This window comes from Cynocephalus volans, chromosome 10 (assembly GCF_027409185.1).
Source record: "Cynocephalus volans isolate mCynVol1 chromosome 10, mCynVol1.pri, whole genome shotgun sequence".
Taxonomy (NCBI): domain Eukaryota; kingdom Metazoa; phylum Chordata; class Mammalia; order Dermoptera; family Cynocephalidae; genus Cynocephalus; species Cynocephalus volans.
This window is the reverse complement of record NC_084469.1, coordinates 77,267,313-77,820,138: the sequence shown is the minus strand read 5'-3', so window position 1 is coordinate 77,820,138 and position 552,826 is coordinate 77,267,313. Positions and strand designations below refer to the sequence as shown.

The window sequence follows — 552,826 nt, the reverse complement described above, 5'->3', positions numbered from 1 at the left end:
GTACATGCCGGCCCCAACCTGTAGAATCCGAACGGGGGGTGGGGCGTGAGTACCAGTAATCTACATTTGTCCCACGGCCCCCTGCTGATTCTGGTGCACGCTGAAGTTTGAGAACCTCTCCCGTCGCAACCTAGCTCTGGTCCTTTTTTTCTTTTTTAACCAACAAAACCGCACTTTGATCTGGAACAGTGTTACCACATCTAATCCTTTATTCTCAAAAGCCTTCCACGGGTTCCATTTCACTCTGAATAAAATCTAAACTCATCCTCGATTTCAAGACACGACCTATTCTGGCCTCTTTCCCGTATTCCCATTTCCTTTCCCGTAGATGTCTGTCTCCAACCTAATTTTGTGAACACTGCTATTGGCTTTCACACCCTCCTTTTCTTGCAATAGTGCCTCCCTGTGAGATGTTCCTCCAATCTCTGCCACCAAAATACTAAACACCCGTGACATCCCTCCCCCCAAATTTCTACCCCTTTTCTAGACACCAGTGGCACTGACTTGTGTCTCTGACACCACCTAATTCAATATCTAACACTCAGAAGAGAAGAAATATTCTCTGACCAGGTTGTTTGTCTAATTTTTGGTTGTCTCTGAGATTCTGGTAAATGACTTATTAAATGGCAGGAAGCCAAACTCCCCTGATGTTAATCCCAAAGGTTGGTTCTGAAACCTAACTTCCTCCCCCAGCTAAAAACATTCCTGAGCCACTTCCTTTTGTCCAGTTCGGATATACTTAGGAATGTTATAATCCCTTAACATTAGTCTTGAGATAAAAAGCAGGAAATCCTTTTTTTCTGGCCACAGGTGGTCTCCCTTGGCACCTCTCTGGCTCAGTTCCTCCTGATCTTCTTTGCAGGCTCATCCCCTCCCCCTGCTTCAGTTTTCACCAAGGACTCACACATGTATTTCTCCAGTTCAAGTCTGTCCACTGAGATTCAGATGCATGTATCCAACTGCCCACTTGGCACCAGATGCCTCAGACATGTACCAATATCAGAGTGCTTATGGCTGCACTTGCCAGGAATCCCAACTCCAGGTGGCTTACATAGCAAGGGGATTTCTCTCACATGGTAGGGCAGTCTCCAGGGGTGGGACTCCAGGCACTGCTTTCCTCAAAGTCTCTGGAATTGCACTTTCAGGTAGCAAGATGGCTGCTGCCATTCCAGGCACATCTAATGTCTAGCAAAATAAAAAGTATTTCTTTCTTCCAGCAGTCACTTTTGAACTGCAAGAATACCTTTCCCAGATGCTCCCCAGAAAATGAGTCACTGAGTCTGCCCACAACTAAACCGATCAAAGGCAAGTGAAAAGATTGCCTTGGGCTAATGAAGATTTAAATCCTGGGTCCCTGGACTTTCAGTGGAGAAGAGACATGATCAGATTTGTATTCTGAAAACATCACATTGTGGAGAATAGATGGTAGGGACATAAAAGTCAGTGAGCAATTGGAAAACATCGCTGTAGTTCAGGCAGGAGACAATTGCGTGAATTTGATGGTGGAAATGGAGAACTGAATAAGTCGCAGAGATATCTAAGAGGTGGAACTTGGCCATGGGTTAGATATGGGGGAGATGAAGAGGGAGGTATCATGGATGAGGCCTAGGTTTTTGGCTTGAGTGGCTGGATGGGCTGTGAGGCCACTTGTGAGATGGGAAACAGTAAGCCATAAGCTGGTTTGGGAATGTGGGAAATGGGAAAATAATGAGTTCTGTTTTGGATAGGTAATATCTGGGGTGTTTCTGTAAGGACTATTGCTTGTGTCCGTGATACCCATTTTCCCCTTCATTGCTGATAGAACCTCAATTTTGTTAAGGAGTTCGAGCCCTTCAATGATTGCTCTTTGGGCAAGGACCAAACTCCCCATGGCTGTAGGTCCAGCCCCACTTGCTTCCAGGCTCCAGTCACCCTGGCATTCTCCCAATTCCTGGAGGTGCGATGCTCTCCCACACTGCCCCACCACAAGAGGCCACCTCTTTGCGCTGGATGTTCCCTTTGCCTGAATCATTCTCATCTCTCCTCCGCACAGATCTCAGCTCAAACACCACTTCCTCAGGGCAATTTGTTGTTTGAAAGATGACTTGGTTAGTTTTTAATTGCCCATGCTGGACTATAAGCTCCGGGAGGCAGGACCATGTCTGTTTAGTTCCCCCTTGTCTCCCCAGCATCCAGCCCAATGCCTGGATGTAGTAGATATGCAACAAATACTTGGCAAGTGAGGGACAGAAGCAACTAAAGTATATTTGGAAACCAACCTACATGCCCCCAGCTCTGCACCAAGAAAGTAGCTCATTATGAAAATCAGCATGATTTATTCAAAGGGAAAAGAGGAGGCAACTTGAGGAACCATTTCTCTTTAAGTTTCATGTTTTTAACTGACACAATTGTACATATTTATGAGGTATGGTGTCTGGCTACGACAAACGCTACTGTGAGGCTAAGGCTGATGTCACAAATCCTGCTCACAGCACCAATTGTCTAGCTCTTAATCCTGTTGGTGATGCCAATTGTAAAGCTAGGTGACCATGCTAGTTGTCGCGGCTCTTTTACCTGCTGGTAATCCTGCACCGACTGGGCCAATGGTTAAGCTAGGGCTGGGTCTGGAGCTCCCAGACCCCTCAAGCCCATTCACAGACTGGGTCACAAACCCTTCACATGCCAGCCTGGGTCACCAGACCCCTCCACGCCAGGCTGGTACACCAGACCCCTTCAGGCAGGTCTATATGCTAGGCAACCAGCCACACGGTCCTTGGAAGCTGCAGGTCTGCAAAAATCATGGCCACGCAGAGCGGGCACCCAAGGCAGTGAAACACCAGCCAAAGCAGTGCTGTCTCACAGGCGCGCTTACTCCATCCGTACACAATGTTTACAGAACCACCCTGAACTGGCTCTGAGGTGAGAGGAGCCTGACCAAATTATTCTATTTTCCCAACATATGGTGTGATCTTTTGATACATGTATACATTGTATGATAATCAAATCAGGGTACTTAACTAATCCATCACCTCAGACACTTGTCATTTCTTTGTGGAGAGAAATTAAAAATCCTCTCTTCTTCCTATTTTGAAATATACAATATACTATTGTTAACTATAGTCACTCGACTGTGCAATAGAACACCAGAACTTATTGCTCTTATCTAACTGTAACTTTGTACTCATTGACCAACCTCTCCCTATCTGTATTAGTCCATTTTCTGTTGCTTCTAACAGAATACTCAAAACTGGGTAATTTATAAGTAAATGAAATTTATTTCTTACAGTTTTGGAGGCTAGAGAGTCCAAGGTCCAGAGGACACATCTGATGAGGGTTTTCTTCATGGTGGGGTCTCTGTACAGAATCCTGTGGCAACACAGGGTATCAAAAGGTGAGAATGGCAAGAGCTCTTTCATGTGCTCTCCTTATAAAGCCACCACACTCCATGATAGCCCACTAAACCCTTAACCCATTACTCCGTGAACAGATTAATCTATTCATGAGGACAGAGCCCTCACGATCCAATCACCTCTCCAAGGCCCCACCTTTAAAATACCATAATTGGATTTTCCACCCTCTTAACACTATTACAATGAGGATCACGTTTGCAGCACATGATCTTTTGGGGGACACATTTAACCCATAGCACTATTTCCTCCTTCCCTCCCCTCCTCAGTCTCTGGTAACCATTAGTCTACTCTCTACTTTAATGAGATCAACTGTTTTAGTTTCCACATATGAGTGAGATTGTGGTATTGGTCCTTCTGTGCTTGGCTTATTTCATTTAGCATAATGTCCCCTAGGTTCATCCATTTCGTCACAAATGACAGGATTTCATTCTTTTTTATGGCTGAATAGTATTCCATTATGTGTATATAACACATTTTTAAAATCCATTCATCCATTGATAGGCACTTAGAGTAATTCCGTATCTTGGCTATTGTGAATACTGCTGCAATAAACATGGAAATGCAGATATCTCCTCAACATACTGATTTTATCTCCTTTGGATATATCTCCTTTGGATATTTCCAGTAGTAGAATTGTTGGATCATATGGGTACCATTTCTTTAATATTAAAACAAAGTTCTGAGGAGAAAAACCATTGACCCTAAACCATACCTATAAAACATTTTTAATTGCTTCATATTATATTTGCTATTCCAAATTTTGCAGCATATCTGATATATTTGAGTCAAAATATTCTTTTTGTATCAGGACTTAAACAATATGTGTTCTCAATGAGTAATTCAGGACTCCTGCTCATGTTATAGTCAGCAAATTATCCACTGGATTCGTTCTTCTTTTGGTCTCTGGAAAATTAACTGTACAAAGCAGTTTGGGTCACTGACTTATTGCTAAAGGCCTTGACAGAAAGGAGGAAGGGACGAAATGGTTAGTTGAAACATGTACGTTTTATACATGTATGCACACATGAGCCAATGTTTTTAGCTCACCCATTTGCCCCTAAATCTTTTTCTGAAGGGTCTACTCCTATAACATGTCACTAATTACACATGTTGTTCAAGATAATGAGATGATCATCTAGCTATGCCTTTTAATGTCTTAGAAAAAATATTGTATAATTAGCACATCAAAACCATGATTTTATGGATAGTAACATTTAAGATGAGAACAAAGTAGGCATGTTTTTTTTTTAATGAGTGAATTTCAGAGAAAATGTTAAATAAGTAATAGTCCTATAGTTAATAATGATCTTCAGATATGGCATAAATAATGAATTTGAGAATTATTGAAGGTTTAGAAACACTGCCATAGAGGGATGATGTAGCTTTCTTCCCTTCTACATCCTCACCTTTCGGTACAGTTCTTGCTTACAGCATCACACATGTACTTCCAGTTTTTGGTTGTATCACATTTTCCTCCTGCCCTATTACCCATAACTCCCAGCCCTGGAAGTCATTGGGTAGATGGATAGATGGATGTATGAATTTTACAAAATTAAATGGCAGTAACTGATGGACCACTGTGAATATTTATGCCTTAAGGAAAAGTAACTAATGAACAATGTTGCTGTTCATGCAGGGCTCAAAGAGAGTTGATTTCCTTTTATAATCAAGCAGCATTTTGAACAAGGCATGACACTACAAATAACTACCCATTCTCTTAGCATGCTAATGACTATACATACCAGCCACAAGAGCAATCTTCTCTTTGACTGATGTTATCTTTGGAAAGCCACCTCACACTGTGGTTTCAAAGTGTTTGGAAAGATGATAAAGGCTGACAGTCAGTTTTAGCTAGAGTGGCAGACTCAGAGAAAGAAAACCAAAGAGAGGGAGAAAGCAATATTCATTCATTGATAAATAATTCTGGGTCTGGTGTGGGAAAGGCACTATTCCAGGCATAGATACCTTTCTTTCTTGCAATAGGTAAATAGCAATTAGCTGAAAGACAGGGAATCTCAGTGACTTTGAGAGTCACCCACCAAATGACATTGTCACAATCATTTATTTCAACATTTTATTGTGAAAACTTTCAATCATACAGAAAAGTAGAGTGCGGGCCGAGCCCGTGGCGCACTCGGGAGAGTGCAGCGCTGGGAGCACGGCGATGCTCCTTCCGCGGGTTTGGATCCTATATAGGAATGGCCTGTGCACTCACTGGCCAAGTGCCAGTCATGAGAAAAGACAAAAAAAAAAAAAAGAAAAAAAGAAAAGAAAAGTAGAGTGCAATGAACACCCTTATACTCACCACCTAGATTCAACAATTTTTGCCATATTCAAGGTTTTGCCATATTTCCTTTTCCTATGTGACTTTTCCTCCTGAGTCATTTAAAAAGAAGCTTCAGTCATCATGACCTTCACCTCCTTAATACTTCAATGTCTACTAAGAGCAAGGATGTTCCCTTACAGATCTACAGTGGTACAGTCACCACACCTTAGAAAATTCACTCTAAATTTCTAGGCTTGTTTCATGCCCAACTTGTTTAAATTGCCCAAATTTTGACACACCAAGAAAAAAAGATTTTATAGCTGTTGCTATAGGCTGAATGTTTGTGTCCCCCAAAATTCATGTTGAAAACTAATCACTAATGAAATGGTATTAGGAGGTGGGGCCTTTTGAAGATGTTTAGGTCATGGGGGTGGAGCCCTCTTGAATGGGATTAGTGCCCTTATGAAAGGAACCCCAGAGAACTACCTTCCCTCTTCTACCATGTGAGGACACAGCAAACAGATGGCTGTCTGTGAACCAGGAAGAAGGCCCTTAGCAGACACCAAACCTGCTGGCACCTTGATTTTAGACTTCCCCATCTCCAAGACTGTGAGAAATAAATATCTGTTGTTTATAAGATGCCCAGTTTATAGTATTTTGTTGTAGTAGTCCAAATGGACTAGGACAGTTACATTTTTCTAAACCAGGATCCAATCAAGATTCAGTCATTGCATTTGGTTGTTATGTCTCTTTAATCTCTTTATTCCAGAATAGCCCTTCTACCTTTTTATTCCCCTCAGAACACTGACAATTTGAAAAGACCAGGATATTCTGCATTCTGGATTTGGCTGACTGTTTTCTTGTGATGTCGTTGAACTTGATTCTCTATCCCTGTATTTCATGTAAACTATAAGGTCTGATGGCTTCCTTCAATTCGGCATTTTTGGCAGGAGTACCTCAAGTGTGAGAAGCTTATATGACTCTTTGAACTACTGAGTTAGTAGAATTGCACCCTGACAGTTGTGGATGAACCAACAATTAAAAACAGAAATATACTTTTTACTCGTAGAGCTAAAGCTAGGGTCTGGAGCTCACAGACCCCTCGAGCCCATTCACAAACCCTTCACATGCAGGTCTATGAGCTATGTAACCGGCCAAAAGGTCCTTGGAGCCTTGGATGAAGAAGGAATAGTCTTTGTTCAGCACACACACATCTAGGAGCTAGGCAGTACAAAGAGAAACTCAGAAACTCAACAGCTACCAGCAAAGTCCAAAGACAACAGCCAGCAGAGTAAACATGCTCTATTGTTAGACATGAGCCCTCTGCTGCCAGCCTGTTTCACAAACTGCAGAACACACAATAGCTACAAAACAAAACAGATGCACTGGTGCACATGTGCACTAATTCCACCCACACAACTTGTTTACAAGAAATATGCTGCTGGACCCCCCAGTCAGACCTGAGCCGAGGGAGCCTGACTAAATTATTCTGTTTTCCCTACAGTACCAACAAAAGTTACTTGAATATCTGGTACTATACACATTAGTAAATTGTGAAGCTTTCAGTTGGGTATTGTAGTCATTCTATTTCCCACTTTTAAGGCTGACTTACTGTCAATAACTTTGTTATCCCAAGTACCAATGAGTCCATAAATCAGACTTCTTGTGGCTACTTGCTGGATACTTACTGCTGGTCAAGTTGAATCCAGTTTAAAAATAAACTGAACATGGTTCAGAAGACACTAGGTGGCGAACTATGGTTACTGAGCTAGTAACTGGGAGGAAGGCAGCAGGATCTGAAGGATGCACTCCACAGTCAGGCATGACCTACGTCCTACCTGTGGTCAAGCCCAGGCCTCAGGTTCTTGATAACTGGTATGCTGTACGTTCTTTCTTAAAAAGTCCACCTGTTTTTCCCCTCTGTGATGTGACGAGGTACAAAACATTTCTTAATGCGTCTGAGAAGAGGAAATAAAGACTGCTTGAAGGAATATTAAGACCGGGTACACCGTTGCTACCTCTTGGGATGTTTATCTCCACAAAGGAAGACGGTTGCTGTACACCCTAACGTGTTCATCTGAATGTAACTTGTTTCTTCCCCAGTAACAGACAGCAGCTTCTTTTGACACCATTTATATGGCCCTTCCTCTTGCGGCTGACACATAAAACTTCCGCTACTTGGTCTAACTCAGCTCCAAGCCCGGGAAGGCACTGGCTGAGTTTAAATAACCCAGTTGACCTCCTCCTGTTGGGTGGTTGAGTGCCCTCTGGTGGACAGTAGGAAGAATGCAAGCAGCAAAGCAGAATTTAATTCACCTGTGTTTTTCTCTCCAAGAACATTTATGTACATTTTAAACAAATCCATGCTTTTAAAAAACATCCTGAGTCTACATTTGAATTCCTGAAAAAATCATGCCTAAAAGTGTTTTATATTTTCCTTAAACAAAGTGCTTAATAATCTGAAGCAGGGTGGCATCGCCATCAAGGGTTCAAGTACAGAGGGAGGGGTAAATTCAAGAGAAACACGTTCACTAAGCTTTCCAATGAAGATGCCTTAAACACTCTATAAGTATTATCTCGCCTAAGAAAATGCATGCCTTGGACACCCGGAATCTCCCCATCTACATCTGCATTCTTCCCACCCCATCAAAACCAAACCTTGGAATCTGCATTCCCTAGAATATAAATGACTACTGAGTTTAACCCTTTCACACACACTAGGGCTCAAAGCCCTAAACTAAAGAGATGAAATGCTAATGGTAGAGTTCCCAGTACTGGCCCAGAGCTTAGTGATGAATTCTGTCTTCCATAGGAGATGGTCTGGGGAAATGAGGGGATGGGGGAAAGGGTTAGGGAGAGGGAGGGCTGGCAGTGAAAAGGTGGGGTATTGCTGCACCCCCCCACCAAGGCTCCACACTTATGCTATATAGGAGTGAGTGTGTCAACATTGCCTAGGTATAAGGCCAGCCCCAAATGACTAAGGATCAGTTTATAAACCTGGGACATGGTGCCTCTGACCAAGGTTGTGTTTAAGTGGAAATGCTGGGGTGGAGATGTCACTGGGGAGGTGCAGCACTCCTGGTGATACAAGTCACTTGACAGGCCATCACCTTAGGGTCATGTGACCTAGCTACTCAGGACAAATATTTACCTTAATCACTGGTTAAGTAGCGCTGCACTGGTGGTACTGGTCTGGTGGCATCAGCAGACTTAGGCAAGAAAGCAGATTAACCCAGGTGATGATCTCTCTGGGGCCAGCTGGGGAAATCCCAATTACCAAGAGGGCTTGGGAGAAATCCCTCAACCTCAAACACCACCCATCCACATTGTCACAATGGCTATCAATGTTTCCTTGGATCTCTCTTCTGTAAGTCACATGACATTGGGTGTGGTAGGAGGCTGCGTGTAGCTACTGCTCATCTTCCCTTCTGCAGCAGCCACAGTCACTTAACCCTGAGCCACCCATGCCAGATGCAGGCTTTCCAGAAACATGGGCTGATTACAGGGTGCGTCACTATTGCTTCCTGACCAGAAATATCACTCATCAGTAAAATGCAATGTCACACACAAGTGGAGGGGGAGAGGACCAAAGGATTACACTGCAAAACAGATACTCCCCAAATCATTCCTGTGCCTCCACTGCTACTTTCCTGGTGCAAGCCACGGTGCCTCTGACCTCTGGCCTGGATGAGGGGCCATCCTCCTCCCTGGACTCCTGCTTCCCCTGCCTCCTTTCAGTCTGTCCTCAGCATGGCGAGCACAGGAAGCACATTAAACTTTGGTCAGGTCATGTCACCCTCTGCTCAAACCCTTCAGTGGTTTCCCATCTCACATGGGCTAAAAACCCACGAGGTCCCAGGTAATCCAACTGCATCACCTACTCCCCCATCCCCAGCTCCCTCTCTGACTTCATCCCCGGCCACACTTCCCCTCCTCATTCCACACCAGCCTTGATGGACTCTGCTGTTCCTGGGACACTCCAGCCACACTGCTGCCTCAGGGCCTATGTGCTCACTGTTCCGTCTGCTGGGAATGTGCTTCCCCCAGATATCAGCACAGGCCACTCTCTGAACCCCTTCAGTTTCCTATTTATCACTGAGTTCTTCCCTGACCACTTTATTTAGAACAGGAGTTCCTTCACCTCCAGCACCTGCTTTATTTTACTTCATAGCATTTACCGTCATCAAACATATTAAATATTCACGTTTATGGTCTATCTCCCCCATCAATCCCTATCCCTGACCTGTATAAACCCAGAGAAGGCAGGGCTTTTTTTTTTTTTTTTTTTTTTTTTGGTCTGCTCTGGTTATTTCTATAACTCTTACACCTTAAAAAAAAAAAAAAAAAGGCATGGCACATAATGGGCATACGTTACAGGTCCCCCAGAATTCACACAGTGAAGCTCTTACCCCAGGCACCTCAGAATGTGATCGTACTTGGAGACAGGCCTATAAAGAGGTAATGAAGGTTAAATGGGGTCATATGAATGGGCCCTAATACAATTTGATGACTTTGTAAAAAGAAGAAATTTGGACACACACAGAGACATCAGGATGTGCTCACAGAGGACGACCACATGAAGAGGCAGCAAAGTGGCCATCTGCAAGCCAAGGAGAGAGGACTTAGAGGGGACCAGACCTGCCAGCACCTTGCTCTTGGGCTTCCAGCCTCTAGAACTGTGGGAGTTCAGTTTCTGTTGTGTAAGTCACCCAGGCTGTGGGACTTTGTTATGGCAGCCCTAGCGAACGGATACAGCTTGTAAATAATTGTTCGCCAAGTGAATGTCTTTGGAAGGTCAGAAATGGTCGCTCCCTGTGCAGCTGTGGACCAGCCTCTGTTCTCCTTCCCACACTAACGTGTCTGCAGCACAGCCCTCGCTCCGGGAGGAATCTGTCGATGCCAGGAAAAGCTGGCCTGTGATTAAGATTTCCCCACACTCTGTACTAAAATGCAGATGGACCACATTGGAGATCTTCAGGGGATGACTGTGCCAAGGTGCTTCTAAAATTTTAGCCAACGGCCTGTAGCACAGTCAGCAGAATTGGCCTACGGCATCTCTCTGACTACATTCAAAGTCAAAAAACCCTATAACCAAAAAGACTCATAAAGGTCACTGTCATAGTGGTAGCAGTAGTGGTAGTAATTCAGTTGTCCCTCAGTATCCGCAGGGGATTGGTTCCCGGACCCCCAGCAGATACCAAAATCCTCAGATGCTCAACTCCTTTAAATAAAATGGGTTAGTATCTGCATATAACCTACATGCACATCCTCCTGTATACTTTAAATCATCTCCAGGTTACTTGTAATACCTAATACAATGTAAATGCTATGAACATAGTTGTTATACTGTGTTTTTTATTTGCATTATTTTTTACTGCTTTTTTTTTCCCATTTATCTTTGATCTATGGTTGGTTGAATCTGTGGATGCAGAACCTGCCTTATGAAGGGAAGGGCTGATTGTAATACAACAGCGATGATCAGAGCCAGCACTTCCTGTGCTCTTACTTTGAACCAGGCTGGCAAGCGCTTTGTAAATCCTTACAATAACCCAGTGAGACAGGAGCTCTTACTGTCCTGCCTCGCAGATCAGGAAACTGAGGCTCAGAGAAGGAGGCCACAGCTGCAAGGAGAAGCAGAAACGGAATCTGTTTTTATTTTCCCCTCTCACTAAGCTCCGTTTCTCCTCCTCCAGATAACAGAACCCTAATTTCCCCTGGGGACCACTGTCTCTAACTTGTTCTTTATCCAGGTGGTTCAGAGGGGACCGACTCCACCCCCAACCCCAGTTCCCAGTGAACCAGGACTGACCAATCAGAGCAGCCCATCCCTTCCCACCCTCCACTCCCTGCACTGGTCCGAGGATTGTCATGTGATACAAATTAGTTTAAAGAGCCCCTGTCCTGGGGTTTTAGACTTCTGGCAGAAGTCTTAGGAACAAGAGGCTCCTGTTACTAAGCTCAGAGAACGTTAGCGCTGGACTCTACCATTAGCAAGACTTAGTTCTCATGTCCTTCAGTTGGGCAGTCCCAGTTCCCAGCAGGGCGAGTCTGATGGTTCTAGCACAGGCCAGGCCTCTGTTCCGCATCAGTGTCAATGGCTAATGCAGGGGGGACACAAACCACCAGTCACTCACAGAGGCTGCAAGAACATGATATGATAAAATGAAGGTCAAAGCTCTTGACGGTCACAACCTCTCCATGGGTAAAAATGGGCCCCAACAGCTTGGTCCCAGCATCCCCACTGATTCTGTGAGCTGTCTTCACCAATGGCATGTTCACAGAATTCTCTAAGTGGTGGGCACAAGGCACATGTCTATAGCAGCCCAGCGGGTAATGTCAATGTGAGCCAGTAGATCTAAAATTTCTGGTGCTGTGGCCAGGCCGAATGCCTGCCTAGTTATGTTGCTTCTAAAACAACATGGGCCAAAGAACAAATGACCAAAAACAGCCCAGGCTGCCAGTTTGTAACCCCTGCAAAGCAGATAAATGTTGCTCATCTGGGCTGGATGCGTGCATTCCTATGAGAGATCCTGGGAAATTTATCAGCCATCGATCTCCATGTATTTGGGTAGTGGCCCAAGGAAACAAAGATCTAGAAAACATGTCCTGTTTATGTGAGGGATAAATAAATGAAGAGTGGATGTAGCATTTGACTTCAAAAAGCTTGCCATCTAGTCAAAGGGAAGTGACAAATGCAAGAGAAAGTGGTTACTGCATCAGTCCCTGCCTGGGTGGGCCCCACGGGCTCTCTCAAGGGGACAAGACATAGGTAGCCACCACAGCCACTTTCATAATTTGACATGTGACTCTTGCACTGGTGAGAAACCCATGACAGGGAAGATGTCATTTCCATTATGAAAAACACTCTCCCCACAATCCTCTTGGCTGAGTGGCTCCCAAGGCATCCACGATCTCTTCTTATTTTTAGTAGCAGGGTCACATTTTATTATTATTTAGCATTCTGCAAACCCACGGACAAAGTGCCATTGTCAGTATTTAAAACACAATTTACAAAAATGAGAGAACAGCCCACTCCAAAACAAGTGGGTTGTCAATCAGCCGTGGCTGTCTATGCATTTGTAACCATTTTTCCACAGTTCTGCCGCCTACACCTGATGTGAGGGAGAATCTCACTTATGGATTCTCTCAGAGCCAGTGTTGCAGGGAGTTTGGTGAGGACTTTGTGGAGCCTAGGGGAGGCCTCCAACCACCGGGGCATTTCCCCACTTGCATGGGTCACAGCTCTTATTTCTGCTTACACATGGCACATCTGACTTCACGTTGGTAAGAGGGAGCTTGAAAAAGATGGATTTCAGCACAAAACAGTCTTGTCTCCTTCCTTCTGATGCGGGAGGAACGGTCTGGGGGGCCTGACTCCCGGCCTCAACCCACCCCATCCTCTTACCAGGTTCTTGACTCCACCACAGGAAAGAATTCAAGAACAGAGTCATAGTAGAAAGTGAGAACAGGTTTAATATAACGAATAAGATACACAGATTTCACAGACAGAGTGCAGCATAGCTCCAGAGACTGAGCAGGACCCACACCAAGTTTAACACAAAAGTAAGAAACACACACTTAAAGTTCAGTACACAGTGCAGGCTGGCTCTAGAGAGTGAGCAGCCGCTTGCTGAAAGTGAATTTGATACAAAGCAAAGCATACACACCTCAGCCAGTGAAGTGCAGGTTGGCCCCAGGAAAGTGGGGGCCAACAACACTGCCTTCTGCTGGGATTCAGCTTTTACAGTTTCTTTATCTAGTGAATGTTCAGTTAAGGGGGGCTGTTCCTGGTTATGTAACATCTGGTCTTGCACATGCTCAGCTGGTCTCCTTTTGGAGCATGTTCATTGGTCAAATCCAATCACGAACAAGACATATTCACGGATATTCTGTGCTCTCTGGCACCTCTAGTAGAAGGTCATTCCACTACCAGGGTTATATAACCCTTCTCTACTGAGCATGCCCAGCCCCTGGATTTGCATAAGCCAGCCCCTTGTGGTCTCAATTTCCTGTTGGTACCAAAAATAGGTCTAAGTAGCAACAGTAACTTTCTTCTAGGGGAGAGCCTAGAGGAGGGGCCTGAGACATCAGGGAGGGGCATGTCCTGTAACCGAATCCAGGTAAACCAAGCACCTCCTATCTTACTTCTGCAAACCACTCACCCAACAGTGGGGGGAAAAGGCAGAGACGTGCATCAAAGGAGCAGCCCCTTCTGAGGTAGGATCATGAGAGATGATGCACATTTTGGCTCCAGCAAACCACAGCAGAAGGGTCATGACCTTTTTCTGCAGAATTCAGCTGGGTTGCTTCTTTGGCCAGGTCAACGAGTTACTAACTTTGCAGCTTGGACCTACAGAGGGCAAGGACTCTAGGAACAGAGGTGCTTTCCTCTGAGATGCAGACCTATGGAAATTGGTAGGTTAACTTCACACTGTGGCTCTACCACCCTTGTTTTCTCGTTGCCTAATATGGGAGGAGCTGGAGTCATGCTTCAGATTCTTTGGTGGTAATGCCCTTCAGGAGAGCACACGCAGCCACCAACATCCTCCACATGTTACTTATATTATTTTCCAAGACATTCTTCTTCTCATTTGGTGTCTCTCTACTTGACCCATGGCTCCAGCAACAGAAGAAAGACAACTGACAATGTGGCCACTTGCTGGAGTGCCCCAGAGAGAGGTCTTCATTTCTACAACTTAAAATCTTTCTGCTCTTAAAGGTGGCAGAATAGATGGCCCCCAGCATCACTCTCTCCCACCAATCAACCAATTTACAACTACTAAAAAGCAATGACAGCCAAGCTGTGGCCACTAGAGCTCAGGGGAAGAGGAGGAGAGACCTATGGAGTTCACAAAGGCAGGAGAAACCACATGAGAGAAGGAAGACCACTCCGACTGTTTCAGCCCTGGCCACTTCAAGGCTGGCCCTGGTGAGCACACGGAGCAAGAGCTGGCAAAAGCCACAGTGGTGCCCTCCCTATGAATTTGCTTGGAAATGGCAGGGGAGAAGAGGGTCTTGGTGGCCCTCAGGCCAGCAAGACCACTGACAGGGTTCCCGTGGACCCACATAGGTGCAAGGGGTGACAGACAACTGAAAAAAAGAGCCACTCAGAGGCTGGTGAGTCATTGCAAGGGACTGGCTATGACCAATCCCATGGGAAGTGTTTGGAGTGCAGGTGGTGGGGGAGATAGGCCCACCAGGGGAACACCGGGGGACAGCATGGACAGCTGATCTGCCCCCCAATCAGCACAGGACCACTCAGTGGAGACTGGTTAGGAATACAGATCTGCAGCAAGTATAGTGTGCTGAAAAGTCTCAGGCCCAGGCCAGAGTTTCCACACAACCCGGGTTCACTGGATCTCATAAGACTCAGAAGTATGTACAAAGTCAACCATTAAAACCTGAGCTGCACAAAAAAACCTTCCCCAGGGAATCAGCAGCAAAGTAGCAATTTAGCTCAACCATAGGACTCAAGTGCTGGTTCCCATAGGAAGTTCCCCCATTTTAGAAGTAAGCAAAGGACAACAAATTAGTTCCAGTGCAGACAGAATTGAAGTGGTGAGAATAGCAAATAATCCAACACAGAACTGAAAGAAAAAACAAAATACCCACAGACCAGAGACAAAGTTTGATATTAACTAGTAAAGGTCTCACATCAGCAAAGAACACCTGTAAAACCTAGAAGGACCAGAATCTCCCTGGGTTCCCAAGCCAGGGATGGAGGAGGACCAGGGGCCTTAGACATGCCCCCTGACACCGACAGCCAGCCCAGCGATGGCCATCGAAGCACCACAGGAAGTGCCCCAGGCTCCTGAGCTGGGGTGGTGGGGGGCCGAGGGCTTCAGCCACATCCCCTGACATCTGTATCCAGCCCAGCAATGACCAAGCCACTGCTGGAAGCCCCCTGGTCTCCTCTGCAGGAATGAGGGGGGTGTCACAGGCCTCGACCACACACCCCCTTCTTCTTTCACCTACTCTATTTCCTTCCCCTTTTCCCTCTCCCACTCCCAACTGCTCTGCAACCTGTTAGAATGTAAAAAAATAATATTAATAAACTTAAGAAAAAATAATCTTTCTGCTCTTGAGAAAAATGGAGGAAAATAACCCCAGGCTGCAGGGAAAAGGAGTTTGATTGCCAGTGTTAGCTGGGGCTTGCGCCCAATCACATGGAAGAAGAGCCTCAGCTTTGTAAACTGTGAAAGGTGGAGATCGGGCTTCATTCTCTCTTCCCTTCCAACTCAAAACTCTTTGGTTTCGAACACCTCAAGTTAGGACTTAAAAGACAAAATAGTGCAATCCTTAATTTTTCAGAAGAAATGGAGGCCTAGGATGATGAAATGAGGTTTTATGGATAATTAGCTGCACTTTGGGGGGTGTTGCGCGTGAACGTGTGTATGTATGTGAGTGTGTGTGTACATGTGCATGTGCATGTATGTGTGTGCACAGAAAGGTGGGAGGGAGGTGGGGAGAGGCACAGAGAGAATGTCTTTCCTTTTGCAGATCACCCCAGAGATTTCCTTGACTTTACAGGTGGAACCGAAGATGAATGGATTAGCCAGGTGAATAAACCTGCATTAAAAACTTTCTGAAAAATCAATCGGGTGAGAAGATTTGGGAAGATAAAATATGATCAGCTGTGTCAGATAGCTTGAATAAATCGATGCCTGCAAGGTCTGGTAAACAGCCTCTGATCTACGGCTCTCACGGTCTCTGCACTGGCCACAGTTACATCAGTAATTGTACCATGGGATGGGGCCAGGCCAGAACGAAAGGCATGAAAAATGATGTTTCTTCAACTGAAAATTATTTGCTGACCATCGAAGACCAAAGTAATTTCAGAATTTTAAGGATGATAAGACATCAAAAAATTGTTTACACTTTCCATCCCGTCCTTAAATTAGACGTGGAAATGAAAGAGAAAAGGGCCTCTCCATCCCCATGTGTGGAATTCCAAGCACAGAGGCAATCGGATCGTCCTGAGAGGAGCACAGGCTTCCCAGTGTCTGACTTTGGGAGCAAAAAGCAGGGAGGAAGGGCAGGATCCCACATGGGGCTACGTGGAACCAATATCTATGCATATGGCAGGAGAGAAATAAAAACAACATGGAAAGGCGAAGGGGCTTTCTTTCTGCTCTGGACTTTCTCCACACAAGAGCAGGAGAAGTTAAGGAGAAGTAGCTTTGGGCACTGATATGAATCTGACTCAAAAGAATCAAGGTCATTGTTGAAATAAAATTAAGATCCAAGGCTGTGGTATGCACCTTAGCAGGAAAGAAAGGCAGGACGTGGGAAGGAAATGGAAGGAAATGATACGGCTGGCCCTGTCATGAGGGTGGCCCCGGCATCTATTGACTCGAAGGTCTCAAGAAGGGCCACACAGCAGCCAGAATGATCTTAACGGGAATCAAAGCACATCGCTTTCTGGCTTAAACCAGTGGTGTGCCTCTTACCAGTTTGCAAAGTCTCGTTTTATAAAATGCCCCTGAACTTGTATAAAGCAGAATACTTTCAATAAAATGTGTCTGGAGAAAGAGTGTTTTCGCCCACCGGATGTCTGTGAGTCCACGTCTCTTTCATACTCTGAGTTCATGAACTCACTTTAGTAGCTTGAAATTGGTCATGATGGGAGTATCTGTACCATAGAAACCATTGGCATACGCTATAAACCACACTCCATGCCCACCCCCCAGCTGACTGAACATTTACCAGCACACCATCGCTGAAAGCCTTTACTGAGAGCTTCCAAGTACAATCAAAGACAATCCAATTCTTCAGTGGCCTTTGGGTGTCACTTCTTCATAGTCAGGGGCATTTCTCCCCTCTTTGCCCTCTCTGCACAAACTCACGAGCCCTGTGTCTGCTCCTTGGACATCCCCTTGGATGGTCTGTTCCCTCTGTCTGGAATGCCTCTTCCCTAGACCTTCACACGACTGTCCTCCCCTTCTCTTTCAGGCTTCGGCTGAGATGTCACCTCCCCAAAGGGACCTTCCCTGGATCTGTCTTGTTCAGTCACTGTCGCATTGATCTGTCTTGTTCAGTTGCTGTCGCATTGTCCTATTTTACTTTCTTTGTAGCACTGACCTCTCCCTAAAATGCTCATCTGTTTGCTTGATGGTCGTCTGGCCCCTGCTAGAACATAAAGCTTCCTTGAGCGTAGGGATCTTAACTTTCTCATTTCCTCAAGGCCCAGCCCAGTGCCTGGTACACACCAGGCTCTCAGTCACTAGCTGCTGAATTGAATGAATGAATAGTACCGGAGCCTCAGATACTACCGTGGATGAGTCATCGTTTTGGGAGAAGTATTGCTCTGCCATGTTGACTCCTACAGTAAGTAATATCAGGGAATATCCACTTTTAGTGACTCAAATCCTCAAGGGAGCGCTGGCTGCTTCACTCAGTTGGTTAGAGTGTGGTGCTGATAACACCAAGGTCCAGGGTTCGATCCCTGTACCAGTCTGCTGCAAAAAAGCCCAAAACAAAACAAAATAAAAACTCTCGAAGTAATAAGTTTCTCTGTTTATTTCCTCCTGGGCAAAAGGGACCAGAAAGCCATGGGGCACTAGAAGAGGCCAAGCAAAGAAAAGGGGCACTAAATGCCAACTTTAGTCACATAACCCTTCTGCTGAGGGACAGTTCTGGGTACTGTGTCAATAACTACAGACAACTTCCCCTGTAATAAGAGAAATGCAAACTACAACTCCATTTTTTAAAAAAAATTCACAGATGGAAACGTCAAAAAATTTGGTAACAGACTGTGTTGGAAAACATATCAAAACAGGCACTCTCATACATGCTAACGGGAGCTTAACTTGTACCGCCTTTGGCAATATCTATTAAAGATACAAATGCACGTACCCTTTGACCTAACAATCCCACTTCTAGGAACTTATCCAACATGTTTAAACTCACACAAGTGCAAAACTACTGGTGTACAAGGTTATTAATTGCAGCAAAAGCCTGGAAACAACGTAAAAGTTCCTCAGTGGGAGTTTTTGTTTTAGAAATACAGAAAAATTTGAAACATCTGATGAACATTTTTCTTATGCAAAAAAAATAATGAAAACATTTTAAGTAATAGATCTGACACCAGAACAAGAGACAAAACAGTCTGCGCCTTAGTTTAGTCACGTACATAGGTCAGCAGAACTTTGTTACCCATTCTTCCTCCCCAACTTCTAACCCCAGGTAGCAAGTGACCCACTGCTCTCTCTGTTGCTGTTGTCTCCACCTGTCCCTGGCCTCTTTATGTTGGCGAGCCGAGGGCTCAGCCTGGGACCTCTTTTCTTTCTACATTCACTTTCATGGTGGCCTCAGCCAGTCTATGCACCCCTGGCTCCAGCCTGGGTCCCCAGCTGGGACCTCTCTCCTGATCTTCTGATTCCTAAATGCCAAGCTCCTGTCGCCAGCTGCTCCCTCAATGTCTTCACAGCCAACGTGTCCATCTGTCATGGCATCCCTCCTCCCACGCAGGCTTCCATTGTGTACATGGTGATGGTACCCTTCCAGTTGCTTGGGTCCATAACCTTTGAGTCATCCTTGCCAATCACACTCCACATTCCTCTTATCAGCACACCCGGGCAGTCCTGCCTTCAGCTCCATCCAGAAACCCAGTCACTCGTCACCAGCTCACCTGCCTCCACCTGGTCTCCCCACGCCCGTTGCTTGCCTGGGTTACTGATGAAGCCTCCTGAGTGGTCTCTGTTTGCCCTGCAGACCCAGCCAACGTGATCCTGTTGAAACCTAATTCAGATCGTGCCGCTCTTCTATTCAAATTCTCAGTGGTTTCCCATCTCAGAGTAGACTTCGATGTCCTTGCAATGTCCATGAGGCCCCCTGCAATCCCCTCCTTCCTCCCGCGCTCATCTCCACCCTCGCCTTCCCCGTGCTGTGCCAGCCACAGGAGCCTCGTCGCTCACCCTCGAGCGCACCACGCACAGGCCCTTCGCTTGCCATTCCCTCTGCCTGGGCATGTCCTCTTCCAGGCAGCTCTATGGCTCACTTCCTCAGGCTTTCACTCAAACTTCGCCTTCTCAGCGAGGCCTTCCTCGGCCACTCTGTCTAAACTGCAGTCCTCCCTGCCTCTGCCCACCTCCACCAACACTCGCCTCTCTCCACTTTTCCATAGCCCTTCTCACCATCAGACAAACCCTGGGTTTTGCATATTTGCCTTGGATATTGTCTGGCTTCCCGGTTTGAAAGTCTGGTCCACAAGGGCAGGAGTGCAAGTCTATCAGGCTCGCAGCTCTCCCCAGCGTCTGGAAGCAGCTCAATCAGTATTTGCTGAATGAATCTGCTTGGTTTGCTCTCTGGGCAGTGGCTGTCAGCCTCCTGGGCTTGTGCCACATTGTGTAAGGGTTCCTACCCAGTGGCTCCTCTGCTGGGCTTACACGGCATCCCTGCTCATCCCTTGGACACTTGGATGTCACCTCCAGCACAGCAGCCCTGGTTACCACCCTGACTGCTGTACTCAGAGTCCTGAGGATTCCTAGTACCTGCTCTTTGCTTGGTGCCACACTGAGGTTACCCTAGAGCGTGGGCTAGAAATCTAAATGCCCACAGGGGCCAGATAGGGCATAAGAGTGAGGGATGTGTGCCAGGCTGGGGCCGGGATAAGGTACAGGCCCAGCCTGAGGACAGCCACTGCTCAGATCTAGCCACCTGGTGCCAGGCACGGATGTGGTTTATGGTTGTCAGATCTGTTTGTTTTTCAAGGAAGACTGGGGCATCTGGATCTTTTTTTTTTTTTTTTTAATGGGAGTCCTCCTAATTTTTAAAATCAGGAAACTAAAAAAATTCTCAAACACTGAGTGCTTAATAAACTACATCCTAAGGGTCACTAGTTTGTGACTTCTGTATAACCTTTGGCCTTGTGGAAAGCTGAACCCTCCTGACTGGGTAGAGAAGAGATGTCCCTGGGATAGAATCTACCAGCAGCTGTTACATGTCAGAAAAAATTATATTTCATCTCCCATTGTTTTCTAAGGAGGGTAGATCCCAGTAACTGAAGAATCTTGTTGATGGAGTTCAGGATCACTCTTTGTTCCATGGCCTTTATAAAGTGAGCTTTTCTCTTCCTGAAGAGATTAAGGGGTCCATGAGGTGATCAAGCAAGCTTGGAGGGGCCGAGGCTGAGCTTCAGTGCATAGGAAAGGAGCAAAACTAGGGGAGAAGACGGGGAGGCAGGTGGAGGTGGTGCTGGGGACGCTGGCAACAAGACAGACGAAGAACCAGGCAGGTCAAATGGAGAGTTTTATTCACCAAGAACTGTGGGTTGATCCATTCCTTGATCTTTATACAAAATCGTTAGTAAAAGGTACACAGCTGACTCAATGTCCGTGCCAATGCAATTCGTTTGGGGAGGGAGTTTAAGGAGAGAAGTGACAACTGACATATGAGTCACTGTGGCAAAAAGTAGCTTTAAATATTGATCAAAAGTTGGCAATGACCCAGCAATTCCACCCTTAGGTATACGTCCAAAAGAATTGACATGTGTTCAAAAAAACCTGTACATAAGTGTTCATAGCCACACTGTTCACAATAGCCAGAGGTGGAGACAACCCAGGTGCCCATGAATGAATGAACGGATAAACAAACTGTGCTATATTCCCGCAATGGAATGTTATTTGGCCATAGAAAGGAATGAAGTGCTGCCACATGGATGAACCTCGAAAACATTATCGTAAGTGAAAGAAACCAGTCACAAAAGACCACATATGATTCTATTTATCTGAAATGTCCAGAATAGGCAAATCTACAGAAACAGTAAATTAGTGGCGGCTTATGGCTGGGAACGGGCATAAGAGGGTGATAGCTAGACAAAGGTACGAGGTTTCTTTTTGAGGTCATGAAAATGTTCTAAAACTGACTGTGGTGATGGTTGCACAACTCTGGACTACACAAAAATCCACCGAATCATACACTTCAAATGGAAGAATTGTACGGTATGGGAACTCTCTCTCAATAAACTACTTACGGTGTAAAACTTGGTGGCACACCCATGCATGATTCACAACACACCGGGTGCCACGGCTCACCCACCGAAATCCACAGCCGGAGGTGAGCTCAGGCACGGGGTGGGCCCAGACCAGAAGCTGCCTTAAGGTGCTCCCCCCTTCTCCATCCACCAACAGAGCACCAGCCTCTTTGCTGTGCCAAAGCAAGGAAGGGATGGAGGAACAGAGAAGTCACCAACACTCTCCTGCCAAATGGCCGGGAGTCCAGCTTTCCATAGCCCCTGCGGCAGCTCTGCCCTCTGCCTATGTTACATTTCATAAACTGTACCCAAGACAAAGTGTGTGCATTTAGAATGAAGGCCTTTTTAGTACTAGAGATTGGGGGTGGGTGATCAACCAAAGTGGGAGGAGGAGGGACTCGAATGCTCCCTCTTCTTACCGTGCAGTGTGACTTGAGACCTGGAGACCTACATCAGAAGTGGGTCTGTCTGGGATGGTCCAGCTTAATAACAGGACTCAGAGATCCTCCCTCTGTGTCTATTTCTAAGCATGGACACTTTAACAAAGGCCATTGAAAGCATTTTGGAGTCCCTGGGCTTGGCTACAAACCTTAAAATGCTATTGACTGGGGCAGTGACAGGAGTTCTCCTTGGGGTTGGCCTGACACTGGCGTCCTTGCACACTGGACCTTCCTGGAGGACAAAGAAAGGCTAGGTCCTTAGTGGCAGCCTAGTGATGAGACTGTGGTCCCAGAGCTGCTGCGGCTGCTGCCTCTTTCTCCCAGGAGTGGCTTGTCCTCAGGGCCTCCCCCTGGCAAAGTCTCTTTCCTTTGCCCCCCTTTGGGCTGGACCAGCTGCTTCCAGAACCTCCATCCTCTGAATCTCCTTAAGACTCAGCATCTTCATTTTCCATCAGCAGGACAACTCCTGATGGTTGTCTTTACAGACATTTAATGAGCTGATTCACGCAAAGCACCCACCACAGGGGCTTAATAAGTGGCTGCTCCTGTGAGGCTACTGTGGGTGGGATGTCTGTTCCCTCCCAACTGCTGCACACGCTGGACGTGAGTGTGATGGAGGCCCCAGGCTTCCCCGCTGCCCACAGAACCAGCCTATAGCTAAGCTGGCAGGATAATGTCCCAGGTCTCCCTCCCTACTTCCAAATGCTTACTTGTGCTCAGCTAAGAGCATTCCCTTTGCAGGAACACCAAAGCAAAACCATTAATGACTTTAAAGTTAACTGGTGTCTCCCCAGCTACACCCTGGAAGATCCCTACCTCCTGAGAGGGTTACACAGCAGCCTGGGCCCAGCTCAAATTCATCCCGTGGCTTCGAGCTGTCTGGTCCTTCCTGCTCCTGCAGGCTGGCATGCTCCCTGTGAGCTCGCCCTTAGCAAGCCACACGGGCCCCACCCACCTCGCAGCCAGGTGAGTGACTCTTTCCAAGACTCAGCGCAGCTCAAGCACAGGTGCTGCGTGGGCTCCGAGCACAGCCCCAGGCTCCACGGCCACCTGCACGCCCCTCTTCCTCTGCACACCAGCCGGGGTGTCCAGCCACCATCAAGGTGGTTATGAACTACTAAGGCTGCGTGCTCTCCTTTCCACGAAAATCATCACTGGGAGCCCCTTTGATTTCCTGAGAAATCGGGGCTTCTGACTGCACTTCCTGTCAGGCCGGCCCTTTGAACAAGCTCACTCTATAATTTAGAGTTTGAATCTGGTTTTAAATGGCAGTTAAAAATTGTATGTGGCAGTTCACAATGAAATTTAGCTTGACAGCTTGGACATAAAACTAAGAATAAATGACTTCGCATCCAAATAATAAGTAATAACAATGTTAGCCTGCATAAGAATAGCAGGGCTGGATTCAAATACAATATTAATTTTAGGAATATGAGTGACTGGGGAGAGACAGAGGCAAAGAAACAAATCCTTCATATAGCAATCGTCTCCTCTTATCCCCCAGGCAACTGGCTGCCTTTCACCTCCGCAGCACAGCAATTACGTGGTGTAATGGAGGCAGCGCAAATAAGCAGAAAGATTTTATTAAACCAAATGAGCAAATCATCTGCGTATTATTGCGATTTGATTGACACTGACAAGTGTCGAGCAGACGCGGATGTGAATATGATAAAGAAGCTTGCAGGAAAGCTCTTGGTAATGTTACTCTTGATAAAGTTGCCTGGCCACCCTCTCTAAGTAAATAAAGGGGAGAGGAATATGACGCATATTAATTCACCCGTTTGCAGCCAACTAGAGGACGAGAGGGGGAGAAAAAGTTGCAACGGGTTCAGCGTGTGGCATTTTATATGAATACCAAAATTGCATTCGTGATTCACACAGACTTTACGATAATATATTAATATTAAAACTAAAGGTCATTCCACATAACAGTTAAGCTGCCTGAGCTTCAACCTTTATACCAATAACAGACTCTGGAAAGTAAGTAAGAACTATTTGAATACTCTAAAAAAAAAAAAATCTTTTTTTTTTTTTTTTTAATTTGGGAGGATTGCTGGCTAATGTTAGCTCAGGTGGCCCCTCACCCACCTGCCTTCTCTGGGGACAATTAAGGGGCTACCTTGAGTTGGGCTGCATCTGAGACAGCTGGTGCTGCCGAGCGAGGAATGGTGATTAATTGCCACAGGCCTTCGGGCCCTCATACACCGCTGCGTGTCACTAATGATTCCCTTATGAGCTGGTGGTGTGTGCTGTCCCTGTCGCAGCTCCACAGAGTCAGCATGAAACTTTACTTGGCTGCTCAGGGCGCTTGGAGCAAAGGGCCTAGAACTAGGAAGGTTCTGTCTAGGATGATTTAGGGGGAGACCTGCCTGGAGGCAGGGGGCCAGCCACCATGACCTCTGGAGCTCCCTTCAGGGGGTGGTTTGCTCTGATTCTGTCAGTTGGGCTGGCTCCAACAAAAGAGAGTGTCCTGGGAGGGTAGGTGGACCCCAGAAGTTTTTCTGGAAGGGAAGCTTCGAGAAGAAAATGGGGACAAGGGAGTTCTGCCTGCCCCCATTGAGGTGCTGTCCACATGGAATACAGTGCCATTTCCACAGAGTCAGTTAAACCAGTGTCTGGAGAAAGGACTTTTTATTGCTGGGACATTTATCTGGCCAGCAGTCACATGGGGACATTCACAAGCCTGGTCTGCTAAGACTGGGTAGACAAAGAGCCTTGTGGCTTGAGTGAAAACCACAGCCTCCCCAGAGCCCATTGAGTTGCTCCAGGTGAAGATAGCTTTGCACTTAGTGACCTAGTGGTTGGCTGGAAATTGGCCATGGTGGGACTGTTTACACCATGGAAATTGGCAAACATGGTAAACCAGGGCTTTAAATACAGAGGCTTTTCAACATTATCCCAGCCCTCTACTGGCCAACTTGGGCAACATACAGGGGAGATTTCACTTTCACCAAGTGGCTGGCTTCTATGTTTACCTCATGAGGGCATGAGAACATGGCTTTTTAAAAATTTTATCCAGAACTGATTGAGTCTTCATGAACCCCAATTTGGTGCAAGACAAGAGGGCAGAAAAAGGCTAGATTAAGTTACAATAATTTTAACAACCTCTAGGTAATGTTCTATCCCCCCTCCCTCATCTTTTTTTCCCCCATCAACACCTCGATTTTAACTGGGCTGAGCTGACTTTTTTTTTTTTTATTGGTACAGGGATCCAAATCCCTGACCTTGGTATTATAACACCATGCTTTTACCAACTGAGCTAACCAGCCAGCCCATGTTCTACCTCTTTTGGGCAAAGAATTTGGATGCCCTGATTTCTCAGGCCAGCTCCCCTCTGAGGTAGCCCTTGAGCGAATGGGGTGGGATATGGTGGGCAGTCTTGAGCACCTGCATCTCTCTGAAGGTGTCCCTTGTCCACTGGCTACTGCTCACCTTGCTGAGATTCTAACCTGGTGGAGCTCAGGATCTGGCCTCCCTTGCTTCTGCTGTGGAATCTCCTTGCCCTTCCTGGAGGGGAACCCCCCAGGGGCATCTGCACCTCAATGGAACGGAGGCAGCTTGGGGAAGCTGTGCACCTCCTCTGCGGGACCACAACCACCCACCTTGCTTTGCTAATCCAGGTGGCCTAATCCAGGTGGGTGAAGAGCCGGGGTCTATTTCCAGGGTTGTAAGGGGAGTTGGGGCAGCAATACCCCTTCCTTTGGCCTCCCTGTTCCTTTAAGTCTCACTTTTCCCCCTCCAGGATGACACAGGGAGTGGGGAGGTCAGGACATACACCCCACAGCCCCGCTCACCCATCACTGTTTCTCCAGCCTTCCCCCCCCCACATCTGCCAAGGCCATGTCCTCTGACTCAGTGACTTTCAAACTATGAGTCATGGCCCATTCCTCGGGGAGGAAATAAAGTCCACGGGTCATGACCAGCATTAATAAAAAATAAAACTGAATTCTTAAAATGAGAAAATACCACACACAACAATGCTAAGAATTGTTTCTAAAATTTGTTTTGTGTGTATGTGCATGTGTGTGTGGGCACACACGTCTGTATGTATGTGTGTGTCATGCACGTGCACACATATGAACATCTTACTGGGGGTCATGGATAATCATGTTTGAAAGCCCCTATTCTGCCTTATATTCTATCACAGAGCAACAAGCTGCACAGCCCAAGGGGCAAAGAGATCGCTTCTCCATACTGGGAGGTCTCTAAGCACTGAGGCTTCCAAGCTTGGCTCTTGATATGCTGAGGAAATTTTTTCTAAAATCAAGAAAATCTTCAAGATGAGTCTGGCTTGCCATGCAAAATCCAACTTTGAATGTCAAAAGCTGAGCGTAATTCTTTCTCTAGCATTCTTTCTGTAAACACTTGTGACCTCTCCTCATTCCAAGATTGATGCCTCCAGCCAACTAGGGAGAGGATCACATGCAGAAAAGCCAGAGGAAAAAGGTGATTAATATTTCTTTCAAAACACTGCTCCTGTCCCGTGTTCATTATCTACAAGGCTGTTTTGCTGAGCCCCCCAGCCACCGGCCTCCCCCACTTGGCCAGCCGTGCATGGGCAGAGAGCTACACTCTCTCCAGAGTTGCTCAGAGCTGAACTGACCTGCTTCTGAGATGCTTCCATTGTCTGTCCTGGTTGCCAGTACTGGCGTGAGCCACCTTTGGCTTTGCTGAGATCTACGTGAGATTGTGAAAAAGCCAAATCAAACGACCAGAGGTCCCTTCCACCAGGCTAGGCAGGGGCTGTCCTTGTGGTGACTTGTGGCCATCTCACTCCCCTGTAGACCGTGAGCTTCAGGAGGGCAGGGGACGTGTCTCCTTTACTTGTGGCTCATCTCTAGTCCTAGCAGAGTGTCCAGGACACTTGGTAGGCACTCAATAAAACTGCAATGAATGAAGGAGTATGGGACTTATTGGGAGAAGTGCCAAATGTCCCATATTTCTTTAAAGTATCTTTGTGATGGGTTGCAGGGAATATTGTTAAAGTTGGTACCCCAGCCATGTCACATCATTATGTTAAATCTCAACCACCGTCTGTGTGCTTTTACGAATCCGCTAACAGGCAGAAACCTGAGAGACAGCAAATGATTTCTGATTTGTCTGCTAGTCTTTTAATAAAACGCTATCACTTTTGTTATTGTTCCAGAAGAGTATTTTAAGAGCCCATCACTTAAAAGTACAGCTCACAGTGCAACACAGCAGGGCTTGCATGTTTCTTCTCTATTTGTGTCTTTCCACACATACCATTACTGCTAGTAAAAGTGAGATACATGCCCATCAATACGGTTTATGCCTTTCTGCTCGAGCATACACACAACGATAACATCAGTTCCTATTTAACTGTGAGTACTGGTCTGAGGGGAAATTTACAAGGCTATATATTTTTTTGGAATAATAAATCTCTAAATTCTATGAAATTTCAGTGGATAAAATCAGTCAGATATATCTTAAATAACTGCCATTTCCTTGTGTCTTATGTTAACAGAATTGGAAACCACAATTGCAGGGCATTCAATGTCTGTAAGATATATGTATATGAATCCTTGCTTTATGACCTGCTGTAACCAAAACTTTATTTTGAATGAACAGACTATTTCCCCAAAGTACCGTTTTCAACACTGCCTGTATTTCCCCATGGCCTATTCACAGTGCACTTTGTAACCTGGCACTCAAGAATTATATAAGCTGAACCTAGGCTACTTTCCCAATCTACTTACTCATCCGCTCATTCATCCCATATCTTTTAAGTACCAGAATATAAGGGAATTTCAAAAAGTTTGTGGACAAATAGAATTAAAAGGTACTATGAATCTTTCCATGAACTTTTCGAAGTACCTTTGTACATGCTAAGATCTTGGAAGGAGAGACAAGATCTCTCCCCTCCTACAACTTACACTGCAGTGGAGGAGAGACAAAAAGGTAAACATAAATAATTACAGAGTGCGACAGGTGCTATGAAGACAATCAGAGGGCTAGGGGATAGATAGCAACTAATAGGGGAGGGGGACTTTGGATAAAGATGTCTGGGAGGCCCCCAAGGAGGGGGCATTGGATCTGAAAGCCAGCTATAGAAAGGGCCAGGCAAACACTGAGGGGACACAAAGTGCAAAGGCCTTGGGGAGGGGATCACTTGGTCTATGCACAGAGTGAATGGGGTGAAGGGGAACCCCAGGAAGAGGTGGGATTGGTTAGTGGCAGGAAGCCAGCTCACACAAGTCCTTGAGAATCACAGCAAGAAGTATCGATTCTATGTTAAAAAGAAATTCAAAGTTAAATATTACTTTACAGAGTGGCTTTATTCACGATTGCCAAAAGATAGGGAACACCTCAAATATTCCTTAACAGGAAAATAAATAAATCAACCGTGCTACATCCCTTTAAAGGCATACTACTCAGCCATAAAAAGGAACTATGGTTACATGCAGCAACATGGGTGAATTTCAAATGCATCGTGCCAAGTGAGAAAAGCCAGACTTTGTATTTGTTATCTCTTGCTGTGTAACAAAATTAACCCACAGCTTAGTAGGGGCAGGGAAGTACAATGCTCCCATGTATTGGAAGGGAAACTTGCTGAGCAGCACAACAGCCAGTTGTAACTATGTTGCTGTCTTACTTCTAGAGAGAAAGAAGTTTTGGTGATTCTTCACCAATGAGCCTCATCCTTGGGGCTTTGTAAAGTGGTGGAGGCAGAACCATGCCATTCCCAGTGCTCATTATTCACATTACTGCAGGCAAATTGTACTATTTTATTGGGTCATCTGGGAAAAGAGAAATGCCCTTTGACATAACACAAGCTGTTATGTGGAGTGAGACAGCACTGACATATCACCCGCTGCAGTGGAGACACAGCCACGGAGACCAGGGCTGGATTCCCCACTAACACCTATGTGATCCAGACCCTCAACACTTTACAGCCTCAGTTTCCCTCACCTGCAAAAGTACAGCTAGGAGCCAACCTCTTAAGAGCCCTTCCATCTATAAATTATTAGCCATCATTCTGTGATTTAGTGATATGCTGCTTCTTGGGTGACAACCTGGGGGTTCCCTCACTCCCTAAAGCACATCCACATGTATCTCCCAGGGTCATTTGGGTACCACTTGCATGATTTCTGCCACATCTGCTGGCCACCTGCTCTACTATTAATCTTTTCCTTCAAATGAACTCACTTTTTAAAACTTAAATTTAAATGTATTTATTTTTAAAAGTAAACTTGATGTGACAATAGTAAATGGAAAAAAAGTCAGTGAGATTAACCAATTAGAAGCCAACTGAAAAATAAATACAATGAAAACAAAACAACATTGCCAGTTTCTGGTTCAATACTACTGCAGCTGGAGACTTGAGTTTATGTCTGCTCTTTTTTTTTACCTAAGGGGATATAATTGGAGAGCGGTTAAAGACCTATTAGCACCAAACTGAGACTTTCTCCTTGCTTTATCTGAAGGCTTAAAAAGTAATAGAAACGGAATAACTTTGTCTTTGGTGATTCAGTGTTATTTAATGCCACGTCTACATGCTACCTGATACCGTTTCCCATTATTTACCAATATGCCTCCCACACTTGAGAAACGTTGAATTTGGCATGTATTGTAATTATATATTTAGGGATTGGTTCCCTTGTTTTCCCTAAGCTCCCAGAAACCAGGTGGGTTCTGGTTTCTCCATCTCTGCATTCCTACCAGATGTCCCTTCTTACCTCCTCTCAGAGGGCTGGGTGGCATCTGGAACAGGTGAAGGAGGTGTGACAAGAGTGAGCAAGGAACGAAACAAAGACAAGGTGGGATTTTAGTCCCAGTTACTGTTGTCCTAAATTAACATGCTTTATCTGAAGTTCTAGAGAGGGGGAAAGGAGCGCACCAGGGGAGGAGCTGGGCCTAAGTTCAAGAACTGTTTTGAGATGATTTTCAGGGATGTCTTGAGTCCAAGTGGGTCTAAGCCTGCAAAACAATAGTTAAGAAGAACCAACATTTCGAAGCAGTGAAAATTTTGGAGAATATTATTTTAAATGAAAAGGCATAGGATTTATGGTTTCCAATTTTCTTAATGAAAAATTAGAGCTGAGCCTCTCCTGTAATGGGGACAAAACTGAGTTTAATTGTGCACTAAAAAGGCTTAAAGGTCCATAAAAAACTTGTACTTGAATGGTCATAGCAGCACCATTCACAACAGCCAAAAAGTGGAAATAGCCCAAATGCCCATCAGCTGATGAATGGATAGACAAATGTGGGATATCCATACTATAAAATATTATTCAGATGTAAAAAAGAATGAAATCACACATGCTGCAACATTGATGGTCCTTGAAAACATTACACTAAGTGAAAGAAGCCAGGCACAAAATACCACATAGTCTATAATTCCATGTATATGAAATGCCCAGAAATTAGCTTGATTGTGGTAATCATTTTATCATGTATATGTATATCAAAGCATGTTGTACAACTTAAATATATACAATTTTCCCTGTTAATTATACCTTAATAAAACTGGAAAAAGTGTTCAGAAAAGGAAAATCCTTACAGACACAATGCAGATTAGTGGTTGCCAGCAGCTAGAAGGAGGATAGGGCGATGGCTAAAGGATATGGGGTTTCCTTTCGAGGTGACGAAAGGGTTCTAAAATTGATTGTGGTGATGGTGGAAAAACTGAATATGTTAAAAACTATTGAATGGTACATTTAAATGGGTGAATTGTACGGGGTGTGAATTATCTCGATAAACCAGTTACCAAAAAAAAAAAAAAAAAAAAAACTTTGTAAAGTGGCTGTGCGTGAGCCTGGGTGGGTGACGAGTGATTCACCCTGATGATGTTTGTGCGGAGCAAAGGTTCTCAGCCCTGGCTGCATAGGAGGATGACGTGGGGAGCTTCAGAAGCTGCAAATGCCGGCCTCTCCTAGACCCCTCACACCAGAAGCGCTGGGGTGCAGCTGGCCTCCATAGTTTTAAAAGCTCTCTGGGTGATTCTGATAAGATAGCTAAGGCTGAGAACACTGATCGGAAAATTCCCAAAAAAAGAGGTAAACTCAGCCCAGACAAATGCCTTTGCTCGTTATTAGATTGGTCCCCTTTGACCTGATAACTCCTTATCCCCTAAAACACACACCTCTTTTCTATTTTGTGATCTTTGCAAATAGGTCAGCCACATGAAAAGCCACATGTTCAACATCATTAGTGACACGCAAGCCAAAACCACAATGAGATACCACTTCATACCCACTAGAATGGCTCTGCTCACAAAATGAAAAATAGTAAGTGTTGGCAGGGATGTGGAGAAACTGGAACCCTCGCACATTGCTGGTGGGAATGACAGAAAACAGCACAGCAGTTTCCCAAAAAGTTAAACATCGAATTACTACATGACCCCACAATTCCACTCTTAGGTATATACCCCAAAGAATTAAAACTCAAGCAAGTGCATGTACATACACAATAGCCAAGAGGGAGACCACCTAAGCGTCCTTCAACAGAGGAATAGAAAACGAAATGTGGTGTATGCATACAATTATTCAGCTGTAAAAAGGAGTGGGATATTATTCAGCCATAAAAGGAATGCAATTCTGATACATGTTCATATTATACAATGGCTGAACCCTGGAAACATTATGTTAAGTGAAATAAGCCAAATACTGTATGGTTCCCCTTCCATGAGGTGCCTAGAATAAGCACGTTCATAGAAAAAGTAGAGTAGGTCACCAAGGGCTGGGGGAGGTGGGGATGGGGAGTTGGTGTTAGTGGGTACAGGGTATCAGTTTGGGATGAGTAAAAAGTTCTGGAGATGGGGAGCGGGGATGGTTGCATGACATTGTGCACGTACGTAAGCCACTGAATCACACTTGAAAACAGGTGAAATGGTAAATTTTATGTTACGTATATTTTATCACAATTAAAAAAAACAAACTGGAAAAAAAAAAGAAAAGTCAGCTATCATGGGCCTCTGTAGGTGTAGGGAGATCTTGTCGGACTCCACAGGGAACAGACCCATTGGACTTAGAGGAGAGGAAGAGCGCGTTCCACATGGGATCAAATCCCAAGGATGGTGGGCTGCTCGCTCCATCGCTCTACGTCTGTTCCCTCAGTTAAGTAAGGATAACGATATTGTCCTATTTGGGGCAGACTGAAATATGTATTCATACTTCACGAATATGCGTACATATCCGTGCATAAATATGTAAAGCACTAAGCACAGTGGCTGGTATACAGTAAGTGCTCAATGATAGCTGCTGGCACCACTATCGTCATTATCATCCATGCCCACAACAATGTGTCCACCCTGACTATGATCTCCATTCAAAAGGCAGGGTATGCTTTTGGGGTGATGAAAATGTACTGGAATTAGATAGTGGTGATGGTTGCGCAACCACCTGAATACACTAAAAACCACCAAATTGTACACTTTAAAATGGATTTTGTGGTTCATGAATTATGTCTTTTAAAAAAAGGCAGGCTGTATGGACTGGCTGGTTAGCTCACTCGGTTAGAATGTGGTGCTGGTAACACCAATGTCAAGGGTTTGGATCCCAGTACCAGCCAGCCCCCCCCCCCCAAAAAAAGGCAGGGTATATATAGTCCTGCAAAGTTTTCCATAGTGGGGCCAACCGCCACGGGTTCGGATCCTATATAGGGATGGCCGGTGCACTCACTGGCTGAGTGCGGTGCGGCCGGTCTTAAAAAAGACAAAAAAAAAAAAAAAAAAAGTTTTCCATAGTGTACACACACAGTTTACTGTAGGGTATACACGTGCTCAGCAGCAAAGCGGCGGCTGCCACACTCAAGACCTAATCTCCACCCTGGCCAAGAAAGGCCTGAGCACCAGTCAATCGCAAGAACGCCCTGGTGGTGTCACTGAGCAGCCAGGGTTGAGACCCTGTGAGCCCCAGTCACCTCTATTCCCTCAGGGGAATAAGAAGCTGCAGAAAGTACTCATCATCTCGCAGCAGCCGTGATGTCCTCCCCTGAACCTCCACGCCCAGCTGGAAAGACGTCATTCCCGTTTAGCCACCCGTGGGGCCAATGCCTGCCGCAGAAGCAATTGTCTGGGAAATGGCAGCCTAAGTGTGAGGTCTCCCCAGAACCAGGCCTGAGCACTAGCAGTCACAGAGGACTCGATGCCTGACTGCCATCAGGCACCATGCAGCACAGGTGACAGTCACCTTCTGTCTGCATCTGTCCCCACCCTAGCCTTGGGGTCAGCCAGGGTATGGCTCTTTAGTTGCATATTGAATGGGAAGGGCAGAGTCTGCACCTTTTGGTGGCAAAATCCAACCAGAACACTGGAGGTTTGTGCTGAAATAGACCCAGGTTCACTACCACCCCCAAGTCCATGATCTCCCCCTGCTGCCCCCATCACAGATCCCGCCTCCAGCTATCGCAATGCCTCTTCCCTGCAAGCCCTCTCTCACCTTGGGTCATCTGCATAAATCTGTAGGGCAAGAGGCAGATCAGCCCACCGCCCAGCTCTCCAGCCTCAGTTTCCTCACTTCTGACCAGGGGATAATAATGCCAGTCTTTAAAGATGGTTGGGAGGAGGAGGTGGGAAATACAAATCACCTAGGAAAGGGCCCAGCAAGTATTAAGTAGATGCTCAGAAGTGACACCTGTTTTGTGCTGTTAACAAGACAGGGCAGCACCTGCTTCGGCTGAGCCATGGTGTATTGTCTGGGGTCAGCATCCGCTCGGGCAGTGCCTCCACACCGGCAGTGTCTGGGCACAGCACAGGAAGTGTTTCCCACCTGGGTGACTCCGAGTCGCTCAAGCCCGAGATCCAAGCTGAGGCCAGGATGGGCCCTTAGTGGGCAAGCTGGAGGGCTGGGAAGGGAAAAGGTATGTGGCAGGTGTGGTGGGAAGAGGGGAGCTGTCAGCAGAGGGTGCACACTAAGGTTTCTCACAACTCAGAGACTCTGGAATTCAACGAATGAATTTGAACAATTGTCTTCTGGGGCAGGAGAGACAATGCCTGCCCATAATGATCGTGTAGTAAGGAGGAAATATAGCAACACCCTGCCCGAACCCATCGAGTCAACAGGTGATGGAAATGTGTGAGGTCTCAGTAAAGAGAAAAAGAACCCACATTTCAGTCTGGAGGATTATCTCTGAGGCCCAAACATAGAGAAATTCAGAGAAAAATTGCCCCAAACAGTAAAAGCTTCAATGCTATTATTATTTAGGAAATATACTTTAAATAGTCACAGTTTATTATATGCCAATCGTACCTCAATGAAGCACTTGAGACTTAAAAAGTAAGATATAAGCTACCTGCACTTGTAGTTTACATGTCAGGTGTTATTTACTCCAGGAAACAGGAGAGAGGGCAGGTGTAACCCACACTGCAGGGGCTGAGGCTCCTGGGGTTCAGGTGATTTGTTGGAGGGCAAACAGAGTGTGTGGGGTGGGGGCAGGGCCTCTGATTCCAGCCCCTGTGGAGTGTTCATGAATATTTATGAGCCTTTCCTTAGCTGGGTGGTGGGAAAAGTATCAGGCAGAAATCATGGGCAGTGTTAGGAGAGAGTCTCCATTTGGTATTTGCCCCCAGCTCACTGCATAACTCTGACCAGCTGATTGCTCTCTGGGCCTCAGTTTCCTCATAGAGACCCTTTTTCTTAGCCCTCATTAAAATGGGGCCAAGGAAAGGGGGGTCTCCAACACCCCTTTTTGCTCTGGGAACCCAATGGTGATTTGTGAAGTTTTTCTAAGAGCAATGTAGCTTCTCCTTCCCACCTGAATATTGGAAAGAAAGACCCTCTCCTTTCCCAAATTAAGCAGCACTTTTCCTTCTAATTATAACTTTGATTCTGCTCTGAAATCAGCTTTCTGATTCTCTTACTCAGGATCCTAAAGTTATGAGTTTTCTAATTCCAAAGCCTTGGCCGTTTAAGCGCTAGTGAATTATGTTTATAATAAATCAAAGCACACTTCTGGCTTTAAGACTAAAAGGTTTGAATATCTGGGTTTTTGTGTGTGAGTATGTTCTTAAGAAAAATGATGGATATCAGCCCTTAGAAAAATCAGCTCACTTTGAGACCTCCGTGGCATTATTGCCTCCTTTAATATTGCTGACAGTCTCTTGCAAATGTATCACAAGTTGGCATTTATTAGTGCAAGGCACAAGTAAGGGGCATGTTATTTGATTTGAATAACAGCTTGGAGCTACAGTTTGAGTCCAGAAATATATTAGTCAGAAACAATCTCATTTAATAACACAGAAACTAATAAAAGAAAAGTATTCCAACTGATTCAGAATTGAATTTATGAATATTGCTTTAGCAGGATTAACGATCAAAACCCCAACCTGTTTGTCACGTTATAACTGACTTTTCCATTTAAATGCAAAACCAGAAGTCAATGAGTCCAAAAGATCGTATATTGCTTTGAAGAAAAATCAGTTCATTTTACATGTAAGCTTCCAAATTGGCAATAAACTTTAATTACAGGGTCAGATAATCAAATTATAATCAAATAGCCTCACATGAAAATCTATGTCTGAAATTAATGAGACACAAGCCTGCCACTCGGTATCATTGCACCTCTGTAACTTACTAACAGACATTTCATTTTCATTTAAAAGTCACCTTAAGGACGTTCTCCTCAATTTTCATCGTGTAGCTTAATTTGATTTAGAAAACATTTCACTCCTAGACCATACAGTCCTGCGGATTTTCATATGCATCTCTGTGTTTTCCCTCCAGCTCTCACCTTGGGAGAGTTCTGTTTTATAATTGACGATGGGATTTCCAAATTGGCACTACTGTAAAACTTTCCAGTGAGAGGCAGGTACATATCTAGCTGTGTTGGGAGGAACTGTCAACCTGGTGTCAGGTATCATGTGACAGAGGCAGCATTCCACCATGGGGCTAAGTGGCTTGGAAAATTTTGCCAGAGAGGAATTTTAAATGGGCATTCTTCTATCATTGAAATGTTTTCTTTTCCTAAAGATTAGACTCTTCTTCAGCTTTTCCATATTATAAAATAAATGGAGTGCAGAGCATCTGACAGGGTTGCCAGCTATAAATAAATTTTGAGTATAGGTATGTCCCAAATATTGCATGGGACATACTTATACTAAAAAAAAAAAAATCCTTGTTTATCTGAAATTCAAATTTAAAAGGACATCCTATACTTTTGCTTGCTAAACTGGCAACCCTGGCTTGCATTAATAACAATAATAAATGCTCCTTTGAGTGTTCAGAGCTTGATGTCTTAGGAAATATTAAAGGATTTCATGGTGATTATTAACTCAATGTTTTCCAAACTTGCTGGATCACCCAATCATAAGAATCAGAATCATAAGAATCATGAAACAACAGACACCCAGGCCCATCCTGCAACTGCTAATTCAGTAAGTCCAGGGTTTGGCCTGGGAGTTTGCATTTTAACAAGTTTCCCAGGTGATTCTTAGCATCAGATGAGTTTGGAAAACACTGCAAATGTCTCTTGTGATGTCACTACATTTCTAAGAAGCAGGTGATGACAGAGTACGGGAGGTAAGGCAGAATTATTAGCCTTCATTTCCAGCTGGGGAAATCACGGCCCAGAAAAGTGCTCAGCTGTATTCATAACCTTGGACCTATTGAAATGCCAGCCTCAAAATATTTTATTTCATTGCTGCATAAAGTAAAAGGTCATATAGTTTAGAGATGGACGGGTAGAAAGTATCTGACCGTGCAAGTTATTTCTATCAGCATAATTATGATCTTTGCTGTTTTGTCCGGCGTGCTCAACAGTCCCACTATGAGCTCCTAAAGAATGGGTTATATCATCTCTGCCTTGGGTTTTTCATCTGCAATGAGGAGATCTTCCTTGCCTCACATTTTTCCTGTGGTTTTACCACTGGGACAAAAAAAAATAGAGAGGTGAGTCAAAGACCCGTGAGAAGTTCCATTAGTCAGGGGCATGGAGGGTGGGGGAAGGTTGCCATGCAGATGTGCCACTCTGTCTCTCAGCTGTCACTTTAGCCCCTGTCCCCACTCCCACACACCCACAGGCCTCCAGAGACACATGGAGGGTGTGGGACAGGTAAGAAAACACTAGACTTCCAAGATAGTCATTTGTACTCTCAGCACAACACATGTGCATTAAAAGGAAACTGCAAGGATGTCGATGTGATGAGAATGTTCCACAAAAACAGACAGGCCTCTGGGTTACACCCACCCTCCCCTGCTCCGTGCAACTACTGCCAGGGCAGGAACTGTGGGTTAGAAGCCAATCATCCATCTCCTCTCCTACAAGGTGTTTACCTGCAGAAGCATGAATCAGAAAAGAATGGGGTCTGACTCCACCCTCCACGTTTACCATCGCCCTAGTCAAGCACGCAGGGGAAAACAGGCAGGAAGCTGTCTCTAGAATGATCTAAAGATCTGCTTTTCACTCTCCCTTGAGTTGCTTCTACAAGTCTATGTGAACCCAATGACTGAAGGTATAACATGGAAAACGTTTCGACTCCAAAGAAAAAACATGCTCAAGGCGTCCCTAAGCCAGTGTATTGAGCCCTCAGATCACACCTCATATTCGAGAGGACTGCGATTTTTTCAAAGACCTCATGAATGTAGTTGCTTCTTACAGTGTTGTGAGGCCTCCAAGGAACTGAGCTCGACCTTAAAAGACATGAAGGACAGGCAAAGTGTCTGTGGGACCAAAGTGTGGACAGGATGTGGGAGAAGGAAAAACAAACCAGGGGTGATATTGATCATGGCAGGCGGTGGGGTTTGGATGATGAAAATGGATAAAATTATCCTATCTTAATCTCTCGAACCCTCTATTAACTAAATACTTACCAGGTCAAAAACAGGTCTTGCTGCCTTTTTCCTAAAGGCATCCCAATCTGAATCACCTACAAAGTAAAGAATTTACCAGAAAACATTCTGAACTGCTCTGGCCACCCCTAGCTGTGATGCCCTGTGAAGCTCTACTTAACGCCTCCAAGGAACACCACTTACCACCACACCCAGCTCTTTCTGAAATGCTGAATACTTAGGACTCCCGAAGTCAGACTTTGGTTCAGATGTGATGTGAAATTCTAGAAGGTCGACCCTGCGTGGCAACTTGATATATGTCTCAGGGGCCTCAAAAGCTCACATCCTCTTTGATCCAGAAGTTCCATGACTGAGGGCTTTTCTTAAGGAATGTCATCTGTACAAAGCTTATAATGTGAAAAAGCCGTAATCACGTATGGCATAGATACATTATGATATATTCGTATGAAAGAATATGCGGCAGTCATTCGAAATCACATACAAGAGTATGTAGTGACACGAGAGAATGTTCATCTATGTGTGAGCGAAAATACAGTAGGTGTATAAAGACAAAACTACTGCAGGATCACGTTCAACATTTTTCAGTGCTCACCTTTGGATGAAAGGATTATGACTGATAGTTTTTTTAAATTTCTTTTTGTCTTGTTTTCCATGTTTTCTGAACAAAGCAAATAGTTATTAATTTTGTATTACTTTTTTATTTAGGAAAAAGCTAATTCTACTTCTGAGAAAAATAAAAAAAAATAGAACAGGACAAAAATCTTCCTGACTTTTAGGGAACTGACTTCCAGCTTCCGTTTTGTCATGAGTCAAAGCATTCTACATTCACTTTTTCTCAGCTGTTACAAACTCTATATTCATTGCTTGCCTTGGTTTTTCTTCCTTCCTCTTTCTCGACCTCTATGGGGTCCAGTCTAAAAACAAGAGGAACAAGCAAAAATACTCTTTGCTGAGTAAATTATGGGATGTATTGAGACCTGACTTACCATTGTGCTTATCCCTGAACCAGACATATAGTAGGTATTAAATTCAATGTTTGTTGAATGAATGAAAGAAACTCAATCTTAGTATTTTAAGGGCTTTTATTTGTTCCATTGTTAAAATAGAAAAAAAAAAGTGGTCAAAAACCCCATTTAACTCAATTCATGATGAACAGTGGTTTAAAAATAGATTTTCCAAACCAGTTTTGGCTAAAAGGGTTCTAGTCTATTCTGAACAGCTGCCATCGTAGATACAGTCTGAAATCAATAACTTTCGGTGCAGTTCCAAGTCTGCGCTGAATAAACAGCGCGGACAGAGGAAAGGGACCTTTTAGCATTAATTGCAATGAGCCTGTGTAGCTCAGAGGCTGGACTGTTGCTCATAGAGAAATCTAGAGATCCTTCCTCAGGCTGTAGATGGAGCCATAACATTACTAAATATTATCCCAGCCTGAGAGTTGGGGGATTTGTGCTGTGAAAGCCAGATGTTTGGAAGTTTTCTGGCTTTAGTTTCTGAGTGTGAACAACCAGAAAACCCAGAGCTTTTTACTTTCTCTGAAGCTGACGGGGCTTGGAGAAGCCAAGAGCCTGGCTGGGGCAGCTTAGGTTTTCATCCTCCCGGAATTACCACCTGCTCCCACCTTTTTCTCCAGCAATTTCTCTGCTCAAGGGCATCCTGGGGCTATCATTCCCCACTCGGCTGGTGAATTCATTTAGAAAATCAGACCCCAATCCAATTCTTCGTTGCATTCTTTTACCTTCTTTTCACAAGAGCCACTCTCAGGCCTGGAACTCCCCAGACTTCCTGGGCCAGAGCCAAGTTCAGAGTGAGTTTGACACCCACAGGCGGTGGCCTCCGGGAGCCTCGTGGGAGCAAACTTGGCTCTTCTCTCCCCCTTCTTTTCTTTGTCCCCCTTTCCTCTCTATCCCCCTCTCTCTTCTCTCTCCTCTCTTCTCTCCCTGCCCTTCTCCTTTCTACCCCCTTCTCCTCCCCTCTGTCTCTTTCCACACTCAGAGTGTCATAGCCAGAGTCTTGAGACAAAGGCCATGTCCCACGTTCTTCCCACCGGCCTGCGACATCACGTCCCTCTTTCCTCCGAAACATTCCACGGCTTCCTCTTGGCTCTCATTCTAGGGAAGTCCAGCCTCCTTGGGCTGACATTCCAGGGGCACAGACCTCCCGTCTCTCTCCCTCTGCCCAAATGCCCTAAGCCCAGCCCACCCCTGCGCTTCGTGACTTGATTCTCATTCCTCCGCCACTGGTTGAGATTTTACTCATCTTTCAAGGCCAGGTGACATGCCCTGCCTCCTTCACGCAGCCCTCTCTGCTTACCCCCAGTGGAAATTTCTTCTCTCTCGTGGAAGGACTTCACGATGGCGTGAACTATTGTCACCTCAGATTGCGGCTGCTTGGGTGCACGTCTGTGTGATAAGATAACCATTTGAAGGATGTCGCATATTTATGTGTATGCTGCCCTCTTCCTAGGCTCATCATTGCAAGAGAAGAGAAGGGTATATACCAGGGACTATGGCTTCTCTCCGTTGGCATTCGAGCTGCCAGAGTGGCTGCCCATGCCCTGCAGGGGATGGGGGTGTCCTTGGCAAAAACAAGTTTTAGGTGACTATGCGCTGTGAAAGAGGTGGGCAGGTCCTCAGGTGGGTGGGGGGAGGGCAGAGGGAGAGTTTAAGAGCGTGTGTGTGCAGACGCTGGTGAGAAGGCCCCCTGCCCCTGCCCCATAGACCTAACCCTGGGTGCAGTGGGCTAGAAAACCACTGATCTCCAGACAACTTTGTCAGATCTGAGAGTGGAGCATCCCCGGGCCTCCCTTCCTAGGTAGAGATTGGACAGGTGAACAGAGTCTTGAAGCAACCCAGATGCAGGATGGGTCTGGGAGGAAAGGCCTGAGACAGGCTGGCAGTTTCCAGTCTCCCACTGAGGGACTCAGGGAAACACAGAGCCAAGCCTTGCAGCTGAGACAGCAGGTGCCCCCCAGCTCCTACGGCCCTTGGCTGTCCTCCTTACCTGCTGGCTTGACATCCAGCTGCTAGCACCTAGGTCTCTGCCAGAGCTGGCCCTGCCTGTGCACATGGCAGGCAACGTGCTGGGAAATTAGTGCCACCACAGCCCTAACCTAAAGGCTGCTGGGAGTTGGTGTACAAATACCCCTGCCGCTCTTGTGGGACAACTCTGAGGTGCATGCGTGTTCGACACCATTTTCCAGAGTCCCCCGTCAAGATTAAGCTCCAGTTGCCCACGAGGTAACTGCTTGATACACACTTTTTGTGAGCTTCCTTCCCCTACCATCTCACTCCCCTACACCCCTGCTGGATTGGGGGATCACATCCAAATAAACTGTCTCGTGTTCTGACTCTGAAGGGTCCCAAACTGATACAAGCCAGAAAGAAGCTCTTGGAAAGGAACAAAGAATGATGCAGCAGGAGCCCGTGGGGACTGACAATCGGTGGCTGTGGAACTCTCAACCGACATCATCACAGACAGATGATGACCTTGACCAACTCTGCCCCCTTTCCCAGAGCTGGCATCTCAGAAGCCCACCCGCCCCTCAAAACATCAGACAGCCAGGAAAAAAGGGAGTGGGGGCTTGTGCTTTCGGTTGGTTTGTTGAAAGAGGAAACTGCATGTATATTTTTCATGAGTTTGTGGGTACACCCTCTTCATCTCTCTCTCCTTAGCTGCTTAAGGGCAGGGAGTGAGCCTTGCTCAGTCTGCGGCCTCCCATCCACCAGGGTCTCCCAGAGTGTGGCTTGTTGAGCCTGATTCAGTCTACCTGGCAATGTGACAAGGAATGCAGGTGGCCTTATGGAGCCAAGCATGGCCCCCAGCTGACAGCCAGCCAGGAAACAGCACCTCAGCCCTACGATGGCAAGGAACCAAATTCTGCCAATGACCAAAATGAGCTTGAAATGGATTCTTCCCGGAGTCTCCAGATAAGAAGCCAGGCAGGCTGTAAAGCTGCATGAGTACGCCAGTTGTCGAGTAAGGCAAATCGTAACTAAAGCCAAAATGTTTCATTATTTTAGTTATACTAAGTTTCCATTTATATTGTCAGGGCTAGGGCTCTGACCCTTCAAATCCATTGTACAGATTGGGTTACCAGAGCCCTCACACGCCAGGCTGGGTCATTAAACCCCTCACATGCAGGTCCATGCTAAGTAATTGGGAAAGATCCTGGGAGTCATTGGCAGACAACGCGAGCTCAGTCCTCAGCAGTAGCAGCAGAGCTTACAACAACAGTGACAGCAGCAGTGGCAGCAGCCTTTCAAGGCAGCCGGGGGCACTGGCAGCAGCAGCAACAGCCTCCAGCAGCAGTAGCAGCCTCCCCACGGCCCTCCCTGGGGACATCCTGGGGGCGAGGGGCGCCGTGGATCAGAGCCACTCGTCCTTTATACTTAAGTCATAACCCAGGACACCTGGGGGCACATGCGCAATTACATTAGACAATAACCAAGGAACATCTGGGGCACGTGCATATTTACATAAGATGCTCAGCAAGATTCTGAACAACTAAGGGGCCCTGACTATCCCTTCCTATATTTTCCTTACACTGGCCAACACCGTGCTCCTGGCACTGGGAGACCCAGAGCAGAGCCAGTCAAACCCACCCAGAATTCTGACCTACGGAACAGTGAGATAATACATGTGGGCTGTTTTAAGCCACTAAGTCTGGAGTGACTTGCTTCAGCAGCAACAGGAAACTAATAAACAGGTGGTTAGGGCCAGTAGGGGTCACTATTTGTGGCAACTTTGATTAAAATGTTGAAATGCAAGCTCTATAGATGTCCCTTTCTGTTTCTGTCTGTCCTACAAAGCATGTAGGTCAGCAGGGAACTTCCTGTCAGTATGGCTCATTTAGAACAATGAACGAATGAGGAAAGTTGACTCCTTTGAGATCTTTGGGGAGAGATGGCCACACATCCAGAGTGGCTTTAGGTGGCTTTGGTGTGATCTGGAGGTGAGGTGGGAGTGAGATGACCTCTGGGATGGCTTTTGCATTGTAGCATTTGATAACTTTTTGCTGCTTTAACTGGCTGCCCTGTGTCCAGGTGGCATGAGGGGACACCGAGGCTTAGCTTCAGATTTGCTAAAGCTTTTGTGCTCCTCTTCACCCAAGCAAAGGGTACTTGGAACTCAGGGTTGGAATTTGTTCTTCCTCCTCAATTAAACTTTTCTGTTTCAGCTGATTTCAAGCCAGTGGTTGCTACTGCTGCCAACCGGAGCTGTTCATATGTGTCCTGGGGGTTGTGGTAGGGACAGGAGTTCACACTTTGATCTCTGCAATGAGGAAAAATAGCATTTTTTCAGTTCCCCAAATGGAGGAAGTGGGAGCTGGTTTCCCGCCTTAATCACAGAACTCTGTGGAATCTCCTTCTTGTCTGGGATGGAAAGCCTTTATTCTTTTGCCTTGACTTTCATGTCTCTCACTGGTCAATATAGAAAGACTGTGAACTGGGGAATTAACCAAGTAGTCTCCTTTCTGTTCTGGAAAATTCCAAACATAAACAAAAGTAGAGAGCATGGGATAGTGAACACCAGTACCTATCACTCAGCTTCAACAATCATCAGCCCTTAGCTGGTCTTGTTTCATCTGTATCCCCCCACCTACTCCCCCACCTTCTCTATTATTTTAAAGCAAATCCAAGACATCACATTCTCTCTTCCAAAATACTCAATAAAGCATGTATCACTTTTGTAATTAGAAATAAAAAGAATTACCTGACTCATTCTGAAACTAAATACACCATACTCTTCTGTAGAACCACCAGAACAGGCTGGAAATAAAAAATAACTTAGTCTTTTTCAGGGATTTGGAAGAAACGTATTTTCTACCCATGGTTGTTAACAATGTTTAATCCAAGGGAAAGAATCTCTAACAGTGGAATTTCCGGTATCTATGGGAGGGACAGTATTTGGGGCAGGGCATAGGGGATATGGCCAGCTACTCTGCTGTAGTGCCAGTCCTGGTAGGGAAATTGCTCTTTATTATCTTCCCCAACTCTTCGTGCACCTCACATGCCAAAACCCCTTAGGAAGTACTGAGAAAATTATTTTGAATTATCTCTCAAGAGTTCACCAGCCTCTCTCCCCTCATCAAACAATGGGAAGTTTTGGAATTCCTGTGGGTACAGACATGCCATCACCATCATCAAATTGTGCTTATTAAATGTCCTTTGGGCTCTACCTATCGCCCACTGGGATTGCTCTTTGACATGATATCAGGCATGCATCACTCTCCTGCCTCATTAAGTTGGATTAGAAACCCCATGATGTTCAGCAGAGCTTACATTTTCCTTTTCTCTTTTCGAAACAATAAAAAAAATATTTTGGAGGGATTCTGGCCTGCATTAGATGATCGTTTTCAATTTTCATGTGAGTCATGTGGAAAGACTCACCTCCACTTGCAGCTTATTCCCTGAGACGCCTTACTCACAGTCAATCACTACAAAAGGGAAAAGACCTTCCAGGCAGTCGGCACGTAAGCTCATTTCCCCGCCTCATCCTGTGCTGACCTCAGCACACGTCAAAACTCATAGGAAGAGAGGACATTGACTGAGGATCCAGGCCGTGGAAACTCTCAAGCCCTGGGGTTTCCCCTCCTCCCTGTTCTTTTGGTGGTTGTCCTGTACCGGGATCCGAACCCTTGACCTCAGTGTTCTAATGCCATCCTCTAACCAGCTGAGCTAACTGGCCAGCCTATTGCCTTCCTCACTGAGGCCGGTGCTCACAGAACTCTGTAAGGTGAGATGGAGATCAGGTCTGAACTCGGGGTGGAGAGGGGTTTGGGTCTGGGGGTGGTACGGGTGCTTTTTTTCTTGTTTTCTCTAGTGGAGGGAGAAAGACCATCAGGGTTTGTTGTATTTGTCTGTGGTGCTTCCTTTTTTGCCTACTTGAGTTAATGCAGAAATGCCAGTAAATACTGTCTACCAGGGACACTATGTTTTCCTTGCAAATACACATGTCAATTGTTCTAGCACAGACGGTTTGAATGGCTGAGTGTATGCATGGTCTCCAGGAGGATTCCAGAATGGAGGGGTTTGCATCATCAGAAAACACGTGCTAGCACCTGACAGGTTAAGGGGCGACAGAAGTAAAGGCAGGCAAGATCATTCACAAAAGAGGGGAGTCACAGGGCTGAGAGCTGGAAAATTTGGTGTCTGCCTTCAAGATTCATGAGCCTTTTGATGTGGGGATTAGGATTAGCTGCAGAAGAAGCCTGCCGCGGGGAGATTTTAAAGGAGAAATTCTTCAGGTAGCAGGAAAGACAGGATCCGTGGAAGCAGATCCTACTCTCTGGCAAGGTGGGCTGAGAGGTTTTGAGAGTGTAAAAGGAGCAGAAAAAAAGAGACTTAAGGTCGTTTTGAAGTGTTGGGACTGGGGCAAAAGCGTGAGGGGAACAAAGAGATAGAGAAATGATTAACTTTTACTGTCGATAAGGCTGGAATCTCTTTGAGTGTTTTCCCCAGAGACTCCTGTTACTATTGTGCTTTCTTTTCGACTGCTCTTGGTTTCTGTGCTGTGATACTGATGGGGACCTGGGACGTGAGGCAGTCCAGATCTATTTGGGTTACAGAAGTTCTGACGGCGCACCCTTCAGGAAGGAGAGAGGAGAAAAGCAAAGTGCATCCCTGGGAGGCTATGGGATGGTGTTCACTAAGAAATTAACTGTGGCCTTTGGTTGGAAGAGTTGATCCCTCTTTCCTTTCTGATGAGGAGCGGTCATGGGATGGCTGCCTCTCGTCCACTTCCTGGCACTTGGATCCAGGAGCATCGACGCAGCATATTCCCAGGAACATGTGGAAAATGGGCACGGCAAGAAGCTACTGATCCGCTGGAGCTGGTTTTCCCAGCCTTGTGTTAAGAGTGGAGTGGATTCAGCCTGAAGTGCTGAGACACCATGCTCTTTGCAGGCAGAGGGGGCGGGGGAGAGGAAGGGAGTAGAGCAGCCAGGGACAACGGCACATGTCAGCAGGTCCTCCATCCCCTCAGTCCTGGGGACTTGGCAAGCCAGCCAGAGTTCCCTGGCATTAGGTTCTGCAGTAGGTAAGGCCAGCTGGCTCTGGAGCATTTTGCTAAGCTTATGTCACACTGCGTCCTGGGGGCTTGTTTGCTGCCTGGGAGGTGCTAGTGCTGACTGGCGGAGTCCCAGCAGTTCCTTTGGGGGCCCATGTGGAGGCTCTGGACTCTGATGGGATCTTTTGAGCCAGTAAAGGATGGGGTCAGGAAGGTAGGGCTGGGGGTGGAATGCAGGGTGGGTCTAACAGCCAGAGCTGGTCTCCAGGGCTTAAGCTAGTCATCATCCCTCACAGGGAAGAATTCTTACTGACCTGGAGGACAGACAGGGAGTGCTGCTTCTTTGCCTCCTACTGCGAAGTATTCTGCATGACCCCTGGGCCCTCCCAGGGGGGGGTCTCTTCCATATGGGATGTGAGGCATGCTTTGTGCGAGACCCAGTACGCTCACAAAGCCTTCTTCTCTGGAAACAAAAACTGCTCTAAAGCCCACGTTTTATGCAAACACTTAAGAAGGTGGTCTTTCTGCCTCTTTCCATTACCATCACTTCAATGCACTCTGTTCCAGGCTGGCCTGTGGGGAGGGAGCTTGGGGTCTGCCTCTCAAGCCATGGATCTGTTTCCAGTGATGCTTCTGCGCACTTGACTCCCATTGCTCAGGTCTTAAAAGTCATTTGCACTTGAGGTTTCTCCTTTGGAGTAAAGGGATCTTTTCCCAGGGCCCTCCCAATCCCTCTAATGCTACTGGGAGTGAAAACACCCAAGGCAACCACAAGTGAATTAGAGAGCACCCCAGGGTCGCAGGCATGAGAAGATGACCAGCTGCTTCGTCTGCCTTCTGTCCCCACAGGCCATGAGGCAGTAAGAGTGGCCAAGTCCATCAAGTGCCATTGTGTGCCAGGCTTTCTTCTAAGTGCTTAGCATGTCGTAGCTCATGTAACCCTCCTAGCAATGACCATGGAGGTAGCATTGTTTATGATCCTATTCTGCAGAGGAAGAAATAGAGGCCTGGGAGACTGGAACACACACAGAATTGTGCTGCAAAGGAGCTGGGAGTGCAACCCAGGCTCGCCTTGCTTTGCTTTGCACCTGGGCAAACTCGGGGGATTTGGTTTTACACTGTGGGATCGGGAGGTAAGCATCTTCTGGGGAGGGGTCTTGGTGTGGGGGCTTGGGAGGGGTATGGGGCACGAGCATACTCAGGGAGGAGGAGGTGGGACTAGAGTCTTCCTGGAAGCCTTTTGGGGCTCTGGAACCAAAGAACTCAGAACGAGACACCTCACAGCTGTGTGCATGTCCATAATTTCCCACTCCATTAACATCCCGGTGCAGGCCACTGACCCACCCCTAGAAATGATGACATGATGGCTTGGAGCATCGTCAGCTGCATTCGCTCCAGGCCAGGCCCAGCTCCAGGGGCTGAGGCCAGAGATGAAAAAGACACAGTCTTTACTGCTGATGACGCCAAGACCTGTGTGCTGGTGATTAAATTCCACATGTGACGCGGAGGGAAAAAAGGGTTGGGATAACGTTTGCTACAATTGCAGCCAGTTGGCCTCGTGGCAGAATTCCACACATTGGAACTCAAACTCCTCCAAAAAAGAATTCCACACAGAAGGTCTCCCCCATATTTGAAGAGACCTCCTTACAGATCTGCTTGGTTAAGACACATGCCCCATGGGCATGACCAAGGAGAAGAGGTTTAGACAAAGAAGAGTTCAATTGTGCATCACAGAGAACAGAAAGGACTTTCAGTTACCTGCCGAGGTCTTGAGAAGGAGTTTGAGGTCCTGGAAAAAAGAGATGGGAATGAAGGACTCCCCAATATTGTCTTATATTGCTAGGACCCATGGAGGGTCTGAGGCAGGCATTGGCTAATGAGATCTAGGAAAAGTGAGGACCAGCGACTTCCAACTTAAAGCTGTTTCCTGCTAGTGCAGTACTTAACTGTAGTCACCCACCTGCCTCCCTGATCCCTGCCTCCAAGTCCTCAAGTCAAAGCTGGTCACATACAGTAGTGTGTGTCCAGTTAGGGCTGGATCTGGAGCTCACAAACCCCTCAAGCCCATTGTCCAGACTGGGTCACAAAACCTCCACATGCCAGGCTGGGTCCCCAGACCCCTCACACGCCAGGCTGGGTCAGCAGATCCCTCACACACAGGTCTATGAGCTAGGTAACGGGCAAACAGATCCTTGGAAGCATAGGTTGGAGAGCATGGCTGTGCAGCATGGCGGATGCCTGAGGCAGTTGCCAGCCAAGTTGGCTGTGCCGTGCACGTGCACTAACTCCACCCACACACAACTTATTTACAAAGAATGTGCAGCACCACCCCCAACCGGACCTAAGGCAAGGGGGTCCTGATTTAATTAATCTATTTTCCCAACAGTGTGCACTGGAAGTAAAGGTGAAATTCCAGGCAGTGAATGCATGGGAGACCCAAGCCAAGTCAGGGAGGAAGACAGTTAGATGAACAGCAGCAGAGGGAAAGGTTGCAGTGCTTGCTGGCCGAGCCACAGATCTGCAGCAAACCCTGTTGTGCTCCACCCTCCTGGAAAGGTGACTAGAAACTGTACAATGGAAGAGGAAAGCCAGATCCTGTTAGCGAGGCATGTGCAGTGCAGGGCTGGGACTACCTAGGGTGACCAAGTGAGGCTCTGCTTGGGCACAACACTTCAGGGTGTGCCAAACAACTCATCTGTCAACATCAGTCATCTTTTCATGCCATATTAAAAAAAATAAAAATTAATGCAAAAAAACATGATGAACAAAATACCAAAGTTTTAAGTACAGACAGTAGCATTACGGATTTTTCCTTTTTCTTCAGGCTCCCATGTGGCTGAGCAGTGCCGTCTTGTAGATGCTGTCTTTATTTAAAATTGTGTTAGTTTATTCATTCTGTCTTTTTGCATTGATTTTGATTTAATTTTTGGAATATGGCTTTAAAACATGACATATCTCGATTGCTGAGTTTGGGGACACGGCCCTAAAAGTTGTGCCTTACTTGCCTCACGTTGGCCCCGGCCCTGTGTGGGAGCTCAAGACATTTTATTTGCTGTGAAGAAAAGAGTTATTCACAAGCCTGTGGGTTCATGGGGAAGGGCAGATACCTGGGCGATACACACTTCTGCAGAAGACCTTCAGGGACCCTGTGTCACCATTGACAAAAAATGTCTCTCCTGCAGCCCCTTAGTGCCCTGATGGGACAGCCCCATGTTCACACATCAGTACAGTCAGTGGTGCTCGGCCTCACTGGGCCTCTGGACCCAGATGGTGGGCACAGAGCCATGGTGCCCACTGGTCCAAGAGGAAAGTGTTTGGGGGGTGGCGGATTGATTTGATTTTGTCTCACTGGGAACTTTCTTTGGATCTCTTTCCCTGACTTCACCGCACGTTTCAAAACAACATTCTTTTATGAACATGCACCAGGACATCAAATACTTCCACACCCTATGCTAGAAGTGCTTCAGGCCACGTTGCTCTTTTTCTTTTAAAGAGTTCCATGTAAAATCAGATGTTAACTCTCTCTGAATAAACCCAAGTGGAAAGATTTTTTTTTTTTCTTTAATAACACCAATGACAACCAGAACAGGTGGGAAGAATATGGGCTCTTTATTGAACAGCCTACAATGGTTTGGAAGGAAAACACTAAGTTGTTACATATGTAACCAACAGTTCTTATTTATTGATGGTGAGAACAATGAATAACAGAGCTTTGAGGGAAAGGACAGCAGGAAATACATTAGCGGGAAGAATGGTTTATTTCTTTGAACGTGGCCTATTAATTTTATAAATGGATTTTGTTTTGCTCCTTGGTCGACACCAGCTTCTCCCCACTTTTTACTTATTAAAGCCTGTGTTGGGTTTATCATTTATTGCAGCTTTTCAAAACCTCTCTTCAGCCAGCAAACCACAAAACAGACAGAAAGACCAGGATTTGGGACTTAAGTGACATGCCTGTATTCCCCAGAATCCTGAAATTAAAGAATACTGGAGCCGGAAGGGATCTCGGAGGTCAACTAGTCCAACGTTACAATCCCTGCCTTAGTCACATCTACACCTGCCCGAATTTTTCCTTTTTTATTGTGGTAAAAAACGCATAACATTAAATTGCATGTAAAATACACGTACAACTTTTAAATTTACAGTTCAGTAGTGGTAACTACATTCACATTGTTGTGAAGCAGATCTCCAGAACTTTTTCCTCTTGTGACATCGAAACTCTGTACTCACGAACCACTCATTTCTCCTTCCGTCTCTCCACAGTCCTTGGTAACCACCTTTCAACTGTCTGGATCTATTAATCTACTTTAGATGCCCCACTTGAGTGGAATCATACAGTATTTATCCTTCTGTGACTGGCTTATTTTGCTTAGCATAATCTCTGTGGGGGTCATCTGTGTTATAGCATGTGACAGGATTTCCTTCCTTTTTTAAAGCTGCATAGTATTCCTTTGTATGTATATACTGCAGCTTGTTGAATCCATTTATTTAGATGGACATTTCTACCTCTTCGCTATTGTGAATAGTGCTGTAATAAACATAGGTGTGCAAATATCTCTTCAAGACCCTGCTTTCAAGGCTTTTGAATACATACCCCAAAGTAGAATTGCTGGATAACATGATCCCAGAGAATCTTATTCAATGGTTCTGGGGTGGATCCCAGGAAGCTGCATTTTGGATAAACACTTCAGGTCACACTGAAGCATGTGGTGTGTGGTTCACAGTTTGTAAAACAAATTGTACCATCTCAATTTTAATGTGAGGAGAAAGGATGTAAGCCAGGATCACACAGCTGGCGGGTGGTAGGAACGGATCATTTTTTAGACAAATAGGAAGACTCAAGACCTAGACGTCTATCCAGTCTTTGTTTCTTTCTTTTAATTTTTTCCCAAAGTATTGCATAAAAGAACAACTTCATTAATTGTTATTGACGATCGTATAGGTGGCTTTGACAATCGCTCATAAAATACGCAGGAACACTCAAATCTTCGTTTCCCTCATAAGATTGCCTGGTTCAGGTTAGTGTTGCATTCTATTTTCTTTTTTTTTTATTAGCATATTCATTGTTACAGATCATACTTATTCTTTATGCCCCTTACCAATCTCTCCCCCTCCCCCTGTTACATTCTGTTTTCACACTCTTGAACCACACACAGAGGGCTGGAAGGAGCTTGAAGAAGTACCCTAATTATCGCTAATGATGATCAAGGTGAATGTTGAAATGCTGCCTGCTGCTGAAGGGCAGGATAGAGCAGGAAGATGTGGTGTAGCCCCGGACCTGACGTGGCTCCAAAAATGTTTGCCTTGAACATTGCTGAATCTTGAAAATTTCACACTATGCAACTGCTTCTCGTCGCAATAACTCATATTCTTCTCTTGGTAAATGCACAGGACCAGAGAAGGAAAAGCCTCTACCTGCATTCCTATAGCATTCCCCACGCTCTCAGGGCTGGCTTTGCGTTCCCACCAGCTGATTCAGCAGAACACTGGCCTGTGTCCTTTTCCCAGGACTGTGGCTTCATTATGGACCACTCAGTTAGTAGCAGAACCAGTGAACCTCAGTCAGTGTCTTAAACTCTTTTACATAGTCAGAAGCTATAGTTTTCTACTGTCACCCACAAAGCTTATGTAAAAAAGCTTCTTAACATCCAAATGGCTTCAGGGCTTCAGAGGCGTGTGAGGACAAATGTAAAGGATCTTCTGTAGTTTTTTTTTTTTTTTTTTTAATAGACAATTTTTAAAATCTATTCTTTATTTTTTATCAGCTGGCCAATATAGGGATCGAATCCTGGACGCTGATGTTATAAGCACCATGCTCTAACCAACTGAACTAACCAGCCAGCCCTAATAGACTTTATTCTTTTTTATTATTATTGAAACATAATTGATTATACATATTTGTGGGGTTCAGATTTGAATATCAATACCTGTGTGCAATATATGTGATGTGATGCTCAAATTAGACTGTATCTTTAAAGCAGTTTTGGGTCCACAGCAAAATTGAGCAGAATGTACAGAGTCCCCATACACTTTCTGTCCCCAACGCACGCACAGCCTCCCTCACTAACAACACCCAACACTACTTGCACACATTATAATCGATGAACCTACACTGACATGTCATTATCACCCAAAGTCCATAGTTTACGTTAGGGTTCACTCTACATTCCACTGGTTTGTACAAATGTATAATGACATGTATTCACCATTATAGTATCATACAGAGTAGGTTCACGGCCCTAAAAATCCTCTGTGCTCCACCTATTTATTCTTACTTTTCCCCTAGACGCTGGCAACCACTGACTTTTTAATGTCTCCATAGTTTTGCCTTTTATAGAAGGTCTGATAGTTGGAATCATATAGTGTGTATCTATTCTTTCAGGATGGCTTCTTTCTCTTAGTCATATGCATTGAAGGTTCTTTCATGTCTTTTCATGGCTTGATAGCTCATCGCTTTTTAGTGCTAAATAATATGCCATTGTCTGCATATACCACCGTTCATTTATCCATTCACCTACTGAAGGACATTGTATTAGTCCATTGGCGTTGCTTATCACAAAATACTTGGAACTGGGTAATTTATAAAGAGAAACAAAATTTATTGCTTACAGTTTCTGAGGCTGGGAAGTCCAAAGTCCATCTGGTGTTGGCAACAGTCACCCTGGGGTCTCACATTGCAAGATGGTGGAAGCAGAGAGAGAGAGACAGACTCTCTTCTTTTAAAGCCCTCACAGCCATGTCCCTGACCACCATTTTTAATCCATTCCCTACAGCATGGTCCTAGAATCAGATAACCTCTTCAAGACTCCACCTTTCAATGACCGTAATAGGGTTTCCCACCTTCTTAGCAGTCACGGTGGGGGCTAAGTTTCTAATACATAAAACTTGGGGGACACAAATCAACCTTCAGAGAGTTTTGGGGGGACGTAATTCAATCTACTACAGACATCTTAGTTGCTTCCAAGGACTGGCAATTAATGGATAAAGCTGCTATACATATCCATGTGCAAGTTTTTGTGTGGACATAAGTTTTCAATTTCTTTGGGTAAATACCAAAGAGTTGATTACCGGATCACACGGTCAGAGTATGTTTAGTTTTAAAAGGTTTTCAATTTCTTTGGGTAAATACCAAAGAGTTGATTACCGGATCACACGGTCAGAGTATGTTTAGTTTTAAAAGGAACTGACAACTGTCTTCCAAAGTGGCTGTACCATTTTGTATTTCCACCAGAAACGGATGAGAGTTCCTGTTGCTCCACACCCTCACCAGCGTTTGTTCTTGTCACTATTTTGAGTTCTGGCATTTCTAATAGATGTGTAGTAGTATCTCCTTGTTGTTTTAATTTGCAACTCCCTAATGACATATGATTGCTGAGTGTCTTTTTATATGCCTATTTGCCATCTGTGTATCTTTGGTGAGATGTCTGTTCAGGTCTTTTGCCTATTTTTTAATCAGTTTGTTTGTTTTCTTATTGTTGAGTTTTAAGAGTTTTTGGAAAAAATTTTTAGACTGCAACTCAGCCTCTTCTATTTATATATATATTTATTTATATTTTTGACAGTTTTTTATTGAAAGATAATTGATTATATATGTTTGTGGGGTACAGAATTGAATATCAATACATGTGTACAATATGTAGTGATCAAATCAGGATAACTAGCATACTCGTGTTTACAAAATGTAATCAGTCTTCGTGACTCTCAACTAATTTCTTGCTAACCATCTCCGACTCCCTCTTTCCCACATCTAATAATCACAATTCTGTTCTCTCTTTTTTTGAAAGTTCAATGTATTATTGTGATTGTTTCTTTCTTTCCTTCCTTGCTTCCTTCTCACCTTTCTTCCTTCCTTCTTCCTTCATTCCTTTCTTTCTGTTCCCTCTTATGAGTGAGGACATGTGGTATTTCCCTTTCTCTGCCTGGCTTATTTCACTTAACATAATTTTCTTTAAGTTCATCCATGTTGCTGCAGATGGCAGAATTTCATTCTTTTTTATGGCAGAGTAACATTCCATTGACTATATATACCACACGTTCCTTATCCAGTCATATGTCAATGTACATTTAGGTTGATTCCCAGCTCTTGGCTATTGTAAGTAGAGCTGCAATAAACATGTGAGTGCAGGTATCCTTCTGACATGATGATTTCCATTCCTTTGGGTATATACCCAGCAGCAGGATTGCTGGATCTTATGGAAGTTCTATCTGTAGTTGTTTGAGGAGCCTCCATACTGTTTCCTATAATGGCTGCACTAATGTACAGTTCCATCAAGAGTGCAGGAGGGTTCTCCTTTCTCACATCCTCGCCAGCATTTGCTATTCTCTGTCTTTTTTGATAATAACCAGTCGAACTGGGGTGAGATGATATCTCAATGTGGTTTTGATTTGCATTTCCCTGATGCTGAGTTGAGTATTTTTTCATGTTTCTGTTGACCATTTGTATATCTTAATATGAAAAAATGTCTGTTCAGCTCCTTTGCCCATTTTTGAATTGGGTTACTTGTTTTTTTACTGTTGAGTTGTTTGAATTTTCTGTAAATTCTGGATATTTTGGATAATAGTCCTTATCAGACATCTCTTTTGCAAATCTTTTCTCCCAGTCTGTGGCTTGTCTTCTCATTTTCATGATGGTGTCTTTTGCAGAGCAGAAGTTTTTAATGTTAATGAAGTCCAACTTATCAATGACATCATTTATGAATCATGGTGATGTGGATTGAATTGTGTCCCCCAAGTTTTAAGTCATTGAAGCTTAATCCCCATTGTAACTGTTGAAGGTGGAAAATCCTATTTTGGTAATTGAAAGGTGGGGCCTTGAAGAGGTGGCTAGATGCCGAGGATCACGCCTACTGAATGGATTAATAATGGTGGTAATGGGTGGGGTTCTGAGGGGTTTAAAAGGAGAGCACATAAGAGTCTCTCTCTCTCAGCTTCTGCCAGCTCACAATGAGATACCCTGTGTCACTGAAGCCACCACTAAGGAAGACCTTCACCAGATGTGTTCCCTGGACTTTGGACTTCCCTCAGAAACTGTAAGCAATACATTTTTTTTTCTTTATAAATCACCCAGTTTCAGGCATTTATGCTATAAACAACAGAAACAGACAAATACACATGGCTTTAATGTTGTGCAGTTGGTTTTAATAACAAAAACAATGACAATAATAAGACTGACCCAAAGTGGGATGCTGATTGCCATAAAGGCAACCATTTGGTATCAACTAGATCTCAATGGTAATGTTGTATTTGGTATTTAAAAATCCTTCCATGGACATGTAATGTGAAAACATGAATATATACAATTACTTTGCTTATTAGTGTAGCTATATCAAGTGAAATGTCTGCAATAGAAACAGGCTGCCTATGTTAGCCCTGTCTTGGGACTAGCAGGCAGTAACCACTCCCCAGGCTGCTGCTCCTGGCATCTTGCTTGACTCAAGGCTGGGTACTTTCAACACAGGTGATTTTTCATCCCCTGGGAGGCTAGTGATGGTGTTCCATAGAAGAATGCCTTCCTTCCCTGTTGTCAGAAGCAGAGATTACTGCTGCTAATGACTATAATCTGCAGACATGTTGAACATCAGGATTTGTATTAGGAATTACTACGCCACAGCAAGAAGTGACAATGATAGTAACAAGACAGTGACATTCCAGGGAGGTGAACTCCAGTGAAACACATCTCAGGGAGACCATTGGGAATCTAAGAGACATCACAGCCTGTGTATTTATCAGCTAACAAGCTCAGATGGATACATAACTAAAGAAGAACTCGAAGGAAGTGGGGAACTTCTTGAAGGCTATATCAGGAACTGACATAGCATCACTTCCACTGTATTTTCTCGATCAAAGCAGTCACTTGTACAGCCCAGATTCAAGGGGGAGGAAACAGAGAACCCACCTCTTGGTGGTGGGAAAGACACAATTTGTGGCCATATGCAATTCACCACCTATAGAAATAATAATAATTAAAATTATAATTATGATAATTTTAATATTATTGTCATTTTGTCTATTGGTTCATAGGTATGAGGAGTCCAAAACAATCATGCTCTAGTTGTGGCTTTGGTGGAACTCTTTTTGTGCTCCCTTAAGTGAAATGGTTCCACTCTTGGGAACCAGGACCTTACAGAACCTGAGATGGTGGGGAGGGGAAGCGCATATTCTGTGAGTGGGCCACTGCGAGTGGTGGTGAAGGGGATACTCCTACTTCTTCCTTTTGGTTTCTGGACCCACATATTTTACCCCACATTTTTGGGAACAAAGCATCATACCAACTATAGATTCAGTACAAAAATTGCATCCTGGAAGTCAGTGCCTCAATTTGCTCATTTGTCTCTGAGCAGGCACTTCCCATGAGCCTGTAATATGCCATTCCATCATTCTTCTAGGGTGGCTGCTTCTGGGCATGGCATTATATGGTAGAACTGATCACATTTCCTCTTCCACAAAAGGGATCCATGATCTGAGGCAATGTTATGTGGGCTCTCATTTGGTAAATCAGGAATTCTGTTATCCTTCTGATGGTGGTATTGGTAGAGGCATTGTGGACAGGGACAGCACACACATATCCAGGGAAGGTATCGATTTCACTAAGAACAAATTACTGCCTACTCTAGAGTAGGGGGAGTCTAATGTAATTAACTTGCCATCAGATGGCTGGCTGGTCTCCTTGAGGAATGGCACCATATTGAGGACTCATTGTTAGTCTGTGCTACTGGTGCTGAGCATTCGGCAGGACCAGCCTTGGTGAGAGGGAGTTCATCATATTGGGTCCATGCAGAGCCTCCATCCCTACTACCATGGGCACTCCAATGGGCTTGCTGAGTTAGCAATAGAGTGGTCAACGAAAGAGACCAACTAGAGCCATCTATCAGGTTGTTGAGGGCCTACTTTATGGGAGATACTCTCTGGTGTGCATTGACGCCAGACACAAAAATAGGTACCCTTCATGCCCATTCCTGTGCTGCTTATCCAGACCTCTTTGTTTCTAATCTGCCTGCCTATTTGTTTCCTATTCAGCTTCTTTCCAGTCCTTGGCCAATCAGTCAGCCATTTGCCACTCTCTAGGAGTCTGTGTCTCTCAGGCCACTTCTTCCTCCATCAAAATGAATGACCAAGGGAGCTGCTCACAGATCTGACGACTAGTCCCCACTGCCTCCCACCACTGTCCTTTGGGGCCATCGTTGAGTGAGGCTGTTATTGGCAGCAATCCACTTTAAGTTCACACCAACAAATTGAGCCTACTAATCCACAAACCAAGCCCAAGATTTTTTTATTCCTTTGATATTTTGTTGTAGAGAAGACCCTTCCTGTCACATAAGACCATAGGTGTGAGTTAAGAAAGAGACATTGGTGTAACACAGTCACGTGGCATGGAAATTTGAGCCATCTGTTTGTGGATCTTACCAGTTCTCTCTGGATTGGGCTCTTGGATCTGATCCTGAATTACCATTTCCATCATGTAATAGCTTCCTGTAGCATGTGTACAGACTAAGTAAACTCCTACTGGTGTGCACAGCTTCAGAAAAGTCCCAGAGCAGAAAGCAAAGAAGACAGTATGCACTTGAGGCAATATGCTGTTGCCCTTACAGTGAGTTGAAGCCTTCGTACAATTGGTCCCCAGAGCCACAGCTGGAATATGAGATGTTGCAGATGGAACATCAAGTTGAGTAGAAGGTGGGGCATCTTATGTGCACCCAATCTACTTAGGTTCTATCATCCAAAACTGATTTAAATTCTCTGCCTCGATTCTCTCTCAGGCTTTCGAGGAAAAACAATGATCAGACTGGGAAAGCAGAGCAAGAGACCTGGGAGGATGTCTAGCCGTCTAGAAACCACACGATGCCCATTATACCTTCCTACAGACTGTGCCCTCTGGTAAAACACTTCATGTCAAGTTTTACTTTGTTGATTGTAGCTCCCTACTTTTAAGATTAATCTTTCTACATAAATGCCCAATTTTACCCCCTTCTCCAACTTTATAAGATAATATTGGAGCTTCAAAGTGTACTCTTTGCAGTTCCTACTGAATTTTTTAAAATTAAGAAATCTGTTCAAATCTGTTCCATTTACTGTGTATCATTATCTTTATCAGTATATCATTATATATTATCCAATATAAACCCAAGGACACTCAGTGGATTCCTGACATCAATGTCTAATTCTCCAATTCCTCATTCTTAAGAAACTGATAATAATCCTAAACCAGTGTTACTGAGATTTATACATCCTCTTTGAGTGTTTCTCATGTTGGCCTTAATCTATTCAATGTATGCTACAGTGTGTCCTAGTTTCAGGCCTTAATTGCTGAATCCTTAGATGTTATTTTAATGAAAGCATCATCATTTTACTTCCTCCTCCTTCACCTGTCCTAGTCTTTCCCTCACCGCTTCCAAACCATTGTGAGAACTCTTACGTGCATCTTTCCATACATTTCTCCTTGCTCATATAATCATCTTTCATCTATATGTACATGATATCAGTGTTCCCCTTCTTTTTGCTGACAGAATTCTGATTTGCAATGCAATGTGCTTAGCTCTGGCAATGGGTCATGACTGGTTCAAGCCAAGTGATAATCCTTTCCCCATATTTCCTAGCCTATCTTGCAGCTAGAGGTAGCCATGTGACCCACTAATATCCAATGAGATATTAGTGGAAGTTAGCTGGGTGGGGCTTCCAAGAAAACTTTCAGTAGGGTCTTTTGCCTTTTGACCTTCTTCCTGCCTAGAATGCATATAAGATGCCTATAGGTGCTGCAGGCATGTTGTGGACATGACATGACAAACCAATACATTAAGGATGGTGATGCAGAAATATGAAAAGGATCCTAGTCCTTCAGGGCCCTTCTGAGCTGCTGAATCAATGCTAGAAACTATCTTTAGACTGCCAATCATGGAAGAAAAATAAACTCACATTTGTTTAAACCACTGTTAATGTGGTTTACTGTTATCTTGCATCCAAAAGCATTTATACCTGATACAAAATGCAAATTCATGTACACGCACTAATTTTTTGGTGTTCAATTTACAAGAGTACTGTAATTATTATCATACTACTATATATTTTTCTTTATAGTATCTTGTTTTTAGGTCATAATGTATAATGGAAATCTCTCCAAGTCAATGAGTATAGTTCTGACTTATTATTTTAAAAATACTTTATTGATTGTCTTAAACAGGTAATACTAGCACATGGCTTAAAATTCAAAATGTATAAATAAATGGAAAATGATGTAGCCATTTTGGGAAACTGTTTGGCAGCTCCTCAAAAAGTTAAACACAGAGTTACCATATAAACCAGAAATTTCATTCCTAGCTATATACCCAATAGTGAAAACATGTCACTTGTATATAAAAACTTATAGAAAATGTTCTTGTCATCTTTACTCATAAAGGCCAAAAAGACCTGCCTCCTTAGCACAGTAGGCAGTGTGTCAGTCTCATAATACCCAAAAAAGTAGGAAAAAAACTAAATGTCTACAGATGATGAATGGAGAAACAGATTGTGGTATATTTATATAATGGAATATTATTTTTATTTTATTTATTTATTTATTTATTTATTTATTTATTTTTCTTAATTTTATTTTGTCGATATACAATGTGGTTGATTATTGTGGCCCATTACCGAAACCTCCCTCCCTCCTCCCTCTCCCCCCCTCCCATCCAACAATGTCCTTTCTGTTTGCTTCTCGTATCAACTTCAAGGAACTGTAGTTGTTATGTCTTCTTCCCCCACCCCCACCCCTGGTTTCTTTTTGTGTGTGTGTGAATTTATTTATTTATTTTTAGCTCCCACCAATAAGTGAGAACATGTGGTATTTCTCTTTCTGTGCCTGACTTGTTTCACTTAATATAATTCTCTCAAGGTCCATCCATGTTGTTGCAAATGGCAGTATTTCATTCGTTTTTATAGCAGAGTAGTATTCCATTGTGTAGATGTACCACATTTTCCGTATCCACTCATCCGATGATGGACATTTGGGCTGGTTCCAACTCTTGGCTATTGTAAAGAGTGCTGCGATGAACACTGGGGAACGGGCATACCTTTGACTTGATGATTTCCATTCCTCTGGGTATATTCCCAGCAGTGGGATAGCTGGGTCATATGTTAGATCTATCTGCAATTGTTTGAGGAACCTCCATACTATAATGGAATATTATTAAGCAATAAAAAAGAATAAACCCCAAGGTCAAGGGTTTGGATCTCCATACTGGCCAGCTGCCAAAAAAAAAAAAAAAAAAAAAAAAAAAAAGCATGTAATACTAATGCATGCTACAATATGAATGAACCTTGAAAACATGTTGAGTGACAAAAGTCAGTCTCAAAACCCACAGACTGTGTGATTGATTCCATTTATGTGATATGTACAGAAAAGGCAAATCCATAGAGCAGAAAGTAGATTGGTGGTCACCTGGGGCTGGGGGTTGGTGAGCTGGGAATGAAAAATGACTGCTAATGTGTATGTGGTTTCTTTTGGGGTTTTGAAAATGTTCTAAAATTAGATTTTGGCAATGTTTGCAGAAGTCTGTGAATACATTAAAAATCACTCAACTGTATACGCTTTAAATGGATTAATTTTGTGGTATGCGAAATACATCTCGATAAAGCTCTGAATGAGATACCAATGGAAATACAGTAGAAAGCAGGTTTCTCTTCCACCTCTTCCCCTAGCTACCCGGTTCCTTTCCCAGAAGATACTACTTGCCAACTTCTTAATATGCTTCTAAGGATATTTTATTTATATTCAAGCAATTCACATATGTGTTTTTCCATAGTTTATTGTATATATCACACACTACCTTACTATTTTTCAATTAATAATGTATCTTGGAGATACACAGACGCAGAGAGGGTAATGCCCTGTGAAGATGGAGGCAGCTGAAGTGATGGGTCTACAAGCCAAAGAACACCAAGGATTTACCCACAATCCCCAGAAGCTAGGAGAGAAGCAGAGAACAGATCCTTCCCTAGCGCCTGCAGAGGGAATATGGCCCTGTCAACATCTTGATTTTGGATTTCCTGCCTGAAGAACCATGAAAGAATAAGTTTCTGTTGTTTAAAGCCAAAAAAGCAGTCAAAAACGTATCTTGGAGATGATTCCATATCAGCGCATTTAAGGTTGACTTCTTTTTTTAAGTAGCTGTATAGTATTCAATTTCATTATTTATTTGATGTGCTCCCTATTGGATATCTAGGGTGTTTCTAATTTTAGTTTTTTCAAACAATGCTGAAATAATAACCTTGTCCATACATAATTTCTTACTTCTGCAAGTATATCTTTGGGATAAATTCTTAGAAGGAGAATTGTATTAAAAGATAAGTGTATTTTTTATTTTAATAGAATTGCCAAATTGGTCTTACTGCTGGTAGGAAATTATCTATCCACTAGCAAGGTGTGAGTATGCCTGTTTCCCCACAGCCTTGCTAACACCATGCGTCTTAAAATTTTTGATCTGGTCAGTCAGGTAGTTGAAAATTATGTATCGTTGTGGTTATAATTTGTATCTTATTATGAGCATGTTTTTTCTATGTTTAATATCAATTAATATCACATTCAGTAATATTAATGTCATATTTACTTCATTAAGTCATTTGAATTTTCTTTTCTGTAAATTGTTTGTCCATCTCCTTTACCCATTTTTCTGTGGGCTGTTGGTCTTTTTCTTACTGTTTTCTTTTTTCTGTGTGGGGCTTGGGTGGCTGACTGGTAGGGGGATCTGAACCTGTGCCCTTGGTGTTGTAAGGCTGTTCTAACCAGCTGAGCTAATTGGCTAGCCCACTATTGGTGTTTTCTTTAGAAGCTCCTTATTATTAAGAAAATTAGCTGTCCTAATATTAGCAAATATTTTTCCAAGTTTATAATCATTTGATTTTGACTTTTTTTTTTCCCACGAAGAAAATTTGATTTTTGTGTTGTCAAACTTATTCTATTTTCTTTTTCAGTTCTTGTTTTATTTTGGGGACTGGCTGCATGGGAATCTGAACTCTAAGCCCTTGACCTCGGTGTTATCAGCACCTCCATCTAACTGAGTGAGCTAACTGGCCAGCCCACTATTTTCTTTTATAGCTTCTGAACTTTGTGTCATGCTTTGGCCATTCCACTTGGGATTGTAAACAAATATTTGTTCACGACTAGCACTTTTATGTTTTCACTTTTTACATGTAAATCTTTATAAAATTTATTTTGCTTTAAGTTATGTAGAGATCCAATCTATTTTTTTCTAGGTTCCTTTTTAATGCTTCCAACACCATTATTGAGTAGTTTACTTCTTCTCATTAATTTGATATGCCAACTTCTTGTATGTATTGGGTCTCTTTCTAGATCTTATGAGCCACCTGTTTGCATTCCTGAAATAAACACCTCTTAATCATGATGTGTTATATTTTTAGTGTGGTTAATTCTATTTGCTAATATATTACTCAGGATTTTTGCTTTAATATTCATAAGTGAGATAGTCCATAGTTTTGTGTATGTGTGTGCAGTGTTTATTGGACTTACAAATCAATGACATATCCACTTTATTATAAGATTATGAAAATTTTTCTTCTTTTTATATCTCAAACACATTTGAAACAGTTTGAATCACATTAAAATTATCTAGTCTTTGAAGGCCTATTAGAATTCCCCTGTAAAACCACCTGGGCCTGGTGCTTTATTGGAATTAGCTCATTAATAACTTTCTATCTTCTATGAAAATGATTTTTTAAGCTTCCTATCTCTATAAGGGTCAATTTTGGTAAGCTGTATTATCCATTTAGTAAGAAAATTATCCATTTCATCTAGATTTTCAAAGGTATTTGCAGAGAATTACACAATTTAGACACATAATATTTTAGAATATCTTCTGATTCAATGGTTAATCACCTATTGTTATGTTTTAATTTGCATTTGTGCTTTCTTTTATAATGATTAGATGTATTTTGGTTTTTAGTTTTTAAATTCCTGACCTGTTTTTTCCCCATCTGCAATTCTTATTTAATTTTACTTAATTCATATTGAAATACTGTGTTACCTTTTCCTTTGCATAAGGGCTGGTTTTATTTCTTTTGGAGTTTTTCATTTGCTGAAAAGTTTTTCTTAAACTTTAAAAAAAAATTGAAGTATAATATAAATTCAGAAAAATAAACAGCTGTTAACCCAATGCTTCACTTTCACCTACACTTATCTTAATTCATCACCATTAAGAATCTATCACAGTCCAGGGTTTATCTCCACCCCACTTACTGTAAGTAGTGTCATCATTTTTAGCCATCTGATTAGTGAGTAATCCATTTTTAGAGTCCCATCTTGATGTTCTGCTTTCTAGTGCCACTCCTTGTATCTACTTTGTTAGCCTGAGTTCTCTGAAAGCAAGGCCTAAAACAAGGGCTTGCATGCAGGTAGTTTACTTAGGAATGATCCCAGAGAGAGGAATTAGGTACTGGGAGGAGTAAAACAGAATAATGGAAAGGCCAATACGATGTAGTATTATCAAGTTGATTACATCTAGGAGTGATTGCAGCTTGATCCTGCTAGACCCTATGAATGGCTATATGGCCACCACAGGGATGGAAAGGGGAAATATTTATCCACTAGCTCCTGATCCCATTGGTCAAGAGTTTCCCTGGGGTGTTACCTCTCCTGTGTGTGGATAAAAGATGTGGAAGGATGATGTAAGGTAGGGGCCAAGAGACATTTCATACTATTTTCTAATGGCTTCCATTGTTTCAGTTAAGAAGTTAGTTCTCAGTCATAGTGTTGTTCTTTTAAAGATAGTATTTTTTGTCTCTGGCTGCTTTTAAGATTTTCTTTTTGCCTTTGGTTTTCAGCAGTTTTTCTATGGTGTGCCTTAAATGATTTTCTTTGTGTTTATCCAGCTTGGGAATACAGGATTAAGTTATTCTTAAATCTGTACCTTATGTCTATTTTGGAAAATTTTAGGTATTATTTAATGGAATATAATTTTTTTTTCTTAGAATATTGATTCCACCTAATTCTCTTTTTCCTCTCCTGGGCCTTCAATTACATGTATAACTTTCCACATGACCCTACGTCTTTTACCCCTCCCTTTTTTAGTAGTTTCCATTTTTCTTTCCATGCATCAGAATGGATATTTTCTTTTGATTTTTCCGCCAGATCACTAAATCCCTCTTCAGCTGTGTTTGATTTACTGTTAGACTTATCCAGTGAATTCTTCATTTCAGTTATTATACTTTTCATTTATAGGATTCCCATCTGGATCTTTAAATAAAAATAACGTCCAATTCTATGTCATATTTATCATGATTGTCTTTTAACTCTGTGAACACATCAAACACTGTTATTTTAAAGTTCATAGATAATGACTCCATTATCTGAATTACTTATGGGTGTTTCACTTGTCTGTCTTAGTCTTCAGTCATGTGGTCTTGTCCCCTTATGTGCCTAGTTATTTTTAAATGTGTACCAAACAATGTACATTAAAAAAATGTAGAAATAATTTGAGGTTCTGGACGATATCTTATTCTAAATGAGATTTCCCTTTGCTCCTGACAAATGGCTAGGCTAGTGGCTCTGGCAATCTCAGATCATCATAATCCATTCAGAGTTTGAGATGATTCAAAACAGGGCTCAGTGCCTGTGAGTGCTAGTCTATTTCCTGCTCATCGTTATTTTCCTGGTTTAGCCTCTCAAAGTCCCAACTCAAAGTCTGGGGGATCTGCTGGGGCTTCTAGTCTTTGAAAAGCCCTGAATTCCAGTTTTGTCCCTCAAAGCCCCATAAGTCTGTTAAAAACTCTGTTAAGCCTCACACCCACGTCTTCAAATTGGCAGATACCTCTACTGAAAAATCAGCTGTAGGGCCTGGCTCACCTTCGGGGCTTTCCTTATTCCCAGATCTTGTTCCTACAACTTCTCACAGCTTAGGTAGCTAGTGGGCATGTTAATGTCTTGAAACACTTCATATACATTATAGGGAATATATATTCCACTTTTTCTCAACAGGAAGGTCAGTTCAAATAATCAAATTCACCATTACTAGGGTAGAATTTCATCCCACTGAAAAGTATTATTTTTCTTCTCTCTCTCTTTTTTTTTAAAGAATCATGGACACACTTATTGTAGCAATTGTGAGACATTGGAAACAGTGGGTACATTCTAATAACAGTTTAAAAACACATCAAGTGAAAGAAAAGCAAATCATATAAATAATTTCTGCAGCCTGACATTTGTATAAACAAAAAACAAAACAATTCTGTGAGTATATGTATACAAATATATAAAATCAGTAAACTTTGGTGGTGGGGAGCAGATCTGGATTAGGCGTGGTATGATAGAAGGGGATTTTAACCATCTGTATTACTATGGTCTCTAATAAAAATATAGTCATCTATTACTTATTTTCAAAAATGTTTTTCATATGTAAGGAAAAGACAGGAAACACTATGGCAAATGTTAATGGCTAATTTTGGGTGGTGGGATTGTCGGTAGTCTTCTTCTTCCACAGCTTTATTGAAGTATAACTGATGACTGCTAAAAATTTTTGATCCTTATTTTGTTTTATTATGGAATATGGATGCAGGATTCTCTTTTCTATTAAAACATTTATTTTGAATTTTCCTGGACCAGCCAAACAGGTGAGGTAGGGTTAGGGTTAGCTCAAGTGTCCTCTTTTGTTGCTATAGTGAAGTGCAGTTTTTTAAATAAATGGCCTCTTTTTATTGATATTGATGCCATTTAATAATATTATCTTGTTTCACTGGGACCCATAGTTTCAGCTGGTCCCTTGCTTCATTCCACCACCACGTCTCCAAGAAATACTTCTCCTTTTCAAAATGCCCCCTTCTCTTCCAGAAGTGCCTTTCCAAAGCTGCCATGTCCTATGCACTTTCCAAGCCCCTTCCTTTCACTTCACCAGTAGCCAGTGCTCTGACCCACCAGGCCTCAGACCAGTTCTCAGCATTTCCCCACTCAGGGTAACCCTTTTCCTTCTGTGGGAACCTTAGTTGATATTATCTGTGTCTATCACCACTAGAATCCTGCACGCTCTCCTCTCTTATGCTTAACCCTTGCCTTGCTTCCCCTTTGGTGTGAACTTTTGAGCTGCTGTTTGTTTATTTTCCCCACTTACACATAAAGTGAAGTTTGTAGAATTTTCTGTCTCCTTGCCATATTGTAGGAGTGGGTTATTTCTTGTCTTGTTAGAACCCAGAATGATAATAATACACCCGTAAATATATACAATTTTTATTTGTCAATTAAAAATTTAAAACAACATATTTTTTACTTTTAGAGAGGATTGGTTGTTTCAGCTATTCTTTTGCTATTGATTTCTAATTTAATTGCATTTTGCTAAGAGAAACATAGTCTGTAAGACTTTGAGTCTTTGGAAATTGAAACTTCTTTTGTGGCTAAGTAAATAGTTGATTTTTCTTTGAATGTTCCATGTGCATCCTGTATATGTTTGAGTTTAGTAATCATGTTAAGCAAATCTTCTAGACTTTTTCTAATTTTTTTTTGATCTATCACTCTCTGAAAGTTAAAACCTACTACTAAAATTCATGTAGCCACAATATTTTCCCATAGTTCTGTCAGTTGTTGTTTCATGTATTTTAAGGCTAAGTTGTTTGGTGTATATATGTTTAAGTTCATATATCTTTGACCTGTTGTTCCCTTTAATAGCATAAAACGTCCTTCTTTCTCTTGTTTTCTACTTTGAACTCTGTTTTGTCTGATGTGGAAACTCTTACCCTGCCTTAACGTTTACATACTCAGTATGTCTATCTTTTGTTTTACAGCTTCTGTCTTTCCTCTCTTCATTAGAAGTCTTCCCAACCTCTAAGTTGTATATACAGTCTTTTAAGTTTTCTTCTGAAATTTCTTAATTTTCCCTGTTGTTATGACATATGTAACTATGACAAAACACATTTGCACTAAATAAAGCTTGATTTTAATGACATTTCCTTAAATTTTTAAAAAACTTCCTTATGCTTCAGCTCCTTACCAGTGATTCCTGAGAGCTTTCTGAGTTCCAGCCTCTCTGACTTCACTGTAAAAAGGTACAAGAAGCAAAGAAACAAAAATTAGCTTGCTGTTTCCTCAGTTTCATAATGGCTGTCTAAGAATGCCCCTGTCATGTTCAATTAAGACAAGTCTTAACACAAAGGAATGTTTTGGGAAGGCCACTGGTGCTCTCACAGATGCTGGTATCTAAAGAAGTGGTTGTAGCATCAAGAAAAGAAACAGTAGAGAGGAAGGAAAAAAATGTGCTTTGATGAACTAAAAGTAAGTAGGAGGACAGACAGGTGGGAGGAGATGTTCAGCTGAATAAAGGGGACAGAGATGTAAAAATCAAGATGCTAAATTTTATTAAAAACAAAACAAATGGCGTTCAGTGAAGAGAGTGGTGATACTGTAACAGGGATGAGAATGGTGAATCTCAATAGCGTAAGAAGGAACAAAAAGCATAAGTCTAAAGGCATCTGCCTCAGAGAAGAGGTCATGTTCTAAGTCAAGATTACCAGATTTCACTTCAAAAGTCTGAAGGATAAACATGGCTTAATATATTAGTGAATGTCATGTGAAAAATGAAATGGCACGAATGAAAGGTATAACAAAAGCAGTAATGTGCGCCCAGTTTTTCAGGAGTTCAGACTGTAAGGTACAGTCCACTGGTGGCATTTTGAAATAGAAGTGAAAATTCTATCTTGCGAGATAAAAGAGATTAGGACAAAGATGTTTTCTAATTTCATATTTATAGCTTTTAACAAACGTGTTTCTATTGCTTTGATTTTTTTTTTTTTTTTTTGGCTTTTTCGTTGACCTGGAGGTTGTTTTCGTTCTGAACAAAGGGGATGTAAAGCCATGTATGGTCCCATTCATGGATTTAATTAGCCATGTTGCCCCATCTATAATAAATCACAAGTTTAGTTTTTCTTTGTTAAGGTAGTCAGAGGCCTTTAGGCATGAGTGATTTATTAAAATGTACTCTCATCATTGGGGATGAATTATCATCCTGATATTGTCAGGTACTCAACAACTTTATATCCCAAAAGCGCTCCCTTGGATGTTCTGTACAACACAAAGATGGCATTTTACTCTCATACTTGTTCTGAGACATGATTCACATTATGCTATCTAGTGCATAAGGAAATCATTCTAAATTCAGCAATAGTGCCAGTTTGACTAAAAAAAGTTATTTTCCATATCCACAAAAATGTTAATAAGATTCTTGTTAGAACATGTGTAAGAGCTGGTTTTTGTTGTCACAGCTCTTGATGTCAGATTACTAAAATAATTTATGTTTTGTTGTGGGAACGTGGGTGCACGCAGAACCTCCCAAATCACGTGGCCACTTCTCAGCCTACGCTTCTTCATAACACAGAGAAATTATTTGTGTTTTGTGGTAACGAATGAACGGCAGGAACAGCAGAATTTCAATGTGGCCTGCCTTTATTTGACTAAACATACTCTCTATTTATTCTTAAAAAAACTAATTTAAGTTAAATGGCAATAAACCATGATAATTTAGAAAACATGTTGAAACTGAGAGGGAAATGTTCTCTATGTAAACCACACTGTAAACCATAAAACTTATTTTTGTCAACTGCTTCTCATGACAGTGGCTCGGAATTTGACATTTCTACTACAGTAGGCAAAAAAACATGTAAAATACACTCTCCCACGTACCACACCACATCTCTATTTATACTTCCAAACTAAAAGCATTACAGCCCCCAAAAGTGCTGAGTATACCATGTACAGTTACACTAAGAGCTGTAAGTCCACACGGCATCACCGTAAACTTGTGTGTATGTGTGGCAAAGACCCTGGTGGAAGACCTTGTCCCCAAGCCATATTTAATGGATCAAGCTTGGCTCACTGAGAGAAAACCATTGCTCTTTAATCCAAAAGGTAGTGAACTTTTCAGTGTACTCTGGTTAACAAAAGACAAAACAAAAAAATACCCTTGGACAGATTATGAAACCCAGTTAAAGTATCCATATGACAGCACTCAATATTACTTATCCACTTCAAAATGTGTCAGCAGCAATTCCGTATGAAAATGAGTGTTGTGAAAATCTGCAACAGTTTGAAGCTGAGTATTTTAAAACTAGAAAAGGAATCTTTAACATATATTACAGTAAACATGAACATGACAGAAATATGGTCAATTCTCTAATCTTATCGGAGGGTATACATTCTGTACAGTTGACTAGGTCCTAGAAGTTTTCTAATAAAAATTTCCCCTCTCCACTTAAAGATCCAAGAAGTCAGCTCAATCTGGTTCTTCTCCCTGCAAAATGGGTATTTAGTTTGGGATGTAACGTTTTAAAACAATAATACAAACCTCCTGGGAGAATACCACAATAAATGTCTCAAAAACCACTCAAGTTAATCCAAGGGTATAATCTGGCTGTTTTAAATTACTGCAGGGAATATTATGGGTCTAATGACACTGTAACTGAACAAAGCCAAAGAAAGCTAGAAAGAGAGGCCAAAAAGATGAGCTCAGAGCCAGCTGAAGTGACAACAAACATGTGGTTGTTTACTAGGATTGGAGAGGTTTAGTCTGCAGATGTTTGTGGTCTCTAGAAGGTTCCAGAGGAATGAGATGTTATGAAGATTTGTAGAGTTTGATGAGAGCAAGATTCTTCTTGGAGAAGGCAGGCCCCAGGACAGGGAGGCCCAATGGTATAGACAGAATTTATAGATGTCCTGTGGTCAGACCATATTCTACTGGTCCCACAATGTACATCAACAAATTAATATTGTACGGATATCATTTCAAAGCCTCCTAAAGATGAGAGTCATTATTGAAGCCATTAGAGCACAGATGGTTCAAACTATATGCAGATATTCATACTTGCATTTTTGCATTATAGCTGCTTTTTTTTTCTGTTCAACTGTAATGAATTGTCTCATAATCTATTCCATCTTCTTGCCATTAGTGGGCTTTGAATGTTCACAAATAGGAGCAAAGAACTCATTTTCCAGAGCTTTAATCACACAAAGAGGGAATGCCTAATTCTCTAAATGAAATGGTCTGTGATCACTGAAGCAGAGATTTAATATATCACGGCAAATTAGGTAGATTTTAATAAATTACTTATCTTCCTGAATACTTTACATATGCTTAAGAAGGAACATAGCCTGTTTGCAAACAGTGAAAACCCACAGCCTATAAAAATCCTTTGAAGAAAATGACAAATAAAAAAGTAAATTAAAAAATGAAATGCATTATATCCTAGACCTCTAGAGACAATTCCTTTGCAGCATTGATTCACAGCTCCATTAAAAATATCAATTAAATCCTTCAGTGAGATTGGGTAAAAGCTAGAAAATTAACTTTCTGAGCTGCTTTTCGAGGATCTGGTTATCCAGATAGATACACCCCAGCATTGTACTGGCTTGATGTAAATTTTTTAAAAATGATAAAAAGATATTCCTTTCATGTCTAAGTATAGTAGAATTTGAGTCATACTTTCAGTAATTTCTTTCTGTGTCATAAGCTAAATTTTCAAGGTATAAATTTCACATCTATCAATCTATTTATGTCTATCTCCTCTTTGCACACATACCACTGGATGCCATATACCATACAAATACATAAAAATAACACAAATAGGAAGAACTGTAATTTTTAAGAAAAACAAAAACTTGCAGTAATTTAATAAGTTGGTGCTAAGTCTCATTCTTTATATTTAATTGATAGAAACTGCATGCATCAAAGAAAATGCATACTGAGCTTTAATGTGCATAAAATGGATATTAGCATTTTAAAGAGGAAGATTAACACATTAATCCAAGTAATTTTCATATATTGCTTCTAATAAAATCTTCACAGTATAAAACTCCTAATGAGGCTAATCACAGGCATTCCATTTAGTGGGATGATTAGGGATAACATAAAAGTATTTCTTTTTCATAGGTTTTCTAAGATTTATGCTTTTGCTTATTAAAAATAAAAATGGGAATTGCATTTCAGTTCTTCATGAGAAAATGCTGAAAATGCAAATAGATTTTCTCATACTATCATCTAGGTATAAATTATTGAGAAGGTGCTGCCCATTATGGAGAACTTAAGTCCTGAGGGGTGGCAGTTAAGGGAAGGAGGGAATAGAAAAATAAACAAATGAAAAAGTATACAAAACTTAAACACTTCAAACCCAGGTCTCCCCCCTCCCAGCCTCCCATGAATTATAGATTATATACACCAGAGTAATTATAAAAATCTCATCTAGGAGCTTTCATGTGAGCATTTACTCAAGGCACGAAATGCCTCTGGAGCAGTTTCTTTCAAGCCTCCAAGTCATCTCTGTATTGCTCATAGACAGACTGCAGGGCATGGAGAGCTTCAACTGTTACCCTGAGTTGTCCAATAGCTTCACCATCTGCTCGTGCGTCAAAAACTAGGGAGAAAATAGCAGGAAAGTGTTAATATCATTCAACAGATTTTTTTTCAGATAGACTAGCTCAAACAGTAATTGAAAAGGTGAAAACAGTTCTACAAAAGTCCAAAGTTCACTGGCATGTCAGAAACCTAAAAAATAAACCTTGTCATGTGTGCATGAGAATGCACATTTTAGATGTACTGCATGTACATATACATATTGCTTGTGGAGCTAAAACTAATGATCTGATCCCGAAGTTCACCTAGTGAAAAGGCCTTGGGATAATGATAACATATAATCAAATAACACACAATCAGAATTTCTAGGCTAGTAAGAAATAAAAAGTCTAAAAGGGATTTATGACAATGAAGTAGAATATGTTCTAACACATAATGTTAAGAAATTTCAGGATGGCAAACCACTGTAAAGATGTTATATGATCATAATTTGAATTGGTTATTTATCTTTCTAAGGAAAACATTCCATTTAAAATAGATTTTACGTGAAATTAGAAAAAGTTCAATTGGCAGATCCAGGAATCTTAAGGTCTGTGGATTGGCTTTGAGGATCCATGAAATTTTTCAGCGTATGTGCTTTACTTGGAAGAGGGGCCATTGCTTTCAGCGGTGTCCCATAGGTAGACTATTTGGCTGAAGCCTTGGGCTCTCTCCGAGCTCAGTGCTGGGGGCCAGATGGGACGCTGATTCAATACCTGAGACCGCATCCCTCTGTGGACAATGATTGCTAGTTACTCAAGGCCGAATGCCGAACTTTGTAAATTTGACAGCACTTATGAGTCTTGGTAGTTTCCTGTTTATTATTCCTTGTGGTTTTCCTTGAACTTTAATATTTGTGCCTGTTTTTTTAATTCCAAGAAAATGTGTAAGAAAGCCTTTAAACCAAACTTAGTATACAAAGACTTAGGTGGAAAAATGAGCAGCAGGGAAATCGTAGTGGCACAGTGGTTCCCAGCCCTTTCCCCTGAGTTTTCACCTCTGCTTTGGAACTTCTACCTTCTATGCCTGACACAGAACAAAGCATTAAAATCCTGACCTGACCTGTGCCTAATCTTTTGACTCTTTTCCAAAACATGGTCACAATAGCTGACCATATCAGATCAGTGTGGTCAGAAAAAGAAGATGGGTTGATAACAGAACTGACTGGAAAAAAGAGAAAGAATATAATGCAGAGATAATTTTGGTCATTTTTGTCCGATTCTCTTGGTCCTGGGAGTCTTTAATAGGGTTTAGGTTAATACGTTAATCTGCTCATCTTTTTCTTCTGTGCCAAAGTTGTGACCAATTTCCATGTGGTTAGAGATATATAGTTTATAAAGATTTCCCAGAGCAGGCTTCTAATTTGGCTATTTGGTCTAATTTTGTTAATTATTTGGATTGGTTCTGACTTTTGAGCATATGACACATACTCTGGACAAGCAGCTTGACGTATGAACCACAGCTGAGCTATAGCACAAGCAGAACACCTGCCACTTAAGAGGTGCTTAGTTAAATGTTTATTGAATACATGAATAAGTAAACAAATCATGTACATTTTTCCAGAGATGGCTCTGCTGACATAATAAATGAACTAGGAATCAGTCTCGTTTCTCCATTTATTATATATAGCCCAGCCCAGGTTTCTTAAAAAAGTCTGATAAAATATGATTCCTTCAGTATGTTCTAAATATATGATAGAAGAGTGGAGGGTAGAAATTAAGCATTGTTGGGAATCGTGCTTGGTTAGGTGGAAATCCAGGAGAACACATTTCATCAGGAATCCCCTTATTTCTCTTGCAATCCTGGTGGGAAACGAGTGACCAAAACTACTCAGAGTTACTTGTAGTGACCGTATCACTGGACTGTAACACTGAATTAAAGACAGCCCTTGAGACAGACACTACCATCATCAATCAATAACATACTTAAGATTAACTGCCTTAGCTGAAACGAGGCTTCCATATACATTAAAAAAAAAAAAAAAGATGGCCAAATTTTTCACAACCCTATCCAAAACTAAAAAGTAAATACTTTTGTGAAGCTTAACTAATTATTTTAAAATTTCTGTTGACTCAAAGAAAGGCAGAGGGGGAGGCCAGGGGAGGGATGTAGGGAGAGGCTTTCAGCTTCAACGAGGAGTTGGCTTACGTTGCAAAGGATTCGACTAACGTGTGACTCAAGGCTCTTGCAGCCAGCTAAGATGTTTTAATAAAGAGTTTGGATTTCAACAATTGTTGGTTGTGCAAACTGAGCAATACTTCCACCCGTACCATCAATATTTTGCTCCACAATGTCCCTTCCTTCCTGAAACATATCAGCGAGGTCGACGTGAGCAATGCCGACGTCCTCACACTCCAGATCCTGCTCATCCTCCGGAGGGTCACTGACCACGGTGAAGCGAACACTGAGAAGGCAAAAGCAAAAGCAAAAACAAAAACAAAAGCAAAAGCAAAAAGAACCCCCCAAAACTCAGAAAAAATCACCATCAAATGAGAAGAAATCACCACAAAACTCTCAAATAGGCTTTTATCACTAAGGATAAACTGTTTTGTTTGTTTTTGGTGGCTGGCTGGTATGGGGATCCAAATCCTTGACTTTGGTGTAATAAACACTGCGCTGTAACCAAGTGAGCTAACCAGCCAGCCCGTAAGTATGAAATATTGGAGTTTCCAATTATCCCAATAAGAAGAAAGTTACGTTAAGTTAGATAAGATATTATATGAATTATTAGAATTGTTATAGCACACCCAACCTTCAAATTAACATTAATCCACTTTTCTAAGCACTGATTATCATTTATCTCTAGAATCTGAGAAGGCAAAGAGAAGGACAAGTTGTTCACTCTACTATACACTATCTGATCATATTATGACACCTCTACTTTTAAGGCTAAAAAGATGAAGTGAATAAAGACCACGGAGGTTATATGGTCAGCATTTTCTATAGAAATACAACAATTTCCATAGAAACGCGCAACTCTGGAGTTGCTACTAAGCAATTTAACTAACTGTATGCATTCTACAAAATGCAGAGCTCATGCTCCCTGGGTAACATTCTGAATCACGTCAAATAAATGTTGTTGCTCTGCCCAACAGCTATATCAAATGTTTGTATTACAGCAATCTTTTAACTTACAATCACAGCATCCAAGTTTTATTTTACTTTTAGACATATAATTGTAAGGTTCTGATGGAACTGATTTGAATTAGTGGCTTGTGCTGAGGCCAAACACACTTGGACTGACCAAATGACAGGAATTTACCGTTAAGTACTCTTTTGATATGTTTTGGCAGCATAGCTTGAACCATGCATGCTTGTAAACTTTACCATTTAAAATTTTTCAAAACATATCCATCCCAAATCAGAAACAAAACAAGAAACATAAATATCTAAGTCTCCGAGAAATCATGCCTTGAAAAATACAAAGAAAATTCTTTCCAAACACTTACAGATAAACATGACAATGTTTTTAACTAATTTGCTGAAAATAAGTATTCCTCATTTCACTCCTTTACTAAGTCTGTTTTTAGCTAGCAGTACATTTTGATTAGAAAACCAAAATCTTTTAAGTAAAAATCAAAGTTAACACCTATTCACACAATAATTATGAGGAGTGCAGATCCTGGTGTTCACGTGAGTAAGATGGATATTTTATAAGATGTATAAGATAGAGGAATTAAAACGGCTTGTTGGAGGGCACCCATTCTGGGTTCAAATCTCTGCTTTCCTACTTATTAACTGTGTGACCTTGGACAAACTACTTAACTTCTCTGATTTCAGTTTCCTTATCTAATGGAATGGGGCTAATTATACCAATCTCACAGGGCTCTTGTTAGGATCAAATAAGATGATACAAGTAAACAGTGTCTGAAACACAGCAAACACCGAGTAAATGTTTGCTCTTTTATTATTACTATTTTTAATCTAGGTAGAGTTGCTTAAGCTTCTGCATTTCTAAGGGGAAAGAAAGTTGGCATGGGAAAAGTTTGTTTCAATTGAAAACTTAGATTCCCAAACTATACACTGGCTATATCACTCAATTAAAGAAGATGAATGATGAAATAAATTTTCCTAAACTGAATGTGCTTGGAGGAGGAGGAATTAAAACTGATATGTGATGTATATTTTATAACACATGCCCCACAAAAAAGATAGAGGCTACACAGACTGTAATAATAATAATGTTAAGTGTTACCTTTATATTGCGTTTCATATCTCAGGGTCATATCTTGTATCACTTTACATATGCAGACAAATACCTCCACTGAATATATGAGAATTTTGAGACAAAAAGGAAAAAAAACCCGCACAAAAACCTTCCAAATACTAGAGAAAGGGCTAGAAATTTAAAAATGCAATATTTCTGGCTTTAAACTCTATTGAGAGGAAAATGAGATGTCAAAAATGAACTAAAGACCTCTACTCTCTCTGCTTCCACCATCCTGCAACATGAGACCCCGGGTCACTGTCGCCACCACCAGATGGACTTTGGACTTCCCAGCCTCAGAAATTCCGGATTCTCTACATGATCCTCTGAATGCCAGCATGTAAAGTCCGGCCTTACAGTGTGATACCCTGAGTTGCTGTTGTGAGTCACCACCCAGAAGAAGGGCCTCACCAGATGTCTTTCCCAGACCTTGGACTTCACAGACACCAAAACTAGCCACCACCAAAAACAAGGCGCTCACCAGATGTGTTCCCTGGACTTTGGACTTCACAGCCTCTGCAACTAACTGTGCTGCCGCCGCGAGCGGTGTAAGCAGCACTGGCAGTAGCGGCGCCAGCGGCAGCAGCAGGGGAAGCGGCAGCAGCGGTGGTGGCAGCAGTGGTGGGAGCGGGGGAAGCGGCAGCGGAGCCAGTGGCAGGGGAGCCGGTGGCAGTGGTGCTAGCAGCAGCGGCATGAGTGGCGGCAGCAGCAGCAGTGGGGGAAGCGGCAGGAGCGACACCCTGCGGTACCGCCCCGTCACCCAGCAGCTTGGCAGAGTCCAAGCTGACCAGAGAGGTGGCTCCCCAGAGAGGCCCAAGACTCGAGGCAACCACACACACAAGGCACTAGTGGCCAACTGAGTAGTCACTGAGGTAGCCATACCAAATTGGCAACCACAACAACATCTTAGTCAGTCAACAGTGTCAAACCTGTGGACTGTGAAACCCCCTGCCACAATGAATAAACATCCAAGAAAAGATACCAGAAATACGAAAAATCAAGAAAGTACACCACCAAAAGATAATAAATCTCAAACTCTAGATCCTATAGAACAAGAAGCCCTTGAAATGACTGACAAGGAATTTCGAGTGATAATTCTAAGGAAACTAAATGAGATACAAGAAAACTCAGCTAGACATCATGATGAAACAAGGAAAAGTATACAGGACCTGAAAGAGGAAATGTACAAGGAAATCAATGCCCTGAAAAAAAATGTAGCAGAACTTGCCGAACTGAAGAAGTTATTCAGCGAAATAAAAAACACAACGGAGAGTTTAACCAGCAGGCTTGTCGAAGTTGAAGAGAGAACATCTGAACTTGAAGATGGGCTGTTTGAAATAACACAAGCAGACAAAAAAAAAAAAGAAAAAAGAATCAAAGTCATTGAAGAAAATCTGAGAGAGATATCAGACAACCTTAAGCGCTCAAATATCCGAGTCATGGGTATTCCAGAAGGGGAGGAAAAAGGAGATTGCATTGAAAACATATTCAACAAAATAGTGGCAGAAAACTTCCCAGGTATAGGAAAAATCACAGATCTTCAGATTCAGGAAGCTCAAAGATCTCCAAACATATTCAACCCAAAAAGGTCTTCTCCAAGACATGTTATAGTCAAATTGGCAAAACTCAAAGACAAAGAGAGAATCTTAAAAGCTGCAAGAGAGAAGCGTCAAATCACCTATAAGGGAGTCCCCAATCAGGCTAACATCAGACTTTTCATCACAAACCCTAAAAGCCAGAAAGGAATGGGGTGATATATTCAAAATACTAAAAGACAGAGATTGTCAGCCAAGAATACTCTACCCTGCAAGGCTATCCTTCTGAAATGAAGGGCAAATAGTATATTTCTCAGACAGACAAAAACTGCAGGAGTTCACCACCACACGACCACCCTTACAAGAAATTCTCAAGGGAGTACTGGGTTTCATTCCTGAAAAATAACTACCACTGCCATAAAAACCCAAGAAAAATCTAAACCCAGTAGTATAATAAAAATGGTATTCATGAAGAGAAAACAAACAAACAAAAAGGCTATCTACAACCTAAGGAACCAACAAATGCAGAAAACAAACAGTAAATCAGAAAGCAAGGAACAAAAGATACCTAAGACAACCAAACAATCAATAAAATGCTAGGAATAAATCAACACCTTTCAATAACAACTCTTAATGTAAAAGGCTTAAATTCCCCAATCAAAAGACACAGACTGGCTGACTGGATTAAAAAGGAGGACCCAACTATATGCTGCCTTCAAGAGACCCACCTCACCCATAAAGACTCACATAGACTGAGAGTAAAAGGATGGAAAAATATTTACCATGCAAACAGAAAAGAAAAACGAGCTGGAGTAGCTATTCTTATATCTGACAAAGTAGACTTTAAACTAAAAACCATAAAAAGAGACAATGAGGGACACTACATAATGATAAATGGACTGATCCATCAAGAAGACATAACAATCATAAATATGTACGAACCCAATGTTGGAGCAGCCAGATTTATAAAACAAACTCTATTAGACCTAAAGAAGGAAATAGACACTAATACCATAATAGCATGGGACCTGAACACCCCAGTGCAATATTGGACAGATCATCTAGGCAAAGAATCAGCAGAGAAACACAAGATCTAAACAATACTCTAAACCAATTGGACATGGCAGATATCTACAGAGCATTCCATCCAATAACCTCAGAATATTCATTCTTCTCATCAGCACATGGATCATTCTCCAGGATAGATCACATATTAGGTCACAAATCAAGTCTCAACAAATTCAAAAAAATTGGAATTACCCCATGTATTTTCTCAGACCATAATGGATTAAAACTAGAAATCAATAACAAACAAAATTCTGGAAACTATACAAACACATGGAAATTAAACAGCATTCTACTTAATGACATATGAGTCCAAGAAGAAATCAAGCAGGAAATCAAACAATTTATTGAAACTAATGAAAATAATGATACATCATATCAAAACCTGTGGGATACTGCAAAAGCAGTATTAAGAGGGAAATTTATTGCATTAAATGCTCACCTCAGAAGAATGGAAAGATGGCAAGTGAAACCTAACACTTCACCTTAAAGATCTAGAAAAACAAGAACAATCCAAACCTAAATTTAGCAGACAGAAAGAAATCATTAAGATCAGAGTAGAACTTAATGAAATTGAAAACCAAAAAACAATTCAAAAGATCAATGAATCAAAAAGTTGTTTTAAAAAGATAAATAAAATTGACAAACCATTAGCATGGCTAACAAAAAAAAAAAAGAAGAGAGAAGATTCAAATAACAAAAATTAGAAATGAAAAAGGTGATATTATAACTGATTCATCTGAAATACAAGGAATCATTCGAGACCACTATAAACAACTATACGCCAACAAATTCGAAAATCTGGAGGAAATGGATAAATTTCTGGACACACACAAGCTCCCAAAACCGAGCCATGAAGATGTAGAAAATCTGAACAGACCAATAACAATAAAGGAGATTGAAGCTGTTATCAGAAAGCTCCCAACAAAGAAAAGCCCAGGACCAGATGGATTCACAGCAGAATTTTACCAAACATTCAAAGAGGAATTGCCACTGATTCTTTACAAACTATTCCAAAAGATTGAAACAGACGCAAATCTCCCAAACTCATTCTATGAAGCAAACATCATCCTGATACCAAAACCAGGTAAAGATATAACCAAAAAAGAAAACTACAGGCCGATATCCTTGATGAATATAGATGCAAAAATCCTCACTAAAATACTAGCAAACAGAATACAGCAACACATACGTAAAATTATTCACCACGATCAAGTGGGATTCATCCCAGGGATGCAAGGTTGGTTCAACATAAGCAAATCAATAAATGTGATATACCATATTAATAAACTCAAACACAAGGACCATATGATCATCTCTATAGATGCCGAAAAAGCATCTGATAAAATTCAACACTCATTCATGACAAAGACCCTCTACAAGTTAGGCATAGACGGAAAGTATCTCAACATAATCAAAGCCATATATGATAAACCCAGTGCCAATATCATCCTGATTGGGGAAAAGCTGAAAGCTTTTCCTTTAAGAACAGGAACTAGACAAAGATGCCCACTCTCACCCCTCCTATTCTACATCGTGTTGGAAGTACTAGCCAGAGCAATCAGAGAAGAGAAGGAAATAAAGGGCATACAGATTGGAAAAGATGAAGTCAAACTGTCCCTGTTTGCAGATGACATGATCCTATATATTAAACAGCCTAAAGCCTTTACAAAAAAACTCTTGGAGTTGATAAATGATTTAAGCACAGTAGCAGGATACAAAATCAACACACAAAAATCAGTAGCATTTCTTTTCTCCAATAGTGAACATGCAGAACGAGAAATCAAGAAAGCCAGCCCATTTACAATAGCCACCAAAAAAATAAAATACTTAGGAATTGAGTTAACCAAGGATGTGAAAAATCTCTATAATGAGAACTACAAACCACTGCTGAGAGAAATTAGAGAGGATACAAGAAGATGGAAAGATATCCCATGCTCTTGGATTGGAAGAATCAACATAGTGAAAATGTCCATACTACCCAAAGTGATATACAAATTCAATGCAATCCCCATCAAAATTCCAATGACATTTTTCTCAGAAATGCTAAGAACTATCCAGACATTTATATGGAATAACAAAAGACCATGCATAGCCAAAGCAACGCTGAGCAAAAAAAATAAAGCTGGAGGCATAACACTACCTGACTTTAAGCTATACTACAAAGCTATAATAACCAAAACAATATGGTACTGGCATAAAAACAGACAGAGTGATCAATGGAATACAATAGAGAATCCAGAAATCCCACACACCCACAGCCATCTGATCTTTGACAAAGGCACCAAGCCTATACACTGGGGAAGAGACTGCCTCTTTAGCAAATGCTGCTGGGAGAACTGGATATCAATATGCAGGAAAATGAAACTAGACCCATACCTTTCACCATACACTAAACTCAACTCAAAATGGATTAAAGAATTAAATATACACCCTGAAACAACAAAACTTCTTAAAGAAAACATAGGAGAAACACTTCAGGAAATAGGACTGGAGACAGACTTCATGAATACGACCCCAAAAGCACGGGCAACCAAAGGAAAAATAAACAAATGGGATTATATCAAACTAAAAAGCTTCTGCACAGCAAAAGAAACAATTAGCAGAGTTAAATAAAAGACAACCAACAGAGTGGGAGAAAATATTTGCAAAATATACATCTGACAAAGGATTAATATCCAGAATGTATAAGGAACTCAAACAACTTTACAAGAAAAAAACAAGCAACCCAATTAAAAAATGGGCAAAAGAGCTAAGTAGGCATTTCTCTTAGGAAGATATACAAATGGCCAACAGACATATGAAAAAATGCTCAACATCACTCAGCATCTGGGAAATGCAAATCAAAACCACATTGAGATACCATCTAACCCCAGTTAGGATGGCTAAAATCCAAAAGACTATGAACGATAAATGCTGGCGAGGCTGCGGAGAAAAAGGAACTCTCATACATTGTTGGTGGGACTGCAAAATGGTGCAGCCTCTATGGAAAATGGTATGGAGGTTCCTTAAACAATTGCAAATAGATCTACCATACGACCCAGCCATCCCACTATTGGGAATATACCCAGAGGAATGGAAATCATCAAGTCGAAGGTATACCTGTTCCCCAATGTTCATCGCAGCACTCTTTACAATAGCCAAGAGTTGGAACCAGCCCAAATGCCCATCATCAGATGAGTGGATACGGAAAATGTGGTACATCTACACAATGGAATACTACTCAGCTATAAAAACGAATGAAATACTGCCATTTGCAACAACATGGATGGACCTTGAGAGAATTATATTAAGTGAAACAAGTCAGGCACAGAAAGAGAAATACCACATGTTCTCACTTATTGGTGGGAGCTAAAAATTAATATATAAATTCACACACACACATACACACACACACACACACACACACACACAAACCGGGGGGGGGGGGAAGAAGATATAACAACCACAATTATTTGAAGTTGATACAACAAACAAACAGAAAGGACATTGTTGGGGGGGAGGGGGGGAGGGAGAAGGGAGGGAGGTTTTGGTGATGGGGAGCATTAATCAGCTACAATGTATATTGACAAAATAAAATTAAAAAAATAAAAATAAAAAATAAAAAAAATAAAAAAAATAAAAAATAAAAGCCCCTGGACTTTTAAAAAAAAAAAAAAAAAAAAAAAAAGAGCTAAGTAGGCATTTCTCTTAGGAAGATATACAAATGGCCAACAGACATATGAAAAAATGCTCAACATCACTCAGCATCCGGGAAATGCAAATCAAAACTACACTGAGAGACCATCTCACCCCAGTTAGGATGGCTAAAATCCAAAAGACTCTGAACGATAAATGCTGGCAAGGTTGCGGAGAAAAAGGAACTCTCATACATTGTTGGTGGGACTGCAAAATGGTGCAGCCTCTATGGAAAATGGTATGGAGGTTCCTCAAACAAATGCAGATAGATCTGCCATACGACCCAGCTATCCCACTGCTGGGAATATACCCACAGGAATGGAAATCATCAAGTCGAAGGTATACCTGTTCCCCAATGTTCATCGCAGCACTCTTTACAATAGCTAAGAGTTGGAACCAGCCCAAATGCCCATCATCAGATGAGTGGATACGGAAAATGTGGTACATCTACACAATGGAATACTACTCAGGTATAAAAACGAATGAAATACTGCCATTTGCATCAACATGGATGGACCTTGAGAGAATTATATTAAGTGAAACAAGTCAGGCACAGAAAGAGAAATACCACATGTTCTCACTTATTGGTGGGAGCTAAAAATAAATGAATAATTTCTCACACACACACACACACACACACACACACACACACACAAAAAAAAAAAAAAAAAAAAAAAAAAAACCCGGTGGGGGGGAGAAGACATAACAACTACAATTCCTTGAAGTTGATATGACAAGCAAACAGAAAGGACATTGTTGGGTGGGAGGGGGGAGAGGGAGGAGGGAGGGGGTTTCGGTAATGGGCCACAATAATCAACCTCATTGTATATCGACAAAATAAAATTTAAATAAAAAATGAACTGAAGAAATTATAAGGTTAAGCTAAAAAGGGAGGAAAGTACACTAAAATAATTAAAAAAGTAAAAACTGGCCAAGGCTAAGCTGTACATGTACATACACATACACAGACACATCTTATATCTTACCTTTAACCCTGCCAAAACAAAGAGGTAAAACCTTGTTCCATGTGTTGAAGAGACTTATAGTGTAGTCTGAGGACCCGATGTACACACGGGGCAGGTGCCAAGTACCCAAGTGGAAGTAAAAAAAAGCACGTGCTACCTCAGTTTTTTCTGCCTCCTCTTTCCACCTCTGTCCACTTCTCAGTGACACGTAGCCCAGCTAACTTCCCCTACTTCTCCTAGAACACATCTCTGTATATTCCTTCATGCCTGGAATGATCTTCCCTGGGCATTTTGTGACTTGACTGGATCCTCTCATCCTTCATGAACCAGCTTAAATGTTACCTCCTCAGATTTGCCTGTTATTTTCTATTATAGCATTTAATTTGTTTAATTTTCTTTAGTACTTATTGCAATATGTAATTGGTTTGATTGCTTGTTATTATAGTCTATCTTCCTCAGTGACAGATCTGCTCAATAGAATACTGCTAAAAAGAAAACAAAACCAAAAAGGAATGTTAAGTCAGTGTCAAAACTGTGACTTCAAATAATTTTCAAAGTCCTATTTTAATGTGTGACCTCCCCTTTAAAGTGATACTTGTATATTTGCAAATACAGCGTGAAGCAGCATGAAAAGGTACCACATAAAATTTATTATACAATGTCTGTAACTTTAGACATGTCAGGGAAGATTGGCCAAACTTCTCTAACTGTGTGGCTTTGTAAGTTATCACCAATATTCCACATAGTTGTTGCCTGAGAGAAATGAATTCTCATAAATTAGGAGGTACTTTAAGTAATGTGACCTTCGAGTACTTCAAAAAGATGAGAACATTCGCTGGAATAACAATTGGCTTTTGGCTGTGGAAAAATGTAAATGTAAACTCCCTTTCTTCCTTAGGAAAACGATCCTGCCGAGGCATTAGAAGGAGACCATCCTCTGACGGTGGTCAGAGGCACCCCTAGCACGCACTTCATGGTTGAAAGCCCTCAGTCAATTGCTCTGCACCTGCAGTACCTCTCTCAGCTTTTCTAAGAAATGACATGAACCTCTGTGTCTCCATGGGGTGTTTGGAGATTCTTAGAGAAACAATGATGGGAGAATGGGAATCACTACAGTTACTGTGGACTTAAAAAAAAAAAAAAAAAAAAAAAAAAAAAAAACTTCTGATACAAATAAGTGGTCCTTCTGAGGAAAGGCAGGTCTAAAATGAAAGCGGAATCTGCCTTTCAATTTTTAAAATAAACACTTTAGAGGAAAAAATTGCTCTGTCCCAAGAAGAGTGCTACTTTGTTTTAACATTCCGGAAACAAAGAAACACAGAAGCAGGCAAATAAGACTGAACAGACTACTAAGTTCCAGCCCAGGATTTGTCCATGGGAACAGAGCTGAGCTCCGGCCTGGGATGGCCCCGTTTATTGACTGTAGCGAAGCAGACATGGCCAATGCTGTTTATCCACTAGTGCCCTGGGTGGCTTTCGAGGGGGCCTTGAAAGAAACTAGTACACAAAGTAAATAAGTAAAACTTGAGTGATTACTATCCTGGGAAAAGCAGAATCTCAGGCTTATTTAAAGGGTCTCACCACCCATTCTTCAGAAAAACTGAGATCCAGAGAAATTATATGTGTATTTCAAGGAGTTAATGAAAAACCTACTATCAGATCCCAAGAACTATGAATTCCAGTCTCCCTTCTGGAAACAGAAGAGAAAATGCTAGTCGGGAAGCTTTTGAAAAATATAATTAAAAAAAAAAAAACCCATTCACTTCATGGCCTCTAGGAAAGGAAAGAACTTGAGCCTCTTTCTAAGACAGCAAGGGTCTCTTTTTAAGACAGTAAGCACCATTTTTGAGGCAGTGAGAGGCTTTGTCATCCATGGATCATGAAGGCATGGAGAAGAGGACACCGAAGAGACAAACGATCTACCCTGGCCAAGAGAGAAGAGCCAGCAAAGGGGTACTGGTGAAAACCAGCTCAGGGGTTAACAAGCAGCACTTAGACAACTCCTCAAACTGAATGGGTAGGTGCGCACACAGAAGGACTAACTTATGCAGATCAGGTTTTTCTTCTGAAAAGAAAATATTTTCTCTACTGACCCAGAATTGCAAAGTGTCCTATTCAAATTAGAAAAAAAAAGCATTCAAAAAATAATATGAAATTATGAATTTTTAAACAGTGATAGTAAAATACAAGTTAGTCTAAAGGCTGATGAGCTATTACAAATAATATCAGTTAGTATTACTACCACTTACAATGGATGCGGTTAGCACTTATTGTGCATTTACTATTTGTCACATACTGTTCTATCCATCTTACTTATTTAATGCTCGAAGCAATCCCATAAGGTATTATTATCTCCATTTTACAGATGAAAAAATGATGAAGAAAACGAGGCACAGGGAGGTTAAGTAACTTGTTAGGATCAGACAGCTAGTAAGTAATAGGAGAAAAATTCATATGCAAGCCATGTGACTCCAGAGTGCACCCTCCTTTCAACTTGTTAAACTCTCTACAATTACACTTGAATGGGAATATGATACTTTATATACACTGCACAGTCTTTTGGTTTTCAAAGTGTGACAGGATCCTCATAGTTACTCTGTCTGGTAGGCAGGGCCACTATATTTATAGGAGGAAAGAGAGTCACAGAGGTCATGTACTCATTCAGGACACAGAGTTAATAAGAGAACTCAGGTGTTTGTTCTGATTCCTCATCTTGTGCCTTTTTTTTTTAAACCACTAGATAATTCAGACTGCTTAAAAGTACCTTCTATTAGTCATCTCTTGTCTTTGTAGTACGGCTTTTAAGATGTCTCTCTTTGCTTGATTGTTTTCTTTATCCACGTAGATCACTATACCAAAAGAAAAAAAATCCACAAAAGGAAGTCACTCAGGAATATGCCATATTAGTACCATTCCATATTTTTTATGAATACCTTTTCTTAAAGATGCAAGTCATGCCACCTCACTTGTATGCCTGGGAAAAGAAAACAGCTCCAGAAACCAGAATCAAATCTGAATAGTCATGTGATCTAATGTCATGTCACTGGCAGGTTTATGTGCACACTGTCAGAAAAGATACAAGCAACATCTAAGAGTGCCACATCACTGTCACTGCCTGTTAATGGCACTGGCAGTCATGACAGTAAAAGCCAGCGGTCTTTATTGCTTTGTGTTTGAGGGATTTACTGCATTTTCTTTCACCCAAGAAGCAAGTGATAATGATAATGTATGGCAGAGAGCTTGTCCTCCCTGACAGCCTCAGTAATTTAATCCTTCTCTCCTGCCATAACATGCAATAAAAGAGGCATCTAGTGTATTGGGTTGAGGAAATCCACAGGCTGACGTCTGCTAGTGTACTGGTGGGGGGTATGAGGGAGAAAGGTGGAGGAAGGGAGAGAGAGGCTTTTTAGGGTGTGAAGTTTGTCTTTGGTTTTTAAAGGTACATGTTGGCATACAAGAATGTGGCCAGACTTCACTTAGCTGAAATGCAAGATTAGATAACTGATCTAACATCCCACCAGGAAGAAGATGGTAAACATTTGACATTATAAGTAAGTGTCTGCACTTTCGGAAAATGGCATCTCAGAGTGCAAACACTCCAATTTTCATCCTGATTATTTTTTCTCAGCTCGGCAGACTTTCAGCCATGCCTTGGCTTAGATGCCATTTTGGACGTAAAGGCTCCCCTGTGCCCTGATGATCTCAATTTAGAGATTATCCCTCATCACAGGTGTACAAAATGTGAAAGATATCATGACAGTTCTAAAGCCAGTTCTCCTCAAACATATTTGAACATATTTTCATATTTCATATTGAAAATGTTTCCCTGGATAATTTTAGTTCAATCCTCATTATAAAGCTATCAACTCATTTAATTGTTAGGCTTAGTTGAGCAAATATTAACTGAGGGCCAAAGATGTGCCCAGCACCGAGTTAGGCACATGGAGTGGGAGACATAAAGGTGTCTGTATAGGGGTGGATTAGTAGCTTAACAGAAGTAAGAATCATTGACAACAAAATAACAAATTTAATAACCAACTCTGGATAGCCAAGGTCAAACAGTAACTCTTAGCTTACTGCTCTATGCATGCTACCATATTAGTAAATGTGACTAATTATATAGATTACTGAGATTCATAGAAATCAATAAAGACAAAGCATTCAGAGTATTTTGTTCTGCTTATCAGTGCCCAAACATCCTTATAATAGATGAGTTCCACTAATGCTGGGAGATAGCACCTCATTTTTTGGAGGGTGCCAATATACCAGGCCAAATGGGAACTTTTAACTTCAAGTGGGATTTCTTTGTTTTTGCTGTTAATCACCAACACAAGATGTGATATACCATATTCTTTTTGATCTCACGGTTCTAAAGTTTATATGCCACAGTGGTTTACAATTGTTTGAAGACAAAGGTAATTTCAGTGATTAAAAAAAAAAAAGAGACCGAATTTCAAAGTCCAGCATCCAAATAAAGGGTCTTTCAATTAAACCTAGACAAGTTTTGATGAATTTAATGGCTTTAAAAATTTTTTTATTGTGATAAAATATACATAAAATTTGTCATGTTACCTATACAGTTCAGTGGCGTTAAGAACATTCACACTGTTGTACCATCACCACTATCCATCTCCAGAATTTTCAGAATCCCAAACTGAAACTCTGTACCCATTAAACAATAACTCTCCATTCCTTCCTCCTCCCAGCCCCTGGTAAGCACCATTCTACTTTCTGTCTCTATGAATTTGCCTCATATATGTGGAATCATACTGCATTTGTCCTTTTGTGTCTGGCTTATTTCACTTAGCATGTTTTCAAGGTTCATCCACGTTGTAACATATACCAAAATTTCATTCCTTTTTAAGGCTAAATAATATTCCATTGTGTGTGTGCGTGTATATAGATATATACACGCACACACACACATACATACACACCAATTTTTTTTTTTTTTTTTAATATACTCATCCTGTGATGGACATTTGGGTCCAACTTCTGGCTTTTCAAAGGTAAAAATAATAATAGCTATCATTAACTGAATGATGTTTTTGTACTAGGTACTATACCCAATACTTTAAATACTTTTCTTATTGCAATCACATGGGTTAAGAAACATACTGATCCATTAATAACCATTTTATAGATGATTAAGAAGACCCAGAGAAAGTTAGTGATTTGCTCAAGATCACCTGGTTAGAAAGCAGCAGAGCCAGAATTAGAATCCAGCGATGTCTGCCTCCAGAGCCTGCCCTCTTAACCTCCATGCTATAACTTCTTCTTCCATATGAAGCTAAAACTTGTCCTGTTATTTAAGGCAGTCATTTTGTTAGCACAAGGCTGGAATGTGAGAGTTCTTTAACTGTATCAAGGGAAGCCACTTCATTTTCCTTTTACTCCTTCGTAAAGAGATGTTACTTAGATACACCCTGTCTAGGTTAATTAAATCAAATCTCTTGGATGAAAACTTTTAAGTATTCCTTTTTGAAAAAACTCCGGCTCCTTACCAATAAGCTTAGTTCTCCAAGGGTGTACCAGATTAGTACTACAGCTCTCCTGCTTGTACAAACAAGGCCTAGATTGGGCATCTTAATCTAGCCCAATGGTACTCAGTCTTTAATATGCATCAGAATCCCTTGGAGTTTCTGATTCAGTAAGTCTGGGGTAGGGCCTCAGAATGTGCAATTCTAACATGTTCCCAGCTGCTGCTGTTGCTGTTGCTGTTGCTACTGCTGCCGGTCAGGGCACCACACACTGAGAACCATTGTTTAGCTCAACATTTCTTAGCCCATTTTTTAAATGGGATCAAGAACCAGTGAACACTTTCGTGTTGAACATTGTAGGGAATAGGCATACTTTGGCTACCTCTGTTTAGGTCATGATCCTATGATCCTACGAATACCACGATTCCTTTGGTATTCTGAAACTCTAGATGGTAAAAAAAATTTACAATTTCAAAACTTCAAATACATCCTTTAAAATGTGATTCTGGTGATTATTAAAAGTTAATCTATCTAACTTTCATTCACATCAGAAATCATGGTTGTTTAGGATGTGCCAGATTTTGATATAAACTTACTGAAAGCATATGTCTCAAAAAGAATACAAATCAGCAGTCCAAATAATTGATTTGATTTTCATATGTCTACCATTTAAAACATAGCCCTCATTTCTGCAGGTTGAAGAAATCCTTCTATTCTCTATCAATGTCATATGGCAGAAGTAAGAAATGCAGATGGTTTAATTATAAAGGGTTGATAACCTTGAATCTCAGATAACTTTTGTATTAAAGTGTTATTATCCTGTAATCCTTATCTTTGCCAAATTTCTCCTCCTATTAGTAACAAAATCTGATGTTTTACATCCTCTTCATCTTCTGAATTTAACTTTAATTGTTCCAAAAGATAGACTCTTCAGTCCTCAGAGACTATGGGCCCAGATCTGTATAAGCCTCATAAAAACTTTGGATGATTTCATTAATCTTTTTTCTTCCCACTGTCAATTCCCTAGAAGGATTTATTCGGCCCAGACAACATTCTTCAGACCTACCATTAATCTTATTTTTCCCCAAACTATTTTCTTGCTTTCTCAGCATTCTCCAAGCAAAATTTTCAAGTCCAATAAAATAACAAGTGTTTTGTTCTTGCTACCAATGTCTAGCAAGTGAATTCAACTATAGTTTTCAACTGACAGTAGCCCTAAGAAGATACATTTTTGTGTGTTTAGGTGAAACTGGTATCAACACCTCTTAATAAACATTGAATTCGATTATGAATAATCCTAGGGATTACTAGTCTACACCTCTCATTTTATGTACCTAATTTAGGCCTCAGTACACAAATCCCTTTTGTATAGATTCAAGTCGCAATGCAGGGTAAAATCATTCCTAGGTTAAGCTAACCTCTCTATTTTTATGTTGTTCAAAACAGGAGATAGCATGTACTAATTGTCTTCTAAATTTTCCATTTGAATTAAAAAAGTCAGTTTGGAAATAACATTACTTTCATTAACATTTAATGAGATTTGAAGGATGTAAGGCTCCATTATATTGACCTTCTATATCAAGTAACAAGAATGGTAAATCATTACATAGATTAAATGAGATAGCTGCTTATTAATCAAAGATACAAGGAGAGCCCCCTGCAATGAAGATGCAAATATAATAATTTAAAAATAAATATTTTCATTGTGCCATACTTAAATGAAAACTAAAATAAAACCTTTAACAAGGTTAATATTTCACACATTTGCTGGTGACTTAGGACTTCATTTTTCAGAGTAATAGATAAAAACAGCATTAGTTTGCTTCTAAGAGGAGAGTACATTCCTCTTCCCTCTCTCGAGATAAATCTTCTTAAAATTCTTTTCAAATAAAAAAAAAAAATTCTTTTCAATTAATTTTGAAAATTCTATATAGTCAAATCTCATTACGTAGGAATAGAAGCTTAAGAAAGATATAGTAAAAACTTCTACTGAATTAATAATTCACTGGTTTTCTTGCTGCTATCAAATGGCTAATTCATTAGAAATATAAGCAACTCTTAATATACCAATTAGATAGCATGGTACCTTGCAGTCAAGGGGGAAAACAAGCAAACAAACAAACCAAAAACAACCAGCCAACAAAAAACCCCAAACAGACCTAGGTAACCACGTGAGCATGTACAAAATTTAGGATACTTGAGCATGAATCATAGGTTTGATCCAAGGAAGGATTTGCTCTGCAGGTAAATGTAAACATCTGTTCTACTACATGGCCAAGTTTCTCAATGCACAATCAACTTCTAAAAACAATTTTGTTGCTGACCTTTACAAAGAATAATACAAAAGCCAAAGGAGTTTGTCTCTTTTCTTGGGGTATCTTCATTAAAATTAATTGACTGAACAGTTCTCTCATTACTAATAATATTTTGATATGGTTTACTTTCCTGATACTTTGCAATTAAGGAATCTAGGAAGCCTAAGAAAATGTTTTTGGAAATACATCTTTTATATTAAGTGAATGAAGGAAAGAAGAAATCAGATTCTTATCCTGAACATACTACTTACTTCCCATGTGATTTCTCAACCCACCTATTACAGAATTATGGAAGGAATCTCAGAAAACATCTTATTTTTTTGATAAGAAAATAAGGAATCATGAAATTTAAACAGTTTGCCTAAGTTCACATAATTTAGTAAGAACTGTGAATACAGGGAGGACTAGACTAGATCTCTGGATACTCAAGATTACTGTTTCAAGCAATAAACACATTTCTAAAAATGCCAGTTGCAAAAAAAAAAGTAACCATCAGCATTTGTAATCTTGCTGGTACAATAGCATGATTATGTGTTTTGATTAAAATGTAATTTCTAAGATTGGTCAGAAAAAATATTAGTGTTCAACTAGCATAGATGGCCTATTTTGCTAAAAATAATGCAACCCTCTTATCTTTATGGTTCATTTTAATGTTAGGCTCTAGGAAAATTTACTTAGCCGTTTTAACTTAGGGTCCTGGTGGCTTGATATAATTTTTTATTTCTCTCTAATTATGCCCTGATGATCACACAGTATTCTTAAAAACTCTTTAAAGTTGATTGATCTAAGAATTTATAGGGTGCCTACTGGATCTGTACTGGTCCAGTAAACTTACACGTCCAACTGGCTGACAGATCAAGCCTGAAGAGAGAAAACCTGCCTACTGTTATAAATGGATGCGCAGACTAAATGATGAAAAGGCATTGTAAGAACTTTTGTTTCACACAATTAAAATCCTGAATAGATATCTAGATACTGAAAGAGATATATAAACATCTTTGTGATTACACTGATCAGAAAGGTAGAGGAATAGTAGGCCATTGAATGGTGTTAATCATATAATTTAAAAAGTGTTACTTTTTTTTCCTTTGAAATATCATGTTTTCCAATTAAATTCAATTGTAGACCTAGGTGGCATTTTTTATTAATACTTTTATATAGCAGGAACATCTATAAATATTGTTTTCACACTGTTTTTGTTTTCTTTTAACTTTATTATTAATTCAACTTTATGTTCTTAATCCTTACACTACAGGTTTGATTTTTGTTAATCTGTTCTGACAAGACTTCCATGAGTTTATGCGAACATTAGAGAATTAAACTTTCCCCTTGTTCCTTCAACTTCCTTCACAGATAAAAAAAGACAAACAAAAAAGTCTATATTATAGATAAATCATACATACCATTGCTATAGTTATAGTAGACCCACTGCCCACTCTTGGGTTTTGGAAGTGATACAGGTGTCTCTTCAGCAGGAAGATTATAGAATCGGCACTCAACAAACAACCGTTGGATAGTGTCATCCATGGATACTTGAGAATCATTAAGGCTTAGAGCTATGATCTCAATCCGAATTTTTTCTGATGGCTGTTTAAAGAGCAAAAACAAAAAAACAACAACAAAGAAAGAAAACATAAAAAAATCCTTTATTCTTTTCCACAATCAATTTTAAATAAAACACAAAGGCCAATGGGTTTCTTTTCTGGAACGCCATGTACACTACTATATGTTACACATGATAGATTATTCATGACAGAGAGAGAGAGAGAATGAGATTCTAATGCCCCAGGGTTTGAAGTTAACAGTGTCATGGCAATAGTCTCCTGATTTACATTTGAGGCTATAACTACTCCACTAGTAGTCTATCAGGAGTGAAGATTATGAGATCTTCATCTCCGATTTCTTTCAGAATGACAAGTATCAGTTGGCCTTGTTTCAAACTATGTAATGAAGTACATGTTTATCACTGCTTTTATTTAACCTACAATACCTGAGAAAGTTTCAATTATTCAGAGATCAAAGCCTGTTGAATACTTATAGCTAGAATGCTAGTATACGTAGCTATATGAATCTATATTAACTAGAGCAGAAACTACAGTTCATTCTCAAATATTCTGCCATAATATATTTCACTCATTAAGTAATACATTTTCAAACAGAAGAAAAAAATTTTGTGTCTAATTTAACACATACATTTTCTTGAAATTTTTTATTTCATTTTTACAGAATTAACAACTAAAATATTTGTTTAATTTTCACTTTAATCCTGTTTAACAGATTTTGGTGTCACAGACATTATCATGAGAGTCACAAATGTTTCCTTGACTGATGATTTCAAATAATTAATAGACTATGATTTAAGAATTAGATCACATCAAGATAATGCCTCAGTTAAATGTTTTTTACTATTTAAAATTTGTTCTTTATTATAAAAATCCCTCTCTACTAAATTCAGAAACATGCTACTGTAAGTTATATTACTTCAAATAATAATTAGAAACACCTGAAAATAAGACCTGTTTATATAACCAGCTTTTAGTAATTCATTGTTAAATGTAAATCAATGTGCGAATTCACCATAGTCATTACTTAGATATTCCAAAGCATATGCTATAATTAATCAAATTGTAAAGCATAAGTATCCTATTGTAAAAATATCCCCATAAAGAACAATTTCCATTGCTGTCAAACCCCCTCAATATTTGATGAAGTAATTTTATTACCCCCTTCTTTTAAAAGACATTTTCTTTTATTATGTATTCTAAGACACTTTAACTAAAAACCCAAATCTGAATATTTCAATAAGGTTAGTTTATTATTCAGTAGATTCATGGAAATTTTACTAGGATGACAGAGAAAATTCCACACCATTCTGTCTCTACTAATACAGGTACAAGGCTGCAGCTGGCAATATTACTAGGATTAGCATAGTATGATGAAATATTTAAAGGAAAATTTTTTCTCAAACCTAATAAATCAAATGACTGCCAAATGTCATTAAAGTGATGGTCTTTGACTTGAATATGCTTTTCATATTCAAATTTGAAAAGAAAGAGATGAAAGCCTGGAAAGGTTACTCGGTTTCAACTAATAACCTCAAGCCCTCTCCATTCACGTGCATAAAAAATGAAGTTGGCTCTATTGTCTAATCTCACTTCAGAAAAGCCCTTCTCTGCTTGCTGAAGACTACATGGTAAAGAAAATATTTTAAATAATATTTTTTCCTTAAAATATACTGTGGTTGTGAAAATATTGCACACATATATATTTTATAATTCTGGTCCAAATGTAGCACAAAGCATAATTAAGTCTTTTACATAAGTTGGAATGTGACAAACTTAGAATTGTTATAACAACAACATCTTAGAAAACATTCATGCTTTTGCACAAAAGAATGAAAGGAAATAGTTATAAAAAGGAAAAAGAGATATACACTTACAGGAATTTAAAATTGTTTATCACAGAACATAATAAAAAATAAACTTTTAAATGGCAGGGGAATAAAATTTATTTAAGTGGTTATTTTATTAATAATATATTAACTATACAATCCCCACATGAAAACCTGCATTATCGTAAGAACCAATTTAGGCTGTCAAATAAGACTGTACACAACTCTTTAAAGTTTAAAATATAAATCTAGATAAAAGTAGATACTTGGATCTGAGCCAAAAAACAAACAAACAAAAATAACAAAAACACCCAAAATGTCAACAACAAAATAAAACTCACTGTATTATCCAAAGTAATAAAAGAACTTTAATGTTGTTTTTATGGTGGCTATCTTCTTTGCAGTCGTTTTTTCTTTTTGGGGGATTACCCCTACCCCCAATACTTCTATCATATGTCCTTTTAAATTCTCTGACCAGTATTACTGGCAGAAGTATCAGTTATCATTTCTTCATGCATTTGATGCTACATGAATCAACTTAAAATAAGTCCAAAAAGGGATACATTTCAAATAGTGTATATTTAGAGAAGCAGGCTCTGAATAAGAATTTTCTAAACGTTATAAATCTTGGCTAACGGTGTGATATTGTTTTTCATACTGTAACCGTTCTGGTTGTGCTCAAGCCCCCATGAATCAAAAGTTAAACTAGATTGTGTATGAAGATTTGAAGGTTCAGAAGCACAACTGCATAGTAGACAACCCCAATTCAACATGTCAGGAATGAACTCATTATCTCTCCTCTGCCCCCATGACACTCATCCTCTGATATTTCCCCTCAGCTGATGACATCAGCTGATGACATCACCGTCCACCTCATCGTCTGCAGCCATTCTTGCCATTTCCATATTTTCACACCCACTATATCCTATAGGTCACCCTCCCTGTTCATTTTTTTCTAAATATCTCAATGATTAATTGAATTACTAAAAGCATATGATATTTCAGACATTGTATCAGCTACTGAGGATATAAAGAAAAACAAGATATGGTTGCATTTCTCATTTTTTTTTAAATCTCTAGCTAAACTTCTTTAGGTTTTCAGGGGGTTAACTAATACGACAGCTTCCTCCTTATTAGAAAGTAGAAATTTGACAGAATAATGGGGGAGAAAATAGAAGGGATTAGTATAAAAGATAACTTGTTGGCAGAACTGGAAGCAGACTGATGAGACTACAAGCTCCGTGACGGGAGCATGAGCACGTCGTTTACTGTACCACTGGAGTGGTATGCAGTTACACACTCAATGGGTGAGTGAATCTACACTCAAGACTGCGAGAAAGGTGAGCCACTCCTACCTCCACTTCCTTACCTGCAGCCCCAACCATTTTCCTTATTATGGCAGAATTCTCTCCCTAAAAACCAGTCAGGCATCACCTTCCTGCCTGCATATCTTTCTATTACCTCACACTAGCCATTCCCTCCACCGCGGTGTGCTGTTTATATTGCTCAGTTTTTGCATGTGCTGTTTGTTCTGTCTGAAATCATCGTCTTTTCCATCAGATGAAATTCCACTCATATGAGGCCCTGAACCACATACGCTGTCCTTTATGAGAACATTATTAATCTCAAAGAGTGAGTTGGTTGTCTCCTCTGGGCCCTCACTGCACTTCTCAGTCACATTGTACTCATGCATGGATTTGTTTACATATCTGCCTCTCTCTACAGACTGAGCTCCTGGAGGGCAGGACCACACCCTATTCATCTTCTGCTATTTAACATTCTCCTTAGCATCTGGCACATAGTATGCTTTTAGTAAAAATGTGATGAACTAGATGAGGCTGAATACCTTCTATATATTCAGAACATCTTTTATATGTTGACAGAACTACATGAAGCTGCAGTTATTAGTGCTTTCTCACTTACAAAATATTATGTGTCTATTATATTTTGAGAAGTGGGTGATTATTAACTGTTGAAAAATATATAGAAATTTTGCTGTTCTAGAATTTAATCAAGAATATCTCAGAGACAGGTAGTATTGTTGAATCTAGATGGTAGGGGTACTATTCAACTTTTCTATATGCTTGAAATTTTTCATAATTAAAAAATAGAAAAAAAAGACTTCGATTAGGAGAATTGAAAAGGGTAATAAATAAATACTGATTCAAATGACAGTGACTGAAGCAAAGCCTTTTCAGATAGATGCATAATGACGTCTGTTCAGAATTACTAGAGCAACATGACAGGTAATATGTCTTCAGGGTATTTAGCATCCTTCAGATACAGCAAGGTGGCTAGGCAGTGTAGGCTTTAGGTATTTCCTGTTTTGTTTACTCTCTATGTCTGTGAACCTTTCTTACTAGGTAAGATGCCTCTTCTCTGTACTCTTTGTCTTGTTCACCAACTGCCCTTACGTGAGATTCCAACATCAGCATGTAAAAAGCGCATTTATAAATTTTGATTGTGGTGAACAGAAGTGATAGAAGTCACTCAAACAAGAACTGCATGCAACTTATTTTTAGTTGCCTGTATAGATGGACACTACACATTATGTGATGGAATGATCTAGAAATGTGATGACAACTGGTATTATTCTCAGAGAAAAAGAAATTATAGCTCTCATGATTTTGGCTCAATTCCACTACTGCTTCCTGACTGATGCTAATTCACATTTTAGGTCATATTTTTCTGTAGTGTTTACTTAGGCTTATTATTGGCAAATTTAAAATTTTCATGTTTTACTTCAGAGGATCGTGCTGAATTCTTCCTCTGGTTTCAGCCATCACAGCAGGCACACTGGAGTTGGACTGCTAGGCTTCTAAAAACTAATTCAACCTGACAACCCTTAAATACAGTACTTCATAACTGAGAATGGCCTATGATAGAGGTTTTACAACTTGTTTCAGTCAGTTCAATTAAATCTAAGTATGGCGAGATTACAGGTGAGTTTAATTTCAGTCTAAGTTTCTACAGTGAATAGGCATTTCTTTAATTTTTTATTATAAAACATTTCAAACATGAGAAAAGCACAGAAAATAATTTGCCATATTCAGGTACTCACTATTTTAAACAGATGTTATCATTTTGCTGTATCTAATTCAAACCTTTTTGTTGTTGTTGAAGAAATAAAATATTTCAGACACAGGCAAAGCCCCATATTGCCAAATCCTCTCCCCTCCTTCCCTAGAGGTAACCACTATCCTGAAGTTGGTTATATCATTCCCGAACACGCTTTTATATTTTCTACCATATATGTATATATCCATAAATAACATATAGTATTGTTTTCCATTTTAAGATTTTAGATTAGTGGTATCATACTCTATTAATCATTCCGCAATATCTGGTTTTTCATTCAATAGTATGTTTTTGAGATTTATTCATATTTATAATTTAAAACTAATTCATTCATATTACCTGCTGTATAGAATCACATTTATATTACATAATCCATTGTTCATTTATTTATTTAATACTGATGAACTATTAAGTTATCACTTTTTGTTATTACAAACAATCTTACATTGAATATCGTTTTATGTTTTCTTGTATACATGCATGATTCCCTTAGGAGCAGAATTCTGGGTAATAGGTACAAGAAATCCAGCTTCAAAGAATTATCTAATTAATCTCCCAAATGGCTATACCAATCTACATGGTTATTATTTTTATCACCATAAAAACATTTTATATATGTATATGTGTATATAAATAAATACAAATAAAGACCACCTATAGGAACCACAGTATGAAGAACTTGGTAGTTTGGAACAACGTGATAGAGATAAAAAAAAAAAAAAAAAGAAATAGAAGGCTATGATCTATGTCTATGCCCTCGAACAGTCCAAATTTTAATTGGGGTGAGCTCTAATACAAGCTCTAAATAGTTGGTTCAAACTGATCACTGGTATTGACAGAGCCATATGTAATAAGTAGGTTAGGAATGCATATTAATTAATAGTGATAGGTTAGGAATGCATATTAATTAATAGTGATTCTTACAACTTCCTTTCTGCAGGCTGGTCAGACTCAAAAAGTTCCCTTGACTTCATACTAGGCTCCAAAACTTCCTCTTACTGGAATCATATCCACTCTTATATAAAAAGTTTTGATTGAAAAATTTTTAGTTTTTAAAAAACAATAGCTAGCAAGGTGATAATTGCAGAAACAAAATGTCAACGTAATAATGTTTTTAAAAAACAAAACAAAACAAACCCAGTTTTCATCAGTGGTAGTAACCCATTTTTTCTAACGTTCTGTTAAAGTGCACTATGCTGAACAAATGAATGTTGAAAACTTCAGTGTCTGGGATCAAAATGGAGCTAGGGTTAAGAGTGCTTTTTTTTAGACCATTGTCATAGTGTCCCTTACACACCATGTAAATTACTGTGTCTATAATGGTCAGCAAATTAAGACACTTGTTACCACATGTTCTAAAGCGATGGTTTGGAGTATTTTTTCCTGTCCTTAATACACCTGAGGGATATGACACATTTCCATCATTAACTGTGGTTTACTACGGCAGATGTGAAGGAAGAAGAATTTCAAAAATCACCCTCAATTTCAGGTGATTTTGATATGCTATTCCACTTTCCCCATCATTGAGAACAGATGTTGTAGTATAGTGGTGCTTGATTTTGGCTGCACATTAAAATCACCAGGGGAGCTATGAACAAAATTCTGATTTAACTGATCTGGGTGGAACCCAGGCCCTGGCATTTAAAAATGCTCCCTAGATGATTCTAATGTGCAGCCAAGGGTGAGAAGTACTGCTTTTCCTAAAGCTGTGTTTCTCACACTTTAGCAGACCCCAGAATTATCTGATAAAACATAGATTGCTGGGTCCCACCTGCTGAGATTCTCATTCATTAGGACTGGGGTGGGGCCCCCCCAGTTTGCAGTTCTCAAATTCTCAGATGCTGCTGATGCTGCTGGTTTGGGAATCACACTTTGAGAAATACTGCTCTACACCTAAACATTCATTCTATATCCACTGACCCTTTGAAGATATTTATAGAAAACCTTCCACAACATTCACATTAAATCATTCTTTAGTTATTATTTAATATTTTAGTACAGACTTGACTATCAAATTATTTCCTTTTTAGAAACAATCTATGCTTTAGAAATAACCCAACAATATATATTATAAAAGGTAAAATATAAAAATTCCATGTTTCATCCTATCCCCTAACTTGGGGGTTGGCAATTTTTTTCTGTAAAGGGCTAGACAGCAAATATTTTTGGCATTCAAGGCTATATAGTCCCTGTTGCCAGTATTTAACTTTGCCCTTGTAGAGTGAAAGTAGCCTTAGTCAATATGCAAATGAATGGGTGTGACTGCCTTCCAATAAAACTTTACAAAAACAGGTAGAAGGCTGAATTAGACACATGGGCCATTGTTTGCTGACTCCTGCCTCAGAGAGTCAGGCACTACTAGTACTGTTTTGTGTATATCCTTCCAGACATTTTCTTTGCTTACATAAACCTAAATGTTATGTCTGTATGCTCAAAAAAAAAAAAGAGTATATATGAATATATCTTTGTTTCTTTTTAAAGTGAATTATCAGTGAGGCATAATTTCTTATCCATTAGTTTGGCAAAGAGTGTGATGGGAGGAAATACATTGTTTTTGAAATTTTTCAAATGTTGAAAAATTTTCACAATTGAAAATTTTCACACATTGCTATCTATAAAATATTCATTTTAACCAGAAATATTTGTATTAGCAAAAACTGAGAGAAACCTCAGGGTCCCTCAAAACAGGCTTATTTAAGTAAATAAGGTACAACCATATAACAGAATATTATGAATGTAATATTCATAATATTAAAATATTATTATAATGTTAAAAGAAATAGTATACACTACTACAGAAAGATGTTCATAGTATATGAGTAAGAGATGAGTTGCAAAACATAAAAAAATAGTTTTAGAAGCAATTACTATCAGGAGAGTAATTCAACATTTTTGGTTTTACATAAAATATATTAAAAAACCTCTCTATCTAGCTTAGACTTCAACGTGTAAAACATAAGGAGGGACTTATTTTACCCATTGATAGGATATCATATTTGATTCTATAGTGATTTAATAATTTTTCATACATGAATTCTTAAACTAGTGGGATTGCTTTTTGCATTTTGCCTTTCAAAGTTTTTAAAACATGTTTTGCTGAAAATCATTATTGCAATCACCTGGGAATGCCAGTGCATTCAGAAAACCTGGTTTCCAGGTGGAATTATAGATTCAGTCCAATTGAATATGGCAGCTTTTACAAGCTGCTAAAACAGAGAAAGAGAATGATGTAAATATGTGCTGCACAGAAGAGTCCATTGCTCTTTCAGACTGGGATTTCCCATTCTCACCTATGGGCACATTTTAAGAAATCTGTGAGTTGATGGCAATACATTTTATTGTGAAAAATAAAAGCTGCATTATTTAAATGATGCAATTAGAAATAATGTGAAAAAAGGATTAATTCTTTTAATGCCACGATAGATGCAAATTCTGTTTTGATGTCTATTTTGAGGACCTGAAACGAGGCTTTTAATCAATGTATTATACATCAAATTGATACTGTTAACTTCTGATTATTCAAATTAATAAAATATTCATAGAGAAATGTCCAAACTTTTACATTTCTCAGACTTCCATCACCCCTCCCCCCATTAATTATCATGCCTCGAAGCTTTTTAATAAAAGCAGCAGTCATCAGGCTGACGGGATCTGACAGGCCAGCAAGGCCCAATTACACTTGCGCTCTGTGGCACTTTGATGTCCGCGAAACGAAGAGAGATAGGGGCAAATTGGGTAGCACATTATGTTAATGACTTGATTTAATCCAGCCACTAAACTTTATGTAGCCTGTTAAAAAAGATGCTAACACTAATTACGGCACTTTGGAAAGAAAAGGAGGGGACAAGCATTTCATACTGACAAAGTGAAACTCATAAATGTTGTAAATGAAGTGAAACAAAATGAAGTAATCTATGATTAATTATACATCACAGACACGAAGAAAAGAGAAAGAACCAAGTACCATGTTGAAGTCCTGGGAAATCTGTTAGATTCCTTTTAAGGATCAACATATCTAAGAAATAATTATGAGATGTCAGAATCTGGAACATGAAAAATTAAAAAAGGAACAGAATGATCTTAAATTGCTTACACAGTATATTAGATAATTCAAATTCACAGTGTAATTGGCATAAATAATATTTATCTAGGACACTACTTCTAATCCTAATTTTATGACATTATAGGATAGAGGCAATTTTTAAAAAGTCTGTAAAGTGGGGATCACTATAGAGTAGGATTATCTAATTACTTTTTAATTAGTCTGTGCCTCCAGTTTATTCTTTACCTTATTGACAGCACGATCTTTTCAAATACAATCAAAGAATGCAAATTACCTAAGAACAGGATCCTTATTTCTCATATTCACTGCTGTAATCACAATCCCTAGAACAAGGCTTGGAATACAGCAAGTGCTCACTAAATATCTGTTAATGAATGAGTAATCTTCTCTCATTCCTTAAAAATCCTCAGAGGCCTCAGTGCTTTGGACTGTGCCTAACTTTTCAGCCTATTCTCCTGGGGCTCCCCATGTGCACCATACCAGGCTTTGGCCCATCCAAAAACCACTCTGAATCCTGGAACAAGCGAGGTTCCATGTTCTCTTAAGTTCTCATGCTTTTTGTTCCTTTGGCCTATAATGATCCTTCCCCCCTTTTCACTAACTCCTAATCTTCTTCAACACCTGGCTCAAACTTTACTGACTCTAGGAAGTCAGCCTTGATGAAAGTCCCTCATGCTGACTTTACCCCTCCTGAATGCTCCCACAGCACCCTGTGCATTCCATTCTCCTAGTGCTGGCCACCCTGCATTATAATTGTGTTTTTCCCAAAGACTGAAAATTCCTTGAGGGAAAAGATTGCTTCTTTTATGTCTGCCTGACATGCAGTAGATGCTAATGAATGAAGAATTGTCGTGAGGAGATATTACATAGGATGTGCTTAGCACGAAAGAGGCATTCAGTAATACCTTCCTTCCTACAAAAGCTATCTATCAGTATCCTGAGATTTCTACCCAAAGTAGTTCTTAAAGACTATACAAAAGAGGAAACTAAGGAGCCACAAACATTTTTAAGTTTAAAAAAGGATTTATGACACAACACATCAACCAAAGTTTAACACCATCAATAATCAGACAAAACGACATCACTTTGTTATGTGATGCACTGAAAAGGACACAGCATTGCTTCTGTAGCATTCTCACCAAAAGGCATAACTGGAATCTGATCTCAAAGATATACCAGAGAAATCTAAATTGAAGGATATTCTACAATATAAACGGCCTGCATTCTTAAAAAATGTCAAGTGTTATGATAGACCAAAACAAAGGCTGAGAAACCATTACAGATTAATGAAGGCTAAAGAGACATGAAAACTAAATGCAATGTGTGATCTGGATTGGATCTTGGACCAGGTTAATAAAATGCTATAAATGATACTACTGGGAAAATGGGCAAAATTTTAATGTGAACCATAGACAAAGTAATAACAATGTATTATTGTGCTGAAGTATTTAGGAGTAAAGGGGCATGACTTCTGCAACTCTCAAACGGTTCATAACAATTATGTATGCAAGAATGTGTGTCTATAAATACATAAGTATGCACATATAGTCATATATAAGAGACAGACTAGAAATGATAAGACAAATGTGGCAAAATGTTAACAATTTGTGAATCTGGGTACAAGATATACAGCAGTTCTTTGTATCACTTTTGCAATCTTTAAAGAAAAAAGGTTCCATTCATGTTGAATGATTTGCTAAAGTAGCACACAGAAAAACTGATACAATCTATAGAAAATGCTATATTTCACTTAGTCCATTGTGCTGCTATAACAAAATACCACAGACTAGGTAATTCATGAATAATAGAAATTTATTTCTCACAGTTCTGAAGGCTGAGAAGTCCAAGATCAAGGCTCCGGCAGGTTTGATGTTTGGTGAGGGCTGCTCTCTCTGTTTCCAAGATGGCACCTTGATGCCGTGTCCTCACAAGCCAAAATAGTGGAAGAACAGAGCTCTCCCTTCGATCTTGAACCCTTTTAGAAGAGTGCTAACCCCATTCACGAGCGCTGCCCTCATGATTTAATTACCTCCCAAAGGCCACAGCTCTTAACACTGCTGCACTGGCGAATAAGTTTCAACATGAATTTTGGAAAGGACACCACCAATCAAACCGTCATGTTCACCGCTGTGATGGTTTCTTGAGTTTTGTTCCCATGCTTATAGACTATACCATTTTACTCTGTTTGGTATATAACTTAACAAAACTAAATTTCACCTGTTAGTATAAGATACCAGTAAGTACCTGCTACTAAAAGTAAAAATTTAAAAGTATAATGGAGCTGATTAATGGCTACTGAGCCACAAAGAAATGCTTGCTTTAAATGATGTTCCTTTATTTGAGAGCATCTAAAATCATTATAAGAAATCACATTTTGACATGGTAGTGAAGACTGTATTAGGCTGTAGCAAAGTAACACAAATTACTTTCCCTGAAGTAACAAGAAAAAAACCCTTGTTTACTACAAAGGAAAAATATATGTGTATGTTAGAATTAGTTGAATATTTTAGAGGAATAGTTCTTTCTTTTGCTAAACTTCTGTGTTGAATCAAAGTTCTTTAGAGCAATGTACAACTTCACTGAGATGCTAGCAATGTTGCCAACATACACATGGTTTTTACAAGGTACTTCGAAAAAGTTTGTGGAAAAATAGAGTGAAAAGATAATATGAATCTTTCCATAAACTTTTTGAAGTACCCTTGTATTGTAGGTGTAAGACAGGATTTCTTAACCTTAGCACTATTAACATTTTGGGCCAGATAGACATTTATTGTGGGTCCTGTGGATTGTACCATGTATAGTAGCAATCTTAACCTCTGCCCACTAGGTGCCAGTAGCAGTTCCTTCCAATGGGACAACCAAAATTGTTTCCAGACATTGCCAAATGTCCCTCTGGGAAGAAAATCATTCCCAGTTGAGGATCACCAGCCTAAGATGGTATAATTTAGATAAAATTTTTCCATACAATGAGAATTCATTTTAGGTGATAAAATTAACTATTGCATTGTCTCCATAGACTCTGCAGGATAAAATCTAAAATGTTTAGACTGATGCATTGTAATTGAGGCCTTCTATCCCTTTCCAAAGCAAGGCCACTCTACTTAGTGCATTCTTGACTTCTGAAACACACAATGTGCATCCCTTCCTGTACCAGAAGTGAACCTGATAGTCTCCCTGCTGTCACATCCCCGTCGTTGAGGTTTCGTAGTTATGCAGGACACTTCTTCTTATACTTTGTGACTGGAACAAGAGTGCATACTTGATAAAGATGAACCTAATCCAGAAGCTAGACATGGCTAATCAGATCTTTCTCCTTAGGGCTGGGCATTTTTGTGCGACTATGTTTGGGCAAGAAGCAAGTGAAGCAAAGAAATTTAGCTTAAAATGAGAAAAAGCAGACATGCAGCCCATAAAAAGGGAAGAAGGCTGGATGGGCCAGCTCATGGGTATGTCCTATATGAAGTCTATTTAAAAATTACTCCAAATTTCTCCTTCCTCTGAAGTTCCTTAATTAGTATCATGGTTGTGAGCAAGTCACTTTTTCCCTCAAAATCTCAGTTCACTCATCTGAAAAATGAGGATTATGGGCAAAAAAACCAGCTAGTATTATTTAGCTCGAATATATGGTTATGATATTAATTATTGGTACTGTCTTCTGACATTGTTTTATGAAGTAATTCAACTGTTGAATTATTACTTGACTTTTTATAAGCACATCTTCCCAATTAGTGCAGATGCTCCTGAGGGCAGGACCAGAATACTATATTCACTTATCTTAGGGAGGAGTGAGCACAAACTGCAGGTGGTGAATCCCTGGGAATCACTGGGTTATAAGAAGAGGTATGAGTGCTGTTTGTAGATTCACTGGGTAAATACAGCCCTTAAAACCTGTCATCATAGACCCCAGGATTCAGTATCTCATTTCTCGTATTCTTATGTTCAAAAGGCTAAATCATATAGGTATCTAAAAATCCTCATGAAGTACGCACAGTCTTGCAGAAGAACTATTGATGCACAAGAAAGAAATGTCTGAATCAAACATGTGGACTTACGACAAATAGAGGGGTTTTAGTAAAATGGTGTGATGGTTAATCTTATGTGTCAACTTGACTGGACCACGGGGTGCCCAGACATTTGGTCAAATATTATTCTGAGTGTGCCAGCTGTATCTGAATGAGATTAACATTTGAATTGGTAGACTGAGTATAACAGTTTACCCTCCCTAATGCAGGTGGGCCTCATCCATTTAACTGAAGAACTGAATAGAATAGTAAGGATAAGTAAAAGAGAACTTCTTCTGCCTGACTGCCTTGAGCTGGGACATTTGTCTTTTCCTGCCTTCAAACCTGTAATGAAACATTCACTCTTCTCGGATTTCAAGCCTGCTGGCTTTCAGACTGGAACTTATACCTTTGGAGTTCTTGGTTCTCAGACCTTCAGACTCAGTCTGGAACTACCCCATCAGTTCTCCTTAGTCTTGAGCTTGATAATTGTAGATCTTGGGGACTTCTCAGTCTCCATAACCACATAAGCCAATTCTTTTAATAAGTCTTTTTCAATTATATCCTTTCGGTTCTGTTTATGGCCATAAAGCTATATCTCACACAAGTGGCTCATTTTCCCACTGATACTCATTATCAAATTGTTCTAATAAAGGGTAGAGAATTTCCATTCATTGGTTTGATAAAATAATTTAACAATTCAAACCTTAAAATTTGATAAAGCAAAAAAATTAAATTTAATTGAACTGAATGCCATAATTAAAGATCTTCAGGGAAGATTTCTTCCTTGATTTATTAATTTTGAACAATGAACATTTCATATATCTGGTTGCCACAGATTAGATGATGTTATTATAATTAATAATTATATAATAATAATAAAGCTTTATCCTCGTTATTTATTTTTTTTGGTGGCTGGCTGGTGCAGGAATCTGAACCTTTTTTTTTTTGACTGGTAAGGGGATCGCAACCCTCGGCACGCTGTGGTCTGCACCACGCTCAGCCAGACAGCAGCGCACCCGCCATCCCTATATAGGATCCGAACCCACGGCCTCGGCACTACCAGTGCCGCATTCTCCCGAGTGCGCCATGGGGTCGGCCCAGGAATCTGAACCTTTAACCTTGGTGTTACTAGGCAGTGCTCTAACCAATAAAACTTTAGACAAATGAAATGTCCTGTTTATATTTAACAAGCACAGAAACAATCAGTATCTCTATTTCATGGAGGTTATCTGTGACAACAACTGAAATGTTCTGTTCTAAGTTTTTCTGTTTTGCAGAGAGATTAAACTAAGAATGTGTGAAAGAGTTAAAAGAAGCACTGCAATTCTTACCAATGGTTAAGATTATAATACATTAAAATTTTTCCAGAAATATTTTTGCCTTAAGATTTTCATTTATAAATACTGATATACTATGAATGAAAGGCAGCCTCATTTCAAAACATTTCTAGTTGGCATCAAGTTACTGACCTGTTTGATATTCCTGGATATAGGACCTGGAATAATACAATCATCACTGTCAGAAGCTGATCTGCCCTCTTCATCTGTTAAAAAATAAAAGGGTAACATTACACAAATTAAACCAACTGTATTTATACCTTGTGAAATAGAGAAAAACAAGCATACGTCATAGGATAACCTTAAAAGAACAATATAATAATCACGTCTAGACCTTTTTTAGCAGCAAATACATTTATATATACATTACACTTTAGAAACAAAAATGACTGAAAATTCCAGTTTTAATTTTGGTAGAAACAAAGGAAATACAGATAAAAGTACAGCTTGTTATAGTCTGAAATTAAAGGAAAACAAAATTTTAAGAGAAGCATAGGGTAATAGATGTTTCCTAATAGCCTAACCAATAATATTGTGTAAAAGTTAATGTTATTCTTAGTATTTAAAAGTTTCAAACTCTTAAAGCTTTATTGAAGTAAAATTGACATACAATAAACTGCACACATTTAAACTGCTAAATTTGTATTTTGACATATTTATAATTCTGTAAAACCATCATCACATGATAGTAAATATATCCATCACCCCCAAAAGTTTCCTCAGGTCCCTTTGTAATCTCTCTCCTTCTACCCCTCCCTGTTCCCATTTATCCTTCTCCAGGACCACTTACTTGTTTTCTGTCACTATAAATTAGTTTGCTTTACTAGATTTTTATATAAGTGAAACCATACAGTAAGTTGTCTTTTTTTGGTCTGGATTCTTGGCTTAATTTTTAAAAATTCAAGACCTCTAGATGAATCCAGATGATAATACTGGACTCAGAGAGAATATAAAACTGTTTAAAACATAAATCGGGAACTTGGTCAGTGATAACACTTGTAGTATATTGTGGAGCTCCAAGTTGAAATAAGAAGAGATACACAATCCCACATAATCATAGCAGACTGAACTATATCCCATCATTTCTGTCAAGAAATAAGTATATAATACATACTCTAACAGACAAAACAAAGCAAAGAATTAAGTAAATATTAGTTTAAAAAAGAAAGTCACCTTCTGGTTCAAATTCCTCTGTTATTTCTGTTTCATCTTCAGAAGAAGCCAAGCTTTGTTCTGCAAGCTGACCCTCGGATAGTAAAGACACATCATTTTCCTTTCCTTGCTGCACTTTCTCAGTATTCTCTTTTACCTTATCTGCACTGATTCCTCGTGAAACCTGAAGAAAGGAAAGCACATCGATACATTTATTACTTCTTAGAGCACACTTAATAACATTCTTGCTAAAGCACTTCAATAATAAACTATGTATATTTGAGACTTAATTATATAGATATGCTATATATATGACTCATTAGAAAACAAATTTATACAGATGAAAATACACAGATAAATAAAAATCTGAATATACACTAAGAATGAAAAATGGATTAATCTTAAAATGACTTTTACATTAAGACTTTAATTCACATATCTATATAATACCTGCCGATATCAGTATAATTGTAGTCATTAGATTTCTCATATTTTTGACCTTTCTATTCCAATGAAGTCATATACAAAAAATAGAATAAATGCTATGATTTCCTGACCCATGTTAATCACAAGACAAGGTCTTTAAGAACCAAATTAAACCTTCCAAAATAATTTTAATACAAATGCATACCTCAGGAATATGTGAAACAGATGGCGTATTAATTTCTATTTTTGGTGTATGCTCCACTTCTGATGAAATTTCCTTCATATCTTCAGTAGTAGAACTCTCCTTATATTAATGTGAAAACATGGATGTATATTATATTGTATTTATTACTAAATCCCAAGTTATTCTAAGATTTTTACATATATAGATGCACTAATAAAAACTGGCTGCAAATGTTAAATAGTTACTCATATGACACTGAATTTAGTTAGTATATTTCTATAAAATGGTGGTTGACAGTCTTTGAAGTATATATAGATACAATTTAAGAATTGCAAGTGTAGTTCATTGAAACATTGTGTATAATAGCAAAAAAGCTGAAAACAATGCAAATGTCCAACAACAGGGCATTAGTTAAATAAAATATGGTTCACCTAAATACCTGAGTTCTGTGTAACCATGAAAAAAAATGATGTAGATCTGTACTTATTACATTATAGAGTATATAATATAGTGTTTAGTAAAAAAGCTAAATACAGAACAATATTTATAGTTGTATCATGTTTTGTTAAAAAACAAATACACAATCAAACACATATATGTGCATATTTCCATAGGGAAAAGTATGAAAGGAAATTCACGAAAACTGTCTCTGAGTTATAAATTTGGAGAAATTTAATTTTATTTTTACTGTTTTTTTTTTCTTATTTATATTTTCTAATATTTCTCTGATGATTATACATTACTCAATGTAATTTACATTTTTACTATTTCAAAGCTAAATATGCCCAATATAGAAAATGTGAAAGATAAACAAGGAAATATAAAAGAAATTAATACAAATTCATATTCCTACCCAATGGTAATACCTATCAATCACTTGTTAGATTTCTATTTATTTAAAATTTATTTCTGATGCAAATAAAAATTTTGGTTACACAGTGGTAATTGTATTATAAACATAATATATACTGTTACATTTTAAAAAATTTAAAATTGTGGGCCGAGCCCGTGGCGCACTTGGTAGAGTGCTGCGCTGGGAGCGCGGCGACGCTCCTGCCACGGGTTCGGATCCTATATAGGACTGACCGGTGCACTCACTGGCTGAGTGCCGGTCACGAAAAAACGACAAAAAAAAAAAAAAAAAAAAAATTAAAATTGTAACATAAATATTTTATCCTGATATGAAACTTCAAGAAAACATAATTTTAAATAACACAATATTACATCAATAGGTGTACCATGATTTAATGAACTTCTGCACTGTTGGACATTTAACTAGTTCACAATTTTTGAATATTATGACTAACATTACAACAAACACCTCAAAATGACATATATGCCATTTTAATACCCATGGTTACTTACTTAGGGATCAGGCTACCTGTGTTTGAATTCCAGTTCTAACACTTTGAACAGAAACAAGTTACTTAACCTCTGGTAACTTATTTTCCCCATCTTTAAATGGGAATAATTCTAGTATAAACTATATAGGGTTGCTGTGAGGATTAAATGAGTCCAAGCATATAAAGCATTTAGTTTAGTGCCTGGCACATAATAAACACTCAATAATTGCTAGCTATAAAACATCTCCTGAATTATAATTACTGAATTCATTTATTTATCACATACATATATATTAAATGCTCTATATATGCTAGGCATTACTATAAGAGCTGGGGAGACAGAATATTTTGATGTGGGTGGTTGTTACATAGGTGTATACATATGTAAAAATCTATTGAGCTATATGCTTAAGATATATGTACTTTACACTACATAAGTTAAATGTCAATTACAACGAAAACGTATTTTTTTAAAAGTTCACATGAGAGATGATGGTGACTTGAGTGGTAACAGTGTGGATGATGTGAACCCAGCTGGCTCTGCATGCAGATTCTATATCCACAGATTCAGCCATCTGTGGATTAAAATGTAGTTAGGCCTATGATGGTTGCATCTGTACTGAACATGTACAGACTTTTTCTTTTGTCATTATTCTCTAAACAATACAACAACTATTTACATAGCATTTACATTGTATTAGGTATTATAAGTAATTATAAAGTATATGGGAGGCTGTCCATAGGTTATATGCAAATACTATGTCATTTATTATAAGGAACTTAAACATCCATGAATTTTGGTATGGGAGTGTCCCGGAACCAATCTTCCATGGATAAGGAGTGATGACTGTATTTTGAAAGTACAGCTGAGAACTTTTATGAATGAACTGGATGTAGGATGTGAGAAAATGAGAGGAGTCAAGGGGATGCCTCCAAAATTTCATGCCTGTGCAATGAAGTGAATGATTATGTCATTTACTGAGAATGGGAAACACTTTTCAGTGTTACAGAAAAAAATTTTGGAAGAGCACTGGTGTAATCAGGAGTTTGGTTTTTGCTATGATAAGTTTAAATTCTTATTAGACACCCACTGCATGTGAAATAAGCAGTAAAAATAAACACAGAATTCAGCAGTGAGGTTGAGGCTAGAGATTATAAATACGGGAGTGTCAACATATAGATGCCTTTTAAACTATGGGACTGGATAAGATCTCTTAGTGTGGATATAAATTGAGAAGAGGTCTGAGGATTGACTGCTGAGGAACTTGTACATTTAGAGATATGGTCTCCAGAAGAGAAGTATAACTGGTAAAGTTGAAGGAAGACTAGGGAGGCGTGGTATCCCAGAGGCCAAGAAAAGAGAGAGTGAGTATCAAATGCTACTAGGACATTAAGATGGGCACTGAGAATTGACTACAGGATATGACAAAGAGTAAGTCACTGTGACCTTAGCAAGAGTAGTTTTAAGAAGGACAAAGACTTGATTGGAATGAGTTCAAGAAATGGTGTGAAGAAAGGGAGACAGAATCTAGACAACTTTTTTGAAGACGTTTTTTTCTGTAAATGGTAGTAGAGGATTGGGGCAGTAGCTGGAGAGAGGTATGGGGCCACGGGAGGGTTTAGATCAAAGAATATGGACAGTTAACACTTATACCTAGTGCCAAATTGCAAAGCTATCATTTTAAAGAGAAAAGATGTACTTCACTCGTTTCCACTTAAATCAGGTAGGGTATATAGTACACCTATATTGTTTATTTCAAATTTTTGTTACAGAAAAAAACAAAACAGTATTTTGAGTGTTTACTACTTACAGAACTCTGATGTGGTGGGATATCCACAAAAGACACCTTCTTATCTACAGGTGTTACACGTTTTCTTGGTTTAGGTCTTGGTGCCTAAAATAAACCAGTATGTCAGACTCAGTATGATGTTACATTTCAGATAAGGTTTCAGCAATTTTTTTTTTGGTGGGGTAGTTTTACTTTTTTTTATATTTTGAATATGTTTTATATTAAAAGATTTATATTTGAAAGGAAATTCAAAGTCCCTGTTACTCACTGAGACTAATGTGCTAACAGAGGATGTTGGAGGTAGACTTTCGATAACTTCTGGCTCTTCTCTGAGAATGAGATTTCCTAAGTCTTCAGCTGTTATCGATCCACTCGGTGGGAGGTAAGTGAATTTCCATTTCAATATAACATGAATGGTGCCTGCAGGATGCTTTTGATGATCTGTTAACTCAAAAATTCCTGTCAAATTACAAAAATAATTTCAATTAATGCTAGAGTAAAGTTTTATTACCATAAGAATTAAAGAGGAACAAAAAACTGCCCCCAACTTTAAAAATAATTTTGGTTTTTAGTCACAACTCAAATGACTTAGAGAATAAAATAAAGACAAAAGGATCTATAAGAGGTTCATCTCTCAGGCAGACTTCTTTCAGAAATTGAGGACTTAATACTGATTCGTCAAAGATGTGAAAATGAATTTATAAATATTTTAATTCACTGAAATTAAATTCAGACATTATTCAGAATTCTTAGCCTTCCTCTAAGATATCTGGTTTATGGCTCAAGTATGAAACTTCAATTTGACTTGAATATTCTTGCTAGACTTGTGTGTAAAGAAAAACATATTAAAACTTTAAACGTCAAATAATTTATACATCAAAAGGAATCTTTATATTACTATATAATTCTATTATAATTTTAAATACATTTTACTGGGATTTATTAAATTACTCCAACTTAACAGTAGTATAAACAAAAAATGTCAATAAAATAAAGAAACTATCCAAAACAAATAATAGTAACAAGAAGTACTACCTAGCTGAATCTGTAACACTGTCTTACAAATTTTAATCATTGCACTAGATTTTAGGGTATGAAAAGTCTCTGACTAAAAAAACTCTATATTTCCCAGCCACAACTAGGCAAGCTGCCGCCACTGCCCCGGGGCCCTGCTGGGGCCCTGGGGCATGGAGCTGGGGGAAGCCGAACCCAGCTACAACCAGGTAAAGAGCACACCAAAAACACCATTTCCACACAGGTAGCCCACCATAGCTGCCGCAATTGCCATGGCTGCCACAAAAGTGGCTAGTCTCTACAGCAGCAGTCACAGCCATCATGCAGATGGCATGCCAGACTCTCGACTGCATTGACACAAGGAGAGGTACCAGTGGAGACCAAAATAAAATGAGGTCCTCTCTCCCCACAAAGCACACTCCAGAGTAACAGAAGCAGCATCTGATTTATGATAATAGAGGAGGACTTGATCACACCTGTCACAGTACTGGACAGATCATTTGGCAGAGGAACAGTTAATCTATCAGATGGAGAGAACAAATCTATGGTTGTTGGGAGGAGGAGGAGGTGAACGGGGAGGGGTGGAGGGAAAGGAGGTGGGGAGAGACTGGATGAAGGGCATAAAGAATAAGTATGATTTGTAACAATGAATATGCCAATAAAAATAAATTAAAAAGAAAAAAAAACCCCTATATTTCAAGCACAACTTTTGTTTAGGGGTGTCCTGTACTTGGACCTCAAGTGTCGATACCTCTTTTAATGGCTGGAAAAAAACCAAAAAACCCCCAAACTCTAGCAGAACAAAAGGATATAGGTGGAATATAGGGAGGTGATAAATTTCTATTACAGGTACAGGAGGAACTTCCAGTTATGGCAGGATAAATCCTCTTCCTAAAAAGCAATGATAAAACTGAACAAAATGATCAAAACAACTACTTAAGGACTCCGGAAAATGATCAAAGGTGTAGAACAAATTGAGAAGCATTTGCTCAAGAAAATCTACTAAACCTCAGTAAGAACAGGAGGAGTCTGTGGGACTGTTCTCATCCTCCTCTTTTCCCCTAAGCTTCATGATGCAGAAGTTCTACCAGGGTGGGGTAGGCTATGAGAACCCGCAGCCTATGCAAAATTTATTTGTAACGGAGTATAGCTAATGTCATGCCCAGGGGCTTTGTTAGAAACAATAGCAATCTCAGTGGCAAACAATCAGGGAAGGCCAACACTGCAGTCAGCTTGAGGTCTCTATACTGGCTGGGGCAAGCAAAAGACCAGAAAGGAAGATTCAAGGAATAAGACAACCAAACTGGGCCTTGTTAAGATCCTATTTATGCCTCATGGTATGGAATATGGAAGGCTGTGGCATGCAGAAAGCTGTAGGCAATGCTCAGGAGAAACCAAGAGGACCCTAGTAAGCATTTCCCTGGTTGAACCAGAGGCCTAGTAAATGTAGAAAGTAAAAGCTGAGGCAGACATGTAGACTGATTGAACTTGAAACACATTTCCTAAGCCATAGACTGACCCATAGACAAACATATACAAGCACACCTTTGAACAATCAATGGCTGACCGTTAAGCTATGCTGACCCATGCTTAAAATTAAAACAAGAATAAAACAAATAAGTTAAGCACGGAAAGAGAAATACCACATGTCCTCATTCATATGTGGGAGCTAAAAAACAAAAAACAAAAACCAAATAAATAAATAATAATAATAATAAGTTAAACTGTTAAAGGGAGAGAAAAGAACTGTGGTTACTAGAGACAGGAGAGGGGAGGAGTTGGGGGATAGTGAGAGGCTGGTTAATGGACACAAAATTATAGCTACATATGAAAAATAAGTTCTATTGGTAAACAGTCGACCGAGTAATCTGTAATTAACAATGATTTACTGCATGTTATCAAAATGACTATAAGAAAGGAGATCAAATGTTCATATCACAAAGAAATCATAAAGTTTTGCAATGGTGAATATGCTATTTATCCTGATTAGATCATCACACTGTATACATGTATTGAAATATAACTCTGTACCCCATAAATATATACAATCAATGTTTCAATTTCAAATTAAAAAAAAAAACACTGAAAAAAAAAGAATAAAATAAACAAAGAAACAAAACATAGCAGAGACATCAGTGGCTATACACAGTGGAGGAAATAGACTGTATAGAATTGGTCCAGGCAAGTCACCAAACAAACAAACAAAAACAGTAACAATTACCACCCTGGGAGGGTACTACAACATATTATCCAAAATGTCCAGTTTTCAACAAAATATTCATGAGACATAGGAAGAAGCAGGAAAGTGTGATACACCCTCAGGAAAAAAAGCCATCAATAAACATTTTCTGAGGGCATCCACAATGTTAGACTTAGCAGAAAAAGACCTCAAAGCAGCTAATATCAATATTTTAAAAGAACTAAAAGAAATCATATTTAGAGAAGTAAATGAAAGTATGACGACAATGACTTATCAAATAGAGAATATAATAAAGATTATATGAAAAAAGGAGCTAAATAGAAATTTTAGAGCAGAAAAGTACAACGACTGAAATGAAAAAATTAATAGAGGGGCTCAACGGGACATCTGAGCTGGCAGAAGAAAGAATTAGTGGACTTGAAGACTGATCAGCATAGATTATCCAATCTGAAGAATAAAAGGAATGAAGAAAAATGAACAGAACCTCAAAGCACTGTGAGACACCATTAAACATAATGAGAGTCCAAAAAGGAGAAGGACAGGGAAAAAAATAACTAAATAAATAATGGCAGAAAACCCCACATTTGGTGCATAACATTACACTACACTTACAGGAAGCTCAACAAATTCTAAGTAGGATAAACCTAAAGGGATCCACATCTAGACAAATCATCAGTCGAACTGTTGAAAGCCAAAAACAAATAGAAAATCTGAACAGCGCCAAATACAAGGGACGCATGATAAGATTAATAGGTGACTTATTATCAGAAGTCAATGGTCTGATGGACTCAAAGTGGTGAAAGTAAAACAAACAGTTGACCAAAAATATTATATACAGTGAGGCTATCCTTCAAAAAATAAAGGAAAATAAAGACATTCCCAAATAACAGTGACTGAGAGAATTAACTGCCAGGAAGACCTGACTCACAAGATATATCACAGGAAATTCTTCAGGCTGAAAGGAAGAGACACTAGATAGTAAGTCAAATCCACACAAAGGAATAGAGACCAATGAAGGTAATTATATAAAGGTAATTGTAAAAGACAGCATAAATACATTATGCTGTGGATCGTTGCTCCTTTTAATTGATTTAAAAGACAATTTCATAAAATAATAAATGTAAAATTATATCATTGGGCTTATAAGAAGATAAAATATATATGCCAGTAGCATAAAGGAGGGGGAGAAAATGGAGCTATACTGGAGTAAGGAAATGATATCAGACAGTAATTCAAATTCACTGGAAGAAATAAAGAATACCAGAAATGGTAAATATGTAGGTGAATATCAAAGTCTCCTATAATTATATATTTTTTCCTTTCCCTTAACTTCTTTAAAGGATATAAGATTATATAGAGCAATAATTATAAGGCTGTATTGTTGGATTCATAATATGTATAGGCATATTATATACACATATATGACAATAACAACACAAAGGAGGGGAGATGGAATAGAATTATATTACAGGAGACTTTCTATATTTTAATGGAATTAAGTTAGTATTAACTTTAAGTAGACTTTGATAATTTAAGATGCATATTTGTAATCCCTAGAACAACTACTAAGAAAATAACTAAAAAAAATGGTATTATAGGCCTAAAGTTTAAAGATTGGGATTAGAAAGACTAGTTTTAAACAAATCATATCCACAACATTGAGGCATAGTTTAGTTTTGTTTTACAATTTCATGGATTCAAGAACATAGGCTTACCTGAGATACACCTGTCATGTGCCAATGAAATCAGAGGCACATTGACTTTTCCTATGTAAATATTTTCCTGGGTATCACTATCATCAAACACATAGAAACTCAGAGACTCTGACTTAAGGTATCGATCCAAATCCATATTCATTGGCACTGGGAAACACATATAATCATCAAACTGTGGATCGTTGCTACTGGGAATGATGGCTGTATCATGGTCTGCAAAATCAAAAAACTTGTACACGACATAGGGGTGTGGCTGCAGGTGGCTTGCTCGTGACTGCAGGTGGTTGCAACATCTTATTGTAATATGAAGTTCATTTAAATTGCCATCTGTGGAATCTGTAGAACTGAGTTGAGCAGTTTTGGGTGCTTGCTGACTTAACTGGAAAAACATACATATTTATATTACAGAAATAATACAATGAAAGATAAACCACAGCTGCCAACCCCCAAACAAAATAATTTTGTAAATGGACAAAAGCTGCACATGTTCACTTCATAGTTAGTTTCTCAGTAAAAGAATCTTTGTTTCTTATTTAAAATCAATATTTCCTAGACATATGTTGCTATTAGCAACAAACATAGAAGACTGAGCATACATGTAGATTGGTGCTAAAACAAAAACCAAGAAAAAAGTTAATCGGATGTTCTTTAATTTTATTTAATAATTAGAGTAAAGTGAGTTATGGGCCCAAAGATGAATGTCCTAACTACAGGATATTAATATGCCCATCCAGAGTGATGATTTTATAATGTTTGGGTTGGCTCTCATCCTGAACCACTGGGGACGGAGGAAGCAGATACCTGAGGCCAAGATTAGCCAGTATTTCAAAGTCCAACTGCTATAAGAACAAGAGAACAGGATCAGAGATAAACCTTGAAGAGATAAAAACCTAGGATTGGGAGGACACAGACGAGAGATGAGCAAAAGCAGTTATTAGGCAGAGCTGGAAACTACTCTAAGGCCCCTTTTGGAACTATTTCTGAGATGGCCAGCACACAAGTATTTTAGAAAACTGTGGTAACTGTTAAATTTTCCATAGCTAATGTGATCTGTGATAAAAAAAAAAAAAAAAAAAAAATGCTAGTTTCAGTGCCTTGTTTAATGTTGGAGAATTTTCTACCTCCCACAAAGTGATCCCTATGAATTTCTGACTCTGGATTGGCCATCTGAGACTCCTGACTCCATCGGAAGTTTACTGGAGAAGGAAAAATAGAGCTATAATCCCGGTCATAATCTCCTCAGTGGAGACATCTGGTGGTGTGGAGAGGGGAAACCTGAGAAGGGAATCACAGTACTGCTTTCCCAGGGCTAGTTTGCACTCAGCTATAGAAGAGTGGAATGATATAAAAAGTACCTCCTCCACTTCCCCCCACCAATCTACCCACAAAAACTGAACTGCCACCAGTAAATGACTTATTCAAGCCAGAAACTGGGACTCTAAAAACTTTTAAACTACAAAACCAAACAAATAATTTGGTCTCCTTATTTCTAATTCCTATTTCCATAACAGTATTTCCCAAAGTATGTTGTGAAGAATATTGGCCAAAAAACATGATCTCTGGGAAGCAGGTTCCATTCTTTCTTAAGTTCGGGAATCGGTGTTATATTAGTCACAGTTCTTTAAGTGAAAGTTATAGAACCTAATCCATCTAGCAAGAAACAACAAAAAAGGGACTGTAATATAAGGTAATATGGATATTTCTTGGGACTGTACATCAGAAACGTGGTTGGGCCTTAGGAAAGTAGTGTGACTAGGAAACCACCAGAATTTATTCTCCATCTCGTCTGCATTTTTCTCTGTATGACTTGCTCATTGTTCTCTCTCTTCAGACTCACTTTCCTTTGCTGGTTAATATGGTAGAGAATGGCTGTGCATAGCTCCCAATTTCACAAGTTCTAGGCAGAAGAGTCTTGCTTTCTCTTCATCTCAGAAGGCAGAAGCTGATTAGCCCAGTTGAGATCACGTGAATATTCCTAAATCATTAGTTATAATTGCGTGGGGATTGGGAGAAAATAAGATCACCTAACATAAACCTGGCCACTTGGGGGCCTGACCCCATGGATTGGTGGTGGGAATAGTTCCAAGAGAAAAAAGGTAAGATGATTATGACTTCAGGAGACATTCTAAAATCTGGGAATGGCAATATTCTGTCTTTCTGATATTCAACATTAATCGCATACATTATGCTTCCTGTTGAGATTCACTTTATACCCGAGAAGTTCAAAGGTGGAGAATCCTATTTAACTTTGTTCAATTCAGTGCTTTCTGCATTTACTGGATCACAGAATTCATTTGGAAATATGGTCATTAAGACTCCATGAAACATAGTTTGGGAAATGTTGCCCTGAGGAATTGCACTTAAACTCCCAGTTCTCAGCAAAAGAGTATTCATTTTGTATACTATTTTGCATTTCAGAAAACTAACATGAAGAAATAGTTTGGAAAAAGGACAATAACTGATAATCCAATAATTGCTATTTATTTCCTTAACAGTAGAAATTGTTAAATAAAAAAAAGTCTTTTGATGTGTGATAACAGTATTGTGATTATATTATTCAAAGGTGCCCTGGGTAGCACAAAGAAGTTCCTGTTAATGGAACAGCTCTGTACCTTAATTGTGGTGGTAGTTACATAAATCTATCTATGTGATAAAACTGCATAGAAGGACTACACAGATGTACACACACAAATGACAGCATATAAAAACTGATGAAATTTGAATAAGGTATGTAGCCTAGTTAATAGGATTGTACCAAGGTCAATTTCCTGGTTTTGATATTACACTGTAGTTATGTAAGATGTTACAATTGGGAGAAACTGGGTGAAGGGTACTCTGTACTGTGTTTACAACTTCCTGTGAGTCTATGATTATTTCAAAATAAAAAGTTAAAAAAAGCCACTTGATGGCTGTGAAAGAAAATGATTTCAGTTAAAGAATAACATATAAAAAAATATTATAAAATTTCTATGTCATAAAAGGGCCTTAAGTCAAACAAGCTTACGGATTTCATTTGCTCTGGCCTCTTAAAATTTGATGTTATATATCCCAAAGCCTTTGCCCGTTCTCGATAAAGTCGAATTGCCTGATCCATAGGAACTCTTAATCGGAACCAGTATTCCACTGTGCCAAAATTTGGGATGTCTCCTTTAGTTCCTACAAATCAATACATAGCCCATGGTTAAAACAGTCCCATATATTAAAATATGTACCGGTAAAAAATACATCAATGGTATTATGCGTTAAAACTATAAATTTTATACTAAGTAAAATAATATGACTTGCACAAATTGTGTGATTAGAAAATAACAGAGATGAAGAAAACATACTTCTGAAGTATGAGTTTCACTGTATATGAAATATTATTAAAGAACTATGTCAAGCTATGTTTGTGATATTCTAATTTTTACTATTTCAATCCTTCTGAAATATAAAGAAAAATATAAACATTGAATAAAATATTCCACAGATTATTTTTGACGCTATAGTACTTTTTAAAAAAACAATTTGTACTCAATGTAGTCTGACATTTACAATATGAAACCTCAAAATTATTTAAATGTGATATTCCACATTCTAATTCAACTTTCAAGAAATTTTTGGCACCTTCTCATTTCTCTACTATACAAGTATGCGGAAAAAAGCCATGGCTAGGTCAAATATATACCGTATGCAATATACCTTTGCATGATGTTTCCCTGCACACCCTCAGTACACCTGTCATCTCAGGCAGTTCTTCTTCCCTCCTCCTCTGTGAAGACTTCCTCTGTAGCTCCCAGGAGATGTAAGAATCTACGCTTCCTTCACAGACTTTCTACGTTCTCATTAGAACACTGACTGCTTTGGCCTGACTGTTCACAAGTCTATTCTTCACCTCACTGTAAGTTTCTTGAGGGCAAGGGCCATAGTTTCTATCTATATAATTATTATCGAAAATAGTACCTCTACTTTCTCCTACTTCACCTATTTCTTACTTGCTAATGGATTGTTCTCATCACCATACAAACAAGATTTAATATCTGCCTGCTACAGTTTGAATGTTCATCCCCTCCAAAACTCATGTTGAAATTTGCCATTGTAACAGTATAAAGAGGTGGGGCCTTTAACAGGTAATTAGACCATGAGGGCTCCACCGTCATGGGTGGATTTGGTGCCTTCATAGAAGAGTAAGTTGGGCCCCTTCTTGTCATGTTATTATGTAGCAAAAAGGCCCTCTTCAGATGCTGGCACTTTGACATTCAACTTCACAGCCTCCAGATCTGTGAGCTGTATATTTATGTTCATTATACACTACCCAGTCTCAAGTATTCTGTTATAGCAGCATGAAACAGACTAAGAGAGAAATCATTATTTAAAAAAAAAGCCCTAAAAGAAGAATATCAATGCATACATCTATTTGCTTCTATATGCATAAAATATCTTTGGAAGAATTTGTAACCTTTGGTGTGGGGACCTGGGGCGGCTGGTGGGCAGGGCAGGGAGGTAGACATTTATGCCTTTTTGATTTTTGAGTCATATGAAAAATTACCTATGTAGTCAATCACTCAATCAGTAAAATAAAGTCCTACACCAGGCCCTAAGTCACCCTCCTTCCTTCTTAAAATGGTTTCTTCCCTTGGCCTCTGGAATACCACATACTCTTGGCTTTCCTCCTATATCACTGGCCACTTCTCAGTTTCCTTTGCTGGCTCTTCCTCCTCTTCCTGAACCCTAAATTTTCAGATTTTCCCTAGGCTCAGTTCTTGGCCATCTTCTCTTCTTCATCTACATTCATTCTCTATGTGACATTATCTAGGCCCACAGCTTAACACTAATGACCCCCACTTTTATATCTCCATCCTTGACCTTCAGACTTTTGTATCCAACTGCCTACCTGACATCTCCACTTAGATGTCTACTAGGCAGGTCAATCTTAATTTGTTCAAACAGAATTCTTGATTTTTTTCCTTTCCCAGTCTCCCCTATCTCAATAAATAGCATCACCTTTCCTCTAGTTGCTCATGCCAGAAATTCCTGCCTCCTCTCTTTCCCTCATTACCCCACATTCAATTGATAAGCAAGTGTTGAAGGAAGAGTTAATAAAATATATACTGAATATGACCACTGTTTATCACCACTTTCATTACTATCTTAATCCAAGCCACCATCATCTTTCCACAGATCAATGCAATAACCTGAGAATGGTCCTATTTTCCCTCTCGTCCCCTACAGACTATTCTTCTGACTGCACTCAGGATAATTTTTCTAAAACCTAAAAAAAATCCAAACTCCTCACTATGACCTACACGGCTCTATAACATGATTTGGTCCCTGCCTATTGCTTTAATCCCATCTTTGCTCCAGCCACTGGCCTTCTTGCGATTCCTCCAATATCAGGTTTGTTCCTCCCTGAGGTCTTTGTACTTGCTATTTCTTCTGCCTGAAATATTCTTCCCCTGGATCATGGCATGGGTTTTCATTCAGGTTTTTACTAATGTCACCCTCTCGGGTAAGCCCTTATCAGAACTAGCAACCTTCCATCTCAGTCTTGACCCTCTTTATCTGATTGATTTTTCTTCATATCTGACAACACATGTATATATGTATACATGTGTGTGTGTGTGTGTGTGTGTGTGTCTGTCTGTCTGTCTGTCTGTCTGTCTGTCTATCTATCTATCTATCTATCTATCTATCTATCTATCTATCTATCTCTTGTTTTATTGCCTGTCTTCCGCTATAGAAGGCAAGCTACACTGTAGAGGATTCATAAAACAAATGTACTTCACAGGGCCTGGTTTTCCAAAGCCTTGCAGTTTCAAATATTGACCTTGTGGAAAACAGGAAATTTTCCTCAGGCTATAAAGTCTCTGGTGTAAGATAAAGATTTGTGGCACAGCAAGGTTGCTGGCTCGAGGACAGACTAGTTACTGATTGAAATGTAAAGATACTGGAAAATTTCTGGAGGGAGAAGGAATGTTTGCTAAGATCAAGCTTTTGTTAATAGGACCACTTAATTGCCTTACTGGAATGTCATCTGACTTGTTTCACTAAAAGTTACCAGCCTATATTGTTAAACTATAACCCCAGCTATGTTCTCTTCCTTTAACTCCCTGGTCTGGAAAATAAATGCAGGATGAGAACCTCAATTCGGGGTTAATTTTCCAAGAAGCGTTGCCTCTCGCTTGAGGGTTCCAGGGAAGTTAACCACTTCGGGGCTTCTCACTGCTCAGAAGAGATGGGCTTTGAGTAATCCTCTGTGGCTTCATCACCCAGGGGAAGTGGGTGACAAATCCGTGGGGGGAAGAGCAACACTACACAAGGGCAGGGGCTTTGTCTTTCTAATTTACCACTGACCACTGTATTCCCAGTGCCTAGTAACAGTGATAACACAAGGACTTAAAAAAAAAAAAAATGAATGTACTACAATTAATAATTAATCAAACAAGGGTATCAATATGGTAAATACACATCTGAAGTTATAAGTTAAAAAAAAATTAATAGTCATTGTACTGACATCATTAATGACATTTAAGATGGTCTAATCAACGGTGGGCAGAGAAGGTTGTTCTTACCCTAAAGGCACCTTTGATGTATAAAAGAAGAAACTAATGTAGAACATCATTTTAATATAGAAATCAAAATAGTGATTGAAACATCAAATGCTACAAATTGTACTTACCAACCAAACTTGCTGTGCAAAATATTCGACCACTTTTTTCCAGAATTTCATGAAATCTTAATTGACATGCTGCTATTGTTTGATAATCTGTGCTGTAAGCTTGGTGGACCTCAAGCGTGATAGTATTCTTCTGAATATATTGCAAAAATAAGTCATTAACATGAACAAGATATTGAGAAGTGAAGTTATATTCTGGGTGAAGGCCTCGTACTAGGGGGGTTGTCTGTAGTTCAAAATCATAGAAAGCATAGGTACAGAAAGTGACAGGCTCTTTATCTCCAGATGCCTGTAGAACTTCAGAAGAAAAGCTTACTTTGTTGATATGGATCTCAAACAGATTTTCACCTCGTTCTATGTGGATGGTTTCATCAAATTCATCAACAGAGTCATCTGGCATGATTTCTGGTTTAAATTTGTACTGCTTGGTGCCATAGGCAATATCTTTTAATTGGGCTGCAAGAGAAGACAAGCAGTCTTGAGATTTTAAAATATTGACATGTGAATATGCAAAATGGCTTTTGAAGTGGTAGGAAGTCTGAGGACTTTTGAATAGTCTCAATCTTAAATTCTATGACCACACCATTTCTCTGTAAATAATACTTTATTATACAGAAATTTACCATTTGTTTTGATATCACTTATTAAACAGCAACAAAATTACAACTTCAGTTGCAATATAGCCTAAGCCAGGGAAAAGGAAAGAGAAAAAAGGAAAAAGGCCTCTGAATGAACAGGTGAAGTAACTATTTAGATTCCAACTGCTCCTCTGCCTCTGCTCTACCCATGATCTTCTTCCCTCTTGTAAAGTCAATTTCTCCTTCTACTGGCTCCTTCCCTTTATCTTATTAAGATATATACTTTTCTACCTTTAGGGGTGATGGTGTTTATTAACTTGATTATGGTGATGGTTTCATTGTTTTATACTAGGCCAAAACTCACCAAATTGTACACTTTAAACATGTGCAGTGTAAAGTAAGTCAATTATACTTCTATAAAGCTGTTTTCTTAAAGATATATCTCTTTCTAGATACATGTTCTCTCCCTAATGTTGAACTCAAATTTCTTAATATAGTAATGTAATAATGTGTGTCTCCAACTACTCATTTGTGACTCCTGAAAACTACTTCTGCCTTACTTTCTGTGAAACTACTCCAGAAAAGGTCACCTATAACCAATTAGTTGCTAGACTTAATGGATGTTGGTCCTTGCATTTGTTGATTCCTTTGCTTCACCTGACACTGATGACCACTTTCCCTTCTGTGAACTTCTGTCCTACCGTGGCTTCCAAGCCATTGTCTCCCCTGCTTCTGCTCCTACTTCTCTTCTCATTCTGTAGAGGTTTCGCTTTCTCTGTTAGTTTGCTGGGGATCTGTTTTTAATTCTCAGTCTATGTATTCTCATGGATGATCTCATCCACTTTTATGACTTTTGCTACTATCAATATGCTGAAGGCTTCCATATTTCTATTTTTATTCAAATTTCCTTCCTGAATTCCAGACCCATTTTTGTAATGTTTTGTATAACCCTGTATCTATCTAGACCATAGGCATATCAAACTCAACATGTCCAAAATAGAATGAAGCATATTGTCTTCTAGCTATTTCCATACTTTAAATCTCAAGTGATGGTGTTAGCATTCATCCACTCACCCAAGCTAGCTACAAGAGAGTCATCCTAGATTCCTCTTTTTCTTTTACTCTCCCTACATCTATAGGTCACTGCTATTTAACACTATTTCCTAACTGTTTATCAAATGTGTCTCTGTCCTCTCCATTTGCACACCTTATTTATACTTCCAGTTTATTACTTAGATTATTATGAAACTCAAACTGCTTCCTTCCTTCAAATCTTACCCATTTTTCTTGATAACTGTAGCATAATCTTCAAAATGCAATTCTGAGTGTATCACTACCTGCCTTAAGATCCCTTACAGGTTCTCTAGGTTAAAAGGTTCAAACTCATCAGAGTGGCAAACAGGGCCTTCATGATTTTGTTCTTTCCAGCCCTATCTCCAGATTCTCCTCCCTTTGCTAATCCTGAGATCCAATTAGAGGGACCCACAATGCAGTTTCTCGACTGTACTGCAATGCTTCACATTTAGGGCATTTTTATCTGCCTCACTTACTGCCTGAGATGCCTTTCATTACTTAGTGGTAAATTCTGTCAGTTTTAAGGACTCCATGCCTACTGTGCGAAGTCTGTCCTGAATCTTGAGGTAGAAATAGGCATTCTCCCCTCTATGTTTCCTTGATAGCCTTTGCATTTTCTAAGCTTCCCATGCTTCGCAGTAAAGTACAACCATCTATTACTTGTCCACATCCTATGAGTTCCCTAAAGGTGACTCCTTAATTTTTTTCTATTTGTATTCTCACTGCCTAGCACTTTACTTAGGATGCATTAGGGGCTTGGTCATGTTCATGGAATAAATCAATGAATTTTGAGGACAGATAAAATATACTGGTAAAGATTTAGTAAGATTTGTAAGGAATGAAAATCCCAAACTCTGTGATCTCCCTTTTAATGAAGAAAATTCCATTAAGCAAATTTTTATACTTGGTATAAAAAGTACACACTGCTCCTTGACTTTTGGAAAACACTTTTTGGTCAGATAAAGATATTTGTTGAGCCCTTCTACATAGAGTGGAGGTCTTTAAAGTGTGGTCTGGGAACCCCTGAGGGTCCCTGAAACCATTTTTGGGGTCAGTGAGCTCAAAACTATTTTTATAATAATACCAAGATGTTATTTGCTCTTTTTTTTTTTATTCTCTCACAAGTGTATAATGGAATTTCTCAGAGATTACATGATGTGTGATATTATAACAGATTAAGTGCAGAAGCTCTTTTCTATTAAGCCAGACCCTAAAAAGATTTGTAAAATGTTAATTTAAAAAATTTCTAAAATTTAAAACAATGCCACTCTTCTCAGTTTTTTTTTCATTTTGTAAAATATAACTTTTAAAAAATAAATACTGTAATTTATGTTAACATGTAATATATTTATTACTTTAACATAAATTTTAAAATATTTAAAAATTTTTTCACTTTTAATTTCCATTATGATAAATATCAATAAGTATAATTCATGCATAAAAGGTCTTTGGGATCTTCAATAATTTTTAAGAGTATAAAATTACTGCTAGCATAGACCACTGAATTACGTAGTATATGGCAGTGGACATGAAAGAGAGACATATACTTATCATTGCAGAACTTGTATTGCAGTTACAGAAAATATGCAAAACTTCAACAGCTGAAGAACACTTATATACTCCCCAAACATACATGTTTTGACTATGTGAAAGGAAAACTGGGTAGGTAAGTGCTGAGCTATGGTTTTTCAATGTATAGTCTTGCACCTGCATCTGAATAGCTTGTAGTTATTTCTAAATATGTAGAATCACGGGCCCCAGAATCCCTAGGGGTAGTATACAGGAAGCTATATTTTAAACAAATTCCTCAGGTGATTTTCATACTTGTTAAAATCTGAAAATCACTGCAAGGACAATTTAAGTGGAGGGATATCTAGGAGTGATAAGAGCCAGCTTCCTGGCATGGGTGATCATTGACTAGATTTCAAAGCAGGGAACAGTATATCTTGGAATCAAGGTAGAAAGGAGGTTTAGGCAGAGCAAAGAGCAAGAACAGAGGCATAGTGGTGGGACTGAGCACAGTGAATCTGACAAAGAGCAAGCAGAACTGTTTGGCTCAGCTGCACAGGTTGCTTAGAAGAGAAATTAGAAAAGGAGTGGTAAATTTGAATCTGTGGTATTTTATGAAGTACTTTGAAATGTTACAGGCAAAACTGAATTCAAAAAGGAGTCAGGAATTACTAAAAATTCTTGTCTAGAAAAGAATCAAGTGAAAATAGCATTTCTGGTAACTTATTACAGCTAGAAATTGATAAAAACACAGTAAAAAGACATTTGGAAGACATTTTTAGCTTTTATAAAATCATTCCTCTAGTTCTGGTACAAAAAATTGTGCACACTGTACCTTCAAGTTTCTGGATGCGGGCAGCCCTGATATCAAGAAGATGAACATACTGTTCCACTTTCAGTTCATAATCTTGTTGCAAATTTTCCATCTTATGGGTCACTGCTTCAACCTCCATCTAAAAAAATGAGATATCAAATTTCAATACTTAGGATTAGTTTCATTTTTATTTTTCAAAGCTACTATGATTCAAGCATTTTCTAGATCCTGGGGGATACCAGGAGCTGTAAACCATGTTTTCCTGACCTCAGATAGCTTACAGTTTAGAAAATTACGGTTGGTGATGTTGAAAATCAGAAGTAAAATTCTTTTTTATGGTGGTGAGTTTTCATTTTGTTAAAAGCTAACACAACATGTGGCAAGACTTCAGAATAACTTATTTATCTGCAGAATGTGCTAATGCTAATAAAGGTGAGTTCATTGCCACTACTCATTCCCTAAAACCAGGGATTTTTAAAAAATTATTTGCTTTTAATCTATTTGTTCTAAGTACCTGGGCTAAATTCCAGGGATGTGGTAATACATAATAATAGATAACAGGGGGCCGAGCCCGTGGCGCACTTGGTAGAGTGCGGCGCTGGGAGCGCTGCGTCGGATCCCATATAGGGCTGGCCGGTGCACTCACTAGTTGAGTGCCGGTCACGAAAAAGGACAAAAAAAAAAAAAAAAAAATAATAGATAACAGATGATAACACATGATACTTCTTAGAAAAATAAATCATCAGTAGAATATTACAGATAACCTACCCTCTCAATTTATTGTATTACGTTACCTGATAATCTTTATTAATTTTATGTTGCATAATTAGCATGTTTCTTGTCTTTTCAAGTTCTTGCACTGTTTCTGCATGAGCTGCTTGCAGTTCTCTCATGGAGCGTTCTAGATCTTTATCAATTTTACTGTCTACTTTCTCTAAAAAGGAAAGGTCTCCATTTTTTTGTTCTTTTTGAGCCTAAAACAAATACATGTTTTATTACTAAAATAAGAATTTCTAAAATGTGATTTTGTGAATTACTATAGATATACAAGAAATAATCATTAATTGAAAATAGATATATTTCTATTTTTCCATAGAAATAAAGCAGTCTTGATAAATATATTTTAATAGACATTTGGAACAATTACAAAGAAATAAAAAATAGCTTATTACTTCATAACATAAAAAAGAATTATGCACATTTATTTCTATTTCTTCACTTGATTAAAATTTACACTGTGACCTAAAAGAAAAGAAGTGTATTTTCTTGTATCTTCTTGTAAATAACAGAATGTGCTAGAACTAAAAATATCTTTCTGTTACATTTATAATTTAATATTTTACTTAAGATAATAGGGTGCATACCAAGATCTCTTAGGGCAGAAAATTGTTGATTAGTTTTATAGTAAGGCAGGTAAAAGCAGAACGTTTGTTATAGTTAAAGAAAGTGCTTTAAATAAGCATTTTTTAGGTCTATTTTAATGTAATTTCGATGTCATTATGAAATATGCATATGTTGTAACTAAATGTCGCCTGACCACTTTCCTGAGTCTTAGTAGAGCTGATATGTGATATATATGTAAAAGATGAACAAACTTTCAGAAGATACACAAATAATTCATTCTCCAAATATAAGGGTGACAGATAAGGGTCATCATTATGCTGAAAGAGTTATATTTATACGTGAAATTCACGGTGAAGTTCAGAAAGTTACCTTTATAAGCAGGAGAGCTTCACTCAGTTCATCAGCATTTATAGCACTCTCCTGCAATAGATTAAGTAAAAGCTCACAATAAGATATTAATGGAAAGTACAAGAGATAGTCCAACTATTCAGATTATCCTCACAGAACATAAGCTGCCTGATACCATGGAATTAACAAACTAAGAATAAGAGACATTCTAACTATTCAGAATATCCTCATAGAACATAAGCTACCTTATACCATGAGTTAATAAACCAAGTAATATATTTGTATTCTTTTGCTTTGTACTATAGTGTTTTCTCTATGCATAAAATATCTACATAAACACTTTGAGTTTATTTTCTAAATAAGAAAATAGTTCACCTGGTTGTAAAACTTCATGTGGTTTTTTAGTTCATCAAGTTGTTGCTTTTGTTCCAGATACTGTAACTGTAGTTCTCTACTCTCTTGAGTGAGTTTCTCATTTTGGTCTTAAAAATAAAGTCAATGCAATTAAAAAGGTAAGTGAGAATTGGGTCTAAGAACACATTTTAAATTAATTTAATTCCTGTTAGACATCAAGCTTGGTCTAGTGTTGTTCTGGTCAGAGAGAAAATTGATCTAGCACCTAGACAAAGGCAGCAGGGAAATGAGGACTAAATGTATACTATCATGTGTCTACCATATGATTCACTCGCTTACCAAAAACTTAAGACTTAAGTTCATAGTATTAACATAAGGAAATTGTGGCCTCTGGGACTTCAAAGGTACATTCTATTTAAAATGCCTAAAAAAAATATGTTTCTAAATCTATGATTTTTACTTACTTATTAAGGGTCCTGAGAGGCATGCAAAATAAGTTTTTGACTTTTTAGTTTTCTGACTTTAAATTTTCTCTTCCCAACTTAGCATGATGTCTATGTATTAAAACAAGACAATTTCTCTGATAAACTCTGAATCTATAATTTAATCAACCACACTTACTTCCAACAAATTTGTTACAATAGGAGGAATGGATTCTCAACCAATGTATGATAGTATCAATCATAATTCATGTGTGTTTCTTATTCACTGAGTTCATGCTATTATTAGTTAGAAGGACATGGAGTTAGGGTTATTGTTAAGAAATGGATATGGGGGCCGAGCCCGTGGCGCACTTGGTAGAGTGCTGCGCTGGGAGCGCGGCAACACTCCCGCCGCGGGTTCGGATCCTATATAGGACTGACCAGTGCACTCACTGGCTGAGTGCCGGTCACGAAAAAACGACAAAAAAAAAATAAATAAATAAAAAAAAAATAAAAAATAAAAAAAAAAAAAAAAAAGAAATGGATATGGGTTACATGTGCTTGCCTAGGCACTCATTTGCCATGGCCCGCAAGCAGGAGTGTATAGTAGAGGTACAGAGACAGCAGATTCATAAAGAGACTAATTTTTCACTCTCTGCATTAAACATATTTAACTTTTTTTTTTTTTTAAAAAAAGCATAATATAGCAAACAAATGTACTGCAGCCTTCAGGCTCATGTTCTTAAGTGTACTCATCACTAGAGTTCATTATGGTGGTCAGGGGTCCTCCTTTGTTGCCTTCCTGTGGATTAACTCTAAACCATGTCATCCAAAGTGTCCCCACTAATTTCATTCTGCTGTCATTGATTTAAATTTATCCTAAGTCTTCAATTTAAAATGTACATTTTTGTTTCCTTTTCTTAAGAAAAAAAATCAATACATTTGCCAAGAATTCTTTACATGAATGTGTTTGCATACTGACTGCATTTTATACAAAAATATGTTTCTGACTTTTATAAGGCTTTGTGTTCCCAAGGTATAAACACTACATACAAGTAAAAATGTTAAATTACACAGTAAAAAACAAATGGACTAAATTTGGATGTTTTTAATGTCATATTTCCTGACAATCTAAAAAAAAAAAGTGACCCTAGGGTATACACAGTCATTTTAATTTCAAATATATAAACACTTTTATTGATATTGACAACTTTTATGTTGATAGAAGATTAAAGATTATCCTAGAGAATAAATTGCTTATATCTAGTGAACTAAAGGAATTTCTGAATGTAAAAAATACTTCGAAAATTTGAAGGTAAAGACAAATACTTGTTTTTAAATTAAAAATTGGGATTTATAATACAAATGAATTCTTGTGAAATAAACTTTTTTGGTTACGAAGTAGAATAAGAATATGGGACTCTTTCATGTTGATTATGTTAAAACGACATCTGGATAGGATGATTAGGTAACAAAAAGAAGGTAAGTATAGTCAGAAGAATGTAAAACCAAAGGTACTGAGGATAATATAATTTCATTTCCTGACCAGTAAAACTTTGAGGGGTTATAAGAGTGAGTAAAGCGTAAAGGACATGACTGCTCATCTTAATCCAGACACACTGTATTTTGATTATTATTTCTATGCTCTAGTTTATGTATGCTTTCAATTTTTCAGAGTAGGGTTGCTAAGGATGATATGCTAATAAGTACAAATAAACTCATTTAAATGTTCCATCCTTCACTGATTTTTGTCAACAGCTATGTCTCCATTCACTGATATATTTAAAACTAGGGCATTATTAGTGGGAAAATAAGTTCTCAATAACCTTCTCCCTACTGAATTTTATGTAGAATTATCCACTATATTTTTCCTTTCTCAAACTGTTTATTGGGGATATAACTCCTGGTTCTTTAAAAAGTACTGAAACGCTATAGTTCAAAGAGGAAATAGACCTGCTGAATTATAATATGAAAAATCAAAGCACTATGTACAAAAGGAAAAATAACCTCCTTACCTTATGATTTGACAAAAAGCAAGTTAAGCTAAACAGCATTTTATTCAAATGAGATAACATTTCACTCTTTAAAAATTATGTTCTTCCAGCACACCATTAATAAGCAAAGTGCAGAGAACAATTCAACTAAACAATTTTCAGAGCTCCTTTGTGCTAATATCTTCAGCTGCGATCAATATAACCATATGCATTATGCTGAATTATGCATTTCAGCTAAAGATAGAAAGGAACTTTCAAAAGCAAGCCCTTAAACACATGCAGTTAATTTAAGCATTAACCAAATGCAAACTGCATTTACATATCCTTCCCCCACATATTCACACAATCTGAAACTAATTTGTACCTTGAATAAAGAGGTGAGTATTCTCTAAAAATAATTTGCCAGTTAGATGAATGACTACAAGAAACCAGGGAAACATCTTCTGGCAAAGAACATTTGATACATGAAAAGGTAAATGTGTGAAGAGACTTCAAAGTAAAATTAAACAATTTCAAAATCTGTATTATAATAAAGAACTTTCTAAATGTTAAAAGATTACCTTAAATAGACAATTCCAATATTTTGTTTATCATTCTCCTGGTAAAAATGGCTAAAAGATATAATATTTTTCTTATAACCTATTGTAACATTTTTACAAAGAGACAAAAAAATAAATCCTTAGACTTGTAAATTTGAGGTATTCAACAAAAATAACGAAAATAACACTTGCATTAAAAATAAAGATTCAGGGGCCGGCCCGTGGCTCACTCGGGAGAGTGCGGTGCTGATAACACCAAGGCCCCGGGTTCGGATCCCATATACAGATGGCCGGTTCGCTCACTGGCTGAGCGTGGTGCTGACAACACCAAGTCAAGGGTTAAGATCCCCTTACCGGTCATCTTTAAAAAAAAAAAATAAATAAAAAAAAAAAAAAAATAAAGATTCAGTTCTAGCAATTTTTCTTTAGAGAATAATTGGACATGTTAAATATGACCAATGATTATCTTGAGGGTTGTGGGATTTACTGATTTTTAAAATTTTTTGGTTGCTGGACATCCCCCCCCCACAGTGTACATGAATTATTTTTATTATTCAAAAAAATCCCCCAAAGATATAATAACCAGTAAAAAAGATGAGGAATAAAATAGATGAATTAAAATAACTTAGCAATCACAATACTTAATAAGACCACTCAGAATTAATTCAACAACAATAAGCAGGTTTAAAAAAAACTCTAACATAGTACACCCTTAAGAAGAGTTTCTTTACAGAGACCAGTTCAGATGTCTAAAAGATATCAGTTTTGGAATTCTTGGTATCTAAAGAGATACAGAAAGCACAGAGATAAAAAAAAAAAAAGCTTTATTTAATTTCCCTTTCCTTTAACAATGAGCAATTTATCCACTTTTGGAAAAGAGAGAGTATATAGAGCATTTCCACTTCCTTTCAGTGAGTAACAATTTATTGAGCAACTACTAAGACAAAGCACTCTGTTAGGTATTTGATACTGCACATTAAAATCAGGAACTATGTATCTTTCACATAAAAACTTTTAAATATCCACCACCAGGTCAGGACATATATCACCATGTTATTACACTCACAATATTCTAGAGAAAAATTTATAATCTATCAGCAAATGTAATCACTTGGTGAATAAATATTACACTAGGGTGTTTTATTGACATTAAGACTCCACTGATTGTAAGATGTGTTCTGATTTCACACTTGTTAAAATATGAAAAAAATGTGATACCACAATTTTAAAATGCTATCATTTGTAAGATGCATCCCAATTTTAGAGACATTAAAACATAAAAAAAAATGCACTAAAAAACAAAAATTTTTTAGAGTCTGTATTAAACTTTTAAATATTCTCATGCAAGTGAACTGCAAATATTCAGAAAGAGCAACCTTATTATCACATTACTTGGTTTATCTAGTGAATGAGCAAACAGATACAACCCCTGAAACAAATAATTCACTTCACTCATTGTACATTTGTGTGTATATGTACGAGTGTGTAATATAGTATTTCAGACATCTTCTTTATAATTATTTTACTTCTATGAGATAAGAAGGGTGAGATCTATGACTTATAACATGAAACTTCTAATTATTATTCTAGCAGGGACATCTTGACAAAGCTTCCTGGTATTTAAGTTCACTGTCACAGAGTAGAATTAGAAATCTCATTATCAGAGAGATCTTCTCTGTTCAACCTATCAAAAACAACAGGCAACTACTTCTGCCACTCCGTCATCTTATGCTGCTTTGTTTTTTCCCACTGCATTTGCCACCACCTGATCTAGTGCATATTTATTAAACTATTGTCAGGTTCTCCCTATTACATTTATTTTTCATGAGGGTGAGGCCTTTGGTTTATTGATTGCAGTATCCCCAGTACATAGAACAGTGCCTAGCACATACTGGTGCTCAATAAACACTTGTTGACTCAAATAAAGAAAGGCTGAGAATTTAGGAAAATTAAACAAATTAAAGACAACCTGAATAAGGACAATTCTGAATAAATATAATTCCTTTGCCATATATGGTAGGCTGAGTAAGTGAAATTTTAGTCAACCAATAAATTCATGAAAGTGCATGGCTGTTAATACAGGCTGTGTCCCCAATACATAGCAAAGTGGCTGGTAAAGAGTAGGTACCACAATTAGTACTGATTGATTCAATGAATAAACATCAGATGTCTGAAATGAGTAAGTCAGTAGTTATTTTATATGTACCTCTTTCAGTTTTTAATCTGTCAAGGATTTCACTTTTGTCTGTTAGATCAGATTTTAAGGCAGTCTCAAGCTGAGCAATCTGTACTTTCAGCTGCTGTTCCTTTAACTTCCATTGCTCTTCATGGGCAGCACTGAAGGCACTGCAAAACACACATGACATGCAAGGAAAGCTTGGAAATCTGCTTCAATCGAAAATAATAAAGAGAAAAGCTTTTAGTGGCACAGAGACCACTGTCATCATGTCTTAGGAATTAAGTAAACATATGCTGGTCTGCTGCTGTTGAAACCAAGGCGCCTTTCTCAGGCTGCGGTTAGGGAACATGAAAGAGTTTGTGGGATGAGCAAAGGAACTGGCCTTAATTTAGAGCTCTAAAGTCAGAAAAGTTGGCAGCGTGTAGCTTTTGTGGGACTAGTAAAGGAATTCAGATACTGTACATACTCCAGAGGAATCCACAATTCTAAACCTCAGCAGTTGACATCGTACAAAACCATTCTTTCCCACTTACAAATCCACTTAATGCAGAGAAAATGGACTTTCCACCTGATCTTTAATTCTGTGAAACTTTTAAAGAGTCTGTGATAATAACATATTCACAAACTACTGGCCACAAAATGATAGTACATCGAACCACAAGACAATATTCTGATATTAAGAAGTAGTGATAATACAGTTTTTGTCCTAAAAAACAATTTTACTTGTAACACATGATTAGGATGAAAACCAATGCTCTGTGCCTGATAAGGACAAAGATAGAATTATTATTTCTCAATAAAAGTGTAGCAGTTTAAATTATGGTTAAAATCTGCTAATGATCAAGACCCAGCATAACAGAGGACAGAAGCAGTTAAAAAATAACTAAATGGTACACCAAAGGTATACAATAAACATTTGTTCATACCAGTGGTTTCTAACTGCTAGACTATACACTTTGCTAGACCTGCTGCACTAAGGGCACATAGGGAAATTTAAAAATGAATTTCCCAGGGCCCAGGAATTCATATTTTTATAAAGCTCCCCAGGTGATAGCCAGGCTTTAGAAAAACTGATCTTGATCTGTATTTCAGCAGAAAACCATTATCTGTGAAGCTTGATGTGACTGAATAATCATCAGCAGCTTTGACCCTTCTACTTATTTTAAGCCTAGTAAATGAAACAAGAATTTATAAAACCTGGTTTTATACTGATAACGAAGTAAATGGAAAAGAAACCTATTATTGAAAACTGCCCTTAATGTTGCTCCCAACTAGTCTTGAGGTTTTATTCCAAAAAAGATACTTTTCTGGGAGGCACAGCTTTCAAAAGAACAAAATTGTGTATTCATTTCACATTTTGAATATTTTTATTGCATTTAAAAGAACATGACCTTGAAAATAAACAGAAATCTGGAAGCTCCTCTAAATATGACATCTGTTTCTTCTATCAATGTTCTCATTTCACATATGGAACCTTGAAAAGTACACTGATCTGATATACCAATATTTTAGGTTTAGTTTTATCAAAGGTACAATTAACCTAAATTTAAATGAAACTCAAATAAAATATGTATTTTAAATACTAAGCTAAATAATATTCCCTTATATGTACATTTTTTAATAAAGAACAAATATAATTTCTGTGTCTGACCAAATTATATATACCAAACACACATACATATATGCATGAATGTGAGTACATATAGGTATTATATGCGTGTGTGTATGTGTGTGTCTTTTATTATTCAAAACATACCACCTGGAAAAAAAATTAGCATGATGAAATAGGCACAACTATACATTATATCAGATGCCAAAAATTAGAAACAGTAGTGTTCCAATAGCATTAGTACCAGCAAAAAGATCACCAACAGCTAATCTGGCAGAAACATCAGAAGCTGTACGTGTTTAAATTAAGAACAATTTAGCAGCCTGGTTTTTCCAAACCCACAAAATACTAGTGTAAATCAGCATAAGTCAATCTGAATTTAGTCTACTGCTATCTTCCCTCTAAATTTAGGATAACATTCCACTGGAGTTTCATGAGGAATTCCTTTTGAATTTACTGTATTCCTCTGTGCTTGGAGCCATCTGTGTAACTATAAATGGTGAACCACATCTGGCTCCATTTTCTTTGAAAGGGCTGTGTACATGATTAAATCTGCATATGAAAACAGTCTTTGAGAACCTTTTATTCATGAAAATGGTTTTGTATATTGCCTATAGTGACAACTGAGGGGGGATCATAAAATGTCAGTTTGCAGTGAAATGCCCATTGGTGCCTGTGGTCACTGGCATGTCCACTGGCAGCCATGGGTCAGCATAGTGTAAATACACACCCTTGATCAAAAACATGATAGGATAGTAATAAAAGCCAAAGAATTCATCTCCACCCTAAGGTCTTTTTATTTCTGACACAATTAATTCGATTTAGTCCAACGTTCAAGGGAATCCTAACTTGAGAGAGAAAAGAATAAACTCTAAACCATTAATAAAGAAATCCAAGGGTACTTTAGTTAGGGCCTAATGAAAATTAAATACATATATACATCAAGATATTTCACTTATTGGAGGAAAATGTACTTGGAGTTTGATTTCTGGGAAGCACAAAATGCTCATATTTGATCACATGAACTTTCATGATTCTTAGAAGATTGCAGGAAACAAGTGCTCATTTTACAGAAACGGAGCACCAAGAGTCTATGGGTGGTCACCAAAACTCTTTTAAATTTTGAATGTCAGATAACTATCATGTTGCAAACATTTGATCCACTCAATGCTTAAAAGGGTTAATATCTTCAAAAACCAAAAACAAACATTGAAAAAATAGGCATTAGATTAGTGTCTCTCAAGGAGTTAATATCTTAAACTCACCTTTAATAGATTCTCTGAGCCCAGCCTCCATTGACTGAACCTGAATAAGACGGTGGCGGTGGGGGGCGGGAGAGGGGAGTGAATACGTGGGGAGGCTCTGAAGGGGCAGTGAAACCTACATTTTAATAAGGTTTCCAGGTTATTTGTATACATTATAGTTGAATGAAGTACCACTGCATTCATCAGTTACATGGCCCCAAAACAAAAATGGAACACAGCTTTTACTATAGTATAATTTCTCTCTGACCAAATAGAAATATTTAATTATAAAAAAATTACTTTGAACTTTTAAATTGAACATTTCTTAAAGTTACACTTATTTCTTGGCATTGTATCAAAAATGCTTTAGCATATTAAAAAAGACTTAACCAAATACTAACATGAGGATTTTATTTTACCAGATGATTCCCTAATATGTCACATGTCAAGTAATAAACACATTCAAAATTTTATTTGAAAAAGGAAGATGAGAATGCAATCTGCAAGCAATATTTTCCCCCTGAAATGTAGCCAATTTTGAATAACAAACAAATGATCTCCTTTTTAAGACATGTATCATTATGACTAACCAAACAGGGAGTATATGTAGTTTTTGATGAACATTAGTTGTTGGCAACAATGAGCAGCAGTGCCATGAAACAAAAGAGCTGTAAAGAATCTTAGGGATGATGATGATGATTTTGTAAAGTTTCTCCAACTACACTTCTGAAAATATATATTTAAATAACTGTACTAGAGTGCTTGCTGGGTTTTTGTGCTTAAGTGACATTAGTGTTTTTTTGACATTAAACGTTTAGACACTCATTACACACATTTACTTCTATATACCTCACATAAAATTCAAGCTAAAATTCAAGCATAAGTGGCATAATGAAGTCTGTCTTTAGTGACAGGAAAAAAATGTAGTTCAAGCATAAAATATTCTTAAAAAACCTTTAAAGTCAGATTTATACTATTGGATCATCTTCTAATATGAAAAGATAAAGTTTTATGCTGATAAAGTAAATATGAGAAAATCATGTATTTCTCAAAATTCCATTTATGCATTATTCCAAGCTAAGTTTGATTTTTTTTTATTCCAAGAAAGTGTATTCAGCAAGTTCTCAAATTGAGAAGTAGAATTGCCAAACGGCACTTATTTTTTTGTACTTAGACCATGTTAAATTATTTGAAATTGCAAGATGTTAAAGATAAATATAAATCAGTAAAAATTTCTGAATGATGACAGTTCCACTATTCCATGAATGTTTCCCTTTCACATATGTAATTTTCCAATGCAATTAAAATCAGAGAGATAGTGAAGCATAGGGAGAGAAATTCAAGTTTTGGAGTCAAAAGATTTGGATTTTAGTCCTATACTGGAGTCTCAGCAGTGCCGTGCGACGGCACAAGTCTCTTAATTTTCCCAGAGTCTCAATTCCCTCATTTATAAAATATGGGGATAACATCATCTTCCCTGCCATGTAATATGGTGTTGTACAATCTGTATATTGACATTTAAATTTTCAAACACATAATTTCTAAATACTTAGATATATGTCAATATAAATCAATGTAGTAGTCTATGGAGATGGAAATATATAAAACTGGGACATAATAAATACTTTAGGTAAAATTAATCTGGGCTGATGAGAGAGGGACCAAAATAAAAACACTGGAGCTTAATGATCTGGAAGGAGGTACAAGTCAAATTCCACGTAAGGATTTTTGGCCAGTCCACCCTTACTGAGGGGGCATGAATATTATTTTAACTGGTGTCTGAACCTGCCATTGGTAGCCCTTAATATAATGAGCCACTGTACAAAGACAGTCCACACTAGTAGGTAAACAACATGGATGATACCAACCACTGGAATAATGGCTGACATTAATTTAGGTAACCTCTAAGTAAACCAAAATAAAAGCCTATCCCCACACTCTTTAGTTATGATTTGTTCAATTTATAAAGTGTAAATTTAATTTGCAAAACATAAAACATACAGTTAAAAATTTAGATGTATTTATAGCTCAAATGGCTATTTTCTGAGTTTTCAAAGATATGATCAATAGAAGCAACTACTGAATATTGGCTATAACATATATATTTAACTATATATTAAATTTGGTTTTGTGTAAACCTGTATTTATCATTTATCAGTGTCAAACACTGAAAACACTTAAAAAAATTACACACACACAGATCTGTATCATTTAACCAAATTTAGCTGTAGAGTAGAATTTTGTTTCTAACATTACCAGAAGGAGTTAATTTCTAAAATACTGTAATTACAAAACAGATTAAGAAACAAAATTGAAGCAGCCCTTTAAAATTCATTGTGAGATAAAGTTGCTTGTGTTTCTCTTTATTAAGGAACAGAGACAATTATAGTGAATACCTTTGCTTTCCCCTAACAGAATCACTCTTAACTAGTATTCTGGGGAGCCCATCAGAGAGGGGCTCAATATAAGTTCTTGAACAGGAGGGTTCAAATACAAGCTCTATTACTTCATACTTCCTAAAGTTATTTAATTCTGTTTTATCTTCTTTGTATGCAATATGGGCATTTACAATATCCACATTTCAAGGTGTTGTGAAGAATTTATAACAATGAATGTAGAGTATTGAGTACAGTGTCTGCTAGCCTACAGTTTGTGTTCAATAAATGATGGAAGTTGCTACTGGCAATAAAGTGATAAGCTTTTCTTAGTAGTGATACACTGCTCAGGTTAAAAAACATGTTATCAATACCTAAACGAAGTTTATTTTCTTTTATAGTATGCATATTTCTTGCTATCATTTATTGCTGATTCTTTAATCAATATTAGATTTGACAACAAATGCTTTGATATAAAAGAGCTTAAACAAGAGAATGAAAGTACACATAGAATAATGATTTACCTGTTATAAAGTTTTTCATAGTTTTCCTTTAAAAGTTCCCGTTCCTTTTCTAAATCATTAATTCTATCCTGCAGCTAAAATAAGAAAATTACACATTAAGTGATTATTGTATAAAACTACATGGAGGTTAAAAAAAAAAAATGAGTGGAGGCTAACATGTTTCAGTCTTGATTTCTAAATTGTAGCTGCTAACTAGACCACTAACATTGTCTGCATTTAATTCAGCACTGATTTTTCCAAAGTTGTTAAATAAACATGAAATTAATATTCTTGTTTTAATTTGGTAGAAACATATGCACTGCTACATGTGCCAGAACTCAATAAAGAATGTGTTAAGAGCTTGCTGTTAAGTCCTGGGAAACATAATATTTTTTACTTTTCACCAGGATGAATTCCATCATTATATTCAATTTGTATTAATTTCCAATTTGCCCGTAAAAAGAATAAAAGAATTAAATTATGTTTAGGTTCATGGTTGAAACAAATTGTGTCAGTCTCTATTTACTCTGAAGATACAATCGCTCATGTTACCTGGAATTTACAAACAGCCACTAGCATATTGTATGAATAAAAGAATAAATAAAATTATATACCTTGTTTTATCCCAATGAATAATATTTTCAGAAATAAATGGAGTAATGATTACATCTGTATGACTAAAACGTAGATTTCTACACTCTAGTATTTAAGTTTTATTCATAAATATATTTTGTAGTCACAATTTTTTCCAATGGATCAGAATACTCTTAAAATTCATCTCCATCTTCAAAATTCTCTTTTGATGCTAGTAAGAGACAGTTAAAGGTTCTCCCAAGATCAGAACAGAATATGAGCATCTTATTTCACTTTCATTCTCCTCAGAAACAAATTTAACAAACTACAGAAAAAGATTGTGCTAGTTGGGAGGTATGAGTAGCAACAATAATAGGAAGATGAATTTTCAAACAACTTCCTAGAAAAAAAATTAGATAATTTCACAAAATTGCTGATATTGTAGAACATCCATATCCTCAGGAATCAATATGTTCCTTTAACTTTGTTTTGGTATCTCAAATGCCTAGTGAGCTCTTATAATTGAGTAAGTTAAGTTCCATAGGTAATTTGGTAGCAGTTTCAAACGTTGTTTTTTCTTTTTACTCAAAGATCTTTAATCCTTTAGGTAAACAGTGGATCACACCACATTTGCAAGTATTGTTAAGCAATGGTTCGCCATTCGTAGGTTATATTAACTACTGTATTTTACTGTGCTCAAAACACCATATATGTAGCTTAGAATTTTAAAATAAACACAATATTTGAAATGTCTCTATTTTACTTTTTCAGAGGAGTTACAGAGAAGTTTTTAAGCAACAGATGGCTGAACTCTTTGGGAGCTTACCTCTTCTATTCTTCTTTCAGAAAATCTCACGGAATGCAATTGTTTCTCAAGACTGCAGCATTTTAAACGCTGCTCTTTAAGTTGCCTATTTAGCTCATCTCCATTTGCCATCAAGGCATCGTGGCTGATCCTAAGAGTTTTTTGCTTCTAAAAACCAAAAATAAAATCTTTAAACATTATTTTTTAGATTATGCTCTGAATGAATGATTACAATTCAATAAATGAATTTACTCCCGAAATGCACATTTTACAGCTTGTTCTTCACATCACAAACGATGCAGATGTGCTACTTATCCACAGGAGACACTCTAACCTAAGTGTGACATGAGGAAGAAAATATAGGGTTATCTTTGCACAGAGTCCCATAATGCAAAGTGTTTTTGCCCTTTATTTTATTTCCTCCTAGTTTTTGACTTGTTGGTAGTGACCAGTAAGTAAATTAGTTTGGGCAATTATTATTTTATTTTTATATTTTTGCTGTGGTAACAGTGGTTGGGCATACTGTCTAAAAATGCTGCAGCATGGGTCAAAAATGCTGACCACAGATATTCGAACTGAAAGGATTTGCCACCACACTATATAAACCGCCTTGGATGGTTAGCTTTTAATTATATTAAAGTTAAAATTTTTAGTCCAGTAAAATAGTTATAAACCCTTAATTTAAATAAAAATGGTCTATTTATAAACATGCTTTAAATTCAATTTTATACAGACCAATAACAATAAAGGAGATTGAAGCTGTTATCAGAAGGCTCCCAACAAAGAAAAGCCCAGGACCAGATGGATTCACAGCAGAATTTTACCAAACATTCAAAGAGGAATTGACACCGATTCTTTACAAACTATTCCAAAAGATTGAAACGGACGCAAATCTCCCAAACTCATTCTATGAAGCAAACATCATCCTGATACCAAAACCAGGTAAAGATATAACCAAAAAAGAAAACTACAGACCGATATCCTTGATGAATATAGATGCAAAAATCCTCACTAAAATACTAGCAAACAGAATACAGCAACATATACGAAAAATTATTCATCACGATCAAGTGGGATTCATCCCAGGGATGCAAGGTTGGTTCAACATACGCAAATCAATAAATGTGATACACCATATTAATAAACTCAAACACAAGGACCATATGATCATCTCTATAAATGCTGAAAAAGCATTTGATAAAGTTCAGCACTCATTCATGACAAAGACCCTCTATAAGTTAGGTATAGAGGGAAAGTATCTCAACATAATTAAAGCCATATATGCCAAACCCACTGCCAATATCATCCTGAATGGGGAAAAGCTGAAAGCTTTTCCTTTAAGAACAGGCACTAGACAAGGATGCCCACTCTCACCACTCCTATTCAACATAGTGTTGGAAGTACTAGCCAGAGCAATCAGAGAAGAGAAGGAAATAAAGGGCATCCAGATTGGAAAAGATGAAGTCAAACTGTCCCTGTTTGCAGATGACATGATCCTATATATCGAACAGCCTAAAACCTCTACAAAAAAACTGTTGGAATTGATAAATGATTTCAGCACAGTAGCAGGATACAAAATCAACACACAAAAATCAGTAGCATTTCTTTTCTCCAATAGTGAACATGCAGAAGGAGAAATCAAGAAAGCCTGCCCATTTACAATAGCCACCAAAAAAATAAAATACTTAGGAATTGAGTTAACCAAGGATGTGAAAAATCTCTATAATGAGAACTACAAACCACTGCTGAGAGAAATTAGAGAGGATACAAGAAGATGGAAAGATATCCCATGCTCTTGGATTGGAAGAATCAACATAGTGAAAATGTCCATACTACCCAAAGTGATATACAAATTCAATGCAATCCCCATCAAAATTCCAAAGACATTTTTCTCAGAAATGGAAAAAACTATTCAATTTTATATACTTTGATGTCACATATGTCTTTTATAAATAAATAAGGTTACTACATTAAAGTCTTTACATAGAGACCATATGACCATAACATGTAATGCCTCACCTGCTAATTAGAGTCACTTTAGTGCTATTGAAGATTTTCTTCACTCATTTAAAAAAACATGGCTATTGAGCTACTTCAGGTCAATTTTCGTTAATATTGGTATTATTATAGAACACCTTCTATAGCTAGATTCATCTGGGCTTCCCACTTCTTTCAGGCTATTAGCATTAACCTCTCAAATCTTTACCCTTTGTCAATTCTCGAAAGAGGAAACTGTACCATAGTAGATACTTGTAATCATTGGTATTTAAACAAATACCTGGGGTCACTGTTAAATGGAAATCAAAATAGGTACAGTGATAAGAGAATCTAAAATCATTTTTCAATTCCCTTCTTGATTCCTCATTTTAGAAACAGCTTTCAACTACATGTAATTTTAATTTCCCTCTTCTATTTATCTGCAGATAATAACATCATTCCCACTCTCTAATCAGTTTCTTCTCTTTTACAAACTCTCACATAACTATGGAAGGTAGTTATTACTTTGCATTTAAAGAGGTTCCTGCAGGATGAAAATACTACCCAGAGTATGGCTGAAAATATTTAACTATATAATTCAATAGTGAATTTAGTCTTCAGATGACCCTATGCTATGCATCAATTTACTGCTTTCCCTGTCTCAGTACATCAAAGAAAGTACTGCTTAATATAAATTCTGCTCATCTGGAATGTTTTGGAGTTCATTAATTCCAGAACCTATGTTAATTATGCATTGCCAATAAATAGGAGCCCTCTGATGGCCCATTCCTATGGGGACACAGTCCTTGTTAAAATACGGGGATGAAGAATCCCAGGTATTGTCAACCTGAATTGTTAAAGTTTAAAGTAAGTATACAGGCAGTTGACATTATGGGTACTCAAATATTTTCTGATAATGACAGTGATCAAAAAAAAGAAAATCCACATGATAGAAAGATTTAACAGAACATGACTCTGACCTATTCCTAACTTTGGTCTATCTTTGACATTTTATAAATGCTTAGAATTGAAGATATATGCAAATACAGCAAAACCTATGGGCTCATATGAAACATTATGTGCCCACAATGAATTCAGACAAAGGAATTTTAAAATGACATAAATCTTGGCATAAGATGATTTGTGATAAAATTGTTTAGTATTTTAAGATGACACAGATATTTATAAAAAGTCCAAGCAGTCAATTATTTCTTTAGTAATTAGGTTATAAAGAACAAACAATATATGAAGAGAAATTATACACATTTAAGAATAAAAAAAGCAATCGTTAAGAATTACTTTTTAGTGTTATGACTATTTTACTTAATAAAAATATACAACTTGAACACTATTTTTGAATTCTTCGTATCCATGTATCATTATAATAAAATAAATTAACACAATACCTCTTGAAGCTGAATAAATTTTCCTTCCATTACTGAAAGAGCATTACTTTTCTCCACTAGTTGTTTATGAAGCTTAATCATTTCTACATTGTCCCGAATATTTGACCTTCAAAGTTGTGTTTAAGAGAAGCAGAGACAAAAGTCAAAAAATTCAAGTTAAAATAGAAAGAATCTATAGTGTAGTCACAGTTTTTCAATTAATATTACCTAGAAAATATTTACACACTTGCACATCAGTCACTGAGATTTTTAGATTATTATGAATGTAGGACAGATTATTTTAAACCAACCAATAATGCTTCTCAAACTTTCATAAACTCACAGACTCTCAGAGTTTGAAGGAAGCCCCCGAACTTGATTACTATGTCACCTCCACAATGACTGATAATGTGGATTTAAAATCATTTTTTAGTGTGCTGAAAGATGGCATGAAAACACAGTAGTTTTTAGCACAGCAATGGTTCCCCCACCAAAATCTACACTTATTTTAAGGAGAACTATCATGCTATTTCCCCTAAATGGAAAATATGCAATATAGTCATTCATCTTCCTATCACTCCCTCGAAGCAAATGGTATCATAAGATTACCATTTATTGGAGTTTCCTCTTGGAGTTTAAACTTTTAAAAATATTTCCAAAAAAAGTGACTTAGCATTTTATACTAATAAATGCCCAAAGCTGGCATCTAAATATGTTGCAGATGTGCTTTTAGCTGTAAGAGATCATTTGATGTCCACAGGGTATATAGAAACCTTATATGCTGCAATACTATTTTGTATTTTTCCTACTGAGATTAAAGCAAATGTAGAATTTAACAGGAAGATCTTGTTAAAGGTTAATCACAGATCTAAATGAATACCTGTTTGCAAAAGGCATTTATCTTCCTGACAGAAAAAGGTTCCTTAATTTGTTTTACATTCAAAAATATTTTTTAAATTATAAAGCTTGATTTTAGACTTCATTTTTTTTAAGAAAAATAAAGGCAAAAATTTTAATTTCAGAATATTATTTCAGTAAAGTAAATGATTTTACTTCCAAAGCTTATCTAGTGTACACATATTGGAAAAATTGTCACAATGCCCTACTGGAACCAGAAAATGGACTACAAAGCTCACACATCTGTAAACCAGCTGAGGACTTGAAATACTTAATTTTCCTCTTTGATATTTGAAAGTTCATTGTATTTTGGCATTGGACAGTTAGTTGTCCTCAAACAGAAGATAAACAAGTCCGAGAACCTGGATCTTGCCCAGGGTACAGTCTTAAAACAATGTTAAAATGATTATATGTCTAAAACATGTTATCTAGTAGTTCAGAGCAAATATTCAACAGTACACTCACTGTTATTCTCCTCAGTATTAACTCTACTCACTAAAAAAACCAAAACAAAATTTTCTCTCTATATATAAAAAGAAAAATATATTTTAAAGTTTAAAGAAAATATTCACATTTTACTTCCATATTTAGAAGCCAAAATATAATTTACCTATTTTCCCCAGAATTACTTGGTTTGAGCACTCAACAGTGAGTGACATATAACGAACATGTAAGGACAGAACGTGATTCAAATAATTTAAAATCTTTCTTATATTTTTATCTCTAATATTTTATTTTTGCTTCAAAATATGTTAATATTTTCAAGAAGATTGAGATATAGTTGAATAATGCCTATCACTCAATGATAGTAACAGGCAATTAAATCTCAATAATCCATTCAGCCATACAGGGTCATAGAAATAACAGGCTTTCATTCTGAATTTTCTTTGTAAGGCAAAGGACAGTAGCATATTTCAAAAACTTTCAATTTAATTAGTGAATGCTTTCTTGACCATTTCCCTAAACTCCTTGCAGTTTAAAGTTTTCAAAATATTGCCAAGAAAAGTGATAGAGCATTTTATACTAATAATGCCCAACAAGTGGGCATAAATACAACATAAGTAGTACTTAGAAAACAGCAATAATAATGTGGTACTTTAAATAAAAAGCCAGTTTTTTACAGAACACACCTATTCTGGGACAATGCAAAATCTACAAGTCTTCAACAATTATTTTTAAGTATCAGTGTTAGGAGCTTTATACATAATAGTTATTATTACAACTGCATATTTTTTGAGGGTAACAATGAGAAGAAAAGGATAACCTGTTAGGCTCAAAGTGTTGGGTCAGTGATATAAAGTATATGAAAGTTAAAATCAGCAATGTGATGAGTGTGGTCTGGCCTTTAAGAAGGTGTACAGTGAAAAGCACCTCAAGCCTGACAATCAGCATTTTTATATAGATGAAATATGGTAAGAGAATAAGGGTGGAAGCAAGAGACAAAGAGAAAAGGAGATGTCACAAAAAGATGATGAGAATGAGAAGGATGTTGGAGGCAAGAAGGAGCTAGAGGCATTGCTAAGTGGCCAGTCCTAGACCTCTATGCATGTCAAGCAAGATCTCAGGTTGGTCTCCTTTGAAGAACAGACATAGGGCTAACTTTATGAACAATATTTTAAGTGACTTCCACATAATACTTTTCTACCCTCTTCCACACACTATATGATAGGAACACCAAATATTTAGGATAACGACATTCTAAAATAAAGAACAATGCATGGTAAAAACATTCAGATGAACTGTGACCTTTGTATACCAATTCATACATGCTGCATTACACATGGTGAAATAATTTGCAAACAGATATCAAGCACACTCATTAAGTGCTCTGCAAAAATAAATTTCCCAAATTTTTAAACAAGGATTTTGAAAAAACCATGAATGATTAAGTTGGAAATGCAGTTTCTTTTCTTTTTCTTTTTTTGTTTTACTGACGTATGATTTAGAATTATGATCAAATCTTTTAAAACTCTGAGAACAGTTGTTAGCCTGTCTCTAGATTAAAAACAAACTGAAATAAATTAGATTTTATGTTGAAAAAAGTAATCTAGCTTAACAACCTGTGTGCCAAGTTTCTCTCATATAATTTGAAACAGTCAAGCAATAAACTCTGAAAAAGGAATTTCTAATGGAAGCCTTGAAAACACTTGACTCCAGCTTTGCTACTGGGTGCCATAATAAATCCAGAAACTTAAAACCTCAGATACACTGGCGAAGGAAAAACTTTCAGTGGAGTTGTGTAATGCATAGTCTAAAATGAAAGCTTAAGAAGCAAAAACCTTTACTCTAGTCAAAGTTTCATATACTTCATTCCCCCAGTCCTCAACTCCCCTCTCCCACCCTCTGCCAACATTGCATTCTTTGCTACAGTAAGGATTATGAAAGCTAAAAAAAAAGCCTCTTGATTTTTTGAGAATAAAATATTATGATATAATTTTAACACCACTTATAAGAAAAGGCTTTAGAACACAGAAACTAGGCTATGAGATTCTGAGAAGTAGTTAGGTCAAATATGATACAAAATGAAGAGGCTCTTTTTGAGTAGTAGTTTTAGGCTGACTAAATTTGGAGTTAAGGTTGAAAACAAATCTTAGGGTTAAAAAAAAGAACTCTAGATTTTAAAGTTTAAACAGTGGCAGACATTCTGTAAGTGTATTGTTGAAAGAAATGTAGGTCATTCATAGCTCTTATTAGGGATATATAGGTAGCAATTACTAGCAAGGGTACCACTTTTGAATAGGACTACAGAAGGCTCCCAGCAAATTCAACGGAATAAACTTCACTAAAATAGCTGAGGAAAGTCTATTTGAAAGAATGGTTTTGCTCAAAACTGCTACTAGAGTTCACAAGTGAAAATAGTGCTCCCTGATTTAAGATTACATAAAGGGAAAAATTTGTCTGCATATGTTTATTTGCCTCTGGATCACAACTTTCCTGTGATGTCGGGTAAAACTATAAATCAGATCTCAGTATTTTCTTACTCTCATCACTCACAGGAATGGATGGGACAGTTCTGTTAGGGTCTTTACATGCATATAATCACACTCTCATCAAAGTGGAGGGGCAGTCCCACAGACTGGTTGTGGACAGGAAGAACCCAATTCCTGGCTCATCTTCTTAAAGGGATCATTCTTAGGATCAAGTTTAATGGATTCCAACTAGAGATTTACAGTAATAGGAATGGGAATCTGGGACGTATAGTCAATATTTAAAAAATCCCAATGAAAAATGTAGATTTACTGGGAATTAAGTTGCAGAAGTGAGCTAGAGGTTTTGTATTATTTTAATTTTTTTATGAATTATGGCAATCCAGTGCTATAACATAGGTTATTTCACAATTACCAAAATGAATGATTGGCATACCAGTCTCGGATGAATACAAAATTTAAAAATTGATTTAACTAATAAATACAGCTAATTTAGTAGGCAAAATCTCTCATAAACACAAGGTCCCTAGGGAGAATATAGCTGTTGTTTAAAAGGTAGGGAACCATTTACTCATTTCAATCTATTCATTTTACAGTTCATGTACCTAACTGAGGCTCAGAGAAATAATTTGGCCAGTCCTTAAGTGACAGAGCCAACACTCAAATCAAATTCTAAGAACTAAATTCTTTCCACTTTTCTAAATTGCTTTCTTCCTCTAAGACGTCCTAAGTTTTAACTTTCCCTCTACTATCATGTAAGCAGTAATATACTAGTTATTATTAATTGTGACATTTTCCGTGGTTTATATAAAGTGCTGGGTACATATGTCAAGCTATTACAGAAAAACCCTAGATAATATTAATAATAAAAAACACAGGTATAAAAAAATTAGAATGGCATTTGAGTGCAACAATTTTCATTGGGCAAATTCTAGGCTATTCAAAACCGGAATAAGAACTTGGTGAATATATTTTTAAAAAATGACAGATCACCTCCCTGAGTAACAATGTATGTATGGCCATCCCTGGTCTCAGTTAACCTTCTGTCAGAGAACCAGATGTGCCCTCTAAACTAAGGGGCTGTACGAATAGGCAAATCCAAATTGAGGGGCATTCTGCAAAAAACTGTCAGTGGGCTGGAAAAGTGGGGGAACCACTCTAGAACAAAGGAAACCTTAAAGACATGACAACTAAATTTAATACATGATCCTTGATTGGAGCCTAGATCAAACCAAACCAAACCAAACCAAACCAAACCAGGTATTAAAAAAAACCCCTCAGCTATAAAAGACATTATTGGGACAATTGGGGAAATCTGGATATAGACTGTATATTAGGTGATGCTACTGTTATCATTCATTGTTAAATGTCCTGAATATGATGGCTGTACTGTACTCTCAAATGGGAGAAGGAAGGAGGAAGAAAGTGAGAGATGGTGGAGGGTGAGGAGGGAGGGAGGGAGGGAGGGAGGGAGAGAGGGAGAAGAGAGGGAGAGGACAGGACAAGATAGGAGAGAAGAGAGGGAGGAAGAAGGGCTTGTGCACAAGTATGCAGAATGCAGAAACAGGCTTGTTGTACCATTCACAAATATGCTAAGGGGTGAAAGGTATGGGAGTATTTACCCTACTATTCTTTCCATTTTACTGTAGGTCTGCAATTTTTCAAAATGAATAGTTGGGGAAGAACATGAGAGTGCTAGGCATGAAATCCTGCATCTGTGCTGAGGGGAAAGAGTGAGCCCCTAAAGCCAAGTTGTTTCTTATAACACATGGCTGCAAAAGGCCTCTCTATTGTAAGATATGACAGTCCACTGTCTGCCAAAGTCTTCCAAGTCAGAGTGTCTGAAATATTTATGGGTTAAATTTCCTCCACTGGGACATTACAGCTCTTATGTGATTTTTAATTAAGAAGGTAAACGTCAAAACATTTAGTTAAAAAAACACTTAGTACAAACTACTTACACATTTGGTAAGAGTATAAATATTTTTGGAGTTGAAAAAGTCAATAAAAAGTAAAATTATTCTGATTTTAATGTTCGTGTACATGTGTTCACTGGTTACTGCTTTGCATTTAATTTAAGACGGCCTTTTTAATAAGCAGAAAATGTACATTTTTTATATTGTTTAAATTTTAATGTGGATTTTTGTTCAAAACAACACAGACATTCAGGCTACTTGTAAATGATACAAGATTTTTTGCTAATGAGGCATTATGTAGAACATATGCAAAAATCACAACTCAGTCTTCCAAAATAGACCACAACAACAGGAAAAAACATGATTTTAATAAAAAAGAGCAGTACTGAGCTTTTACTTCAAAGCAATTAAGGGCTTTGGATAACCAAAAGTTTATGTCAAGCTGATGCCAAACCAAACTGGTCTATTAAACACATACTATGAAGAGTTTTTGTAATATTCTATGAAAAGGCTCTTTGCCATAAATATCAAGCACTGCCACTCTGAAGATTATGACTACGTTAGGCTCATGTCTGAGAACAAGGAGTCCAACATTGAGATCAGACTTCTAGAATTTCAAATCTGAAATAATGTATCCGTGAAAGAGAAGTTTAAATATGTTTTCCATTTTGTGATTTTTCTCTACAGTAAATTATACCAAGTTTTATATTCTCCCCAACATTTTTTTCAACAGTTTTCCATTAGTCTAAAAAAAATTGCTGTTACACATAAAATTTTGAGCTATGTGTAAACATGTTTTTTAAAAAAGCCTTGAAGAGCCTTATTTTAAGTTATTTCTTCACTTTTCAACAACTGTATTTCAAGAAACAATATGTAATTACTACAGGCATCCTTCCTTCTAAGCAAATAACATGCAAATTTTCAATTTTATAAAATCGGTGAGGTAGTAATCAGTGACAATTTAAATAAATCAGTGATTTATTTCTTTTGCCTCTGCAGTAAAAGTTCCTTTGCATGTAATACTCATTGGGTCGCTGCTTCTAATTCTTGACGTGACAAAAAATAGAGTGCTATACAGTGAATAATACAGCCCCCTGAGGAGGGCCTTAACTCTTCTATGTGTACATGCTGGTGTCTTTTGCTGGCAAAATTTATCGTAGAAAAGAACAAGAGTACTTCAAAAAGTTCATGGAAAAAGAGAATGAAAAGATCATACAAATCTTTCCATGAACTTTTTGAAGTACCCTAATATGTGTCCTTGTCTATCACTCTATTTCTTCTGCTGTTCTAGTCCTAGGATTGAAGGGCTTTTAGATCTCCCTTTCAGTTAATACTGAACATCTAGCTCCTAGAGGATCACATCCATTTGGAAAAGGGAATGCCAATGTCCATCTTACTCTGTAGAAACTTGAGAAATATTACAAGAAAAGCAGATTATGATAACCTTGTACTCATTGGTTGAGTAAAGCTGACAGGAACAGGCTCCAAGCTTGGGCTTGGCCTACATAAATTTTTATATTCAGATAATGTCTTAAAAGTACCTGTTGGCAATACACTACTATCATCATATTCAGTGTTGGGGTCTGGTACTTTAGCTCTGTTCCTCACAAAGAACCACTTCTTGGTTTTCCAAGAAGAGTTTAACTCAGTTCTTCTTCCTAGGGGAACATGGATAACTTCTGGGTATTCAAGCTGGTTTAAAGCCAGGGCTCAAATTATATCCCCTAATTTAAATATAGTTCTCAAAAATATTCACGTTTCTTTTGCCCTGCACTTATAAGAGTATATAATGTCACTAGATACATAGAATTTCCTTCTGTAATTTAATTTTACATATAGCTTTTTAGGAATAGAAAGTATTAGACATAATACTAATCTTTTAAATCTCTGAAATATAAAGCTTTTAAAACAAGTCTGATATTATACATCTTTTCTTAGCATCTTCATATATTACCATGTAAGGTAAATTTGTTAAGATTAAACTCTGAATCTGAAATGAAAAGCTAGAAAATTTTACTTTATTTTTCTTAATAAGAACCTAGCCACATAAACACGATATCACACACATTGCAAAGGGGAAAAACAAGCAGAGCAACTAGGTCTGGTTTAAAAAAAAAAACATTAGAGAGAAATAAAAGAGACATAAGAGATATAACAAGCAATGTGTAGACTTTATTTGGATTCTAATTCAAATAAACAGTGGAAAGATATCTTCAGGGAAGTCTGAATATAATCTGGTTATTAGATGATATCAAGGAATTGCTGTTAATTTTGTTAGGTGTAATAATGGCATGGTGGTTATGTTAAAAAAAATTCCTTATCAGAGTTATATGCTAAAGTATTAGTGGGTGAGATGACATGATATCTGGCTAGGGCTAATTAACTGAAGAAAATAAAGGTGAGGGGATAGATGAAACAAGACTGATAAGATGCTGATAATTGTTAAGGATGAGTGATGGCTACATGGGGGTTCAATATACTACTCTCTCTACTTTAGGATATGCTTGGTCCAAAAGAGAAAAACAAACAAAAAGAAAAGAGAAAAGCCATAAAGGGAAGAAGATAAATAAAAAAAAAACAATAAAGTCTTATTGAAAACAGAATGTCAAAGCACAAAACAAGTGAGCAGGTATTAGGAACCAAAAACAACAAAGGAGGATGAGAAAATATTGTACATTATAAAATGTCAAAATGGAAAGGCAGCAAGGATACTACTGACAGGTTCCACTGTAATCTGTAACAATCAACAGAATGCAATGCAAACTCTGAATATTAGGAGAGGGAACATATTTTTGGGATCACAAACTGGTACCATATTATAAAATGTACTACTTTTTAAGGTTGAAAAAAACCTTAAATTGGGGCGGGCCCATGGCTCACTCGGGAAAAAAACCTTAAATGAGGCTGTACTATGTGCAAGGTATGCCAACAGCTGAGTTCTTGTCACCCATATTTCTCTGGGTAACTACTATCAAATGGTATCAGAACTCCCTGCAGTCTTGGCAAATGGGGCAAACAAACAGAGAATACAAGATGAGAGTGATTTCCACCCATCAGAAGCTGCTTAAAAGCAGAGTACGTTAGGGAAACTATCCTTAGATGAGAGTTGTTGATAACGGTTAGTAGGTCTAGAGCAGGCTTATATAAAGAATGTTAAGTAAAAACGTGACTTGTAAAAAGACTTGATAAACTTATCCTTATATGGCACATGATAAAAGTACTTAAACTAATTTTGACCTTATCAAAGTGATATTTCTGTTTTAAGATACCTTTGATCTGTAGCTTGCTGTTCTCGAAGCTGAAGAAGAGATAACTCAATTTCATTTTCTTTTCTCCTCAACTGAGTTTTCAGAATCTCAGCCAAATGCTCTAACTCTTCTATCTGGCCTCTCTGTGACTGGATAACATTTTCTCTGAAATAAAGAGCCTTTATAAGAATTTATAGCTTGAGGAAAACTGTTCAGTATTTAAGATCAAGGCAAAGAAATTTCTTCTTAATAAAGAGCAAGCAAAAATTAAAAATTTTAGTGTCAATGACTCTGCACATGGTGAAATAATAGCAGGTTAAATGTGACAATTTGAAAATACATATGGAACAGCTCAAGATATTGCTTTTTACAAGATAATGTCCCAGGCAATGGATTAAACTTTGGTTCAATTCAATTAAGTACTTATTGATCACCTACTACATACTCCACAATCTGATCTTCAGATAATTTATACACTTTTGTTCTTTCACATATGTACATCTGCCTATATCAACCAAATTATCACTTCAGAAGGAGATGGCAGGAAATGCACCAAACATAACTTAGTGGTCTCTGGCACGTGTTCACCTCTATCACATCTGGAGGCATTCCAGTGTAATGAACCTCAGAAAACTGGTATGAACCCTGGCCTTTCAGCTGATTATCAGGTAAGAAGATTATGCCTAGCCTTTTATTTTCTCACAGGCTATCATTACTGTAACTAATATTTAAAATATTCAAAAGGAAACACTTTAAACCCATATACTCTTAAGCAACTATCTAAAGTATGATATGCTTTGTGTCACGTTTTCTTTCCTCACTCATACTGTTACTTTTTTATGATCCAGGTGAAGGCCTATAGATAAGGTGGAACCATACCTTCATCTGTGTGACTCACTGACTCTGAAAGCAAGAAGCTTTGATTAACTGAAAAAGTAAGCTAAAAGTAGCAGAAGTAACTTTTTTGAAACCATGATATAATGAAGAATAGTTTTATAAAATCACACGCAAACAAAACCTGAAATCCATGTGTATCTGATAACTCCAAACTTTTAAGCTACTCTCCCGATTCTTTTTTTTATTTTTTAAAACCACAAAAAAGGGTAATTGATTCAGTATCCAAAAAAAAAAAAAAAAAAAAAATCACCTGTGATTTTCCTCAGAATGAAAATGTTGCCTCTAAATCTTATTCTCATACTATTCTAAATGACCAGACTTCATGCCATTCCTTTTGGGGTAAAATTACAATAAAAAAGACTATTCTAGAAAGACTTCTATCAAAACAATTGGATAAGTTGTTCATCTTCCTCATTTTACTGAAAACATGTTATATAATATCTGTTGTTATCCCACAGAATTAGCTGTATTTTAGTGGAGCTATTTATAAACAATCCAATTTTGTTTAAAATAAAGGAAAGGGAGGGATAAAAAAAAAGACATGATCAATAAACAAAGTTCTTAAATGACGATGAAAAAGAGTACATACAAATTTCTTATTTCTCCTCTGGCTTCTTCAAGTAAACTGTTGCCATATTTTGTAAGCATGGGCTGTAGAGTTTCTGCTACATCTACATCTTGGAATCTTATACCTAAAAATAAAGTAATAAAATATGATTATAGGAGTGAAGTTAGAAAAGAAGGATCCTTGATGTGCTATCATAAAGATATTTATAATGCAGTAAAATCTTATTAAGTTCTAAAAGATATGTGTTCTATAGTACAGAGAATTTGAACATACTGCCAAAGGAAATATTAGTATCAGCCACCAGTAGCCATTAAATAAAATTCAGCCGCAAGCATTGCCCATTTAACAAATTCTACTATGGGAAACAAATTGCCTAGAAATAATTTGATTCAATTTAAGACTTACAACTCCTGCAGTAATTTCTGAAAGAACCAAAATCTTCAATTCAGGTGTTTACAATGTAAACTGAAGTATAAAGAAAAAGTGTTTCAAAAACTTGATTTTTTTGTAGTGTTTCTGATAAAGATTTTTTGATTTTTAAATTAGGCATTCACATCTTTTGATCTTACATTTTTAAGTGAAAAACTGTCCTGTACTTTGGTTTCTTCTGCCTCAATAAGAAAATCCTATTCAAACAAATGTAATTTGAAAATAAATCACCAATAGGATTCTTTTAAATAAAACATTTCACCGCTGCACTTAAAATACAACTTTTCTTATAAAAACAGTTATATGCAATTTTACAAGGATAGTTCCATTGTTAAAAATGAGACATACTGTTAATTATGTGAGTTATTTTACATTTATAGAATAATTAAATTATTAGGTGTAAGGTAGATAAACTATAACAAATGATTTCAATTTTTAAATGGAGAATATTCCCATATATAAAGGTATAGAACAAATTCATTCTCTTTAGAAAAGTTTACTTTTTAAAAATGAGAATTTTAATTAGAATAGTGAAACTATTAACTTGCTTTTTCCAAAATGTTCAACATCTATTGCTGTAATCCAGACTAAAGAATAGAAAAGGCTCTGCCTAAAACATTAAAATAGTTTATTGTGTTAGAATTTGGCAATTATATGATATTGGCAGTAATACTAATTCTTAAGCTTTTCCTACATAAATCATGGAAAAATTCAACATTATCAGTGGAATTAAAAAAAAAAGATCAATAGTCAAAACATTTCTTAAAACTTAGATTGTTATGGTGATTTGCCAATGTTATATTTTAAAACATATAAACTTTACAAACATCTTTGTCCCTCTGGTTTTTTTACAATAAATTTTTTTTTTTGTTTTTGGAGGCTGGCGTGTACAAGGATCTGGACCCTTGACTTTGGTGTTTTAACCAGCTGACCTCTACCAACTGAGCTAACTGACCAGCTTTAGAATTGTTTTTACATCACATTGATCACACCTGAAGCCAGTGTTTTCCATTCCTTATCCTGACAAGGCACAAACAGAAAAAAATAATATTTGTACAGCAACTTAGGGGTAAAGGCTGCTTGTGACCTGAGAGGGTCTGAGGTTCTCAACCAGCCACCGCAGGCTGAGATATTCCTGACAAGTCTGGCTGAAGTCCCAGCCTAAAAGGCAGTCCTGAAGAGTCTATTAAGGTTGCTAATATATTAACTTTGGTAATGATGCTTCAGGTTTACTCAGAAAGATAGTGGTTGAGAAAGTATCCATCACTATTTAATACTTTGTGCAACTTCCATGTCCTGGACTCTATACTGAACAGTGAAAAAGGTCTGACTTACTAAGAGCATAAAAACAGAAGAAGAAATTTAAGCTACGTAGTCACATTATTAAAAGACTCTGCTGCTTTGTGGCTCTTTTTTTTTTTTTTCCTATAAGGAGAAATTCTGATCAAGCTCTTCTATTTAAACAACAATTTATAGTACTAGATTAGCTTGGCATTTTAATCTAAAATTTGAGCGTTATTTTTACTTAGTATAAAATACCTTTCAGACCTTAGAGATCAACTTGCCCACTTACAGTCCCAGATGGCAAAACTATGGTTCAGAGAGGATAAATGACTTTTTAAAGGTAGAATATATTATTGTGGAGCTACTATTTTCTGGCCTTTTATTTAATTTGGTGTTATTATCACTTCACTTTACAGATGAGGAAAATGAGGCTGAGAGGTCAAGTGTTCTCTTCCATGTAAAAAAGTTAATAAGTGGCAGAATGTGTTTTCTCATTTATAATTCATTACTTTCGTTATATTCAAAGTCTATTGCCAATTTCACATAGCTAGGAGTAGCCAAGCCCTTTCATCCTGCAGCTGCCTTCTGCCTGTGTGGAGGCCTTATTTACTTCAAAGGAACTCTATCTAGGGAACAGACAGTGTTAACATTTTGGCTTGGAGAGAAAACAACAACAAATTTTTCTTCCTTTCTGTTCATATAGAACTTTTTCCTTCCTCAATTAATTTTAACTGAAGTTTTACATTTTTTTAATATCCCTAAAAAATGTTTGGTCTTTATAGGAAGCATATTCCAAACAAAATCAATAGAGTTAAAACTTTATTTCCTTCCATAGTAGTTAAAATTTTTAAAAAGTTACTTAAAATATTTATTGACTTTTAGTCCCATTATAATAAAATTTAAATGTGGGTGAAGAGAACTGAGAACTTTTATTAGAAATATTTAGGCTCTATACTGAGTCTTGTCTATGCAATAGAATTGCTCTGTAACTTAGGTAGGTTTTAGGTTATTCATTTTCAAAATGAAGAAAGTGATTGGATCTATGGTCATTTTTAGAGATGGAAGGGACTTTTGTAGTCACTAGCTTTAATTCTTTTATTTTCCACGTAAAGAAAACTCAAGTTCAGAATGATTAGGAGACTTCTCCAAGGTCACCAGCTAATAAGTGAAGGAGCAAGAATCCAACTCTTTTAGCCTTTGGTTATGTGCATATTCCACTGTCATGCTGCCTCCACACAGTGAGAGAGATTTCAATACTTTTGCAAATTTTGTAAAAGGTCTTTGGAAAACGACTTAAAGATGAACATTTATTTATTTATTTATTTAGTCTTTTTCGTGACCGGCACTCAGCCAGTGAGTGCACTGGCCATTCCCATATAGGATCCGAACCCGCGGCGGGAGCGTCGCTGTGTTCCCAGCGCCAGTGTGCCACGGGTTCGGCCCAAAGATGAACATTTAAAACAATATACCTGTGGTCCTATATAAGCAAACTAGCTGGTTTCCCCACTTGCCTGAGTCAATTTGATTTCCAACTGTAATACAAAAAACCAACTCAAACTCAACTAAAATTTTACTTAGTTTCACACATGTCTCTTTTATCAGGATAACAGTTATCTTGAATGTATTACGAAACATATTTGAGAGTAATACGTGATCCTTAAATAAAACGACCTTCATGACATTATGATTTTATCAAAAAGCAAGTCAAAAGAGTATTTTTATATCGCTAAGTACACTTAAAAACATGAATAATAGAGAAATAAAACTTCGTGCACGTGTAAAACAATCTATTATAAAACTTGAGTGTAGATTTAAGTTTTGTGTTACCTTTCCTGGGGCATTCTTGTAAGCCCGCATTTTCATTTGCTTTTCTACGGCCAGTATTAATGCGAGAATGCACATAATTGTACGGAGTTTGCCTAGAACCCTGGATTTGAAGTTGCTGTTTGGCTGCAATTAGTCTGTTTTTGAGGACTTCATTTTGTCTTTCAAGCTCATGAACTTTCTCTTGTAGCCGCTCAATCATTTCTTCCATTTCCACATCTCGTCCCAGCCGCTTGGGGCCGCCACCAACCCGCTCATATCTTTTCTTGTCATTAACTAGCCGTATTAACTTGGTGGCCATTCTAGGGAAATAATAAAAAGATGAAAAGGAATGTGAGAAGTCAGCATAAAATGCATTCTGTTGAAAGGAACATAATCACTGTGAAGACTTCAGTGCAGAACCTGAATAATAAATTTCAGGTTTTGATGTAACTATTACTGCCTGTGAAGAATCCTTTGATGATAATTGAAACCACTGGGCAACAATCTGCTTTATAGCACTGACAAATAACAGTTTCCTAAGGCTTATCATTTAAGGTTGGTAAAGAGAGGACACATATTTACTCCATATGTTCCTGAAATGCAATTTTTAATGCATGACCTTATATAGGAATGCTGTATGCACTTAAATGTAGTTAGGGATTGTGGATGTGGTGGGTTATATCTGCAATTCAGAGTAAGTTAAAACTTTTGAAAAGTGTGTTAAGACTATGCAGCATTTAGGTAGTATATTGTTTTCAGTTTCTCTAGGATTAAGATATAAGTATAAAAATATTAGAAGGCATAGATGCAAACATAAAGCTCAAAGAAAAATACAAAAGAAACCAAAATGCACCATTAAATGTTGCTTAGTGTTCAACACTCGAGTTTAATATTAGTAAATAATTAGATGCAAAAAGTATCATTTTAATGCTACCTTTAAATTTAGACATAAATTATGCTTTTGTCATCTCAGGAGTTTATACCTCTGATTCTTTTAAGTTTTGATAAAAACTGGTTAGACAGAACAAAAGACAGAGAGGGCACATGGGGGTGATGTAATATACACGTACAGAAAACATGCCTGACAGTGAATGGAAAAATCTTGGCAGGACAAGAAAGAAAAGGTGGCTTTGATGAGAGACACAAGTTCAAGACTTTACAAAATTGGTCGCACATCTTCAATAGCTGATTCTAGTTTACAGTGAATCTATTTTTATAAAGATCCAGACAGGAGATTGAAAATAAAAACACACTTCATTTTTCTTTAAATGGGGTTTGCTTTATTTTAGTATGGTTATGGACAGAAGCTTTTACTTAAGAGAACCAAAGTGAAATAAAAAAATCCTTAATCGCTTTGGGATGTCATAGAACTTTTTTTTTTTTTTTTCCCTAAGCAGAGTCCTCTGTAAATGTGGTAGTAGTACATGTCTATCTACACTTCTGACTACTCAGTCTACAGCATGTGGCATCAGGCAGAGCTATGCATAACATAATCAGTTAAGATTGTTTTCTCTTTCCCTGGAGGCACATCTATTAAGCATGCTTTATAAGGGATACAGGATAATAAAAACCAAGATCCAAGAGGACCACAAACACCCTTGTAAAATAATCAATGGATTAGTTCCTTTTCCACCTAATCCAGAGAATGATATATCATTGGGAAATTTGGACACGTATCATAGTGTAACAGAGCCACACACTCTACCTAGCCCTTTAATAATTTCAGGCTCCTGAGCCTCATCCAATGCCTACCCGTAAAAATAAGGTAGTCATCCAAATGAGATGTCAACATAAATACTTGCTTGAATCTTCTGTTACAGAGAGACTTTCACACAGAGATATAGATTACACTTAAAAGAAAGAGATTTAATGTGAAAAGCAGTCAACATGTATAGAAAAAAAAATGACAGGAAAATCAAATCAATAGAGTGCCTTTAAATTCCTTAAATGATGTTCAAGTAAACTTTGTCAAGAAACATGATTGTATATGTTTGTGTAGTAATAGCAATACATTTCATTAGTTGGATTTGATTATTTTATGATATTAATGAATCATAAGTGATCTGGTAAAGTATGAGTACTTATTTAACAAGGTGGTTTATAAAATTTATACCAATACTAAAGAAAGTGTACTAATTATATCTTAAGGATAAATTTAAAGACAGTTCTACCCAAGTTCGAGTTCACTATCAGTGGTATGAGATTGAGAAGGAATTTAGAGCTCTAGGTCAGAGTGTTCACTGGATCACTACTTTCACAGCTGAGTAAGGTAAAATCCCAGGAAGATGAATGGTTTGAACACACCATAGGCTAGCGGCGGAGGGATAATGGAACACATACATGCAACTTGACTCCTAGCCCAGTCCTTTTCCCAATAAACTAGATGGCTCACTATTAAGTTGTTTTTTATTTTCTGGCTAGGACAAATTACTAATGAGGTCAAGGTTGTGAATTCAATTTTCTTCTGACCAATTAGGTTGCCAAAAAAAAAAAACTGTTTAGTGGTCCAAGACTACATGCCTCATTCTGACTGGCTGACATGTGTATGCTATTGGTTAGAAAGGGAATCAGGCAAGTGAATCACATGTTTTGAAAAGAGCCGTCATCATGACTCAAAAACCAACTTAAAGTAAAAGGCCTGCACACAGTAGGTCAGTGGGATGTTAAAACAGAGTCCACAGAGCAGAAATTGAACTGGAATCACCTCTTTAGGCTGAATTCTAAGCAGAAAAAAACCCTATCTTCTTTTTTCAATGGCTGTCTCACCTTTTTTTTAAAACTAAAACATGAATATGAATACAGACCTGCTCATGCTTACAAATGTGAATGCACTTTTTTTTTTTAATGCCATACATTCAGAAGACAGGCATAGTGTTTCTGAAAAAAAAAAAGAATTAAAGAATATCTTCTCTTAAAAAATTATTCCTGCACAAATATTTTGCACATAAATCAAAAGTGACAATATATTCTTCAGAAACAGTAGAGACTTTCTGAAATAAATATAGAATCTAGACTAACCCAAGCAAAGTTAAATATGTTCCAGAGATTGAAGTGATGTTTTCATTAGTAAATCCCAAATTTTAAGGGAACATGCATTCTAACAAGTTAGAATAGTTAATTACTTCTAAAAACTTTCATTTTAAAATCAAGACATTTAAAAAACAGATGATTTGGCCATTTGCTTATTAAACTATAAATATTAAACCAAAAGTTATTTATAGATATGGTACATTCACGGCACTCTTAGCTATTAGCTCTTTTCTTTCAAACAGCAACTTCAGACATAAACACTCATAATTTTTTGGTTTATTATTCTAGTTTGCAAGATTTTCCATTTTTAAAAATTGTATTTATTTACAACCTTCCTTTTTCCAAAAAAGATTCAAGGTGGGGTTTTCAATTATGTTTATAAAAAAGCATCTCCTCCAAATGTTAGAGTCAAGAAGAAAAGCTAAAAGCTTTTTATCATAACCTTTTAATTTTATCCTCTTGTTTGCGGGCATGCTGTTTAAGTAAAATGTTCTCATCATGCAAACGCAAAAATCTGTCTTCCAGTTCTTCACGACTGACACGTGAAACTGCCTGGCGAGATTTCATTGTCTGCGTTGTTGAAGTTTCTGCAAAAATGCCAAGGTAATTAATTGTGTGATTACTTAAAACATTCTCTAAAAACGATAACTGCTGGCATTAATACAATCTCTGATGTACTTGTCTTAGATTTCTTCTTCTGTTACCTATAATTACGACGGCTTTAAGGAAATGTTATATCATTGTTCACAGCAATAATTTCAGGTGAGAATAAAAATCTTTGCTATTAATAGTTTATATACAGTATTGGGAATTTGAGCAACAGTAGTATTTATTCAAAAATGCATTCAAATAACCATTCTTTAACAATATACGTTGGAACTATGATCAATAAAGACCATTCAATTTATATGCTGAATGTTGTAAAAACTAAACTAAAAGAGTATCTGAAAGGGTTTTTTTGTTTTTGTTTGTTTTTACAAAGGCAAAAGTGAAAATAATTTAACATGTGTATGTGATATCTTTCTATAGATGTTTATATTTGATATTTTCCATATCATAGTGACATAAGTCAATTTTCAACAATCTTCCAGTAGAAACAAAGAACAAACTGACAGAGATTAACGTCCTATGGTGTATTACTGAAGACAAGAATCAAATTTATGGACTATTAAAACCCAATAAATAGCTTTGCATACTTTAAATTTATTTGTATCTGAATACCTGATATCGCCTCAAGGATCTAAAACAAAGCTTCAACATTTTACTTTTAACAATAAAATCTGTACAGTTAAATTTTCTCTTTCAATGAACCACCTTTCATTGACCACCTTTCTGAGGTAGTCCAAGGTGGCCACTTACACTGTTCTGATTAAAAGGTAGACAAAGATTCCTTAGTGGAATATATTTTAAATCCCTAGCCTTCTCAATAGCAAATGTAGTGGCATGAGAGCATGGCTGACACACTGTACACGCAAGCATAAACATAGCTCTATATTCTCAATTGTTCTTTAAAAGTAGTACTTTTCGTTTTCAATTTGAAAGGGCTTTTTAGCTCTACAGCAACCACTAAGCAATAAAAGGTTAAAGAAAACTTTAATGTATATTAATTTGATAATAAAAGTCACTATTGCTTGCATAAACATGCCATTTTGAGATACTCTACTTGAAAGGCAAAAATTTTAATATACGGCATTTCCTCCCATATAAAATTTAAACATAAAGAAATGTTTTAATGGTGAATGTGATTTAAACCAGGCAATTCAGTTTGGAGGCTTGATACTCTCTATGTAGTTTCCACTGATGTGTGGAATTTTTAAAAGATGATTTATAACAACACTTTATCAGAACAGAGGGGGATTTTACATTTTCTATGAGCTGTTGATAATTGATGCATGCAGTAAAATACCACATGTGTTCTAAAATCTCCATCTTCTTGTTTAGTCCAATCAAGAGCTTATACAGTTACTTAAATGGTTTGGTTTGTATGAATATCAGAAATACTTTAAATTAAAAGTAAAGAAGTCACTGATCAAAGTTCATAACTGTAATAAATAACAGCTGGGACATACCTTGTAACCCTCCCATTCCAAAGAGGTTTAGACCTATATCTTTCACAGGCAGGTCTCCTGCAGTCTCATCAGTTGGACCAGACATGGCCTATCTGTGGAGAAAAGAAAATTCATATAAACTCTTTCCAAGTTATTATATTAACTATGCAATAGAATGAATCAAATAAAATGAATAAGAGACTAGAACTTTAATGGACATCTTACTCCCCACATGTGCTGCTTTAAAAAGATGAAAGCTTCTATTCTAAAAGTAACACTACATTCAATCATGAAGACAGTGTTCCTTTCAACAGTATATTTCCTATAGTTTGCTTAGGAAACGAGGTAAGATTATCATTCTTCCTTCTCTCTTCTTCTTATTCCTCTATCTGAAACAAAAACAAACTCTCCCAAATTTAAGAAATACTTCCTCTCCATTTCCTCAAACCCAACCCTTAAAAGAAAGCAGGTATCTTGGAAAAAACTCAAGTCAGAAATTTGATTCAAATGGTTGTTCCATCATTTACCATCTGGTCAAGTCACCTAAGCATTCTGCGTTTTAGTTCCTTAACTTTAAAAATGAAGAAAATAATACCTACCTCACAGAGTTATTCTAAAGGTAAGTAAGATGGTAAATTAAAGGCATTTAGCACACGTGCCTGGATGTCAATATTACTTGAATATTAATTTTCTGCTTGACGTACAAATGAGTGGGTAGTTACAAGTTTTGTGAAAGAGTTTTCACAACTGGGTTTGTTTTTGTTGTGTTCTCCCTTTGTTGCCATGAGGGCTAGGTCCCACGGTTTAACCACTTCAACATATAGTCTGTCTAGCTAATTCTGGTATTTTTACAGTTTCTATTCTTTACAGAGCTGCACCACAGTATCTTTATTTTGTATGTGGATGTGAGTGGTCCACACAATGTGTAGTATGAAGCAAAAAAACCTTTTTAATATTTTCATTTTGATCTCCCTAGAAAGCCAAATGCAAACTGCCAAAGAAAATACCCTAAGACAGAGGTTTTCAAGCTCTAGGATGCTGGTCCTAGAATGCAGAGTAGCAAGCTAGTTTGTTTCATTCTCCTCTGCATTCCTGGACGCTGGCACAGAGCTTGGCATATTCACAGAGTGTAATTAATGGAGTCCATGGGGCTTCAGGGTCTGCGAATCCAGAGATGGTTTACAAAATTTTGTACGAATATATACATATGCAATTTTTTTAGGGAGAGGGTTCATACTTTTCTTATACACAAAAGTTTGATAACCACTGCATTTTGCTGTGACAGAAACAGTTAACAGACAAATGTCTGGGAGATAATCTACTTCTTTTGGAAACACTGCTCCAGAAGAGGTCAATTTTAGAACCCAAATTATCCGGAAGTTTAAACATAGGCCACCTGTGAAAATGATTACTTTTCCATGATAGAATTAAAGTTGCTTTTAAGAGTAACAATAATGATGATGATGGTATTAACATTTATTGAATGCTTATTATGTGCCATGCACTGTTCTAAATGCTCTGCTTATAAGAATTAATATCTCACAACATTCTTTTGAGTTAGCTGGGACACAGATTAGGTAACTTGCCTAAGGTCATACAGGTAGGAAGTAGTTGCCTGGTGATATTTTTGGTTGTCATAACTAGGAAGGGAGGGTGATACCGGCTTCTAATGAGTAGAGGTCAAGGATGATGTTAAACATCTTACAGTGTACAGGACCCAGAACAGTGAATTACCTGGTCGGTCGAAATGCTAATAGTGTGGATCAAGAAATCCTGCACAACATTGTAATGCCTCTCCAACACTATCTCATGCTATCCTTCCTTGCTCGCCTACACTTTACTTTCCTCAAACCCACTATACTATCGTCTTGCTCAAGGGCTTTGCATTAGCTGGCTCCTCATTCTTTGGATCTCAGTTCAAATGTCCTTTCCTCAGAGAGGCTTTCCCTGACCATCCTATGTTAGAGTAGTCTTCCTCTCAATTTTTTCACTGTTTATTTCTTTTTATAGCAACAACCTCTATCTGAAATTATATTTATTAGTTCACTGTCTGTCTCCACTAATAAAGTATAAACGTCTTGAGACTGGTATTGGTCTCGTCAACAGCTGGTTGGGAACAGTGGTTGGACACCAACATTAATATTTATTGAATGAATAAATGAATACCAGGAACTGAGACTAAAATGGCAAAATCCCCGCCTTTATGGAGCTAACAGGTTATGGAGATAATCGAGTGGTAAACAAATAAGCAAATAAGCAAACAACAGGCCACTCAGGAAGTCTAGGGTCTACCAATCAACTCCTAGGCCAAGGCAAATGTTCGTGGTCTTCTACTTGAAGGATTTGGACAGGGACGGCAATTAGCAGCATCAACTCTCATCAGCTAGGATTTATGGCTGGGATGTAAATATCAAATCGGGCGTGGGGATAAAGGGCGGGCTGTGATTCAGGCCCGAAGATGTAGAGGCGTCTCGGGCTGGGCTGCTTTTCACGCGAGCGGAACTCCAGGGCTTTCTCCAGGCCACAGAACAGACACTATGACCTTGGCTGGTGCTGCAGGCGGAGGGTCGGCCAACCTCCACCCACCCCCATCCTCCCCGAGAGTACTCACCGCCACTCTCTCCCCGCCGCTAGCTACCGTTGCTATAGCGGCGACGGCGCGTTGGGCGGCTGTCCGAGAGGAGCACGGGAAAAACATGGCAGGCCTCGTTGTCTCCTGGGAAATGTAGTTCTCCTTGGCCACCAACCTGTTTGCTCGCTGGGCAGGGGACTACGCTCGCAGCTGTCGGACCTGGGAAATTCTGCTCTAAACCCCGGGGCGTTCTCGGCCGTCGCCGCGGTGCATCCTGGGAGTGGTAGTTCTTACGGCGCTGAAGGAGAATGGCGCCGGGCGGGAGCGGGACGCTGAGAGAACTACACAGAGGAGGCGGGGTCCAAGGCGAGGGATCTACGCGGCTCGCAGTGGCGAAGGCGGCTTTAGAGGCAGCATGAAGCGCACCCCGACCTCCGAGGAACGAGAGCGCGAAGCTAAGGTATGTCCTGCTCCCCGGAGTCTGGGGTTCTTCGTGCGCTTGGAGCTAGGGGCAGGGAACAGGAAGGGCTTGGTTTGATGGCAAGCGGATGCACGGTGTTAAGCCAAGGGATGACAGGGCCTTGTCAGCGAGAGACCTGGAGACATGGGGGCGGGGGCTTATAAATTCGTGCTACTCAGGATGCAGCTGAGAAATGAGAATCAAGACATTCTTTACCTTGTCCTGCTTCTGCACCTATTCCTTGGCTAAATTTATAGCCACCCTTGTTGTGCCTTAGTTTACCGGACTCTCAGATGACTGTGATCATACCAGCTGTGCTTTCTCATCGATAATAGTCTCTGAGGACTGAGATCGACTTTGATGCAATACCTGTGCGGGCAGGTGTCTTTATTAGGAACAGTTGTCTCAGTGGACGCTGATAAAGTCTGTGTCTTCTGCACTATAGATATGAATCTTAACTACATTGCTACTTTCTATCTGGTGTTCAGCTTCTGGTAGTTGTCATTCTAGGAGGTGACAATAATAAAGCAATAGTGATTTTTTAAAAAAAGCATTTATTGTTTGTTAGACAATGCAATAGGTGCATTATATTTATTATTCATATCACAGTAGATTGCAAGATAGATATTATACAGATGGAGTATTAACAGTTCTGTTTCACAGATGAAGAATTGAGGCTCAGAAAAATTGAGTGTTTTCCTTTCATTTTCATAGGTCCTATTGATATGTCTAAGTATATTGGGAATCTGTCCACATTTTTCCATCTCCACTCCCTTGGACTAAGCTACCATTATCTCTTTAATGGACTGTTGCAATAGCCTACTTATTGGACTACACTCATTCTACACCCTAACTTTGCCCTCTTCTTTTCCCTCCCCCCAACAACCAGTCTCTTTTCACACTGTAGAATGTGATCTTTTCAAAGTGCAAAAATTGACAGCTTCATTGGATCTGACACTCTTCTCTCTGCCTATCACACTTTGGCTTTCCTAAAAGTCTCTCTTTCTTACACTTCATTTGTTCACAGTGTCTTTGCATGTGCTAGTTGGTACCTACTCTATGTTAGGCAAATATTGGCAGTGAGGGTCAGTGGTGAATAAAACAGACACAATTCTTGCTCTCATTGAATGTAGAGTCTTACAAATGAGTCTGTCTTATGGCAGTACACCCTAAGGATTTAAAATATAAAATAAGAATTTAAAATATAAAATCTTTTCTATAATGACCTGAGGTATAGCAACATTTCACAAGGGATCTGAAGCTTCCATGCTTGAGTCTGAGTCTGCATGTGATGTGAGTAATGTACTCATGGTGGACAAGAAGGGGGAAGATCCTTCTGCATTAGTCTGCACAGTGTAAAGAAACAATTAAATGTCCCCCAGTGGCACTGCACATGATGTGTTTCTCACCTTTCACATTTATTTTTAAAGTAATTCATTTATTCTGTAAAGATTTATTGAGCATCTATTATTTGCTAGACACTGGGATAATAATTTTGGCTAAGATAGAATCCCTGCTCCCAAGGAGCTCTTACTCCATTGAAACCATAATCTTTGCCTGTGAGGTAGTTATTAATGTCATCCACGTTTTATAGATGTGGAAACTGAGGCTTGTAGAAGTGACTTGCCCAAGGCCACTGGGTTTCTAGGTGGATCTAGGGCCCAGAACCAGGTCTTCTGATTCCAATTTCAAAGCTTTTTCCCATTTTCTGCTTGTGAAATGTTGACTTGATAGAGCAAGTCGTCTTCCTGTTTGCTTTTAAAAATTTCTTTGATCTTTATTTAAAATTTGTTTACTTAATGAAATATTATTGGTTAGAACAACATATAGTCAGTTGTTTTAAAATCTTTTTTTTTTTTTTTTTTTGGTGGCTGGGTGGTACGAGGATCCGAACCTGAGACCATGGTATTATGAGGCTGCGCTCCAACCAATTGAGCTAACAGATTAGCCCAGTTGTTTTAAATCTTAAAAACTGTATAAAATGTGCAATTACTCATAAATTATTTTCTTTTTTTCTAATTGACTTTATTGAGATATAATTTATATACAGTAACTTGCAACCCTTTATAGTGTACAATTTGATGAGTTTTGACAGATGTATATACAGGTTAAGTATTCCTTATCTGAAATGCTTGGGACCAGAAGTATTTTGGATTTTCGATTTTTCCAGATTTTAGAATATTTGCATTATGCTTACTTGTTAAGAATTCCTAGTTTGAAAATCCAAAATCTGAAATGCTGCAATGAGTGCTTTCTTTGAGTATCATATCAGTGCTCAAAATTTTGGGGGTTATGGAGCATTTTGGATTTCAGATTTTCAGATTAGGGATGCCAATCTGTACCTGCAAAATCACCACAATTGGCATAAAGAACATTTCTATTCCTTCTAACAGTTTCCTGTTGCTCATTTGCAGTCAATCTCTCCCTCTCTTTTAGCCCCAGAGCAACTACTGATATGTTTTCTGTTGCTATAGATGAGTCTGTGTTTTCTGGAATTTCATATGAATGGACGCATACAGTATGTATTCTTGGGTCTGTCTTTTTTCATTCAGCATAACGATTTTTGAGATTTACGCATGTTGTTGTGTGTATCAATAGTTTGTTCCTTTCTATTGCTGAGCAGTGGTCTATTGTGTGGATATATCGCATATTTATTCATTCACCTGTTGCTGGACATTAGTATTATTTCTGATTTGGGGCTATTATGAAAAAAGCTGCTATGACCATTCATGTAAAAGTCTTTCTGTTTTTATTTATATTGGGTAATGCCCAAGAGTGGAATTGCTGTGACATGTGGGAACTCTTTGTTTAACCTTACAGGAAATGGCCAAACAATTTTCCAAAGTTATTTTACCACTTATGTTAGTTTCCTAAAGCTGCTGCAACAAGTTACCACAAACTTGGTGGCTTAAAACAACAGAAATTTATTCTCTCACAGTTCTGGAGACTGGACGTCTGAAATCAAGATATTCACAGGGCCACACCCTCTGAGGGCTCTAGGGGAGAATCCTTCCTCGCCTTTTCCAGCTTCTGGTGGCTCCTGCTGTTTTTTGGCTTGTGGCTGCTTAACTTTAATCTCTGCTTCCACCTTCACATGGCTTTCTTCCCTATGTTTCGGTGTCTCAAATCTTTCTTTCCTATTCCAGGATGATCTGATCTTGAGATCCTCAAGATCTTCAACTTATTTATATCTGCAATGACACTTTTTCCAAATAAGGTCACATTTACAGGTACTAAAATTTTGGACATGGACATATCTTTTTGGGGAACAATATTCAAACCGACTATAGCATTTTACAGTTCCACCAGCTGTGTATGAGAATTGTAGTTGCTTCAGATCCTTGCCAACTTTTGGTATTGTCAGACTTTTAAATTTTAGCCATTCTAGTGTATAGTAGTATCTCATTTTGATTTTAATTTGCCTAATGAAAATCAAAATGGTGACCAATGAGGTTGTACATTTCTTTTTTAAAAACTTTATTGAGGTATAATTTACATACCATAAAATTTACCTGTTTTAAGCATACAATTAAATAGTTTGTAGTATATTTACAGAGTTGTGTAACCCTTACCAGAACCTTATTTTAGAACATTTTCATCATCCCCCAAACAAACCTTGTGTTCACTTGCAGTTATTTCTCATTTGCACCCCCACCCCTAGGCAACCACTAACCTACTCTTTGTTCTCTAGATTTGCCTTTTCTGGACATTTTCATATAAATGGAATCATACAATATTTGGTCTTTCGTATTTGTCTTCTTTCACCCAGCATAATGTTTTTGAGTTTCATCTGTGTTGTAGCATGTATCAGTACTTTGTTCCTTTTTATTACCTAGTAGATAGTATTCCAGTGTCTGGATATACCACATTTCATCTCTTCACCAGTTGATGGATATTTGAGTTGTTTTCACTTTTTGGCTATTATGGAAAATGCTACTGTGAACATTTACAATCTAGTTTTTATATAGACATATATTTTCATTCCTTTTGGGTAGATACCTAGGAATAGAATTGCTGCTCATATGGTAAATCTATGTTTAACTTTTTTTTTTTTTTTTTTTTTTTTGGTGCCTGGTGTGGGAGTCCAAACTCTTGACCTTGGTGTTATAACACCATGCTCTAACCAACTGAACTAATTGGCCAGCTGTATGTTTAACATTTTAAGAATCTGCCAAATTGTTTTCCAGTGTGGCTGCACTATTTTACATTTTTACCAGCGATTTTTAGTTGCAATTTCTTTACATCCTTGTCAACACTTGCTACTGTCCATCTTTTTGATTGTAGCCATCATAGTGGGTGTGAAGTGATATCTCATGGTGGTTTTGATTTGAATTTCCCTGATGGCTAATAATTTTGAGCATGTTCTCATATGCTTAATAGACATGTGTATATCTCTTTTGTGAAGTATGTGTTTAAAATCTACTTAACCCAAAGTCCGTATTCAAATTTTGCTCACATCCTCGTACTAGCTTTTATAGCATTTTTTTTTTTTTTAAAATATTTATTTATTTATTTATTTATTTATTTTTATTTTTATTTTTTTTTCGTGACCGGCGCTCAGCCAGGGAGTGCACCGATCATTCTTATATAGGATCCGAACCCGCGGTGGCGGGAGCGTCACCGCGCTGCCAGCGCAGCGCGCCACCGAGTGCGCCACAGGCTCAGCCCTTTTATAGCATTTTTTTTTTTTTTTCCTGGCCCAGGTTCTAATCCAGGATCACACATGATTTTTAGTTGTCATGTCTTTTCTCCTTTAATCTGGTCTCCTTTGATGTCCTTTAAATTGGTTCTTTATCCTTTCTTTATCTTTCAAGACATTGACATTTGTGATGAGTACAGGCTATTTGTTTTGTAGATTGGCCCTGCATTCTTATTTGTCTGATGTTTCCTTATGATTAGATTCAGATTACACATTTTTGGCATATGTATTTTGAGGAAAGCTGAGGCCACCAGAGGTCACAAATTTATAATCCACATATTGATCCTGGCTGTAGATGTGTTTTATTTGGCCCAAACATACTGTGTTTGAAAGTTTTGGAATTATTTTCTAATATTCAGAAGTTGAGGGATTATGCATAAAAATCTAGATGTCTGTTTCTCTTGAAGAACTAGAGTATCTGGCAGCACTGGGCATGCATTTTCCTAACTAGAGTTGAATAGTGTCTGCTCCATTTGATGGGAAATGTGCTTTCCATTTTGCCAAGTCAGCTTTACACCTTCAGTCATAGGACAGTGGCTTAGAGTGTGGAGCTTTAGAAGCAGACACCTGGAATTGAATTCTGCTCCATCACTTACTTTAGTAATTAACTTCTCTGAGCCTCAGTTTCCTCATTTATAAAATTGGGACTAAATGAGAGAGATATGTATAAAGCACCTAGAACATTCCTGACATGCAGTAAAAATAAACATTGTTATTATCATCATCATCTCATCCTCCTTGTCACTACCTCTACCATCACCTAACTGATCCCAGTAGATATTTAGCATATATTCAGAACATTTATTTTGTAAATTTATGTTGAGTATCTATTCAAGCAGATTTCCTCAACTGGGGTTCCATTAACTTCTCTCATATGAACTCAGCATGTTACTGGTTGTGTACCACCCTCCAGAAAGTTGAGAAAATACTCACTCAGCCATTTTCTGTGTTCTGTGGTTCAGATGAGGAATTCAGATAAGTGCCAAGCAGTGTGTTTAGAATTGGGGACATGTGGGCAGTCATGGTCCCATGGAGCTGGCTGTCTGTCCATGGAAGGTAGATAAGCAAGTACTATAGTAGCGTGGTGGGATTTATTATAGGAGTAGGACATGGTAGCAAGGAGGATCTTACATGGTCTAGAGGTCATGGAATTCCTTCCTTAGGAAGATCTGTTTAAACTGGTCTGGGGGTCATAGAATTCCTTTCTTAAGGAAGGTCTGTTTAAAGGTGTATCCTTATGAGATGCCAGAGACTCCTTTAGAGTTTTCTCAGAAATATTAAAACTATTTCATTAGTCATGGAATAAAAAGTTGTGGATGTTGAATTCTCTTAGCTTTAAGGATTCTTATGCTGGCTTGGATTAGATCATCTTTTTAAAATATTAAAAATAGAAATAGTTTAAGTTTATTACTGAAGTAGTTATATATTTAATAAGAACATTTAATAATTTTAAGTAATGTACATTTTTATCAATGAAGGAAAATATCCAGAATAGATAAATTAGCCATTTTAAATAAAATCATTAAAAAAGTCTTCTATTTTTGGTGGTATTTGTCTTAATATCATTTAACAAGAGAAACCTTAAATTATAAGGTTTATTGAGTTATGAAAATAATAACTCAACAAAAGGAAGTTTGTTATTTTTGTACATATATAAATGTATATACTCACTAGGTGTTTATTTTTTGGGGGAGGGGGACAGCTGGCCAGGAGAAAGATCAAACCGTGGACCTTGGTGTTATCAGCACCACACTTTAACCAACTGAGCTAACTAGTTAGTCTTCCACTGGGTGTTTTTACCTTATTTTATTTTTATTTTTTGCAGTTTGGGACTTTAGTGAGGTCCTGAGAATGTTCTTTTGGCCTCCACCTTTACCTCGGACCATCCTGGATGTGTCACCAGTTTATCTAAACTGGAAACTAAGTGTGGGACATTTTTGGTGGTTGGCCAATGAATGACCAAGAGACTTAAAAATTAAAACCTTCCCAGACGACTCTATTCTGTGTTCTCCCCACCCCAATCCGTCTTTATCTTTTGCTTAATCTCTTCTCAAGTGTATGGGTCAGCCTTTAAACATCATTTTGTAGGTTCGATTGCATTCTGTAATAGAAGAAGCGTTAGTGTATTTGATCATTGTTTCCAAACCACTTTAAATACTTTACTTGAAAATTACTAGCTAAACCATTGCGGAATAGTGAGTTCTTGTCACTTTCTGTTATATACAGGTCTGTTTCTTTACCATCCTGGTGTTGGTTTTTGAGAACTAAATTTGCCATTCAAAAAATGTCTTAGACACTTTGAACAAACATTAGCTTCCTTGAAGACAGCATTTGTGTCTAACTCATCATTTGATCTTTCCAGTATAGCTGGTAGAATGTCTTCCATGTAGGAGACATTAATAAGTATCTGTTGAAGAAAGATTGAGGGGTTCAGAGCCTCCAGTATCTGATATATGATACCTGTGATCCTTAATAATTATGATACTGGCTCCCTGGCTGCTAATTAGATTTATTGTGGCTGAGTTTCGCAATACAGGTTTTGGCATTTAGCCTGTGTGCTCCAAAAAAAGTAGAAACCGTTTTTTTTTTAGTTTTGTTATTCACCATTTTATCCCTAGCACTTAACATATTGCCAGGCACATAGTAGATATTTTATAAACACTTTTCAAATGAATGAATGAATTCTTAAGAGCTTCACTTGTTATTGGTCATTAGGTTTTCTAACAGTGAGAGATGGAAATGGAAACTGCAAGAAATAATGGAAAGTGACTAGGTACTTTATGGATTTTAAATTACTTAACATACCATAGGTATAGACTTTAATTCTGAGAAACAAGACTCTTTTATTCTACACATACTTTAGCAACTGTCAACAATTGTTTTCTAGTGTTCTCTTTCAAGTTTAAAATGCTAGTTTACCTTCTAGGTTTAGGGTATTTTATTATTGTTGTTGTTAGTTTATTATGGTAGATTTCTTGATAAAGTTATATTTATAGTGTGATTTTCTAACTTGTAGAAGAAAAGAACTTTCTAGTTAAGATGGTACTTTTGGAACCTTAAAGAAAAGGCATAGTTTGGAGAAGGTGGATTTACATTTCTGCTGATAAGCTCATTCATTTAATCTTCTGTTATCAACTGATTTTGTATTATTTTACAAAGTTGTCTCATTGGTTGATTTCACAGTGTTGGCTATAAGGGAGGAAGCTTGGGGACTACTGGGTTGGGTCAGGACATGTTTAGGAGATAAAGATTTACTTTGGGGCTCGGTAGAGTGCGTTGCTGATAACACCAAGGCCATGGGTTCGGATCCTATATAGGGATGGCCGGTTTGCTCACTGGCTGAGCGTGGTGCTGACAATACCAAGCCAAGGGTTGAGATCCCCTTACCGGTCATCTTTAAAAAAAAAAAAAAAAAAAAAGATTTACTTTGATAGGGACTTGTTTCCAAACATTTGTCCTTGGCGTAATGTTTGCAAGGCCAGCATATGTTTGAAAGCTAAATCTTGAGTAGGTCCTATAGACTTGCATTTAAAAATATTTTTATTTTACTGTGGTAAGAACACTTAACATGAGATCTGCCCTCTTAACACGTTTTTAGGTGTACAATACAGTATTGTTAATTATAGGCAAATCTCTAGCACTTATTCATCTTGTATGATTGAAACTTTATGCCCGTTCATTATCCATTCTTCTCCCCTTCCTCTGCTCCAAGCCCCTGGTGATCACTGTTATACCCTCTGATTCGATGAGTTTAACTGTTAGGCTTGCATTTTTGTTTATGCAGCAAGCATATGTCCTTGTTGCTATGCTGATCATTTATTTGCTCTGTAGTTTTGGAAATGACCCGCTTGCAAAGTGACCGTGCCTTCCCTTATGTTAAAGAACCGCCATATGGATAAGGGGCAGTTGAGACCTTTACAGCTGGTAGAAACCAAGTACAAAACTCAGTTTGAAGGACCCAATTATGTGGCATCTGGTCTGAGGAGGAGATTTGTTGCCAGTGCATGAGTGTTTTCATAACTGTTTGTGATCAGAAAAGTCAGAGCTCTGATTTCTGCATTAGCCCTAAGTCTGCCCTTTGGCACCTTCATTTAGTGACTGGATCATTCAAGGCTGAGCCTCAAGGGCCAGCATTTCTCCAATAATAATATAAAATGGGCTGATGTTGCAGCCTTAACTCACTCTGCTGAATTGGGCATGATTAAAGTCTCAAGGCTGCATAAATATGGATTTTCTGTTTCTGTGTACAGCAGTCCATTATCTCACTGTTTTCCAGTTTGCCATTTTTTGAAAACAGAGATGGAAAATTCTGCTGATTTTTTTTTTTTTTTTCTGTCAGCACGAACTTTCTGCTTTTTTTGCTTGAGAGCGTGAGAATAGCACTGGGCTAACGAATGCAAACATTACCGTTTATGTGGACTCTAGCCTGTTGTCATGTCGATCATGTTATTTAGGTTAAATAGTGTGCAATTTTTCGCTGAATCAGCAGCCAATATGCTGCGAACAATTTTTGTTTTAGTCACATTATTGGCTGGTAACACTATTAGTGAGACAATAATTGGGAAATAGTAGTCATTGTTCTCGTAAAACATGATCCTTGTATTGGAACCACAGGCAGGCAGAGGAGTTGCATATGCAGACTGAAAGGGAGGAAGGGATGAGTAGCCAGTGTTCCCAGCTTTTAAAATCATCAGACCCCTGCTACTTAAATTGCCCCAGCTGTTAATGCTGGAACCATTACAGTAATGGACTCAGCAAATGAAGGAGAACGAAGACACACACACTTTATTACCAGAGGGGCAATTTTCTCTTCATCTGTAATAGCAGCGGTACCTCATATTGATCAGACCATCAAGATACTAATCCTCTGTAAAATTACTTGTTATAACTGAAAATGTGTTAATCCAAATCAGTCTGTGTCCTGACTGTCTACTTACTATTGAATACAGACTATTAGATGGTTTATTTTTCATGATTTAAAGCCTTTGCCTAGAAAATGGTCGGCGTTTCCCTCGCAACACTGAGTGCTTAATCTTAGCTATAGCCCAGGGTTGTCTTTTTGTTTTAAACAGAACATCACCCACTTAATTAAGGAGTGAGTGTCTGTCTTCCTGTCTGAGTTATGCTGCTGTTTTATGTTCCTCTGGATTTATTAAGCATCTTGTTTTACATTCAGTCTGTGGTTTGTGCTGTAAATAAAATAGGCCCATCTTGCACATATTAGAAATTTGCAGGTAGCAAATGTCAATAAGTACCGGAGATGTAAGGTTCTTTGATTTATATTTCAGGCACCAGGTTGTGCTTTGTCAATTGAACCCATAGGCAGGATGCATCCTGGTGTCTTCTGTGTAGCAGATGTGTTTTTGCATCATTGTCTGAGAAAGTTTATGGTTATTTCTGCATCCTTGGTTCAGTAGATTGCTTTTTAGACAATGAGGCTTATCCATTCCTCTCCTTGTGTTTTATGAGAAATGACTACAGCTACACATTATTATAAGAAGACCTGTTAAAAACTGATTTCTCTCTTCCTTAATATTTAGAATTTTAGGACCTACTTCATAACATTTCGGTTTTTTCATTATAGTCCCTTTCTGCATACCTTCTACTCATATGTTTATTCGTATATGGTCTCAGATGCCCTCTTGGTAGTATTTTTATTTATTCTAATATATCGTTGATGTCAAAGCATTTGTGTGGCATTCCCTGTTAGAATTCGTTCAGAAATAATTAATATTCTGTGGCTGGAGACTCAAGGATGAATAAGATATAATTTTTGCCATTGAGGACTTTAGTTCATTAGGAAGATAGGCATGTCAGGAAATAAAAATACAATTATGCAGCATAGTAAATGCTAAAATCCACTGCGAATGTAGTTTTTGGGAGCGGACACCAGTTACGGGTGTGATAGTAAAATAAGCCTCATTGGTTTTACTTGCTGTGTTACCAAAAGCAGAATTCTGCCTTTTAATCACACTTTTAGACTTGCTTCTGAGTGACTTCTACCTCTTAAGAAGAAATCTCTTCCTTCATCACTGGAGACATGTTTACTACTTCCTGGGGACAAAGGAAGGATTTCCGAAAATATTTTGATCAGTGACTGCATCTTTGTTTTTTTTTTTTTTTTTTGTCTTTTTCGTGACCGGCACTCAGCCAGTGAGTGCACCGGCCATTCCTATATAGGATCCGAACCCGCGGCGGGAGCGTCGCCGCACTCTCCCGAGTGCACCACGGGCTCGGCCCTGCATCTTTGGATATGTGTAGAGTTTCCCAAAGAGACTACTTAAAAGGGATAGTGCTTATGTTATTGTTTATGTTCTGGTATTTCTATTATAAATTGGCTTTATTACTTGAAAGTGTAGTTTATCAAGAGAGATAGTAGGCTGTGGTGTTAAGAGTGTGGATTTTGGAGCCAGGCTGCCTTGTTTTTTACCCTCTAGCTCTGCTACTTACCTCGCTGAGTGATCTTGGACAAGTACCTAATTTCCTTGAGCCTCAATCTTTATCTGTGAAATGGGAATAATAATAGTTGGGAAGATTAAATTATTTAATATGTATAAAGCAATTATTTTTCACATGTGGCTTGCAAAAGTCAGCTTTGTAAAAAAATAAAGCTGGAAGCAAAACACTACCTGACTTTAAACTATATTACAACGCTATCCAAAACAGCATGGTACTGGTATAAAAACAGACATACTGATCAATGGAATAGAATAGAGAATCCAGAAATCAACCCACACACCCACAGCCAACTGATCTTTGACAAAGACACCAAGCCCTTACACTGGGGAAGAGACTGCCTCTTCAGCAAATGGTGCTGGGAGAACTGGATATCAATATGCAGGAGAATGAAATTAGACCCATACCTCTCACCATATACCAAAATCAACTCAAAATGGATTAAAGAATTAAAAATACACCCTGAAACAACAAAACTTCTTAAAGAAAACATAGGAGAAACACTTCAGGAAACAGGACTGGGCACAGACTTCATGAATACGACCCCAAAAGCATGGGCAACCAAAAGAAAAATAAACAAATGGGATTATATCAAACTAAAAAGCTTCTGCACAGCAAAAGAAACAATTAACAGAGTTAAAAGACAACCAACAGAGTGGGAGAAAATATTTGCAAAGTATACATCTGACAAAGGACTAATATCCAGAATGTACAAGGAACTAAAGCAACTTTACAAGAAAAAAACAAATAACCCAATTAAAAAATGGGCCAAAGAACTAAATAGGCATTTCTCAAAGGAAGATATATGAGTGGCCAACAGACACACGAAAAAATGCTCAACATCACTCAGCATTCGGGAAATGCAAATCAAAACCACACTGAGATACCATCTCACCCCAGTTAGGATGGCTAATATCCAAAGGACTGTGAATGATAAATGCTGGTGAGGTTGCAGAGAAAAAGAAACTCTCATACATTGTTGGTGGGACTGCAAAATGGTGCAGCCTCTTTGGAAAATGATATGGAGGTTCCTCAAACAATTGCAGATAGATCTACCATATGACCCAGCTATCCCACTGTTGGGAATATACCCAGAGGAATGGAAATCATGAAGTCAAAGGTATACCTGTTCTCCAATGTTCATTGTAACACTATTTACAATAGCTAAGAGTTGGAACCAGCCCAAATGTCCATCATCAGATGAGTGGATACGGAAAATGTGGTATATCTACACAATGGAATACTACTCAGCTATAAACATGAATGAAATACTGCCATTTGCAGCAACCTGGATGGACCTAGAGAGAATTATATTAAGTGAAACGAGTCAGGCACAGAAAGAGAAATATCACATGTTCTCACTTATTTGTGGGAGCTAAAAATAAATAAATAAATACACAAACTGGGGGGGAGGGAAGAAGACACAACAACTACAATTCCTTGAAGTTGATACAACAAGCAAACAGATATGAGGTTGTTGGGAGGGAGTGGGGAGAGGAAGGAGGGAGGAAGGTTTCAGTAATGGGCCACAATAATCAACCTCATTGTATATTGACAAAAAAAAAAAAAAAAAAAAAAAAGTCAGCAATGTAAATGTAATAAGATTGTGAAGCATTTCTTTTTTAAAAAATATATATGTTTTTTATTGGTTATGAATATTCATGAGATACAAAGCTGATTGTCACCCCTCATGCCCACGATGTGAGGGCCAGATTCATACTGGCAGCATACCCATTACCAAAAACTGCGCTTGTACCCTGTGACCCCCACCCAATTATCCCCATCCTCCCTCCTCCCTCTTACCCCACCTCCAACTCTACTTTGTAGCCCAAGGAATGGTCTCTCCCTGTGCCAGTCCAATGCACTACTGTGGTCTTTCTTTACTTCCTTCTTTCTCTCTTAGCTCCCACATATGAGTGAGTACATGTGGTATTTATCCTTTTGTGCTTTAAAATATTTTTAAAAATATTTTTTATGATTATATAATAATTTGTTATTTTAGAAAAAATAAAAAAATAGAAAAATACCAAGCAGGAAACAAAGTCTCTTAAAATCCTCCAGAGATAAGCACTGTTACTTTATATTAGTGCATTGCTCAGAATATTATTATGCTTATTATATTTGCAGTATATATAGTATGATCCCAATTTTATTTAAAATGTATTTATTATATAAATACATAATACATTTTAAACAAAAATTTGAATCATATTCTGTATATTTTGTACTCTGCTTTTTTCACTTACCAGTGTCCAATATATTGTGAATATTTTTTCATATTATTACAATTATATGGTATTTTAGCATATGGATTTTTCCCCCCTTATAGATTTTCCTTCAGTGAACTTTCTTGCACATCTCTCCAAATTTCTGGAATTTTCCGTAGGGTAAATTAAAAGAGGGCAAACTGTATTAGCTAACATTTGTAAAGATTTTTGTTTCTCATTGTCAAATTGCCACCCAGAGAGTTGTTGCCAGTTTCCAGTCTAAGATAAGAAGCAATTCAAGAGAATGCTGGGAATTATCATGAAACAAAAATATTTGCCAATTTGGAAGTGAGGTACGAGCTCGTTGTAGAACTAATTGCTATTTTATTTATTTATTTATTTATTATTAGCATGTTCATTATTACAAATCATAATTTTTCTTTGTGCCCTTTACTCGAACTACTATATTGTTTGAATTCCATCCTACCATGTTTATTGGTCAAATATAGTTTTTTGTGTAATTCATTTATTCATGTAGTGTTTGTTTATTTTGCTTATATGTGTTTGTATTTTCTTACTGATTTATAAGCATATTTCATGGATTAGGAATGTTATCATTTGTTAATCATGTGATGGAAATACTTTTCTCAGTTTGTTTATTGCCTTCGTTTTGCTTTTGTATTTTTGTTATTCAAAAGTTTTTCTTCATTTATCTATATGAAAACTTTTTCAGCCTCAATATTAGATTAATAGTCATTTATGTGTACTTCTATTTATTTAATGTTTTAAATTTTTTCATGTAATTCTTATAATGTGTCTGGAATTTAGTTGGTATATGGTATGGAGTAGATATCTTTTTCCGCCTAAGTGGTTAACCAGTTATCTCCACTGCAGTTATTGACTTGTCTTTTACATACTGATTTGAATGCCCAAATACTTAGATCTTCTTTTTATTTTGTTCCTTTGTTTTGTTTGTTATTCTTGACACACCATTTTAATAATTGTAGTTTTATGATACTTTTTAATATCTGGCATAAGAAAGTTTTCAAAAGTCCTTTTGTTCTTGTACTGAGAAGACAACTTAAAATTTTTTCCAGATAAACTTAAAAATCACTCTTTCATGGTTCCTCATGTGTCCCACCATTTCTTTGGTATTTTAATTATTATTACATTACATTTATAAATTAATTTGGAAAGAACCGAAATATTTATGGTAAATAATTTTTCTCATTTAACAATGTTATCTGTGTTTACATTTATTTGAGTTTTATGATCTTCAGAAAGTTTTGTAATTTTATTCAATTAGGCACTATTTATTACTTTTTGGGCTTATTCCTGGATATTTTACATTTTTGATTACTATATTTTGGTTACTGTTGCAAATGGGATATTTAAAAATTATATTTTTTAACTGGTACATGAGAAAACTTTTTATGTGTGTGCTATTTTTGTAATTAGTGGTAGTACAGAATGCATCTTCATCATTCTAATATTTTTTAGTTGAATTTCTTAGGTTCTGTAGATATATACCAGATAGGTCATCTAGTCATCTGCAAATATAATTTGTTCTTTCTCCTTTCAGTCATTATACTTTCCTCTTCTTTTTTTTTTTCTTGTGTTATTACATTGTCTAGAACCTATAACTGGTAGTGGTGATAGCAGATAGCCATGCCTTTAACAGTTATACTTTGGGATTCTGGTATTAAGTGTAATGATAGTTGTCGGAGGTAATCTTTTTTTTTTTTTTTGTCTTTTTTTCGTGACCGGCACTCAGCCAGTGAGTGCACCAGCCATTCCCATATAGGATCCGAACCCGCAGCGGGAGCGTTGCCGCGCTCCCAGCGCTGCACTCTCCCAAGTGCGCCACGGGCTCGGCCCTCGGAGGTAATCTTTGATTCCTAGTTTACCCCTTTTTAGGGACTGAGGTTGAATTTTTATTAAAATTTTTAGACCTCTATTTAGATGGTAATGTTTTTACTTTTTCTACAGATAGAACATAATCCATTAATAGACTTTCTAATAATGGTTCTTTTAGATAAATCCTACTTGGTTACATTATGTTGGTCTTTTAACATAGAGCTGACTTCAACTTAGGAAAGTAAGGTGGATCTGTCACAATGATTCTTATGGAAGCTGCAGGTTGGTACCTCCAGGGAGTATATCAGAATCTTTAGTTCGCATATATTTAATATACACATTGTGGTCATAATTTAAACTACAGTTAGTAATGACAATAAAGCTCTTTTGGCTGATGGGGATAAGGTAACAGTAGACTGAAGTAAAGTGTGTAAAAATACTGAGAAACATTCCTTTTTGTGCTTTCTTTTGTCAAGTTTTGTAATATTATGATGGTATCATAAAATGAATTGCAGAGTTTTCCTCCTCCTTTTGTACTTGGGAGCAATTTACAAAGTATCAGAATTATTTGTCCTTTGGAAGTTTGAACTAACTTCTAAAACTCTTCATGGAATATTGAGGAAGATAATTTTTGGATGACTTTTCCAGTATCTTTTCTAGGTATTGTCTATTAAGTTTTCTTCTTCTTGAGTAAATTTTGGTCATTATATTTTCTCAGAAATGGAAATTTTCAAATTTATTGGCATGGCATTGAACACAGCATTATCTGGTGGCTAGGATAGAATTATGTATAGCTTTATAATTAAAAAAATTCCATATTCACTGTTTATATCTCCTTTTTAGTTATAATTTTCTATATTCATATCTTCTCTTTATATATTGATTATATTTGCCTGTAGTCTGTTTATTTTCTTTAAACTAGTTCCCAAGTTTGTGCTCAAATTCATTAATTTCTACCTATATTTGTATTGTTTTCTTTATCCTACTTTGCTTAAGCTTCTTTTGCTAACTTCTTGAGATGAATACTTAGTTAATTTATTTTTATTATTTTTTGTTTAATATGGAAAGTATTTCAAAATGTTAAATAATTTTCTCTTTTGTGTTTCTGTAGCACTTTGTACATGTTTTTGTAGCACTTATAGTATTGTAATGATTTTTTCAATTTCCTTCTCCTCTCCTTAGTAATACAGATTATATTTTACCTTTCTACCCTGGTGCATGCAGAGTCTTGAACACAATAGGCACTAAACTAATGTTTCTTGAATGAATACCGTGAATACCTCCCCCAATCGCCCCATCCCCCCACCCCCACACTCCACACAGGTACAATGTAGCCTGCTGTGGTGGAGAGAGCACTTCACTGGTAGTTAGGAGGCTATTACAGTCTCAGTTATGCCACTTACTAGGCATTACCTTGTATGAGTCCCTCAGTCTGTGTGATGTTTCATCTGTAAAATGGGGATGATTATCCACTCCCTTCCCTGCTTCATCTGAGATGTTGTCAAAAAGGTAATGAAGGGCCGGCCCCGTGGCGCACTTGGGAGAGTGCAGCGCTTGGGAGCGCGGTCGCGCTCCCGCCGCGGGTTTGGATTCTATATAGGAATGGCCGGTGCGCTCACTGGCCGAGCGCGGTGCGGACGACACCAAGCCAAGGGTTGCGATCCCCTTACCGGTCACAAAAAGAAAAAAAAAAAAAAAAAGTAATGAATGTAAAATAACTTTGGACACTAACAATGTTATGTAGATATAAATATGATTTAAAATAGAAGGCTCTTAGTATTCTTGTCTTATCTACCACTCTACTCCTACCTCATTTAGAAATAATCAAGTTCTTTGAAGGAGAAACTGTTTAAAAAAATGTGTGTGTGTGTGTGTGTGTGTGTGTGTGTGTGTGTCTTGTGTCCTCTGAAATATTTAGCATAGAACTTTGTTAATAGTTATATAGGAAATATTAATTGATTGGATTTTTCTGAGATCCACTTTTGAAACGTGCAGTACTGAGTAATCCTTAAGTGTACTAGAACCTAGGAGCCCTGCCCCCAACCATGTTGCAGCTCCCACTTTACTCGGGGTGGCTTAGACAGATACACCAACTGTTAGTGAAATGCACATGCGTATCTTGATGACATAAACGTTTTGGTGCAATCTCATTTTCTCTACCTAAGTAAGCTGGAGACATTAAACTCGCTTCCTGAACCACAGAATATTAAGCTAGTGCAATTGATATAAATTGATAAAAAATTATAAAATTGATAAAAATCTTTTCCATTTTTGTAAGTATTAGAGCAGCTTTTTAAAAATTTTACTCTTATTTGGAGAAAAAATAAATATGCAGTATGATTATTCCTTCCCTTTCAATTACAATTATATTACATTGTTATTGTTTCTCTTGCACTGATATTTATTTTTATTTTTTATTTTGCTTGTTGCTATGGAGAGGTGATATTGTATCAAGTCTCACTTACTTGTGAGTTCCCATGAACTTTGGGGAAATGAATGCCATCTGATAAGTCAGTCTTAGGTTAACAGGTTGTTTTAAAATTGCTAAATATCGTCCAAATGTGGAGAGAGACTATTTTTCTGTGTAGGTATTAAATATTCTGTTTTAGAATATTGTTTACTGAAGGATTTCTCATAACCACTGACATTTCAGCACTGTGACTTCTAGTAAAGCATGTTGGGTGCAGTCCCTCTGTCACCCTCCTTCCCTCCCCCCTTTGAAACCAGCAGCAGAAAAAAGTATGTACAACTTTTTGAAAACAAAGATACTTACCCTTTAGGCTGCTTTTAAATATTCCTAGGATACTTCATATCTCAGATAATTGATGGTAAATTCTGCTTTGCTGTTTTTAAGCTCACACTGTGGGGATTTGCAAAAAAATGTTTCATCTAAGGATTAAAAACTAATTTGGTGATATTGTATTAGATCCACCAATTCCTGAGGACTTTTTTCAAGTCCTTCCTCATTCATGAAGCTCATGAGGATTATTCCCTTCCTCTCTTTCCTTACTGACCCTATTTCTTATGTCAGAATGTATGATACCAACAGTAAGTGTGTGTATGGTACACTTGCTGGTGTATGGTACCATTTTTCTTGGCATTTGGTCATATTAAGTTTGGCATTTTATTATTGCTTATATCTATAAGTGTTTTATGTAATTCTCTTTTCCCTAGGGAGATTATAAAATCCCTCTGGCCAGCAGCCATGTTATAAATTTATTTTTTGTGTCTAGCCATGTTATAAATTTATTTTTTGTGTCTAGCCATGTTATAAATTTATTTTTTGTGTCTAGCCATGTTATAAATTTATTTTGTGTGTTTAGTGTGAATAACCCTCAATATTTCTTATCAAAGAAATATGTATATGGAAGCATATGTAGACTGGAAGTTGAGATTATTTGTTTTGTTTTGTTTTTTTATTTTACAGAATATTTATTTAACCTTACCTCTTGATTTGCTCTTCATCAACAATATAAAATATTTTGTTTAGAAAATGTTTTGTGTAAACCATATGAAAGAATAGATCTCAGGAAACTGTATTTGTTGCCATAGAAATCTTGGATTTTTGTGGCTGGCCTTTTACCTATCACTGTATTTTCTAAAAGAGTTATATATGAACCACCTATGTGTCCCGATTCATTTTGCCGTTTCATCTACTGCTCTTCCTCCTGTTTTTATTTAAGACTATAAAGTTACTTTAGTGTAACTGCTGCTGTCACCTTTGCCCTTAGCTAATCAAATAGTTTACCTTGAGGGAAGCATTTATCTCCTACTTTCATTATTATTATTTTTGTAGCTGTAAAGATATATATTTTATGTCTGCAGAAGGCTGTAACAGTGAAACGAGGTATTGATCTGCTGTATTTAGCAATTTCTTTCCACCTTGCCATCAATAGCATGTCAGCATCTGTCTGTACCGTGGTTGACCTCACAAATAGCTCTTTATGCTCCCATTGGATTCAAATGATATAGTATGCTGAAAACTAAATCAATGAATGATTATAAAGTTTTTAGTATTATTTCATGACCTGGAGGCAACTGGTACTCCTTGCACTGAACAGTTCAATGTACAATGAATATGGTAAAATGAGTGCTGGCCTTTGTTCAGCTGAAAGGAGAAAAGCAGGGCACCTGCTTGGGTTAGCTCATACTTCTAAACTAATGATCTCAAAGCACCTAGGCACTTCTGTGAAGCATCTCACCTTACAGGATCAGACAGAGAGAAGAGCAATACTCCTATTTAGCTTTTTCCCTGCCCCCCAGCACAGGTATGCAGCAACCGTTTCTAAAATTTTTTGAGTTATAGTCATATAGGCTTTTGCTTTCATCTACGAAATAAAGGCAAAAAATCTAAACAACTTGATGCTTTATCACTGTATCACTGAGGACCTAACAAAAAGGCACATGGTAATTAATGGGTGGGAGAATGACCTTGGTCTAGGTCTAATGGGACTCTTGGCTGCTGTCAGCACCTGGAACAAATACCAGGATACAGTTGTTGAAGCCATGTTTTCCACTCCTCATCTCATTTGTGGGAATTCCTGCTCCCCTCCACTCTTCTGTGGAACACTGAAATAGCAGGAGTCACGAATTTGCCTGATTCTGAATATTGCTGAATCCAGCAACATATTTTTTTTGACTCTTGCTAAGTCATATATTCAGATGAAAGAATCTTTTAGATGTTAAAATTGACATTTGGGATATGTGGAAAGGTGGAAGGGGTTATAGTGGATAAATGGGAAAGTGGAGCATAGCAGTTATCATCCTGACCTTTTGAGGATATGAATCAAATGTATTTCTCTCTAAGAAATGCCATCCTGATGCATTCTTTTGTCCATCAGCCCAGTAGAAAGATTGACAAGGAGTTTTGGGGAATTCACTTATTGATTCATTCCCCAGACATTTATTGAGTATCTACTATGTTCTAGGTTAGAGAGACCAGGTATGAGGGCTAGCCCTTCCCCTTAAATATTTATGAAAAACTGTCATGCTAGTTTTATCAAATCCAAAATGTGTCTACCTTCCTTATTCCTGCCATCTGCCCTTCCCGCCAGAAGATATTTGAAGAGCGTTAGTGAAAGATGAGTTTGGGCCGGCCCGTGGCTCACTCGGGAGAGTGCGGTGCTGATAACACCAAGGCCCCGGGTTCGGATCCCATATACGGATGGCCGGTTTGCTCACTGGCTGAGCGTGGTGCTGACAACACCAAGTCAAGGGTTAAGATCCCCTTACCGGTCATCTTTTATAAAAAAAAAAAAAAAAAAAAAAGTGAAAGATGAGTTTTATGACCACAAGTTTATATCCAGTCAGTTTCTCCTGCTGTATGTCATCTGTGTGAGAGGATGAAAGGGAGACCCTTTCATGTAAAGCCATAGAGCAGGAAGACCCGAGGAAGGAATTTAGTTGGCCCTCTGAATCTGGGGTCGAGAACAACAAATTCAAGCACCACACCCTCTATTTTCTGTAGTGTAGACCTTGCTGATAAATTAATAATTTGAGCATTTATCCATGTAAAGTTTTTCTTGGGATCTTCCTCTCCTAAATTCTTGGTTTTCTTTGTCACTCATTATGGATTTGTGACTAATTGATCAGCTAAACGGATTTTGAAGTCATTTTAATTTTTGTTCTGTATTATCCCTTAGGAATATGAGTACCATTAGTTCACTCTATGGTGTCTAAAGGAGTACTTCCTTTTATTTGTTCTATATCTGTTCACATTAACCTTTGAGGTGTGTAACCCAGGTCTAAAATACAAGGATTTGGAGAAGATCCCGTCTCTGAATTTAGACTTTATGATTTTGTATACATATATGCCTGAATGTTAGGTAAGCAGTTTTCTCCTTCCAGTTATCCCTCTGGAAAGAGAAGTCACTTCGTATTCAAAACCTTATCAAGTATTTTGTATTGCAGAATGCTCACTTAATTACTTTATTTTTTATTTTTTTTATTTTTTGTCGTTTTTTCGTGACCGGCACTCAGCCAGTGAGTGCACCGGTCATTCCTATATAGGATCCGAACCCGCGGCGGGAGCGTCGCCGCGCTCCCAGCGCAGCACTCTACCGAGTGCGCCACGGGCTCGGCCCTAATTACTTTATTTTGAACAATAGTATTTAAGCAGCTTTCCCAATAGTATGTGAATGTGTAGTTATAGCTTGGAATATATTTCTTGATCAAAACTACATATAGTAGGGCTGGCTGGTTAGCTCAGTTGGTTAGAGCATGGTGTTATAACACCAAGATCAAGGGTTTGGATCCCTGTACTAGCCAGCCACCAAAACAAAACAGAAAACAACTACATATAGTAATCTGGGTTTATGCATCATAATTTCTGGGTTTGCTAGGAGTGGAAGGTTGGTACCTGCTGATACATTACTTAAAATAACTTATGTTTGGCTATCTGCAACTGTTTATTAGAAACTAGTTATGTTTTGTTGCTAGAGAATAGGGCAATTAGTTGACCTTTGACTATACAAGCTTTAATAATGGGGTGTTTTAGCTTTACTTCTTATAGATGATGGGCTATTGCTTCTCCCCAGGTTCATTTGAGGAAGTGTGAGGGATAGTGATCGTGAGGGATAGTGATCGTGGCTTAAAGAGTAACACTAGAGCTGCAGCTGGTGTAGACCAACACCTTTATATGAGGTTCATTTCCAGGTTCATATCACAAAAAACTGTCTTTGATGAGGGCCACTTAGGGCTCTGTTTGTGGTTAGAAAGCCTGTTGTTGAGGAAAAGGATATAAGAAGACCTGTCCAACTTAATTCTTTATCTTAGTCAGTCACTTTTAGTGACAGTCATATGGCTTCTAAATAAGATGAGACATTTCTTTTTACTCAATAAAGAAGAAATCTCTTTGCAGGTTATATGTTAATGCAAACACATCTGAGTGGGATCATGTAATTCCACTTCATAAAAAAGCAATAAGAGCCCAAATTTAGAATTATATAAAGATGTATTTATGTCATATGCTGGACTCTGTATTGTTTGTGGATTATACTTTTATAAACAGACTTTTAAAAAATTATAAAATGTGTTGATGAACTACTATGTACTTAAAATTATATTATTTTCATTAAATAAAATTTTCTGTATATACAGGTATATTCTCAGTTCTCATAGTAATGAGTGTGTTATGATGAAATGAGTCCTTTTTAAGATTATTTTCTTTCGTAGACACTTATGAACTTTCCTAGAAAACTTATCTAGGTTTTTTCCTGTACCATTTTGATTTAAAGAAGAATACATTAATTTTGCATTTTCTTTCCTGTTTTTTAGGATCTGAGAATGTGTATGTGTCTGAGGCCATGTATGTGTCTAAAAGCATAGCATGCTTAAAACCGTGGCTGAAGAGTTATGCTTAACTGTATACTTTGCATGCATTTGTGATTTGAAATAGGAAAAAAAGTAAAATTTGAGACAGCTTGAATGGCATGCTGTCAGTTTGGAGCTTCATGAATTGGCAATGGTCTCATTTAGGACCTTCAGATGTGTCTGTGCCTGGACAGAATGAGAACACTTTGCATGTTCTGGAGGAGACAGCCACTCCTTGCTGTTTCACAATAGGCAGTGGTGCGTGACAGTTGCCCTTCATTGCTGGCTTCTTGGAGCTTAACCTCTGACCCTCCACTTAGTCGCTGTGCAGCAGTTGGAGCAGGTTGGAGATGTTGGTGAATGACGGGCATTGGCCTGCAAAGTGCTTGTCATTATTTGACTGTCAAAAGGAGCCTGCCATTGGTTTCCATCAAGGTTTGAAACCTCTGTGCAGCAGTCCATATTACTTAACTTCCAAGGCTGTCAACAGTATGATCAAATGTGCATAAAAAATAGAGTACTGAATATATCTTCAATCAGAAGATAGAAGTTTTTGCCTCTTTTCTTTTCTTTTCTTTCTCTCTCTTTTTCTGTCTTACTTTTGGTTAAATATATTCAGATGACTTTCACAGGGCCAAGAGGTTGGATCTGTTGTCACTGAGAAAGTGAACTGTTGTCTCAAGTGGTGTAAGTTTCAAATAGCACAATTTAGATCTGAGCTGCTCTGCCAGTTAAACTCTCTGACTTGTCTTGCATATTCTATCAGCTTTTCAGTTATTCGTTTGAGGGACTAGATGCTACCCAGTGGCACCTGGGGTTAGCTCACAGGATGAAATGTTTACTTTGTTCTTTATGTAATGTTTTAAAGGGGTATAGAGGCCCATTTATGTGATTGTGAAGCAGGGATTGAAATTTAAAATACGTAACTGAAGGGGAGGATATTGGATGTATGATTATTATCTTATTTAAGACTTTTTTCCCCCTCATGATAAAGTTCAGATACAGGAAGTTTAAGTGACTGTGATCAAGTCTTAGAAACTTCAGAGGTCAATCTTATGCAATACATTTCTTAGATATAGAAAAATATGACAGTAAAATCTATTTTTTCTTGTAAATTTGAAACACTGGATTGAAAAGCATCTTGAAGTGGTGGAGGATGAGGGAAAACCTAACAATATTCTTCAAGTACATGAAAAGTTCTGGTAACTAATCTTGGTTTGCTTCTAGCCTATGGAGCGGGTGGGGTGGGAGTCACGAGACTTGAGTTTTAGTTTTGCTCGTGCCATTTTGCAGCTGTGTCAACATGTGGAAGTCAGTCAACCCCTCAGTCTCAGTTTCTTTATGTGGAAAAATAGGGATACTAATGTTGTGAGGATTAAAGGAGATACTGTTTGTAAAGTACTTGCTTTTGTAAAGTACTGTAGGCCCATAATAGGTACTCCGTGATCTCTTTTTTGTCCTTTTCTTTTAAATCCAGTGTTAGTAGGAATGATGTATTAAATAGCCATAAGGCTTATAACACCAAGGTCAAGAGTTCAGATCCCCCTACCGGCCAACTCCCCAAAACAAGAAAACAGAAACAAAAAAACCCACAAACCAAACCAAACCAAAATAGTCATAAGGCAATGTTTGAGCTGAAAAAAATACACCAGAACCCAACACAGTCAATCTTTGTGTTTCAACTTCTTTTTTCCCCATACTACTGATTTTAGCTCATGACCTCACGTTAGTCAAGCACTCAAACCACAAATCTGAGTAACTTGCCTACCTTCCTTATCCCACTTTCCCTCCTTCCTGTTCATTTATTCATTCATTCATTCACTCACTCAACAAATATTTATTGAGCTCTTACTATGTGGCAGGTCCTGGTTTAAGTTCTGGAATCAGCCGTGAATTAGAAAGGCAGTACCTGCCTTCATGGAGCTCACATTCTTGAGGGAAGGACATAAAACAAGTAAACAAATGTTTACTTTTGTTTTTTGTTGTTTGGAAGCTGGCTGGTACAGGGAACAAGTATGCACGTTTTGGTAGTTCTCAATACTATGATGAAAAAGAAATCAGGGTAAGAGGAATCAGAGTTATTTGGGTGGTCAAGGAAGAGCTATCAGTGGAAGGTTCTTTCTAGGAGAGAACTAACTGAGAGGCATGGTGAGAGCCCTGGAAAGATGGGGGAAGAGGCTTCCAGATAAAAGGGGGCTGCATGCTGCCTCCTGCTCCCCTTCCAGTTGGTCACCAAGTTCCAGCCTTTCTCCTAATGTCTTTCCTTCTTTCTTCTCTTCATCTTCATGCCACTGCTATGTTCAGGCCCTTTTTATTTCCCTAGGCTCTAGGCCTGTGGTTCCCCTTCCATCAAATTCTTCTCCCTTGCCATCTTTAAAAATGGAAAGTGATCATGTCACTCGACTGTTTATAATTTCTCAGAAATTTGCTGCTGGCTACATGTTAAAATTCAGACCCCTGGGCTTGCTATATGAGGTTCCTGTTGTTTCAGTCTCATTTATTTATTATCTCTGTTAACCCCCTCCCCTAGCCTGTCGCCCCTATAACTTTACCCCCTATACTCCTGCTGTAAGAAAGTGGTCTCCTCCAGCCCTTACATATGCCTCTGTGCTTTTACACATGCATGTCTCTCTCTCTGGACTGTTCTCCTCCCTTCTCACTGGCAGCTAAAATGACATTTCTTTCAACAATTTCCTCAAATGCCACCTCTTCTGAAACTTCTCTCAGATTCTGCCATCCTCAGTGTGGTTCACACTTTCTTAGCTTTTACCTCACTCTATCTGTTTGTCCCTCTACTTTTCTAGTCCCTGAGCTCCTTGAGGACGAGAACTGTGTTTTTATTCCCCTCTTGTATTTTCAATATCTAGCATAGTGTCTGGCACAACACAAGCACTCAATAAGCGGTCATCTGTTATAGCATACACTTTTGGAAACATGGAGAGCCAGATTTATCATGGACTTTAAATATAATCAGATTGGACAGTATGCCTTTTGAAGAGCTCTTCAGTCAAAATACTGCGTTTTGACTTCTCCCTTTGGCCTAGCTCAGATAACCAGAAAGGGATGGTGAAGCATGAAAACATTAGAAAATAGAAATAGTATATTAATTTCCCAATAATTACCACTACCATATAGTATCAGTGAGCAAGTTAGCTCTAGATAAACTTTTATGTTTCTTTTTTTTATAATCCAACATGTGATGTGTCTTTTGGCAAGGAGGATAATGCCAAATTTAGTATTCCCAATCAGTAAGTAAATTTTATAGTCTCCCTATCCATCCATTTATTGTTACATTTTTCAGATTATACTGTATAGCATTGTCATGATTTTTTGCATTTTTCATTATATTAGAAGCATTTTAATGCCAAACCACAGTAGAGACATCATATGGATATAATGATTTATTTAAATAGTAGCCTATTGTTGACCATTCAGCCTGTTTCATTGTTAGCATAAATAATGGTGTGTTGAGCCAGTGTGTTTAAACATCTGTATGTGCTTTATTTATTTTTATTAATAAATTCCTAGAAGTAAACAGCTGGGTCAAAAGATAGGATATTTTTTAAGGCCCTTGATGCATATTGCCAAATTACTTCCTGGAAAAGGCGTATAAATCTTTGTCAAGATAGGTTGTAAAAAGGGTCTTGTTTTATAGTGTGTTTCTTAGATTATCTGTGAGTGAATTTGGGATCTAAGTGAGAATTTTAAATGTGAGAGTGATCTAGAGGAGAGTTCAGTAATTGGTATTAAGAGAAGAAGAAAGAAGATAAAGAAATGAAAGAATAAACAACACAATCTCGTTTTGAACTTCTCAAATGGTGTGCAGGCAGTGGGTCAGTGATTTTCAAACTGTGACCTGAGTACCCCATAGGGCCCTGCTGTTGGAGGTGGGGGCCTGAGAACAGCTCAGCTTCTGATTATGTATTTTATTTGTCTGTACTTTTGGGTAAGATTTCTTTCAAATTGATAGTTGCAACCTTGAAAAGTTTGAAATCCGCTGATTAGTAGTTCTCTAAGTTTACTACTACCATTTACAGACACATGATTCAAATGGAATTGCCTTGTTCATGCCTCTGCTGTTTATTTGAGAAGTCAATGTCCTAGCTCATTGTCACCTTCGTAAAGGAACCATGTTGCTACCCCTAATGAGAGAGGAGTGACCTCCTGAGTTAGGTGTCCTACTGCACTTTACAGATATCCTGTTACCTGGTTGAGATTTGTGTGATGGAGGCAGTGTGGTAGAAAATCACTTTCCACTTCCAACCCCAGTGTAGGAACTATGAAGTAGATTTTAGGCAAAGTAGAGGTTAAGGCACCTTAAGGGCAGTGACTTCTTATCTTGCTTTTATTAGCAGTGGTGTCAACATGCACTAAAATGCGATGACCCACTCTTCTTTCTGATAAAAGGAGAATGACCTGCCTGGCATGGATGGCAAGAGAGATGCCTGAGGAAGATTACATTGTCACCTCTCATAATAATGGAAGGCATTAAAAAAAAAAAAAAGGGCCAGCAGATTTCTGTTTACCCATGGAAATGTTTGACATTTTTGGCTCCTGAAGAAATATGCTGCGCAGAGGGGAAGAAGGAGCATTGTTGCAGGGAAAGGAATGAAGGAGTAAGGAAAAAAAGGAGATTTGAAGACATAAAGGGACTTAAATACCAGCCTAGTCTAATGGCAGAGCCCTAACACCTCAAATCCTAGAGGGAGCTCTGCTTTCAGTCTGTTTCTTATTTAACTTGTATTTGTTTAGAGCCAAATCTCTGACATGGCTTGGCTGCCTTTTTTTAAAGGTGAACTAAATACAGGGCTACGTGTAGAGTTGATAGTCTCTGAGGAGAATCCAGTGTGGAAGATTAGAGATAATTATCCACTCCTCAACAAAGGAGGATCTTCTCCTCAGTTACTTACTTGGCTTTGAGGCCAGAGTCTGAGAACTCTTGGACAAAGTTGTAGTTATTTTGAGATGTTTGGTATCATTTAAGGCTTTTATAGACAGTAATTGTGTGGTTTAACCTGTCATCTTGAAATATGAATTATACAGAGATAACATAAAAAAGCTATACATGACACTTCAAGGTGTCTCAGAAAAAGGTTTGCGTTTGTCTCATGTCTACCATGGCAGCACTCTTGAGTTATTGTAAAGAGCATTACGTGAGGATTTTCTCTAGAATTTTTAAATTTTAAAATGTAACTTACTTCAGCTAGAATAAAAGAGTTTTATATTAATGGAAAACTGATCAGAAAGAAGGTAAAAAAACAAATAATAATAACAAAAACAAAACAGCAAAAATGGTACTAACGTACACAATTCTACACATTATGCATACAAAGAAGCACGTGAATTCTACAAATTGAAGGTATTTTTGGAAATTTAACTCCCTCATTTGAATCAACTCATGATAAAATATTTTTAAAAAGTGTTTAGAATGGAAAATACTAAAAAAAAATATTTCTTGGTTTAGTGGTATTACCCTGGTCAAATCCAACAATGAAGTTTCCTGCCAGAACTTTCCTTTCTCCTTAAGACATGAAGTTTTGCACTTGGTAACATGTTTTGGAAGGTAAAAAAGCTAGTTATTACCACAACTTCAGATTCTGGATTTCTGGCCTATTATTTAGTTTTCCTCATGAATAAGAGATTCATATTCTAACTTTTAAAAGGAATTAATTTAGATTCCTAGTACTATGTATTCTGTTCTGCATGTTATGAACCCTCTTTACAAAATTTGAGAGGAACTGACATGCTGTGGTGATGTAGGGATTCTTTAATGTTTCCAAAATGACAGTTCTCTTCCCCTAGAACAGAAAAGTCCAGTGTTCATTTGATTGCAAAGCCCAATTGTCTACAACTCAGGTTAGGTGGCCAATATCACATTAAAGTTGATATGCATTATAATGTTTTGTGCCTTTGCTCAGTATATCAGTTTGAAAAATGTTGGCTGAAAATAACAGAATTCCCATTTAACAGTGGATTGAACAGTAAAGACATGACTTTTCCCACATCAGAAGCTGTCTGGAAGAAGAAAGTTCATGTAGAGCGGTGGCTTACTGATGCTACCAAACGCTGACACTTTCTGGGTTTCTGCTTTGCCATCTTTAGCATGTGGGCTTTTTGGTCCTTTGACTTGTAATCTAGTAATCGCAAGATGGTTGCGACAATGCCAAGTATCATGTCCTCATGTAACAGTGTTCAAATCAGGAAAAAGAGGATGGGAAAATAAAATAAAAAGGAGTTTCTATATTAGGAGGAATATCTTTCCCACCACCTCCCTAGCAACCTATGTCCCATTGGGCAGATCTGGATTAATTGGCTGTTCCCAATTACAAGGGAGACTGGGAAAAGAAGTATCTGGCAAAAGGAATGAGATTTCCATGCCTGGCTTAGAGAGCTCATGATCCATTCCTTGCATCTGGGCTCATTGCTGCCCTCATTAGCACGGAAAGAGAAAGAGTAGCTGTTGAGTGGGCAGCCAGTGGTTTCTGTCACATTCAATTAATGTATGACTGGAAATGGGATTTTTATCTGTTATTTCAGACTGGCCAAGGGACATGGACTCTGTTACCATGTAATATAATCCTTTGAGACAAGCATATTTAAGACCAGGATTGGAACTTTGAATCATCCATTCGACACATTTAATTAGCACTGTAATGTTCTAGGTTGTTGTTAGAAGCAGGGGATATTGCAGTGAAAAAGATGAACAGCCCCTGAACTCATAGGGTTTATAGTTAGTAGGACAGAGAAATCAGGAAATAGTTTCAAAATAGTGGTATAAGTGCTTAGAATGGGAAATGCATAGTTTGCTGTGTGTGCAGTGAGTGCAAATCAACTAACCCATGCTCAGGGCATCAGGGAAGACCTCATGGAGGAGGTTACATCCTCACTAAGTCCTGAGGCAGTAGTCGGCTCACCTCCAAATATGGTGCATTGACCACCCTCTTTTTATTTAGGTATTTTTGGAAATCAAGGCAAAAACGAATGTGCTCTTAATGTGGGCACTGGCAGTTTGAGCATTTCATGTGCTTCATGGAGTGGATAATTCAATCAGCAGCTCAGGAAGCAGCATAGCACAGTGAAAATAACATCATCTTTGAAGCCAGACAGATATGGTTTCTGCCTCTATCTGTGTAAGCAACAGGGTTTCTCTGAGCCTAAGTTTCTTATTCTGTAAAATGGACATCATACATTGTCGTGTAGATGCCATAATAGAAATGGCAAGCACTGATACGGCACTTAATGTGTACAAGGCACTCTTCTAAGCACTTTACCTCACTTAATACCATGTTAACCCTATGAAATAGGTCTTATTATTATCTCCATTTCACTGATGAAGAAACTGGGGGCAGAGGTAAGTAATGTGCTGAAAGTTCTCCAGCTAGTAGCTGGTAGAGCTGGGATTTGAACACAGGCTGTCTGGCTCCTGAATCTGTGCAATGCGTTGTACTGAGAAGCCTCTACATTGTACTGAGGTAAGTCGACTGTGTTCTTCTGTACTTTACTATCTTGAGATAAACCAGGTGAAACTCCTAGCTTAGTGTCTTTCAAAATACACCACCATCAATTAATAGTTTCTACCCTTACCCAGATCAATACTGAGTCCTCTCTGGAAATCTTGGTGTCCTCCTTCCTTTCTCTCATCTTCTGTCTTCAATCAACGACCATACAGTCTGTCAACAGCTCTAAAATCTGATCATTTTTACTCATTTCTACTGCTTCTTCTGTAGTTTAGGTTAACTCAGAATACTTCCTTCCAACAAAATTGCAATAGTCTCCTAACTGGTTTTCGTTCCTCTATTTTTCTCTTCCCCCGAACATCCTCTTTTTTTTGCCAGTCCATCTTTCACTTTTCTTACAAAGTGGTTTTTCTTATTATTTGACTCTGGTTTGACTTTGATTCAATGTAGGTCTTAATTAAATGTATCCCTGTTGCCTGTAGAATAAAGTCCAAGTGCCACAGGTTTCCAGAGCACATCTAATGTAACCAGCCACCACTCCCAGTTCTGACCTTACCCGCTTCCCCCTTTCCAGCCCCAGCTATTTACTATTTCACTTTGTGAGGGATACCTCCTTCAACTTTCCCTTACACCCTCATCCCATGCCCCCCACCCCCAAATCATATAGGGGGAGTTCCATCTTAAGATTCAGCTCTGAAGTTTCTGCCACTACAAATCCTTCCCTTTCATTGTGCCCATTTATTACTTCAGTTTCTGGTCAGTTTGTTCTTGGCCATGGCATTGGAGTACTTGGTGTCTCTTTGATGGTGAATCCCTGGAAGGTGGGAACTCTGTTTGCAACTGTTTCTACAGAGTACGGTGCAATTTTTGCCACCATAAGTTCTCTTGTAATACTTGTGGAAGGATTGATTCATGTCCTGAGAATATGTTTTTCATTTTGCGTGGTGGACACATTTTATTTATTTCCCTGTGGGAGGGAGATTCATTTATAAATATGTCTCTCTCTATGTATATTTCATATATAAGTATGTCTATGTATGTATACACACACATGCACACATATGTACACCCACATATACATACACATGTGTAGGAAGGATGCTCCTTGTTACCAGTAGCAATATGAGTCATCATTTATTTTGTCTATGTAGTGCCCTCTAAGGAAAAATATATTGACTTGTTCCTTTAGATTTAACTTTATGAGGAAAGGATGTGTACTGTATGATGTCTGTATTGGTTTGCATGTAATTTTTCCAAGAATTACTTTAATTTTTTTCATCACATTAATAACATTCATGTGTTAAAAATAATCACATTGTACAGAAGGACTATAATGGGAAATAATGACCCTCCACCCTACTCCTCCCCTACTTCCCCAATTAGAGATGACAACTCTTTTTTAAAAAATAGGCTTATCGAGATATAATTTACATATCATACGATTCACCCATTTAAAGTATACGGTTCAGTGTGTTTTTTAAAATATTAACAGGGTATGTAACTATCACCACTAAGGTCAAATTTTAGAATGTTTTTGGGCTGGCCTGTGGCTCACTCGGGAGAGTGTGGTGCTGATAACACCAAGGCCATGGGTTCGGATCCCATAGCGATGGCCGGTTAGCTCACTTCGGAGAGTGTGGTGCTGACAACATCAAGTCAAGGGTTAAGATCCCCTTACCGGTCATCTTTAAAAAAAAAAAAAAAAATTTCAGAATGTTTTCATCCCTTCTAAGAGGAACCCTGTGTCCATTAATCGTCACTCCCCGTTTCCTCCCATCCACTCCCAGCCCTAAGCAATTACTAATCTACTTTCTGTGTTTATGGGTTTGCCTATTATGGACATTTCATGTAAATGGAATCCTACCATATGTGGTCTTTGTAACTGGCTTCTTCCATTTAGCATAATGTTTTCGAAGTTTATTTATGTGATAGAAGGTATTTTATTTCTTTTTATGGCTGAATAATATTCTATTGTATGGATATACCACATTTTATCCTTTTATTAGGTGACGGACATTTGGTTGTTTCTACTTTTTGGCTATTTTGAATAATGCTGCTATAAACATTCATAAACATTTCTGTGGACATATATTTTCATTTCTCTTGAGCATGTACCTTGGAGTAGAATTGCTGGGTCATATGATTACATTTAACTTTTTGAGGAACTACCAAACTTTTCTGAAGTGACTGTATCATATCACATTTCACTAGCAGTGTATGAGAGTTTCAGTTTCTGTAGAACCTTGCCAACACTTATTGTCCATCTTTTTACCTCTCTCATTTAATTCTCATAATTCAATGAGTTAGCCAAAGAAAAATATTCTTGCTGTTATTTTTTAGATGAGAACTTCAAGTCAACCAGCAGATTGAATGAGATGCCTTGTATGTATGTGAATGGAGAGAAAGAAGTGGTGCAGATAGTTCAAAACAACAAATTATCCAAAAGTAATTTAAAAGTTTTGAATCAGACACTTAAAGAGTATGTTGGATGTTGGAGGTCATATTTCCCACCACCATGTTTTTTTTTTTTTAATCAGTGTGATTGTATCTTTTTTGCCTGTATTTTTTTTTTTATCATTGAGGTGTAATTCACCTAACATAAAATTATTTTGAAGTGTACGAGTTGATTACTCTGATCATGCCTATTTCTTAGTGCTTTAATAGTTATATTATCTTTAAAAAATACTTGCATACACTTAAAGTTTAAAGAACTCTTTTTTTTTCTTAAAAAAAAAAGGGAGAAATATAAAATTTGGTGTCCCAGGGAGCCATCGTAGATCTATAGAGGGAACAAGAACATAAGGACCATAAGGCAAACTAAAAATCACTTGTTTTGAAGTAATTAAGATAACTACATTGACGTTTCTTCACCCTTTGTGTATAGCCTTTTCAAAATTAGAAGGATGTGTCTTCCTTCCTGTTCTGACATGAATATTTAGCAGTGCCATCTCTAACCCTAGGATCATATGGTAAATGTTAACAAGAAGCACCAGAACTTGTGTTTTCCCTGTCCTATTGTTTTTCTACAAGAATGCTGACAGCTAGAATGGCTTCGTGACATTGCGCCCACAAAGCTGAATATTACATGTGTACTTACCTAGGTGGGTGTAGAGTTTATTTTTTAAAGAACTGGACATAGTGAGTGGATGTCATCGGTTACATCTGTTTTGAGTACTGAAGAATTTTATGTATATTTTTTTAAAAATGGCAACTTAGAATTTTATAGCAAATCGTATTTCCATGTTACATGTCTGCTAAGTGAACACAATATTTTCTGAAGTTATGAAACTACGAATACATACATAGGTCTGAAGAGGTGATTTATATAATATTTTCAGGTTTTTCTTCCCTTCTCAATGTATCATAGTTTTATTTTTCAAAGGAAAACATGCACATTTTACAGTAGATTTAGCTTAGTAGTCTGTTTCAATTTTCCATCTCATAATGCTTCTTTTCGAATAGCTACATAGTTTCTTTCTACTTTGGAGAATTACTTAGGGGCACTGAAAATGTTATCTCTGGCTTAGTTGACAGTCTTTATTGATGATCTGGTGGGAACCAGGTCTGTTGCCTTTTCGTGCATTTCAAACTTCCACTGTCTCACAAGAAACTTTTTCCTTCCTCTCCTGCCCACACCACATGAACAAAAGTTTACTGTATATTTTAATTATACAATACATAATTATAAATAAGACAATGCTGAAAGGTTTAAAGAAGAAAGTAAAAGTCAGTTTTATTTATTTATTTTTTATACACAATCATAAATATAGTTTAATAAATAATTATACAGGGAACGGCTGTGTAACCACCACCTAAGTCAAGAAATAGAACGTTGCAGCATTCTTGAAGCCCAGTGTAGGCCTTTCCTGATCAAAAACCTGTCCTTGCCTCTTAAAGCTAATCACCATCTTGAAAAAGTCAATTTTAAAATTACTTCCCAGAAATGCATAATCACTATGAACATTTTGGCCTATAACAGGGATGGCAAACTATTGCCTGTGGTACAAATCCAGCCAGCCACTCTGTTTTTGTATGGTTTTCAAGCTAAGAACAGTCTTTACGTTTTTAAATGGTTGAAACAAAATCAAAAGAAGAATAACATTTTGTGACATGTGAAAATTATATGAAATTCAAAACTTAGTTTCCATGAATAAATCTTTGTTGGAACGCTGCCATGGCATTCATTTATATATCGTATGTGACGCTTTCATGTTAAAATGGCAGAGTTGAGTAGTTGTGACAATAGGTCTCCAAAGCCTACAATATTTACTGTCTGGACCTTTACAGAAAAAAATTTCCTGACCTGGTCTGTTACCTTCTAGACTTTTTCTGTGCATTGTGTGGATTTTTAAACAATGGGGCCATCCTATGTGCTTTTGTAATCTACCCCTTTTCCTGAATATTGGTTATCAATAACTTCTATTGCGTTCTTTGTTTGTTTGTTCATTCCATAGAATTAAAATCAGAGAACCTTTATGTTGTTCTTTTTATGTTTGTATCATATAAACTCGTTAGATGTTACCTGGGAATAATAATAATAGTAATAATAATTATAGTCATAATAGTACTCACTATATAAGTTAGAATTGATTTTAGTTGTTTAATGAAATAAAGGTTTATTTTTCTCACATAACCTGAATCATGAGATAGGCAGTGATCAAGTTGCCCAAGGTTATTGGGGAGCCAGGATCTTTCTAGCATTCTATTCTGCTATTCTCAGCATGTAATTTCATTGAAAGATGGTGACTAAACGTATCAATTTGAAACAGCAAATACTTGTTATCTTAGTTTCTGTGGGATAGGAATCCAGATATGGCTTAGCAGGATGTCTCTGTCACAGAGTCTCTCACAAGGCTGCACTCAAGATGTTGGCTAGAAATTCGCTTATTCCAAGACTTGACTGGGGTGGAGAGGATGTGTTTCCAAATTTACTGATGTACTGTTGGCAGGCCACAGAACCTCACTGGCTGTTGGCTGGAGACATCAGTTCCTTGCTACACTGGCCTCTCTAAGGGAGGCCTCTCACAACATGTTCACTAGCTTCTAGTTGTCTCAGAGAGAGAGAAAGAGAAGGTAGCGGGGAGGTTACAGTCTTTTTGTAACCTGGTAACATCCTATCACTTTCGCAGTATTCTGTTTAAAAGAAGTGAGTCACTAAGTCTACTTACACTCAAGAGAAGGAATTACACAATGGTATGAATACCAGGAGGCAGGGATTATTGGGGGCCTTTTAGAGGCTGCTTACATCATTCAGCATGCAGTTTCTTTTAAAGGTATTTGTCCAATGGGAGTAGTCCATTCAGGAAGGAGAGGGAAGAAAGGCTTTTTTAAATCAGGAAAACAATGGTAAACTTGTATTTCCATTTCATTAACTAGAACTATGTCATGTGGCCACCTCTAGCTGCAAAGAAGTCTGGGAAAGCAAGCTGTTTGGGCAACACACTGTTGTCCAGGTCCAAATCAAGAAAAATTGTCAGAATAGACACTGGGTGGTCAACAGAAGGTATCTACTATATCTGCCTTCTAAGATGGTTGCAAGGGTTTGATGAGGTAACCCAGCACTTGCCTGTTTTATAATATACACTCAAATAAACTATGGTTATTGTTATTACTTATAAATCCTATAATGTAGTTTTGGAAGTTAGCTTGTTGATAGAACAAGATCCCTTTGTGTTAATACTGAAAGAAGTAGCATAGAAGAAGGAAAATGAACATTTATTGAGTCCATAGTATGAACCATTTTATTTATATGTATTATTAGATTTAATCCTCATAATAAACCCAAGATATAGGTATTATTTACCCCATTTCACAGATGAGAAAATTAAGGCCCAGTAATATTAGGTAAATTGTTTAAGGAGCACTTTCTACTAGTATGCCTTGAATGGGTTGTGGGTTGTACAGATGTTGGTTCCTTTAGTTCTTGGAGTGGGCAAAGGAGACTGGGGTAGCTGGAGCCTCTAGGCCCTTCATCTCCAGCCCTGGGCAGCCTCTTCTGGTTACTTCAGTGTGCTTCGCAAACATAATTTTCTACATGCTTCATGATGAGGAAAAGGTGAGAATGTATTCCTCTATCAATGAGTGAGTGGCAGAACTTGAATTTGAACCCAGGTATGTATCCAGAAGCCTGTCTTCTTTCCGCTCACAGGCTTTCTCCAGTCTACAGAATGGTGGATTTTAGTTAGGCTGAAGTGGGAATTAAAATGCACTTTAGTTTAATACACAAAGTATTATATTTATTTTATATTTATGTTTCTCTCTCTTTTAATAGACATGTTATATCTTCCTGGATTATAAAGTTATTAAGGCACCATTATTTGTTGCTGAAAGTAGTTGGAATGGAAACTTACTTGGCCACTAGGTGTCCCCTTTTGGTTCAGTCCTTTCTCCTGTGCCACTCTTTTAGAAGAAACCTAAAATGGATATAAGAAGATTAGACAAAGACCTCTGAAAATGAATGGGATGTGCACTCTGATGATTTCAGTTGTTTTTTGCATCTCTTTTTTTTTTTGCTTCTCCTCTGCTCACAGGCTGATGTTTAGGTAATATATCAATCTTCTGGAACCTTAGATGAGTCTTTGATATCTCTTTCTCCTTTATGAAAATGGGAAAATGGGGGAAAGAATTTTTGTGCTAATCTTAATATGTTAGGTAATAAAATAATAGTAACATTTGCAGAGAACTTTAGGCACAGTTCTTAATATAACTTATTATCATGGGAATACTTTTGTTACTAGGCAGATAAAGATTGCATTATTAATATTAATTTCCCTCTTTAATATAATAGTACTGTGTGTAACTTACATGTATTATCTCCTATAATCCTCACAGAAACCCTACATAGTTGCCATTTTTTCCCCGATTTTAGAGATGAGGAAATTAAAGCTTGGAGAGATGGGTTTATTTGCTTCAAGTTGAATAGTTTGTTTGCTTTCAGATTCTCCCCCTTCCATTTGAAGTTGTTAATTCATTATAGTGGTGGAGAGAGTTTAACTTAAGTCAATATATTTTAAAATTTCTCTGAAATAATTCAGCAGAAAGTACTTCTGGATCCATGGTTTCATTGTGAGTATAGACATCTATTTTCTTTAGTTGTCCTGTAGAAGGGAGCAGTGTCCTCCATGTGGGCTTCCTTCAGGAAGGCTATAAGCTCTTTGCAGAATTACAAATTGTGTACACTCAGGGATCACTTTCTTTCACTTGCCTACAAATGCAGCACCCCTTATCATAGGAACTGTGGGGCATTTGACAGCTCAGTTTCAGACCCAGAGCTTGATAGAATGGAACATTCTTCTTATTCAATTAGAGGCGCACTAAAAAGTTGGGAAGGCAGCTAGGCCTACGATTTTCTTTGAGACTGCTGGATGATATGTTCTCTTTTACCTGAATTTAGATTCTGCATTAATTTCCAGATTTTTCCAATCGTCTTAAAAAAATCAATCAGCTCATGCTAGGTTTTCTTTAGTCACAAATAATTTAATAGTGTTTAGTATCTCTCCAGTTGACTGCCTAGTTGTGGTGGTGATTTCTGCAGACCATAGGAAAATGTATAACAAATGTGAGATGAGAGAGCTTTGTCAGGCAGGGAGCACTTTCTCTGGGAAGTCGGAGCTGGCAGTGGGAGCAATCCCCAGCAGTAACAGGCACACCCACAAGATCTGCCTCCAACACTGTCACTTCTACCTCTTTGTTCCCCTTCCTGACTCACTTCCTGCCAGTGATTTGTGACATATTTCGTAGCAGATCAAATGAACCCCTGACACCTGATTGCCGAGTGTTTCTTGTTTACAGTTGCTTTCCAAGGACACCTAGACAAGATGGAAAGCTTAACGCGCAGTAATTAAATTTGCATCTGCTCGGTGACAGGACTCAAAGGAGTTTTTCCCCCCTCACATATGAATCTCGTTGTAGAGCTCCTACTGTCTTTGACCATACAGCATCTAAAAAAGGCAAGATGTGGACAGGTAGACAACATTGGTTCAGTCTACTACCTGTCATTTTAATGATGAATATTAAGTAAGATCGCGGATATCCTTTTCTCATTTGACTTTCTACTCTTCACCTACTTGTTTAGCTGGATTTGTAAATGATTTTAAACATAAGAACTGTAGTTTGGAGGTGATTTTTAAAAAAAATCTTTTTAAAGGAAAACAAACATTGCCGAACAATCTGGATTGGTTTAACACCCTTTGGATTGTACATTTCTCACAAATGCTAATGAATAATTCAGCAAAGCCAAACACAATCTGCTGGTGGTATCTAGTGTTATTCACACTTGCTAATGAATAATTCCCTTTGGCTTTTATAGGGCAGCTCTAAGGAGTGACTTCTGAGACTCAGATGGGTTATTATTGGGCTATTTGTTAGTGTCCTTGGGGCATTGTGAGCCAAAGCCAGTCTTGGCTACCTGCTCCACATATCTTCTCCAGTTCTGCTAGAAAACATGCAGCTCTCTCTGTCCCAGCTTTTTAACACTAGAATGTTGCTACGAAAGAGGCTGTAACAGAAGAGGCTATGACAGAATTCAGCTGCACTATAATTTCATTGATTCAGTTCCTTTATTGTTTCATTTAAATAAAGAAATATTTATTGAGTACCTTACTAGGTATCAAGTACAGAGCACGGCACTGTGTGTATACAGGGGTAAGATAGATTTTATATGATGTGCTCTCAAAGGGAGCATTTAGATTTTATGTGATATGTCCTCAAAGGGAGCATAGCGAATATAGGAGAGACATAGGGTTCTAGAGGAGGAGGCTTAGGGTCTTTTTGTCAGAATGATCAGTTGCCATTTTCTCACCACATTCTCAGATATGCATTTCACTGCTTATTTTCTGTTGATGGTATTGGGCAAGGGTTATATTGCTTTGGATAAGCCTAAAATTTGATTAATCTTGGAACTGCTTATATGATAAGCCTTATAATGTTATCCTGGGTATGACTGGGTAAGTGACCCTTGTTCCTTTCTGGTGCACTAAAGTCAGGAATGTGGCTTTACTAGCCTGGAGAGTCTGAGGATAGTGAATGTGGATTTATTTATGCCTGAGTGGTCTATATACTATACCTTAGCAATCATACTGCATAATGTATAACTCAGAGATCAGTAAGGTGCACTTAGTCTTGGTGAGGTTCTTTCCAGCAGCCTAAAACTGCTTCAGCTTTTTCTGTTCGACTCCTAGTTTTTCCTGTTCTTTCTGAGCACATTGGAAGATTACAATTCTTAGCTTCCTTGCAGTTAGGTGCAATCATGTGTTTAGTTCCATCTAATGAAAGTGGAAGTGATGGGTATAACTTCCTGGTTAAGACATTTAAGAGCTAGTGTGCCACTTTCATGCTTTCCCTTTCCCTGCCACAGTGACCTTGGTTGGGGGCCGTGTGTTCCAGATGGTGAGGTCTCCATTAGGCTGGGTCCATGAATGACTGTGTAGAGTAGAATTCACCCCCTACCCACATTTGAGCCATGTTGGACAGGTAACTTGAGCAAGAAAGAGACCTTTGTTGCATTGAGCCCCTGAGATTTGGGGGTTTATTTGTTACTGCAGTGTTGCCTAGACCATTGTCACTAATACAGTGGGATTAGTATTAATTCTAATACTAATTAGGAAGAGTATTAGGATTGGAAGAGCTGTGTGTGCTATCTAGGTCCTGTTATTCAACAGGATTTCAGCTAGCTTTGCAGAATGTACTTTTTAAAAAATTTTTTATTATTAAGTTGTAAATTAACACATTATAGTTGTGTATATTTATGGGGTACAAAGTCATGTTATGATTTATGAGTACAATGTGGAATAATTCAAGCTAGTGAACATATCTATTACCTCAAATACTTATTTTTTTTTGTGGTGAGAATATTTGAAACTTACTCTCAGTGATTTTGAAATATGCAATATGTTATTATTTACTATATTCACCATGCTGTGCTATACATCTGAATGTGAAAAAAAAACTTATTCCTCTTGTCTAATTGAGGCATTGTTCCCTTTTACCATTATCTCACCATTCCCCCCACACCTCCAGTCTCTGGTAACCACCATTCTACTCTGTACTTCAAGTGTGATTGTTTTAGATTCCTCATGTAAGTGAGGACGTAAGTTATTTGTCTTTTTGTGCTTGCCTTTTTTCACTTAGCATAATGTTCTCTAATTCCATTCATGTTGTTGCAAATGGCAAAATTTCTTTCATTTTTAAGGCTGAATACTATTCTGTTGTATATATATACCACATTTTCTTCTTTATTTATTTACTTTAATTTATCAATATACAGTGTAGTTGATTTTCATGTCCCTTTACCACCTCCTTTACCCCCTCCCTATACCCCCTCCCTCTCATCATCATATATCTGTTCACTTAGCAAGTTTAAGGAATTGTTGTGATTATTGTGTCTTCTTCCCCCCACCATTTATTTGTTTGCATATTTATTTATTTATTTATTTTTAGCTCCCACAAATAAGTGAGAACATGTAGTATTTCTCTTTCTGTGCCTGGCTTATTTCAATTAATATAAATTTCTCTAAGTCCATCCGTGTTGCCGCAAATGGTAGTATTTCTTTCTTTTTTTTTTTTTTTTAAATAGCCAAATAATATTCCATTGTGTAGATATACCACATTTTCCTTATCCACTCATTTGATGATGAACATGTGGGATGGTTCCAACTCTTGGCTATTGTAAATAGTGCTGCAATGAACACTGGAATACAGGTATACCTTTGACTTGATGATTTCCATTCCTCTGGGTATATTCCCAGCAGTGGGATAGCTGGGTCATATGGTAGATCTATCTGCAATTGTTTGACGAACCTCCATACCATTTTCCATAGAGGCTGCACCATTTTGCAGTCCCACCAAGAGTGTATGAGAGTTCCTTTATCTCTGTAGCCTCTCCAGCATTTATCATTCAGTCTTTTGAATATTAGCCATCCTAACTGGGGTGAGATGGTATCTCAGTGTGGTTTTGATTTGCATTTCCTGAATGCTGAGTGATGTTGAGCATTTTTTCATGTGTCCGTTGGCCATTCATATATCTTTCTTTGAGAAATGCCTATTTAGCTCCTTTGTCCATTTTTTAATTGGGTTACTTGTTTTTTTGTTGTAAAGTTGTTTCAGTTCCTTGTATATTCTGGATATTAGTCCTTTGTCAGGTGTATATTTTGCAAATATTTTCTCCCACTCTTGGTTGTCTTTTCTCTCTGTTGTTTCTTTTGCTGTGCAGAAGCTTTTTAGTTTGATATAATCCCACTTGTTTCTTTTTCCTTTGGTTGCCTGTGCTTTTGGGGTTGTATTCATGAAGTCTGTACCCAATCCTACTTCCTGTAGTGTTTCCCTTATGTTTTCCTTAAGGAATTTTATTGTTTCAGGATGTATATTTAATTCTTTAATCCATTTTGAATTGATTTTGGCATATGATGAGAAGTACGGGTCTAGTTTCATTCTCCTACATATGAATATCCAATTTTCCCAGCACCATTTGTTGAAGAGGAAGTCTCTTCCCCAGAGTGTAGACTTGGTATACCTTTGTTGAAGATCAGATGGTTTCTGGGTTCTTTATTCTGTTCCATTGGTCTGTCTTTTTTATGCCATTACCATGTGGTTTTGGTTACTATAGCTTTGTAGTATAGTTTATTTTTTTTTTTATTTATTTTTTATTTTATTTTATTTTATTTTATTTTATTTTATTTTTTTTATTTTTATTTTTATTTTTTAAATTTTATTTTGTCGATATACATTGTAGCTGATTAATGCTCCCCATCACCAAAACCCCCCTCCCTTCTCCCTCCCCCCTCCCCCCCAACAATGTCCTTTCTGTTTGCTTGTTGTATCAACTTCAAATAATTGTTGTTGTTATATCTTCTTCCCCCCCCCCCGGTTTGTGTGTGTGTGTGTGTATGTGTGTGTGTGTGAATTTATATATTAATTTTTAGCTCCCTCCAATAAGTGAGAACATGTGGTATTTCTCTTTCTGTGCCTGACTTGTTTCACTTAATATAATTCTCTCAAGGTCCATCCATGTTGTTGCAAATGGCAGTATTTCATTCGTTTTTATAGCTGAGTAGTATTCCATTGTGTAGATGTACCACATTTTCCGTATCCACTCATCTGATGATGGGCATTTGGGCTGGTTCCAACTCTTGGCTATTGTAAAGAGTGCTGCGATGAACATTGGGGAACAGGTATACCTTCGACTTGATGATTTCCATTCCTCTGGGTATATTCCCAGCAGTGGGATGGCTGGGTCGTATGGTAGATCTATTTGCAATTGTTTAAGGAACCTCCATACCATTTTCCATAGAGGCTGCACCATTTTGCAGTCCCACCAACAATGTATGAGAGTTCCTTTTTCTCCGCAGCCTCGCCAGCATTTATCGTTCATAGTCTTTTGGATTTTAGCCATCCTAACTGGGGTTAGATGGTATCTCAATGTGGTTTTTATTTGCATTTCCCGGATGCTGAGTGATGTTGAGCATCTTCTCATATGTCTGTTGGCCATTTGGATATCTTCCTTAGAGAAATGCCTACTTAGCTCTTTTGCCCATTTTTTAATTGGGTTGCTTGTTTTCTTCTTGTAAAGTTGTTTGAGTTCCTTATATATTCTGGATATTAATCCTTTGTCAGATGTATATTTTGCAAATATTTTCTCCCACTCTGTTGGTTGTCTTTTAACTCTTTTAATTGTTTCTTTTGCTGTGCAGAAGCTTTTTAGTTTGATATAATCCCATTTGTTTATTTTTCCTTTGGTTGCCCGTGCTTTTGGGGTCGTATTCATGAAGTCTGTGCCCAGTCCTATTTCCTGAAGTGTTTCCCCTATGTTTTCTTTAAGAAGTTTTATTGTCTCAGGGTGTATATTTAAATCCTTAATCCATTTTGAGTTGATTTTAGTATACGGTGAGAGGTATGGATCTAGTTTCATTCTCCTGCATATCGATATCCAGTTTTCCCAGCACCACTTGCTGAAGAGGCAGTCCCTTCCCCAGTGAATAGGCTTGGTGCCTTTGTCAAAGATCAGATGGCAGTAAGTGTGTGGGTTGATTTCTGGATTCTCTATTCTATTCCATTGGTCAGTGTGTCTGTTTTTATGCCAGTACCATACTGTTTTGGTTATTATAGCTTTGTAGTATAGCTTAAAGTCAGGTAGTGTTATGCCTCCAGCTTTATTTTTTTTGCTGAGCATTGCTTTGGCTATTCGTGGTCTTTTATTGTTCCATATAAATGTCTGAATAGTTTTTTCCATTTCTGAGAAAAATGTCTTTGGAATTTTGATGGGGATTGCATTGAATTTGTATATCACTTTGGGTAGTATGGACATTTTCACTATGTTGATTCTTCCAATCCAAGAGCATGGAATATCTTTCCATCTTCTTGTATCCTCTCTAATTTCTCTCAGCAGTGGTTTGTAGTTCTCATTATAGAGATTTTTCACCTCCTTGGTTAACTCAATTCCTAAGTATTTTATTTTTTTGGTGGCTATTGTAAATGGGCAAGCTTTCTTGATTTCTCCTTCTGCATGTTCACTATTGGAGAAAAGAAATGCTACTGATTTTTGTGTGTTGATTTTGTATCCTGCTACTGTGCTGAAATCATTTATCAATTCCAACAGTTTTTTTGTAGAGGTTTTAGGCTGTTCGATATATAGGATCATGTCATCTGCAAACAGGGACAGTTTGACTTCATCTTTTCCAATCTGGATGCCCTTTATTTCCTTCTCTTCTCTGATTGCTCTGGCTAGTACTTCCAACACTATGTTGAATAGGAGTGGTGAGAGTGGGCATCCTTGTCTAGTGCCTGTTCTTAAAGGAAAAGCTTTCAGCTTTTCCCCATTCAGGATGATATTGGCAGTGGGTTTGGCATATATGGCTTTAATTATGTTGAGATACTTTCCCTCTATACCTAACTTATAGAGGGTCTTTGTCATGAATGAGTGCTGAACTTTATCAAATGCTTTTTCAGCGTCTATAGAGATGATCATATGGTCCTTGTGTTTGAGTTTATTAATATGGTGTATCACATTTATTGATTTACGTATGTTGAACCAACCTTGCATCCCTGGGATGAATCCCACTTGATCGTGATGAATAATTTTTCGTATGTGTTGCTGTATTCTGTTTGCTAGTATTTTAGTGAGGATTTTTGCATCTATATTCATCAAGGATATCGGCCTGTAGTTTTCTTTTTTGGTTATATCTTTACCTGGTTTTGGTATCAGGATGATGTTTGCTTCATAGAATGAGTTTGGGAGATTTGCGTCCGTTTCAATCTTTTGGAATAGTTTGTAAAGAATCGGTGTCAATTCCTCTTTGAATGTTTGGTAAAATTCTGCTGTGAATCCATCTGGTCCTGGGCTTTTCTTTGTTGGGAGCCTTCTGATAACAGCTTCAATCTCCTTTATTGTTATTGGTCTGTTCAAATTTTCTACGTCTTCACGGTTCAGTTTTGGGAGCTTGTGTGTGTCCAGAAATTTATCCATTTCCTCCAGATTTTCAAATTTGTTGGCGTATAGTTGTTTATAGTAGTCTCGAATGATTCCTTGTATTTCAGATGAATCAGTTGTAATATCGCCTTTTTCATTTCTAATTTTTGTTATTTGAGTCTTCTCTCTTCTTTTTTTTGTTAGCCAAGCTAATGGTTTGTCAATTTTATTTATCTTTTCAATAAACCAACTTTTTGATTCGTTGATCTTTTGAATTGTTTTTTGGTTTTCAATTTCATTCAGTTCTGCTCTGATCTTAATGATTTCTTTCCGTCTGCTAACTTTAGGATTGGATTGTTCTTGTTTTTCTAGTTCTTTAAGGTGAAGTGTTAGGTTGTTCACTTGCCATCTTTCCATTCTTCTGAAGTGAGCATTTAATGCAATAAATTTTCCCCTCAATACTGCTTTTGCAGTATCCCACAGGTTTTGGTATGATGTATCATTGTTTTCATTAGTTTCAATAAACTTTTTGATTTCCTGCTTGATTTCTTCTTGGACCCATATGTCATTAAGTAGAATGCTGTTTAATTTCCATGTGTTTGTATAGTTTCCAGAGTTTTGTTTGTTATTAATTTCTAGTTTTAATCCATTGTGGTCTGAGAAGATACATGGGATAATTCCAATTTTTTTGAATTTATTGAGACTTGATTTGTGACCTAATATGTGATCTATCCTGGAGAATGATCCATGTGCTGATGAGAAGAATGAATATTCTGAGGTTGTTGGGTGGAATGTTCTGTAGATATCTGCCAATTCCAATTGGTCTAGAGTCTTGTTTAGATCTTGTGTTTCTCTACTGATTCTTTGCCTAGATGATCTGTCTAATATTGACAGTGGAGTGTTCAGGTCCCCTGCTATTATGGTATTAGTGTCTATTTCCTTCTTTAGGTCTAATAGAGTTTGTTTTATAAATCTGGCTGCTCCAACATTGGGTGCGTACATATTTATGATTGTTATGTCTTCTTGATGGATCAGTCCTTTTATCATTAAGTAGTGTCCCTCATTGTCTCTTTTTATGGTTTTTAGTTTAAAGTCTATTTTGTCAGATATAAGAATAGCCACTCCAGCTCGTTTTTCTTTTCTGTTTGCATGGTAAATCTTTTTCCATCCTTTCACTCTTAGTCTGTGTGAATCTTTATGGGTGAGGTGGGTCTCTTGTAGGCAGCATATAGTTGGGTCCTGCTTTTTGATCCAGTCAGCCAGTCTGTGTCTTTTAATTGGGGAATTTAAGCCTTTAACATTAAGAGTTGTTATTGAAAGGTGTTGATTTATTCCTAGCATTTTATTGGTTGTTTGGTTGTCTTAGGTGTCTTTTGTTCCTTGCTTTCTGATTTACTGTTTGGTTTCTTTGTTTGTTGGTTCCTTAGGTTGTAGATAGTGTTTTTGTTAGCTTGTTTTCTCTTCATGAATGCCATTTTTATTGTACTAGCGGGTTTTGATTTTTCTTGGGTTTTTATGGCAGTGGTAGTTATTTTTCAGGAACCAAACCCAGTACTCCCTTGAGGATTTCTTGTAAGGGTGGTCTTGTGGTAGTGAACTCCCGCAGTTTTTGTTTGTCTGAGAAATATACTATTTGCCCCTCATTTCGGAAGGATAGCCTTGCAGGGTAGAGTATTCTTGGCTGGCAATCTTTGTCTTTTAGTATTTTGAAAATATCATCCCATTCCTTTCTAGCTTTTAGGGTTTGTGATGAAAAGTCTGATGTTAACCTGATTGGGGCTCCCTTATAGGTGATTTGACGCTTCTCTCTTGCAGCTTTTAAGATTCTCTCTTTGTCTCTGAGTTTTGCCAATTTGACTATGACATGTCTTGGAGAAGGCCTTTTTGGGTTGAATACGTTTGGAGATCGTTGAGCTTCCTGGATCTGAAGATCAGTGATTTTTCCTATACCTGGGAAGTTTTCTGCCACTATTTTGTTGAATATGTTTTCAATGGAATCTCCATTTTCCTCCCCTTCTGGAATACCCATGACTCGGATATTTGAGCGCTTGAGGTTGTCTGATATCTCTCTCAGATTTTCTTCCATGTCCTTGATTCTTTTCTCTTTCTTTTTGTCTGCTTGTGTTATTTCAAACAGCCCATCTTCAAGTTCAGAGGTTCTCTCTTCAACTTCGACAAGCCTGCTGGTTAAACTCTCCGTTGTGTTTTTTATTCCGCTGAATAATTTCTTCAGTTCAGCAAGTTCTGCTACATTTTTTTTCAGGAAATTGATTTCCTTGTATATTTCCTCTTTCAGATCCTGTATACTTTTCCTCATTTCATCATGATGTCTAGCTGAGTTTTCTTGTATCTCATTCAGTTTCCTTAGAATTATCACTCGAAATTCCTTGTCAGTTATTTCAAGGGCTTCTTGTTCTATAGGATCTAGAGTATGAGATTTATTAACTTTTGGTGGTGTACTTTCTTGATTTTTTGTATTTCTGGTGTCTTTTTTTTGGTGTTTATTCATTGTGGCAGGGGGTTTCACAGTCCACCGGTTTGAGACTAATGACTAACTAGGATGTTGCTGTGGTTGCCAATTTGGTATGGCTCCCGCCGTGACTGCTCAGTTGGCCTCTAGTGTCTTGTGTGTGTGGTTGCCTCGGGTCTTGGGCTTCTCCGGGGAGCCACCTTTCTGGTCAGCTTGTACTCTGCTGGGCTGGTGGATCACGTACCACAGGGTGTGTGATCTCTGTTGAGCTTTCACTTTCTGTACAGGACTTCTCCCCGTTCCGTGTGCTCTGGCCCAGGCTGTTAGATCGTGCAGTGGCGACCCCACCGGGTGTGTGGTTCCTGTCGAGTCTCCGCCTCCCTGGCCGCACGTCTCCCCCCTCTGTGCACACTGTGCTGGGCTGGGGCGTGTCTTCTGCACCCCTCGTCTATCAGCTGGGCCTTCAAGACCCTGCTCAGCACCGCCTCGCCCAGGAAGTCTACCAGGTTTCTGCTAGGCACAGACGACCGGTCTCTCTGGGTGCCTTTGTAGCACTGTGTAGATCTTTTTCGGGTCTTGTTCACCTTTGTATCCCCCCGGTATAAACCGAGTCTAGTGCCCGCCTGCAGCCTGCTCTCCGGCAGGTTCAAGCGGACCTGGGAACTCTCCTACCACACTATTCCCAACCAGAAATTCGTTAGGCTTTTTTCCAAACTGGTGGTCGCAGAGATGGTATCTGCCTCCCAGTAACAGGAAGTTTACCGGGGCGGAGTCCAGGGTGTGGTGGAGTGACAGTCGGCCCGCCCGTACTTCCTAGCCCTCCCAAAACTGGTCGGGACGCCCCACACCCACAGCCCTGCCAGAGAACCGCGGAGGGAGTGGGAGAGGAGGTCGGCTCGCAGGGTCCGGAAAGCCCCGCGCCAGGCCAAGCAAATGGGCTCAGTGATGGCCGAGCAGGGCGGAGCTGCCCGCACCTGGGAAAATGGAGGCAGCACCGGGGCAATGAGTGGCCTGGTGGTGCAGGCGGAAGCCGCGTGGGCATCCACCCCCCCGAACAGAGCTGTGCCAGGGATCACTCACAGTGCTGTGCCAGGTCGGGCGCTCGCTCTGTCTCTGGTTTGTTGCCTTCCGTGTTCTCGGCGCTGCCGCCTCGGGCTGTTCAGTCGCGGCGCCGCTCGGGCGCTCCCAGGAATCTTCTTTAATGCCGGCCTGAAACCTCGAATCCTGAATAGGGCAGCTGGCCGCCTTCTTCAGCGCGGCCCCGGTCTCCGGGATCCTGGCTGCATCCACAGCAGCCCTGGCGCCGTGTTCCCTGTTTCAAGACTCACTTTTGCAGCTAAGAATCAGTTCTTTTCCTGCTCCACACTTCAAAGCTGTTGCCTGTAAATGAGGCAGCCTCTCCTGCCGGGGGCAAAGTGGCGTTGAGCCCCCACGACCGGCCAGCAGCAGCAGTCCTCCCTTAAGAGATGGCCAGGGGAAGGTCCACAAGTTTCCCGGCTGCCTGAGGCCCAGTGGCCACCTTTTCCACCTCAGCTACTCCGCGCCAGCCGCCGCAGCCGCCGCCATCTTGAAACCTCTTGTAGTATAGTTTAAAGGCAGGTAGTGTTATGCCTCCAGCTTTATTTTTTTGCTCAGGATTGCTTTGGCTATTTGTGGTCTTTTGTTATTCCATATAAATGTCTGGATAGCTTTTTCCATCTTTGAGAAAAATGTCATTGGAATTTTGATGGGGATTGGGTTGATTCTGTAGATCACTTTGGGTATTATGGATGTTTTCACAATGTTAATTCTTCTAGTCCAAGAGCATTGGATATCTTTCCATCTTCTTGTGTCCTCTTTAATTTCTCTTGATAGTGGTTTGTAGTTCTTGCCGTAGAGATTTTTCGCATCCTTGGTTAACTTTATTCTTAGCTATTTTATTGTTTGGTGACTATTGTAAATGGGCTAGCTTTCTTGATTTCTTTTTCTGCTAGTTCATTGTTGGAGTATAGAAATGCTACTGATTTTTGTGTGTTGATTTTGTATCCTGCAACTTTGCTGAAGTCATTTATCAACTCTAGTTTTTTTAATAGAGTCTTTAGGTTGTTCTATATATAGGATCATATCATCTGCAAACAGGAACAGTTTGACTTCATCTTTTCCAATCTGGATGCCCTTTATTTACTTCTCTTTCCTGATTGCTCTGGCTAGTATTTCCGTTGAATAGGAGTGGGAAAATGGCATCCATGTCTTGTTCCTGTTCTTAAGGGAAAAGCTTTCAACTTTTCCCCATTCAAGATGATATTGGTGGTGGGTTTGTCATATATGGCTTTAATTGTGTTGAGATACTTTCCTTCTTTACCCAATTTATAGAGAATCTTTATCATAAGCGAATGTTGAATTTTGTCAAATGCTTTTTCAGCATGTATAGAGATGATCATATGGTTTTTGTCTTTGATTTTATTGATGTGGTGTACCACATTTATTGATTTGTGTATGTTGAACCAACCTTGCATCCCTGGGATGAATTCCACTTGATCATGGTGTAAAATTTTATGTATGTGTTACCGTATTCTTTTAGCTAGTATTTTATTGAGGATTTTTGCATCTATATTTATCAAGGATATTGACCTGTAGTTTTCTTGTTTTGTTGTATTTTTGTCTGGCTTTGGTATCAGGATGATGTTTGCCTCATAGAATGATTTTGGGAGAATGACCTCTGTTTCAATTTTTTGGAGTAGTTTGGTGAATTGGTATTAATTCTTCTTTGAAGCTTTGGTAGAATTCTGCAGTGAAGCCATCCGGTCCTGGGCTTTTCTTTGTTGGGAGACTGCTGATAACAGTTTCAATCTCTTTGATTGTTATTGCTCTGTTCAGATTTTTTATGTCTTCTTGGCTCAGTCTTGGTAGTTTGTATGTGTCCAGAAATTTATCCATTTCTTTTTTAAGGCTGAATACTATTCCATTGTGTATATATACCACATTTTCTTTATCCATTCATCTGTTTATGGACACTTAGGTTGATTCTATAACTTGGCTATTGTGAATAGTGCTGCAATGAATATGGGACTGCAGACATCTCTTGTACATACTGATTTCAAATCTTTGGGTGAATACCCAGAAGTGGGATTGCTGGATTATGTGGTAATTCTATTTTTAGTTTTTTGAGGAACCTCTATATAGTTTTCCATAATGGTTGTATTAATTTATATTCCTACCAGCATTGGTCAAGCATTCCCTTTTCTCTGTATCCTCACCAACACTTGGTACCTTTCATCTTTTTGATAATAGCCTCTCTGACAGGTGGGTGGTGATATCTCCTTGTGGTTTTAATTTGCATTTCCCTAATGATTAGTGACGTTGAGCATTGTTTCATATCTTATTGGCCATTTGTATGTCTTCTTTAGAGAATTGTCTATTCAGGTCACTTGCTCATTTTTAATCAGATTATTTGTTTTCTTTCTGTAGAGTTGTTTGGTTCCTTATGCATTTTAGATATTAACCCCTTGTTAGATATATGGCTTTCTATAATTTCTTCCAATCTGTAGATTGTTTCTGCACTCTGGTAATAGTCACCTTTGTTGTGCAGAAGCTTTTTATTTTGATGTAATCTCATTTGTTTATTTTTCCTTTTGTTGCTGATGCTTTTAGGGTCAAATCTAAAAAATCATTGCCCAGACCTATGTCATGTAGTTTTTCTCCGATGTTTTCTTCTAGTAGTTTTACAGTTTCAGGTCTTATATTAAAATCTCTAATCTATTTTGAGTTGATTTTTGTATATGGTACAAGATAAGGGTCTAATTTAATTCTTCCTCATATAGATAACACCAGTTATTGAAGAGACTGTCTTTTGTCCAATGTGTATACTTGGCAGCTTTGTTGAAAATCAATTGACTGTATGTGTGTGGGTTTATTTCTGGGTTCCCTACTCTGTTCCATTGGTTGAAGCGTCTATTTTTGAGCCAGTACCATGCTGTTTTAATTACTATTGCTTTGTACTATAGTTTGAAATCAGGTAGTGTGATGTCTCCAGCTTTGTTCTTTTTGCTCATGATTGCTTGGCTATTCAGGTTTTTTTGTGGCTCCATATGAATTTTAGGATTATTTTTTCTATTTTAATGAAAAATGACATTGAGATAGTGATAGGGATTGTATTGAATCTGTAGGTCACTTTTGGTAGTATAGACATTTTAGCAATATTAATTCTTCCAGTCCGTGAACACTGAGTATCTTTTTATTTGTTTGTGTCATCTTCAATTTCTTTCATTACTGTTTTATAGTTTTCAGTTTACAGGTCTTTCACCTCCTTGGTTAAATTTATTCTTAAGTTTTTTTTTTTTTTTTTTGTAGCTATTGTAAATGGGATTGTTCTCCTGATTTCTTTTTCAGAGAGAACCTTGTCAGTTTATAGAAACCTACTGGTTTTTGCATGTTGATTTTATAGTTTGCAACTTTACTGTATTCATTTATTAGTTCTAGCAGTTTTTTGGTGGAATAGAGTTTTTTATGTATAGGATCATGTTGTCAGCAAACAGGGACAATTTCATGTCTTCCTTTCCTATTTGGATGCCTTTTATTTCTTTACCTTTTCCAACTGCTCTAGCAATGCTATGGTGAATAGAAGTGGTCAGAGTGGGCATACTTGTCTTAGAGGAAAGGGTTTCAGTTTTTCACTGTTGAGTATAATTTTAGCTGTGAGCTCATCATATATGGCCTTTATCAGGTTGTGATACAACCCTTCTATACATAATTTGTTGAGTGTGTTCTATCATGAAAGGATGTTGAGTTTTGTCAAATGCTTTTTCTGCATCTAATGCAATGGTCGTATAGTTTTTGCCCTTCCTGAAGAATATAGTTTCAACTGGTAATTGAAAGGTGACCTAATTTAGTGACAAAGTTTGTTTTATCAATTACCAAGAAATCTGGGGGAGAAATAACATTGGTACAAACAGAGTCATGGAAATAAAAAAATAATAAGAAGATAGTTGAGTTTACACTATCATAACTAATATTAATTAATTTTAAATTGCATTCAACATGTTTAATTGGTAAGATCGTAAACCTGTAATTTTTCTCTTTGCTTATAGCTTATACCAGTGTCTGGCCCTTGAGCTAAGAATGGTTTTTACATTTTTAGAAGATTGTAAAGAAAAAACAAGAATATTTAATAGGGGCTGTATGTGGCCTACAAAGCCTAAAATATTTACTCTCTGGCCCTTTACAGAAGAAGTTTGCTGACTCTGAGTTTCTACTCTTAAAATGTCCAAAAACTATTATCAAAAAGTATCATGCTTACCAAAATGTTACTTCCTGGAGAATTGGGAACTCAAGGGTTTTGTTAATCTCCATATCTTTCAGTCTAGCATGGAACATGAGTTTACTTAATTGAATTGTACACAGAAAGTGGGAGATGTGGAAGGTATTTGAAAGGATGAGAACTGAGAAGAAATCACGAAAGGTTACATGTCTGAAGCTATAGAACTTTTTCCCTCTATTTCTGTGGGTGGTGGCACTTCTGGGTTTGTTTAAAACTAATGAGTATGGTCATTTATTTAATTTTCATATTCACTTTCAAATAATGCCATATTTTGGAAAGTTTTGAAGATATGAACTTGTACTCTGGCATCAAAGTATGGTTAGTATCTTTTTATTAATCTGTTAGGTATTGCTGTATGTAGATTGATTGAATTGTGTTCCCCCAAATTCATGTATTAGAAGCTTAATTCCCACTGTAACTGTTGAGGGTGGGAAATCCTATTATGGTAATTGAAAGGTGGGGACTTGAAGAGGTGATTAGATTGTTGGACCATGCTGTAGTGAATGGATTAATAATGGTGGTCAGGGGCATGAGGGCTTTAAAAGGAGAGCATGTGAGAGTCTCTCTCTCTCTCTCTCTCTCTCTCTCTCTCTCTCTGCTCTGCCATTTTCTGCCATGTGAGACCCCTATATTACTGTAAAGCCACGACCAAAGAAGACCCTCATCAGATGTGTTCTCTGGATGTTGGACGTCCTAGCCTCTGAAAGTGTAAGCAATAAATTTCATTTTGTTATAAATTACCCAGCTACAGATTTTTTGTTATAAGCAACAGAAACAGAGTAATACAGGTATCGATATATTTTTTCTCTTCTTTCCCTGGCAATACTCACTTTTTTTTGGTAACTTATGTAAGTTTCTGTCTGTTCACTTGCTCATTGTCTCACTGATAGGTACATACCCAAGAGAAGTACACAAATGCTCATAGAAGCATTATTCATCATAGCCACAAAAAATATAGAAACAACCCAAAATGTCCATCAGCTGATGAGTGGATAAACAAAATGTGGTGTATCTATATAATGAAATATTATTTCACAATAAAAAGGAATGAAGTACTGATACATGCTACAACATGGATGAATGTTGAAAACATTATGCTGAGTGGAAGCCAAACACAAAAGGCTATATATTGTATGATTTCATTTATATAAAATGTCTATAAGAGGCAAATCTATGAAGATAGAAAGTGATTGATTCCCCAGGGCTGGAGTTGGGGTGAGGTGAGAATTAGGAGTGAGTGCTGATGGGTGCAGGGGTTTCTTTTTGGAGTGATAACAAATTTCTAAACTTACAGTGTGGGGATTGTTGCACAGCTCTGTGAATATAATAAAAACCATTGAATTTGATACTTTAAGAGGGTAAATTTTATGTTATATGAATTATGTCTCAAAGACATTAACAAAATAGTTATGGAGTGGATTGCTGATTTTCTAGTGATGTTCCCTCTTATTCAAGCAACAGCCAAGATTTGAATCTCTTATATTTTACCTTAGTGAACTAAGATCTTTTAAAAACAAATGTGGTTTTACAGTCAAATCCCCTCTGACCCAGCTATTGTACTTACACAAATTTATTCCACTTTATGTACTGGCACATATGAACACAGACACTGTGGCATTATTTGTAATGGCAAAACATAATAAACAACTTAAATATCTATCAGTAGGGGACAGGTTAAATAAATAAAGGAAGATGAAACCAATGAATATGAAACAATCTTCAAGATATTTAAATTAAAAGAACAAGGTACAGAATTCCGTGTTATTATTTGTGTAAAATGCTTGCATATACATAGAATATACTGGAAAGATTCAACAGTAGTTATGTCTTTGGGAGGGAAAGTTTAAGTGGGTTTAGTAATAGGAGAGGAACAGCCTTTTATAGGGTTAGGCTTTTTTTAATACACTTTTTTTTTTTCATAGCACCATTATTCATAGCCGCCAAAAAGCAGAAATAATGCAAATGTCCATCAGCTGATGAATGGATAAACAAAATGTAGTATATTCATACATTCATGTAAGTAGGGTCAAAGGGGTTTTGAATATAAATCAGTTTTGTTTTGAGGAAATCTTAATTCACGAGGGTGGTGTTCAAATATTATCTTTAAAATTTTTTAAAGTTGATTTCTAGACTACAGCTCAGCAACCATCTTGCATCTGTTTGTGCATGCCCCTTTTTAATCCATGCGGAATAATTTGTTTTAGGACTCATCCCTCCTCTCCACCCCCCAACCACTAATGATGCAGCAATTATGTGGTTCCACAGTAATTTTAACACTGTCTTCTAACCCAGCTGTGTGGTAGCAGTGTATCTGCAGGGCAGGAATGTGGTTTGCAAGGGGCAATATCAAACTGCCCACAATTATTTAATGTCTCCTGTGAAATGATAAATGAAGTTTATAGTTATAATAAAAATAAAACCCATATCCCCCAGGTGTAAAAGTGTGCAAGTAAAATTCACGTAGTCAGATGTGACTGGTTTTTTTTCTTTTTTTTTTTTAAGAATTCTTCATTAAAGGCTTTTTGTTTTTTTATTATTTAAACCAGGGATAGGTTTTCAATGTGGGCATTTATTTGATCCAGCCCAATAAGGATGAATGAAATATGAAGATGTTATAAGAGTGATAGCTGCTTCCTTAGGAACTTACACTTTTTTGGTGTTGGTATAATTGAAAACATTCTTCCAAGTTTTGCATCTGTGTTGCTTGCTTTATAACACTAACTTGGTGTACCTTACAAAATATTTGCTGGCATTTGGCCTGGTCCTAGGAGGACGAAAAATTTGGCTGTAATTCTTGCTTTTTATTATTTGGTGCCACTTGTGGTTTGTGTCCTTCCTAATTACTGTAAGACCTCCAGCCTGTCCCCCACATTCACTCTATAAGACTGCCACCTTGAGAGGTGTTCGCAGTATTTAACACAGTACCACTACTATAGTTTAGATAGCTCTTTGAAAAAGAGCTAATTGAGCTATATCTCACCATTCCTCAGCTGTTAAGTGTGGGATTGTAGAAGCACCTCTCGTTCTCCCTACATCAGAAGTTTTCTCCCATCACATGAAGCCAGGATTTCCATGCTGTCTTTCCAACTGCAGGAGATCTAGCTGTTCAAAGGGATGGCGTTTAAAAGGTAGTCGACTTCCTTGGTGTTCCTGCTGCTTGCTACCTACTGACCCACTGCCAGAGGCTGCTCCTTCTGTAGTTTCTCCATTTCCATTACATGGCACCTTGCTTTATGCAATTGACGTCTTTGTTTAATTTTTATATCTTGCGTGTACTGTTAGAGCACTGGGTTTTGGGATGTCTGTGACTTAAAGAAACCCTGCAGGGAGTCCTTGTATAATCCTCTTTCAGCTAAGCCCTATTTATGAATTTTTTAAGTATAGGTGGATTATTATTATTATTAAATGATATAAACACATCCACTGTTAAATCTGTGAAGTACTATATGGCTTTCTTGAGTCAGACCTCCCCATAATACAGGCACACTGAGGCCCAGAGATTTTGTTGGCATCTTCAAGATTACACAGCTACTTAATTATAGAGCTGAATCTATAATTTAGAATCCCAGGTCCAGAGCTTTTTCCATAAACTGAACTGACTTAAAAGCTCAAAGAGGTCTTGGATTTAAGGATAAATTAATGGTGAATTAGGAGAGGAGTGATACACAGCTGGATAAACAAACAACACTCCATAAAAATAGCTCAGCAATGAAATACTTTGGAAAAAAATAATGCTGAATCATTTACAATTTTATTTACTTTTATTATAATTAAAGGAAGTAACAAATCTTCTTTTAATATATTTCTGATAGTCTTTAAATATTCTTCCAGGTACTTATACAATAACTTACTATGACAATATTGCTGATAGTGATTCTTCCCTTTGACATCAGTGTTAGAGAAGACAGACAACACAGAACTGAAGAGGACCTTGTGCTAGAACAACTGTACAAACATCATTTCAGATGGGTACAGGCAAGGCAGAAGCCATATCTTTCCTGGGTAAAAGGGCTGACCTGTTACTATTGCCAGTTGTGTGTACAACACATGTTAGAAGAAGTAATTATTTTTAGCCAACTGACTATGACCAAGATTAATAGCTCTTGAAAGGGCTGTAATGAAAGGCTGCCCCAAATGGCTTCTACATTATTCTTTATTTATCCTGCTCTCATCCCTGTCACCTTTGGGCATCAGCCAAATGTCATTTATGTGAGATTTGCCCCTTGAATGTGAAAGGCCTCTCTTTCTTCATGATAGGAGGTGATGGGGAACTTGGGCTAAGGAACTTGGACAGTTGACATGAGCTGGAGAAGAGTCCCTCCAGGTCTGTGGGAGTCACAGGAACAGGATACTCACCCCTGAGGAAGGAAGAACATGAGAATATTCAGCTGTCTGATCCAGGTCGTTGAGGTGTACTTGAGGGGTTCTAGGGAGTAGCTCAAGAGTTCCATTGTCAAATCTACGTATTTCAGTTGCTCTTCTGTTTGGAGCATTTCTGAAGAGGATATTTTGACTGAAATCATCAACTGTTTCTAGTTTTATAAATCTTAGAAGTCTCCTGTGGTAGAGACTGCAAGGTAACTCCCAAATCCCTTCTTGCCTCCTCTGATGGATTTTTCAGGGCATACAACTGCCCGAAATGCAGATTACGTTCCCCAGCCTCCCCTGCAGCTAGGTGTGGCCATGTGACTAAGTGAGAGGATTTATTCTATGGTAGTTTCTGGGATGTTTCTTTAAGAGAAAGCTTGTATGTGCCCCATGCCCTTTTCTTATGCCCTTTCTTTTATCCTGTTGGCTGGAATGTAAATGCTGCATTTGGATCTTGAAGGTGAGGGCCAGTCCTTAGAGAAATGAGCTAGAAGGGACTCAGTGAAAGCCACCATACCAGGCTGGTTAAGCCACTGTTATTTTGGATTTTCTGTCACTTGTAGGCAAACCTAAACCTAGATAACACACTATCTATGCATTACAGAATAGGAAAATAAATCCAAGCCCTTAGATTTCCTTCTCTCATCCTAACTATTAATGTCAAATTTTAAACTTGATTGCTCTCCTTCTTTGTAACTCCTACAGATAAAAACAACCTACCAAAAAATAATGCAATAATTTATTTAAGAACTAAAGACACTAGAGATATATTAGTATGAGAGATATATGAGAGAGAGATTAGCAAGAAGGCTAGAACAGAAAATAACACATTTAGGAAAATGATAACCAGGACTGGTCTAAATGGCCTTCTGTAATTGTTAGGTCAGGGGGACCTCACCACCTTCTAGTGTTGGTGGCAGCAACAGCTTTTTTTCTTGATTATTAGAGTGTGTTAGAAATTCAACTTCTGTTTTGTAAGGCCTACAGGAGATTTTTTAAATTTCAGCTTTCAAATGTCAAGTCTCTTTTAAATTTCAGGTCTCTTGCATGACACTACTGTTTATGTTTTGCTCTTTTTTTGTCTGTGGTTTCTGGCCATAATGTTTGTATGTGGCTTTCTTTCCTTTAATATTGTTTGTATTAGATAGTACGTATGATATTAGCTATACTGGATAGCAAGTTATTATTAACACAACCTTTTTAAAGGAAATGCTAAGATGTGTAATTATTTTTCACCATTTAAAAAACTTTGGAAAGAGAAAAGCAGCTGTTTGGTTCACTGTTCTTATTAGCATTTATAAAGTGAACCAAGAGAGAGGTTTTCTGTGCAATGTTTTTCCTTGCTGTTTCTTGCCTTTTAATTTGAAGAATAGCAGGATCTTGTCTTTTGTTCACACGAGTAAAAGTCCATTCAGCTGGAAAAAGAACAGCGTGCTCTTTGTGTACTCATAGCATTTCAATGCTTTTGGTCACACACTAGTTGCTATTTAACTACAATAAAATTGTGACCAAAGGAGATAAACATTTAAAGGATAAATGACAGGGCTGTTAATCTGAAAACAAATTTTGTAGCATTTGTTGTTTTTAGCTAATAGGTATATAGCCAGGAGTCAAGGAAATGCCTTTTAAGTCTTGAAACTGAGTGAAATCTGTTTCCAACCAGTAAAAAAAAGTCATCACTGGATACTTTTTTAAAAAATTAATTTTTAAATTAACAAAATTTTATATATTTATGGTATACAATGTGATGTTTTGACATGTATACATTGTAGAATGGCTAAATCAAGCTAATTAACATAGGTATTACCTCACATACTTATTTTTTTGTGTGCTGAGAATACTTAAAATCTATTCTCTTAGCAATTATCAAGTATACAATACAATGATATTAATTATAGTCACCATGTGGCACAATAGATCTCTTGAATGTCACTGAACATTTTTAAATAGCTGACCATTTTGTGTTTTATAAGTTTGGCTTTTTCTTTTTTGGTTGCTGGCCAGTACCATTTTGTATTTTAAAAAATCATTTGAACATGTCTATGCTGTCTTTGGAAACTTCTGGGAATTTCCTTGATATGTTTACTAAGCTTGGCATGTCATTCGTATGAATATATACATATATGAACACATATATACATAATATGTGTGTGTATGTGTAAACTACTTAAGAATATTATCTAAGTAAAAAGACTTTGGAGCTTTTAGAAGTCTGTGAATTCAGAACTTGATCCTTCTTTACCCCTAGAGAGCCTGCCCTTTGGTTTGGAGGAAAAGCATTCTTGAGAATTTCCTTTCCCTATAGGTATACAAAGGACAGATCTCATTTCCTTTCTGTCTCTCTCTCCTTCCATCTTATGCAGCTGAAATCTGGCATATGACCCCTTGAGAAGAGCTGGTTGTGGTGAGGGTGCATAGATATTGGTGTATTATTTATTTTCTTGGGTATGGAATATACAAGGTTTCACTTGACTGTTGTTGTAGAGCACTGGGGTGTATTTTGCCTTATCTGACCGTTTCATTGGATTATTCAGCCTTTTCTTCCAGGATAACAAAAAACAAAATTAATCAAGGTATATTTTACAAACGTTTTTTCCTTTTATACGGTCACATCTCATTACATAACCAGAGTCTTAAACTTTGCCTGTCTACCAGCGAGGTGTAGGATGATTGCTGAAGGTCAAAACTCTTTCTCAGTTTAGGGGAGACAGTAGGCACTAGTGGTACCAGTGGTGAAATAAGAAGTACGTTTGGTACCAAAGGAACTCAGGTTCAATGTGTGATAATGGGCCTAATGTTTCCAGATATTCTGGTTTTTCAAAAGAAGAAGAAAATAAAGATTTTCATTTGAAAACTTCTTATTTTAAAAAACTGTCTACTTAACGGAAATTTAAAACTCATATGGTCCAAATATATTATATCTATAGGCTGGAAGGAGTGGAGGGGCTGCCTTTTATGACTTCTGTTATTTGGAGAGGTTATGTAACCATTGTAACCAGAGTGAGGATTCCTAGTCAGGAAAGCTGACCAGCCCGATGTAAAACATATAAAGGCCAGGTTTCCATTACATCACGCTATAGTGAAGCCCACCCGTTGACAAAATAAGCATCTGCATATTTCGCTTCTGATCCGTTTTGTATTACCTCACTTGAAATTATGAACTGATAGACAAGGATCGTTGGACATTGAGCAGTGCCTCAAACGGGAATGAGGGAATACAAAGCAACAAAACAGAAGAAAAGGAACCCAGAGAAATAGCACAATGTGGAGAACAGAAGACAATTTCAAGACTTTAAAACAAATTATAATTAATATTCTCAGAGAGATGAGAGAAGATATTACATACATGAAACAGGAACAAGATGCTGATGAAAAGGAGCATTCACACTGTTAATTTTGTTAGTTGTTAATAATGTATTGTGGTTGTATTTCTTAAGAAAGTGTTGTCCTTATGTATTAGAGATACATACCAAAGAATTAGAATTGAAATGTATGCTGTCTGCAGTTTGCTTTGAAATAACCCAGAGCAAAAGGGAGGGTGGGGAATAAAAGAAACAAGATTGGTAAAATATTGATAATTGTTGAGGCTCTGTGATGAATATATGGGGGGGTTATTATATAATTCTCTCTACTTTTGTGTGCTTGAAATTTTCCATTATAAAACATTAAAAAAAGGGAACATTTATAGAACAAGAAAGAACTCTGGAAAATTTTTTTTAAAAAGGTAGCAGAAATAAAAATTTCAGTAGAAGTATTAGAAAATAAAGGTGAAGACATTTTCCCAGAAAGTAGAACAAAAAAGATAAAGCAATGGAAAATGAGAGGAAAGATACAACATTAGAGATTCAGTCCATGTGGTCCAATATTTAACTCTAGGAGTTATAGAAGGAGAGCCAAAATATCAGAAGGGAAGAAAGTATCAAGCAGATAATTCCAGATAATTTCCTTGACCTAAAAGTATTGAGTTTCCAGATCAAAAGGGCCCACCGAGTGCCCCACACAAGTGATGAAAGATGACCCCACTGAGGCATCTCATGATGAAATTTCAGAACCCCCCAGAGGAAAGCAGAAGGTCCCAAGAACTGACATGCAGTTCTCGCTTCTGCCCTCAGCGGGGCTGGGCACTCCAGGGTCCAGGGCCTCCTGGGCCAACCGCTCTAAATATTTAAACTCCTCTTTTGCTTGGTCAGGGATGTGGTGGTTGCCTGGCTGTTGGGATTGAAAGAAAGGATCTGGGATTTACTTCTGCTCATAGACTTCCAGCCAGTTTCTCTGTTTTCAGCTCCATTTCTGAAATGACACGCTCTCAGAAGTACCTGGTTCTTGTGATTCCTGAGCCTTTCTGGAGGTGGTGCATGAATGAGCTCACTTCTTACTGTTCTTCCTCTTTTCTCCCTTAATCTGTGCCCTGCCGTTTCGGTTTCAGCTTCTTCTGTTCTGTTACATTCCTTTCATCTTAACAAATACAGAATGGACATCTCTCATCTGCTGTTATCTTCTCTCCCATTCCCTTTGTCCTTGACGATTTGTTTGTTTGATGTTGTTTTGTTTTAATTTCTTTAAAGGCATTTCAGTGAGGTTTTGGGAAGGGGCCAAGTGCAAGTTTTGAATCCAGCATGTTTAAATAGAAGTTAATGTGTTGGGTTAATCATTAATTTGGATATTAGAATGTCTTTTCCTAAGGTTTATTTAGAAATCAAATTAAACAAAACAGAATTTAATATGTAGAAAATTGTTTCTTCTTTCTCAAAGTCTTCCTTGACTACTGCTACTCATCTTGTTTTGTTTCTATCTTCTCTGAAATGCTATGACCCTTGAAGACCCTTGACCAATTTAGCAATGGATTTTATACTGTTTGGGGTCTTACTCTAAGCATTTGTTATCTCCTTTGTCACCGAACTAGATTGTATAGCTTCTGTGAACACAGTGTGATGTCTTAGTCTGCTCTTCTATACTCTATGGCTCCTAGTGGATCTGAGCTCAATAAATACATGCTGGTCAAAGTAAACTACTCAGATTTTTATTACTTTGTTTTTAAGCTCAGAGATCAGTAGGAAAGAATGAGTATAACAAGGAGACTTTGGGAGGAATATTGATAAGTTAAAAATGTCATTGGTCTATAGCTTCAAAAGTATTTCACTGAAATTGCCAATTTTCTATTATATTTAGAAAGAGGAGACCTGTCTATCATTATACCAAGGAAGGGGAAATCTGGGACTTGAATTCTGATTTTAGACTTCTGTAGATAGCCTGTTTCAATTCACAGTGGGTTTGCTTAATGACTTACCTGTGGACAGGCACTCCTGTTTATTTTGAGCTCTCACCTTTTAGCACAAGATAGCTACAGTTGTTCCGAGTGTGCCTCTCTTGTATAGGTAACAATGCTGTCATTTTCTCTAAAGTCACCTTTTTTATTAAAGAAACTCTTTAATAGTTCCACATATTCTGTAGTTATGCATTTCTGTGAGTGCTTACCAACCTCAGCACAGTGTTTAATAAATTATTGAACTTTGAAGAACCTTTGAGAAGCCAGGGCTTTATGTGACTGAGCAGCAGACATGAAAAAACGCTATCCTCCAGAGTATCTAACAGACAGAAATAGAGGCTTGATCAGACAATATAAGCAGCGAGTGAATGATGGTAATACCATGAAATATTTACACCCATGGAGCTTGCTAGTGTGGGGAGGAGAATGTGTGGGTTTTTATCGTTTTGGGTTGAACCTGATGCCATACAACTCACCACTCTATGATCTTAAAAGCAAAACAGAAAGGAAGAAAAAAAGAAAGAGAAAGAAAGGAAAAGGAAAATAAGGAGGGAATGAAGAATATTGATTTGGTGATATTTTGTTGTTTGCAATGTCTTATCACAAAAGCAAGGCTCCTTTTGTAAACAGTAACCTTACTAAGAGTTTAGTTTTAACCAGTCCTTAAAAGAGATGAAAAATACCTGAAATGGATTCTTGCCACTACAAGTTTAAAGCTTAAAGTTTTAATTTAATCAATATCTCATGATTTAACATGCCTGGAAAGACTTCATTTTATTATCTGTAAAAATATAGACTGGAATAGGAAAGAACCAAATAGTCTAATATGATCATACTTTCAAACAGAATATGTGATTTATATATATTTTTTTCATGAAATGCTCTTTTAAATTGGCTTATGGTTTTCATTAATAATAGTCCACAGAGAAAATTAACATAATGGAAGGAGTGTTTAGATTACTTAGGAAAGGTTTGGAAGATATTTATCGGGGCTAATATATTTAGAGAATTTCTAATATAAAAAAAGAGCTAAAACAAACATGCTGGACCAATTTGTTTTGCCCTTCTGCCCAGTATTTCCTATGTAAATTATTCTTATAAACCTTTTAAGATTTCATGATGTTACATAATATTATTAAAAATATTGTTAGGCCGGCCCGTGGCTCACTCGGTAGAGTGCGGTGCTGATAACACCAAGGCCACGGGCTCGGATCCTATATAGGGATGGCCGGTTTGCTCACTGGCTGAGCGTGGTGCTGACAACACCAAGCCAAGGGTTGAGATTCCCTTACCGGTCATCTTTTAAAAAAAAAAAATATTGTTGATGATGAATAAAGATTAACAAGAAATAATTTGCTTTATTGAATTTAATTTTACTCATTATTTATCTAAAAACCCCACAATGTTGTGTTGGGGAGGTATTTTAATATAGTATGTCTGGTTTTTGCTTTTTTGTTGTAAAAGAAAGAATTCAATCATGTATTCCTAAAGGAGCTCAGGTTGACCATAGGCTTTGGCCTTTCAAGGGATCATCTGGCATTAAGGGCTTTGGTCTGTGTCCTGAGCACCCTGCACGTTTGATATGTTATGTTAAACTAAGTTATTTGTCCCCATGATCACGCTGAACTAAGTCTGAAAGCTTCTGTCACTTGTAAAGGTAGTAGTGTTGGAAGGGAAACTTTGGTGAGACTCCTTTGCAGCTGTAACATTTTGTCTGTAGATTATAAGGGAACTGTTACAGGGCTTTACTGTTTGTAATGCAGGAACACGTTGCCTACAAAGAAGTTTACGGTTTAAGGACCCAGCATCAGTGAAATGTGATATAGATCTATTTGTGAAAGGATGTATCAAACTGAAGCAGCAGAAGCCAGATATTATTTGTGTGTTTATTATTTTCATTGCTAAAATGATGCCCTGGAAAAACCTAGGATTTTAGAGTTTGAGTCACGTGGACTTAAATCCTGGCTCTGCCACTCACTTGCTTGACTTCTGGCAAGTCATGGACCTAAGACTCAATTTTCTTCTTTCTAAAAATGAGGCTAATGAGAATTTATTTCTAACGTTTGTTAAAGCTTCTAAACAATTCAGTGCAGTACTCAGCATGTGGGAAGCACTCAGTAAATGCCAAATCCTTTCCTTTTCCTCTTCAGTTAAAGTGAAAAGCCTTTATCTCAGAGGTGAGACTTTTAGAAACTCTTGTTTTATGGAAGGAAAGAATCAGTGAAACACAAGAAGGGGCTCGAGTCCTGTAGTCACCCATGTGAGGAGGTGAGAAGTGGTGTCTGTGTGTTGGAGGGAGGAGGAAGGATGTGGATGGACAGATGTACAGACAGGGAATGGACAGGTGGACTGAATTCACTGCCTTGTAGAGGCAAATGTGGTATTGGTGATGGAGACATATCTGAACTTCCACTGTCATTATTTGCTTCTCAAAATTGGAGTTGAGAGCATATACAACATTGAGAATTCATTTCTTTGTGTCTTCTTCCTGAACATCTCGCTCTTTTTAAGTGCAGATGTTTGATCTCATATATGGCAAATCAAATGTTTATCTGTTCTCAAATTTTATCTCTGACCATCATACTTTGAGGGAGAATACATTGCTCATACTTTAACACAATTGGTATCAATGTCAGATTTCCAGGTGCTGCCCATGTATTCATTTTACAGATTTTAACTGAGGCCTGTATATGTTCTTTGCTGTGCTGTACTCTTGGGACTCAGTGGTGACAGAACAGTCGCCCCTCTGGCGGAGGTTAACATTCTGTTAGAGGAAGAAAGCCAGCAAACAAGCAAATATTTAAGGTAATGAATAAGACCATGTCTAATAGTGATAAAGAGTACGGTATGTTAATGACTGAGGGGAGGGGAATACTTTAGCTCGAGTGTCTGAGATGGCCTTTGATGTGAAATTTAAAGGATGACAAGGACATTCATTCCAGCCACAGGGACAAAGCTCTGAGGTGCTGATAAGCTTTGCATGCAGGGGGAACAGAGGTGGTCAGTGGCCAGAACTTAAGGAGAAAGAGACAAAAGGGAGAAGAAAGGAGGCCAGATCACAGTAGGGCCTTTAGACTGTTTTTCGGTTTTATTCTAAGTATGATGGGAAGCAACTGGACAGTTCTAAGGTGGGGAGAGTGTGTGTGGAGTGACTTGATCTGATTTGCATTTCATAAAGATCACTCTGGCTGCAGTGTGGGGAATATTGGAGGGTTAGAGTAGAATTAGGGAAAAAAAATAGGGAGAGAGATGTGTTGATGGCTTGGCCCAGGTGGTGATTATGGAGGTTGACTGAAGGGAAAGGAGTTGGATATATTTTAGAGACAAAGCTGACAGAATTTACTTTTAGACTGGATAAGGTGGTTTGAAAGAAAAGAGGAATCAAGGATAACTTCTAGGTTTTGGGCTTGAGTGACTAGATTGTGCCCGTTTGCTGAGATCAGAAGACTGAGGAAGGAGCAGGTCTGGGGGTGAAATCAGGTGCTCTCCTTTGAACAATCACATGTCTGGTGCCTGTTTGGCATTCATGAGGCTGTCAAATAGGTTGTTGGGGAGAGGGAATCTGAAGGTCAGGGCTGCAGATAAAAATTTTGGGAGTCATCCAGCATATAGCTGATGGGTTGAAGCCTTGGAACTGCTCTATTCATGAATCATCATTGTTTTTTAGGTTGTAATGAACTTTCAGGCCCTAGCTTTCCTAAGCTAAAGTGTTACTCCTTCACCTTTTCTGGTCTCTGGGTTGGCAGACTGTCACCGAGCCCAACAAACACGTTCCTTCTAGACAAAAACAGAAGATGACACACACCGTGAGCCAGATTTTCCATAACAGACTTGTAAGGAACAAGATAATCTCATTGTTCCCTCTGCTACTTAAAATAAAGGTAATATTGATTTTATAGCAGCAGTTCAGGTCCTAAGGCATGATATTGATTAAGCGTCTGATGAGAATTTGCAGGGTAGCCTTCTAGACCTGAAGCTACAGGGCATCTCCCCTCTGGACCAGGCCTCTCTGCTGACCTCCACTGTTATAAGTGGTGTTTTTCTTAGGAATTCTTGGCCCTATTTAGTCTAGGCACTGTCCAGAAGCATTTATTTTACCTGACGGATGGCTCAATCCCGCCTATTACCTTAATCTGATCTTAAAGATGGGAACCTAACTCTTGTTCTTAGTAAATGTGAAGACTAATTTTGACACTGTTTGGAATTATTTTCTTATCAGTAGCAATAGTATTTATTTGCCGTGAAACTTTCTGTTAAAATGCTATAATCTGATTTTCCTTTTTTTTTTTTTTTTCTTTTCTAATGTTACATTAGAACAAGGCTTACTTTATGGATTTTTTTTTTTTTTTTTTTTTAATTTAGAGGAAAAGGTACCTTTTTTAAAGGTGCTATTATTAAACTCCTGGGACTCATCAATTTTAATGTAACATCAAGGAGAGTAATTTCCTTGTGGTTATTGTGATATGATGCATCCAACATACAGGTCAGGTTTTATAACATTCATAGATCAGGTTCTAAGGATATCTTGAACAATTTAATAACAATCGAGATAAATTATTCACTGGCCTGAAGTTTAGAAAGAGCTCCCAGAAATCTTCTAAAAAAGAGTTTTGACTTTCTACTGTGATAAGATTCATATATTTTTCTCCCATGTCTGGTAATTCTGGCTGGATTGTTCACAGGGTTGATGTGGGAATTAAATGAGTTAATATAGGCTAAGGCACATGGTGTAGTGCCTGACACATAGTAAGTACTCAATTGATGTTAACTATTATTAGCTGCTGCAATGTGTTATTAACCGTGAACTCCTTTTATGTCATCAACAATACCCAACACAGGCCTGGGCACAAAGTGTAATATTTAGGTAGATGCTTAGTGACTGACTGATGTCTCTGTCATTTGGGATTTCCTTCCACACTTGCAATATCATAGCTTATTTAATGTATTTTCTAAAATGGTCTGGGTACCTGACATTCTTTGGTCCTCCACATGGTTACTCTCAAAAGGAACCATATGAATTTTGACCAACGTTTCCATATCTGCCTGTCTCCTTTGTTAGCTGCCAGATAGAGCTCAGTTTTTAAATCCTTTATAGTTAAAGGAGCTAATAAATGTTAGCATTCCTAGTACAGTGCCTGGCACAGAATAGATAAATATTTGACTCAGAATCATGACTGCTGGTCAATTCTGCCTTTAGGGAGACAATGCTGGGAAATGGGGTTGTGGCTTCTTTTGAGAGAGGAGGTGAAATAGTTATTTCTTATCCTATTAAATTCTCCTGTTGCCACATAAAGAGGCAATTCTGTGTAGAAGTATCTTGATGGAATGGGTAGGCAGCTTTGTAACTGGAAAAATGGCCTCTCTTTGGCTCAGGAGCAGAGTCATTTGGGGGGTGGTTTATGAGTCATCAGAAATATGCATTTAATCTAGACTTGTGGTCTGCTGGTGAGGCTGCTGCTTTTTTATGATCTCAAATGTCTTGTCCATGTCAAAACTTGCCTTGTTTCTTTGTTTACTTGGAATCAGGAAAATGTTCATGACCACACTTGGAATTCCTCCTCAAGTGTGCATTTGGTCACATCACCCCTGGCTACCACCAGTACATGACTGTTTATTTTGGATGTCCTTTTCTGATATTCAGCTAATTTAACCCACAATGAAGTTAATCCTTGCTTCTTTGGAAAAGTACTGATTTACTTATTAGCTACTTTCAGAGACATTTGCATTTTCATGGAAGTGTGTATATAATCCCACTGACTTTTGGACCCATCTACCCACATACGCAGTGGTTGCCTTTTTAAAATCAGGATTCAGAGCAGAATTGTCCTGAGTTATCTGAAGTTCTCCATAAGGTTAATAATGAACATGTATGTGACAAACATGGGGAAGTGGTATTGAATAATCTATTATGTTCATTTATCTTGCCTTCTTATGGGTAAGAGAGAGAGAAGAAAATCAAGCTACTTTGGAATTAAAGTTTTCACCTTTTTTCTCCACATTTATAGCATACCAATTAAAAGAGTGGATGCCAGAGCCATAGTACCTGAGCTTGAGTACTGGCTCTGCCACTTACTGGTCGTGTAACCTTGGGGAGATTATTTAATTTCTCTGTATTCCAGTTCTGAGGGTTTTTATCAGGATCAAATGCGTTAATTTATGTAAATCATTTAGAACAGAACCTAGTACATAGTAACTGCTGTACAAGTGTTAGCTATTATTTTTATTAGTAATTAGTAATTGCACAAATAAAAAAGATGAAGGTGTAAATGATTAATCAGGGCCATTTGTCTATGAGACACTATGGGCATTGTGTCTAGACCTGTGGGTTTATATTATTAGTTCGGGTAGGTTACTGCTCTTGCGTAAATCATATCAAAATGCTGTATAATTTCTTAAAGATAAAAATTTATTTCTTGTTTCTGTAACAGTAATGAGTAGGTAAGCAGAGTGGTGGGACATTTTCCTTTTTATAAATGAATATGCATTCATTTAGGGATGTAAGCTGAAGGAGATTCTGTCATCTTCCACACATGGCTTCTAAGGTCACCTTAGGTTATCTCCATTCCAGCCAGTCAGAAGAGGAAAAAGCATGCAGAAATGTGTTTAGGAGCTTTTTATGGGCCAGAGCTGGAAGTGCCACTCATCACTTCTGTTCACATTCCACTGGCCAGAACTCAGCAGGAAGAGGAGGAAAACGGCAGCTACTAGTCTTGGCCACTGTTTCCTAGGAGCCTCTAAAAATGTATGAGACCTGAAAAGAATGTATTGACTCCTAACTGCAAACAAAAAATTGCAGAATGGAAATGAATAAATCTTTAATTAATTGTTTATAAAATGCAGCCTTATATCAGTTTCCTAAACTGTTATATTTCGTATGCAAAAATGTTATAAAAGTGATTTGTAAGTTGGATTTTCTAATTCTCAAATACGCTTAGTGATTGCTGTGAAATCATAGCCAGCCAATCGTAAATGAGTTTCTCAAGGTCAAATAAATTTAAATGTAAAATTATAAAAATCTGCTCAAGTAGTTTTTTATTGCAGAGAAACTTTTAAATGTGAAATGTGGGTACAATTTAATATATTTATTTTGATGTTTAGTGGGGCCTTCAAAAGTAGCAGGATCATGGCTTACAAAGGTCTTAAAACAGTCCTGTTGTTGAATCTTAGTGTACACAGACACATTCTGGTTGCTTTGAAAAGTGTGTGATAAAGGTAACTAAACACACTTTGCATTTTGAGCTCAGATATTTTCCTCCTTAGGCTTCTCTCTCTCTCTCTCTCTTTTTTTTTTTCCTTTTCCACTTTTAGTTTCTAGTAACATATTTGCTGCTGTGATATCCAAGAACATGAATTACACTGCATTTAATAACCCAGGTGCTTGGTCTGGTAGATGTTGATATAGAAGAGGAAAGGTGTCCATCTTTTTGATTATAATGTTTTAAAGCTAGGCTTTGGTCTTCCTTCTGAGTCATTCTTGTCCTCTTGGACCGTGGTTTTATTTTCCTAAATTCTCCCAAATTCCTGAAGTGAGACACTTCTATATGAGTATTTGAGAGATACAGTATGAAAAACCACGTTTCATGATAGATCTTGTCAAAGATTACTTAATTATACTAGCTTTTGGTTCTATTTTTTGCTCATTTATACATTTAGCAAACATCCTACCAATTGTATTACAAAAGCAGACTGTCCAGGATAGCTCTAAAGGGACTTTGATAACAGGTTGGGGCCATGATAGAGACCTTCTTGAAAAGGATTTTCAAATAAGAAATACGGCATTTGCTTCTGATGATCAAGCACTGTGAGGATCTCTGAAAGTGGAGTGTGGGGAACCTCCAGAGAGGGAAGGGAGTGGGGAGGGAACTAATATTTATTATTTCTCCTACAGTCATCTCCATCTCAGTACATGGCAACTTCATCCTTCTTTATCTTTCAAAAATCCTACAGACGTTCTTGACTTTTTCTTTCCTATATCCACGTCGCTTAATCAGCAAATTCCATAACATCTATTTGCAAAATGGATTCAGAATCCAACCATTTCTGAAAACCCTTTCTTCTGCCATCCTTGTCCAAGCCATTAGTACCTCTCTCCTGGATGATTGTAATTTCTTCCTAACTAGTCTCCCTGCTTTTCTGTACTTGCTTATCTCTGCACAGCAACAAAGTGAGTTAAAAAAAAAAAAATCAGATCATGTCTTTCCTCTATTCATACTCTTATGTTTCCTCAAAATGTTAAGCATAAAGTTACTGTATAATCCAGCAGTTCTGCTCCTAGTTACCTAAGAGAAATGAAAACATATGTCCACACAAAACTTGCATACAAATGTTCACAGCAGCATTATTCATAATAGCCAAAAGTGGAAACAACCCAAATGTCCATCAAATGTTGAGTGGATAATCAAAATGTGATATACTTATACCATGGAATATTATTTGGCTGTAAAAAGAATGAAGTACTGATCATGGGACAACATGGATGGTACTTGAAACCGTATGCTGAGTAAAAGAAGCCAGTGACGAAAGGCCACAGAGTCTATGATTCCATATGCAGAACAGGCAAATCTATAGAGACAGGAAATAGACTCATGGTTGCCAGGAGCTGGGGAGAGAGGATTGGGGAGTGACTGCTAATGGGTGCAAGTTTTCTTTTTGGGGTAATGAAAATGTCCTGAAATTAAGTAATGGTGATGATTGTATCACTCTGAATACACTTTCTGACTTGTGCTCTTCAAAAGGTTAAATTGTATGGTATGTGACTTATGTCTCAATGAAATGGCTATTAGAAAAACAAAGGCTTTTCTGGCTTTCTATCTGATCTGTTTCTTCACGTCTTGTCTGACCTCCTCTCCTACTATTCTCCTGTTCTTTTCTAACTCACTCAGACTGGCTTCCATTCTGTTCCTCAAACATGGGTAAGTGCTTCCTGCCTCAAGGCCTTTGTACTTGCTGTCCTCTCTTCTAGAACTTTCTTCCCCCACATATCTGCAGGGCTGTTTCCCTCACTTCCTTTAGATCTCTGTCTAAACATCACATTCTCAAGAGACTTTCTCTTGTGACCCTAAAATAGCACTCCCCATCTCATTGCCTGCTGGTGTTCTCTGTTCCCTTTGCCCTGTTTTATTTTTCTCTGTGTCACTTACCATCATCTGATATGGTCTATTTTCTTGTTTGCTTATTGTCTGTCTTCCTCCATTCTGTAAACTCCATGAGGCAATGACATTGTTTTGTTTACTACTGTATATCCATAGTAATGTAGACCAAATCTCTTTTCACCAAACCATTAGCATGAGAAAGACATGGATGTCTGTGGCTCTCGTGCTGCTTTGGGGATACAGTATAGTTGGGTGGGATATTCAGTGTATCTAGCTTGCACTATGTTAGAACTCAGAGGTTTGGAAACAGTCTCCACGGGAAAGTAATTTTGGTTCAAAAGGTGGCATGGAACTTCTCAGCAGTTACACAATCCTTTGTTGTCAGGTAGCTCTTGCTATAGATTGGTAAATTTTTCTACTTTTTTAACCATTTGCATTATGCTGCTATATTATGTAAAGTTTTCTCCTTTTCATGTTTTTCTTATGGATTCAAAGTCTCTAGTTCTACTCACACTTAATTCAGCACCCCTCTGCTGTCTTTTCCTTTCTTGGGAGGAAAAGTTTAATTTTGAAAGGGCTGTCTGCCCAAAGATTATTGGCAAAATAAAATGTATTTCTGGAAAGTGGCTGATTACTTTGGGCCTTTGATTTGATTTTGGAAGAATTCATGTTCGGGATATAACTTCTTTGTGGCTATTTAGGAAGGCTGAGGTGAGGGAAAAAAGACAAAAAAAAAATATATGTATACTTTAAAAAGCAAGTATTTAGTTTGAGGAGCCCTCAAAATGTGATTTCTTTTACCTGTGTTTCCTTTTCCTACTTCCAAGCTTAGGTTGAAGATAACTGTGGGTTGCCCTGAAGTCCATAAGTTAAAATGTGCTTGTCACTAGGTGGCGCTCCAGCATCATTCTCCACAGCCCAGCCAGAGAACACTTTTCTTATCTTGCTCCAGCTGACTGGATTTCTAGGTGTCAGGGAAATTGTTTTATTGGTAAAGGGCATAGTGTAATATATTCCTCTCCACCCTAGGCAGCTATTTAATGCCCTGAAACATGCTCCTCTTGTGGCCATGGCCTGTTAACTATGCTTATTTGGTGTAATAATTAGCAGAATTTCTCACTAACAGGGGTACTTACCAACACCTCACATCTTTGCTGTGTTTTTGTACGTGATGGATTGTACATTCTCTGGAAGAAGTTGGGAAGGTCAAAGCTTAACCTCTGTATAACAGGGCTACTTTCTGCACATTTTTTTCAGAATAGGTTTATATTAACTTGGTTTTGAGCTTCTTCAAACCAAAGTTGTGTATAATATAAACATATTTGAGCTTTTATGTAAGGGCCTGGTGAAGGTTTGTAAACACAACACTGTTAATTTTTCAACTCATAGAATGATAGAAAAATAAATGAATAGCTGCCTGAATAATTGGATGACACTTGCTACTCAGAATTGTGTGTGTTGGAAGCATGTCATAGAAACTGTGGGCCTGCCACAAGCACATTTCAGGTTAAAATTGGAGAAGAAAATTACACTTGGAATTTTTATTTTTTCCATGGTTGTAAGTTAGGCCCCATTTAATTCTTTGTGGTTTTACAAGCCTTCTTAGGCTCCTAATATTTCTACACCAACAATTTTAACATTTACTTTAGAACATGGTCAGAATTAACTGACAGAAGACCAAAGGAGAAAATAGGTTTAAAGCAGGAAATATTTTAGTTGGACCACTACCTTACCCTCCGTGACCTTAGGCAAACTGTTTACCTTCTCTGTGCTTTGATTCTCTCATTTCTTAAAACTGAGATTATATTATTCACCTTTTTGGTCTCTGAGGCCAGGTAAAAATGAAATGAAAACTCCTCAAAATAACTTTGCTTATATTCAAACCTCCAGATAAAAGTAAGATATTGCTATAATTACTTAAGAAAACAAAGAGGAATGTTTCTTTGTTTACTTCAAGATGAGATGTAGAAATTTTATTTTTATTTTTTATTTATTTATTTATTTATTTATTTTTTTTGTCTTTTTCGTGACCGGCACTCAGTCAGTGAGTGCACCGGCCATTCCTATATAGGATCCGAACCCGCGGCGGGAGCGTCGCCGCGCTGCTAGCGCAGCACTCTACCAAGTGCGCCACGGGCTCGGCCCGAGATGTAGAAATTTTAGAGAATGAACTAGAATAGTCTGGTGTCTCAGACATCTACATCTGTGCAGGTAGTGCCTGCCTATGTTCATATGCTCTGGCCTGGCTTTAGTTAGTTCGGTTCTTTTAACTGTGTATCAAATGTTTTCACTTGGTTGTTCTGCCTTTACTTAATCCCATTGTATATGTCAGGGATTTAGTTGCAAGAAACAGAAACTATGTCAAGTAGGGAAATAGGTTCATTTGAAGTCATCAGGAGGACCAGAGAAATGGGCTCAAGGCTGAGCCTCTAGAGGTGGGCTCTGAAATCATATTACAAGGTGAGCTGCTAATCGGTCACACTCAGGAAGACTGGGAATTAGGAAGCCGCTGCTAGAACTGTTGATTTATAAGAACACACAACTAGCTGCAATCCGGGGATCAGGAAGTTACCACTGTTACAACTGCCATTTGATAGCTATGAACTTAATGGTCAGATTCTGGAATGCTGCTACAGAAAACCTCAGTATTTCCGTGGCTATGTTGCTTGTAGAAAAAGTCAACACAGCAAGATGATGGCCTACATTTTATTTCTGCCTTCTACGTGTCGCATGAAGCTGTTTAATTGGTGGAGCCTAATTCTCATCTAGAATCCTTGCTGCAAAGGGATGTGAGAAATGAAGTTTTTACCTTTCCATCCTCTGCAGCATAGGAAGGCACAAAAATAGGAAATTAGAAGAGTGCTTAGTGCCAGTCCATCATATCTACTCCTTTCTCCCAACATGTTTAAAATCACATCTTTACCTCCAAATCAGTATTTCATTTACTATCTGGCACAGCAGCCAGCTTTAGTAGGCCCTCAGTAGATGTGTTGTCAATGACGTTGACTTCCTTATTTCTGTGTATGGTGCCTTTCCCAGTCACACTGCCTGGGCACCGTATTAGATTTTAGATCTACCTCCCTCCCTGTAACTCTTGATTCTTTTTCATTTCCATTGCCATCTCCCTGTTCAGGTCCAGCTCATGTCTGCCTGGGCTTTTTCAGTAATCTCCTTATCTGGCCCTCTAGCCTTCAGTCTTGGTTTCTTTTAACTCAACCATATTATAAATAGATTAGGTTAAAAAAACAGAACAACAAATAAAAAAAGAACATGCTTCCATTGTGTTCCCTGCCCTTCTCAAAAGCAGCGCTGCACTCTCCCGCCACGGGTTCGGATCCTATGTAGGGATGGCCGGTGTGTTCACTGGCTGAGCGCGGTGTGGCCGGTCACGAAAAAGACAAAAAAAAAAAAAAAAAAAAAAAAAAAATCATTAACATTGTTAAAAAAAAAAAAGAAAAGAAAAAAAAAAAGCCTTTTGTGGCTCCTCATTACATTCGGGATTGAATCCAGACTACTTAGCTTGACTTTCAGGACCTTCCATAATCAGGGTACAATCTATCATTCTAGCCTTATCTTCCATTTTCCCTCTGCTGTGACTGTATTTTAGCCAAAAGGTCTAATCACTGACGTCTTAGTGTGTCTTGTCCTTTACTAACTTTTCAGCTTTGCTATCCATATTCTCTGCTTTTAATCTACTTTCTTCTCATTTATTCATACTCTTGATTACTTTGGCACATAGTTTTTTCCTGCTTTCTTCATACTTTTATTGCACTGTTAGAATGACACTTTTATTATATTACCTGTTTTGTTTGTTTTCTTTTTATGACTATATATCCTCTTTTTTTCATGTAGACAGTATAAATATTTGTTATGGATTGATTGATTTGTTGATTCTTCATGGTTTAGACGTCTACTTACTTGGGTAAAAGGGGATGGTGGATGGTCAGTTTGGGGGCTGAAGCAATACTCTAGCTGTGTGATTTTGTCTTTTTGATTTCTATTGAAAGTACAAATTAACTATTTGCTTTGAGCAAACTAATGCTGTGTTTTGTGGATTTAGTGTTTAAAAAGAGCCCTGGGAGGGAAAACCCTGGAGTTGAGCTCCTTATCCCTGTTTGCCAGGCTGGATGAGCTCCACGTCCATACCACTGCATTGCAGTTGGCTTAAGTGCAGGTTGTGAAATAGCAATGGAATTTGTCTGTGGTTTCTTGCCAGAAAGAGGAGGAGGAAGAAAGGATTCTGAGTAAATCAGACATGCAAATTATCAAGGCCCACGGGTCTTAAGCAAATTACACAACAAAGTCCAAAGAAATTCAGTTTGTCTTCTTTCTGCTTTTTGTTTTTGCAGGGCGTGTGTGTGAGAAGGCAGCTATTATATATTTGCTTTTCGCCAGAGGTTGCCAAACTTTTTGGCTTCAACACCCTTTTGTACTCCTAAAAATTATTGAGGACCCAAAAAGCTTTTGTTTATGTAGGTTATATCATTGATGTTTACTGTATTAGGTACTAAAACAGAGGAATTTTTAAAAACCTTTATTCATTTAAAAATAGCAAAAAAAAAATCCATTACATGGTGACATATTTTTTATGAAAAGTGATTATTTTCCAGTACAAAAAATTAGCAGGAAGAGTGGCATTGTTTTACATTTTTGCAAATCTCTTTAATGTCTGGCATAATAGAAGCTGGATTCTTGTTCCTACTTTTCAGTTCAGCCATTGTAATAAGTTGTTTTGGTTGAAGTATATGTATAAAATCCAGCCTCCCGTAGACACTAATGGAAAAGGGGAATATTTTAATTGCTTAGTCAGTTTTTAAAGGTTGATATTCTTCTTTGATATTACACCAAAACTTGACAAGTGATAGTTTATATTAAAAAAAAACCAGAAAAACTATTTCTTTTTAATTGACCAATAATAGTTGTATTCTTTTATGGGGTACAATGTGATGTTATGATACTGTATATGTTGTGGAACAACCAAATCAAGCTAATTAACATATTCATTACCTTACATAGTTATCATTTCTTTGTGTGAGAACGTTTAAAATCTACTTTCAGCAATTTTGAAATATACGTTATTATTAATTACAGTCACCATCACTGGAACTTACTCCTCCTGTCTAACTGAACTTTTTTTTTTTTTTTTTTGTCTAAAAGATAACCGGTAAGGGGATCTTAACCCTTGACTTGGTGTAGTTAGCACCACGCTCACCCAGTGAGCTAACCGGCCATCCCTATATGGAATCCAAACCCGTGGCCTTGGTGTTATCAGCACCACGCCCTCCTGAGTGAGCCCAAGAACTTTGTATGTTTTGACTAACATCTCCCTGTTCCCGCTCCACCCTTCCCACCCCCCTCCCCCACCCTGCAAGCCTCTGATAATTACCATTCTACTTTCTACTTCTGTGAGTTTGACTTTTTAAAATTCCATATATAAGTGAGATCATTTATATTTGTCTTTCTGTACCTGGCTTATTTCACTAATTATAATGTCCTCTAGATTCATCCACGTTGTCACACATGACAGAGTTTTCTTTTCTTTTTTTTAAAAGCTGAATGGTATTCCATTGTGAATATATACCACATTTTCTTTACGCAAGGGATAGTTTCTTAAGGTTAGTTGCAGTGTGGAATCTGAAACTACATCAACTAACTTTTCCTATTCTGTTATGCTAAAATCTATTGATCTCTTTTGCACTTAGAATGGATCTCTTAACCACGCATAATTTTGTAACATCATATTTTGGTTATTTGGAAAATTATTGGATTACTGAGTTATGCAGATCTTCCAAGTGTTTATGCATTTCATTATACAATGTTAAAAAAGTCACACTCAGGGCCGGCCCGTGGCTCACTCGGGAGAGTGCGGTGCTGATAACACTGAGGCCATGGGTTCAGATCCCATATAGGGATGGCTGGTAAGCTCACTTGGGTGAGCGTGGTGCTGACAACACCAAGTCAAGAGTTAAGATCCCTTTACCAGTCATCTTAAAAAAAAAAAAAAAAGTCACACTCATTAGTATCACCACTGATCTTATCAGAGAAGTCTTTAAGTACTGGGAAGCTACCAAGCTCAAGGTGGCAAATACACATTTCCCAAATTTCTGGTTTTTGCTTGAAAATTTGAATTTTATCATTGGCAGGAAATACGGTCATTTGTTTTCCTTGAAGTGACAGGCTTACTTCGTTAATTTTTGAGAAAATGTTTGCCAAATACCAGAAAAATATCTATTAGCCATTTTTTGAGGTATTCATGGGGCTAATTGAGCCTACAACTCTAATCACACAAGTGCTTTTCTTTGAGACAACCATTTTACTTTGGTATTTATCAGAAATACTATATGTCTACTTCCTATTTTGTGGCATTGAATACTGAAAAGACAGCTCCTTAAAGTTTGAGATTTAATTAAATTAATAATTTTTACTGCTTTACCATGGACATATTTAAGTGAAACTAACTTTCTTTTTTTTTCTATTTTACTGGGATGCATGGTAAAGAATATCGTGACTATTAAGTTTTTGAGATCTATTACACAGCATGGCGACTATAGTTAATAATAATGTATATTTCAGAATTGCTAAGAGGAGATTTTAAATGTTCTCACAAAGAAAGTAAAATAAAATGTGGAGTGATGGATATGTTAATTAGCTTAATTTAATCATTCGACAATGTGTGTGTGTGTGTGTATATATATATATATCAAAACATCACCTCGTTTCCCATAAATATATATAATTATTTGTCAATTAAAAATAAAAATTAAAGCATACAGTGACTACTAATGCAGTTTGGTGCCATTAGCTTGATTTGTGCCAAGGCACCTGCAGTTTTACCCACTGTTCTTTTGAACTATCAGTGGAAATGTCAACACAGTGAAAAAAGCAAATAATGGTATTACTAGACCAATTAGGACGATTTGAATTGTTAAAAATTCAGAGTGGAATAAGAGTTTTATTGTTTGTGTCTTCACGGCTAATTTCCTCTTTTCTCTGGCACTTAGGCTGAGTTAGGCAATCTAGAGGAGAAAATTTCTCTCCTATTCTGGGTTTGTATTTAGCTGAGAGTTGAAATTCCTAGGGCTTGATTTTTTGAGTTTAAGAAGCACGGGAAGATTTTTAATACCTGCCTTTGGTGTTAATTAATGTTTAACTTAAATCAGTGTGATTGTGGGGTTTTCTGTTGTTATTTTTGTTAGAAAAATAATGAATGACAGGTGTCACAGATCAGTTGTTTGTGATATGACTGAGACTGCCATAAGACCTTTGTTTGGGACATTTGTAAGGAAAGCCTTCTCTAAAAAAGAATCTATTTTTGGGCAACATGTGAAAATTGTTTCAGTCACTTGGCCTCATTTCCAAGCCTCTGATTGTATTATGTGTTTGCTTATTTATTTATTTATTTATTTTTATTTTGAAGGAAATCTTTCTGTTTCTTGAATTGCTGCCAGATCTCCCAAATAGCACGATCTCTTCGCTGGTGTAAATATAGCCTGGACTTGAGGCAGCAATTAACTGATCATGTAATAGAAGAATCCCAATTTTCCAGTTTCTTTTTTTTAACTTCTTGGGTGGTTGGTGCACATCATTGAAACAATTATTACATTTACTCAAGAGTTTGTCTTTTCTATTAAAAAAAAAAATTCCATCCAAGTGCCTTACGGTGAAGAGGAGGAGATTGTGTAACTGGAATCTCCTCTTAACTGGTCTTTATTGTTAAAGAAGACTGATCCCTTTGTGTTTCTGCTTGGCACACAGAAACGGTTTTAATTTAACAGTCTAGCTCCTTTAATAGATCAATTCTCCATTGTGTTTTGAATTTGGTGCACTCCCAGTTTACTCTCTAAGCTGCAGGCTTCTTCAAGAAATTGGGGCTAGTGTGTCAAAGAGGCTTAATCGTTTTGGGTATGATTTATCATTTTATCTCAAACCTTTTATTAATTAAGGTTAGGTGGGGAAGGTAACTAACATTGTAAATGCCTGCTGTGTGCCCTTACATACTTTACTATGTGTTTTATATGCCCTCATCTAATCCTCTGGGTGACTCTCTTGATATCTTTTGAACCTGTATACTTTTCTCCACCTACCTTACTACTACCAAGCCACCATTATCTCTTACCTGGATGTCTGCATCCAATTTGCTCTCCCTGCTTTAACTTTTCAGAGCCCCCTCCCTTTCATAATCCATTCTCCATAAATCAGTTGGACTCGTATTTTGAAAATGTAAATCAAATTGTGTCACCTCCATGCTTAAGGCCCTTCAATGACTCTGAGCTGCACACAGAATGAGATCCTTTTCTTGTTGTGGCCAACAGGCCCAACAACGATCTGGATTCTGCCTATCTCTGAGAACTCATCCTACCACCCTCTTCTTCCTCGTCCACTGTGTTCCAGACTTGCTTGCCTTGTGTCTGTCCCTGGAAGCCACCAGGCTGGTTTTTCTTCAGGGATTTTTGTACAAGCTGTTCTTCCTGCTTGCAACACTCTTTCTCCAGATCTTTACTCTAGGCCTGGATTCCTATGATTTGTGTCTTACCTAACACGACACCTGCTGAGTGTGACTTCCCTGACTAGCCAAGCTACAGCAACCTCGTATTGCATCACTAGATTTTATTTTCATTAAACCATTTGATGCAGTATAGAGTGAGGTTCTGTGGGTAGACTGTCTGGGTTTCAATTATGGCCCTGCCACTTACTGGCTATGTGACTTTGGATGAATTACTTAACCTTTCAGGGGTTTAGTTTTCTTCTTTATAAAATGGATATAATAATATTATATCCTTTCATTTTGAGAATTAAATAAGTTAATACCTATAATCTCTTATAATAGTTTCTGACACATTGTACGCGGTCAGGAACTGTTAGCTCTTACTACTGGAATGTAATTAATGTTACTAGAATCATTTCATATTTTATTGCTTATTATTTGGCTGTTTTTCTGTCACTTCCACCTTGAATATAAGCTTTTTGAGGGAAGGAACCTTATCTGTCACATTCACAACTGTACCCCTAGAGCCTAGAACACTGTTTGGCACACAGTAGGCATTCACTGAATTATTTTTGCCTATTAAAATCTGAAATATCATTATCTCTGTTTTACAAATGGAGTAATCTGGGTTCAGAGAGGTAAAGTAACTTACACAAGGTTACACAGCTACTAAATGATAATAGTCCTGAGATTTAGACTGAATCCTGATTCCAACAATCCCGTTCTTTCTATTATTCCACATTACGTCAGAGGCTGTTTCAATTTCATGAGTCATGTTGGGATTTACATAGAAAGGCAACCTGAAAAGCATGGGTTGAACGTGACAGAACCTGAAGTAAGGAAATATCCACTGAAGTAATGTGACATAATGGAACGAACATGATTGTTGGAATCAGGATTCAGTCTAAATCTCAGGACTATTATCAAACAGCCATTTGTGTGACTTTGAAAGGCCAAGGTCAAGAGTCCGGGCCCAGAAGCAAGTTGGGAAAGTGAGATCTAGGCCCACCCACCAAATTCAAGGTGTGGAATCAGAGTTACCCCGACTCCTACCTTGGAGACGAGCAGGATAGAGGCCATAGGGTTGGGCTGCCTGAGGAGATTCAAGTGCTTTGACTTCAGAATGGGAAGAATCCCTAGTTTGGGCTCTTGTACTTCTGACATCTCATCTTATTCTGGTGGGTGGAGGCAGAAGTTGAAAAATTGAGAGGTTTGCTCTTACAGCTTCTAGAAAATAGTAGGCCTGAATCTGCCTCTGTCACTGACAGCACAGTATTATGGTCCTCGGTCCATGGGTTGGAGGCTTCACTGTCTTATTCTTTTAATGGCATGCCCCCAGCCCCTTTTCTTTCATTTGTAAATGAACGTAGCACAGAAGATAAAATACAGGCTTTAGAGACTGGCCGATCAAGGCTCAAATTTCTGCTGTGCTACTTCTTGGCTGTCTTGGCACATACTTAACTTCTCTGAACCTCAGTTTCCTTGTTTATGGGGATTTGTATCAATTAAATGAGAGAGCTCTCTAAAGTGTCTTGTGTAGTATCCCCATTTTGACCCTTTTGAGAATCTGATGAAAGCTATGGACTCTCTCTCCAGAAAAGTGCCCATATACCCAAAATTTTGCATTTAATTTCACGGGGTTCATGAAGCCTCTGAAACTGAGTTTGAGAATCTGCACCAGAGAAAGTTCCTTACGGGAAGAGCCTGTGTTTTTCTTTCCTAGGACCTAGATTAGTGCTTGGCTTCCTGCAGTCTCTTAATACTGTTTATTGAATGAGGAATTTAACTAATTTCTGGATTCCTTAATCACGTTGAGCTTGGTATTTGGTTTCCTTTGCTTTAGGACCTGTGACAATGCCAACTTCATAACCTAGTCTGGGTGTGCCAGTAGCCATTGCACTGTGGCAATAAATATCTGAGCCTGTGGTTTTGCCCTAGGTAAACTGTAGAGATGGACTCATGAAATGCTTGGAAAATATTTCCAGTTTATAATAATGTGTAAATGGCAAGAGCAAACTGTTGAAGAACGGTACCTCCAAGTATTTGAGCACTCTAGATTGGGCATGACCTCCACAGTCTGTGAAATTTTGTTAATGCATCTTTCCTAATAGTATGTAAGATCTTAGGGCCAGAAAGTCTTAGAGATCATTTAATCTAACTCCTCCAGACTGATTAAGTGATTTGTCCAAGGTCACTCAACTGGGATAGTGGCAGAGCTCGGGGCCCTTTCTTCCCCATGCAATCAGATGAGTACTCTTCAGTTCTTCTAAAACCAGTAACTTCTACTGACTTCTGTGTGGCTTAAAAACATTTGAGACAAAATGCAGCCGTTTTAGTGCTGAATGACACTCATCACTGTCTGAAATTGGCTTATTTATTTGTGAATGTCTATCCCTGTCTCCTCCTCTGTTCTCCCAAAATGTAACCCCCACAAGGATAGGATTCTTGTCTGTCTTATTCAATTGAGTATCCTTAGAACCTTGTGCATGGTAGGTGTGTATAAATTTTGGTTGAGTGAATGAATGAGGAGGAGTTTCCCTGGCAGTTCTGATTAATAATGTTTTTAGACAAGGATTTTTCTTTCTTTGGTGGCTGGCTGGTCTGGAGATCCAAACCCCTAAGCTCGATGTTATCAACACCATGCTCTAACCAAGTGAGCTAACCAGCCAGCCCTATCCTGGCAGTTTTAATAGTGTCAGAAAGCGTGAGATTTCACCCCATCTTTATCAGTAATTTAAAAAACATTGATTGAAACTACTGTGTATCAGACACTATACCAGGCACAGAAATGAATGAGATATGGTGCCCAGTTTCAAAGAGTTATAGTCTAAATACAAAAATAATACATTCAAGAGCAGCACACCAAATTGGGCCTGCAGTATTTTTCTAAAATTTAATTTGGAGGCATGCTCCAATACTTCCTATGTCTTTTGCCCACCAGCTTTGCTCTTTTAACTGCCTGATTTCTGATGACATTTGACTTTATTCAGGGTTTAGTTTCTGTAGATCAGAGGCTTCTAACCCTGGTTGATCATCACTTCACCTTGAGAGCTAGAAACAACACATACACAGGCATCCATACCCTACTCTTGGAGATTCTGAATCAGTAGAGCTAGGGTGGGGCCTTGGAAGCTGTACTGAGACACAATAACTACATAGGCAGTTGTAATGAGCAGCTAAATCTAGCTAAATATCACTGTTTTATAGGTGAGTATTGAGCATGAATACTGGTTCTAGAACTTGGGCCTATTATTCTGTGTTAATAGAATCTTCCTTTTCCTCAAAGATTTTATGTACGTGGTTCTGTTCCAGGGGGCTCTGCAAAGTTAAATAGTATGCCTGCTCTCTGTGTATTCACGCTCTGAAAACTCCTTGAAATCATGTAGACAAATGAACAGTAAACATCAAACAAATAATACCTAAACTAGTAATACTTCCATTTGGCTCTCCTTATATCTTTTCATGTGTGTGGGCTAATTCTTTAACTAGATTCAGCATATTAATTAAGTATGGATTGGTTACATACTGACTTTCAAAAATGAATACTTTTTTGTAGAACGTGAGAGATGGATTTGTGGTTTTCTAGGATTCTTCTTCCCTGACTTAGTGGAAAGATAGCCAGGCATATATCAGCAGACCTGAAAATAGGTGAGCTGTCAAGGTGTTGGCAGTGATTGTCTCCTCTGGGTGGGACTCAGGGCATCCTACCAGCAAAAAGCAGACTAGGCTTAAGTGATTTCACATTTGGGCTTTACTTATTATAATAGCTGAACTGCTAAATTGGGTGTGACAAATCTAACAGGTAATTGCCAAGTAGGTTTCATTACCAGTCATCAAATAGGTAACTGATGTTCCTTATGCTAAAAAAAACCCCCAGATTAGACTATGTTTGGAGTTAGAATTTGGATATTGCATATACATTCACATATATCAAAACCGTTTCAATGTGTTCATTAACTCAGTTCGTTTACCTCTGTCAAGGTGGTATAGTATATGTCAGGGTGCAGGAGGGAGAAGTGGGGAGGGGTTGTAATTTTTGAGAAACCATAAGAGGTTAGGATTGGGAAGCCAAGTTTTTTTCTTATAGGAGAGATAAATATTAAGTAGCCTTTGGACAATATTCAGTTCTAAATACTTGTTTCAGAGCTAAGCTTATGACATTATCATAGCTTACATATTACTTATATGTGTGTGACCAGCCTCGATAGATTTAATTCATTAGTAACTTGATTGGTTTAATGAAAACATTTTAAAAAGGCATATTGAAGCACACAGTAAAACCTAAGGATCACATCACTGTCCAGGGATTCAGCAATGAACAGGGGCAGAGCATCAGTGCATGCAGAGAGGGATTTTTGCCTCCTTGGTTCACTACTTAATCCTACTAACTAGAACAATGCCTTCTGCAAAGTAGACACAAAATAATTACCAAATGGAGGAGGAAAGGAAGATATACTTGGTCTCTCTGTTTTCATGGAGCTTACATGCTTGTGGGAGACACAGATAAAAAGTAAGTACAAATAAATAAACAGGATATATGATAGATAGTGACTAGGGTGAGGGTGCTGTTTTTGATAGGCTGGCTGGGATTGAGCTGGTTTGGGAATGAATTGATAAGAAAGAGAAAGTCGTGCAAAGCTGAGGGGGGGAGGGAGTATTGTTTGAGGAACAGAAAGAAGGCCTGCATGACTTGAGAATGGTGAATGCAGGGGGAAATTGCTAAGATTAGGACAGACAACCATGATAAAGAGTGTGGATTTTACTCTATGTGCAGTGGGAGCTGATTAAGAAGGTAAAAAGTTTTAAGCAAGGGAATACATGATTTGGTCTGCTTTTATAAAGAGGTTGCTCTGACTGCTGTGGAGAATAGACCATACGCGCAGGGGACAAGAGGAAGACCAGGAGGAGGCTGTTGGAGTGTTGTGGGTGAGAGATGATGTTGGCTTGCCCCACAGGGTAGCAGTGGAGCTGGGGTGAATGGATTTGGAATGTATTTTGGAATAGAGAAAATTGTTTAGTGGTCTCAGAGGGTTGCATTAGAAAGTTGATACACACACACAGGCACATTTTTTCATGATAAATCATCTTTAGATGTGTGACTTGGATTATGAGATTATTGGCCAGAAATGAGAAAACTCATCTTTTTGAACTATGAGGAATACTAGGAAAGGAGAAAGCAAGCTATGTGTGCTACTCAGGGTGGTGCACGGCTATGGTTCTGTGGTTCCAGGCATTTTTGACAGTGTGGGTTCAAGGCTGAATGTCAGCGCACGCTATGTTTCTTTTGGCAAATCAAAGCAGGATGAAAATAAAATCAGAAAATTCAGTTCTGGCTCTTGAATGGAATAGGATTCAGAAGAGATTATTTCAAATCTAGTTTATGAGATAATGTGCCTTCTTATAAACACAGGCATCAGTTATGCATTTAGAATGTCTGAATTATTATTCTAGATTCCTTTTGACTGCTGTAAATTCAGTGATCCACTTGGATGGTCTCTGTTACTATGAAGTTTTAATAGAAACGGAGTGGGAGAACGGAAAAACACACTGAAGTGCTAATAGCTGGTACTCTGAAACCATTAACTTTAAGCTAGTTATTCCAGACCTACTGTTGGAACATAAGATGGCAGAGAGGCTAAGTGTGACTTGAGCACTGGTTCTTTAGAAACATCTTCTTTGTACAAAGCATACACCTTCAATTTTGAGGGCAGCAGCATTTGCTTTACAACCTGGATGTCTTGGTGGGGGATCTTGCTATCCTCAGCATCGCCTTATGGGCCAAAGGGAAAAACTCAGGTGAAAGTAGTTCTAACATTGTTGGGAGAGGCAAAGAAGAACAAAGGGTTCCTCTCAATGGGAAATGCAGCCCACATTTGCTGACTTACTTTGATTTTGGTAGTCATAAAATCACCCTGGAAGGGGTCCTAGAGAGAGGTCACCTACAACCACTCATTTTACAGATAAAGAAACTGAGGATTTACCTAACATTAAATACTATGTATAGATGTACCTGTTGGCCAACTAGAATTAAAAAATTATTTTCTTTAATTTCTTTTATGTTAGGTTTCAGAGGAATTGTTGTTGGTAGGAGAAACCTGATTGTTCATGTTAGGCTGACTCATATAGTTTCACCATATTACATTTGAGACCTAATGTTGAACAGAAAGGGGACTGACATTGGAAAGAATAGATGAGATTGATGCTATGTTGTCAGGTAAATTTTTTTCTAAGCTGTCAATTCCCCTCCCCCCCATTTTATCTCATCTGCAGATCTGGTATATTTAACTAACCATATAAACGTCTTTCATCTTGTACTATATAGAGTGTCCCTAGCAGACTAGGTGGGTCAAATGAAATTACAGTTAAATCAAGTCAATAAATATAATATGAGAGAGAAGGCAAATGAGTCTAGACTCTGTAATGAGTGATGAAGGTCCAGACCAGTTAAGCACACTGAATTATTCATTGACATTGGTTTATGAAAGAGCAGATCCAGAGATGTGTCAAGCTGATTCTACATAATAAGGTAATTCTGGGGCTGGCCCCTTATTTTCCTGTCCCACTCAAGTCTTCTTCCTTGACTTAACCATAAGCATGGTATTCAGAAATGCCATGCTTTTGTTTACAGTAGAGGACTGGTGTAGAGATCAACAAGAAGCAAAATGGGCCACATTTTGTCCCCATCGAGTGATGTTCTGTCAACATTGATAGAAACCGCGCCCTGAATTAGTAGTAAAAATGTAGAGATTCCTCCGTTTAGGAAATTACAATCTGGTGTTTCTTCAGATACAGGCCTTAACTAAGATTTGTAAATTCTTTCTCTTTCATCTTTGCTCTTTCTCTACTCTTAACCTCCTGTTTTTTCCATCTCTTTGGCCATGTGCTGTTCTGCTTTTGATACAAAATTGACTTTATTCATGCTCAACCTCTAACTCCATTACCCTTTTTCAAAATTTCCTCTTCATTGTTTTTCTTCTACCTGTATTGTACTTTAGTCTCATGGGGGCAGTTACCTTCAGGGGAACAGGGAGATTTTGGGTATGTGTCTCTTACTTGTATGTAGTCTGTGCTCTATCAGTAAGTTTGCAAAAACTGTATTTTCCCCTTCAAGCATATTGTGTAAGTAATAAGAACCAGGTGTTTGAATAAATTAATCACATGCCATATTTCATTTTGGAAATGAAATATTTTAGTTTAAGACTGTAGGACATTTGTAAAGCCGAAATATATTGCAAAGTGATGAAAGATTTCTTAAAATCTATTATAGCTGTGCACCTTAAAATTATTCATTATTACCTATCATTATTACCTATCTGTATGTGCTCATCTACATATGTACAAGCATAAAGGTATTCTCTGAAGCGAGGACTTTGTGTGCCAGATTTCAGCCTGGATTGAATTTTATGGATGAGAGAGATACCCTGAAAATGGAACCACTGGCATAACCTCGTGTATAATATAACTAGCAGGCAAAGCTGTAATGAACTGCAACATGAGCTCAGATCTGCAAAATATTCAGAGAACACAAGGCAAAAGCAATTTTTTAATCCCCATCATGAGCGAGGTTGTTCTCCAAAAGCAACAAGTACTACTTGTCATTTCAGAGAGCTGTCATGGGGCTGTAAGACTCTGTGGTTTAGACTTAATGTGAGTGAGACTCCTCTGCACCCCCAGCCTAGAAAAACTTTACAATTCTCTTGGAATTTGAGGAAAGTTTCTTCACTTTGAAGCTAGAGAAGACTCTCATTTCTGATTAGGAAATTGTTAACATTTTTTACTGCTTTAGTTCCATGATGCCAAAAGATCATACATTGTTGCTGTATTTGGAAGACAGTATGTGGCCTCAGACACGAAAGATCATTTCTAGTTTAAAAATCATGTCAACTGCATGAGTGTTTTGGTCTTTTTCCCCCCAGACTTCCTGAACTTTTTGATTTCTTCAAATTGATATTCTTCTTTTTTTCTTTCTGACTTTCACACAACTGTTCATAGTGTCTGAACACTTTTTTAAAACTTGTAGTAAAATGCCTATAACATAAAAATTTACCATCTTAACCGTTTTTAAGTATACAGTTCAGTGGCATTAAATACATTCACATTGTTGAGCAACTGTTACCACTATCTATCTACAGAACTTTTCAGTATCCCATACTAACCCATTATACATTCATTCCTTGTTTCTAACTTCCCCCAGCCCCTGGTAACCACCATTCTACTTTCTATCTCCATAAATCAGACTATTCTAGGTACTCATATAAGTGGAATCATACAGTATCCATCCTTTTGTGACTGGCTTATTTCACTTAACAGTGTCTTCAAGTTTCATCCATGTTGTAGGATGAATCAGAGATTTATTCCTTTTTAAGGCTGAATAATATTATATTGTGTGAAAATACCACATTTTATTTATCTATTAATCTATTGATGGACACTTTGGTCGCTTCCACCTTTTGGCTGTTGTGAATAGTGCTGAAATGAACATGGCAGTACAAATACCTCTCCGAGTCCCTGCTCTTAATTTTTCTGGGTGTAAACCTAGAAGTAGAATTGCTGGATCATATGGTTATTCTGTTTTTAATTTTTTTGAGAAATGCTCAGATTGTTTCCATAGTGGCTGCACCATTTTATGTTCCTACCGTCAGTGTACAAGGGTTCCAATTTCTTCATATTCTCACCAGTACTTATTATTGCTATTATTATTTTTTTCTTTTTGGTAGTAGCTATATCCCAATGGGTATGAGGGGGGGTATCCCTAAAACATTTTTTACCACCTTTCCCTTTGGTTGGCTATCACCTACTAAATTTTAGTTCTCAGCTCAGAAGTCACCTCCACTGGAAAGCCTTCCTGAGAGCTGCTTGTACCCCTCTTTTTAAGTGGGCACTGCTGTACCACTGTTGGCTTCCTGTATCATAGAACTTCGTATATTTGAATATAATTGGCTGGTTTAATTGTTTGACACTTCTGTGATGTGTTGAGTTCCATGAAGGCGGGGGCCGTGTCTTGTCTTGATCTCTGTTGTCTCCTTGGGACCTGGCTCTCAGTAGAGGTAATGGCTGGATTGTGTACCTTCAGGGTTAAACATTCCCAATGTACTATAATGTGCAGTGTTGGGCTTTGTAGACAAAACATGTGAATCCAAATCTCAGCTATGACATTTACTAGTTTTGTGATCATGAACCAGGTATTCTTTCTAAATCTTGGTTTTCACCTCTGTAAAACTGGGATAATGATATTGACCTCATTCTCATAAGGTTTTTGTAAGGACTAAAAGAGCATAGGTAAAAGTGCCTTCTCTAGTCAATAAATATGAATGAAATGAGGGAGAGGGTTCAGGACAATGGAACTCCAGCATATTTAATCTGGCTAGTGATGACATTAACTTAAAGATTAAAAACAGGACAGATATAAGAAAGTCAGGAAAGGAAAATGTTGACTTTGATTTTGGTCTTATTGAATCTCAGGTGCTGGTGGGGACTTTCATGTTGTAATATCCTGGAGACAGTTTTAAATATAGGTTTGAGCTAGAGATGAGTATTTGAGAGTTATCTGTAATGAACTCATTTTAAGAAGATGAGATTGCCTAAAGGAAGAATGTAGTATAGAGTGAGAAGAGGGGGAAGGATAAGGAATGTCTGTTATTAAAGGCAGAGGAAGGAAGACCTGAATCAGACTGAGAACAAGGGAGCCTAGGCTAGAGGAATAAAAGGGAGAGGATGTTGTAGAAACCAAGGGAAAAGAGGATTTTGAGAAAGAGGTACAGGTAACTGTGCCCAGTGCGACCCTAATGACTGAGAGGATGAAACTGGGTTTTAACAAATAGAGTTGGCCATTGACCTTGGTAAGAGTTGTTTTAGTCTAGAAGCCAGATCATAGTTGGGGGTCAGGGCAAAGAGAGACAGTAGGAATTCTGAGTAAATTATCTTAAATTGCTCTTGAGGAAGTTTGTTTGGAAAAGAAAGGATGCATATGGGGAAGCTGAGGCTCAAAGAGGTTAAGTAAGACATTCAAGGTCACACAGCTAGTAAGTGGCAGAGGAAGGACATGAACTGATTAGGTCGGTTCTGGAGCCTGTGCTTTTAACTATTATCTTAGGCTCTGCTCTCTTACCTTTTTTTCTTGTGGCTGGAGGCTACTGAAAGAGGTATCTATACATCTGCAGTTAAAATCCAAACAACTCAGTGGAAAGCCTGGTCCTCTGATTACTACGTCTCAGATTGGGGTTTTGTATTTCACAGCATAATGAAATTACACATGATGGTTAAGTTAGGTCGCAAGCCTTGATATACTTGCAGAAGAATAACTTTATTAGAATTATTATGCACTTTTTATCAGACAAGCCAGCAATGGTAATTTTTCATTAGTGATATAATTGGAAGAGGAAACTTGAGAACATAAATGCAGATATTGAAATAAGATTAAATACATGCTGATGAAGTTACAGAGTTTTATGCAATGCTTCAATCAAGAAATTGTGATAATAAAGAGTGTGTATTGACTTTACAGAATCCTGGGAATAGATAAATGAAGACAAAAAGAAATATCTACTTTGTATTATGAGCCTCTAAAATATTTATTAAATAAGTGATTCTTTCAGGTATTGTCTTTAACTTTTCATTGCTGCTAGGCAAAACTAATAGTTGATGTAGCTGTGTTAGCAGCTAAGAGATTTTTTTGCTATTGTTGTTAGATTAACATATCATGTCTTGTGTAATTCAGTTGAAGCTACACAAGGGGAAGTATTTAATATCTTATTCTGCAGCACTTGCTTTGGAAACAGCAGAGTGCCAGAAAGGGACAGTAGAGAGCGAAGTGTTATTAAATGGATAGTCATTGAGGTTACTTACTGATGACTTTACTGCAACATCGTGTGCATGGGCTTTCCCATGGCAGATTGTTTGATCATGGTTTAATGGTTAAAGCTTTATAAAAGTACAAAGAAATCAGAAATCCTGCTGGTCCCAAGTGCTATTATTTACAGTTGGACTGCTATCAGGAAAGGGCTAAGTTTGATCATACTAATGCTAAGCTGGGCAAGACACATGGTGAAATCTCATGGAGCTCTGTCCTCTGACCTTTGAGTAGACAAACAGAGTATAAGATTTCAAGGTAGAAAGTACCCTGAAATATGACTGAGAGCATTTGGCTTTTTCATCTGAACAGGTGTGGCCAAGTGGAAGGGTTTTTCAAACTCTTTGAAAATGTCAAGGGATTTATTATTAGGTTGGAGCTAGAATGTTGGTAGAATGGCAATGAAGGAGTTTTAATTAATTCTGTTATCTCTCTTTTATGGTTTGCAGTGGTATTGCCTTTGGTCTTGTATTTTCTTACAAAATTATAGACAGTATTTTATTGTGAGGAAGAATCTTAAGTAAGTGGTTATCTCTGTTTTCAGTAGAATTACTTGGAGCTGGCTCAAGAAAATTATAGTTTGCAAGGCAGTTACATTGAATGGGGTCAGAGAAGTTTGAATTGTTCTGAGTCATTGGCCCTTAGTAAAGAATCCAGCATTTTATTTTGCTTTCATATATTGCTTTGATATTAATATCATTTTCTTCAGATGCAGAAACTGCCCTTTCCCCAAAGTTCCATTTCTTTCCACAGTCATTTAACCTTTATTTCTTTTTTGATCCTGTTTAGCAGCTTTTCATCATAGAAATTTTTCTCTTTAGGAGGACTTCTTTTTCCTTTGGAAACTTGTACTACATTCTTAAAATTGATGATTGTAGCTGAGAACTTAAGACCAAGTTGGTGAGACAAATAGATTTTGATGTTCAAATTAACTGAAGAGCTGAAGTATATTATTTTGTACCCATGGTTTTTATTTATTTTTAAAAAATTCCCTTGAAAGGGAAATTTATGACGTCAAGGAATGCTATAGCTAATTTTGTGGTACACTTGGAAAAGTATGAATTATAGTGAAAGGTGCTATCTTAGGGAAAACACTTTAAAGATGCTAGAAAATGCATTATTACAACTTGATGTGAGAGAGGTGAACTTTGATAGGAAGTAAGTAGTTCATTAGGAAGGTGCTCATAATAAAGGGAGAAATGAAGAAAATTCTTGCTAATCACATTGCATAAAACCCATATTTATTGTCTTTACATGGAAATAAGGTATAGATTTTTAGATTTTGAATAGAAAAAGATAAATAAATATACCAGGAAAAAATGGACAAAAGGCATGCACAGGCATTTCATAAAGGAGCTACTGCAAATGTCAATAAACATATGAAAAGTCACTCAACCTGCCTAACAATCAAAGAAATGTAAATGAAGTGAGAGAACTTGTTTTTACATTTATCAGCTTGCCAAAGATTTAAAAGTTTGATTATAACTGGTGTTTGAGTATATGAAGAAATGGGTATTGTACATTGATACCATTTTTCTGGAGGGCAATTTCACAATATGAATTAAGTCTTAAAAGAGCATAGCCTTGATCTAGTGAATCTCCTCCTCAGAATTTTTATCCTAAAGAAGCCATCTGTGCCTTGTTGTCAAGATGGTGCAGTAAGCTCACAGTTTGTGTATGCCTTCTGCTCCAAATGCATAGCAATGGCAGATATACCACATTAAATAAAATTTAAAAAAAAATCATAGTTGGGCTTACAGACAAGATAGTGTCATGGACTGGAAAGAGAACTAAACATAAAGGGATAAACATAAAAGGATAATAAGCTGAATTGAAGCCATGGTCCTGCAAAGGCTTAAGGTGTGAAAACAAAAATTTGACTTCAGCTCTTCTCGGGTAACAGAGACTGAACATTTACCACTTGAGATGGGACCATAACTAGGCTGTCTGCTTGAAGCCAGGGGTGGGTGTGAAGTTATACTTCTCCTAAAACGAGACTGAAAAAAGGCCTCATCTGGGAGCTACAGTTTATAGAGAGTTGTGGGTCTTTAGGAGCAGGAGAAGATAGGTACAACTTCAAGAACTGAAACTGAATCAGGCTGACTGGTTATGGAATAATGGGGAGAGAATGTGGTGTTCCATATCACCATTTTATGAGGCTTGGTCCTGCCCAGAAGCACAGGGAGGAAGAGGCAACTAACTGCAGGACCACTACGAAGCTGAGCACAGATGGAGAGAGAAAAGGGAAAAAAAGCCTTCCACTCAGAATTAGCCTTCAAAATACAGTGCCAAATGCTTGAAGAAAATATATGCTAAGAAAGATAGCTAACAAAATCAACAATGAGAATAAAAATTCATTCCTATAAAATTAATTTTATAGAAAAGTCAATGACTAAAAGAAGCATGTTCAGGATACTCAAAGGGATAAAGAAAGGCATAACATTGATAAAAATGAAATTTCAAAATGCTCTAAAATATGCAGAAGTGGGATAGGAACAGCTACATGAAAAAGAACCAGTTACAAATTAGGAAATGAAAAGTATAGTAATAGAAATAATAAACTTAATAGATGGGGTGAACTTTAGATCTGACACAATTAAAAAGAGAATTAATGAATTGGAAGAAAGTACTGAGGATTTCTCCCAGAATGTAGCATAAAGACAAAGTATTTTTTTTAAAAAGGCAAATAGGAGACTTGGAGGATAGATGAGGAGGTTCCAATATATGTTCCAGAAAAATAAAAAAAAATGAATGTTATGATATAAAAGCCAAACTTGAATAGCCAAGAGTTGAGTATTTTCCTTGTTTAGAGATCATGAATCCTTGGATAATCTGAGTAGTACCATCATGTTGAAACTACAGAATATAAGTGATATAGAGAAAAAAATCCTCAAGAGATATGAAACAAACAAAAAATGCAAATTACCTACAAAAGAAAGTTTCTTATTAGCAAAAATTAATGCTAGAAGATAGGGGAATAATATCTCAAAGTGCTAAGAGAAAAGTATTGTTAATTTTAATTTTTAAATGCAGGTAGTGTTTGATTCAAGAGTGAGGGAAAAATATAGATATTTTCAAACATAAATAAAACACTAGGGGAGTAACCATTCATGAACTCTCACTAAGAAAACTGTTAAGTGCTGTACTTTAGCAAGAAGAAAAGTGAACCAGAGGTTTTTAATAAAAGAAGCAAGGGTGAGCATAGAAATTGATAAAATATATTGGAAAATTCACTTAATTATTGGTTTTGAGTACTTATTTTTTGTTTTAAAACAGTAGTAAAAATCTAGATAACAGTAACTAATGAGAATGTGAGAAAGGAAGAAGTAACCTATTTGTGATCTAATCTTAGGGACACAAAGAGGACATATTATCGATATTACTGATTTCTAAGAATAATAAGAAAATATAATATATTTGAGAACTAACTTAGATGAAATGGATACGTATCTAGAAAAATAGAAATTACTTAAATTGTCAAGAAGTAGAGAATCTGAATAAAACCATAAAAGAAACTAAATAATAATCAAAAGCTTATCCCTCAAATGACAACAGGCCAAGTCATACAGGCAAAATAAACCAAAATTAGGTAGTCCTTACCTACTCGTCCCCTCCCTTTTTAAACAGTTTTATTGAGGTATAATTTACATACAATAATCTGCACATATTTATTTATTTATTTATTTATTGTGGGTTTTTTTGTGACCGGTAAGGGGATCGGAACCCTCGGCTTGGTGTCGCCTGCACCGCGCTCAGCCAGTGAGTGCACCGGCTATCTCTATATAGGATCCGAACCCGCGGCGGGAGCGCCGCTGCGTTCCCAGTGCAGCACTCTCCTGAGTGAGCCACGAGGTCGGCCCAATCTGCACATATTTAAATTGTACAACTTGATAGGTTTTGACAAATGTATACACTTGTGTACACTACCACCAAAGTCAAGATAGTGCACCTGTTTATTACACTCTCTAATTTCTTTTTGTCCCTTAGAAATCCTTCTCTCCCTTTCCACTCATTACCTGGAGCTTGGGTGACCACTAACTTGCTTTCTGTCACTACTGATTTATTTGCATTTTTTGGGATTTTGAATAAATGGGATCATACAGTTTTTGCTCTGTTTTTAGAAAAATAGACTTCATTTTTTAAAGCCGTTTTTAGGTTCCTGACAAAATTGCAAGGAAGGTACAGAGATTTCCCATATACCTCCTGCCCCGCATAGGCACAGTCTGCCCCATTATCAATACCTCCCACCAGAGTGGTACATTTGTTACAATTGATGTATCTACATTGACACATCATGATCACTTAAAGTCCATAGTTTACGTTACTGTTCACTTTTGGTGGTGTACATTCTGTGGGTTTGGACAAATGTATAGTGACATGTATCTACTACTATAGTATCCAACAAAAAGTAGTTACACTGCCCTAAAAATTCTCTGCTCTGTGTTCCTTTTTTTTTTTTTTTTTTGACTTGTCTTTCTTCCCTCAGCATAGTGATTTTGGCATCATCATGTTGTTGTTGTATGTATCAATAAATCATTCCTTTTTATTGCTTTTTTTCAATATACCACAATTTCTTCTTCTCTTTTGGTGGCTGGCCAGTTCGGGGATCTGAACCCATGACCTTGAGGTTACCAGCACCACACTCTCCCAAGTGAGCTAACAGTCCAGCCCTATAATTTCTTTTATCTCTTCATTTGTTGATAGACATTTGGGTTGTTTCCAGTTTTTGACAATTATAAATAAAGCTGTTGTGAACAGTCATGTGCAAATTTTTGTATGGACATGCGCTGTCATGTTTTTATCTTAACTTTTTAAGAAACTGCTAGATTGTCTTCCAAACTGGCTGGAATATTTTATTTACATAAGAGCAATGTACAAGAGTTCTAGTTTTAAAAGAAGTTCTTAAATTCGATGAAGTTTATCATTTTTTTCTTTTATGGATTTGCTTTTGGTTTCATATCTAAGAAATCTGTTCCTTGCTTAACCCAAAGACTCAAAGAATTTCCTATGTTTTCCTCTACTAGTTTTACAGTTTTAGGTTTTATATTTATAGTTAGGTTTTACATTGATATATTTATTCATTTTGAGTTAGTTTTTGTATGTGGTATAAGGTGTGAATTGAAGTTCTTTTTTTAAAAAAATGTGGATATCTAATTCTTCAAGCCCTATTTGTTGAAGACTATTCTTTCTCTATTGAGTTAACTTTGAATCTTTGTCAAAAATCAATTGACCATAAATACTTGGATCTATTGTGGACTCTCTATTTTGTTTCATTTATCTGTTTGTCTACTTTTATGCCAATACCACACTGTCTTGATTTCTGTAGTTTTATGATAAGTCTTAAAGTTAAGTGGTGAAGTCCTTCCACTTTCATTTTCCTTTTCAAAGTTGTATGGTCATTCTAGGTCTTTAATTTTCCATTATGAATTCTAGAAGTAGTTTGTCAGTTTTTACAAAAAAGTATTCCGGGGTCTTGGTTTGTGATTCTATCAATTTGGGGACAATTTGAGATTTTATTGAGTCTTCTGATCCATGAACATAGCATATCTCTTTTATTTAGAACTACTTTAATTTCTTTCAGAAATATTTTGTAGTTTTCTTGTAAAATTCTAGAAATCCTTTTGTCCAGTTTTTCCCTAAGTACTTTATAATTTTTGATGTTATTGTGAATGATATTTTTAAAAATTTCAGTTTCAGATTGTTGGATGCTGGCATATGCAAATACAACTGATTTTTGTATATTGATCTTGCAACCTTGCTAAACTCCTAGTAGCTTTTCTGTAAATTCTGTGGGATTTTCTATACAGATGCTTATGTTATATGCAAATAAAGACAGTTTTACCTTTTAAAGTTAGTTCCCATTCTTGATATCTTTCATTTCTTTTTCTTGCCTTATTGCACTGGCTGGAACCTTCAGCACAATCTTGTATAGAGGAGACAATGGCAGACATCCTTGTCTTTTTCCTGATCTTAGGGTGAAATGATTCACTCTTTCACCAGTAGATATGTTAGCTGTAGGGTTTTTATAGATTCCTTTATCAGGAATGACTTTGTACTTGGGAAATGAGAATGTGAATTGTGATTCTCTCATGATTATTCTCACTTACTATTTGAAACTCTCACAAGATTGTGTGATTATTTTCACGATGAACATTCATTAGCCTTTATTTGTGATTGTATTTTGAAAAGACTCAGATAACAAAATTAAATTTTATTGAGTCTGACACAATATGATGCATAGTTTAAAAAGTATTATGTAGAAAACAATAAAGTGGATAAAGAGTAAGCATCATTAGCAACACAGTCTTGACAAGGCTGAAGAGACAGAAGTGGGACAAAAAATACATTTCATTTCTAGGTGAGATACATCCCCACATTGTAAGTCATAATCCAGTTAATCTTTTTATGTAATTGCTATAAGACTCTCAAACTATAGCTCTATTTGACAAGATTTGCAAGCTCAGGTACAGCTTAACTTTCACAGTGAGTTGAGGCTCAGGGCTAGAGTAAATTTTCTTACATCCAACTTCAAACCTTTATGGATTTGAATTGCAGTGTGTTTTATGTAAGGTCTTATGTCCCCTTTACTTGCTAGAGCTATGGAAATGGGCAATGGCTCGCACAGAAGGGTCTTCATATGCTCCTTCTGTGACGTGGAAGAACTGAGGCTTTGCGCTCTCTCTGGCTTTCTGTGTGGCATTTGTGAGCAGCTTGATGTATTTGACATGAGTGTGACAGCAAAGAAGCACGTGAGCGGAGCAAGGTGCTGCAGGGCCCAGCTGTGCGGATTCATCTGTACAGCAGGCGGAGGAGCAGCAGTTAGCCGGATCTGACAATCTAATGCAAGCTCCTTCTCTCTCCACTCCAGAGTGCATTTTAATGCCGTTTCTGTTTACTGGCTGGTTGACATTTGACACAAAAATTGTCAGAACTGGTTTTTTCCCCTCTTCCCTCTTTAGCGTGCTGGTCTGCCATAGTTTCCCAAGTAACTTCATTGTACATAAGAATGTACTTTCTAAAACAAAGCCAAAAATCATTTCTTATTCATCTTGAACTGAATTCTATGTTAAGAATAAATAGGTAATATGGCTACATTGTTCAAAAATTGAAACAATGTAAAATAGAGTATTTTGAGTAAGCTTGCTCTTCCCCTGTCTCTTTCTAGTCATTTCCTACCCCTTCTCCTGACAGATAACCACTTTAACAGTTTGTCAGGTATCCCTTATTTATACATATCCTTTCTGTACACATATCCTTTCTGTACACATATCCTTTTTGTATACATATGCAAGCAGATTTTCTATACCTTGCTTTTTACTTCCCAAACTTTCCTGGAGAGCTTTTTCCTTTCACTAACGGGAGCTTCCTCGTTCTTGTTTACTGTCGCACTCTATTTCATTGAGTGGATGTACCATAGTTTACTTAACTGTCCCCCGTGGATGGACATTTGCATTGTTTCTAACCTTTTGGTTTTATTGAGATAATAATTACCATGCCATAAAATTCCCTCTTTTAAACTGCACAATTCAGCGGGTTTTAGTAAGTTTCCAAGCTTCTGTTCATACAAATAATGATGTGTGATCAACCTTGTGCTTACAGTCTTCTGAACATGATGATACAAGCATATCTGTAGTAAATCTTTGAAGTAGGGTTGCTAGGTCAAAGGGTAAATGCATTTGAATTTTGAAAGGAATTGTCAGTTGCTCTTCATAGAAGTTGTACTGTTTGTTTTGTATTCCGCCAGCAAAGTATAAGTCCTGTTTCTCTTAGTCTTGACCACAGTGACTTTGCTTTTTATAAAGCAACCGTAGTCTTTAACTATTAATTTTTATAAAGCAATCAAAAATTTTAATTTTGATGTTCATGAACTACCAGTTTAATTTAATATTGATTTTTTATTGATTTCACCAGGGTAAACATGACCAAAACTTCTATTTAAGTTTGTAGATATTGTTATTTAGAATCGATCTTGTCAGTCAGCTGAGAAAATTGCAAGTAGTGAATGTTCATTTACAGAGCTTATTTCATTTTTGTGATCTTAAGTTGGGTGATTTCTGGCCCTCATTCTCTGCTGTCTTATAGGTATAATGATGCTCTTAGAATTGCTTGCTCAATACTAAGCAATGTAAGAACATTCTTGTAGATTTTATCCTTTCGATACAGCCTTCAGGTTACAGTGTTTTACACCTGTCATTCTCTAGACCTAAACTGAGCTGAGAAGTAGTTGTTTTTACAATAATTTAGCAGACACATTAATTATAAACAAAGTTTTAGCCTCCATTGACACTTTTTGACTGATAGGGACATGTCGATTGTTGTTTAATCAGATTTAGGTGGAATATGTAATACCTTTTGGGAATCTGTACTTTTGTGCTCCTCCTTAGACACAGATTAGCTTTATTGATGGACTCTCATGAAGAGAACTTAAGGTGGTTTTTGTAAGGTGGAGCCATTTCAGTGTTTGAGATATCATGTGCATTTGAATTATTCAAGGCTTAAAAAAATTTTTTTTGGCATTTATAAATGTTCTGCTACTTTCTGTATATAAAAAGGACTAAGAATTAGAAAAAGATTCATAGGAAAATGTAGGCTTTCCTGAGCTTGAAGTAAAAATTGAGATGTAGATTTTATTAAATTAGTGATAGAGTACATGAAAGTATGAGTATGCATGGAAATATTATTTAGTTTTTTCTATGCTCCAAATAATGGCTAATACTGAAAACAAATACTTAATCCAATTTGCCAATTAGTGAATTATTTAAAATGGTTTGTGAATTACCCATAATGGTTTGTGTTATGTTAGCGTTATAGGTCTTTAGTAAAGGAAAACTGTTCATAGTTTAACTGGTAAGTCAGTCTTTTCATTTTAACTGAGAAAATACCTACAGTCAAAACAGAGGCTTTAATTAAGTAAATAGTCTAGAATTATGAATAAGAGAAGACTTTACTTTTTTGTCTCTCTTAGGTCTACGTAGGTTGCTATATTTCTATTCCCTTTTTCTTTATTCACTTCAGATAATGATACAAAAGGTCCAGAAAGAATTTGAGTTCTACCCAAAAGGATGTTTGTTCTGGACTATTCTGTGATGGCTCTGTAAGGGAAAGCTGCTTTCCTGAGGTGCGAGAAGATAAATACCCAGAGCTACCATGTCTGGTTGAGTAGGTTATGCACTGTATGAAGACAGTGGCCATTGGAGCGTGTGGGGGCTGAAACCTAGTTTGTGTTAACCAACCCATACTCATCTAGTTGGGCTGCATCAGCCCAGAGCAAAGTATACCGTTTTCTGATTCTTATAAAGGTGACTTACTGGCTGACAGTAGCCCTGATGATGCATTTTATTGCAGCTTTATTTGAAAACCAGTCGTTTCTGCCATTTTGTTTTTTTTTTTCCTTACAAATAATTTTTATAATATGTACATGTCTATGTGTCTGTGTGTCTGTGTATACATACATATAATGGCATTTATATGCCATGTACACACACAAGCTCTATATATGCTTGAATATAAGGTCAGGTACTCTTTGAAAAAATTTCCTCAGAAGGATAGAGTCACTTTAAATGTTTTTGATGTTGTATAAGGTACTTTATAATGTGGGATCCTCTCCCAATTACTTTGAACAGCACAATACTATTTAGAGAAGGCATAGTGTTCTGAAATGGCCTGAGACAGTGCTAGCTATGAATGTTTAAAAAGGTTCCTTCATAAAATTGGGGAAAAAAAGAAGCAAATATGTAGTAATTATTGTAGAGATAAAAGATCACTTTAAAAAAGCAATACTGTAAGTGGATATGATCTCAAATAAGTGTTTATGGGCTGAATAAATGTTCCAAATATCTCGATGTTATGCAAATGGTTACTTGTTGCTTGTTTTGGTATTTCCAGTGATAGTAATATAGAAGGATTTAAAAACGACTCTCAGATTATACAGACAGGAAGAATTGCTCTGGAAAACTGTATTAGAGTACTCAAAAGGTGACTCTAGTGATGAAAAAGACTTTTATGTCAAAGGTACGTGTGCAAAGTGAATCAAATTTTCTTGTGAAATGAGTGAATATAATAATTATTTCTAAATTAATGCACCATGCAATGTGTAATTTAAAATGTGTGTAATTCAATTAATACATTTTATAATTGGCATTTGACTAATTTCTGTCTCTAAAAGTGTATACATTCAAGTTGGCTAAATTTTTTTGGTTTTTTTCTTACTGGAAAAATAAGAGATTGTCTTGTATTGTGAGTAATTTTGTATTCAGTCATATATAATTATTATTATTTTACACAGAAACTGAGGCTTCTTGAAGAGCTTGAAGACACTTGGCTTCCTTATCTGACCCCAAAAGATGATGAATTCTATCAGCAGGTAAGGTATTTTAATATTTTTGTCAATTTGTAGTGATATGTTCCGACCTGCCTTGTTTTACTTATGAGGAAACTGTGGTGTAGAGAAGTTCAGTGAGATATGAAAAGGTCTGATTTGATCACCCAGTGACTCTTTATCACCCATGGAGCAAATAAATTCCTTCATAATCTGCTTTCTGCTGTGAACTTAGTTCTTTAGCATAATAGACTGTTTTTACCTCCCTGTGTATTCCATGCTCTTTCCCACTTCCTTGCCTCTGCTCATGCTGTTTCTTCTGCATAGAACATCCTTTTGCTCCTTACCTTGTTGCCAGATGGCTAACTCTTCGAGTTTAGTTAAACATCACCTCCTTTGTGAAATTTTCCCCAACTTACTTTACCTACAAGTCGATTGCACACTTTTCTGTGCTACTTGTACATTGTAAATAACTCTGTACTACCTATCATAGTGTATTGCAGTTACAGGATTCTGTCTTTCTCAATTAGACAGCACTCTTTCAATTTCAAGCAACAAAGCCCAAATCAAACTTGCTGTGTCAAAAAATATAAAGGGGGGGGGTGGTTTGTAGACTTAACTTAGACATCTAGGAGTTCACGGCTGAATCCAGCTTCTCAAAAGATGCGACCTGATCACTGTTTTTCTCTGTTTCTTGGCTTGGCTTTTTTCTGTGTGATTTCATGCTGAATAGGCTCTCACCTGATAGAATGGGAGGACTCTGACAGCCTGAGGGGTATGTGGTCTTTAGCATCTTCAGTCTTAGAAGAAGGTAGTGAGTTCTTTTTCCCTGGTTCCGTTAGATTTTCTAAGGAGTGATCTCATTGGTTTGGTTAGAGTCTTGTGCCTATCTCTGAACCAGTCATTGTGTTTAGTAGAGTTAGATGCTCCTGTTTCTTGCCGAGTTCATGCATACACTCTGAGTGGGTGCATTCTCACTCAAACTGCACAGATTGTGGGAGTCAGAGATGGATGGTTTCCACAAAGAAAAATTAGAGTCCTGTTTCCAAAGAAGGAGGGATAGGCATGCTGGGCAAGCAAAAATAATAAATATCCACCTATTCTTTCCTGCTAGTTCTCGGGGTCTAGGAATTGGGCCATATCATCTTTGTATCTCTAGCACCTGCTTGTACATAGCAGACCCTCACTAATCAAGGAAGGAAGAGAGGAAAGGAGTTTACCCATCTAGAATTGATGTCTCTTGACATCCAGTTCATTATCATTTCTAGGACACTGGCTCTTGTCTTCATTCTCATTAGATCTTCACTCTGCTTTACCTCATGGGTCCTCTTATGGGTCTCTCTAGTTTTCCTCTTTGCCCCTCTTAATCCTTGAAGCTGCAGTATGTTCTAACCAAGATGTAAATCTCAACAGGTCAAGCCCCTGCTTCGAATCCCATGCTGGCTGGTCATTGCCTGGCTCCTGCCTTTCCAGCCTCAGCTCCCCGTTTCTCCACCTTAAAACCACCTTGGATTTTTGCAGTACCCCAGACTAGCTTTGCAGTTTTATATTTGGGGCCTTCTCCTCTGTTGACATCCCTCCTCCTCCTTACTTTTCTCTTCTTTCCTTGGTGAACTTCTGTGTTATCTGTTAATAATAGCTCATGTGTCATCTCCTATAGAAAGCTTCCCTGACACCTCTATAGTCCAGTGTCCCTATTCTCATTGTTGTACTTTAGCTGTACCTTTATTAGCACTTATCTCACTTGTTTGTAATGATTTTTTAAACATGCTTGTTTCTGTCATCTTCTGTACATTGTTCAGTGCCTGTCACCTAGCAAGTGCTTAATTAGTTTGCTCGAATGAATGAATGCATGTCTTAGTTAATTAAAAAAGCCAGTTATATAATAATGAGTTTTGTACGATTTGAATTTTCTTTTTATACACATACACATTTCTACAAGGAGGTGGCATTTGGAAATATTTGAAGGATGTGTATAGTTGTTATATCCGATAGAGATAGGGTGTTCTCCTTTGAGCTCCTTGTTTTCCAAATTATCTGCAGTGAGCATGTTTTCTTTTGAAATCAGAAAAAAAAAAATTTTTTTTAAAGTACCCTTAAAACAGGTAAACCCACAAAATGCAATCAGTTCTGAAATGCTTACTAATATTTTCATAGCTATAAGCCTTCTGGTACATGATTACACACACTGTCATAAAGCAACTGCTAAATGATTTCAGCTTTTGTATTGTGAAAGTAGTACATGAAGAATTAAATACAAAAGGTTATCAGCCCACTGTGTTGTGGACCAGCCATACACGGAAGGATAAAAGGAAACCCAAATGCAAACAGAACAACTAACAAAGCTTCTTTTTTATCTTTCCAAGACCCACAACAAACCCTGATACCAATATTTAATCACCTTAAGTGCACCTTCTAGTAAGGCTTAGTGCTTCAATAAAATCTCAGTAAAAGCCAACCTATTCTCTTAAAAGATGAAGTGAAAATACTTTTTAATGACATGAATCAATAGAAAGTTCAGACCTGACATTGGGTCACTTAAATAGGCCCTCACCACAAGAATGCCAATCCAGCTGCCAGTCATGAAAAGAAGACTTTGTGCAGCCTCCCTGTTGGGTAGGTTTATTGGCCCTTACAGTGTGCCAGGGACTGTGGTGAATGTTTTATGAATGCTCTCACATTTAATGCTTATACTTACCTCATTCATTCATTCCATAAATATGAATTCAGCAAGCACTGTTCTTCAGGCTTGAGGTAAGTTTCATCATTCCTGTCTTAGAAATCAGGAGAGACTCAGTTGCTTATCTGAGTGGCAGAGTTGGAGGTCAAGCCCATATTTGCCTGACTCTGAAGGCCCGTGCTCTTTCTGCTATACCGTACATCTCCCCGCATACCATGCTCCAATTTAGAAAACCTTCGGAGAAGTTTTGTAGTTTCTTTTGATAAGATCATAGAGAAAAGAAACAAAACAACAACAAAACATTCAAAACAGAAAAGCAGAGAGAACCTGTGTTGGCTCACCATGGAGCACCGGAAATGAGGAATTACATAGTCAGAAAACAAACTCTGACTCACAGATGCATGAATGCTGCTCATGTCATCCAGAGAAAATGCTGCTCTTTGCAGTATTCCCCCTTGCTTTCATTTATTGTGTGCGTTCCATGCGCCAGATTGTTCCAGTGCTGTTCTAAGTGCATTATGTGTATTAGCTCATTTAAATCTTAACGTACTCCTCTGAGGCAGGTGTTATTAAAACCCCATTTTAGAGATGAGGAAACTGAGGCACAGAGAGGTTTAAAAATTTGTTCAAGATTTACAAGCAAGAAAGTGTCAGGACCAGGATTTGAACGCAGGCTGTCTGGCTCCTGGGTTTGTACTCCCAAGTACTGTTCTGCTTCCCGCTTCGTCTGTCTCTCCTAATGCTTCTGAGATTGCTGTGCTTTTATCCCAATGATCCCAAACCTCTGGCTCGATCCCTGCTCTCCCTGTGACCTCCAGTGCGCCAATTCTGACCGCCGACCAAGACTTTCTGCCTGAAAGTCTTACAAGTACCTCTAACTCAACATAATCCATGTTGCTTAATTAGTTAATTAAACAAATGTATTTAGCTTTCCCATTCTGTGCCAGGCAATGTTTCAGGCATTAGAGATGAAGCTATGAAAACTGATGAAGGATTTCTGCATTATTTGAGCTTATTTCTTGTGGGGTAGGTGGTATAGGAGCACCTGCATCTTATGGAGATGTAGGAGCAAACCCTGTAGATAGTTGTGGGAAGAATGTTCTGAGCCTGGGGAACAGCAAAGCCTGTGAGGTATGTTTGAAAGGAAAAGCACCGGAGGCCACCATATCTGGAGAGGAGTGAGGGAGTTGGGGGAGAGTAGGAGAGACGAGATCCGAGAGGAACAGGCCCGGTTATACAGAAACTTGGAGTCTATCCCAAGAACGTTGGCTGTTGCTCTGAGTGAGATGAGAAGGCACAAGAGGGTTTGGAGCACAAGTGGGACAGGATATGACTTGCGTTTTAGAAGGATCCATTCCACAAGGCTTTTCCTGTTCCTTTTTCTCTAGTGGCACCCCCCTTTTCCTGCTCTTCCAATTAGAAACCTTGCTGTCCTCAACTTCTACCCACTGCTTCCATCCATCATTCAGTCACTGGGCCCTGGCACTTTTACCTCTTGAGAATCTCTCAAATTGTTTTTTCTTTTTCAGTCCCACTGACGCTGTCAGAGTTCAGGCCTACAGCTATCATCTTCCACCCACACACTTTTAACATTCTCCTGATAGGTGTTTCTTATGCCCTCCCCAGTGCCATCAGAACTGTGTTCCTATAAATATGTCTGTCTTGAGCCTCCTTGTTTTATAAGTCTTCTGAGTCTCTCTTACTTCCAAGGTAAAGTTCAAACTCCTCAACATAGCCATCCTATAAAGCCATTGACTATATGACCCCAAACTACCTCTGTGGTCTAATCTCTATCCATTGCCTAACGTGGTCTCCAACCTTAAACTCCTGTCATACAGAGTTTCGTGCTCCACCCTGTCTCTGCTGTGTCCTTTCACCCTTCCTTGCCTTTGTGCCTACCAGTACCCTCTTCTTTTTTTCTCTCTGGTGAGCATCTATTCACCCTTAAGAACCTTACTTAAATACTACATATTCTGTGAAGGTACCAGGAAATCCCACTTGTTCTAAAATGTATTAAAAATCTGACCACTTTCAAATATATTAAAAATGTGACCATGTCTCACTACCTCTGCTGCTTATACTGTGGCCAGAGCTACCATTATCTCTGTGGTAGTAGCTCCTAGCCACCCTCCACCCCTACCCCAGTTCATTTTAACACAGCATTCAGAGTGATCTTTTGAAAACATGAATCAGCTTGTTAGGTTTTTGCTCAAAGCCCTTCAATAGCTTCCCGTCTTGTTCAGACTGAAAACCTAGGACCTTAGATGACCTACAGAGCACTGCGTGGTCTGGCTCCTGACCGGTTCCTTCACTCATTTCCTGCTTTGCCCCACTCCTCACCCCCTCACTCTCTTCTTACCACCCTGGTGTTTTTACTCTTCCTATAATAAACCAAGCACATTCCTGCCCCAAGGCCTTTGCACTGAATGTTCTCTCAGCCTGGAACTTTCTTCCCCCCCAGGTATCTGCAGGGCTTGTATCCTCATTTCTTACATTCTTCTATTCTTTTGTCATCTTATCAGAGAGGCCTTGCCTGATCACCCTATGTAAAATAGCAACACCCATCCCAGCACTCCCTGTCCTACTTACTCAGCTTTATTTTTCTCTTATCACCATCTAAATTACTATATGTTTTACTTTTTTATTTCTTTATTGTCTGGCTCTCCTTAGCAGAATATGAGCTCCCAGAGAGCATATACGAGATGTTTTGCTGTCTTTTGTATTCCCAAATACAAATAGTATGTGCTCGATAAATATGTATTCAATAAATGAGGATTTTCTAGATTTCCCTTTCTAATTATTCCCTGTTCCCATAGCACTACACTCATACTTCTATTGTGATAAGTCTTTCTTTAGCTATTGGTTTCCATTTCTGTCTATACTGTTAAACTACGAGATGCTCTAAAAGAGGACCTATCTTATTTTTATCATTGTATTTATGGCAATTTATACAGAGCCTGATATATAGCAAGTATTCAGTAAATGTTAAATAAACAAAATAAAATGAACTATTGATGAATGGACAAACATCTTCATGTCACTTTGTAGCAAAGCACATGTCATAAGACTTGTGATAGCTATAGCAGGCGTTAAGTAGTGACTTCAGAAGAGTGCCTCCTCTGGGGCACTGCTGAGCATTTTGCAGCTAGAGGTTGGGCCAAAGAAGTGTTTAGCCTATTAGTCTTGGGATGGCTGCCAAGTTGCAAGCATTTTGCAACAAAAATTATATAGAAAATATTATGACTGATAGGGTGCAAATTGCTATAGAGTGCAAAATATAAAGTTGCCAGCAAAATCTATTAACAGCAAGATGAGGAATATACTCCCATGAAATTGGAATACGCTAACACTTTTAAGTGAAGAGCATTTCCCAAGCGACTTGAAGATTTTTAATTTTATTTAACTCAACCCAAGATTATGTTCCATTGGGCTTCCTTTAAGTGAGCCTCCTGTAAACTGGTGTCTTATTTGTTTAACACCATGTCTGACTTGTCTGTATGATGAAATCCTTTCAGAAGCGTCCTTTGATATGAGAGGAAATGTAGTCTTTTTATATAATGGCTTAAAATAGAAAATAAAGCCTAATCAGCCTAGCATTTCATATCTTTCGGCCATTGATAAAGGCCTCCCCTGTTGGCATTTTATATCTAAAATACCTTTCCAAATACTTACTAATTTATGTAATCATCATTTATGCCACAGAGTTATTTGTACGTCTCAAGAAATATAGTATGTGACCAGACAACTACTAATATAATTTCATGACTGTATACTTCCTGGAAAAACTTTAATGGGATTAAATGAGAAAAAATTCTACTAATATAGTTGAAAATCTGCCAACAGCTGTTTCAAATTATTGTGTGATATCTGATGTTTTATACGTGTACCTATCCAAAATGGAAAGTGAATTTATTTGTTTGACAGAGTGAATTAATATTAAATTATTTAATGTTCAGTTCTCCTCCAAAGTTGTTGTTCTCTTTCAAGAAAAATCTAAGAAATTCTGCATAGCACTTTTGAGCCAGGCACTAACTTAATTACTTTATAAATAATAAAAGAGGGAGTTTAGCTTTGGGATTAAACTCTTGCACTTTCTTTGAGATAGTGACAAAATTAGCCAGTTATTATTTGTTCTCATTGTGGTAAAATAAAAATTTCTTAGAGCATTGAACAATAGTCCAAATGAGATTCAAATAGTACCAGAAGTTCTATTGAAGATTTTTGATAATTCACCGTCATCAAAAAGAATCTCCCGGCAAATATAAGAAATGCCATGAAAATTAAGAATTTTTGAGTGCAGTGTCTTTTCCCTGATTTTTTCTGAATAAAAGTATTTTACATTTATTTTGAAAAATTTGAAAATAATATAGATGTCTAAAGAAGAAAATTAAAATTATGCCCAAGTACACTACTAAGAGATAATCACTATAAACTTTTGGCCACATTTTTTTCCTGGCTTGTTTTACTGTATTTACATATATACACTTTTTCTTTTTATGAAACTGGGATCTTCCTGTCTAATTGTCTTGTTACTAATTTCTTGTATGACTGTAATTTGTTACTTACATTTTTCATAAAACAATCTAAAAATTCTAAAGTTTGTTACTTTAGTATTTCATAACATGGGTGTACCATTTTCCCCTCTAATTCTCTATTGGGTATTTTGGTGGTTTTCAGTTTTTAATTATTATGAAGAACAATATGATGAATATCCTTGTAATCATGGCATATTTCTCTAATTATTTCCTTACAATAAATTCTTAGAAGCAGAATAACTGGATGAAGAGATGTGGGCATATATAGGTTCTGATAGATCTTGTCCTTCTGGCTTAAGCATGGTTGTAATAATATGCATTCCTAATTGCACACTATTAGAATATTTAATTTTGCCCTTATCAACAATGTGTCTTGCTATTGTAAAATTTTCTTTTTTGCAAATTTGATAGGCAATAAGTAAGTATATATAATACAAATGTATTGACTTTGGTGCAAAGTAAGAAAAAAATTAATTTTTTCTCTATATTTTAAGAGGCTTCTCTGTTAATTTACGTGTGAATTTTTCTATTGGAAATTTTTATTGGCTGTATATTAAGACTATTAAGCCCATTTTTGTCATATAGGTCGTAAATATTTTTTTCTAGTTGGTGTTTGCCTTTTAATTTTGTTTATGATTCATTTTATACAAAAGTTTAAAATTTTATATGTTCAAATCTGTCAATATTCTTTTTTAGAACAATCTACTGATAAACTGTATGATGTATAATTTACATACCATAAAATGCACCTTTTAAAATTGTACGATTCAGTGTTTTTTGGTGAATTTACAGAGGTATGCAACTGTTAGCACAGCATTTTTAGAACATTTCCAGCATTCTAAAAAGATTCTTTATGCCTCTTTACATTCAGTCCTCTTTCCCACTCCCAGCCCAGAAATTCACTAATCCAGTTTTTATCAGTCTTAAAGCTTTTATTCTTTTAGTCTTAGAAAGTAGTCTTGAGCACTTATATTAAAGTAAGTGCTGGGGATATAATGGAGAATAAAATTGCTACTGTCTCCTTCTTCTAGGAACCTGAAGTCTTGTAGGACAGATTATTAAATAAATAATAGTTCAAATAAATATATAGTTACAAATTGATATGCACTATGAAACATAAGTAAAATGTGTGACGAATGATAATGGAGGATACCTATTTGAGGGTAGAGAAGGTTTCTTTGAGAAAGTGACCTGGAGGATGAGCCAGGTATACAGCTGCCTTCAAGGGGAAGTGCTGAAGTGCTGGGTCCTTGAGGACTACAGGAACAGAAGCAGGTGTGGTCAGAAGGGAAAGGGACATGAGGGATTAGTGGAAAAAAAAAAATTAAATTGTTTCCCCCATCACTATCATTTTCTTTTTATAATGCTGTTTTTAATGTCAGGGTATTTGCAGGTGATAGTCATATGGTTATGTGTATTTCCCATGTTCCTAAGGTTATAATTTCTCTGTGTTAAACATGTCTTATATGAGGGTACTTCAGAAAGTTCATGGAAGGATTTGTATTACCTTTCAATTCTATTTTCTCACAAACTTTTTGAAGTATCCTCGTATAGTTTTGAGCCCCAGTGTGTACTAAAAAAAAACAGTAAGAGTGTTGGGGGGGGTATGTTTGTGCATGTGTGTGTGTGTATTTCCAGAAATCTCCTCTCTCTTAGTCCCAGAGGGAGTATTTTCAAAACCAAAATTCTTGGAAATTATCTTACTTTTCTTTAGTATTTTCTACGAAGGACCATTCAAAGAATACTGGAGTTGTTAAGAAAGTATGGAGAAATTTCCTTCTTAATCACTGCTGCCAGTTAGTGCTTCAAGTATCCTGAGGCCCAAGGGACTTGCTCAGAGAATAACTAGTTTAGTGATAAAATTAGAGCTACTGCTCATGGCTCCAGAATGTTCAGTCTCTGCTTACAGGATTGCATTGCTCTGTCTGTGAAGCTTTGTAAATAGAAAGTATGATATTGCTATTTCTGTTTTCCAGTTGGGCTAAATGAAGTGTAGAAGATACACATTCTAAATAGATTTGTGACAGTTTCAATGACAGTCCATAGTGGTATGCCATGACTGTTCTTTATCACTTTAAATTCATGATCACATACCTCAGATAGACACTCTGAGAAGCAGAGCAATCCTACTATGCTTACCTAGTAAAGTCATTTTCCCACCTTCAGCTTGACTAATTCATTTTTCTTCTGTGTACTTCCTCAGACTTCGTGTATACTTTCTATTTCCTGTACTCTGGATCAGCGATAATAGGCTAGCTTATGCTGTAGTAACAAACAGTCCTCCAATTACAGTGGCTTTGCACAACAATATTTCTTATTCATTTTACATATCATTTGTGGGTTGGAAGAGAGTCACTGTGCATTAAAGAACTCAGGAATCCAAACAGCCACTAGCTGGTTACTGTGCCAAAGGGAAAAAGAGTGGTCTGGAGGGTCTTGCACCAGTAATGAAATATTCCAGGCTGGAAGTGACAGTCATCATCTCTCACTGATGGTAGTATCTGCATGTTTCATCCATTATGAGGGGGACATGAGCTGTAATTCTACATTGGGCCCAGAAAGCTTGGTGGCAGGGAAGGAACCAGAAATATGTAGCAGACAGCTCTAATGACTAGCACACTTTCTAAGCGAGTGGTTCACTTTATACTTCACTGAGAAAACTGAAGCATTCTTCAGCCACCAAAAAGACCCCCAAAACCAGAAACCCCTGGAACTTACTCATCTGCTCATTATCAAATTTAGCATCCTATTTGAATTTGTATCTTTCCTCTTCCAGCTTATTCTGATATATAGGAAGTATCTTTTCTCCTGTCCAAATGTTTTTGATCACATACCCTTGTCAGTAACAAATTTTGAGCACATACAGTGATGTCCTACTAAATGTTTAACAGCTGGCTCTCTGGGGGAAAAAAATCAGCCTTGATTTTTAGTGTTTCTTGATTTCTGTAGTGTAAATACTCCCACCATGGCCAATTTCAAGCTACCAGCATGGTGTTACTGAATGTGCGGTTGGGAAGAGATGTACGCAATAGGCTCTCATGAGCAGATACAAAGTGACTCCAGCACACCACTGTTAGTTATTTATAAGTAGTACTTGTGTCTGTTTTATAATAATACCCATATTAAACATATATATATGTGTGTGTGTGTAGATATATGCATATATACATATATACATATTTTAGTAGAGTGTGATTTCTTTTTGAGCTTGATTTCTTTTTAGAATAAAAATAAAACAGTTCTTCTATTCACTCTCTCCCCTCCCCAACTCTAATGGATTACCTTACAAATCCCTGCACCCCTCACTTGGGACACTACTGCTCTAGACACTCAAGGTGGTTATGGTGCTCCTCTGATTAGTCACCCTCTCTTCTGCATCATCAGCCTCTTCCTCTTTTATCATTCTTGCGAGCGTACTGCCAAACTCTAGTGTACTCTAGTATCTTCCATTGTTAAAGATTGTTCTTTGATCTAGCATTTTGCTTTATGAACACCTCTGCTTTTCTAGTCCTTTCATAGCAAAACCACTTAAAGAGACAACCTATACCTGCCTTCTTCACTTCCTCCTCTTTCATTTCATCTTCAGCCTACTCTAATCTGACTTACCATCCTACCACTCTGCTGAAATTGCTCTTGTCACTGTCATCCGTGATTTATTTATATGCTGCCAATTCTAGTGGATCCTCCCTGTCCTCATTTCATTTGACCTCTCTGTGGCAGTTGACATAGTTGACTACTTCACCCTTCTTGAAATGTTCTTTTAGCTTCTGCGTTAATACACTCTCCTGGTTTTCTGCTTGGTCTCCTCTGTTGAGCCTTCTTGTGCAACTCAGGAAATAGTTTTGCTCCCCTTTCTGTGTTTGTACTGTTTCCCTAGGTGATCTCATTCATTTCCAGGCTTTCAGAAACCAGCTGTGTGCTGACAACTCCCACGTGAAGTTCCTTTGCTCCACTTTCTCATCTGAGCTCCAGATGTGTATATTTAGTCGCCCCCTTGCTATTTCCACTTAGCTTTCATAGGTGTCTTACTGGCTGCCGCTCCAGAATGGCACTCTTTATTCCTCTCTGTTCTGCTCCCTACTATTTCTGTTTTACCCCAGTTTTCCTTATTTCAAAAAATAGTAATTTATTTATTCTGTTATTAAATCCAGAAATCTGGAAGTCATCTTTAACTTTTTAACTTTCTTCATTCCTCACATCCAATCCATAAGCACATCCTTTTGCTCTACCTATAAAATATGTATTTTATCTGTCCATTTATCTCTGTCTCTACTGTAATCTAGACTATAATCACTTTTCTCCAGAATGGTTATAATAGCACCTAATAGGATTTTCATGTTTACATTTGCCTTTTTCCGGCCCATGCCCAATATTATAACTAAGAGTGATTTTTATAAAACATAAATCAAAATATTCTTCTCCCCTTGAAATTCTCCAGTGCACTTAGAGTCAGTTCCACATTCCTTACTGAGACCTCCAAGAATCTGCGTGATCCGGCCTCTGCCTTCCTCTATTTCCTTATCACATGTCACTCTGCCTTTGGCTCTTGTGTTCTAGTAAAACTGACCTCTTTTTTTTTTTTTTGGCCCTAGAATAGGCTGGTCTCTTTCCTCAGTGCCTTTGCATTTTTGGTCTCTCTTCCTGGGAAGCTCTTTCCCTAGCTTGTCAAGTTCTCTTTTGTCTGGTGCCTTCTTTTCCTGGAGCTCTCAGCTTAAATACTATGTCCTTAGAGAGTATTTCCTGCTCTAATGACAGATTTCCTACTGGTTTGTTTCTTTCCTAGTACTTAACACAGTGTGGGATTGCTTTTTCTTATTTATTTACTTGATTTGGTAGAAGGCTCTGTGAGGGCAGGGACTTTACTTCATCTGGTATTTGGTGGGTGCACAATAAACATATGTTGAACGAAAAAAAATGTATGGAGGAATCAGTGGTATTGCCCTGCTTATCATATAAGTGGTAATTATTGAATGAAAATATAGAAGGAAGGTATGTCAAAAATGTTGGGCAGCACAGTAATACTGGGAGGACAAGTTAATATGTTGATCGTGTCTGACTCCTTCTTTCAGGACTCAGCCTAAAAATAGGAGGGAACAGATCAGATTAAACTTTATAGGGGTAAATGTAAGATCCTATGCTCTGGTTAAAAAAAAAAAAAAAGTCAGTTGCATTGTATGGAATTGGGGAACTCTGGCTTGACACCAACTTATAGGTCAAGTTCTAATGAGCCGAAAGTGGTGTCTGTAAAGCTCATGCAGTCCTAAACTGCATCAATAAACCTATGTATATCTGTATTAGGGGAGGGAATTGTCTTATAGTACTCTCTTCAGTGATACCAGTAGGATTATTACACTTTCTAGAGTCGCAGTAGAATAGCTAGCTCATTCACCTATCCATTCATGCGTCCATTCATTCAATTCATTTAACATTTACTGAGTACATTCTGGGCACTAGAATTATAGTCATGAACAAAATTGTCATGGCTTTGGTGTTCATGGAACTTAGTGTCTAACTCTCAAAGAGGAGTGAGTTCTTTTTCAGGGAAAATGTTGGAGCAGAAACCAGTTTGTCATATATTGAGAGGCAGTGCAATCTGGTGGTTAAAAACTTATGCTGTGGAGCCAGCTGGACTCTAGAGACTGGTGGCTTCAAATTCTAGCTCTGATATTTACCAGCTGTATGGTTGAGCAAGTTTTAAAAATGTCTCTATGCTTCATAAGTCTCATCTATCAACTGGTGATAATAATACTATGTATAAAACTATGAGAAATGAGTTAATGTGTATAAGTAATTTAGAACAGTGCCTGGTACATAGTAAGCACTTAATAAATAGGTGATAAGCAGTTAATTAATAAAATTGTGTTTTCTGGAGGGCCAAAGACTGGAAGAGAGATTGAGGGTGGAGAAAAGTGGTCATTTATTAGGCCTGAGATATCAAAGCCCAAATTATTATTATTATTTTATTATTTTGTTTATATTAAAGATTGTTCATAGTTTGAGCTAGAACTTGAAAATTTTGACTGCTGGAGAGCTTGATGACATTTGTTTTATTTAGTTTTCTTTTTTAGGCTAGGGAGTTATGAATCCTGTTTAGAAATGCCACCTGTTGGCTCCCCCCTGACCCTGCCCACACCCCACTGCTTATAAAGAAATACAACTTTGGAAATAATAAAGTTATAGCTCTCCATAAACATGTATTTTTGCTTCGGTTTTATTTTAGTGGCAGCTGAAATATCCTAAACTAATTCTCCGAGAAGCCGACAGTGTATCTGAGGAGCTCCATAAAGAAGTTCAGGAAGCCTTTCTCACACTTCACAAGCATGGCTGCTTATTTCGGGACTTGGTAAGGATCCAAGGCAAAGATTTGCTCACTCCGGTGTCTCGCATCCTCATTGGTAACCCAGGCTGCACGTACAAGTACCTGAGCACCAGGCTTTTTACAGTACCCTGGCCAGTGAAGGGTCCTGATATAAAGTACACCGAGGCTGAGATAGCTGCTGCTTGTCAAACCTTCCTCAAGCTCAATGACTACCTGCAGATAGAAACCATCCAGGCTTTGGAAGAACTCGCTTCCAAAGAGAAGGCTAATGAAGATGCCGTGCCAGTGTGTGTGTCTGGAGATTTCCCCAGGGTTGGTATGGGGTCATCCTATGATGGACAAGATGAAGTGGACATTAAGAGCAGAGCAGCATACAACGTAACTTTGCTGAATTTCATGGATCCTCAGAAAATGCCGTACCTGAAAGAGGAGCCTTATTTTGGCATGGGGAAAATGGCGGTGAGCTGGCATCATGATGAAAATCTGGTGGACAGGTCAGCGGTGGCAGTGTACAGTTATAGCTGTGAAGGTACAGTCTGCTCTGGGAAAAAGCACCCTGAATGTCACATGACCAGAGTTGGTTAGGCTCTGGAGATATACGTGTATATGCATGTGTGCACGTGTGTGTGCGCATGTGTGTGTGTGTGTCTGTGTACCTGTGTGTCATGTGTTCTTTTTAGGCCTGTCTCATCCAGATGTCTGTAGAATAAACCTCTTTCTCAACTAGCTATGCTGTTCAGCTCATTGTTATATTGTACTCAGAATATTTTCGCGTGTATGCATCACTGTCATTTTGTCTTTCCCATGCTCAGGAGAGCAGCATCTTGGTTTTATATAGCCAATTGCCTTTCTCTAAAACTCAGAGTAGATTGTACAGTTGCTATAATTAACTTACTGATAAAAGGCTGGGAAAACAAAAATCTGTCAAATCTTTCCAGGTTCCCACAGGTGCACATTTCCATTCTTGCCAAAATATTTTATTGTGGTTGACTTCACTATCTTGGTGGGTTTGATTTCTCAAAAAAGGACTTCATATAGTTTTTACTGGTGCCCTTCCTTGCTAGAAGCAATTGAGGTGGGCTTTGCAAGCAGACGGTCTTCTACTTTTAGGAAACTTTCTAGCTTTCTACCCAGTTCTATAGTTTTAGACTGCATAGGATTGCTATGGTGAACTTGTTCTTGAATTTCTAAAATCTGGTCTCCTGGGGATAGAGATCACAGGCTATCTTTTATTGGCCTACCCAAATTTTCCTTCTTCTGTTGTTCAGTTTGTGTGTGTTGAGGGTCCCCATTGTTTCTCAGAACAGGATTACAAAAAAGCTGTTTGGACACATCAAGGATAGCATGACTATTGCAACTTTCTTCTTTGCTTGATTATTTGACGAAGGAATACAAGATGTAGTATTAGCTTTTCTATCTGTTTTATGGAAAGATGTTTGGAAAACCAGAGTTCTAGATATCCCATCAGTGAATGATCTGGAACTTCTAAGGGCTGTTGTTTTCTGACAACTCTGGTTGTTTAATTGGATTTTATTGTTGTTACTTGTTTTTATTTTACTGAAATGACTGTTTCGGGAAAAGGATTTAAGGAAAAAACTCATGGTTCTCTTTAAATTTCTTACAATTTCCCAGTCTCAAAAATTTCCTCAGGACAACTAATATCTCTTCTAACTTTACCTTATGTCTTCAAAACAAAGCATGTTATGTTCCAAAACAAGGAACTCGTTTAGTGGTTGGAAATTTCACCAATTTCTTTGGCATCTCAAATAATATTGACCTGCGAAAATCGCTTGAAGGGATTCGATGGTGTCCTACTGGAAAGAATTGAGATCCTCTAATCTTTAGTAAGGCCTTGCAAGGGACTTAAGGACTATCCACATCCAAGAACTCTGATGTGTGCGAACAGCAGAGTTTGTTAGTTTCTTTCTCAAGGAGACAGCTCTCCGAAACTGAAGCGGTGGTATGTGATGGCACAGGCTGCTACAAAGATGTCTTTGTGCTCCCACTTACTCTAAGCCCTACAGTTTAATAGTCCTATTGTACTTCCTTTGCATGGGTGATCAAGTAGTTTTTGAAACCTAGAATATCTCTTAGAAGGAAATTTAAATTTTTAATAAATAGAGTTCTGTGGTCAGGAGTAGTTAAGATTGTTAAAGTACACAAATATAAATTATATATAAATACACCTGAGATTCCAATAACTCTATCTAATTTTAAAAAGTATTATTATTTTTATGTAATAATAGCTTTAACAACAATAATAATAATAGATTCCCAGAACTCTATCTAATAATAATATCTAATAACGATATTATTGAGCATCTACTATGTGCCAGGCCTGCTGTCTTACATGTATTAACTCATTTTATCTTCACAACAACCCAGTGAATGAAGTAATCACAGAGTATTAATGTTATCCTTGGTTTACAGATGAGGAACCTGAGGCAGAGAAGGATGATTAACTTTTTTATGATTATGTCGCTAGTAATTAACAGAGTTAGGGACTGAACTCCGACATTCTGGCTTCAGAGTCTTAACACCTAAGGCTATATGCTTTATGAGCAGGTATTTCCTATCCCAGCAGTGTAGCTGTCTCAGGGATTTGGGTTTTTAAAATGTCCACTTTCTGGAAAGGTTAAGGGAATGTTCTACTTGTTCTTCCTTGGAGGTCCTAGGACCTTCCTTCCTCCCTCCAACCTCACTTCTTCCCCCAAGTCTGCTATAGCTTTCTAGCACATACTCTCAGATGACTGGAATGCATTAGACTGGCTTATTTTTTGAATCAGAACCTCTCTCTACCTCTCTGGCAATGTGTGTGGTTTTGGGTCAGATGGTGTACAAAGCAGGTGCTTTGGAACGCTCTAGTAGGTGTATTTCTTCCACGTGATATATTTAGTTCTCTTGCCTCCTTATAATCCAGCCAGAACTATGGTAGGGTGGACTTGAGGAGAACCATTTGGGATAAAATCATGGTGGGAATTGGGAAGCACTTAAGTAGGTAACAGAGAGTGAAAACTTCAGAGAACTGCACTGTTTTCCATGTGTCTTTGAACATGTTTGTTGAACAATTGCTATGGGAAGTTCAATTAGCTATTCTAGACAGTGTAGGAACTCCAAAGGTAACTCATAAGTCCTCTTTGCCTTGAGAGAACAAGCAAGGGGGAAGTGTGCTCTTGTGATTATAATTATGAAATGATGGAACATTAGATCTGGAAGAGATTTTTGAAATCACGTAGTTTTTAGCCTTTCATTTTGTAGATGAAAACACTGAGGCAGGGAGAAGGGAAGTGGCTTGCCCAGGGTCCCATAGTTACTTAGTGACAAGAGTGGGGGTATAAGGTGGAGAGTGTTGCTGCCACTGGAGAGGTTCACGTAAAATGCATCAGGAGTTCTGATATAGAAGGGATTGTTTCCTGCTAAAATTAAATGCAACTGGAGCTTAAGATCTTTCAGGACTTTGCTCTCAATACCTTTTCTGACGGAAATCTTCTTGTAGATTTATAATGAGTCTATCATCCTTCTTTGGTTTATTTTAATGAGTAGAGGTCATTGAGAAGTAATTTGTATAGGATATGTGTAATTATATACTAAATTCATTGGCTTTCACATGCAGTTCTAGTTAATAGATATCTCCAGCAGGAAGATTGAAATGGTACAATTTTTAATCAGGAATGGCTTTGGGGAACTGTATGTAAATAGGCAGAGTATTTGATTTTCCTATTCCAGCTTTTCTGGCAATTGCTGGTTACTCCTAGCTATAAAAAATGAATTTTAGCAGGGAAGGTATTAAAAATCCGTTGTTTAATATGGTCCAACACCTTGTTCTTTGACTGGAGCACCTTCAAAAACATCACTTAGATAACTTTTAGTTACCATTTTTCTTTCTTTGGAAGGAAACTTTTTCTGTGACATTATCTTTATAGTAAGAGCAATTCCTGAGACTTTTAACTAGTGCCAAGTATCGCAGATTGCCTACATCATGAGTATTTTCCAGGCCCCCCGTGACGGGCCGAGGAGGCTCAAAAAAGGAAGAGGCCAATCCAGGTTTCCTGTGATAAGCCAGAAAGTAGAGACTTTGCAATAATTTTCTTGGAGCTCTAGGATTCCCATTCATGTTTTTGATTTGGGCAAAGTTGAATCCCCTTTAGGATGGAAATTTGTTCCTGTTCTTGAATCTCTATTTTGAAATGAGTAGCTCTATATTCCTTAGCTCATCATTGAGACTATGAAAAGCTAGGTTGGAATTGCAGCTTGCAGTTTTGGAGGATTCATAATTTTAAAAAATGCTATGATATTTAATGTTTTTCTTAGACTTGCAGCATCCCCATTGAAGGTCTCAAATTTCATCTGACCTATTTTTTTTTTTTTTATTGTACCATGCATGCCATGTCTTGTCAGTTTATACTGCTGAAGTCATTTATACTGCTCAGTAAAACTAATTTGGTCTTATAAGTCACATTTTTTTTGCTCTCGTGCATTTATTTATTCATTTATTTAACAATTAGCATCTACTGTTTGCCAGGCACTCTTCTAGATGCTGGGTGTATAACAGTGAACAAAACAGACAACAATTCCTGCTGCCCTCATAGGACTTACATTCTGGCAGGAAGACACAGAAAATAAATAAGTAGATTATATAACAAGAATGAGAGACAGGCTTGAATTTTAAATAGGGAAGTCAGCAAGTCCTCATTTAGAAGGTAACATCTGAGCAAAGACTGGAAGGAGAGAGAGTGAGCCACTCAGAAATTTGAAAGGGGAACAGTTTAGGTCAAGGCAAGAGGGAGGGCAAAGACTGTGAGATGGGACATGACTGGGATATTTCAGAAGCAGCAAGTGTGGATGGAATAGAATGAGAGCAGAGGACAAGTAACAGATGTGAAGACTGAAAGACAAGTAGTGGGGGCCCCTATCTTTATATCTGTAATATTGTAATACGTAGCACTAGGCTTGTACTTGGAGCGAGACGGGGAGCCATTGCAGAGCTTTGACAAGAAGAAGGGAAGCAACACTAGAAGCAGGAGAGTTGAAGGAGGCTTTTGTGGTAATCCACACTACAGACAAAGGGCCGGATTAGGAGAGGCAGAGTTGGTGAGGAATGTATTTATACAGTCCCATATCTTTTCACCAACAAGAGAGTGGCAATTTTTCAGTGCCAATGGAATACCGACAATGACATCTCCCCTTTGTCAAGGGAAAGCTAAGCCAACAACAATGGCCGAAAAAATGTTATCCCTCTCTGAATAGCATTATTCAGATATAATTGACATACAGTAAATTACACATATTGAACATTTATAGTTTCATAAGTTTTAACACACCTGTGAAACCATCCCCACAATCAAGATAATGAACATAGCAATCACCCCAGAAGTTTCCTTGTGCCCCTTTGTAATCTCTTTTCCTGCACTCAGGCAACCACTGATCTGCTTTCTGTCACTGGATTAGTTGGCATTTGCTAGAATTTTATATAAATTGAATTATACATATGCACTATTTTTTCATCTGGCTTCTTTCACTTAGCATAGTTATATTGAGATTCATCCATATTGTTGTATGTATCAATAGTTCATTTCTTCTTTTTTTTTTTTAACTCTTTTTCTTGTGATAAAATATATGTAAGATTTACCATTATAACCATTTTTAAGTGTACAGTTTAGTGACATTAAGTATATTCACACTGCTGTGCAATCATCACCACTATCCATCTCTGGAACTTTTTCATCTTCTCACACTGACACTCGATACCTGTTATACAGTGATTCCCCATTCCCTCTTTCCCCACCCCCTGATAACTATCATGCTACTTTTGCTATGTATTTGACTACTCTAGGTACCTCATACATTATTTGTCCTTTTGTGTCTGGCTTATTTCACTTAACATAACATCTTGAAGATTCATCCATGCTATGGCATAATCAGAATTTCATTCCTTTTTGAGGCTAATGTCCCATTGTATGTATATACCACATTTTGTTCATTAATTCATCCATCAATGGGCATTTGGATTGTTTCCATCTATTGGCTATTGTAAATAATGCAGTGATGAACATTGGTATACAAATATGTTTGAGTCCCTGATTTTAGTTCTTTTGTTTATATACCCAGGAGTGGGATTGCTGGATCCAGCGGTAATTCTTTGTTGACTTTTTTGAGGAACTGCCATATTGTTTTACATTCTCACCAGTAATGCACAAGGGTTCTAACTTCCCCACATCTTTTCCAGTACTTTGTTTGGTAATAGCCATTCTAATGGGCATGAAGTGGCATCTCATTGTAGTTTTGATTTGCATTTCCCTAATGATTAATGATGTTGACTATCTTTTCATGTCCTTATTAGCCAATTATATATCTTCTTTGGAAAAGGTCCATTCAAGTCCTTTGCCCATTTTTATTTATTTATTTATTTTATTTTTATTTATTTATTTTTTAAAAAGATAACCGGTAAGTGGATCTTAATCCTTGGCTTGGTGTTGTCAGCACCACGCTCAGCCAGTGAGCGAACCAGCCATACCTATATAGGATCCGAACCCGTGGCCTTGATGTTACCAGCACCGCACTCTCCCGAGTGAGCCACGGGCTGGCCCTCTTTGCCCATTTTTAAATTGGGTTGTTTTTTAGTTGTTGAATTTTACAAATTCTTTATATATTCTAGATATTAATCTCTTGACAGATATATGATTTACAAATATTTTCTGAAGCAATGGCAGAATTTTTAGTGTTTATTAATGTGATGAGCAAGGGATAAGAGAACAAATTGGAATGGAACATACTTTACTGTCTGCGACATTAATTGGGCATTTTTTTCTTTTGTACTATTTAATGAGAGCATTCATATAGATATTAATCAGCTGTGGGACCTTAGGCAAGTTACTTAAATGCTATGTGACTAAGTTTTCTCATCTGTAAAATAGCGATAAGAACAGAAGCCACCTCAGGACTATAAGGATAAAACACACGTAAAGTGCAGAGAACATAACAACAGTGGTTAGTACATAGTAAGCATTCAATAAATGTTATTTATTTTTAGTTAACTCAAATAAAAGTCAGCTATTTGTATAAGGTTTGCTAAGAAAAAAACTGCAGTTATTTATGCCTTTTCTTCCCATTTTCATTTCCCTGGAGAAAATCATTTTTACTCTTTTCTTTCAAGTAATGTTTTTGGTAGTTAATAACATACTTAACTTACTTTGAGCATTATATTGGCTTCTAGATACAGAAGATGAAGCTGTCTTTTTTTTTCCGTGTCTGCATACGGGTGCACACTCTCTGATTCCACTATATTCTTTTTATAGATGTATTATCATTTTGGTTATATCACCATCTAGCCTTTATAGAGACCATATCCATGAGAATGATATTTAGAGTATGTCATAAACTATAATCACTCTTTCTTTTCTTCTCAACTTTTAATTTCTTTATGTGTTAATAGTGATCTTGCTTTTTGTGTAGTTGGGTAGTTTTCTGAGTGGTTATGACTAATTAAATCCCATGCTTTCTATCAGTTATCTAAATATCTTCCCAAGAGCTTCAGAACCATGAGATATTCTGTCAATTTCATTTTCTTGGAGAAATGTCTTCCAGAGTCTTCTCATCTACTCCAGTCTGGACTGGTTGCCTTCTATGCCTGATGCATAGCTGTTGGATTTTGTGATGTCTTCATCATAATCCAGTGGATTCCCTTTACTGCTCTCTCTGTTGATTCTTCAGATTTCCACATCCCATGTTTCCTTCTTTCCTGATTGTTTATTTTGGTGGTGCATAACTTCAGTGGTTTCTTGAGAAAGGATGCCTAGGTTGTAAACTTGTGAGACCTTGAATATCTTAAATTATCTTTGTTCTACCTTGACATGTGTAGATACTTTGGGTGTGGAAACCTTGGTAGGAAATAATTTTTCTTCTGAATTTTGAGGACATTGCTCTACTCTTTTCATCTTCAGTATCTGTGTTGAGAGTTCTGTTTTTTTCTTCATCCTTTATGACACATTTTTTAATTTTTTCTAATGTTTTATAATTTCACAGTGATATTTTTCAACCACTATACTGGCATTTCTTAGACCTTTCAATCTGGAAATTTATACCCTTCAATTTTGTAATGTTTTCTTGAATTACTTTGTTAATTATTTCTTCCTCTCCATTTTTCTCTTCTCTTTGAAATCCATGTGTTTTGTTTTTTGAATCTTCTGGACTCTTCCTCTAGTTTTCTTATTTTTCCTTTATTTTCAATCTTTGTTTATTTTTTAAATCTACTCTTTGGGAGATTTCATTAACTTTATCTTTTAACCTGTCTCGAGTATTTTTTTATTATTGAAATATAACATAGATCATAAACATATAGCTTGAAGAATTGCCACAGTGAACATATCTGTGTACCTATTACTAACATTGTCCTCACTTCTAAGGCCATAGATAGTTTTGTTCATGCTTGAATTAGATTTGTAAGTTCTTTGAAGGCATGATTTGCATCTTCATCCTTCTTTGTAACTGCATATGATGGAAAATGGGTAAGTATTTAATGCCTCAAATCAGTAAGTATTTGTTGTGTTTGAGGAATTTATACTATTTGACTACATTGTGGCCACTGTCCAATAACTGTTTGATTTCTGTAACTGCAATCTCTGATCAGTATGAGGATTATTTTGAGAGCAGACAGCAGAAACTGGACCTAAACAGGCTTAATTTATAAAGTTAAAGAATTGTCTCATTTAATACTAAGACACTGGCTTCAAGTGTACCTTGTTTCAAGAGTAATGGTGTGATCGGTTTCTAGTTTCCTCCCTTTCATCTTTTGGCTCTTATTCAGCTCATGGCCCCCAAATGACTGCCTCTAGCGTTTGTGGCCACCCTTTTTCTTTTTCATGAGCATTGGGAAACAGAGAAACTGGGTCCTCGATGTATACTTTAAACCCTGGATAAAGCTTTACCTGAAGCTAGATGAACAAATGACGATCCTCTTTTGATTAGCCCCACTTGGTTCTGGCCTTCTATGTTACCTACAAAATAGAGGTTTCCTGTAAGTATCCATGACTCTGTTTGTACCTTTCTGAGGTTGCCCAAAGAATTGTAACCTCTAGTGTTAGAAACTCTGATTTGGAGAATATATTGTTTGAGAAGTATCTCTGCTTTTTTTTCTCATTTTATATTTTATTTCAGATAATATAGTGATTTTGAAGCTTTAGCCAAGGACCCTAAAAGCAATTTTTCTTTCCTTTTCCCACTTTTTTTTTTCGCCCAAGTCCATGAAACATGATGTAATGAGGTTCTCCTATATATGTGAATATTTTTATCTTAAATTTTTTTTCCCAAATGCTTAATCTGAAAGCTGACAGAACCAGACATCATGTTGAAGGGCTTTAGATATTTTCTGTAAAGAGTTTCCAATATTTCACCTGAAATCCCAGAAAACTTATAATTAATTTTACAATTTATCTGTGTCAAGGGACTACGTTTGTCCTGAATTGCTTGTTTTGAGGCATGTGAAAGCAGCTTCTTGTTATAGATTCTAAGCTGGGATTGATTAGCTTTTCTCCCTTCAAACTTTTCTAAATTCTCCATTATTTCAGACCATTTTTTCCTCTGTGGCTGACAAAGAATATGCTCTGTATCATCTGCAGGCTTGACTCCTTCTTCCTCACAACCAATCAAGGAAAGCATTTCTAAACTGTAGAACGCTGACAAGGAGGCTTTTCTTTGGCTAACCTTTCTTTCTTAGGGATATAGTCCTTCAACGGTATTTCTCAAATGCTCTTTGGCATATGCAGTACCTATTTGCCATTACTTTGGGAACCTTTTCAGGAAAAGTATACAAAGTCTGTACATAGAGGCTTGTACCCTCCAGAGGGATTATTCTGAAAACAGATCTGACCTATGAGTCTTCAGTATCTGTCATTGCCCTCAGTGTGTCTAGGTTTCTTACTGTGGTTCACAAAACCCTCTGTGTCCTAGTCTCTGCCCACCTCCCCAGCCTCTTCTCTTGTTATTCATGTCACACTCTTGGAACCCATGTACTGATGAGAAGAATGTATATTCTGCAATTATTGGATGATTCAACATTCCTTTGTGATAAAGACTCTCTACAAAATAGAGATAGAAGGAAAATATCTCAACATAATAAAAGCCATATTTGAAAAACCCACCAACATCATCCTGAATGGAGAAAAGCAGAAAGCTTTTCCTCTAAAAACAGGAACTAGACAAGGATGCCCACTCTCACCACTCCTGTTCAACATAGTATTGGGTGTGCTAGACAGAGCAATCAGGCAAGAGAAAGAAATAAAGGCCATCCAAATTGGAAAAGACAAAGTCAAATTGTCCTTGTTCACAGATGACATGATCCTATATATAGAAAAACCTAAAAATTCTACCAAAAATCTCCTAGAGCTGATAAACAAATTCAGCAAAGTTGCAGCATACAAAATTAATACACAAAAATCAGTAGTGTTTTTATACAGCAACAATGACCTAGCAGAAAAAGAAATTAAGAAAGCAAGCCATTTACAATAGCTACCAAAAGAATAAAATACCTAGGAATAAATTTAACCAAGAAGGTGAAAGATCTCTATAATGAGAACTACAAAACACTGCTGAAAGAAATTAAAAAGGAACCAAAAGATGTAAAGACATTCCACCTTCATGGACTGGAAGAATTAACATTGTGACAATGTTCATACTTCCCAAAGTGATCTACAGATTCAGTGTAATCCCCATCAAAATGCCAATGACATTCTTCACAGAAACAGAAAAAACAATCCTAACGTTCATATGGAACAAAAAAAGACCTAAATAGCCAAAGCAATCCTAAGCAAAAAATAAAGCCAGAGGCATAACACTACCTGACTTCAAATTGTTCTATAAAGCTATAGTAACCAAAAATAGCATGATTCTGGCATAAAAATACACATGGACCAGTGGAACAGAGTAGAAAACCCAGAAATCAGCCCACGTACTTATAGGCAGCTGATCTTCAACAAAGGCACCAAGAACACACAATGGGGAAAGGACAGCCTCTTCAGCAAATGGTGTTGGGAAAACTGGCTATCCATGTGTAGAAGAATGAAAGTAGACCCATACATCTCACCATATACCAAAATCAACTCAAAATGGATTAAAGACTTAAATATAAGACCTGAAACTGTAAAATTCCTAGAAACAAACAAAGAAAACACTTTAGGTTGTAATACTGGGCAAAGACTTTATGAATGAGACCTCAAAAGCACAAGCAACAGAAGAAAAAATAAATGGGATTGAATCAAACTAAAAAGCTTCTGCACAGCAAAGGGAACAATCAGCAGAGTGAAAAAGACAACCTACAGAATGTGAGAAAATATCTGCAAACTATGGATCCAACAAAGAATTAATACCCAGAATATTCAGGGAACTCAAACAACTTAGTAAAAAAACAATCTAATTAAAACATGGGCAAAGAACTGAATAGACATTTCTCAAAAGAAGAGATACTAATGGCCAATAAGTATATGAAAAAATGCTCAACATCACTAATCATCAGGGAAATGCAAATCAAAAACACATTGAGATATCATCTCACCCCAGTTAGACTGGCTGTTATCAAAAAGATGGAGAATAACAAATGTTGGCGAGGATGTTGACAAAGGGGAAACATTATGTACTGTTGGTAGGACTGTAAATTAGTACAGCCATTATGGAAAATAGTATGGAGGTTTCTGAAACAATTACAGATAGAACTACCATATGATCCAGCAACTCCACTACTGGGTATATACCCAAAGGAATGGAAATCGTCATGTCGAAGGTATACCTGCATTCCCATGTTTATTGTAGTTCTATTTACAATAGCCAAAATATGGAACCATATCTTGGTTCCATATGTGTAATATCCATCAGTAGATGACTGGAGAAGAAAACAATGGAATACTGCTCAGCCCTAAAAAAGACTGAAATTCTGCTATTTGCAGCAGCAGTGGATGAGCTTGGAAAAAATTATGTTAAGTGAAACCGGCCAGGCACAGAGAGAGAAATATGACTTGTCTTCACTCATAAGCAGGAGCTAAAATAAAAGAAGGAAAGAAAGAAAGGGAGAAAGAAAGAAAAAGTGAAAGAACAATCACAACAATATGTTGAACTTTCAGAAGGAAAGAACGGAACTGTGGTTATCAGAGGTGGGAAAGGGGTAGGAGTAGGGGGGCTAGCGAGAAATTGGTTAATGGACACAAGGAATGATTGTGTTTTGTAATGATGAACATGCTAATTATCCTGATTTGATCATCACATGTTGGACAAAGGTATTGTTATTCAACTCTGTACCCCACAAATATGCATAATAAATTATGATTTAATGGGAAAAAACATCACTTTAATGAGCACATTTCAAAGGTGCTGGGTTTATGGGAGGGATGAGGAAACACTGATTGCCATTGCTGTCTCTGACTGTCACTCAGGACCTTATTGGTGCCATATTGGAAAGAGTGCCAGGATGAAAGTTAGAGGGGAAAGTAGTCAACCAGCCTGTCAGCCTATAAAGATGACCACTTATTAGAATGTGCATACTCAGTGGCATTAAAACTGCCTGAAAACTGTTGTCTTTGTAGTGTAAAATTGTTTCTTTTTAAAGTTATGATTGATTTGGTCTGTGAGGGACATACGATAAACCTACTTAAACTATTTCTATTCTTTTTTTCTTGTACTATTTGCTACATCTATTGGGATGAAGCAGCCTGAAGCCTTGGAGTATCATAAATATAAACATATGATTTCTCATATCAATATTAGTTAAATATCAACCAATTTAGCATTAATTATTTTATTATGTGGTATGCTATTATTAGTCATATTACATTATTAGGTATTAATCACATTACAACACTATTATTTTTATGTAGCCTAGGCTTCTTCACTAGTGTATGCAGTAGACATCTCCATCAAATCACAAATATCAAGATTCTAGAGCAGGGGTCAGCAAATGTTTTCTATGAAAGGCCAGATAATAAATATTTTCAGCTTTGTAGGTTTTATAATCTGTGTTTTAGCTATTCAAACTTGCTTTTATGTGTGAATGCAGACATGTATGTAAATGAAAGGGCATAATTGTATTCTACTTAAACTTTATTTTTCAAAAACAGTCCTGATTTGTCTGTAGGCTCTGTGACGCAGCTCTAGAGCAAGGTTCAGAGACTTTGCTGTAGGGTCGAGGCAGGTACCACAAATGAATGAAATGAAGTGGCTGTGTGGGAACTGTGACTAGCACAGACCACACACCTTGTCCAAAAGGGGCAGCTACTTCTTACTTATAGTCACTTGTGACTCAGCCATACCAGATCTTGTCATTCAAGAGTAGGTGGGAATTTGGATTTTTATACAAAGTACTTTTATCAGTTGGCAACTGATTTAGATTTGTTAAGGAAATAGAGTGCAGGTCAAGCCACACACCTTTGTGATTTCTTTCCTGATCCACAGCTCTAGTTTAGTGGATTCTGGTATCTGTAAGTATAACTATGTATTATGTATAAATAAGAACTGCCTGGCAAAGGCCATCAGACATGGCTAGCAACTGGCTAGTGCTCGTGCTCCCATTGACTTTTCTTGTGCTTGTAGTACTCTTTCTCACTGTACCTGGGGAAAGTTTCAGAATTCTTCTCCAAACAGGGCTCAGAAAAGCCACAAGCAACAAATCAGTCATGTCCCTTGATATGTAAGATATTTGTCATCTCTGTTCCAGAGGATTTTTAAAAAAAAAATGTTTTGAGGATTAACCTAGAAAATGGCTTTGTACTTTTTATTATATGGCATTATTCTTAAGTCTAATTAAAAGATGCTCTTAACTAAAAAAGTACTTGAGAAAACATGTATTAGAAAGAACAGTATATGTGACAAAAGGTGTATGATTCTCTTAATAGGGCAGTATTAAATTTTAGATTCAAACTTAGGGAATTGAAGAATATCCACAGTTGGATGTGTTCTCAGAGGTCGTTTAGCAGTATATCTTCCTTGCACAGACCATGAACTTGGATTTCTGCTCTGTTCTATTTCATCAAACCAAGTGCAGAGTAATGTGACTGAACAGTTATAAAGAGGAGATCCTTTTTTTCCTTTCTTTTACTGCTTTGAGCCTTGTATACAGTTACTGTAGAGTAAAATGTGCAGAATTTAGGGATTCTGTATATGAGTATGTGCCATCTGGGATATCTGCACTTCCGGATTGTTTATGTGATATGTTCATGAAGAAGCCTAAGTAAAATATGCTTCGTTGTCCATTTTGATTGCGTACAACTTTGCATTTTTTTGTCTTCCCTCTACCCTCTGTAAGTCTAAATGCTGTTGTCTTTCAAATTTGACCTTCTCTAATTCTCCTTGAACCTTTCTCTTCTCTAAACTTCTTTAGTATTGAGGTCTGTACTAGTTTAGCAGCAATGTCATGCTTTCTTATGTTCTTTGGTTTAATTTGAGGTATTTTTTCCCCCAAACATTTTCTTTCCCTGCCATCTAGCACAGTAAAGACTGAATGGTATGAACTGAAAGAACACTTTGTTTAAGCAAGCAGCTTAGTACAAGTCTTCATTGAATGCCTTCTATGTGCCAGTTACTAGGGCTCTAAATGTGGATGAAATAGAAAAACGGACCCTGCCTTTGAAGACCAGAGTTTAGTAGAGCAGTTTAAAGTCTAATGGAATTTAAAATTAAAATGTTCCCTTAAGAGTAATCAGTGATGAACATTCACAGTTCTACTAAAAGGAAAGCTCTGCTGAGGCATAGCCCTTTGTTTCAGTCACTGATACATCCCAAGTACCTGGTACTGTGCCTAGCAGTACCTGGTACTGTGCCTAGTATACAGTAAGTGATCAGTAAATATTTCTTAAGTGCACTTTACAAAGTTTTTATGTAGGGTCATTCTTTCAGGACTGTGAGTGTAGGCAAACCATGGTGCGTACCTTCTACCTCTTTTATGTGTTTCTCCCACTCTTGTACCCCAGAGAAATCAGTCTTGAGTATCCTTTGAGAAATATTATATGTACTGTATTTTTTTATACAAATTATAGCCTATTAGTTTTTTTCTCTTAAAGATATAGCAGATACTTCCATATCAGTACATAGTCATATTATTTTTAAAGACTACATAGTAGGGCCGACCCTGTGGCGCACTCGGGAGAGTGCGGCGCTGGGAGCGTGGCAGTGCTCCCGCCGCGGGTTCGGATCCTATATAGGGATGACCGGTTCGCTCGCTGGCTGAGCGCAGTGCAGCCGGTCACAAAAAGACAAAAAAAAAAAAAAAGACTACATAGTAATTTATTATTTGGACATATTGTAGTTCATTTAATCAGAACCCTTTTTATGGACAGTTAGGTTATTGTTGATCTTTTGCTTTTATAAACAGTACTGCAATAAATTCGCTTGCTCAGCAATCATTTTGCAACCTCTGCAAGTAGGAATTTTAGCATACATTTCTAAAAGTGGAATTCCTATAAGGGTCAAAGGGTTTATGCATTTGTAATTTTGATAAGTATTACCAAATTTCCCTCTACAGAGAGTACGAGTGTGCCATTTTGTAACACTAACATCATATTTTTTCAAAATGATTGATCTTTTCTGATTTGATAGGCAAAAAATATCTCTTGTGGCTTTAATTTGTATTTCTCTTATGTGACTAAGTTGGAACATCATTTTGTGTTTATGAGCTAGTTTTATTCCCTTTTATGCGTTCTGTTTTCATAACATTTGCCCATTTTTCTATTTGGCTATTGATCTTTAGCCTATTGATATATAGGAGCTCTTTATATATTAAGAAAATCATTTCTTGGCTATTTTTGCCTGTTTATATTTCCATGAGTATTATAGAATCAACTTGTCTAATTACCAACTCCACTCAACTAAAGAAACAATCTTGTTGGTCTTTTTATTTTGACTGTATTAAACTCTTAGTTGAACATAAGGAGAACTGACATTTCCATGATGTTCGGTCTTAGTTCCCAAGAATATAATATGTCTTTACATCTGTTTAAATCTTCTTTTGTAGCCTTTAATAACACTTGAAAGTTTTTCTTCATGTAGACAACGCACAAATGAGAATCTTACTAGATATTGTTGTAAATGGGGTATTTGTTTATATTTTTATGTTATTAATTACTGTGATTTCATTTTGTAGCTAGCGTTTTCTTAATTTGTTTATTGCTTGGGGTGTATTTTCCCTTGTTGATTTGAATATGGATAATCATATCATCTGCAAAAAGATTTATTTCTTAAAAAATTTTATATCTCTTATTTTTTCTAATTAAGGCTGCTCTATCATGCAACTCCAGAAGGCACTACTGTGTTGGCCATTGCATCCAGAATAATGTTGAATAATTGGATAAAAAGATATCCTTCTCTAATTCTTAGAATATGATGTTGGCTTTGGAGTTGAGACAGATCTATATTTTATTTGGTTGAGGAAGTAGCCACCTATTCCCCTTTTATTGATGTTTTTATCATGAAAGGATGTTGTATTTTATAAAATATTTTTGTGTCACCAGAGTGGTGACTCTTGTTTTTTTTTTTTTTTTGTTTTGTTTGCTCTATGAAAATGGTGAATTTTAAGTATAAGTTTTTATATGTTAAGATGTCCTATGCCCAGAATAAGTTCTACTTGGTCATGGAATGTTCTTTTAACATGCTGCTGAATTTGGATTTTATTTTCTTATATTTAGGAATTTTGAATTGATTTTCAGATTTGAGATTGGTTTGTGTATGTGTGCATTTTCTTTTTGGGTTTTGATACATATTTTTCTATGAAGCTTTTCTTTTTCTATGCTCTTAAACAATTTAAAGTATATTAAAAGTATTCATTCCTTAATTGTTTGGTAGAATTCTCCTTGGAAACTCTCTGTGTTTTCTTGAGAGAGAATTTTTTTGACAAATTCCTTTATACCTTCCATGGTTTGTTTAGGTTTTTTACCTCTTCCTAGATTCAATTTGGTATTTAATATTATTCTAAAAAAAAACTATTCATTTAATTTAGATTTTCTAATTTATTTGCCTGGAATTGAACAAAATAATCTTTTATCTTTGTCAGTATCAGTGGCTATTTTCTCATCATTTTATGAGGGTACTTCAAAAAGTTCATGGAAAGATCTGTACTATATTTCAATTCTGTTTTTCCATGAATTTTTCGAAGTGTTCTCCTATTTAAAGTTTCTTGATGAAAAAATAAATGACATGTTAAAAATATTCTAGAATGTCTTTTTAGAAAATCTGCCAAAAGGAGGATATGCTTCACTAACATTCATATTTTATTAAAATATCAATTATTTATAAGATAACTATAGTAAAACCAAGAAGTTTAGGTTAAACGTTTCCTTTCTGATCACTTTCTTCTTTTTTGACAGGCCCCGAAGAAGAAAGTGACGATGATTCCCATCTCGAGGGCAGAGATCCTGACACTTGGCATGTTGGTTTTAAGATCTCGTGGGACATAGAGACACCTGGCTTGGCAATACCCCTTCACCAAGGAGACTGCTATTTTATGCTTGGTAATGTTAGGAGAATCAAGATTATATTGTTGCTCTAGTGTCTAAGTTTAGATTATTGGGTACATATTTTGAATATGTCTTTAGAAATAAATTTTTTGAGTATTTTATATGAATCACGAAACTTCTGTATAAGAACACGTAATTAGTTTTTTGGGGTTTTTTTTGCGATATTGCCAAATTTTTAAAAGTTGCTTCTCTTTTCATTCTCATTGTTTATGGAGTTCCCCAAATGTACTAAACAATTTTCAGGATTCTTCATCAGAGCTACTAAATCATCTAAATCAACAGTGTAACTTGCTAAAATACTGTTCTGTCTGTTTAAGTTTTTAGCAGTGAGAGAGTTTTTCTAGTTTTGAATTTTGTTTCTTCTCATGAACAGCTGACCTGACAATAGGGCTCTTCTCTCTCCTTGTCATTTAGTTCTTTGGGAAGCAATATTTCAGCTGTGGTTAGGCTAACTAAAGCTATGGAGTTTATGGTGCTTTGTTTTTTTGCTTCTTTACTCTTAAGTTTTTTGTGTTGTTTTTTTGGACTTGCTGCTTATTTTCTGATGCACAGTGTGCAAACAGTGTCCTTTTTTACTCACAAGCTTCTTTGGGTTTTGGTTTATTTTCTCCTTGACTCTAGCTCCTGATTATTCAGGGTTTATCTCACTCCCATGGGCGTGGGGGAAATCAACTCATATGTTGGTTTTAGAGCCAGGAAGAACCAAGGCTCAAGCCCGGTATTTATGATAAGAATTAATTCCCAGTTAGTTGGATATTCGTAGACATTGGCCTGTCATAGAGACTCCACTATGTTACAGGCACTGTGTAAGGTTCTGGGGGAGATATTGGAGATGGGTAAATCTTGGTCCTGGCCTTCTCAGAATCCTTTATTTATGTACTATTTCTCTCTAAATAAGTTCATTTTTTTTTTCTTTCTTTGAAATGAATTCATTTTAAAAGAAGATTTTATATCACTGTCTTAAATGGAAAACATGTATCTCTTGGCATAATTAGAAGGATTTTGTAAATACAAATATAGAAAAACTAAAAAGTATTAAGTGCCTGCTACTGTGGTTTGCTGGAGATCCAGAATCTGAGTCCCCTTCTGTCTTTGTTAAAAACAGAGATTAGTAACTGTTAGAGAGGTGTTAACTGTATAATTGTACCAATCTGAGACTTTCTCCTTAATGTCGGAAGGAGGATGGGAAGATCACTGCGTAGGGACTTTTTCTCACCGTGTGATTCAGTGATATTTAATGCTGTGTCCCTTTACCTCTGAAATTCTTCTCATGGGGTGATTCCTGCATTTGTTGAACAGTGATCTGAGTAAGCCCTTAACCTCTTGCCTTTTATTTGCATGTTGCTTTACAATTTACAAATCAGTTTCACATAAGCAATCTCATTCAGTCTCCAAAGAACCTTGTGAAGGAGATGGCAGAGATTGTTAAGTAATTTGCCCAAAATCACTCCGTCTGAGGCAGAACAGGGACCAGAATGGGTTGCAGGCTTCACATGCAGTGCTGTTCCCACTCAAAATGGGACCATTTCAACTTGGTCCCAATACAATGTAATCTCTTATGTGAAAATGTTTTTAGGGCTAAGGTCAACTCTTCTCCTTTCTCTCTCCTGCCTGACCTCAGGAACTAAGTTTCTATTTGGAAATCTCTGCTCCATCAAGTGTATAATTTTTTTTTTATGTACCACCCAAATATGGATATTTGACCTGAGTCTAAATGGGTGTTAACTTAGCCAATAAGTCACTTTCCTTTGGATACTTTGTTCAGGAGTTTTTATTAGCAATTTGCATCTTTAAAAGAAATGTGAGCTGGAAGAGTGCCCTTTTAAATAGCTTTATTAGTTTTTTTCTGTACATAAAAGTAGTAAATATACATTGTAAAAGTTCAGCTGTATTCCACGTATTTACTAGAATCTTATGTGTTCTCATTAAAAAGCAGTGAGTACTCACTGCAGAGAAAGAAACTCTGAAAAGTATCAAACAAAAAAAAGAAAAGAAAAATTAGGCGTATGCCTGATTTAATATATTCTTTTTCAGTCTTTCTCTCTCTCTCTCTCTCTCTCTCTCTCTCTCTCTATCTGGAATGATAGTAGTAATATGAATGATAACCACATTTATTAAGGACTAATGACAAGTCAAGCATTCTTTTAATCTTCTCAATGACTATGAGAAGCAAATATTAGCTGTATTGCAAAAGAGGAAATCAGAGTTAGATTAATGTGGTTACTTAGCCATGGTAACACAGCTAATAAGAAGTATGGATTGGATCTTGTCATTTTAGATGTGATACTCCATGTCAGCCCACCCTGCTGCCCCCGATATGGATGCCCTCCTCATCGCACTCAAGCACTGACCCCTGCTCTGGGCTTCTGTGCCCCCTTCTCTCTGCCACAGCATGATGTGTCTGCCTCACCTAATGGCTTTAGGACTAAATTGTTCAGGAAGGGAAAAAAAAGATGACCATGTTCTGTTTGTTTCTTTCTTTTCCATTTCTTTTTAAAGTTATGGTTTTCTCAGTGTTTAAGAAATGGATTAATAATGAAAATATTATATATAAATTATCCATTTGACATATGTTATAATGAATATGCACTTTTAAATATACATTGGGTCCCTTTAGCTATTGTATGTGATAAACAGAGGAAATTAGTGTTGTTATTTTATAAGAGCTGATATTCAAGATATAAAGTCTACTCCTGATTTTCCAACTCCTGCCTTCAGGTATAGGTGAAATAGTTGGTATCTTACTGAACTCTACCACAAAGTTGGCATTTAGAGTGTATTTTCTTACTAAGATGTTACATTTGATTTCTAAAATGAATCTTCCCCATCTCTTCTCTAAAAAACAAAACAAAACAGAAAAACAAGCAAAAGTAAAAGTAACTGTGGTCAAATGCTGCCTTTTCTCTTTACTTTTAAATCCAAATGGTGCAAGGAACTCCATGGAGGGACCTCAGCTCCATGCTGATATCTGAAATCTGAACTTCATAGCACTTACGAAAAGGAAACAGTTTAGCTCAATTTATAATAATATATTGGTCTGCAGAGGAAGTGCAGACTGAACCCTGCTGTCTCAAGTAAATACTCCAGGGGTGTCTGATGGGGAACGTGTCGGGTGCCTGTAATAAATCCACTGCCCGTGGAAGTGAATGAAGGCCCTGCTGGCAGTGCCTGAGGACATGCTTAACTGAAGTTGTCATGGTTTTACTTTTAAATTGGAATCTGTGCCCTAATCTCAGAGTTAGACATGACCAGATTTGCAAACAGATTTACAATTTTCACTAATTTTCCAACCAGGACTTCAAAACACACTTAGAGGAAAAAAAAAAATACACTCTGGTCTTTCTCAGAGTAGGATGATTTACTTTGCCACAGATGTTTTCCATAGACTGAATGTTACTAGGGAGTTAGCAGCTTAAAATGGCTTGGAGACAAACTGTGGGTTTTTTGTGGAACAGATTATACAGTTCAAGGGACATCAACCAAATTATGTTCAGTAAGCAGGAGCTGGGTGTGGAAGTGGGATGTTTCAGGACAAAGGTGAGTAGTAGGGAAACATTTGGGGCAAACCCCATTTTTCCTCCCTTTAATTTATTACTATTATTTTTTACGTGTCACTGTTCATGACTGTGTTCTCTCTGGTCTCTTTACTTTTGTTTCCTTAAACCCAACTAAATCTCAGTTTTAAATGTCTTGTTACTATAACAAACAGCCGTCTCAAAGCTTCAATTGCCAAGTAAAAAGTCCACTTCAAAAAAAGAAAAAAGCGATATATATTGAAATGCATAGCATTTGTTTTTTGGTTTTGCTTTACCTCACCGATAGTGGTGGGTAGAGAAATGACAAGGCCGTGGGATTGGGTGACTAGGTCCCAGACTCACTGCATGGTCTCTACCACCTCTCTGAGTCTCTGCCTGCACTGTAAAATAGGTGCATAACGATACTTCCTTCGCAGGGTTACTGTGAGGACAATAAGAACATATATGGGAAAGTGCTGTGTAAGCTACGATCTGAACGTGGGGACTCATTATGAAGAATGGGACCTGGCTTATGCATATTGAACAACCAATGAGCTGAGTGGGTGATAAAAGAGCGCTGAATGTTGTGTTCTTATTCTGCTTCATGCCCTGAGCTTTCCAGCTTTGTACCTAGCTATTCCACATGTGTGTTTCCGTAGCCACATCAAGGAACTACAGGAAAGGGAAATGTCACCAGTTGATTCTCGAGGGCGAGAAGAGTTCACATCTGGCCATTGCTGAATCAGAGCTCTGCGATAACTATTACTTTGGTTGAAGCTGCCTTTACTTACAAAGCCTGGTCAGCAGTTTTTTTTATAGATTATTTCACCTTCCTTGAAATACCTATGACTTAGATGAAGCAAGACCCAGAACACTGAACATTTGATATGATATAACCTGAAAATATGCCATGCTTCTGTTTTTCAAGTCAACATGGGCACTCTAGTTAGACTCTGTAGCCATGTCAGCAGGAGGAACAAAGGCCTTTAGGAGTTTAAAGTCTCTTAATTGGGGGTTCATGTGGGATTAAACTGGAGACTGTGTTATCTTTATAAATTCTCCAGGTGTCCCTCAGTCCTGCCCTGATTTAGATATTTTGTTCAAAGGAAAGGCTTTTGTTATTTCTTCCTCTGACCCCATTCCCTTCCTCTCCCAACCTCTGACCAACTCAAGTAAAAAGGACATATAATTTATGGCTTAATCATAAATTTGAAATAATTATGCTTTATTACCTCTCATGGGTCTTGAAATGTAGGTGCTATGTTCTGCTTTTTGCCGAGGCAAGGGAATAATACAGAAACAGTAATAAATTATAACTTCAGGCTGCAGTCGGTAAGCTTGAGGAATTGCCATTTAAGTGGAAAGTGCTTGAACAGCCAAATGAGCACCTGTCATGCTTATTTTCACTTTGAGAAGTAGAAACATGACAGTATAGTTTCAACTGCTTGTCCAAAGTGAACTTATTGTGTTCTTATCTTCTTAGCAACTGCAGTATTTGCTTCTTGCATTTCACATTTTTGTAGGGGTGAGAAGATATCTCTCCTCCAGAAACTTTCACTCTAAAATATGCCCCCAAATGCTGACATTTTCAAACTTGTGCTTTTTGACTTGATACCTGATTTTTTTTTTTTTTTTTAAAATTAGAATTGGGGAGGGAGCCATGACTTCTGGACTCTGCTCTGAGGTTGGGGATCTGAGTGTGTTCTTGGGCACTTGAAAGGCTTTATGTCTTTCTTACACATTCTTTCTTACACATCTGGGTTTTTTGCTCATTTCTGCTCATTTCTGTATCATCTGTGTGTTGAACTTTACTTGAAATACATGTGATGAGTACCTACTGAGGGCTAGGCACTGTGCTGGAAGCTTTGATGTGTTTTATTTACTCCTCATTACAAGACTATCAGGTAGTAGTCCTCTCACTCTGACACTCACTTTTTTTCCAGAGAAGAAAATTGATGGGATTTGACTGCTGATGGATATAGGGTTTCTTTTAAGGGTATGAAAATGCTCTATAATTAGTTTGCAGAGATGGCTACACAACCTTGTGAACATAGTAAAACACATTGAATTATATACTTTAAATGAATGAATTGAATGGTATGTGAATTAGGTCTCAATAAAGCTCTTTTAAAAGAAGAAAATGAAGCTTACAGAGATATAATACATTGTTCAGGGTGACATACCTAGTGAAGCTTGTGTTTGAATCCAAGTTTTTCTAAGACCAAAGCTGTTCTTTTTTCTACTGACCCATGGTGTCCCTACCAATTCTATAGTCATGGTATCCTTTTTCTTTAAAAATGTAAGAGAAGATAAATAACAAGTAATAGATGAATACACATGTCTTCTCATTCAAACAATATGGAACTACACAGAATAAAATGTAGTTCTCTTTTACCTTGCTCTCCCATCTGATCCTTTTATATGCTTTAGCTTAAATATAATTATATTAATATATTTTTATACATGTTGCTGTTGTGTTTTTAAAAAATATATAAACGGGACTTTATTATGCACATTACTGTAGTACTTGCTTTTCTTCTTTTTTTACTAAATAATATGTCCCCCAAATTTTTCATGTCAGTACCTCATTTATATTATTATTGTTGTTAGAAAAATCATACATGTACTAAGAAATAAAAATTTAAACAGTTGAGGAAAATCTAAAATAGAAAGTGAAAAACTTCCTCCCATCGATCTCCAAGTTTCATTTCTAAGAGGCAACCTACTTTTCACTATATTTGCATTTTGGTTTTTGTTTACCTCTATAACACTTCAACATATGCTTATACTTTTTCTTCATCTAACAACTTTTAGTACTGTTAGTTGTTTCTCCATTAAGAAAAGTGTGATTAACTATTACATTACCTTTCACTCTTGCTAAGTTTTGCTAATTAATATTTACTTTTAGTTTTAGTTTTTTAAAAATAATTGCTTATCTTAAGAATCAATTTTTGGATACTTTCTCTTGACTTTTAGTGTATAAGATGGGTAGTTAATGTTCTCTTTCAGCTATATCATTACCTTGACATTGTTGAGGTTTATAACTTTACACACAGATCTGTAATTTTGATAAAGCTAGCACACTTTATACGTTGACCCTGAAATTTTAAAGCCAGTATATAACAATGCTTATGTATGTATTATTTATTACAGAACCAGGTAGAGTGACTGGATTCATAAATAGAAGATGTAATCCATTGTAATCACTAAACCTGTGTCAGTCAATGGGGAATGTTACAAATGTCAGGTCAAAGTTTTATACTTCATTAAAGTCTCAGAATCATGCCACATTTTAGCTTGCTTTGTATTTGAATTATGACTTTCTTGTACAGCTTTCTCTTTTTCCCTGGAATTTATAATTGCCTTTCCTTATTCTTAATGGACAGAAGAAGCATGCTATAGTGATACCTCTATGTCACCAGATGTTTTGTCATATGACTTGTTTAAAGTTTTGATAGATACTGACATTTTTAAACCCCATCTAGCACAGTTATCATACTGGGATTTCTTCTCGTTAAACTCCTTTGCCAATTCTATTTTTACTCGGATCTGTTGTGTTTCTGTTCTTGGAGTTTTCTAAAAACTCTGTCTTCTATAAATTTTATAAAAATTCTGTCTATTATAGTTTAGATTTCAAAGGGCAATGACTGTTTTAGCTTTGTATTCTCCACAGCATCTAATACAGTAGTTTAAACATGGGAGGTGCTGGAAAAGTAATTGTTGAATTAATGAGTGAATGAATGAACCAAGGATTGGCTTTTCTTTCATTTCATGGCAGTATGACTTAACCATATAGGCAAAAGGAAATATTTATTCTGTCCTTGAAAGGTCCTGACTGGGAAAGGTTTTAAGTTCCTCCCCAAACAGATGGCCATTCACCTAGTGCTTACAGATCTCCAGAGACAGAATTTAGAATCTTCGCTTATAGCCTATTTATTTATACATGCTTTATTTCCTTATATGTAGTCTAAATAACCATGTGGCGTCACAGAATTTTCCAAATTGATGCAGTATCTGGATCAATCTGTACCCTCTCTTCTAAATCTTTTATAGGAAAATCAGCGAGGGTAAAAGTAATGTCTTGGTTTCTTTTAAGCTGAGGATGGATGTGTTACTGTGAATTGTGAGAGCATTTTTTTCTCTCATGTTTCATTCAATCAGAGTCACTGCATTGGGGTAGTTCTGTATCTGGGTTGGGTGGGTGGAATTTTTCCCATTGGCTAGCAGTCATTATATGCCCTCGTTGGCTCTTTCTCTAAGTAATGTTATTCCTAAAAGCATGAGCATAGGAAAAAATTTTTCAGGCCTTTATTTAAATTGTATATCCTGTGTATATTATTTGCCACTCTGTAAAGACAGTGGAAAAGTGACTATGAAAGAAGCCATTTTTTTTCCCAGTTGATCCTTACTGAAGGTTTGAACTCAGGACTAGACCAAGAATGAGTTTGACATACTGATTCAGTCAGTGCCTGCAGGAGATTTCAAGGCAAGACTATTACCCCATGCTGGAAGACTCATTAGACTTTGTCTTCTAGGCCCAGTAAACATCTTAAATATTTTTTAAAAATATAAATTATAGGGCCGAGCCCGTGGCGCACTTGGGAGAGTGCGGCGCTGGGAGCGCGGCGACGCTCCCGCCTCGGGTTCGGATCCTATATAGGAATGGCTGGTGCACTCACTGGCTGAGTGCCGGTGACGAAAAAGACAAAAAAAAAAAAAAAAAAAAAAAAATATATATATATATATATATATAAAAATTATAGTACTTGGTCAATTTATTATAGCAACTTTGTAGTCTGTCCTAAAATTGCTTGAGGTACAAACCTTTTTCCTTATCTTTGTTCACACTGTTCTCTTCACCTTGTCATGTTTTCCCCCTCATCTAGGTATATGTATAACCCACTTATTCAAGGGTGATGTAAAAAAATTTAGTACCCACAGTGGCATGGGGTACCAACCAATTAATGCAGATGTCATGACTCTTTTTCCCCTTGGGACTACAGCTATTGGTATAGAAGTCTTATCTTACTGACTAAAGCTAAATTTTTTGAGAGACAGTACTGTATTCTGTATATTCTTGTATTACACACAGCACTTAAAGCCGTGCACATAAAGAAACCTTCCACAAATTTGGAGAGAGCATCCTTTTTCCCTCCCTAGGAATTAGCCAATAACAATAGCCATCCTTCTCAATTGCTAATGGAAAACTGGGTGTGAGGTAGAAATGAGTCAATAGGGAGGTGAGAAGGTATATGAAGAAACAGAAATTAGAGGTTTAAGTGGCTGCTTCTGATTTATTCATTAAGTTTATTTGGGACGTTCTTTTTCCCACAGTTTACTGGAGCAGCAGGCAGAAATGATGGCTCTGCATGTACAAAGGGGGAAAAGAAGAAAACTACTTCACTAAGCTTTTCCGTCAACCCAACGTCTGTCCCTTCTCAACTTTCCATTTCCCCAACCCCCCATGCCCTCCACCCTCTCGGGTAGAGTTGCAACCTGGAAGAGTAAAAGTGGAAGGTAGCCCTTGACAAAGTGGGGTTAAGGATCTTTTCGCATATTTAGAAAGCAAAAATGAATTATTGACCTCAAGAATCTATTTTCTTTAAAACTCTGCAGCAAACTAAGCATTCCACAAAAGATAATTTTTAAAAAAGGGGGAGAGAGAGAAGGGAAGCTGTGTATGTTGAGGTCATCTTTACTTCTGTATTTGCTTTTATAAAAGAGTTTTTATTTCTATGGGAAATTATATTTGGGGAAAGATTTACAAACCTAACCAGAGCTCTTACTGCCTTCACCGATGGCTGAGTGTCATCCTGTTTATTTGGTGAATGAGTACCTCTTTTCTATGAATCTCTACATCGAATATTTCCATCAGTATCTTTAAAATGTAATGATACTTACTGTTTTATTTTTTTATTGCTGAGTACAAATGTAATAATAGAAGACTAAAAGAAGCCATCCGTTTTAAGATGCATTCTAATTTTAGAGATGTTAAATGTGAAAAAAAAATATGTACCTTAGAATTGATGAAATATGATACGTGCTCATTGTAGGGAATTTATAAACAATAGGAAAATGTGAAGAAGAGATAATATTATTTATAACTATTTGGTCTAATTCCTTTTAGCATTTCATTTTATACTTGGTAACATGTTTATTTATTTATTTTTAGAAAGCTAATGCCATATTTTTATAAAGTTTCGTATCCTGTTTTTTCCCCCAATACTTTTGTATCCTGAGCATTTTTTCTTATCATTATATATTCCTTGAAAATATAATTTTGAAAAACTGGTTTAAAAATTAATTCTCTACTTTCAAGCAAGGTTGTGGAATACATGTTTCCAGTGCTTGTCCTCTCACAGAAACATCAATTTGAACACCTATCCACACATGAAAATACCTTCATAAGAGCTAAAGAATCCAAGTGAGAGATTACAACACCCGGGGGGAACACAGAAATAAGAAAAGACAGTTGAAGAAGATATGAAGAACAGTTTCATATGACCCATGTCACTCCTTCTCAAGCCTGGGAGGCACAGCACCAAGAGGGATACCCTCCACATGGGAGAAGAAGAGTGAGGTGAGTACCTGACTTCATTTTGGACCCGGAAACCAGCCTACTCTAATGAACCCTGGTGCCATGCTGTCCTCTGCAAACCAAAGCTTCAGGTAGGACCCACAGACCCAAGCTCCAGATCCACTGTAGCATCAGGCCTGCCTACACTGACACAGGCTCCAGACTGGCCTCTGTGGACCAAGACTCAAGGCCAACCCCTGAGGCCCCAGGATCCAGGCATGCCTCTGTGGACCCAGGCTCCAAGTCAGCCCAGTGTCAGGCCAACCCCTATGGCCTCAGTCTTCAGTGGATACAGTGTCCAGGCATGCTCCAGCAGACCTGGTGTCCATGTCTGCCCCTGTGGACCCAGGCTCCAGGCCACCTCCCATGAACCCAGGACCAAGGCGTACCCCTGTGGACTCAGGATTCAGGACCACCCCAGCACTATACCCACCTTGTGGACCTAGTTGCCAGGTCCACCCCGGTGGAGCCAGGTTCTAGGCCCATCCTCATGGACCGAGATGTGAGGCTTGCCTGCCAGGTGACCCAAACTCTAGACCAACCCACTCAAGGAATCCAGTAGCAAGCCAGACTATGGATCTGACCTGATGGCCCATGCATAATCTCTTGATGGGCTGATTGGTGAAAAGATTTCCCTGCTGAGCCTACTCTGTAATGACTGGAAGAGATTTCTGCTTCAGGTATGCAGACACCAACACAAGGCCACAAGGACCATGAATAATCAGGGAAACATGATTGCACCAAAGGAACAAAATAAAACACCAGTAACTGACCTAAAGAAATGGAAATCTATGAATTTAAAATAATCATCTTAAAGCTCAGTGAGCTACAAAAGATCACACAGAACAACTAAACTAAATCAGGGAAGCAATATATGAAGAAATTGAGAAGTTCAACAAAGAGATAGAAATCATAAAAAAGAACCAAACAGGAATTTTAGAGCTGAAGGACACAATGACTGAACTGAAATATTTCATAGAAAGCTTCAATGACAGACTCAGTCAAGTAGAAGAAAGAATCAGTGAACTCAAAGGCAGGTCATTTGAAATTACCCATTCAAAGGAACAACAACAACAACAAAAGAATGAGAAAGAGTGAAGAAAGGCTATAGGATTTTGGGGATATCACCAAGCAAACTAATATATTCAGAATGGGTTTCTGAAAGGAGCAGAGAGAGAAAAAGGAGCAGAAACTTTACATTAGACAAACATTGACAAAACATTTCTTCCTAAATTTGGAGTGGGAAATGAACATTCAGATTTAAAAAGACCAAAGAACCCCAAATAGATTAACAATAAGGGTATATTCACAAAGACAACATTATAATCAAGTTCTTTAAAGTCAAAGACAAGGTGAGGATTTTGAAAGCAGCAAGAGGAAAGCAAATCATCACATATAAGGGGACCTTCATAAGACTATCAGTGGATTTCTTAGCAGAAACCTTGCAGGCCAGAAGAAAGTGGATGAAAAAAGTGCTGAAAGAAAAAAGCTGCCAACCAGGAACACTCTGTCTGCAAGGCTGTCCTGAGGAAATAAAGGCGATATAAAGACTTTCCCAAACAAACAAAAGCTGTGTGAGTTAATCACCACTAGACCTGCCTACAAGAATTGTTAAAGGGAGTTCTTAAAGTTGAAATGAAAGAACACTAACTGACAACATGAAAAGATATGAAAGTATAAAACTCACTGTAAAGGTATGAATATACTCAAATTCTGAATGCTCTAATACTGTAATTTTGTTGCATAAATTACTTTTAGCTCATATAGAAGTTAAAAGACAAAGTATTAAAAATAATTATAGCTATAATAATTTGTTAATATCACAGTATGTAAGACATGTGAATTGTGACACACATAAGCTAAAAATGGGCGGATGGAAAAAGCTATAATATGCAAGTGGTAACCAAAAGAGAGTAGGGATAGCTATAGTTAGATAAGACAGACCTGAAGTCTAAAATTGTCACAAGATACGAAGATTATTACATAACAATAAAGAGGTTAATTCATCAAGAGGATGTAACAATTGTAAATATAAATTTGCCCAACACTGGAGCACCTAAGTATATGAAGCAAATATGAACAGAATTGTAGGGAGAAATAGATGCCATTATAATAATAGTAGGGGACTTCAGTACCCCACTTTCAATAATGGATAGATCATCCAGACAGAAAATCAATAAGGAAACAGACTTGAATAACACTATAGAACAAATAGACCTAACAGACATTTACAGAACATTTCATCCAACAGCACAAGAGTATACATTCTTTTTAAGTATGTATGGAACAATCTCCAGGATAGAGCATATGTTAGGCCACAAAACAAGTATTAACACATTTCAGAAGATTGAAATCATATCAATTATCTTTTTTGACCACAGTGATAGAAAACTGAAAATGAATAATAGAAGGAAATTCTGAAAATTTACAAAGATGTGGAAATTAAAAACTCCCTCTGAACAACGAATTTGTCAAAAAAGAAATCAAAACCAAAAAATACTTTGAGACAAATGAAAATGAAAACACCACATAGCAAACTTACAGAGTGCAGCAAAAGTATTTCTCAGAAGGACATTTATAGTGACTAATGCCTACATTAAGAAAAAAGAAAGATCTTAACCTATCTGTATACCTCAAGGAACTAGAAAAGGTAGAACAAACTAGGCCCAAAGTTAGCAGAAGGAAGGAAATAATAAATTTCAGAGCAGAAATAAGTGAAATAGAGATTAGAAAAACAAAAGAAAAGGTGAGTGAAACTAAGGTTTGGTATTTTGAAAAGATAAACAAAACTGACAAAACTTTAGCTAGAATAAGAAAAAAAGAGAAGAGTCAAATAAATAAAATTATAAATGAAAGCAAAGACATTACAACTTACACCACAGGAATAGGGATCCTGCGGCTGCTGCAAACAATTATATATTAACAAATTAGATAACCTAGAATAAATGGATGAATTCCTAGAAATATCCAACCTACAAGACTGAATCATAATAAAATAGAAAATGTGAACAAACTGATAATGAGTAATGATATTGAATCAGTAATCAAAACTTCCTAACAAAGAAAAGCCCAGGATCTTATGGCTTCACTGCCTTTACTACCAAACATTTTACAAAGAATTTTTGCCATCCCTTTTCAAAATCTCCAAAAAATTGAAGATGAAGGAACACTTTCAAACTCATTTTTTGAGGCCACCATTACCCTGATACCAAAGCAGAGAAGGACACTACAAGGACAGAAAATTATAGGCCCAGTATCCCTGATGAACATAGATACAAAACTCAACTGAATACTGGCAAACTGTATGCAATAGTATTGGAAAAGGATTACTATATACCATCATCTATTGGGACTTACCCCTGGGGTGCAAGGATGGTTCAACATACACAAATTAATAAATGTTGTACATCACATTAAGAGAATGAAAGATAAAAATCATATGATCATTGCAATAGATTCAGAAAAACCATTTGACAAAGTTCAGCACCCTACATGATAAAAACTCTCAACAAAGTAGATATAGAAGGAGTATACTTCAATATAATAAAGACCAAATGTGAGAAATCCACAGACAACATTGTACTCTATGATCAGGAACAAAACAAGGATGCCCACTCTAACCACTTCTATTCAATATAGTACTGGAAGTCCTAGCTAGAGCAGTAAAGAAACCAAAGATAAAGAAATCAGAGGCATCTAAATTGGAAAGATAGAAGTAAAACTGTATCTGTTTGCAGATGACATGATGTTATATATAGAAAGCACTAAAGACTCCACCAAAATTTTTTAGAATTAATAATTTAGTTTAGTTGCAGGATACAACACATTAAAAAATCAGTAGTATTTCTACACAATAACAACAGACTCTCCAAGAAAGAAATGAAGAAAACAATCCCATTTACAATAGCATCACAAGGAAATTACTTAAGAATAAATTTAAGCAAGGAGGTGAAAGACCTATATACTGAAAACCATAAAACAATAATAAAAGAAATTGAAGATGAGAAAAATAAACGGAAAGATTTCTTGTGTTCATGAATTGAAAGAATCAATATTACCAAAATGTCCATACTACCTAAAGCTATCTACAGAGTCAATGAAACCCTATCAAAATTGTAATGGCATTTTTTCATAGAAATAGAAAAAATGACCCTAAAATTCATATTGAAGCACAAAAGAAGCTGAATTGCCAAAGCAACCTTGAGCAAGCATTACAAAGTTGGAGGTGTCACACTATCTCAAAATATACTGCAAAGCTATAGTAATTAAAGTAGCCTGGTAATGGCATAGAAACAAACATATTGATCAAGGGAATGGAGAAGAGAACCCAGAAATAAATCCACACATATGTGGTCTATAGATCTTTGACAAATTGATAAATGTGCCAAGAACACACAACGGGGAAAAGACAGTTTCTTTAATAACAAATGATGTTGAGAAAACTGGATATTCACATGCAGAAGAATGAAATTGGACCCTTACCTCACACCATATGTAAAAATAAATTCAAAATGAATTAAGACTCACACTTAAGAAATGAAATCATAAAACATAAGGGAAAAGCTGCTTGATGTTGGTCTGGGCAATGATTTTTTGGATTTGACCCCAAAAGCACAGGCTACAAAAGCAAAAATAGACAAATGGGATTGCATCAGACTATAAAGCATCTGCACAACAAACATCAACAGAGTGAAGAGACAACCTATGGAATGGGAGAAAATATTTGTAAATTATACATCAGATAAGGGGCTCATTTCAAATTTATATATATATAAGGAGCTCAAACAACTCAATAGCAAGATAACAACCCAATTTAAAAATAGGCAAAAGACCTGAACAGACATTTTTCAAAAGAAGACATACGAATGGCCAACAGATGTATGAAAAGGTGCTTAACATCACTAATCAGTGAATTGCAAATAAAAACCACAATGAGATATTACCTCCCACCTGTTAGAATGGCTGTTATAAAAAAGACAGTAGATAAGTGTTGGAGAGGATGTGGTTAAAAGGGAACCCTTCTTGTACACTGTTGGTGGGAGTGTAAATTGGTATAGCCATTACGGAAAACATTATGGAGGTTCTTGAAAAAGTTAAGAACTTCCAAATGATCCAGCAATTACACTTTTGGGTATATATCCAAAGGAAATGAAATCAATATCTCAGTGAGATCTCAGTAGTCTCACATTCATTGCAGCATTATTCACAACAGCTAAGATATGGAAACAGCCTAAGTGCCTTGTCAACAGATAAAGAAAATGTGGTATATATACACGTGGAATATTACTCAGCCTTAAAAAGGAAAGAAATCCTGTCATTTGTGACAACTTGGAGGAAACTGGAGGACGTTATGCTAAGTGAAATCAGCCAGGCACAGAAAGACAGAGATACTGCATGACCTCACTTACATGTGGAATCTAAAAAAGTCGTACTCATAGAAGTACAGAGTAGAGTGATAGCTTCCAGGGGCGGAAGGGTGGGAGAAATGGGAAGATGTGGTTAAAGGGTACAGAGTTTTAGTTATACAGGATGAAGGAGTTCTGAAGATCTAATGTACAGCATGGTGAGTGTACTTTAATGATATTGCATTATATACATGAAATCAACTAAGAGTATATCTTAAATGTTCTCACCACAAAAATAAAGAAAGGTAACTGTGAGGCGATCAATATGTTAATTAACTTTATTGTGGGAATTTTTTCATGATACATCACATCGTACATTGTAAATACATACAATTTTTGTTTGTCTATTATACCTCAATAAAGTTCAAAAAAATTTTAAAACAAATGACAAAATAACTAATCCTCTATACTTGATTTTTCAATTCATTTCCAGTTTTTAGATACCATATATATTGCTATGGTGAACATCCTTGTACATATATACCTTTATTTCTATAGGAACAATTACTAGAAGTGGAATGCCTTGGTGAGAAATGAGAGTGTGGACATTTAAAAACTGTATGTATTCTGTCATCAGACTGTTATTCAGAATGATTGTTTTCAATTTACATTCCCGCCGGCAGTGCATGAGATGTGGTCGTCAGTTACTTCTACCAGCTTACTTTATCTCACCCTAGACAATGCTGGGCATTACGATTTAAAAATGTTTTCCTGATTTGATGAGTAAAAATAACAAGCTGCTGTTTTAACTTTCATTTCTTATTTATTCATGAGGTTGAACATTTTTCAGTTTTGTTGGCCATTTGTATACTTCTTTCTGTTTTTCATTGGTTGATTATTTTTGCCCATTTTTCTGCTGAGGTGTTGGTGTTTTTCTTAACATTTACTTTATCCTATCTTTCTGCCCATTTTCCAAGTATTTAATGATATATCATTTTGGATTTTTTACTTAGATTTTTAAATATATTTTCTAGATGAAACATCTTTACTTTTAATGCAAGTGTTATTTTTAATACTTGCATTAAGTTAAATAACTGTATTTGAAATTATTTAAGTGCTTTTATGCTTACTGGGATTTTATTTATTTGGATTGCTCTCTTGGTCAGCTAAAGTATGATTTCTGACAATTTTTATGAAGACTAATGGCAGGGGAAGGGTGGTGGCATATTCTCTGAGTCCTTGCATTATGGGAGAGTTACTTTCTATACTTTTATATCTTCATAGCTCCTTGAATGGCTATAGGATTCTTGGGTAACAAACTTCTCCCCTTAAAACTTTACAGATATTGTTCCCATGATCTCTTATGTTTGATGTTAGGGAGATGCGTAAGGCCATCTTCATTTTGCTTCCATTTTAGTAATCTGTATTTTCTCTTTGGACATTTATAGTGTTTTATATTTAATATTTTAACAGAATATGTTTATGTACTTGTTCAACCATTTCGTAGTACAGACTCAGGCCTTTTCACAACTTTGGAAATTATTCTTCTATTATATCTTTGATTATTCTTATATTTCCCTGTATTTTGCTTTCATTTTGAGATTCCTGTTGTATGTATTTTGTCCTCCAGAATCTGTACCTCAAGTTTTATCTTTTTGGTCACTTAATTTTTCATTTTCCCTCTAAGTTTTTGGAGAACTTCTTGAGTTCAATCATCCAGTTCAGTAATTTGATTTTTCTGCAGCAGACATTGTGCCGTTGACTCCATTTATCATCATTTTAAATGAAGCAAAACTATTAAAAAGAAAATCAACTCCAAGCAGTCTTTCTGGATCTCAGGCTGTTCCTCTATCTGCATGTCTGCTTGCCCCGTTTTCACAAATGCAGTGCCTTTTTGAATCAAGTGTCTGTTTGAAAAACTAAGAATTTTTAAAAATTTTTTCCTTTGACTAAACCTTTTTCAGAAGAGACAGTTTCAAAATGGCTCCATTCCTTTGAACTGTAGTGTTTTTGCACAGATCTGGTGATTTCTCCTTGTCTGTTTATTCTTGCAGAAAGAGGCTTACAGGCCTTATAAAAAGAGGTCCAGTGGCTTACAGGCAAGTAGTTGAGATTGGTTGTGTGAGAGATTAGTATGGATTCGTGGCCAAATCCTTTCCTTCACTTGAAGGAAGAAGGAAGAAAATGTATCCTTTCATGACCAGAAAATTGGAGTGTGCTTAATAATTTGGTTTTGTCTTTATGTTGTATGGGTGCTTGCAGCGTGAGCAAACCATGGTTGGGTTTGGCCCACCCCTGCTATAGCTGCTTGCTCCAGTTCCTCGCCTCAGCAATGCCTGCTTCTCGCAGAGTGGCGGATTGTAAGAGCAACACATCCTGGGGTCCATGCCTGCCACAGGTTGTGTGCGTATAATGCTGCCCTGCAGAGGTAAGAGTCCTGCCCTCTGGGTTTCCCATAGCTTCTCTTTCCTCCTACTCTTCATTTCCTGAGTTAGAGGGTGAGCATTTTTCTCATTATATGATTGATATATTTATCAGGCATGCTGCTCTTTCAGAGAGACAGTCATGTGCCAGCCTTCTGTGCCCTATACTATCTCCCCTATGCTATCTCCAGCACAGTTCCTTGTACTTCCAGCATATTGAGCACCTTTCCCTAATATTTAGTGCTGAAATTTCAGCACTAATATTTAGTGCTGAAAGAGGTTTCGATCTATTTTTTATCTTTCATTCATCGTCTCATTGGGAATCTAGGCATGGGGCAGGTAGGTGTCTGTGTTCATATTGACATCTTGCCAGGAAGCTTCCCCTCCTCCTTTCATTGGCTGTTAAACTCTGAAAATGTTCTCAGTCATGGATGTCCCATGTCTAGGAAAAATAAGGTCATAAATATTAAGATTGAGAGATGAGAATGGACAGGTGAGTAAGAATGAAAAGCTTCAGTGATTGTGTGAAGCTGGGGAGATTGGATTTCAGTATTGGGCTTATTTACCTCAAGAGTTCTTTTAGCCAAGCTCCTGATTGTTACTTTAAGAAATTTAGTTGAAATAACCCTGGTGACACACTGGACAACAAAACTAAGCAAGTAAGGGCTGGGACAAATTTAGGATGATCACATGTTCCAATTTGTTCTTGGGGGAGGGGATTGCGGGATGCGGGACTTTCAGTGTTAAGACCAGGAAAGTCCCGGGCATGAATTGGTCACCCTTGCGTAAATTATGCCTTTGCACTGTGGTCTTTTATGTATGAGAGGAGATTTCATGCTACAATGAATACTCATAGCTCTCTTAACCCACTGCCAGGGAATGCAGCGTTTAGCCAGCAAAGAGGGAGAGCTTATTTTCTATTTATGTTTTGTTGAATAATCTACAAACTCTGATTCCAGTTGGATATAGAGTCAGTCAATTTTTAACTGTATTCTGCACTAGCTCTGGCAAATAGACATTCTTTATTGTTTACTTTCTAAAAATTATTAGTAGCAGTCTTTTAAACCTGGGAATGTCTTTAGTATTTTTTTGAGATGTACTATCTGTGAAGCTTGAGCCACTTTTAATATAGTTTTAGATAAATTAGAAGCTCTTAAATGAGAATTATGGGGTTCTTTTTAAAAGTCATAAAGGATTAGAGACAGTTGGAAGCAGTTTCAAAAGAGTTGTTTGATTAGAGAGTTGCCAAGGATTTTAATAAAGGGGCAAGCCCCGAAGTATTACTTCTAATGTTGTGTTTGCCAGTTGGCCTACATCGGATTAATTGCTCCTCAGTGGAACAAAAACACTAAACAAATATGTTCATTAAGATGATTTTTTCCCCCTAATGATTTCTATGAATCCTAGTCTTGATAGCATAGGAGTAATAAGGCTTTTATTCGGGTAGATGAGACTGGCATTTACGTGTTTCCTAGAAATTGTTCCAGCCATTTATGGAAATCTGGCCTGGGGAACCCCCTTTAACCCCCACTCTTTATTGCTCTGCTTGTCTCCGAAATCCCTTTTAGACAAAATAGTCACGATCAACCAGGAATGCTCAGGAGTGTCCTTAGCCAGAGGCCTCAGAGACTACAAATTGAAAGAGAGAATTGGTCATTTGGTCTTCTTCATTAGGCCTTAAAGCCACACTTCTGAGCCCAGGTCTGCAGAGGTTGGATCTGCTTTGATCCTCTATATCATTGTATTTATATTTGCATTTTAAACTCCAGATGTATCACTAATGTTTTCATCCTCACCTCTTACTGCATTTTGTAATATTGTCTATACAGTGTCCTAATGTTTTGTGACTTTACCTTCAATCAGGTTTTCCTGTGAAAATCCCAAGAGTTGCTCTTGATTCTGCCCTACACCCTGACTTCACTTATTCAGTCCATTAGCAGGCCCTGTTGTCTTTTCCTAAAACATTCTGAATCCGATCACTGCTTATCAGCTTCCCTCCTGTCACTATAGCCCAAGTCACTGTCAACTCCTGTATGACCTATTGCAACAGCTTCCTCACTAGTCTTCCTGCTTAAACTCTTATTTCCCTTAAGTCCTCTCTCTTTCCTATAAAGCTGCTAGAATGGTCTATTCAAAGTTAGATCAGACTATTTCCCTGCTTAAAATTTTCTAAGAGCTTCCCAGAGTATCTCCATGACCAACAGAGACCTCCATAATCTGTCCAACTTCCCCTTGAACCTTGCTCTCCTTGCTTGCTCACCATACTACAATCACCCTAGCCTTTCTTTTTCCTCAAATACAACAGGCTTATTCCCACTTTAGTGCCTTGGCCCTACCTATTTCCTCTTCCTGAAATTTTCTCACCCCAGATCTTGGCATTTCTGCGTCATTATTCAGATCTCAGCTTAAATGTCAACAATGAAGTGTGTATAAAGTTCTTGGGAAAATAAAGTAATGGAATCAGGCTCTCCTGGCCTCAGGGCCGGTTGGGGGTGGCTCAGTAAACAAATTGTGTGTATGTGTGGGTGGAGTTGGTGCCCATGCGTGGCGCCGTGGCTTTGCTGGCATTTGCCTTGGGCGGAAGCTGCTCCGTGCAGTCATGCTCTCCAACCTATGGCTTCCAAGGACCTGTTTGCCGGTTACCTAGCTCATAGACCTGCGTGTAAGGGGTCTGGTGACCCAGCCTGGCGTGTGAGGGGTCTGGGGACCCAGCCTGGCATGTGAGGGGTCTGGGGACCCAGCCTGGCATGTGAAGGGTTTGCGACCCCAGTCTGTGAACGGGCTTGAGGGGTCTGTGAGCTCCAGACGCAGCCCTAGCTCGACAATTGGCTCAGTCGGTGCAGGATTACGGGAAGGTAAAAGAGCCGGACAACTGGTGTGGTCAAGGAGCTTTACAAAAGTATTGCACTATTCCCTTGTACCCCCACTAATTCGTAAACTTATTAAATAATCTTGCTTTATTTTCTCCATAGCATTTCACAACTGAACTTCTTTGTTCGTTTGTTTATTGTATATCTTCCCCTTCATAATGTAACCTCCATGAGAGCAGGGACTTTGTTTTGTTCATTGTGCCTAGAATAGTGCTTGGTGCTTAGTAGGTGGTCATCCTGTTATTCAGTTAAGTAACATACATAGAGTTCTTTTTTTTTTTTTTTTGCTGTGAGTACACCCTGAGGGAATAACGCTATATACTTATATATCTGTTTGTATTATTGGTCTCGAGATGGTGACCTAGACAGTCAAAAGAGTTTTTTGAACACTTTTCAGTTGATGTATACCAGTTTATTTTTTAAATAGAGGGTTGCTTTTTTTTTTAAAGAACAGTTTTAGGTTCACAGCAAAGCTGAGCAAAAAGTACAGAGAGTTCCTATATACCTCTGCCCCATACATGCATGCACAGCCTACCCCACTATCAACATCGCGCACCAGAGTGGTACATTTGTTCCAGTGGATGAACCTACAGAAACATGGCATTATCATCCATAGTCTATAGTGTATATTACAATTCCCTCTTGGTGTTGTATATTCTATGGGTTTCGAAAAATGTATAATGACGTATATCTACCGTTACAGTGTCATACAGAAAGAATATTTTCACTACCCTAAAAATCCTCTGTGCTCTGCCTGTTCATCCTTCTCTCCCCCTACCGCCTGGCAACCCTTGAATTTGATACTGTCTGTAGTTTTGTCTTTTCCAGAATGTCACGTAGCTGGAATCATACAGTATGTAGTCTTTTCACATTGGCTTATTTTACTTATCAATATGCAATTAAGGTACTTCCATGTCTTTTTATGACTTGATAGTTCATTTCTTTTTAGCACTGAATAATATTCCATTGTTTGGATGTACCGCTGTCTATCCATTCATCTACGGAAGGACATCTTGGTTGCTTCTAAATTTTGGCAGTTATGGATAAAGCTGTTATATACATTCATGTGTAGGTTTTTGCGTGGACATGTTTTCAACTCCTTTGGGTAAATACCAGTGACCATGATTGCTAGATGATATAGTAAAAGTATGTTTAGTTTTGTAATAAACTGCCCAACTGTCTTCCAAGGTGGCTGTACTATTTTGCATTCTCACCAGTAGCAAATAGGTGTTTCTGTTGTTTCACATCCTCACCAGCATTTGATATTGTCAGGGTTTGGATTTTGGCCATTCTAGATGGTGTAGAGTGGAATTCTCATTGCTGTTTTAATTTGCAGTTCCCTAATGACATATGAGTTGAACATCTTTTTGTGTGCTTATTTGCCAACTGTGTATCTTTTTTGGTGAGGTGTCTGTTCAGGTCTTTTACCTGGTTTTTAATCAGGTTTTTTTTCTTTCTTTTTTTATTGTCAAGTTTTAAGAGTTTTTTGAATATTTTGAATAATAGTTTTTTATCAGATATCTCTTTTGCAAATATTTTCTCCCAGTCTTTGGCTTGTCTTCTCTTTTTCTTCAATAGCTACTTTCCCCCTTCTCCTACTGGAAACAAGAGGAGATTTTTCTCAGATCCTCACTGTGAGAATCTGGTAGAACTTCTGGAGATAAGACTCACAGAAGTTTGGGGACCCCCTATGACTTAGTCCCCCTGAATTTTATAACTCTCCATCTTGTCCACATTGAATCTCTAGTAATTTGTTAATTAATTTGTTAATTTGTTAAACCTAAACTGAATTACAGTTCAAGTTTTTCTACCCTGTTACTAGTTCCCACAGATGTTTCTGTTGGTTTGTTTCTACTCTGGTGAGTTGTGATTCTCTGTTTCTAGTTTATCTGTCCCTGGGGCTGGGATGGGGGGGTGAGGGTTGATAAAATTAGGTGTGATTGAGAAACATTGCTCTTGGGTTTACAATGTACATTTTTAACTTATTACAATATATCTTAGAATGTTATACCACCTTTTCTGTAGTGTCAGTATCTTAAAGTAGCATAATTCTATTTTTTCTCTCCTTTTCCTGGTGTTGTTTTCATGCATTTTACTTCTACATATGTTGTAAACCTCATAATACATTGTTATTATTTTGGCTTTAATCAACCATTTATATTTTAATGATATTGTTTATGACACTTTTCATTCCTTTGGACAGATCCAAATTCCTTCTGATATTATTTTTCTTTTGCCTTAAGAATTTCTTAACAATTCTTACAGTGTAAGTCTACTGAATATAAATTCTTTCATTTTTTTCTGGAAAATTTTTATTTCGCTTTCATTTTGGAAAAGTATTTTCACTGGGTATAGAATTCTAGATTGACAGTTTTTTTCTTTGAGTATTTTAAATATGTCACCTGGTTGTTGTCTCAACTGTATGGCTTCCAATGAGAAGTTTGCTCTTGTTCTAGTCTTTGTCCCTCTGTATTTAATATGTCTCTTTGTCTGCCTGCTTTTAAGATTTTGTCTTAATCACTGATTTTCAGATATTTGATTATGATGTACATTAGTTTGGTCTTATTTATTTATCTATCTATCTATCTATCTATCTGTTTATTTATTGTTTTTCTTTGCTTAGAGTTCATTGGACTATTAGATTTCTGGGTTTATTGTTTTTATGTAATTTGGAAAATTATCAGCCCTGTTCCTACAAATATATAATTATATTTTGTCATTCTCCCTCCCCTGGGACTCAAATTACATTTATGTTGAACTGCTTAATATTGTCCCATAGGTCATTCATGTTCTTTCATATTTTTGTAGTCTTTTTTCTCTGGTCACTTTATTTTGGGTAGTTCTGTGTGTTCTTGCTCACTGATCTTTTCTTCTTCAGTGTCTAAATTGCTGTTAATCCCATTCAATGGGATTTTTATTTCAGGTAACTACATATTTAATCTTTAAAAGCTTTATTTAGTATATATATAAAATGAAAGATAAGTATATATAAACAGAAAAGAAAGATATGTATATATCTTACATATCGTGTGTGTTTATGTGTATGATTTCTCTCCTCTGTTAACATTTTGAATGGATGCCGAATATTGCACATTTTATTTGTCGGGTGCCTGATTTTGTTGTGTTCTTTTAAATACTGTTGGATTTTGCTCTAATGAATAATTAAATTACTTGGAATATGTTGGATCCTTTTGAACCTCAGTTTTAAGCTTTGCTAGGTGGGTCTAGAGCAACCTTTAACCTAGGACTAATTTAGCCCTGCTACTAAGGTGATGCTTTTCTAGGGATTACCTAGTATCTCATGCAGAAGGAGCCATTCCAGCTGCTAGGAACACAAAGTATTCCTGGCCCTGTGTGAGGTCTGTGACTTGTTCAGCCTGATGCTTTCTGGTCCTTCTTTTTCAGCCCTTGCGACGTTTTCATTCTCACACGCACAGATCAATGCTCAGCCAAAGACCCGGGTGAACCCTTCTACAGATCGCTGCTTGCTCTCTCTCTCTCTACTGGTTCTTCTCTTCCAGTATTTTGCCTTTCAAGTCCTGCTGCCTTGGCCTTCCCAAAGTCCAATCTCTGTCTTCTCAAATCAATGAGAAAAAACTGAGAACTCTGGGTTCTGACTTCCCCTTTCCCTACTCTGTGGCACTAAAACTGTTTTCGTGGAATAAGTGTAATTGTAGGCCTCACCTATTTTGTTTCTCTTCTCCCTGAGATCTAACTTGCTCTGTTTTTCAGTGTGGGAAACTTTTATTTTATTTTTTTTAAAGATGACAGGTAAGGGGATCTTAACCCTTGGCTTGGTGTTGTCAGCACCACACTCAGCCAGTGAGCCAACCGGCCATCCCTATACAGGATCCGAACCCACGGCGTTGGTGTTATCAGTACCACATTCTCCCGAGTGAGCCATGGGCCAGCCCAGTGTGAGAAACTTTTGATTCATATTTTTGGTTTGTTTAAGGTAGGAGGGTAAACCTTATCACTGTTATTTCTCAATATCCATCTGTAGAAGTCCTTTAGTTGACATTTTGCATTTCCTGTCTGTGTTTAGAAGTAATATCGTAGGTTGTTTTTGCTGACACATAAGGGGCCTAGTGGCCTTTGCTTCTTAATTTAAGTCATTGTCTTGTATCTTCATCAGAAGCTTGTATTGCCTATACAGAAAATCATTGCTGGGGAACATTACCACTCTCTTCTGTGTAGTAGAGGAAATGATGTCCTAAGTAGAGGTGGTAGAGAGTTTGCCTGACACATGACATAATTTCTTAGGATACACAGCAACTTGGCTGTTGACTGTCCCACTGCTTGTGGTTTTAGTATTATTTTTCAACTGATGAATTCACTGTCTACTCCATTCTTGGGTCTTGAATCGACAGGCTTCAATTCTGTTCTGAGCGCCAAGTATGCAACAAGCTGAGTTGGTTGGTTTGTTGCCTAGAAAATTGTTAGGGCAAAACTGATACTTTGATTATGGAGAGCAAAAGGTAGATTTTCAGGTGAAAGATGTTCAGCTCCAAATAACGTAAAATGATTCTGGCTTAAAAGACACAGATAGAATTAGATATGTCATGGGGCTTGCCAGTTAGCTCAGTTGGTTAGAAAATGGTACTGATAAAAGCAAGGTCCAGGGTTCAATCCCTGTACTATCCAGCTGCCAAAATAAATAAATAGATAGATAGATAAATAAATAAATAATTTGGGTGTGCATTGTATGACCACACATAAATAGAGTAACCATATATCCTGTTTGCTGAGGACAGACCTGGTTTATACCTGTTGTCCTAGAATAATTATTGATAATTATTAATTTTCATTCTTGATAGTATATTGGTTTGCATGAAAAAAAATTCACATATAGTTGTCCTGCTTATAAGGAACTATTTAAAGAATACAAGGCAAGCATTAATTCCTTGGTTGCTGTGATTCCTTGAATGATGGATTTACTGTTTACTTTGTATTTTAATTAAGTAGTATATAGTATATACTGACTAGTAAATGTGGTTTTAAAACTTTTTGGTATTTTTCCTGTAGATGATCTCAATGCCACCCACCAACACTGTGTTTTGGCTGGTTCACAACCTCGGTTCAGTTCCACCCATCGAGTGGCAGAGGTAAGTGTAAATAAAAATGTAATTCACACTTAATTGGATGTGACAGAAGTGGTTGAATGAGCAATTTATCATAGAACTTTGGAATAGTATTTGATAGGAAAATTGCTTCCATCTAACTTGACTTTAATCTCTGTTTACTTGCTTTTTTAGCTTTGGGTTGTGTTGGATACAGTTTTAAAAAATCTGTTCACGGCATGGGATAAGTATGTTTTGCTTCTTGGGGTTTTGTTTCTTGGAGAAGGAAAATACCATTGGCAAGTGTTGATAGTTAGAGATTTTCTTAGGGGGTTCTATCTGTCAAGGTCAAGGGCAGGTGATGGCCAGAAGGAAATGGGGTGGATTCATGTGCTTGTGCGCATTAGCTGTGGCTGGGTTCAGATGGTTGAGAATTTACATTTCCCTTAACTCTTTGGTCAGGCTTCTGGGCATGTGAATGTAAATTAAGGAGAAAGTTACAGCAGTGCCAAGGAATTTCTGAGCTCCCCAGTTGTGTTCATAACCCAGATTTTATTGCTAAATTCTGCCACCACTTGCAATGGCTGATGGTCAGCTGATCAGATTAGTTTAGAATGGGAAGTTAAGAGATGAGAAAAACCTAAATAGTTGCCCTTGGGTAACGTGTGCTCAGTTAAGAAGGGTTCCAGAGAGCAGGGGAATAATCATGAAAAGGATTACAAGTTGATCTCCTACCCAAGCTTGTTATCCATGCTTTGCTTTATAGCTTGACTTTTCATGGAACTACAGGGGGACAAGTGTAAGATAGTTGGGTAGAGGGGATACAGCAAAATGGCAGGGAAACACAAATAAATAAACACAGAAGTAGTTGTTTTAGAGACCTAAAAGTAAGTTCTCTTAGGAAGGAGTGAGGGAGGGAAGGAAGGAAAGAAAGAAGGAATGAAAGAGCAAGCATTTGCTCAGTATCTAGTATGTGCCTTGTATTGTATAGAAATATTTCACTTCTTTTGCTACAGACATCTGTCTTTCTAGCTATAACCCTCCCAAGAATCCTGATCTTGTGAATCACTTGAGTATGTGGCTACTTAAGTGTATCTTTCTTACATCTTTCCTATTCTAAACTGGCAGAGTAAACAAGCTCGTTAGTGCTGTGTTCAGAGGGCTATTATAAAATGATGAATAAAAAATTTGGGAAGGTATGTTCAATCAGAATAACAATCATACCTAATTCATAGGGTTCTTATGATGATTAAATGAGTTAATACATGTAAGTCTTCTAGAACAGAGACTGGTGTATAGTACACATTCAAAAAATGGTAGCCACTGTTATGTTATTAAATTATTACTATTCTTTCTATTGCTACTGCTATTACTACTGCTACTACTGTCTTTTCATTTTATTCTGATGAAAAGCTAATTGGAGATAGAACAACCAAAGCTCTTTATGCGAAAGGTTATTCCATCTCCATTTATACATTAATGTGTGCAAAGTAAAGAATGAGATATTAAATCATCAGCAAGTCTTGATTGTAAGAATTGCTATTCATTGAAAGCTGCTATTCTGAAGAAGGGCTTTTAATTTATTCATTGTGCAAACTTTTGTTGAACTTTCTGGTGTTCGGGGTACTCTTTTAGGTACTTGTGAACAAGAACGAATGATATGTTCAGTGTCTTCAAGATGCTTACAGTCTAAGAGTAAGTATGGTACAGAATAAAAAGTAGTAAACAGGACAGGGCTTCACTGGAGAGGTTTGTAGTAGCCTTTCAGAACAGGTAAAATGTAGGGATTGAACATGTAGGAATTAGGGGATTGTAGGGTATTTTTAAGATAGCTAATGGGATAAACCAGGACTAAGGTGGGAATTTTGAGATTGGGGTGGGATGGGGAAGATTGAGTGGCTGTACTTTGACTGGATCCCAGAGTGCCAAAGGGAGTATTGGTTGATAAGGTTGATTTCCTGCATGAGATCAGATTGTGAAAGATCTTGGATCTCAGATTAGGTATTTGAATTTAAGTTGGTTGGCATCTGTGGGCTATTGATTATTTTTTTATCTTGGTAGTAACATATTGAAGATAACTTTAGGAAGATGAAAACGATAGGGACTTCACTTAAACCAGTCAGGATCTGAACTAAGGTAGGAAAAAAAGGAAATTCCCATGAATAATGTAGGGGTCATTGTGTGAGACTTGGCAATTGACTGACTGAAATGGAGAGAGGAATGTAACAATGAATAAACAATTGAATTAACTAACATTTTATTGGTTGCTTTTCATGTGCCAGGCTCTAGAATGACTCTGAGTTTCAAGTCTGAGTGTTTCAGAGAATGACATTACTATTAGTAGAAACAAGGGGTCTGAGATATTTGGGAGCAGCAATAGTTAGTTCAGTTTTGAGCAGATTGAGTTGGAGCCGCCAGGTAGAGAGGTTCAGCAGACAGATGGAAATGTGGCACTAAAACTTGTGAGAGAGCAGGGAACTTCTTGCCCACCATCCAGTGCAATAAATACGCACACAGAAGCTCCCAAAAGGAGCCCTTTGAAGTATGGTTTGAAAAGCATCTTCTGGCCTTGTTGGCTTTTTTTCCAGGTGGACAAATTTCATACTGTCACTAAAGCAGCATTGCTTTCAAATATCCAGAGGCTTAGCTGTCTTTGGTTAGTCATAGCTGTTGTTTGTATCTTCTAATTTTTAGGCCAAATTTTGAGCATTAATTAACTCTAACTAAAGAGTTGAGTTTTCATAGTGATTCTGTTGGGAGAAAAACATAATCCCAAATCTGTGATTTTTATGTTCTCTGTGTGTCAGTTCAAGCTACATGCTATTTTGCTAATTACGTATGTGTGTCGTACAATGTGAATGATGTAAATATCCTGCTTTGTATATTATAGATCAAGTCAGCAAACTATGGCCCACAAACTGGATGCCTGTTTTTGTAAATAAAGTTTTATTGGAACACAGCCACACTCATTTGTTTATATATTGGTTATGGCTGCTTTGGAGCTACAGTGGTAAGAGTTCAATAATTACAACACTAATCTTATGGTGTACAAGCCTAAATTAATATCTAGTTAATATCTAGTTAATATCTATTTGGTCTTTTAAGAAAAAGTTTGCTGACCTCTGTTATAGATGATTTGTATAAACAGGCTTCAAAAGTTACCTTACAGTTAAAAGTAATGTTTTTTAAAAAATCACTGTTTTAAGGTAACTTTTTATTTCTACCAAAAGTAAAAAAAAAATAGTATCTAGTGCTGGCAGAATACAGTGAAACTGGTACATGAATTATACCAGTTTTTCTAATTGATCTACTTTTTGGAAAGCTGTATGAGAATATGTATAAAGCACCATAAAAATATTCATATCTTTGATCTCATACACTGTTTTCAGTAACCAAACCTAGGAAATAATTCAATAAAACTGTATGCATAAATATGTTTATCTAGCATGATTAATAGTTGTGAAAAGTTGGGGCAGAATCTTAATGCCTTTATAGTCTGTATCATTTAATTAGATTGTTGAAAAGTATCTTAATTAGCAGCCATTGAAATAGTTGTTTTAAATACTTATGTACAAATAGTTAAAAACAGCATATACAATGATATGTATACACTGATTACAACTTTGTATGAATCACACATAATAAAAAAAATAAAACAGGTTCAGGTGGTGGGATTATGTTTTTATGTTATTTAAAATTTTTATTTTATCTTATACTATTTTTTCTTTTTACTTTTCTTTTTTTTTTTTTTTTTAAATAAAGATGACCGGTAGGGGGATCTCAACGCTTGACTTGGTGTTGTCAGCACCACGCTCAGCCAGTGAGCCAACTGGCCATCCCTATTTAGGATCCGAACCCGTGGCCTTGGTGTTGTCAGCACCGCACTATCCCGAGTGAGCCACGGGCAACCCTTGTACTATTTTTTCAACAGCAGAAGAAGGAAAAGATTTTTTTCCCCAGCACTGAAGTTACATTATTATTTCCTTCAATAGAAGAAGGAAAGAAATTCATGCAACTTCATAGCCCTCACTGGTTCTGTAAATGTCCTCTCTTTTATACAGTGTTAGCATTATATGTCTCATCTGTGCCAAAGAAATGATTTGCTGTTTTCTACCTATTTGCAATATGTGGGAAACAGATTGTTTTAAGGAAATAATGTTCTGAAATTCATTTTAGCTAATCAGAGAAGAAATCTATTCAGTTTTTTGGTTGCATAGGAATAGATTATGTGTGATGGCTTTGTGACCTTTATTTGATTTTAGTTTTTCCAATATTCTTGGGATTCAACACAGACTATTGTATTTTTTTAATTTAAATTTTATGCATAATTATTTTTTGAATAGGTAGTTACCCAAATGGTTCAGAAAGTGTGTAAGGTTATGTGGTTAAAAGTCTCTTTCTCCTCAAGCCAACCAGTTCCCCTCCCCAGAGGCAGTGTTATTCAGATTCTTGTTATCCGTTTGATGATATTTAATATACAAGCAAATACAGATATAATTTTTAAAAATATTTTTTATACAGATGGTAGCCTGTTCTATACACTATTTTGTTCTTTTTGTTTTATTAAACCTTGGTGATACTTACTCATCAGTACGTAATTTTCATCTTGGAGTAGCTAGTAGCTTTTTTAGACATGACACCAAAAGCACAAGCAACCAAAGGAAAAAATAGATAAGTTGGATTTTATCAAAGTTAAAGGGCGGCTGGTTAGCTCAGTTGGTTAGAATGTGGTGTTAAAACACAAACTGGGATCCCCATACTGGCCAGCTGCCAACAAAACAAACAAAAACCAAAAAAAACCCCTTAAAGTTAAAACTTTTGTGTTTCAAAGTATACCATCAAGAAAGTGAACAGACGACCAGGAGAATGGGAGAAGGTAGTTGCAAATCATATATTTCATAAGGTAGTGTACAGTACTTATACCTAGAATATGTAAGGAATTCTTACAATTCGATAATTAAAGAGAGAAATAATCCAATTTAAAATGGCAAAGGATCTGAATAGACATGTTTCCAGAGAAAGTTTACAAATGGCCAATAAGCACATGAAAAATGCTCAACATCCTTAGTCATTAGGGAAATGCAAATCAAAACCATGATGAGATACCACTTCACACCCCCTGGATAGCTGTAGTCAAAAAGACAGTAACAAGTGTTGAAGAGGATGTGCAGAAAGTGGAGCCCTCCTACACTGCTGGAGAGAAAGTACAGTGGTGCAGCCCCTTTGGGAAACAGTCTGGCACTTCCTCGTAAGATTAAATACAAAGTTAACCCATGACATAGCAATTCCATGCTTAGGTATATACCCGAGAGTAATGAAAATTTGTACATGAATGTTCTTAATGGCTTGATTTACAATAGCCACAAAGTGGAAACAACCCAAGAGTTTATCTTAATAAATGGATAAATAAAACGTGGCATATATGTACAATCGAATATTATTTGGTATTAAAAGGGAATGAAGTACCGATACATGCTACAATGTGGATGAACCTTGAAAATACGCTAAGTGGAAGAAGCCAGTCACAAAAGATCACGTATTGTATGGTTCCATTTATGTGAAATGTCCAGAATAGGTGTATGTATAGGCACAGAAGTAGATTAGTGGTTGCCTAGGGCTGGAAAGTTTGGTGGAAGTGGGAAAGAGTGACTGCTAAAGGGCGCAGGGTTTTTTTGGAGGGTGATAAAAATTAATTAATTGTAATTCTAAAATTAATTGGAGTGATGGTTGCACAACTATTAAATATACTAAAAAACATCAAATTGTATGTTTTAAAGCGTTGAATTTTCTGAGATGTGGATTATATCTCAATAAATCTGTTAATTAAAAAACCCCTAAACTAGGTCTGATCATAGATTCTTTACATCAAATAAAAGTCTGTACTCCCAGGAAAACAAATGTTTCACCTCCCTTCCCTCCACCTTTTTGGCTACAAGTATGGTTACACTACAGTCCATTTAACTAGTTCCCTATTGATGGGAAATTTAGGTTTTTCCAATCTTTAGCTATAATACATGGTAGTGCAATTAATAACCTCTTATGTAGATCACTTTATCCTTGGGAAAGTAAAGGTGCACATAGGAGAACTTTCTAGATATATTGTCATTTAAAGTGATATTGTAGGGATGGCTGTGGGACAAAAGTGAGTGGTAATTCTCTTCCATTCTTTGTTTTTTCTTTAGGGCAAATTGAAGCTGCCTGCCCTTTTACCCCCAGCACCCTGAGATCTTCATATTAAAATATGTATTAGTCAAACCTCTGTTTTTTTGGCACAGAAACTTTGTTTTTCCCATGCTTGTTGATGTCACATTGTATAAAATGTATAAAATGGCAGTAAATGTTCAAAGAATTTTTATACCAGAGGATTAACCTTCAAGATTATTTTCAAGGGCTCAGTTTAAATTATAAATATTAAAATGAAAATATTTTAGGGATATGTTTCCCTCGTTGGGTCTAAAGGATATTTATTTATAGCTTGCTTTTTATCATTCTAGGAAATCGTTTCATTACCAAAACAAACAGATGCACACTCCATCTGCATCCTCTTTTTTTCTGACATATGATCATTTTAAAAAGGAGTTTGTCCATTTGACCTCTGTTTTGCTCCCATGGACTCAGAGAGCCATGAACTAGTTATCTGTGTCCTTGCTGATACCCAGGTGCTAGGTTATGCCTTTTGATGTGCCCTGAGGGCATGAGCCATATATTCTCCATTACTTGAAGAATCTGTTCTGCCAAGGACTACAACTGTATAGTGTATGCTTTTTGCAAAAAAGGAAAATGAGTTCTTTGCTTTGTATTTATAATTTTAATTTTTTTCCTGCGATTACTGCTCTATTTTGTGTGCTTTTAAACCAGTTCTACAGTCTGATTGCTTATCTTTCTCATTGTTAGTCTTAGGGCACTTGATATAAAGTCAGTGTCCTTTTATTCTTGTTTACTTACTCATCCAATTATTACTTATTAAGTTTCTTCTACATTAAGACTCAGTTCTAGATGCTGTGGTATATGTAGAAAATATATATAAAAATAGGGCCTTAGCCTCAGGGAGCCTACTATTTAGTTATAGATATGAGGCCCATATAATAAAAGAAAATCAGCAAGCTGAGTGGCCCAGGTGAGGCCAAGCTGGGCAGCACAGAGCCCAGTGAGCAGGCTACTGTGGTTATGGCTGGGTTAAGGAGTATAGATAACAGCAGAATGCAGCAGAAAGGGGCAGATCTGAACAGTCCTAGGAAGAGTGGCATGGTAAACTTAGATTTTGCTTATAATCTTGATCACTGGTTCTATCTCCACAGTGCTCTGCAGGAACCTTGGATTATATCTTACAGCGCTGCCAGTTGGCTCTGCAGAACGTCTGTGACAATGTAGATGATGGTGATGTCACTTTGAAATCCTTCGAGCCTGCAGTTTTGAAACAAGGAGAAGAAATTCACAATGAGGTGAGGACTTTCAAGAATTATGAAGGGTCTGAGAGTGTACCCTGCTTGCAAGCTAACAAGTTAATCTGCCACAGTTTCATGTTAGTATAAGGCATGAGTCACCCAGGTCAGAGGTGAAGGATAGGTTATTACTTACAATAATAGCAGTAAGCAAAGTATCAGCAGTTTTGTGTTAGTTCTCTGTAGTAGTCCATTTGTGCTGCTATAACAACAACAACAACAAAAATACCATAGACTAGGTAGCTTCTAAACAACAGAAATTTATTCTCACAGTTCTGGAGGGTGGGAAGTCCTAGATCGTGTTGCTGACGGATTGGGTGTCTGGTGAGCATTCAGTCCTGATTCAGAGATGGCACCTTCTCACTGTATCCTGACATGGTGCAAGGGGCAAATAAGCTTCCTCGGGCCTCTTTTAGAAGAGTTCTAAGGCCATTCATGAAGGCCCTGCCCTCATGATCTATCACCTCCCAAAGACCCAACCTCTTGATACTATCACCTTAGGTGTTAGGATTTCAACATATGAATTTTGGGGGGACACAGACTTTCAGACCATAGCATTCTCCAAGCCTCTGTTTCCAAGGGCGATGCAAAGTAGGCCAGATAACATATGCACATTGAGGGGTTGCATTATAGGAAAGAAACCCTGAGCTAAGGGAACCCGAATCTTTTTTAATGGCTGGTAAGCACACCTGTCCTTGGGTCCAGATCAAAGACGCTATCTTTATCTTCCAAGTCTGTGTGCAAACTTGCCCTTTGTTCTGTAGGGAGAAACTCTCTCTCTGTCAAAGGTGTTCACTATACAAACATCCTTGCGATGAGAGTCTGAAACACTGGGCAGTCAGTGCTTCCTCACAAGAGGTGCAGAAACACAAGAGACTCATGAAGAATAGTCTCCCACCAAGGACTGATGGAAGTTGAGGTTGGACCCTAGGAGCAAGTGTCGATGCTTTGCCTTTTATTTATGTAATTACAGGTGTATAAACCCATCATAAGTTGAATATGTATTTAATACACCTGACCCACTGATCATAGCTTAGCCTAGCCTACCTTAACACATTTCTGCTGGATGCCTATTGTTTTCACACCATTGTAAAGTTGAAAATCCCAAGTCAAACCAGAATAAGTTAGGGACCATCTGTAGTGGCCACTCTGCAGACTGTGAAACCGTAGGTCTGGATCACTTGAGTCAATGTTTCACAAATGGCTGTTCTTGTTAATACCCTTTTAATTTTTGCTGTATCCTTGGACTACATTTTTGTTAACTAATGTTTTTTAAAAAATTTAAAAGTCAACTCATTTTTTACATACATAAATTTCTTTAAAAAGGAAACCTTATATTGCCACTTTAAGTGGAAATTTGGTATCACTAGCCAAAAGAAAAAGTAACCAGAAAAATATATCCAATAAAAACAGAGCAATGTTATTACATTCCAGCAGATATTCTTGCCTGGAGGGGGCTCTGAGCCTACAGTCTCCTTTCTTCATATTAAGAAGGGAGACTAGTGGTAATGGTTGCACAACTTCATAAATTTTCTAAAAAAATTGAATTCTACATTTAAAATGTGCGAATTTTATGCTGAGCAAATTATACCTCAAAAAAAAATAATAACTGTTGAAAGAAAGAAAGGAGAGATTAACATGTGGTAGAGAATTATTGAAGAGAGTTTCTCTTCGATATAATCAGAAGGATTGATGGAGGATTTGGAATACAAAAATGTTCTTATTTATGCTTTCAGTAAGTAATTACTGATCATGTGCCAAGCACTCTTCTGGGTTCTTTAAGGTATAATGGTAAATAAAATAGACATTCTAGTACAGGGAGATGATGATAAATAATAAACATAATACATTGGTAAATTATGTAGTATGTTAGAAGTTGTATAAGTGCTACAGAAAAAACCAACCAACCAGAGCAAGGTAATGGAGATCGAGAGAACAAGAGATCATCCCTTTGGAGAAGATGTTCTTTGAGCAGAGACTTGAAGGAGATGAGGCAGTGAGCCACATGGATGCCTGGGGAAGAGTGTTTCAGGCAGAGGGAACAACCACTGCAAAGGCCATGAGTCGGGAGAATGCCTGGTATTCACGGAATAGTTCAGGGACAGTATTGTTTGAGGGAAAGGAATGAGGCTGTGAGTTGGAGGAGATAAGGTCACAGAGATAGTCATGGGAGATTGGGGAGCAGCAGATTTTGTAGGTCCTTGGAGGCACCTATAAGGAGAAGGATTTTCCTTTTTATTTTGAGGGAAATGGGGAGTCATTGAGGGGTTTTGAGCAGAGGAGAAACAATGTATGCTTGCACAATGACATATAATATCTTGTGAGCTGCTCCACACTTTGTCAAACATTGTCATTATCTCCAGAACCAAAGGCAAAGAAAGAAATTGTGCCATTTAGGGGAATAGTAACCACTTCTAATGCTCAACTGAACCCAGGGCTGACTTTCTTCCCTTCGTTGTGCCTGGTAAATGTTCCACTTTCTTTCCTATCCATCCCTGCTGGAGACATTGCTTGTAGCTAGAATTTTAGGAAAGATATGCATTTATGGGCCTTATGATCTCACTGAATTAGACCTGGGAGCAAAGTTATGTCTTTCTCCATATTGGTAGTGTAGAAATTCTAATCTGGAAATTTAGTTATTTCCTTCTCTAAAAATCTCAGTTTTAGGAGTCAGGCTAGCAGAATGGGTGCTTTCTTTAACATGCATATGGGCTGTTTTATTTTCCTATCCTTTCTGGTCTCTTCTGTGACTGACTGACATGTTTTGTTATCATCAACGGACAGGAGAAATCTGTAAAATCACACTGTTTATGTAACAGTAGAATAGTGTCGTCTGAATCCATCTGCTTCAGAAAGTGGCTGGCAGCTTTTGACATTGTGTATGTTAGGGTGGTGGGACAGAGATGTATTGGAAACTTTAGCCCCTTGAGGCTAGCCTAGGGTTGAATGGAGATAGAGATCTTGCATCTAAATATCGCGTGAAGTCTTCACCATTCTCCCAATCTTTGGTTCTTCAAGGTCATCTCCTTACTTTAGGAATTAATTCCATATGTCAGGGCACATGGTCAGATATTGTTCCTTTACCATGCAAGTTGGCCTGGGATCGAGTGCTTGCATGTTCATTCTCTACTGTGTTTTGTTGTTAAACAAAAGAACAAATGTCCAATATAGTTACTCCAGTTTTTTGTTGTTTGCTTTCCTCTTTCTTCAAGGCCAAGTGCCTTTGCAGGGCTAATTATAGGATGGAGCCCTTGGTTTTACATGCTGCAAGCTTTCAGGCTGTATGAGTTTAGAAGTGGCATGTTTTCCTTGTCTAGGATGGTTTCCAGCTAAGCAATTTGGGAACTTTGGGCATAGGAACTGAATACCTTTTGGAGAGTTTTTTTCCAATTTAAGATGCTTAGAAAAGATTTTCATTCAATTATGAGCAGAATCTTCCTGTATGTTATTAAATGGTCTGTTTTCCTTTTTAAAAATAGTAATATATGGAATTCAGTCTCTTTTCTTAGTAAATTTCTCCTAGAAGAATGTACTTTTTGATGGCATTGTTTGGTTCTAATTTTCTTCTGATCAGACCTACATTTCTACAGCTGCTATGAAAGGGACTTCATAGGGTCTCTCTTTGTAGATAGAGCCTTAGCATCTCTCCCTGGTCTATTTTTTTTCTCAGTGAAGTAACTTATTTCACTTATTACAGTGAGACATTAACCCCAAGGGACATGTTCATACATCTCATGTTGGAACTGCATGGCTGATCTGGGACCAAATCAAGAGCCTAAGCAAACCTGACAAAAGAAAAGTAGGCAACATTTACTTACCTATAGATGGAGTGATGGAGATGATTTACCACCATATGGTGATATAGTGGCTCAGAAACAATGATTTTGAAATCTTATTAGCTTTGCTCCCCAAAGCCCAAGTGCCCAGTGATTGAGGTTCAGTGGGTGGATTCTGTTTCTTTCTCCCCTTCAGACTTTTTCCTGGTTTTTCTGGCAGAAAAGCAGATCTTGACTGATCTCTTTTTTGACTATCCCATAGAGAAGGCAGTTGAAGTTAACACAGTTACAGAGATGGTTTTCTGCGTCACAGCTGTGAACTTAAAACTATTGCGAACATGTTTTTCATTTGTCTCTGAAGATTCAGAAGGCCCTTCAAGATCCTGCAGGGCCTCTAGGCTGTCAGTATGCCTTCTGATGCCTGTGGGCATTAATTTCCTTTATATTGTACTTGTTCAAAAGATTGGATAATTAGTGAATTTTCATTAAGATCGTGTCCAAAATCAGGGAGTTTGGTTTCGAAGCCTAATGAAGACTCAGAGAGCCTCTCGCAGGTGGCCTCCCTGCTGTTCACGTCTTCAGGGATCCGCATCACCCGATGAGTGTTCCCAGGCCTCAAGTCAGGGTTTGCCTTCCTGACGACTTGTCTCATTTCTGCTGTGTTGGCTGTAAGCCTCCTTAGAGGGACTGCCACCCTGGAGAAGAGTTTGAAGACCCTACTTCTGTCAAGGCTAGAACTTCATCAGTCAGTCAATATGATTTGGCTTTGATTTTTTTTAGCTCTGAAGTAGTAAGACTTCCATTGTATTGTGAGTCCTGACCTTTTGGATTTCGTGCAACATCCATCCTGCAGCTTTCCTTCCTAATCCCCAAAGTTTAGGGCAAAAAAAATTTTTTAACCCAATCTCTGAGTCAAGCAGCTGGAAATATTTTTTGCTTCCTTAATTAATTGTAACAAAAGAGCCAACTACTTCTCTTGGCAATGGGGGAACTGGTGAGGGTGGCATTTAATTAATATCTTGGAGTGTATTTTACCAACAGCATTGAAAGAAAAAAGTCAGGTCTTGGAGTTCAATAAAATGCATGCCAATGGATTTGATGTCCACAAAGATTATATCTCATGGGCAATACTTCAACTCATGAATAAAACTCTGTTGGGAGTGGGTCCTTGGTGTTGAATTTTTCTGACTGGCATTAGTGGAAAGTAATGGACATGAGCTGATGCGGATATTAAGACTTTGCCTGCTCACAAAATTCTATGCAATTGTGAGATGCTTGAGGATAGTAAGTTCTAGGCCTTGTGGTCTTGTTCAATTTGTATTCTTAGTATCTAGCAAATGCCTGACATAGTAGGCAGTTCATTATTAACCTATTTGATACCACAATCTTATGTGGTTATTACGTAATTATCCCTGTTTTACAGATGACATAGTTATGCTGTAGTGGGGCCCAGTTTTGAACTGATTCCAGAGCTCTTACTTAACCATGACATTATCTGCCTCAAAAAATAGTTGGGCATCTGAGGAGGAACGGGAAGACATTATTTATTAAAATGGACAGGGCTCTTTCTTTGCTGTTCGATAGCAGAGTCCCCAGATATGCTTCTCCTTGCTTCTGAGTTTTAGTTCACTGAAATTCAGACTCCGGGGCACCCTAATAGGTTGAATGAACTAATCACATATGATAATCTATTTTATTTCCTGGGATACCAGGGTTGCCAAGGCTTATGTGTTTTGTTCTCTTCAATGGAAATAACCAGCCCAGAGATTGGAAAACCTTTTAAAACCTTTTCAACTCTCCCTAACACAGGGCCTGCTGCTTTGCTGACGGGTTATTTGTACAGCGTGAATAAAATTTCATGTGAAATCCATTAAAAAGAGCTCATTTTTTTCTTGTAATAAATATGTTGCTAAACCTGTATCTTCATAGAAGTTGAGCTGCATTTGTATTTATTCTCCTTTCAAAGTACTCAAGTTTACTTCTGTTAACCACTGTCTTTTAATACCACAGATAAGGTTTAGCAACTGTTTTCCTAATATCATCTACCTTCCTCTTTTGTTTTGTTTTGTTTAAATAGCTTTAACTGAAATCAGTTCTACATATCAAACATTTAGTTAATGTAAACTAAAACCTTTTCATATGACTCGGTGTTCTCGTGTTACTTATTTGAGCCGTTTTCACCATTGTTAAGTCTTCACAAGTTGCTTTTGTTTGCCTCTTGAAAGTTCAATATGGATAAACAAACAAAAAAATTCTTTGTGGTAACAGGTGAAGATTATAATAGCTCTGTGTCTGTATATGGAACATGATCACTTTAGCAAAGCCAGATGACCCAGCATGAAGCTGTGGTTGCTCTACTTTTCTTTAGAGGGCAGAGGTAAATGGATCAATGGAGTTGTACTTTGATGGTAGAATCTGATTTGCAAGTTGAAGATGAGTGATAGAAGTCTTGGAAAATAGATGGAAAATAATTTGCTATACTTCCAAAGCTTTACTTAGCCTCTCATCTGTATATGTTGGGATTATTTCAGTTACAAGGGACAGGAAACTCAACTTGAATTGGCTTAAGTAAAAGTCTTCAGGAATAGCTTGATCAAGGGTTAGTTGATGTCACTAGGGCCTGGTTTTCATTTTTTCATCTTGCAGCCAGCTCCTACTCTTGGGCTCCATTCTTCCCGTTTGATGGCAGAATTGCTGCAGAATCTTCTTCCTGTACCTTCTGACAGCCTTGAGATTTATTCTGATTGAGTATATACCTACTCCCCTCAAACCCACCTCTGTGACTAGAAAAATGTGGTGGGCTGATTGGCTCAGACCTGGATTGCACGTTCCACTCTGGTGTTGGAGGTGGAACTGTACCCATACCGTGTGGATTGAGAACAAGGATGGGATGGGTTATCAAATGAATAGCAGGGTTTTGCTGAAATAGAGGGAAGAATGTAAGGTGGCAAACACTACAAGTTTACTATAGTAGATTTGTAGGAAGGAAAATAAGTTACTAGTATTTTTGCTGTTCTTTTTACTTATTGTCATTTACCATGACTGAGTTCACAGATGACAATTTGAATGACTTCGTAGGTTTAATGTAGCCTCCATAATTAATTTTATATTGTTTGGTTATATGGGCTGAGATTATCACCAGCTCCTCCTGGTCCATGGGTAAGTTCTTTATTTATTTTAAATCTAAGAAACTTACTGTTGATATCTCTTGATATATGTTTGTGTTTTGCTTTTAATATCAGTCTTTAATAAAGACATTTAATAAAAACATATTTTGTTTGATTATATCTTTCCCCTTATACATGGCACAGAATGCTGTGTATTTTAGAATTTCAGTATTTGTTGTTAATTGACATATAGTTTCCACACAGCTAACTAATAAATGTGATTGAAGACCTTTCCCCAGCCTGAGCTGGGTTGTCTTTCTAATAGGACTTCAGCTTTAAGACTACTCTTTTCTTGGCTTTGCAGAAATGCTCTGTAGACTCCAGGTTACATTGGGAACTGGTTAGGCTGAGCTCTTCTTACATTTTCTCACCCTATGGTTATTAAGTTACTGGAGGAGAATTGAGTGATGAAGTCATTGTCCTTGCTTGTTCATCACAAGGGCATTATAATCACCACCTTCTCTTTATGGTTCACAGGTGGAGTTTGAGTGGCTGAGACAGTTTTGGTTTCAAGGCAGTCGATACAAAAAGTGCACTGATTGGTGGTGTCAACCCATGGCTGAACTGGAGGGACTGTGGAAGAAGATGGAAGGTGTGGTAAGTACATGAGGTCTGGGACTGTATTTTCTGGGATGCTGTGCTATATAAATCCTCTGCTGCCTAATTTGCATAGGCAAATAAATGTCTATTTAATAATTCCAAATTATCGAGTTAGGTCATTCTTGGCAAGGTAGTGGGAACAGCCCGGATTTTGTCAGTGCAACCTCAGTGCAGTTCAGTAAACATTTATTGAGTATTTTTTACATATCAGGCACTGTGCTAGACAAATGCTGGAAAGTAGCCATGAGAGGAGAAAAATGCCACAGTAATATCTGAAATTCATTTTATATGCACCAGGCGCTAGTCTTAGGGGTTTTCCCTGTATTAACTTTTAAAATTCTTACAACGATGCTAAGAGGTCTTGAAGCTGTTATGAGCCTTAATTTATGGATGTGAAAACTGAGGCGCAGAGAAATTAAGTGCCTCCCCTCAGGTCACTGAATAAGGAGCAGAGCGAGATTGAAACCCGGCAGTCTGGCTCCAGAGCTCACGCTCTTAACCACTGTGATCAAACAGTTTAACAAGGAGAGAGACATGAGTATCACCCGGTATTACATTAGCCAAAATGAAATCCTGTAATGGAGGTTTTAAAACAATCGTAGTCCAGAGGAGGGAGTATTAAATTCAGATCACTGGAGCTGGGACTGTGGTGAAACAGCAGATGTGGCTTTTGGGCACCTAGGTTGGGGAGAAGTGTGACAGGGTAGGACATTTGTGGAGGAACATTAGGAACTGTAAAAGTGAGATCTGAAGTGAGGAAGTGCAGTGTGACTGGAGCAAAAGTGCAGGGGAGGTGATAGGAATGCAGCCAAAGGCAAGTTGAAGCCACTTGGAAGTCTTGAATTTAGCCTTAATTCAAATAATAGTTAAATAGCTTAAATAATAGCAAACCACTTGTGATGCTTGTTAAGTACCAGACACTATTCCAAGTGTTTTCTATATAACTTACTTTACTTTTATGACAACCCCATAAAGTAGGTATTGGTTTTTTCACCATTTTACAAATGAAAAGACTGAAGCACAAAGGGTTTGTGGAACTTCCTCAAGGTCACACAGCTAATCTGTGGGAGAGCTGGGATTTGAACTCACGAAGGCTGGCTCTAGGGTCTTTGCCCTTCACCACCTCGCTGTTCTGCCTCCAAACAGTTGAATTTGGAATGTAGCCGAAAAGTGATAAAAGCCTGCTAAACTCTGGAGATAGTACCACTGCACAGAATTTGAGATGTGCTGGACACAGTGAACTAATCTGCAAAAATGGGTAGCTATTGCTAATTCCTATTCTATTTTGTTTTTTTAAAGCACTTTACTGAGGTATGATTGACATACAAAAAGTGGAACACATTTAATGCATGCAACTTGATGAGTTTGGAGATAAGTATGCACCCATGAAACTGTCACTGCACTCTATGCCATAAACCTATCCATCACCTCCAAGTTTTCTCCCACCTTATTTATTATTATTGTTGTTGTTGTGATATGAACACTTAACATAGGATCTACCCTAATTCGTATTTTATAATAATGAAAATGTCAAGTCACAATCCTGAAGGTCCCGGTTGAAAAGTCTGGGTCAGAATCCAGAAGTCACTGCTTTCCAGACATCTTCTTAAATCTTTAAACCATGCTTTTTTGTGGATATATGTCTGGGGGAGAAATGCCACAATTCTTCTTTTAGTATATTAATAGTATCACAAAAATTGATTCCTCCAAAGACCTGAATCAATGAAAAACTGAGCATTGTAAAACTGAAAAGGAGGTAGTGAAAAGTCTGTGCCTGAATCTCCTTAGTTCTGTTCCTAAACTAAGCCTGTGGGATGTATGTATAAAGGCAGCTTCAGTTTCAGGGAACCTTTTTTTACCCCCAACTGCGTAATTCTGATTTTGTTCATTTACATATGAGTTAGAATCTCTTTACTTGCTGAACCTTGACTCCAAGATGTCAGCTTGACTTTGAAATTGTAATTTGACAACTCTGTGCATTAGAGTTGAAAAACAAATGAGAAAGGAATCCTAACTGATTTTGTAAAAAAAAAAAAAAATTTTTAATTGCTTGTGTTTAAGAGGTTTTTTTTTTCTTTTAAAGTAAAATCTTTCGTATTGCGAGCTTACCAATGATGTCTGTTATGAATTCATTTGAAAGATTTAGTTGAGTTTTATATTTATATATATTTTTTAATTTGGTGGTGGTGGCACATCAGTTAGGGGGAATATCTTCTATTTATTTTATAACTCCTGTATTAAAAATACTAAAACGGAGCAATCCTGGGAACTTTCCAGAGCTAGTTTTCTTGTAGTTGGTGTGGCGTTCCTAAGTGTTCTGAGAGAAATCAGTGGCCTCAGTGTCTTTTCTCAGCTTGCAGTGTCAGTCCTCAGGATGGTCATTATCAGCACCGTGAAGATAAAAGGGCTGGTCCTTCTAAATTAAATTTAAGCGTTACTTCGAGCCCTTTAAAATGACTTTTAACAAATTAATAATAATTTATTTTTGCCATTGGAAAGAGACAAAAGAGAATGCTCATTGGAAAGGTCTACAGTTCTGTGGCCCTGGCGCAGTGCCATCTGGTATTTGTGTACTCAGTGTACTGGGCGCTGGCAGGTTGGATTCTACTTTGTACCAGCCCACCTCCTATTTTTTCAATTGCAAGCAGTAGGGGGCAATGTTGAGCTACCAGTTCGAGGCCCCAAGATGCTGGCCTTTCAGGAAAATGCATACAAATGCACCCTTAACTGTCAAGAATTATCCCTGGTTGCTTCAAGTTAGCTGTAATCTCCAAGATTCCATAACACAGGAAATCAGTTGTGGGTTAACAAATTCAACAGCAATTTAACATAAAAAGTGCAGTGTTTGGTGCACATTTGGATCCTATAGAATTAGACTAATCTAAATGGCATTTCAAAATGTACTCACTTTGCTTCCAGGGAATATATTACTCAAAATTATTATCATTTTAGACAAATGATGCTTTTTTATCTTTATGGGTTTTTTTGAGTTGGAAAATCATGTGTGTGTTGTGGAAAGATTTCTTTAATCAATGCATTTTGTCTGTTCTGTAACATAACATCGATCTCTCTGGGCGAGAAAATAAAATAAAAAACCTCAGGCAATGTGCATTTCTTTTCCCCTTTTGCTTATGAGTAAAGCAACCTTTGACGGCCCTTGTAGCGGGGAAGAGACTTCTGTTGTAATTTCTCTCTGTCTTTGTGCTCTTTTTTTTCACTTTGTGGTTGGAAGGTGCAGTCTCAGGAAGGATATAGAAGAATGGAAAATGAGCTTTGAAATCGCTTTTCTTCCGTTGATGGTAATTGCTTCACATATCATAACCAGTCACATATTTCAAAAAGTTTAGCCAGCTGTCTTTAAAACTCCCCCAGCCTCTACTTCCCACTTGCTGTTCCAGCAAGCACCGTTTTTATCAAACTGTTTATTCTTGCCATTTCTCTCCCGGAGGATAGTTTTACTCTGTGAATGCTCTTGTGATGTAAATGTTAAACCTTATATTTGAATGACATTCTGATAAAATATCACGTTTTCCCTGAATATTACCTCATGAATTTATGAGCCATTAAGCCCAAAGCAACATAACCCTTTCTTCTAACCCAGGAATTTAGCCTGGCCTTTCCCCTCCTCTTTGCTCCCTATTCAAGAACGTATTGTAACACTGTAACACTATTCAAATATTTGTATTTTATTTTATTATTTTTTTAAACCAACCCACTACCCCCCATGCAAGATTATTGTATTACGAGGAGACTCTTCAGGATAAGAGAGAGTTACCATTTGAAAGAAATTGTACAAGCTTTGCTTTCTGGGTAAAGAGAAATATGAAAAGCTGAAATCTCCTGTGAGGGGAGGAAGGCTCGCTGTAGCCAGAGATTCAATGGATAGGCCATTTGTCTCTCAGGGTCTGGTATTGCTCTTTGAAAAACTGACATTTATTTTACCTATAAAAATGTTTTAACGCTATCAAATTCACAGTGATACAGAAAAGAATGCTAGGTGTGAAATCCTCTAAATTGATGACATTTTATTCATTTTCTTTTGACCTTAAAAAAAAAAAAAAAAAGGTCAATTTGGAAGTATTCTAGGATAGTTTCCAGAGTAAACATTTTCAAAAGTACTGATGATTTATATACTGGAGAGAAATTTCTTCATGCTTTTCTGGTTGCTTTTGCTTTTAGAAGAGAAAGTAGATCCTGATCATTTTGAATGTTTCGGATTGCATTTCCGGTCCTGACAGTTCCTTGTGCTGGTATAGCAATGCTTTCACATGGCAGTCGGCCTTGGTATCCTTTATGGACTTCAGTGGGAAGGAGCCAAGACTGGATTATTTTAATGTATCCGTTTTGAAACATGTAAAACACAACATATAATTATGTTAGGTAAGCTATAGGCTACATTTAATTCTACCCATTTATATTAAAATCTGGCACAGGAGAGCAGAGAGATGTGGAAAATTGAGTAGGTGTTTTATTTAATAATGTAACCCTTTCCTTGTTATGCAGGTTTTAAGAGAGAAATGTAAATAGTTTAATTTCAAGATGAGTCATGCCCTTTCTCTGTCATTCTGGCCTACATATAGCACCTGGGAAAGCTCATGCCAGGAGCCTGTCCTTTGCTGTATGGATGAGACCTCCTTAGTGTAGGTTACACAGTTTTAGGGAATGACTGAGCTGAGTAGCAGTTTGTTTTTGGAGAGATTAATGAAGCTATCATCACAGTGCTTTAGATTAAATTCTTTGTAAGTGAATACAGGAACAAGGCTACTTTTTCACACAGTGAAATATATACTCAGTATAATGGTATTTGCTATTGTATTATAGTTCAATTACCTAAGTTCATTTTACACTTTCTTCTAGGACTAAAGATTTTGGGGGGTGAAAGGAAGAAAGTGATATAAATATAAATATTAAATTTTTTGTTCGTATCAATGGTAAAGCCACCAATTTTATATATGCGTATATATATTTTACATGCATATGTGTGTATATATATTATTTGTCTCTCCCCTTTAATATTAATGTATACACCAAGTTACATCTGCTAACATGATTCTATCTCCTAATTTTTAGGGATAGCGTTTCTGATTTAGAAGCAGAGTATATTATAGTAATTTAGGATCTGGTGTGAGATGTCTGGTGGTTTTAATTAAATTTAAATTCCCTTCTCCCTTTTGATTGGGACAGTGCCAAGTGGCTCAAGGTAACACAGATTGGAGGCAGGTAAACAGTCACAAACACTCAATAATTTAAATTCTGGAACAGGTATGCAGACACTTGAGTTTAGGGACATTTAAATTTAGCTTTGAAAATTTGGAAAAAAGAAAAAGTCACTTTTAACCATAGCAGCTTAAAATCCTTGGCTCACATTTTTGATTATCTTAAACTTGTCCACGGAAGGTTGGTTCTTTTCAATCTCCTCCCTACCTATGCCCCCACTCCAATTCCCCCGCAGCTGTATTGTTCTATTAAAAGTAAAGTATCTGGGGGAAAATTTTACGTGTAATTTAGCAGTGAATTTCTAACTAGTTTTGATTCCTTCTTTGATTGCCTTCCGAGTTTCTCTCAGTTTTTGACTTTTTTCCTTCGTTGCTGCACATTTAGTAATGAATTAAAAAAAGAAAAAGTGGTATGTATCCTGTCTTTTGGGGAAAAAAATTATAATTCCAAGAGAATTCAGGCTTAAGCCTCAAAAACAGAATGTGCATCAAGAGCACAAAGGACTGTGTTTATGATTCTCTTTGAAGTGTTTTTGCAACTGGATAAGGAAAATTTTAGAAACTGTCTGATAGTGTTCAGGGTAAATACTTAAACCCCTTTAGAGAATTTCACACACAGATACTGTGGAGCAGAAAAAAGGGATACTTATGTTTCTTAAAGCTGCTACAGCCTACAGCTTTGTACTTAAAGACAGAGGTGTTGAATAGAATTCTACTGAGGATACATCCAGTGACAATATCTCCAGGAACATCAGAGCAAACCAGGGGTAGGACTTTCTGGTTTTAACCCTTACATGAGCTGTGTGAGTTGAGCTTCATTGGTACAAAGTACTAGGATGTGCCTGTTACATCCCAGGAATGTTAAGAGGATCATTCCTGGTGCCTCTGTCCTGCACACAATAGGAACAAGACTAAACATGCTGAAGATGGTGAAACAAAGTGGCAGGAGCTAGGAAACTCCAGGTGAAAGTCTTGCCATTTCTCTTAACTCTTGCTGGTGTATGGAGAGAAAAATCAGATTAAACAGTGATGGTTTCTATTTTAGCCTTGGTTTAATAGGATTTGGCTAAATTTTGCCAACCTTCTTTAAATACACACACACACGTGCATATAGGTGCACATTTCACACATTCTGTATATCAAAAAATAGATGAATTCTGTTGTTTTAAATAATCTTAACTACACTGAAATTCAAATTGATGTAAAGGTGTGAAGATCTTGCTATTTTTCCCTGGGGTGCTATTTTAGCCTTGGCTACTAGAATTTATTTTGGATTGCTTTGACTAGTAGACCATCATAGCATTTCAGATGTGTATTCAGAAACCTTGGTGCCAGATTGGGGTGTCAGGAATTCTCATTTTTCTTGGAAGAGATATAGCATAAAACAGAAATGTACCTTATTTCCTCTAGTTTTTTGAGTGGGAGTGGTAAGGGTATTACATTCAGCTCTAGTCTGTCATTTACCTTATTATAAGTATCTTTGAAATATCCTATAAGAATCTCAGTCCAGAAGAATGAAGTAATGTAAAAAAACAAAATAAAAATCAGCAGACCTACAGTTTTGAAAGGGAAGCAAGATTTCCAAAGGATGTTGGGCCATTTATCTGGAATATTGATTATCAAGATTTCAGGATCTTTTTTTCCTAAGTTGGTTAAAGAATGGTCCCTAAAACTGTTTACTTTCTGAACAATATTGTTAGGATGATCAAATTAGAAACTTTGTAAAATATAAGAGCACATGCAAGGCATCACCAGTTTTGATTTCAGAAGGAAGTGTGAACGTCTCAACTGAGGAACGCTTACTTAGCGGTCATTTGACTGAGTCTCCCTTAGTGACAACCTTTCCTCCCTCTAGAACTGGGTTTCAGTCTAAGAGCAAAAGGGACTCACAACAATTTGGAGCTCAGTGCTACTCTTGTAATGTTTCTATTCACTGTGGGTTAAATACTGTGGGAGGCTGGGTTGGGAATCATTCCATATTTTGTGAAAATGTCTCTATGGAGAAATGTGCACCAAGTGCCAAAAACTGACTTAGCAGAGAGTCCTGGGAACACATTAAGTTGGCTCTTCTGTTCATTAGGGGTAACATGACTACCATTCTGCTCTCTCTACATTGATATCTGCAAAATAATGACCCTTTTTTTTAACCAACGGAAACTGTGATATGTTGCCTTTTTCTGTATTCCTGAAAGTATCTCTGTGATCATTTGTAGATGATATTTTTGACACCATCTTTTCCCTAACAAGTAAATTATGATTGACTTTTTTGCATTTTCTCTACGTGATCCCAGCATCTGTAACCACCTATGACAGTCTCAATTGTAAATTTTTCCTTGATGTGTATAAAAATCTCCCACAGATACTCTCCTACTTGTTTTTGATTGATTGACATAATTAGCCTTTGGATAAAAATCTGGAATATTAGAGCAATATTTGAAATTAAGCTCCAGTGTTTTAGACATATCTGCTTTGGTTGTAAAGACTTGGGGTTGTTGGTAGCTTGATAATATATAGTCCTCTTACTTAAATATTATTAATTTAAATGATAAGTTATAAAATACCCAGGTCTATGTATCAGATGTTCTTTATAACAGACGTTGGGGGATTAAGAGGTTTTGTATTTTATTTAATGACATGAACTTTTCATGCAGTTAACAGTGAATTTTGTAAAGGATGGGTGGTGGGATATGCCAATGCCTGTAATAGATTAATAAATTTATATTTTCTTGGTACTGAACTCTCATATCCTGGGGCATCTGAACATTAGCTGGAAAAGGTGAGTGGTATTCAGCCATCTGGTAGTGTCTGAAATTTAACAGATCAGAAACCAAACTCTTGGTTCCTATAAGCCCCCAATCTTTTTCCCAGTGTTTCACAGTTCAATAATTTGAAACATCAAGTTGCTTAGCCTAAAACCTTGTAGTCCTCTTGATTTATTAGCAAATCTGGTTAGCTTTGCTTTCAAAATATTAAACTTATGACCTGACCACCCTTCACCACTTCCTGTGCTACTGCCTTGGTAAAAACCATGATCATTTGCAGAATTAGCCTCCCAATCAGCCTTCCTAGTTCTACCATCCTACATCCATCCCAATCAGAGTGCTTCTTTAAAATACAAGTCAGTCCATTTCACTCGCCTGGTGCAAACATTCAGAAATCCAGCTTCCTTGCAATGGCCCAATGCCCTGCAGTCCAACACCACCCGCCTCCACCCCTGCCCCCTGACATTTCTCTCCCTCTTTCTCTCCTCTGCTAGCTGCCTTCCTGTGTTTAAAACATGCCCAGCTCACTCCTGCCCAGGTCTTTGCTTTTGCCATTGCCTCTCTCTGGAATATTCTTCCCTTTGTTATTTGCACGACTCATTCCCTCACTTCATTCAGGCCTCTCTGCTCCTGCTCTGACCAAGCTGTCTCTCTCATGCCCAGCCCTGCTCTGCTCTGCTTCATGTCATGCTCCGCCACCTGCCATTCTATGTATTTGTTTATTGTCTGCTTCTACCTAATATAATCCTCGTGAGGACAGCAGGGACTTCGTTTCAGTCACTCTTATTTCCCCAGGTCCTCGAATTGTGTCTGGCACATAGTAGGTACAACATGTGTTTGTTAAAGGAAAGAGTTGACATGAGGTTAGTGTTCTAATCCTGCTTTTCTCTTCCCACCCATGTTAATCAGCGTGGCCTTTTTCTTTTTAACTCTGTACATTTTCCTAAAATATTACCTCCTGCTCAACAGGAATATTTTTGGGTTAGTTTTATTTTTAAACAAACACAGCCCCCACAACAATATCCCAAAACATCTTTAACTTCTTTGTTTTAAAAAATAATATCAAGGGCACAGAGGAATGTCCTGTTTTATGTCTTTGGCATTTACAGCTGAGAAGATTGAGCAATCACTGGCAAACAACTTATGCAAATATGGAAAATTCATTTTTTTAAATGAGAGGAGTAAGTAGGTTATTAGTTTCCCAGAGTAGCATTATTGCTAAAACTTAGAATTATAGTGTTTGCCTCATTTGTTGGCATCCTTCAAGTTTTAGATCTTCCTATTCTTGAAAAACTTCATAGGGTAAAATTGTCACAAAATTAAATGACTTCAACAAAGCTTGGACTTTTTTGTTACTAATTTTCAAAATTACATAGAGAAAGCAGCATGTACTGGACAGGTTTTGGGCACAGAACTAGGGAAATCCCTGAGGAGTAAACTGACTTCTGCTAGACAAGCTGAAAACTGATTAAAATATTTATCATCCTTTGGGTATGCAATAGCTTTTGATGATGGAAGGCATATTAATATTCATCTTTGCTGCTTGTCTACACTTCACACAGATCCCAGGAAAGGATGTTCAAATGACCAGTTTTCTTTCCTCACCAGGAGTGCTTGAGACCCTGTATAGCTTGGAACCAAGAAATGCCTTGTGATGTGATTGAGCTTTTCCTTTGAGGGAAGGGGGTGGGGGAATATTATCCTGGAGAGACCTTTGGACTGGAAAGCTTAAAAGGATTACTGCTTTCTCACAGGAAGTCTTTTGCTAGAACAAAGGAAAAAGTTTGGTGGTAATTTTATAAGCAGCACAACTATTGTTGCTATCTGAGTACACAAAGCAGACTTGGTTCTATAGGTGAAGTTGGGGGTCGAACCCTTATAAAGGATTTTGATGTGAATGCCACGGGGGACTGAAGAGCCCCTCTCCTTCTTCCCCTCACCCCCCAATACCACTCTATTGAGGAAGAAGGAAAGAAATCAGTTGTGTTTGCAACTGATGCTTAGGTTTTCTGACTGGTTGTCCCAGAGCACGCCATCTCCCTTTCTTCCCAAGACAGAGTTTGAATGAATATGGTGTCCACATAGCCAGGCATAGGTAGCACAAGGTGGCCTGCTGGGTTCTCAGGACCTGTCTTTTAAATTTTTTTCCTATAATGAGAAAAAGAATCTGGCTTTATTAGTTCAATTAAGCAGTGTTTTTTTCCTGTCTAGATTGGAATAGCCTTGATTACATTTTGGGGTGCAAATATGAGCACTGAAAGAACTTGACCTTTTTATTGAGCAGTCTGAAAAATCTGGACATTGAATGGAATAGTCTCATAAAAAGGGTAATATAAGGGTTAGCTCAGTTGGTTAGAGCACAACCTTATAATCCCAGGGTTATGGGTTCGGATCCCCTTACCAGCCAGATGCAAAAAAAAAAAAAAAAGAGGGCAATCCATTTCCATCTTTTAAAGCTGAAAATTCAGAATCCTCCCTCTTTTACATTTTAGTTTCTATTATTCCATGCTCCTTACATATTTTTATGAAAGATAACTTAAAAATGGACAATAACTATATTTCAAATCTATTTTAATACAGTGGCATCAGAAGAGAAATGTTCTTTCTTCATCCCAGTTATTTAATCGTACATTTGCTCCACTTTGTGCAGATACATGTGAAGTTATACAAAGAGCTAGGACTTATGTCTCCCAGGTTGATAAGGCACATAGCAAGTGATTCAGGGGAAGAAAAATCAAAGGAGGAAAGAGGATTCTGACATAGGCCTTTGGGAATAATGAAGGATTTTGATAGATGGAAATAGATTGCGGGTATTCAAAGCTGGCAGAAGCAAAGACATCATAGTGGGAAAACACAAGATCTGCTCACAAACTTGATTAGACTGGACCGAGTTTGGTTTATTTGAGGCTAGTAGTGAGAGAGAAGATTAGGAAGTGTATTTGTCCCTTTCTGCTGCTTATTACAAAGTACCTAGAACTGGGTGATTTATAAGAAAATGAAATTTATTGCTTACAGTTTTGGAGGCTGGCAAGTCCAAAGTCCAGGGAACACATCTGGTGAAGCCCTTGGTAATGGCAACAGTGACCCAAGGGTCTCACATAGCAGAAGGTGGAGCAGAGAGAGACTAACCTCTCATGTGCTCTTCTGTTAAAGCCCCCTCTGAACCACGCCCCTGACCACCATTTTTAATCCAGTCACTATGGCATGGTCCTACAATCTAATCACCTCTTCAAGGCCTCACTTTTCAATTATCACAATAGGATTTCCCACCCTTTTAACACTGTCGCAGTGAGGGTCAAGTTTTGGGGGGGACACTCAATCCAAGGCAGGAAGAATAGCAAGGACCCTTTTTTTTAGTACATTTATTTGCAAGGTACAATGCTTTCCACCCTTTAATGACTTCCTATCCTATCCTAAACATGTCCAACTAAAAATAAAATGAAAACTATTTTATTGTCTTGCATTTGCAAAGGTTTTACTTGGGAAACAAGTCAAATTCTATTATTAGCAATAATTTCAAAACCTATCTGCATCCTGAATACAGCAAACAAGCAACACTGTTCATTTTCAGCTTGTAAATTGCAAATGAGATTAGGTATTTTTCCTACCAAGGTGCTTTTCATTTCTCTCAGAAATTGAATATCAGTTTAATAATTTTGGACTTTGGTCAAGAGACAGGTCTTCCCATTTGTGAGCCACTTATGATTCTCTTCCTTGTTTAAGAACCTTGGGTGTATTTCATTTTATCTTTTGCTATTGGAATTGTGGTTTGGAGGAAATGACAGTCCCACTGCCTCTTGTCCAGTTGACAGTCTTGAGGACTCAGTACTTGCATAGAAGTATTTTGAAATACAGCCAAAGTATTATTCATGAGTTATTTGTTTTGGTTTGGGATAGCAGGTGTAGTAATCTGTCATTTCCACTGCTGAAATAGATGGTTTCTTTCCCACACGTATCTCCCCATCCTTTGGCTAATAGCTCCACATTAGTGAGTGTGCACTCTGTGCTGTCCTGTTTGCCATTGCACTTTGGCATGTCAGTCACACCAATTGAAAGACTCAGTGAATGTTCAGGATGTAAATGGTGGTTGTCTGTTCTGGTCTCTCGCACTTTTGTGTACAGGTTTCTGCCAGACTCTCACTTTTTTCTCCTCAATGTGATGCTGTTATTTTCCAGTGACTGGTTTTATTACTTCTAAGGCACAAGATGTTAATTCTTGAGTGACTAATGACTCTCTAAGTTAGTTCTTCAGACTAGGGCTTCTGAAAGATTGTCTTTACTTTGATTAGGAATCTAAGGTCTTGGGGTGAATTTAGAGGCCACCATTTTCCTTATATTAGTGAGATGGAGAGATGATATTATGGGGCTACTCTTTCAGTTTACCAGAGAACATGATGAAAGTCACACCAGACTGGCACTTCCGTAGAGAACAAATGGGCTCTGTGCTTTTTACAATGACTTCCTTGATATCCCTTTATTCCTCATAATGCCAGAGAAATGGGTAACTTAGGTGTGGTCCTACCGGGCATTGCTTCATTTTTATCAAGGCCTGTAACATAACTGCTAGGAGGGACTTCTGGAATGTCAGAGTTCAGGGGGCCTAAGAGATGATCATCCCACTCTCCTCCTTTTTGGAACGGGAGGGCTCAGAAGAAGTAGAGGCTTCTCTGGGGGGCATAGAGCCAGATAATATGGTGGATATAGAACGCACATTTCTCATTTTCCAGTTCAGTGTAAATCTCCCAGTGGCTGTGCCTTCTCCGATGCTTTTACTGACTTTCAGCTGTGTGCTGGTAGCAATATATGACAAGCTGTTTCTCTGGAGCTTTTTCTGTACCCCATGTGTGGGCCTGTCACCTAAGTTAGGCTGTTGGATGTTGAGGTGGACAGTTGTTTTTGTTCACCCAGCATCCATTCCTGCTTCTCTAACAGCATCCTGATATTGCCTTGTGGAACGCTTCCTTCACTGGCTATAGGGTGAAGTACATTGTCCTAGTCTGGCTGCTTCATGAACATGTGAGCTGAGCTAGGTCTTTCAGATGAGCTCTCAGGAGTGGCTGCTTACACAGGCACGTGGTGCAGAATTCAAAAGGTATAAAAGCATATGCAGTGAAAATTATCTGTCTCCCCACTCAGTTCCCCAGCCACCCATTTCCCTTCCCCAGAGACTAGCACTATGCCCTGTTTTTTCTATATCTTTCCAGAGATATTCTATATAGTTAGGAACATTTATGTATTTTTTTTCATATGAATAACACTTAGAGATCTTTCCATATTTATACGTTCTTTTAAGTTTCTGCATAGCATTTTTTACATTTTGAATTTTTTAATGTATGTTATTTTACTTTATTTTAATTGTATGTATTTGAGGGATACAGTGTGTTGTTTCAAAATGTGTATGTATTGTATAGTGATTCACTTAGGGTAGATAGTGTATCCGTCACCTAAACATTTTTCTTTTCTTTGTGGTGATTATATTTAAGATGCTCTTTTCTAACTGTTTAGAAATATACAGTATATTATTAGCTAGAGTCAGCCTAGAACACCAGAGCTTAATTATTCCTATCTACCTGTAACTTTGTACCCATTAATCCACCTCTTTCCTTTTGTCCCCCAACTGCCTTCCTTTCCCATCCTCTAGTGACTATTCTACTCTTTACTTATATGACAACCACTGCATAGCTTTTTATTGTATGGTTTCATAACTTATTTAACCAGTCTCCTACTATCTTCAGTCTTCTGCTTTTACAAATAATGTTGTAACAAATATCCCAGTACATAACATTTTTCACAGGTGAGATCTATGGTAATACCTAAGAGAATTGTGGGATCAAAGGATATGTGTGTTTTTAATTTTAAGAGAGATGGTCAAATTGCCTTCCATAGAGTTTGTACCAAGTTTATATGTGTGTGTATGTATATATATTATGCATACATTTATATATGTAGAGTTTATGTGATATTGTGTCTGTTTCCCCACATCCTCACCAATGCAGCATATTATCAGACTTTTCGATTCTTTGCAAATATGACTGGTGAAAAATGGTGTCTCATTTGCATTTGCATTTCTCTTGTTGCTGTTTTGCAGATGAAGAAACTGAGGCTCAGAAATGTTAAGTGATTTGTCAGTTCACAGAAATAGTGAGTGATAGAGCTGGGGGTTTGCAGTTAGGCAGAGGCAACTGCCATCTCAATCATTATAATAATTTTAGCCAAAGCTCCATTCTGTTACTGCAACCAAAGAATCCTGAAAGATACAGAGGTTCTAGCAAGGAACACTCATATATCCTTGGCTGGTAAATGTGGGAAGGTTGATCTCTTTCACCATGGAGTTGTGTGCCAAATCAGCTGGATCAGTCCAGGTATGAGAGTCATTAGCGTGACATCCAGTGGTGATGTTATGTGGTGGAATTGAGTTCCATATGGGATGTAGGTGGGCCTTTACCCTGCTGAGTCCTAGGGCTTTATGCTGTAACTGGTTTTGTCGATGGAAGGTGAAGGGAGGGCTCCTTGCCCCTGGAAACATGGCACATTGCCTGATTTTCTGTTTAAAGTTATATTCCTGTTGGAATCTATTCAGGTCTGAGTTTCAGTTGCCGCGTTCCGATATGATGAGCCTCCTTGGCCTCTCCTGCTCGCCTTCATTCTTCCTCCACCTGTCAGTCTTCATTAGGGTCATTTAAACACTGACTAACATTTTCTGTTCTGGGCCTTTTCCTGCTTGGCTGTTGAACTGTGAACTGAAGTCTTTACCCAGCACACATAGTCCTTGGTAAGAGTTTATTTTGAGAAGATTTGGGGTGGTGGGGGTGGTGGCAGGATTAAGACGATTGGGGAGTGGTTAGAATTATATTTTCTAGTAAAGGCAAGGATGAAAAGAGATCGCAAGAGGGTGGAGGGCTTTCCTTTGACCCCTCAATAAAGTGAGTTAATAGATTCTAATTTTTAGGAGTGAGGGGTGTTGCTGGACCACATCTCTTGCTATGTTGTAAAATGAGGTTCTGTTGCCGGCTGTATGACCTGTGGTATCAGCCTCCAGGTCATTTCGATTTGAGCCCCCATCACCTTTGATGTAGTGAAGCTTAGATACTCTTATTAAGTGCTTCAGCTCTCAAGTTAATCCAACTGGGGTTTGAGCTTTGGCTTCATCATTTAGCTGTGTATGATACTGGGCCATCATATGGGGAGCCGTAAGTTTCCTTATCTGTGACATGGGGATGATAATAATAGTACCTCCCTTATGAGATCATTGTGAGATTTGCTGAGATAGCACAGGTAGTGTTTTGCTCATTGCTTGGCATATTTTTAGCATTATTGTTTTGAAGCTGTCCTCTTCTTTCATTTCTCCTGCCATCCTGCTAATTTGATGGCCCCATACCTTTCACCTGAGTTCCTGTTGCTCCCTCAGACTCTTCTTATGGGTACCAGAAATCCATGCTTTTTGTTCAGGTCTCTGTTCAGAATTCATCTCAGTGTGGCCCTTTCTCTGTCTTTTTATTTTTCTTTCCTGCTTTATTTTTCCTCAGAGCATTTATCACTGTCTGAAATTATGTCCTATATATTTCCCTATTTTCTGCACTAGAATATAAGCACCTTGAGGGCCGTGTACTGCTGTGTTCTCAGTGCCTAATACAAAGTTGTATCAAAAAAATATTTGTTGAACAAGTGAAGAAACAAATATTTTCCAGGTTCAGGCTTTCTCTGAGGTGCACCTTTTTATGCTAGTGGTGCTTTGTGTATGAAATTTGTTGAATGGCCTGCTGTCCTTTCTTTTTGGTTTAATCCATTGACAAACTCCCTTATTTAAAAACATTTGATAATTATTCATTACCCACTGCAGAAATCTTTTCAACTTTCTCTGGAATATGATTTCTCTACATTAGACTTGTTCAAGTTAGGATGTACATCAGAGACACCTATGCAACTTTCTAAAGACATGAGCACCAGCTCCAGACATTTGAGTTCAGTAGCCATAGCTCTCTATCTTGGCTGCACATTTGTACTACCCAGTGTATCAGTCAGGTTCTCCAGAGAGACAGAACCTATAGGAGATGTATAGAAATATATGAGAGGGAATTTATTAGGGGAATTGGTTCACACGTTTGTGAATGCTGAGGAGCCCCACAATAGGCCATCTGCAAACTGGGTACTGCTAGTGTGGCTTTGTCCAAGCCCAAAGGCCTCAGAACCAGGGAAACTGATGGTGTGATTCTCAGTCTGAGGCCAAAGGCCTGAGAGCCCAGTGGTGCCGCTGGTGTTAAGAGTCTTGAGTTTGGATGTCCACGTACAGGAGAGAAGAATGTATCCCCAGCTCCAGCAGATAGAATAAGAGAATTGCCTTTTCCTCTGTTTTTGTTCCCTCTGGGCCTCCAGCCGGTTGGATGGTACCCACCCACATTGAGGGCACATCTTTCCCACCCTGTCCACTCAGGCTTACATGCTAATCTCTTCTGGAAACACTTTCATGGACACACCCGAAAATAAAGCTTTAGCAGGTTTCTATGTATTCCTTAATCTAGTCAAGTTGACAACTAAAATTAACCATCACACCCAGGAAATTTTTCAAAAAAATCATCACTTGGGCCCCACCTCCAGAGACATGGATTTAATTGGTCTCAGCTGTTTTTCCAGTTAATTGTAATGTATCACCAAGTTGCGTTATGTTTAAACAGCCTAACAGGTGATTCTGATATGTATTCAGGGTTAAGAACAAGTACCTGACCTCTCGCCAAGTTACATTTGATTGAATAGATGAATATGTGAACAAATGAGTGACTGAACAGGAAAGCTCTCTAACTTTAAACCAGTGCAAATGTATTGAGTGCCTGCTGTGTATCCTTACTTCTGTGGGGGACTCAGGAGGGAAACAGCTACATTTATGATTCTTATATGAGGTAGAGGATGATGTCGATAATCAAGGTACAAACCAAGCTAAGGATGCTTGGAAGAGGGTGGGATACATTTGGATGGATGAGGTTTCAGAATGCTTCAAGATCGGCAGTGACTTTGGAGTTGAGTCTTAGAGAACAAGGAAAATTTTGACAGGTGGAGATGGATGTGGGAAAAGAGAGGATGTTTCCTGTGGAGGGAAGAACGTGGATAGTGGTAGAAGAAGGGAAATGCAGGTTATATTCAAGGCTCCTAAAGTGGCTGGCGGTCCCCCAGAACTGGTCTCCTAGAGTTCCCTGACTCAGGAAATGGCACCACCCCACGCCTAGCTCTTAATGCCAGGAGTAGAGAAACCATCTTTGAAACTTCGCTCTCTCTACCCCATGTATTCAATTGGAGAACTTTTATCCCTGAAATATCTCTCAAGTCTGTCCACTTCATCTCTCCTGCTACCAGCCTAGTCCAAGACACCACATCGTTCCCCTGGGCCAGTGCAGCAGCTTACAGTTTGGTTTCTTGTATTATTCACACAGCAGTCAGGGTAATGTTTTCAAATGCGGGTCTAATCATGCCCCTCCCTGTGTAAACTCATTAATGTGTTCCAGTTACTCTTAGGATAAAGACTAAAATACTTTATCCTTGCCCACCTCTCCTGCATTACCTTCCCTCCAACGCTGTCATTCCCTATTTTTCTACCACACTGGTTTTTTCCCAGTCAATCCAGTGCATTGAGCACCCTTTTTCAAAGCCTTTGCTTATTTTTTCCTCTTCCTCGAATGTCTTCTTCCACTGAAACAGACATAGAGATCATTGTTACTCATTTTTCACACGTCTGCTTAATTGCCTCTTCCTCAGGAAAGCCGTCTTGACCTGTCTGACTAGGTCAGGTCCCCGCACTGTACTTTACTGTTACCCTTGTGAAGACCACGCTCCAGAGTGTGCACTTTATTCTGGAGGCACTGAGTATCTATGGCAGATAGAACTTGGGAACACTTCTCTGTTTCATGAAGATCCAGTGCTTTTAGAGACATTAAAATAGCTCAAGTGATTTTTGGTAGTTAATTGGTGAGTCTTATTAACTCTCCCTTGATAAAGAACTGGGAATTGTTGATCATATTGTAAAATAGAATGTAAATGGTCATGCGGTTTCTTTGTACAGATTTCTCCCAATTGTTGGAACATGAGCCGGTTCCATAGTATTAACTCGGGTACTGTCATCTGCCATAAAACAGCCCCCATCAGATTTTCTTTGTCAGGGGCAAATCCAAAATGTACAGTCATTCCAAGCAAACCTTCTAGTAAAGCCATTGTCTAGTTCCTAAAAAAGGATGAGCAGATGAGTGAATTAACAAGAATCGTGTTTTGGGATGAGTTGCCTCTGGAAGAACCTAAGTTATGCCTTTTGTTATGCTCCTTTCCTCATTTCACCTCAAGAAAGGTCACGGTTCCTGGGGGTTGTCACTTTTTTCTTTCCCTTGCTAGATCCAAGCAACGCCGAGAACCCTGGCCACCAGCCTTCTGCTGTCAGAAAGGTCTGAGCTATCCTCCCTGATCTGCCCTATGCCTGTCTGGGCTGGGAGTTATGTGACAGATCAGGAAATATCAAGGGCCCAAATATGTTGGCACTTAGCAGCCATGCAGAATCTGGATAGCGGTTTCGGAAGTGTCACGTAGATGCCATTCTGTCTTATCCGTCTTGTGTTGATGCCCAGAGTCACCATTCAGCTTGAGGGGACCAGGAGGTTTTCTGGCCCAGGGTAGGTACCCTTGGCACATGTACAAGTATCTTCATGCTAACTGAGTTCAATCTCCTGGTGCGAAGTGATTTGTTGTCCTGATTAGAATGTAAACAGTTGCTAACGTTTTGTCTCTCATATGAGTTTTATTATAGCCTTCTGTGTTTATAAACATGTCTTGAACATGAGGAAGAAATGTGGTAACCTTCGAGTTCCCAAGAGAGTGTCCGTTTGTTTTTTTTTATGGGCTGAAATTAAAATAACTTAGCATCTTACTCTGAGACTCCCATATCCCTCTTGCTTTTACCAGCAGGCCTGGGACAGTGCCCAGATTGCCATTTCCTAATTGTTCCATTCTCTTCTAGTACAATCTATAAAGTATTTTGATAAAATAAAGTTCCTGTTCTGTTGGCATCTACTAGAGGGGCGCAAAGTCCAGGTAAGGCCTCAGTTCAATCCAACAAACAGTTTTGAATTTTGTTTAGGGTTTTATGTATTAAAGAAAACTGAGTTGCTGTCCTTGTGGAACCTACCTGTGTGTTATGGAAACAGACACACACATAAATAAGGCGTGATGTGGATGGAATGTCAAATGAGAGGTAGGGTAGAAACAAAATGTTATGAGGGTGCCCAGAGAATACAAGTCAGATTGAGAAAATGGGGCAAGACTTCATGGAAGAGGAGGTGCCTTTCAGTTGTGCCTTAAAGGGTGAACTGAATTTTAATAGGCAGAGATTTGGTGGGTGAAAAAGAGGCACGGGCCCATTTTAGACAGTGGTAGCAGTAGGCACAAGGGCATGGCTCTGTAAAATAGTAGGGCATATTTGCAGAAAAGTACGTAGTACCTTGTAACCAGAGCTTTAGGTACCTAGAAGAGGTGGAGCAGGGGAGGGCAGGCACCTAGGAACTAGAGAACAAGTGAGAGGGGAGAATGGGGCCAGCTGATGAAGAGCCTTCAGTGACATGCTTAGAAATTTGGCCTGTGGCTCACTCAGGAGAATGCGGTGCTGATAACACCAAGGCCACGGGTTCGGATCCCATATAGGGATGGCTGGTTAGCTCACTTGGGAGAGCGTGGTGCTGACAACACCAAGTCAAGGGTTAAGATCCCCTTACCAGTCATCTTTTTTAAAAAAAAAAAAAAAAGAAATTTGGCCTTTGTTCTGGAGACAGTGGTGGGAGTTATATTCAAAGATTTTTAATAGAAAAGTGGTGAAGTCAGATCCATTCTTCAAAATTCTAATTGGTAGCAGCATCATAGATAGATTGTAGAGAGGACAGGCCAGAGGCATGAAGACCTGTTGCAAAAATTCTGGTGCAAAATAATGAGGTTCTGAACCAGGGCAATAATGGAGGGAATGAAAAGGAGGAATAAATTCAAAGTTTTGTTTTGTTTTTAAACAAGTACATAGAACTTCATCATCAACTGGATGATGGGGATGAGAGACGAGGAAGACTCACAGGCAGTTTTACAAGATTTCTAGTCTTAGTTATGAGATGGATGATACTGTTTACCAAGCTAAGGAACGTGAGGAGGAAGTTTATGGGCATATGAGACTGAGGATCCAGGAGATCATCTAAGATGAGCAGAAAATAGTGTAGACTTGGGAGTTTGATTCATGTCTTCAGCGGGCGTTTCTTACATGCCTATCATGTGTCAGGCAGTGTTCTCTCACATGTTAACTCATGCCTGAAAGCACCTAACACGTGGCTGTCATCTCCATAGAGACAGTAGCTGAAGTGACTGGAGTGCCTGAGAGAGAATGTAGCTTAAAGAGTAAGGGGCAGCAAAGCAGACGTTGGGATGAACTAGAATAAAGAACAACCATGGGACAGCCAGTGAAACAGCCTGGGGTGGCAGCCAGAGAGGGTAGAAGCAAATCAGGAGTAGGTGATGGAGTTGAGTGGAGGAAAGTCAGGGAGTTTAGTGGTGTCAGACCCTGCAGAGAAGTCATCCTGCTGTTGCCTTTAGCATGCAGAGAGTTTCAATAGAATGGGAAGGCCAGAAGGACAAGGTGGGGGAAGATCACATTCTTGTGATCTGATCTGAGGGGTAGTTTCTCAGAGCAGTTTTGTCTGCCATTGATGTTTGTAGGTCAACCTGAGGTGCCTGAGGAGAAGCGCATTTCAGCCAGACTGGGAGTGTTCCAGCCAGCTTTATTGTGAGTTCCTCCAGAAATCAGCCTGTAGACATCAGTTGCCTGGTAGCTGACTAAATAAAGGCTGACCTGAAGCCTTTAACATTTTAATTTGCAAAACCATTGTTGTATTAAATCACAAATGGGAGGCAATTTAGCAATGCATCTCCAAAATTGCACTGGGCTCTGACTGTGGTTTTGCAATTTATGTTGAAAACTAAAATTGAACTCTGTGGCATAAAAACAGATTGTTGATTTTGTGATTAATTTGGTCTCTAAGGCCAAGGAAACCATTAATGCTGTGTATCAGTTATAAAGTTGTGGTAGCATTTGTGGAGCAAAATGAAAAATCAATATCATAACTACGGGATAACTCTCTTAAAAACCAAGGTGTGTTTTGTTGCAAATTGCATGGAAGAAACTGACCCCCAAAGGGACACACATCCCTTCCTTATCTCATAAGTGTGTATTATCTATTGTGGAAAAGCAGAGGAAAATGGTTGGGTATTATTATAGGGTAGCTGGGGGTACTAGGAGAAGGCTCAAATTGTTGCAATTTAGAGTGAAACCTCACTTACAGTTTTGTGTGTCCTAAGGCAACCTCAAGAAGTAATCTCCAGGAGGGCTGTACAGTGTGAAGCCAGGATACCTGGGTTGTACTTTAGCCTCTGCTAATCACATTCTGGTGTCAGACCAGTGTCTTCCCCTCCCTGGAGTGTTTTGTGGTTTTACATGTTAGTACTTCAGAGATGCAATTGACATACTTGAGTGAAAAAAGGAGTGTCTTTCATTAACATCGTTATGATTAAGACACCCAGTGGGTTTGTTTACATCTTCCATTCCTAGAAGTGGGAGTATACTTTTCTGTTAAGCCTGTGCATTTTAAGGGGAGTGTGGGGAATGCCTTTCTTGTCTTGCCATTTGTTTTGGCAAAAGCAAATGACTCCTGTTTGCCATGGCAAAAGAGGCATCATTCACAGACAGCATTAGACACTTAAGAGTGTTGAGGGTGGAACCTTTTATTGATGGGGGATGTTGAGAACCAGGACATGACTTGTTCACAGGTTCGTTTTAGTTGGCAGCGGTACTAAGATGAAAAGTAGGTATCTTAACATCCAGGCAGAGGTTCATTCTGTGGTCCCACCTGCCACTTTTCTAAATAATGCTGGAATTCATTCAGTATGATCCACGATCTAGTTGAAATTTACCACCAGCTTCTTAGCCTAGTACATTATCCTTACAGATCAGGCCTCACCTTAAGGTCAGAAGGATAAGATGCAGCTTCCAGAAAGAAGTGTTAGTGGAAATACTGAGAACTCCTTCCAGTGAACTGTGCCTCAAGTGGCCCTTTTAAACTGCTTCTGATCTGTGCCACTTATAATTATTTGAGTGCTGGGGATTTTGTGGTGGATTCTCTTTGATGTATAGGCAGAGGTGGTAATTTGTTTCTTCCCTCATCTATTTTGTTTCTCCTCATTTCAACTTAAGCAGTGAATTGTGTGGTCTTTTATAATACAGAGATTAGTGCAGCCATTTCTAGTCAATTTTTGTCATCTCCCTAAGGAGCTGACTCTTTGCAGAAGAAACACTTGTGTCTTGTCAGAATGACGGTGATTACCCCACAGTTTGGATCATCTCCAGCAGCTTTGTTCCCTGAAAAACGAACTTGATTTGATGAATAAGTTTGGTGTATTTGATGAGTCAGGGGGCAGGAAGATGCCCTTGTCTCTGATGAAGCTCTTACAGTCAGACACGTTGAACATCAGGGATAAAATAAACCTTAATCTCTGAGGAAAAACCCTGGAGCATGAAACTGTTCCCACTAGAAATGCTGTAAATCTTGCAAACCATGTAGGTTTTCTGTTTGGGGCAACATCAAAGCCCAGTGACTTTAGAGATTAAAGTGGGTTTGACAAGCAGAACTTTCCCTGTGCCCTGCTCTTTATGAGATCCAGCCTGTCTCTTGCCTATGTTTCACCTCAGTATGACTTCCTGTCTTCTGGAGAAGGAGGAAGTAGCACCTCCTCCAATCTGGAGTAGGCAGCTGGGGACTGGTCATTTAAAGCCGGCTGTAGGCCAGGCTGCAGTCCCTCGGCCTTCCAGCATTGCGGAGGACAACGCCTTCTCACAGTCTCTTCCCAGAGACCTTCTTGTTTGTGGAAGAGTTTCAGAGCTTTTTGCTGACTCTAAGAAGATCAGACGACAGGAAGACAGTGGTTTCCCTCAGCTCGGACAAAGCATTTAGTCTTTTACCTTAAAATTTCTGTTTCTTTTAAAACCATCTTCTGTGATATCTCAGGAGAAATGCTTCTTTTTCTTCTTCGTTTATTTTTTCTGATTTCTGACTGTACTTGGGATGTCTCAGTGCTTTCTTTTTTGCAGATTGGAAAAACCAGTGACTATATTTTTGTTTAAATAAAGAATTTTTTTTTCAGATAACTTAGTGTTTAACAGAGTAAAAACTTTTCCTCAGTAACATCTTTTTTGGAAACGAAGGTGTGATAACATTTTGCTCTTCAAAAAAAAAAAATCTTAAACTCAAACATTCCTGCCTCCTGCCAAGTCCCTATAAGATCTGGCCTTTGGCCGCTGCTCAGGGTGGTCAGACAGAAAGTGGAGGACAGATTGGGAAGGCACATGGCTTTAAGGGTATAAACCCCATAGCATAAAATCTCATTACTGGAAATGTGCTTTGTGTTTAAGGATAGGTATTCCCAAGTGGAAAGATGGCGATGGTGAATGGTTCAGGGACTTACTAAAATATCTTAAGTTGTCTGCGTTAAACATGTAGCATCCTTAGAGGTCAGACAGAGCTGAAAGTTGAACAGCTGTACGACAAGCATCTGAGATTGTTTTTAATTGTGTCTTCTTTCTCTAACAGCAGTAATTCTTGTTTATATTGTCAAGAACCTTTCCACTGAGCACAAGCACACCATACTTGAAGGTCAAATGCTTAACCCTTCTGCATGGTTACAATGAAAATAGACCCTTTTGTTTTCATTAATGTATACCCCAGCCACATATAAGGGGAGAATGGGGCCCCCAAGCATTCACCAAGCTGAAGTAACTGATTGTAAAAGACCCACAAAGAGAGCATATTTTTGTTTCCATACAACAGTTGTTCAGTCTTTGCCTTGTGCACCCAACCACAAGACAGTATGCTCATTTATCAATGGCCAGAATTTTTGGGTACCATTTTGTTCCTTTGACCTGTGTTACTTTTTACTGACCCGACCAAATTGCTTAAAAATTTTCCCTTTCTGCTGTCACTGTTTAAAGCTGCTTAATGTCTCTGAAGTGACCCCCCCTTTTGCTTTTAACACTTTACATTTCTGTTTACCACAGCACCTGTTACTGTAGTGAACCATGAAATCACAAATGTTTTGCAGCTCTTATTGACTGATAATACTTTATTAAATAGAAATAGAGTATCCTCCCGACTCCAGGGTGGTGTATAAAGGTAAGCAGGCAGATGCACATATGTCCATAGATAGACATATACTGATTTGTGGGGCCAATCAGAAAAGTAGGTTGGTGTATTTGTTTGTCAGGCAAGAAATATTTCTTTTTCTGCTCCTTAAGAGTTAACCAAAACTAAAGGGGCCAGTTCAGCAAACATTAAATATGAGCCTCAAACATGAAGGCTTCTTTGTTACTGAAACAAAAATACCGCAGCGGGTGGTAGACTCGAACACAGGAGGGAGGAGGAGGTTCAGTTGTTGCCCATTTTTCTAATCCTTTCAGAATACCCATTGTCTAAACCCCAAAGTTAATGTGTTGTTGCTCAGTCTCATGGAGACAATTTTAGCGTGAAAGGGCTGTGCCCATCGCTGACTTTCTACAACGGTTTAATCTTTGGTTCTGGAATGTATAACCACTAAACAAGGCAGGAGAGGCAATTATCTCTCTAAGATGAGCCAATAATATCTGCTTATCAAAGCATAAAACTGTTCTGAATGTGGCAAGTTAGAGTTAGGTAGGAATTCATGCCAACAACAGTAGTATTTTGCAGGTTTTAAACTGTTATCAGTCAAGACAGAAATGTGGCTTTTGTTGTCCTTAGGGCTCTCAAAGCCACTTTGTGGGAACCACAGTAGCTTTCTAAAGATAAGTTTAAACTCTACACAGTCCATACCTATTTGTATCAGGGTGCTTCATTGGGAACATAGCTTTGAAAAGAGATTAGTAATTGAAGTTAGAAGAATTGTTTTCTTTCCCTAAAAATGAATGAAAAGTAGTTTAAACTCTAAACCTTATGGCACCCTAAGAGAGAGTCATTAAAGACGAGTTAAAGGGTAAAAGCAGGCTACCAGACAAAATTCCTCCTGTTGCTCGCGAGAAAGGGTACCAAATATCCCATTCATGTGCCAGCTCTCTCTCTGTTCTTATTAAGCCATCCATAATTGTTTTTTTATTTTTTTACTGATTTAGACAATGAATGCCATGTAATGATAGTTTTCTTTTCTAAATTCATGAGAAGTCTGGAGTTGAAAATTTTGTTGCTATAAACTTCAGACACAAACTCTAAAAAGTTTATAGATGCTCCTTAAATCATGCTTTTACACTAATTGCTCATATAAACATTGCGTATTCTTTTCTAACCAGAAAGAAGCTGTGTTTCTGCTGCTTAAGCCACACATATGATCTAATGACGGCTGCTGTCAGCAACACTAAACTTATAAACAGAATGGCATCTACCAAACTTGGGGACTTTTACAACCTTCTAGATAATACTAGCATTCAAAAGTTAATGTTTCTATCTGACACTCGTATTTCTTTCACATGTAATATTGATAAATGTGAGAAAGGGTGAAAAAAAAATCCTAGATTATTTTGTCATTTTCAACCTTGACTTGGGATATTATAGCTGGGAAGAATCTGGGATATCTGAGGTGGATCTACGTGGAAAGATACTTTGGAAGATCTGAGGCTCTTTCTGTATTCAGAAAATGATATTGTACACTGTGACCTCAGGTCCTCTGTCTGTGTGTCCAGGTTCCTGGACACACAGGAACCAGTGCTGGAACACACAGGAACAGTGAGCCAGTGCTTCCTGCACCAGCAGAGACCATCTCTAAACCCTGATCTGCTACTGAAACCATTGTCAAGAATTTAGGATTGTCTACCCCAGTTTTGCTAATCATCCTAGCCACCTACCGGCAAAGAGACCCTGGGCTAGTTACTGAACACTCTGAGCCTTCGTTCCTTCAGTTGTAAAATGAGTTTGCTAATGATAACAACCTGCCTTGTCAGGTTGTTGGAAGGATTAAATGGGATGCTGTATCCCTGCTTCACAGAAAGTGCTTCATGTGTTATTAGTCATTGCATAGTTTAATGGGTAAGAAAGTGAACTCTGCTACCAGACTGCCTGCTGGATCTTAACTCCACTATTATCAGCTGTGTGATCTGAGGCAAGTTACTTAATATCTTTGTTCCTTGATATTCTTATCTTTCAATCGGGATGATAATAAAATCTATTTCACTGAATTGTTATGAGGATTTAAATTAGGAATGTGTGAAAAGTGATTAGGTCAGGTCTTGACACATGGCAAAGGTCAAATAAGTAATAGTTATTGTTATTATTTTTGTTATTGTTATTAACTTTTTTGATGATATATTTTACAAAGCCACTGTGATGTTTTTCTTTTCATAGCTACCGTTGATGCGTTAGTAATATGCACTTAAATTGCTAATTAAAAGGTCCTGAACTCCAGTGAGAACCATATCACAAAATTGCGTGCGTGCGTGCGTGCGTGCGTGCGTGCGTGCGTGCGTGTGTGTGTGTGTCCCTCGACCCTGTTCTTTCGTCGCCTCTGGGTAAATATGTAGCAACTAGCTGGTAGTACTGACATTGAAGAGTCTGTAGACAGTGGTACTAGGCAGGGACTGTATTTGTCTTAGATAGATGTTATCTAAGGACAAGTGTAGCAACTCTGCCCATGTGATTTTCACTGAATTATCTTTCCCTACCAGATTGTTATTTCATTTAGAGTTTTAATAGTCACATTGTCAATAGCATGTGCTGTTTCATTATAGTGAGACATAGCTTTGAGTTCAGGAATCTTAAGAAAAATAAGATTTTTAAGGGTGGGTGTGTTTTTGTGGTGATATTTATTAGTTGTATCTTTGTCCTTACAGGTCTACATTTTTTCATTGTCTCAAAATGAAAAGGATAATCACACTTAGCAGATCAGTGTTAAATGATAATGTTAAAGTTATGATAGGCAATAAACTACATTCTAGTAGAGCAGAGTAACTTTTATAAGTCAAAATCAATTCTAAGGGCTTAATTAAATTGAACAGTTATTTTATGTCACCCCCTTGGTCATCCTCCACCCCATGTGTTTATTTCTCTACCTAGATTGTAAGCTCTTAGTGGCCAGGTATTGTAACCTTCCAGTTGTCCACTATATAGCAGTAACTCAAATATCATTAATTGATTGATCACATGGGAATTTGCCTTTGGTACATTCTGTTCTATGTATTCAGTATAAAATGTACTGAGCCTGGAGTTAGAACACCTGATTTCTAGTCTTAGCTCAACTCTTTTACTAATTTTGATATTGAATGAGTTATTTAATTTAGCTGAGCCTCAGTTTCCTTATCTATAAAAATATGGTTAATAACACTTGCTCCACCTAACTCATGTGGTTTTTATGAGGATCAAAAGAGATAATGTTCATGAAAGCACTTTGCAAAGTGTCAGTCAGTTTATACATATGGTAGCTTCAGGCACAGGAGTTTGATGCCTATTAGATTTGGCTCTATTGCTTACTGATACTATAAAATTTGGCAAATTCCTTAACTTTTTTGAGTTTCAGTTTTTCGCTCTGCAAAATGGAAATGATAATACCTTTATCTCACAGACTTACTCTTAGGATTCAATGATATAATGCAGCACCTGACATGTAGAAAGTGACCCATGACGTTAGCTGCTGTATCATCATCATCGTTATTATTCAGAAAGCATTAGGTTGAGAGATATCTGCATATCTGGTATGGATGCACTGCTAACACTGAACAGGGGGAGAGGGAGGAATAAAGAAAGGCTTAGGTAGTATAAAAAAACTGACTGATTTTAGTCGTTTTAAACTGGCTATAAGTGGCCAGAATTCTAGATTTATCCTAAATCTCAATATGGCAAAATTCTAGAGGACAAAAAGTAGCTAACACATATTTATTGACTGTTACCATGTGTCAGGACTATTCTAAGGGCCTCATATGTAAAAAGTAGATCCTGTCAACCCTCTGAAGGAGGTGCTATAAATGTCCTCATTTTACAGATTAGGAAACTGAGGTGCAGAGGGGATAACTAACTTACCCATAGTCAACTTGGTCACTAAGGCCTTCAGAGCCTTTGTTTTTCCTCCCCATGCTGAAGTCCCCAAGGACAAAGGAGACCTCCTGCCTCACCAACCATAATTGTTTTCTTCATTGCAGCCAGGAGCTGAGAAACCCACCCATCAGCTTTGCTTAAATTTCATTTCAGTACTGTCCAGATCCCAGCTCAGATATGGTGACATTTAAAGTACAGAATCATATGTGTGTGTGTGTGTATAATTTTCTCAAGTCTGTAATTTCTAAATATACCTTTCTCTCATGCTCCAAACCCCCATCTGCTGAAGTTCTTGTCCCACAAGCACTTCCAGCTCCACATGTCTAGAACTGAACTCTTCCCTTGTGGCTTTGGGGAGTAATTTACTCTCTGTGCCTCAGTTTCCTCTTCTTTAAAAGAGAGATGCCTTATATATGATTGCTGGATTAAATGAGATAATGTTGATGAAATTCTTGTTGGCACAGCAGGTGGTAAGAACTGAATACATCTAGCTCTTGTTCCTATTTGGGGAACAGTGCTCTAGGCTTGGGTACAGCAGTAAGGTCTCGGTGGGCCTTCTGGTTTCATTCTTCTGAGGAGTTAAAATTTCCACAAGGGCTTTGGTTTGGATGTTACTGAAAGGGGGGTGGAGGACAGATATATACAAAGGAGTGAATTATAACAAAGAGCCTTTTCTGCTTCAGTTCTTGTGTAGAAAACATATGTTCAGTGATGCAGGCAGCAGTTGGGTAAAGACACACTGTAGGGCTGCAGACAAAAGGCCTGCACTCTTCCTGCATTCTCAATGTTTTCAAACATATTCACTTGTCTTACTTGTTAGGGACTGAGCTGTCAGCTGGATCCTCTTGCAAGTGTGGTTTCTTTTTCCCGTTCCTTTCAAAGGCTTCCCGTCCCCCCCTTTCCTCTCCCCCAATGTTTTACACTTCATATAATCCAGTGTGCATGACAGACCACTTCAGCCTTTGTGCTACTGATGTTTGGGGAAGGAGGGAGCCGATCTGATGGAGATCTTGGGTAACTTTTCACTTGCCCAAGGATTGGAAGGTGCTAAGCCACTTTTAGGCCAAACATCATCAGTGGCTCAATTATTTAGTGCTTGGTATAGCTAGCCATTCTTCACCTTCAATTAACAGACAAACAAACAGTTTAGTGCAGTGAGATTCTTAGAAGTGGCAGCTGGGAAATTAGAGTTGTGTGTGTTGTGGTGGCACTGGGAGAGTTCTTGCTTTTGTTTGGAGGGTGAATAGTTTTTGATGAAAAGACAAAGATAAGGCAAGTCACTGCTAAAATAATTGGAGAGAAATCAGCTATCGTTCTAGTATTCATTATGTGAAATATATAGGTATGTTTATACTTAATTCTAGATACTTAATTCAGGTAGTATTGCTATGTGCCACGGCTGCAGTGTAAACCTTTTTATTTTCTTTATTGAAGGTTTTATAACTCTGGTGGGTTTATTTCCATGGATGAGATTTTAGAAAGGTACTTATATGTATATTACTTTTTATGTGTGTACGTGTGTATATATTATAAATAATATGAAAGTATTAGGCATGATACTTTTGTGTATAATCTATTACGTATTATCTATAATATAGAGCTACTGTTGCGATAATAGTGAGCTAGAGATTTAAAGAATTAGCATGCTAGCACTTCTGCCATTGATGTATATTACTCTTGGGCATTTCACTGTTGTGAAATGGTAGGGTGAAAATCTGTAAAACAGGAATTACATTATCATCATACTCTATAAATAATACCATAATATTATTAATACCATAATAGTATTAGAGCATACCATAATAAAGCAAAATGTAACAGTTCTATAGATAATGGTCAAGGAGAACACTTTTCTTGTCTTTGTAGAGATCTTGGCTTGTGTCTTCATTGTCACTCATTGAGTCAATTTCGGTGCTGCTGTTTCTTTTTCTTCCTCCAAGAGTCTTTCTCATGCTCTCAGTTTCATGATATTGTTTATTAGTTGAGTTGCTCATCTTGGAAAGCACCAGCATATTCCAAGGAAGAAGAGGCAGCAGGAAGGCAGACAATATCCCCATTGGCTTAGAACTCTAAATGGGTTGTTAGCTCATTTCCACAATGGAGGTAATTACAATCCTGCTAATGAATAGACAGTCAAGTGGAATTTCCCATGTGTGATGTCTTCTGGTGTGAGGATAATCTCAACACCTAAAAACCCAAAGACAAAAAATATTGTGTAACTATTTTCTAATGGAAAGTACCAACTAAGTCATCCCCAACAACATGTATCAGACCTGACAAAGGAAACTATGGATGGTTTTATTATTTTCATACTATCATTTGAAAATCCTTGAAAGTAACAGTCTGCCAAGATTTTAGTAGTAGACAAAGCTAATAGACTGCAAGTTGGGATAGAATCACACCTAAGGTGGCATCTTCCTCTTTGTCTTGGAGTGGAGTGTCACCCAGAGCTAATAGTAGAACAACTGGAAAATAAATTGATATTCTTTTCCATATTGAATGGATTCATTTCACAGTGACAAAAAGGAGGTGAGGATAATAAGAGTGTGTTTATGAGGTTTTTTTCCTTCAGTGTATACATTTCTTTTTTTCTTGTTTTTAAAGGAAGCTAATGCTTCAGAAGCTCGAGTGATCCCTGGGCTCTCTTTGTAAAAATTATTATGCTGTTTCTTTCTCCTCTCTTTGAATCAGCTATATTATGCAGACTGCATGTAATAGTGACGAAGAGTAGACTCTACTGAAAAAAATGCATCTATTAGGCTACTTGGAAAACAGAGGAAAAAAAGAACAATGATTTTGTAAACCCCATAAAGGTAGGGGAAAAAAAGGCTTTCAGTAAGTATGTAGAGACTAGGAATCAAATCCCATTTCCTATCATAAGAAGCCCGTTGTTTTAGCCACAGTAGTTAATATACTGTATGTGAAAGATTTAAGACTAGTTGGAAAGCTTTGCTTCTGTTTTATTAGGCTGCTATTGAAAAGCCAACAGCATAACTTCGACTAGGTGCTTTGAGATTTCTTAATGGGCTGTCAGGGGCAAGACACCAGGGCTGTGCTATACTAGCTCTTTCCTGTACATTAAAACAACAGAGGCCAAGCGATCACATACAGAAGTATGAATTACTTGATGCTTTCTCTGTTCCATATGGCCAGCCATGTCTTTGGCAATTAATCATGTACAAAATCAGTCGAGTGCTCTCTGAAGCATTGAAGTCAACATTTAGTTGTACCTGTGCCAGTGGGGCCAGTGAGGTTGCAAGCGTAAAATAGCAGGATGAGGGGCTGCTGGCGCCAAGGCCCAAGCAGCTGGCTTCTATAAACAACACTTTTTTTTTCCTTTTTTTTTTTTTTCCCTCCCACTTTCTCTGACAAGCACATGGGCTGTTTTTCCACCATCATTTGAAACACCAAAGTTGCCAACTAGGGCTCTGAGCTCTAGCTTTCATACACTGCCCCCGTGTCCCAGGTTAAATGTATGGGAAGGCCATTTTCCCGTCAGCAGCCTGAGCATTCCAGTGGTCGCCCACATGACTGTCCCTGAGACTTTGTGCAATGCCAGGCAGGCTGCTGTGGTTCCATGGCTTTTAGTGAAACAGATGAAGTACAGTAGGTGTACTTCTCTACTGGTAGGTGGAGAAAAATGGGAGATACTGTGTAAGTGCTTTGGGAAAAAAAGTTAAGTAATCATGCAACGTCACGGCTATGGTATTTTAGGATTTTGATTTTTTAAAAATCAGTATCTATATCTTTTCTTCTATGATTTTTCCCCCAATTTTTTGCCATAGTGCTGCTGCTGCTAGTAATAATAACAATGTTTAACATTTATCAAGCATTTTGTGTATGCCAAGCATTGTGCTAAGCACTTTACAAGATTATCTCATTTAATCTTCACAAGAGCTTTATGAGTTAGGAACTGTTACTTATCCCCCTTTATAGATAAAGAAACTGATCAAAGAAACATTTTCTCTGAATTTTTTCCCCACAGACATTTCTGATTACTTTCTGTTAACTCCTACTTAGCTCAATAGTACATGATGGAAAAACGCTGAAATATGTCTTACTGGAACATTTTTGAGGATTCATTTTGGTGAACTCTGCTGAGATGTTCATTCAAATAAAGTGGGTCTTTGAAATGAACTGAACCAAGTGTGTCTTTAGGTGAGAATAAAAGGCTGTTTTGTTGGCAGCCTTCTGCCTTTGTGCCTTCCTGTCAAGACAGTCGAGCTTATCTCCTGCTTTCCTTGGTGAGTCGAATATGAAGGGTGGGGGAGGGGAGGGGAGGGCAGGATGAAGACAGCAGCCTTAAGTAGTCCAGTAGATGTGGCACCCAGTGGTGACTTGGTGTTATCTCTTAGCCGAGGTCATCCAGGATGTGTTTTCTCAAATTCAGGAAACAGGGGAAAGAAAGTTTTAACATTGTGTAAACATTGGCACCCCCAAAACCTCCTGCTCCAGGAGAGGGAGATAAGGTAGGCAGAAGGGCTAAGAGGAATGTTTATTTGTTCTGCTGGGCCATGGATCCAAGCACGCTGGAAATCTTTGGTGGTGCCCAGTCCAGTTTAGAAAACGTGAAGGCATCACTCAGCGTTGCTCTACAGAGGCCTCACAAAAGAGCCATCTGAAACTGACAATCAGTAAATGAAGGAAGACCTGTGATCGACCTTTCTTTGATGGGACTAATGCTAACTCGGTGGGGTCTGTGCCTTTCTTCTTAAAAAAAAAAAAAAAAAAAGAAAAGAAAGAAAAGAAAAGGAAGAAAAAGAAAGAAAAGAAAGAATGAAAAAAAAAAGTGTTCCTGGACTTGAAGAGGGGAGCTCTGGTTGGGTTTTGACAGCCTGTGGCAATGTTGATGTGAGGAAATAGCTTTCCCAGCTGATAACATCTTAAACCAAGTTTCTTCACAAGTTGAACCTTTAGCCCTCATTATCAGTCAGAGCATATCTTTCTAATTTGTGTGTGCAGAGGGGAAATACAGCCCTAACATGAGACAGCTATGTATATAAAAAGTGTGAGAAGTAGTATTTTTCCCATAATGGAAGTATTATTTCTGTGGTGGTGGTGAGGCTGGGCAGATAGGAAGGTGGGAACGGTATACACTTCTGGGATCCTGGTGCTTATATGCCTTTTGAAATTGCAAGAACAGTAGCAGAAATCTTTTTTTTTTTTAAATGAACTAAGCAGAGGGATTGCCGGCCATGTTTGTGGAGTGCCATCGTGTTTCCATGCATTTCCTTAGACAAAGTTCTCTGATTTGTAAGAAGGGTACATTACATCAGAGTTTTGGAGTTATATTCAGAAGCTGTTACTCCATATCAGAAAGGAACCAAAAGAATTAAAGATGTATATAGAATTGCTAGTGAAGAGTAAATGCTGTAATTCTCCTTTTGAATCTCAGAGTGATTCCTCTCCGAAAACATTACATGCAATACATTTTGCATATTGCATGTATTACATGTTGTATATATTACATGTATTACATGTGCTTACTTTATGACATCCTGAAAGTTACCAAATGTAACAATATATCCAACAAGAATTAGGTGAACTGCTCAGTTTTAATTGAATAAATTCAGAGTTGGGAGACTTTCTCCAAGAAAGATGTGAAAACTTAAGACTAAAATTCAAGGCGTTTTGGAATTTTGGTTTTTTGCTGTATTTGTTTTCCTCCTTACCCCATTCTCAATCTCTCTCTCTCTCTGGTTGTGGATTTTTTGCTTCGGTTTTGTGCATAAAGTTTTGAGGCAGGAGAAACTAAAGACACTGGGGAATTCTCGGGGGTCCTTAGTATGCTGTGTGTTGCCAGAGTCCAAAGTAGTTTTCTCTGCTGAAAGGGAGAAAATGAGACTTCTACCTTTGGCGTCTAGGAGGGAATGCATAGATTAAGTGTGATCATAGTGTAGTGAAACTATATATTTTTAGACACATCCATCCAAATGAGTATTGCCCTTTTAAGTACTCACCTAGTGAGGACATACACTTATTTTTTCTATTGATTAAAAATAGTTTTTACTACTTCTTTCTTAGAATTGTCCTCAGGAATAGTTTGAATCAAACCGAAGCTTGTTTCACATACTATTTTTGACCTTGAATAGTACTCTCTGGCGTGGTTGTAAACCTTATTCACCCGACATGCTCTGGTATGTCATTTGGCTTTTATCATTCAGTGGCATTTATCAGGAGTCTACTTTCATGGCATGTTGCCATTGTAGGCACCTTGGAGGATATTAAGAAAGGTGCATGGACCCTATCAGTTCTAACATAGCTCACACTCTGGAGGAGGACATATCTAAATGAGTAAATAAGTGTAATGGAGTGTGACATGGTTTGTGAGATGCACAGAGCTGGTGCATAAGACGGGATGGGTGATCAACTCTACTTAATTTGGTGAAAGGATGTAGTTCATGGAAAACTTCATAGAGGAGGTGTTATATGAGTTGTTTCTTGAAGAATGAGTAGATACTGGCAAGTTATATGACAAACGTGCAAGTAAAAGTATAGTATAGAGCAACCATGTGTTTTCAGGGGATTACAGTTAGTTTTACATGGAATAGAAGATGGCAGGAGATAAAATTTGGGAAGTGTGCAGGACCTGTATTAAGAAGAGGTTTTTTTTTTTTTTTTCCCAGGCTAAGGAATCTGGGCTTTTCATTTTTAAAAAATTCATTTTTTGTACCCCCAAATCAGGACTGATTCTAATGATAAAACCTACCCTCAAAGGATAAAGATTTTCCACCACTAGAGATATATGAAAGAATATGCTCTGGGTCCCTGGTACATATGGAAGATTGTTTAATGGTTGCCTGATTTCTTTTTGAAATTTTTCATTTAAAGTAATAGACACTTTCAGGAATCTTTTTGTTAAACTAGCACAACCTAGCATGAGGTAGATTAGCTGAGTTTAAGATGAAACTAAACAATAATAATCATGGTGGCATATGTTCCAGGCAACTACTGCTCACAAGTACCTGTTAAGAAGTTCTCTTATCATCTCCATTTGCAGTTATGGAAGGGACACACATCTATAAGGTGACTCCTGGGTTTTGAATAGCTGTCCCTCTCAAGAATATGCTTAGTCCTTTCCAATCTGGCCAGTATTACCATAGATTTCTACTGAAAAGGAGTTACTAATGAAATGCAATTCAGCTTCCAGAGCATGTTTCCAAATTGGTGGTTTTCTTTTCCTATATTTTGAGGGGAGGGTAAGGGACAGGAGCATATTTTTGGTAATAGGAGACCTTTTAAAAGTTGGTACTTGTTTGAAGACGGTTCTATGTTACTACTAATGGAAAAATGGCCTATTAACATTTCCTGGGTAACGTCTATCCTTGAGGAACCAAGACTATTATAAGGAGAAAATATCACTGTTAATTGCCGTGTAAAAAGAATGCTCTTTTGACATTTTGAAATTTCCTTTTGTGCAGTGACTTCTTTTCACCCTAAATTTTATGAAATACTGTATTTTAAGGTCTGAATGCTCAATCTAAGTTTGCCCTTTCTTTTCTAATATTTAAAATAAATATTTTTGTAACAGAATTTGTTTCTGTCACACAGATATGTTTCTCTGTGTTTTTACTACTTATTCATTAGATATGTTTACTTGTAAACTGTTTTCTGCATTCTTGTCTTAAAAATGTGATGGAAATGAAATTTTTAATTAAATTAAATTTTATAAAATTTGCATACAATAAACTTGACCTGTTTTTGGTTATACAGTTCTATGAGTTTTAAAATATGTATAAACTCATTTAACCACCACCACAGTCAGGATACAGAATAGTTCCCAGCCCCCCGCCAAATTCCCTCGTGCTATTTCTCACCCAACCTGATTCCTGGCAGTCACTATGTTTGTTCTCTGACCCTACAGTATTGCCTTTTTTCAGAATGTCAAATAAATAGAATTATAGAATGTTTAGCCTTTTGAGATTGGCTTCGTTCATTCAGCATAATGCCTTTGAGATTCATTCAAGTGGTTCCATGTATCAGTTTAATCATCCATTTTTATGGCTGAGTAGTATTCCATTGTGTAAATGTACCACAGTGTGTTTACCCTTTTACCCTTTGAAAAACATTTAGGTTGTTTCATTTTTTGGTAGTTAGGAATAAAGCTGCTATAAATATTTGTGTACATGTTTTTATCTGAAGAAGTTTTCATTTCTTTAGATAAATCCCCACATGAGAGATTGCTGGGTCATGTGTTAAATTGTATGTTTAACTTTATAAGGAACTACCAAACTATTTATCAGAATGGCATTATTTTGTATTTCTACCAGCAAGGTATAAACTTTTAAACCTGAATCCTATCTTAAATCCTCTTGGGTTGGGATCGATAAATTGTGTTCCTCAGTGCCCTGGGGTTTTGAGGTGATGCCCTGTAACTTAAAGAAGTCCTCCACACCAGCTTCAAAGAGAACAGCTCCAATTTTGCTTGCTGCATATAGTGGACTTCTATGTCAGAATACATTTGGGGAGAAAAGAGTTTTATCTGCAAAGTGTTTGAGAACCACTGCAGTAGGGCAATGTATCAGAATATGGGATGTGGACCATGGGCTTTACCCAGGATGATGCTAGGTGACACTTGGGGACTCTGTATATAGGACCACACTATGAGAAAATGATTCCTTCTTCATTCCCTTTTTAATCTATGTGATTATGTCAAGAAAGTCTTCATTTAAATCTGATAGGTCATTAACATTCTCCAGCACCAGTTAATATCTTTTACGAAGAGGGAGCATGCTTCAGTCTCAGAGCCTTCAGCAAGCGATAATATCTGTCTGTCTAGAATGAAATAAATATACAGCTTCGTCATATTGACTTTTATGATTATCTTCTCATTTATGATAAGCACCAATGGTTTTTCCATTATATTTTAAAAAATGGGTAATTTTTAAGAAAAATGTTAAATATTATCCACAAATATGGCAAGAATTTTGAAGCTATGCTAGAATGTCTGAAGTTTGGGAAACCATGAACTAGTGGATCTCATTATTTAAAGAAACCTTGGAGTCCTTTCTTGAATTGAAGAGCTCCTTGATAAAGCACATAGTTATCTCTTAGTTTATCTATTTTATGAGTTTATCATTTGTGTCATAGTAATTTTTTGAAAGAAGACTGTCTTCTATTGCTCTTTGTTTTTGCAATACTTATTTTTCAAATTCCTTCTTTATTTATTGTTTTGACAAATATTTATTAGAAGTCATTAGGCGGGCAATGGAGATACTATGGTGAACTAAAACAGACAACATCCCCTGCCTTGTGAAACTTACTTTATTAAATCCTTTCTCCTTCCCATTTTAGAAGTTGTTCAGGGCCTGTGGAAAACAAAGGCTCCTTGATAAAATTTAGATGTGAAAAGCAAGGAAGAGCTGAATAATTTTTTTTTAAAGTATTTTAATAGATTCAAAGGGAGAAATAATTTTATTTTCATCATATTTTTGGAGCCATCTAGATGTGTACTCTGTCTTCTATGTGACACATTTTTGCATTTTGATAAAATAATACGTATCCACAGACATAGTGATGAACTACATGACTTTTTGAGGTTTCTTCCAACTTCAAGTACCTGAGGTGGGGTGTCACAGACAAGGGTGAGTACTGCTGTTAGAATACCCATTGATGGGCCGAGCCCGTGGCGCACTTGGTAGAGTGCTGCACTGGGAGCGCGGCGACTCTCCCGCCGCCGGTTCGGATCCTATATGGGAATGACCGGTGCACTCACTGGCTGAGTGCCGGTCACGAAAAAACGACAAAAAAAAAAAAAAAAAAAGAATACCCATTGATGCCCAGACCTCTCTGAAATTAGACATTTTTTAGATTAGAGGTCACAAACTGATAGCTGTGTGAGTTCTGTTCAACCCATTGGTGTTTCTTGTTTGACTCACACGGTATTTAAAAAAATTTTTTAAAATGAGTTTCCATCACAAAATCAGGAATTTTCACATAATAAACAAATGAACAAACAGATTTCTGGTTTATTTTGAAAATTCATGAATATGGGACCACTGAGCCAGCTTTTCTGAATGGCAGAGTTTGCTGGAGCTGAATAGTGGCTGCCTTTTCAGACAGAACATATGCTCTCTTCGGGTAACCTCTGTTTAACTCATTCATGTTATCTGCTTGGCCCTAGTGGGTATTTGAATTTGCAACCTCTGGATCCTGGGTTTCATGTTCTGGAATTGCCTAGAGAAGCTGAGTATTCCTCTCTGTCCTGGAGGGCTGAAAGTGTTGTTGCTATAAAAGCTTAATTGAGTGTCCAATTGGGTATATATCTCCCAGTATAGTAGGTGTGATACTGGACCCAGGAGAAAGCGACTAGGGTCCTTTTCCTGGCTAGTACTAATCAGGTTATCTTGGATCCTTTACAATGGAGATACTGTTCCCTGCCTTATCTGTTTGTATCAATTAGGGTTTTTGATTATAAGCCACAGAAACAGATTCTGGTGAATTTAAACAAAATGGGACTTTATTGAAAGGATATTGGGTAACTTAGACCATCAAAGGAAAAGAGAACAATCTGGACTCAGAAAGTTAAGGAAACCAAGGATACTCTGAGGACCTTGGGTAGCAGGAACTAAAGAAACTGATACATTGCCTCTGAATTTTTTCCCTCTTTTTGGTCATTCCTCTCAAGAGTCTAAAGTTCTAGAAAAGAGAATGAAGTTGGCCTGGCCACATCCTTGGTGTACTGGAAGGCAAGACACCTTGGTGTTGACGGTCCTCTAACACCACATACAACAAAAGAAAAGACTTCTTCCAAGAGGATCTGATCTAGGTGCTGTTGCCAAGCGATGGGGGACTGGGTATGGGTGTAGGCAACAGAAACAATACATGTTCACCATACCTCTTCTCAAGGTTGTCGTGAAGATATTAAATATGCACTGTAAAATGCCTTTAGAGGAGTTAAGGAAATCATATTTCAAGTTAATTTGAACCCCATTATGAATGTGCTCTTCAAGTAAACAAATGTCTTGGCGTCAGTTAGATAAGGAATATACTGAGTGACTAGAACACAGAAAGTGACAATTTTATTCTTTTTAGCAATTGCCCTGGTTATAAAATCTCCAGAGAAGCCACACTTACTTTAAATTTAAAACATTTATAAAATCTAAAGGTGTTCATTGAGAGATAATTTTCTTTCTGAGTTTTGTGCACTCGTTTCTCTTTCTTTACAAGGTCTTGATTTGCAACAATCAAGGAAAATGAGTGAATCCTGTCCTCCCCCCCACCCTTCCAGTCGCTGGCATGGGTGGAAATTGAAAGTAACGATTCAAATGAGAGAGGCAATGCAGAAAGGCTCAGCTGGATGGCAGGAAATAGAGCAAAAGTCAGAGACTGCTCTTTTTTAAAAAGGCAAACAAACAACTCACAGTGAAGTGTACGTGAAAGTCATTTCTAATAATAGCTCATGGTAGGCATTTCCCAGGGAAAAAAAATCATTGGTGTGCTGAGAAAATTAGAGTGAGAATGCACAGTATCTTGATGTGTTACTTAAGGCAATGGAGCTTTAGAGTTTACCTTATGTGCCATGTACATTGATTAAATACAAAATATATGCTGGCCATTTTTGACCATCATTTACTGTATTGATTTGTTAGCAGGGGAACTGTAATAAAAAAAGCCATTGATTTACTGTCCTTATTTGCTTATGGGCTTTTCTTATTATTAATTTTTCACGTTTTCTTTCTCTTTTTTGGATCATTTCTTTAGACAAATGCAGTGCTTCATGAAGTTAAAAGAGAGGGGCTCCCCGTGGAACAAAGGAATGAAATCTTGACTGCCATCCTTGCCTCGCTCACCACCCGCCAGAACCTGAGGACGGAATGGCATGCTAGGTTCGTTCTGTTATGAAATAGGATTTGTTGTCCCTGACAATCAAGAGCTATATCTGGCTAAGCCCTTCCTTGTGTCTGGTCTCGTCCCTCTCATTTGAGGGGCCATGAAAAATAAGCAAATTTAAAATGTTTTCAGCTAAAGTTAGCTTTCCTGATCGTGGTACCTACATTAATTGTAATGATCCATGATGTCGTCTGGGTGTGTATATGATTTATCCCTGAGTATAACATTTAGCATAAACGTTTGCATCTTGAGCATCCTGTCATATAAGTACATGATGCTGAAGAACCCTTTTTAATCAGCAGTTTAAAAAGACTAGCATTGCTATTTAGTTATGGCAGATGTCTGGGAAATTCACACAGTGCTCTTATATCACTCAATGTAGGACAGATTGCTTGAAGATGGTCTATTTATCAACCACGTTTTAAAAATTGACGAAATAGGAATTACTTTTGCTTCAACCTGGTTTCTTTCCACATGGAGTACCTGTGGTTAGAAAGTGTTACTGGTGGGAAATTTCTATAGATTATTGGTTTTTACCGAATTGATGCTCGCATAGTAAATAATTATGTTATCTTGCCCTTTTTTTGAAAAACAATTGATTTGTGGAAGACTGGAACTAGTTCCCCCAATTTTAGGGTTATCTTTTAGATCTGTAGTTTGTAATAATTATTGAATTATTATCTGTCCCTAAGCAAGAGTGGAAAGAATCAGGAAGATTATGCTATATTTTGTCTCAGAGTCTTTTTTGATGCGTAAAAATTTTATGTGCCTGAGAGTCAAAAACATTTATTGATAGCCATAATATTCTCCAAATGACTTTATGCAACAGAATTTACAATAATTGATAGCTTTACTAGTAACAATGATCATAAAAATAGATTTGTCTGAACAAGGCTAAAGATGAGCATTTCCCAAGAAAGAAGACAGTATGAATGATTGGTTCTGATTGGATATCAGAAAGCTGCTTTTTCAAATATTTGTATTATCCTTACATTCAGACTTGCATTTAAACAATTTTTTAATTCCCAATGATATCCATCCCCCCCTTTTGATAATGTGGTCAGAGTAAATGACAGTTTCAATTATAGTAATGACTAAATGATTTTCAATTTACCTTTCAGTGATTAATTTTTGTTTTTTATGTGTTGCAGTCTAAGTATGTATATTCATTGAAGTATGCACGTTTAATTGAATAATGGAATATCAGTGTGGGGCCATCTAAGAGGTTTCTTTCTTTCTGTTTGATGTTTTATAACTTCCCCATAGGGACTCTTATTAAATAGGAAAGGGAGAAAGAAAGAATTCCTTGTAATCTCTCTTCCATCCTCCTTCCCTCCAAAGATGGCATGGCTCAGAGAGAGAGCAAATGTCGAGAATGAATGTCTTTTGTTGCATGCATTTGGTTTGTTAACAATAATTTCCTAATACACCAAATCATCAGACAACATGACCACAATGGCCTGTTTCAAAGGAGTCTGGTTTCAGCATTTCTGGCCCTAACTGCTAACAATTTAATCAGGAGCTGGAGCCAGTGTTGAAGTTGATGTAGTCTAGCATCTGAAACAAAAATGCTCAAGTCCTTTGTGGTAGGGGAGAAGGACAGAAAGAGCTTAGCAGCTGACACTACGCAGGCCCCCTTAAAACTAAACACCTGAAAGAAAATTTCAAGAGCGTGGTGTCTTGAGAGCTCAGAAGGAAAAGTGTCCTCAGAGTATTAAATAACCATAATCCTTCCCCCACCCCTTCTTCACCCCCATTTGATGTTTCCCATCCTGGTGACTTATCTAAAAGACTCATCCACATGATCCATATAAACAGACGGTTACCATACACCTTTCTTGCCCTCATCAAAGCGTCATCTGGCCGTCTGGAATTAGGCATTGCCTGGAGTAGCCATCAAGCGTGTGGTAGGGAAAGTTATAAAACACCCACTGCAGTGCTCACTGAGCTGCCTGTGTTTTAGAGATTGGCCTATTGTATACTTTGGAATTACAGGAGGAAAAATGTGCTTTGACAGAAAATAATTAGCACTCACCAAAGGTCAAGCAATAGGTTACAGTATTTTACTTGCATCAAAGCTATCAGGGGATCAGTTAGATTAGATAATAGAAATTTTTTCCTCTTAAAGTTAAATACAGATGACTCTAATTACTTTATATTGCATATTAGAGAATGCATTATGAATTGTACAACTTGAAGAAATTTAGGTCAACCAAGACTGCAGCTGGCAATAAGTTTAGTATAAGTCTATTGTAATAAAGGTTTCTACCGCCTCATCAGCAGGTTCATTTGCGATCATGATGTTAGGAGACTATTTTAAGTGACACCTGTATTTTGGTTATAAAATATTTGTATCTCTCTCAGGCCGGGAACCAAGCCATTGTTTAGGACTCAGTGAATCTCTTAAACTGAAAGCATATGTTCCCTGTAATTTAGTTTTTTTAGGAAAGTGTCAATTCTGCATGACTCAGGGTAACCGAGTTTGTCACAGTGTCACACAACCCTGTGATTCTAGAGGCACATCTGAGTGCTGTGGGTTTTCTTCCCCAAGCTTGGTAATCCCATAAACAACCCTCTCCAAATAGGCTTATTAGGGCTGTCTATTCACTTCCCCAGAGTTGAATGATCCAAAGTACATCAGGAGAAGCCCTGTGAATGCAGGGTAAGTGTTAACAGAAGTGGTACAGAATTTCTGAAGATTTGGCTTTGTTTATACAGTCCACTCTGCCTGATGGACAGCTTGTTATAGCTTTTAAAGAACTGGGCGAGCCCTCTGATCTGACCCCTTCTTGACCTCCACAGCCCAAAGGTCAGTCTGCAGCTAATAAACTCTGAGGTTCTTAGGGTCTACTGTAGGAAAAGGCAGAAAAAGAGCAGCTGCAAGGAGTGGGTATCCCAGGATAGGCTGCTTTAGGGTCACTCTCTGATAATGAAAATGATTACCAAATTATATGGAAGTTTAACTGCAATAGTGAGTGAGAGGAGGGTGGAGCCCCACGTATTAGGTTTGATAAATGAACTGTGAAGAGGCCCATCTGGCTCTCAACATCTTTTCTCCCCCTCTTTCCCTACCAAGGGGAAACATTTTAAAATAACAGCAGTACATATAGACTCAATGACCCATGCAAGGAGCTGGAATGGATTAAGATTTAATGGTGACAGTGGAAGAAATTATCATTTGAAAAGTGCACCAAAGAAAAGGTACAGTTCAATGTCCACGCCCGAGTTGTTTTTCTAAATAAAATATAGTAAAAATCACTGCCTTTGTTTATTTTATACAAATCCCCAGAGTCTTTCCTAGATTGCTGACAATTTTGAGGGCGTTGTTTATTATGGAGTAATTATTTGTGGTCAGCTCCAGGAAAGGAATGGGCTTCCTTTGCCTTGAACATGTCAGAACGAGAATGAAACATTTTGTTTCTGCCTGTTTGCTCAGTTTCCATAATGTAGGTAAATCAAGTGTTAGAGAAAATGCTTTACCAAAAAATTGGTGTCCATTTCTGCGTCCATTTTTGGATAATGAATATATGTGTGACTCTTGAACACTGTTTTATTCCTACTACAACTTGGCAGTTTTTCTGTAAAAATAAGAACAAAGCACATAATGTTAATTGAGTAGGTATGTTTTTTCCTTTCTCTATTCCTTTTTCAAAGAAACATCATAGCAATGCTAATTAGTGCCAACAATGAATAGGTCACTACATGTTATATGTCCACTTACTGTTAATTGATAAGGGTAATCTATTTAAAGTTCACCGCCAGTTTCTCAAGAATATGGAATATCCTGGTTTCAGACCAGTGATCTTGGAGACCATGAAGCTCTGTACTTTTCTGCAGAGACAATTGGCACATACCCTGTTCTGCTTCCTAAACGAGAATGATTTTATTCAGTAAGCATCTTTTTGTATATTTTGTATACCTGCTGTGCACAAAATACTGCATGAGATGCTTTACATAATATAGAGTGTGCTAAGCAGCCAGTTTAAGGGTTTATCTGGGGATAAGAATGTGGAAGGTTCCTAGAAAGAGGCTGTGGAAGCAAAGTGGTGGAGCCGTCCTTACCACAACAGAGAGGCAAGTTTTTCTAACCCACTCAGGAAAGTATTTAATTGTTGATGTCTTGGAAGACTAGAATTGTTGTGGTATTGAAACCACTTGTATTGAACTCCATTGTCTACATAATACAGGCCTCCCAGACAGTGGTTATATTAAAAATAGCAGTAAAAAGCTTTAAGCATTACCCAAAGTTAGCATGTTTTTCATCTTAGGTTTTGACTTGACTATATCTGTCTGTGGGGATGTAGACAGCAGGAAGCTAGGTGAAGGATAATGCAGGGAGATGAGGAAGACTTTGAGAATTAACTGTGCTTTTTAACTTTAAAGTAGTGCCTCTAAACTTTTGCTAAGTAAGGTGTAAATACAATAATAAAACAAAAGCAAGGCCATTAAGGTTTTTTTTTTCATTGAGATATTATTTATATAATAAAATTTCATATAAATAAAATCTGTCATTTTAAAGTGTACATTGATTTTTTTAGTATATGCACAGGGGTATGCAGACATCACCACTGTGTAATTACAGAGCATTTTCAGTATCCCCAAATGAAACTTTATATCTGTTAACAGCCACTCTCAATTCCCCCTTCTCCCCATAGCCCTTGATAACCACTAATCTACTTTCTGTCCCTACAGATTTGCCTATTCTGACCGTTTCTTAAAAATGAAATCATACAATATGTGGCCTTTTGTGTCAGGCTTCTTTCATTTAGATTAATGATTTTAGGGTTCATTCATGTCGTTGCTTGTAAGTACTTCATCCTTTTTATTGCAGAATAATATTCCATTGTATGGATGTGCCACATTTTATTTATTCAGTCATTAGTTGATGGACATTTGGGTTGTTTTCACTTTTTGGCTGTTATGAATGATGTTGCTGTGAACATTCATGTACAAGTGCTTGAGTGACATGTTTTCAGTTCTCTTGGGTATATACCTAGGAATGGAATTGCTGGTTCATATGAAAACTCTATGTTTAACTTTATGAGGAACTATTAGACTGTTTTTCACATCTGCTGCATCATTTTACATTCCCACCAGCAGTACACAAAAGTTCCAATTTTTCCATGTCCTCGCCAACAACTGTTATTTTCAGGTTTGTTTTGACTATAGCCATCGTAGTGGTATCTTACTGTGGTTTTAATTTGCATTTCCCTAATGACTAATGATGTTGAGCATCTTTTCATGTGTTTATTGAAAACCATTAGTTTTTTAATAGGATATTTTTAAACATGGCAGACTTAAGGACTCACTCCTCTTGTTAGTGGCAAAAAACTCATTAACCTCTTAGGGGTATTTGGCTTGTCGAAGGGGTGAGGTTCCGACTGGAGCTGTCATTACATTACAGCTGTGCCCATTTCCCCAGTACCATGGGCAGGCCTGGCCCTTTATTTGCATGTGACTTATTTGTTTCTGGAGATTCCCTCCTTATTCCTTCCACCATTCTCTTATATTTCTTCCATTATAGTATCTCCAGGCATTGCACGCTGGATAAGAATGTAGATTGATTAAATGGAAACTTTGCTCATTTATGTCGCCTCAACTTTTAGGCTCAAACAGGACTTATTGTACTCCCATAGTAGACAACTTTACTTGGGTTCAAAAAGCCTTGAAATGGTGCTGAGAACAGTTTTTTTTAAATGTTTATAGGAGTTTCTTAGAAAACCTTTTGGAACTTCTTACTTCCAGTGAAAAGTGACTCTTGTAAGACCTAAATAGTTCTTCTCATATTGGGCTTTTGCAGCTCAAAAAACTGCCAAGTTAGCATTTTCTTCTGGACAAGAAAAACAGCTGTCTTATTTTTGACCATCTTCCTATTCTCCACGACCCCAACCATCACCACTAACCCCCTGAATGGATCCACTCCGGACATCTTTGTTAAGGTTCCAAAAAAACCTGGTTGTTAGATCCCAGAACTTATAATGAATAGGATTTACTTTTCTAAGGTAATCAGCTTCTGAACTTTGATCTGGGCACGAGTAAGACAGTTCATGTAAGTTACTCGTGTGGATCAGCTCGGGTCCTACAACTACCACATTAAGGTTTTCTCCATGGGTATCTGGTCTCTCCTTTTGTCTCCTGACAGTCTTGGCTTATACTGAAAACTGACAAGTTGGCGCAGCCCAGTTTAGCAATTTATTATTTACTGAGTACTTATTATGTGCAAACAACTGTGCTAGACACTGTGGGGAATATCAAGATGAGTATGACACAGTCTCAACTCTGAAATAATTTATAGTTTAGTGTGGGTGTGGGAGCAGTTAAGAACACAATGGCTAGCATGCGCATTTTCATTCTTTTTTGTGTGAGGCATCATAGGAAACTGAAAGGTGACTTAGCAATGGGGTCTGCTCCAAGGAAACTCGTATTTTGATAGAAGCTTATGAAAAGGAGTAACCTGATGTATGTACTTGATTCATGTATGTACTTGATTCTGTGTTTACTTTTTTTTCTCCCTACCAGAATGTGAGGGCAGGGCATTTGCCTACTCTCTAACTGTGAAACTGTACCAGATCTTCATTACATTAAGCTGTTTCCCTCATTAGAATAAAGTCCTGTACGAGCAAGGGTCTTAGCTGCCTTATTCACTATGTATCCCAAGCATCTAAAGAGCGCCTGGCACTCAAGATTTATTGACTGACTAAATGAAATAAGTTTCCTCTCAAGTCATTCCTGTGTTTATAAATACTTCGTGTTCCTTCTTTTTGAGATATTGGCCTTTTGCTTTTTTTAATACTTCTTCCAATATCAGGATAGATTTCTGATATTGTAATTAAATATTGGTTATTCATCTAGCCTCCCCAGGGATGGAAACCTTGCAATTGGAAGTAAAGACAGATTCTCTGATATGCAGTTCTCTGGTGTTTAAGCCCCAAGGCAGTACCCTGGGCCCGTGTTCCAGCATGGGGGTAGAAGGACGCTATGTGCACTGGCTGACTCAGGGGTACTTGAACAGAATACCATGGGACTGGGCTGGGACCAGGACAAAAAGACATGTCTTGTCCCTGAGCCAGCCATTCCTGATTCCCTGTCCTTTCTGGAAGTGAAATAAAGCTGGCTCAGGAGGGGAAGACCCACAGGAGGTGGAGGAGAGGGTTGTAAAGTCCCTCTAGGGGCACTCCTCTGAATAAGGGGATGGGTTTCTGTCCTGTAGGGACAGAGCTGGGGCTAACATGACTTCAAATCGGTCTTTCACCTGCTCCGGACAGTTGCTTTTTCTACCTGCTGATGTCCTGATGTGGCTTTATTAGTATCAGTACAGTGATAAGCATTAGTCTTGGTGACTTGACATTTGGGCCAGAACTTATTTCTGCCTTAGGGAATTGTGATCACAAAAAGTGGAGCCACTAGCCTTGAGGATAGGCTGTGGAATGATGAGGTTGATGTGGTTATCTGCGAAGACAACCTGTGACCGAGTCATCTGACCATGTCAGCTGCTATCATTCATGCTAGAGAGAGTGGCTGCTTATTCTGGCAGAGTTAGTTGGTTGGGAACTAGAAGTTGTGGTATCAACCGTGCAGTAGCTGTCCATTGCAGCTAGCTGATTTCATTTGCAGCCTTGAGGGTGGGCATGAGGAATAAACGAAAGGTTCAAGGGAGGAGAAGGGAGGCACTGGCCTGCTAATGACCATCGATGTCTTTCTTTTTTAATACATCTGTCCCTTCTATAATTGCAGTCTCTGCTTTCTGCTGCCCCCAGCAGAAGAATGTCCTTTGTGTCTCTGAGCCAGATTACTCCATAAAACCTGATAACTCCATAAAACCTCCTCATAAACATGTAGGAATTGAAACATTGTATAAATTTAGAGCAAGGATTAAATGAGTCCAGAGATAGCGTTACCTTTTTTCCCAGATACAGCAACTTATCTTAAGGAGGCAAGTGTTGTTAATGTTATTACCATTATTTGAACAGTTTTATGGGGGACAAAAGCCAATTGACTTCTGTGCATCTTATTTATAAAATCAACACATGGGCTTCAGCATAAGCTCTGTCTGGCAGCTTTCTGACTGTGATTAGTTGCTGGCTGTTTCTTATGGGTAGTGCTTCTGAACTTTTTGAGAAAATGTTGATTTATTTATTCAACAAATAATTATTAAGTGCCTACTATTTGCCAAGCACTGCTCTAGGTACTAGGAATACAGCATTGAACAAAACTTTGGAAATTCTTCTCTCAATGGAGTTTATATTTTAGTGGAATGAGAGACAAGAATTGTTTTCCTAAGTGGAAGTCTGCAGATTTCTTTTATAAAATGTATATAGTTGCCGTGTCCTGCATATTCAGTAACACTCAACAGAACCAAAATAGTCATGCAGTTGAGAGAAAAGGTATACAATTTTCTTTTCTCATCTTTTTCATAAGCATTTGTTATAAAACCTGCACTTCTTGTTGTAGTGGGTCATATTTGGGAGATATCCATGGGTTACCAGTGTGCTGAGGAACATCATTCTAGGGAGTCTACAACACTAGTTTCTCCTTAAGTCATCTGCACCCTGGTTCCCAGTTACTTTTCCAAGAAATGTGTCACTCGAAAGATCTTCACTTTAAGGAAAGCTTAAATTCAGACCACTTTATACTGATAGGTCTCTTGAGAGAGAACTGGAGAAGCTGTACCTATCTCATAGATGTTGGGGGATTACATGTGATCATACACTCAAGCACTTCATAAATGGTGGTTATTGTTGCTGTGAGTGATCTGTCAGTCACACATTGGTTCAGCAAATATTTATCGAGTGCATACCTGGTACTAGGCACTATCCCTTGGGTTATATAGATGAGTAACACTTGATTAGGGGAAATGTATTATACAATGTAGAATAATAAATGTTATGAAAGAGATTGAGTAATGATTCCATGGAAACCCATGTCCCAGGGAAGAGAGGCAGGTTCTCCTTAAGTGTTCTTGTGTAACTTTCATTGTACGCCCAGCCACTGTGAGGAATACTGCTCCATTGCCAAACTGTGTTGGCTACAAGTGGGTAGGTAGCTACTTGTCTCCAAGTATGAATGAGAACGAGAGGAAAAATCTATACATGATTATGGGTCACTGGATAAAACCTGTACTACCTTCTCTCCAGTGGGACCTAGTTCTCAGTGTTGAATGGGAAAAAAAAAAAAAATGTCTTCTTCCACAGTCAATTTCATTAATATAGTTTAGTGGCTGGAAGTGTAGATTCTGAGTCTGATTGCCTGGGTTTGAATCTTTGATCCACTTCTACACTTCTAGGCAAGTTACAATTATAAATGGTAATGAGACAAGTTATTTAACCCCCCTGAGCCTCATTTTCTCATTTGTAATTTGTCTAGGGGATGATAGTAATAGAACTGTCTGATAGGGTTGATTAAGTGATTCCTTGTAAAACACCTAGAACAAGTACCTGTAACATAGTAGGTGTTCAATAAAAAACACCTGTCATCATCATTGTCAGATAAAACAAAAAGTCAGGAATAAAACCAGCCACGTTCATCCGGACTGGCCTTTCCTTCAAGAGAGTGCCCCTGTGTAAAACCTTAGGGGCCCATATTGCTGCACTGGTGTAGGGAGGAACACCAGACAGAGCTCATCCTGTGCCAGGCCCTGCGCTAAGCACTGTCACACAGAATTGACAGTTTGAATCCTACGCCAGCTGGCTATAGTGCTCTAAGCATGTCACAGACACTCTGGACCTTACCAACTTCGTCTATAAAAGAAGTGGCTTAATCCAGATGACTCCTAAGGCAGAAGGCCTCTTCCAGCCCTGACAAGGTGTGGCTTCATAAGTTAGTTCCCAGGGAGCAGCCAAAGGTAGGTGTTACTCCCCATGGCTTCCACCTTTCACCCTTCTACTTCCCCTTTCTTTGAAATCTGTAGTTACACTAATTTTAACAATAATAGGAGCTAACACTTACTGAGAGCTCACAAAGTGCCAGAGTTTTAAAAGCTTAATCTTGTGAGCGAATTGGAGGCATAGGGATGCAGAGTAGCTTGCCCAAAGCAACAGCTAGTGGTGAGTAGTGGAGATGGAATTTAAACCAAGAGGCCCAGCTCAGACCATTTATGCTTAAGGCTGCTGCAAGAGCAATAACAAAGTTTTGGGCCTAGTCATCCACTCGTATGGTTCACTAAGTACTCTGACTCAGTCTCACAATGTAGGGCTTAATGACCTTCCAGGATCCTTCTGGGGTATAGATATGTGGATATATATCTGTAAATATTTATTTCCTCTGGTTCCTAAACATGTTTCCACACTTTTTATTTGTGGGTGCATCTCTCTCTATAAGGAAGTAGTTCCCAGCGCATGCTTTATAAATCTCCCTACCATAAATCTTTTAAAGGAAAGTTGTTACCTTCATAGCTGTGCCATTTCTTTTATACTGGTTACAATCTTTTAGAAGGTGCAAGAGTGGAGATGGAGATGAGAGCATCAAAGTTTAGCCTCCAAGAATCTGTAAATCCTCTAAGTCCAGGAATTTTGGGCTGTGTTAGTCGAGGCTGAGTTGAGAAGGTGCCCTTAAAGTGAAAGGGCAACAATTTATCTCCTCCAAAATGGGTTAATCACCAGCTCTACAATATGTTTATATCTAGGAAACAATTTACTGCACATGAAGAATAGTAATTTTATTCTATCTCAGGGGTGTTCCCAGTGTGTTTTACAAATTTACTCTGTAATGTATATTCCAAGTTATAGATAAAAGTAATTCTGGCTTTCAGTTGAGGAAGTTCATTGGGTGGGTGGGGATTGGGGGTAGGGGAAGGAACAGCTCTGTTGGCCTGTAGGGGACACTGTTGCATCATTTATCAGAATTTTCCAGTGTATTGTCTCAGGACAAAAAAAAAATCAGAAAACAAAAATAGGTCAATCACCTTAAAATTGCTCATTAAAATTATTTAAATGGTTCCAGTGTGTTTAGGTTATTTGGTGTGTCTCACATAATGGTCAGGTTATTTAGTACCCATGCATGAAAGAAGTAGTTTAGTGTTTCTTTTAGATAGGGGTGATTGACACAACTCTTGATTAACTTTCTTGCCATATTCTCCTCTGGATAGGGTGCTCAGGAGGTTACATTTTAATTTAATAAACCTTTGTATTTAGTTGACCATCTTAATTTTTTACCAAGGCATGCCTATATGAAGTTGAAATGCTTCAGTTCTGTTGTGTTCTAAATAAATTCTTTAAGCCTTGGCAGGACATTTTGGAAGTTCTGATTCTCTTCTTTTTATCCATATCTTTTTCTTCAATGAAAAGATGCTATTTGCTGAGAAAATGAAGTCATGTCTACAAGGAAGGCTTATGTCGGGCTCAGTCTGAACTCCAGGAAGCTCACTGCCAGATGCTTCGGCATGGATCTCTTTCCAGACTGTTAACAGCCTCTGTATCCGTCCAGGTGCCCCATGGCCTTGCCAGCAAAACCTCTTACCTCTCTACCCAGCTCTGGCCTCTTCCCTCCCAGAATATGAGCCCTGGAAGGAGATTGTAATTAACCCTCGGAAAGCATAGGTTTTGCTAAGGCAGTGTGCACAGTAATGATATTGCTAGCTTGCTTCATTTCCAGTTTCACCATCAATTATGCCATGTGTTTCATCCAGTTGGTGCTACCCTCCCAGTGTTAATTATAACCTACAAGACTGTTACAGTTAATTTTATGGCAAGCATATTGTCTCTTCAAGGCTTCAGAGCAGCTCATAAATTATCTTGAAGGTAAAATGTAACTTGGGGAACTAGTTATGAAAATTCCATCCATCTCGCTTAGGAGCTGCAGCTGCTACTGTCAGCTGCCTTGATGCTGCATTGTGAAGGAATTATGGTGGGTCAAGTTTAAGAGGGTAGGCCCAGGCTGTCACTGAGGAGAAAGGCTGTCCTGGCCCTGTCAGACAAGTACCTTCTGCCAATCCCGGGTGGTTTCACTTTGCAGGCAGGAAGAGGCAGGCAGCGCAGGTGGATGGTCCCCAAGCTGTCCGTATTCATTACTTTACAGAAACTTGTTGTAGGTAGGCAGGTCCAGAGACCTTTCCTCTTCTCTGTTGTCATGATGTTGGGCATCATCTGCAAAGTGTGAGATAGATAACTCTATAACTAACTCTGGGCTTGGTTCAGGAGACCAGGCAACTGGAGTGGTAGAAGCTATAAGTGGCCGCAGCTCCCAGCAGCCCCTTGCTGGTCTCCTGCATGGTGATTTCTGTCTTGCAAAAGCCCCTGGCTTGAACAAGCATTTTATTTGTGGTGGTTATTTTTCATAAAATCTGATAAAGCGAGACTTCACTGTGAACGAATGTACTCTAAAATTGCCTACTAAATAAATTAGCAGGTTATCTTATTGGGATAATAAACACGCTCCTTTTCTGGTTCCTCACACAAAGTATAAGCTTTACATTTCAGCCCTCGGGGCTTTAGCATTATTATTTTTAATGACTGAACACAAGTCTTTCATTTAGCTTGTTTGTATAGTTACTGTAAATGATCTTGCTGCTGTTGGTTCTTCATTTGAAATTCTGCATGTTATGCTAGCTTTAAAAGCTTTGAGGGGGCCTCTGAGAATTGGGAGCTGCATTAAGCACAGAATCCTCCAGCAACATTGGAAACAGGAGGTGGCAGAAGAGTCAGAGAGGGTGTGTTCAGAAAGTACGCCTGCATGTATAGATCTAAGTGTGAGTTTGAGTGAAGCATACACAAACTGGCTTGGGTAGCGGGTTGCGAACTGTGCACTGTAAAATAAAAAAGCCATTCCCTGAGCTGGTGATTTCTCCCTGTGTATTTCTGAGCATGTTTATTGTGTTCATACATCTACTAGCTTTTGTATCAAGGGGGGCCTGAGACCATTACACCTGGACTGTGTAACTAAGAGAATGAGACCTGATTTTGAGGAGTTAGGAGGGTACATGGGAATGGTAACATTGTGCTCAAAGAGGCACTAGGCTATCTAATTGAAGTGTTTTACTGAGCTCTTGGTGATAGGAGCATGAGAACTGGCTATTTGTGAGTTATGTAGTGAATGCTCATGAATTCAAGCCAGGGATTGCAAAATCAAATGTCAACAGGACCTGGCGATAACCTAGATGAATGAAGCCAGAGAGGAAGGACTGAGGTGAATGGGGAAGTTCCCACCTCATCTGAAGAGGGCAGCTGCTGTTCTGCCTTGCAAGGAGGCAGGATCCGTGTCACTAGGTCTTACACATTTGCAAGAGAAGAGGAAAGTCTAGATTGTTAGTGTATGCTTATGAAGTCTCTCAGCTATTTAAATGCAACTAATTTAAATATTTTTAACTGTTGTGCAGGCTAATCAACATATGTCTAGAAATGTGGACAGGATTCTGATACAGAATGGAAGTCCTGACTGCTTTGAATTAAAAACCTCAAACTTTTCACACTTGTGAAGAAAAGAGGTGATGACCCTGGCCAGGAGACTGGAACACAATCTGGGTACTGCCTCTGTGACCTTGTCACTTCGCTGTACTCCATGTAGGTTCTGGCTTGGAGTAGTTTTTTGCCTTAAACTTGGCAGCGTTTCGTCTTTCCTCTTACAGAGAATGTATATGAGAGTTTGCAAAAGTGAATGACGTGTATATGGTGCTCATTGTCACCATAAAAAGGGTGTCTGCAAAAATGTTGGCAATTTTGAATCTGATGAAGGGTTTGATTCTCAGAGAAGAAGGGCCAGGACTTTATAGCTTAGTGAGTCACCATTTCTCCTATTACACCCTCGAGCTCCAGCTTTATCCCCCAGTTCCTTCACGGGGGAACCCAGCTGTTCTTCATGGCACAGTTGAAGCTAGCACAAAGATGTCATGTGGTCCCAATAATCTTTTAGTCTCACTGCTCCAGATTGATGGCCACATAGAGGTGTGGTTTGGGAAGTTGCTAAATACATGTGGGTTTGATCTTCTGGAGAAGAGGAAAATAGGAAAACTATTTCTTTCCATTAATGAAAAGAAAAGCAAGCCTAAACCTTTGCTGCCACTGAAGTCAGCTGTTACGCATGCATGGTTCAATTTCATTGTAAATATTTCATAAGGGTTATTAGAATGGAGCCTGGTTGACATCACAGTCCCAACTGTACCAAAGGAACCATTTTATTAAAATAAGCCAACTTTTCCAAAGAAACATGAATTTCTACGGCAAAGTTAATATAAGGTCAGAAAACACTCTGGAAGAAAATTCTGTATCAATGTTTATAATCTCTGCATCTACCCAATGAGACTTTCTTTTGGTTAAATAAGACGAGCTTGTGAAATAGTCTGTATATCTAAATTCATCCTAACACAGTATCTTGGCAGCCTTTTGGATAAATAATATCTTTTTCAAAATGTGTGTATTTGAAAAAGGAAAAGGAAAAGGAAAATTAACTGGCAAACTATGTCTTTGGGTTGCCATAAACTAACAGAATCCTAAAAACAGAAAGCAAAGACTGACAGTTCATTCATTTTTTGAGCAATTTACAGATGCATTTATTTATTGATGCATGGAAGGCTGCAGTGAAGAGCAAAATGTTTACCCTAATGACATTCCTTTCCTTTTCTTTTTTTTGAGTAAAAGTTTATTTCAGCATGCATTTTTTTTTTTTTTGGTATGTCATACAAAATATGTATGAGCTTTAGCATCATTTGGCAGAAAAAAAATGGAAAGATATTCACATTTTGTAAAAAACTTAATCCACACTCACAGATGGTCCTGTTCAGGTGCTATTTTAATTATGAGTTAAAAAACAGCCCCACACAGTAGGAAGTCGTCTTAATAAATGGAGGGGAGCTTTTGTCTTCAAGCATCGGAAAAGCCTTGTTACTGAGTAATTTAAATACTTTGTGTTATAGGGGAGAGTCTCAAAATGACCAAGATACTTGGAGAAAGCAAAATGATGAACTCTTCTAAAGATCAAACGACTATATTAGACATGTTTTTAAAGTGTATAGCTTTGGGCTTTCTTAGTGTTGGTCATCTTAGTGATGGCTTTTCCAGTGATAAATGTCTGCCACAAATTATGTTCATGCAATCAGAGGGAAAATAAACAGAACAAATTGCAAACATATTTTTAAATTTTTAATCCCAAATGAAAGTATTTCTTTACTATTCTTAAGCTCAAAGGGCTGCTTTGCCCTTCAAGTGATAGAATGCCCAGATGAAATAATAATTAAAATGATGCGGTAACTTATAGCTTGCATTAATAACACATAAATAGAACAGTCTTCTTATTAAATATTAGTAATATATTATAATAATGTTTTCTGTCTTTCCCTTAGTGGGGAATTATGAGGACCTCATGTTAGGACCTCAGTGTCCTGACATAGTTAATTATCCATGGATAATGGTTTTTAGCCATCACTGTTCTCAGTGATACAGCTTTGTTGTTGAGGCCTTATTAGGTGTTTGCAGACTCAGGTGCAGTGCACCTAACACTTTCCTACAGAAGCACACAGCTGTGTTTTCTTTACCATATTATACATCACATAGAGCGTCTCATTTGTTATAGCTAAGCTAATGATGCAAGTGCAAACCTTTATGTCCTGTTTTATATTGTGATAATATATTTGCTGTAGAGATGTTAGCTTGTTCTTCTTAAGTAATTAATCTTTTCTTATGCCAAATGTATCACATGCAAATGGGTTAGCACAGGGGTCAAAATACATTTAAGCCAGTCTGCAGAGATTGGATGGGGCCTCACCCTGTCTCCAAGCTACCCATCAACACAGTGCTCACATTACTAGGAACTTAGGCTAATGAACAGGAACTGATATCAGTCCTTTAGCACTGAGATAGGACTTAGACCTGAATACATGCTAAGTGAAGTAAACTTAGTGACAGTCGTCCATATTCAGTCCCTTGACAAGGCTGTGTATTGTCCACGTGGGTAATTGTGGTGGTGGGTTCTGTCAAATCTAGAATGTCTTGCAGTTCATGCATAGGTAGACCCTTCTGAAAGGTGCTAAGGCGCAGCTCAGAGCCTCCTGAAACGTAGTGCATGTACTACTGGTGGCACAGAAGATTTTGTAATACACTGATGAATACTTTTTATTTTAAAAGTTATATATTTTGCTTTTTTTGGGGGGGTGATATATTTGAAATTTACTCTTGGCAATTTTGAAATGTGCAATGTTATTATTAACTATGGTTAGACTGCTGTACAATAGATCTCAAAAACTTATTCTTCCTCTCTACTGAATATATTTTACTTTAGGTTATAAAAGTATAATCAGCAGATTGGATCCAAGATTCTCAAATGATATTGTTGAGAAAAAGGCTAAAGTCAATCTGTAAGCTTTTAAAAAAAAATTTTGATTTAAAGAAAAATAATAGACATAATGTAGGTGGTTCATGGATATGGCTAAAAATCATGATTGTGGATCATATCATCAAAGTTTAGGAAATGCTGGCCTACAAACTGGAGGGGTCCAGAAACATGTGTCTCAACCACAATTATGCCATTGATTATGCCGAAGAAGATGATTGTGATCATTGTAATAATCAGTGGTAGCAGCTAACTTCTACTGGGGTCTGGACTATATGCCAGACAGTGTTCTAAGTGTTTTACCCACAGTTCCTTATTTATTCCTCATGTCAACCCACTAAAGTACTGCTTTTGTCTCCATTTTACAGTTAATGTAACTTAAGACCTAGAAAGGTTAAGGAATTTACCTAGGATAGCACAGGTTGTAAGTGGCCAAGCCAGGATTTGAGTCTAGGCAGTAAAGTTCTGTTGTCTTCTTTTTAATCATTTCATTTTTCTATACCGTGATGAATTAAGAAATAGTACCCTTTGTCCTCTAAAGAAGAAAGGTGGAAAAACATGAAAACATGCAACATTGCGTATAATATGAGTTAATGCTGGGATTATCCATTTTTGTGAGGGCTCTCACCTATGCTGCTGATTGGGCTTCTCTATGGCTGTATGCCGAGCACTTGGCTTCCTTTGTTAGCATCCTGGATGTATTAGAACAGATGACTTTGAACGTGGAAATCTTTATTTGAGTTAATGGAAAAAGGCGGGGGGGCAGAGGTAGTATAGCCTTATTTTTTCAGTTACTGTCATAGCACCCTCTGAATACGCACTATTAGAGGATAAGTAACACATTTCTTGCTATACAAGGTTCTATGGAGTAAAAACTCTTTGGCAACTTCCCTTATTTCTGTACTTAGAGAAGTATCCTAATTCTTTTTCCCGTTCGCTTCAAATATACGCAAGCAATGTCTAATCTTTTGGGAAACTTAAAGTGAAACTCTCTAGCAAATAGCATGGTTATATTCCCAGAAAGAAGAGACAGAGTTAACCGATAAAAATTAATCTTGACTGTTAACAAATGTGCTGAAATGAATAGGAGAATACAGCCCACAGGACTGAGATGAAGGTGGGAATTAGGTCTCCTAGGTCCTAGAGCAAGAAAGATCTGATGCACATATTTAAAGTTCTTCTATGACTATTGATTTACCTTGACTTAAAGTCCCAGGAAAATGCTCAAAGAGGCAAGAATTCTTATACTGTCTTTCTCATCTGATATTTTTCTGAGCCAAAATGCCTAGTTTTCCTAAGTATTATTTATGACTAGTTACATAGCACAAGGAAACTTGACTTGGGTGAGGTGTTAAGGTACAGAGAAATGAGTAATTGGGGCACTTAGAAAACCCATCCAATGAATGTTTCCAAGCCACATTCCCCACGGGCCCAGAGTCATCATGAACAATTACTTGAGAATTGTGAGGTGCTCAAAGAGGAAAATTGCAGAACAAAATGGGTTGAAAGAATTTATGCTTTTGTCATTTCAGCTTGAAGCCAGGAGCTAAAACTCATGTTGTGCACCATTGTAATCCATAACCATTTAATTTGCTAACAAGACTTAACTGATCAGGATCTGCAACCTCCTTCTCCAGTATAATCAAAACAAGAAGCATTTGGCTCTGGAGAGTAAATGTTGTCTATCTTTTATTGTCCAGCCGCACCATTTTCTTTCTGGCAGGCTGAGATGAAACAGAAAGCTGATATTTGGAGCCACTGGAATTGCAGGCCTTGTAATTTAGAAATATCCATTTTATCCCGTGTAATTTCTTCACTAAGATTCCTCAGTCTAAATCTGATACAGGTAGGAGCCAAGACAAACAGTAACCATTTATAGTCACCCAGACTAGTTTGAATTTCACTCTAATGTAAAGCAAAGAGAGTTTTTGGCTTCATTTCAGGTGTGTAACAGGGGTAGAAAATGCACTTAAAATTTAGCAGCAAATGTTACCATATGTTTCCATAACAACTGCAAACTTTTATGTCAGAAAAGCAATAATATAAACACGTAGGAATCTTGGAACAGTAAACTATTAATTTACCAAATATAAAAAATCCAGCACGAAGGGGCTTTTATAGCCACAGAAGCCATGAGGGGCCCAGCATCCTGTGAATTTCTCCATTATGTGGCAGAAAATGCTGCTGGTTGGTTTAAATGAGCAAATCTTTTAAAATTATAGGTGCAGCGTCAGTTCTCCACAGTGCATTTTTCTGAAACAATGTGTGGTGGTGCCAGCTATGGCAGATTGCTTTCACCACATTGAACTAGTAAAATACCCTTAAGTAGCTGCCCCCAATGCACATCTGAAAAACAACCGCATTTTCTTTTTTCTTTACCCCATAGCTTCAAACCTAGTGACGAAGGCTGAGTTCTTGTAGAAAGTGCAGTGTGCAGTAGCTGGATCTAACGCTTGGCAAGGAATAAATGTTCATAGATTGTTCATATATATAAAGAAGATTCACAGTTTTCTCACCTACCTATTTCGAAATATAAAAGAGACAAGGGGAAAATGGGAAAAGTGGATCTACTTAATCACATCTTAAGAACAGAGTTGTTGAAATCACCAGCAAGGGAAATTCGGTGTTCTGTGATTTCTCCGTGGGGCAAAGAAATAATCATCTTTTAGGGGATATATTAGAAACATGGTAACCCGTGGCTGGGTCTTCATCCCAAAGGAGGCATTTTTGTTTGTTTGTTTTTCCTAAACCGACATCATAGAGTGCATAGGATTTTGAATCTTTTCCCCAAACAAAACCAACAATGTAGGTTGGCCAGTTGGCTTAGTTGGTTAGAGTGCAGCGTTGTAACACCAAGGTCAAGGGTTAGGATCCCAGTACCAGCCAGCTGCCAAAATAAAAACCAAAAAACCCCAACAATGTTACCTTGTCATTTAAGGTAAGATGATGCACTGTGACTAGTCCTGAAACTTGATTTAATGACATAACTATCATTGAACATACCAATCAACGAAAGTTCAAGGCAAAGAGAAAAGAATGTCAAAAGGAAGTGGCTGGCCTAGAAATTAGGTGCAGAACTCCAGAAAGGTGGTGCATTCAGGAAGGGCCCTGGAATGGATATGGGGTAAAGAAAGGAGTAAAATCCTCAAAATTTCAGAAGGTGGAGTAAAGAGATGAGTATTTCAGCTGGGGCAGCGTTTTTACCTGGGCCTCCCTTTAGCCTTCACGACAGAGCCCATAGGCTGCTGAGCCAGGAAAGGTGCAGCAGGGGCATTGGTTAAGCCAGCCTCACAGTGTTAGTGGGCCCATGGAGAAGATGGAGGCTAAGGTTTAGGAGCCCAGGTGGAGTCGAGAAAACTTGGCCAGGCAGGAGTGAGAGCAAGAGGCATGATTTAGGGGCGTGGAGGTGCGATTGGCGAAAGAAGAGATGCCTTGTGAAGAGTTGATTCATGCCCGAGTCCTTGTCAGTCCTTTTTTAGAGCAGAAACCTAATTTCACCCAAGTTATAACCTTCTCTGATCAGGCTAGTAAGAAAGTTTCTCATGTTTCTATTAATGCTTGACTCATTCTAGGGTGTTTTATGCTAGAAAGCATCTCTTTAAGCATGAGTGCCATTGTCTAGCATTGATCATATGGGCCCTTAATTTGTGTCTAACTATCCAGTAGGATGAAGATGGATGGTGAAGAAGACAGCAAAGTACCATTTATTTATTCCACAAATACTTATAGAACACTTACAGTGTGCCTGGCACCGGGGATACAAGGGTAAACAAAAATCACAGCCTATTTCTTGTGCTGGTGGAGTGTATAGTCTAGTGGCAGGAAATAGACTAAAAACAAATAAATACAGAAGGAAGACAATGTCAGATAATGGTATGTACTATGGAGAAAAGGAAACAGATGGGTAATTGGGGAGGAGCATGGAGCTTTTTAGAGAAGCCCCTGAAGGGATCTCCGAGGAACCTCCATTTGAGCTGAGATGAGGGTGGGGAGAAGGAACCAGCTAGTGTAACTGAAGCAGTGACTGGGCGGAGAAGTAAGAGAGAGAGGGTAACAGGGTGAGGAGAGGTCAGCTCTTAGGGTTGGGGTAAAGACTTCATCCCATCCTGTTGTTTGCTCAGATTAAAAATGAATCCAAATTCCATTTACAAAGTAATTTGAAAGTTTCCACTTTGTGACCAGTGCTGTGGAAAACACAGTCCTTCTACTCAAGGTTATAGTTTAGTTGTTGGAAAATACACATAATTGTGAGATAAATGCCAAATTAAGTGGCATCATGAGCTCTTTGAAATTATGGTCATTTTGAGTTGGGGAAGTTTTTATGGAAAAAAAGAGGGAATCAAAATGGAGCTCAAAAGCTATTGAGCACCTACTATGTGTTGATGCTTTATATGTATTTTTATATTTATTTCTTATAGTAATCATACAAAAGTGAGGGCTGTTATTCCCATTTTATCGATGATGAAACTGAATTCAGAGAACTTGAAATAAAGATAGCTACTGACAAAACTTCAACTCAAACCCATTTAGCTTCTTAGAAGGGAATCAAAGCCTAAAAATCACTGACCACTAACTAAAAATATTATAGGCTTTTGAATATTTGTGATATTTCTGTGTCTCTCTCTTTTGCTGTTGACATGCTAAAATGTCAAAATGCAAAAGATCTGTGTGCTTGTTTTTAGGGATATGGGGAAGAAAGAGGACTCTAGGGAGGATGTGGCCTATTATGAAGCTAGTCTTTGGGAGAAAATCCTCTCAAATAGAGCAGGTAGTGGCAGCTACTAAGTGGCAAGGAAAGTAGACCTAGTCTCTAGAGGAGGAGAGGAGAATTAATGGAAGAGGTAGAGGCCAGGTGTGACCTTGGAGGGTTGAGGAGGTCACCAGGGTGGAGAGACACAGTGGACGTTGTGATGTAGAACACATCCTCACCAGTGTATTTTCTGGAGACAAGCAGGAATGCTATAAAAGGAAGCATAACACCAGCATTTTCCTCTTTGGTCTTAGACCTAAGACAACTATATTTAAAATGTATTTCTATAACATTTAGGTGTTTGCTTCAGGGATCTTTTCCGTAGACTCTTTTTTTGAGATATGGCCCTGGGTGTACATAGGTCAACTTTAGGTGACTGTTTTTCAACCAAGGGCCTATCCCAATAAAAGTTTTCTTATCCCCTGGCTTTATCTGGGCTGGCATTTCTGACAGACGTGTAAACAGATGTAAGCATTGTTGCTAATGACAGGTGATTATAAGAGGCATGGGGGCCAAGGTAATTAAACCACAATTTGACAGGAACATTTGGCAATGTAATATTTCAGCATTAGAAATATCTTTGCAACATGCATCCCCACTTGGCTTGATGAGTAGCATTCTTTTTTTTATTCTTTGAGATCTGAAAACTGCCCTATCTGAATTTCTTTATGGTTTATTTTAGGGCTCTGGAAAATGGTTACCATTGGACTGTGTGGGGATCTAGTCAGTATCTAAGACTTTATCCAACATCTGCTCTAGTGAGTAGTAAGAATAGGCTGTGTGACCCTATTCCTGGGATTGTATTTGACATATTATTATGTCCAATTTGATATGATAATGCCTTTGGAGAGAAACATGACTCATTTTCATACCAATATAATTTCAGCTTCTCTTTCTCTATTGTATGGATTTACCTGATGTTGCTTCCATGGATCAAAAGATAGCGTATTCAATTCTCTTGTTCCCTAAATTCCCACTACTGGAAGTATAATCTTAAATTACTAGCAACTTGGTGTTACAAGGAATGATAGTTCTAGGTCATCAAGACATGGAATTCGTTCATTTATTCATTAGATTTGAATGTAATATTTAAAAAAAAACCAGTTCATTCTTTTTGCTCTCAGGATAGTTAGCAATGCCTGTTTAGCTGTTTAAAGACTATCTTCCTGCTAACTGCTAATGGTGGCTAACTTATGATTATACCTTTGGGGGAATCCTATCTTTATTATATAACTAGCGGACCCTCATGGACTTACTATTTTATGATTTTTTTGACTGTTGACTAGCTGCATGAGTCTTACGTTATTTATAGCGAACTTAGTAGCGTAGATTCATGTAATAAAATAACAGCTAACATTTACTGTTTATTATGGTCCTGGCACTTGTACAAGATGGGAACTTTTCCCAAGCAGGTTAGCTTATTCTTGGCTGCAATATCAGCTTCTTAATACTCTTTAGTATAGGGTAAACCTGGCTATTTTAAGAGACGGGTGAAGCACATCATTCAGAGAAAGACAGCTACTAGCTAATCTTCCTCCTACTGTTCCTTTTTGCCAACAGATTTTAATTTTCTCCAGGAGGGGTATAGAAGGAAATGAACTTGTGAAGATAGTTTGGCTTATGCCCGAGGAGTGCTGAGTGATTGTGACTCTGTGGGGTTGCCCCTCCAGTGAGGGAAGCTCCCAGCCACTTCACGCATAGCCTGGAAAGCTAGTGGCCAGCTTTTTTACATTCTGCTTCAGGCTGCAGTCAGTTTCTAAGCAAAGGCTTTTTTAAAGCTTTGTCAGATAGGTTAAAAGGTGTCCCACCCCCAGTGTATAAAAGAGAGAGAGAGATTAAACTCACTAAGCCTGCCATGTTCCCTGTAAAATATCAAGTCAAAATGATTTTTAAATCCGAAGTTACTGGGCTTAGGGAGTGTGACCTTGAGTGAAAGCAGCCTGGAACTGGGGAGAGAGATCTGTGCAATAGACAATTGTCCCACAGGCTGGTGGCCTCAGAAAAGCTGCTGAAGCCAAAGTGAATTGTCTTGTTTCTCTGTCTTCCGGCCAACAGAGCACTAACGCTAAATAAATACCCAGCCTGACTCCTAGTCCTCTGGGTTTACCACAGAGTTCCAGGCAGCAAACCTTTTTCAGAGTTCCTGTTTAGTAGAAAGCCTGGGCTAAACTCCAGGGGATTACAGGGATGAATAAAACAGGGTCTTTGCCCTCAGGAGGCTTAAAATCAGATAAATACTATTAATAATAAAAACTCTCATTGAACCCCTTCGAAAGCATCCAAGTGCTTTACAGGTATCATGAATTCAGTTAATCCTAAATAATAATAGTACAAACTAGTCCTTATTGAGTGCTTCTCTGTGCCAGGTACTTTGTAAGTACCTTATGTGAATTAACTATTCACAAAGGTAGGTATTTTTATTATCCCTAATTTTAAGAAGGGAAGCTTGAGGCCAAAAGATGTTAAGTAACCTTCCCAGGGGCACAGGATTAGGAAGCAGAGGAGCTGGGATTCCAAAGTAGAAGTCTGGCTCCAGAGCCCATGGTCTCTGCCCATAGTCCTCTGATTTTAACATCAGAGTCACCTTGTGGGCTTGTGAAACACGGATTGCAGGCCCTTCCCGGGTGGGGCTTGCATCTCTAACAAATTCTCAGGTGGTGCCAGTACCCACAGCTCTGTGCCAAGTGTAACGAGAGCAGTGGAAACCAGTCACTACAAAACAAGGAAAAAATGAAATGCCCTGTTATTAATAGAAACAGAATGCTTGGAGAATACCAAAAGCAGCAACAGCAATAATATTTATTATTATTATTGTCATTATAGCTAGATTGAGTGTTGTTTTATAACCATCTAAGCTTTGTAACTGTTACTGTGGGTACTTTTAATCTCATGTAATCTGCACAACAACCATATAAGGTAGACACTACTGTTAACCCTGTTTTCCTGCTGAGAAACAGGCACAGTTTACAAACTAGCTTAAATTACAGGTTGAGGATTCAAACTACCCCAACCTAATTCCAGAGCCTGAGCTCTTAACCACTAAGAGAATAATGAACAGCTGAGGGGAATCAGAGGCACATCTATAGAGCAAGCAGTGTATGAGCCAGGTCCCAAAGGAGGAGGGAGTGGAGGAAAGGCAAAGGCTTCCCAACTGGAATGGATACGTACAAAAGCCCGTATGATTGGGAATGGATCATATGGAGACTTCTGTGTAAACTGCATGGCAGGAAATGAATGACAGTAAGGTTGGAAAAGTAGATTGAGCAGCCTTGAAAATGAGGAGTTGGTGGTACTCAAGACTGTACCTTGAGATTTTGGGCACATGTCAGGGCACACTCTTCCTCAGAACTTATCTTTTGAGACTTCCGAACAGAATGGCTATTCTTCGTTAAAGGTATGTTCAGAGAAGAGTTGGATCTCTAAGATTAGTGACCCTGTGACAGTGAGTCACGCCCTGCCAGGGGAAAAGTGATTTGTACACAGCCACGCCAAAAACAAATAGGAACGTGCGTGCATGTCTGTGTTTCTGTGTATAAATCCACATACCACACATAGAAAATGCCTGCCGTGGCACTGGTGCAATGGTATCGTTGGAGCTGCCAATTTGTTTTATTTCTGATATTGCCTGGCAGCCCCTGAAGGAGGGAAAGTATGAATTTTTATCTCCCATTTACTAGACTTTCATTATATTGTGCTTACAGACACAGTGTCAGCACATAAAATGTTAAACATCACTGGTCTGAAAGAGGCTCCCATTGTCTTACCTCTGGTGCTGGGGGAATCTTGCTAGCTTTGCTGTAGTCGTTCTGTCAGTGTAATATGACATGAAGCATTTCTCAGTAATGACAGACATTGAATATGAGTGACAGGAACTCTGACCGCAAGGAATGGGTTCAATTACCAAAGATGGGGGGTTACCTGAGATAAAACCAAAGGGCCCAATTGTGCTTGGTTTTGACCCCTTGACTCTCAGATCCAGAGCAGCAAAGACAAATGGCTGATTAACCAGCCCCTAACCCTCTTTTTCAGTGATAAATTTGTTTGGATTTCCCTGTCCAAAAAAAAAAAAATGTCTATGGGTGGTGTGTTTCTAAAGGAAATACAATCAGAAAACAGTAGGTCTGGTGCTAGTCATTTTTGTCTTGCAAGCACAAAACTGAAAACTGTCATTCTATCTTGGAATGGATCTAGGACAGTGTCCAGAAATCAATACAAGATAAATGATTGCTCTCTTAACCCCACCTTTCTTCTGCTGCAGTGGTTACATTGCTTCAGTTCACCTGTAGCCAACCTGACGCCAGTGTAAATGAGAGATCCTGCCATCAGAAGCTCTCCTTTTTTTTTTTTTATAGCTCCTACAGGCTGTTCTGCTCAGCATCGAGTGCAGCTTTAGGCTTGTTTATAGTCCACTGCTTATAGCCCCCAGATAGAGTTATAGCGAGCAGCCCAATTAAACTGTCGCAGGCTGCCCTCACTTGACTAGCTCTGCAGAGTCGTTTAGCCAACAGACATTCCTGACTATTAAAGCTAGTAGCAGCATGTCTCCAGTGCTGGAGATAAAATGAATGAAATTTGTTATTCTGGGCTGACACATGATCCCAGCTGTTGAACTAATGCTATTGCACCTGAAGTTTTTCTTTATGGTAATTGCTGTCTGTGTTATTATTTCATATAGTAAATTGGAGAAAATTGCAACAGGTATTAAATTCTTTGAGCTAATTCATGGGAGTTCTTCTGCGCATTCTTCCAAGGTAGATTCCAACTTCTGGTCAAGGCTGGGAAGACAGATTTTGTTAGCCAGATGCACTGGCTTGTGTTTCATTATCATCAGAGACATTCCAATTTTAGGTCTGGTCAGGCACTTACCAGCTTTACCTGAAATCTGCTTTAAAATACACTTTTGCTACTAATTCAGTTAGCATATGTTGGGACTTGCCCTGGGGAATTCAGTTATAATGACCAACACCGACAGTAATTTGCACTAGTCTGGTTGATTCATGACACGTACTTGGTGGTATCAGAAAGTCTCTCGCACTGTATATGCTTTGGTAAGTGGGCAGTGTGAAATAAGACTTCCCACAGGGCACCTGTGGAATCTACAGCTCTAACTGGGAGTCTTTGAACATCTCAGGTAGTACCACTTCAATGAGAACTATCGGAACAAGTACGCCGAAGGATGATGCTTCCCAGCCTCCCAACACATCTGAATCACAGGTTGCCGCTGCTCATTAATGCTCACTGTCTCTAATTTCTGCTAACTGCTTTCACCAGGTCTCCTCCCATAGTTTAGGGAGATCATTTTAGACTTTCTATAGTAGCACATAAACCATATTCAGAGTTTAGCGTAGCCTCCAAGCTCTTGGTTCCTGTAGTAGATAACATAGGAGACCATTTCTTTTGCAGCATTCACTTGTATGCTTAGTAGTCAGAGCTAATGGTGAGGGCTCCAGACAGGACCCAGAATGAGGATTGAGGTCCCGTTAGTGGTGGAAGTACTATGCTTGCCTTCATGTTAATGCTTTTGGGAAACAGTAACCCCAATCATAATATTACTTTAATTTCTACCTGAAAACCACACCTGACAGACATAGCAGGGCTCTGTCAATTACAGGGACATACTCACATCTTTAGAATCCCAAGGCTTTTTCATGTCCCTACTAGGAAGCAGTAGGCAGGCTCTGCTCCATATTTTGGTTAGAGACAAATATGAGGAGCTTGAACCTCAAAGTAATAGAAGGTAGACTTAGAGCTTTGTGATTATATTTGCTTTATCATTCTACCACCATACTTAAGGACAGCCCACAGACTAGTTCTCTAATACAAGAATAGCTTGGGAGCCCATAAAAGGTCATCAGTAAATCCTACTCATGTGCTTTCTCTGCTGACGTAGACAATGCTGACGTAGACATTTAATGCTGATGGCTAGACTATCTGTAGTGGAGGATTTATATTGGAAGTTGAAGTCCATGTACTTTGTGGGGCCTCAAACATCCTGAATATATGGTGGTCTGCATTATTTCTAATATTCGTAAGCTTTAAATAAGCTGTTTTGAAAACTCAAATCTGCTAAAATTGAATTACTATTATTTGCAGCAAAGTTCAGCATGAGAAATATTTTCTTTCCCCACTGAAAAAATGAAAGAGGTGTTAGTCTTTCATTTATACGTGAAATGTGTAGAATATGATAGAGTACCAAGTATAGAATTTGTTTTAAAATCCTGGTAGGCTTATTTTCTCATCCTCAAATCCAATAGGAAAAACTGGCATTTTCATTAAAACTAAACGAAGACTAATCTTTGTTGTATTTTCTGAAATTACCAAATGTACGACAGTTTTAGGTATTTTAAAGCAATATATTCACAGGTAAGCATTGACTTGCCCCAAGAGGTCCTTCAGATGCACATTTATTCTTTGGAATTTGGGGATCTTAATGGTATCATAACACAAGTAAAAGTTGCCATATAATAACTGCCTGTGTACATTTCAGACCCAGAACTAATTCTCCTCCATATTTCTGTTTCTATATATCTCAAGCAAAAGTGAAAATCTAAATCTCACCTGGACTTATTGTTCTATATCTTTGGAGTTACTATTGGGACCTAGATTGTTTGCCCTGTTTTGTGTGGATTGCAGGGAGAACATGGAGGAGACCTCAGTCATATAAGTCCAGATAAGAGATTATCTGGAAGCTGGTGGTTTTAACAATACATTTAAAATAAGAGTCAGAATTTGAAAGATTCCTAAGATAACGGCAGCAGAGAGGGTGGCTGAGTTTTGGGTTCTCAAAAGGCAAAATCAAAAGAAAACAAAGATCCTTCTCTGTAGTACTAGGAATTCAAACACTTATTTATAGACAGGTTGCCAAAGTAAAAAGATTCTTAAGATGGCACATATTTGGATGAGGTGAGAGTAGTGCATAAAGAGAAAGGACTCTAGAAAGTTGATCATGCAAATCCTGGAATAATTCCTTTCTTCTTTCATACACTCACATTTAGAGAGTGTCAGACCTTGCATTAAGTGCCTGACATTCAGTATCACATTTCATCTCATTCATTCATTGAGGTAGAATAGCGTCACTTTACCAGTGAAGAAACTGGGCCTGTGAAAGCAAAAGTAGTGATTCCCAGTTAACCATTTGTTAAGAAGTTTGAGGAGGTGGGAATCAAATGTGGGTCTGTTGATTCTTAAGCCACATCACCAGTTTTGGATAGCCAAAACTTTGTGTCTCTGTGAAATTAACTACTCTTATTTTGGAAAGTAGTACAACCTTCAGTAAGGAAGGTCAAGCAGATTGCTAAAATCCTCGTAGTTGTTCCTGATAATAATGCCAACCCAATGCTAGGCTTTTGGTCACTTCTATGAAAACTAACCCTAAAATATATTTCTTAAAATTTAAACTTAAACCAGTTTTAATGAGTATGGATTATTCAGAAATGGTTGAGCAGACGTGCTTCTTGCCATGTGGATCATAGTAGGTTTTCGTTCAGGCAAGGGGTCAGCAAACTTTTTAGACAGTAAACATTTTAGGATTTGTTGGCCATACTCTGTCACATCTGTTCTTCTCTGTTGTTGTAGCACAGAAGCAGCCACAGACAATATGTAATTGAGTGAGTGTGGCTATATTCCAGTAAAATTTTATTTACTAAAACAGGTGGCAGAATTTGTCACTCAGGTCATAGTTTACCAACCCCAGGCCTAGGCCATGGGGAAAGGTTATATTTAAAGGAACCAGAACACAACAAATGTTTTATTCTCCTTTAATTTATTAGTTGTTTTAATGTAGATTGCTAGTGATAGAGATGTTCTCTCAGCATAACTTGAAACCTTTTTCATTGGCTTGGGTTTTAAAGTGTGTTATTTTTTTCAAAAACATCTCTTGTTTAAGCACATGTCAAATGTGTCCATGTTCTTTCCATTAAATATCTTGGTTGCCTTCCCAGACTTCAAATTGCAGTGAATTTATCCCCAAAGGATGTTTGGTATCAATTCTCAAGATGCTGTTTGAATGTAATCTGCTTGTATAATGGAAACAGGATTCCAAATCTTCATTATTTAAGTTCCATAGAAAATAACGAATCATTGAATTGGCTATTACGCAGCACCGTTAAGGTATACTGAATCCTTTGTTTTCTTGTCTTATAGCTTTATATCAGCTCAAAGAACAAAATAGTATGAAGATTTCACTTTAAGGTGACATATGAGGCATTAGATTATGGTTTTCTAGGTAAACAGTGATGAACTCAGATAAAGCATTTTCTTTTTACTAAGCATTTTTAACAGGAAAAACTAAAACAACCAACCAACAAAACCAGTTTATGAGTCCCAGAATCATTTACCTTAACAATTGTAATAGTTTCCTTGTTACTCCATTCCTGTAGTAATGATTCCCTTTTATACCCATTGTGTTGTCACCATATAATAGGGATTAATGACGTCAACTTTTTTTACAGAGGGAATTAGTAGTGGTACTGATGGTAGCGTAGTAGTATTTAGCTGGATGGCACCTTTGGGTAGTTAGCTTTTGTCTTTAAAACTCCTGATAAAGGTGTGAGGGGTATCTTCACCTTCCCCACCCAAGGGCAGCTGTGTTGGGGAAGGAAGAGAGATGTCAGCAGAAATTATCTCTTGATTTTATCCAACATTGTACCTGTGAAATATTTAGTTACCTTCATTCTATCTTTCCTCTAAGTTTTCTAGAGCAACAGCATAAGGCAGTAGAAAAAAAAAATGTTTTGCAATCAAAATCCCCGTTGTCTTGGATGAGCCATTTTACTTGACCTTCAGTTTCTTGTGTAAAATCAGAAGAGTAATACGTACCTTATATTTCAATTTTGAAACTTAATGAGGATGTATATTTAAGTGCTTTGCAAATTATGCTCATCATGTATGAGTTATTTTTCCTGTTTAACTAACTGTCTGGCCCTGCCTGTTCAAGAGAATCTTTTACTGTCATTAAAATAACTAAATCCGTAGTGCTATTCATCTTGGAACATTCTATATGGAGTTGCCATGTGAAAAGCAGCTTAATTATGACAGAATGCCAGGGGGCACTGTTCTCATTGTGTCGTATAAATGGCTCCCCCGGAAACACAATTTCAAATACTAAAATCAATGAGTAAAATTCCAAGCAGCTGCCTTTATAACTTCTGATTTGGGGTTCATATTTGAAACTACTGTTTGCTTTCTCAGTCTACAGCATTTTAATACATAGGACAGATCTTTCTCTATTAGCACTCTCTCAAGATCAAAGCAACTGCCTTCCAAAGCTTCCTGAAGTAAATTTTATATTTGCCATTAGCCTGTATTTAGAGTTGGACCAAGCCAAGAATAGCCTGTAAATTTGGTGACCACCTTTGCTGTCATATACATGTGATGCAATCACAAAAAGAAAAAAACTTAATTTTATGTATGTAGATATGAGGGTCAGGTGGATATGAATATAAGGCGCTAGTACCTTCTGCCATGTCACGTGAGCTAAACCCTTCCCCAAAAGCCAGCCAGGAAAACATATGATACCATTTGCAATGATAGAATGTTGCATGCTGTTTGTCTGTGATTATAATGGCCTGAGCTGTGTGGGGTGGGTGAGTTTTGCTGAACAATTGTTAATCTACTGAGTCTCAGTATCAGCGTCCCATCTTGAGGAGCAGCAGTACTTGGCTGCATGAGTAGGGCTTTGATTTCATTGTAATAAGGATAGCTTTGTTAAAATTCTGCTGCTCAGTGGTACCTAAGGATTCTGGGAAGGAAAGGCTTTTCTTTTCTTTCTTTTTTTTCTTTTTTTACATGGTAGGGATGGATTGTTTCTCTCTCTCCCATCCCCTAGGTTACTGTTTGTGCTCTCCCTTGATCTCCTACTTGTCCCTTTATTTCTCCACATTGTGAAAGTTTCTGTGTGACCAGGAGTCTGTTTAGCAGACCATATTGTGAGTGAAGGGCCAGCATTTGTTGCCTGATTTTGGCAACGCTGGGCAGTCAGCTGGGATGTAATTAAGACTCTGAGAACAGGCTGTCTTCTCCACGGGAAGGGCATGTTAGATGGTGCTGGGATTTGGGGCTGTCAGTTTGGCCAAGGCTGGAGAAAGAAAGCTAGGGACAGAGATATTTCCTTTCATTTATAATCCCTTTATGTACAGTGTATGCACTTGGTGAAGTTTACATATAACCTAGTGGCTAGGGCTTGCAAGCCAATGCGGTGAAATTAGCATATGTTACATGTATATTTTAGTAATATTTTAAAGCAAGTGCATATTTCCAAAGTGAATTATGCATGGATGACAGCAATAGGGTTGTGTTGCACTGGGTGTCAAATCCCACAACTTTTTGTCGAGACTGTGGATTTTACACTAAAAAGGCAGAATGACTAAACGAAGTAAAACAGTTTTAATTTTTAACAGTTTGGTTCGGCCCAAGGAGCCAGGCTGTGACAGATATAACTGACATTTGAATAATTGGATTAATTTAGAGAAGGGCAAATCCGGTTTTGACGGTTGTGCTTGTGTGTTGTCTTTTTTTTTTTTTTTTTTTTTTTTTGCGGGAGTGGAGTTGTGTGGTTTAAATATGCACTTTATGTGATGCCAAGGAAACCTTGAGGAAACGCCACAAAATTTATGAAATTGTCATTTGATCAGTTTGTTTTAACATATTTGCACATATACGTGTATGTTCACAGTGTTACGCATTCCTCGCATGTTGTATAAAAGAAATTCACCATATATACTTTATCCACCTCTATCAGTGACTGCATGTATACATATTGCATATATAAGCACATTGCATGTGCACTTGGGAACTTCGTAAATCTAGTTTGAGGATAATGTAGACGACTTCATAGGCCATATAGAAAATGTGCAGACAAGGAAGCTTGCTGTGACACTGGCAAACCCCTTTCATCCCCATATCAATGTGCTGTAAAATATCACAATGCAGCTGAAGAAAAACCTAATTTGGTATCTGGGGTATCAGTAGCCAAATTCCACATGGTTAATTCCTCAGCCCTAAATTCCTTCAGATTTATGTGGCTTTTTTTAGCTCCTTGTATGAAGATAATCTCAGCAACATAAAACCAAGTACACCATAATACACCCCTCCTCCAGAAATTCTGCTAATGAAATGTGCCATCTAAAATCATCAGGCCAAGACTAGAATTTGTGGCAGGCAGTCTTAAACTGTGGCTCTGGGCTGGCTGTAAGAGCCTTCTCCCCAGCAGGACATTAATAGACATTAACACTTGGGCAAGAAGTGTTGATGTGTGGTTTATAATGTTAGCACCCAGTTAGGCAGGTATAACACATGCTGTAGGAATCTTGTACCAACACGTGTGTGTTGAGCCAGATTAATGAGAACCGTAAAAGGAGAGACATGCCACTCGAGCTGGGGACCTCATCCTATCCTCCTTTTACCAAGCAAACCTAGTGCTCAGCTGGGTGGAAATGTCCTGGTTGGATGTCTTTGATATCAGCAAAAGGAGGATGTTTGAAAGTTTTGTTTTGCCCTGTTGTTATGTGATCGTGAAGCCCAAACTGTTAGTCAGTACTTCAAATTACAACTGCTTTTCATCTAGAGCCATTCAGGCTGAGAGAAAAGGAAACCTTCACAATGCTACCAACTAGACTGCGAGGCAGAAGTTATTATTTACCTCTCTCAGATTTACCCAGCTCTTCTTCAAGTGTTTCTGAATGGTTCTGAGACACTTTCTGGTTTACTTTGTAAATGGGGCAGTGAAGCATTCTTGTCTTCTGACTGGCTCTCCTTAGAGAATTCTCAAAGCCTTTTAAAATTGTGTGTTTTTCTGGGGCAGCCTTGAAAGTCCCAGGAGTGAAGTTGCCATCTGTCCTTTATATTAAAAGAATCTTCTGTATTGTATACCTGATGTGCTTGTCCCAGAGATAGATGTTGTTAATTAAAGGACAGCATTTGTCCTTTATCTGAAATAAATCTTCTGTCTTGCCTGGAGAACAGTTTTCCAAGCCTTTGGAAACAGGTAAGGACATTCTGTCCAGGGTCCTAGTGTTTACTAAAGGTCCCAGTCTAGTGTTTGTCCCTCCGCATTCAGTAGATCAGACATGTAGAATAGGAAAGTATTTGTTTTTTTGGTTTTTGCTGTTTTCTCCTAATTTATCTGTCAACATTATGGCCTTTTGAAGAGACTTTAACATATACAGGTAATGGTAATTTGTGACTTTTGGGGAGAGATTCACAAACATCAAGTTCCCAGACATTGTCACCACACTGCATCTTTACGCAATAGATATGACAGCACCTATATCCCCTCCAGTGCCACCGGTCCACTCTGCTCCTGCACAGTCTGTGTCCCTATACCTTCTGCCTCTGGGAAAAATGCAAACATCTTCCCTAGCAAACAGAGCCAGAGTTCTGCCAGACTGTAGCTAGAATATGTATAGGGAAGAAGAAAGCATCTTCCTTAACCTGCTCAATATCTTTCTCAGGAAACTCAGAAGATACTTTGTACCTAAATATGGAAAAGCAGCTTGGGTGATGTGGCTGTGAACTGCCATCTAGAAGTGTGTCTGCCTCTGTAGTTCTGTTAAGCACGGAGGAGGGTAGCCGGAGCCTTGCCATGGACTAGTTTCAAAGAAAGAGTAAGAAGATTGTGTCAGCAGAGATTATTGACTGATGGGGGCAGGAGATGAGGTGGGCCCAACTGTCCTTTTGTTGGTAGGAGAGACCCCAGAATCTCCTGTGGTAGGGGGAGAAGCGCAATGGATTGGACTGTGGTTTTCTGGTGACCTAACAGTCCAAACTAAAGCTCAAGTTCAATGGGCAATTCACATTTAAAAGGGAATTGAAATTAGGTACAATTCTCCATCATCTCTTATTTTTCTTAATCATACAGACTAGGAATCAGGCAGGTGACATAAAATAGTGAAGTAGGCCTGGGTAGAAGGCCAACAGGAGTTATGGTGACCGTGGGTACTAGGCGAGCACTTATGCTGTCTAACAAGGGGCACTTGCCTCTTGACTCCAAACAGTTGTTACCTTGTGGGGATGTGGGTCCAGGATTGCACGTCCTCAGATTCTGCAATAGAAGCCGTGGATGTGAAACTTTTCGAGTGTTCAGTGCTTGCCAGATAATTCACTATTTCCAAACAGCGCAGGCCAAGTAAAACTCATCTGTAGTGGAATGTATTTTATGGGCTACTAGTTTGCACACACTAATGTACATAATGCAGTAACATTACCTAAGTGGAGATATTCTTAAGAATAAACTAGCAGTGTGGAAATGTTAAAACAAAAAACAAAAAAATAGAGGGAAACTAAGCCACAAACAACTATTAATGTCTTGGGGTATTTCCCTTTTAGTCTGTCTACTGCATATGCATTTTATGTGCGTGTTTTAAAATAGTTGTAATTATAGGAGGCTGTGATGTTCCAGTTTTCATTATAGATAATTCCTTATATAATTTATAATGGCTACAGGATATTCCATCAAGGGAATGTATCACAATATGCAAAATCATTTCCTTATTGTTGGACATGTAAGTTGCTTTTGGTTTGACACCATTATAAGTAATGTTGCAATTACATATTTGCTCATACTGTTTTTTCCTTATTTTGGATTATTTCCTTAGAATCGGAAAGGAGGATTACTAAGTCAAAAGATATGAATGTTTTTATGGCTTTCATACATTTTGCCAGATCGTTTTCCCAAAGTGTTACATGAATTTACACTGCAATCAGCAAAGTATGGGTATAAAAGTTTTCAATATACCCTTACCAGCATTATTATATTTAAGAGATTCCTCCCCCCACAAATTAGTAGGTGAATAGTGGACTTCATCGTTGTTTGAGTTTGCATTTTCTTGAGGCTTTCCCATAAATCTGTTGACTAGTCGTGTTTGTTCTTATAACATCTGTATTTTCTAAGGCTAAATTTTGTTGAGGTTTTGTATGTTTTTTGTTTTGTTTTTTAAGTTCTCTCTGTTAACAATTGATAAGTAATTTGGGAAGAGCCTCCTTGGCAAAGCCTTCCTCCGGGGGATCCCCTATCTCAGCATTGCTGCAGCTGCTACTTTTAACTGTGCATTAACTTGGAGTTGGGCCAAGGCCCAAGCAGGATCCCCTTCCTGCAGAGGGGCTCTTGTGTGTCTAGTGAACCACAAACTCAGGACTGTATCTGCCAATATGTTTTTGGCAGAGCCATCTAATAAAATCCTATTCGCACTGTTCTATGAAATGCAGCCACAAATTTGAATGATGATTACCTGATACCATTTTTTTTGTAGCACCTTACCTCCACGTCTTAGATGGTTTTTGTCCATTGTATCCTTTACCACTCTGCTTGGTGTATGTTCTAACTACAAGTGATATATAATCTGAGTTTCTTGTAGCATGGTCTAATGGAAAGGGCACTGAGCCAGTAATATGGAGACAGGGGTTCTATTATTGGCTCTGCCCTTTGTTTAGTAATATCAGAATAACAACAACAAATATTTATCCGAAATGCCGAAATGCCTTTTAGCATTCTTTATATATTCTTGAATCTTCCTGACAATCCTTTGAGGTAGGCAATATTTATCCCCATTTAGGTGAGAAGACTAAGGCTCAGAAAAATGAAGTATTGTCTAATATCACACTTCATGTCTTTAAACTGAAATGAGTTTTTCATTTCTGTAGATCTCAGTCTCCCCGTCTGCAAAATGGAGTTCCTTCTCTTTAGTTCATACTGGTGGCGTGGAACTAAAGATGATGTCATGTATATATTAAGTTGCATTAAGATTGAAATCCAGGACATGTAATAAATCTTAAATATTAACTAATTCAACTCTCTGGCCCTCAGCTTCTTCATTTATAAAACGTAGGGGGCTGAACTGAGTTCATTTCATTGTTTGCTTTCAGCTATAACATTTCTTCCTTGGCTACAGACTCAAATCTTGGTGGAAAAAGCCTTATATGGGTCCCAAAGGCTGTGAATACTGCACACGAAGTCATCTGTCATTTTAAGTACATGTGTCTCTCTCAGCCAGTTTTCTTAGAAAGGAACTGCAAACTTTTAGGAAGGAGGACTTTCACGCTTCATTGTGCACGGAGAGAGAATACAGGGAAATTCGAACACTGGAGTAGTTGAGATACTGTTGTCTGCGGGCCACTAAAGCCGTATACAACTGCTTACTTTGTGGCATATACGACTGCTTACTTTGTGGATATTGTGACCTCTTATAATATAGAAAAGGGAATATACTTTATTTCTGTTTTTCCTCATACCTCACCCTTAGGTGGGAACTTAATTAACCAAGGTGGTTAATGGAGAAAGTAAGGCACTGAGTCAGCTCCATGCAGAAATGCATTCAGGCTTAATTTCATACATACCATTAAAAAAAAAAAAGTTTGGGCCGACCCCGTGGCGCACTCGGGAGAGTGCGGCCCTGGGAGCGCAGCAGTGCTCCCGCCGCGGGTTCGGATCCTATATAGGGATGGCCGGTGCGCTCACTGGCTGAGCGCAGTGCGGCTGGTCCCCCCCAAAAAAAAAAAAAAGTTCAAGATCCCATATGGCATTTAGCCTCCTAAATCTCATCAGGCAGAGATGAGAAGCAGGTGGCCTGGCAAAGAGACCAGAGGTTATTTTTGCTGCTGGGCTCCCGCCATCTCAGAGTTTAACAGTGGCAAGTCTGATCAGTAGGAGCCTGACCCCAGATGCTCTCCCTTTCGTGGGTATGGAGCAGTCCCACCTCCACTGCTGGGAGTAAACTTGATCAAATCTAGGTCACAGTTACACTCCCAGAAAAGTCTCTGTCTAAACTTATTCCCATTTGCTACTTAATTGCTACTTCCAAATCTTATTCATTTGGAGTGAAGTAACAGCTTTAATTGTTCACCCATCCTGGGTGACTCTTTAAAGCCTGTGATAATGATACCTTGGCATTTTCTTTTAGGTCAACCCTAGGGCAACAGATTGAAAAGGCTTAGTTTTGAGGATGGTGTTACAGACCAGAAGTTTGGAAACCTGGATTCTACTTCTGTCTCTGCATCTCTAAAGGCTTCGGTTTTACTGTCTGTAATAGGAAGGGATTTGGGTGAGGTCAGGGATTTCAAATTCAAATGCTGATGAGCAAGTAACAAAAATGAGTGAGAAGGGAAAAGGAAGGAAGAGGGATGGCAACTGGAAAGGGGCATGAGGGAATTTGAGGGTGAGGGTAAACATGCATATCCTGATTGGGTGATGGTTACATGGGCATATACATTTTTCAAAACTCATTGAGCTTGTACTTAAGATCTGTCCATTTTACCATATGTAAAATAAGTGTAAAACGGGTGAAATACAGACTAAGTAGTAAACTGCAAAGCGTATGCATTATTTAAAGGGATGAGTGATGAGCTCTAGCTAAATGGCTTCTCTATACAATGGGGGCCCATTGTTGCTACGTTTTCAAGAAATGCCAGAAATTCAAATATTCATATAAAATCTCAGGCTGTGTAGATTTATGGGCCCTCTTTGGTCAAACAGAACACCAGTTTGTGATTTTGGAACTAGGGGCTTCTTAATTTGACCCTGAGGATCATTTCAGCTCTAACATTGAATGATTCTGGCTTGCGGTTGAGACCTTGGACAAAAAAAAAGTCAGATTTTCCTATAGTTTTTCTCACCTGTAAAATGTTGATAGTGCATGACTAATCTTAACAGGGATCTGGTGAAGAGCATAAGAGGTACCCTGCACAAAACCACTTTGAAACATGAATAAGTAACATAGAAATGCAAGTCACTATTACCTTTATCATTATTATAAGGAATTATTTAAATTTTTAGAATTACTGTTGTTCAGAATTGGAGCATTAAGCTTTTTAAAGATGGCTAATAAAAACATCAAGAATTCACCATGAATAAATTACTTGCCTGCAAATGATTATGCAGACTTTTCATTAACCTTAGAGGTGAATGTTTCTGTTGTGTTCAAAAGAGAAGGCGTTTCATTTGTACAGTGGCTCATATAAATTGCAAAAACTCTGGAAGCTGAAGTCCAAGGTACAGCAATGGTATATAAGGAAATGAAGTTGATGCTATATTAAAGATTCCTTGTCACACGCACTTACTGCCTAGGAATTGGAATGCTCCAGCCTTATCGCTGACATTTTGCGAACAAGCAGCCTGTATCCAATGGTGATAAATGGATTATCTTAAATGTCATTCTGCACTGTTTTAGAGTTGCAAGGAGAGTTTTGATATTGAGTTGTTGGTTAGTATATTCTATACCAATCCTTTATGATGAAATAATCTCCTCAAGTTACATCCAGAAATGTCAAAGTTGCTTATTTCTTCAATCACCCGTAGCAATGTTTCCATTACAAAATATGCAGAGAAGATTGTGTAATAATGTCGAACTATTTATAGAAACGTTTCCTAGGTATCTCTACTCTCCTTGAGTTGTTTATGTATTTAATATGAGAGATTTGTTTTTATATTTATATATGTTTTTCTATTTCTAAATTGACTTCAGCTGAGGATGTTGCGCTTTACTTTTTATACAGAGCACATTTAAAAATTGATAACATTATCATTCAGAAACTAAGGCCAATCTAATATTTTTTAAATATAAAGATGTGCTTAATTTGGTTTCAAATATTGTAATTATTTTTTTGGCATTGCAGCTGTGTCCTAAACATTATAAGGGTGTTATTATCATCATAACAAATTAAAAATCTGCTATTTATTTAGTATAAAGTAATCTTTGCCAAGAAAGTTTTATTATTTATTTCATGCTAATTTATTAATTATTTTATCTTTAATATTTCTTTGAAATTCCAAATTTAATAAAAATATTACAATCACACAGAATTTAGTCATTTGTATAGAAATTTGGTCCAGTAGATTTACATGGAAGTATGCACAAAGTAGATTTTGAAAACATGTTTCAAGTTTTACTTGGCAAAGTTATTCTAAACATTGGCTTTCTTCCCTAAAGATAAGATCTTTGTAGACATAGATATTGAAAATATTCAATTTGTCTGTATATAGTGACTCCCTCTAGACTCTCTATACTATATTAATCTTACCCTGATCCATCCCACTCTAAAGGCTTTAAAAAAAAGGCACATAATTTGTATTTTTAAAAATCAAAACAATATAAATAATAACATTAGATTGAATCATATAAAGTTACTACTTGTATTTTCATAGATTGAAATAGTCACATATCAACAATTTTATATGGCTCGCCCTAATAGCTAACATTTATATTGCGTTCACTACATGCCAGAAATGTGCTTGATGTATATGAATTCATTACTGATTACACCAGCCCTGTGAGTAGCTACTATTATTATCCCCAGCTTACAGATGAAAGAGCTGAGTCACAGATAGATTAAGTAACTGTCAGAACCAGGCAGCCTACTTCCAGAATCTTTGCTCATAATTGTCACTCTGCTACCTCTCCAGAAAAGCAAAGTTCCCTGGCTCTCCCACCCAAATGTATTGCAGTCCACCGCAAAAAGTAATGTAATCAGCTTGGTGTGAAACATCTTCCTCTTATGTGTTTGCACATGTTTATGTATGTACCAATAGAAAATAATTTGTTCTTTTTCTCCTTTCTTTTTTTCTATGCAGTGTCATCTTTATTTCTTCCTTTCCTCATTTATTCTTTCTTCTTTCATTGTCTTTTTATTTTATTTTTTTTACAAAAAATGGTATAATCCATGTAGTTCAACTTGCTTTTCTTCACTTTAAACTGACTTAGAAAGCTGTCATGTTAATACATAGAAATCAAATTAATTCCTTTTGACTGCTGCATGATACTCTGAAATACGGATGGTAGGTATATTCTACTTTAACTACCTTGCTATTGAGGATATTTGAATTCTTTTTCTCTCCTCTTTTCTTTTTATTTTTTCTGTTTTTGCTATTACTAATCGTACTGTAGTGAATGCCCCGTTTTCATGCTTCTTGGTGCATATATGGGCTATTTCTTTAACATAGATCCCCAGAAATTATATTAATAGGTTAAAGGGTGGGCATGCTGAAAATTTTGCTGTCAAATAGCTCTCTAACACAGGTTGTACTAATTTATATTCCCAGCAATTCCGTATGAAGAATTGATGTAAATTTAGCAGTATTACTTTTGCCACTTTGATAGACGAAAAATTCTGTTTCACGCTTTTAAAAATGGAAGCATGATGCTATAATTGACCTTTTTCAATTGGAAAGTATGAGCTTTTCTTGATTCTTTGTTCATTGAAGCTATAGTTTTATTTAGTCCTAATTAATATCAAATGTTGCCCTAAAAATAGATATTTGTTTTTTTGTAGTGAGAAGCAACGAGTTTGGGGAAGACAGTATTGTGTAGTTTTATGCAGGTACATCACCTGTGGCATATATCACTCATCTCAATGCAGGTTTTCCTTCTGAGCTCATATATAGCCTTCTCAACACAGCACATCAAACAGCGACTACAGGGCTGGCCAGTTAGCTCAGTTGGTTAGAGCGTAGTGTTATAACGTCAAGGTCAAGGGTTTGCTTCCCCATACTGGCCAGTTACCCACCACAAAAAAAGAAAGCAGCTACTACCATTTGATCAGCACTTGCAGCTGAGATGAAACCGAGTTGCAGTCCCTAGTATCATGGAAACAGCATACCTTGGGAAGCCAGAAATCCTAGGCTTTCAATCTCTAACTTGCAGTGCAAGATCAAGCCACCTCATAATTTAATCTTAGTTTCACAACTGTACAAACAGACTAAACTGGGTAATCTGTAAGGGATCTTCTGTTTTAAACGTTTTCTGATTCTGTTCACACATGCTCCTTAAACATTACTAGTATTTCAGGGCCTAACATTGTTTCAGGATTTGTAAATCTCTGCTAAACTGCATATTTATAAATTTATGATCACCATTTTGTTCTTTTCTTGACCAGTTACATGTCTTTGAGATTCTAAAATATCTGCTCTTCAGCTAATTCCTCTTTTGTTGCTCAGTACTTTCTCCTACTTTTATTATTTATTTATTTATTTTTAATTTTAACTTCTCAATATACATTGTAGTTGATTTTCGTGACCCTTTACCCGTTCCTCTTTTCCCCTCCTCCCTGCTCCCCATCAACATCATGTCTGTTTCCTTGTCTTAACAAGTTCAAGGAATTGTGATTGTTGTGTCTTCTTCCCCCACTTTCTCCTACTTTTAAAATTAATAAATGACCGTTGTCAAAAATTTGAAAATTATAGAAAAGCACCAGAAGAAAATAAAACTTATCCGTAATCCTACTACCTAGACTGTTCATATTTGGTGTATGATTAGAAATATTTCTATATTAAAAATTTTTATAGTTTTTTATAGGATATTATTTTATCATTTTCTTGTTTATTACACTTCATTTAAAAATAATTTCCCTCAAAATGTACAATCATTTATTTTTACAATGTGTCTTTAGTTTTTCAGTTTTAAATATTATGGTACACATCCTTTTATAAGCCTCTTTTACACTTTCTTGAGCAGATTCCTAGATATGGAATGGCTAGGGGAAAGAGAATGTATATTTTAAGTTCTTAACAAGTTATAGGTACTTGTTAAAAATATGTGTGGAATGAATGTTTGAATAAAACATTGTCAATTTAATTACAAGAAGGATGTGCCAATTTACAATCTCATCAACAATTTTTGAGTGTTCCTCTCCCTTATGTTTGGCAGCATGGACTTATTACCATTAAAAAAAAATCTATTTTCCACTTTTATGGGTAAAAAGTAGCATCTCACTTCATTTCTTTGTTATTACTGTGGTTGAAACTTTTTCATGTTTATTGCTGCGTGTATGTGTGTGTGTGTGTGAATTTCTAGTTTTCTACCTATTTTCCCCTTCCTTTTGAGGCATACATGTTAATTGTTAATAACTGTAATGGCTATGAGCTCATTATCAAGGTGTGGCTAAATAATTTACAATTACACTTAATTTAGTGGAGGAAATCCCAATTTGTAGGTCAACAGGAGAACCAAAAAGTCTTTGTACATCTGGAATGACTTTACTCTCACTGTTTTCCTAAATTGCAGTCTATAAGTGAGAAGTGGCTAGGTCTCCTAGCCAACTCTTAAGGTTATTTTTGAAGCTCCTTCCATGTGTTCACCCTTCCTGGGAAGTGTCTGTTTGCCCTCTCTTTGGGAGCTTATTTACGTCCACAAGAAGCCTTAAGCCAAAGCATGCTGGCTCATTAAGTCTGATCTCTGGATTTTAAAACCTGATTTCTCAGTTTATGAGGCTCACCAGTAGAACACTCAAGACTCTTCATGGCACTGAAAGAACCAGGCTTGCTGATCTCAGCTCCACGTGTGTCTTTCTTGAGTCAAAATATGAAGAAGATAGAACCAGTCCCTCTCTTAACTCAAGAAGGACTGGTTAGTCAAGTGAAACCACATGACTTTGCTCTTTTCTATTCTGTCTCCTAGTTATTTCTAACTAGAATCCCTTGATTTATTCCACGTTCTTCTAACTTGATGCTTTTGGGGTCATTTTACCAGACAATTATAAAAGTAACCTCTGCTTTCTGGTGAGATTGTGACAGATTTTTGCTACCTGGAAACCAGAATGGCTGAAAAGAGACCTGTTTTTGCATTTTTCATGTTCAGTACTAGGCAAACAGGTTATATTCTGCATAGAGGCTCCTAGGTGAAGGTGCTGATAGGAGGGGAGAGAAGGGATAAAACCCAACGCACACACCCCTCTCCAAACCTGGGAGACTTTGTTTGCCGATGGGAGCACCCTTTTTCTAATTTGCCCAAAGTTGCTGAAAAGGCTAGCTGAGGCCCTGATCAATAGCTTATACAACTGACAGAAGCACCTCTCCTTCCAAGCAGGTTGGGATCCAAAAAGCTGTGCATAAAACCTTTTGTTGGTAAATCCAAGGTGGGCATTAAGAAACCAGTGGCAATACAGTCTGTTGCGGATATACTTTTGCTCTAGTATTTAGGTTTGCTCTTATCAATAAATCTAAATAGAAAATTATTCAGTAGAGAAATGTTTGTATTTAAATAGCCCAATATACAACCAGTTTATTTTTTTATTACAACATTGTCCCCCCACCCCCACCCCGAAGCAGCTGTAACTGATACAGGATTGGATGCAAAACCACTTTCTGATATATCTTGGAATTACAAAATTCTAGATTCCCACAGAGGCACATTGTACACAAGTCTAAACAGAGTATAGCCAGTTTTTCTCACAAAGACGGCATGGGTTCTGCACAGTATTTTAGGCCTAGCAAGCCATTATTAAATTTGGAGTGAAGTTCTAATGGCATCTAAAGCCAAAGGCCCATATTCCCTGGTGTTCCCTAAATCATTGCATCAAAAAAACAAAGCCATTTGCCCTCTAAGTAATATCAGTAGACATTAAGGAAAATCTGAAACTTTTTTGCTTTTTTAAGAGGCTTTCTGAGCTTAATTTCAATATCTGGATCCTGGGCCTCAAAGGAAAATTCAGCAGTGACTCACCTCACCACACTGTTATTAGAAAGCATTATGGAGGAGGTATTGGGGTTAATCTCAACCTTATTGTGGATGGAGGCTGAGAGTCCCACCCTTATGAGAGGGTATAGCTCACCTCCAGGGCACCTCTTTTCTTTTGTCTGTCCAAATTTGTGAGTATGATGTAGTAGAGCACTTTATGTGAGATTTAGATTTTCCTTTTGCATGGTGTAAATTAAATGTGTAAATTAAATATTAAGTAAATTTTGTTAGGCCTTTTGTTTACATACCATAACCCATGAACAGATGAAGAAACCTTGATGATATTCATGTGCTTCTACGTTATAGCCAGTAATGTTGCAGTGAATGGTTTTTCTTTAGGGTTGAGAAGTCTCTGAACCCTAAAGAGAGCCTATACCAGACCCAGAAGTTACCATTGTAATATCTGCTTGTTATAACTTGTTCATCCTCACTGGTACAAATTCAAGTCTTCAAGTGACAGAATGCTCAGAAATATTGCTCTCTTGAAAGCTATGCCGAAGAAACTTAGTTTCCTAACTGGGCTGTGTAGCTGTTGAAACTTCATCACCTTTCACCTGAATCTCTACTATGTTTTGCAAATGAGGAGCTGGTGAGAAAAATATGCAGCTCCAAGTTGGCAAAGTTTTAAGTACCTAAAGCTTGTAATGTTAAGATCATAGCCCCAAATTACTTAAGGGCTTCTACTAACATGGAAATAGACTCTTTACTGCTGAGAGATTGGATATTCAGATAGATTTTTTATGAAGGAAATAAATATTTCAACATGCAAACAGTACCCAAGCAGATAGTGATGCTTCAAAGCAGGGTCAGAGGTCAGGTTTTTTTCGGTTTGTTTTTTGGGATGGCTCCAAGTTTAAAGGTATTGCACATTACTACCTACCCTGAGACTCACATGGTAAAGTAATTACTGCTAGCTAGTGCAAAATATGTACATTCATTTTTATTTCCAAAGATCCTGAGATTTCTCTCTGCGTTTTATGTGGCCCTCATTATAAAAAATATATCATGAGGATTGATGGTTTTTCTCCATCATAACTGTAAAAGAGTCAAGCTGAAAATGCATGTCAACTTTTTTAACAAACTTAATTTCAGAATAATAAATAAGAACGTATTTTTTCTATAGAGAGTAGTACAGTTCATTTTTATAGTTTGCCTTTAAAACATGGAACAGACCCCAAGGGTACTGGATAATTTTTAGAGGAGACGCTGACCTGGTGGTCAGCCAGTCTGTGTGAATTGGGGCCCAGGATGTCTTCAGGCAAGCTTAGGAATGTGTGGCAAACATTGTTCTGAAACTCAAACACCGACTCTCTCCATGGAGAGGAATTTTGGTGATTGTTGAAATTGTTAGACAGGACTTGGAGTTTCTCAAACCTTTTCCTCTCTGCCTTAAAGTAGAGAAATAATACTTCGCTGGGCAATTAATTAGTAATCACAAAAAAAGTGACTAAAACAAGCTGGGTGTAATACAGTGGGGAGTAGTGGGGACAAGAGGAAGATCTAGAAAGCACTCCCCCCCCAATCAAAAGAGGCCAGCCAGCCACGCTACTCCAGCCAGTTGTCGCCATGGGGGAATGTGGGCCCACTCTTGTAGACTCCTCAAATTTTTTTTCCCTCAAAAGAAGCCAGAAATCCAGGTTTTTATATGAAATTTACTTACATAGAATTTTTGGCAACAAATTTAAAACACTGCTTGAAAACATACTTGACGGCCAGATTTGGCCTAGAAGCCACAAGTTTGTGACTCCAGTTTTAAAAAATTACAAAAGGTAATTTTAAGCTCGGTGCTTAGTGGCAGTACTTTCTCATTCTCCAAAGGAGGTGTGTGTACCCAGAGCATTCTCAACAGTTACTGCTCTGTGGCTTAAAACCCTATTGTGAAGAACGCAGGTTTGCTCTGACATTGAGGGCAGCTCGTCTCATTTATATCTTTTCTTTTTAGTGACATAGGTCCTTTGTGAAAGCCGACTTTTAAAGGAGTAGAGTTCCAGAAAAGTTTATAGGACAGACACCCTCAGCTTGCTTTCCTTACTTTTAATCCATCTCAAAGTAATTACTTTCTGTCCTTCTCCCCCACCCCCACCCTCATCCGCCTTTGGAATGTGCTCATTCTTTAAAGTGCATTCTGAGGCCGGACAGTATTTACATTTCCTTTCCCAGAATTCCTAAACATCAACAGACAATAGCATTCATACTTTACCGAAGTCAAACAGAGAAATCATCACTTAATGTGTAATTTTGAGTAATGACTGGTTTGGTAACAATCAGACAGCAAAAGACCTTGACTAAATCAGGAACGTTGCGATATGATTATTGTAATATTGATTCATTTGATTTCTTTTGGATCATATAGCTGTCACCTTTTGTCTTGGCATGTGAGTGTCTTGGGCAGAGAGTGTAAGGATGGAGATGTGTTTGTTTTTCAGGGCAGAGAGGAGTGGTAGTGAGTAGAGAAATTACAATGTGTCCTCAGCTGCCATTGATGTCCTTCCAAATAGGTGAAGTTTAGCTTAAAACCTGCCATTAATTCCTGGCCTCTGGCAAGACTGATACAAGGTTGCCTGTTTGTTCCAGTATGTGTAAGGAGGGGTTAAGGGAGCGAGGGAAAAGGGTGGCAATTAGTCAGTGACATTTATGACCCATTTATAAAATACAAATGAAATAATTGGTTACAAAATCATGACAAGCCTTTACTTGTCTTTACCAACTTGTTCTCAACACATTGTGAAACTTTATGAACACTCTTTACAGAAAGCAAACTGCAGCCAGACTGAAAGACCAAGCCAAAGTACTCAACCTGAGAACAGCTATGGGATAGAAGATTCTCGAAGTATGTTTTCCGTTCTCTTCACAAATAAACCTCATTGTTATTGTAGATCCAGAGGCAGTGTATTTGGCAATTCCTCGTATAAGGAGTCACCACAGTTTTGGATGACTAGATATGGAAAAGAAAAAGAAAATCTTTCTTACTAGACTTTAAATGCATGGGAGCCCTTTTAGGTCTTTGCTAAGATTTGAGTACCATGTGCTTATAAAAGAGGAGTACTGGGGGGCAGCGTGCACACTGTGGCCCCTTTTTCTTCCCCCATTATGATACTGTGTGGGGTGGCAATGAGAAAATAAATACCAAGGTTGACACCAGATGTGAGTCCTAGGTGATTTCTGTTTTTCAAATCCCCTCTCAGTTCCCCACCTCTAACCCTAGTCTTTTTATCCTTTCCTACCCTGAGAGAGAGGACATTTGCTGAATAAATGAAAGCCAGAAGCTAATTATGTTTTTAAAACCAGGTATATTGAGGTATAATTTAAAGAGAATTTTTGAAGAGTCTGGCTAGTAGAACATTAGAAAGAGAGAGAGAAAGAAAAGAAATCTGGCCATGTCTTTGATAAGGAAGTTCTCAACTTGAAGAGTGTAACCCTCAGTTTTAGCAGAGATGTTCACTTTAGTTTTAAGAAATTCTTAAACATTTCAGGCCCATCATTAAAAACGGCTGACCGGATTTAAGTCCCTTATTTCCTACACTCTTGAGCAAAATTCAGAGAAACTGGCTGGTCTAGTTTAGAGAAAGCTAGTGTGGGAGTATTTTCTCATTCCTGCTCTAAATCCTTTGCTTTTAGTGAGGGACTATTCTAATTTTGAAATAAATTCACACTGCTCTAACACTCCCTCAATTCAGTTTTCTTCTCTTTCTGTTTAAAATAACAGCCACTATCACCAAACACCTGAAATTCACTTTAGTTGAAAGTGTGATTGGAAGAGAAAAAGGAAAACTAAGAATGGATATTACCCAACAAATCAAGGTTAAACAGGTTCAAGTTTTTCCAGAGCTCACTGTTGAGGCTTTCAGCTTCTGTTCAGCCATCTCAGACCAGCAACATGGTGTTTCCCCTGCTCCTTTGTGAGGACTAAGCATGTGTTGTCTTCACTGTGCACCAAAGCTGAATATCATCCCAAATGCTCTGAATCCCTCTGACGAGCCTTTGTGTGGCACACAGGAAGGGATGGGTCATGAATATGCAATCACTGCCTTCTAATGTCTTCTGCTAAAAATAAAAAAGGGTGCTCTGATCTCAGAGTTGGGAGCTGATTTCTGATTTCAGCCTAGACAGGTCTGCTTAAAACTATAATCAAGCTGATTATATTGCCCTGGAATTCTAATTTCCAATTTAGGGTTTTGCTATATAATCTCTAGTAGAGTGTGTCTAATCTTCATGAAACCCAGAGTCTTTATATAAACTCTATGGATTTTCTTCTATGTGTCTAGGCTGAGCTGAGCTGTGTCTTTAGACTGAGCTGTAGAGACATTAAATTACTGAGTAAATGAAGGCAGCGTTGTTATGTCATTCTGTCTTTTTGAAAGACCAACTCAAATTCTGTCTGCTGTAGCTTTGATCCTTTTCATTTAATTCTAAGTACACTTGTTATTATAGTAACTGTTGTTTGTATGTTATTTTAGCTTTTTACTTAAGTAGCTATTTAGCAATTTAAATGAAAATGTAATTAGGTTACATCTGTTTTACATGCATGTAATACCACGCAGATGTAAACTTCTATTAAAGCCATATTTTCTTTTTGGCAAGAAAAGGCAAAAACAAAATTGCACCAATCATTGGAGTACGTCTTGCTCTTAAAATAAAAGAAATAGTATGTACAAAGCACCATGCCATTATTTCTGGGATGGTGAGAGTGCCTCACTTCTATTTTTTGAAAAATCAAAAAATTAAAAATTTAAAAAGTAAAAAAATGAACTAGTGCCTTATATTTTATCTGGATATAGTGTTTAAAATGACAGTAGAGATTCCCCCAGTCTATGGGTTTGTGCACACAAGGATACTCCCATCTCCACATCATAAACACTGGCTTTTTATAACTTTTTATAGTGGAGAGAATCCAGGAACAGCCAGGATTCTAAACTAGCTCTGCTTTAAACTGACTTTGGTGAAGTCACTTTATCCTTCTCTATTATTAAAAAAGAAAAGAAGAAAAAAAAACCAGTAATAATATTTGCCCAACTTGGTTATAGGCTTGTTGTGAGGATCAAGGGAGATAATGAGTGGGCAGCTATTTCAAAAAGTATAAAATGTAATTGTTAGAGAGTATTATTAGTATATCAGTCTGGAAACAGCAAGACCCATGCTCCCCAGATACCCCCACATTTTTGTGTGTACGATGGGAATTGAACTTAGGAAATTAATTCTCCCGTTTTGGGAACTATTGCCTCACTTATAGCCTGTGAATAGGATTTATAAAACATCATTTCAGACAAAGTCATTTCTCTTATTTGCTAACGAGACACAAAATTTGGACTGTCTGGAACCAGGTAACATTTTAAAAGTTGCCTATTTCTTCCATACATGTTCAGTTTTTCAGTGCAGTCATTTTTAATGGTGGTTTTTATAGCATCGATAAAAATAGTTTCATATAATTTTTCCTTGTAAATATGGTTAAACTTTTAGCTTTCTGCTACTTGGTGACCTGTTAAATCACTTAATGTATTTTGAAATTGATTGTTCAGTGCCAAGACAATAAGAGACCTGGAGGAGCCAGCATTACAGCGTTGCTCTTTTACACTGGGGCCTCAAGTTGAGCTATGAAGAAAAAATCCTACCAGGATTTCCAACATCCAACTTTTTAGGTTTTCTTAAAATCTGTGATGCTGAAAGAGGGAAAATGGACTATAATGCTTACTTCTCTTTTGTACCTGTTTTAAAACAGGCTAATCTAGAGTTAGTATTTTAGACAGCAAGAAAAGGAAATATTCTACCCATGTAATACTATATCTACCATTTATTAAGCACTTACTATGTGGCAAGTCCTATTCTAAACACTTCATATATTATCTCATTTAATCCTTTACAGCAAACTCATGGGTAGGTACTGTTGTTATCCCCTGTTTTATAGGTGAAGAAATTGAAGCCCAGGGAGGTTGAGAATCTTTCCAAAGGTAATGTAATTAGTAAGTGGTAGAACTACGATTTTAACCTTGGCAATATGGCACCAAGGCCTAGATTTCTTCTCACTATACTTTGCCATATCTCGTATAAGGCTAAGACTTTTGTGGAGATTTCTTTGTTTTTATTGGTTTTGCCATCTGAATCAAATATCTGTGAGCTGGAAAGAATCTTAAGTTATTCCCCCTGCCCTCTCTTCCCTTTTCCCCAGTTCAGAAAAGCATTTTTGGAAGACCTAGGTGCCACAAAAAGGAGAAGAAATAAGACATGGTGTCCATGGTACTTACAGTTTAGTTAGTGAGAGGGGTGGGTAAGGGAATATGTATAAATAGAATGCCAAAGATCATGACACATACGCTAAATAAAGATTCGGCTGATGTTCTCTGAGAGCACAGAGGAGTGAGTAATCAAGGTCAGGGAAAGCTTCATTTGACCTGGGTGTGGAAGAACGTGTAGGATTGTGGAAATCAAAGGAGGCAGGTGGCATTTCAGGCTTTGGGAACAGAATGAGCAGAGACTTGGAGGAAAAGAAAATGCAAGCTGGCATGTTGCAATAGTTAAGGCAAGAGATGGTGAAAGCCTCAGCTTGGCACAGAGAACACAGCAGGAAATAGAATGACATCACTAAGGTAGGGTGATGGGATTTGGAACTGGGGTCTTTAGCCCAGCAGGATTGTAGTAATGTTAATCATAAACGGCAACTCAGATTCAGGAAACTTGTGTAGTTAGGGAGGTAGAATTGGCTAGAAGGTAAAAACAAGAACCCTAACTTCAGATGGTCCAGGTCTGATCTGTGTTCTACCACTAACTGGTACAGTGACTTTCAGCAAGTCACTTGTTTAAACCTCAGTTTGCTCATCTGTAAAATGGGAATAATCTTAATATTTACCTCATAGATAATTTACATCTGTAGAGTGCTTAGCACAGTGCTGCCTGGTATACATTTAATAAATATCAGTTAGTAACCTCTTATCCCCAATTTAGAGATGAGGATACCAAAATTTTATTCCCATTTTAGAGATGAGGATACCAAAACTTGGGAAGGTAGAGTAACTTTCCCAAGTCCCACAGCCAGTGAGGGCTTGTGGGGGTGGGTAGAGACCCAGATGCTTGCCTCTTGGTGTAGACTCTGTCCTGCTCAATTCTAGACACCTCAGCTGCCCTCCCATCAGTCAGTGTCAGGCCAAGTCTTGTGGTGCTGCTACTCTGACCTTCCTCTCACAGAGGTTAGACATAGCAGAGGCAGACACTGTCCCTTTTCTTACCTTGCATGACCATTTACTGAGCATGTACTATGTGTCTGGCATGTTGTTACATACTTTGCATACATTTCTAACAACTGAATGTAAGTTCTCATTTTCTCTCTTTACTTCCTATAAATTAGATACTCATTTTTTCAGTCCTTTGGGCACACCAGAGGGAGTCATATGCTTTTGTGTGCACCCTGTGAAATTTTCATGGCGCTATATATTGTATTTCCTAATGATTTGCCACTACAGGAAGGCCCCCAAAACATACCCTCTTCTGTAACCTAAACTCAGTGTTTGTCCTTAGTTTCTTCCTTTTCAATGTGCCCAAGTTAAGCTTTTAAGTGGGCAATACACTGTTAAGCCCAGATCATGGTGCTTGGGAAAACAACACCCAAGACTTGTGATTATTAGGCACTGTTAATTGTTAAGCTGTTGATGCAGGTGTCTGACCTCACATTGATGAGGTAAATAAGTATCTGCCGTGGTGGTGGGAGAAGCTGGGACACAGTATCAGATAAGTGTTTCACCAGGAAAACAAAACTGATTTATTGTGTTACAGAAGAGTGAAGTGGACCTGGCACTACTGTACCCCATGCTTTTTTATTCCCTTGTCTGCTAAGTATGCAAGTACAAACAGCTTTAACACAATTTTTTACCTAGAAAGGAGCCTGGGGCTGCATCCAAGTACATTTAACATATGAAAATTGAGCTGCTTTGAACTTGTATGTTTTTGATAACTGCTTGGTATGCTTCCTGGAGGATCACCTGTAGGCTTTTCTTTCCAAATCCTAATCCCTTTGATTGAGTGCCAGGACAGATAGCTCTCATTGAATAACTCCAGTCTCATAATTCTTCCTTCATTCAGAGTTGAAAGGGAACAGCTCCAGATTCAATAGGCAAATCCTCAGATTTAGCTAAAGTAATTCAAACACTTTAAAACTGAAATTGTTTTGTTCTAAAATCGGGTTCAGATGGGCTACTGAATGTTTACACAAGCTAGTTGCTGCCAGGAGCTGCAGGATGGGGAAGAAAACCACACTTCTCCCCGTCTCCACTCACCCCCCTGCTTTGCTCCTCGCTGTCTCTGTGACCAAGAAGGATTAAAAGAAGGACAACTTTGAGCGTTAGAAGTTTCAAAGAAACTTGGCATGATTATTTTTAAACATGGGCATAAGAGCATGCTTGATTCTTGTTTTCTCTCCTCCGTAAGACCAAGCTGAGCATTCTTGTTCTGTTCTCCCAACCCCCTTTCAGAGGAAGGAAAACAACCGTGTTCTTTTTATCTTTACAAATGTGCCTGGTGGGGACTAATCTAAACCAGGTCAAGATGCTTTTATTTAAAACTGTTTAGAGGAACAGGAGGTGCTGCAGAATTAGAAATAAAGTGGCACATGGGCCTCTTTGCTGTCCTGTTCCTGAGCTTGCTGCCTCTTTTTTGTTTCGGGGTTTTTTTTGTTTGTTTTTTGGCACCTACCTAGATTTTTGCCAAGATCTCTCTTTCGGGTCCTTTCAGAGATCATGTTTACTAAAAGATGGTTCCTTTCTGCTGAACATCCTGTGTCTGTCCTATTTGGCCAGATAGTGCTTCTGTCGGAAAAAGGCATCTTGTTTCTCTTTGTGCCTGGCGCCCTATTTCAGAAGGAAGCCTGAAAAGTAATTATCATGTTCTGTGTGTGATTGGACCCTTACGCAGCTTATCGGAGTGGGATGTTCCCTCTTGGGAACTCCTACCCTCCTACCCTTGTCTTGGCCACCAGATGAAGAAAAGGACTGTAACTGATTATTACAGTATTGTGGATCTGAGTGCGCCACTCAGGGTTGAACTTGAGGCAAGACTAGGAGATTTATTTGCCCCTGGCTAATTTCCCACTTATAAAATTGGGCTACGTTACTAATCATCGATACCAAACTTTTGTAAAGAACATAGTATATTCGTAAAGTGAATGATATTATGTGGTCATGAAAAAGGTTCAAGACTAGAATCTACCCCACAAGTGAGGGCACAAAATGATTCAACAGTGATCCATACAAATCTCATCTGATCACATTTTACAGACTCCTGTTAACTAAAAGTTCTATCTGGATTTGTACTAGGATTGACCCTGCGTAGCTTGTGAATTTTGACCCATCGATGGTATAAGTTTATTAACAGCCTTGTTCATTAGATCCTACCTCTGCTTCTCCTTTTCTGGTTCTCTTTCTGAAAGGTTTTTATGACATTGTAGCCATTTATAATTTTAAAATGCCTTCAATGATGCTTAAAAACAGCACTTGATTTTAATGGGTACTGCATAACCATAGAAGGATTGTGTCTATATTACTGTCAGTTCTTACAACAATACTTTGGAATGAAAGCAGAAAGTTTACAGCACATTTTATTATATTCCTAAATGTGAATGAGGATTCTAATTTAAAAATAAGTGGCTACACTTTTTAATTCTTATTTAGCCTCTGTAGCTGTTTTAATATCCCTTTTATGGTTGACTAGTCAATGTTTTAAAACAAGTTCTTCAGGGACTCTATGCCCATTAGTCCCTGGCAATAAAATCTGAACTTTACTAAAATAAAACATGATGCCATAGAGCAATTAAGAGGAGAACTTTCAGAGATGACTGTGAATATGAAATACAGTGATTTATATTATTAATGGGTTGGGGGAAAACCAGCCCACCTCTTTTAAGCTCAACTATGTGTACTTGGGGGGTTTTTATATTTTTAATTTATTTCTTTGTTTCTCTCAAGGCCATAGGGGGTTCCAGAGCAGGCTGTTAGGTACACCAATCCTACTTTTGTAGCCTGCTATTTCTGAATATGAGCCTTTATTTTTCATTTTATATGGAAAATGGGGTGATGTCACTTAGGAAAGCATTTTTCCCCAAAGTGGTTTTGGGAACCAGAATCTGATGAAGTGTTATTTAAAAGCGATAACATAGTAAAACTATGCTTTGTGCTTTAAGTAATTGTAGGATTTATAGGATACATCCCTAACCTGTTCAGTTTTATGGAAGGACAAAATACAGGGATTCATTTTATCACAGTTTCTAAAGACTTAGAAACACAGTTGACAGTTATTTCTCTAACATTATAATAAGTTCTTTGTGTTTATTAAACCTAGTTTGTAGTAATTTAGGAGTGCTGCAATTTAGTAGTAATTTAATTTGCAAATGGGATTGGCCTCTTTGACCTCTGAAGGAAAAAGTTACTTTTAATGCTTTAAAACTTTCATTGATTCTCAGTTGCCGACTACAGGATAAAGTTCAGGTTTTAAGAAGCCTTACATGCCTTTTCTGCCTCCTCTTCTATTTCCTCTACCGACCCCACCCCCACCCCACCTTCCTTTCTCCAAATGGTAGATCTGCTCCAGAGCGCTTACTGTATCCCCAATTTTCCATATACTGGACTTTTAAATCCCCATGCCTCTGCTCATGTTGTTTTCTCTCCATGGATTCCTTCTCTACCTTTCCCTACTCCCCCAAATCGCCCTCTTCCTTTGCCTCCACCTCAAATGTTTTCTCCTGTAAGAGTCCTTTTTGACTCAGTATCCAAGACTTCCTCATATTCAAACAAGATGTAGAAAACAGCTTGGACAGCTGTATGCACCAGCCCTATTGGAATCCTTCTGCTGCCCACCGAATTGTCTCTTCTCTCTAGTCCATGGCACTTTCTGCAGCTCTTCATTATTTCACTTACCATGTTAAGTTTAGCTGTTTGCATGTATGTTTCACCAAACAGTGAGCCTCATGAGGACAGAGGTTGTCTTCGCTTTCTTTGTGTACTAATCTGCCACAGGGAGATACACAGTAACTATCAAATGAATGCATGAACAAATGTTTTCTTGCCTTAAGAAATGCCAAGAGATACCTGACATACAAAGTAGGGTGAATAGAAGCTTTGCTGCTGCTTTAAACATCATTAGTCAGCCCACTTGATACCACTGAGGAAACCTTGTGTTAGAGCTAATGAACATTAAACTTAGAGACCATCAGGAGCTGGCCAGAAACCCATGCATGGTTGGCTAGTGAGAAACCTAGGAACTTGATCTTTTGGTTTCATAGCCAAGTACTCTGGCAACCATAACAATGTTATTCTAGCAGGTGCACTTTGTTGCTTATCCAACAGCCAAATCCCCTATCCCTACCCTGCCTTCTTTATTCCTGCTAAGAGAATCTGAATTTTGTTCAACAGGTGGATAGAGATCTCTTGATTTCAGGGAAGGTGGGCCCCTTTGCCAGCCCCAGGTGGTAAATCATGGTTGGTTATACCAGTCACAGCATTCCCGTTCCCCTTTGTTAGATGCTCACTTTCCCAGCCTCTCTGGCAAGTAGGAGGGCCATGTGACAAGTTCTGACGTGCGAGAAATAAGGCACAGTCTGCTAGGGGCTTCTAGGAAGGATTTTCTTCCTGATAAAGGACAGAGCCTCGTGTTGTTTAAAAGAGCCTAACCTCTACCCTTTCAGAGGTTTCCTGTCTTTGCACACAGTGAGATCACATGATGCTGGAGCTTTAGCAGCCAGCTTTCAACCACGAGATGAGTGAGGACAAAAAGCTGTTATAGCAATGGTGGTAGAAAAGAAGCATAGAAAGAGCCTGGGTCCATGATGACCAACCTCCCACCTCCAGACTTCTGGTTAAATAAATAATAAATAATAAATATCCTAATGGTTTAAGCTTTTGATGGTTGGTTTTCTGCTACTTGAAACATTCTAATGGATTTATTTGCTTTTAGAGGGAAAAATAAAAAACAGAGACAACATCCCAAGAGGAAAGGTAGTGACTGGATAAGATATATGAAAATCGTGATAACATAATATTTAAGAAATTTTGGGGGTTGACCTCTATTCTTATATTAAGTGTAGGGAAGACCTGCTGAGTAGCCCTGGAACATTCATCAGTCAAGAAACATTAAATTTTTATCTCTGTTATTCCTGGCACTGTGCAGGATTTGGAGGATATGGAAATGAAAGACAATTTCTATCCATCTGTAAGGAATTTGGAGGATAGTTAAGAGACTGATGAGTAAGCAGACAACTAACTACAAGTGTAAGGATTGCTGTTTTTTGATAGGAGTATGTTCAGGGTACTATCAGAATTCAAATAAGGACCATGAAATCCTGGGTGGGCCAGGGATTAGGAGGAAACAGGAAGTTTCCCAGAGGAAATAATGGCTGAGCTGAGTCTTGAAGGAGGGATAGGATTTAGATAGGCAAAGAAAGGTAGGGGTGTACAAGGCAGAGGGAATGTGTTCTAACGCAGAGAGGCATGGGAGAAATACAGCATTTGAAAACTGTAAATCTTGATGTTTTGCCATATTTGATATGGATCTTTTTCTTTTCTGTTGAGATTTAGCAAAGCTGATGGTAGCTACAAATATGTTATATCATTCTCTAAACTTTAGTTATTTTAGGAATATTTTCTAATAAATTTTAAATGAGTAAATGACAGGTAAGAAATGAAGGCAATGAGTATAAGCCATCATTTCTCAATGTGTACCTCAGAACACTACATCCTTGGGATGTTAAGTGATTTTAAGCAGAATAAAAGAGGGAGGTGGTTTCCGTAGTCCTTTAAGTTTGGGGAACAATATAAGATTAAATTGTGTTCATTACTGTAAGAATTCCTAGAGCCCTTAATACTCACATGTTTGTTGATTGTTACTGTCTAAGAGGAGGCTACCACCTGGAGCATCCCCCCCCCCCCCAACAAAAAATATATATAAATATAACAAATAAAAATATGTGTATTCACACCCTGGCCCTTGGGGTTATCAGTATCGCCCTCTAACTGAGTGAACTAACCAGCCAGTCCCCAAAGTAGATTTGACCATACATTCTTTTTTGTGTAACCATGTACAGAACTGAGGCATTAGGAAGGGTTGGTATAGACTCCTCCTTCAGAAAACTTGACCAAGAAGGGATGTGTAGTTTATAGGGTGGCAACAGAACAGGACATGTGTAAAGGGAGACATTTTATAAGGTGGGATAGTCAAGAACATGTGTATATGCCAAGGGCAAAAAGCAGCGGTGAGACAAAACAAACACGGGAGCAGGGAAGATGATTCGTAAGGTAAGTGAGGTGCTGAAGGTTGTAAGAGGGATGAAATATTAAAGGACTTCTGGTGTCTCAGCTCAAGGTGTCAAGATTTTTATAACATTGTGTTTCTGTGTTCTAGGAGAAGGTAGGATTGTAGATCAGAGACTTAATCTGTAGACCAGAATCTACTTAGTGAATCAAGTATCAGTATTCTTCCAGTTATAAGAGAAAGAAAACCAACTCAAATTGACGTAGGTAAGAAGAGTTTATTATTTACTGTAATTTAAAAGTGCTTGGTTAACTAGCTTCAGACACAGCTTGATCCAGGTCTTATCTATATCACCAGGACCTGTCTTTCTGCTCTTAGGTTCTTCTAAGTTGACTCCATTCTGTTTCTCATGGTTCCTGGAAGCTTTAGCCTCTTCTCTTCCAGTTGCAAGATGGTTGTAGCTCCATAGACATCACATCCACCATCACACCACAATCCTGTGAAATGAGGAAACACTTTATTTCTTAGAAGCCCTGGCTTCTTACTGTGCCTCCTTAGTCTGAATGAATTACGTGTTCATCCCTGAACAAATTTGTATGACCAAAAGATATACTGATTGGCTTAAATCAGTTAGTCTTCCTGTACCTTCACCCTTTCCCCCAAGCTGTGAAAATTCTCAAAGGAAAACCGAGAGTACAGTATACGTTTAAAAAGTAACCTCCCCCCTCCAAAAAGGAAACTTCCATAACAAAGCCCTTAGATTTTACCCAACGCGATTTTAAGTAATAAATGTTGGAATGTTAAGGTCCCAGATCTGACAGCATGAATTAGATCCCTCCGTTTGGAGCACCCAAGTAAGTGAAGGGTGTTGACAGCTATCATGGGGAATGCTGATGCTTCCTGAAGAAGTCATGCAATAAATCCTCTTTGGAAATAAACAAAAAGCAGCTTCTGAGAACCCAGCTTTTACCCAAGACCAGAATCTGTCAGCCACAGGCAGAAGTCATTAGCAGGATTTATATGTACCCATATCCAACACTGAGTCACAGGGAGATCCGCAGAGGGGATTTCTCTTTTCTGGAAACACAGCAGAGGAATGGGGAAGACTTTCCGGGTAAAGTTTCAGAGAACCTAATGCATAAATCCCCTTAACAAACACTGGGATTTGGGTTTGTAACTCATCTCTCAGCTTAGGTCCTATGGAGACAAGCTTCCATTACTGCCATAGGGCCAACACGACCAAACCAAGGAAGAAAGGGGTAGAATTTATGGTGAAAATATGGAAACTACTTAAAATGGTTAGTTTTTCGTAATGTGGCCCTATGCACATTTTTGCTTGGTAGTTCCTGAGCTGCTGTTATAAAAGCAGCTGGTTGCTGGCTGGAGGCGTTGTCCCCTCTTTTCTATTTACAACTTCACTGACCTTCCTTTCACCTGTAATAGAGACTGTCATTAATCCACTGGATTCTCCCAAACTCCGTGGCAAGTTAATATGGACAAGTCTGGATTCTCTCCATACTGCATTGCAGAGGATATCATTAATTTGCTAAGTTTCCACCTCACAGGGAAATTTTAAAAACCAACATACTTGGGATTTTTTTTCCCTCTGGATTGACAGACATTCTTCAGATAGGTGCCTCTGGCTTTGAGAGATGTAGCCAGAGTCCATATCCACTGTGCTATGATCTCTCTTTACCTGTTTGTTGCAGTAGATATAAAGTCAGGGCAAATGGTGTGTCCCAAAGGAAAGGATCCAGCATGCAGCCTACTGAATAGGAGAACAGGAATGATCTTGTATTAAGATAAATGTTTGTGCTCCATTAGTGCTTTGGCCATGGATTTGGCCGCCATTCAACAGCCTCTCTGGCTGGCTTTTTATATGGTTTTTCTTTTCCTCCTCCTGTTTGGTTGCAAACTTATTTTGGCTGAGGATTTACTTGTCACCTCACGTTGACATTTCACGTTATTGCATTAAGAAAAACATAGGAGAAAGCAAACAAGCAAGTATATTCCAGTAGGTCACCAGGCGTAGAAGTCACACTCAAATTTCAAAGAAAAAGAAGAGGATTGGAGTAGAGAATGGAGAGCAGATTTATTTATGAGAGGAAAAATCCTCTTGATGTTTTGGACCTAAGTCAGATCCTGGATTGTAGATATTTTTCCCAGCTACTGGTGATTCCTGAGACTTCTAACAGGGAGAAATTCTGGACCAACTAAAGTTGCCGTGTAACTTATGGAATCATGCTAACATTCTGATTTCTCTGATTACAAGTGACTACAACAACAAAGTGAATAACTCTGCTTTAAGAACTGTTTCCACAGTGTCTCTAGGGTCTGGTTTGCTTTGGTCTGAAAATTCCCCAAAGGCAAGCTGAGACTATGTAAATTAAAGAAATAGAGCCAGTGACAACCAACTCTGTGATTTTACTTGATTTTCCAAAACACATGTCCATCAGCCTGTCTTAGACAACACAATATGATTAAAGTACAGCAATAATCACTCATAGATTGCATTTTAATTGGTGTACTGTGTGATGAATAGTAGAGTTGGAACCACTAGGTATACTTTTACTGTGAGCTATTTCTTTGATTCATCAGAATTTCAAACAGTATAAAATGGGAGTCAAGAAGTCTGTCCTCTGAGCTGGGCTCTGCCACTCACCAGCTTTGTGACCTTGGATAAGTCACTTTCTTTCTTTGGAACCCATTTTTCTCAACAATAAAATGAGGAGTTTAAACTAGATAAGATATAAAGGGCCTTTCACTTTAGAGTTCGACTATTCCGAGGGTTTTTCTAGTCTCCTAAATTTAATTACTGAATTCTGGGATCTCAAGTCTATTTAGCAATTGAGTCTCTTCTTTGTAATCTGTGGCAAAGATAACTGTTGGCTAAACTTTGGGTTTCTGGGACTGATTTCAGTGAATTGCATCATACATATTTTTAACTAGCTTATATTAAATGAGAGAGAGAGAAAGAAATAGCAATAGCAATTTAAATAATTACTTCCCTGCCATTCCATCATGTGAGCCCCTGCCTTGGAGTAAATGGCAAACGAGACTCAGGAAGCTGTGTGTACCTCTCAGATGGTGAATATCTTCCTGTTCTGAGCGTGATTCTACACCTTAGTTTTTTCCCCTGCACAACATGGCCCCTAAACATAAGGCAACTACTTCATTTGGTGCTTAATTAAAGAAACATATCTCTACAGTGATGGAGGAAAACCTAGCTATGTTGGACTTATTGAAAAATAATATATTGGGTTACTAAGTGACAGGTAAATATTTGTGTTTAATTTAAAGGACTTTGTCAGTGTAATTTTAATTCTTCATAATTTTTGCTTTCTCTGATGACTTTAGAACCTGATACCCTGATACCCTGCCCTTTCCCCTGCTCCCTAAGCATAAGATAGGACTCATCTGTGAAGTTTATTAGATTTTTGTACTTTTTCTCTTCTTCCAGTTGGTCTGTGAAATGATGAGAGTGGAGTTGGAAATGGCAAAGTGTGTTAATCCAATCCACTTTTAAAGCTACTCGAATGCCTCCCAAGACTCATCCCTTCCCAGCATCTCTGGGAATTTGCTTTCAGCATGTGATCACCAGGTTGTGCTTTCAGACAACATGCAAGCCACCAGCTTCACACTCAGCCTCCAAACACTGCTTTGGAGACTTCACAAAGGACTTCCTTTAGGCCAGATGATTTGTAACATGGTGTTGCAAATACTTCAGGAAAAGAGACAACAAATTTCTGCTTGAATGCATACTTTTAAAAGCAAACAGATGGAAGAAGACTGGGAGAAGACACTGACAGGTGTTCTGTAGTCTCTTTATCTGGTTATGAAGCTAAATGCAATTTTATCAAATTCTAAGCAAATATGTATATTCCACTTTAGCCTCTTTGTCCTTATTTTCCACTTGGTGGCAGTTTCATGGAAAGAGATCTCTACTTCTCTTCATATCATTTTACCCTTTAGATTTCCAGTATCACGTTAGATCTTCAAAGCTGTTAATAAGCAGTTATCTGTTACAATTATTTTTTTTAAAGCAGTGATACTTTAAAACATTTTAAGTGCTCTCTTAAATACTTATGTCATCAAAAAGACAGATAATACCAAGTATTGATGAGGATGGAGAAAAATTGGAGCCCTTGTATATTGCTGGTGGGGATGTAAAATGAGACAGCCACTTTGGAAAACAGTCTAGAAGTTTTTAAAAAGGTTACATATAGAATTACCATATAATCTAACAATTCCACTCCAAGTTACTCAAGAGAAATGAAAACCTATGTCCGCACAAAACTTGTACACACATGTTCAGAGCAGCATTATTCATAATAGCCACAAAGTGGAAACAACCCACATCTCCATCAGATGATAAGTGGACAGTCAAAATGTGGTATATTCATTCAATGAAATATTATTTAACAGTAAAAATAATGAAGTACTGATATATGCTGCAACATAGATGAATTTTGAAAACATTGTGCTAAGTGAAAGAATCCAGTCACAAAATGACATACTTCATGATTCCATTTATATGAAATGTCCAGAATAGGCAAATTTATAGAGACAGAAAGTAGATTAGTGGTTGCCCGGGCCTGGAGTGGGCAAGGAAGAATATACTAAAAGCTACTGAAGTATATTCTTGAAATGGGTGAATCATATGGCATGTGAATTATTATTCTGATGACAATAAATCTGTTACCAGAAATAATTTAATTAAAAAAAAATCACCTTATGTCAGACCATGTCATTACCCTGCTTGAGACTCTCTGTCACACCTAGAGCAAAAACCAGTCTGCCTCCTAGAATCACCTGCCACTCTGTGCACTCACCATCTTGCACACTGGGCTCTATTTCGTTCCTCCCAGCAAGTGAAGTGTGTGTCTCCAGGCCTTTGCACTTGCTGTCTCCTTGGCCTGAAGTGCTCTGCCCCTCTGACCTTCAAATGTCACCTCCTAACAGAGGCCTTCCCTGACCATTCTTGTTAAAATTACCTGCCCATCTCATGCACAGTCAATTACATCATCCTGTTCCTCTTGCCTCAAAGCACTGAGCTCTACCTGAAATACCTATTTATTTCTTTACTGATTTATCCTATTTCTCCAAGAAAGCTTCATGAGAGCGAGGACAATGTCTTCCTTATCCACTGTTACATCTCCAGGGCCTGGCTTGGTGCCTGACACGTGCGCACTCACTGCATACGTGTGGATGCACGAAGGCACGTTGCAGCATGCTCTGCTTGTCAGCTGAGAATGGGTAACCCAGTTTTGTTATAGTATCCCCCTGTAGTGGGAATTGCTGAAAGCCTTTTATCTGGGTGCCTTTATTTCCTTTCTCTGATAAATTCTGAGATATAGGGAAGACTGAGTGTAGTGTCCTTAATTGCCAGAGGGGACCCAAAGGCATGGAAAAAATGAATGGACTTTGAAATTGTGATGTAATTGGAAATATGCAAAATATTGTTCATACTTTGAATTACTCACTTGCATGTATTCAGTCCTGAAATACTTTCCCCTGTTACAATCTTGTAATTACACACTGTATTTCTGTTGACTTAATTTTTTTCTTCCTGTCAATAACATCATATTGGAAACGTCTTGAAGGTAGGAAATGGGATTGTTACTTAGTGTCCTCAACACATGTACAATCTCCTGTATCTCATAGGCACACAATACACACTTCACTGTCATTTGTAAATTCAAATGACTCAGTTATCAAGGTGCCAAATTAGATTTCAGAGAGCCTCATCCTGGGAACTCGATACTTTCATGCTTATTTGTACAGAGTAATTGCACTTTCTTGCAATCTCAAAGGTATTGGGAAATGTTTAGAGGTTACCTTCCTAGCTCCTGGCCTGCTAGAGAAGTGGAAAAGCCAGTGAGAAAAGCAACACAGGCTTTTGTTGACTGTCCACAGGAAGTAAGTGGGCTCGCTCTGGCCCATCCTTCCCTGGGTGGCTCTGGTGTGGATAGCCAGCTGTCCTACCATTCTACATGCAGCCTTGTGCTGGGTCCTGGGGGAAAGAGGAAATGCTATCAAATAGATGTTTCTCCTGTCCCAGAAATATCAACCCAAGCTTTCCAGTGGTGACCCCTTATGGAATTCTGGGATGAACTAAAGAGTACCTTTTCTGCCTTTTATCAAATCTAGATGGCAGGGGAGACTCTGGGGCTCAGGGCTGTTTGCCCTAAGGAGCTGCTGGCCTACCACTGATGCCAGGGGACAGACATTTGTGAGAGAAAAGACCTCCTCCAAGAGTTGTTGGTGTGAGCCCCAAATTGGATCTTGAAATCCTGGGTATGGATTTATGGGAAGAAGAGAGTAGATCCAACATCTGTTAGTATGTTTAAACAAATTAGTTAGTTTATTTACATTACTTGTCATCACTGTCACCCTCTTACATTTAATTAACCCTTAAGTACACAGTAGAAAAATGAGGTTCATGTTGATTTTCCTGGCGTTACATTTCCCTAGTCTACATCTCCATGTAGAATTTTCTATAGAGATATTATCCTAGGAAATATGATATAAATAGTTCAGGTTTTAAAAAAGGGAGGGCTACATATCTTCTCAACACATATATAACCTTTGACTGACAGCCTTGCTATAAAAAGTGATCTTAAGTAATTTTACACTTTATATTCTTTCTTTGGAAAGATGGTGAGACATCTCTTTAGTGGATGCCTTGTTTAATGTTGTATCTTCCTAAAAGAGAATATAAATGAATATTTCTGTGAGAACATTGAGTATATTACTCTGAAACAGAAAGCAATAGTCTTTATCCTTTCAGCACCTCAATTCTTGATAGGGTAAAATAAGATCATCTTATACGAGAGTATTTTGGAAAGTTACTAGAAGGATTTGTCTTATCTTTTGATTCTCTTTTTCCAGGAACTTTTTGAAGTACCCTCATATGATTTATATTTCACTTTATGATTTGTATGACCGTTCATGTTTTTCAATTTCTGTCCTCCAGAGTTTTTGGTGAAACTCAAAAGACATTTTACCAAAACTGATTTTGCTTTTAACTCTGGGTAATAGATAATTGTTATTGCAGTATGATAATAAAGAAATAGGATTGGAAAATGTTCGGTGATCTTTACTCAGCATGTTACATCTTTAGGGAAAAGACCCTATTAAACATTTAGCAAGTATATTAGTCCATTTTTGTTGCTTATAACAGAACACCTGAGGTGGAATAACTTACAAAGATATGAAATTTATTTCTTACAGTTTTAGAGGATAGGAAGTCCCAGGTCCAGGGAACACATCCAGTAAAGGCTTTCTTCTTGGTGACTATCTGCAGTGACACAGGGTATCATATGGTGAGAATGGCATGGGCGAGAATGGCATGAGTGAGAGAGAGTTAATGTGGTCACTTGCTCTCCTTATAGAGCCATTAGAAGCACTCCCTGATAACCCATTTAACCATTAACCCGTTCCTCCGTGAATGGATTAATTCATTCTTGAGGGCATAGTCATCAAGATCCAGTGACCTCTTAAAGGCCCCGTCTTTAAACACTGCCATGGTCTGATTTCCCACCCTCTTAGCACTGTTACGGTGGGAATCAAGCTTCAGTGCATTTTGGGGGGCCATTCAATCCACAGCAACAAGGAAAGCAACAGAATATCCTATGTTGGGTTATTCTATAAATGTAACTATCTTCCAGCTCAAATTTAAGTTTATGTTTGCTCCTTGTTACTATGAGCTAATTCCAACTCCATGGAACTAGAGTAGAACTATCAAGTAATTATGAAACACCCATGTCAGGCACCACATACCATTTAATGAATATACATCCTTAAAAAGAGAGGACAGATTCAAAATGGGATATGTCATACATATACATGAGAATTGTCCCATACGCCAGATGACCCCTCTTTTGGTTTTAATACCAGGCACCAACTCTACTGTGATGAAGCTATGTAGCCTGAAGTGGAAATTCAGTGAGTATGGTAGTATTATGAGATACCTCTAGGTAGTACCAGGTTTCTCTTTCTGTCTTTACATCAAGATAAATGTTAAAGATAAAAGAACCTTCTTCCATCTCATTTCTCTAGTGACCTTCATAGGAGTTGGCTTAGAATTTTTATTATTTATTATAAATATACACACACATACACACACACTGTGTACTATTGTTATATTATTAGTTATATTAATATGTTAATGGCTACATAAGATATCTATGTCCCAAACAATGTGCTGATAGAATATGTGTAATATATATTGACTGTATTATCTCATTTAATCCTCATGAGAGTTCTTTGAAGAAGATATTACTGCCATTGTACAGATGAAAAAACCTGAGGAGAAGTGAAGGAGCACTCCAGGAACACACAGTTAGCTCTCATTCATTCATTCATGATTCATGAAGTATTTATCAAAGAACTACTATATACTGGCATTAAAGATACAAAAAGGATCAAACGCAATTACTGCCTTCAAAGAAGCTACAGTCTAGGGTTAATAACTGTGTGAGAGCAAAATTTAATTATGTTATTTCAGAAGTAAAGGAACCCACATTGAAGAGTTTTCTGGCAACTGCTTTAGGACTGTTTGGCCAAGACTAATGTAATAGATAACTGTAAGCATCAATGTATTGACGGGAAAAAGTGTCCCAGAATTTTTTTTTTTTTTTTTTTTTGGCTGTGTCCAGGACTCTTGGGAATTACTGATGCATTATTAAGTTTTTGATGACACAGTCCATTTCTCAGGAATTTCTTCCAAGAGCAATTTATAAATATCAAATAATTTTTATGATGGGTAGTTCCAGAAAGGGTTAAACTTAGCTTCTCTGGGACACATAATGGGAAAGTAGCTGAACATGATTTCAAAGGGATTTTTTAGGAGAGAATTCCAATTACAGAGAAGTAATTTCCCCTTCTAGCTTGCTAAGCTCTATTTCAGACTAATGCAGTTTCAAGATCCATATCCCTTCTCCCCTTATTTCAACAGATATTTTGAATATGAGAATCTTATGTCAAAACTTAGCTGAAGCCTTCATCAGGCTTTTGAAAGGCTAAGTAAGAATTCTGTTTCTAGGAGTAAAAAGATTTGGATCAGAAAGATTCTTTGCTGGCTAGAGTTCCTTTTTGGATGGTAGTTCAAGCAGTCTTTAATCATATTTTTGTTGATTATTTATTAGTTTCCCCGGGAAATCAAAGACTTCATAACGTAAAATGTGTTTTCCTTAAGATATTTGATGAATCAAAATCCACAGTAAAGAAATAATGGAAAATACATTTCCTTTTCTGCTATAGACTAATTGGGAATTCAAATACCTAGCCAGTGGCCCACATGGAAATGCTAAATAACCCAACTGGCCCAACTGTACCAACCACAGTTTCTGCCTAGACAAAACTCTTATGCCACTAGTAGATAAAGAGAGAGCTTTGTCATTAAATCAAAACAGTAGAGAACTAGAACTAATTTAAGTGAAAGGATAGGCTCCAAGCCAGCTGTTTGGGTAAACCCATACTGAATCAAATGGGGGACTGATGAAACTTAATACGTGTGTATTTCAGTCATCAGCCTGGAGTGTGTGTAATGCAAGTCAGTGGTGTTTGTCATTATGAGAAGTGTGAAGGCAGACTTCCATTCTCAACTGTGTGGGGCTGCCAGCCTGTGGCAGCTTTGATCAATATTGGATTTGTTTTTGGGGAGGCAGTCTTTGGCTAGTTTCCTGATGGAGGTTAGAGGAATTATGAAATGCACTTACTTATACAGATCGTCCTGATAAAATGAAATAAAAAGGTATTTGAAAAAAAAAAATCCACTAAGTAAAATACATAGGAAATATGATGCATTTCATGCCACTTAGGCCAGTATGGTTCGGGGAGGTACAAGATGTATATACATGAAAAATTTGGAAATAATTCAGAGTGATAAAGTATGGCCACCTCACAGAGATGGCAAACATGGTGGTGAAGAGCATGACTCTGGAGTCAGGTAGTCTGAGTTCAGAACCCACTCTGCCACTTAGTAGATATGAGACCTGGGGCATATTATTTATCCCTCTCTGTTTGGCTTGTCTGTATGATGGAGATAATAACAGTACCCACCTCATAAGGTTGTTGTGAATTAATAACTATAACGGTATTTAGAATTATCTTTATCATTAGTTATTGTTGTTATAGATCAGAAGTAACAAGCTCAAAGGCCTGCAATGCCAAGGAGTACCAACACAGTGGTCACTGGCAAGAGGCATGGCCCCAGTGGTGTGGAGAGGTAGAGACAGTGGCAAACTGCTCTTCAACTGTAGCCATTACCCTGCTCTGCACTGATTTTAGCCTGTGGGAATTCTGGTCAGTTGTTGCCAGATCTTCTGATATTTCAGAAGAAACTTGAAAACTGGATTTTGTCAAAAATCTCCCAACTCTTAAATGTTGTTGATTTATTTTAAAATGTTCTACAAACCAAATAAAACACGGTCTGCAGGCAGCTAATGACCTCTTTGGTTTAATAATGAAACTCATTTAAGTAATGAAACTCAGCTTATGGAAATCCATCTGATTAATTTATTGTCACACTGCGAAACAGGGATTCATTTTCATTCCAGAAGTGTTTATTGAGTTCCTACTGTATGTGAGCCCCTGTGTGGTGCTGAAGATACAGTAGAGAACTAGACAACAATCCGAAGAAACCATCTGCTACTTTACAAGGTTTTTGAAGATAACGCAACACCTGGCACTTAATAGATACTCAATAAATGTAGGTCTCCAGCTCTTTCTATTACCTTTGATAAGTCTAAATCTGACTCAGTGAGTATTTGGGAGCTAATTTAGGTTTCTGAGTAGTAATAGTGATGCAGTTAAAAACTAACGAACCTACTGATAATATCACAGAAATACTCCACTGAAGCTCTGTTCTTCTTAAGTGTGTTTCCTGCTTTTTTCCTTATTAATCATCCTCTTTTATTTGCTATCTACTCAGTTCTTATGGACTAGGGCTATGATATTTTATAATTGTTTGCATGTTGCTAATAAATTTTTCTAGTTTTTTCTTTGCAAGTATAAATTTCCTTCATACTTCTAAATGATGTTCAATGGAACACCAGTCCTGTGAGCTAATCCAGTGTCATTTGGGAGCTACGGAATATTATATATCCCCTCCCCTTTCTTGGAGATTCACAAAAGCCCTTAGCAGAGCTCATTAAAGGCTCTGAAGAAAAACTGAAGTGTAGAAAACTGCAGTTGATAAACATTGTCTAAATAACTATTTCCCAAATGTGTTTGACCAAGGAACCCTCCTCCTTTTCTCCCCACTTAATGCATCTTGATACGTCAAGTGACCGATATCATTTGATCCATTTGAGGAAATAATGGATTGCCAATTTATGGTTCCTGCTAGGAATTATAGTTTCTTCCAATTTTCTCCCCACCCCAGCATCCACAGACAAAGGTATCTCCATAGGCTCAGACTTTGTTTTCAAGGAGTCTACCAGCTTAAGTGTGGCAATGGCCAGCTGGTTGGTACTTCACAATTGGACCATAAACTCTTTGAGGAAAATGACTGTTATCCTTGTCCTCTGCACAGCACCAACCACTGGGTCTTTATACATCAGGGGTTAAGTAAATGCGATTGAATGTTACCAGATTCCTTTTGTTGCTGTTGTAACTGTGGTAGTTTAACTGCACAGTGAATAGCCCCAGAAAAATGTATCAGGAGTGTTAACAATAGATGAATTTGGATAAAGTGTATATGATTTGGGGGAGGTATTATTTTTATAACTATTTTACAACTTTAAAATGATTTCCAAAATTTTTAAAAATTATTTTGAGTTCATCCAACTGTACTCTTAAAATGTATAAAACTGTATCTCAAAAAAAAAAAAAAAAACCCACCCCAAACCAAAAGAAAACATCATATTGCAAGGCTTATCTAGCTGAGAGGTAGGGGGCAAGATAGAAAAATGTAGGATACTCGTAAACAGGTCAAGAAAAGAGAACGAGAATTTACTGAAGGAGAACTAGTGAGCCACAAAACCAGCAGGTTGGGCTTTTCCCAAATGTCAGTGCCTGATACTGGTTCCAAGATGGTATCTCCCAAAAACCCTGTTCCCAGGCTGCATTCCAGACAGGTCTGCCCAGGCTTCCCAGCAAGTATTGTGCCAGTGGTATTTGCCAGCACATTCTGCCTTCACAAGTTGCTGGCTTCTCCACCACCACCCTGTCCCACCTGCTTCCAAGATACACATCTGGCTTTTCTGCCTTGAATCCAGCCCAGTAATCTCCTCTGTGACCATGTGACTTCCTCCATGACTCACCCAGCCCAGCCACACTCCTCAGTGCTCCATGGCAAGATTCAGCCTATCCCTTCTTTGGAGAAAGAGGCATTAGTGTCAGATTCGAAGGTTCAGCTGTAAAGTGATGCTTTTCACACTCATCTGTTTGCATGGCAATGAGAAACTAGAGTCTACTTGAGCTTTGTACAGACCCTAAAACATAGGGGACACTGGGCTGAGGTAACCAGACTGTTAAGCCTCAGTAGCTCTAATAGGCCTTTTTGATTATGGCTTTAATACAATTTCTTTCCTCCTCACTCTTCACATTTGTAAATCTTCAGTAAACTATACACAGGAAAGCAATATGGCACACTCTGACCCAACTGTAATAGTCAGGGGAAGACGATTCTAGCCTTTAAAATCAGTCCTGTTGACACCAACATTTTTACAACCAGTTCTTCCCCACTCTTCTCCACCTCCTGATTTTTATGAGGGTGAGCGATTTAGGACAATGAGAGTCACAGGATTTTATATAACTTAATTCCTGGGTGTGTTTGGTATGGAAACAAAGATAACCCTGTTCAGCAGTGAATTTGTGCCCCCGGGTGAATGGCCAGGTGTTCTTTCAACTGAACTGTGAGACTAATTTCTTCCTGGCCTCTGGAACCAGCCGAAGCAGTGGGCCAGCTGGTCTATCTTCAATCTTTCATACCAACATCTTTCTCTGATTCACAGATTTCCTTTATCCCCGGCACTTCCTCTGGTATGTGCATCCCCGACAGTAAGCGATATCTCTTATTGGATTTGGGCATTTTTACATCATGAGTCTTCTGGAGGGGAGGGGGGGGAAGGAGCGTGGGTGGTTACGTTAGAGTATTTCCAGAGAGAGCCTCACTTTAATCTCATCCACCTCCGACTCCTGAGCTTCAGATGACCTCCATATTCACGAGGGATGACACTGGAGTAACTGAGGATGGTATTATGAGCATTACTGTTTCTAATATTTAAATGACACACAATTACCCTCAAAGAAAACAGTCAATTTACATGTAGTTGTAGTATCCATGGCTAGGACTATGCAGATTCTGATCTAAAGGAGAAATTTCTTTTGCAAAGTTTCTGTTGACTTTCAGTTTCAGAGCACAGCTTTCATATTATTGACTCACTTTCAATGAGTTGAGATTCGGAGAGACCCAGCCAGAGATTCACCTGGTAAGTCACAGAGTGAAACTTGATATTAGAAAGCAGGAGCCCATACCTGACAGTCTGGTGGTTCTCAGAATACCGAATCATATTCGTAATTTATTTTTCCAAATAGCTGTAACATATAAGATTCTCCATGCACTAAGAAGGGTATTTGAAAGTCATAAGTAAGTGACAGAGGACCTCTGGTGACTTGAAGCATATCCACTTTCAGCAGTGTGCGCCTGTTGACACTTCTAGTATAATTTGTATCCTCTCTCACTCACAAGCATTTTACGGGAAATGTGTTTTCCTTTGCTAGTGATAGATGTGCTTTGGTTTTCAGGAGCCTGCAGCGCTTCAGATGAAGCTATCTGCTTTAGAGAGAAGACTTACAGGGCCCCCCAGTGTGAGCTGCACCGTTAGACAAACTGGGGAACCTCCTTTAATCGTGCATGCATGAGCATTTTGGTTGACTAAATGACTGAACCAAGGAATCACCCTCATGGCTTCACTGGAGAAGGCCATTCTCATGTCATTTGCACAAGTCTAGCCTGCCTAAAGTGTGTGCTATAAAATGCACCCAAACATTTAGACATTTTTAATGGATGTCCTGGACATTTCAACTGCAGATTCCCTTGAACTGGGTGTTATCAGATATTTACATATTACAAAAACAATTATGTCTCATGTAAAGTATTAAATGTCAACATAATATTATAGCAGCCTTCACTGTGAGGCTTGTGTGTCACCTACACAAACAGTTGTTCGTTTATAGCAGTTGCTTGTACTTGGTAATAGTTGTAATAGCTGAATTAGCACCTTATAAGAAGCAATTTTCAAAAGCAAATAGATCAGTTTTCAAAAGTGAACTCTTCATGGTTAATAACTAATAAGTAATAAAGCTATGCCCATGATACAAATGCCCATAGCAAAAGGGACTGGAACAAGAGTAGAAAATTTAGACCCAGCTTTGTAAAAAAAGATTTAAAATTCAAAGATTTTGGAAAAATTCTACTTAACAAATAAGATGAATAACGACTACTGATATTTGCTGAGTGTTTACCATGTGCCAAACACTGCTATGTGCTTCACGTGGGTTATTTCATTTCATCCTCACAACCCTCTGTGAAGTAGGTATTTTATTATCCATATTTGCCAGATGGGAAGGCTGAGGCTTCATAAAGTGATGTACAAGGTCAGACAGCCTCCTGCAAGTGGGGGACCCCACATGGTCTGCCTCAGAGCTGATGCTCTTGGCCATTTTTCTATCCTGCTTCTATATGTCATTTCTGCTTACAGCAGGAGTCACACATTAAGAGCCAGCAGGCCATATCTGGCCTTAGTTGATGATAGTGGCTACTGAGCATTCACATTATCAGGATTATTTTATGCGCCTTCCTTTACGCCTTCATTTCATCCTCAAAACAATTCCATGAGGTAGGTAGGTGACAGTTTTTACCCCCATTTTACATACGAAGAAACTGAGACTCAGATTAAGTAATGTGTCCCAGATGTTAGCAGAGCTAACATCCAAATCCAAACAGTCTCATCCCAGAATCCACTCTTTTAACCATTAGGCTAAAAGTGCAATTGTTTGCCCACGTTATAAAACCTGGCACTACTCCTCACTTGGGCTGTTTTACTCTTTGGTTGCTTGCCTGGACTTTGCAGGCATTTTATTTTGTAGTCCCAGTTTGGGGTCTCCCTAGTAGTGGAGCTGCCTCTGCAGCAGGCTAATGTCAGTCTGTTTTATGTGTTTTATTGAAATACAAGTTTAGTGCCTTCTAAAAGCACTCCCCAATATAACGACAAAGTCCTCCCTGTCTTCCTTCCTGCCCCCTCCCTTCTCCACAAAGAAGGGCAACTCTTCGGAACTAGTATTTGCACACAACTAGGTGGGAGCATTTGAGGTTTATAGTCTTTTATCTCTCTTCCTGGTTGATGGCACTCTGGTAGTGCCTGGTTGGCAATAACTCAGGTGATAACAGCATCTCCAGGCTTTGGCATACAGATTGGTAGGCTGTTGTGTGACATAGAGACACCCAGCCTCTGTACATGCCAGAACAAAATACAACTATAACATCCAGAAATGAGGAGAAGGATTTTGGCAGGTACATGCTTCCTTCCTAAACTAGAGATTTATATATTTAAAAAGGCTTTTCTAAGAACTCAGTCTTGATTATTTGTTCCATGTTGGGCCAAACCAATGCATTATTGGTAAGATAATGAGTGGCATTCACCCAAGGGTAATCCTTTCAGGGATTTTGATGATGCAGTAAATCATGAGTGTAAAGCCTGAGTGGTTTATGCCATTAAAACCTCAAGATAGAATTAGACTTGTAATCACCACTTGCCCATGTTTTGTCATTTATGATAATTATAGTAGTAATAATCCGTGTATTGTTGAGAAATAGCAGTCAAAAGCATCCATCAATTTTTTATCGACACCAAATCAGGTTGATACTTCATCTTTGCTGCAAAAATGTAGATTGCACCAATTAGTCTAAAGAAATTGGGCAGTCATTAGCAATGAAACAAGCAGTTAATCTACAGAACATTTCTGGTTTCTCTGATGCCAACAATTCCTCTTAATTATGTGGAATATCGTGAGCTTCTTTGGGACTCTGTCAACAATGTCATTGTTGGACTAGATTAAAAGGAGCATCTATGTCCCTGCTTTTATTTAAAAGAATGCAATAATACCTCCCAGCCCCCACCTTGCACCCTCTGTGCTTCCAGGCAAATTTATTCTGAAGCAAAACACTTGAATTAAAGCAGTTGGCATTTTCCTTTGTATTTAGAAATAGGAATTTTCCCCAGTGGGCTTCTTTCAGTGACAGTGTTTTAGCTCACCATCCATATGTGTTAACTATTTTTTTTCACCTTACCCAAGTCATGGAAAAATCATCTCCTTAAAAAAAGAGAGAGAGACAGAAAAGTTAGAGTTTAAAAGGAAAATCCAACTAGTTATGAAGAATTCCTGGTGCTAATGAGCTTTCTGCATCTGCCTCAAGTCTTTTCCCCAGGCTAGCCCAGTCTCTCTCTCTAGACATTTTCAATCAGCCATGCCCACAAATTGTACTAAGCAGCTGAATAGTGCAGGGTGAAAATTTCAAATACATACTTTTCTTTATTTAGGAAATTTGGAAAAAAAAAAAAACAGTAAAAAATAACTCACCCTCTGATACCCCCCGTGACACCAACTCTATAACCATTTTGGTAGATATTCTTCTAAGCTTACACATATACAACACATTGAATTTTGTATTATTATTATTCTAAAATTCTCTTTTGACTTAAAATTATTTTACTTTACTAACAGTTTTAATCATAATTTGTAATGGATGCATAATATTCTATCAAATATAGAATATATATTTTTCCATGTTTTAGATTATTTCTCTGGTATAGCTTACCCAAAGTAAAATACTGAGTCAGAATTTATAAGCCTCTTTATAACTCTTGACACATATTGACAAACTGCTCTCCAAAAGGATTGTACCCATTTTAAAAAAACCCACCAGTAATACATGCAGATACCAGTTTAATTTTAGTGAGTGAGATTTAAATTTAGTTGTGCTGGCATGCTCATAGCTAAGCTAAAAACATCAGTGGTACTCCTCCATGATGGACAAATGGGCACAGTATCAAATTGTGCCCAGACTCAAATTGTCCTAAAAAAGGGCAATTATCATCTCGTATTACTGGAAGTTCAGAAGTAGGACTGTGTATGTGATATGGTCATGGGCCCAATGATGTCACTGAAGACCTCAGTTCTTCTCTTCAAGCTCTTCCATTATCACCTTCTCCCTCATGCTGGCTTCCTTTATGTTACCAATGGCTGCAGTAGCTCCAGACATCACATCTAAATGTAGAAATAGCAGAGGTGGACGAAGATCAACTCTTACAGTGTCTCCTCTCAAGAGTGAGGAAATCCTTCCTAGAAACTCCCAGTTGACTTTTTCTCTGGTGTCTTTACCCAGATATGAGTCACATGAGTCACTAAACCAAAGACTGGCATGGGAAATGGAAGCACCACTATTAACTTATTAACCAAGATTTACTCCTGAGCTGGCAATGGAGTCAGCTTCCTCTGAGTGTTGAATACCTGAATAAAATAGGGGTTCTGTTAGCAAGGAAGGAGGGAATGGTTGTTGGGGAGGCAACAGCAAAGCCTCCCTCAGGCACCATGATTTCCTCTCTCAGCCTCTGGCACACTCTTAGAACCATTTACAATTCTTCAGTAACAGTTTATGCACTGAATGTATATATGCAAGAGTTGTTGGCAAATCTTCCAAGTAACTGGGCTTCTATCCTGGACAGCTATCATGCTCCATATTTCCTTTACATTTTCCTAAAAACCTACCTCAGTGCCGGGCCCCTAAGGTAGAAACCAGGAACTCCTGTGTTTCTGTATACCTTTTGGCTTTTCTCTTAGAGAATTTCCTGTTTGGTGGAGATTTGACATTTAGCAGTATACCATTGTCGGGGCGTCTGCTGAGATGAAGGTTTACAGCCTGATGAAGCAAGTCTCACTCTCCAGTCTGAATTACTCAGGCTCTGTGCATCTTATTGCGATGTACAGTCCAGTATTTTGAACACTTCCCTGCTCATTAGCACCTCCAGAGAAAGACCAGCAAAGAACGAAAGAGTGGCATTGAGGACTTCAAACTAGTGAAATACTTCCTGTTTTATCTAGTTGGACAAATGGCTGAAATTCCTGCCTCAAAGGATATTTGAAAAAGTGTCTAGTTTATTTCTACACTTATTTTCCCACTAATTTTAAAAATTATTTGGAGTATTACATTTAGAGTAAAATAATAACAAAAAAGGACAACAATAGAAGAAAACATGTTCTTGGACTAAAACCAGCCTAGATATTATATTTTATGCCTCAGAAATTCAATACTATTTTGCATTTCATGTATATGGTTGGATTGTAGGGTATAGACGTCTCTTTATTATTGTCTGACTTATAAATGTTTTTGGCACTAGAGATATCAAGGTGATCTTGGGCCAAAGCCGCCCACCCCTTCACCCTGGGAGATGAGAGCCCCAAATATACCCATTTGCTATCATACCATGAAGTCATTGCTTCAGTTGTTTCTCTGGGTAGAGACCCAAAAACAAAGAACCGCCTGCTATACTCATACACTTTCTGTTTTACAGTTTCATAAGAATTTTTACAACATGTTCTAATTATGAGATTACATACATTTCTACCACTTATATAATCAAGTGCAATTATACTGACTACTTGAATAGATGATGGTAAAAATTACTTGGAGCAAAAATTACACAACAAAATACTGTTTCAGGAAGGCTTTTGGAGTGTCTGCTCCATAGACCCCCAAAAGAGGTGGATCAAGGTGATTATAATCGCCTTCAAGTAGCTATTAGTATTTTCCTAGGCTATGACACTAAGAATGACTTCTATCATTTTGAAAGATTAATCTCTTTAAAACTGTTTTTCTAACATAGCACTCGTGATATATACCATAGCTACCGGTGCAAAAGCTAGTTCAGTTCTGGTTTTGTCTCTTTCTCTTCGCCTTCTCTCCCTTCTTCCTTCCCTGTTGTTTATCCTTCGTTCCTCCTCCTTTCCCTTTACTTTCATTTAGGGACTGGGAGAAGAGCTTGAAACAGTAGGTAATGGGAGAAATGGAGTAGATTCATGCAACACGATTTACCTCTAAAGTAATTCATGGATCCAAAATTCGAGGGCAGCTGGCTCAGAAGAGTTAACTTGGTTAACATTATCTATCTTATTCCTCAGAGAGTAGGCTGGGTATATAGTTAAGATCCATTTCATGGCCTTTAAGAGAATTTTTGGGGGTGGTGTCATTGTCATATAGAAGAAAAAAGATAAAGTAAACCCAGAATACAATGTATGCAAAATTAGGAACCTTTAAGTGAAGTAAGACAGTTCCTTAAAAACATGCTAGTTTATTATAATCGTTTCTTCTTCCATCACTGAAAACTTAATATATTGAAAGAGTACGTTTTCTCCAAGCCAATCCATTTTCCTTAGGTGTTTTTTCAAGAAAAAATTTAAAGCAAAATGTTTTTAAATTGATTTTTAAAGTTTATTTGTGGGGCTGGCTGGTTAGCTCAGTTGGTTAGAGCACAGCCTTGCAACACCAAGGTCAAGGGTTCGGATCACCGTACTGACCAGCTGCAAAAAAAAAAAAAAAAATTTAAAATGTTAAAAGTTATTTATTTGTGGGCTACTATTACACCAGTGAGATTTCTCCATAACCTTTCCATCTCTTCACCCATTGGGTTTTCTTTATTTAAAGAAAAAAAATAATTCCTAATTACCTGCCCTATGTTTGCAGTTCAGAGCAATTTTTTTGGACTAGTCAGTCACGTTTTCCTAAGGACAGTGTCTCTTAGGTGCACTGCTCATAGTCCATCTGGACCAAATTAGAGAGAGAAAGAACGGTGCTGCCACTGTTTCTGATTGGTTATGGTAGTGTTTTTTAAAAAAAACAAAAAAACTGACTTGCCCCGCTCTGGAGAAGAAAGATGGATAAAATGCTCTTTGAACACACTAGCCTTTTTTTTTTAATGTCGGTACAGAAGGGTTGCATTTATATTTGGCTTTCCAGACCTGTCTCTTGACCTTCTAATTACTTTATTTGAAACAGCACTGAGGGTATAATAAACCTGGAGGTTGCCTCTCCTTTGCTTTATCATAAATTAAAGCTGCTGGTTTGTTGAGGTGAAAGTGGAGGCAGAATGTTCATTACTGCTCAAGTGACGGCTTGTCAATAGCAGTGCTTTTTAGTTTGTTCTAGTCAGCACTTGCTGTGCATTTTGTTGGACCACTGGGAAATAAATACAACAAGATTATACATTTGGAATACCACAAGAGTTCACGAAAAAAAAACCCCACAAATGATAAATTATACACTTGGTAGAAAGTGACATGCTATCTTGTGCTATTAACAACCAAAGATAATTGCAACGAATTGTAATTGCAGTTTGCAACTTACAGTACAGTGTGTCCAACATCAATCTTAATAGTGAACAAAGCAATTTATATTAAAACTTAATTCACTTGGTAACTTTCTGCTGTATACACGGGAGCTAACAGATGTAGCTTTTCAGAAAGTTCAAAGGCATTTGAAACGTGGAGAGAAATGCTAATGCAGTAAGCCTTGGAGAAATATTGCATTACTACTTGTAATGAAAACAAATGTATGTCATTATCTCCTAGTTTGTGTTTACTTAATAAAATATGCAGTTTGCACATTGGTGAATTTAGTGTTTCTGAATGGATATGGAATGATGTTCTGTTTGGAATCAAAGGCCAGACAGGTCTAGCAATTATGCATCTTCTGTAAATAGACTGCTTTCTAAGTGCATACTGTTTTAGTAGCATGCATCTTAATGCTTCAGTGGGTTTTGTATGAAGTGTAACAGCAAACTGGGGTAACTTTATTCATGACTTTCCTTAGATTGGATGCCTTTGAAGCAAGAAAGGGAGATCTCCTGGAATTATTTAAGAGAACAAGAATATTTGTTTTGTGAGCTTGACTGATGGCCAGTAGAGCAGTTGAGTGAAATCTCTAAACTGATTAGGGCTTTCATTCAAATAATCTTCTACCTTTTTCATTAATTTAGTCCTTAATGCTATTTTGCTGCTCTTCTACCAAGGATAATAATCTCACACTCACTGACCTCCATGAGTGGATGACCTGGAGCCCATAACTAATCTTATTTACTCTCCTGACCAGCCGAACTTCATTTACCTTGACTGGATAAAGAGCCTTACGTTGCTAAGCTTCCTCTCTAGTTAATCTATAGTGAAGGGGGAACGATAGGCTTTCCCAATCAAGATGCAGAAGCATCCTGTACAGTGGAAACTTCATGCTACTTCTCTTCCTTCTTGAAAGCATTTTTCCCACTTCATTTTCCCCCCTTTTTGAAATTTTGAAACTAATAGAGAAAAAGTGGCAGGGCAGGACATAATCATACTCCCACTCTTCTAACACAGTTATTTTTATAATGTTCTCGTAAGTGGGAGCCAAAATAATAAACATATAAATAAAAGAAAGATACACCATCACAATAATACATTGAACTTTCAAAAAGACAACTGATGTTACTAGAAGGGGGAAGGGAGTGGGGAGGGAGGAATGGGTAGAGGCCATGAATAGCAATCATAGTGTGTATTACTGAATATAATAATTATTCTGATGTGAACATCTGTAGAGCTAGGGCTGGGTCTGGAGCTCACAGACCCCTCAAGCCTGTTGTCCAGACTGGGTCACAAACGTTTCACACGCAGGTCTACAAGCTAGGTAACTGGAAGAAAGGTCCTTGGAGCCTTGGTTGAAGAAAGAGTAGTCTTTATTTCTGCACACACATGTCTCAGAGCTAGGCAGTCCAAAGAGAAACTCAGAAACTCAACTGCTCCTGGCAAAGTCCAAAGAAAAACTGAGCAGCTGTCAGCAAAGTAAACATGCTCTATTTTTAGATGTGAGCTCTCTGCCAGCCAGCAGTTCAGGGCCACTGCTCCACACAACTAAAGAACACACCAGAGTAGCAAAAAAAGCTAAAAAGATACATTGGCATGCATGCACACTAACTCCACCCACACACATACAATTTGTTTACAAAGAATGTGCTGCACCACATCCAACCAGACCTGGAGGTGAGGGGGCCTGATTAAACTATTCTGTTTTCCCAACAACATCACATATTGCACACAAGTATTGTTGTTCAATTCTGTATCCCACAGATATGTACAACTTTTTTACAATAAAATTTTTTTTTAAATTAAAAAAAAGAAAGTTAATTTCAACCATTGGCTGTATGAATACCTAGTTTAATTTAGGTATAATTGTTGAATACATATAATTTAGTGTTCTGCTTTTTTATTTAATACCAAAGTGTTTCCTATGTTGTTTCATAATTTAATAATTATTCATTTTAATAAGTGATAATTCATTAAGTTTATATACTATATTTTATGTAATTATTCCCATTATTGATAAGTTAATTCCACTTGGTTAAGCTATTATGAATAATGCCCCAGTAAAAATCTCTGTTTTCTTCATTTAGATTGTTCCTCTTGAATAATTTATTACAAATAGAATGATTAAGTAGAAGGTATAAACGGTTGTGTGGCTCTTGCCATACATTACTGAAATACATTCCTGGACTGGTTTTAGTAGTTTATATTCCCACCAGCAATGTAAGAGTGTACAATTTTATTGCAGTAGCTTTGGGATTCATCATGGTTCTTGCACTTACAAACCAGATGACATTGGGCAAATTACTTAACTTCTCAGCCTCAGTTTTCCCATCTGAATAAAGGGGATAATAATAGTGCTTACCTCATATGTTATTATGAGTATTATATTAGTTCATAAATTTAAATTTTGGAGAATAATGTCTGCCACATAGGAAGCACTCAATAAAAGTTAGTTATTATTATTACCAAAATATAATTTTTCTCCTAATTTCTTATCTTCTATTTAAGCTGTAGTTTTCAAAGATGTGTTGTAGTAGTTCATTGAAGTTAAGTAGTCAATAGATTCCATACTCAGCAGCTTCTGTGTGCAGTGAAAAATTTAAATCACTTAGGCAGTGAGCCATCAGGAGGAACTTCACAGTAATGAGTGTTCTGTATGTAAGGTAGAGGCTTTTGGAAGTTCTATCTCTTGATTTATAATAACAAAATTGCTCTTATTCCAGAATCATCTCAATGGGCCTTGGAGCCTTAATCAAAATCCAACCAGCACTAGCTTGGATCTTGTGCCTGCTTCTCGACTAGGGGAGTCCAGAACACCTTGATATCCCACTAGGACTGCATGCTACAGGGGAAAGAAATGTCCCAAAAGAAAATTGGAAGGGGAAAAATAACAAAGGTACACTGAACTTCTTAAAGTCTGCATTACTACAGTAATTCTTACCACCAATGATTGGGAAACCAGGTAATTTATAGACATTCTAAAGTATTTGAACCACCCAGTAGCCATCACTTATAACATTAGCCTTAGAAATAAACGTTACTTACTTTTTATTTGTCAGTAGGACATTGAGGACTCACAGAATTAGGCTGCAGGTATCAGAGACCTGAAAGACAGTGGCTTAAATCACGTAGGGATTTATTTTTCCTTCATGTGAAAGAAGTCTACAAAGAATAGGATTATCCTGGTAGCTGCACAACACCATTAATGTTCCTGGTTCCTTCCGTCTTTCTGCTCTGCCATACTTTGGACATGGCTTCTAGTTTTAGGTCTCCCTCGTGGTCACAAAAGAACTGCTGCAACCCCTAATATCTCATCTCCATTACATGTGGGAAGAAGGAAGAAAGGGAGGAAAGAGTCAAATGTGCCTGGCAGTTGAGTCAACCCTCACTCCCTTCTTGAGGAGCTCCCCCAGAAGCCCTACCCAACAATCTACACCTAGACTGCATTAGCCAAAACTCAGTTACACCTATCAATGAGAGAAAACAGAAATGGTTTTTAGCCGAGTACACTGCTGTTCCCAATAAAATCAGGATTCTGTAAAGCAGTGAGAAGGGAAGAGTGGATGTTAGGAAGGCAAACTGAAGTTGCTGGCACAGCCCCCTGGTCTGAAGTAAACCATCTTCAGCTCTGTGAACTCTGCCGGCAGCTCCTGATGTCGGCCAGTATTATAGACGAGAAGCCAGGAGGAGTAATAATGAAGTGCTTTCTAGGGTAGAGAAAGAAGTAAGTGGCTTGAATGATGAAAACTTCAGGTCATTAAATAAAGTTCCAACATTTTCTTCTTGCCCAAAACATTCACAACAAACTCTGTGGAGTAGGAATTGAAGGAAAATGTGCCATGCCATTTTTCTTGAGCCTTTTTGCAATGCAACAGGACAATCAATACAAATCTTTGCAGTAATCATATATTGATTTTCCTAGAATATAACTCCATTTAAAGCACTTTTATCCCCAAGAGTAGAAACACTGGAGGCTATCAAAGAAGGAAGTAGGTTTCCTTGACCCCATCTGCAGTGCACAATTGATTAACAGGATAGTTATGAGAGTGCAAGAGAGAGACAGGGAGAGAAGCGAGAAGTCACCGAAAGGTTAATACCAGCTAAGGAGAGACATGATTATAGGACATTAGGCTTTTTGTAAAATCATGAGGTCAGGGGAAGATAATGATACCATCTAAAATTACACGGGATTTTGAGTACTTAGCATCCTCTGACTGTACCACCCTCCCAGCCCACCGACAACAACCACAGCTGAATTTTGGGGATTGGCAAAGCCGTGATTGGACGCAGACTGATAGGTTCAGGTTCAGGGCTCAGGAGCTGGCTTGATAAGGGAAGGAGTGATACTGTTTTAGTTTCTTCTGAGTCTTGGCTGGCTCCACACTAAATGAAAACTTCAGCGTACATCATCTTGAATGTTTCTTTGCTTCAGAGAACGCTAAAAAACAAAGAACATTAGAAACCCTCATGTATATGCCTTTTCTTAAGAAAAAATACTTCCTTCCCTCCTCCTCATCACTTCACTCCCTGAAGATTTAAAAAAAAAAAAAAAAATCCACCTTCTGAAAATCCCACGAGTTTAGGTCTGCTGAATATTTCTATGCACAGATGTCTTCATCCCAGAGACAAGGAGAGTAATTGGATGGTGACACTGGAAAAAAGCATGCAAGTTCTGCTCTGCCTCTGGCCTGAATAACTGGGATGTCGCCAAAACGGAGGATGATACCTCCTTCAGCAATCCTTACTTAACGACTCTTACACCCTCGCTGAAAAGGCAAGCGGGTGTGCCGGTGTTCTCTTGTTTATAGTATATTGTTCTCACTGTATTTCTCTCCCTCAGTCCCTCTTGTTTTTTGTGTCAAGGCTGAGTTCTCACAAACAAGCTCTTTATTAAATTAAAAGGTGCACGTGGCCTCATTATCCTTCTCAATGTGCTTTACCTGATACTGTTTATTTTACCAGCAACCTCCGGAATTTATGTTTTTTTGTTTTCGGGGGCTTTTTTTTTTTTTTTTTGGCTTCAGGCAAAGCAACTAGTACACATTGTCAGATAAAGTATCTTATCTGTCAGGAGCACCCTTGTGAATTAATCATAATTCAATAGGCTTACTAATCAAGATTTGAGATGAATGTTTTGATAGAGCAATCAGATTTGTCTAATCTATCATTAGTTGACAGTTGCTGCAGGCAGAGTGCGAACTTGGCAATTGTAGACCTGTTTCTGATCCCTTTGGCTTGGCCCACCAGTTGGGTATCTTCACTGATTGTAGCAGTGGACCCAGGCGTTGCAACTAATTAAGTTCTGTTTCTCATTCTCCCCAACCCTCCCTCCTCCTTCCACCAATTTTCAGAATAGGTGGAGTGGAGTTCAGCTCTTGTGAACCTGCTCATGTGATGAACAGATTTGGGAACATGGTGTTCCCTTTGTCATTTTCACTTGATAACATCGGTGGGCCCAGCCAAGTGACAAATCTCAAGGGGGATTTATGGTGTCACTTGCGAATAGTTGTCCCCCAAAAAGAGCTAAACTTAACATATTGTTAAACATTACTGATTATAGCTCTTGTCACATCACATGTCACTAAAATCTTTACCCCATTTTGCCAAGTTGTACACTCTTGGGGGTAATTTACAGCATAGCTTGCCCATTTGTTCAGTTTGATTGGATAAATGAAAGCTTTCAGTGTAGATTTATATTTTATTGTGTACAATGTTTAAAGTTCTGATATAAAATCCTAAAATAATAAATTATGCTGTGCATATTATGTAGTAGTCGTTAATATAAGGATGGAATAATTTTATAGAGGAGTCTTCTACCAATTTTTCTTCTCCCGTTGTTATTAGTGCATTAGAAAGCTTGGAAAATTTCAAAGAAAAAATTTTTAATTTCCCTTAATTTTATGCACTCAGTTATCAATGTTCACATTATATCATAAATCCTCTTAAAATTAGATAAATAACAGCACAGATACCTTAATGAGTGATTGGTTGACAATGTTATCAATAAAATACAATTCTACCTGGCACGCTGTTCTGGAATCTATAGAAATTCTAAAGAATCCAGAAAGATTCTACTTTTTCCAAAGGCTTCACTTTCTTCATGAAAAGCATGTGGGAAAACTCATTTAGGCTGTTAGTGTAACGCCGGTGTTGAAAGTGACAACTTTTCAATTTCACAGGCATGTTGCAGGCCTCACTAAACAAATGCTAGCCACACTTTGAGAGATTTGTAGCTTGGATGATTTGGACAAGAGATAGTGGAGAGTTACCTAATTAGACTCCAGGTGTAATTATGTAAGGCGTTCCAGGCAGCAGTGTGCTGTGTGTTAATTAACTTTCATGCTGAACATGCAGTAGCACCTGAACAAAGAACAGTTCATAGAGCAGGAAAAGCTTCCTCACTTTGCCCTAGCTTCAGTTATTCTCTTGCTAAAGTTACCTCCCATGCTCTCCCTTTTTTTAGTTGAGACATGAGGCATAAGAGCAAGGTATTTCACAAAAAGTGCATCATGTGTTTCTATAACTCTCTTCCTACTTTCTTCCATAATCTTAGCACATTCTTTGGCATGATCTTTTACAAAATAATATGTGTATGTATTTATTTATGTATGTATCTGTTGCTGGTTTGCAAAATCCAAATGATTTCTAATCCTGATTTTTTGACCTCTATTAAACTCCACAAGTATCTTTCTGTCGTGGACGGAAGGATATTTACTGAACCACAGGATTAGCTAATATCCCATCAACAGTCATGTGCCATAGACCTCCTTAGTTGACCCCATTTCTGTCTCTAGGTAGCAACAATGAGAAGGACATTGCTTTCTTCTGGTAAATCAGTCTGTGACTTCATTTGTGCTGGCCTCTGTTGTCGATTACTGCTGGAGTTTTTAACTAATGCAATAAAGTAAGCTTTGTAATGCTGCATGGAAAAAGAACCAGAATACCTAACTGAGAATTTAAAAGAGGGTTTTTATTGGCCGGCCAGCAACTGTCCCTCCAAGAAAGTCTCAGAAGAGAGCAGCCCTGACTTGAAGTTTGGAGGGTTTTTTAAAAGGCACATTTTTACATTAGTCACACAGTTAAAATTATTAAATAGTCACACATTTATAGTTATCATATAGTCACACACATACACACATACCCTCCTGGTCTGAGGAGGGGGTTTGGGGAGGTCTAGCGCAAGCTGATAACAGAAGCTGAAACAAGCCAGTTAATCGCTCAGGGGCAGCTTGGGTGGGGAACAGCAAACAAAATTCAAACTTCTCTAAGTGCAGGCTAATATTTAGCTTTTAACTTCTATCAAGGGGGCTGAAGAGCTGAGGAGGATTTTCAAACAACAACATTTTCTAAGCAATTCAAACACTATTTAAACTTAATCAATCTACCTTGTCACACAGCAAGCAGTTTCACAGAAACGAATTTCATGTATTATGAAAGTGGGGATCACCCTATCTCAGTAAATCCATATATATCAACTCTAAACACTTGCATGAAAAAATATTTCAGGTAATCAGTGAAGCACTGTGTATGGATAGTGACTGACTAATTTTCCAGGACTCTCCCAGTTCTCAAGTGAGAAGATCCCATTTTGGGGTTCTCTACTTTTCCTAATCCTGTATCCTTGAAATCTCTCTCAGGCTTTATTTTTCTACTAATAAAGTCTACAATGACACACAGGACCACCTGTTTATATGGAAGATGATAGTTGTAGAACTCCCTGTACAATAGCATGAAATTAACATATATTAAGGATTTACCAGAAACATCAAGAACAGATTGGATTCAACAATTTTTCTTCTAGTATGTCTTACCAGTTATGAGAAAGAAGTGCTTCAATTTTACTTCTAGTATTAATAAATAGTCCTGATTTTTATTGTCTATTGGGAGAAAGGAATAATAAAACCTTTGTTGTATAAAAAGCACTATGTGGGAGCCCTTCTTAGTATATGGGAAATGCATTTAAGAAATGCAGCCTTAGTGGGGATGAGGGACATTTGGACAATTTGAGAGCTCTCTTTCTATAATTTTTAGTCAGATATCTACTATAACTCTGTCTTCATTGTTTTTGGTTGTTTTTCCCCCTCTGACATCCAATGTGGACCACACTGGCCTTCATAGTTGAAACCAGGTGACCAATCTTGACCAAGCACTTGCTCTTTGCAAAATTATGTTTGGTACATCCAGAACCTAAAGAAGTCTAAGACATAATCCTCGTCACCAGAGTTTACCATCTGTTTGGGAAGATAAGACGTAAAAACATGAAAAGTAAAACTCAAAGGACTGAAAGAGCAGTTCAAGATAATGTTACCAAACTTGAGTCCGGCTGCTTGCTACCAAACAAAAGCAAATGACTCTAAAGTCAGATGTTGGTGGAACAGGAAGTCAGCTTTATTCAGGAATACTGGTGACCTGAGGGAGATATTAGGCTAATCCATCTCCCCAGTAAACCCAAAGGAGATGGCCAGACTAAAGCCATTCTCAAGGACTCACATGTACTAAGGGGTTTTTAAAGAGAGGGTTGAAAGAGTGGAATGTGGGAAATGAAAAACAGGAGGGAGGGGGACATGTAAGGGACCAGGTACAAATTCTTGTCAAGGCTCCTTCTAGCTTCTGTTCTTGTCCTTGACATTATCTTAGGGTCCTGCATGATTTTGATTTGCTTCATGGTGGAATCAGCATAGCTTTATTGATGTCTTCCCAGGGTCTGGATAGTACAAGTTTCATGGCAAGTCTTCAGGTTGAGGCTGACTGAAAAACAACTTTACATTTATGTAAATAATGTCATCTTGCCCCATAACTAAGGTTCAAAATATCAAATAACCACAGGAAAAGAGGGAAGTCAGAGAGATGCATGCTAAGAAAAAAACTTCCATTTTTTTTTTTTCTAAAGTCCATGCAGTTTTAGGTCCCAACATGGCTTCAGTCTTGTTCACCCAGTAACAGTAACACTAGGGAAAATATGTGACTTGACAATATGTGGTTGTCAGATGTATTCACAGATTTCTTTTAGAAGAAAAAATGTTCTTAGACCCTTTCAATAGTAGGGGCTCATCTAAATCATAATGAATCCCTAAAATATTAAGAAACTAAAGTATTATTCTATAAAAATGTCTTTCAATTTAGAAATTTCAGTGCAAAAGAGAAATCTGGTCTACATAACTGGTAAAATAATTATTTTAGATTATCACTGAAATGAAAGTGTAAAATTTTTAAATTATTATAATACCAGTAAAGCTATGAGAAAATGCCAGTGAACTTCACAGCCCCAGGGTAGGTAATCATTTCATTAGCAAATTCTAAGTATGGTGCATTGGTTTCAAGTTACATAGGTAAGATGTTAGGGACAAGATGGGATTTGAGTTGGGTAAATGTAGACAGACGGATGGAGAGAGGACATTTCACTTAGGTAGAATTCAGTATGAGGGTAAGAATAAGATAGTATAAACTGGATTCAGTGTGTTAGGCTACCTGGCCAAAACAAAAAGTACAGGATACTTAGTTCAATATGTGTGAGGCACTGAAAGACGGTGGAGTTCAGGGAAGTCTTCAGAGGTTTCCAGGGCTGAGAGTGACATGATGCTGGTGTTATTTTACCCACTGTCGGGTGGCAGCGTGTACAGTGGATTTGGGTTCTTGCTTGAGGCAAAGGGATGTATTTGGAGAAGAGCAGTGTTTATCAGTGAGGGGATGTGAGTGAGCACTAGACAGAGCAGTGCTAACAGAAGAGGGATATGAATTCCGAAGGACTTCTAAGGTGAGAGAACTTCGTAATCTATTGGTTATGGGGAGGAAGAAGAGGAAGGAGTCAAAGGTGATTTTCTAATTTCAAACCTGGAAATAATTGGACATTTGGGGAAGGGCATTGTGTACTCCAATGCTAGTTTAAGTGTGGGAAGAAGGTTTAAGGATACAGCCACGTAAATTAGCTATCGGGAAGACCTAAAATGCAAAGAACAAAGCACAACCTTGACATTCTCCTGGTTGTGAAAATTAGGAAATTGTCCCCGAAAGGACTATGTCTATCCTTATGTCAACTCAGTAACTTGAGATATATTGATACCTACAAGTACAAATTCAGTAATTAGAAGAAAAAAATTCCAATTTTGTTTTGGTCGATGTGGATATTTTGTTGTGGGTTAGTAATTGTCTTGATGACCTTCTCGCAGGGCTTCGTTAAGGACATACTCATTCCCTCATCAGTTAATGGCCAGATTTCTTCTTTATTCCTATTTAGGTTAAAAGGTTTTCATATCACCTTGATTTTCAGAAACTGACAAATTGCCAAGGGCCTGTCAATTCTGGACAGACTTTTATCACCTGCTTAAAGACATACTGTTGTCTGTTAAGAACTGGTGATTTTCTTGAGTGAGGTGACTAAGCTTATGTAATATTTGCAGAATTGGCCACTTTTTGTCTAACAGAGAAATTAAATTGAGACTTTGGGGGTGGCAAATCTCTGGGACAACACCCTCAAGTTTGAAGAGTTTATTAGTCCATTTCTGTCGCTTATAACAGAATACCTGAAATTGGGTAATTTATGAGAAAAGAGATTTATTCTTAAGGTTATGGTGACTGGGAAGTCTTTGAGATGGTCCATGGGGTGCATCTGGTGAGGGCCTTGGTGGTGGTGACTCTTTACAGTAACACATGGTCTCACGCGGCGAGAGAAATGGGCTGAGCAGAAGAGCTAACCTCATTCACTCTCCTTATAAAGCCATCAGAACCATGCCCACGACAACACGTTAAACCATCAACTTCTTATTCCACGAATGGATCAATCCATTCATCAGGGCACAGTCTTCGAGACAGTCACCTCTTAAAGGCCCCACTTTCTACCACCTTATTTGTAGTTAAGTTCCAACATGAGCTTGGGGGAGGACATTCAAACCATAGCAAAGACTGAGGAGAAATGGAGCATAAAAGCTCTGTACATTTAACCAAGCTCTTTGCCCAGATCTAGGAATCTAAATCTGGGCAAAAGGTTGAGTTGAGTGTATACAGTGTCCAGTATAAAACAGTTTTTATAAAACTCAGACTCATTCCGTCCTAGGGAATAGAAAAAGTTCCATGTCAGAAACAACAGAGTCCTATGATCCCCAAACAAATGTGACTTTTTATATGCAACTCCCCTTTAAAGTCCTTCTTACTGCAACCTTCCAAGTGTCTAACTTATGATGTGTCAGTATTTATTGCCCTGTCCATGCTTTAGCTCTCTAAGTAACACTTCTGGCTGACCCATTAGTTCTGTCGGTTAGAGCATGGTGTTCTAACACTAAGGTCAAAGGTTTGGATCCCCATAGCAGCCAGTTGTCAATAAATAAACAAGTAAATAAATATCACTTCTAGGCCGAGCCCGTGGCGCACTCGGTAGAGTGCTGCGCTGGCAGCGCGGCGACGCTCCCGCCGCGGGTTCGGATCCTATATAGGACTGACCGGTGCACTCACTGGCTGAGTGCCGGTCACGAAAAAACGGCAAAAAAAAAAATAAAAAATAAAAAATAAATAAAAAATAAAAAAATAAATATCACTTCTGAGTAGTGCAGGTGAGAGATATACTGCAAGGGCCCGCTGCCACTTCATGAGGGTGTCACAGTACTTGCCAAATTTAAAAACCATTGAAAAATGGAAAATAAAAATTAAAGGTATTAATTTTCCCTGTTACTGAATGGTATATGTGAAATCTTGCATTCATCTTTTTTAATAGACTTTAAACATTGACTTTCCTCTCTCTGGGAAGACAGATATATAATCAGGAAATAAAGCTGCTCTGAACATCACTTTTCTAATAAAAGGCCTAGTTGCTTTTCTGTCTTAAAACCAGAGTTTAAGAGCTTTATGATTCTAAAATGAAAAGAATTCCCTTGCTATACAAGGAAAAGGAAGAGTGATGGAATATTTTTGCAAGAAAAATGTATCTTACATTGCCACTTTATTGGGCCTGTTGGCAAGAGTACATTGGAATGAGGAAGCTTTTATTAGGAAATTATCATTTCCAGTTCTGTTACAGTCATTATCCAAAAATCTTCCCAAATTCTGTGTACAATACTGTGTCCTGGAACCCATTCAGCCACAAGTGGGGAATGACCTGAGCTTTTGAGACCAGTAGGATGGTGTGAACAGAAGATCAGGTAACAGAGATGTTCTAGTAGATTTAGGGTCTTAAAAAGGGTCATTAATGCTTTCAAAACACTAAAGAATCTTTAAAGTTCTGGAACTAGACTTTCCTACAGTCATATGTCACATTTGCACATAAATTAGCCTGAATGAATTTTTGATAATAAGCTGGTGTCCATAGCTACTTACTTGAAGTTATCAGCCCCCGTTGGCAGTGTGTGCTTTAGGGAATGAAGCATATTGAGGCACCAGCAAAACATAATTGGGAATGTGAATCTCTTCCAAGATAATAAGATATGGTCGCCACTCTAAATTTGGGATTATCCATTTTGATATCATTTTTTGTGTTATTGTAGCTGCTGAGTCCAGAAAATGCAGAATTGATTCCAAATTTTTCCTTGTAGTTCGAAAGAATTCATACATCTCTCAAAGTGACTGATATTCAGCCAGGAAGTGCCTTAGTGATCTCATTTGTCATTTTTATTTTTGCTGAAAAACAGATATTCTCCTTAGCCAAATCCCCTACTTTTATTTAAAAGTATTTCTTATTAGAAACTTGCAAGATAAGGAACCATATCAGGTATACTTTACAGGTATAAAAATTAAAGCATCAAGAAAACAGCAAAAAGGCCTCTTTTCATTTTGCTGGGGTCATTGTGGTTGTGGCCCTTCGATCTAGGTTAGGGCAGCGTGATGGGTGTGTCAGCTGAATGCAGAGTCTTCATGTGATGTCCTGTAGCTATGTCTAAATGTGACTTCACAAAGATCTCTTAGCCAGACACTGGCTAGAACAACTTCTCCTCTGGGAGAAAAGTGTCTTTAAGGTATTTTGAGGGGAGGAGAAGTTTATTTAAGAGGTCTAATCTATAACTCTAAATCCCCCTGCTTGGGGGAGCTCATTGACATGGTAGGTTTTAAGGGCTCCTTTGGAGCCATTATGGTTTATCATGCTGAGACCCACTGGAGAACACTTAATTGTAGATCATTGTCCCAGTGTGTTGCAAGGCCTTTTCAGGGACTTTGACAAAGCAGTTTTCTGCTACTTATGGGGAGCCTTGGGAAACTTCTGATGAGGACAAGCCCAAGGACATTCTTTAGGTTTGTGCTTTTAAATTAAATAACTGGAATTGTCAGAGGTTTGTTTTGTTGTTTTCTTTTGTTTTTTGTATCTTCCTTTCACCCCCTTCCTGTTTAACTCAAACTTCAATTGTACACAGTTCCCTGTCGTTGGATATATTTTGAATACATTTCTTTCCCTTTGTAATTTCTTTGTTTTGGAGGTTGGGACTTTTTTTGTTGTTGGTGGTGATGGTGACAGAGATGGTGTAATGAGCAAACACAATTATCACATCGAAGGCCTGCAAAGCTTTAATTTAGAAATGTAATGGAGATCACTTTATTTCATGTGGAACCAATTCCTCCTTGGCTCCTTCCCCCAAGGAGTGAAGGAAATAGCTCTGGTATATGGCTAAATACCTGATAGATTAGACCTTCAGATAGGTTTGTGGATTAAGGCAAAGCACAAAAGAAAGCTCATGTTTTCAGCTGTCTATCCTATTTTAAGATTTCTATTGCCTCTCAGTATTCTGAATTTACCAGATTAGTCCTAATTTAATATTTAGTTCTTTAATGTTTTAAACATTTTGGCTGGACTCAGTTCCCAGCTTCCATGTTGCCTATCTCTGTTAACATCTCTGCATGCATAAGAGGGCATTCATTAGGGCTGGGTTAAGGGAAAACTGCCAAAAGACCAGGCCTGAGTTCTTGGGGCTGGGAATCCAAGGGCCCCAGCACCGAGAGCAGAGTTGAGAGGATCTCTCTGGGTCATAAAGATAGATTGGAGTGTCAGAACTAAAAAACCTTCAGCTTCTTTTTGCCCAAAACTCCAAGCTTGTTCAGAAACGAGTTCATTTCTAAAAATGCTGAAGTTCCTTCTTGTAGTTTCCCACACTGTAAAACAGAAGTTAATCTACAGGGTCAAAAGTAGTTAACAAAGAGGGTCTTTGTGCTAAGCAAGATCCATGGACTGAGTTCTAGTTCAGCCAGTACAGTTCTGTGTTATTTGGCTTTTACAAGCTTGTTGCCTTAGTTCCTCTCCTACAGATTGAGGTAATAATACTGCTTCATTTCTGCCTTATAAAATTACCAAGAGGTATAGATGTGTAATAGTTTGTAAGACACTTAATGAAGTCCTTTCTGCTAGGTGAGTTGTGCCAACGAAATAAGGCACATGGTGGTTTTGGTAGAACTCTGTATTGATACAGGATATCTCATTGAACCTGATCTCACAAATAGTAGATTGAAAGATTATCCATCTTTCATTTCTGCACATCCCTGCATGTCTGCTTGTTCTTCTCTTTCTGCACACCAACTACTGCTGTATCTGTGGTCCACATGGCTGAAAAGATGGCCACCAGTAGGTTTCAAGTTTACATGTCTCAGGTCTAACAACTTGGATAGATGACAAAATCTCCTTAGGATCTCAATCCCAGATCCCCAGGGAAGGAATTCTGACTATTTCAGCCTGGGTTAGGTGCCCACTTCTGGAACAACCAACTGTGACTAGAGATTCAGGCCAGACTGAACAAACATATCTGCCATGAACCTGCTACTGAAATCATATGGGTGTTGGGGAGGTCAGTTCTCAGAAAAGGGAGAATGAGGTACACACGTGATGTATTTCCACTGGACCACTCCTTTAAGGAGTAAGTTAACGTACTCAGAGTTCTTTGTATTCCTCAGAAGAAAGTTGCTTTAAGGAATGAACATACAATTTTAGACCATGAAAGGATTTTAAAGTTCACCCAACCCTACCCTCCATGTCACGTTGGGAAGACTAAGGCAAAGGAAAAGTGATTAGCTTTCCAGAGATCCTAAAGCTGGTTAATAGTATCCGATGCTCATGGTTTTAGTTAAGAGTATCTAATATATCCTTTATTCATTTTTCTTCTGCCATCCACAGCTGTTTCAGATGTTATTTTCTCCTATTGCCTGGCAGTTTTTGATCTATAAGGGATTTATATTTATAATCCCTCGCTTAATACATGGTTTCAGTTTCACAGACTTTTCTACTTTATAAGAACATAGATGTTTGTGAAGAACATAGAAACATGGAGAAATGCATATGATGTGCTATTAAATGAAAAAAGCAAATGAATAATTATATAGTATTTATGTTCAAAAATATGTAAAATTCATGTGTGCATATGGGTATCAACTAGGCTTGTTTGAATGGTGGTATTACGTGTAACTTTAAATTTTCCTTAACACTGTCATGAAATTATTTTTATAATTTTAGAAAGCATATTTAATATAAATACGCCCTACTCTACTTCTCTTCTTAGAGCTATCTGAACTTGTATGCCTGATGTTCTTGCTCATGGAGGTGAACTTTCTCCAGTGTAAGGCCTGTATATTTTTGGCACAACTGGAACCTTTATTCCAGTAGTGAACATACCGAAAATGAAATCCTCATAGCTGTGGCTACAGCTGCATTAAATCAGGGTCTGAGTAGAGCCTTGGCCCCAGACAACATGGCCCACCAGAGGCAATGAGAGGATAAGGCAATTTCAAGCACAAATTGAATCAGAATCTAGAAGCTGGGAAGAATCTCACATCGTGTAACTTGACCCATGTGGGCTTCAGAACTGGTAATGGAGGCACAGAACATAAGGTATTTAGAGACAGAACTTGGTTAAAGTCCAAGTGGAGGACTCTCAGTGACGTTCTTTCTGCAGCGATAGCAGCTGCGTCATGATTATGCTCAACCTGGAAAGTGCCTTCCCCACCCACTCGCCTGCTCCCTCCACCTTCCCAGAATCCTCACTACTTTGGATGGCAAAACTTGGGGAGAAAGTCAGTGTCTTAGATACCATGTGATTTCTAATGAGCCCTCACGACAGTGCACGTGTAAAGCAGGGCAAGGACAGTAAGAGCAGCCAGCAGCGCTTGTGGGGGCAGGAGGGCCCATCTTGGAGGTGGGGGCCTCCTGATTGCGCTGCTCCCTGTCTTCTCCTTGAAAAGGGCAAAGAGGATTTTCAGGGAGGATGAGAATTGGAGGAAAGGGATCAGAGCAGAAGTGACACTACACGTGCTGCACCTGTCAGGTGTCTTTAAGCCATTGACTCCCAAACCCCAGGAATCTGCTCTTTCTAGCTTTTTAGACAGCATCTAGTGGAGCACTATGTGGTAGTGGCTTAATAAAGATAATTTTTATGAATCTTAATGAGGAGGAGAATGTTGTCAGGAGCAACAGCAGAGGTGCCTCTGCTTCTCCAAAAGTAGGAGTCTTTGTTTCAGAGTGGCTGTAGAGGCATGGGGAGTGGGGTAGAAGAGGAGAAGATATGTAGCTTTCAGGAAAGAAACCATGTAGAGATCAAGGGAGAAGCATGGGGACAGAGGTGCAGGATTCTCAAGCATCTTAGCTTTACAGAGCCGGTGTGGCCCATTCATTCATTGACTTATGTTTTTCAATCAACGATCTTTTACTGAGTACCTCCCAATGTTTTGAGTACTGAGCATCCAGTAGAGAACTAGAAAGACATGGCCCTGCCCTCATGGAGCTACAAGTTAGGCCTGTCCTCCAGACATGTCCAAACCCAGTCCACTACATATATTTTGAGTGCTTAGTACATGTTAGGTACCACAAGGAGCTACAAAGATGAACCACAGTCTTCAAGAAGTGCGGGAGTCAGAAGATTTTTTCTGATCATAATCTCTCTAGACATTTTGATGATTTCTCTAGTCACTTATTAGATCTCTCATTTCCTGTAGGAATTTGTTTTCTCTATTGGGTTCAGATCTGCCTAAAGTGAAATTAGAAAATTTACACTTCCTTTCTTCTGGCCCTGGCCAGTCCTAAGTGGGCATGATTGCCGTTGTTTTAGGCAAGAGTGTTGTGAGACAAGGATTCTTACGTTGGCCACAGTTGCACATAGTTGCTCTTCTACAGGGCTGGATTTAGCAGGGATTTGGTCAAAGACCTACAAACCTCAATTTAAATCAAGAGTTCTGGTGACTGGTTGGTCTAGCAAACTGCTTTAATGCTAACAGTGAAAAGATTGAATTTAAAATAATCCTTTTAGGGACACAAGATGAAGTGGTTTGGCCTTTTATTAGTATTTTTTTCTTTCCAATAATAATGGTTTTAAGTCAACATCTCCTTAAATTTGATTAATTCCATTAGGATCCCTCCAAAAAGAGGTTTACCAGTGGCTTTGAAATCCAAATGAGATGAAGAAAAATCACTTATATGGCAAAATCTCAGTTATACTAATTAGATTAAAGACTTTATGCCGGATTAAGGAAAAAATTGACACATAGATGATTTGAAACTAATTGTAGATGTGTACCATTTAAGCACATAGAGAGATCTATCCTAAAGTTGTAGTTTTTCCAAATTCTCTTGGAGCTTGACATTCCAGTGGGAGAGACCCACGTTAAACAAAAACATGAGATAACCTCAGATTGAGAGCTAGGAAATGGGGATAGAAAGGTAGGTGATATAGATGAAGAGGTCGGGGAAGGCTTCTCTGACAGGTGACATTTGGGCTGAGATCTGAAAGACAAGAAGGAGACAGCCACATGAAAACATGGTGTTGGTGTTTCAGGCGGAGGGAACAGTAAGTGCAAAGTCCCTGAGGTTGGAACAGGTGTGATGTCTTGGAGGAACAGGTAGAGAGCAGAACAGTGTTGGGGGGGAGTGATGGGGATGAGAATAGGCCTAGAGGAAGTTGGGGCCATAGGAAGAAGTTTAGATTTTGCCTGAAGTACAGAGAGTGCTTTAGAAACATTGACTCTTCTAAGCCATCTGCAAAGGAAGAATGTGCCTAAGTACCTAAGAGGTGTTTTATTTAGGACCGAAGAAGAAGGTGCTGAAGCTTCTCCCCTTTTTTATAACTCTACGTTGAGTTACAGGTATTACTCATTTTACTAATACCTTTACTAATGTAGGTATTAGTAAAATGACGTATTTTTAAAAGTGCTTGAAAATTTTAAAGCATTCACTAGAAATTTAAGAATATTGGGCTGGCCGGTTAACTCAGTTGGTTAGTGTGTGCTATTGTAACACCAAAGTCCAAGGTTTGGATCCCTGTACCATCCAGCCGCCAAAAAGGGAAAAAAAAGAATATGGTTATGGAAGTGTTCAATATGACTGAGGGTACTATTACTTTATCATAGGAGAATCATGCTAAACTTTAAGCAAACTCTCCGTAGTCGACCAGCCTGGTGATTCGGAGAACTACATTGCTCTGAGGATAGCATTGACACTTTCCTTATCTCGTGTAGATCTAAGGGAGGAAGATTCCCACCGTTTAGACCCACAGACCCTGAGGAGAGAATGCCTTCTGGCTGTGCTGCAGTCATATGAGTCCATAGGGGCAAAGGTGAGGCTTTCCTGAGATCGTGGTTCCCGGGATGTCTCCACTTCTGGGGCCACACTGGCTAACTGGAAATTATGAAAATATCCAGGGCAAGAAGCTTATAAATAGGAATTGACAGGCATCGCATATTAGGGGATTATTGCGCATGCTGACTCTTCTGCAAGACACACGATGAAGGTTGAGGGTGTCTAATAATCCCCCTGAAATGCCTGATGTGCAGTTGATGCAAAAGAAAATCTCGATTGGAAGAGCAAAGAAGATTGATGTCCTATGTGGCTGTTCCCTTTGTCATGGATCTGTGGGATGTTTGTAAGAGCTTTTTTTGTGACTTTTGGTTTCTAAGTGCACAACCTGGCTCTGATCTCTGGAAAAAATGGAGGAATATGTTCCAGATTTGTTTGGTGTCATCAGGAATAAAGAAACTAAGATTTGAGTTTCTCAACTGATGTGGGTACAGGATGGTGATTACCATTCAGGTTGGCTGTGGTCTGAGTATGGCTCCCTCCATGGAAGATCCTGGCAGGGATGCCAGAACCATGTGCTCAATGAAGGCACAAGTCCTTTGATATTTTTGTACTAAATCATTCCACCAATGCTGCCTGAGCCATAAGTGTGGCACAGATTAATTGAGCAAAAAAAAAAAGTGACTTGCATACGGTTGGCACTTCTGTTCTTATTAGGATCAGAAAGAGCAATTGGATGAAGATCACTTCAGGAAAAAGAAAAAAGCATATGTTACTTATTGTTTTGGGTGAATGTTTTTATGAGAAAAGCGGATGCCGCATCATTAATAACTCTGGCACGCCATACCAGTTCTGGTCGGCCTGATAGATTAAACATGAGCCCTCTCTCGTTATTCCAGCAGCCAGAGAGCCTTGGCTTTCCCTCCAGCCTGATATGTATTCCATGCACAGTCAAGCCTCTGAGTTGACATCTTCTTCTAAAATTGTTTGGCTGTAATAAATATAAAACTTTCACCACCGATGTAAAGCATTGCTGGTTGGCATCATTTCCTACCCCCTTTTAATTATTCCTGACACTGTGGAGAAACATCTAATATAAATCTGTAATGTGCACTGATGACAAACTACACGGTTGAAGGACCATGTAATTTCTCCACAATTAATTAAAGTGCATGGAGATTTTTTTTTCTCTCTTTCTTTCTTTTTTTTTTCCCCCAGCAGCCAGATGCCACTGACTGGCTCAAATAACACTGCTGTCAACTGTAAAAAATTAAGATCCAAACCGTAAGAAAGGTACTTAGATAAAGAAACCAGATGCCAGGTTATTTGTGATACCACCGCATACATCTTGATGGGAGCCACCATTGTTCAACATCTGTAGTTCCTAAAGCCTTAATTATGCACTTAGCTCAGCAAGTCTGTCAGCAGTTTATTTCCGCAAGTAGCGTCACTTTCGTAAATCTTTTCTTAAAAATTGAATGGTGCCAATCAACAAAGAGAAGAGAGAGACAGAGACCCTAGAAGACCTTGTAAAAAGAGGCGGCAGGCTGCCTGTTTATGCCGGGAGCGCATGCTGGTGTTTATGAGCACGTGTGTGTGGTCACTCAGAGAGGGAAAAATGCTCTGCTACCATTTCAGGCTGATCTACCACCTGGAATTGATCAAAAGCAAATTAATTTTCATTTTCAATTAGAAATGCAATTAAATCCAAAGTGGTGAGGGGGGAAATTGTAATGTTTACATGTAGCTCCTAGTGTGGGAGGCCTTGAGGAAATACCAGATGAAATGAAATACTTGTCTTTGTATCTGTGCATTTAATTCATTAAAGTGTTAAGGTGGTGGCTGGGACTCCTGCTGCTACTGCAGTTTACCTTTCCTGGGGCTGCCCCTCCTTCCCCTCAGGCAGAATTTAGGAAAAGGAAAGAGAGAGGGCAAATCTGGAGGGAGAAACTCCAAGATGTGCATTCACGGGGCCCTGCCCTGTTGTTCTGAGGGCTCTTTCCCCAGGATTGGGCTGTGGATCAGGGATGGGGGTGTTTTAATGAAGAGCCTAAATGAGGAAACAGGAATTTGGTTTTGCATTCTGCTGGCACTCAGTGTCAAAGCATTACCTGGCAAATGGATACCCCTTCCAAGTCTGGCCATCATCAGAGATACTAAGTGATTGTGTGAAAACAGTCTGGCTGGTGAATGCTTCATGTCACAGGATCCCTGCTCTTTTCACTTGACTTTTTTCTGCGTTCAACTGCTGCCTTTTGTTGGCGTAACTGAGTGGGGGCCTGTGGGGCACGCAGGATTCCTCCTGGCTGCCTGGGAAACAGTTGGCCCAGTGTGTTCATCGCCAAGGGTGGTAACTTGGGGAGCTTTGACCCTGATATTAAGGAAAGTCAATTATTTGTCAATTATGAGTCCTCGAAATCCAGATATGAGACTCAGATGTTAAATGCCAGCTCTCTAGTTTGAGGATAGATAACAGTGCAGAAGTTTCCACTCCGTATTTACCCAGCTTTCTGCCAGACCAGCCACATTTGTCTGACCATAAGCATGCTCTCATGCTGATGAGAAATCTTCTAACTATCCATCTCAGAGATCAGCTTCTTTGAAAACACAGAGCAGGTGATAAATATTTCGTCATATGAATAACAATGACAGTAGCTTCAGATAACAGCTTACATCTTTCTAAAATCCTCTCGGTGATAGATTAAGAGGACAAGAAGGTTCTGGGTCAACAGCTGCTTTGGTTGAAAGCTTATCCAAAGCAGTGTGATGAACACGAATCCCCAGTACTCCAGTCCATATTTTACATCAAACCACCCCCACCTTCCTTGTCCCCGTGCAAGGGTTTACGTTTCCTCCCTGCATGGTATTTGTGCTTTAAAAGAAGATTTTATTACTTCTACAGTGGAATTTCTCTTTTTACTAGACAGTTGGCATGACCGCAGACTGAAACCGCAATGGAGTTGTTAACACGCTGGGATCAGTTTTTCCCCCTTTAAAGCTATTCTTTTCTTTTCTTTATTTTTTTAAAGGGGAAAAAAAAAGGTCCAACAAATCAACAGAACTATTAACTTTCTGATTTATTTGCTACAGAGAGTAAAAAAAGTCAATGTGAAGTGACAGAAAACCAGAACAGACAGTAGGAAAACATTCTATGTGAAAGTTTTCAACTGAAATCGCACCACAAGCAGTTGGTTATCTGGAGATAGACATCTTCAATTTCCTGATTGCATAATAGAAATGGGATTTCTTTTTCCTCTACAAAAAGCATTATCTATAATGTTGACATAAAGTTTTCTGTGCTTTGGGTTCCAAAAAGGACTCTTCTCAAGAACAAGGGAGTATCTTCTCAATGGCTGTTTCCACTATTTCTCCTCCTTCAAGGGAGAAGCTAAATGTTGCTAACATGATGAAAGCCAGAAGAGCCTGGGAGATTAACTCTGCCCAGCTGGCTGATGGTATTTAACAAATAGATTCTCCACCATAAAGCAAAATAGCACTGAGAAAAATTAATCTGGGGATGGATTGGTGACCTCACAGCCGTGTTATCACTGCCCCTATCTCAGGGTGAGAAGGTTCTAAGGATTTGAGACTACGGTTCAGGGCAGTTCAGGACAGTTGTTTTGGATGGGGCTGGGCCAGGCTTTGCAGTTGACCTGCCCTCCTCACCAGCTGGCACAGGTGATGTGTGATCTTCAAAAGTACATGTCCTCCCAATACAGTTGGTGACAATGCACTATATTTTCCTCACTCCTGAGGTTCCGACAGCCCATTTCTGAGATGGAATATTCTTGGCTTTGGCCTATAGCTTACATCACTTTTGCATTTAAAAATGCCCACGGTCTCAAAAGCAGTCCTCATTTTTAAATCACCCAGTATATCAATATTTCATTTTATTTAATACAGTGTTTTAAAATTATATTTAAAGGCAGCTTCTTTCATCTCATGTGCCCTTGGCTGGGAAACAAAGGAAGTCTCTTTTAAGAGGTGTTTTACATTTTATGGCTACTGAGAGAAAACATAGTTCTTTAATAGGAATATATGTAAGAGAGTTCCACATTATAGGTTTTCGGAGATTAGAAGTTCTGGAACAAGGTTGTTTGATAACATCTCTGAAGGGTGAAGGAACACATGGAAACCTCAAAGGTTCAGATGCCAAAACAGAACACTCCCTAAGTTTGTGGGCAACAGGAGCTTTTCTGAGATCGTATTATTCTCACCGATAATAGCATCCTGCCTTGACTGCGGGTGAGGGGTGTGCAAGATGGATCATTCTTGTCTTATACTTCATGGTTATGGGCATGTAATATGTTCTTCATTGAGCCAGGCAATTGACAGAGACGCCAGTGCATTTAAGACTTGAGTCTACTGGAAATGAGACTTGTATTCTTGCCAGAAATGGATGCTTTTCTGTGTCCACCACTATCACACATCTTGATTTTTTTTTTTTTTAATCCTGACTCTTAAAACAATAATATCAAACAACTCCAGGGGAAAAAAGTTAAATATTTCCATATGAAGAGCTGATTAAATTTGTATGGTTTTCTTTTCAGTAAAAATTGATATGTGATGAAACACAGAGCAGCTGGATGGCTGGTTTTGGCTAATACTCCCACGTCTTCTGATCTCTCTACCCAGCACTAACGGCCAGTGCCCAGTGATCTGCCATGCTGTGGCCCAGGTTCTGAAGTGCCATTTCCAGCAGCTAAGCACAAGTCAGAGACTACCTAGCTTAGATCTTTCCTCTTAAGTCAGGTCGTTCTTCTGTGGCCATTCCTCTTTAAGGGCAGGCTGAGTCCACATGTGGCGTTATGGTTGATAGTAGGCCTGTGATGGTCCATCAGATTCTTTTAGTTGTAAATGGGGAAAAGAGCCTGGCTGAAATGGGGGGAGTGGGGGATGATTTATTGGCGCATGTGTCTGAAAAGGTCAAGAGTATCTGGCTTTACTACAGTATGATCTGAGCTCAAATGAGGTGGTCATGACCTGTGTTATTTTGCTCCATATGCTGCTTCTGCTTCCTTAGTGTTGGTTCCACCTTCAATCACACCCTCCCCTCTTGGTCACAAGGTGGTAGCCAGCAGCTATCCTTCCATGGTCACATCCTGTGGACAGAAGTGAGAGGCCTTGTCCTAGCATTCCCAGCAGAGGTGCTCATTTGCCTTGATTGTAGCTAGGGGTAAAGTTGACTGCACTAGAAGTCGGGGAAGGAGCAATTTCCCGGAGGGAAGCTAGGCAAAGTTACAGACCGAGATGGATGAGCACAGGGTAATAAAACCAAGAATGTTCCTTACCTGTGCAAAAGGCCATTTCATCAAAACAGCAGGACAGGGAAGTAGACCTCTTTGATCAGGAAACAAGTGTTTGGGGAGAATCACATTCATTGCTTCTGTTTTCTTTCCCTTTAAAATATGGACCATAAGAGGAAAGGGCTTCCCGATTTACTGGTGTGAATACATGGGCTTGACTTTTGATTTTCCCAGTATTTGGAGCAAGCGGGCTGCTTCTGCTGCTGCCATCAGTGGCCAAGGGTAACACCAGTATATTTTTGTTCAGCAGACTTTTCAGAGATGAGATCATTCTGCCACTTCTATGCATTAAAACCATGACCACCTTTCTCTCTACAGAGAGGAAGTCGCCAAAGAGTCAGAGGCTCCTCCAGGCTTAGACCAGATTCAGCCCTTGCTCAGCATACATCCTTGGGACTCTCCTTAACTCTAAGATAGGCTAGCCCCTGTTTTCAGCCTTTATTCTGATCCTTCTTATCTTTGTCCACCCTCCCCTTCTCTTCTGGATGTCCCATGTCTCTGTCTTGCTTAACCAGGACCAGTTTTCCCTTCCCTCTCCCAATTTCCAAAGATCATGTGTGGCCAGGTTAACTTGATTCTGTGGCCTTGCTTAGCAGAAGCTGAACTGCCCTGAACCACCCGTGGTAGTAGTGACTCGTTTCCTGAGCGAGATCAGGCACTCGAAAAATTGATAGGTGACATTCACACTCCAGGGCTCCTCATGGATATTCCACAGTCAGGAATGGTGAAAGGTCCCACCACTTGGGAACTTCAATTTTGCGACAGAGAAAAAGACAAATATGACTCTCCACATTTGTTAGGCTCCAGGGAAGCCGTGTGTGTAACTGAGCTGCTATAGATCTCTCTTTGTCGCACAGAGTGTTTACCACGGGCTCCTTACCTTCCTCCTCTGCCCCACCACAGCACCTAGGAGAGCCAGTCTACAAAGCATTTACCCTCTGAGGATTTCTTTCTAATTAAAATTTTACATATACCGAATAAACAAGGGCACTTTTGAAATGTAAATTTGTCATTTTTGTAGGCAACTTAAATCAGCTCCACCTACCTTGAGACTGGTTTCTCCTTCAGCACAAAGCGACATGTTCCTGGTTTCCCTTTAGTCTCGTGCAGCTCAGATCCCCCGTACACTTAGATCATGGCGTGGATTTTTTTTTTCTTGAACACTTTCTGCAGTTTAGTTATTTGTTGTAATTATCAAGTTCATTTTTCTCTAATAGATGTGATTAAGTATATTTAGCACTGTGTAATGAGTTTTCTGCCTGGTTGCATCTTAGCTAATAAGGAATTCCTTAGCGGCATCTCTGACAGCTGCTGCGAATCCCAGGTCTGCGCTGCCACAAGAGACCCCTTCCGTGAACTGCTAGCATTAGAGAAATTAACTCCATTACACTAACCATAAAATTGGGGCTGAAATTCGATTACTAATAGATCCTCAATTCAACTAGAAACTGTAGAAATGGGGTGGAACCAGTGGGGAGGAAGGCGAATGCCTGTGAAATGCCAGTATCCATGTTTTCATCGATGCCTGTGTTCAGATATTTTTTCCAGCCATCCCTCCAATTTATTTCCTGAGCAGGAAGGAGAGAACAGTGCCAAGGTGATGGGCTTAGAACTGTGCCATTCAGTGGTTATGAGGCTAGAAGTCTTTGTTACTGCCATGATGGTGGTACCTTGTTATCAGTGCCTCTGTCTTCACTGAGAAACCTCCGGGTGTGCTTTTGGCCATCGAAACTACTTGCCATTGTCATAGGCAGTCCAGATTTGTAAGGCTAAAGTGCTGAGGACAATTAGTAATTGGTGACTGGCTGCTATGATGTATAGTTGCTTAGCAACGGTCCCTGAATTAAGTCTCTAGAAGGGGCATACAGAAAGAGTCAAGACAGGAAGATGAAATAGGTGCCATTTCAATGTGTAGGTGACTCAGTAATGAAAATAGAGTAAAAGATATTTGTAATCATAGAAACGGCTGAGTGGAAAATTGGGGCTAAAGGAAAGAAAAGGCAGAACGTAGTTCCTCTCTGGCTAAATAAAATAAGAGTAAGTGGCAATTGAACAGCCTCATTGATATAAGAGCTCATTCTCTTTCTTTGACACTTTACTATGAGTCCAGTGCAAGCAGAACTCAGGGAGCATTATTTATCCAAAATGCAGCATGAAAACTCATGGAAGGAAGAGATGGAGAATCAAGTTGTGCTATCTTGAAATCTTTAGGACAAGATTAATTTAGCTTCAGTTAGTTCTTAACAGTGAACTAGGATTAACTGGACAACAGGGCCCAATTTTGATTCATTTCTGCTCATGGTACCAGGTGGAATGCTCTAGTATACTGATGTTCAGTCTTGCTTCATTTTAAGTAGGAAAGTATTTTGAACAGGCCGAGAACAGCATATTCATTTCATTAGACTCAGCTGAGTTTAGAGACTCTCAGCAGACTAAGATATCATCCTGAACTACATGATTTAGTGAGCTGGTTTAGCCTCTGGAAGGCCAGATGAGCAAAAGAAAGTGGGAAAGCACTAAAAGACCTTGATCCAGATACTGAGCCTTGTTCAGGGGCTGCCTTATCTATGGCAACGAGCTATGTCTAGAGGTTTACAAAGGTCCAGGGGCTCATTACTGTTAGTGAGGGCTGTTTTGCAATTAGTGTTGAAACACGGAGATAAAGAAAGGATATATAGGAATTAAAAACAGATAACGTAAACACTAACAAAGAGTCTTAATCCCCTTGGCTGAGTGTTTTGCATGTTTACCTCTGATCAGAATTCTTAATAATATTGAGTGTGTTGCAATTCAATAAAGATTCCCTAGGAAGAAGCAAGTCGATTCTTGGATTAAAAAACAAAAGAAAAACAGAAACAGAAACAGAAAAACTTATGTCTTTCTATTACTTTAAAAATAAAAATTAAAGTCAATTACACAGGAAGGTTTTACTTTGTTTTAGTTTATTTCAGGTCACTTATGGGCACAATTCAGTCCCTCATTATGTAGTGATTAGGAGAGTATCTTTAGGGCTCAGAAAGCAGATTTTCTAGCTCTGCCTTTGACTTGTTTTCTATCTGAAGAATGAAGGTGTTTTTATATAAAGTTATTATTGTTCAATTGAGAAAGTCTTTGCCCTCCTGGCCTGAAGTTCCTTACTGGAAAGAGGACTTATAACCATCTCTGATTCTTACCTAGTACTTACAAAGGGCTCACCCTCACTTACAATAGAGCACTGTATTTTAGGACAATGTATAATTATTTGGGCAGAAGCTGAAATATGGCTAGTGTATAATAATAGCATGCATAATAACACAATATCTAATGGTCAGGGGTTACAGTTGAAATACCTTAAGCTAATGGTGCTCAATGTTCCTACGTTCCCATCCCCACCCCCACTATTCTGCCTTAGGTAAGTAACACTCATACTCTAGGTAACACCGAGCTTCCCTATTAGACTATAAACTCTGTGAGGGCAGGGGCCATATACCTTACTTTCCACTGACCATTGTATCCCTAGCACCAGCACAGGCTCTGGTACCGGGTGGAATGCTCTAGTATACTGATGTTATATAGAGGACACCCAGTGAATGTTGGTCGAATTGAATTGTTAGAATCTGGCAGTGGTAGCCAGCTTCCAGGATGGCCCCTGATGATCCCTACCTCCTGGTATTCACAGCCTTGTGTAATCCCCTCCCTTTCAATGTGGCCTAGACTTGGCGACTCACTTCTGATAAACAGAACGGGTAGGCAGGTAGAATTAGGTCATAAAGCGCAGCATGGCCACTCACGATCTCTTTCTGTCTGGACCACTCATTCTGGGGGAAGCCAGTTGCCATGTTACAGTCAGCCCTCATGGTAAGGAACAGAGGCCTCCATCCAACAGCCATGTCAGTGAGCTTGGAAGTGTTATCTTCCAGCGCAAATTAAGCTTCAGATGACTGCAGCCACAGCTGATACCTTGATTGCCTTCTCGTGCAAGACCCTGAACCAGAACTACCCAGCTTCCAAATCCTTGACCCACAAAAACTGTGCGATAATAATGTTTTTGTTTCAAGCCACTAATTTGGGGGGTAATTTGTTACACAGCCTTAGATAATGAATACACTGGCACCTCATGCATCAATTTATGCACTTATTCATTAAGTATTTGTTGAATGCTAGCTCTGCCTTGGACTATGCTAGATGCTGGGAATACCAAGACAAATAAAGCAAAGCCTCTGACTTCAAGGAACTACAGTCTAGGAGAGGGATATGGATATGTAAACAGAGAGCACAGAAGGTCGGAATAGGTGCATACAAAGGAGGAAGCTGGAATGGGAGGAGCTGTGAAATCGACAAAGTGCTCTCTTATATACCCCCACATGCACACACACAAGTACATCACAGATAACATTCTCTTCCCAGCTGTACCTTAGCTTAGCTTTAGACAGTCCCAGCAAACCTCATTTAGCCCTGCTCCACATTGCATTGATTCATTATGGGGCTGGTTGGCCACCACAGAAGAGAGAGCACTATTATACTTTCTTGGCCATTGGCTGTGAGCCTACTGTGCTGAACTTGACTCAGTTTGAGTGACTCTTGCCATTCTGTCAGTTTTCTTTACCCCTCCCCATCTCTGTGTTATTAACGCCCTATTACCTAAGGGTCTCTTGATTAGAAGCAAATGGTTTGATTATTTTTTAAATGACAAAAAGCCGTGAGATTATTTTAGTGCATTGTATGCTTGCGGGATGTATAAATACAAGTTTCACCGTGGCTTGAGGGTAACCACGGTAGGTGGATGTGAGTCATGCCCTGGGCCCAGCTATATCCACCAACAGCATCCTTCTGGGGAATGCCGAGAAGATAAAGACATCAGCTAGTAAAGCCCTTAATATATGAGGATTGATGTAAGAACACATCTCCCTAGGGGCCTTGCTATAGTGGCCTTTGTAATGGCTGTTTCTTTAATAGACCCATTTCCAGGGCCTCATCCTCTGGGCTACACAGAGCATGTCCTGTGCGAGGATGACATTGTGTGGCTGACTTAAAGCCTGAGGATGGTGGCAGACGTCATGGAGGGGAAAATTCACTCTGTAGTAAAGAAGCGGTTCCGCCTGGCCTGGGTCCTCTGTCCTTGGGGTTGGCACTCAGGAAAGAGAAGAACAGCGCCAGGCACCAAAGAACCCCAGTAATACTGTCAAGACTATCCCAGGTTTAGAGATGTTTCCAAAGAGGAAGAAAGACAATGCATCCTTTTTCCATAAGCTGCAGGCTACAGTGGGAAAGCAATAAATGCTGATACCATCCTCCTGTATGTATAACTGATTTAAGTGGGGAAAAGGAGACAATCTAGGCAAGACACCAAAGATTATTTAGCTTTCTCCCACCTCTTATGCAAGAACAGGAGAATGATGGAACAATTGGTTGGGTGGAAGGCCTTTTACCTCCCTCTGCTTTAAAAAAATTCTTCCTTTGTATGCTGCTGCTGTGTCTGTTTTTGTGGTGGTGGTGGTGGTTGTTTTAAATAGGAGAACTTGTGAAATGAGACTGCATAAAAGATGGACTTGTTTTATATATGGGATATTGCCTGTCCTTCAGATCTATGTGTCTCGCTTATGGAATGAACCCAAGTAGGAGAGATAAACTAATATTTTGTATAAGCTCAGCCAGACAATCCAGATGATGAAGACGTTTCATCTCCTTATGCATGCAGAAAATATGAAAAATCGTAGTTTACACATATTTGCTCAATTCAAGTGTAAAATTGGGCCCCTCGATTGCCCTGGGCCACAGTGGCTGTGTTAAGGAAGCTCGATTTACCTTGCAGCCGAGTGAAAAATGATCAGAATATTAGACTCATCTAGCCCACATTAAGGAGCCATTGCATTTCCCGACAATTTTATGCTATCTCAATATGAAAACAGAGCAATTTCAACTCATATCAGGTTATGATCGGCAATTACAGTTGCATAATTCACCTAGTCGTCTCTTTGCAGGGCCTTTATTTTCCCTCTTGGTGACATTCCTGAGAAAGTGCCTGATAAAAATGTCATATATCATCCCAGCTTTAGAACTCGTGAGGGGGTAATCTGCTATGCCTTGCTGAGCCCATATTCATCACTGGATTTTTGACTTGGAGGGGTCATGGCACTCATAATTTCCTGTTTGATATTGTCCTCACCAGCTCTGACAAGGGGCTGTAAAAGCTCGGTTGTAGGCAGTGGGTAAGCGCTGTTCCAGTGGGGCTCGTCACCAGCAATAACAGTGCATTACTGTGGCTCGTGCTGTAGTTGGCCGTTTCGAAGATAATTAGATTTGATGTCAACATTTCTTTATCACCTGCATCCTTTTGTGCATCTGTGTGTCAAGTTGTTATTTCCGGATTTATTAGCACCCTCAGAGCTACTCTCTATCTGTCAGCCTGTGTGCTGTTTGTGTTGACAGTTGTAAAGTTAATTACTAGTACTAATGAGCATCGGGATTTTGGTGGACATGGCGTTTTGGACATTTAAAACTATAATTAGTTTTTTTTTTCCTTGTGTAGTGCTTCAGTACAAAAAAGAAGTGTTTAAAAAAATATCTTCTTTCCATTCCATTTTGACATTCTGTGTGCAATCAACTTATCTTTTATTCAAAGGCTCCAAAAACTCCGTTCTGTTCTTTTTTAAATAGACTTCCTTTCTATTGTAACTCCATGAATAATTTCTTTTGTTCCTTATTTCTCTTCTAACTTGATAATGTGACCATTTCATTTGCCTTGAGAATTAAGGATAGTGATGGCGGAACGTTCAAAAAATGTGCTGGGTAAATGTTGTTCTCTGCCCAATCAGTAAATTACACATTCTCCACTTTCAACTCTCCTCTTTTCAAATCATACTCTGGGTTCAACTGAAAGGTTCGGTGAATGAAAAAGAGTGGATAAAATTAACAGTATAATAAATGGTTCTCTGGGTGGCTGGTCCCAAAATAATAGTGATAGCTAATATTTATGTATTGTCAACTCTGTGCCAAGAATCACTGTGAATTCTTTACACAGATTACCTCCTTTAATCCTTGCAACAAACCCGAGAGGTCAGTGCTATTATCTCCCTTTTACAGACGGTCAAACTAAAGTTGAGAAAGGTTAGGGAACTTACCCAAGGTCTAACAACTAGGAAGTTGGGCTGAGATTTGAATCCAATCAGTGTAGCTCATAGCCTGGCTCTTAACCACTATTCTATAGACACAAAGTATGCTTTCAAGGAAAATTAGCAGACTCCTGGGGCATGTATTCTAGAACAGCAGAAAGCAATCACTTACTAAATCAGATTGGCTCATTTGTATTTCACTCGCAGTCATATAAGGATGCTAGTTTCAGTATAACGGCAATTATCTATGGCATGTACTTTATGGAGGTATTTTGTTTGGTCTATTGCGGCAGCAAAGCACCACTCCCTTGCTGCTATTCATATTTACTTTCTATTCATCATTATCTGCCATTTTGCTAAATAACTATCCTTCCCAGACATAAATCATCTATAAAAATACTATGGCTCAGAGAAAATTTCGCCCTGGCACTGCAATGATGAGATAACCATTTTCATCTCTTGTTGAAGCATTGAGATTTATTGGCTTTCGATGGGCAACAGACCAGGCATCACTCTCTGCTAAACAGACTCCCACTTGCATTTATTCTTATTGCATTTAGTGATTCAAAATGGAGCTCTCGGAATCCCTGGAGGGCCCATTCCCAGCCTGGGTGGGGTGTTATTACTTTATATTAGATAAGGGAAGGACACACAAAGAAACATGCGGTGATTCAGATGATTTTTTATTTCCGTTTAGCAGTGATGACAGAATGTCATAGTGAAATGACTTCAAAAGTCATTTTTCCCCACTGCCCTGGTTCTGCAGCCTTGTCCCTTGAGGGCTCTTCCATTGTACAGTGTTATTAATTCTGCTAACTTTCAGACTTCATTGCTGACAACAGGCCTCTTGGCTTTCGCAGCCTATTACATTAAATTTCCCATCAAACCATGTCAGCCTCTGAGGTCACAGATTTCGAGAGAAGCTTTAGATAGTTTGCCATCTGACTTCACGGGCAGGTGTTTTCTAAATTGCTTTTAGGTTTATTTTTCCAGTGTCAGAAATCAGATTGAACTTATTTAAAAAAACTCAGACGGTGAGTGCTCATCAGGGTCAGAACAAAGCGGTGTTGGAGGCACGCCCGAACTGGTGTTTGTGTGTGTGCACGCCCATGCACATGCACTTGTATTTCAGTTGACCTTTCAAAGGGAGAGCAAAGCCTTCCAACTCAACTCCATTCCTGACCTCACCTGGTGAGTAGAGTGTCTTGTTGACTATTTTTCTAACACTTATTGAAGCCCCAAAGTATAGTGTGGCTGCCCTGATGAACAGAGCTGTATTCTACTGACCTTGATTTTGGAGGATCTCTGAAACTGTTGAGTGGCATTAGAAGATCACTCTGGGCAGGCCAATGAAATGATTGTGGATCTGGTCTAGGACTAGCATGTCTTAATGTGGGATCCTCAAGCAATTTCCTGATGGCAATCAATTTTCAGTGTTTCCCTTGATGCGTTAATTTTGGCATGCTGTTGTGGGATTAAAATAAAGTAAAGGCAGCAACCTTCCTTCCAAGTAACATGGCCACAGGCACCACGTTGCTGTCAAAATTACATTTTGAAGGAAGTCTACAGAGGAAAATGGAACTGGGGCTCCATTTAAAAACAGAAAAGAAATGAGATGTTATTTTTGAAGGTGTCAACTCATGAAAATGATTACAAATCATTTGGCAAACCCAAAGTGCTCTTGAAATTCTTATTTTTTATTAGTTCCAGTTAATATTTCTGCTCTCAAAATGACAACATTCAAATCTCGGCTTGCCACTGCAGTTCAGATTTAGAGGCTTAGCAGTTAATAGCCGTTTGGTCCCCTTAACTGTGTATTGTATGTGTGCCTGGGAGGGTGGGAAAGTGACAAGCCTTGGGAATTGGAGGAGGGAGGACCCACACTCTGGCTTCCTGGTGATAGGTATCTAAACACTTCAGTGCCTCACCTAAGAGCAGGTGACAGGAGCTTGGCGCCTTGCAGGAAGCACTGCAGTTAACTCTAGCCCTGCCCCCTTTTTTCTCTATAATTTTGAGAGACCACGGAAAGCTGCTCCTATCAGAGCTCATCATTAGCTAGTTCTACCTGCAGGAGGAGATGCTGAACTAGGCAAGGGCCAGAAAAAGATGAGTGAGGCAAGGTAGTGTCACTGTGTTTCCCCCTGCTAGCAGCCATAAGGAGAGAGAATCATTTGTGGCACTCTGGGGACAGTTTTGTCACCCTGACAGTAATGCTGTTATGCGCTGGCTTGACACACAGGATGAATCCATAAAGACAGATAAGTAACTGTGAAAGTGGCTGGGGATCAGGCTGAGTGCCACCACTCACCTGCAGTGACAAATAGATAGTCATGAAGGATTGGAAATCCTGCCCAACACAGAGATCTGTCAGCAAAGAGATGGACTGCAACCCTGGTGACACAGGCAGCTGGAGTAAAGGGGTGTGTGTGTGTGTGTGTGTGTGTGTGTGTGTGTGTGTGTGTGTGTGTGTGTGTGTGTGTGTGTGTCCCATGGGGTGTATGGGGAAGTTAACTTCACAGCCTTGGAGTAAAGGGGTGTGTGTGTGTGTGTGTGTGTGTGTGTGTGTGTGTGTGTGTGTGTGTGTGTGTGTGTGTGTGTGTGTGTGTGTGTGTGTGTGTGTGTGTGTGTGTGTGTGTGTGTGTGTGTGTGTGTGTGTGTGTGTGTGTGTGTGTGTGTGTGTCCCATGGGGTGTATGGGGAAGTTAACTTCACAGCCTTGTTTGGGAGGAGGTAGGCTTTTCTGAGTGTGTGTGTGTTGGTGCGGGTGGGAGGAGAGGATTTCAATGGTGTGTATTTTTTTTTATAAAGTGGAACTGTGGATGTTGAGTCTTTTTATTGGGAAGTTCAGGCGTATTTGGTTAAGAAGGTTGTGCTTAGTTTCTATTTTCCCTGGAATTTTTTCATACCAATAGGGGTCCCCATCTGCAAATCAAATGAATCCAAGTTATGATAGTTAGCAAAATCTTACTGCTAAACTGCTGATGTCTGATGTCGGTGGCACCAGGCAAAGGGCAAGCGGAAGCAGGGGGCCTCATGTTCATCTTTTTTGCTGGAAAGGTTTGTTATTTCTGGTTGGGAATCTGCTTTTCTTCAATGAAAGAAATTCTGAGGGAATCACTTGAAAAAACAAGCTCAGTGCTGGAACTGCTATTTCCCACAAAGGCTTGAGATCTGAACAGCACTGTGTTTTACAGTTTTCAAATCCGTTGTGATTATGCAGAATATGCCTTCTTTGTTTTAATTATTCTTGAGGTCATGAATGCCTGGCTCTGTCCTGTCATCTTCCTGGAAAGTTATGAAATAGATTTGAGGAGAAAAGTAAACATAATAAGTGAGAAGAGTAAAACCTTGTTGGGTCACTGTCAGGGATTTATTTAGGCAAAAGCCTAGATATTTTGTACAGCCATTTAGAGCTCTTTTCTTTCTTTTACATAGAATATTTTGACCCAGAGATACATCATAACCACATCGGGGATCCAAAGGTTTCAAACAGGATGGGTCCTATGTCTTATGTGCAGTTTAAGAGGAGGGATGGAAACAAACCAATATTCAAGCGTCTGTTTCCATAACAGCAATTGGGATTATGAGCATTAATAAATAAGATGGGTGAGTGCGGGGTTTGGAGACTCATCTATCAAGACTTGTTCTGACTGTTTTTAATGTAATCTTTTTTAAAAAAAACAAGGAATTATAGAAATGAGCTTTTCTTTTTTTTTTTTCCCAAATGAGTCCCCTGTTCATTTGCTATCACTTATGCCACCAACCTTTATCATAGGTGGAAATGTACTTGATCTATCTCAATGGTCCTTACTCTGCTAATTATTTACTTCTAGGAGTTTAATAGGGTACTTGTGTTTCTGGAACTCTAGTACCTCAAAAATGGTTATACGTAGCTTAAACTCTTCCTTCTACTATTACTGCTCCCGCTACTGCTGCTATTGCTATTACTTCTACTTGAGTGCTATATACTTAAACATTTATTCTCCTGTCTAGGCAAGTCCTTGCAACCATATATTTCTTTACAAAACCCTGGAGTCTCTTTGTTGGTTTTAAGATTCTTTATTTTAGTTTATAATTTTTGGAGGCTAAGAATATTTTAAAGCAATTCAGCTGTAGTGAAAACTTTTTTTTTTGACCCTGCGTTCATAGCTTGACATGTTTTGACCCTATCCTTCTAACTATGATTTAAATTCTGAATTTCCAGAAGCCTTATTAAAGATGTCAATTTGTGCACCAGAATGGTGAATGTTCCTGTGAACTTTGACTCCTAAAGGAAACTCTATTTTTAAAGAATAAAAGATTTTCCTGATAAATATGTTCCTCATTTTGGGCTAATACTTTGTCTGAATGCTGGATGGGAAAGGGCCAGGGTACTGCCTGACCCCACTTGCTCCCTCATTCTGTGATCCAGCACTATTTTACAACCCACGGCATTAGATTTTTATTTTGCCAAGAACACTTTTGTAATGGGATATAAATCTCCCAGTGCACACCTGATTAAATAGGCCTGTACATGAATTTTAAAAAGAGGGTGAGCCACTTGCCTCCACGGGGTGACAGGTAAGCATGCCAGATAACCAGAGCTCAGTTGACTAAAGGGAACTCTGTGGCTGTTTTTATTAACTTGGGAGCTAAGGTCACGCTGCTTCTTGGGGCCTTCGTCAGGAAATGCAAGTGAGGGGCCTTCCCTGGCTGCAGATCTCCTCACTGTGATCTGCAGGGATTCTCCTCAGGGCTTGCCCAGCTCCTACCAGCCTGTTCTCATTGGGTGGCCACAGCAGCCACTATCAGTGGGACAGCAAGGCAAGGGGCACTGAAGCCAGGGATAGCTGAGTTGTGCTAACACTTATCTGTCGTCCTTGGCTGCTTGTTTGCTGCTCTTCCGTGTATGTGCCAACTTGGTAGTCAGGACACCGAATACCAGAATTAGTCAATAAAATGGGTCAAATGATGCTAATTCCCTTGGTTTTAGCTCCAAACCCAGCTGTCCAATGGGTGCTTTGGAAGATAAGTTTCTTCTGGAGAGTTTAACTGACATTGTCACTGGCTCTCCCTATCTTCACCAGGTAAAACTATTCACAGAGAAAACTGAGCTACCTTTTGTACCTTTCCAGGATGGAAAAATTATTTTGGTAAGAAGATACAATTTTATTTTTTTGTTGGGGGGACCACTGGCTGGTATAGGGATTGACCCTGGTCCTTGGTGTTACCAGCACCATGCTCTAACCAACTGACCTAACCAGCCAGCCCCAGATACAATTTTTAAAAACTGGTGTGTCCAGCCCATTCTTAGGAGTCATGGCATCATACCCATCAACACTTGGGATTGATCACCTCAGCCTCCTCAAAGTCCTCTTCCCCATCGCCCTCTGGCCTGAGTGACTTTGAGGAACTTTGGTATATGTGGAACCCATGGGTGAGCAGCGCCTTTGGAAGCTTATCGGGAGGATACCTGGTTCAAATCACTTACATGGTAAAAGCTCTTTAGATGTTACCAAACGCTTTTGCACACGGTATTTCTCTTGATCCTCATAACACAGTGAGATGAGTAAGGCAATAGTATTGTCCCTACTTTACCAGGAATACTAGGAGCTGGAGAGTTACCACTAGTAAGTGCTTGGCTGGATTTCACTGCAGCATTTTTGCTGTCCCAGGAGACTTTTATGGACAGTTTCCCTGGGTCTTTACAGTAGTTCATACAGTAGTTAGGACAGGTGATGATGTCTCAGTTTGCAAATGGAGAGGCTGAAGCTCAGGGAGGCTGACTGCTCTCTCGGGGACCAGGCAGCTGACGAGTGACACAGCTGGGAACAACCCAGCCCTTCTAACTCTTAGACCCGCACCCTTTCCATTTCACCAGGATTAACTTTGCAGTCATGAAAAGCTCAAGAACAAAGCTACTCTTAAGTCTCCGTGTAGCTTCACCCTTAATATGATTCCAAATTCCCATGTCAGTCAAGCTGCAATTCCCTGGGGAGATCCAGTAAGGGGAAAGGCTCCTTCAGCTGCTGTTCAGACCAGGCCAGGGAGGGCTTAGCAGAGTGCCCTACACCCAGTGCGTGCTCACCAACTAGTTGACACTGGAGGTGCCGACAGTCCAGACCCAAGTTCTGGCACTGCTGGCCTATGGCTGACTCATGTCCTGGGTATTTGCAGAGTGCGTGGGCTATAGCACAAAGATGGAGTGGAGGTATGGAAGAAGAGTATTTGGTGTAGCTAAGCACTGGCAGGAAAGGTGTTCCCGTCAGTGGGGACAGAGAGCAAAAGCAACCATCCCTCACAGCAAACACCAAAGGCACGAGACCGCGCCACGGAACCCTCCCATCTCTGCATCGCAGGCTTGGATCACAGGGGAAGTTACTGCATGGCAAAGTGTGCTGCATTTGCAAAGGTCAGGCTTTAATTACATGCACAGTTAAATGGAAATACTGTAGAGAGGTCACACTCGTATTTCTTTGGCCTTCATTAATGTTATTGCTCTGTCACTTTCCCTCTCTTTGGGTTTGTAAATGAAAGTTCCTTTCGTACATTTAAAAGGATTATTTATTTTTAATTGTTTTACCTCTGGAGGGAGAGGTTACTTCTTTATTTTTTATTTTTTTGGAGTAGATTAAAAAATAAATCTTTGCCTTTGCATTTCTTGTTAATTTATTTCAAACCTTGCGACTTTTATAGTCTTATCTACTAATGCTTTTGATTAAAACACAAGCAAAAACCAGCCAACATGAACAGGTTGAATGCCACATCTGTGCAGAAGATAGCAGCTCACTTATTTATGGCTCAAAGAAATAGAGCCTAAATTAAGCTAGCTATTGCTGGAGAGTGGATAAGCGGCCATTATGAATTATCCTTAATTATAGCGATTTCCTAAACTAATAAACCTGCTAAATCTTTATTGCAAAGGTTAGTTTACGCAGTGCATATAAAATCCGCATGTGCTCCACATCAGCCACCAGCTGTCTGACAGTGTGTTGCTATTTCAGTGAGTGTTCACATAAATTTTATGTTGGTTATATTAACAGTCAGTCCATATCACTACCCACAGATGCCAGTAGACATAAAAATTGCTCTCTAGTGAGCCTAAATATCCCTAGAAGCTAGTTGTGTCTAATGTTCCATGTAGTATTTGTACGTGAAAGCACCAGATTGGAGGGTTATTTACAGATGAATATTTCAATCCAGTTAGTTCATATAGGCCTACTTAGCCTTTTTGCTGGTTTATTTATATGCTAAATAATTCACCAAAGGTTCTTGTTTACTTTCTATAGTAGTTTCTATGAAATGCAAACAAGGGAGGCAACTTTAGGTGTTCAAAAGGCTAAGCAGCTCTGTGTTTAAATGCAGGTCAGAGCGGCAAATGCAGCCTTGCCGACAGGCTGTCACTCAGTTTTAAACATTCCTCTTTTTTTTCTTCCTCCTCCTGGTATAACTGGAGCTTGCTGCTTTCACAGGAATTTTTGGCTGGACTCTCCTTATTCTAAATTTATCTTTTCAATACCTGCCTATGTGCTTCCTTCAGCTTGCATGAGTAACCACTCAGTGCCAGCAGCAGAGAACACATCCTTGGCTTCGAGAAGCTTCTCCACAGTCCTCTGGGCTGACAGGAACAGGGCATTCCTCTGCTATTGAAATACCCTTGTTTTCTTCCTTTTTTTCTTTTTTCTTTTCTTTCTTTTTCCTTTTTGTTTTTGTTTCTCTCATGATTTTTTTTCTGGTGTATTTTCAAATCTCGAGAGTTGAAAGGACAGCAAATAGGACCTTTCTCTTTTCCTTGAAAGCCCTGGGCTAGCCCAGCCTCTGTCACCCTGAAGGGCAGCGGGGCGAAGTCCAGCTCTGAAACATGTAGCCTGTAGTGGCCCTCAGAGTATATGTTCGCCCAGGGGCGGAAGGATCATGGTTTTTTATTGAGGTAACAGTTACCTGGCCCTATTGTTCTGATGTTCCCGTGGCTCAGTTTGTGTGTGAAAAATACCTGTCTGCCCCCACATTTTGAAAATGTTTGTGATCCTAAATATCTGCCCCCAAAGAGATTGGAAAATAGCCTCCTTCATTTTCAGCCAAGCGCTGCCACGCTCGTGAGAGAGTTCAATAGCAGTGCTAACTTTTTATTTAATAATATCGATTTTATCATTTTTACTACTTACTATGGGGATTGGTTGGCTGATAGTTATTTGACCTCCCTTTGTGCATGGCTGTGGAGTGCTTCGTTAAAGCTATTGACATATATCTCTCTTCCCCTTCTCTTCTTCCAGCGGCCCATCTCGGCAAATAATATTGAGATGCAGTAACTGTTCCCTGATATTGATTTCAGATTGTGTTCATCACACCCTTCCCAGGGCCAGGCAAAGAGCAGAGCCCCAGTTCTGTAAACCCTTGGCTGCTGCAGGCTGAAGTATCATTTCCATCTTTCAAGCAAGAATATCAACCATATATGTTTCCCAAAAAAATTATCCAAGAAAATGAAAGCATTTTTTTTTTTATCATGATTACTTTTTAAGCATGCATGATTAAACTGATCTCTTCAGTTTTATGTTGGGCTTTTTCTATAAATTTTTTTAAGGAATACTAGAAGATCTGTGGGTCCCTGAGCTGGTAGGAGGAACTCTGATTACATTTTAAGCTTCTGGGATTCAGGGTTTGGCACACTCAGCCAGACCCAGGGCCCCTGTGACCTTCAGTTCTCAGCCAGCTGGTACTGTTCTCACCACCTGGGCCTAAAAAAGTTTCATGTTTTGCCTCCGTGGACTCAGTTGAGACGGCAGGGTGTTTAAAAGAGCCAGGAGTTTAACATTCAGGGAGTGGCCTACCTAATCCAGTGACTATAGTTACATCTGTCCACGGGAAGGACGTGACACTTAATTTGGGAGGGTTTGCGTATTCATTGAGAAAAACACCAAACACTGAGCAAATGATACTGGAAGTAAGTTTCATAGGGGGAAAAAAAGCGATAGAGACCGCACCAGTATTGATGATGTCTAGGTGGTAGAATTGCAACTTATTTATGTTTTCTCTTTGGGCATTTCTGTGTTTCCTAAAATTTCTTCTGTAATTAGATAAAAGGACCCTACTCATAAGTGTTATTTTTAAAACGAGAAAGGTTAGTAGAAGGATTTGGAACTCCAGAAGATCCCTGTCCACCAAAGTGAATGCATTTGCCAGGGTTGAAATTGACTCCCTGGCCATGTTAATCTCTGCCCCAAGGGATGTGGGACAGACATCGTTCTTATCACATGCACCTGCCAATCCTCATTTTGTTAATCCAGTGGGGACTACGCTAGCCTTTGCCACTGAAGCAGAAGTGCTAAATGGTTAGGAAGAAGGGCTTTGGAATCAGATAAGCCTGGGTTTGACTCTTGGTTCTTTTTCTTGTCAGCTATGACTTGGAGCAAGCAAGTTACTTAACTTTCCCTGTGCCTCAGTCTCCTCATCTGGAAAATGGGTTATTGAGAGGATTAAATGAGATAGCATATGTGAGCTCTTAACATAGTTTATGCCTGGCATTTAGTAAGCAGCCAGTAAATGGTAATTGTCATTCCTGCCATCTGTATAGCAATTTCCTTCTCAAACCAGAGCCATAATGAGAGTAAGCATAAATAAAATGCATAAACAAAAATGAATGATCATTTTTTCCTCCTTAAGCCCAAGTGAGACTCAGTTGAGATCCATCTAGTGTCTAATACGTATCAGATTTTCCAGGACAGCCTGATTTTATACAGCATTCTTTGATTAAAGATAATTTATTTTTAAATGTATGTCTGAATGGAAATTATTTTTATAGTTTTTGAGGATCTTTAAATAAGTAAATATACGTATCAGGAAAAAACCTTATAGGTCTTTATTCATGATTCTGAAAATATGATCATCATCATAATAGTTCTTTAGCACAGAATGTGCCTCTTCCCCAAACACACTTACGCCTCCTATCTAAAGTGAGCATTATTCCAGAAAACCATTGAAAGCCTATCAGGAATCCTTAGACTATCATCTTTTTATTTTTTTTATTTCATAGATTCAGTTTTACTATTCTCAAGCATTTTTCACTTGTAGGGTCAGAAATTCTTTCTGATTCCAGAGACAGCATGGAATTCTTCCCTGCAGGCAGCCATCTTCAGGGCTGAAAGCGGAGTATAAAAAGCAGCTAAGTCAGAGACTTTACACAGTTGCTGAAACCTGCTTAATGAGAGACAGTGAACATTTTGCAGGCTACTGAACTTCTGAAATGTGACAATCCAAGCAAATGAAATCATGGTACCTTTCATTGTTGTTTAATTGGACTCAAACTTGGCAAGAGAGGCTGCTGAAAGCTGTATTCAGGGAGATAGACAGGAATCGTACAACTAATTCAGCCCACACAACACATCTTACAACTGCCCAAGCTCCACGCTTGCTCTCCAGACTGACTCTTTGGGTCAAGAAAGAGAACTATAGTGAACAAAGCAGAGATTATAAGGCAAGCCAAATACTGGCATTGGGAATGGTTTAGCTGTCACCCCGAGTTGTGCATTTGAAATAGCTCAGCCTCATGGCAGTCAGTACAGACCAATTTATTTTAAAGAGGCAAAAAGAAGTGAAACAAACTTAAGCCCTCTCTTCTGCCTGTTAGGGTGTCAAGATATCAGTGTCAGGGAGTCCTGTTAACAGAAGGGTGAGGATGAGCTGAGCATAAACACTAATGAGAGAAGAACTAAGCATGGGCCTCCTGTTGAGTGGAGCTAAATGGGAATTTCAGTTGAGTGACCCAAAAAGCAGAAAATTACCATAACTGTCAGGAGTGGGACCAAAAATCCTGTCAGGCAACAAGAAAGGGAGTGGAAACTGTGGAAGGGAAAGGTGAGTTTTGAGGGGAATGATGTTATAGAGTTTTAGGATGCGCATGTCTGGAGTTAGGAGCCCTTAGAAGGTTTAGAAAGGTATATCTTGGCTTCCTTGTTTTGTTCCGCATTTGAGTTCAGTGGGTTGTTAATCTCAGCCTCTTCCCATCTAACCATCCTGTCTGATCACTTGGGTTCACACTGACTTAAGTTATTATGGCTTTAGGTTTAGCCAGTAAGGCTAAGGAGTGGACAGATTGGGTGCCTGCATGTAACTGGCCATCCTGGACATTGATTTTTGAAGGTTCATTAGATAAATGCTGACATCACAGATTGATGTCTCTTTAAACCAGTACCTAGTGCAGGGCTGTCTGGGGAATCAAAAATATTGACGTAACATATTTGAGCAGAAGGCCCACTGGAGAATTCCCCTGCCTAAATGGGATTCATCAATTGAGGCTTTCTTTAATTATTCTAATTCTGTGCATCCCATCGGAAGGGGAGTTTGTCTGAAGAACCAGTTTTTATGGGGGATGCTCCCCCTACTTTAGGGGCAAAGGAAGGCCAAACACAGTACTCACAACTATTTTTTATCGTTGTTTTGAGCTGCTGTTTAGTAATTAAAATTTTTCATCATAGACTAATTTTCCCATACAGTGTGGCCGTGCAATTGACAAGGGACTGATTTATGGGCCAACCCTGGGGCCAGGAGGCTGCTGGGTTGTTCTCTTGTGGAAGGCATGCCAGCAAAATAAAGTTGATGGTTTTGTTTGTGTTTAACCCTTCACCTTGGCACTATCAATAGATTGAAGACATCATTTGTATCTGCAAGTGTTTCTTTAATTAAGACCTTCTAAAAATCTTTCCTATTGATTCATTCCATTATCCTATTGATTAACTGCAGTGGATCATGTACTTGGTCTTCAGTGGAAGGCAGCAGTCACAGCCGTCTGTCAGGACTGCAGATGCAGACCACAGGCAGCTAGTAGCATGCAGCGCCCAGGGCTGGCAGGAGTGTCTCGCGTTCTAATGAGGCATCAGCGGTGGCTCACTGAACACCACTGAGAAAGCCAGTTGTCTGCTGCCGGAGGGGTGGCCAAGCATAAAGCAGTCCTTCCAGTTATGTATACTGCAGCCACTTAGCTGGCAGTACGGGGACACAGGCAGCCTTGAGTTGGGGAAGGGGAGGGATTCTGCTCTGCATCAGAATTTTGAACATCTTGAACTTGGCAAAAAAAGCAAACTTGGAAATCTAGGTGCAGATGGCATGGTTCAGAGGCAGGCTGTTCATCTTCCTTTCCCCAGGCTGTAGTTTTGCCCCGACTCCCATCCTATCAGCCTCCTCACTAGCTGGCTATAGGAGGTACCAAAGGGGCTTCCTGTTTTAGAGGAGCTGCCCTCTGACTAGTTCAGAAAGAAGAGCTGGTCACTATTTTTTTTAACCTCCTGCCACTGGACATGGATCTAAGTTCTCTCCTAGTATTAAAAATGAAGAAACCTGTGGCTAGACTAGCTCTTTAAAAACTTCATGTTTTGAAATATTTCTTAATATCAGCAATTACAAAGAATTATCCTGGTTGGAGTTTGAGGAGAGAAGGACTTTATAAGGCTGTAGTTTGGTATTCTGGGATATGCTAAATTAAATGAGATAGTACACAAGAGAGATAAAACACTCAACACATAGTAGGTGCTCCATCAATAAACCAATAATTGTTGATTCACCAAAAATTCAGTTTTCTTTCTCTCATACATGCCCTATTACATCCCCCATGCATTTTCCACCTCTCCATCCTTCAAGGAGACCAGAGATGATGGCCTTATTGAAGGTCAGGATACCGTTCTACTCACATGAAATCCAGCAGAAAAGAGAAAATGGAGAAGAAGGGATGCTGGGCAGGAGCCACACTAATTTAGTATGATGTCTCGCTGTTCTGATTCTTTAGTAAGCGAATTAATTCATTTTCACCGTCAGAGTGAAAAATCCTAAGACTTTGAAACATCTCACCTAAGCAAGGTCAGAATGGTCTTTATCTTCCCTGAGAAAGGAAGTGAGAAAGCAAGGTCAGAATGGTCTTTATCTTCCCTGAGAAAGGAAGTGAGAAAGCCGCACCCCTCAGCCTGCCATGTGTGTTTTGGGGTTGAGAAGGAAGGAGTGGAAAAGCTAGTGGTTGCTGGGAGGAGCTCTCCTTTTTAACATGGGTATTTAAAATAAAAATTTCCCCTTTTACGTAATATTTAAATCAAAATTGAGTGCAAATTCAGGGCTAATTTGTGTATCTCCAATTGGCTGTTGTAATATCCACTTGTTTGCACCGAACCCAAATGTTGAGTTTCCCTTGGCACCAAATATCATGTTTTGGGTCTCCTGCGTTCTGTCCAGTGGGTTAACATTGTATAATAAACAAACATTTTTCAGGCCTACCGAGGCCAATCATCCTAACTGCCAGTTTCACTCTTGTAAACGTTTTCAAATTTTTGTGAAGTTTGTCATTGTGAAGATACCCCCAAACTCTTCTCCAAAAAAAGAAGAAACTTATTTAGATCCAAGAGTACTTTTTATAAGCCAAATGATTTTTAAAATATGGGAGGAAATATTTTTAAGGCTCAGTATTTCTGGGTTTGCTTTTTCAATTAACTTGTTTTAAATTAGCATGTAATCTGTGCTAATTAAAAACATGTTTTGAAAATTCGGAGAAGTTTAAAACAGAAAAGTCTCCTATACCCCTACCACCTTAAGATACCACTATGGACATTTTAGCGTATTGTCTCCCAGCCTTTTTCAATGTATACATGTAATCATATATACTTTTTAAAGCAAAATTAGGATCGTCATATTTTATAACTTGCCTCTTTTCACTTACTGTATCATGAGCTGTGTTTCATGTCTTTAATATTCCCTGAGAACATGATTGTTAATGGAAACTAGAATCCCTTTGTATGGATATGCCATAATTTATTTAACTCCTCTTGTTGGACACTTAGGTTGTTTTCCATTTTTTACCCTACCATATAAAATGCTGGAATGAATATCCTTGTCTAAAAATTTTGTGTGAATCTTTATCACCTTAGGATAAATTCCTAGAAATTGAATTACTGAGTCAAAGGATATATACATTTTTAAGGATTTTGACACATATCACCAGAATATTTTTCCAAAAGGTTGGACTAGTTATATAGGTTACTGCAACGGCCTATGAGCAAATCTGTTTTCCTGTTACCTTTACCAGTACTGGAGTGTGTGTGTGTGTGTGTGTGTGTGTGTGTGTGTGTGTGTGTGTGTGTGTGTGTGTGTGTGTGTGTGTGTGTGTGTGTGTGTGTGTGTGTGTGTGTGTGTGTGTGTGTGTGTGTGTGTGTGTGTGTGTGTGTGTGTGTGTGTGTGTGTGTGTAAACTGTTTCAATTTGATAAATTATAAAAACAGTATCTCATTGATTTAATTGGTATTCTTTTAGTTACTAATGAGGTAGCAGTATTTTCTAAAGTTCAATGGCTATTTTGTATTCTTTCTTTTGTGAAATATTTGCCCATGTCTTTTGCCCACTTTTATTGGAATGTTTAGCTTTTTTAAGAGATTTAAAGATTTTTTTTTTCTTTTTAATTAAGAATTGTGGCCCTTTTTCATACATGGTCAGATTGGATTTTTCATGTAGACGTTGTTACATTTGGAATATCTGTTGATAATGGCAATATTATAAATGTACTTTGTACTTTAAAAAAAAAATGGCTTGTTTGCCTCTGATAAAAAAGATATATGAAAAAGAACCTGACAGTGTCAATCTAGCTTGGGTTAACTATCCCAGGACACTATCAGCATTTTATTACAGTTGTCAAGAAAAAAAAAAAAAGAAAACAATTTTATTGTTTTGATTATTGAGATCCAGCCACAGATCAACTGAGCAATTAAAATCTCTAAATAACATTCTCTGAATTGTCAAACAAAGGATTAGTTCCCAGTGGAAAGGACTTTTTAAAAAAGAAGATAGTTTTCTCTGTAATGTCTGTGCCAGTAAATGGTTGCACTAATTGGAATATACAGAAATATTTTACCAGTTTAACAATGCATAACATCCTAATAAGATTATGATGACAAGCTTTTCTTTTTATGAAAGGTGATGTTACTGCATGCTTCTAATATATATGGGCTCATGTGTCTTTTTATGACATGTTATAAATGAAAATTTTAGGAGGTATTTAATCTGCTTTACTAAATCTTTCCTGTATATGAAATTTTTTTTTTTTTTTAAATCAGGGCAGCAGAATCCTGACTTCTATTATTTTATTTACAGTTCTTGGAATAATATATTGTAAGGAATCTTGGAGTTGAACGGAAGAGGATCAATCGCAATTAAATGCATATTAAAGAGCTCATCCCGAATCCCACTAATCTGCCACTGGAATGTGTGAGGCCAGATTTCCCACCTTCCCCTAGCTCAGGTGGCTGGCTGAGTGCAGGCTTGGGATGGTTAATGACAGTCTTCCAAGACAAGCAGGACTTAACATCAATCTCCCTCTCCCTGATAATCTATATACTCTGGAGGTGGTGAGCTCTGGCAGGGTTTCGATGATTTTATGATGGCTTGTGTATATTTACAGTGTGTTTAAAATACTCTTTTTAATTATCATTTGAGTGACAAAGCTTAATCTTTCGATCTTTATCTGCACCTCCTGGTGATGTATGTTTGTTAAGTAACTAAAAAGAGGAAATTTAGCAAAGCCAGAGCTTTATGCCAGTAATAAGACTGAGGAGTCAATAGATGATTAACCTGCCTTTCTCCTCTTCATTGAGGATAAAGGAGTCACTTCATAAAATCTTTCGAGGTGGCCCAGATTTTTCAGAGCAGCATCAGAGAAACATATAATAGCTTTGCAGAAATGGGCAGATTTGAATTCCACAAAGCAAGTATGTACAGAAAAGAATAGCAAAAATCACTTGAATACTGTTCTTCAAACACACTGATATATAACCCTCATTGAAGTTGTCTATGACAGTCATAATTCTTCATATTTTATATGCAAGTGTGTGTTTCTGTGCTTATGCATATATATTTGTACGTTTATACTGTGTATGTGTATTTATTATGTAGGTATAAATGATCATGTGGAGTTAGACAGCATGTATGATTGGGTACTGGTTAGATTTTTGGGACTAAATAAACAGAATACAGTCGTTATCTTAACCTATTAAAGCCACACCTTAAAATGCTTCACTAGTATTATTTGATTTGAAAATGAATGAAAAAAATTTTTTTAAAAAAAAGGAATGAAAGGCCAGGGTTATTATTCCTTACTGGAAATGAGTAAAGGCACCTGTGTTAATAATGGATGCTTAGGATTTTGAATTAAATATTGAACCTCTGTCTTGATTTTCTCAAATGATGAGACATAACCACCACTCTGAAAGCTCTTGTTTGTTGTAGTAATGGGTCAAAATTTTAAGCAAAAGCAGAGGAAAACAACCTAGGTTAACTGGACTATGTGATTATTTGACTTATGTTAATGAGCGTCATCATTACCATCATCATCACCATCGTATACAAAAGAACTTCAGACTAAGACTGCTCTCAAAGAAATCTTAAAAGTCATGGATTGATTTGCAGATTTAGTGGGATCTTAAAAGCGGATGTTGTGCCTGAATAAGATAAGCATTCTATATTAGGCTGTAGTGGAGAAAGCCCTCACTTGGCCTTGTGATTTTATTGGCAGCTCAGAACCAAAGACCATAAATTCTGCTATCTGGCAATATACTGTTCTAAGAAATGGACATTGCAAATGCCAAAGCTGCCTTTGGGTAGGCCAGTAGACACAGTGTGGAGTCAACGGAAGCATTAAACTCCAGACCAACACCTGCAGTTATTTATTTATTTTTTTAGCTGGTATTGGTTAAGACTTGGCTGACATTTGTAACATATTCATTTCCCTTGAGCAGCTTTTCTCTAGTATCACCCGTGAGTCACACTTAGGGCTAAGTATTCATCCCTACCACCTCCCCCACCAAGCTATTAACATCAAAATGATGCTAATCATGATTGCGACTTAGGACAATACGGAGTTTGTGCCAAGAATTCAGCTAGACAGAAAGGAAAGTGTATGGAGTCTCATCAGTCAGGCAGGCAAGTAAGTGTTGATGTTCAGAGAAATCATCAAATGTAGAGAGGAGAGAATGCTGAGCTGAGAAAAGCAGATAGCAAGGGTGCAGGGAGGTGAGAGGTTTGGTAGAGGGATTTGAGTCAGAAGGAAGACGCAAGCGAGGTCTGGAGGCCAGAATGGCAGGCAGGTGGATCAAGAATCCAGATTACTGGATTCAGGAAGAGAAGAGCAGAAACCCAGACCAAAGTTCTGGGCCAGGAACCCAGACCAGAATGTCTTAACAATAAAAAGCAGAAATCTAGTTAACAGATGGGCCTTTAAGAGAGTGACATACCAAAAATGGGGCATTGGGAAGGGTTCGTCCCAACTCCCCCTCCCCACCCCTCCGTGCTGGCAGTAAGGGGGTGCAAACAATAAGAAAACTAAAATAATAAGAAAACTAAAAGTCAGTCTGTTTTTTACTGTCACCATGCACTGTCAGTTCTAAATAATGTCAGTGACAGAATATCCCTACCTAAAAAAAATCTTTTGTTGGCTTAAGTTCTAACAATTTCTGAAGTTATTCCTGAAGTTTACTAATATATGTATATAAGCTTCAAATTAGCACAATTTAGCAATTATATCCTTTAATAAGCATTGTATTCTACAGGGACGTTCATTCAAAGAATTCTCAGTTATACAGGCAGCCACTGATACACACAGATTCTACTACATGTATTTGTTTCAAGGGTAAGTTCATCATCATTTAGAATTATTTGCGTTTGCTTCAGGTGTACTTTGTGCCACACATCCCTGCATCTAAACAATAGATTCAAAACAAACAGGGACAGCAATTAAGATGAAGAAAGGACAGATGGAGTACTTCAGTTCTATCATACCGTGTGACCACTTGAAGTTTTTTTTGTTGTTGTTTAAAATTTAAAACAGAGAAACAGTTTTTGAACTACTCAGTGTAATGTTTTCCCTTGGTAAATGAAACTCTTAGTTTTCTACCTGAAATATTTAACTAAGTTTTAATAATATTTTTAAGTTGAAATTGATTCTTAATTGTTAACTAGTTGTTTTAAAACTGAAGAACAAATCAAAAAAGTAATGACTGATTACTGTATGATGATTATTCAGAATAATTTTGTTGCAGAGAAGAGAGAAGTATAAAAAGAATTATGTGCTTCAGCTGTCCGATGTGCTAGGTATGTCCTTGGAGATGGGGTAGTATTTACGAACACCTAGTGAATTCAGTGCCTGCTGAGATAATTAACGGTAATAAGGTCACACAGGCACAGGGTGGCCGAACCAAGAATGAAGCCTGATTCTGAGCTTTATGGACTGGTATGTTCCACCAGTCTCGGCATCTAAACTGGCCACAAAGTGAAGCCAGGGCTGACGCCACAGAAGGGAATATATAAGTAAATTTCACGGGAGTTAGGGAACAAAAACAAATGATAGACTTATTGTTGATGGTCACTATGGGAATAGCATGTAGATTCCTCCTAAGTAACTGCTGTGGGGGGAGGAAGCTCATAAAACTATGCTAAAGCAGCCCCCAGGTACTGAACTAAAAATGCAGAGAGCAAAATGGTGGAATTGTGGAAGAAGGTGGATAGACAACCAATGGATGGCTAATGGCAACGCTAAATGGGCTGGCTTTTTACAGCCCAATGAACTGAGCAGGACCTGGTAACTGAGATGAATGAAGCAGGCCAAGCAGAGAGAGATGGCACTTGTTTCAAACTGGAGCATGTGTGTCCTGTCCTGAGAGGGCACCCGCTACTCAGCTCTGGTCAGGTACTGTTGTGGGGGAGTTTTGGCCCAGATAAGCAGATCTTCCCATTTTTCAAGCAAAGCCAACTCTAGATTTTTGAGTGAAATCTGTTTTTCTTTTTCCTTTCTTTTTTCTTCTTTAATAACTAATTCACATTTTTTAAAAATTACGAGTCCATACGGTTTGGGCCAAAATGAATGTGAGTGGGCTAAACGTGGCACCATTTTGTCACCTCTGAGCCATGTAGATATTGGTGTGGCAGACAAAGAGATGAAATCCAGTCTGACACCCAATCAGGACACATTCTTGAGTTGGTTGTGCGGCCTGAGTGCCTGATAGGCCCCTGCTGGCTTCTTGTTGTGCCTTTAACTATTCCAGTTTAAACTTATCGTTGCTCTCAGTACCAACCATAGGATGGTTTTCATGTTTGAAATGTTACAGAGGACTAATAATCATAAGAAGAGTAGAAACATTCCTGAATGTTAAAGACAGTATCACAGAAACAATCACAACTTGCAGTCACCGAGCTTCAAGGAAGATATTATGCTAATAATAATAGTTGTCACTGACTGAGCTAGTTACTAAGTGCCAGGTGTCATGCTGTACACTTTACATTTGTGGCCTCACTGAATCCTCAGAGCAGCTCTATGAAGTAGATATTTGTGTCCCCATTTACAGATAGAGAAACTTAGCAAGGTTTTGTAATCTTCCCAAGTGCATCCACCAATCAGGACTCCAACCCAAGCTTCTCTTGGATTTCAGAGCTCTGGGTCTCAACCACAGAGGCTAAGCTGCCAATGGTTAAGGGACTCTATTAGCTATACCAAGAAGCCACAAGCTGGGTTGCCTTGAATATCAGTATGAGGGACTTGTCACCCAAAAGCTTTGGCAGCTTCCCCAGCAGCACGAAGATGAACAGACTTATTAGATGATTGTTATTACCTAGTCAGTAATTGTTTCAACACCAAAATGTGTCATTATTGTTGTCTTGTTATGGAAAATTCTCTTTAACAAAACCCACAGGAAAAGGGACTGACTTATGTGCAGTTTGGCCTGAAGCACTTGCGTCAGTACTGTGCTCCTGGAAGAGTATTTGACTTATGCATTGCTTGCTTAATAGACCACAAAAGTCAACATCCCTCTGGAAGAACAGCTTGTGCTTGGAGGCATCATGAGCTCCCGAAGATCCTGTTAAGGCAGGATGTTGTGTGACACCCACAAGTGGAGCAAAAACCTCATGTCTCCTCATTATAATATTAATATTTAAGAAAGCTTCAGACACTGCCTCTGTGCTTTATACCAAAGAAACGGGTTGGGATCCCCCACCCCACCCCCTGTTTTACTTTTCAGATCTAGAAGCACATCAAAAAAAATTTTTTTTTTCAACTAGAGAATTTGTCTCTTGTCCCCAGGAATGGCAAGGTCACAGAGAAGGCAACTAATAGAGGGGAGAGAGAAAAGGTGACTGACAAAAGTCAGTGAAAGTTGGAAAGAGATATGAGAGCAAGGGCTTGTGGGGCAGCCTACCCCCTCCCCAAAGGACGCAATCAGATATTATTTCAGATAGTTTTCTCACTATGTCCTCATCCTATTTTCCAGGAACTCTGTGGCACGTCCCCAGTTTTTCCTCTAACCCAGTCTGGGGTTGGGCTTGTGTGAGTGACTGAGCCAGCCATGTAGATATTGGTGTGGCAGACAAAGAGATGAAATCCAGTCTGACACCCAATCAGGACACATTCTTGAGTTGGTTGTGCGGCCTGAGTGCCTGATAGGCCCCTGCTGGCTTCTTGTTGTGCACAGTGTATCTAAATAAGCACTGGCTGTGTTCCGTCCATGCCAACTCCATGTGTCAGTAGCCAAAGAGGAATCAGATCTGAAACAAAAATTAACAAGCACTATAAATCATTAAATGCTGCCTAACACTGTGGCATTGTTTAGAGATTATGACATGCATAGGAATAGCAAGAGGCATCTAATCAGAAACTCAAAATGAACAGGCTCACAGAACAGATGGGCAAAGTCCGTGGTCTTTCCTTCCTTCATGAGAGGAAGGGTCATTATTTAAATTTATATACAGTGGAAGCCACTGGAACCCCATCCTGATGATTAAATCTGGATGATCACAATATCCAGATGCATTAAACAGTGACCTTCTCAAATCATACACAAACAGAGATGCCACATGGCCCTGGCCAAGGACACAGCAAGTTCATTCGCTAGGGGCTAGCTGGGTAGCTCAGTTGGTTAGAGCATGGTGCTGATAACACCAAGGTTCAGGGTTCTGCATCTGTGCCAGCCACCTACCTCCCCATCCACGCCCCCCTCCAAAAAGACTGATAGGCATTTTAGTCCTGGTGCTTGGTCATGGGAAGACAGCAGAAAAACAGTCTGATTTCCACCAGCATCCGCCTGCCCCTTCAGACTGGGGGAATTAGCTCTTCAACTTTTAACTCCACCTCCCACCCTGTTTATCTGAGAAATTATTTTAGATTCTTCTACCCAAATAATGTTGAAGGGGGACGAGAACTACATGATGTCAAATAAAGGGACATGGCTTTTGTGAATCAAGGGTGGCATCACTCCCTCAAACTGTTCAACTCCTTCCAGTAAATCTGGCGAAAACAGACCACCAGATGGTTCAAACAAGCTGGATCTCAACCTATTTGAGAACTTAAGAGCAACTTCACATGGGAACCAACATTTCCACCAATACCAAAGTTTTCTATAGAAAACATGATCTCTAAGAATTGCCATATAGAGTGAATCCTGGGGTGCAGGATGTCCAGTCCAGAAGACTGCCTTTGGTTAAGGTATTAGATTAGGAGTATACTCAGAATGTCCCTAACGTCACTTTAACACATGCTGTGGGTCACTTGTGCACCATTACTTTGTCATGCCTTTTTTGAATTTACATATACCCCCATAGACTCAGTCAGAGGAAAAGCCTTTATCTTCACCTCAGAGTTTATTGATAGTCTATAATGGTAAAATTACAGTTAAGTTGAACAGATGTAGGGGCCCATATTGTTTCTCATACAATTTTAGGAATCCTTAAATTTTAGGAATTTTAGTCCATTCCTTGCAGTAAGCAAATGTTAACTTAAAAAATTTATGTGATAGGAGAGATCATTCTTCATTCCTCACATTCAGGTTCAAGGACCCTTTTCTGTTTCGAGTGACAAAAGAAAACCTTGAAAAACAAACTTTCTAAGAAGAGAAAAAGGATTGCAATTTAGGAGCTTTTTTTTTTTTAGGTTTGCCTTCTTAGTCTCTCCTTGAACTAGAAACAGAACATGTCACATACGTCTATTCTCTTAATTGTAAAAAGTAAATACCATAAACCGTATTTTTTAAATTGTGATTATGTCACAGTGGTTTCTATGTACCATAGATTAGATTTTTATTAAGAGTTTTATTAAATAACTAGTGTTTCACCAACATCTAATTAAATCTGCTATCTAAATTGAACAGAAAATTATGGGGGAGAAGAAAGCATTTGTAGCAGACTTTATTACAGATAAGACTATTATTTGTTCATCTTAAGAATTTGAGATCAAATTTACAAGCAGCATCCTCATCAAATTTCTTTTCTGGGCTGCTGAGCCCTGGCCCCTTGAAAGCAGCCTATTATCTCTGCCCCCCCCACCCCCCGCCTTTTATTATAGTGTCCTGGTTGTTGGCAACACGCCCGCTGTTTAAGGTTACTTTCATTAATTAACCGAAAGTTAATTTCTTTGCAAGCAAAATCTCTGATCTCATTATGTTGTCTTTAAAGCTGAAAGCTTCAGGTTTTCTGGTCTCCTTTGATGACACAATAAAAAGCATGCTCTTTATCTTAAGGGAAACTGTCTCCAGGGTTTAATTTAATAGTCCTTGAAATAGTTACAGCACAGCCAGGCAGACGACAATAATATGCCAGTTTTAGAAAATCTTGGCTTTGTCATGGTTAAAGAGCCCAATGACTGGTATAGAAGGAACTACGACAGATCCATTTCCAGATAAGTTCTTCATTTTACCCCTTTAAGTCCCACTTTGACACATCCCCCCCAACCCCTCAATTATATGTTCTATTTGAGAACAGAACAAACACTGAACGTGAGCCTCTCCAGAGTGTGCCACTGTCCAGCCATCTTATTCTCTGTGATTTCAGAAGGTTTGGGGGATTGGCATTTTTTCTGTTTGCCTTTGCCTAGTAACTTGATAAGCTGTCTGTTATTCCTCTGGTGGAAAAGAGCAATGGCGGGTGATACAAAGAGTTTGGGGGTAGGACTTGTGGAACCTGGCAGGCCTGGATTTGAATTCCAGTCTTGCCTTGTACTGTCTCTGTCCTTGGACACATTATTTCACCTCTCTGAGCCACAGTTTCCTCATCAGTAAACTTTGAATGATTATATAAAGAGAATTAAATTAGATAAAATGAAGTAACTAGTCCAGGGCAGGTACTTAACAAATGTCAGTCCCCTTCCTTTGACAGTCTTTACCAACTACAAATGTGTTTCTGGAGATGGAGTTCATCCTGACATTTGGGGGCTGGCCTCCACACAAATTTCTACACCAAAAGAGCCGTTTGGGGAGACAGCCAGATTCCACAGGGCACGTTTGATGTGGATTTGACAAGTTTGGTTCTGTATCTCACCAAATGCCCTTTTATAGACTCAGGGACATGAACAGCGTATTGTCTTTGTCTCTCTGAGTTAGCTTCATCCTCAGTGATGAAATCTTGCTGTTTTCTGGAGCATTAAATTCAGTGAGTTGAGAGTAGCCAAAATGTCTTTTCAGAGCCACCAGGTGTAGGTCACACAGAGGGGACAGAACTCTTCAGGTGGCTCAAGTCTCAGGAGCAATCCAGATACACAGAGAAGCCATTTGTATTCCACTGAGTCCAGTGATGTTGCACACACACAGCTGAGATTTACAGAGTCCGGAGGGGAGGGCTGCTGAGAGGGGGTAATGGCATGACCCAACATGCTGCTTCAGATGCCTGGGAGACTGGGTCTGCACCATTTGCATATGGCCCCCGTGCCAATTCCTGACGAAGAATGCAGTTGACTCAATTTGAGCAGGTCAAAATCACTTAGGCAGAAAATCCAGGTCTTGGGGAAAAAAGTCATGTGCCTCTTGGGCCCTTGGCAGAAGTCAAAGGTCCAAGGTAATGTATTGGCAAAGATCCTCTGCTTTGGTGCCTTACTTACTGCTCCCCCATGCTTTTAGGCGGAAATATTGTCAATGCTATTGATTAGTTGATCTGATAATCCAGCAGACTCCCTGATGTATTAAATTTCCTACTTTTGGATGACTGTAAGAATGGGCAGAGTGTATACTTCTGTTGGGAGGAACTCTCAGAAGACCTTGCTGAGACACCACTTCTACAGTGAGATTGCTACAGGCATGACAATTCCAATTATTCTTTTGGCTGTCACATTTAACCCTTCCCAAGACAATTTTTTCCTAGTTATTCATTTTTTCTAGCCTTACTTTAGCTTTGGAAATGTGCTTTGTCTTCTATGTTGGGCCTCTCGATTTATTAGTATGTTTTACATTTATTTTTATTTTTTAATTGGCCTTTCTATTGTGAGTATACTCTGTTCTCCACATCTTTCTCTCTTTCACGTGCTCTCTATGACAGAAATCACATTTTGCCTTTCTCCTTGTCTTATACTGATCTTTAAACATTCCATCAGCCGTATCTCTCATTTAAAAAGTACATGGCAACTTTACAAAAAGTATATAATTCATGATGAGTGGATGTCAAAGGAAAAGGTGACCTTAGGCCGAGGCAGTGGAGTTTTCTGTAAGGAGCACAGAGATGATAAATAAGCACAGTGATGACAAATAAGCATTAAAGTTTGTTTGCAAGTTGTTTGTTTAGAGCCTGGTCTGAAATAGCTGGAAACTTTAATACCCTGGTTATGTTCACTCCACCCTCTCTCTGGCTTTAGTCTCCAAGCTCTTTAGCCTTGTTGAAAGGGCATAAAGGTATCCTTGCAAATCTAAACTACTGCTTGGACAAATTATGCCTGCAGTTGTTGGGGTCCACAGTGCCATTTTTTCTACATTGCAGCTCACTGTGCTTGACATTAATTACATTCTCTGTCTTGGTACAAAGAATGCAGGATAACTACTTTAATCCCCTTTGCAAAATAATAATAATAACAATAGCAATAAGGCCTTTGGCAGAGCATGTTAGGCCTAATTCAGATTTTTTTAAAGTGGAAAACAGATCATAAATGCCTGAGAAATGAGGTTCATAATAGAAGCCTCAAGAAGCCCTTTAACCTGGGCAAAATCCTATAACACAATTACATACAATTTCATACTTGACTGGAGCTGTTATTTGAGCAAAATAACCATTTTTCTGCTTGCGCTAAATGAACCACGAGATCCATGTATCCAGCTGCAGAAAAACGTAGAATTGCCTGTTCAGTCTGCATATAATCAGCGTACTTGATGGCAAGGGCATTGTAGGATCAAAAGAGTTAATAATTGGATCCTGCCCACAGCAACCACACAATTAAGGGCTAGATTAGCGGAGATGAAAAATTTATTGTGAAAATGCAATGATAGTCTGAAAAACAAAATGATTTCACTGAGTAGTTGTTCTCTTGCCATAATCCTAACGATCAACTATATTACACTAATAATAGGAGAAAAACTAATTGCAGTGAGGGCAGGACAAATCTTTTTAAATCTGCATTGTCATCCCAACTAAGTCCCAACCCATTTGTATTAACCTCTGCTGACAGAGTCACATGATGGACATAATTTCTTATAATTTACCAGCTATGGATCTAACCTTTCTTCATCAAATATTCATAAAGGCAGGATTCTCAATGATTTTCTGTCTTTCTTCATATTTACAGCTTGTTGTCTTCTTCCTTTTTACAGTAATTTGGACACAATTGAAGTCAAATGGAATTAAAGTTAAATGCCTTTAGCAACTAAGGTGCCTAAAAGCAAAGACTTAGGGGAGGGGTCATGAACTAAAGGGGGAGAGCTTGTATTCCCAGCACCCTGCACATCCCAGAGGAGTATGGTGGGTTGCCTTCCCCAGAAGGGAAAAACAGAATCAGCCAGAGAATGAAAATGAAATGCCATTGCCTTCTCTTGGCCTTGCTAAGCACATGCTCAGGCCTGTTGTACTGCGTGCTCTGAAGCCGAGTTGAGACTGAGAGCCCCAGGCCTTCCCCTACCTTCAGGGCTTCCCAGGAACTTAGGCTGCCATAACCAGGCCCTGTTTGAGCATGTGCACCCAGAGGGGCCCAAGAGCCATGTCAGAGGTTGGAATGGTGGACAAGAAAAGTTGGTCGGTACCGTTACTTGGGAAATAAACTTGAGTATCTGAAACCATTTCTGAGAGCATTTTGGTAGAAAAACATCTGTTTCCATTTTGCATCTTTGTTGCTTTGACAGTTTCTTAACAGGCACATAGATGAAAAAAGTCTTTTAAAGCTTAGGTGTTTAAAATAAGTATAGTAACTAGCTCTTTATTTTAGTCTTCCCCTTGCAAGGCTTCAATTTCATTAGGATAGCAGAAGTTTGGGGAAGGTGAAATTGACAATCAAAAGCACTCTCTTTTTCTACTCTAATCCTCGAACAACCCTACTCGTATTTTACTAAAACAGCAAAGAATGTTGGAGATAAATTCTCCCTTAAGATGCAAAAGAATTGTTTTACCTAGCCGACTTCAAAGCCCTGTATTGACCAAGCCAAGAATTTATTTCTTGTTGAGTTCCCAGAATTTTGATTGGTAGAAAGGAAATTAGAACTGAAGGTTCTTATGAGCTTTAACAGCTGATTCACATCCCAGCTAAGGTATTTAGTTTTATTCACCATCACTCTCAGCATCTTTATTTTTAATTACACAAATAATGCACAATACTTGTATGTTCACTTTATACAAATTAAAACTGTATATAGATAGGGATAAAGTCCTCTCTGACCACTACTCCCAATCTCAGACCTTCTTGCCCTTCCAAATATTCTTCTGTGCATTTACAGACATAGATTTAACCATAGACAAACACTATATGTTTTCTTTGTTTTTACATAAACGGTTATTCTGCTATACAAATAGTACCTAAATGGTTTTTTTTACTCAGTAATATGTCTTATGTTTGGAAATCTTTCCTTGTTAGATCATATAAATCTGTTCTATTTAATTGTTATAGAGAAGTCACTCCATAGTAAGAATATACTATCATTTAGTATCATTCCCTCAATGATGGACATTTAGGTTGTTTTCAGTTTTTATAATTATAAGCAATTCTATAAAACATCATTATCTATTTGGAACTGAGATAGTTTATATGATTGTCTTAATAGCATGCTGGCTTTTGCAAATACAATTTTGAGAATGTTTATACCAACCTGATAGCTCAAAATACTTTTTTAATGTTTTCTACCAAGCCATATCTCTATTTTTATGGTAAAGACAAAAACAACTATGAGATATTTAGTATCCTCGGTGCCCCACAAATAAATAGACATTCCAAACATGGCAGTGAGTTAACTGTTTTCGATAGGGGGAGAAAAGATAATCTGCCATCAGAAAAGCCCAAGTAAATGTTGTTATGAAATGAAAACATCATTATGGCAAGTTTCTTGTTACACATATTCAGTTATACAAGTCAGACTATGGCCCCTGAGCTACAACTACCTGTTGGGAAAGCCCTCATGATAGTGTTCTCCCACATGACATTGAGTTCTCCATTCGCCTTGTTTGCTGACATCCATACAGAAAGAGGTGTCCTTGATTATGTAAAGGATGGTTTGCTAATCAGGATGTGCATACATGGCCTTCATAACCATCCCTCGGTCTCTTACAAATCCAGTAGGAGATGGCAAGAAATCCTTTTAAAGAAGCAGAACATTTTTCCAGAAGGTTTGAAGGATGTATCCCGTGTAAAGTGTTCTACTAGGAATCTCGGACACCATCATTCCTCTGGACTGAGATTGGAAAAGTGCTGAGATACCCACCAGTTGCCTCTGGGTTAGTGGAAGAAATCAGGCACATGTACAGTCAGATCTTCGCATTTGTAGAAGTGGAGAATGGAAACTTCCATTCTGAGTGAGTTTAAATTAAATATTCTAGAATAGTTTTTAGACCATTTGCACTAATTACTTTTAGGTTTAAGGAATAACTCAAAGTTGGGTTAACAGTGTTGTCAAGTAGAGGTTCTGCTTTAGTGAAAACCAACAACTGACTTGAAAATGGCACAGATACGAAAACGGTCCTTTCAGAATGTATGAGATATTGGATAACTCCTATTCCTTCAGCTCAGGTTCATGTTGTTAACTGCCACAGTCTTTTATTCTGTGTTGAGACCCTTACCCATACCTTATAAAAAGGGAACTTGAGAGATATTGTCAAAAGTTAATGGAACCTAAGGAAAAAATAAATAAATTGGACTTCATCAAAATGATAAACTTTTGTGCATCAAAGAACATTATCAAGAAAGTGAAAAGACAACCTACAGAATGGGAGAAAATTTAGTATCCAGAATATGTAAAGAACTACTAAAACCCTATACAAAAAGACAAACAACCCAGTTAAAAAATGGGCAAAGGACCTGATTAGACATTTCTCCAAAGAAGGTGGACAAATGGCAAATAAGTAAGTGAAAAGATGCTTAACATCATTAGTCCTTAGGGAAATGCATATCAAAACCACAATGAGAGGCTACTTCACACCTTCTAGGATGGCTATAATTTAAAAAAAAAAGAGAGAGAGAGAAAAGAACAAGTGTTGGCAAAGATGGGGAATTTGGGGAACCCTGTACATTACTGGTAGGGATGTAAAATGGTATATCACCTTTGGAAAACAGTTTGATGGTTCCTCAAAAAATTAAATATATAATTACTATAAGACCTAGCAATTCTACTCCTAGATATATATACACAATACAATTGAAAGCAGGGACTCAAACAGATACTTGGGCACTAGTGTTCATTGCAGCATTATTCACAATAGCCTAAAGGTAGAAACAACCCAAATGTCCATCAACAGATGAATGGATAAACAAAATGTGTTATATGCACACAATGAAATATTATTCAGCCAAAAAGAATGAAATTTGATACCTGCTACATGGATTAACCTTGAAGATATTATGCTATGTGAAATCAACCAGACACAAAAGGACAAATATATGATTCCACTTATATGAGACATCTAGAATACACAAATTCATGGAGATTGAAAATAAATTAGAAGTCACTGAGGGCTGGGAAGGGGAAAATAGAGAGTTATTGCTTAATAGGTGCAGAGTTTTTGTTTGGCATGATGGAAAAGTTTTAGCTATAAACAGTGGTGGTGGTTGCACAACACTGTGAATGCAATTAATGCCACCGAATTGTATACATAAAATTATTTAAGTGGCCTATTTTTGTTGTATATATTTAACCACAATAAAAAAAAGTGAATAGAGGCAGATACAGAATTTAGGCATATCATCTAAAGTTACAAAGGCATCTAATGAAGAAAGTAAAGATACTATAAAAACTGTTTCAGTTATCTATTGCTATGTAACAAATCATCCCAAAACTTAGTGGCTTAAAACAACCACAGTTTATTATTTCTCACATAAGACTCTGGCCTTCTGTGGGTTGACTAGGGCTCAACTGGACATATCGTTCTTCTGTTGAGCTCCCTGGGGGTCTTGCCTCTGGCTATAGTCAGGTAGTAGCCGGGGCAAAAAGGCTGCTTCAGCTGTGACCCTGGGACTGCTGGGCCTCTCCCTCTCCAAGTGGCCTTTCCATGTGGTCTCTCCAGCAGCATATCCAAACTTCTTACAAGGTGGCTCAAGATTCCCAAGAGCACAAAAGCAGAAATTGCTCGGCTTTTTTAAGGCACCGTCCCAGTGTCACCTCTACTGCAATGTGTGGTTGAAAAGGAAGTCACAGAGAGGGCCAGCCTAAACTCAATGCTGGAGGTGTGGCCCATTGGGGGCCATGTTTGGAGGTGAGTTACCACAAACACCATTTGCACATGCACGGAACGAGGGAGAGTACAGATCCTCATGTAACATTGTAGGAAGCCAAAAGATAATATCTCAAGTTGATAAATCAAGAAATAACAGGACGTGCACATTAGCAATACAGAAGGTAACCACATTAAGAAACAAATCTGCGGGTGGGATGGACTAGAGTGGCACTCTTGCTTTTTCATTATGAACTCTTCCTTGTCATTAGATTTTAAACCATGTGTGTGCAGTGTTTCAGTGACATTACAAGGTAGTGGTTTGGAGTATGGGCTCTAGGGCCAGACTTCCTGGCTTCATATCTTGGCCACATCAGTCACAATCTCTGTAACCTTGGGCAAATTACATAACCACTCAATGCCGCAGTGTTTCTCTCTGTAAGATGGGGATAATAATCATTTCAACCTGATAGGGTTATTAGTGTTACATAAGTAAAACACTTATACTGCCATCTGGCACATTGTAGGTCCTCAAAAAATGTTAGCTATTAACAAATACAACATGAAAAAATAAAAAGCAAGCAAGCCCACAGTGAACTAAGGATCCCAAGACCTGGATTCTAGTCTCGTGAGTTTGCCACAGACGTGTTGAGTAAGTCTGTTAACCTCACCATTAAACTGAGGGGGTAGGAGATAAGATTAGGTCTTAAGAACAGAGGTTCTATCAAATTCAATCTAGAAGAGCAAGCCTTGGCTGTCAAAAATTACCTTGCTGAAAAATGAGGATTTCAGGAGAGAGCTTCAGATTCTTTACATTTGAACCTGTTCCTTCCTCCTCCCACTGGACCCACCATGAGAAATAATTCACAGACTCACTCGCTGCCTGCCCAAAGACCTTTCTCCTGGGAAAGAACTTTATAAATCACTTTAAGTTAGTGACCATAAGTCCCAGGCACTTACATGAGACCAACTGGAAAAGGACATTAACTGGGAACCAATTAAATTGCTTCTAGTCTTGATTCGCTGGCCTCCTGGACAAATCTCTCCCAGAAGGCTAGTCACGTGACCAACCCTAGGTGAAACTGTAAAGAAGTTGACTTCTTCTTTTCACCCCAGGGAATGCGGAACTCAGTGCTTCTCTACCACACCGGGAAGAGCAGCAAGCTGTATCTGAGAGGTGACTTAACAGACTGTCCTCTTTAGATGTGGTTACATTTTGAAATACCTTTCCCTCTTTTTTCCCCCCTACATTTGGAAAAAAATGAATCAGTGGTACTCTGAAGGCCAGAGCAAGAGTTATTTTTGGAGGGAACGCTGTCCTGATACCTCTCCATTCAAACCACACAGGCAGGCCACTTGCTAATGTCACTTACACATATGACCCTGGCCTGGGAACTTACTGGTGGGTGACTTTGGACACTAGGACCTTTGTGAGTCAATCTCCAGCTAGAAAGAGCAATTTAAATTAGGAACAGCAAGTTTCCCAAGTCTTGCAGTCTTGCCTGAGCTAACCTATCAGCACTGCAGAGAGAGGATAATGGACCCTCAGTAAAGTATTCTGTGCCAACTCCCAGGTGGTCTTGAGTGCAGAACTGTTCTTACAAAAAGTGTAAATTCAAACTTAGCAGTCTGTTGAGAAGCTCGGCTCTCTGGCAGGCCAGGCATGGGGGCAGAAGGTGACAGCAGCTAATCAAGTCCTTGCTGTGCTGTCCTGACTCACCGCTGAGCCCTGGCCCATTCCCAGCTGACCCCACTCCTGTAATGCTCAGTGAGGAGCCGAACTTCTCCATTAATCGGCCTGTTTTCAGGAGCTGGAAAGGTGACTTGTAACAGGCCTCTTGTTCCCAGACTCTTCTATAATGACATTCTGCACAAGCAGATGTCGTCCTTTGATTCCTTATGACCTTCTGAATTTTGGCAAATGAGAAAATGCCTGGGATTCACAATGAGGGCCTAAGGGTGTCTTTCCTGCAAAGAGCCCCTCTCGTTCTCCACCTCACTCCACCTCACCTCACTCCTATCTCTACAAGGCATGCGGCAAGGACATGGCCCCACTCATTTTCCCTGCTGCAAAAAGCCTTCGTCCTGAAGCCAGGGGGCTTTTGAGATAAGGTGGCCAGTACCGTTCCACGCTTGAGTATTTACCACACGTGACTCCGGGTCTCTGTGGCTGTCTCAGCTTGACAGATGAGAAAACGCTGCTTAAGTGCCCTTCCCAAGGTCACCCCAGAAGCAAACGCTGTTGCTGGGAGAATGAGTCCACCCCCAGACAGTGAAGGGAGTGCAAGCTCAAGCTTTCAGTGCCCTCGAGTGTGAGACTGCACCAGCCTGTTGACCAGGGACTACAAAACTGTAAGAAATAAATAGGTAATGGCTGTCTCTCTGCCTGCTTTCTGCTCAAAGATGCCCAGGTGGGAAGGTTGTGGTTCTGATGATTAATTAATAAATCCACCAGTTAACCTGAAGTTTGGAGGCCATACCACAAGCCTAAGGCAGTCTCTTTGACAACTCATCCTCCCTTTCCGCGGCTCCAGTGGGCTTTATTCAGGGGCAGCATTGCTAGCAGCACAGCATAAACTTCAGTCAGAGGATTTGAGCATATGGTCTGCTCTCCATTGAAGTGCAATTTTTAAAAACTACTTTCAAACCAAGTCATTTTAGAAGCAAACCCAGCACTGAATCAGAAGGCCTGTTCAGTCTTCGGCGGCTCTCAGCATATAGAATTACCCGTCTTCCTCAGCCTGAACCCACGACACCAAAAAGAAAAAAAAGCAGCATAAATTAGATGTGAGTTGAGTTCTGAAGATACACATCAGGTGGACCTGGGACTACAGGGAGGCTTTGGCGCTACTTCTTTTCTGTTCCAGCGCAAAGGGGACAATGCATCAAAGCCACCAGGGCCGTGCCGTTTGGAGCCCCCCCTCCCTCTCGGGCCACGGAAGAGTCTTCAGGAAGGTGTTTTGCTTCATCAAACGAATACTACATGTAGATAGAGCATAGAAGTTTACTCTCATGAAATGATCCAATTCCTAGAGGACTCTAGAGGCTTCCTGCAGACAACTGTGGCATAGATCATATCACTCTCCTACTTAAAATCCTCTAGTAGTTTCCCATCTCACTTAGCATAAAATCCAGTCTTCACAGTGGCTTCCAAGACCCTGGACTTTACCGGCCTCATCTTCTCTGTCCCTGCTCCTCCTCATCCTCCCATAGCCTCCTGCTGTACCTTGAGCAGGCCTAACTCATTCTCATCTGAGATACTCTCTGCCCCGCTAAATGCCGAGCAGAACTGCCTGGCCAGAGCCTTTCCCTGCCTCTCCATTCACTCTTTACTCATTTCCCCATTTGAATTACTCCAGAGCATTTATCTCTAGCAGAAATTACCTTAATTTTTATTTTCTTACGTCACGTGGCAGAGAATACTGGTTTCTCATCCTGTCCCCATTCTTTTTTTCCTCCTTTGTATAGAATCTCAGTTTTGATGGGGAAAAGGGGCAGTGTGTCCAGATAAAACCCTACACTTCCCAGCCTCCTTTGCAGCCCAGTGACTAAGCTGGAGTCAGTGAGATATAGATTGAGGGGGCTGGCTCTCCTCCTTAAAAAGAGGAGGTAAGGGCATAATGTTACCCTTCTCCCCTTTCTCCTGCTTCCTGCCTGGAACTCAGGTATGGTGGCTGGAGCATCCTGGACCCATAGGTGACCTCAACGACAGCTGCTACCTGCTAAGGATGGCAGAGCAAAAGGGTAGATGGAGCAGCCTGGGTCCCAGATGTCCATGGACTGCTTTCATGTGACCTCCCAGACTTCTTTAATGTGAAATAAAGAAATCTTTAACCTCTGTTATTTCTAGTCCCTCTTGCTAGCAGCTGAATGCAGTTTATAACTGGTACACATGTTTATCCTTTGTCTTCCCCCACCAGATGTAAGCGCCACAAAACCTGGAACTTTGTCTAGTTCACTCTTGTATCTCTAGATCCTTGTACCTAGTAAATATTTGTTGAATGAATGAATGAGTGAATGAATACTAAAAGCAGTAACAAGTTCTTCTGCCTAAATCCTGGCTTTGTCAGTAGGCACTTAGTAAGCAACATGGAATTGGCATCCTTCTGATCGCTGACCCAGTAGCACAGATATTTATGTGGGCAAAAGTGATTTTACTTTCCAAATGTTAGCTGTAGATATAGTGTCATTCAGCTGCTAGGAGTAGCAGCTTTACTTTGGACCTACGATTAGAGTGTTTTTGACATCTTTGGAGTTCAGGGACTTGTTAACAATGGTCTTGATGCTACAGTTGCTTACACTTCTTCCTATTCTACGGATGAGCTGCACCAAAATAGAATTCTGTTCCTATCATAAAACACCCATAGGCAGTGGAGCAGCTTGTTACCTCTAACCTTGGAATGAAATGGCACCGTAGAGAATCCATGGATTCTTTGGCAGGAGTGGAATAGCACCCAGGAAGTAGTGGAGTCTGTGATACACGTGTGTTACCTCTGAGGGGATTAGAATGTGCTTGAAAAAATAGCTTTTGAATCAGAGTAAGAGTGACTGATGGTGCTTCCAATTCTACCAAGAGAGGAAATGTAGAGCAGTGCTGGGCCGGTCAATGACCTGAGTTCCAGTCTCAGGGATGTGACTTACTCGCCTTGTGGCCTGGAGCAAGGCCCCTGCTTCCTCATTTCCAAAACTGTGATAATACCTCTCTTTCCTACCCTGAGTAGTGAGGATCATGTGGGATCATGTAGATGGAGGTAAACCATAGTGTTTATATATAAAATTTCAGTTTTTTTAGAGATGGGAAGAACCTTAGGGATTGTCTAACCCAATCCCTTATTGTACATTTCTGAGTAATGATGGCCAGAAAGTCAAGGTTTTGCCCAAGGTCACAGGGTAAAGTTGTGGCAGAAATGGGTCTTGAGTTCTCAGACCAATGTTCTCCTTACCATACCATCCTGCTCGTCAGCGGGTAATAATGATATCATTATTATTCCTCCTTTGATTGTGCCTCAGACTTTTGCTTGTTATTATTTAAGTGTTGCTTTCAGCCATTTGTGCGTTCCACACTATTTATTGCAGCTACAATGTGCCAAAGTCTGCTCTAGGCTTGGAGGATACAGCAATGAACAAAACAGGCAGAAATTCCTGCCTTCAGTGTAGCACCCTTGCACACACACACACACACCCTCCACGTGGTGGCAAATGTTGTGAAGAAAAATAGGACAGAGAAGACAGGATGTGCTGGGAGTGGGTGAGGGGGAAAGGGAGATGTTGCTGTTTTAAGTCCAGTGGGAGAGGAAGGTCTCCTGATTGGATTATGATTAAGGAGCGACCTGAAGAAATAGGGAGAGCAAGCCACACAGATATGTTAGGGGAAGAGTTTTCAAGGTAGAAGGAAGAGCAGGTGCTGATACTCTGAGAGTGTGTTCTTGGCCTGTTCAAGGAAGAGCAAATAAGCCAGTATGGCTGGAGCAAAAAATGGGACACGTGGAAGGAGAGAGGGTCAGAGAATCAGGGGTAGGGACAGAGTAGATAATGTAGAGGCTTGTGAACCATTATAAGAATTTTGCTTTTTAACTCAGCGCTTAAATCAGTGCAAAGCGTAAAGAAGACTGGTGTGTCCTTGATAAATTGGCATTTTTAGTTTGACCCGCTATTGTCTCTCTATTGCTAAATTTGTACTGTCTCACACTGCTGATGTTGGATGCCACTGAGTTTTCTACCATAAGTGCTCTTGACCTGATAGTGAATGTCCTCAAAGAAGAGGAGAGAGACAAGGGCCCAGTGGCCTCATGTGCCAAATAAGATTAAAATAAACTTGGGAGATGTTTCTCGGCATCCAAAAACCAATTAAGCAGGTTACACGGAAGTATTTCTAAAAACAGCAGAGCAGTGGAAATAGACTGACAGGTGAGCAGATGGGGGACCCATCAACTCAAATTTATTTCACAGCTTACAACTCAAATGAGCGTTGCACAGGCGGAACAGCTGGCCTTGTGTTCTGTAAGCCATTCTCCTTTGCTTTGCTCATCTCTCAGGAGCATGAGTGGATTGTGCTCCAATGGCAGTCTGTCTGTCGGTCTCTGACTTCGCAGGGAAAAATCCTTGGTAGAAAAAAAGGCTTTGTGTGAATCAGATTTTTCCATAATGTCTGCTTCTTCCGCAGGTCACGAAGTTTCTAGGTTCTGGAAATCAATGACATTGACCTTTTAGTTTTTATTTATTTGTTTTCATTTATTTATTTATTTTGGCAGATGGCTGGTATGGGGATACAAGCCTGTGACCTTGGTGTTATAAGGCTGTGCTCTAAACCAAGTGAGCTAACCGGCCAGCCTCCTTTTAGCTTTTATTTTCATGACTGTTCATTACATCTGTCACTGTTGTTACCTGATTCTGAGTAAATGGAATTTAACTAAATAGTCAAAAAAGCAAAATCTTCAGATTTGCAAGAAGAAATGTTTTGCTTGGATTTTTTTTTTTTTTTTTTTTTTAATGTTACAGTGCATCTAAAAATCACAGCCACCTTGAATTTCTAATTTTAAATTATTCTGGAATCTTTCTGAAGTTTGAGACTGTCCCATGGAAACTTTACTTAAATTTCAAGCAACAGGGAAGTCATGAAATTTGGAAAGAGTTATCTTTTGTCAATCATGGTCCTTTGTGGGGTACTGTGCTGACAGAGGACAGCAGAGAGACCGTATTCTATGGCTGAAAGGAGCGCTTGATACTACCCAGTGGGGATTTTGTTCCCGTAATTGCATCAAATTGGACCTTCTGCCATGTTGCAGGTATAGCATTAATATCACTCATTAAGTCATGCGCCTGTATGCTTTCCCTCCCAATGGCTGAGTCACTAGCAGAATATATTTTCTTCCAAAGTGTTTGTTTTCATTGTTGCCCTTTAAAAATAATGAGTTCATTCTATTCCCTTGCAAGGAAAGTTACTCTAGACTGCTTTGAAATTGTATATCTTTTGTTGAGCACATTTCTGCAGTGGTTCCATAGCTTTGTGTACTGGGCAATCCAACCCGGCCTCTCTTAAAGCTTCTAACCAAGCTGCCTCAGACTTGATACATATAATCGTCCAGCCCATTTGACCTTTATTTTGTTACCCTTGGGCAGGTAGAAGTCATGCAAGTTTCAGGTGACCCTATCGTGTGACCAGAGATCAAAGGTCAGCAGCTCCTAAATGTTCAGCTGTCAAGGTAGCCCATTCATCACTATCATTGTGTAACTGACAAGCTGACAAATGAACCTGGGGATAAAATTATTCTCAACCCTCTACCTCCTGGGTTTATACCCAGTGGTGGGCCAAGCAGTCTCACATATTAAGTGGTTCCAAGGGCCTGCTGGAGTCCCTGAAGTGGGGGAAGGTACTTCAGGATACCTGTTCTATGGTCTGGACCCTGGGAAGTCACCAGTTGCCTGCTTAGCAGGCCAGGTTACAAGTCTGCAAGAACCAGTCCTAAGTCTGGTTTCCTCTGAAAATGGAGATGAATCCAGTGTTCTTTATGGACCCATAGACACCCACCTGTCCCTGTACCACAGTCCACCTGCAGCATCTCTGGGTCCTTTGTGGCAGGTTAATATGGTACGGTGTTTTCACAATTTGGCCTGATCTGAGGAGATATGAACATTAAGATTCCCAGTACCCTCCTCTGGAAAGACTGATTTGGGGGTAGGTGCCTTTGGAAAACTCTATTTTTAATAAGGGCCCAAAATGATACTTTTCATGTCTGTGTTTTGAAATGATAAAAAGAGCTTGAGAGTGGAGTCAGACAAAATTGTCTTATTTGGCTGTGAAATCTTAGGTTAGTTAATCTTCTGGGCCTCTGTTTTCATTCTGAGGACAAACATTTATTTATTTGTTTATCTGTCTATTTATTTATTTATTTTAATGTGTACTAACATTTTTATTTGCACAATATACTAAAATACTTCAAACAGTAACTTCTGAAAAAGTAGGAGCAGGTCTTTGTGGTTTTCATTTTGAGGACTAACATTTAAATAGGAGATATACACAGTGCCTGGCACTCATATTTATTATTGCTATTTTTAATGTTTTTATTAGCATTATTACTCTTCCTTTGGTCTGAGAGGAGATGTCATTGGAGGAGCATTGGCATGAAAGAGAGTTTCTTTATAGTATCGCCCATGCCAACAAAAATCTCTGATAAACTTACACGGGGAGTTTCAGAGGGACAGGAGTAAGGGTGTGCCGTGAGGATCACGCAGTATAATCACATGGTTGGCAGAGGCAGCACATACCATCAGGAGAAGGGAAAGGGTCACGGCACACTGCTGGACCCCTAAGAAAGAGTAGAGATACCAGTGAGTTATTCGTGACCAAAAAGTGTCCCTGACATATGCCAGTAAGAGGCTGTCACGTCCCTTGTCTCTTTATCTCCTGCCCACGTGGAGGTGCTCTCTGAGCACCTTTATACCTCACCCTCCTCTTTGAGGGTGAAGGGTCCTCTCTTCTTTGCTAGAACCTTTGCCATAGGACAGAGGAGCACTTAGCAGTGATTTGGAGTAGGAAGAGGCCCTGGTTTTGTAAGCCAGGAGGACAGGAAACTCTTATCAAAGGAAATCTCTTCTTGCAATCCCAAGTTAGGACTCTGAATGTTCTTTCTCATTAAAGACAACAGCAAAAAAACTGATATTCAGGTTATTGGGCTACATAGTATTTTATATATTTAGCTATATATAGTATTATTAATATTATATTTCAGAAAAATCGTAGGTCATACAGGTGCCAAGGGGAAGAATTGAGAACTATGAAAACCATTGTTTATATAGAAATGTCTTTTGAGTTCCAAACAGATGTAGAGAACACAAACCATTTACAGCAGCTGGGCACCACCTGTGCTAGTCCCGTCTCCCAATGGGCAGAACAGTATGGACCCACAGTGGGTGCTCTAATATGCTGGTGGTTTGACCAAGATCCAGGCAATAGGGTCATCCATGCTGAATGGCATGGCGATTTCTTGAAGAGTATCTGGTGATTCCTGTGGCTCAATGGCATTATCTTGGCGTTCAAAAGCATTTTGAGTATATATGATAATCAAAGCATTTTCTTTTTCACATTTATGAGTCAAAGCATTTTTAAAGCATCTAAACAGGATATCTTACAATTAGACTTCTCACTTCTTTCCAGAAGTGTGAGGCCTAAAAGTAGATTTGTATACAACTAGAAGTTAAGTCAAGCCCCACTTCTCAAGTGGTCATGTTGAAAAATACTACCTGCTAAAAAGGTATATTGACCTCCGCCCCCCCCGAAAAAGCTGACCCATGGACAAAAGTTTGGCTTTTCCTCACTTTCTGATGTGTGTTGACTTTACTGATCTGGAAACATTAACGTGATACAGAGGCAAGAGGTTAAAAGCCTTTCAAGGAGAAAGTGAACAGGTTCTTTGTTGAAACTCATTTAGGAATTGATTTTGCTTAGTGGTTCTGCAGTAGGTAAACTGAGTTATACAAATTTGAAAAGCTGATTTTTTAAAACCTCCTTTGTCCAGGTAGACCATTATGATAGACATAAGTATGACGGGGTGGCTACTTATTTGTGAAGTTGTCCACAGTTCCAAGATAGCAGTCATAAAAGTTGAAGAAGACAAATTACAAATTCATTCAGTCTTCTTCTGTTTTCAGAGGACTTAGAGTGTCAAGGGTAAGATTACTATAAACTGGACTTTCTACTCGTCTCACTGCTGACTGAAACAGATTATTTGGATCAAAGCATAGTGAGACGACGAAAAACAGTACAATGGAGTGACCTCATACTCGAGATTATATTTTAAATGTAGCGTTTAAAGTAGACATCACGGAGAGTCAAAATTACACATGAAAATCCCTTAAATTGTACCTAAAGTACTGTCAGGGATTTAGATACCATGTTATATGAAAAATACTTACATTTATTTAAACACTGCAATCACCTTGTATGGCAAGATGCTCTGACTAATGGGCCCTGAAAGACTAAGTTGTACAGAGAACATTGAGCTTCCATATTGGTCTCATGTTTCCTCCAAAGCATAAGACCAGAGGAGGGATTGTTGCCCTTTTACATCTTTATTTCCTGCTTTTTTCATGCTTATCTCAGCAGTTGAGTTTTGCAAGTTAATGTAGATTTGACGTAACACCAGTGTTCTTTACCTGAGGCCTCTTAAGCACTGATACTGGCTTATATTGCTTGAGGGAATGCATCGTGATGGGCTGATACCCTAAAACAGACTCCTGTTTAACATTAGCCCAAATTATGGCCAGCCCCTCACTGTAAATTAAAATTCCAGGAAAAACTCTGACTTGAAGAAGAGTAGATTTTTTTAATCATTGGACATTTTCCGGTGAAAGTTGTTAGTTTAAACTGCTCTAGTCTTTGGAAGACTGATTTCTTTCATAGTTATTTATGAGCATTACAAGCCCTTCTTGTCAATGTTGCACCATCAGCTATGTTTTAAAAATAGGACTTGTATCATATAAGAAAAGGGATATTGAGGCATAATCGTACATTTTTGTGGTACTTTACGTATTTTAGAAGACTTTTATATACATTATGTGATTTTACCTTTATATATCCCAGTGAAACAGAGAAGCATTAACTTCAGTGTAATAGTTGAAGAAACTAAGAGATTGAGAGATTTTTCTCAAGGTCACCCAGGGAATATAATTAGAGATAATTTATGCCCTTAGAAGATGAGCGTGTATCTTTTATTTCTCTAGGCTATAGATGCTTATGCTGTAAGAACTCAAAATCATTAGAATGAAAAGAAGAAAAATACATTTTGTCAGTCATTTGCCATAATGATAGTCCTTGTAGAAACCAGAGAAAACTTTTTGCCCCTCTCTTTCCTCTGAAATTGTTTGGAATCTCCTGAATATCTAAATTTGACAAGAATAGCTATATAGTCAATAGGCAAGATCTATTTTAGTCCAAAAGGAAATTTAAGAAAAAGATGGAATGTAGTAAAAAGGGCAGCCAGCCAGATGTCCAGGGGTCTGGTCCAGCCCTGGCTCTCCTGCCACTTACCATTGGAGTAACCTTGGGTAAGGCAGCTGTCACTCGAAAAAGGGATCCAGATACCTACCTCTGTCATCTCTCTCCCAGGTTGTTGTGAAAGTAAAATAACGCAGGGCTGTGTATTGAAAATTTGGGGGGCATTTAAACTGTACACGGTGTAGTTGCTGTTTTAATCAGGAGCTGGTCTCCTCTTTCCCGATAAAGAATTCTCTCTCAGGGGTTCATTTCTCTTGTCTCTTCAATGACCTATGCTTTGTAATAATATTTCTCCATCAAGTTCTAGTTTGTGTGCTTGTGTGTTTTAAACTTGCTTATCCTGACGAATCTTTTAGCAGAAACCCTTTCTCAGAAATCCTTATCATTTCATCAAGAGTAATGGAAATGTTACCTGTCCTTCTTTATTTGTTACAAAATTTAGGGACAAGAAAGAAGACCGTATATGTTTTCTTAAAATCAATGGCCAGCACATTACTGTAAAACCTATTGATTAAAAACACAAAGTATAATGTTAGTCATTTAGTCTGTGAAATGATGCAATAAGGGAAAAAATTTATCCTTTGACTTTTGCATTAACCTTTTATTGACTGCTTGCATACCCATAATTAACACACACTTTAGCTAAAGTGGTTAATTTTAGCATGGCGACCAGTGCTCACTAATGTAGCTGCAATCCTGATCATCTAGATATAAGTGCAGCCCTGGGGGAAATAAGTGGGCAGTGAGGTGCTGTGTGAGTTACACCTTGGGGTGGGGGGTTCTGGACAATCTGCCAACGGGCCAGCCAGCGTGATCCTTTCACTTGCATCCTGTTACGTCACTGGTCATGCCTAAGTGGCTGAGAGTTTGGAGGGTGGCTAACGGAGTCATTGGAATCAAAAAAATGTGAATTTGGGAGGGAGAGAGGTGAAGTGTATTTTCCTTTGCTCCCCTCGCACTGCTACATGAGAGGGGCAGTATTTTCTGAATAGATCCAAATTTATTTGCTCACCTAAGAAACATTTAAAAATAGAATTTTTCTTTAGCATAGGAATGGAGAGGACAAAGTTGAAAGGAGAAACTAACTTTCTTACTGTTTAGCTGCATTCAGTAGGACTGGGGAGTGGCACTTGCATTAGGGGACTCTTTAACTTTCTTTAGAAAGATCATACAGCTCTGGTTGTGAAAAGAGGCTTATTTTCATGCAGAGGCTAGTGTAGATAGTATTAGCATTACCTTGTTTTCTGGGTAGAAATTTCTTTCAAATAGAAATATTATTTGACCCAAAAACGAAGGCCAGTGTTTTCATGCCTCCATACCCAGGCAGTCTCTGTACACCCTCTGCTGTATCAGCAGCAGCATCTCTGTTTGGAGCAAGAACTACCAGCATCTACTGTGCAGGCAAGGCCATGGCAGCAGATGTTGTAAATGGCAGGAAATAACTGAGAGGAAGCCCAGGCCAGCATGTCAGCTAGGATTCTTTGGGTTGCAAGTGACAGAAAAATCTAACTCAGAAAATAAAAGCTCATGAAACTGACCAGTCTAAGCATTGTTAGCCTCAAGTGAGGCTTGGTCCAGTTACTCAAACAGTATCCCCCAGGACTCAGCCCCTTGCTGCATGGTAGCAAAATGACTATGGCAGTTTCAGGTTGCACATCCTAACAGATCACATAGCAGGAGATAAGAAAGTCTTTTCCCTCAGCTCCCATAGTCCTTGATTTATTCTCTCGATTTTGCCCCAGATTGGGTCATGTACCTCCCCCTAAACCACTCCCTGTAGATGGAAGAGTGGGATGTACTAATCACCGTAAGCCAGCCAAGGCTGTCCCCAGGCTGTACAGGTGGAGCCACATCCACCCAAACCACTCACTAAGCACAAGGAAGGGATGAATTCTCCATGGGAAAATTAGAATCCTGTTGGTAGGAGAGGTGGGAGTGGATACCAGACAAAAATGTTCACCACAACCAGTTATTCCTAAAACATTTCTTAGGACAACTTAGGGCCCCTTTATTTTGCAAGGGACTATATAGGATGTATGCTAAGAAACTACCCAGCTTTATTTTCTGTGAATGCCAAATCAATCTGAAACCACCACTAAGAAGGTCCAACAATGCCTTTTATTAATCCTTAGTCTTCAGGAACAATGGCTGATCCTTTGTGAATCTGAACATTTTAGCCTGTCACTGGAAAGTTGTAGCAGCTTGAATACATAAGCCTCAGCCTTGTAGAATGTCACAATGTGATAGGATTCTGTCATTGGCTCAGTTTGATTCAAGCCAGGAAGAGCTGCTACTGTGTCTCCAGAGCTTACTCTAGAAAGGGCCAGGGCAGAGGCCGCCCACCCAGTTAGTGTGAAGGAAGGGGATTGCTGCAGGAACGACAGGTAGCACTCTCACTGGCATCTCTTACCTGTCACTGGTACTCGTACTAGAAGTAGCAATAGTGATACTAATATTTAATATTTATTGAGCACTTACTATGTGCTATGCAGTGTTTTATGCACTTTCCATGTGCTAATTTGTTCGATCTTCACAACAGCCTCGTAAGTAAGGTATATTATCATTATGATTATTATATCATCCCCACTTGACAGACAAGAAACTGAGGCTCAGCAAGGTAAAGAAACCTGCCTAAGATGTCACGCCCCTGTAAAGCAGCAGCTCCAGAAGCCCAGAGAACATGCTCTTATCTATGCACTATGCTGCCATCTTCCTCCTTCCCCGTCTTAGGAAATTGAAATCCAAGAAGGCTGAATGAGCAATTTGAGCAAGAGAAATGAAAATCTAAATGGGGATATGCCTGCCAGTAATTCTCAACCCTTTCTTTTTCAGTTCCACAGTCTGGCATGATGCTGAAGCAGACCATATAATTTGAGTTGGGGGTGTCTGTCCTTTCTCATAGGCAAATACAGCACCTCCAACAATGGACTCTATTACTATCATTTGGAAATTGGCAAAGAGCACTGGGCATTAAAGGAAGAATTTTAAAGCAGTCTTGAAATTTTTGAATTAAGGCCCTGAGGAAACCCAGCAGAGGATTCTACTCCTAGCCCAGAAGGAGGCAGTGAATATATCAACTCCCAGCCTCTCGGGGCCTGCATGAGAAGGAGGTAGTTCCGTACCAGCCTGTCCTTTGGTGAGAACAGTGGCAGGAAACTGTGGAACAGCTTTGTCCACAAGAAAAGCCAGTGGGCTTGGGAAGCTTGTACAACACAGCATAAGCAAACCTCTGCAGCAGGGTTTAGTATTTTTAATACTTTCTCAAAGGGAGGAAGCAAAACCCATTTGACAGGTGAAAAAGCATCTCTATTGACTTTTTACAAACCTTATGATATTCTAGGTGGATTGACACTTATCATAGCCCTTTAATCTGCCAACCAGGATAATGTGTGCACGGATAATTTATCCACTGTGAGATTGAAATGCTCAATTTGGAATAACTTTCCTTACCCAGTAAATTGAGCATTACTCTGTGATTCTGAAGCAAAGAGAAAGCACGATTTAAAAAGCTTTGCAGAGTTCCTTTGTCATTAGTCGCAGCTTCCTGTGAATATTAATTTCTCCCTCATCCCTTTCAAGTGATTTAGAGACTGTCTCTGAAACTACAGAGTTGTACCCTCGGACCCACGACAGCAAGCAGCATGGTCTCAAACACCTATTGTTAAGTAGTCTGCAGAACGCACCGTCTGTTCTTCAGTGCAGCGTGTGGCTTATCAGTGCAAACAGTTTAATATTTATGCTAAGAGGATTGTCAAAAGCAGCTTCTGTTGCTTTAATTCTTGTTTTAAATAAATAATGAGAACATTTAAACACATTACTCTTCTTGGGGCCCTGAGGTCAGCTAATCTTATTATTTATGAAGTGATGTGCTACATAATAGTACTTAGTGCATGTTAACAGACGCTATTATCAGGGCCTGATGCGGAGAGCTGAAGATATATTGGAATGTGATGTGTAATGTACGACGGATGGAGTGCAGAGGATGCCGGTATAGCAATTAACCACACACGAAAATAGGTGTAAAGTTGAAGTATGTTTTCCCACAGGGATCCCCTCCCCATTAATAATTCCCCAGAGAAGAAGATGTCTTTCAGTTAGGAACCTTCTCTACCATCAGGCTTGGGAATGGGGCCAGGATATTCCATTCTTTGATCTCCTGATAGTGAGTCCTACATAGTCAGAAGACAAATAGTGGGTATGACCACTTTCTAGTTGATTTAGGGAAAGATGCGGAGAAAGTTGGGGTGGGAGACACCATGCAGCTCTTCTTTTTTTTTTTCCCCTCTTTTTATTTTATTTATTAATTTAGGCAGCTAGCCGGAACAGGGATCCGAACCCTTGACCTTGGTGTCATCAACACCGTGCTCTGACCAACTGAACTAACTGGCCAGCCTGTGCAGCTTTTCTGAATGTACTCATAGTGCTCGTTTTTGGTGCACATACCTTCACTGCCATGTGCTCCAGGAGAGCAGAGAAACTGGTCATTCCTTATTGCAATTTGTTTTCTTTGTTCTAATCCTCGTTTTCAGAGAAATAGAGCTAGAGCCCCTGAGCTTTCCCAGACCAATTTTAAATAAGCTTGGGTCTCTCTGAGAGGTAGATGCTGCCAGGGTGTAATGATGTTGCCCCAACTTTTTTCCTGTGAGGCTATAATTTAGCTGCATATGATAATTAATTTCTCTACTATTGATGAATAATCCATTTAATAAAAACGGTGATTTAAGTGTTTTCCTTAGGGACTAACTCCTGCTAGCCTCTTAATTTAATTTGGTGGAAGTTTTCCCCACCTATTCATCAGTGGAAATGATTATTAACCTCTATTTGCATATATCCTGATAAATCGGTCTCTCCTTGGAGTGTCTTTTTCTGAGCGTGGCAAGCTGGGACACTTGTAAATCTCTAGGATCTCCAAAGTCAATCCCAGTCTGTAATATTGTTTAATCTATTCTTGGATGTTTTAATGCAGTAAATTCAATTTAATCTTTCCCAGTAATCTAGTAATACATTGAAATCCCACAAACATTTAAATCTGATAATGGCTTAATCACACACTTTAAATAACAGTTGAGATAATGAAAAAATAATTCACCATTTGAAAGGCAGAGTAACGGAATCTCCCTGTGGTTGGCGTCTGTGAAGCCACCGGAGATAATACAAATCTGGGAATCAAAAAAAAAAGAAGTCCCAGCTCCAGAAGGAACGATTCTTCCTGCTTACAGACACCTGCTTTCTGCCTTGCAAACTCATTCTTCACTTTCATCACCAAGATCGTCACCACCGAGGACTGTTTTCAGAGCATTTGCCCCTGTTGCTCCAAGTTTTCCCATGGGTTTAGGTCTTCCAGGAATTTCCTCGCATGGGTTAATTTCCTGTTCTCGCTCTTCCAGGTGCCAGTCCCGAATTGCCCGGTCTTTACCCGCGGATCAGAAGCCAGAATGTCGGCCATATTGGGAAAAGGATGATCTTTCCATGCCTCTGCCATTCGATCTCACAGACATCGTTTCAGAACTCAGAGGTCAGCTTTTGGAGGCAAAACCCTAGAAGGAGCACAGGTCTTAGGTGAAGGAGGAAAAGATCTCTTTGGTTTTCTCCTCCAGCCTTGTCATTGGCTTGCACAAGGGCAGCGTAGGACAGACTTCTTTTGGCCCTTAGATTGTGGAACCTGGGTCCCAGTTTGAAGTAGCTAGAGAATGGAGCCCATGAGTGTTCAAATGTTTTTAAATGACATAGTGTTATAGTCTGGTTTGGTATTAAACAAGAACTTCCCCAAAAGAAAACTATTTCCCACTTGGATTTTTTAACGTGAACCATTTAGCCCGCAAGTGCCAAAAAAGGCAACAGGGATGAGCCCAGCCAGTGACAAAGCCTAACCTGCTTTCCTCCTTCCAAGCCTATTTAGAGACTCTAGAGTGGACCTAGTCATCTAAAAAAAGACAGAGACGTGCATCCCAATTTCTTACTGCACCCTCTAGAGGCTATACTGTCCAATATGGTAGCCACTAGCTAGCTGTGGCTACTTAAATTTAAATTCAATTTTAATTTTAATTAAGAATTTAGTTTCTCAAAGTTGCCCTAGCCACATTTCAAGTGCTTAATAGCCACATGTGGCTAGTGACTACTGTGTTGGACGGCACAGATACAGGACGTTTTCATCATTATAGAAAGTGCTATTGGACAATGCTTCTATAAGAAGTTTGAGAACAGGAATTCTCTTTTCCAATGCTCTGTAGCCTCTATCCCCATAGGAAAAAGAAATTAAAAGAGAAATGACTCACTGCAAAGTAGCTTCTTTCCCTTCTCTAAGACAAACCTAAGTAAAAGCCTGAGTTATGAGTCCTGTAGTGTGCACACAGGAACAGGGACTTGTTAACAATTAAAGTTGACATCCTGTCTTTAGGGAGTTTCTCTGATCTAATGAAAGAGACACAGCCCCATTTGTATTGTCATGAATTTAGCCAGCATGGTATAGTTTTTTTCTATAATTCCCCCATTCATATGTAATGACAGGTAGAATCGAGGCTTGAAGAACCCCAGTGTCCCATCCTGATGACACTGGAGTGTCAGAGAGACCATGTAGAGTAGAAGTTAAAACCTGGGCTCTGGTTTCAGAGTATCTGGATTAAGACTCCTGCTAGCTTTGTGACCTTTGGCATGTTGTTGTGCCTCAGTTTCCTCATCTGTATAATGGGGATATACTAAAGGTACCAACTCCCAAGGTGAGGATTAAGTGAGGTTTCTAGCTACACACTTAGAACGATTTCTAGCACATAAATATCCAATAAATATTAGTATTATTGTATATCAGTAAGCTGACCTATATGTAGACATTTTCCTCTCCCTTCCCCAATCCCTGTGCCAGTTTTGTCTCATGATGTCGGTAACACATCTCTGCCTTTCTGGCCTGGCTCCCGCCCTTTGGTGTGCCCAGAAATCACGAGAATAGTGAGCCCATGTCATCAGCCTCTTACCTTCTCTTGGAGTTGTTCAAGTAGAGCTTTTGCCCACTGAGAGGTGCTCTGAGAACACTCTCACTCCTGCCCTCCAGCTCTCATTGGTTCACAGTATGTGTTCCTGTCCATGGAGTCAAAAGCCACAGAAAAGTCACATGACACACAGCAGCCGGGGTCACGTGGTACTGAGACTTCGGTCTCTCAGACCTTGGATTAATTCTGTGATGTCTTTTAGCTTTGATTTCCTCATCAGTAGAAGAGGGATGAGGCACTACCTTGTGGGGTCGTTGTAGAGACTGAATGAAATAACATAGGTAAAGAGCGTGTGGCACATGGAAGTCACAGACTGGGCACCCTCGGGCCACCTAGCCCAGTCTTTTATTTAGCCCTATGATGTTTGTTCTTTGTTATATTTCATTAGGTGCCAGTATTTAAACATTGGGGGATTTTGCATAAAATAAGAACGTCTGCATTCTCTTTAGAATCCAGAACACCGAGCAGTCCCAGGCCCCCCTCCTAGCATGGCACAAGCTCAGTAGTGTCCTTCCGCTCTGAGGCAGGTGTGAACCCTCCTGTGGTTTGCCGTGGGCCCTGTTGCTCCCTATTATCATCTATTGTCAACCTGACCTGCTTCACCCCTTCATATCAGCACTCTCGAAACCTGCTTGCTTGCACCCCTACAGTAGAAATAATGTTTAGTGTTCGCCCCAATGTATGTGTATTGCTATTGAACTGTATCTGTGAACTGCTTGTACTAATATGTCATGTGCACCATAAAATATTCATACACAATAAAAATATTAAAAGGATGAGATAAAAAACCAAGAGAGGTTCTGCAATCTTTTCCTTGCCTGCCAGTGGCTTGGGTCAGGCCCAGGTGGAGCTGGTGATGTACAGCGAGGTTGGAGAAACCACTACCTTAAGTGAATCTGAAAGGTGACATTTTCTCAGAAGCAATGGGGAGGCTGAGCACAATGTGTCTGAGGACTGCACATGCTCTCGGGGAGGTTCTACGTGGGCAGAAGGAAGGGAGCCAAGAGACAATAAAAAGACGGCTGGGGTACACTGATGGTCAGCTCATCTGCAGGGCTGGGGAAAGGCCTGTTTCTCCCCTCTGAGTGGGGAAGGAATTTCCTGGGAACACAGGCCCAGAGATTCCTACCACGCTGTGTGTGTGGATAAGGGAGCAGGGAGGCCTTGGCCCTGGGGCCACCTCGAGTCGGCAGCAGGCCCCAACTGCTTTCCTGCCAGGCTTCCCTGTGGTCCTCAGGTCCCAACTATCTTGAGAAAAGTGATCTAAGTGATCCCTTTGCACACAGGTGCTACTGACTTCCCCCCCTCCTGCCTTCCACAAACCTTTCTTGCTGCCTGCCACAGTTTAGCAGTGTGGCAAGCCCTGGGAATCCAGGGTCAGATCTCTGCCTTGCAGGGGCTCACAGGCTAGTGGATGCCAGGATATGTAGTGACCAAAATAAGAGCTTGCCTTGTGGTGGGGAGTAGATAGTAAACCAGCAAATACATACCAAGATCATTCCACATAGCAAGGGAATGAAGGTGGCCTAGATCAGGTAGCAGCAAAATGCTTTCCAAGAAAGGGACATCAGGCACAGAGGCCTCAAGCCAGGAGAGTGCTTGGAGGGTGAAAGAAAGTGAGCCAAGATGCCGGGTTCCGTTCAAGCTTTATTAAAGGAAGAAAATCTGCCGGGCTGTGCTCAGAGTGGCAGGCAGCCCAGAGCTGCCCTGAAAATGGGGGACAGCACCAGGTGAGGGGGTGGTAGAGCATATATTGGTATGTTGGTGCCAAGAGTTGGTGATGTAATTCCAGGGTGGGGATTGAGTTAGGTCATGGGGATGGAGAGTTCTGCACATGTGGAAACACCGAAAGTTTCCTTTTCTCCGAAACCATGAGGCTTCTTGTAAAAGAGAACGGGGGAGGGGAGGGGAGGAGGTGGATGGTGCCATTTTGTACTTGTGCTTGTCTAAGATGGGGCTGCTTATGTTGCAGATCTATTAGAAGGGACACTATCAAAAGAAAAAGGGCCCTTGTGACCAACCAGAGACTACAAAGAGCAATAGGGGAGAGGGAGCAGGAGAGGAGACAGGAGTGCATTAAGTTTTGTTTCTCATGTCCTGACAAACACGGAAGGGTTCCATGCAGGGAGGGTGTGAGTGTGACTTGATCAGATATTATGCTTTAGACAATCACTGTGGCCACTATCTGCATTCTCAGGCATCTCTGAGTGATCAGGTGGCTCAATCCAAAGGAGCTGCTTTCCAATTGGGAATTTCCCCAGTTTCATGGGGAGAGATCTGGAGATGGGCGGGATGGGCAAGATGGCCCGAAAGCCCCCCAGGTAGCTCCTGTTTGCAGAGTTCACTCCCCGCAGCTCCTCCACACACACACAGCGTCTGTTTCTCCTCTCCCAGGCAGAGCCACCAGCCTGAGAGAACCTTCTAGGCATAAAAGAGCAGAGTCATGGCATTGCTTGTGACACAGTTTTAGTAATAAGCTTCTAAATCCATCACCAACTGCATCAAGGGAGGCTAGAAATGAGATTCCATAGGCCCTATTTAATGGCTACCCCATGTTCAGTAGAAGGTTTTTTGTGTGTTTCAGAGAAGGTATTTTCAAATGCAACTTTTTTTTATTTCCCGGCTCTAGTTAAGGCTGATTTTACCACTGGGCAAATTGCATACATTTGGATCCATGCCACACTAAATACTGTTTATTTTGGAGATCTGTCAGAGGCGAGCGCATGGAAGACGAGGGGATTCTGATTTGAAAAGGCAATTCCCATCCAAACAGATTCAGATGGAGAGAAGCCGCGCGGATTAAACTGCGCTGAAGTGGTAATGCCGTTTATCCAGTTTGCCTTTGTTACTTTGTGATTAAATGGTATTTTTAATTAAGTTTCATTGGGAGCCATAGGTATCGCGGTGGTGAAATCAATTTGACAACCATAAAGGGGAGGGAAGGCACAGGCCTGTTGTAATGATTGCGGCTGGAGGGGGAGCCGGGCGGCTCTAAGAGGACGGGGAGGAGGGGGCAGCGGCCAGGGATGACGTCCTGCGGGACCACGGGGCACCCCGGGCCGCTCCTGGGTTTGGGAGGCAGTTTCGGTGGTTGTCAGGAAAAGGAATACACCTGGTTCTCTCGCTCACCTGAGACACCCTGATGTATTCTGAAGCCGGCCAGGAACTGCTGGGAAGTGTCTTAAGGACCTATCTCTCCTTTCTCTCTTATGCACAAGGAGAAAGCATGAGCGAGTGTCCCTCAGACCCCGCACGGCAGCCTGGAAGGGCCAGACTGCTTTTCAGCCCAGCTCCCCAGCAGCGCTACCCCCATACACCTCCATCCCCTCGCCCCCGTTCTCCTAGGACACTTCTGATTCCCACTCTCTCAGACCTTGTAGAGGCAAGTTCCTCCTGATATGATACCTGGCCCAAATCCTCCTCCTCCAATTGAAAACTAGTCCCCTCTGCACCCCCTGCTCTTTCTATCCTGTTAACATTCATCGGATTTTCTGAATCTTCTGATTCCTGAATGGCATGTGAGGCTTCTGGCTGCAGACCTCCCTGGGTTTGATTCCTGGCTCTGTGTGTGACCCTAAGGCTACCCACCCCTTCAGACCATTGTTTTCTTGTCTACAAAATGGGAGTAATAGTAAGGTATCTATCACCTAAGGTTGTTGTGAAGATTAAGTAATTTCATGTGCATATAAAATGCCTCTAGCAGTGCCCAGCACATACAGGTCTTCAGTGAGGTACTAGGTAGTATTAACCCGGTTTCTTGTGATAACGGTGGTAGCTTTGTGATTAGGGCAAATCACTGGACCTCTCTGTGCTCCAGTGTTTGTTTATGTAGTGGGGATGATAACCCCTAGCTTTGGATTGCTCTAGCTCCTGCGATCATGCATGTTAAGTGATTCACATCGTCTGGCACTTAGTAATCAGTCAATGCATGTAAATTATTATGATGAAAAATATTATCAAAATATTTGATACTCACCAAAGAAGAGACTAAAGATAGCTGTGGTTTAAGAAGAATAGTATGTTATCATCCCATATGTCCCATATGCTCTTCTATTTTTTTCTAGGTAAATGGCATAGAACTTTTTACAAATAAGATACATGAAAAATGATTCTTTTGTACTCCCATTAGTACAGTGGGATTAGGTCATCCCTTGCAATTTTAGATTTGCTTAAAAAAAATTCTTGCCATCACCTTCTAATGGATGATCTGTGTACAACAATTGTTTATTGACTCTGAAGTCTAAGTACCAGGGTCAGTCTATTTCAAGGGGAGGGAAGCATTAATTAACCTCCAGCATGAGATTCAGTGATTCTTTTCCAATGATGCAGTTCATGACTTTGTTCGCATTTACTTTTCATCAGTCCTGAAAGAATTGAGGTAAAATAGTTCCTCTGCACATGTGTGTCAAGCTAAATGGATAACAGCAGATACAGATCTGTTTGCCTGTCTGCACTTGCCTTTAGACAAAATTCATCAATTTTACAAAAGCCACTGACTAAACATGGCAACAATACAAATAAAAAGCTTCTAGTACGCGGGGTTTCCCCTTTGTTTCTAATCTGGTAAATGCTGAGAGGTGGGAGGTGCTGGCCTTGGACAGCAAGGTGCCCTACTTGTGGGGACAAAAGGGTCAAGGCCATTGTACAGGAAGTTTAGGAAAAGGACAGTGGTTCCAGACCCTGTGTGCTGGGAGTAACTGACCTTTTTGGTTAGTGATTGTGGCATGAAGCTCCTCCCACCCGGTCTTGCTTGATGTTAAAGATTAAATAAAGACCACAGGTGATCACTGTCTTAGTGGTGCCAGCTTTGAGGGCACCCTGCTTGCCCCTCCCAGCTCCTGAGAGAAGGTCTACAATCCGGATCGGTCCCCACAGATAAAACTCACCATGACTGTGCAGTCAGCAAATGGAGATACCATTTGGAAGGGCTTTATAAATGCTGAAGCCTTATGCAAGTCCAAGGGAGGGGGGGAGATCATTGTTACTTATTTTGTGAAACCGGTTTAATTTTGGTGGGTAATGGAAGAATTTCCAACTACACATATTACTCATCAGGCAAGGCCAGATGATACAGGATCAGCATATAGCTCACTCCTGAAGACACAAGAAGCAGCCAGAGCACAGGGGTATATAAACATATCTTGCACAAAAATAGTCTCAGTGAATAATGGGAAGGCCTCCTTTTTAATTTTTCTGGACTCCATGCCCCTTATGAATAATGCCACACCTCAGTAGAGGTATGTCCAGCACTTCACAAAATAATCTCGGAGCCTCAGGACACACAGAGAGGGAGCATGCTTTCATTTGTTTCTTTGCAAAACTGTTGTCCCAACTGAAAAACTTGGGTATTCTTTCAAATGGGGAATTCGGTTTTCCTTTGGGGCAAGCACAGTTAACCCACCAACCCCTGAGCCCCACAAGGGGTGAATCAGTTTCTCAGAGTCGCTAAAGCTTCTGCTCATAACTCATCCAACACAGAGAACTGGACCTCTGGTCACCCTCCTTCCCCCTGCCCCCCAACTCCTCAGACAGAGATTTCCAGTTGATTACTCCTTGATTAGAGTTGGAAAGCAGCAGGCCAGGTATACGGGATCCCCCTTGTCCTCCCCTGCTCTGCTGCTGACCAGGGTCAGCTGAGAGATCTCAGTGAGCATGTGAACAATCAAGCCCTGTTTACCATGGACGTTAGTTTTCTTTTCTCAAAATCAAAACAGAGTTTAGTAGGCAGCGTATTTCATACATGCCCCTTGATCAATGGAATGATCTGTCAGAAGCCATTAAAGCCCCCATTAGCTTGAATGCATTCAAAGCTAAACTATTGGATCCTTTAAGGGCCGCAGTGATTGTTTTTAATATACTGTACATTGATTTCTCCCTGTGAGCAGCAACATAAGTTTGAAACTAACTGTGTATGACTAAGGCTTCATTTGCTGTCTCCAGTCCTCTGTGAGAGGCATGGTTTCACTTCGACCAGAAATGTCTATGTATAGTTTTCAAAGAGATGCAGTCCCTGTTAGATTTCCCAAGGTTTAGACTGGGTCGGGTTGTTATTTTTTTCCCCAAGCTTTCTCCCATTTCTTTGTGCCCATTAAGTGAGCTGGGCGTGCAGAATGGGAGAGGCATCTCTGCCAAGGACCTCAAGTGAAAGGCGATGGGGGAAATTTTTTTGAAAGCATGAAGCTCAGCTGAGTCCAAAATCGAAGTGAATTTGACAGCCTTGGGCCAGCAAAACTCTGTACCCAGCACACAGCAACAGAGGCATCCTTGCTGGGGCCCAGCTTGTTGAGCTGAAGGTGCTTTGGAACAGCCAGATTAGGTAGCTAGGCAAGGCCACAGGCCCTTCTTTGGCTGCCATATTGCCAGCTCTTGGTAGTGTTGACTCTTCTTTTCAGCCTTGGCCAAAATGGATTCATCTAACAAACACTTCTTGATTCCTTCCTAAATACCAGACTCTGTGCTAGAGATACAAGGTCCCTGCCCTCCCAGTCCTGTTCTTAACCAGCATTTCTCGTTCCGACCCTTCTCTCATTTTAATGCAGAGCCTGAGGATAGGAGAGCAGCTTGGCCAAAGAGGCAGTAGTTAGCACATTCGCAAAAGCATGGACCCCAGAGAGAAGTTTTATATGTCACACTCATTTTACAGATGAGGCAATCGAAGCCCAGATGGGAGAAGTGGAGCTATTTAAGGTGAATTATAGAAATTGGATTTCAAGTTCTGGTGTGTTGAGGTTTGGGAAGAATATGAACATTTTTGAACCCACCTCCCAAATAAGTCTAAGGTATGTTGAAGAGGAAGGTGCTTCCAGGAACAGGAATGGCCTACCCCTCCAAGTTCCAACCCATAATGGAGAAATTTTGTTAGTCTAAAAAATAGTTTATGTGCCATTAATTATTTTTTCCTTGGGTTACAAAGTTTCACAAGATTTCAGTGATTTTTAACAACCCAAACAAGCCATTAGAATTTATGATGCAGGATATTAAAAACAAAGGGGCCAAATTCATCATTCAAAACACGAGCAGGTCAAGCAAAAGTCACAATAGTCAAGTCTTAGAGTAGGAGTCAGCAAAGTACAGCCCACAGCCGAATCTGGCCCACCACCTGTTTTTATAAAATAAAGTTTTATTGGAACACAGCCGTACTCATTTGTTTACATTTTATCTGTGGCAGCTTTTGCACTACAACGGTGCAGTTAAGTGGTTGCAACAGACCGTAGAGCCCACAGACTCAAATATCCACTATCTGGCCCTTTACAGCAAAGGTTTGCTGCCCCATAGCCTAGCTCAGAGGATTGTTATCACCTGAGATCATGCATGTTGTGGGAGTAACTTAGTAATTACTCAATATGTATAAATTGTGATGATAAATATTATCACGGTCACCCAACCAAAATGCCCATGCCAAGACCATTCTGTACAGAAACATGGAAAACAGCATTCAAGAGCAACACTGTGAAGGAGCAAAACAGACTCAGGAGCGAAGTGTATGGCTATTCCTGAATTAAAGAAGACTGAGTTAGCTAGGGAGGGGAGGGACCAGGGGAAGCCATCCCCCAGGAGTGGAGAGCAGCCCCCTGGCATTCAGGCTCAGGCATCTTGTCTTAACAAGGGGCAGATCTGCAGGAAAGCAAGCTGGAGCCTGATCTTCCATGTAGAACCTCTAAGCAGAAAGGCAAAGAATCTTTTCCCAGCACTCCTGAGCACTCTGGTCCTGTATCAGTGCTAAGATTATTCTACTGCCTCATTAGGAGGGGTGGTCATCTGTCCTATGATTTTTTGGGGGGCGGGGGGAGCCAGGTGTCCCTGCTTTCTAACTTACAGGGCTGACTAATGTGTCATTATAAAGGGTCAATCAAACACAGCTTCTTACTCTATGCTTAACTTATTACCCAGAAGCTTCTAGCTCTTAGGGTTTCCATTAAAGAATTCCAAATCGTTCATTGCCGTTCTGCTGTTATAATTGTAACTAAAAGTGAGCTGGTTGCAAAGGCAGCGGTCGCTGTTCGGTGATTTATTCTCCATCCCCTGGTGAGCTGTTCAGTTCTTTTAGGCTCCTTAAAGCCTCTGTGCTCTGTCTCTGCTGCCTGAACTCTGCAGAAATGCGTGGGCTCTTTACATCCACACTGCCTCTCTTGCCACCTGAATCCGAGTCACTTGTAAGTCACTCCATGTCGATCATTTTCATTCGTTCTGTTACCAAACTGTTTATGAATGCAATTTGACTTGTCAAATTTGATTTCCCTATGGACCGTAAAATGTTATAGGGCAGGGCTCATAGAATCAAATTTTTACTTCCATTTTATTATATTCCACAATGCTCAGAATAACACTTTACATCCCCCAAATCACTTGATATTTCTTAGCTATCAATCTAGCTAACTTTTATCTGACACATAACAGGTGCTCAATAAACATTTGTTGGCTGACTGTTCGCTGAAGCAAAATTAATCTGATCATCACCATTCCCTGCTTTAAAATCTCCCCTAGTCCCCCCTTTCCCTTGGATTTTCCGGCCATAGCTTACAAGGCTGTTGGAAATCTACCCCCAACGTCTCCGACCTCACCTCCCAAAACTTGCTTCTCACCTTTGTTCCAGCCACACCCAATTTTGCACCACATCCTGAATTCTTTCACAGCTCTGGTACTGCATCAGGTGAGTTGGTCATGATCGTAATGGAACCTTAGTAGCAGGTAAGAGGATAAAGCTGAGAATAAGTGAGGCTGGGGAGAATTTGGTCAGCAAAGTTAGCGTCTCAAAGGGGCATTTGATCAAGGAGGCACTGATGTGATAACCAAGACGTGGTTGAGGCATTGTAGCTTGGTTCTGTCCAGATTAAATGAGGGCAGGAAGCACCCCAAGGAAAGTGTGGCAAGATCATGGTGTGGAGTCAGGGTCCAGCCATGCCAAATGGCATTCAGTGTATGGATCCAGGCCCAGCAAAGCTCCAGAGAGCAAAATCACAGAAGACAAACTGTCTCAGCTGGTGGAAGCTGAGGAAAGACTGGAAGAGCCCAGTGGACACGGACGTGGGGCACTGGACTGCTTTCAGATCCCACTGGCCTGGAGTCATGAGGCTACTGAGACAGTGATGTCACATCATAAGCATTTAACTCGAGAATGCAGTTACCTGTGCTCAGCAAATACACACAAAAGGGAAAAATAGCATAATGATGCCTTTCCCAAATTACGTTCAGGTAGGGCTCAGCCTGGAATGTGGGGAGAGGGCAGCAGAGAATCTGTTCCCTCATTTGGGAAGTTAACACATGGCTTCTAAACACCACCCAAGCACGGGATGAAAAACCGTCCAGACATTTCACTGAAGAGAATAAACAGGTGGCAAATAAGCACATGAGAAGGTGTTCAGCACCATTAGCCATTCAGAGGGAAGCAAATTAAAACCGCAGTGAGCTATCACCACACTCCTGGGAGAATGGCTATAATTTTAAACGCAGCACACATGCTGGTGAGGAGGCCGGGAGACTGATCACTCATACATTGCTGGTGAGAATGTGAACGGCACAGCCACTGTGAAAAACAGTTTGGCAATTTCTTATAAAACTGATCATGCACTTACCATGTCACCCAGCAGCAACTGCACTGTTGTGCTTTTGTCCCAGGGAAATAAACCTATAATCACACAAAACCTGTACATGAATGTTCATAACAGTTTTATATATTGTAGCCTCAAACTGTAAACAACCCAAATGTTCTTCAATAGGTGAATAGTTAAAAAAAAACTTTGGTACGTCCATACCATGGAATACTACTCAGCAATAAAAAAAGGACTAAAGTATTGGACAGATCTCAAGGGAATTATGCTGAGCAAAAAAATCCAATCTTAGTTACGTACTGTATGATTTCATTTCCATCACCTTCTTGAAATAAAAATGTGGAGCTGGAAAACATTAGTGGGCACCAGGGGTTAGGGATTGGAGGGAGTGGGTGAGAGTGGTTATAAAGGGGTGTAACAGAGGATCCTGAGCAATACCAACCCCCTCTTGGGAAGGCACTGCTCCGTTCCCATCGTCAGACGACCCCCCTTTCACGTGAGAAACCATTGATCTTCTCATAGAAACAAAAACCGTTGCATAGAAACAGGAGCCATACACAGTGAACTATTACATGGGAACAGGAGCCATACACAATGAAAATGTGTATGCTTGACTGCTCTAATGGCTCATTTTTGGCTTCTGTAACCTAGCTCCCTAGCTTGCTTTGTGCACCTGGACAAACCCGTGTGCCAACAGGATGTGGTTTTTGCCTTTAAAAACCCCACAAGACCAAGGCTTTGGGCTGTTCTCCCAAAATACCCAGGGGAGGCAGTTGCCGGCCAGCTAATAAAGACTCAGTTAAAATTCTTAATTAAATGTTTGGTTCCTTTCCTGGGCGACAACCTCACAACAGGGGTAGCAGCAAAGGACCCTTGTGATGATGAAACAGTTCTGTGTCTTGATGGTGGTGGTGGTTGCATGAATCTACAAGCACAAAATTATGTAGCGCTTCACACACACACGTGCACACACACACGAGTACATGTAATGCTAGTGAAATCTGAATCAGCTTTATGGATTGTACCCATGTCAACTTCATGGCTTTGGAATTATAGTTATGCAAGATATTACTATCTGTGGAAACTTGCATGAAGATTACACAGGACCTCCCTGTACATTTTTTACACCTTCCTGTGAATCTGTAATTATTCCAAAATAGAAAGCCAAACAAACAAACAAAAAAAACCAGCCAGGAGACAGTATGGCGGCTTCCACATGGCAGCTCCCTAGGGGATTCTCATAAGTGATTTCCACATGCATGATTTGATTTGTGGACTTATTGTAAGGTGGGACTCCACTCTTGAAGCACGAATGCTCCTTATGTTTTGTACTTTGTACGAATGAATTGACTTCCCGTGGATGTTGCTGCCAGGAGACCCAACTCTTTTGAGACTCTTTCAGACACGGTAGGGTGATTGGTCACAGGGGCCTTTGGTAATCTGAAATGGCCTTTTAACCAAACACATTTTGGGATACTCCAGCCTAGGCTGTGCTCTTAAATGTCCTTAGAAACCCATGGTTAGAAACAACAAGCTACCACATGCTGAGAGTTCTCTATGTGCCAGGCAAAGTTCCAAGTCCTTCACATGAACGTCTCACATAATTTCACAATAAGCATGTGGTAGTTAGGCACAGAGAGGCTAAGTAACTTGCCCCAGGTCACACAGCTAGTAGTGGACAGAGATAGGATTCAAACCCAAGCAGTTTGGCTCCAGAACCTGAGCACTTACCTCCGTCTTTTCCAACTTGACTTCAGCAATATTTTCATTCCATCCAAGTTATTGGTTTTGCCAAGCATAGAAGATATCAGGTCTGGTAAAGGCAGGAGACTGAGTTACTTCATTGCTATCATATATGCCGTTGCATAAATAGTTAGCTCATTGCCATTTGAGAGCAAAGCTATAGCAGAGCACTTAGATACCTGAGCTTTGGGGTAAATCATACCCAGATTCCAGACCCCTACTGTGCACACAAACACGCACAGCAGTATGACCGTGGGCAAGTAGCTTAACCTCTCTGTGCCCCAGTTTCCCTTCTATAAAATGGGGCTACTAATAGCACCTATATAGGATTGATTGAGGATAAAAAAACAAAACAAAAATGTAGCATAGTGTAAGACATCATAATTGCTCAAAAAATGTTAACTATTATTATTGAATGAGAAATTTGGCCTGGCTTTTTGAGTGAGGAACTTTGCTCTTTGGCAACTGGGTGGTAACTTGGGGTGGGGGAGGAGTTTTGGCAAGAGCATTATTGTATAAAAGAGGGCAATTTCTGATCCCTGATAAAAACAAAGGCACCATCTCAAGAGTCCTGCTGTTTGAAAGTGGTCCCTGCCCTTTGTGCCTTGGAAGCAGTCTGATTAACATGTCACCTCTGAAACCCACCCGAGGAGACTGTTTTTGAGCATGTCTACATGTGAAGGAGTTACTGGGAGGACCACTTGCACGGGTGGCAGAGATGCAAAGGCAAACTGATTCTTAAACTATTCTGGAAGCTACAAAGGTAGGATTTGGAGTGAAATGGTTGGATAACCCCACTCTCTCCAAATACTGTTTATCAGAATATTTAAAAATTGTTCATTCAACTTCATAGAAAACTGAAGGAAAACTTATTTTTGCTATCACTTCTCTGATGGCATCTCCTATGACCCTCTCTACCCATCCCCCCGCCCCTGCCACCTCTGTCTGCACCACTCACTCTGGTTTCTCTGCACCAAGTATTCACCTACCTCAGGGCCTTTGCACTTGCTCTTGGCTCTGCTGGAACACTCTTCTCCCAGATATCCATAGGGCTCCCTCCCTCACCTTCTTCAGTTCCTTCCTCAACAGTCACCTTCAGAGTGAGCCCTTTCTTGACCACCTTCTATGAAATTAAATACAGATGCTCCTCCACTTACAATGGGGTTAGGTCCTGATAAACTATAATAAATTGAAAATATTGCACAATCATAAGTCAGGGAGTGTACTGAATGGGTATCACTTTTGCACCATCATGAAGTTGAAAAATTGTAAATCAAACTATTGTTAAGTCAGGGGCCATCTATGTTAAGATTTTTCAACATCAAGTTCAAAATAACATTTTTTAATAACAGCTTTATTGAGTTAGAATTCACATAACATAACCAAGATAACAGTTTTAAGATCGACGTTAACCTTTACTTCATCAAGTTTTATGGACTGTATGTTGTGGATTCTAAAGTGCATTTTTTTTAGGTGTTAATGTATCTGACATCAGGATTCATATGTCATAATTTAATCGACAACGTTTTATTTTCTCTTTCTTAGTGGTACGTAAAATAATGGTGTACCTTAAAATCAAGGGAATCTTTGTATCGATGAAATATGGTATCTAACATTTCCACAATCATATTCTAAAGAGCTTAAAGTACAGGTTTCAGCTGGACTGTTAATAAAGATGTAAAGTACATTTTTAAACTTCCATTTGGGGTTAGATAACATCATGGGGTGGGGGTTGTCAAATCTGCTTCTAAGTTCATGTGTACTGGAGGGTAGGAAAATTTTTTGTTAATTTGTAATTCTTACTATTCTTTTTAGAACATTTCCCTTTTCTTCTCTCCTGTTTCTGCATCTCTAATGTTTGCTGGAGGGATTTCTTTTCTTTTGAGAATGTTAGAAACAATAATAATGAAAAAACTTCACAGTGACTAGTCTTTGAAAACTGATATCAAGGTGCATATCTAGTGAAAATTTGGGGCTTGCTGGGCTGCCATAGGCAGTTTGCATTTAAACAAGTTGTGACTTTGATTTAAGAATTTGACTTGATGGGTAATATATCCAAAGCAGGAGATGATGTATATATACTGTTTCCATCAGAAATATCAAGTTCTTTGTGTGATGTGTTTATTTCTCTGAGTGGTTATGTATTTAATAAATAATGTGTTTCAGTGGGTATTATTTTCATTTTGGTGTTTAATACCTCTACAATATGTCTCAGATTCAGGGTTGAGTGGCACCTCATAAATTATGAGCTGTTATTAGCTGCTTTCTCGTTGCATCTTAATTATTAGGTTGAAAAGAGAGGGCAGACTTTTATAAGCATTCATATTTTCTGTTTACAAGGCTTTTACTGACGTCTAATAAATTTAATTGCCTCTAATAAGAAGAGGAAATGAAGTTCTATTTAGCAAATTCATAGCTTTGAAATGCATCTTGTAGCTTTACGAGCATAGCAAGCTCCAGGAAGGTGAAAGCTATTTAAGGAGCTGTTGCTGGGTTAAACTAACTGCAAAACTGTTAAATTATTTTTGTTTCCATTTTATTGCTTAACCTCCAGGGTAAACTTCAGGCTACCTGATAAAGCAGCCACTGAGGAACTTTAAACTTTGCATGCTTTACCCCACAGGGCCAAAGCAGGCTCCTGTATTAAAGGTACATTTTTCAAACATAATTTTAAATTTGGAAATTGATTGTGTCTTGACCTACTTATTTCCAGGAGCTGTTCATTCCCGACTGCTTTGTTTTGCTCATATTATAAATCTATTGTTCTTTCAGGAGGGCTCCCAGCTGGTAAGGGGGTCGGGGGAGGAATCAATGCCGTGCCTCGCTCTCATTTGAATCAGACCCACAATTAACTGGGCTCAGACTGCAGAAAAGACACTTCGTGGTCTCAAGTAACCACTTGCTACAGAGGAAGAGACCATAGCGAAGACTGTCTGCTGACTTGTAAAGACTGTGTTTGGAGGAAGAGGGATCCTATAAAATATTTAAAGACTTATTTTATAGGGCATCAGATAGTTAATTTGGATTTATTTTTTGGTCCAATATCTTCCCAAATAATACTTTATAAGCATCTAGATTTCTATTTACTGTAATATATTGGCAGACAGACCCTTGGAAAAAACCATACTGCTGAGTGATTATGCTTTCTTTTCTTGGTGTTTCTTCAAAACCTAAAAACTATCGGATGTTAACAGGAAGGTCTTGTGAATGAATAATCATCCCTTAAAGGTGTTCTCAGGCCCAGAGCACCTCTCTGGCTGCGACAGCCATGCTGCTCTGAAGAGCTGCTTGGGTCTTGTCGTCAGTGGCTTCTTGGTCCTTACCACATGTCCTCCCAGTCAGTGAGTCCACACCCTTCTCACTGCCTCAGAATCCTGTCCTTCCTCTATTTGCCAACTCCTTGTTTCTGGTCCTCATTATTTCCACTGGGACAATGACAACAGCCTTCTCTTGGGTCTTTCTGCGTCCAGTCTTGGCCCTTTTACTCTGTTATCCAAAGTAGTGGCCCAGGTTAGCTTCCTCCAAAAGAATGAGCAGACTGCTGCACGGCCAATACTGGGACAGTATCGGGTCCCAAAGTACCCCTCCAGTCTCACCCCCATATCCACGCCCTATTCCACTCCACCCCCAGCCCCACCAACCCTCTGGCTCCCATCAGACAGCACTTCTTATTTTCCAGGGAGCTGAACAGCTTCCATTGGCGCTTTTGCCATAGTGGTTTCAGTGGAGGGACTGGAATCCAGTCTTGATTGCAAGGGACGTGAGAGCAAAGACAAAGTGGACACATGAGGAGGCCATCTTACTGTTACACATGATCTGTATGCAAAAGGAAGAGAAGAGAGCGTTTAAAAAGGGGCATTTTGGAGCGTATTTTATATGCATATTTGCCATTTCAATTTCTTCTTTTGAGAATTACCTGTTCATATCCTTTGTCATTTAAAAAAAAAAAAATCAGTCCCCGAAATTTGTGGGAGCTCTTTGTATGTTTTGGATACTATCCCTCTCTATGTTGTATGTTTCACAAATACTGTCTTCCAGTCTATCATTTTTCTTTTAATGTTGTTTATAGTATCTTTTATCATGTATATGGTATTTTTTATCATATATGAACATTAGGATTTTTAATACAGTCAAATTTGATAATAGTTTTTATTATTGCTTCTTGTCTCTGTCTTCCAATCAATGCATTCAAAATGATTAGGAAATTCATCTCTTCAATATTCTAAATTCTAATTTTTAAAGGGAAATCATCTTGAGCATGCTTAAAAATATGGAGGAAGGATCCAGTGTATAGAATGAGACTGGAAATATATTGGACAGCTCAAAGAATGCTGGAAGAAGTCTTGGTACTGGAAGGTGGGAGGGCATTGGACCAGAGAACATAGGTTCATCTTGCATGAAGGCTGGAGGGAAGGAGGTGAGGAGGGATGTCCACACGGGTAACATGTAGGTGAGAAGATGGGACTCAGGGTAGTTTACCTGAAAGCCTCCAATTCCTCTGTGAAGGAGGAGGTAGCCGTTTGCTTAGGGGAGCAATGGAGTAGGACATTTGTAGAAAGCCATTCACCATGGAGGTTTTGGTTAAGGCAGGGTGAGGAATGTCCAGAAGAACGGTGAGGTTTGTCACATACATGCATAATCTACGTACATCTCATCACCTCCACCACTACACCCTGCTACGCCTTCCACTGTGGATTATTGCAGTAGTTCCACGTAAGCAGGGGTGGATGTCTGTCTTGTTCACTGCTTTATCTCTGGCATGTAGAGGAATGCATGCTATATAGGAAACTTTCAATGAGCACTTAATAAGTGAATGAATGCTGGGGAGCTTTTTGCAATGGAATGAAGGTTCCAGAGAACACGGTAGAATGAGTTGGGAGAAGGAAGTACAAGGAGTGTGGAGATGAGACTGGGAAAGGTATGGATAAGAGGTGTGCGAGGGGGCCGGCCCGTGGCTCACTTGGGAGAGTGTGGTGCTGACAACACCAAGTCAAGGGTTAAGATTTCTTTACTGGTCATCTTTTACTAAAAAAAAAAGAGGTTTGCTGGGACTTACTGGCCTTAAAGATCCAGGCAGATGCAAGGTAGAACCTTGGTGCTATCACTGTCTGGGGGAAGCTATATATGTGTCACCCCAACTCAGAATTTGCTCAAGATTCAAATATAAGGCTGCTAGAGAGAGGTTCTTATACCTCTTTCAGTGGGGTGGGCAGGGGACATGCTGGCTCTGGGATCCTTCATCCTCCCTGGGTTACCAGTAGATCCTCAGAGCTTGGCTGCCTCAGTCATCACATGAAGTAGCTGCCGCATAAGTGGCTAGAGCAAGAAGTGGCTAGAGCCCTTGAGAAGCCCTTGCCCAGGGGGTTGAAGAGAGAGGATTGGCTACCATCAAAGACCATACACACCTCTCTGGAATTAGACCTTGATGACTTGGAGACTGAACTTTCTCTTGGTGAGAAACCCTCTGTGATGTCAAGAAATGACCAGGCCCACAAAGAAGTCCCTGTCCATATGGTAGGCCCTCAAAAAAGGTTTGTGGAATAAATAAGTAATTAGATTGTTGGATGAACAGTTGAATAGCAGAAGGACATTTCCCATTTCAAAGGGTACGGAGGCATCATTTCTCCTGGACTATTCTATTCACTTCTACAGTAATCATTAGTGCTGTTTGACGAAGACTTTTGGCTCTCCACCTTCCGGGAACATGGTAAGATTGTACTTCCCAGCCTTTGGTAGGACACATGATGAGTTCTGGCCAAAGAGTTTTGAGCAGAAGTGCCGTGTGTCATGTCCAAACCAAAGCATTGCCTTGCTGGTGCAAGACCTTCAGATGTCCTTTCCCTCTGGCATGTGCTGTTCTGTCAGCTGGAGTCCCTCAATGATAGGATGAGTCCCCCACTGGCAACAGTGATGGACGATGAGGGAGAAATTTGGGGGGTGCTTGTTACCTAGTATAACCTAGCCTATCCCAATCTAAACCTCGATTATAATTGTTTTCCTAGAGGAACGAGAAAAGAAGTTTACTTTTCATTTACTAAATTTCTTTGCTTTCTTTTTTTAAAAAAAAATTTGGGTTAAATAAAAATTAAATAGAAATTTTGTGATTAAATATAACAGAATTTATCATTATAACTATTTTTAAGTGTACAATTCAGTGGAATTAAACACATTCTCATTGTTGTGCAATTGTCACCACCGTCCATCTCTCATACTGAAACTTTTTACCCATCAAACAATAACTTCACATCCACCCCGCCCTTCAGCCCTTGGTAACCACTGTTCTGCTTTCTATACCTAAGAATCTGACTATTCTAAGGACGTCATCTAAGTGGAATCATATGGTGTTTGTCCTTTTGTGACTGGCATATGTTGCTTAGCATCATGTCTTCAAGGTTCACGCCTGTGGTAGCCTGTATCAGAATATCATTCCTTACTAAGGCTGAATAATATTCCACTGTATACCAGAATACTGCAAAAAGTGTACGGAAGGATTCATATTATCTTTTAATTCTATTTTTCCATAGACTTTTTGAAGTACCCTCAATACTTTGTCCTGTAATACTACATTTTGTTTATCCATTCATCCATCAATGGACATTTGGGTATTTGGGTTATTTCCTTCTTTTGGCTATTGTGAATAATGCTGCTATGAATATGGGTGTACAAATATCTGTATCCATGGCTTTCTTTTTTGTGTGTGTATATACCCAGAAATAAAATTGCCAGATCATACAGTGATTCTATGTTTGATTTTTTTGAGGATCTGCCATACTGTTTTCCTGAGTGGCTACACCATTTTACATTCTCACCAGCAGTGCACACAGGTCCCGTTTTCTCTATATCCTCACCAACACTTGTTTTCTGGGGTTTTTGTTTTGTTTTGTTTTGTTTTTTAATAATAGCCATCCTAATGCATGTGAAGTGCAGTAGTTTGAATGTCCCTCCAAACTCGTTGAAGTTTCATCCCCACCATAACTGTTGAGCATGGGAAATTCTATTATGGTCATTGAAAAGTGGAGCCTTGTAGAGGTGATCAGATTGTGAGGTCCATGCCCTAGTAAATGGATTAATAAGTTGGTGGTTTAACGGTGGTCAAGGGTGTGGTTTTGAGGTCTTTAAAAGGAGAGCCAGTGAGGAGATTAACTCTCTCCCTGCTCCACCATTCTCAGCATGTGACACCCTGCACTGCTGTAGAGTCACCTCACCAGATGTGTTTCCTGGACTTTTGTACTTCCCAGCCTCTGAAGCTGTAAGCAATAAATATTGTTTCTCTACAAATTACTCAGTTTCAGATATTTTATTATAAGCAATAGAAATGGACTAATACAGAAGTCATATCTCATTGTGGTCCCAATTTC

General features: G+C 38.6%; 2 protein-coding genes across 2 annotated transcripts; one reads left to right on the top strand and one right to left on the bottom strand.

Moving 5' to 3' along the window:
- Positions 1–71,000: 71,000 nt before the first annotated feature.
- Positions 71,001–166,106, bottom strand: RPGRIP1L (RPGRIP1 like). Its single transcript, XM_063112002.1, has 26 exons — positions 166,055–166,106; positions 163,465–163,556; positions 161,838–161,982; positions 158,387–158,685; positions 154,868–154,970; positions 153,403–153,546; positions 144,415–144,520; positions 141,053–141,199; positions 139,675–139,748; positions 133,950–134,089; positions 128,810–128,916; positions 128,456–128,506; positions 127,537–127,716; positions 126,764–126,881; positions 122,771–123,223; positions 119,117–119,268; positions 116,113–116,491; positions 111,452–111,642; positions 111,205–111,288; positions 108,072–108,170; positions 107,462–107,624; positions 106,421–106,494; positions 91,819–92,002; positions 85,385–85,469; positions 73,441–73,574; positions 71,001–71,192 (listed from the first exon to the last, which is right to left on the bottom strand). Exons 2-26 carry the CDS (start codon positions 163,547–163,549, stop codon positions 71,080–71,082), a joined length of 3,810 nt encoding a protein of 1,269 aa, XP_062968072.1. The 5' UTR covers positions 163,550–163,556; positions 166,055–166,106; the 3' UTR covers positions 71,001–71,079.
- Positions 166,107–166,377: 271 nt separating this feature from the next.
- On the top strand, positions 166,378–534,955 carry FTO (FTO alpha-ketoglutarate dependent dioxygenase). The gene is made up of 9 exons (XM_063112160.1): positions 166,378–166,475; positions 266,975–267,052; positions 280,443–281,070; positions 297,875–298,018; positions 323,780–323,859; positions 331,113–331,256; positions 338,677–338,796; positions 378,580–378,704; positions 532,582–534,955. The coding sequence occupies exons 1-9, from the start codon at positions 166,431–166,433 to the stop codon at positions 532,733–532,735; spliced, it is 1,518 nt and encodes a 505-aa protein (XP_062968230.1). The 5' UTR covers positions 166,378–166,430; the 3' UTR covers positions 532,736–534,955.
- The last annotated feature ends 17,871 nt before the right edge of the window (positions 534,956–552,826 follow it).

Coding starts and splice junctions, on each gene's coding strand:
- FTO (XM_063112160.1), top strand. CDS start 166,431: ATGAAGCGCACCCCGACCTCCGAGGAACGAGAGCGCGAAGCTAAG. Junction 267,053..280,442: donor ATGATGAATTCTATCAGCAG/GTAAGGTATTTT, acceptor GTTTTATTTTAG/TGGCAGCTGAAATATCCTAA. Junction 281,071..297,874: donor GTACAGTTATAGCTGTGAAG/GTACAGTCTGCT, acceptor CTTTTTTGACAG/GCCCCGAAGAAGAAAGTGAC.
- RPGRIP1L (XM_063112002.1), bottom strand. CDS start 163,549: ATGTCTGGTCCAACTGATGAGACTGCAGGAGACCTGCCTGTGAAAGAT. Junction 139,749..141,052: donor CTGAAAGAAGAATAGAAGAG/GTAAGCTCCCAA, acceptor TTCTTATTTTAG/CTGCAGGATAGAATTAATGA. Junction 126,882..127,536: donor AAATTAATAAAGATTATCAG/GTAACGTAATAC, acceptor TCATTTTTTTAG/ATGGAGGTTGAAGCAGTGAC.